Here is a 505,213-nt window from a genome sequence, read left to right as displayed (position 1 = left end):
TATGTAGGAGGAGCAGCAGTGACAGACCCAGGCCTGTACCCACAGCTGCAGTGTGGGGCCCGTGTGTGCGACTGTCCAGGCACCGCCAGCGACCCAGAGCACCCACAAGAACCACCTGAGAACCACCCACCACCGGGTCCTTTCCCTTCAGCCCAGCAGATGGCACCGAGCAGCAGCAGAGCCCACGCAGGACATCTCCACGGTGGCCCTAGAACACACTCTTGGACCTGAGCCCCTCATGAAAACACCATGAACCGCATACCACCCAGCCCAGCTGGACACCCGGAGCCCAGGACACACCGGGCTGTGCCAGTGGCATGACTGGAGAAGCCACCAACCACCACTTAATGCTTTCCAGGCCACACAACCGAGCAGGATCACAGCAAAGAGCTGAGCAAAGGCTGCCCAGCCTGTGTCCCTGCAAGGGCTGATCATCCCCAGGGTGTTCGCTGCACAGGGGATCCCCGAGGCTCTTCCCCCCAGCTGGGGAGTCCGCTGGGGAGTAAACATGGAGGAGCTCAAACCCCGAGAGCTGAACCACTCGTGGTTGTTGCAAACCCCGAAACAACCTCCACATTCAGAGCACAGGAAAAGAAAACCAACACAAACCTGCAGCTCCCCCCAGGCTGCAGAGAGCAGCCGGCACCCTCCGCTGCGGCATTAACACAGGCTGTGGAGCACGCGAAGAGAAGCTGCCAAATTAATGTATGCTGTGAGTTTATTTCTCCATTTCACACAAGGACAGTGGATTACCCGCGCTGGCCTTGAGATAACTTTCCAGTGCCTGCCCACGGTTGGGGCACAAATCCTCTGAGAAACCATCCTTTGGCCACCAAAACCAGGCTTGAACCTCAGGAGGGAGCTGCAGAGAAGTGAGGGTGCAACGCAACCCCCTTTCCCAACAGGGTGCGGGTGATTCAGCGTCCCCTCCTTCAGAGGGAAGATCAGCAGAAGCATCCAACTGCTGTAGGCTTCTATTTTTAGACCTCTATTCAGGCCAAAATATTTAAGTACCCAAATTCACCTTGGAGAATATCACTACATTTAGTGCTAGACTTGCTAATGGAGACGTTAAAAAAAGAAATGAAAACCCATCGCCATCACCCAACACAACCCCAGCCAGCCCACGGTCTCCTGGGCCATATGTGCTGTTACACCAAGGCAGAGCTGGTTCCCTTCAACTTGCTTAAACCAAAAGAAAAACTTCATTCCCCAGGAAAAAAGCCCTTCACGACGAACATGGATCTCACTGCCGGATTTTCACGGGTTCCATGTTCCCACCCTGGGGGGGCACAAGGAAGGTGTACCATGATTTTCCACCTTAGCCCCTGCCTGGCTGGACTGAGCTCAGATCTGATCTGTTTAAACAGCGCTCAAGCCCACGCTGCTGTACCTGCTTTGTGAGGATCTCCCAGCACGTATTTCAGCAATGGAACCGCAAAGCCGGCAGCACTCGTGTCCCGGGGAGATTTCACGTCAGGCAGCAGCAGGCGCGCAGCTGAGAAGACAAGCTCCACCTTTACTTCTGCTGCGCTCCCGCTATTTGAAATGGCATTGATTTCCTTTCACCCGAGAACAGGAACGCAGTTGCTCAACCAGTGGCACAAGTGTTGCGATTAGATCAGGTAACGCATCCAGGTTGATTTAGAAGTGTTGCTGAACAGTCACAATGAGTTTTTAATACCTGCACCCCCAGCATTTCACCCAGGCCTGGCAGGATACGGATGTGCTACGAGTCCCTGCGCTCCACAGCCGCTCTGGTGGCCGGGAAGATGCTCAGGTGCTTTACAAGTGTTTTGCACTTCAATAGTATTTTTTACCAGCATTTCAATACACATCACAGCTAACTCTGCTGGTCACCGGTTTGCTCAGGACTAAAGTTTGCACCACTTCCCTGCCCCATCCCACTGGGAAAAGGACAGATTTTCCCCTAATCTCCTCAAAAATATATTTACCAAATATCTGAGGGTCTCACTACTCAATCCAGGCTCCCCAAAAGGTATCTCCCCGCTCCCCCATCTGTAATTTACTATTTCAGCCTCTGCAGAGCTCTGGGTTGCGTTGCACTGGTAGGATGCCAACCCCCTATCGATCTCCAGACTGCTGCCAATGAACCACCCCAATGGGTAATTGGCAGGATGTCTGAAACACCAAAGGGAACTTCCACTCTCTGAAACCTCGAGTCCTCCACAATTACAGGGTACGATCAATCGACAGTAAAACATGAAGAGACAGGGTTGCTACCACTGCGTACAACACCAGCTCTCCGCTGTTTAGAACCCTAAGCTCCCAACCAAACTCTTTCCTTCACAAAAATCACGTTCACTTGGGTCCCAGCTCACAAGTCTGGGAGGAGACTACTTGGAAGGCAGATAACAGCTAACTTTAAAACGGAAGTTTTAAATGTGAAGGGCTGTATAAATCATGTCTGTTCTCCGAAACGTAGATTGCAGGCAGCCGCAGAGGTCTTGCCAAAGCCAAAACATTTTCTCACAGTTTGACGAAAACGAGCGGAAAAGCAGAACTGCCCCACTCGGCCCAGCACAAACAAGAGGCAACAGCAACGTACGTGTTCAGCTGAAATCCTTTGGCAACACCGGGGCGGATGAGCGCAAGCCTCTAGATAACCCTTTATCCAGATAGGCCTTTTCCACTGCAAAAAGCAGATCCCAGCTCGCTTCAGCCAGAGGAGGAGGAAACCCGGGCCCAAGGGCAGAGGAAGGCTCAGATCTCTCAGGAGAGGCCTTATCAGTTCAGGCTCCCTCCAGCAGCCCCTCGGCTTCAACAGTCCGCAGCGTTCAGCTCCTTCTCATTACAGAGTCATCACACAAGCTCCCCTTCCTAAATCTTCCCTGCAGCGAGCAGCTTTATTTTAATAATGGGCAATTCCTAGAGGCCAGAGACAGCACAGAAGTACCGATCGCACAGAAAAAGAGACTGGCCGGGGGAGCAATAAACACACACAGAAAAACAGGAGCAGACAGCATCCTCTGTAAAAATAAGAGGGACAAAAAGCACCAGGTACCAGGGCGGCGAAGGAGGTTTTTCTCTTTTCTTTACCAGCTCAAACACAGAAGCAAAATAAATCAAGAGAGCTGACTGGAGTTGGCCTCATGTAACCGGGATGGTGGGTTTACAAACACCCCCAGCCAGCTCTGTACCACCCACCCCAAACCAAAACTGATGGTGGTTTTTTCCCCCGTGGCCGCCTTTCCGATGGTCAGGTCTCGAGCACCACTGCAGCTCCAGCATTAAGGGTTTGATTAGTGGTGAGTCTGATTGGTAGCAAAACCCAGGAACTGCAGGAAAGCTGGATGGGCTCTGGAGAGGCAGCTCTGGAAACAGCCTGCTAATGAAGTACCTTCCAATTAAGCCATCCAGAATTAGTAGCTGCAATCACTTCCCAGCCAGAGCCAGGCTCGCTCCACGGGGCAGAGCCACGGCTGCGGGAAGGGCAAGACCCAACTACTGCAAAAACGGGAACAAGGACTCAAAAAGTCAGTTTTGTCACAGTCCCCCAACCCTCCTTCCACGAGCGACGGCTTTGGAAGTCAGACCTTGCCCAGACTTCTGTCTTGACATAACCAGGGAAGCCTCCACCGAGACGGTGCTTCGTCATCCCTCCAGAAGCGCCGTTTAAAAGGATAATGTGGTTTAAAGAAGCAATTCAGCCACCTGCAACACAACAAGTCTGCATTTTTATTGAGTTAGTAAGGTCTCAACGGATTCCGATTTAAGTGATTTATAAGAAACTCTCCTTTCTCACAGCAAGAGCAAGGCCTGCCCCAGGAAAGAGATGAACTCAAAGAAATCACATCACCAACGTACAAGCAGCATCACCCTCCGCAACGGCTGGATTTCTCCTCACACCTCGGACTCGTAGCACAAACCTTAAATCATGGCAATCAACCCATCAGCTTTCTTGAAATCTAACTCAAGCACGGCAGTGACAGTTTTTGGAGTGGGATATAAACGCTACACAGAGTCTTGAAAAAGCAACACGGCTGGAATATAAGCAATACAATTTTAATTCTGACCAGTCACCTACAAACCCCTTGTCTTTCCACTGTTCTGATGGCGTTATTAAATATCACGTTCGTGACATCACTTGGGAAAAATGACACAAAGATACAGACATTATGATACAATAGTACAAATGATAAATTATTTATACAGTAAATAATGTCAATAGTCAGCACAAATTCATAAAAAGCAGCCAGCTCCCAGTATTATGAAAACAGTTTGGTAAATATTTAAATTTTAACACTTGTAAAGGAAGCGAGTCTTGTGAGATTCTGCTGTGAAAAATAAACCATAGATTTCTCCACAATTTGTGCAATATTAATACATACAGTACACATTAGAAACTGTAACAGCAAAAGGGAGGATGGATAACAATAGTTGTCTTAGCTACGGGACTTCAAAAAGACTGTAAACACCACAACCCACCATGGTTTTCCTTCCCTGACCCCTCAATGTAGTTTAGTTTCTATATAGTATAAAACTGAATAAATAACTGAGCTTATTTTGGGTTTAAAATTATGCCAAGATTTTTTTTTTTTAATTTTTTTTTTACAAAATATTTAACACTTTCTCTTTGGTCAATTTGACCAGTAAGGCTATTTCGGGATACTAACATTTTTAAAAATTAAAAGCACTTTGAATATTTGCAAGTGAGAAAAGAAGGGGAAAGAGGGAAACGCGTTTGGAGCGATACGCCAGAGCGGACGCGATGGGATCCGCACGCGTCCTCTGCGTGAAAAGAAGCGGGAGGGCGAGGAGGGGGGAAGAATTATTCTGGAGAGCAGTTAAACTATCACAAAAAGAGATGGACCACTATGGGCACCACTGACGCTCCTCCTGGCCAGGACAGAAACCACTGCTCAGCGTTGCCGCCGCAGCTCCAGCCCAGGAACCCAGCACATTTACCAAACCAGCCACTTCTCCTCTTAAACTCGGGTCCTGCCGCAAGCCCCAGGTTAGGCTGGGAATCTCAGCCTGGTTAGTCCCCAGCCTAACGCTTCCTAGCGCCACGGGCTGGGCTGGTCGCTCTTCAGAGTGCCTTGTCATGGCTTATTGTGCGATATACATCTACATATATATATATTTATAATGTCAAAGTAATACAGCTCTTACAGAAGTGGCTTGGTAAAAGCAACAATTTGCCATTCAGCAGTTTCATTAAGCTCGGGCTCCCTACCAGACCTATGGCATGTTTGTATCGATTCATGGTGACTCTGAACTGTAGATTACTTTATCATTTTAAATATTTACTAAATAAACCCCATCTTGCCTCCAAAAACAGTTTTCTAGTGTTTAACGAGAGGACGCGGTCAGAACTTTTTGGCTGAACAGACAATGCCCCATCTAACTGTTGCAAATGCATTCGGGTGACAGACTAAGGGGAAAAAACATCAAGTGACTTCAACTCCACTGTTGATAAAATTAAACTGGAAAAATAATGAAGGATAAATCTTGCCACAGATCAATTGGAAAGCACTTTCCCTCCCATTCTGCAAGTATCACACCCTTCCTGGTCTACACTTCTCAATAACTTCAACAACAACAAAAAAAAGTATTTTTCCTTACTCTGAAAGGCAACATGAATGGTTTTTTGTTTTGTTTTTAAAGACATACTGGGTGTGGACAGCAATTCTCCTTCCTCCTATATAAAAACAAGAGCAGATGAACATTCCGAATCCTACTTGCAAATTCAACAGCGGTCAAGAGGATCGAACAATCTGCATAGAAACATCCACACGTTTAGCATTCCGCGTACTAACAGAGCTACACTGACCTACACAGCTACAAACCTGTGATTGTACCCTAGATTTGATAGTCTTCCAGCCTCCCCTGCCCACCACAAGATAGAACCCGGTCCCTTCCACCTTTGTCAGCCCCTTTTTCCTGCGGCACACGACTCTGGGCTGGCACGGTGTCATTTCACCACAACACACAACTCTGGCAATTTATTTCAGCTTTTGTTTTGTTTTCCCCTCCTAATTATGGAAAGGCCACCAAGATGCATCAGTTCATTGAGGAGATGCCCCCGAGGCAGGAGCGAGCGCTGGGACGTCCCTTTCCACGGGCTGAGCTCCAGCGCTGCTCCAACGTCCCCGAAAAGACCGAGTTTCCCCCAGAAACGCCGCCCGAAACCTGAGCGCGGTTTAGTGCCGATGAGTCCGGACATGCAAGTTAAACCGTCTAAGTCGAGCTTACAATTAATAGTTGCAAATGGAACCGGTTAATAATCTGGAGCGCACCTTTCATTAAGAAAAATTAGTCAAGAAAATGTATGAGTCGTGTTTGTACATGAGAATTTTTAACATCTCAAGAAGTATTACAAGGAAAAAACAGCCTCTCTTTGTGATCTTCATAAAGGCTGAAGGTCTGTCCATTTTGGCAGTCGGAAAACGGGAACAAATCAAGGGAAAGGCGACTTTAGTGTTTTTTCTTTTTAATGTAGTCTTAAATCACGTTATGCTCAAATTCAATTCATCTAAAAATAATTAGTCACGAGAATTTGTTTTGATTCGCATTATGAATACTTCATTTAAAAGTAAATATTTTAGTGTTAATCTTCCCTTTTAAACTCTCTTTACAGAAACAAAGAGCTAAAACCATAAATAAGAGGGCATTAAAACCATAAAAATGACATTTGCCAATATCTTAATTTTTCAGCCAGACTGGATAAATCTATCAAAACCAGACAGTTAAATAAGAACCACATTATAAAAATTAGCAAAAAAAGGACTATTAGGTAACTCTGCAAACTCAAATATGAAACTGTACTAAACAAAATATGTGCAAAAGTATACAAGAATAACTGCATATCGCAAGGTTAAGCCTGAATTAGTTTTAAAGCTTGCCCCGTTGAAACTGAATCCAAAGTTGTCCCGCTGTATTTTTTCTTTTTCTCCTCTTTCAACTCACATTGTAAGTCAAATAAAAACAAAATACACATGAAAACTTCCAAACGAAGCTGGTACTGGACAAGCACAGAGCAGGACACTCACTCAGCACGAGTGCAGCATGCCACTCACAGAGAGTTCCTCGGGAGTCCTTAGAGAGTAGTGTACAAATTCAACACCGCATACAACAGCACACGTTATACTCGACAACTTGAGAATGTTCTTGGGTGTTTTTTTTTAATCTGTGTTTTTACGTTTTTCTCTTTTTTTGTTTGTTTTTGTTTTTTTGTCCTTTTTGAGACAAGCTTGCTTTCTCGGTCAAACCTCTGATAGGAAAGCAGTGCGATTTTTGCGTTGCAATGTTTAATGCATAAAAACCAGCCGCCTGGGCCCTCCGAATCGTTCTCTTCTAAGAGTAAGGACTATGGGTGAACCAACAGTCTAGAACTGTGTGTAGGTATGTGCAAAACATTCACTAGCACTCTGAATCTCAGGTCTATCGTAGGGGCATAGGAAGTGACAAATGCAGGTATAGAGTAATTTCAGGATCCAGCACATCATCTGACATCTACAAAATAGCCAACTGGAGTTTAAAATGCCAGGTTCTCCCTAGAAAGTGTATTGAAATGATTAACAAAGTAACAAAATGGGCAGAATCTAACTTTGGTGAAAAGTCTGAACATTTCAGGTAATGCTCAACAAGCCAAAGTAAGGTACCATCTGTAGCAAAGACTAGATTTAGATTAACTGGTAAGTAGAGACAACTCTTCAAAGATCATAACTGTAAACTGCAAATCTACTTCCAAGTCTCTTACACACCGTTCAGTCCACACAGGCCACGTTCATCGCGCTGTAAAGACTTCAGCCTGGAAACACTATGAAAAGAAAAGTTCCTTTAATTGGGTCTTTATAGGAGAAAAGGGTTAGTTGTATTTGTAGCCTGGGAGGCTGATGGTGGGATTCCCGTACTGTGGAGAGGTTGGGTCATTGATCCTGCAATGCTCACGTTCAGCCCCTGGCCCATCCTCGTTAGCGTGCCCATCGCTGGTATCGGCGCCATTCCCACAGGCACGGGGGCCATGGAAGACAGAGGTATCGGCTCCATGCTCATCGGCGGCACGGCACTGAAAGAAGGGCTGGTTCCCATCACGGGACTCGCTCTCATCTGGTTCAGAGTGAGCGGCTGAGGCTGATTCACCTGGAAGGGGTTGATTGGAGTTGGTGCTGTAGCGGCACCTGGGTTGGAGAGAAGAAGGGGGAAAGAGATGGCACCTCCATGAACACGATGGCCTTTTCTCTTAAAGAACGCACCTTCTGTCCATCCTCATGTGCTCCCAGCCCCAAAATACTCTGTGGAGAAACCTGCATGGGTGTCATTCAGCAAACTGGGCCTGCGCTGGTGCGCACGTGCAGTCTGTTTCCTTCAACCTACCAACGCCACAAAACACCCCTTTGCTGACCAAGTTTCCGCTCCTGATGGTAGTCACTGGAGATAGAGCCTCTAAATTTGGTTACCTGGAACATGCCTAACCATGACATCCACATCACTAATTTTTTTCTAAATGTTGCTTAAAATTTGCATTACAGAAGAGAACTGCAGGCTCTCCACACTCCTTTACTGCAATCTGGCTTCTGCAGATCTGTGCATTTACTTCAAGATCTCGCCCAGTCAACTCCATTTAGAAGCTGTACATGCTTCTGGCACCGAGTTTTGACAATAATTCATAAAGTAAACAAGTTGTTTCCGAATTACAGCGGTGCTAGAAAAAGCAGTGAATAACTTTCCCAGCGTTTGAGGTCCTTTGGGCTGCTGCCAACACTACAAATTCCTTTTACCATATATGTATAGCGTTATTTGGATGGCCTAGTGACCCCTCATAAACTTTTTGTAGTAACCGGTAATGGCAGATACACAGACTTCCTCTTGCTAAACACTGCCAAGGCTGTTCAGAATTACTGGTTTTTTCCTACCCAAGGAGCTTAATAAACTGTCAGGTTTTTTCCATTGGAAGAGTGAAGAAAATAAATACTGAATAGCATTTTAAAGTATTTCACCATACTAGCCTCACAGAGAAGTTTCACTGCATATGAAGAGCTTTTAAAAAATAGATATATCTTCCATGTGTTTAGTGCCACCACCCAAGTCTACTCTAAGTAAAGACTCACTTCTAACAGGGGCCAATTTACAGGAGAACTGCAACAGCCTATTTTTTTCCAAAATACACTGAGAGTGTGTTTTGATCAGAACCAGTTTATCTAGGTAGCCTAAAGTCAGCCTAACCAGCAACCCACTAGACGACACTGCAGAGTTTGCGACCTGAAGCTCAGGCTGCTGTCAGATGCTGTGCCTGCTGTAGCACAAAAAAGGGCAATTCCCACCCGTGCCCACAAGAAGCTGTCCCCTATTACCCTTCCAAAGGATTCCTGGCAGTGCACATTCACATCTTATCTGTTCTGACAATCAATCGGCTTTACCTCAGCCATTCTCAATAACCCAAAGCGTTCTACCACAGATCATTTCAAGAAAGCAGATGTAAAAGTGGAAGAAAAATTTCTTGAACAAAGCTCAGCCAACAGATCAGCTGCAGACGCAAGAGAAGAAACTCTGTGCGCTCAGAGTCGGCAGTTTGCCTTGAAACCATGATGCCTCCCCCTTCTGCTCTCAGGAGAGGTTCAGGTTGGACAGGAGGAAAAGGTTCTTCACCCAGGGGGTGCTGGACACTGGAACAGGCTCCCCAGGGAGGTGTCACAGCCCCAAGCCTGACAGTGTTCAAGAGACTGGACAATGTCCTCAGACACACAGTGTGAACTGTGGGGTTGTCTTGTGTAGGGACAGGAGCTGGACTTGATCACCTTTGTGGGTCCCTTCCAACTCAGGACATTCTATGACTCTATGTTCTCTGTCATGATCTGTTGGCTGAAGTCATCAAGAAAAATACACCAAAATCAGCTTACGTTACATCAAATAGGACTGAGTTATGCAGAATTTTCCTATAGAAAGGGAAAGCTAAACTAGAAAACTATAGGAACGTGCAGAAACAGACCTGGCGCCAAGAATGGATTCAGTGAAGTAACCGGTTGCGGTGGCTTAGACACCAGTGAATCCAGGTTCACCAAAGCAGCGTTGGGACCCAAAAAAGACTCGGGGGTTTTCCGAGCTGCACTTTGTTTGCCTGATGTCGCGCTTGAGTGTTGGGAATCAAAGAGATCAGGACTTGTGGTACCGCTATGCTGAGATGGCAAAGTGGAACCTGATTCAGCTGAAACAACACAAAGAGAAAAAACTTATCTCATTAATCTACATAGTCAAGCAAAGAAAACCCCGAAGTCTCTGACAACGGAAATGTTTTAAAATCTAATGTTTGTATTAGTCAGATTTAAATGTTTCAGTACATGTTACACCCTTATAGCACGCAAGCAGATAAATGTTCTTTAGAAGAGCATGAAGAAGCTACAGTTAGAGTTGCAGCGCTCTACTGAAGGCACTACCTGATTTTCCCTGATGAATATTCTCACAACTACGCTGCAACCAATGGGACTAAGGGTTTCCAAGGGAAAAAAAATATTCCAAAGCCTTGGCTCCTGCCCTTGCACTGTGCCACTGCTGCACCCTTCCTACGGAGATTCTGCCCAGGTTTTCCCTTTTGTGTTAGAGTAGCCCAGCCCAGCTTTGAATTAGTCACCACTCTTTCAGGCAGAACCATCCTGAAAGTACACAGTATCTAAGCGCTTATAGGTTAAGATCTGGCAGTTCTTATTTTCGTGACTAAAGACCAAATAAAAAATAAAGCATTTGTAGAAGTGTATTTTCTCATCTTCCTACTGTTGTTACACACTAGAATGTACATATTTGAGAAATGCAGTCAACATTGTTCTGTTTGACTCTCTGAGCATGAGCCATACTCCAAACATGCTGGAGTTGTAAATTTAGAACTCAAACAAATTTCTGGGTCAATGCCATGAAAGGTTACAGAGTGAAATTCTATAGCTTGCAATGCAAAAGGCCCATTCCCCATAAGTTCATGCACAGGCTAAAATTTTAACAACAAGCTTTTACTGCTGCAGTACCACCAGGTTTAATCTTTGCCTTTGCGAAAGTCAATTTTATTTATTTTAATCAAATTTAAGAATAGAGACATTTGTTGCTGAGACTATCACCCAGACTGTTCGCATGCTAAGAATTTGATTCATACCTGGCTTTTTGGAAGTTCGAAGTGTGTCAAATTCAGAAAAATCATCTTTAACTGTACCATTCAAATTACTGAAGAGGTCAAAAGATGTACTTCCTGTTCAAAACAACAAGACTGTTGTCATTTGTCTGTCATTTACAGATCTCTGGATGCATCACACACCTGGTCCTACTGAAAGTCATTTCTAGTCCATTCACGTCACCAAGAAGCCGCCCTGTCATGTTCCAGGGCAGCAGTTCAGATCTGCTTGAGTCTCCTACTCTTCCCCAGGACCAGGATAATGTCACAAAACTGTCCTTTCTGACAGTATTAGCCAACTAATTCAGAGCAATGTGCTTTTGAATCACCTTAGCATGCTGGGTTTGCACTGTGTGTCTGCACTAGACAGATGTATAGACAATATATTGCTGCGGAAAAGGAGAACAGCGACAAATTTAGAGCCTAAGCTATAAAGTGTGTTAAGCAGCCCTCAAGTAAAACACAGTTCTGAATACAGGTCCAAAGACAAAAGTATCATTGCTATAAATTAAGTGATGATTTGAGTTATGCTTCCCAAGTTAAAAGGAGCAGAAATGCAACAGCAAAGGTTATCTACGCCAGGTAGAGAGGGTAAGGCCCCGTTAGCTAAAGCACCAGAACTTGCGCATAGTTTGCAACAAATGAGAACGTAACATTTTCAAAATGTGGATACACCTGTACCTCAAAATGGAGAAAGAAAAACCACACCTAAATGAAAAGCACTCACACTGCTGAAAAGCTTTAAAGTTTGCCTTTCTTTTTTTTTGGTATTAATGTTTTTCTAACTTCGTTTTAACCTTCAACACATTTCCAGCGAATGAACATACGGACTTAGCTCCATAAAGAGCATAAAAAGACAAAAACACAAGAGAAGGAGTGAAGACTGTATATAACAACAATATAATAACAATACTTCTTCTCAAGAACAAAGGACCCACCACGGTTAAAGAACCATTCTTGTAATGATCCAGTTGTTGCCCTTTGCCCAGCGAAAAGCTGATTAGACAACTTTTTGCAGTACTCAGACTCCTTTGTTTATTATATATCACGATGAACAACTCGCAGAAAATGCATTTAGGATGTATTTAGCCACGGTGCCAACATGCAAATACCAGGTATTAAGACTCATCGAGGCTGCATTAGTTATAGAGCATGAATAGACAATTACATCAGCACCTGCTGTATCTTGCTACACAAGGGCTGAGGGACAGTTTCACACCCTCCATTGGAAGGAACAAACCTTCATTTGCACCTCTAAACATCTCCACAGAGCAAGGAGCTGCTCAACCTGTCAATCTGCTTTTGCAGAGACATCCACCTGCAGAGCTATTTATCATGATGAAAGGTAAAATTAGAGTATCGTTCATTTCCAGAAATTAAGTCCTTGTCTGCTTAAAGATAAAACCCATTTAAAAACCCAACAGCAGCAGCAGCCCTAAGCGCTCAGCACACATCCACACATCCCAATAAAAGAACATAGAAGGGACAGAGCATGAAGAAGCAACATGAATTCAGAGCTTTAAGTCAGAATAATTACATTTCAGTTCTTTTTGCTGCTAGCTACTACAACTCCCATTTATTTTCCAGACCAGTACTGCAAATTGTTCAGCACGAGATGAGATAATTTCTCACCAGAAGTAGAGAGAGGTTTGTTTGCAGGTGCTGGTCCCCAAGGATCCACAGAAGGTTTTGCTGCAGTAGAAGATGGCTGAGCAGGAGCCCAAGGGTCAACATTTTTGGACAGAGACTGAGCTGTGGATCCTGCTGGTGCTGCCCAAGGGTCAACAGAAGCAGCTGGTTTGGCACCTGCAAAAAGAGCCAGCGAGAATACACGTCAATGCAGTTCTACTTTGGAAAGCTTTCCTTGGAGATTGATGCCTCTTATGAGTCATTATTGCCAATTAATACCAAACATGAATAGGCGAAGCAGCTCAACATGAGGTATTCTGCTAAGTCTCAGCATCAGTGCGATACATACTGAACAACCACAAATAAATTCTGTGCAACACAAATGAATAAAACAAATCTGTTTGAAACTGAATTAAAAAAAAATCTGCAGTTCCAACTAGAAAATAAACTTGTTTTTGTTACAGACATTGTCACCACAACTGACTGACCAGGAAATGCTAAAATTCTCCAAATAAGCCCAGCTATCCCCACACCAGTACTTACATTTCCTTTATCTACGCTCAGTGCTGAGTTATGAGCAATGTCACACCAGAAATGCTAATGACAGCACTTCCCACAAACAAAAGCTTTCAGAAATATCTTTTCTTTCATAAAGAGAGTACACAAAATCAGAGCACTTGGGACGATACCTTCCCGTAGCTTCCATTATCTCTACTGAAATACCAAAGCATATCTAGGATTTGAGAAATGCAGTTTAATGAGTCACTCTTTTTAGCAAATTCACAAATCTTACATCTTCAAGACCACCCTTGGAAGGCAAGTAACCAGCAAGCTGGAACAAGGGGATGTTCTGTGGCATTTAAACCAAGTTGGAAGCCACTGAGAGGAAACGCTACAGCTGCAACTGATGCAAGGAAAATCTTGTCAGAGGATGATATATCGAGCACAAGACCTGAAGAAGGGGGATTTTGTTTGGTTTTTTAACCACAGAAAAATACATTAAACAGCCTTAGGGTCCAAAATTTGGAGCTTTTCCTGATGTCATGCTTGCAGTTTATCACCAAAAATTAAACAATTACACTTAGACTAATGAATGAACTGTAGTTGGCCCAGTAATTTGTGTAGGTGCTTTTAATGCTGCCATGAGGGGAAAAACAAACAAAAAAATGGCACTTCCTTATTAAACTTAAAAGTTTTCACCAGGAATGTGGATGGCAGTGTGCTGAACACTAACACAAATGACTCTGAAGCACTTTATAGCAGGGGTTGTAGAATCACCAGCCTAAAGCAAAACTGACAGAACTACGCTGTTTATATCTTCATGAAAAAGTTCCATTTGCACAGAAACCCCTGACCCCTCAAAACAGATAAAACCCAAATCCAGCAAAAGCAGATCCAGTTCCCATTCCAGACACATCATACGTTTAATGTGCACTGCGAGGAACCACCAGCTTTCTTATGCAAAGGAATGACATCTTGGACAGGCTTTGGCCAACCAGCACACTGCACAGGCAGCAAAACACACACCCAAACACCAAAAAGTGGGTTTAATTGCTATTTAAAATGTGAAGCATTGGATCTTTCACTTCAGAAACAGATTCCACAAACTGACCATCAAAAGCTCATGAAACACGATGAATATTTAAAACTGTAACCTCAAATTTTTTTACTACAAAAAAAATCTCCATTCAAATAATTTAACCCATTTGGTTTTGACAGGATACACATCACATTTCACTAGGAGCAACTAAACACACAGTAATTCAGATCTATGGGCTTCCTAAGTATAGCACCCCGCCTAAGTACAACATTAAATACTGGTAAAGAGTCAAAGCCAACGACACTGGACACAACTTGTAGTCAGAGCAGGAGCATCCGCCTGGTCTGAGACAAGTTGTTTTTGCGGCACAAAGACAGCAGAAGCTTCACTCTTCTCCTCTTCCTTCAGATTCAAAATGCATACACAAAAACGCAGCAGAGTGCAACTTCTGTTTGTTTCTGGTTGGAAATGTGTCAGGGAACATTAGTTATAGAGTATGGAAAACAATCCAAATGGACTAATACACTGTCCTTATCAAGCAGGACATTGTACATTGAGGAACTCTGAAAAGCTCAATAATAACTAGTAAAACCTTTTAACCAAGCATTCCTTCTGGCAGTTTGTTCTTACCAAATGATTGCCAGGGGTCAGAGGCAGTGGCTGCAACTGTGGATCCTCCCCAGGGATCAGTTTGGTTTGCAACAGCAGGAGGTCCCCAAGGCTCCGTTTTCTGTGGGGCCGGTGCCGAGGAGGGCAGGGCATCCATTAGGTCCAAAAGAGTGGTATGCTGAGGACAGGAATCAGCTGAGCTTTAATCAAAGGCATTACCAATCTCAAGTACAAACCCATGAGAGTGAAGAAGCTTTTTTTTTTTTCCTTTTACACACCTGCATTGACAAGTAGTTTGAAATTTAACCCACACGGAAGCAGCTTTAAGCTATACAACAAAGCAATCCCAAAAGCATTAAAGAGCTCAGTATTAAGCTAGTTTGTGTTACTGTATTTCAGCTTTTGGCAGCATAACCAGGAATTTCTTAGTCGAAGGCACTACCTCCTTCTTTTTGGGAATTTTAATTGTGTCTCTGCGACTCTCCTCCAGAGCCATCTGTAATCTCAGATCATCTCCGCGTCTGAGGCGCTCCTCCTGCAAAGGAAATCAACACTGTTGATACAGACCATGAGCCTAGACTGTGCTGAGCCTAGAATGCGCTGAGTCTAGACCACACAGTGGGATTGCCAGCATTATTTCATGTAATTTGTACATAACACAAGCTGAGGTTAAAAATATTTCTTGTGGTTCTTGTCTCAAATAGAAGTCAGGAGCACCCTGAGCCTGTAACACCAGTGTGATCATAACAACAGCCAGTTTGGTGACTGCAATTTACCCTTGTGTTGTTTTGCTCCTAATGGCAAAGGTATAAATGAAACATTCTTGCCAAAAATTCAGTTAAAATGTCAGAAACACTACAGAAGTAAATATCCCATCTTTAAATTATTGTAATATTTTTGGACATTCAGATCACCACTGAAGGATACAGAGATTTAAACTTCGCATTTCCTGGCTTTTGTCAGCTTCCTTCCACATCTGATACAACTGGTATAAAGAATGCTAAGTGAATTAAACCAGCCAACTCCATGCGTATTTTGCAGGTTTTTAAATATCTTTGCTTGCATCATGTCTTTCAGAAGTTGACTAATTCCCTAGCTGGTATTTCCTTTGCAATTTTTAAAGCTATTTCAACTGTTAGATCCTGATTTTTATTTTCTTTAACTTCATTGCTCAATAATGACAAAGCTTACTGGGTGATAGTTTCCCTTTCCAAGCACAGTGATACTAATGTCTAACATAGAACAGCAAGTTAGAATCGTCACAGGAAGCCTCTGAAATGTTATAGACACTCAGCTGGCTGACTTGAATTTTCACTCATAGCTGAGGTTCAACAGCTTTGTTATATATATATATGCATTAAACTTTACCCACAATTACAGCATTTACAGCAAATTCAGAATGAACCTCCTAAGAATTAACAGAGTAATATAACTCTTGTGATAGATTAGGAGCCAAGTTATTTTAAACCAGGTTCTTTATATAGTCTAGTACTTTGTGTCAAGTTACCCTTCTGTTCCAGACTACCTCACCGAACGAGCAGATCATTCAAAATTTCATTGCAATCAGAATTCACTGACATTTCTTATGCTCGCCCTATTAACGAAGGTTTCTCAGGACTAGTCACATTCTCAGTTCTTCCTAACTGAAAACATCTTCAGTAATGTGATGATTAACATCCTCCCACACCGAGTCTCCTTGCAAAGTGACTGTCGTCTCCCACTAGTCTCAACAGCTCAGAGGCTGCAGTTACTTTAAAAAGAGATGAGATAAATAAAATAAAATAGCAACATCTCCCAAAATGGCCTTTCTCTCCCCCCATCCCACCCGGAGCAAAGCCAAGCTGCCATTAAAAACAAAAAAAAACACCACCAAAACCCCAAAACACCCCAAAAAAGGACTGTTGTCTGAACAATCAAAGCATGGAGACTATGGCAAACCTACTCGAGCACTGACCTGCTCCGCCACCTCCCGGCTCATGGCCAGCGCCAACTGCAGCTGCAGCTCCTCTTCTCCGCTCGTCTGGGGCCGGGCCTGCTCGAGCTCCGAGGAAACTCGAGGGGATGTAGCTGTTGGAGACAAACCCCAGCAAATTTAACACCAAACAACAAAAAAAATACTACAGGTTTGATTATTTCTCTGACCAGAGCACCCCAGCGCAGCAACAGGTCCCCCGGGTGCCAAGGCCACTGACCACCAGCAGATCCATGGACTGCCCAAGATAAAACTGGTACCAAGGCCAAGGTTAACGAGTCGGAACAATGAAGCAGAGAGAACCATGCAAGGCAGTTTGATGGCTTTAAAGCAAAAATGTCCCTGGAAAACAATGGCTTTTTGTGTTACTGGGGTCGTAATATCAAGGAGTATCACCAATGAACGCTGGATGCCCTGTATCAACGTATCAGGGCCTCAGGGGCAGGACATTGACTTCAAAAACTGTAGAACTGATCATTCCAGAAAACATTTGTTGGTATTTCTTACATCTTTCAATGTCAGTAAGAATTTGCTGGGAGTTGGCCAATACCAGGGTAAAATTGGATACCACCCACTCTTCTGTAAAATAATACAGTCTTAATGGGGCAGATAAAGAACTATTCTGAACCGCCAGGCAGGCTCCGAGAGCAACAAGCCAGCGATTCATACCCAAAATTCACAAAAATAGTGTCATTCTGTTTAAAAAAAAAAGTCTGGTATATATGTTAGAGGGTGGTTTGGTTTTTGTTGTTGGTTGGTCTTTCTTTGGATGAAGAACAGAATAATAGCAGCTGGTAATCTCCTCCACTCCTCCCCTAAGAACAATCAAGCTCAACAGCTAAAATACACAATTTCTCAATACACAAATATTCTTCTACTGATGTTTTCACTACAGTAGCACACAGAAATTCCCAGCTGAATGGGACAACACTAACAGTTCTGTCACTATACAGTAACTAAACAATTTTTGTCCCCCATCTCTCCCTCCAATAATTCTCTAGCACCTAAATCATTTATACAGACATTTTAGCTTGGCAAGGAAGTTTGTATTGAATGGTTGGGATGATAATTAGTTTGGCAAAAATATACACTGACATTTAATAAAAAGGAACCATATTTTTAAACTATGATGTCAAGCTCAAAGAAATCATGTTGTTTCTTAATAGTTCAGCTAAGAGTGTAAAAATTAGATTGCCAAACTGTAATTTTTAAAAATACTTTTTCAGTCTCTACTTCAATCCTCAAAGTTATTTCCCAGTCTTGTGTTCCCCCAACTTTTAGGCCAGAATGACATAAAATAAAAAGTGCAACCTTCTCTGTAATCCAGCAGCCAGAAGGTGACTCTGGGTAAATGAGAAATGTCCTTTCCTTTCCACCACATGCCCAACGTGCTGTCCCATCCCACTCCATTTCTAATGGAATAAATTAATTTATCACCCAGAACAATTCATTCTACATTGTGCTGATCCTGAAGTTTTCATGCCAACCAGACAAGCTCCTTAACTTCATATAAAGATGTTCCTCATACCTCAATTCTATTATTTTTTCAAACTTGCTCATATAAAGTCTCTAAATTTAGCCCACTTCATGAGTACTTTTTGCTCCAATAGCCACAGACATGCTCTCCAATACATTACAGACGTAAAGTAGGAATAAACAGGGCATCAGATAAGAGGATGTCTGACAGTATGGAAAACACAACCTTAAAGTGTTTGTAAAATATGAATATTCTTAAAATATGAAAATCAAGAGAATTATTAATAAAAAGAAAACAGGATAAAACTCAACATGAGGTTACCACAATGTAGCCCATGACAGAAAACTGAGATCCTTCTCTGATTTTTCAGTCAAAAGGAAAAGTAGTAAAGTTAATCTATCTGGACTCGAAGCACTTGATGATGCTAAATAGGATGTTACTGTTAAACAGAGAGTCATGTAAGAACTGGAACTGGTCAAGAACCGGCTGAAGAAGAGATCGCACCACCCTGCCTGTCACCAAGGAGCCTTACGAACAGCTTCTCAAGAACTGGCTTTAAGGCTTTATGTAATAAAGATATGCAAGAGGTCATGTGAAAATGCAAAGATAATGCTAAGAAAAACTGTCAAACTAGAGGGAGAAACAGGAATATTCAGAAAAAGAGATGACTGAGAAGGGAACAATAGAAATGGGATGATACAGAGCAAGAAAAAACATTTGATGGCCATCTCTTACTAACTGGGGCCATTGACTGGAAGTGACAGAGATGTAAAGAACTTTCTTCAGTACTAAACCACACAACTCCAGCCACCAACGTCGTACAGCTCCTACTGACACCAGCACTACTGCAAAGTGTCAGTTGGAATTCATCTAACATACCAAATGCAATTCTAGGCTGTTACACCCAAGACAGGCTATTTCCAAACAAAATGGATGTGGAAACGCTTTCTTCTGAGCAGAAAGAATATTTTACGTGTTTATCTTCACAAAAAGAGCACTGAGCAGTTTAGGGTTGCTAAATACATCGGACTTGCAAATATTACGGAGTGAGAAAAGCTATAAGATAAAGGGCAAGAACCAATGGTATAAACTGACCATGAATAAATTTGAGATACAAATAGAAGCAGCTTTCCAGCAAGAATTATAGGAGGAAAGTGGCTGCACATACAAATGGGACAGCAAAAGTCACCTGAGAACAGACTGGACCATGATCAGGCAGGTACCTCCTGCTTTTGTTTCTTTAATTGTAATTGTCATTTCCTGCACATTTTTCCATCTCTTATTAACATTACTACATTCCATAACAACTAGGAAGCTGATGGTAAAATGACTTTAAAATTATGTGAAATAGGTTAACCATTGTTTTTTCTCCCATTTCCCACATGAAGAAGTACTTACTGAAAGTAGTCACCAGTTCCAGCTTTTACCAGCACGCAGCATTTTGTGCATTTAAGAAGCAGCAGGGGTTGGATCCCACCCCAAGCATCCCCCTTGCCCTCCCATGGCAGGTCCTCACCCCAGCCCCACAGGTTTTGCTTTGGCCGAGCTCCAAACAGCGACTGGTCCTCAGCAGCCCCAGGGGCTGGACACAGATAATAAGGGGTCCCACAGATACAGCTTATTTCTTCTCACTTTTGGGCTTTCCAGCAATTCATTCTACTTGGTTTTACTAACTCTAAATAGAAATTCAGAGTTCCTTTTGAGAAAAAAAAAAGGGGGGGGGGGAGGGGGGGGGTGGAGGGGGCTGTCAATTTGAAATTCTGCCTTAGGCCTCCCATTAAAAAACATCCTCACATTAAAAAACATTTATAAAAATGTTGCTATTTTACATTTAAACTCCTGCAGCGGTTGTAAAACCATGTACATTACATAGCTGCCAGTGCATTTTTTGAAAAAGGATTACAGGAAATACGACAAACTGGTTTTGGTAGTAATCTGACATGTTTTATCCAGCAACTTCACTCCTGAATTCCTGCAGTGTTTTAACTGCCCTCCTATATTGGCCTCATCCTGTATTAATGGTTGAGTTGAAAGGATCCGGCATAAAGTTTATTGCCTTAGAACAGCTGCCACACAAAGAATCTCTTATCCCACAGCACATGACAGTTAACTCAGATGTTTATGTGAGATGGGACTCAATAGATCCATTTGGACCCGTTCAGCCCTGCTTTGAAAATCTGGAGATCAGCTCCCCTAGGCTGCCCAGAAGCAAGTGCATGGGATCTACTGCTGGGATCGGGGACCAGGCTGGCTCTTCAACCAGACTGGAGCTGCAGGGCAGGGAAATCATTTCCAACCTCAGTTAATCTCTAAAGCAGGATTCCGCTCCACCATCTGTCTCTAGGCCAGGCTATGACGTCTTTCAGTTGTATTTATTAGTAATTTACTATATTTTGGCTCTATTAAAAGGCCTCCGTAGATGGCTACAGGTTTGGTTAGGTTAGCAAGTTAAAGCGTATATACAGCACACAGCTAGAAAGCAGAGTTGTTGCTCACATTAATGATAAAAAACAGTTCCAGCATAAAAATCAGAGCAGGTATTTTCACTCAGAAGCATGTACTTGGATTTTTGGTGTTGCTTTTTTTTTTTTTAATGTCACCCTACACCAAGTGATGGCACAGAGTGCCGTGGAAAATAAGTCCCTGCTTTGTCATTTGCAGGTGGCATTCTTAAGAACAGATTTCAGTTCTTAGTCACATCTGTTCAGAAAGAAAAGCTGCTTCCTTCATCAGTATGCCTACAAAAGGAGACAAAAACAAAGCTGACTTGGAAAAATTAGAACAATATCAAAGTAAGAACTTAGAAACCGAAAGCAATTCACTTGGGAACCAAGCAGAGATCCCATTTGTTAGTCTTTAAATGACAGGCTATTCAAATAAAGGTGGGATACTTTCAAAAAGCCAATCTAACCTCTCTAACTATGAAAGGGCACATGCAAACTGCTTAATCTAAGAAGGAATTGTGTAATCCACCTTTCCGTTGGGAATTAAAGAGATCTTTCATACATAAGAGAATTAATAGCACCTATTAATGTGACAAGGTGGAGCTGATCAGCCTCACTGCATGATTTCTAATTGCACTGAAGCAGACAGAGCACTTCTGAAATTAATTTAATGCTGAACAAATCCTTAAGGCTTGTTTGGTTAAAGAACCTTTTTTTTTTCTCTCAAGTGATCCCCACACTCATCTTAATAGACAATTTATTGCAACTACAGAAGCCTGGTTAAACCCCTGGCACCTCCCACCTTTACGCAGGGCAACAGAAAAACAAAAGTATGAGAGGATTAAATCAAGTTGTCAAGTGACATCTGACTGATAACACAGTAATCTACCAAATTCCTTTTACACCTCAAACTATAGAAATTATCCATGCAGCTCATCCAGGTTCATTGTTGGATGGTACGTCATACATTCCTTAAGATGGAAGGTCAGAGATATATTCCACCCCGCAAAGATGCAGAACAGGTAAGAAAACTTTAAAAACAGGATTATCCTGAATTTCCTATAATGCCAAACCCAAATTAGCAATTCCTCTGAATTGTTTTCCACTCCAAGAAAAAGAGAAGACAAAACTGAAACAGACGAGTGAACACAAATTTGCTGATGCTTCATGAAACTGCTTTAAAATGATGAGTCCACTTAATGTGAATAATCACTGCAATACAAAAACTCATCATTTCAGCTAAAAGAAACTGCTCACAAATCTTTACAGGTAAGGTTAACAGACTTGGCATTTCACAAGATCCATAAAAGCCCTTCTCAGTCTTTCACCAATCTTTTCTCAAATAGGCTGTAGGGGTAACGAATCTGATTTCTCAGGCAAACCACCCACCTCCGGGCAAAGTGCTCTCGGAAATCAGGTCACACTGTGCAATGTTGTGTTGCTCCCAACTCTGCCCCATTTGTGTACGTGAAATCAGGGCATTAAAACACACACCAGTCTCACTCTGCCAACATTTCTAAGTGCAATCAAACCCGAAGCAGCAGATGGGCATGGAAAATGACATGTGTACAACTCAAAATAACACAGATAGGTCCTGGTTTAGGCGAAATAGGATGTGATCTCTTTGAAAAGCGAGGCTTCAGTAAATTTGGTTTTAAAACATGAAGGCAGCACAGGGAGAGGAGCAGCATTGTCCGAGGTTCCTTCAAAGCTGAAACTAACTCAAACACACTATTTTCTGGTGGCAAGGGTGCCAAGGAATTGGCTTTCTCAGTCACTTCCCTCCAGGTAGAGGATTTTTCCACTCATTTTCTGACTCCCGTAGCCACCCCAGCCACAAGAAGCTGCAGCAGCCATCACTTCCCGAGCAGCCACAGCTCAACTGTGACAATCCTGGATGGGTCTCCTGAAGACAACCTGCCCCACAATAGTTGAGAAAGAACAAGGGAATCATATCATAGAATCATAGAATAGTTTGGGTTGGACGGACCTTCCCACCTCACTCAGTGCCACCCCTGGCTTGCGCAGGGAGATCTTCACGAGCTCAGGTTGCTCAGAGCCCCGTCCAGCCTGGCCTGGGATGTCTCCAGGGATGGTTCATCCACCACCTCTCTGGGTAACCTGGGCCAGGCTCTCACCACCCTCACTGTAAAGAATTTCTTCTTCATGTCTAGCCTGTCATCCAAGTTCCTACACTCATGCCCCATCTCCTAAGAGCTTCTGCAGGCCCGAGGTGCTCGAGCACAGTGTTTTGCAGATACTCCGAAGTTTAGAGTCTAACCCGCCTGCCTCACAGCAGCGCCCGTGGGTGACACTTCTGTCGTGCTGATGACTTGGGTGTAACAACAGAGTAATGCTCCTGCGTGAGCCCCTTCTGAAAAAATGTTTTTAAAAGACAGTTACTAGATGAAGGACTTTATCAAGACTAGTAGCTCTAACAAATGCACTCCCAGGCTGTAAACAGCACTGCAGTTCAGACTTAAGAGGTCTATATTAAGAACACCCTACTTTTCCCCATGCAGCCATAAATCCAGAATCCTATTTAAGTGGTCGTTGGCAGCTGTAGATGAAACAAGGCAAGGAACAAGAGGCTCAAGTTTTCAAAACTGGGTGACTAACATCTAGCATAAAGACAATCTTTAGATTAGGAGTGGGGAACTATTGCTCCAAAAGATTTCAAATATTGACCTTGTATTCCTTCCTCTCCCCGGTAGGTTTTGTTTCAGCACCACACAAGAGCATTCCCTTAATGTGAAATAAAACCTGATATCAGATTTCTTGCAACTCCATACAATTTACACATTTTCCAAAATAAATAAAAACTCTGATGTATTTTGTCATGGAATATTTAATAGCTCTTAATCTGAACATCAACGGCCCTGGCTTAGAGCTGGAAGACAGCCCATTGTTGATAAAATGGAGGTTGGTAGAAGCTTTATTTTTGCTTTTAGCTTCATAGTATCTCTCTTGGTTTCCACTTACAGATTACAGGACTAGATAGCAAAAACATACTAATACGTTGACAAATGTTTGCTTCAACTGTCAGTAGTATTCATATGCCATAATGTAGTCCCTAGAATTATCCAAGCTTTACAGCACAGAGACCTTCAGGTCCAACAGAGTCATTGAGGCAAAGCTTTGGGGGAAAGGATTTTATTAAAAACTATCATGCTTCATCATTTCACTTTCCACAGTTTCTAAATGATTGTTAGAGATGAGATGAAAATATCTACAAGGAAACAGGGAAAATGTCTTTATTTGCCCCTGTGTCCTGGATGCAGCAGTGAGGGACAATCGCACATCAGTCAACAGATCCCTTTCCATCTTGAAATCTCCCACACTACACAGACTCTCAATGCTGCTTTTATTTTTTCATAAAGGATAAACTTGGGACACAAAGACCAGCAGCTCTACAAGAAAAACCTTTCTGGCCCAACGTCAAATACAAAACCCCAATTCTTACATCCACTGTCAGATATGAGGCTGCACATTCACTGAAGCAGCAAGAAGAGAACAGCAGTTTGAGCACTGCAGTGTTTACAACCAATGCTGTGCAGCTAATTCAACATTGTGAAGAAACCAAACAAAAAAGGGTCCCTGACTTCTCCAATGTCGCATTTGTAGTAATTGACAGAAGGGGGAAGAGGTCCCCCATGTACAATCCCAACACATTATCCACTGGAAGTTACTTGTTCCCCTAGTGATCTGTGCTGGAGAAACTACTAAGCTCTTTCAGCCAGCTCAGGCTTCTTTTCTTCTGCAAGAAAGTATTAAAAATGAGGATATTTAATAATGAAACACGATCTTCTCAATTTAGTGGAATGCATTCAGCTAAGAATTCTCAAAATCTGCAATCCTCACCCACTGCATCTAGCAAGAAAAAGCAAAATGTGCTAAGAAAACACTGAGAGATCACACAATCAGAGATTCATCTCTCATCACTGAGAGATGAAACACTCCACTTAGCTATGTTGGTAAAAAGGCTGTTACATTGTTCCAAACTTTATTTATATTTGAATGTTAATAAGACATGCTAAATATTGAGCAAAGAGGGTGAACGTACATATTTTTAATAGGCAAATCTCATGCTATAGGTTGTAGATCTACATGCCTCTGATCTCCTCTTCAAAGGCTCAGAGGAACAAAAGACAATTCTACCAGAATACACAGTACAGCAACTGCATCTTAGAACTGTCATAAAGAGAGTGTTTCCCAAGAGCTAAGCATAACTTAAGTCCTTTTATATATTTTACTGAATCCATATTTTCAGAACAAAAGGAGGGTATCATTAGAGAATGAAAGAAAACGCGAAGGATACAACCTCTTTCACTTCAAATAATGAAAAGCATCTTTCTCATTAAATTTAGAACACGCAAGAATAACCTTACATTTATGGGACACTAAATGTCTGGATTTTGATGAAACTCCTTCCTTGTTTCCCAGGATAAAGGACAAATCTCTACACAAAGTTTTACGTTATGGGAAGCACTTAGCACAGGTGTTTGTGAGGTGCTGGTTTGCTCTGTATATTCAGTAAAACCATACAAGAAACATATTAAAACTTCCAAAGATACAGATCATAAAAATTAACAATCATCTGTATTTTTGATGATAGACAAAAATCAAGTCCAGGAGAATCTACAACAGAGGAAGAATCTAAAGAAAAAAAAAAGCCTGAGATTTCTAAAGCTTCTTAGGTACATGCTCATGGGGGAGGAGAAAAAAGGATTAAGAAATCATTACCTCAAAAGCAACCCTGCAAATAGAGCCATACAGCAAAATCAGATGCAGGCAAATGAGAATATCCAGTAAATCAACCCCTCATACCGAAAGAATAACTGAACTTGTTTCTCGACATCTAGTCCCCCCATCAAAATTCTTGAAATGTCCAAGGGACAGCAATTCAGAAATACACCTGCGCTGCCCAACCCTTGCTGTGAGGGACGCTAGTGCTATTTGACATGACAAACAATAGTGACCTGCACTAATTAAAGTTAAGAGCTGGTGAAGAAATCACCCTGTGGAACAAACCAAATGCACACTCAGCATACCTTAGTGACTATTATTTCAGTCCTAAGTTTTAACCAACAATAGTTCAAGCCATCGACTAAATTAAGAATTTTTGTTATAGGCAACAGAAGTCTAAAGAAGAAATGTTACCATACTGATAATAATATACATGTTCTAATTAGACTATTCACACTTGAATCAATGCTTAAGCATGGTTATTACAGAAAACTAACATGTTTGTTATTTCACTGTTAAATAAAAGATAAAATAAAAATCTTCATACCTGGAAACCTCACGTACTTTTTTTGAACCTCTCATCCTAAAAGCATTTCCTTTCAAAAAAAAAACCAAATAGTTTTCCTGCTCATTTCCATAGCTTCAATTGCACAGAGATTTTCTTCATCCTGGCTTGATTTGTCCTGCTGCCTCCTCCTGCCTTCCGCAGAAAACGTCTGTACATGTCAGGGCTAGTGACACCATTCATATATTTATAATTTGAGAAGCACTTTGGAAGACGGGACATGACAAACTTCAGATTCTTAAAACTGGTGCTCAATCGATTCACCACCCTGGCTCAGTTACAGCCCTCCATACACTATAAGCATTCATTTAAAGAAAAGATTTTTCCTCCAGAACTAGACCACAACCACTGACATTCCAGCCAAAGCAGCTTTCATCAGATCATTACTTATATTAAGAAGGATTTAGTGTCAAATCAGGGCTCTTCCTAACATGGCAGGGAGCTCCCCCAAGCAGTGCTATGAAGAATCCATTCTTTCCGCAACATTGTATTTTTTTAAAGAATGAAATGTAGTATGTAGTACTGATACTTGCATGCCAAATGTGATAGTCTAAACAAATACTGACATATTCAAAGGGTTACTACTCTAACAACTAACAAGGAAATTAAATACCAATATTTTTCCTAAAAATAAAATAGCAGCAACCTAAAGAAAATATCTAGCAAAAGGATCCATGAAATACTCTGTATTTCTCCTTTTTTTCTTGAATTATTCTTAACAAAAACAACCCTCAACACAACAAATATTCAAGGACTCCTTTTAAAACTAGAAACAAACAAATCCATTAAGAATCTCCCTACTGAGATTGGGAGCCTATCACACCAGACATTGGAATACAGTCACAAAAGCAGCTCAACAATGTTACCTTTGGGAACTGACAGTAAACAACTGCTTTTTAAATTGGTTTATATCAACACACACATCCTCTCCAAAACAAACATTTAACTAGTCATTTGAAGAGACATTAGTGCCACAGAGGAGACCTACAAAGACTCAGCCATTGCAAAAAGTCCTCGCAGTCAGAATATTCATCCTCTTAGCCGGCACCATTTCTTCTCACATCTAACAGCAAATCAGAATATAACACCTCTGGAAAGAAAAGAAAGAGAAACTTCTTTTCTGTGTGTTTGCTTGTACTTACAGCCATGGTAAGATGCCGGGGATCCTCCAGACTTCCCATATTCTTGCTCCGAGTAGCTGGTGGAGAGGTTTGGCTGGCTGGAGCCTCGGCCAAAGGTGATCTGGTTGCTCCCCACTCCGGTGGCCACCTGAGCCATCCGTTCTTTGGTCTTCAGGGCCTGGGCCCTCTCTGTCTTGAGTCGCTCATCATCCTTCAGAAGAGACACCAGCTGCTTGGATTTCTCCCTCACATTGATGCCCTGGTCTTTACCGTCTCGATCAATATACTGAAAATCTTTCAACGTCTGGATGGCAAAAATATTCTCTTTACACTGCTGTGCCACTCTCTCAGAACCAGTTTTAATCAGGTAATCTAACAGAGTAAGGGCCTTGTATACGTGTCGCCAGTTCTTGCCGTGGTCATTCAGTCGTTTCCAGATCATGCTCATAATTTCAGAAAAGGCCACAACATTGTAAGTCAGATCTGCTATTTCAGTCATTAATGAACTCGAGGGACCCCAGGGGTCATTAGAGGTCGCTTCTCGAACTTTTATTTCGGCCTCTGAATAATTGTTCACAATGTTCTTCATCTGCCGTCTAATAGACGAAGTCGTCATTTTTATTTCCCTTTTTAATGAGACAGATTCCAGAACACAAACAAAAACGGGCTATATCTGTTCTTCTATGAACGTTTCTGAACTGCGAAGGCTCCGTATCAGTGGCTTATTTGTAACACGTTCCACTACAATCATTTCCCCTCTTCAAGAGAACAACACGAGAAAATGAAAATCATGACCTGAGTAAGGAAAGAAAACAAAACACATTAGTTGCGTCTCTAATTATTCCTACACGTCAAGCAATCTATATACACTTTTGACAAGTTTTCTAGAGTTAGCTGACAAATTTTCTCCCTGAATTTCTCCAGGACACCTGATTTTGAAAACAAATTGCTATTCTCACAAGTAGTATTAAACACTGAAGACTGAAAACCTGGACTGCTGAACAAGACAAAAGCAAGAAAATACCCATGCTCATGCAAATGCAAAACTTGAAAAGCAAAACAGAAATAAAGTCCAAGAAACAACTCATGGATTTAGTTTCCAACAAGGTAAAACCTACCTAGAGTTTTTAATTCTAGAAATTACAGTGCTACCTTGCAGAGCTGAGGAGAAGCCCCAGGAGAAATTCCCTGCTTAGCAGCCATTAGCTTCCCTCTGGCAATTGACAACTGCAGTTTGCAGCCATTGCTGTAGGAATCTGCATACCCAGAGAATAAGCAAACCCCTTAAAAATTAACCAAGCTATTTCTGAAACCTCGGGTAAGTTTAAAACACTCTCAGTTTCAGGGAACAGATCTTGAATAGTGCTCTGCATTCAGCTGAGGCCTGGGGAAGAGAAATGAGCACCACAACGACGCACTGCGACTTCAAGGTGACCTTTAATGCTAAGCAGATTAGACAGGAATATATATATATATTGGATTTTTTTTACAAAATGCATTTACTTTGTGCATTTGACAACACTCATCAGATCCACAGTTTCTTTTTCATGTGTCTTTCACACAGCACAGAAGAATTTTTAACTGTATGAAAACAGAATTGGAACACCAAAGTGACTGGCAAGGAAACCCAAGGACAACCTTTGAAGCTGGAAAGCTGTTTCAGTTATTTATTTAAGGTCACTGTTTCATGTAAACAGAGGCCTATTAAGCTTTAGAATACATTACTTGAGTAAACTGGCAGATTTTGCCATTCATCAGTTGCTTGAACACTAAGCACTGATTCTGTGACAGATCTTGCCACATTTATAGAGATTGTGCATTCGAGACATCCTCTAATAATGTTTCTCCAAACACTCCAAAGAACCAACAGTATCACTTACAAAAGACACAGAAAGAAGCACAGATTTCAAGCCTAACATTGTTATCATTCCTCAAATTACTACCCTGCCATTTAGAATGAAAGCAGATTTAAGCATCAGCTTGGAGAACCTGCAGCTCTAAAATGTTATTTCAGAATAACAGCATTTACCTTTCCTAGAAGCCATTCTGGGACAGTTAAAGTACCACAGAACAAGTGCAATGAGTTACTGTTTTTTATTTTGTTCCAGTAAAGTTAATTTTTGGCAGAATAAAAAGCTATTATGACATCATGGAAAACTAAATGAGACCAATGCTAAACTTGAGGGAAACTGCATCATCCTGGTGTTTTCCCCAATAATTAAAACAAGCTGTAGAAGAATGTCCGTCTGGTGTCAGATGCCCAGTAGCAACCGAAACGAAAAAGGGCATCTCCTGAAGCATGTACAGGTTTGTGCGTTATTAACCCAGAATGTGAAAAAGCTGAGCCTGTACAAGCATTCCCAGGTGCCCATTGCTGCTGCTTCGCTCCAGACGCTAACGTTGCCCAAATCTGTTGGCTCCCCTGCCCTTGTGATCACTCTTTAATGAATTACTCTCAAAAAAATGAAGCATCAATAAAAATCCCACAACCCACAGATCTTACTTAACCTAAACTATTTCTTTGTGTCAATAATGGATTAAGGCAAGTTCCCAGAAAAAGCTGAAACAAGTTATCGATGTCTGATAGAAAGATGGTCCCAAGGAGTTCAGAGCAGCCTGCGGGTGACAACTTCAGGTGGTCAAACTGGAGTCAGCAGAGGAAACCAGTGCCCACCTGAGCATGAACACAACTGTCCTGACAATATGGATCCCAGATCAGAAGAATGCAACACCCCCTGTAAGGGCTGAGCCTGTCACCCAACCTGACAAGCAGTAAACACCACAAAAGTTTAAAACCATGAGAACTACAAAACCTCCATAACCAGTTCAATAAAAAGTCCACGAAGCCCAGCATCCTCAGACACAAATCTTCACGTATAGAGTATGAGAAAAGAACATATATATTCCCTTGCCTTATATTATCAGTAGCTTAGGCACCTTAGATGCAACCTGTGCTGGAGGCTCCTCTGCCAGCAATGGGCACACTGTGTCTCTGCCAACCCCTTTTTTGAAGCCACTTTTATTTTCCGTTGCACCCTCAGCAAGAACACAACAATGGCACAGTGACCACACTACACAAACAAGGACTTCAGCTTATTTTAAATTTGGCCATTTATTCTCCAGGCTGTACACTGGGCGCACGCTTTTTAACAAAAGAACGAGTCACCTTTGGCTTCTTTATGTCACTCATGATTCTACAGAAATTGGCCATCTCCTGAAATTCAGCTCCTCTATTTAGTAGCTGCTCCACACCTCTGATCATCCCTCACGTCTTTCCATGCATCTACTGCACTTCCATGTCTTGAGATATTCACAGTTCCAAGCGCTCTGCATTTCAGATTTGACAGTAACAAAAGTTCATATCACAACATAGTCATTTACTGCTTAGGATTTCCCATTCTTTAACAAATACTTTCTAAAAGTCCATCTGCCTCTTGGTATTTGTGCCTCTCCTCAGGCACATTTCTTCTCCCATTGCCAAGGCACTGAGGCTATTTCATCTGCCATTTTATCACTTACCAGATCTTAATCTTCCTCCTTTCAACTAAGTTTAATTTAAAATTTGACTAATTTTGTTCAATTTGGCCTCCTTATTATTTAGAAATGATCTGGAAAAGGGAGCATTTGCAAGAGCGCTGGTTTCTGGCAGGACTGTGAGAACCAACCATTTACTCCTAACCCTGTTTCCTGTCTTTTAACCCACTGTAAATCTATGAGAAACATTCTTGTCTTATGAGAGTCTTGTTTCTTTAAAGGCCAGGGATGAGAGTCCTTACCAAAATATTTTTAAAAGCCAAGTACAGTACAGAAGCAAATGCCTCGCTTACCTGTGCCTCCCCAACTAAAGAAAGGAGAAAAATTTGTTTTAATACTTGCTACAACTTCACAAGCTTTTGAAAAAAAATCATTTTAATGCTGCACATGATATTTAGAAAGGTAAATTCTACAGTACATGGGAACACCTGCTAGTCCTAAGTAACACCAATTGTGGCCAGTAAAATAAATATCTGCAGAATTAATTACAATTACAAGACAAGCAGGCACACAGGCAGTCAACGTGCAATTTCACGTGCTATCTCAAGCTAATTGTGAACCAGCGCCAAGTCCAGTGGCCTCCAACCGCTTCCCCTTTCTTCCTCTTGCATCAAATCTGGCAATCGCACAACACCACAGAAAAATTAACCAACTTAAGGTCTCACAGAAAAATTAGCTTTTTAGCTGATCAAGATGCAGTGACACAGTCACAAGCTTTGCTGCAAGGCAGACTGTGAGAAGAGTAAAAGCAGCCCAAGCCCAGCTCCACTTTTGAAGGAGTTGAATAAATATAAAATAAAGCTGTCAAGCTCCAAAAACCAGCACCAGCAAGTGAAGGGTTTCACTCCTGCCCAACTACAGCACAGGCACGAGGAACCCGCACACCTGGATCAGAGAGACCCAAACTGGACGCCTGGAGCTTTAGCTCCTCAAGACACCCACCAGCAGAGACTGGGTCTGGATGGTGCTTTGGAAAAACCAACCCAGAGCAAACATTTCAAGAAGAGAACACACCACATTAAGTGAAATGAGCATTTTTTCACTATTCCAAAAAATTAACGATTTCGCTGGCATGATTCTTTACCTTCATAGCTTTGATTCATGAAAACAAAGGCATTTAACGAGCATCACATTAATGTCTGGTTTTTTTCCTTTTCTTGATGGAAAGACACGTTTTCTAATCCTATTCTACTTTTAACCCATTAAAGATAATTTACTCTAAACTTCATTTCACTCTATTAAAATCACAAAGGATGACTGGGGTGGAAAGACAATAGATTTTTTTATTCGCCCTCTCCAACACTGGAGATGACCCTCCCCAGGAGCTCTGTGTGCCTTTCACTATCTGCTTTACAAACTCTGCTTCTACACCACACCAAGGATGCATTTTACTATATTATTACAGGCTGTGGAACACCGTAACAGCCTGCCTTACGATTAAAGAGATCAAAAAGCCAAATATCCCTACTGCATAAAAGTGAGAAACCATTTCTAACACATCATTAAATACTTACATAGAAAGTTTAGGTTTTTATTTTTTTCAGAGACCTCAGTGAATTAACTTCTCACAACAAACCACAAGGAAGTACAATGCACTTGCAACTTCAGCACAAATCTGAGTTTGCATTTTTAACAGTACAATTGCAAAGAAAGCAAAAAGTAAGACCAGTTGATTAAAGCTGCTGTTCCTTCCTAACAACAGGAAAAAGGCGATCAGCTTGAAGACATTTCTTTAAAAGGTTAAAGAGAGGGGAAAAGAGAGTTGTTTTCTTGTTCAGTTTAGGCGAGCCCTCCTGATTTTCTTTCCCTTGGTCCTTACAAGCCATTTTCTGTCTGTTTGGTAGCTTGTAAACTACAAATACATAGAAAAGGCAACGTACAATTCTGTAGACTAAAAGGTGAAGCTTACCTGTGCTATCGAGGGTAACATGGAGGGGAATATCCCGTTCCCTTTTTCCTATTCCAATAGTATCATTACACAAATAGAATTCTCGTGGTCCTTTTCTAGATACAATGTGCAGACAGAAGGAATTCTTGACTGAACTTTTCAACAGCTCACTCTCAAGAGATTAAATTCAGTAAATGAAATCTACATGAGGAAACCATCTTTAATTTGCTCAGACTAACACAGAAAGGAGGCCAAGCCACAAAGTCCTTAATAAACTTAGTTCAAAGAAACAGCCACACAAATCCACCTCTAGACAGGCTTTCAGCAGAATCCATTCAGACCTCTGGAATGTAAAACCCAAACCAGGGTTTGTCTGCACTGATAAAATGCTCTTCATATCAAGCCTGAAAGTAAATACATACACAGTCCAGCTAAGTATGGACCAGAAATATATGAAAAGTCTCTAGTAGCAAGTGGACAATAAAAAGTGTGAAATTTAACATTAAACATAAGTTCATCAGAATTTGCATAAAATTTCAATTAACATTGTATGTTAGATTAGGCATTTACTGTAAGTAACATACATAAAAAAGTAAATTTTTGAAAAGTTATTAATTCCACCATTCTGTCATTCAGGCAGTTTCTACAGACAATCTACATAATCTACATAAAAATATCCCCCCATCCGTGGTATCAAGGCATCCAAACAGCACCATCTGGGACATTTGCACCCCACGACAATTTCAAAGGAACAAAAGTGAAATATAAAGTTTTAAGAGCCATCGAGAGCATCTCCTACCCAAGACATGCTGAAGCAGCTGCTGTGAGAAGTTCCAATGCATTGTAACACTGAAGCATGTGCCTTACCCTAAAATGTGAATCCACACAAACAGCTGAGTCTATTCTCCTTGCTATCAGGATGGAATGATAGTGGCTGGCAATCCTTGGGGAGCTGTATTCCAGGCTAAATCGAAGAACCCAGGGCCTGGAAAGTGCTTCTTGCCAGGCTGCAAAGAATCAGGCTAAGAGGAAAGTGCTGCCAGATGCTGACTAAGGAAGAAGATCCCCCAAAGACAGACACTGAGAACACACCTGCACGAAGCAAAAAGCACCCTCTCAACAACCCCAATCCTAACAATAAGTCAGCTGTTATTTATGGCAAAACCCCACAATTCCTATTGCCTACTGCTGTCAATTCACATCCTGGTCTTCTTGTGCTAGCTCGTTATATGTACAAACCCAAACCCACCATGCTTTGAGAAAGCCTCCCTTTCCACAAACAGGAACCAGAAACCTTTGACAAAAAATATGGAGCACAAGCCTTTATTTAAAAGTCAATGCAATAATCCAGAAAAAAAAATGCCAGCAAAGGCATTTTTCTTATACTGGATCCCACACTGCTAGAGAAATCTATTTCATTACCCTCCCCCTTCATAAATAATTCTTGCAGAACAACTGGATGACCAGAGGATATCACTACACTGCCCACCGTATAATATCCTACTGTAATACGTTTATTGTTCCCAAAACCAAACAGGAAAAAGGGCAACTGTACAGAGCAGTCACTTGGAGCAGAGCGCTCAGAGAAGCGAAGCAGCTTGGCACTGTACAGAGAAGCCAACAAGCAGCACACTTATTAGCCCTCTCTCGTTATTGTACGGCAGATAGAACAGCAATTCATGTGTATAAGACAGTAAAACGAAGACACTGAGATTACCATCAATGCCCTTCCTCAACCTTCAAAGTTATTTAGGAAATGAGTTACAAATACAGATTGGCAAATGGTTTGCAGAACAGGGTTAACTTCAGAAGAAAGGTTTCATTTCCATTTTTCACAGCTTAAATGCTTGTCTTCTTCAGTGTTATTTCTGAGAAGAGGAAATGGCTCGAAATTTAAAGTTTTGGAAGCTTTCCACTCCCTTTTACAAATGAGAGAACAAGGTCAGCTTTCACAGACAGCAGGTGGCCAAATTATTTCTTTATTTAAAGAGTTAATACTGAAAGATAATTCTCCTTCAAATTTATGCATATTCATGAATCCCAAGATTAGATTCTACACTGATTTTGCAGTCATGCCTCAAGACTTGCAGAGAAAAACTAACTCCAGCTTATACAGCCACTTAGCCATAAAATAGATTTAGACACACAAATTTGCTTAAGTTTTCTCTCTAACACCTTTGCTTACTATGTGTCTACTTAAATTACCAGGGCAGTATTTGAGCTCAGTGGAGAGCTTATCTCATTACTGACAGAGCCCATAGAGAGAGGGAGTAAGGAGCAGAAATCTTTCATCTGACCACTTGGCTTGGGGACCCACCAAGCCAGAGCTGCCAGTGCTTTGACTTTCGCAGTCACATTTGACTTTGCAGCCCATAACACAGCTGGAATTATTGACAGCATGGGAAGCAGCTGCAAATACGCCCTAAAGTGCTGCAAACCATCCAAATTCAACCCACTATGGAGGCCTAATTTTAGGATTACAAGCTTTGATAACACCTCTTTTAAAATAACATGTTCCTCCTATGGCTGGGTCAAGTGTCATCGATAGAACTACCTGCATTTCACGCAGATCTCAGTTTATTTTTCATTAGTAATACAGCAAGTACCGGCTGTATAATGAATAACAGAATATTGCAGAATTACAAAACACTGTAAGGTCAAGCCATTATGCACTGAACCAGAAATTCTAAATGCAAATTAATCCAACACAGCCCTGAAAATACCTACCCAAACTCTCAAAAGGAATTTGTTCTCTGGGGATTACCTACTTGAATGAAAGCACTTTGTCTTTTATTCTCACAAATAGAGTAGAAAAATAGTCACCTAATGTGTGCCTTAACAAAAAGGTATAACTCTGAAATAAATTCAGTTTACCAGGTATATTTGAGTAGCATTTTCCACTGAATTAAAGACAGTAGGAGACATTTCTCTCCTTCCATATTTTCATTTTGGAAGGGGGAAAGATACCTGATCTTCTTGCCAGAGAATGCATCTTAAAATCTATTACTAATTAGAAAAATTCAGCCTTGTCACCTAGGCTGCTTACTAGGTGACAGGCAACCACCAAAAGGAAGTCATTAGATCTTATCTCCCAACAGCTCAGAGCCTGGATAGATCAGCCTGAACACAGGGGAACTGCAAACAATAAAACCTAAAAGCCTACAAGATTGTAAAACACTCGCTACATTCTCTAAGCCACATCATTTTCTTATACAATGGCAATTTTTAAATTCAAAACTGACAAGAGCCACTATATCCATATATATCTGCGCTCATGTGTGAGACCAGGTGTGTTGGGAAGGTACCTGCTACTTAGAATTACCCAATGATTTCATTAACTACATACATTTTGCACTTTATTATTATGAAGTAGACGTCACCATGAGCAGTTTTCTATCCACCTACACACCCCAGACAGGCAACCACATTAATAAATTCAGTAGGCCAAAGGCAAATGCTCATCATGACAAAGATTAGGTGAAAAAAATAATAGTTTTAACTCTCCATGTTACTTCTGGTAGAAGCTAAGAGACTAATTAATACTTCTACTTTACAACCTGAATTTCTAATGAAAAGGACTGTTCAAGGAGCAAAGCCATATCTCTCCACACATCCAAAGCACTATTTTCTTCCATTTAAATTGTTAAGTGTGCTGTTGCTAACACAAACTACAAGCCTGTAAAGAAACAGGAGACTGATTTATTATCCTACCTACATTCATAGCATAAAACTTGGAGCACCATTCCTTGCACACCACACTTGCACACTCATCTTGAAAAGTCACCACATGGTCTTAATTCAACTATCAATGGTAACGATTAACATAAGGTTACTTTAACCCTCAGAAATGAAGCTACATGTGGTTGTGTGTTCATGACTAATTAAGTTGCTATAAAATTCTAAAGCAGGAAACGTATATCCTAAAATCCTCCCTGCACCCTGCTGGAGGAGCATTTTGGCCCAAAGCCAGGGTTTTACACTAGGCTCAAATGCTCGGCAGTCAGGCTCAGGGAGGAATCAAGGATGAGGCTTCACGTTACACTTCATCCTCAGCTGGCTGCTACCAAAGGACACATCCTGCTCCTACCTGCTCTGCTGTCACCTGTCACCTCCCCATCCCTCACGCCAGATCTCGAGATAGAATCAGTTCAGTGAGCTGACCTGACAAACCGTGGGAGGTGAGGGGGAGATGGATAGCTGGGCTTTCTGACAGATCAGGTCACCAAACCAATTAATCCCAAGGTCGCTCTAATTACTTTAAAGTACATCACAAATAAGGGAAGTAAGATTCATCTCAACAGCCACAGTCATCTACAGTTGCATTTCACAGAGCAAAATGTAAAGCTGCGCCCTGAAAGATCAAATTGGTGGTCAAGTTAAAGATGACAGTTCAGACCTGGGGCTTGTCTTCAGCAGGTAACAGCGCAAGAACTGCAGCGAGTTTTCTGGGAAATATACTACTGCCTAGCTGCTAGTAAAAGTAACAAATGCATTTTGTTTCATGTTGAAGACAGCATAGTAAAAAAGGAAATTGGGTCCTCTAGTCTTTCAAAACTGGCTAACATCTTAAAGCCTTGAACTCTTTCACACTGATTTTAGCCACCTGTCCTGTAACACTTGCTGTTCAGCTTTCCCTCTTATTCCTCCATATCTTTATCTTTTGGAACTATACACACCACATAGTTTCCAAAATCTTTTCTAAACAACGCTACCTCTTTCCCCTCTTCCTAACAGAGCCGTCTAATGTTCCTCACATCACCACCTCGGCAGAACAGCAATTCCACCCCAAAAAGCGCTGTGGGCAGACAGGACACGAAGCCAGAGGAAGAGACGCCTCAACCCTGCCACCAGCAGCCCGGATTTGGACTGGGTTACAGTTCCCATGAAACAGCACCCAAAAACACTGCTGGTTGCTTTGGTCTGCCTCTGTGCTGCCCCAGTTTCGGATTTTGAGCTACGTTCTTAAGCTTATCTTTGATAGAATGAACCATTAAAAGACAAAAAAAAAAAATCGGCACATTTGATATAACAATTTTTCCCTATTATGTACCTAAATTTTTCTAATTCCTTCATTCAGGCACTAATAAGAATCATCCCTATTCATAAATGAAAAGATTTGTTATTATTTTGGTTTAGTATTACTTTGTTGATTTTTGCAGAATTAGGAAAAAAGAAAATCTGGCTTGAAGATGCCAGTGAATCCCACATTCTCCCATGCAGATACACAGAAATTTTCAGTTGTCAGTTGTCATTGTAACAATTCCTCTGGTTTTCTGAATCTATCCTTCAGCAGTAATATTCTACCTACTCTCTTATCTATTCTGGATATTTAGACGGAAAATTATTTGAGTGGGAGTTAGCTTGCGCTTCTCATAGAGGATGACAAAGACTCGTTACTAAAAAGCATCTGTGCCTGTTCCATTATTAAAGGTCATCTTCCTCCTGGCAGCTCCTGCAGAGAACACATTTTACCCTCTTGGCTTTGAGACTCTGCATCCAGCAGCCCCGTACGTGTCCTTGGGACTCCACGCACCTTGTAAGAGTCCAGCTGGAGAAGACAATACCTACCATGTGTAATCAAGCCTCAAGACTGATATTTCTGAAGCAGCTGATTATAGCTTGAGACATATTAAAAAAACAACAGCAAATAAATCCCATGTGTAGTACTACTACTATCTGTACCTCCCATAGCTGCCCAGTATCCCTGTGCTGTGGATTATTCCTTTAACCACTGTTTTAATGCAAGTCACTAAAAATATTCTCTCTCTTTAGATTTATAAACAGAACAAGAAAGTGACTTAAAAACTCACCCGCTCCATTTTTCTGATCTTTTTTTCGAGAGCATTCCATCTAGTCCAAATGGACAGAAGAAATTTCAGCCCATTAACATCCATCAGCTAACAGAAAGCATTATGAATTCATCAATATTGCTAAAATGTGTGGGTACAGTATCATTCTGAATCATTTAGTAACTACATCTGCAGCAAGAATAGCTCAAACACCTCACCTTACACTGTAAGCAACCATCTTCCTGAAGGAGGAAAAATGAATGTATTAAGATCACCCTCAATTTTCTTATCCCTTCTGACAGAGTTGGTGGTGTGTCTACACACCAGTATTTCCATGACAATCAAATCCTGTCTGATGTTGGTCCCCTCTGGACATCAGCTTCCTTACCCAAGCCACTTGCAAAAAGCTTTCACTGCTCATTTTTCTGCAAACCCTGACTTTTCCCTGCTTGTTAACATCCAGGTCAAATGTGTTAAGTCTTAATTTAAGTTTTCAATTTGCAAAGAAAGAAAACAACAAAAGAAACCCCATACATTGTTCCCTCAACACAAGGTTACTGCCATTGTTACAGTGACACACACCTGACTTTGATTTTTTTTGTTATCTGTTTACAAAGCTATGGAGGGACCATCATCTTTCTCCAGCAAGAAGTCTTCCTGACAGTGTTGAGTTCTATACATGAGAAAAGCTAAAAGCTACCAAAATCAGTCAGTCTTAAGAGAAAATACATTACGGACTAAAATGAAAGTGTAACCACCAAAAAAAGCCCACACCTGGGGTTGAGAATACAGGCAGAGCATAGGGGGTAAAAAGAAGAGTGAAGAAACCGTATTATGAAGTATAACAATATTAAGTTATTGTTCTCACAACAGTGAAAGAAAAAGGTATTTACTCTTAAAAAAAAAATTCAGACTTAATAATATAAAGAAAGAAAATTATTACCAAAGTCTAGATTAGAAACTACTTTGCTTGTTTTGCCATGTTTAGGTATGTCTAGTCTGGTCTTCTCTGCTTCACTGCAGTTTATAAAATAATAGTAAGTATATGGCACTTTCGTTTACACTTTCAGTTATAATGGTACCTAATCTAATTAAGTCCAAGAATAAAAATGTTGTTGTTAAGGTAGCCTTTACAAACAGAGTACAATTAACTCAACTCTCAATACCGTAGTTTCCTTAATATGGAAAATGTCTTAGAATACATACACTTACACATGTGTCTACATATCCTTAACTCCCACGGCTTAATTCAATTAATACTATTAAATCTTTAATGCTTAGCTTCAAAGGCTTTTTTAAATTTTTAATAGCTCTCATAGGTTAGCACGAACGTTTTAAGTCTTTCTACTATATTTTAAATAAACTGCTCTTTTCTTTCCGCTTTGATGTTTGCCTTTCTGACAACCCTATACTCTGTGAAGCTCCTGGAACTTTGTTTTCTGTGAAATTATGACATTACAGACTCAAAAAGATATGTTAATCACTGAGCTGTAATCACGGATTTTTTTTTCCCCTCTCACCTGCCCTCTGGGCTGGGAGTTGGCAATGGAATCACTTTAATCAAAACAATGTAGAAAGCCAGGAGGAGAGAGGATGCAATCGGGAGGGATGGGGCTCTTATTTGCATCTGTTCAGCATGCAAGCGGCAGGCGGGGCTTAATTCTCTTTTACTCTGTTTTCCCATGAAAGGAGAAAATGCAAAAGCCACCACATGTTATTAGAATAGTTAAAATAGGCGTTTTGACAAAAGAGAGTTGAGATTCATGGAAGCATTTAAAGATGCATCTGTTGCACAAGCTTGATAGGCACAAAATGTGTTTTTAATGTAGACTTTGCCAGTGCCAACAGCATTACCACTAATAAATTTGGTCACCTAAAGCTCCGATTCATAGATACATGTTGTACACAGACAGGCACACATATATCTATAATTTACCACTTCTGCTATCTGGTAAAAGTGCCACTGTAAGCACATTGTGCTGACAGCAAGGTAACTTCCACCAGTGCGTTTCTCCCCTTCCCTTCCTCTCTGTCCCTCCAGACCCCCCCACCTTTGACAGCTCCATTCCTAAACTTTGAATTTGTGAGACAAAAAGTGTGGTGGCATATTTCAGGCCTTTCTATAAAGCATAAACTAAAAAAGGAAAAAGAAAGGCGCAGACTTTCATCCACCTCTAACGTTCATTTTTCTTCTGAATAAGAAAAAGAAATCCCTTCTTAAAACAAAACTAAAAATCAGCATTTCCATGGACAAGAAAAAGCACTATAGTATTATATACACTACTCAAGATGACTTTAAAAAAATTAAAAACTGGCTCTGTCTCAAGGCATCCAGACACAATTTCGTGGAAGCACGTACATAAACAAAACTCCCTCTGCATTCCAGATTTCAAGCATGTTTCTTGCATTTACACCTGGGAAACTAACAGCACTAAAACCTGATGTGGTATATTCCACACTGACTGTAAGTCAACGACCAGTCCCAGATCACCAGATCCCTCCCACGTTCAAAGTCAAGTACGTGCTTCCATACTTTGCTCCATCTAGACCATAAGCTGCAGAACAGAAAACCCTCATAAAGCATATTAAAAACAGTCTAATGAAGACAATCTACAAAAGTATCCTGCTGTTCTTCACCTCTTCAACATTTCAGCAGCCTGGAACATGGAGAGAACAAGAGAGCTCCGACCACACAGAGCCCTCCCCAGCATCGCATGTCTGCAATTATAGAACATGTTCTGCCTTTTAAAGCCGATGTAAATACTCTCTTGGAGACATCCTATGTTTGTATTGTTGTGAAATTAAATATATGCAGACACCAATAGTTGGCAGATAGACACCAAAATGTCAATTATGCTATTCAGTCTGCTTAAACCAGACAGTTAGGCAAAAGGAGATTATTCACTAGGTAGTCAAATGTAAAAAAAAAAGGCAGACATTTCAGTCTGTCTCAGTGTTTCACAAAGGGGTCAGCGATTTGTAAATTTTAAATGCGACACTTAAGCAGTTTTGCAGACTAAAAAAACCCCTCACATCCTTTGATGATATACCTCAGTGCTTCTCTGCAATAAAACAGTTTAAGAGCGATTTTGCTGTCACACGACCTTTTATAATTCAGCCTCTCTAAAATTTAAGAATTCTGAAAACCAAGTAAATAAAAACAATTATAAACATTACTTTATTTTACTTACTTACTAAATCTTCCCAAGAGAATTAGCAAACACATAAACACAAATATCTTTCAGAGGAGCCACCCAAGTACTAATCTTTTAAAACCTTCAGAAAGCAGTTGCTTTGCTGAAAAAGTATAAAAAACATGGGCTGCATAATTATAGTGCAAAACAGACTTCCTGTTCTTCTGAGTAGCATGTAGAAATTTCTGCTTTAAAAATATACATAAGAAAGTTCTAGAGATTCCCCAAAACTACAATTACAATCTTAAATATTGATTTCTGATCTGCATTTGCTTACTTCTAAGAAAAGTACTTGGTGTCAACCCTATGCTATCTATCTAAAAACATTCCAATGACGCATTATCTTTACTTTCTGAGAAACACTCTCCTAAATTGGTAGACAAAGTTTAACTTAATGAACTCTGCTCAACGACAGCAGCAAAAAAATAGCAACACTTCTCATCAGTAATAAGCATTCCAAGCCCTTAAAAAAAAAAATCACTGCAAGCAGCATAATATTACAAGAAGCAATCATAAAACCATGCAATAAGCCAGGATGGGCTCAGAAGGCAAATATTTCATGAGATAACAGAACAGATGCGAGTCTTATGCTTTCAAACGGTCATTACAGAGAGAGGTTTTTATCAAATGATTAAATACCTGGGCAGGGCCATTTTAAAGCTTCACCAGATCTTCCCTGGATCTGAATATTGCTGGAAATGCACAATTCAGATCTTTCTCTAAACAGACATTCCTATTCACATTCCAGCAGCGTCACAAAATGGTAGGGTGTTTTACTGATTAATTAGCTAACTGAATAATTAAAACTATTAAATTTCTGTTTTTCAAATAATAATTCAAGTGCTTTCCTTTACATATAGCACATGACAGAGTACATTCTGCTTAACCATCCATCAGAGCACAGGCAGACATACTGAAATAGTTCTATTTAGAACTGAAGGATGAGGATTTATTAATGATCTTCAATTTTGGCTGATTTCATAGCGTTAGAGAACAGGCTAGATCACACGTCTGTGCCTTCCTGCTGTTGTCACAAGCCTCACCCCTGTCCAAGCAGAGTGGAAAGTTAGTACAAAGGGAGCTGCTGCACCAATGGGGTCACCAGATTTGGCTGAAGAAATTCTGCTAAAAGGAAAAAAATAAATAAAAATAAGGAGAATGACAAAACTAAAATGCTGCTTGGGGCCTGTTCACCCAGTCAGCAACACAGAATTAGTCACTTGAGAAAAGATTTCCTACCTACCAGGAAAGCTGTTTGAGGGAGTCTCTCAAGCCTGCATGTCAGGGGAGGAAGTTGCCTTTAAAAATACTTTGTTTTGCTTTTCCCTAAGGAATACCAGAACTGTATATATCAGTTATTTTAGTGGGTTTTGACCATGAGGCCCTACAAACAAAGGTCTTATTTGTGAACTGTACAATCCTCACACCAGTGAGCAATTACTCATGCGATTAGTCCCAATGAAGTCAGAAGAACTGTTTGAGAGAGAAATTGCTTGCCAACCTAAGGGCTGCACAATCAGAAAAAATATATAACAAAACCACAGAGGGGGATAAAACGCATCTGACAAAAACTACCATCAAGAAATAGCTGGTGACAGATTGTTATTTAAGTAGAAGGAAGTGATTTAAACAGTCAGGAGCAGTTGTAATAAGATTATTCTCTATTAAGATTCTTAAAATGTCTTTGTTCTAGCAAAGCTATGAAAAGACCATTGCCCTTGTAAAGGTTCAGAAACTACTAAATTGATGTTAAGTCTAGAAATTAACATGATTTCAAAGAGAGCAAAGAAAAAACTGTAAAAGAAAATCCCTGACATCATTAGCACCTTTGGTGCATGTCAACATTTTTACCTGGCATGGGTACAATGCACATTGTGGTATTTCTTGGTGGCAAAACTCAATCAAAGAAAACAGACCCAACAAACAGAAATGCAGAGCGAGTTCTGTTTTTTAAATAATGAAAAGGATCAGTTTGATTTTAGAAGGCATTTCATTATGTGACATATACAGAAATGCAGGAAGGTCTCTATCAAGTTATACTGCAGGGAGATTACAGCAACATCTGGCTGTTGAATTTCCCTAGAGAAACAGATGTGACATTTTAGCCCCGATCCTCTCACTCCATCATCTATCTTTAAGATAACTTCTAGAACAGGCCCAAATATTGGCCATAACTATTGCTACTCTGAAAAACAGGTCTTCCAATTTCCATCTTGAAGGATGGCCATAACACATCTCCAGGTAAGGTGTCTGGCATGTTTTTAAACTAATAAGCAGCTCTGAACTTAAAAAAAGAAAAAAAATTACTTAATTTGTAGAAGTATTGTTCATTGTCCCGCACTACTAGCACTGTAAGCATAAAAGAGCAAATGATTCACAGATGAATATTTTACTGAAAGGGATATAACAGAAATTTCCATTGAAAAAGAACATCCACCAAAATACTGGGTCTAAAGGTGATCAAATCTGTGCCATAGGAAACATGTACATGACCCAACTGGGGAGAGAAACCAGGAATCCTATTCAAATAAGCACTGAACCAGATGTAAACATGTGCAAAGTACAGGGAAATTATGAGGGCAAGAAAATAGGAGGAGACAGAGAGAAGTCTAAAAAAGAAAAGACAAGTTGGACCTTTTCTACAGAAGCAAATTGCATGCAAGTGTATTCCTGCTTGGGTCACCCCCCAAAACTATTCTACTTCTCATGCCTTGCACATTTAGTATATTTTTATCATATAGTTACATGACAGAAGACTCAGATAACATTAATATAATAGCAACAACATTAGACAACATTAATATAATAGCATTTGGAGGAAAGACAGGAGCGGCCAGCAATGTGGCAGAAAACTGCAGAAGTCTCACACAAAAATTTCAACTAATTACTTCAGGCAGCTCAGGGAGCTCTACTCCTAACCACGGAAGAACAACTACGTGAAAATAAATGGTGTGCGCCAGGACAACAAGACATGCAGTGCTGGAGATCTGTTAGAACTTCAACCAGCCACCTCCACCATAAAACTCAGATAAGCGGTGCCTCCGAGGCAGAGCTCATGGGTCAGGTTCTGGGCTGGGACTGGTTTTACCCAGTGGTGCTGCCAGAGCCAGCCGCGCTGCACTGACCGCGGGGACCAGCGCGCGCCTGGGCTCTCTGCTCCATGCTCACGTTTCCCACCTGGAAAGAGCCGGCTTTTGCAAGTCGGAGCGCAAGCCAAGGCACAGGCAGCGTGAACGGACCAGGTCTGACCTTGAACGTGAGCTCAAGGCACTAGTAAGAGGCATTTGTGTTAACAGGCCTGGGTGACATGAAAACAGATATACACACTATTAACAATTAATGCAGTACAGGGCATTGGTTCAGAGATCAATCTTTAAGCTACATTTTTGTAAAAATAATAAAAAAGAGAGCTAAAAATTATCTATGCAAAAAAAAAGCATTTCACTAAGCACAGTGATTCAAAGTAGTATTTCCACGTAAAAATGCACAACAGCAAATTACAAACCAAATTCTGGTAAATATCTCCAGTTGCCAGTGACATTGCAACTAGAATCACACAATGTCCTGAGTTGGAAAGGACTCACAAGGATCGAGTCCAACTCCTGTCCCTGCATAAAAAAACACAGAATACTTTTATACCAATTTTCTAATTAGTATAATCCTTCATATAAACTTCACTATTAGATATTTACATGCATTTAACTTTTTGTGGTAACTCTGAACATATATAATAGTTTGAAGGAACTCAATCTCAGTAATTTAAGCTACTCTCTCCTTAAAAAGTGCCTATGATCTCTAGTTACCTAAAAACCCCCACACCTTAGAACTGTATGATCTAACTATTTTGAATTTTATCATTAGTTTGGAATACAGTCATAAAGTCAACCAAATCCCAAATTTGAAAACCAAAAGCAAAACCAATATCAGCAAAATGATAAATAAGCAATACCAGCTTTTCCGTTGCTTTCTGACTCCTGCACCACTCACCAAGAGGCTCAACTGCGACAACCGCTTGGTTCTAAAGTCATCCTGGAGCTTAGTTTCTGAACTCACTTATTCTGACATACAAGCATTCTAAATTCCAGTCCCCTCCCCCCACCAGAACAGGAAAGCAATCCTGTAACAGCCACCTAAACTGATTAATTCTGGGACTTTTTATGGTCTACTATTCAGCACATAGCAGTATGTAACCAAGCTGCAGAATACCAGTGCTAACAGACCTACAATTAGAGCTAGCAGGTTTTATTCGAGAGGACAGCATACGTGTTGTTCTCCTCCACGGTGTCTCATGCCTTCTTAATGAGCAGCCTGGCTACTGGAATACACAAAAAAAACCCGCTGTTCTTTGAAGCACTTAAGACAGCAGGATACGGGTACGTTTCGATACTTTCCCTGCACAGATCAGAGCAAGGGAAAGTGGAAAAAGCACATTACAGATGTTCATACAAACCAAGCACCTTTCATTTTCTATTAGCAAGATCCCAAGAGACAGTTTAGCGCTCTCCAAATATGGCACTGGAAGACTGGGAAGTTGCTTCCTGAGTACCAGTCATTAAATAAAGATTTTAGAGTAACATGTTCTTCTAGACCAGGCAAAACCAATAGCCATTTCCCCATCCTACATAATGAGACCTAAGAAAAAACAGGATTGTGAAAATCATAGCTACTCTGTATTTCTCCTAAACCAGATTATCATTTAATGATTTCTCTCTCAAAAAGAAAACCACAGAAACAAAACACCAATTTCTCTATCAAGAAAAACTATCAGCATTTTTATGAAGTAACAAATCAGGCCTTTGCAATTCACAGCAGTGATCCAAGATTTGAGGCTTTTTAAAAGCTCCAAGTTTTAAAGCAATCAAACAGCTGACAGATGGAACAAAATTAGCATGATTAACCAGTTATGTAAATAATGATGCGGTCAGTATGAGCTGAATTCATTTATGCTCATTGCATTATACAGCACTGTTTGCACTGGACATAAGATGTTTGTCAACTATTCATTAAAAATGACTGTAGGAATAATGGACGTGAAAAACAACATGAGCGTTACCATCCAGGCTACCTGACAACCAGCTCTCAGGTATCTCTTCTCCTGTTAGGACAAGATCATCAGGTAACTCGCAGATTGGATTTTTCTTGCCCAAATATTATCCAACACTACTTAACTCTTACCTAGAGAACAGGTCCATTATTTTTTTTTTCTAAAGAGATAGGCCCACTCTGTTAGTATGTCATTCTATCTCATTTCTTAAAGGCAGATATTAGTTTTCATTTGTCAGCACGTGTAAAAGTCAAGAACCGTCCTCGCAGAGGGATGATGTCACACAGTTACTTGATGGCATCAAGGAAGTTCCAATCAGCACCTGTAAGTCAAACTTCCTGAAGTAAAACTTGCCATCAATTCAGCCTTATCAGAATTAGTCTCCAAGAATGCATACTCATGGTTAGTTTGTTCTTGATAATTTTCGATAACGCAGTTAAATATTTAATATGTGGAAGATTATCTCTCAAACTCTATCTAGCTAGTTTGCCATTACCTCGAGTTTATAAAATAAAATTTATCAAAAGTTTTGAATCTTCACGATAAAACACTGTATACGAGTTTGTTCAAAATAGTGTATCCGAGAATCAGCCAAAACAAACATATTTGAAGTACTTCCTAAATAGGCTGCATTTTGCTAAAGATAACATTACAATGTATTTATAATCAAAAATCATCCTAAGACCCCATATTTTACATCCTAACAATCTCATTTTCTATGACCTCGTCTCGCACAAAACACAGCAACACATTGGAATTATGCAAGAGTTCCATATTACCATAAAACATGTATTTCAGCAGAGAGAATAATAAAACTTAATCCTGTGGCCTGATTTGCATTTTGAACTCCTAAAGTCAGCCTCTACGGTCCATAACATCCGCAAGACACCTTGACAATCTGAACAAGCATTTTAGGCCTCCTGTTGAAAATGTACACATATAATTCAGGATACTTAGTAGATTAAGGAAAATAAACATATCTGATTGATGTAAATTTTAAATATAACTTAGCTTTTCAGATCAGTAATGATGCCATACTTAAGAAGCAGGAGGGGGAAGCATTATAACGTCCATTGGCCAAATAAAACCAAGACCAATTGTTATCAATATGGCTTTAAAACAGGAAACTTCCATTGTAGGCAACTGTGATAATTCTTGTTTTGATATGTTTCACAGCAACAATACTGCTTAATGTAATACAGCACATTGACTATCCAAGAGTAATCTGTAGCATCAAAGGTACTGCAGGTAAAGATGGGAGGGGGGGAGGGAATTAAATATATATATATATATATATGTATAAAATTAACGATTAAAAACAATTAAAGCACTACTATCCATCTTCCAAACGGACTGTGTTACTGAAAAAAATAAATAAATAACATGAATCCCACACCACCAGAATTAAGGTTCATAAGGCGGCAGAGAGGTGATGGACAGGGCGAAGCAGCGGCCCCCGCAGCCAGGACCCCCCCCGGCACAGGCCGCCATCCCCAGGTGGATCCAGGGACGCGGCCGGTCCCATCGCCCGGCCCGGCACCGCAGGCCAAACTTTCGGCCGGCGGCGAAAGCCCTTCCGGGGGCTGCCAGGCCGGAGCACCCCGAGAGGCGAAGGGCCGGGGCGATCGTGTCCCCCCCTCCAGCCCCGGCAGCACCGACCCGGCGGGGCCCGGAGGCGCGTTCCCCGCTGCCGCGGCCCCGCCGCCGGGCTGCCATGACGGGCAGGAACTGTTGCTGCCCACCCCGCCGAGACAACAAAGGCCACCCCGGGCCCCCGCCGGGGCTGCCCCGCCGGCCGCCCCACACCCCACGGCGCCCCCCGGCCCCGCCCCACCTGCCCCGGCCCCGCGGCCTCGGCCGCCGCCCCAGCCCCGCAACCGGCCGGCGGGCCCGCTCCCTGCCCGCGGGGAGGCCTGGAGCCCCGGGGGGCCCTTCCCGCGCCCACCCCGCACCCCGACGCTGAGGGGAAAGGCGGGGGGAGGCTCTTCCGCCGCCGCCGCCGTCCGTCCATCCCTCCCCTCCCGCCCTAAGCGACCCGCGGCTCCCAGACTGACCTGGCGCTGCGTGCGGAGGGTGCGGGAGGAGCGGGGAAGGGGCCGTGGGAGGCGCGGAAGGGGGTGTCCCGGTGCCCGGCCGCCGCCGCTGCCGCCTCTGGCTGGGTTTGACACCCACACGCACCATCCAACATGGCGGCGGCCGGGGGGAGGCGGCGGAGGAGGCGGAACCGGCGGCCGCGCGCGCCCCCGAGGCGCGGCCCCGGCCCAGGCGCGGCGAGGGGAAGGGGACGAGCGGGGAGGGGGAGCTGTGGCTCCGGCCTGCGCTGCCCGGCCCCGCCGCCGCCCGCCCAGGGGACAGCGAGCTGTCCCCTCCTTCCTCACTCGCCGCCGCCGGCCATGGCGGGCGCTGCCGGGTCTCCTCACAGCCAGGCCCGCCGGCCCCGCGGCGCTTCCGCCTGAGGAGGGGCAGGGGCAGGCAGGCAGCACCCCGGGAAACGGCCCGGCTGTTGTTCAGGCCGTGTTTGGTTGAAGGAAAACGCTTGGGGAGCCCCCTCCTCGCCCAGATCTCCGAGGGGAAACTGACCTGGGACGGGGAAGCCGTCATTTTCTGTTGGGAGAGGGATCCCCCAAGAGCAGGGCCCTGGGCTGGTTACCAGGCGCCAAAGCATCTCCTACCACCTCACACAGTGCGGTTACCACACCTTCCCCCTCCCGACAAGGCCACCAGTACAAAATAATAGCATTTATGGATCAGAGGACACTTGGGGAGAGTGGGAGGGAGGTTTCTGGTCAACACACTCAGTGATGAGGAAGGGGAGCTCACGGGAGACAACAACGTGAACATGGCAGGAGGTGCCGGGTGGGCTGGAGCTCACGTCCTCCCCTCTGGGGACAACTAAACCTGTGTCCGGGATCGCAGACTGGGGGAGGTTCGTGGTCTCATTGCCAGTGCTCTGAATGTATTTGTTCCCATCGTAAAACCATGAGACAATTCAAGGAAACGGGACGTGGCTGTTGGGGAGACGGCCAGGGTTGCTGCGGGTCAGGAGAGAAGCTGGTTTGCAGGGCTGTGATCGTGTTACAGTTGGCTCCGGGCAGTGCTACCAGTCATTTAAAACCCAAATTCTTGAGGAATCTTGCCTTACTAAAGCATAACAAAGTAAACTCAGAGCAAAACCCAGTTTATAAGGTATTGCTTTTCAAGGGAAAGGAAGGTCAAGCCAAGCACTGCAAACTTCCAGCCCAGCCCTTTCTCCCATGGAGTCAGTAGCAAAATTCCTGCTGACCTCCAGAGGAGACAGATCGGGGTTTAAATACAGAAGAACGGGGACTGCAGTGAAACACCAAGTAAGCTGCATTAAAAGCAACTTGTTTAGAAATGCTGCAAGTTCAAATGCTTTGAATACCATCTGGTTGCTGGGAAGCCAAGTGTTCTGCAGCTATCTGTGATGCCGGCTTAGCTGTTAACCTTGAGCTAGGCAGAATAAAATTCTGGGTGAAAAAAATCAAGGATCGGCACACATCTGATGCTATCAGCAGGAGCTGAAAGAATGCTTCCCCTTTTTCTTTAGAAGAAAACAGCAATGATGGAAAGCTAATGTTTCTGGGCACGTTCATTAATCCTAATGATTAGGTGCTGACAGCTCTAAAGAACGAGAAGAAAGCTCTTGGTTAAAATAAAATGGGAAGAACAAGATCATTCTTGCTGCCTGTCTTCCTTCCAGGTCTGGGCAGACAACGCTCCGAAGCAGGAGGCGGCTTCCTCTCCATTCCCAGCTCCATCCCAGGTGTCTCCGTTTACAGCACCAGCGTATGAATCAATGAACCCAGCAAAGAGCTCCTGCAGCTGGCACGCCTGTATCAACAAAACTCTATTTTCCATCAACCAGATCAAGCCACTTAGTGCAAGCAAAACAAGCCGGCCGAGTAAAATTATACTTTTAAAAATATTTTTTTATTACACTCATGTTAATGGCTTAAATCACAGCATTCCTGCTGCACTGGTCAGGTACCTGACTGATAGAGCTTCACCAGGCTACAAAGTGACCATCCCTTCTGATGGTCCCCTGAGGACATCCACAGTGAGAGAGGGCTCCTGGCAGTGGATCTATGGCCCTTGTTTTGAATTAACAACAGGACGTCGCTGTGATTTGTCACATGATTTTAAAGCCAGGAGCTAGTGCAGAAAACTTCCCATCGGGGCGCTGCCCATCTCTCTCTCAAGCAGGCTGTACCACGCCTTGGATGTTGACCCAACTCACTATCAAATCCCAGCCCACAACATTTCAGCTGTGTTGGCAGAGCCAGAGTTCAAGGCCATTATTCAGAAAATGACTTCACCATCAGAAGCCGATGGCAGTGTCACCTCCCTGGTAGCTGCTCCAGCGGCAGAACAGTCCACACAGAGAAAGCAGATGGCAGCAGCAAATCCAGTGAGTGGGAGTCAAGGGGCTGTTGCATGGCAGAGAGCAGGAGGAAGATGAGCAGCGCTGCAGCACGATGTCTGCCACGCGAGAGACTCTCCTAGCAAAGACAAAGCGGGTGCAAACCCCCAGCTCTGCCCTCCCACCTTACCTAGCAAAGAGCCACTGCCAGGAAGCCCCAGGAGGGCCTGTTCCACAGCCATAATGTGAATATCGCCCACACAGCAACTACCGCCACGTGGGGCCGAGCACACCACTAATTAGCTAATGAGTTTGTTCCAAATGTCTGCGAGTGACAACAGGAATGGGGCTTGAAAAGCAATGAACAATGACAAGTACGTTCATCTCTTCTCGCTGACCCCAGGCCCGCATTAACAAATAGGTCACAAACAACAGTGCTTTACAGTGATCTAATCCGCCAGCCATATGTCGGCTGACCGAAAAAATACAGGGAAAAAAAAAAAAGCACTATGCAGAGAACACCAAAAAGCTCCACAAAAATTCTAAGGAAAACTTGATAAATATATCCCTGCAGTTTGAAATTTGATTTCCTCACTCTATTGTTTCTCATTTCCTGAGAGCTGGCTCGATGGATCACATTTTCTGCTGCTGTCTCCAGTGCTTGTAACCAAACAAGACTGAATCTCATTACCCTGATGCATGGCTCTAACCGTATGCAATCCAATCTCCAAATAACAGTCATTTTTGCTCCATTATCGATTTTCCTTCCCACTTCTAAACTATAGGTCTTCAAAGGAATCAATTTGAAAATAGAGACTAGCATCCTCTAACACAGGTGTGTTTAATGTTCAGCACTTAAGTCTGTATTAAGTAGCCAAGTAAGAACGTGCCTCATGTCTCAGGAGGCTGGGCACCCTCCACTCACACAGACTCCGGTGGGAGTTGGCCTTTCTCAGCCTCCCTGCAAAGCCACATGCTTCCACATGGGGTAAACAGGGACTTAAATCCTTTAGTGCCCAGTTTGGGAAATCTGCTAATTAAATGAGAATCTGGGCAAATGCAATCATTATTGTCCTTAGAGCCAAAGAAGCAATTTCTCAACAAGCACAGCCCTTCTTCTGAATTTTCTGAGCTGTCTGCATGTTGCTGACAGCAATACAGAATATATTCAGATTCATACAAAGTGCTGTTCACTCCAGGTTATTCCCTCTTGGATCCATGAATATTTCATTGAAATATGCAAAGTCTGAGTTACACTCATGTCTGCTTTGATTAGACACATGGATCCACGGGGTCTGCAGCCCTACCACACATAAAGGATTTGTCTACAAGCAGAGGAAAAACATAATAAAAGTTTAATTTCCGTCATGTTTAGTTGGGTTTAAGTTATTTCTTCAAACATTTTTAAAACAGTGGTAGTTACAAGGAGCAAAAAATCAGAATGATGATGAATGGGGGAGAGTCCAGCCCAGTAAGTCTGTGCCCAAGTTCAGCTGGAACTGACCCAAGTTTAATCAGAATAGAACATGCTTACAGCCAGCGTAAGGGTTTTAGTTTCATTCGTGATGCAGACAAGCTTGTAGAGCTGTTTCCCATACAAATATTCATTCTGACAAGTTCAAAATTAATACACCTCTAATACAGGCTTTCAAAAACAGACCTTTCCTGAGCACATTAGCAGATTCATGAGGAGAGAGAATGCAAGCCCAGCACATTCTGTTTTTCTCAAAATGAATATGCACTGACAGTGCAGGAGGCAGTGACGTGCTTAGTTCTAATAATTACCAAGCGCTATATGTCTTCAGAAGTTGGAGCCATTCTCTTCTGTGGGCACCTTCCCTCATTCCTTTCTCCTTACTGCTTCGTAGGTGCAGTTTCTCCCCATGCCACATCGAGAAGCCAAGGCTACAGCCTTGCTTACAGTAATTCCCACTAAAGCCTCAGGGTGAAATTCCACAACAGTTTTAATTGATCTAAGTCAGGGTGTTGTGGTTCCTGCCCTTCCTCCACCACCAACACCAGCTTATACCATCTGTGATGAAGACTAATCACCTTTTTGGGGGGGAGGGTTACTTCTTAGCCAGTTTAGCTTCCTGAACCGACTCACTAGAAGGTCAGATGAGCACCCACATCAGCAAAAAGGAGGTGACAAAGCCACTGCAAGGCCCCACTGACTGGTGGGGAGGTATTTTTCTTGTTTAATAAGATACAATCAGCACATTTGACCTAAAGAGCCTGGATTTGCTGTTTGTTCCCAGGCTGGGAACACTCACTCATTGGGACTCTGCACAGTTTTCAACAGCAGATTCAGGCCCAGGATATTTGCCATGAAGTTGGGCTCATTTTGTGTTGCCATCTGGTTCCCCAAAACAAGTGACCGAGTCAGAGCCTGTAAGCCCATACGGGAGGACAAGCGTTCCCCTGCGGTTGGTGCAGTTCGTACTATCCCTCTCAACTTCCTCCTCACCACGATGAGAGGACATCCTGCCAGGAAGGAGCTGATGGACAACATCACCCATCAGAGTTCCTCTTCGTCATTCCTGCAGCCACCCAAAGAATGTCACCCACAGAGTCAGGCCCACCCTTTCACCACCAGCTCATCCTCAGACCGATCGAGGCTTCATAATAACAGCCAAAGCACAGGATGACTTGTGCTGTTGCACAAGAATCTCACGTGGCCAGGGTTTATCCTCACTCCTCCCAACTGTTTCTTACCTTGAGGGAAACCACCCTGTGAGGGTCACGATGAGGAAAGTATCAGGAGAACAAGAGGAGCTCCTGGCTTTGTAGCATCATCTGGAAATTGGGTCTCCTTCCTCCTGGTGGGCTCAGATAGTGGTGTGGGCTGGGACAGTGATTTAGGCTGGACCTATCTGGCTAAAGAAGGAGACAAAAGATTTTGTACACTAATAGAAAGTGGGAGGGGGAAAGTGAAGTGTCCCTACAATCAAGCAGCCAGTGGTCACTGCCGTCAGAGGACACAGTACACTCAAGCACAAAGAGTTTTACATTTAAGCACAAAAATCCAGGGTCCATCAGAAAAGCACCACCTTGCCCACAGGAGGCAAGTGCACTGATTCATCTCACACTTACCTGGGGTGAATCAGGGGTACCAGAACCAAAATCTGCATTTTCGCACCAAGAGTAGTGCCTGGCAGCACAGGCTGGCTGGAAAACCACATCAGCTTATAACCGTGGGAACTCAGCAGTAGAGCTATAGCCATTTCTAGCTCAAATTGCATAGTATCACCCTCAGTCCCAGTAGCAAAGACGGGATCCCTGAAGCAGACAGAGCACTGGAAGCTGCAGGCATTTTGAGCTCTGTCTCTTTTAAACCAAGCGATCGGTAACACAGTGCTGCTGTGTCCCTGGATTACAGCTGGATGCCCATCGCTGATTATCAGAGCTGAAAAGCTGATAGTTTTTCCCCTCGACAGATGAAAACTGAGGGCTGTCTATTTGGTTTGTGTTTACACAGAACCCAGCCAGTCGCTTAATTACTTGGCCCAATTTCTAGGTTTCCGATTCCCACTTCTACAAGTGACTTCCTCAGTTCCCAGGCGCACAAATCCAGTTACAACTTTCATATCTGCATTCACGGTCACAACTCTGAGCTTGTCGCTGCTGCCCCATCACAGAAAAAGCATCTCATCCTCAACAGGGGCTTCCCAGGTATTTTCATAATGCAAAAAAAAAAAAAGCAAAAACCTAAACAACAGCGCAGAGCTGTAAATACATGATCCCCATGTAATCAGCAAGCAGATTTTAAAAAATTCACCAGCTGGGCTGGAGGAGATTCATGACAAGATATCAGGACTCCACAAAGCAAACAAACTGCACAACACTGCAAGCAAGAATTTCTCAGGAACACGTTCAATTCTAACACTATCCAACCAAGCTGCTCCATGGATCAGTCCTGCTGAACAACTGCTCCATGATACACTCAAAACCAGAAGGCATCCTTGGTTGAAGAAAAATGTCCATCTTCAACAACAGCAGCTTTCAGTAGCCACTTGAGCATTTTGGCTAGTCTAGCAGGTTATAATTGGCTGTAATTAATACTTCTATAATACAAGCTTATACATCCTTATGGACTGAATGAGATGGTGAAATACAGGATTGCTCTCTGACCTTGCAAATATTATAGGAAGTCAAAGGAACCTATTCCCTTCTGATCTTCAGAAATCAAACATCTCCGTGATCAGAGATGGCAAAAGGCAAACAGCAGTGCTGCTGGGAACTGGCTGTGCACAGCCTGGTTTCTTCTGAGGCACAAACCACAATGGCCTCAACCTCAATCAAAAATAACTGCAAAGCAAGTTGCTGAGGACAGTAGGTTTCCTCTGTCCCTCAAGAAGCCTCTTTTTATGCTTACATGTCACTCAGAGCGTGTTGGGAGGGTGGAGGGTGCAAACTGTGGTGCAGCCACAATAGGTTTTAGCAATACTGAAAGTGGCCTTCAGTGAGATGCGTCAGCTGAATAACCTGATCAGTAAAGGTGAGAGGCAAATAAGCCTAAACTGTCTGATGTGTTAAAAACCCCACATCTGTAACCAGTGGGCTGGAAGAACAGTTTGTGACACCTGTGCGGCTCAGCTTAACAGTGCTTTACACTCAGCAGGATTTGAACTGCTTGGAACGGACGGGCTGTGCTGCGCAGATGATTTCCTCGGCTGAGGCCACCAGTCCGACCCTCAAAAGAAAACTGACAGACGCTTCCAGACACCCTGTGTGTCTTGCTGTCTGTTCTTTTGCTTGCAATCCTCCATTACAGGCACATTGCAAGGAGTGGGTCTGCATCAGCTTTTACAGCTTGCACTGGGTTATCATCAGAGAGGAACAGGAGAACCAAGTGTTTTCCCTCTGGGCATGGCACAGCCTCCCCTCTCCAAGATCAGAGCCTGAGGGAAGTCAGGAAACTGAAGATGCTGTCATTTATGGCTGCCTCTTTCCAGATACATCTTACAGACACAGCTTTGCTTTAGGGAGCATCCAAGCCCCACGTTCCAACATCCTAGGAGAACATAACATGGAAATATGTGTCTCCTTACCCATTTCCAATACTTGTCCTCCAGCATTCACTATGGACCACTACCAATGTTTGGATTCTGGACTGGACACCTTTGGTTTTAAGCAGGATGGATGCTCTCATTGTCCCACACGCTGGCTCCCAGCTCTGCACTTCAAACCTGCATGGATATCACCTTTGGAAACAGAGGCCAAGTGCAGCATTCATGTGCCATTTCTCAGCTCTACTTTTCCTGAAAGCTTCACCCCCATTTGTCTTTCCCCAGACTCTCCATTAATGGGGGGGATGCTTTACACCTTCAAGCCTAAAGCCGCTCCTAAGCCTCACAAACAGGTAACATGCTTTTTAGGCCTGCAACACTCAGGGTGCTCAGAGCCCATCCTACACAGGTACATTTAAACAAATGCTAAAATGTTTTACTGAACCAGTAAATGCAGCTGCCATGGGAAGCCAAGAACACTGCAGCTGCAAACCTCTGGAGGCTGCATTGCTGGTCCCAGCTGAGGAAGCAACACACAGATATCAGCTTGGGCTGTGGATTTTGAGTTCATCCCCTGGTCTCCACAGGGAGAATACGCAGATGTCCAGACTGTAGCCACTTCCCAAGCTGTTTTAGGGGGTCTCCCAGGAGTGACTCCAGCCCTTTGTGCCCTGTGCACTTAGTCGTAGCCATCCCTGAGAAGCAACCAGCCCCAGTCTCCCATACGCTGCCCTTAGCTCTGCCAAACCCACTTGGAGCTGGAGCTTGCCCAAGATTGAGCCCTTTCACCTCATTTCTCATCTGAGCCCTTGCAAGGAATCAGATGCCCCATGGTGCCTCCAGCCCCCTGCTCCCAGGCAAGCCCAGAGAGGCTGAAATCCCAGTGCCTGCAGCTGGAAGGACCAACAGGGTCCCAAATGCTTCTCCAGCACCAGAAGACACCACCATGTAACATTAATATGACAAGACAACATGTGGACATAACACACCAAAACATCCTGCTGCCAACTAATTGTTAGCTCCATGAGCTGGCAAGGTGCTCAGACGTGCAAAGCCTGCGATGGCCAAGACCATCAGGCAACCACAGCTCTCCAGCAAAACCCAGAAGCCATCAAACCCCAAACCCAGTTCCTCTTTCAGCCTGAGAGAGGAAGAGAGGGAAGGAAAGATGGAAAGAAGAAAAGAAATCTGCATTTCAGAAGCTCGCTGCCTGATGAGCTGAAAGGAACACTTCATATATAGCAAAATACTGTTATATATCTGTTTATGCTTTGCTAGATATTGCAAGTGCATCTGTACATATGCATGTGCCATACATACACCTACATGGGAAAGGTTTTTATTACCTGTGCTAATGTTAGTGCCTTCCATTACTCAGCCCATGAGCACGGTCACACTGTTTCTTTGCCATTAACTTCCCCAGGAGGGGGCCCTAGTCCCCAGTTTCCTGGGGTTCTCATGAACTCTTCCATCAAAAGAAATGCTGTCATTTCCAGCACTGCAGGAATGTTTCTGGAGAAAGCAGTGCCCCAACTTTCCCTTTAAAATGAAAAATTGCCTTGTAGGAGTGCTGCATGTAGTGTTTGCTAAGAGAGGCAGAAATCAAGAGCGTGTAACTTGGAACTATCCCCTGGGCAGTTTTTCCTTAAAACAGGCTTTATCCTGGTCTCACTTACACAGGCGGATATCTGGAGGGGCTTTTGTGAAATTACCATGGATTTCCACAGCTGATGTGTCAGAAATCACAAGCCAACACAGCCCTGGGGAAGAATCCATCAGGTTTTTTGTGGCATCCTGAAGAAGTCTTTGCTCACTCTTTCCTCTTGCCTTGCACAAGCAAAAGCCCCACTCAGGAAAATGACCTGAGAGTGTCCTGTGCCACCAAGGCAACTGCAACAGCTTTATTTAGCTCAGTTTTCTGAAGAAGAGAAGCAGATGCAGTAGCACTGTGTGGGTAGGGATGGGCAAGGCCATGAATGTGGATTCCCCCTCATATTTTTGAGGCCTTTTGCTCATTTCAAATGAAGCTGATGACAGGCTGAGCGGAGTTTTCACATCTACTTAATTTCTCAACATTTCCTGAAGATGAGCAGCTGGGGAGGGGAGAGAGGTTGTACTAATGAGGAACAGCTCAACCCTACATCAGACCTTAGAGAATCCACACAGACCTGCTACCTCAAGGTCCAGCCCTACAGGATCAAAACAGCTGCACCAAACACTGTGGCAGCAGCAATAAATCAGAGTGAAAGCAGAGCCAGGGGCTCTGGAAGCCCAGGGGGACTCCGGAGTCCATCTCCTCCTTCCCCGCAGGAAAGGGCATTGCGGAGCAGCCGGGGAATCCGCAGCTGCACCTGCATCCGTCGCTGGCCGGACACAGAGAGCTTCAGTGCTCCATCTTCCCTCCACTTCCTCCCTCTTGTATTCCCCGTCTCTGCCCTGAATAGGCGGTTTCAGGAGGAGCACAGTGCCCGGATTCTCTCGGGTTTTACAGCACATCCGGCACTCCGTGCATTATCCCAGCGGGCCCCGCTCCAGCAGCCTCCTCCTCACTGCCCGGCGCATCGCCAGCCTGGCCAGGGATGCAGCAACACATCCTCAGCCCAAGGAAGCCACAGGCAAGCGAGACTTATCCCTCCAGCCACCATCCCTTTGCCATGGGCTGTCCCCACAACTGACTTGCACCGTCTGCCCCAGCACTGACCAAAAGCCTGCCACACAGGGCTCCTGTTCCACACACCTGCTCCCCTCCAAAGGGAGCCAAATGCTCCACAGCTGAGTCTCCTCTGCACTGGTTGTCCCACACAGCCCTGCCTGGGATGTCTCCATGGGCATGTGCCCCCTCAGAGCAGCCCAGGGGTGACAAGGCACCTGCCCGAACAAGCCCCCCCCCCCACTCCTACAACAGGAACAAGCGCAGGGTGGGTTTGGTGCCGAAGGAGGAACTGTGGCCGCTCTTGCCACACTTCCAGAGGAAGGCGTGACGTGAGCTATGGTTTAATTGGTTATTAATAACTTCTTTGTTAACAAGCCAGCCCTAAGGAGGAATTGAAATTTGACTACTTCTCTGGTGGAGAGCTCAGCCACCCCTCCGCAAGCAATCATTCACAATTTCTCCCTACATTGTTTTTATTCTCGGAAAGCACAGACCTCCCCAGTGAGTCACAGCCCCCTCACCTACACACTCGTCACAAGGCTTCTTGGTTGTTTTTTTTCCTTTTTAAAATCCCAGAAAAATAACAGATGCTGTTGTTGAGGGGAAGCTTCTCAGAATCTGTTCAACCACCAGGCTGTGTCTGGATATGACCCAATTTACGGTTCCCCTAAAACAAGCCCTCTGGGAGCCGCAGAACTCCCCTGCTCATAGGTGGTTACTCCTGCCAGCCTGTGCTGCCTGCTCAGGGTGAGGAGCCTTTCTCCATGGCAAACACTGACAGCAAATAGCTTCCATACCCAAACCCCACACCTTCCTGCCCAATTTTTTTGGAGCTTCCAGTTAAAGAAACCCTTCCATTTTATGTCCCATGCAAATCAAAGCAGTGATGTGACTCTCTCCACCTCCATGGTATGTTTCCAGCCCTCACTGTCTGGGGATGGCTCCTAAGGACCCACAAGAGACAGCAAAGAAATCTCCACTCCCACACATGCTGCAGCACTAGTCCACCCTGATAATATTGGTGTGGCAACCTCACCCTCCCCATAACCCGCATGGGCAGCCCAACACCAAGGATGAAGATTGGAGGCCAGACACCACAGCAGTTGTTCACAGGACCCTCCATCAAACATTTCCAGAGCAGCACCCAGCAGGTTCAGCAGAAAACTAGACATGAAGAAGAAATTTTTTACAATTAAGGTAGTGAAGTACTGGCCCAGGTTGCCCAGAGAGGTGGTGGATGCCCCATTCCTGGAGACATCCCAGGCTGAGATGGGGCTGGACAGGGCTCTGAGTAACCTGAGCTGGTGAAGATGTCCCTGCTCATGGCAGGGGGGAGGGCACTGGGGGAGCTGGGAAGGTCCCTTCAACCCAAACTATTCTATGATAACGTTGCTCACACAGCTTAAAGCAGAGCCTGGGTTGACTTCCTTAAAAGCACCCAGCAGGTCTCAGAGTTAACCCAAGACCCATTGGTAATGACAGTAAGGTCCCAGGACAGAGCCCAAGAACCAGCACAGCCCAGCCATGGAGCACACAAGATGATAAAGGTAGAGCTGCATAACTCAGTCCTCTCCAGGTCACACACAGGGAAACCGCATCTTACAGACAGAGGAACAGTCCGGCTGCTGCTCTTGGGGTGTCCCAGGCTGCCAAGAAGATCCATCCCAGGGAAGAACAGGATCTCAGGAGCATCTCAAAGACACAACAGAAAACACACCCTCCTCATCATCTAGAGCCCAGCTTCTGCCTTCCATTTACCTTTTATAGGGCTCAAGGAGCTGAATAGCCCTCAGCTGTTGCTGGCCCTGATGATTAACTCATTAACAGTTAACACCTCTGTAAATGATCCTCACCTGAGTCTCCATCACAGCTGTGTCCCTGAACCAAAACAGGCAACGCCTGTCCCTGGAGCCATGCACCAGCGCTGGTCATGTCCATCAGCCCAGAACCGAGATCTGGGAGCCCCACAGGACATCTTCCACATTGCTGCCCCTAAGGCTGCTGCTTGTTGTGTGAGGCTGGTCCCAGCTGCCATCCAAGGCTGGACCCATCTTGAGGAGGCTGTTTGGGATTACCTGCCCCCTCCATGACCCTTTCCTGCAGCTTTGGGGTTGAATTCCACATCTGAGACTTCAAGCTTTTCAGTCCTTTTCCAGATCCGTCATCAGGCCCACATGAGGTCCTATCACCAGCCTCCTGCCTTCAGGTTTCCCCCAGGGAGCTCGAAGCACAGTACTACTTCCCATCCCACCTGCACCATGGGCAAGAGTGACCTGTTCTGATTTATTAGCCCAGAAACCCTAATATCAGCCCCAAACACCTGTGTTGACCCCAAGGAGATGCAGCTCCATGGCTGGAGGCCACCAGTGCCTCAAAGGGCGTCTTGAAGCCCCGTTTGAGCAAGCATGGCAAACTGGTTCTGGATCTGCTGGCTGCCCCTCCTAGAGATGTTTTTCTATGGGTCCTGTGGGATGATGAGAGGTTCAGAGGGGCCTGATCCTCCCAGGATTGACCATGCTCTCTTTGTACTCAGTTACACCAGGGTGTAAACAGTGACACAAGCTCCTCGATCCGGGCTGGACTTTGCAGAGAAGTATGGTTACACACAAGGACAAGTCCAATGCTCAGGAATTACTGACATGGCCTCTGCTCCAGCAGGAAAGTGCTGCCTCTGAACTCCTGTTTACTGCCACTGATATGACATTTTCTACCCCAAGACATTGTTTCCTCTTGGTGTGGGGGCTCAGTGGGGCAGCTGTTTCCTCCAGAGATGGAGGATCCCCATCACATCCTGTGCCCCGGGTGTGGGTCAGTACCGGTCCCCAGGCACACAGGCAGCAATGGGTGATGTGACACCTCTAAACCGTGTGTGCATCAGCAGTGCCAGCTGCTGACCCCTGAGCCTGGCTCTATCCATGTGCAGCATCCCAGGCGTGAGCTTAAAATTGGGCTGAATCCCTGCAACCATCCCCAGGGTGGCCAGCCCTGCTGTTGGGGTCACCTCCCTGTCACCTCACTCTCCATGTCCCAGCACTGGGGACAGCCTGGGGGAGTAGCTATGTCCCAACAAGCAGCCTGGGGCCAATGTTCCCACCCTGCCCAGTGTAGGATGTTTATTCTGGTCTCCAAGGTCTTGCTGGGGAGCAGCTGGTGGCCAGTGGGATGGATGACCCATTCTCCTCCCTCCATCACCTGATCGTCTGTCCCTCTTCCTCCCCATCACCTCATCTTTCTGGCTCTGTCTCCAGCCAAACACACCAGAGTTGTGAGCTCCATCCCAGCAGTGCTGAGCTGGCAGCACCAGGGCTGCCTTCCCAGTGAGGCAACAGGAGTTGCCCCACATCTGGTGCTCAGGCTTGTGTGCGTGGGTGTGAGGACAGCGTGACGGCCATGGCAGCCAGCCAGTGATACACTTCTTGGCTCTGTGGGCAGCTCTCTGCTACCGGAGACAGAGAGAGTGGGAGGGGAACAGGCTGTGGGGTTTTTTTCTGAGGAGAGCTGCCTGTAGTGTCACACCAGCCCTTTTCTGTACGGCTCTCTTGGGATGGTGTTTTACCCTGAATTTCTTTTTGCAAGGGGCAGCACAGCATGTGTTGGGCTCTCTGCGCTGATGTGTGATGGGGCAGAATCTGTCCCTGTCCCTGCTCACTGGCCAGAGCAAAGCCCCTGTGCACAGCGGGGGCTGCAGCAGGAGCCAGCTCCCATCATCCAGCCCTGCCACCATCCAGGCCAGGCGCACAGCCTCACACAGCCAGGCTTGAGACACCCCCTCCTCTCCCGTCCCCCTCCCAAAATGGCACCTTGGGCCACGGCACTGCAAGGAGCTACAGAAGGAACCAGCCAGAGAGGAGCCCAGGATCGCCTCCTTAACAAAGCTCCCCGGGCCAGCAGCGGAAGGGGAAGAGGCTCCCCTCCCTCCTCTTCCTCCTTCCTCCCTCGCTGCTGGGGATTGTGCAGCCAGGTAAACACAGGATGTTGATGAAACAGGCTCGGCAGATTGGGCAACCCGGGAGGTGGCTCCCAGCATCCGAGGGGAAAGGGTGATGCCGGAGCCGGCTGCACCGTCCTCTGCCTGTTCTTGGGGACACAAAACTCTGTGTGGAAAGAGCAGCAGTGTGGGCTGATGGTGTCACTGGCGCAGGGTGGACTCCCTGGTTTGGCTCCCTCCCACCCACTGGGCACCCTTGGCTGAGCCACTGCACCTCCATGGCCCTTGGGACTCCCTCACAAGCCGGGCTGATGTTCACAGCGTGCAGCCCCAAGCACCTTGCTATACCCAACCAAGGTGACCACAGGGCACCTTCAGGGTCCCTTTGAACACCAGCGCCATGCAGGACACAGCAATGGGGGCAACAGACTCTGCCAGGATTGTACCAGATCAGGCACTGGCTCTGCACCCACCGCTCTTGGCTGGCACTGTGGGGACAGGCTCTTCCCTGCTCCGGTACAGCATGAGCTGTACGAAATATGGCTACTTGACAAGGCACAAGAGGGAAGATAAGAGGAAAAAAAATTTAAAAACTAACTTGTTTTGATGCTTCTTGGATGTCTCAGGCTGGTGGTTAGTCAGTCCTTGGCACTCAGGCTGAGCCTTGCAGAGCTCTGCAGCACAGCCCCATGGCTGTCAGCCGGGCACCACAGGGGACCCTTCTGCTTCTGGGGGCTCCCCTGAGTGTGGGATGGGGCAGATTTGGGGTTGCTCATGAGCAGATGGAAGGATTCTCCCAGGGGATGAAGCAGAAGAGACCCAGCCCCTGGGCAGGGACAGCAGGCAGGAGCCAGGCAAGGGAAGGGAGGACAAGGAACAAGATGTGATGCGGGAGGTGGCTGAACAAGGATGCCAAAGGGGCTGCCGGCTTCCTTAGAGCATGAGAGAAGGGACATGTGGCACTGTCCCCAGTGTCCTCAGTGTCCCCCTGGACACTGCTGCCATCTGCTGGCAGGACCCAATCCTGCTCCGGTCCTCAATCTGGCCACTGCGCCAAGTCTTGGGGACCCCTCTGTCACCCACTGTGCTGTGCCCCGCTCCTCTGCACACAGGGCAGCGTGACACCGTGCATGGCTCCAGGGCTCAGCATCATCCAATTTGTGCTGGTAGATACTGGGACAGGATCAGACGCAGGGTTGGAGCAGCAGCTCTGCTGGGGCCAGTTTCTCCAGGGAACACCCAGCTCCATGTCTCTCCAGGGCTGCAGAGGATGCTCATCCCAAGATAGTGCCTTCCTGCCTCTGTCCTGTCCCCTGGGTCTCACTGGACTGTGGAGATCCACTGAGTCCCGTCCTCCTCGTGACAGGCGTGTGCATACCGAGCCTCTTCCCACGGCCTCTCCTGCCATCCCCAGCATTCCCAGAATTTCCACTTCCCCTGGGACCTGCTGGGGATAACTGTCGGGGACCAGGGCCTCGCTGGGTCTGGGGACACCCAGGGCCACCCTGCACATCCCTCTCCGCTTCCCAAGGGTACCAAGTCCCCAAAAAAGGCTTCAGGCGGGTGTTATATGGTGTTTGCTTTTCAGATGCACTTGGGAAGTGAGTTAAGGTTTGGAGGAGGCGAATCACCAAGCCGGTGTCCCCCAGAGGCCCTGCGAGCACCGTGGCAGATGGCAGCCATGTCCTGCTCCTCGCTGGAAAATGCCTGAGTCCATGGGCAAGGATTGAGCCGTAGCTGTCCCTGGCTTAATTCCTTGCAGCAAAGCAAAACCAGCATCCAGAGTGTTTTCTGTGCGTTTCGTGCCCTGGCCCATACACATGATAGGAAGGCTGCACAGCATCGCAGACTTCCCCATTGGGAACAATACCCGGCATGTGAGCCCTGTGGACTCAGTGCTGGATGCCCATGAGAGGTGCAGGAAATCTAAAAGGGATTTTTTTTTCCCCCTAGCCCTACAAAACCAAGTTGGAAAAAATCAGCTCCCAAAGAGCCACAACCCAGAAAGCCAAAAACAACTGTAATGAAACCTCGCTGTTCAGACGTGGGACCTGGCACATGGGTTTGGTCCAATTTCCAAAGAACTGTAGAATTACAGAATAGTTTGGGTTGAAGGGACCTTCAAAGCTCCCCCAGTGCCCCCCCTGCCATGAGCAGGGACATCTTCACCAGCTCAGGTTGCTCAGAGCCCTGTCCAGCCTGGCCTGGGATGTCTCCAGGGATGGTCCATCCACCACCTCTCTGGCCAACCTGGGCCAGGCTCTCACCACCTCAGTGTACAGAATTCCTTCCTCATGTCTGGCCTGAATCTCCCCTCCCCTTTAGTTTAAAACCATCACCCCTTGTCCTGTCAAGCAGGTGTTTGCCTCCACGCTGCCCCTCTGTGCCTCTGCCCATCCCACCCTCCATGATCTTTTTTCTGTGAAAACAACTATTCCCACCAAGCCACCTTTCAAAGGCTTTGCTGGCAGCTCAGCCCTTACAAACCATCAGAGAGTCCCCATCAGCACTCCCGGCCCATGAGCCGTGCTCTTCAGGCTTCGCCCACATCCTCAACCAGCCCATCACCATCCTCTTTCCTCTCAAAACCCCACGGCTGCCCCACACCGCTGCCCATGTCCCACCCCAGCCAGCACTCTGAGGTCCTTTTACAGTTGGAGCCTCTCGCATCTGGGTGGGCTAACGCAGCTCCCCCTCCCACCTCCCAGCACATCTGGGCAGCTGTGCCCGATCGCGTGGTGCTCACCGTTTCGTCCCGGCAGCACTGACATCAGCACGGCTTCCTGCCACCGTCACCACCACGCTGCACTCATCCCGTAGCCCACAGCCCCACACTGCGGGACAGCAAGCCCCAGGCAGTCCCTCACCCCGGCACGGTGGACCCCCTAGGACCCTCACCACCGCCCAGTGACAGCCAGCGCCATGGAGTCGGTGGCTCTGTACAACTTCCAGGCGACGGAGAAAGACGAGCTGCCCTTTCAGAAAGGGGACACCCTGAAGGTACGGGGAGCAGAGGGGTCACAAGCCATGGGGGGGTGGGTGCTGCTGATTTGGGGGACAGAGAGGGCACATGGAATGGGGTGACACTGGCGCCTTCATCACATGTGGCTTTGTTGCCTCTTTGGGGCTTTCTGTGTGGTTTAAGGAGCCATCCCTGAGGTTTTCGGGATGTGGAGCAGCACCCCCAGCAGTGGTGGGTACCACTTGTCTGTGCCACCAACCACACCTCTGAAGAAGTCCCACCTGAGACAAGGCACATGGCCTCCCTGGCCATTGGTGCCACCAGCTGTGCCCTGCAGCAGCCCCTGAGGGCTGGGACATGTTTTCCTTGCCCCTGAGCGGTACCAGGGGGCTGCAGGTGTGCCCACCCAGGTGCTGCCATTGGGACGGGCTCTCAGATGCCAACCTGGCATCCCAAAGAGCTTCAAGGGGGCTCAAAACATCCCTCAACACACCCCCAGGGCACTGTGGCCCTGCAGTTGGGACAAGGGCACCCGCTCCCTGCCACTCTGCCTGGCCACTTGCCCTTCCCTGCAGGGCTGATGCCGAGATGCTGGTAGCTCCTCCTGGACCCCAAGCACCCAGGAGCCCCCTACAGATGCACCCAGCCCCGGGGAGGCCAAGGACACAGCCTGGCTGTAACCCAGGGCCCCAAACCCGCCGTCGTGCCCGTCCCTGCCTCCCCGGCGTGTTTTCCCCGGTGCTGTGCCGCGGGGTTTCAGATCCTGTTTGCACAGCTGTGCCGGGCCCCTGCGGGGGAGGCTGGAAAACAGTGCCACGCGGAAGCGGGTGTCAGCACCCCTTGCTCGCAATGGGGCATGTCCTCCCATGCAGAACCCAACTGTCACCACCCTGGGGGGACACAGGGGGCTGGCTGCCACCCCAGTTCCTCCAGTGACAGATTTTACCCTCTTCTCTGGCCAGGGGTTTGGGGCACCGCTGGGCACCCCCCAGAAACCATGGTGAGCCAGACCAACCATGAGCCAAGCTCTGTACAGGTCCCCCCAAACCATGTCACCCTTGTCAGAGCCCACTTTTCCCCAGGTTTCAGCGGGGAACATGGGGTCTGGGGCAGCGCTGGGGATCCCGCTTGTCCACTCTCCCATGGGACAGTGGCTGGGCTGACACCTCCCTGCTCCTCTCCTGCCTTAGATCCTCAACATGGAAGATGACCAGAACTGGTACAAGGCTGAGCTGTATGGCCGTGAGGGCTTCATCCCCAAAAATTACATCAAGGTCAAGCCACACCCGTAAGTGCCATCCCGTGGGGATGGGGGATTCGCAGCCCCACTCTGGTAGCACCCACTGGCACCAGGACACCCTCTCCCACCACCCAGGCAGCAGCTCCAATGGTGCATCCCAATGCCCAAAGGTCTGTCACAAGCCAGGGTAGTCCCACATGTGGGGAAACTGAGTCACAAAGCCATGGGGTCTGCCTGTTTTGGGCCACTCTGCCATTGCCTACACTGCCAGGGGAGACAGGAGGCAGCAACGTGCCCATGTCCCCCCAACACACAGAAATTCAACCCTCACACCGGGCTGCCCGCTAAATAAATGATAATTAGGGAACAACAAAGCGTTATGGGATTATGACTGCATTAGGCACAATCCTATTACCATGTTATTAAAGCCCAGCATAATCCAGCCCTGCTTTAACCTATGTTTTATGTATCATTATCCCCTGGTAAATCACATTTAAATGCCATCGTAAAACCTGCTGAGGGCTGTGGCTGGGGAGCGGGAATGTGTGGGCTCAGGGCAGCCTGGGGCAGATCCCGTGGCCTCCCCAGTGTCGGTGGACAAACCAGGACGGGCGAAATGCAGCTTCTGCCCTGCAGCACCTGCGAGGATGGCACTGGGAGATGCTCTGTGCTAAAGTCCGTGATTGATCATATAGGGGACAATTTTAACAGGTAGCAGAAGGTGTCTGTGGGCAGGGGCTCCCAAATTCACAGGGACTCTGTTCCTCCACCTCTCTCTGGCAGCTGTCGGCAATGCAAGCAGGAAGGGTTTCATCCTGATTTTCTGCTCTTCAGCCCCTCCCACACATAGCATGTGGCAGGGCTGTTCCCACAGGGGGTACATGGGACGTGGGGACAAGTGTGGGGACAGGCAGCAAAGTGAAGGACGAGGTCTGTGATGTGGGGAGCCGGGTGACAGGATGCGGTCGCAGCTGTCGGTGATGCTGCACGAACCCTGCATGGGGACACGTGAGCACCTGCAGCACCCTGCTGTCCCCCCATCTCCGCCAAAATGCTGTGACAAATTGGGGGTGGAAGGGAAGGGAGAAGCTGCTGTTGAGGAGTCACAGACCTGTGGAGTGCCCAGTAGGGATCTCACTCCCACCTGCACCAGGGCTCTCGGTACCTCCATCCCGTGGGGTGAGGATGTGGCACCGGGGTGTCCCAGGGTGTCGGGGGGTGTCACATGGCTGAGCCCGGTGTCCTGGCAGGTGGTACGCGGGCAGGATCTCCCGGCACCTGGCAGAGGAGCGGCTCCTCCAGCGCCAGCACCTGGGAGCCTTCCTGATCCGCGACAGCGAGAGCAGCCCAGGGGAGTTCTCCATCTCCGTCAAGTAAGTGGCCGTGGGACATGGATGGACAGATGGTGGGGTGAGCAAGGGTCCCCTGCAACCCCCACTTTGGGATGTGAGGCATCAGGCCACCCTTGTGTGTGCTCCCCGACATGGAACCGGGGAAGGGACAAGCTCCCTGCCCCGGCCGCCTCAAAGTGGCTGGGGGCTGTGGAGCTGCGTCCCTGGCACATCCAGGCACAGCCTCACACAAGGCCTTCCTCCGCTTTCTCGCCTTCCTTTTTTTGCTCCTCTTCCTCTCCTTCCTCCCTTCCGCAGCCTCACACTCCACCTCCGTCCCCACCATTTCCTGCCTGCACCCTGCCCGCACCCTGCCTGCACCGCTGGTCTGCATCGCTGCCGGGGTCCCCCACTGGGGTGCCCCTAAATCCAGCCATGTGGGTAACGCTGGGGCTTAGCTGCCAGCGCAGCCTGGGAGACATGGCCTGGAGGAACAAGGTGCCCAGAGCATCCCCAGGGACGAAGGGCTGCAGCATACCAACGCCACAGGGACGATGATTTTGACATCAGCACCCTGGGCAGTACGAAGGCAGAACCTGTCCCCAGGGCTCACACTCCACTGCTGCCCCTTCTCTGCCCAGGGCTGGGGTGGCAGGAGCTGGCCCCAGGCCAGCCAGGCACTTTCTCGTGCTGCTTAATCTCTAAGCATTTAAGGAGGTTCTTGCCCATAATGAAAGGGAGGAGTGTTCTGCCATGCGTTACCAGCGTGGCTGGGTCCCTGCCCTTGCCTGGGGGCCTGGCAGCAGCGGGTCCTCACAGGGTCTTCATGCCAGCCCTGCATTGTGGGGGAACCCCAACCTCCCACCCCCAGGTACACACTGAGGGGATGGTAAGGGACATCTCAGCCTGTCCCGTCCTCCTGTGGCTTAGGGATCCCTGGGGTCACAGGGGATTCGGGAGCCTGAGCCCAGCCTTTGCAGTTTCCTCCCCTATGTGCCGAGCTGAGACCTGCAGCTCTCATCACACTTTTCTCAGAGATGTCCCATAGTTGTTTCCTGGTCAAAGCCACCTGTCCTGCATGTGGCCGGTGCTCTGCCAGCCCTGACCCCACAGGTATTCCACCATCCCAGGCTCTGAGCTCCCTCTGTGTGTGGGATGAGCTGTGTCAGGTCTCAGCTGCTTGCATGCTGGGGACAGTCACCCACTACCTCGCTAGCAGGGCCAGGAGTGACCCCAGTGCCACTGTCACCCCTGGCCATGGCATTACAGCTGCAGGGGGACCTGTGGGCACAGCTGTAGCCCCCACAGCCCCTCCAGATCCCCAGATCAGTGAGCAGCCCCTGGGCTTTGCTTGTGATGCTGGAAGGGGGTTGGTTGCTGCCCCCATCCTGCAGCCGTGGTAACATCCATTCTCCTGCAGCTACGGGCAGGACGTCCAGCACTTCAAGGTGCTCAGGGAGAGGAATGGCAAATATTTCCTCTGGGAGGAAAAGTTCAACTCCCTGAACGAGCTGGTGGATTTCTACAGGACAACCACCATCGCCAAAAAGCAGCAGATTTTCCTTCGGGACGAGGACCAGACCCAGGAGGTAACTGTCAGGGGATGGGGCTGTGCTCGAGGTGATGTTGAACATTTCCCCAGCTCCCATCTCCCATCCTCAAAGAGACACCCCAGGTACCCCCTCACCCTGTGCCCTGGTCCTTGCTATGTGGTGGCACAACCCTGTCACACTGGGGACTCAAGCAGTGCGACCCAGTGCAGAGGGGCTGGTAGATGGGGGCACCTCTCCCACCGCCAACCCCTGCCCTTGACTTTCCTCCAGGTGAGGAGACCCAAATTCGTGCAAGCCCAGTTCGACTTCTCAGCCCACGACGGCTCCCAGCTGCCCTTCTTCCGCGGGGACATCATCGAGGTCCTGGACTGCCCAGACCCCAACTGGTGGCAGGGGAAGATCTACGGGCGCGTCGGCCTCTTCCCCCGCAACTACGTCCACCCCATCCGCAAGTGACGGGAGCACCACAGCCCCCGCTGCCCCCACTCACCGGAGCTGCTTTGCGCCCACACACAGACCACACGTCCCTCCGTCCCCACGGACGGTGACTGTCCCAACACTGGGGCTGCCGACGCACGTGGTCCCGGTGCTGTGTGGGCTGTGCCGTTGGTAGAGTGATCTCCATCCACGGGCTGCCTGGCTCCCGGCACCCCAAAACATCAGCCTTGGCTCTCTGTGCTGCCCGCAACGCAGGAGACCCCAATGGTCCCAGCGCAGGCATCGCCTCTGGCTGTGGGTGCTCTCCGGAGTGGGAGCACAGAGCATTGAGCTGGGGCCATAAAAACTTATCTGAAGGTGTGACCCAGCAGGGTGGCAGCAATGGAGGGGACGAGCACCTGTGCCCCAAACCTTCACTCCTCTCCGGACCCTGGAAGCAAGGCCCCAGGTAACACTGCAGAGGGGTGTGGGGGCTCAAGGCTGGTCTGGGGAGGTTCAGTCCTGCCAGTGCTGTTCATAGCTGCAAATTGTGGCTTTTGTTTTACTATTATATTTTTATTTAGAGCTAGTAAAACGTGTTTGAGTGACACCCTTGAGTGTGGCTGCTCCTTTTTCAGTGCCACCACAGTGGTCCTGTGACCACATTCACTACTTCGCTGTGGTTTTCCTTCCCCTGCAGCCCCATTCGCCCACCCCAGTACCTTCCCCAGACCCCTCCTGGGGACTCACTGACCCTACAAATGCCCACACACACACCTCACAACCCCCTGGGATGCATTCAGAGTCTTTGACACTGAGAATGCCCAGTGGATTTAAACATCCCATGTCCCAGATGTGACAAATAAAAACTATCACCCAAATCTCCATTTCTCCGCCTCTCCCAGCACCTTTCCCACCTAGGCAAAATAGGCATAGCAGAAAATATTGACACACATCAGGATAACAGCATTGATGGTGCAGACGCAGGCCCAGAACGGGGGCTCTGTGGGGTCCCCAAGGGCCACAACTGGGGGTCTCTCAGGCTTTGATGGCTGCTGGCTGCCTGGGGTGGCTGGGCAGGAACCTGGCACAGAAAGATGGCAAGTGTAGGGGACAGGGAGCCGTGGGGACCGGCCACATCCAGGCAGGTCGCACAGCCCTGGGGAAACTGAGGCACAGGGTATCCATGCCGTCCTGGTGCCCATTATAGGCAGGGAGCAGGGGATACTGAAGGTGTGTCCCCTGCCAGACACCCCCGAGGACACACTCACCATTAGGGGGTCCCTGGGATGTGCTGTCCATGGAGGGTTGGGGCGGCTCCCATGAGAGGGTCCACCAGGTGAGATCCTTTAGCTGAAAACCAGGGTGAGATTTGGCGAGAAAACACCTCTGGGACAGACCCCCCCATACGGATCCCCTGGCCGAGGTTGGGGTGCAGCTGAGTGACACCCACACGCATGGCTGAGGGGGTCCGGTGGGTGGGCACAGTCAGGGGGGCCGGGGTGGGGGGTCCCAGGTGCCCCGCTCACCTGGGCCAGGGGTGGTGGGGGGGTCAGCAGGCTGCCTGCCACCACGATGGCACCCGTGATGGTGCAGAGCAGCACAGCGAAGTGCAGGTAGTGGATGTCGGCCAGAACGCGGGGCCGCAGGTCGGGGACGCCACAGCGGGGCGGGGGGTGAGCCAGCTCCAGCCCCATCCTGGCCATTCCCAGCACCAGCCCCACCATCAGCCCCCAGAAAGCTCCCTGCAAAAGAAAGATTCAGAGTCGGAACAGTCATCCTGTGCAGGGGAAACACCCCCCAGGGAGCTGCTCCCTCCAGCCAGCCCTGGGAGAGGGTCAAGGAGCTGCTGCACATTTATAGAATCACAGAATCTTTTTGGTGGGAAAAGACCCTCAGGATCATCAATTCCAACCATTAACCCACCCCTGGCACTGCCCCATGTCCCTGAGAACCTCATCTCCGGATCTGCTCAACCCCTCCAGGGATGGTGACTCCAGCACTGCCCTGGGCAGCCTGTTCCAAGGCCCGACAGCCCTTTGGGGAAGAAATTCTTCCTAATAACCAGTTTAAATTGTTCATTGGGAAAGAAACCCATACCTTGGCCAGTCAAGCCCTGGCCTAAACTTGCACCCCCTCCACAAGGGGATCGCCCCTGCCCGCCCCATCAGCCATGCCACACTTGGTGCACAGGCACAGTGGCACCTGCTTCCTCCTCCTCTTTGCACCAGCAACCCACCAGCTCCCTGGAGAAACGCCAGTCAGGCTCAGTTCCTCTCCCCAAACCCTCCAGCACCACCTCCCAGCCTCCTGAGTCCCACTGTGTCCCTGGAGCAGGGCACCCAAGCTGTCTCCAGGGCCACCCAGGGTTGTACCTGCTCATTAGCTCGGGGCCAGAAGACAGCCAGAATGAAGACAGCGGTGACAGGAGGAGCCAGGTAGCTGGTGACAGCCTGGATGTAGATGTAGAGCTGGCCACCACTAGAGCTCTGCAGGATGGGGATCCAGACCACGCTGAGGACCACCAGCACCACCGTCACCACCCTGCGAGTGGCAGTGACACGGGGTCAGGCTCCCGTCCCCCGCAGCATCACTGTGGCGGTGAGAGGTCCCCAGGTTCAAGGTTGGGTCCCAGCACTGGCGGATGCAGGCAGGTCAGCAGGAGGATGCTCGGCACCAGGTAACATCCCCATGGCCACCGAGGGTGACAATTATGCCAGTGCTGGCTCCATCTCAGGTGGGCAAGTACTCCCCAGGATCCTGCCCAGCCAGGGGAGCTGCTGAGTTGGGGAAACACCAGGCAATGGGAACTTTTGGTATGAAAGCCTCCAGCCACCAAGACTGGGTGCTCTGGCCAGGTTTAGGTGATGCCCTCAGCCTAAAGGACTGAGGACGTGCGCTGAGCTTCCCCGTGCTCAGCTCCCCCCGGCCAGGCTGCAACAGAGGGGTGTGTTTGTCACCCATCCACATCCTCACCCAAAGCCCTGCTGTGCCCTGCAGCATCACCGTCCTCCAAAGCAAGAGGCGTTGACTAAACTCCAGTTTTTCAGGCCCAATCTGAGCAGGCAGGCTGGGCAGGACACATCCCGAAAGCTGCCATATTTATAGCTTAGCTCAGCTTGTTTACAGCTTTGCAGAATTACCTACGTCTCCATCTGCTCATCTCAAAAAGCAGAAGGAAGAAAAAATAAAATAAAAAAGCAATGAAAGCATCTTTAGATGGAGTCCTCCCACCTGCCTGGCAAGCTAGAAAGAGGAAGCAGCCTCAAAACACACACCCTGACCCAAGGGGTGGGAGAAAATCCCATATTTCATATGTCTTTAAGACACAGACGATGCTAAAAGGTCATGGGAAAAATTGAGTGTCTGAGTGTGGTGGGGAGCTGGGGGTGCCAGGTGGCTGTAGAGCCCCAGCACAAGATGCTGTGGGGTTCTGGGGTGATTTGGGGAGGATGGGGTGTTCTCACCGCTGTGCCATCGCCTCAACACGGAGTACACAGCGAACACCAGTGGGGGTTTCCAGCCACCAGCATGGCTGTGGCTGCAGCTCACACCCCTTGGCCCCAGCTCTCCCCAGTCCCACCAGTAAATCCCTTCCCTCCCCATGCGGAGCCAGATGGGGCACACAGAGGGTGGCCAAGACCCACCGGTGGCTGCTCAGAAGCAACCATGAGCCACATGTCCCTGCGCTGGCAGGTAGGAAAACCTCAAACTTGCAGCTTAAAGAGCATTCTTTTTTCATCTCCAGAACATTTATCATTTGCTATGTTCCCGTGGGGCCGTACGGCGGCGGCAGTTCACAGCGCCCTGTGCCCACAAACCGCCCGATGCACGAACGAACCGCCAGGGATCGACGGCAGCAGCGACTCCTGCCCTGGGCAGGCAAAGCCCTTCGCAAACACTCATTAACCACCCTCACGAAAGCTCTGCGGTGTTATTACACCCCTTGTCACTGAAGCCAGTGTCAGGGCGGGGCGAGGCCCCAAGACAAGCACCCCGGTTCCTCTGGTGGAGCTGTGCAAGGCTGCGGTTCCCTGGGATGGATGCCCATCCCCTTCCCACCCTCCGGAGATGGAGGGTGCCAAGAAATAGCTGCTCTCAGAGCCGCCAGACCAGCCAACCCTCCCCACAGCCCCGGCGCAGCCCAGCCAAAGCTCTGACCCAGATTCTCTCCTTGTCATTGTCACTCCCCATGCTCCCCAGCACCGCACCGGGGCATTCCCCAGCGCTGACTCTGCCGCCCCGAGCGTGGCACTGCAGGTGGGTTCCTGGTCCCCCTGGGAGCAACTGGGGCATGTGTGGGCAGCGCTGCCCTTTGCCACCCGGTGCCGGTCCCCTGGGCACTTGGCCTGTGACCTTGGCAGGGAGCAGCCATCGGCTTCCCCCGGGGAACAGGCTGGAGGTGGCGAGGAAGAGCCCTGCCCCTCCAAACGCCCCGAACACCCTGTCTGCCTTTCCAGCACTTTCATACATCAAATAATCCCAGGGCTTGTTTTCCTTTCATAAACAGGGCTGAGCACAGGCACTTTGCAGGCTTCCAGGCACCAAAGGCAGATCACAAAGGGCTGGACCAGCCCCACCGGTCTCCCCGAAACCCACGGTCTCCCCGAAACCCTCCTTTCCCACCTGCCCACCAAGAGCAGCTCTCGCTCGCCGGCCCCCGGCCTCAGCTTCCTCCAGATGTCCATGGTGAAGAGGGTGCTGCTGCTGTTGAATATGGAGGTCAGGGACGACATGAGTGCGGCCATCATCACGGCGATCATCAGCCCCCGCAGCCCTGTGGAGGAGAGAGAACATCAGGGAGCAGCTGAACTGGGGGCAGTGATGGGATGGGGTGTGGTGAGATGGGGAGGGATGGGGAGGGATGGGGTGGGATGGGATGGGATGGGATAACCCAGTTACTTTGCCTGAGGGTAATGCCTTCCCCTCCTCAGGCACACACTGGGATCTCCCCTGGGGCAAAGACGGGGTTTGGGGACACCCAGCTGCACCCTGGGATGCCCTGGGGTCACCCAAATCTCCTGACCTCATTTCCACAATTACCTATGGGTCTGCATGGGCTACTTCATGCACAAATCCAGCCCCCAGATCATCCACAGGGTCCCCCTCAACATCCAAGCCATGACGGGCTGCACAGGCAGCCCCGGTGTGCAGTAAACCCCAGTGGAAATGGAAGTGCCTCCCACCCCACCTACCGCTGGGCATCAGCTCCACCACCAGCTTGGGGTAGGCGATGTTGGAGCAGCCCACAGGGGCCCCACACACGCGGGTGCACTCCTCAGGGTCCACGCAGCCCACAGCATCTAGGGAACAAAAGTAGGTGACGTGGCAGGACCCCACATTAGGTGCAGGCTGACCCAGAGTCCCCTCCCTGCCCCAGCATCCCCTCCTATTAGGCTGGATATCAGCCCTTCGCTACAGCCACATTTACAGCCAGCAACAGCTGCCCTGGGGGGGGTCTCCAGAGCCAGGACAGGCTCCCCCCAGGACCTGGAGACATGACTGGAGGTGCTACCTGTTCCCACGCACAAGGCCAAGTGGGTTCATGCACCATTGCAGCAATTACCCCGCATGGGCAGCACCCGGGACGCGCTGGGCAGCTCACCAGGACTGTCAACGCCCAACAGCTTCCATGTCTCAATGAGCGCTGAACCCTTTTTATAAATTTTAATTGTTATGCTCATAAAATATTGAAATGGATGGAAATTAATGTCAGGCATAAATATGGATGGGCTGCCCAGTTCTGCATCCTCCCACCCAGGAGCACGGGGAGTCACACAGGTGATCCTCACGCACAACCGGGAGCATCGTCCCAGTGCTCCTGTGTGGTCACCCCCACCAAAACGGGGTACAGCCCCTGGCCAACCCCCAGCACCAGTGGCTAGGGAAGGCAACTAGCTGGTGACACCCCAGGGCTTTCAGCAAAGGAGTGAGGGGTGCAATGGGGTGCAGGCAGCAGACTGCAGGCAACGCTCAGCACTAAAACAGCCCAGCACTACGAAAAGCCTAGCCTGGGCTGCCTTTCCCCAGGGTCAGAGTCAGTGCCAGGGCCCCAGTGACTCTGTCCTGCAGCAGCTGTGAGTAAAGCTGTGGTCATCACTCGGTGCCTCAGTTTCCCCCTCTCTAAAACACCGCGTTGTGTGAGGCTCCATGCAAATGGCTGGCAGCCGGCGGGTGGAAGATGCTCCAGAGGGCAAAGCAGCGTCTGGGTGTTACAGCCCAACCGAAACACCTGCCCCAGGGCTCAGCTCTGCCACCGAACCGCTCGGTGGGACCCGGCAGCGCGCAGGAAGCGGGAGCCAAACCCATGGAGAGCAGTTGGAGCCCCCGAGCTGGGAGCAGAGCCCAGTGTCGCTCCCCACTGCCTCATTTTGTCATTAGATCCCTCTGTTAGAGTTAGGAAATTAATTAGCTTGTAATTAATGCTTCCATCCGCAGCCAGGAGGAGCCAGCCCCAGTGCCGTGTCTGCGCCAGGTGCTGCCTGTCCGGCTGGGTCAGCCCGGGGCGACCGAGCGAGGACATCCGCAACGGTGGGGACCGACCCTCTAGGCCACAGGGGTGCTGAGCTCTGTCACCCTTGCTGTCCCAGCAAAGTGGCCACCACCGCTTGCTCAACAGGACTGGGATTTCACCCAAAATACCCAGTTTTGCCTCCAACACCCTCAGCCTCTGCTGCACCCCTCACTGCCCATGTCGTGGTGTGGAGGTGATGCCCCACCACTAGGAAACCCCCGCGGGGTCAGCACAGCTTTTCCGTGTAGTCGTCAGCTCCATCTGGAAAACCTCCTGAGCCCATTTTCAGTGGGAGCCAAACGCTTCCTCCCTCCGTGCCCTGATCCCAACACACGGTTGTCACATCCCCGCATCCCCCTGTCCCCGCTGCCACCTCCTGCACACCACAGACCGGAGCTGGGCACAGTCTGACGCACAATTTCATACTGGGAGGTGGGCAGAGGGGTGATTTTATCAGCCTCTACTGTGCACTTGCGTAAACCCTGTAGCTCCAACGCAAAGGGAGAAAAGCCACTGTTTCCTCTCAGCAGCCCAAATTCCTCCTGAACCCTCCCTGAGCTTGACCCTTCACCGCACCACGAGTCCTGGACAGGGATGGGGCAGCCGGGATGCTGCGTGGCCACCATGTCTGCGCCGAGGAGTACTTTGGTGGCCGAGCACCCGGACAGACAGGTGGCTTTGCCTGCGGAGCCTGACTCAAGCTGGGCTCATTTCCACGGCTGCGAATCCAGCTGAGCTGCTCCAGCGCCAGGGAGCGAGACGCAGCCCCTGGCGCTTCCCTTTCTTTTTTTTTTTGCATAGGTGCAAGAACCTGACCTTGATTCTTGAAATTCATCTCTATCTGAGTTTCCAAGTATAAAGCTCTGTGGTTCTGGCTTGGAAGCATCAACTGATTAATCCAAGGTGGGGATTTTTTTCCCATTCTTAACACAATCTGCCATAGCAAGGTCAAGTACTGTGACAATGTCCCTGCTGCAAATCTTGTGCCAAAGAAGAGGAAGGTTTGGGAAGAGGATGGGATAGAATAAGAACAGACTATTTTCAGTTGGAAGGAACCTACAATGATCTCCAGTCCAACTGCCTGACCACTTCAGGGCTGACCAAAAGTTAAATCATGTTATTAATGACATTGTCCAAATGCCTCTGAAACACCGACGGGCTTGGGGCATCAAGCACCTCCCCAGGAAGCCTCTTCCAGTGTTTGACATACCTCTTGGTAAAGAAACATTTCTTCATGTCCAGTCTAAACCCCCTGGTGCAGCTTTGAGCCATTATGGCAGCTCCAACCTCGTGCTGCCCCCAGGACCCACCTGGGCTCCGAGCTCCCGCAGCAGCATGAGGATCCTTGTGCTTGGCACAGGAGGGGTTAACCATGAGCCAGAGCTGCTTTCCTGGAAAATACCGGTTTACCAGGGGGAGATTTTAGGGAAGAGACCTTTTTTTCTTATGACAAACACTCAAAACCCCACCCCAGCCACCCACTGACCTCCCACAGGGTCCCGGGGGACCCCGGGGTCAGGGCAGAGGTGTGAGGCCAACATCAGCCGAAAGAGTTAACGTGCAGCAGGGCTGGGAATGCGTGGAGGCAGCATGTGATGGCAGGTGGGGCAGGGCGGAGCGATGATTCACTCTTCTGCTTTTCCTCTTTTCACTTCTTGCTCTTACCTGTCCGGCCCGGCACTGTGTGTGCTGGCAGGAGCCCGAAATAACCGACCAGGGCAATGCACGAGAGGCTGATGGAGACGCTCGCTGCCGCAAAACCCACCAGCTGACCCGGTTCTCCAGAAACGATAACCCGAGAGAGCATCTGGGCTGAGAAATCCTGCTTTTCTCTGCTCCTTATTAAGCCTTTTTGTTTGTTCGTTTGTTTTCCACTTTTTCTTTTATCCAGTATTATTGTTGTCTTGAAAGAGTGGAGGATGAGAAGAGCGTGGAGCCGGAGGTAGAGGATCTTCCCGTGTGTGTCTGCCCGGGGCCATCTCTGCCCGGCAGCCCCAGCTGTGGGAAGCTCCAGGTTTTCCTCGCTGGCAGAGCCGGGAGCAAGTGAGAAACCGAATCCTCCTCCCCGGCCAAGAAGAGCTCCAGCGTGGCAGGAGCCGGTGGAGAAAGGAGCAGAACGTTTCCCCAGCTGCGCATTGAGCTGGGGAGGGCAAAGCCAAGCAAATCGTGTATTTAAAGACTGGGGAATAATTGATTCCTTACTTATTGTTGACGTCCGGTGCTTACTGGAGGTACAGAGCTCCCTTCGGAGAGGGCACCGGTGTGCACGGTCACCATGGCTTTCTCCCAGGTGCAGTGCCTGGACGACAGCCATGTCAACTGGAGGTCCAGTGAGTCCAAACCCGAGTTCTTCTACAGTGAGGAGCAACGCCTGGCCCTGGAGGCACTGGCCTCCCGTGGCCCTGATGCCTTCTATGAGGTCCTGAAGAAGGAGAACATCAGGGATTTCCTCTCTGAGCTGGAGCTAAAGAAGATCCTGGACACTCTGGAGACGTACGACCCCGGCTCTGAGTACATCCCACGTCACGGCAGCAGCGCGGGGGACAACGAAGGTGACCACAACAGCCAAGAGGATGAGCAGGACGTGGCCCCCTCCCTGGAGTACTGGCCCCAGCGGTCCGACCGCTCTATCCCCCAGCTGGACCTGGGCTGGCCCGAGACCATTGCCTACCGTGGTGTCACCCGCGCCACCGTCTACATGCAGCCACCCATCGAGGGGCAAGTGCACATCAAGGAGGTGGTGCGGAAGATGATCTGCCAGGCTCAGAAGGTGAGGTCCGCTGCGGGGACAGGGCAGGATTTGGCCCAGGCTGTCCTGCCAAGGACAGATTCTAATGTCCAGCTCAGCCAGGCAATCCCCATCCTGCAGGAAGCTCTATCTGAGCAAAGGCATCAGGGTCAAGCACTTGGGTTTTTCCATGTTTGTTCAGTGTAATCGATACTTGGGGATCAGGTTTTGCTGAGGATGCTCTTAGCCTGGTCCAACGCTCCCTGGAGCAATGTGGCCCTTCTTGTGATCCGCACGGCAGCATCGTTAATCCTGGGGTCCCTACGGGGCTGTGGTGAAAACCACCGTGGAGAAAAATGGGTTGAACTGCTTCCCAGCTGCAAGCCCATGGTCCCAGGCACCTCACAGTTGGTATTTCCAGAGCTCCGTGTGACTGCATGCGGCAACACGCAGGAACCGGAGGAGCCAAATTCAGCCCTGGGGCAAAGCAGCCAAAGCTACCGGTCTGATGCTGACATGTAACGAGGGTCAAGCTTGGCCTGCACTCACTGCAGTGCTCCAAGGTGGCCTCATCCTGGCTTTAAGAGGGAAAGGATGAGCTGATGTGTAGAACAAAGCCGGGGAAATGCCAAAGGGATTTGGGTTGAGGCTTGTCCTCCCTGTGGCATCAGAGCAAGGAGAAAGGAGGTGGGGTGCAGGAGCGATGGAGTCAGGCTGGTGTCATGGGCAGGAGGAGCAGGGAAGGAGGGAGATGTGGCATGTGTTGAAGGCCAGAAGTGATATTTCCCAGTGACCCAGTTCCAGCTGGGAAGCATAGGAGGGGTCAGTATTTGCTAGTTTTGTGGTGCTTGGAAGCCCTTTGAGCTCTGTGTGTCCACTTCCTTGAGAAATCCAGCTCCAAGGGAGGAGCATCCCAACCCCAGGGATGGTCCAGCGGGAAAACAGGGAGACTCTTGCCAGGGTGGCCATGGAGCAGGGGGAGACAGGTGAGGATGTGTTATGTCTGCCTGGCTCCAGGGATGGTCCTGGGGCTGGCAGATCCTAGCAGGAGGGAGAGAAGCCTGGTGGTGTACAGTCTCCAGAGCGTCTCCAGGACCAAGGGCTATGGGTCTGAGCACAAGAAGCTCCAGCTCAGGCAGGAAAACTGATATCCTGACATGTCTGAGGCTCACAGGGATGGCTGATGCCATCTCTGGCCACTGTCACCTTGCAAAAACTGACGTGACCTGTCCTTATCTGCAACGTTTCCCCCACCAAAGGGCTTTGCAGTGAGCAAAGGGAAGGGAAGGCTGAAGCCCCTTGGGATGGAGGATGGGAGAACTCGCCCACTACAAATGTCTCATTGTTGGGTCTTTCCAGCTGCCTCTGACCTGGGCTTGCAGCTCCTGCCTGGCTTTGCCTACTCACCGCTTCCCACCTGCCCCCACACCGACAGCATCTCCTGAGTCATCCCACCACCTCCTGCTCAGCAGAGCGGCGGGTGAGTCAGGCAGCTGCCAGGCCCCGCTGTCGGCACCGTCCCCACCTCTCCCTGAAGCGTCTCCAAGCCGCAGGGACGGGGCCGCGGTTGATGCCGCTGTGCTTGTCACCGGTACCTTGATACCACGTGAGCAGGACTGGGCTCTGCTTCCTGGTCCAGGTGGTCCCTTGCTGGTGGGATGAGATGTGGTGACACCACTGCTTGGCTGTTGTGGCATCCAAGAAAACGTAGACATGGGTGTGTAACTTCAAACTTGTAGTCTGCGGGGCTTCCAGACCCCCCATCTCCTATATGAGGACCGCAGTTTGTCACACAGCTGCGCCCAGGTGACCACCAGTGTGGGTGCTCCTAAGCATGGGGACACTGGGCTAGACCCCCCTCCTCTGCACCCAGAGCTTTCAGCCGAGGCTTAAGGTCTTCATGGCAGCTCAGAGGTGAAAGGGTTCAACTGAGGAAGCCAAGATGGGACAGAGGAACAGTCCAGCTGCCACCCCATCAGATGTCACATAGGCTGGCCATGTGGCACATCCTTTCTGCAGTGCTCCTGCGGAGATCCCAGATGAATTGTCCCATCTCACTGGGCAATACCCGTGCTGTTCATCCTCCCATAAAGAAGCTCAGGAGAGCGTCAGTGCCACATCCCAGAGCCTGACCCTTGCTCCAGCCGTTGTCAAAGCCACTCGGTCAGGAATACTCCCAGGTGCCAAGCACCAAACGTTGCCACGCGGGTTTGCCGTCCTGTGGCTGGAAGAGCAAAGTTCACCCGACAGATGGCCCAGACAAAGAAAGTTCAGAGCCCGCGTGAGCATTGCTGACGCTGGAAAGGCTCCCAGCAGCTCAGAGCTGGGGTGAGGAAGCCAAGAGCTGGGATGTGAAGCCCCTTTGATGGTGCAGATGAACCTACTTGCCTGCAGGATCAAGGCCAAATGCTGCTGAGTTCAGAGCTTTGCTCTGCGGAGAGGCAAACCCAGGCGAGCCGGAACAGGGGATGCAAATAATCTCCTGCTCTTTCTCGGAATAAATGGAAGCCAAGAGAGGCAGGATCCTGTAACCATGTCCCTGCTCTCCTAGCAAATCCTCATCTTCGTGGGCAACAAACAGAGGTGGTCAGGGACATGAGGCTTCACCCTGGAGACCTTCACCAGGTCCAGGCACGGCACAGCTGTCTTCATCTTGATGCAGATCCCCTAGGGCTGTAAAGCTTGTGGGAGGGGTGGGGAGGCACCTCTTCCTCCTCTCTTCTTTAGATTTCTTTGGATTTTGGGTCAATCTGACCAGAAACCAGAGCAGGCTGAAAACACTGACCTTGGCCAAAAGCCAGTGGGGACAGCAGCGATTCTGACCTCTTCTCTGCACTTGAGGTTCCAGGCTGGGATTGTGGTGACATAATTATCCTGAGCAACTTCCAGCAAAGGTTGGGAGGTTCTATTAATTACTGTTTACAAAACCTTCTGCCATTCCTGGATGAAAGGGGTGACAGGGGAGAGCAATTATTAACGTTACTTGTCCCACCTCTCCCTCATCCCAACGCGCTTCCTCTAATTGTGCCTTGGTGCCTCCCTAATTTATTGAATGCCCACGTGGTGCGCCCCAAAAGTCATTATCTGATGACTCAGAGTGAGCTAATAAAGAGCTGTAATTTCCTCTATAAAACATGATCCTGCAGTTTACGTGCTCATCCAAGCTGTTCAGTAGGATCCCAACATTGTTTGCTCGGTGTCTGAGGTGATGTGATGCTTGACACTCCTCACGGGGTTGGGACCCGGCACCAAAACATCTGCTGCATCCAGCAGACCTTGGCAGCTCCTGGGAAAAAAAACATCCCCTGCCTGGTCCTCTCTGCGCCCTCCAGATGAACAGCAAAGGGATGGCAAAGCTCCTGAGATGATGCAGCAGCAAAGGGGTTTTGGGAAGAGACGCAACTCTCCTGCTGCCAGGAACCATCCCAGCACTGAGCACGAGGTTAGAGGTGACAGAGGGATCAAGCTCGCTCCCCTCAGCAGGACAGCAGTGTTTGCTCCAGACACTCCCATTCCCTGGGCTGGGGAGCAAACAGCACACTGGATTTCACTTCTCCGGAGCAGAACAACCTCCATTCTTTGCAGATTAAACCCCACACCTGGGTTTGGCCTGGACCCAACTGGTCGCAGCTCAGGTTCAAGCACAGGCAGCCCAGCAGCAGATTTCATCCCCGTGATCCCCGGACAGTCACAGCACCAGGAGCGCTGCCAGCACTGTTCTTACTCTCCCCAGCCCATTTCGTGCCAGGGCAGCGCGTTGGCAAGATGGTGTGAGATCCTGGTGACAAACGGAGGCCAAGCCTGCCCTGCAGGCAAGACGCGGCAGGGAGGGAAGCAGAAGCATTGAGAAGCGACAAGATGCACCAGCCCAACAGGAGGAATCGGGTTGAAAATGTGGGCATTTGCAGCACGCTGCCTGCTTGCCATCCCCCACCATGAGCGGTGCTGGGGGGGGTGGACATCACCGTGCCCTGCTCGCATCCCTGCAAAGCATCTTCCCATCTTCAGAGCCATGGCAGCGAGCCAAGGCCTTGGGAATGCCAGGACCACAGTGAGGAAGTGCCTTTTTCCTCCCAAAACAGAAGCAATACTATTCTCATCACCATTTTATAAGCCCTCAAACACCGCTGGAGAAAAAACATCGCACAGGCAAAGTGACATGACCATGGCCACAGGTAGCATCGGTGTCGGAGACATGAGGAAAGTGTCTGACATCAAACCCACCTTCTCCAGCTGGGGAGACACCATCCCAGCGCAGGTGTCCCCCACCCAACACTTGCAGCAGACAGCACAGCTTCTCCCCAGTTGTTGCAAATAGAAAAGCCAAGCCCTGAGCTTTAGGAGTAGCTTTGAACCTGTCCCACTTTACATTGCTGGCGAGACAAGCGCAGCCCTAGCTGGACGGCCCATGCAAAGTGATACCCAGTTTTCTGCCTCAATTTCCCCACCAGGACATCGAGGACATGCAAAACACATGAGCGGTTGCACAAGGAAATGAGGATTTGTCCTTTCATGACAAGGGCTGTTGAGAGGCTCTCAGGTGAGGATAAAAGGAAATTTGGCTTAAATCAAGTGGCACAGCCATGAAATCCCCTCTCACTTGGCTCACTGGCATCTCCTGAAATGCTTGTGTGTGGCCAGGGTTAGGGAGGTCAAGGCAGCACCAGAACCAACATGGGCTGGGGCTCCCCAGGCAGCCTCGCTCCTTGCCCCATTGCCTGCAGAAAAGGAAGAGCCGACAGTGTCATCATGCACAATCCTCTTCCTAATTAAAGCTCTCCACCTCCTGTGGCACAAAACTAATTAAAAGGCAGCTTGATGCTTTGAGAACCCTGGTCTGAACGTGCCTGAGTGTACAAGTGCCTGATACCATTCTAATCCCTTCTCTCCCAAGGAAGAAGCATCCCAGGGCCCCCCTGTGTCCTCCTGGAGGGGCAAAGGACCAAGAGCCCCCATCTCCCCCAACACAGGAACAGCCACAAACATGGTGGCACTGACGGGTTTCCAAGCATGGGACAATGATATAGTGACACGCCAGTGCCCTGAGGACAAGCCGCTTTCCTGCGTGGCTGTTGCCACCCCATGCAGGACAAGGGGAGGCAGACAGGGCTGCGCTACCCGATTGCTACCCAGGGATTGCACCGAGATGCTCATCTGCCTGCAGCCCCTCTGATACACACGTCTCTGCACCGCTGCTGCTCACCACTGTGCCGTGGGCGATGCCACCTCTGGGAAGGCAAATCCACAGGCATGGAGTGAACTTTGGTGGCCAGAGAACCATCCCAGCAAAACCCCAGTGCAGCTGGACACGGCACAGACACATCTTTCTATCACACGCGGGACTCGCCCCAGCTTCACCACAGCAGCAAATTCCCTGGGTGCAAAGGCAGCTCCAGCTTGCAGAGAACAGTGACACTGCCTTATGACAAATCCTGCTGTCACTGTACAGGGTGCTGGTACCATCGTCCAGGCTCCCAGGCATGCAGTGAGACCAATAAAGTGATCTGCAGCCCTGATAACAAAACCACCAACCGTCCCCAGTGCTCTGCTTCGGGCCCAGAGTGCAGAGCTGACCTTGAACCCAACCACAGCGCCAGCAGCTGCAGCTTGGACTTGGAACATCAGCCATTCGCAGGCACTGGGAGCTGCAAGCTCCTGCCTGCTTTTGAGCAACCTTGTCAGCTCACACCCTAGCCTGTTTTTTAAAAAGGTATTAAAAGTCATTTCAGCTCCTGAATGCATCCCAAGAGTGTCCAGATACTTTCTACCAAGCTTATAGTCACTTCTAGCTTTTTTTTTTATGCTGTTTCTCTGAACACAAGCATGCATAATAACCCCAGAGACAGCAGACACCCTGTGCAACCTGCCCTCGGACAGACAGACACATCCTTACATCACCGGTTTCTCCTTCTGGTACTCCCCATGATGGGGCTGCAGCAAAGAAACACCAAACTTCTCAGCCAGAAACTGGTCTCTGAAATGTGTGGAGCTGGTTAGAGGCAAGAAAGGTAGATACTCCCTGAGAAATCCCTTTTTCACAAGTATATCGTGTTATAGGCCACCACAGAAGACCAAACCGGTAGTGACAGCAGAGGAACAGGACAGGGGGCTCCTGCTTTCCATCAGCTACACCCCAGGGTTGTCACCTGGCCATGCCACCCATACTCATGTCTCTTCTCTCTCTAGGTCATCGCGGTAGTCATGGACATGTTCACCGACGTAGACATCTTCAAGGACCTCCTGGACGCGGGTTTCAAGAGGAAAGTGGGAGTCTACATCATTTTGGATGAGACCAACGTGAAGCACTTCCTTCAGATGTGTGAGCGAGCCCACATGCATGCCGGACACTTGAAGGTACGGGTGACCCAAAGGGACTGGGTGACCCCTTCCAATGCAGGGACATAATCAGAGCTACCAGCCCTGCTCCCTCCTCTCTTGGGGGCATCACAACCCCAAAACTTTTGGCAGTACCAGATGAGTTAAGTCAATTTTCCATGTAGCCAAAGCTGAAGGTGATGCCCAAACCCAGAAGCAGCAGAACAGAGGTGAAAAGTGAAAGATGGGGACACAAATTTCAACCCAGCAAAGCTGGATGCAGAAACCCCAGCGGGGCTTCAAATACCATCTGGGGTTGGTTTGGGTGCAAATGGGGTTCAGGGAGCTGAAGGGCACTGCAAAGCCCAGGGCAAACCTCCATTCTCAGCCCTTGCTGGTGAATAAGACTGCAAAAGGAATAGTGCGAGAGGCAGGATGCTCTGCCAGGGCTGGGTTGTCATCAGCCCCAAGTACGGGACTGGCAGGAGCAACCACCAGCCGGTTCTCTCGCTTTCAGGCTTTCTCGCAAGTCAGAGGCTGGAATTAAAAAACTAGGTTTTCCCCTTTCCTGGGTCCTCCACCCCAGCATGGGGCCAGGAGCGGAGCAGGGAGCTGCCTGTGGCCCCGGCAGCTGCCAAGGATGCCCTCACTGGGCAGCGCACCGGGGGGACCGATCTGCCCGCACACACTGTGTTCACCCACCGTGCACAAATCCTGTTTGAAAAGAGGGAAGATAAAGCAGCACGGAGGATGCCCAGCAGCACAGCAGCTTGGGCCCCAGCCCAAAGTGTCCAAAAAGTCCTTACACATCTCTGTGCATGTGGGGAGTGCAGCAGAAATCACTTTGCATGGTGCTCATGCAAAGGTGGAGGAGCTTGAAGGGGCAGAGCAGGGAACAGGGGGTTATATCAGCCTCAGGAGTGAGGACCCTTGTTCTGGACAGAGCCCTGTGCTCTCTGCTGGGCACAACCCTCCAATCACCAGTGACAGATGCAAACATGCTGGAGCAGCCCAGCAATTTAAATCTGGGGCTTGCAGACACCCCTCTCCTGGCTGTGCTTCACCCGCTGCCTGCGAGTCACTCAGCCTCGCCTGTTGCTTGGCAGAAAAGTGATGTTTCTGCACCTGACGTCACCCAGCCGTGCACGTCAGCTGCCAAACGGCTGGCGGGGATGCCCATGCCCAGGCAAGCTCACCAAAATTTGCTTACAGTGAGGGCGAACCTCCGGCTGAGCAGGAACACGTAGGAGCCACGACACCCTCAACACTGGGCTGGGACACGGGGAAATTAGGGACCCCCTTCCCAGGGAGCCAAAAGCATCAGCCAGCCAAGCATCACACCTTCCCCAGCTAACAAACCTGCCAGCCCTGCTTAATTGCTGCTCACAACAATTAAAGCAGACTCAGCTGAGCTTTGACCCATGTCCAAACTGGTATCCTGCAGACTGCTGCTGCTCCGAGACCAGAAAAGCCAGAGCTGACGCACACCGGTGTTTTAATGCAACCCGGTGGAAGGACTGGAAAAGCAGGAGAACATCTGCAGAGCTCGGCAACACGTCTAGAAGTTGGGATTTGCCACATATTGCAGCCAATTTGCTGGCATGGGACGCAGGAGGCAGTGAGGAAACTAGGGCAGTGTCTGGGAGCTGCTGCTTCGTTAGCCAGGAGATGCTAACGAAACATCGTTATCTCAGTGCCTTCCACGCTTCACAATTAGCAAGCCGGCTCGGGCAAGACAGTCGCTTTGTTGAGCAACGGCGAGTGTTTGTGGAGTGATTCAGCCCGTCCCAGGCTCGGCAGGCGGCCACGGCGCCGGGCGCTCGCTTGCTGCACGCTCGGCTTGGGAGAGATTAAATAAACAGATCTTACCTAACAGCAGCAACACGCCGGGAGCGAGGAGGCAGGGAAAGGGAACCAGCACCCTGATTTTAGGGAGATGCGGTCCCTGGGGTGTTACCTGAGAAAAACCCACGGCTGCTTTGTGCCGTTGTGTGAAAGTTTGGTTTGGAACAGGAAAGATTGGTGTCCTGGGGGAGCTGTGAGTCAGGGACCCCATGCGGGTGATGGGTAGAGGGCTCAGCCTTGGGTGCAAGTGTTACCCAGCAGCTGCCGGTGTGATCTCCGCTCCCTGGAAAGCCACATGTGTAGGAACAACATGGGACATGGATGGGAATTGTCACCCCAACCTCCTTGCCAGCCGCCCCTAGTGCTGCCCACTGCCGGGCACTGGGGTGCTCAGCACTGGATTCCCCCCAGCCACACCAGGCAAAAAGCTGAATGCTAGAAAATACAAAAAAAAAAGCACCAAAAATCCCACAAAAACAAACAAAAAAAACCCACAACAAAAAGCAACCGCACTTTTCCACTTAGTGTGGAAAACTTCCCTGGAAACCCAGCTGGGAAAGCCTTTGCTTTAACATCACGCTAAAACCAGAACTGAATCCTGTCCCTCCTTACCAGGCTTGCAGGAGTGGGGACCAGGGGTGCCCAAACTCAGCTTGCACCCCAGCTTAGGGCTGTGCTGGGTCATGGGCTACAGGGCGAGGGGAGACCCCAGGGAAGCAGATAAGGAATGCTGGAGGTGGAGAAGACAAATACTTTTCATGCTTTTTAAAAACAAAACAAAACCACAAATAAGAAAACCAGCCATGGAAGGTATGACCTAGTGACAACACGGTGCATTTAGCAGTGGTGTTGCCAACATCCCAGCAAGAATAGGAGGAATGCAGGTGTTTTCATGAGAAAATATTTTCTCCTCACCCCGGGGAGACCATTTGCAGTGAAAGATGCTATCTGCTCCACTGCAAAAATGTGCTGGTGCCCTCCAGAAAACAAAATATAGAGGCATGAGCCAGACTGAAGATAAAAGTCACTTTCTCAAAGCCTGGGCTGCCGCTCCATGCCCCGGCTCCCTGCTCGGGGAAATGTCTCACTCCTGAGCCACCTCCGCAGGGACACACCATGCAATGAACCCTGTTGGCCCACGTCTCCCGGTTTCGTTTCCCAAGGGTGAAAAGATGTTGCAGATGTTGCCTCACTTTTTTTTTGTCTTTTTACTTTTTTTCCCCCACTCACCATTAAAAACATGGGGAGATGCTCAGATTTTGGAGCACAGAGAGAGGGTAGCCAGGTGGAGGGCAAGCCCACTGCCATCAGGTCCACATGCACTGTCCTGGGGTGACCAGCTCCCCCTAAAAACCCTTCTTTGTACATCTCCTGCTGGGTCAGAGGTGGAGAATCACCTCTCCCATGGTGACATTTGCACAGATTGCAGGAGATGGAAAGTTTGGCAGCAGTGTCACATGGGGCTCACCCACGGACATGGGCAGCGCTGAGTTCAAGAGGTAGAAAACTCTGCCCAACACACGGGCAAAGTGGGAAATTCTTGAAGCCAAGTCCTTGGTTCGCTGGGTGGCCCTGAGCAAACTATTTTATCTTCCTATCACTGTGGCCTCCCGTAAGCCGGCCTTGAAGGACATTTCCCAGTGCTCAGAGGGGCCACGGAGCATCCTCAGGTGTTGGTGAAGGTGTGACAATGCTCTGCAGACCAGCCGTTTGCTTCTGCTCACACCTCTGCCTTTGCTTTGCAGAACCTGCGAGTCCGGAGCACAGGGGGGACAGAGTTTTTCACACGTTCAGCCACCAAGTTCAAAGGGGTTTTGGCCCAGAAGTTCATGTTTGTGGATGGGGACCGAGCCATGTGTGGATCCTACAGGTAATCAGCAGCGTCTTCCTTGCCCACCCCACAAAGGTGTTGGTCAAAGACCACCGTGGACCCATGTGGTCCAAGTCCTGGTCTCTGCCCAGCCTGGCCACAAGGCTCCATCTCAGACTTGCTCTTCTCCTCCTAACCTGTGACATCATAGAATCATACAATAGTTTGGGTTGGAAGGGAACTTCAAAGGTCACCTAGTCCACCCCCCTGCAATGAGCAGGGACATCTTTAACTAGATGATTTTACAAGGCCTTAGCCTGAGATTTGGAGTGGGACCAAGGGGCCCCCACCAACCCATGGACAGGTCTAGGACATCTCTCCTCCTTCTCAGAGGTGGTGGGACACCACGTACTTCTGCCATGGATGCAATGACGACAGCACATGGCGCTGAGCACAAGGCACCAAACCATGGCCAGTCCTTGCTCTCATGTTGACCTCAGGTTTTCCAGTTAAACTTTTCCTATCCCAAGTGTTGTCCAATTTGTCCAAATGAAAACTTGCTTTGATAGAAACAGCTGACTCTCAATAAGCTTTTCAGCTCTAAAAGACAAGTTTCATAAACATGGAACTGAAACATTTCCTACTTTCTGGCCACAACAAAAAACATACATTTACGGGTCTCTTTCCTTAATTAACCTAAACTGAGAAAGGAAAAACGACCAACACTAAAGTGAAAAACTAACTGGCCCACAGCAAATACCTTTTATTTTGACTTCAAGTTCCATGTGATCAAGACTTCAACCCTTCATTCTAATTTAGGACAAGAGCTTTTCCTTCGATCTCATTATTATTAATGTTTACAGCGAGATCATGTCCCTACCAGCACCATCGATCCCCTGGGGAAAGCCAGTGCTGGGGAGGGGTGTGTTATTTCCCAGCAAGTGCTCAGAGAATTTCCAACACATTTCTGTTCCAGCTTCACCTGGTCTGCAGCCAGGACAGATCGAAACGTCATCACAGTCCTCTCGGGCCAAGTGGTGGAGGCGTTCGACAAGCAGTTCCAGGAGCTCTACCTCATGTCCAAGGGAGTGAGCCTCAAGTCCATCTCCATGGGTGAAGAGCCTGAACCCGAGCCCGTAACACTGCCCTCTGTCGTGCCGGTGACCCCCGCCAATGCTGTGGTGAAGAAGCTGATCAACCCTAAATATGCCCTGGTGAAGGCCAAGAGTGCTGACCAGATCAGCAAGACTTCATCCGAGAACCAGGATAAAAACCAGAAGACGGAGAACAAAGGCAAAGGCCTGCCCGAGGGCCAGGCAGGTGACAGACATGGTGACACAGCAGACCTCTCCCTCCTCATCCATCCTGGCCTCCTGAACCTGGAGAAAGCCAACATGTTTGACTATCTGCCCACCTGGGTCGAGCCTGACCCCGAGCCCGGGAGCGAAGTCTTGGGCTACATCAACATTATTGACCCCAACATAAAGAACGTGAAGCTCTCACAGATGAACCGCATCAAAGTCTGCGATGTCTCCCAGGCCAGCGCCCAGCACCGGCAGATGCTGAAGAACAGGGAGATGGAGATGAAGAAAAACTCTGATCAAGAGCCACCTCTGGTGTCTCCCTGCCAAAGACAGACCCCGCAGACCCCCATGGAAGCTCCTGCAGCCCCCGCTACCAGCCCCATTGAAGGCACCAGCTGGACAATGAAGCAGACAGGCATGTTTGCCACTTCACCATTGGGCCACCGCTTGAAGCCACCAGAGGAGACACAGGAGGACATCAAGCCCCTGGTTCCAAAGCCAAGGACAATTCCCGTTGGTGTTCTCGTGACCAAAGTCATTACACCCTGTGACAGCAACACTGCCCCAGAGGGTGACACACAACCACCACTGGCCAACCATGCGGGCATGAAGCAGGAACTGGAAGAGAACCCCAAAGGAGCTTCAATGGAGACCTGCCATGTCCAGCCAGACTGGCCAGTGGCAGGGCCACAGGAGGACAAAGGGCCACCCTGTGCCCACAATGGGGTGGGAGAAGAGGAGGAAGAGGAGGAAGAGGAGTACATCACTCTCAGTGACCAGGAGAGCTACTCCAGCAGCTCTGCTGACCACAGCTACCGCCGCTCCAATGCCTCCTCCATCTCAGATGAATATTTTGAGGTGAGGGATCGCTATGGGCCACTCCGGCGAACCAACTCGGACGTCACCCACAACGGGGAGATCATTCCCATCCAGAGGAAGCTCAGTGACCCTCACATCAGCCGGGGCACCTTCCTCAGCCCTCTGGGAAGCCTCCCATCCCTGAAGCACGTCCGCATGGAGGACATGACCAAGAGGAGGAGCAACGCCGTGGAGATTAGGTGTGTGCTGCCACGCACCGTCCTGGATGGCAACAGCTCCTACCCCAGCAGTGCCACACAGGTAGGACTTTTTACTATAAAACTTCTCTATGTTCCTCCACCCTACGAAGCCTGCAAACCTGGAGGTGACCCAGCCAGCCAGCTCAGCCAAGGTGTGGTTTCAGCCCTAAGTTTTTGTGTCGCATCCTAGATGCCAAGATCAGACTCCTCATATAGGAGAATAACAGCCTACACGCGGCAATGGTAGGAGTCACTCAAGAGGTGCTCTTGGTTGGGAAGGTCGTGGCCAAGTCACAGCTCTTGGTGTCTGGGAGTGCAATTGGAACGGCTGGTAAAAGGCAGGTTATTGGGAATTAAAGATTATCTCATGGCCCCATCCCACAGCCCATCAGTGGTGGCATCATGCCCAGCCAGGGACAGACTGCGCACGCAGGCGTGTCCTTTTCAGGCTTGTTTTCTAGCTCCTCACAAAACTGATTGGCATCAAAGTAAAAGCACTCGGACACGTAATTAGGCAGAGCAAGACGGTGGAGAAACAGGGATGGCAACCTCTGTGGGCAAACATTGCAGTCAGCAGCTTCGTGGATGATCCACGAGTGATGCCAGACCTCATCACCCCACTACGAAACACGGGGTGCACACCGGCACCCCCGCCATGGCAGGAGCATCACCCCATCTGGGCAGAGGGATTGCAGGGTCAATCCTCTGTTTTTCCACCCAAACACTGCAGCCTCTTACACCATCACCAAACATTTGGGTTTCTCCGCACTCGCTGTTTTCAGAACATTCAAACCCTCCAGGGCTGAATCAGCAGCTGAAATCACTGAAGCCATTTGAGGTTACCCCAGCTGAGCATCTAATCTCTATTTACAGGGATTTAAATTTACTAGCCCAGAGTCCACTTGCTTCTCTCTTCCTAACTGGTGACACAGAGCTTAGAGCAGGGTTTTAATCGTCACACATGAAATATCCTTTTTGCGTCCTGTAGAGCTGCACAGGGTGAGGAGCACCAAGCCCTTTGATGCTTTGTGACCCAGGTACCTGCGTGCCACCTTGCTGAGAGTAGTAGGTGTTCCTGCAATAACTTGTTGTGGCCCTTTGATGAAAGGCAGGTAATTAATACACCGTCAGGGTTAGGAAAGCCAGTGCTCAGCTGGTGGAAATGTGCAGAGAGTTGTTTCTCCTGTGTGTAAAAAAAAATAAACCAAAGCAATCCTTGATTAACTCTCTAGAAACCTCAGCTCTGACAGGAACCACCATCAACCCCCACCAGACATTTTTATTCTGGGTCCACATTTATCATGTGCTGGCCCAGAGCTGAGCATAGCCCAAAATGCAGGTGGAGGCTCACTCAGGGCAAACGTGTTTTCCATCACATCGAGAACACAACAACCAAGTCACCTCTGGAGCACTGTCCTGCCGAAATACATGAAGCAGTCCTGCTCACACCAGTTGTACGGTTCACAGAGTACAGGAGAGCTGGCTGATGCACAGTGAGCACAAGGAGAGCACTGGGGACATGCAGGTCCTCTCCTGTCCCTCTCCCTCCCGCAGAGCCCCCAGAACCGAGGTTTCCAGACAAATCCCCACCCTGTCAGCTCTGCGTCCACACGGCAGGGCCTTACCTGGGTACAGGACCCTGCTGATCATCCCTGGCATGATGATGATGAATAAGGGCAGCATCTTCAGGTAGCTGGCCAAGATGGAGCCAGCTTTGGCGTGACTCAGGCTCTTAGCAGAGAGCGACCGCTGGACGATGACCTGTGGGAGAGCAGCCACCAACATCTCCTGTTCCACAGCAGCCTTCTCCTTGTTAAACTGCATCCTGAGCATCTCCAAATGCTGGAGCCACCAGGTATCAGGCCCAAAGGCAGCTCTCAAAAGCAGCATAGATGCATACCCAACCCATGGGCTGTGTTTCTCTCCAGACCAGCAACGGGTTGGTGTTGTGCCATAGCACTACAAAAGCCCAGTGCAACCACAGCAGCATGTCCTGCTGCCAGGATCAACCATTCCCCACCACCATCCTCTCCCTTCTTGCCCCTTCTATTCAATTTCCTCCCCAAAGAGTGACCACAATGAAATGGACACCACGTCCAGCCTCCTCCCACCACAGCTCTACCAGCCAAACTGTCCAAACCATCAGACCTCAAAGTTCTGGCCAAGCTGTGTCCATTCACAATACAGCCAGCCCTTGGGCTTTGAGGCAATCACTCTTCAACAGGTATCATCTGTAGGAAATGTTGGCTACAAAAGAGCTCAGGCTCTCCCCAGAGGCTTACAGAGAACTGCTCAGCATCTGGCAGGATCTGGTCACTTTTGAGCAAACCCTGGCTCGTGCCACTGGTGGGCAGGATGGACAGGGTGCTGGTTCCTGGGATGGGATGCTCAGGGAACCTGTGGTTTAACTTTTGCCCAAGAGTCAGAGTATATCAGGAGCCACAGAACCCACCATCCAGCTGAGGCACCATGTGCACCACACCAGGCACGCCATTACCTCCAAGGGAGAGGAGCTAATCACCCTTAGTCCTTCCCACCTGAAGACATCTCAGACCTTTACACTGATTTTAAGCAAAATAATTAAATTAATCTAGCATTACCTAAGCTGAACTGCTTTAATGCAACCCTCTTGGTCAAAGCAGGTGTCTTAAGGACCTGAGAGGCCATTGGGATATTGGGACTAAACCACTGAACCCCGAGATGTTGCCAGCAGCTCGGTGGAGATGCGGCGCAGGCAGCACGGGGGTCGTGGCAGCGGCAGGGCAGGTCGGTGCAGCCTCCCGGCTCGTCCTGCCATCAGCACCTGTGCTCGCCAGATCCCATCTCACCTGGGTACGTCTGCACAGGGTGCAATCACACCTCCCAATTGCGGTGCAGACACACCCAAAGAGGAAGATAAATATCTGGTGACCACAGCTGTGTGTTAAGGCCTTAACCAGTCCAGAATTAAGTTTAATGGTGCTTAGACCCAATCCAAACGTGTCTCTCAACCCAGCTAATCAGAGCCACCCCCGCAGCGGTGTTGCAGCTCACTGTTGTCTGCTGATCCCACCTCCTCTCCCAACCCTCCATCCTTTCATCTAATCTCGGTAGCCATCTAATCCCACAGGTTGGGTCTGGATGACTGAACACTCTTTGGGCCTGAAATTAATGCTTAGATAATTAAAACGGGTGTTCAGGCTGCTGCTGGAGAGAAGGTGTTGAGATGCTGCTGGCGTCCTTGGTCCTGGATCTCCAGGCAGCAATGACTTGGCTCGGGACAAGCTCCGGGCTGCCGGGGCTGCTCGGGAAGCAGCTGCTGAGATGTTCTGATGTGCAGGACAGTGCGTTGCCAAAGCAAGAAATCAGAGGAGCAGCACTGGTTAAGACGAGGCAGTTTTGAGCTGCCACCAGTCTCAGAATAATTTGGGCAAGGCAGTATGCCAGGTGCTGGAAGGATTTGTCCACAAGGATCAAGTCCACAGTGCAGACATGTGAAGGGGTGTCCTTGTAGGGCCACAGCACCCTTACACCAGCAGTAACTCTTCTCTTTGCTCCTTAACAAATAGGGGACGCACATCTACCGCTACCAATCCAGGAACCCCGTGGGCAGAGAACAAGGCAAGGAGGTCTCCTGCTCCCCCACGCATGAGAAACACCTTGGGGCCACCAAATACAGAGGGGATGGAGCTGAACCCAAAAAGACCATTGCAGGCAGCCAGCCTTACTGGCAGAGCAAAGCCTTCAGCCCCAGCAAGCCCACCCAGCCCGGCCACCTCTCCCCAGGCAACCCCAAAGCATCAAGCAAACGCTTAACCTCCCTGCCAGAAAGCCAGAAGACAACGGAGGAGATGAGGACACCCCTCGGCATCCCTCTCTCCAAACTGTCGCAGTCCAAGCACCTCAAGAACAGGGTTGCAGGAAACACAGGTGCTTCTATTGACTCCAAAAAGAAGCCCCCTGAGACCACCGGCCAGAAGGACCACTAGGCACTGACGCAGGTGGACTTGTGTGGTGAGAACGGTGGTAGAGCGTGCCTGGAGCCCAGGCAACGCTGTGTTACATGGGGCAGGGGATTCTTGTTTACATTTACCTGGTCGGTGCACCAGTACCACGTGGCCATGATGGACAACCCAAAAGTCATCCCAGTCCAGGGCAGATCTCCAGAGATCGGGTCTCGGAAAAGGTGCATCGCATCCGCTCTGGGCAGGTGGCAGGTAGCGTTGGGAACGATCTTGGATGGCATGGCTTTTAAATAGGCCTCTTCCAGGTTGGGGTAACCTCCGATCTCATTAAAAGCTGGAAAGTATGGTTGGGGGAGGCTGGTCAGAGTCGAACAAAACCCAGTGGCCTCTGAGATCAGCTGGCAAAATGCTCGCCAAGTTGTTAGCTCAGAAGTGCTGCCTGGAGAGTGAGGGCTTGTTCGTTATTGTGTTTTCTTCTAGTTATTTAAGAGACTCTTCTATTAACATTTTGCACAGCAGGTCCCATTATAGTCCACCCTCCCTTTGGAGGTTGATCCAAGTCCTGGGAAAAAGGCTCTTCAAGGGACCCATCTCTTTCGACTTCGTACTGTAAAAGCAACCTGTTTGTTAAAGCATCCAGTCCCAGAACAGGGGAAACTCTCCTAGGACTATTAAAATGCAAGATTAGGCAGCCTTTGACTTGGTATATTACAGCTTAAGGTGCCTTGGCACAAGTCTCCAGCCAAATCTTTTTTACTCCTCCACAGCACCCCCAAACACAGCTCCATCCCCAAACCTCCAGCACCCAGAGGAGAAAACAAACAAACAAACAAACAAACAAAAAGAAGACACTTCCCTCTATTTTTCTTAGGAAATGGGATCTCAGGTCTGGGTCTCAGCCATGAACAAGCCCTGGCAAGCAAGGCTCCGAGCCCTCACAGCTGCCTTGGCTCCCTCCCGCGCCACAACCACCAGCAGCAGCTGCCGAACCCCCAGGCTCTGCCCTGGCCCCCAATGCCTCCCCACTCCATGGGGAGCAGGGGCTGAACGCTGCTTGTAGCTCCCTGGTACCTCTGGCAGGAGAATTTTGGAGCCAGAGGCATCACTTTTTGGAAGAGGGAGGAATGGAAGGCACCCTCCCTGCTCCCCCCACAGCCACCCACACAGCAAGTGCACCAACACCCCCATACCCACAGCAGCTGCTGGTGCTCAGGAGAAGGGTTTGGAGTCTTGGTGGATCTCACAGAGGGGAGACTCCAGACAAGACCCATGACCATCCCTCAGAGGGTTTTGCCCTCTCTGGTCCGGCTGTCGCATCCTGCATCCCTCCCGCCCGTGGGCTGCAGTCCAGACCCTCAGTTCAGTCTCCCTCGACGTGGCAGCGTGAGGTGGGAACGTGCTCCTGAGCAGCTGCCCTCCCACAGGATCACACCCATGAGCTGCTGTCTTTAGACCAAACAAATCCCTCAGGCATCAGGTGCTGGACACCAGGATCAGCATCACATGCCAGCTTGGGCAAATCGCAATTTCCAAGACATCCATCATGCTCCATTGTCCCCTCCCACCCAAGGACAACCCTTTCCCTGCAGCCCTGCCAGTCCCATCACCAACCCACACTCCTGTCCACATCCCAGGACATCTCCCCAACCTGAGGCTTTTGAGGAGTTTGCAAAGGGGCATCATCCACCATACGCCTCCTTTGCAGACCAGCCCCCCATATTTCACAAGGAGTCAGCATTTGTATAATAAACTCCTCTTGCTCTTGTGCAAGCAGCTCTGGCCTCCCTCCAGCGCTTGGTTTATCCAGGCACCGGCTACTCCCAAGCTTTGCCTGGGCGTTGGGCACCAACAAAGGCTTTCCAGAGGCAGAGGGTGAGCCCTGAAAGCAGAGATTTGCACCCAGGGGTGCGGGCTTGCTCCCTTCCCAAAGGTGTTTGCCGGCAAGTCACGACACCAACGCCTGCTGAGATGGAAGAGCGGGGCAAAAACCTCTGGACAGCAGGAGCTGTAGCCCATGGGATTAAGATTCCCACAGTGAATGCCAAGCAAAGCAAGGGATGGCACAGTCGGTTTTATCCACGATGCCAGAGCGAGAAGAGCCACCACTAGCACTGCCACCAAGATCTCTGTTAAACAAAATGATTTGTCTGCAACCCCTCGGTCTGCTCCCACTTGTCCGACTCAAGACTGCTCTGCCCAGCATCACACCCAGGATCTGCACAACTCTCCTGCTTTCTCTTGGGAGATGCAGCCTTGGAACCAAGCAATGAGCTTTTTTGGCCCTTCCACAGCAGCAGGGGGGTGATGGTCTGGGCAGAGCAGACCCAGAGCGGTCACAGCTCAGCAGATGAGTGTTAACATCACTGCTGCAGTTGTCACAGTCTACAGCTACAAACAAGGTAGAATATGGAGAGTGTCCTTTATTAGATGAGCTTGACAAGAGCTGGAGAACACCAAGCACCCTCAAGCACACCAGCCTTCAGAACAGCCTCCGTGTCCTCAGGTCTCCCAGGACCTGAGGGAAAAATCGGGTGACCAGCAGCTTGTCTTTCGGCTGCCCTGGATCAGTCCCTGCCCTCCCTGCACACACCGTGCCAACACCTGCAGCTTGGCAAAGCCAAAATAAAGAAGCTGGGCTTTGCAGTCACCGAAGGGGATTTTCCAGACTTTGCCTACCTGCCCTCCTACTCGGGCTCTGTGTTTTGCTGCACCCAGCCAAGCTCACCAGCCACAAGCCTCAGAGATCCCCATGGCCAGCTGCAGCTTCAGACAACGACCAGCAGCATCCACACACCTCATCTAACGCAATGGCTGTGGCTTGGACAGACAGCGCGTTCCTCTGCCCAGCACAGCTCCTTGCTTCTGCTGGGGTAATTAGTATTATTGTCGCTTCTCCAGGAAGCATCTGTCCTTTCATTTGGTATTTTGTAAATATATCTTGCTGCGTGCAGGGCTCGCCCAGGAGCATATGCTCTGGTTTTGCACAGGGGCGCAGCCGCGGGACCAGGCTGGCTGCTCAGCACAGCTCCTGGGCAGCGCTGGGTCAAAGCCTTTCCTACCCGCCCGCCTAAGCAGGCTTCTCCAGGAGACGGTGGGAATCACCTCAGGAGTGCCTCTGGAGATCCTCCTCTGTAGTTAAACACCTGCCTTTGAAGCCAGGACCTGACTTTTTGCCTCCTACTCCCAGGGGCCAAGAGCAGAACAAGGCTGATGAAAGCTCCCGGCCTCGCCAGGGTGCTCTAAGCTAAATGTAGAGACACAACAGCGCTGAGGGTTGGAGAAGGGCTGGCCCAGAGCCATGCTCAGCCAGGAGGAAGGCACAGCACCACACTCAGCATCCCCCGGTGCCTCGTACTGGCACCACCTTCTGCCATGCCATTCCCACGTGGTGGGATCCCATCTGAAGACTTGCTGCAAGTTTCCCGGAGCAAAGCTGGAAATTCTGCTTTGCTGCCAAATGCTCAGTCAGTGTCTCGGAGTTTGTGGACTAGAAACAAACACGTGGAGCAGCGATGACTGTGAGAAGGTCACCAGCGCTGGGGACAGCCCCTTATGGAGGACCAGGGGGATGCTTTGTGGCATCTTCCCCTGGAGAAACAGCACATAGGGGAAGCATGGCGGCAGACACAGAAGGACCACAAACTTTCTGTAGCTGTTTGCAACAGGCCAAAGTCCTGCTGGGAATTTTGGCCACTGAACTGCTCAGACTGAGTCTTTTTATTTATTTCCAAGACTGCTCGAGTGGGCAGAGAAGGTCCCCATGCAAAGGGGATCTGTGCTGTCCCAGCTCTTACCTTTCACCGCAAGCACGATGGCTCCGAGGACCATGATGAGCGTCTGTAGCGCATCGGTGTAGATGACGGCCGCCAGCCCCCCTGTGTGAGAACAAGGCACAGTGTTGGGAACGGCAGCGGGTTCAGGCTGGGCTCCATCGGGACATCCCAATAAAGCTGCCCCTGCTTGTGGGGACGTGCCTGTCACCAGCCTTGTCCTGCCAACACCGTGGTGATGGGGGCTGCAGCGGGACCGTGAAGGGGAACAGCCCCTTGGGGGTCCCTGCAGATGCGGTGCGGGGAGCATCCGACAACTGCAGGAGCTGCCACCCCGCCCAGGGCAGGGAAGGGGTCCCAAGGGATGGCAGCAGGGGAGAGATACAGAAGAATTGTTTTACACTGAAGGTGGTGAGAGCCTGTCCCAGGTTCCCAGAGAGGTGGTGGATGAACCATCCCTGGAGACATCCCAGGCCAGGCTGGACGGGGCTCTGAGCAACCTGAGCTGGTGAAGATGTCCCTGCTCATGGCAGGGGGGGCACTGGGGGAGCTGGGAAGGTCCCTTCAACCCAACCTATTCTATGATTCTATGCAGCCCCATGTCCCCACACAGTCAAGGGGACACCACCCAGGTCCAGCCCCAGCTCTTTGGCTGCTCCAGCATCAGACCAGATCCAGGACATTGACCTCATCCCTCACACCATACCAGTCCTCCCCCTTCAAACACCCCTCAGCTCTCCCCCCAACCCTACAGTTTTATTTTTCCCACACCTGATGTTTAGTGGGGTCTCCCTAGGCCATCCAGCCAGCAGCATTTCTCCCTTTCCACCCCAAGATCTCCCTCCAGACCTGTTGCAAACCCAGGACCTGCTTACTTGGCCAGAAAACAATTACTCGGCACACACACAGAAAGCATTAAAAAGTAGTGGAGGTAGAGAAAATGGGTCAAATATTGAACCAGTTTCAACCCCAGTCAGCGACTCACATCCCAGGAATTCAGGGCTGCGCCCTCCCCAGCCTGGGACACAAGGGATGTTCTCAGGAAGGGAATGACACAACGATCACACCCTCTGCCTGAGCTCACACTTTACTTCACAACGAGCCTTGTGGGCAGGAAAAAAAGCCCAAGATGGGATTTGCTTATAACCAAAGTCTTGCAAAATCCACCTTGTTTTGGATATGCTTAAAGTGTTTCCCATTTTGACAGCTGGGATGAGATAAAGAGGGAGAATTTACTGCCTGGTGTCTCCACCAACACTACCAGGGGGAAGGAACGTCCCAGCAAAAATAATAACCCAAAATGCTGTCAGGGATACACAGCCCCACAGCACAAAATCGGGACTGCAAGCCAGGAACACCCAGTTTCCAAATCCAGCTCCAAACTCCTCATCTCCTCTGGATCACAAAAGAACCATATAGACTGAGCCTGGACCAAAATATCTGGTCCCACAACAGGGAAACATGGGCATGGACTATTCCTGAAAACTTTGGGGAGGGAGGGCAGCAAGTTGCATGGCAGGCAGGACAAGTGGGAGGGAAACGGGCTGAGTAAAGTGTTCTCAGATTGCAGCTTCCAGAGTAATAGTCCTGTAATAGGAGAAGCCCTGATTATTGCTGTTACAAATAGGTACACACACAAGAAAGCACTTAAATAGGTGGTGGAGGAGGAGTAATTACAATACAAACGAGAAGCCATAATGACAAAGGAGAGGTCACGCACTGAGTCACTGCCTGAGCTGATGTTCAGATCCTGGCTGGATAGGGCGGGGAGCATGAACCCCGTTAGTACGAATCCCCAAAGACCTTCCAGGAGCAAAAAATAATAATAATACTAAAATAAAAGCAGGAGTATAAGTTGTGTGGTTCCACCAGAGTAGAAAGATTGAGGCCAGCAGATGCTGAGCAACCTACCTGCAATGGTGTAGAGCCCAGTGACCACCAGCATCAGGACGGTTGAGAGGTAAAGGTCCCAGCCCAGGCAGACTTGCACGAAGAGGGCCCCCGAGTACAGGTCCGTCTGTGCACAGGACAAGAGATGAAGGCTGGGACAAGTGACATCTACTTGGTGAGACAGCACCCAAGGGCTGTGCAAGAGCAGCACAGCAGGAAAACAGTCAACGCTACCTCCTTGCTGCCCCAGTACCCCCAGTTCCCCCCACTGATGGCCATGCCCTGCTCTCCAGGTGACATCTCACCATGCTTCCTGCAGAGCCCTGGAGACGGGGCACCTGGTACCAGCCGAGGGGCTGCGCTCCCTCAGAACACCAGCACCCTTGGGTGCTTCCCAGAGGCAGTGCAAGCCACCTCTCCCAGCCCAGCACCCCCATGCCATTCCTGCACCCCAACACCCCCATGGGGCCAGGACTGGGGGGCGGTCATAGCTGATATTTCATATTCTGCTTGGCAGGATTCACCCTCCCAGCACCCCTACTGCTGGCAAGGTGGCTGCCAAGGACCAGCTCAACAGTCTGGGTTATCAAACGGGTCAGGAGGGAGGCAGCAAGCCTGAAAATATTGCTGAGGGCTTGCGGGGCATCTCCCCCCAGGTGCAGGAATTTCTCAAGCTGTTTGGTGGCACCTGCAATGGCTTTAGCACTGGATGGGACAGCTCTGTGCTACATCACTCGAGCCCATTGCTGCTGCTCAGGGTGGTGCTGGTGGGACAGGGCAAGGGGCTGCAGCAGCTTTTCAACCTCTGCAGCCACCCCAGGGTAAGGAGCACACATGGGCAGCCCCAGCGTGGAGAACAAGACCTCCAGGTCTGCCATTCCTGAGCCTTACCCCAACAAGCCAGCTCTTTGCTGAGCATCTCTGGGAAAAGATCTACTCCTGGTTTTGCACAGATGAGGAAACAGAGGCACAAGCAAGTGGCACAATTTGCTTTAGGCCCCAAGGGAGAAGCAGCATCCCTGAGGTCCTGCACCCCAGCATGGACCAGCACAAATGCATCCTCCAACATGTCCCCTGACTTTTGCTGCCCCTCTTGCAAAGCCCCTGGAAGAGGTCTGCGGTTTCTACTTGGACACAGGACAAGCTGACCTCATGTCCAACCCACTGCCTTCTCCAGCCCCAACACCTCTAGTGCATGAGTCACATCCCAAAGGGACATCAGGATCGTGCCTCTGCCCAGAGGAGCGTGCACAGGCCTGTGGCTCAGCTGCCAAACTCCCTCAAGATGACCAACACCCCAAAAGTGAATATCGTTTCCCACCCATGAGAGGGCTGAACCCACATGGGGTGGTCTGATCATGGTCTTGTGGGAACCAGACATCAATTAGAGACTCAGAGGGAGCTGGGGCAGCTCCTCCAACAAAAGCAGTGATGCTGTGGGAGGAAAGGACCCGTGTCACCACCATGTCACCATCAGCTCTCCACCCTCAGCCAAGATCTAGCCATCCCCAGTGCTGGGCTGGGAGATCTTCACAAAACCCCTTGTTTGGAGAAGGAAACGAGGCCAGAAGGGGCAGGAAGAGGCAAGATGAGCCGACTCCACGCCCTCGCCCGCAGCTGTGACGGCTTCCCACAGCCAAGACTTCGGCTCCGATTTGACGTCTTTCTTCACACGCCTCCCAGAAACCCTCCCCTAAACAGCAGGGCTTTCTTGCCCGGTCATGCGGGAGCAGTCACCTGGGATTAGTAACGTGGAGCATCGGTGTTATTTCCCATATCGTGCCTCCTCCCCCAGCTCTGCCCTTCCTCCTCCTCCCAGTGCTGCTCCAGCAAGCCCAGAAGCTGAGGACCATCAGGTAATGGAGAGGGGCCACACAGGATCACGCGATGGGAAAAACAAGGCATGTACCACCTAATGTGGCTCCATCAGCCATGAAACCCAGGAGGTGAGCACACAGCCAGCTTCAGCACAACATGAAAGCCCATTCCCTGAAAGATGAGCCCACGCCATTAGGCATGACGTTGATTAAATCACAAATCAAACTGACCAGATGAGCACTTACACCATGATCTTGAGGATCCTAATTCAGGCACTGTTCCACGACATCTGGGCCAGGTTTTACACCACAGTCATGTCTGGTATTCCCAAGGGAGGCACCACATGTCCTCAGCTGCACTTGGGCTTGGCCATGTCTCTGGGACAGCCCTTACCAGCACCCAGAAGCGATTCAGCTCTGGAATGCCCTGCTAAAAAGGAACCAACTCATGGGCAGCCATGCCAAAACCTCTACCACCAGCTCCTCTGACACCTTTGTACCACAATGCAACCCAACCACAGCCTGACACTACAGAGACCACCAAGCAACCCTACAAGAGGACACCTAAGCCATTCATGCAGTGCAAGCTTCAGCTACAAGGCAGGAAAGCCCCAACCAAAGGTCCTCCGCCATCTCCTCCCAACACAACCCAAAGTGGGAACCCAAAAATATCTTGAGCCTCCCTAGCACAGCACCAACCAAGCATCCTTGGTGTCGTCTGAAGCTTCTACTGTCCCTTGGAGGGATCTATCACTTGTCATCTCAGCACCAGCCAGAAAGTCACATTCCCCCATGACCGCCTGCTTCTCCAGCAACCCTTCCCCAGAGTCCAGCTACAAAGACTCAGCCCCGGACAAGATATTTCATAATCGCTTCTCCTGGCTTTCTCAATGCTTAATCATTTTTTGCAGTCGCCTGTAAATGAGTCTAAGCCTTTGCTATGAGGAAGCAGAGGTATCTCCACCTCCCTTGCTGGTAATTCTGCTAGGGTGGGAAAAAAATAAAAGCACATGTGACTGAGTTGTTAATAAGACATCTCAAATACAAAAACAAGCTAATTAAAGCCAGGCATGACCTATTCACAAAACAAGTCCTTTCAACTGCGAAAGGCGAGGAGAAGCCTTTGAAGTCAAGCCTCATAATCCAGTGAGATCCCTGCCTTCACTGGTGACCTCACTTGGAAACTTGTTCTTACCCAACATGGTTAATGCCTTCCCAATGAAAGCTGGCTTTAGAGACAGCTTGGATTTAACAATAGGTGAAGCCAAAGCATCAGTAGAACGAGTTGTCCAGGGTGCAGAAGAGTCTCCAGGGGCTCTTTGCCAAGGCCAAGAGACCTGTGGGACTCCTCACGTGTTCCTGGCCAGAGGCACAGCAGCTCTCAGCAGGACCTTGGGCTGCATGAACCACGGAAGGTTGGGGTCCACCAAAGGGTAAATTCCAAGAGAGGAGGGACCTGCCCCAAAAGAAAAGCCAAGGCAGCAGCGCTGATGCTGTGTTTCAGCTCTGGAGAACATGAAGATCCATCTGTGAACTCAACATCTGCTGGCAGGGGAGGCAGGAAAAGCCCAGCTGGCCCTGGACTTTGAGGCATCCCCCAGTGAGAACCAAAGGAACCCCCCCAGGAGACAGCACTGCCTAATTGCTCCGGGTTGTGCATTCTCGTCCCACGCTCCCTGCTGCGGTCACCACTGGGAACGGGACACTGGACCAGTTTGGCAACGCCCCGCGTGTCCGCATTCACCCCAGCCCACTGCTGGAAACAGCCATTGTTTGTGAGATTTACCATGAATGGAGCCAGATGCCAAGATAATCCCCTTATTAGGCTGATTCCTCTTCTGTTGCATCCTGTGTGACTCAGAGATCAGAGAAAACTCAGCAGACCAAAGAAACTAAGGCCCTGGCTGAGAAAAGGCGCAGGAAGAGGCGCTTGGGAGCATCCACCAAACACGAGGTTGTGCTGAGAAGGGCCAGGAGAAGCACAGAGGTTCCCGTCGGGGCAGGTACTGCGCACAGGTTGTCTGCAAGTTCATCTGGTGTTAAGCAAGGGGTGACACCACAACCATCTTCCCAAGCTAAAAATAAGCTAGTAGGACCATCCATCCCTTCTGGGCAAACCTTGCAGAAAGACTGGAATCCAAATGGACCAAGCACATCCCCATGGAATGGTAGGGCACCGCTTCATAAGAGAAGAGGGGACATCTGTTATAGTCCGGAGAGAGACTCAAAGACAACCAGCCCTCAAACTACCAGTAATTTCTTTCTTTAAATTCAGAGCAGCAAGAACAAACTACCCCACCAGGAATCTCATCCCAGCTTCCAGCCTTTCCTGTCAAACGGCAGCAGGGATTCACACAGATCCTGCGGACTGACACCACAGACACAGATGCTCCAGCATCTCCCTCGAGCTCCTCCTGGGGCTTCATCAGGAGCAGGGAGAGATGTCTCCTGAGCAGCACACAGGAGGGGAGTAAGCGACAATCATTTACCAGACATTAGGACAACTGGGGAATAATCAAAGTGTCATTGCCCAAACTTGCAAACCGAACTGTGCACAGCCAGGGCTGTTTGCAGCCACTCCATCCTTCGCATCCCGCCGGGGGACACCCAGGGGATCCCCCTGCAGCTCAGCCCAGGGCCTGGGGCTGCAAAACCAGCAGGGATGAGGCAGCAATGCTGCGCAGGGAGCGACGCTGCATCCGGCCAAGCAGGTGTTTGCAGAGCACGGAGCTGGTGAGCACAGAGGCAGACGCCGAGTGTCTTGCCATGGGGGAAATGCTCCAGCATCGGCCCTCCTGCCCTGCAGACAGCCTCTTCTTGCAGACAGGCACATGCAAAAGCACATTTCTTTTAGCCAGTGAAATGCAGAAGCCCCAGCAGTCAGATGGTGGTGCAGGGTTGCTCCCTTGGGGAGGTTTTCTCCTCCAGACCATTTCTGAGCTCTTTGCTCTTGATCTCTGCCTCGTTGTCTCCAATCCCCCAGGGCTGTCTGTGCCAAGCTCTCTCCTGCTTGCCCTGGGCCTGGTGTCACAGGTTCTTTAGCTGTTTTACCTCAAATAAACCCTTCCCAGAGTTACTGACCAGGTGGCAGGCGCTGCACACAGGGAACTGCGAATGAGGCTAAAATGGGGAATAACATCCCTGATGGCATCTGCCCACCAATTCCCACCTCCTGTCCTGCTCTCTCCTGGAGCATCCCTGCAGCAGCTGCTCTTCCCTGGCCTGGCTACACAAAGTTTGAGCCCCAAAATACTTTCCTTGCTAGAAATCAGTGACAGAATCGTCACAGAGTTGAGCGGGAGATACTCACCGAGATTTTGGTGAAGATGGAGAGCAGGAGTGACAAGGCAGAGAGGTACATGCGGATCCTCTCCCCTCCAAACCTTCGCTGGAGATACTCGGGCATCGTGACAATCTGTCAGTGAAAAGAGAGCGACAGCTGCCCTGGCCAGGGCCCCTCTGGGGATGGTCCCAGGGAAGGCAAAGGGACAGCTGAACTCTTTTTAGATTGGATATTAGGAAGAATTTCTTCCCCAAAGGGCTGTCGGGCATTGGAACAGGCTGCCCAGGGCAGTGCTGGAGTCACCATCCCTGGAGGGGTTGAACAGACAGAGATGAGGTTCTCAGGGACATGGGGCAGTGCCAGGGATGGATTAATGGTTGAACTCAATGATCTTGAGGGTCCCTTCCAACCCAAATGATTCTGTGATTCCCAGAGCAGGACTCAGGAGTCTCGAGGACAGCGGTGACAGCCCTGCGGGGAGCAGGGGACCTGGCCAGTGCCGTACTCAGGACAGCTGGACGTACCCCAGATGAGATGTAGACCGGCACGAACACCCAGGCCAGCGCCAGGAGAGCGTAGGTCGCCTGTTGGGAAGGAGAAACATGGCACAACCAGAAAAAACCCCGATCCTGCTGCAGCTCGACACCAACTGCACTGCCAGACACCATCCACCACTCCTGGCCAGCCCAGGTTCACCTTCAAATGTACATTTACAGCACCAAGTGGCTTCAGATGACACATGTTGGGGCATGAGGCCATGGTGGAGATCCCCCCCAGCATCCCACCAGTAGGAGCCCACTCAACTCAGCCCTTCAGCTCCTGACCAGACATTTCCCACTAATTCCTTGAGTACCAAGCAAGCTAAATGCTGTATTTTTGCTGCAGAACCCAAGGACTTTGGATACAATGTGTAGGGAAACAAGGAACAGGTGACCCGTTCAGCCATGTCCCCATCAGGGTCATGCAGGGGCTGGACTGGGAAGCTGAAATGTCCGTTTTTCTGAGTGCATGGACCTGAGTTGACTCCAAACTCAATCTACGTGCACTAGACACGAGCTGGAGAAGCTGAGTTAGCAGAGTTGTGTTAATTACCCCCTGCACGGCTCCTCCCAAGCCTTTCCAAAGCTGCTGTGAGATGGGCCATCTGCTGCAACACGGCTCAAGAAATTAATTTGCTTAATCACACAGCACGCTCCTTACATTCCACTCAAAGCCGGTGACAGCGATTCCCCCGGCAGCGCCAGTCCCGGCCAGCCCGATGAAGAGCCCCGAGCCTTCGCTGCTGGCAAAGAGGGAGGCGCCGATCTGCGGAGGAGAAGAGGAGATGCTGCCGGTGCTCGAAGGGGGATGCTCGGCCACTGGCTCCCCGCGGCTCGGCACAGCTGTCGTGCCAGCTGGACCAGCTTTGGTGCTTCCCCAGCCAGCAGCGCAGCCCCGAGGGGATAACTCAATAAAAAGAGGTGGCAAAAATAACATCTGAAAGGGAGCAGCAGAGCACAGACCGCCCTGCCACTTCTAAAAGTAAAGTGTGGCTGAAGATACACCATGTGTGTGAGGGACAGGTACGTATTTTGCAGGAAAAACCCTTAACAGGCTCCAATCCAGGTTGCCATGAGACCCAGCAACCAGCGCTCTGGTGCATTCGGCTTGTCTGGACATCCTTGGTGGGTTTTGGATGGACTTCCTTGTCTTCAGGAGGATGAGGAGAAGCCACACACGTTGCTGCATTTGCCAGGGTGGCCACACACCCTGCCCAGAGGTGGCCCTGTGCAAGCAGCCAGTGCCAGGCATGGGAAGGACCTATGACCAGCTTGTCAAGATGATACAAAAAGGAGGGAAAAAAGAAACTTGGGGCACTCATGGCCTGTTGGAGCCACCAGGAGCACACGGGGCCAGTGGTGACAAATGTGTGACTCCAAGAACCCTCCTCCAAGTTCAGAGCAGCCTCTGAGAGGACCCGACAAGCCGGGTCAGCTCCAGCACCCTTACTGCAACAAGAAGAGAAACGCAGCTCGAAAAAGACGGATCCTGGCAGGAGGAGGTGCGCAGGGAGGGGGAAAGCAGGGACGCAGAAGAGGGAATGGTGTTGGATGTCCCTGTGCCGCCCAAGGTGTCACAAGAGGGACAGCTGTCTACTTACTGGCCACCATGCCATGTCTCTGCCAGCAAGGAAATAGCCGCTGACGGTGTTCCTGTTCACCCTGCATGAAGACTGGGAGGAGAAAAGATCAGCACGGAGCACCCTTCACCTCCAGACCCAGACAAGACACCGAGAACCCAGGAACTGAGTCTCCCAGACAAGAAGCCAAGAGACAGGAGACTCTGGATAATTAATGGGAGCTCTGCAACTCCAGCTTAATTACACAAAAGGGTGGCAGCACCCTGAGTACCTGGTGCCGTGAATAGCAAAGGAGGCTCGAGAAGGGGAGGATGCGCCCAACCAACCTCCATCCCACAGACAGGTTGGCTACTAAAGCCCAGCTTTGGCTAGGAGATTTCTGCAAGGCAGAGTAAATGACTTTGGAGATCCTTTGTCTGGAACTGCGGGTTCTGTTAGAGGCATTTGTCTCAACACCCTTTAATAGACAAGATTTGCTTGCACCCGAGGCCAGGGGAGAGGTTTGTGCCAGGGTTAATTCCACCTGTTTTTCAGGCTACTGGAGTCTTTCCATGGGGGCTTGGGGGTGGAGGGTTTGTAAAACAGAACAGCCAATAAAGCACAACACACAAAATACATAACAAATGCAAACTAAGTAACAGAGGGTTTCAAAAGGCAGAAAAGTCACCTCTGAAAATAAATCTATTCAAAAATGAAGGCAGAAAGGGAACAAGAGAAAATCCTCTTACCCATATTCCCACCGCAACGTTCAAGGAAAAATAAACCACCACGACAACAAGGTCGGCAACGCTGAACTGCTGCGTGGGGGCGAAGGCTCCAGCAGTGGAATTGTCCTCCATTCTTCCTCTGCCTCCTTCCTCATCCTCAGCCTCACGCGGTCACCGAATCAGTAACTCGTTAGCGGCCGAGGGCATTTATCATTAAACAAGGCGGCAGGAGCTCGCTATGGGCAGCACCACCTGATTTTGGTGTGTCACAAACTAGCATCTCCTTAATCCCCATTTCTCCGGGGTTTTCTGTTTCTTCTGCATTGATCTGGAAGAAGCTGCAGCTCCAGTTCAAGCTGCTCGGGGTTTTAAGGTGTTTCTGGGACGCAGACCCAGGGCACAGGCTCCCAGCAGCCTCTTGCCGCGGTGCCTTAACTCCAGATATTGCTGGATGAGAAACGACCAAGAGTTTTGTCTTCTACAAGCTGTAAAACCCAACTATTTTTCTTGCAGAACCGAAGTCTGGAAAGAATTTGCACGATCCTCTGTCTAGTTAATTACTGTAGAAACTGCTGAGCAAAGCAGAGATTTTTTTTAAGTGTTTATTACATATGAAGGATCCCAGAGAAACACCTCTAAGAATCGCTGGCACTTCTGGTGATCTGATGATTTTTGATTCTGGGAAAAGCACGTGGAGTTTTGGTAGCTCTGCTGTTACATGGTGTAATGGAAGGAGAATGAAAAATGCCCAAGTGAAGCCACACATTCTTCGCTCCCTTTTAACCGCTAGGAAAAGCCAAAGCACCAGCAGCTCAGTCTCACAACCGCAACTTATTCCCGAATTCTTGCGTCCAAATCAATACAACAATTGCACTGCACAAAACTGAGCAAAGTTGGGGATTTTCTACATGCTGAAGCGATGACCAAACACAGGAGTTGGGTGAATGTCCGAGGTGGAGCCTCAGCACCCAGCGAGGACGGAGCCGCAGAAACACTCACAGAAGAGCTGAAGCAATTCCTCCAAAGGTCAACATGAAACAAGTGGCAGGAAAACAACCTTTAAATTTAATGTTTTGGGGCGTTTAGCAATCCTGCAGTTTGCTGCTCTGGATGCTTGGCTGGCTCTTTGACAAGTGGCAGCACATTTTCTAACCATGTATTACAAGGTCTCACTAATATAATAAATACACCACAACTAACATGCCCATCACGGAGACAGGTCAGCGTGTTTCTCTTTGAAACAGCCGCTGACGTGCCCAGGAGCAGGTCCGCACACTTGCGAGAGGAACTGCAGTTCTCCCTCACTGCTCCGCTGGAATTTAACCTGCATTAACACATTTCGAGGACACAGAAGTGTTAATATGTCAGCTCGGTCTGTCTATTAACATCGCTGAACTGTTTAATAACCTACTGCCATGGAAGTATGCAACAGAATAATCTTACGAAATATAAGCTCACAACGCCTAAATCCTCATTAATTCCACCAGTTTTCTCTACAACAGATCAAGAGCTGCAAAGTTCCCAAGACTGAAGCTCAGAGGGTGGCAGCAAACAGGCCGTGCCACCCACACTGACCCAAGGATGGCTGGAAAAACAAACCTGAATGAGCTCTGCTGTGTTTTTTAGCTCATCCATCCATCCAGGCCAGGCCACAAACCTCAAAAAAACACATTTACCTGTGATGAGCTGATTCAGATTTTACCAGCTGGAACCTCTGCCTCCCAGAATATTCCCTGCTGTTCCGTGACATCCAGCCCTCCATTTGGCTCCCTCCACGTTCCCTGAAGTGAAGCAGCGTGCTGGACATGTGTTGGAATCATTAAATTACAACCGATCTGCAAACCTTTGCGACAGCACCTGCAACTGGCCAGGGAAAGGTTCTGGTTTGCTTTTTACAAGACTGCTCAGCAGCAGACAGAGAAATAAGTACCAGTACTAGGGAAAAGCGATCTCTGCTCCTCATTTGCAGGGGTTTCACTATAACAAGCAAAACGCGCATTATTCTCCTCACTGCCAAGAAGCCGGAATTCTGTTCATATTCCAAAGTAACACATTAGCGTAAAATATCAATTCACCTCTTGATTTCTTTCAGTAACATTAATATCTGCAAATCATTTTTAAGGGAATGCTTTAGAAGATGAGTGACTAGGACATGAACATTTTTAGAAAGCTCACACAAAACAAATCTTTATTCTTTGTCGCAGAAAATAAATACAGGTGCATATTTCATATGCTTTTCTATAAAAGCACTCCTACAAAATCACTGAACCGCATACGACACTACGACCTTTTTGGCTTTTAAAATGCAAATATTATACAGTCACTGAATTTTATTATCTTTTAAAGCACTTGTAGCAAGCAGCTTTGGAAAAGGAATGCTTAATTTAGAAGCCAAATTCTTGCCTCAAGTGTTTTGTGGGTTTTTTTCCATCAGGTATATAGTGCAACTAACCCAAAAGCAACTAGAACAGTTTTCTTGTAAAATCTTTATTCCACACCCACTCCCCCCACCCCAAAAACCCTGCAAAGGAAAAAAATAGCTCTTAAAAACTGTTCTACCTTGATACTTAAACCAAGAGGAAACAAAAAAGTGGCTCAACAGAAATATTAAGGTAAGCATGATGCTTCACAGCTCGTTATCTGTTCGCTTCCAGTTTGGCCCGGAGTGTTTATTTAGAATAAAAAGCATTAATCATCCAGTCCTATATTTCTGAAAAGGTACGACATGGACTCCCCGTTATGGATCCTGCGAATGGCTTCTGAAAGGATCATGCTGATATCCACAGTCTTGATCTTCGGGCACTGGAGTTTTTGTATTTCGTGTGGAATTGTGTTTGTAACAACCACCTACAGAAAGAAAAAAAAATGATCAGAAAGACGCAGCTCCGCTATGTTTTGCACGTCCTGCATCTGAACTGCAAACGGGAATGTCTACCCACCAGATCCTATGAAGCCACCGTTGCTGGTAAAAGAACAAGATTTTATGTTACTGTCAGGGTCAAAATCTTCAGAAGAGCCACGCGTTGCTATAGGATTGAACGTATCCATGGATACCAACGGCACCATCCTTCCCCCCTCTCGTTCTGCCACATGGGTTTAAAGGAAGGTACAAAAATATCCCCCACGCTGAGGGGAACTCTGTGAATATCAGCAGTCTGTCGGCTCATTCCTGCCCTAGTTTCCCATTGCTACAGTTTAAGGACACGTAGATGCTCCCATTCCAGCACACAGCTCCACAGTAAGGAAGCCTCAACCCAAAGACCTACCAGCTAAATTCTTAATGCCAACCTATTGTAAGAATTGAGTGAGGAACACATTTCTTGCTTAAAAAAGAAAAACAAAAAAACAAACCCCAAACCACTTATCAGAAATTCAGAATCCATGCTCACTTCATCAATTGCAGATTCCTCTATCAGCCTGGGAGCATCTGAGGACAGCAGGCCATGCGTGGCCATGACGAAGATCTTGTAAGCCCCCCGTTCCTTGAGTGTCTCGGCTGCAGCAAGAAAGCTGTCAACGTCATCTATGATGTCATCCTGTCCAAAGAAACAGAGCTGGTGAAGATTCACCCTGTCCTCAGACGGATCAACACGGCACACCCGACTGACAGCTCTTTCAAGTCTAACAGTTTACAGCCAACGCAAAATGAGATTTTTATTGATGCTGTTCTTCAGACACCCGAACTAGATGGTAAATGTGAAAGAGCAGAAAAGCGAAGTGTCTAAAACACGGCAACACCAAGCGGCAAAGGGTTTGCTCCGTGAGAGGAAGAGGGAAAAGACAAATGCCATTCATTCAAAAACCAAACTGCCAGAAAATGGTCCTTTTCCATGACAAGGCCAGAGATTACACCCTGCTTCAGAGAAACCATGAGACTGCATCATAGCTACTTCACTGTACTCAGAACAGAAACGTGGCGATTTTCCATGCTCTAAGGTATAAGCACCTAAAACTCCTCACCTTCAGGCAAGCACTTAAACAGAAATTTATATGGTCTGTTTGTAAAAACAAGGTTCAAATGCCACTTCTTCCAGCATGGATCACTTCATCATTCACGGTCAGCTTCATTAAGTGCACAGAATGCTGCCTCATGGTATAAAAAGTGCAGTATCAAAAGCCCACCATCAACCGAAGTTTAGTGGCTGATACAGTAAAAAAATCTACTTGATTTCTGCAACTTTAACATATTAAATATAATTTATCTAAAACTATGGCATCTGACTTACCACAATGATAGCTATTCTTCCTCCTACATCTCCAACAACTGTGATGGGTGGTTTTTCCTTGGGAATCAGCACTGATCGATGGCAAATTTTTTTAGAGAGGTAGAAAGAAGAAACAAAGAGAAAGTTTATACAATTTACTTGAAGTGTGGAAATGCCAACTTTGGCTGGGTTATAGAGAGAAGTGAAGCAACAATGATTTCAACCATCACAGCATTACTGGGGAAAAACAGCAGGATTTTAACACAAGATTTTTTTTTTAAGCTTTGTCAGAATATTAACTACATTTATTTACACCCAAATTCTTAATCAATTTAATTAATTCTTAATTTTAATACAGAGAATAGAGTGGCTTACAGGCACATCCACTACCGTACTGAGATCCAAACTAGGTTTAAGCCATGAAGTTTTGCTGGTGCAGCTATAGATCACATCCACATTCAGCAAGGTTATTCTGTCAAGGCCCACGAAATTATCCAGCTACACACAAAACCAGTGTCGGCCCAGCTTATTAGCTCTGTGCCCCAGAAAAATTCCAACAGGAAACGTAAATGGCAGAAAAAGCGTGGCCTCTCTGCCAGGAGCTTTTCTGATGAGCTGTAATGACCCAGCCCCTCCTACGCAGGGACAGACCTTACATCACGGACAAAGAGCATCAAAAAGGAATCTTTCTCCCCTTCTACTACGAAAAAGGTTCTATTCCTTCCCCCTAAAGAACAACTCCCTTTTGACGGTCCATCCCATCTCCCAAAACCATAAAAACCCCACAGGTGAAGGCTTTCACACACAAACTTACTTACTGGGTATCTCCAAACTGGGATGAATAGCAGCTACATTTTTGGCCGTGGGTGGCGAGTGTCGACCATCCACCATGTCAGACTCAGCATCTTGAGCTTCCCCATGAATCACAGCAATTCCCAACCGTAACCGCTCAGCAAATGACTGTGCCCTGTAGGGAAAGGGTTAAAAAACAGAAATACATTCAATTTAAAAGAGTTCATATACTTGCAATCCTAATCTATTTCCATTTTATTTCTTAAGTTTCGGAGTGAAATGATCCTAAAATTTTAGGAAAATACATAGAAGAAACCACTCTCCCATTAGCATCTTGTTTTCACCAGGCTTGTGAGAGTGAGAATAACCTTAAAAGTATCCAAACAGACCTTGAAGCAACAGGACAAATGCTGCAAGTCACGTAATTCTGTTCACTCCCTTCTGTTTTTCCCAACAGTCAGAAACACATTTCCTAGTCTTCAGCATTCCTGAGATACAATGCTTTACCAGGTCTCATCCAACAGTAACCAAGAATAATCTAAATGACCAGATTATCTGTATGTAATAGGAAAAAAAAAAATACTCACATGAAAACATAAAAAAGTGTTTACCTCTTTATTTTTAGCAATATGTGTGCTAAATAAAGACAATATCCCTGACCTTCTGACACATAACCTTGGGTATCTTATAGAAAAGAGCATCCAGGTGTCCATTTTGCCTGACAAACTACTCTTTGAAGTTAAACAGCCTGGATTTTTACATGCTTAACAAAAGTTCCTTCACCTTCACCATGCTGTATTTCTTCAAATGAGAAATTTCTGTAAAATAGTGTAAGGTTAGCTGGGGGAATGGGGAAAGCAGAGAGTCACAAGAACAGGGATTTCACAGACAGTGCTTGTATCCCAGGTGCTGGAAGCAGCACGTGAAAATGAGCAGATTCACCTCACCCCACACACCCGAAAGTTCAGTATTCAGCCTAAGGCAGTGACCTCGTCTCCTTCTGGTCAAAGGGAGAGTGGCGTGTCCAGAGTGAGTCACTTTGTTCTAACACTGGCATCTAAGACCTATGGCCTGAATCACCTCCTTTGCACTTAAGCCTTGTTTCACTATGCAAACAACTCGAAGTCCAGAGAATAATTAGCCCAGTTAATTAAAAATGAAGAATCTTCTGCCCTGTGGTTATCATACAGTTAAGATTTTTTTTCAAGTAGTTAACTACAGATAAATTATGATTCCAAACATTAAGAGCCATGACTTAGAAAGCATAATCCTATCAATGAAAACATAATAATTACTTTAAAATGCAATATTAAACTGAAGAAATTTCAAAGAAACAGTAAAATGATTTATTCATCTTCCAATACGCTCAGAAACTACAGATACCTTCTGAACTCCATCAAGCAAAGGTTCTCTTCCACAAGTACATGTTCACCTGAAAAGTGTTCTCCTTCATTAGGCTGAAGAATTCAATCACCCTTTTCCAAATACAGTGTGCCTGCCCAAATACTGCTCCTAAACACTCACATGTACACGTGAAGCTGAACACCACAGCTCAGGGATCTTCACCTCCACAAATAGGTTACAGGTAAAACTTATCTGTCTGATCAGTTAAAGGTATGTGTAGACTGTTTGCTGGCATGTAGAATTACCTGACAAGCATAAAAATGCTTCAGCAAATGTCTGCCTATTCCTAAGAGGCAATGCTGACACCAAATGAGAGAAAATGTCAAAGACAAGAAAATGTAACATAACTGGCCAAAACAAAGGAAATCGCATAAAAAGTACTGCTGGAAATCAAAGATGACAAAAAAAATCATTCCCCTTGCTACACTTCTACAAATTAAAGCATTTCTGATCTGCTACATAAAATAATAAAACCTTTCTTACGAAGAGCATCATGGTTCCTTGGCATGGAAGTCTAGATAACTTTTCAAACTGTTGGGCACCACAGCAAATAAAGGATCTCTTCAACCATCACCCAAGTCTTACACCACCTGCTGAGAGCAGTGTAATTCCAGAGAGTTTAGGAACAGTCAACCAAAAAGCTTCACAGATTAAGAACAGTCGTTCGGCCAACAAGGGCTTCACAATCAAAATAATCTCAAACATCAAATTCTGTTTCACCACTCTAGATTGTAAACCACCTGTATTTAGGATCCGATCAACCATGTTCTAAGTGATGACCAGATTAAGCAATTACTTTGGATTAATGGCATTATACTTCCAGCCATTTTTCTCCATTTACAGCAGGAAATTTATAATGTAAATGCACACAAACAGAATATGATTAAATGCCTTCTTCATGCTAAGCACTGTATTGCTTTACCTCATCCTTTTGTTTCTATGGGTTTTTTTAACTCTTAGGGTTTAGCAATGATGTAAAAACTACACATCTGACAAAACGGAAGTGGTCGGGATTTGAAGGTTGCATCTTCTAATTATTGGACATATGTCCTTCCCTTGATCCTAAAAACAAAATCACAAGAGAGATTTCCTGCTCTAACACAAGAGAGCAGATCTTACCCACCTCTTTGCAGACGCAGGTGATTTGGCCACAATTACAGCATTCCTGTAGTCTGGTATCTGTAGTAAATAACAGATAGCAATGTCTACTTCATATCTTTAGACAATATTAAACTCAGTAAGAATTAGAGAACTCTATTTTGCCCGAAGAATTTTAAGCATTGAACATTTTACCTAACATAAGAAAGCAACCTCAAGAATGCACGGTACAGGATCAGAGTTCACAGCTCAGTAAAAACAGGTATTCAGAAAATGCAAGTTTTAGCTTAAAACTGTATGTTAACGTCCTGGTTTTGTTAAACCTTGACAGTTTCATAAACACCATGTAATTTTACAGATTACACAAAACTAACTGCTTTAGAAGAACATCAGGGCCACATGGACAAGTGCTAAAAGAAACAGGAAACCCTCAAAATTAAAGCTTCATGTTCAACTTAGTGTCTCGTGCATGCACCTAGAAGTCTTTAATCACTTGCAAACACAGCATTTCATCTATTTCCTAGTCTTAAGGTTGTTTTTCAGAGTATATAAGAAGTAATGCTTCTCCATCACATCACACTGACTCTTTATATGGACCATCAAAACAGATAAAAATTCCACATCCACTGCACTGATCCTGGAGCCACAGTCTGATATTGCTGCAAACTGTCTTCTGTGCAGATCAGCACCAGAGGATGCTGCTGCAAATGCTGACAGCAGCAAAGTGGGGAGGTCAAGACCTCTGGGTTTCATTTCCAGGCCTGATGGGGACATCAGTCACTCCTCACAAGCACCATTTACTCCAAAGTTTGCTGCTCCTGCCCTGCCCCATCCTCATACTGGCTTTTCAGTCTGGACTCCTCCTTTCTGTTTAAGCAGCGTTTTAGTCCCCAACTGTCAAGTTTCTTATCCTCATCTCTGTTTTCCCTGCGAACAGCGACTCCGCATCAGACTTGTCTTTAGTTGCCCATAATTTCTCAAGCACCATTCACATCTCCAGCCCTCTTTTCCAAAAGCAGCCTGTGCTCCCTGTAATATCTTGCTTTATGCCCTTCCCCTGCAAACTCAGCGTTTTCCTTCACTGTGCCACCATGGGACCATCTGTCTGTCAGGGAGAGCAGCTTACAGAGATGGTCTGTGCTTCTACCCGTTGCCATAACCATAGCCACTGCCACTCTCAGCTGCAAAGTCCAATCCTCAGAATCCCAGTGTTAAGGGACAAAGACCGTTCACTAAATACCTGCAAATTAATGTTACAGTTGTAATTTCACAAATCTGGGGGGACAGTACCCTGACATGCAGTCCATCACCTTGCTGTCAGATGTTAAATATCAGTTCCAAAGCACAGAAATACTTGGGGTTTTTTTCAAACACAAGCAAGGTAAGTTCTTCCACAATCTTATCCTCAAATGCACTATACAAACCACACTCACTGAGTATTTCCAAAAGCACTCTACCTGAAATAGGCATGGAAAATAAATAATTAAGTTCTGAACATGGATATATGCCTAACCAACCAAAAACAAGCTTTTCTGAGGACATGTCAAGCAACACCGACAAGCCACAATGCTGCTAACTCCACCTACAACACTGGGAATTCAGCATGCTCTGTCCTTTATAAAAACTGAAGTTATACAACAGGCTATAAAGATTAACATGATGGAAGGTATGGACAAGGCAGGACCTGTCACTTGATATAATACAGGCTTTGATCTTGTTCAGACATCATTGCCTCATTTTTCCCCTGCCAAATTAACAAATTTGTTCTCAGCTCTTTAAAAATGAAGTCAGAAAGCCGGAAACGTAATCCAAAAGCTAGTGAAGACATCAACAATGTCTTGTAACAAAGAGCTACATCACTTTGAGATTAACATGTATGCACAGGAAACAGAGAAGACACTAAGTACTGAACACTTGCTAAGCATACAAAAGAAAATCATCAAATTATTTTTATACCACATTAATTTCACTGACTGGACTGTCTTCATCCCAGAACACCAAGTAACTCTCTTCGCACCTATGCATAAATTCCGGACAATGAACAACTACAAGCCCTTGTCCTCTTGACTTTCAGTCAAATGCATTTTAAGTGACCTCCATTCTTACCAAGCTGGACTCTATTTCACGCTATTCAATATATCCATCAACCCCCATTTGAAACATTTTTAATGCTTGGGGACTCACAGTGCAGGATACACAGCAAGCTGCTGCCACTGTGAGCATGACAAGAATGGTAAATTCTTCCTGAGCAGCACTGGATCAAACTTTTAAGAAAAGGTACTATAAATGACCTGGCTGGTAAAGGTACTTGCTCACGTAGATCCCATGTAATGAGATACACTCAGTCAACTCAAGCCTTAGCCAAGTCATCTCATGGACAATGAGATGAAGAAATGAAAAACTGGAAGTATCTTTTAGGACCTTTCTACACATACTTCAGCAGATCTCTATAAACATTCGTTTATCAGACTGCACAGCAGAACTAGGCTCCAAGCTGCACCAATTCTTTGTAAAGCATTGAGAGCTCATGGATCAAAATGTTCTTCAATACTAAACCAGGAACATCATCTTGTTAGCGACCATAATCCATATGTTCAAGCAACATACCAAGGCACAACTTGTCTTGTGTCTGAATATTTGGTTTTCCACTTTTTTTTGAACTTACAAAGTGATTACAGTGTGCAATACTTCTCTCCTGGTATACGAGATGAATGACTGTGGTAAAGCCAGAACCTGGAGTTTTGTTCTATCATCTCCTTTGACTCTAACATCAAATTAAATTATCATAGATCAAATGGTAACTGATTCCCCAAACAGATTTTAACACTGTGATAACAAAATCATATGGTTTTTTTGTTGTTGTTGCTGGTTTTAAATTGAGGCATTCATCTCTCTATAAAAAGAAATAGCTTGGATTCAAAAGTAAGAGTGAGCTAAACCTTTTCTTTCACCAACAAGAAAGCATTTGCATTATTCCAAATTACCATTAGTCAGAAGCATAATATATCTTTACCTACAATTATCATTTGCACAATTTGTATATATGAATCTACCAGCAGTGCTTCTCAAAGCACTTATAAAAGTAAGATGGAGAAACAGACCCACAGAACCTGAGAAATTAAGCTCCTCAAGTCATGACATGCTGAACAAACAGCAGGTGAACATTTCCACACCAGAAGTCATCCGTTCTTACGTTCAGAGTGTGATCGACAGGCCCTCTCATAGTTTACAACTTGACTTCCGAAGTGTTTCCATAATGCACTATAAATTACACCTACACATGCAGTCCATCCTGCAAATGTCAAGGAAATGGAAACAGGAATGGAAGAGGATATCAAGAGCAAGATAATTCTCATTTTTTTTAAACTACTACTTAGGGAAATACATCTAAGAAGACAGAACAGCATCTCTGCATGGGTAAGAAAATGCCAGCTCTTCACGAAAGCAAATTTTAAACCTGTGGGAAGAAAAGAATAAACTGCTCCAACACCAATCCCTGCCCCAATATGACCCTTCCCACTTTAAAATTCTGCATGACAAGTTTGTATTTTCAGAGGAATTTGTTTCAGAAGCCCTGAGTCATGACAAAAAATGATTTTAAAAAGCAACTGTAATAGCAGGCCTTCCTCACCTCTTCTTGAATGTACTGTAGTAAAAATGGAGATGCCCTCAAGTTATCAACTGGAATATTGAAGAAGCCCTGTATTTCCTTCTGATGTAAATCCATGGTAATAAGATGAGTTAGCCCTTTAATAAAAAAATAGAAAGATATACAGAGAAGCACATCAAGAAAAGAGAGAACAGACATACTCTTTATTTCTCTAGTAAGTTTAACTGAAGTTTGTCCAGAACACAAATACTACACTTAAACTATATAGCATATTCACTCTTTAAGTACACCAGCATTAACATGTTTTGAGATTTCTACTGTCCTTTTAAAAAAGAACCTCGGAACACTCTACATAATTGGCTCAGTAGTGCCACACTGAGGCAGGCAAGATCTTTCTTCATGCAACACATGACAAAATGGAAGCACTAAAAAGATAAACTGCCCTGTGCCACACAACAAGACCCCAGCAGCAAACATCAGAGTTCTGAACTCCTGAAAAAAGGACCCAAATCCTAATAATCAAAACACTTCTGTTAAAATAAGAAACCAGATCTCACTGGGTTCACTGTAACTGCTTGTTTTTCCCAGAGACAGGAGCAAAAAGAAAGCAGCAGAAAACATGTGGAAGGCTGTGAAAATGAATTCTCATTCTCCCACATCATCTCAAATGTAAAGGACAAAGTGTATTAAGCTCAAAGGTAAAAAACAGGCTAGAACTGACAAGACACAACTGTTTGAGAGTGTTAGAAAAGCAAAGAACAATATTAGGAGGGAAGGATACCACAGCCCAAAGAAGCAGAGTCCAGCAGACTCATTCTGCCAGCTCAGCAGGACACAATGTAAAATGACTGTTAAAGGTCTGGGGTTTTTCTATGAACATTTGGAAACATTTCTAATTACATCCCCCTTTCCATATAGGTTTTAAACTCAGGAAGCACTTGGCAGTTATTTTTCAAAGTGTGCACAGACCTCTCTCAACCTGAAAGTTGAGAACAGGAGCCCGCATCGCCCTGATTATTTCCTAACAACCTGCATTCTTACCAGCTTTGCACATCATGGAAGCCAGTAATTTACAGACAATGGAGCCCCTTTTCCTCATCTTGCACTGTTTGCTGTACGGGAAGTAAGGAATCACTCCAATAATGCTTTTGGCACAGGAGGTTTTACAGGCGTACACCATGATCAGGAGTTCCATAATCGTAGTGTTCACATCCCTGGAACGAGAAGCATCTAGTTCTGTATCTCATGATTACAACCCCTGTATTCAACACAATATCTGTATGAGCTCCAGGGCAGCAGAGAGGATGGTGACTGATCTTCTCTAAGAATCCAGCTGTGCACCTCAAGACAGCAAGTGCCCTGAACCCAGCATCTGAATTCTTCACTAAAATTACACTTCAGTATTTTTTTTTGCTTAGCTATTTTGGGCAATTAAGCAGTTTTTGTTACACCATTTTCACGCTTTGGTAATATAGCACGTTGCTGTAACAAAGTAGCCCATAATTTATCTCCAACATCTTTCTATTGTGCACAAAACAATATATACATATATATATTTTATATATATCGATAAGCTTTAAAAAAAAAAGTTTCAGACTTTACAACATATTCCTCTATTGTTCAAGCCAACAGCAGGCTAAATATTTAACAATTACCATCTATTTTCTGTTCTAAATCAAGATTGGGATGGTATCTTTTTAGATGAGAAGTAGTCATCAACTAAGAGACCTACTACTTCTGTTGCCGTTAAGAAAAAAGTCTTAGCATTTGTAAAGGTCTTTTCACATTAAAAAAAGTTGTTTTCTGATTCATGGGACACATTGCCCAGGAAATGCTCCTCCTACATTTAGAACTTTGTAATGGTGCTGGAGACAGGGTAGCTGAAAAGGGAAGAATTTAAACAGAATGACATAAGCAGAAGAACGCACTTAGCAAAAGAATGCAGAGACCCAGGGCAAAGTTTCATTAACATATTCACTGAAAATTAAAATAGAAGTTAGCTTATACTGAAGTTTTCTTCGTGCATGTATTAAAAAATATATATATCTATATAAATATATATAAAAATCCCACCAAGTGAAGCATCTACCTAGTCAATTTAAGCTTATTATGCTGTATCATATACATAAAATGCAAAGAAAACCTAAAACAGAAGCAGTCCTATGGACAGGCCATGTCAAAATGCTATCACACCATCTTTAAACAGTTACTCACTTTGAAACTGTTTGGATGATAAAAACATCCTTTCCTCTCACAGACTCCTGAATCTGCACTCTTGTTTCTGCCAAGAAGAGAAATATGTAATATTTGCAATAGCAAAACTCAGAGTCTAAGACAAGGGCAGCCAATATATGCACATCATAGTAAAGTTTCTAGTTTTGCCTCTTACTTACCTCTGTTTGGCTCCTGATAAACCAGAACCTTCCCCATCTCAACTCCTAAGCGCCTGTAGGAGCAGAAAAAAGAAAACCAGAAAATATGGGAAAATGAACGGCAAAACAAATGCAAAGTCCGTATAATGCAATAGTTAGTGAAAAGGCCATATTTCACAGGAGAAAAGAAAATCCCAAACCAGAAAGCCAGGAGTTATAGTGGAAATCTCTTAATAAGGCACCTACAATTTCCAGAAGCTGCACTGCAGACTAAGCTGAACGCAGTTTTCAAGTCAAGCTCATAAGAACAAGCAACAGAAAATAATAAAAAGAATAATGCTTGATTACTAAATTATGTTAACAATTTCTAATTTTTAATGTGTATTTGTATACATGTTGTATATACGTTGCCATACGTACTTATATACCCATGGCAACATAAACATGCACAGTGCTTAAGAGATCACTTTTAAAACATTCTTCTTTACAGAAAAAATCCCAAGGTAAAGTGACTAGGAAATACTAGTGAGCTCTATTTGACGAATAATAGAAGACTGATGTCTGCTTTTAATTCACGTCAGCGTTGGCACAAACTCCCATCACTACAAAAAGGAGACAATCATGTGCTGGGCACATACACCCAAGTCCTTGCAATGTGTAACTCCAGCTCATTTGTAATCTCCTTTCTGCTCCCGTCTCTAACTTTGGGTACATTGGCATCAGGGAGAAAACCAGCACGCATAATACTCTTGATAACGTTATGGATCCTAATGCTGCTATAGTAGGATGGTAAAAATTTTCTTACGTCATGAAAGTTCTATTGAAGCTACTCATGCATTTGAAGCTAAATAAATGTCCTCATCTAAAATATGCAGTGAGCAGGATGGATGCAGCTTTGCCATCTATGAAAACTCTGCTACAAGAACATTATGAAAACTTCTGCTGTGATTATTTAATGCTCTCCAAACATTCATTTTCTCATGTGTTTTCTACAACATACCACAGCTAATCGCAACCCGCCATTGATCAATTTAAATGCAAGTTATTTTCTTTGTTATTGATCTGCTGAAATATGCTGCGCAATACAGTACACTAGATGCTCTTCCTAACCCTGGCAGCTCTCCTGTGCAACTTTCCTTAAACAGATAAATCAGTCTTCGGTAAAATAAATCATATCATAGCACCACCAAGATAAGCTAAACTGCCCTGCAGGAGATTTTACTTACTCAGCAATCCTCTTCGATAGTTCCATGCATGACGAATTGGAATTAGCTGAAAACAGCACCAGTCCACCCTTGGTTATATTCATGACGGCCCCAATTTCAGTTGATAGCACACAAAACATCAAACCTCAGTTGTTTTTCCACTTCTAAAAGGCTGCAAAAGATTAAAAGTCTGTTGAAATTTTAACTTTAAAAACAAAAAAGAAACAAATTTTACCTGTTTAGAATTTTTTATTTATTTTTTAGTTTCCCATAAGCCTCTATTTTCCAGCATCCTTAATACATTATCACCACTTTAACAGTACCAGGAAAATATCCCCACAGACACTGTGACCCACAAGCCATATCGTTACCCACTGAGCTCAGTGTACCCAAGGAGATGGCACAAGGAATGGGGCTTCACCCTGCCTTGCTTTCCTTTTCTCCTGACCCAAAATTTACAAACCCTCCAGCAGAATGCTGCCCTGGAGGCCTCCAAAGATCCCCACAGACAACCTCCTCACTTCAACAGGTTTGGTTTTTTTCTTTTTTAAAATGTTATCCTCAGGCTATCATCTAGTAGCACGGAATCTCTTTTGCATGCACTTGTCCAGTTCGTTTTCCAGAACTACCAGGCAGAGGTAGAACAGAGCTGAACAGAGCTCCTGGGCCCTGGCTTCCTGCTAATTTGGCTACAAGAGTCTACTTCCATAGCTGCATATCTTTCCATCACTTTGCCATGACTTATAAACTTACAAATAAGGATGAAATGTAAGGAAGAGTTCAACAGAGGCGGTAGTTGTAAATAATGAGCTCTTGCACAATGCATCCACTTGGTGAAGCAGCTGTCATTCTTTGATACTAATATTTCTCCTACAAAACAGGAGAAAAATATCAAGAGGAAATCTATACTATTTTTTTTCCAAATAAAGGCACAAACCACTAATCCTGCCAATGATTTAATGGGATTCCATCTTCACACCTTTTATATTTATTTGTAACATCACATTTTCATTACTTCTTCTAATATAACATTTTGTTCAAATAAAAAAAATAAAAATCACATCCACTAGCAGCCACCAACGGACCAAAGCAGCATTCAACTCAGAAAGTCCCAAGCTATTGCACTTTGCTTCTGCTATGTACACAGACCAATCCCTCATCATCCATTTTGGCATTACATAGGGGACAGAAAATATCAAATACAAGTGGCATAATTCAAAACAAAGTAAATAGAAGTTATGACAAATCAGTAACTTCTTTTCCAGCAAACATCTCCCTGCTAAGAAACATAATTATCTAATAGTCACACATAATTTGTTCTGAAAAACTGATGGCGTATCAACTATTATGTACTCCAAAACAGCATGTAAGAGAAAAACAACAGCTTTCATACTTAGAGAACAGCTGGCTAGCTCTATAAAGAAATTCATTTGGCCCACTTTACAAGAACACGTACTCTTGCTCAGTTTGACCTTGTTGAGAAACTGTACCTGATTAATTCTCAAGTAAGAGTCAAAGTCAAGTCAGGAGCTTGGCAAAGCACCTGTGCTATGCCCAGTTGTTGTGAATAAAAACCCACCTGTCATCAAAACTTCCAAGCTGTGCAGAAAGCATAAATAGTGACAATTTCAGCAACAGAATTTGAACACCTAGATGTTCTGACCCCACTAGAACCTGGTGTGCCCCACTATCCCACCAAAGCAGGACCCCATCCATCATAGCTTTTGCTTTCAGGTGAGAGCATAAAAAAAAATAATCCTAGGAGGCAATATGGTTAGACATCCAGTCTAAAGCTCAGCTATATCCCTCCCAAACTAAGTACCAAACAATTTCAGGAGAATTTAAAATCTGTTTCTTAGGTAGCGTTCCTTTGTTCTGCTGCAACTTACTCTCTGTAACTCCCAGCTGTTAACTAATGGCCATCACCATAAAATATTCATAACAGTGTTAGAGATACAGCTGAAACCTGAAGTGAGCATGTATGAGAAATGCTTTCAGGTCTCAGAACACCACCTGAAAAGATCCAGCTTGTGCAATTAGATGGGAACAACATGAAGACAACTTTCAATGTTACTAAAAATATTTGCATGGTGTTTTGAAGACTGTATTTTCCAGTTATGTTACCTTTCTTTGTTCAATGGATTAGGGAAATGAGAGTTAAGAGATCTGCTCAAAGACAAGTGTTGTTGGCTCCTGATTATTGCTCAGGGTGCATTTCACACCACCATAAGTTACTGACATATTCACAAGAAATGCTGAACATAGTTCTTCATATAACCATAGGTCAAGGACTTTCTTGAGGATGTATTTCAGCAACAAGTGGGCTACAGTGTGTAGGGGGGAAAGTTGCATTCGTGGAGTAATACTGATGTATCATCCAGGTGTTGGAATGAGAGCAAACTCTCAAAACTTTATTAGATGTGTAAAGATATGACTCCATAAGGGTACGAAGAACCATAACCCCCTGACTTGAGGTGGACAGGTCTTGCAAGCCCGCATCAGATTTGGGAGAACACATGCATCATGGTACAGGCTACAGCCCACAAATTCCTACCCTTTCTTCCAGGCTGCACACAATTACACAGACATCACGATAAACATGAGAATTACCAGACTTGGTACATTTACACCCTACACCCACTGGTTTTACACCTCCATAAACTGAGCATGTCCACACTGAAAGCAAGAGATGCAGGAATAACTGTATGGGATCATCATGGTACTAAAGAATTGCTCTCCCCAGGGGCTGGAAGGAAACTGAGCCCTCTCACCCATCACCCCAGGCAGACTTCCCCTGGCCCAGAAGGTCCCTCCACACTAATCACCCCCTGGGCTAAACACAGAGGGTCGACCCTTGCACCCCACACCTCCCTACAGGTCCTCCTGGTGGGTCACACACGCCCTGGGAGGGGGAAGCTCACCCAGGCACCCCGGGACACCTGAGGATCCCGTCCCTCCCCTCAGGGCAGCGCCCCGGCCGCGCCGCAGCCCCAGCCCGGGACACAGCGAGCCGCTCTTCACCTGTGGGGCTGGCGAGGAGCCCCCGGCAGCCCCGGGAACGGGTCACCCAGGAGATGGGCCCCCCCTCGCAGGGCCCCTGAGGGGAGAGCGGCGAAGCCCCCTCCTCAGGCGGCGGAACCATGTGTGGGGATGAAGAGAGAGCGCTGGGGATGTCCTGCCCTCACACAGCCGGCTGAAGTGGGCTGAGCCGGGCGGGATGCCCCTTTCTGAAGGCCTTACCTGCCGGCTCCGGCTTCCCGGGCCCAGGGAGAAGGCAGCCCGGCCGGAGGGGAGGGGGGGAGGCAGAGGCAGCGCCGAAGCTCAGCCCCTCCGGTTGTCCGAGAGCAAGATGGCGGCGCCCGCGAGGGAGGGCGCGGACAGGAGCGCGCGGGAGGGGCGGGCGCCAGGCGACGCCCTCCTCCCCCTTCCTTCCCGCCGCTGCTTCGCGGAGCCGCCGCCGGCGCCATCTTGTCCCCTTGTCCCTGCGATGCTGGGGGCAAGGGGAAGTTAATGACACACTGTAAGGTGAGATGGGTGGGTAACATCTCCCACCAGGGTTGTGAGAGCCCCAATGGAAAGCCCATAAGGCATGAACCAGCAGATGTCTGCATGGCAACAGGGTTTCCGAGCTTCCACACCTGCATCCAAGCCAGAGGAATGGCTGAGTGCTGCTCTGGGCACCATAGCAGTGATCCTCGCCATCCCCACAGGCACCAGGGTACCAGCACTGGGCCCAGCGTTTGTGAAGAAGGAAAGTTTTCTGGAAAGCAAATTAAGAAACAAGTGGTCTCTCAGTTCACTTATACTGTGGAAAGCATACACAATACATCCAGCATTCCCTGCCCAGGACCTCTTTGCAACATACATGGGTTAAAACAGATGAAAGTGAATTTGATATCTGCATAAATATGCCAATTTTAGTCCTATTCTTTATCACAGGACAGCACCCATAACAAAAGTTGTGTCCTTTGACAGTCATCCTGCACAGCTCCAGGAGGATAAAGCTCTTGATTCCCCTTTTGAGTAAATAAACAAGCACCGTGTTTCCCACCAACTGGGGAACTAGAACCTGTGGTTTAAATTCTCCTTTTGCAGTATGCCTAGCAGCATTTTATGGATCAGAATTTTAGCACTTAGCATAAAGATACAGATCAGGTTCTTTCTACCACAGGTTTTCTAACAAAAAGCAATTAAACTTAATTATTCCTGGAGCACATGGTGCATTGGAACACCCCAGAAGTTGCTTCTGTCTGTACCGGCCTTACCGCAAAAGAGGAAGAAAAGCCACCAGACTGCCAGGACTGCTCACCAAACCTGCCTGCAAAAGGACAACATCCAGATTCATATTTTGAAAGCGCAGTTTCTGCTTTTATGAGCTGTATTTTCCATTTTAAATATCCACATGCCAGCATTTCCCCCTGTGTTTCACAACACTTGCTCATTGCTTCTTGCATTCCAACACTTCATCAATTGTCTTTTTTTCTCCTGTTTTGACAGACTCTGAGCTGGGGAAGGAGAAGCAATTTAACCAGGGAAGGAAAACAATTTAACCAGGAGCTGCCAGATGCAGAGCACTCGCACAAAGCAAAGACAGATGTTTGAAATCGGTGAGCAGAGGGGCCATGAGCCTGTTCATACCCTTCCAGAGATGCAGCAGTGATTCCCTGCCTTTCGTAGAGTATATTCTGAATTACACTTCCCTGTAATAAAATAGACCTTTCCTATCACATTGCCACCCCCACCCTTCTCAGTCTGTTATTTTTCTGCTTACATGCTGGTGCTTCTACAGTTGATTTCAGGGTCGTTGACCTTAGCGGGTTCTTCTTTTGGTTTTGGGGTTTTTTAGACAAAGGGGAAGGGAGTTTTGAGCTTTTTGTCAGCCTCTTCACAGAGCAGCAGAGATTTCTCTTAGCATCAGTGTTCATCACAGGATTTCACTATGGGCTGGTATGACAAAGCACTTTAAAGCTAGAAACAACACATGGTGAAGCACTGACCCACAATGGAATTCGCTGCCATCCCCAGAAGCATTTTTCAATACCCTAGGGCACCCAGAATTTGCTGACTATTTGATTCGTGCTGCCCCGAATTCCTGACATTGCTTAAGCAAACCACAGGACCAGGAACTAAAAGATTCTGTCTTCAGATCCTTTTTATAGGGCTACAGCTTTTGTTTTCTTAGAGCAAATAAAACTAATTCCTGCCTCTGTCTTCCTAGTCGCAGGAATGAAAGTTTAAATCTTGGCTCCCAAGGGAGAGGGATTGGTTAATTTTGCACTATGCTATCCAAGTGCGAAGAGTTTAACAAGTAGTTTCTCCAAAATGAGCACCCGGGTTTTATTTAATTTGTGTTCATTTAATTAACAGTCATCTAAGGAATTCTGAAAAACTGCTGAGTGTGAATACACTGGCTCACAGGATTTGTGGTTCCTAATCCAGATGCAACCCTGGCAAGCAAGGATGTGCAGAAATAAAAACCCCACACCTAGCCCAGCCAAGGTGAAGGGCACTGCTCACCAGTGCTTGGCCAGACAGCAGCTGCATCCATCACCTGAGAGAAGACAAATGCTACTATCACCCAGTCTCCTGAGCTCCATCCATCACTGCTCAGCCAGGTTGGATTTTTTTTTTTAAAGGTGGATGTTAAAACTCACCTACCAAATGCCTTGACAGTGAGAATTAGCAGACATGGTACACAAAAAAAAACCCCACAACATTTTGATTTAATCCTAATGGAGCCCTGTGAATAGGTTTGGTCTCTCCCAATGGTTGGTCCTACAAGGCATCCCAAAAGCATCCTCCACCCTGCACGGCCCCTCTGAGCCCACCGGCAGGTTCTGCGGCACACAGGCACCTCCACAGTGAGCACAGCCACAGGGCTACCACCTCCCTGCTCCCTCCCTCCAGCTCTGCTGCCTAGGGAGAAACTGCATCTCATTTCCAGAAGGTGCTGGCTTGGAAGGTACTCAGCTAGGGAGGCAAAACTCAAAGTGGCTAGAAATGTATTTCTGAATCAAGCAAGGAGGAATAATTTTATAACTTCTTAGGAGAGATCTGGAAAATAGCATCCTTCACATCTGGGAACAAAAGTGCCTGAAAAAAGGTTGCAGAGCACACATCTTTTCTATGTGAAGGTCTATGTAAGCAGATAGAACTCTTCCTTATAGTCATATTTTTTAATCAAATACTACTGCCTAGCCGTGGCTTGACCATCTGCAGGGAATAAGCACTGACTCATTTTGCTGCAGTCCTGTTCCTCCTGAGTCATGGAACTTTGACTGAAAGCCTCAGTGAGTCCAGTTTGCTTTCCTGTTTCTAATCATGCTGTCCATCCATTCCAGGTCAATCTGCAATGATTAACAGAGCTGCCGCACCAGCTTCAGCACAGGGTTATCTCCAACCAGCCTTCAGACAAAAAGACAAGAGGCTTGTTGGAATACCCAGTGTTTAACAGGTCACTGCACAAACATCTCAAGCTGGATGAGAGGGCGAGGATTTGAACAAACACTGCACTCAGATGAGAACCAGCAGTAGCGCCTTTTGCTTTGCCCACAGATTCTCTTTGCTGCGTTTGTGTGCAGTTCCAGCCTGCAAAGTCCACGTAACATCCAGTTGACATCCATCACCTTCTCTTTACAGATGTGTTTGCACTTTGATTCACCTTTAGAGAAAAGCAGTTGAGCTGGACAGTAAAGTCATGTCATTTTAGGGAATTTAAACAGCTACACAGTCAGCACCAAACACACCATTCCTCTTCGTCCTAACTACTGGGTCCTGGCATGACTTGGCATTTATTGCACCAAGCTACAGCTCCACAGCCACAGAAGGAACAAGCTCATGTTGTGCCCTGCACAGGCACTTGGCAAACATACAGGAAGGGCTTGAGTTAGTCACTGGTCACTGTAAAACAGGCTTGCAAATTAAAGCAGAATTTAGTACAGGAGAAAAGATCCTGTGCTTTACATACACAGCTGCACAGAGAGAGACTGGGGAGTGTAACAAAAGATTTGGTAGCAACCCTGCCCTGTACAGCTGAGCAGAAACTGGGAGAGGAGCAGGGAAGGACTGAAGTGTGACCAGCAAAGAGCAGCCTGTTCCCAGTCTGGCACCAGGACAGACCCCGGATCAGCACTGGGAGATGAACTGTGCTGGGTGGGACACTCACCCCCTGCTACACCAAGAACAGGCCAGGAGACCTGGGTGAGGATTGGCCATTACCAATACCTCCCCTTCACAGAGAAACCTTTAACCAATATCAGTCCTTTAAGTGCCATGTTGTTTCCTGCCTGATTTCAGCAAGCTCTGGAAGAGGTTCTGCTGTAAGACCTCTGGGCACTACCTTTTACTTGACCGTATCTAACTAGTCCATTCCCCAAGATCCAGAGTAGAACATTTAAAAATGTTACTCACCCGGGAAGCTTCACCAGAGCAAAGGCCTAGGGACTACTGGGTTTCACAAGGGCTTTTATTGTCTCATTAAGTGCTCCTTAATGAGAACTTCATCACCAGCTGCAGTGTCCCTCCCATTCATTTGCACCCGCCATCATGCCGCTGGTACTTTCAAGGCTGTCTTAGCTCCCACACCCCCTCCTCCCTCTTTCTTCTCAACTGTTCTGAGCCCATTGCTACTTCCATGTCCCAAAGAGAAAATACCTTTTCCTCGAGCACCGCTTGCCACAGCCTCCTTGGCTGTTTTTTTCCCTGATGTCGCTGCAGCTTCTCCCAGCTGCAGTCACCTGCCGTACTTTCTCCTCCAAAGCAAGGCAATGGCAGGTCTTGTTGAGATTTCTGACTTACATGCTTACTAAAACAGGGTAGAACTGCCGGGCAGAGCAATAATCCATGGCTGTTGAAGACCTACTGTGTGCTGAAAATCACCCCAAGCTTTAACCACTTGAGATTCTTGATACATCTTTGTCTGAGATCCTGTCTTCATTACAAAAGTAGGTGTGTCACAAAACCCAGTTACACCATGGTTGTCCTTCAGCGTGATTAAAACACCCCAGTTATGTTCTCTTGCACTAAAGGTATAAGAACATCCTGCTAGACCCTAATCTGACCAAAACTGAAACGCTGGTGCAGTGCCACTTTGGCCTTTGATTAAATCAGGACAGGACATGACCAGGCTGTAATTGGATTCTGCCAGTTCTTTTTTCAGCATACAGAGGTCTATCGTCGCTCACCTGAACTGGCCCCATTACATAATTCATCCCATCTACACCAGCTAATGAAGCATCACTATCCCTTGCTCCCATCCTTCGAGGGCAGCTCTGAACCACAGTGCAGTTTCTGCACTCCGAAGACCCAGCCAAAACCTTTAGCCAAAAATAACCTGCTGAGTCTTTCAGAGCTCTTCACCAACATCTTTTGGTGATTCCATATTTACCTTGCCCACCCCCAAGGTACTAATGACCTAATCAGACTCCTCACCGGGGTCAGCTAATTCATTACCAAAAGCTCTACCGAAACTTATTCTCCTATCAAAGCTTATTCTCCTTGCACAGCTCCCTGTGCACAGCCTGAGCCCTGCAGGTCCCAGTGGCTCTGCCCATCCCTGCTCGCTGTTTGTACGAGGAGGCTGCCGGATCGGCCCCTCTGTGGGACCAATGGGGCCTCACGCCCGTGGGGCAGCGGCTTCAGCGTCTTTCTCAATAACTGCAAATACTGGGAGGGTTCAGGCTGTTCCACCCACCCGATCGCATTGGAAAGAGCCTTGAGAGCAAAGCTGCGTCAGAGGGGGACACAGCTGCCAAAAAAGTGGTTTGACCTCTTTGGATTGTTTGCATGCCTTTGGAAAAAAATTCCCCCCTTTTTTTGTTCATTCAAGCTTTTCTAGATAGGCATGTGACAAACATAAGTATCAGAGAGAATGAACAGCTTGCTGCCTAGTTGGGAATGTGGGACTATCACAATTATCACTGTGATAATGAGATAGTCTGAATATGAGAGAACTCGATACAACGGGAGATTTATCTTGGAACCAGTCCCTTGGCACCTGACTCTGTATTGATGTCCACACAGTTTCTTATTGCACAAAGGCTGCGAATCAGCCCCGGAATGACAGACCCATCTCTATCTCAAGTGCGTCTGTTCCTGTGGATAAAACATTTGCTTCCCCCTTTTTGGGAAATGTTCTCAGGAACGTCTGTCTGCAACCTTTCTCAGTCCCTTCCCCATCACGCAGGGAGATTTTCAGCTTTGTAAAGACATGCTATTTTGCTTAGACATAATAATGTGACACACAGAGTGGAAGTGACTTCTGGGAGGGATATTGCAAGAGAGGTAACAGCTTGGTCTGGGTTCTGGATGGTGTTAGCCAGAGAGGGAAAGCGTGCTGGGCTTGGCTGGGATGCTTTGTAGGTTAGTTACCTACTGGTATTCCTGTGGTAATTCCTTAAATCACCCACACACTCTGCTTCATGTAAATCGTGTTGTCCCGTGAGAACCACGTACCTGCCTTGGAAGCCTGAATGACCCATAAAATTGCTTTCTTTCCTACTGCAACCAGGTCAATACTTCAAGTCCTGACCTTCAAGAGTGCCAGGGTGAGGAGAGAGGCGTGACAGGAGTCTGAGGCCTTGGTCCAACACTCTCAGAGCCTCTTGTCACAAGGAATTACGTGGCTCTGCAAACAAATAAGGCAAAGCAGAAAGAGCAAATGCTGGTCTGTACAACCTTGACACTGCAGTTTACCACCAGGAGCAAGTCAACAGCCCTGGAGTTGCAAGCTGCATAGCAAACATTGCAGTTTTATCTGGATGACAGGCAACAATTTGTGGCAAAGGGTAAATCTCTCCGTTCACTCATGCTTGACATATGGATGGTCTCATTACATTCCCTGTTCTCAGCGGGTTTATGCATGAATTTAAGGTTAAGTACATGCATGTCTGTAGAATCACGACTTTTACTTAGTATCGCTTGGCCCAGCAGACCCATAATTAATCCCTAAATGTTCAAGTGACATTTCTCACTCGATAATGTCATCCACGCAGAATAGTGAGGTACATACCAATGCATACGTTCAAACCTGGGAGTCAGAGATTTTCCAGCCCTCAGAGCAATGAGGCTTCAAGGCAGCTTCCTGGCAGGATGGATGGGACATTTTACAGGCAGATTGGGCTGGCCAGGAGAGGGAGGTGTGAGACACTCACCTGCTCCTTCAGCTGCTGTTCGCTTTTACATGACCAACATTTGGTACTATGAAAATTCAAGCAGTTTAGAGGCCGATCAAGCCTAGGAAGAAAACCCCCACCATCTTCATCTGAGCAGTGTGCAAATGAGAAACTTGATCAGACCCAGCTTAGCCACACTGGTTCTTCTTTCTTCTCCAAACTGCTGCTTTTTAAATGTACCAAAAAAATCTGAAACCCACCAATAAGCCAGAACTGTAGGCTGGCAATCAGAGCCACATGGACAGGGCGCCCCAGCAAGTCCTCACACCCAGGTCAAGCCCTGTCTACTTCAGTCATGAAAGCTGCTGCTAATGCCAGTGGTTTCCAAATTCTGAGTATTTAACCTTTTTATCTAGTTGTTTTATTACCGAAGATGGGAATGCTCAGTCAGATTGGATCAACAAGAGTTTTATCCCACAGGCAATACAACAGGCTGGGTACATTTTACATAACTTTAATGGGGTTTAATATTCATTCACTAACAGTAGAAAATGTCAGATTTCTGCTATTTAAGGGCCGGAAACATGTCAAACACACACACAGACAAGCTTTGCTCAGAAACTGCATGTCAAACCTGAGTAAGTGGAGCACAACCACTAAGCTGTCCTGACACATCTGGGGAATGAAAAGATGAGTGCCCTACTAGCTATTGGAGACCCTACAAAAATACACACGGCCATTTCATTTAACCCTCTTTCTTTAAAATATGTATGATGGACCATAGGGGATGGAAAATGCAGAGGGAAACAAGGCAGCCAAAGAAGCGGCACAAGGAGCAAAATGTACTTTGACTTTCCCACCTTGCTGCCGCTCCACATGGTTGTTTAATTCCTATAGTATATTAAGTCATAGTAGGTTTGAGATACCCCCAAAATGTCAAATCACTCTTTGTTAGCATGCACAGCCCTTTGCAGCTCCCAGCCCTGCGATTATAGCTCTGAAATGAGGGGAAATTGGAAAGAAAAAAAACACGAACTGCCTTCTCCACACCAGCGCCCGCTCAGCCCCTCGGGACCTCCGCTTCCGAAGCAGACCTGGACTTTCTCCTGCTGGCCAGGCTGCCCAGGACCGACTCCTCGCTGAAGGCCCCTTCGAAGGTCGACAGGATGGACTGGCGAAACTTCTCCTTAAAATCTGGCCCCACAAATACGTACAGGATGGGGTTGATGCAGCTGTTGAAGAAAGCAAGGCTGGAAACCAAGGGGATCCCAATGTAAAGAGCCATTTTCATCTCGTGACTGGAAGAGTTTTTGGATATTTCCAGCAAGGAGAAGACATGATAGGGGAAATAACAGAGGAAAAATGAGACTGTGACAGCAATAATAATTCTGTATGGCTTTGCCGAGTTGGCTAACTGCCGCCTTTTCAGCTTGACAGCAACGATGCTGTAGCAGATGAGAATCACTGTGAAAGGGATGAGGAACCCACATAAGAATCGCGTGATGATCATTGCTTTGTGCCGCATCCTCCACAGCTTCTGTGTAGCCTCGGACGTGTAGTCACCAGACAGTGCAAAATTATTATAGCAGCTGGTGATGTTCCTGGAACTTACCACGGTGTCCCGAAAAACGAGGTATGGGGAGCTGAGGAGAAGAGCCAAGACCCACGTCCCCAGTGCGATCCTGGCCGCCAGCTCCGGATTCCTGCGGTTGTGAGACCAGACGGGAAAGGCCACGGAAACACAGCGGTCCATGCTGATGACCGTCAGGAGAAAGACGCTGGCAAACATGTTGAGGAACGCCATGGTGCTGTTCAACTTGCACAAGAGCTTCCCAAATGGCCAGTGGAAGTCCATGGCGGTGTAGGCGATGCTGAGGGGCAGGAAAAAGGTGAAGATGAAGTCAGCGATGGCCAAGTTGAGGAACCAGACGGAGTTCACCGTCTTCTTCATCTTGAAGCCTGCGATCCAGATGACAAGGCCGTTCCCTGTCACCCCCAGCAGACAGGCAATGCTGTACACCACCATGGAGAGGACATGCATGCTCTTCTGGAGGCCGGAGTAGTAGTCATGGGTGGTGGCGTTCTCAGACGGCGCAGTGGGGGAAGCAGCAGAGAAGGGTGAAGGGGAAGAAGAGACACTCTCCATCACCAGCAAGCCGGAGTCCTGAAATTGTAACAACACACACCGCTGTCATCTGCTGCCCTGCGGCTCAGGGGAGGTGAAAATCTTTTGCTAGCAATTGTACATAAATGTATATGCAAAGCCAGATTATATACTTAAAATATATCATTAATATAAAGTCCTTCTCTATAGCATCTGCATGTCACAGAGACCACTGCGACCAGAGAAAGCTGGTTTGGCTGCTGGTGTCGGTGTCACAAACCACCTCTATAAACGGCCTCCAGCAGCAACCCGAGATGGGCCAGCAGCAGAACCATGGAAACCCAAATCCCTCTGCTGTGACGAGTCTTCTTCAGATGACCAACGACAAATTAACAGACCAAAAACCATGTAGATTAAGTACAAAGACTGTTCCTTCAACACATACCTTGCAGGGAGGTGCACTGACAGCAGAACAGTACCAGAGGAGGATTCTGCTGTAACTGTCAGCCCGTTACCCACTAAACACCCTCCTGGTCACCCTTGGATTCCCCTCGCCCCCTGCCCACCCCACCACCCGCCTCGACTCACCGCCATGCTCCGTCGCCACTCTGTCCGCAGCGGGTGGTCTCGTCCCTGACTCCCCTCTCCAGTGGGTGACTCACCCTGCTTTCTTCCATTTTCCCCTGGCTTGGGATCACGAGGAATTTAGTTGGATTCCTCATTCCCTAATCTTGTTCCTCAATTTGTGGTGCATTAATTTAACCCCCAAAGCCCCAGCAGTCGCAGGCTCCCTCAGGCTGGTTGGCCAAGCCCATCCCCTAACTCAGACTCGAAGCACAAGGAAAACTTGGCCCCTCTCCTCCCTACACCACTCGTCCCCCCAGGCAGTTTCCTTCCCCCGGAGCAGCAGGGAGCACCGGGACCCCGGCCCAGCTCCGGGGGGATAGGGCGGACTCTGCTCCCCACGGCAGAGGCACCACGCCGGTGCTGCCAGCCCATGCCGTGGCCTCGCACGCCTGCTCGTCTTGAGACATGGCCGCGGGCAGCAGCCCGGCCGCGGAGGGGGTCTCCCGTCCTCCGGATCACGGGGAAGGCGAGGGGCACCCCCGGATCGCGAGGCGCTGGGAACACCCCAGAGTTGGGGGAGAGGCCCCCGCGCCAGGCGGGACCGGGTCTCCAGGGTGAGGGCAGAGGGATGACATCACCGGAGCCCCTGGGTGACGACAGAGCGGTGACGCCAGCGGAGCCCCCAGCCGCCCCGCCCTGGCCAAGGTCACCCACGCCCCGGCACACACGTGCTGGCAGCGCCGCCGGCCCCGCCTCCGCACGGGCCAATAGGACGCGGGGCGGTGGAGAGACGCAGCGCTGATTGGCCCTGATGCTTCCGGAACACTTTCCGCGCTGCCGACCCACTGCGGACGAACGAGACGCTGATTGGTCGAGGAGCGGAGGGGCGTGTCTGAGCGGTCTATGCCAGGCGCGCGGGTTCCCGCGCGGTGGCGGAACGGGACCGGGACCGCGACAGGGCCGAGCCGAGCCGGGCACTGTGCTGCGTGGTGAGAGCCGGGCGGGCAGCGCTGTTGCTCACCAGCGGTGTCCGGGCGCGGGGAGCGCATCAGCGGGAGCTTCTCGGGGTAGTGGGTGGGGATGGAACTGGGTACGGGGAATGCAGACCCAGTTGGGGATGGAATATCAAGGCTGGGGTTCATCCCTGCTCCACGTGAACTGCCCGGGCCGGACCAGTGTCCTAACATGAGGGTGGAAATGGGGGTGCTAGGTGGGGATCGGGGAGCTCTGTACCCTGGAGCGTTCTGCAGGTGTCGCAGGGTGCAAGTACTGCTGTGATCTGCTTGGCAGGGATACGCTGGACCAGGTCGCTCAGCTCAAAGGCAGAGCGGTGCACCCTGCCCTTTCCCTCGCAGTGTTTTCCCCAGCCCAGCTTTTCTGACTGCGGGGACTCCCTCTCCACCAACCCCAGACTCGGGGAAGAAAGGCGGCCGAGCATCCCTGCCCAGCAAGGGCAGAGTGCAGCAGCCCCACACTGAACAAACTTCAGCAGTCTGACACGAGCAAACTAAGTGCAATTGCTCAACGACCTGCTCATGGCCCTTGACTGGCCTTGCAGGGTTAATGGATAAAGAGATGCATTGTTTTCTGCCAGGGCAGAAGCTGGGCTGTCATGCCTGCCCAGGAACTTGTGCTCTGCATTGTAATGTGAGCAGCGGTTCCCTCTCAGGGCCCAGCTCCACAAGCTATGTTTGCTTCAGTTAGAGTCTGGGGCCAGACTCCAACCCGCTGTGGGTTTGCTCTCATGGGTCTACACAAGAAAGTAGCTGAGAGATAACATAATGCACTTTAAAAACTTAGGTCTGTAGGTGTGAGCACTTCACTGCCTTTGAAATTAAACAGTTTTAATAAGACACTCTTGTGTCTATGAGGGTGTCTGCTACCGTTTCCTAGAAGCCCTAAGACTCGCGGGTTTATGGGAGCAAGAGGGAAAGTAATTGCTCGCGTTGCTGATCTGGTTTGGTCCATGCACAGGTTGACCATGTCCCCAGGTGTCTGTCCAGGTGCTGTGGAGCAGTGATGGGAGAGTATCAGAAATTATCAAAGCATTATAATTAATGAACTAGTCTTAAATCAGCAGGGAAGCCTATTTGTTTTCCTTACCCAGCAGCAGGTCCCAGCCCATAGCCGGTCCCTCTGTGTTTCTGGGGAAGATGTGGGGTGGGAGCAGATGGAGTGCAGCACAGGGGTACTCAGCCCCACTGCCATCCCAGCTCATCCCACAACGCCCCCTCTCCACTGGCAGGTGACATCGGACTCAGAGGAGGATGGAAAACTCAACGCAGAGCGATGGGGACCTCCTCAGTGCGGAGCTCTGGGCCTCCCATAACAGGGTGATGATGGAGCCGCTCGAGAGCAATGATCCGGAGGTGAGATCCCCGTCCTGGCCCTTGCCCGGCAGCCACTTCCTTCATCCCCCAGACAGCCACAGGTATTCTGTGCTCCTTGAGCCAGGGATGGGGCAGGGAGACAGTCCAAGGCTGAGCTGGTGGGACCCATCCATCCTCCATGCCCTCTCTACCTGCAGTGAGAGGTGGAGGGGGCGGGCATCCTCCAACATGGCTATAACTTTGCATCTATGGCTCTTATCCTCGGCTGGAAGCTCTAATGTCCACACCAGAGCAGCCAGCCCACCAGGCCACGTGGCAATTGCCCTTGACTCTTGAGCCCAAATGACACCTGAATTATCTGGCAGGTAGAAACCAAAAACATGGCCTGTAACTGGACACAGGAACTGTTTGGGATTGGCTGTACTGAGAAGGGATCTCCCCTCCTTTCTCCAGCACCTTTCTAGATACCTCTCCATGACCCATCCCCTCTGAGGGTGCATCCCATACAGTGGAGTCAGCACGGGTGAAGCTGTTTCTCTCCCCTCCCAAAGGTGCATAACATCATCAAGAAGGAGAAGCAGCGGCAGAGGCTGGGGCTGGAGTTAATTGCATCGGAGAACTTTGCGAGCCGAGCGGTCCTGGAGGCCCTGGGATCCTGCATGAACAACAAATACTCCGAGGGTTACCCAGGACAGAGGTAGGGGCTGGGGCCGAGTCCCACCCAACCCAAACCCTTGCAGGGAGGGAGAGGAACCACCCACGGTGCCAGACATCACCTCTGGGAAGGAAGCGGCATTCTGGTGCTGGCATCTGACCCTCTGGTCCTTGGCCACACATGGGACAATCTCAGCAGGTCACATCTGCTGCAGCTGCTGTCCTGGTGGCTGTCACAGCCACGGCATCATTGGGTCCTTGGTCACGGGGTTTGGTTTAACTGCTGCCCCATCCTTTACTGGCAGGTACTACGGTGGGACGGAGTTCGTAGACGAGCTGGAAAGGCTGTGCCAGAAGCGAGCCCTGCAGGTATATGGGCTCGACCCTCAGAAGTGGGGTGTCAATGTCCAGCCCTACTCAGGTAACAGGATGCTCAGGAGAGCCCAGCTGGCTGCACTGACATGTCCCTGGCACCCGTAACAAGCCCGGTGTGCTCTCGTTGCAGGGTCACCGGCGAACTTTGCTGTGTACACGGCTCTGGTGGAGCCCCATGGCAGGATCATGGGGCTGGACCTGCCCGACGGAGGCCACCTCACCCATGGGTTCATGACAGACAAGAAGAAGATCTCTGCCACCTCTGTCTTCTTCGAGTCCATGCCCTACAAGGTACAGAGAGCTGCTCCAGCCAGAGCCAGGATGCTGTTGTCATAAGTGTTCATGCCTCTTAAAGTTAAAGGTGCCAGTGTCAGGCTCTTGGCACCCTCTCCTGCAGCACAGCACTGTGGCTGACCTTCACCCATACCAAGGTGGCTGAACCTTCCTCTTCCTCCCTTCATTGAATCACCATCCCTAGAGAGGTTTAACAGATGTGGAGATGAGGTTCATAGGGGCATGGTTTAGTGACAGCGTTGGGTGAGCAGCTGGACTCGATGATCTTAAAGATCTCTTCCAACCAAACTGATTCTATGATTCCTCTCCCAGGTCAACCCCAAGACCGGTTACATCGACTATGACCGGCTGGAGGAGAACGCTCGCCTCTTCCACCCCAAGCTGATCATAGCAGGTGAGGATCAAACCCTTACTGACCTCCTTGGGGACACCCCTGAGTGGGGGTGGCTCCCCAAAGCCAGTAGCACCCTGGTAACCCCACAGATGCTGCAGTGCCAGGAGGAGACCTCAAACACATCCACACTGGTGGAAGCTTAAGTGCTGTCCCCACCACAGGGCTGGACGCAGGGTTGTCCCAGGGTCCTTGAGCACCTGCTCCTCTCCCCTCCACATGCCACCTCCCTGCAGGTGTCAGCTGCTACTCACGCAACCTGGACTATGCCCGCATGCGGAAGATCGCCGACGCCAACAATGCGTACCTGCTGGCTGACATGGCCCACATCAGCGGGTTGGTGGCTGCCGGTGTCGTGCCGTCCCCCTTTGACCACTGCGATGTTGTCTCCACCACCACCCACAAGACCTTGCGGGGCTGTAGGGCCGGCATGATCTTCTACCGCAAAGGTACCTGACCTGGCCAGGGAACCAGGAGAAACGATCTCCCCAGGCTGTGGGGGCTGCAAGTTAAAGCTCCTTCCTCCTGCAGCTGGGAAGGAGGGAGGGCAGGTAAGTCTGGGGTCTCCTGGGAGCATCTGAGGAGCTTCCCAGTGCCAACCATGGCCCAGGTTTGAGGAGGAACAGCTGCAATCTCTGTTCTGAGAGGCCAGGGGGTGAAAGCTCACGGGAGAAGGATGTGAGTGACCCCGCTCTCCCGTCCCGCAGGCACCCGCAGCGTGGACCCCAAGACGGGCAAGGAAACACTCTACAACCTGGAGAGCCTCATCAACCAGGCGGTTTTCCCCGGGCTGCAGGGAGGCCCGCACAACCACGCCATCGCAGGTACGCAGCCAGGCTGGCCACGAGCTCCAGGATGGCAAAGGGAGATGGCAAAGGGAGATGGCAAAGGTGTCTTGGCTGCCCTCTGACCCCCAGCAGCAGTTTGGGGGTTGCAGAAGTCCTGAGGGGTTCACAGTCTGCAAATACTGCCCCAAGGAGCAGCCAGGCTGATCCAGCATTGCCTGAGGAGCAACCAGGCTGGTCCCATCTCCTGCCTTGTAGCTCATGGTGATGCCACCAGCCTGGTTCAGGGAACTGTGCATCAGTTTGCTCAGCTTCCAGGATGGTTCTGCTGGTGGTGCCACACGTCCCTGCCAGCTCTCCTGCTGGAGTCCCCAAAACCTCACCCTGCTCCACGTTCCCTCTGCAGGGATTGCCGTGGCGCTGCGCCAGGCCATGACGCCAGAGTTCAAGGCTTACCAGCAGCAGGTGGTGGCCAACTGCAAAGCGCTCTCGGCCGCGCTGATTGAGCTGGGATACGACATCGTCACGGGTGAGGACAGGTCTCAGCGGTGGGATGGGGCTGATCCCCACGTGTGGCCCAGAGTCCGAGCCAGATGATGACAGCAGCGTGTGCGCTGCCGTGACGGACAGGGCTCTGACGTCGCAATTCCTCAACCTCCACAAAACCATTTTGAAGCAGCCCTCTTTCCCAAGGGCAGGCATCCCTTCTGCCCCCGAAACCTGGTGCAATCCCAAGCCCTTTTTTGCAGCTTTTACCCCAGTCCTGCGTCCCCACCAACTCGCCGTCTCTTTACAGGGGGCTCCAACAACCACATGATTCTCCTGGACCTGCGCAGCAGAGGCACGGACGGCGGCCGGGCCGAGCGCGTGCTGGAGATCTGCTCCATTGCCTGCAACAAGAACACGTGCCCTGGTGAGAGGTCCCACCAGCTTCTGCCCTCCGTGGTGGGGATCTCCCGTGGCCCATGCAGCACTTCTGCAGGGCTACCAGCTCCCAGTCCACCCTGCATACTGGGAACCAGGCTGAAGTCCCGTGCGTGGTGGTTTTGGTACTGGGTTTTGTGATGCATGACTTGTCCTGGTGCAGGTGATGTCAGTGCCCTGCGCCCCAGCGGCTTGCGGTTTGGGACACCGGCTCTCACCTCCCGCGGCTTTCGGCAGGACGATTTCCGCATGGTGGCTCAGTACATCCACAGAGGTGAGGCCGCGGCCGGGCTCACGGGCAGGGACCTGCAGGGCTGAGTCTCAGCTCCAGCAGCAGCTCTGGGGCTGGGGCAGCTCCTCTGGGAGAGGAGGCACAAGTTGGGTGGCTGTTGCAGCAGCTGGCAAGGGAAAACACACACCAGTGTGAGAACAAGTGTCATGGGAAGCGGCTGAGGGACCTGGGGGGTTCAGCTGGAGAACAGGAGCTGAGGGGAGACCTTCTGATCTCTGAACTGCCTGAAAGGAGCTTGGAGCCAGGGGGGTCGGGCTCTGCTCCCCAGGAACAAGCGCCAGGAGCAGAGGAAACGGCCTCAAGTTGCGCCAGGGGAGGTTGAGGTTGGATCTGGGGAACAATTTCTTCCCCAAAGGGCTGTTGGGCATTGGAACAGGCTGCCCAGGGCAGTGTTGGAGTCACCATCCCTGGAGGGTTGAACAGACGGAGATGAGGTTCTCAGGGACATGGGGTAGTGCCAGGGGTCGGGTAATGGTTGGACTTGATCTGGAGGGTCTTTTCCAACTGAAATGATTCTGTGATTCTAAGTGAGGAGTAACTGTCCAACATGCACATCTGGATGTGGGGGAGGACATCTGGCCACAGCTGGGACCAGCCAAACCCTCCCCACTGCACAGGCTGAGAGCCCAGATTAGAACTGTACCTTCCGCAGTGTTGTTCCAGTTGTTCTCAGTGCACTGTTTTCCTGGGGCAGCGAGTCTCTTGCACCCCACATGTCTCGGGAGCAGCCCCAGTGCTGCTGTGGGGTGTGTGGGGCTGCCAGAACCACGGGATGCGGCAGCCGTGGGTGCAGGCGCAAGGGGTGAGTGACATCTCCATCCCCACAGGGATCGAGCTGACACTGCGCGTGCAGAAGGACATGAGCCCCAAGGCCACGCTGAAGGAATTCAAGGAGAAACTGGAGGAGGAGAAATACCAAGGGGAGCTGAAAGCACTGAAGGAAGAGGTCGAAGCCTTCGCAGGGACCTTCCCGCTCCCAGGGCTGCCTGTGCTGTGACGGGAGGCACCGGCGCTGCAGCCACGACCATGCCTGGGATTACCACATGCTCGCAGCCCCAAACCAAGAGCAGCACCCCAGTGCCTCCTCCCAGCACATCCCAGCTGGCACTGGCTGCAGCAGCTCCTTCCTCACCTCTCCCCTCCCGTCTGGGGCATAGGAGCCTCTGAGCGCAGCCTCTGTGGGGATAACAGCCTCGTCACCGCTCAGCAGTCGGGACCCAGCACTGGGTGACCTGCCGCCTCACGGCCGCGTTCGACCTTGTGCCTTCACCTGACACCCCAGCCCAAAGCATGGGGGTCCAAGAGACTTCACAGCCATAACAGCTGGTTTTCTGCCTCAACTATTTCCTTTTGTGCCTTCCAGGCTCCCCAGGCTGTGACAAGGCCAAGCCTTGTCCCAAACCCACTCGGAACAGCCCTCCCGGGATCACCGTCCCGTCCATCACCAGTGTCTCTGGTATTTTCTCAGACCTCTGCGCACAAATCTTAGGTAGAACCATTTTTTAATAAGCACGGTAAAATTAAGAATTTAACCACAATGTATGACAAGAATTATACGCTTTAAAAAATACAACCAATTTTTTTTTTTTTTTTTGTATTTCAAAAATATCTGAACCCAAATAAATATTTTTTTTTTTTAAAAGTACATTTCTCAGACTAGTCATTTGGTGTTAACATCTGTTAAACTCTTGTGCAGTAACACTTACAGCACAACACTAAGACATGCTTCTTGGATTTCTCCCGGTCACACTCGCCCTAACTACTGACGCAAGCATTCGGCACGCACAGGCACACACACGGAACTTGACATGCAGTGATAGGATACAGTGCTTTAAAATATATGAGAATCCATCACGGCCTCCTTGCCGCTGCCAGCCCAGCCCCATCCCCACGCCAGCAGTGGGACCGGGTACCCTGTTTCTGCCTTCCAGTTAAAATGCGTCTCTGGGACCTGTTTGCAGTGGGTTTGTGACTCCCCTGGTGTCGGGTACAGTCTGTTGCTCTGACCCGGTGCTGACAGCGCGGAGCAGGCGCTTTCCTCCCGCCTGGGCAGCGCCGTTTTCCCCAGCACACCTTACAGAGGAGCATTTTCAAAGTGCCGCCGCAAGACCCGGTTCCTGCCCAGCCCTCCGAGACACTGAATCCATAGCGTGGGCTGTCATCCCATACCCAGCCGGGGGCTCAGGGACCCCCACGCTCACCAAAAAGTCAGCAGATCTCATCCCTCAGCGCCTCTCCCACCCCTTACCGAGCGGTGAATATTGCTGGAGTAGAGGCAGTACTTCCCTAGGCAAGGCAAGGCAGCTCTGGAGCTGCTTAGGAGTGATTGCTACTGGATGGAAGTAGATCGGAGCATTATTCTCTGAGAAACGGAACCTGTGTAGGGTTAAATATCGCCCACTCCTATGGCTGACCCTCCTTGGGTGGGAGCTGAAAGTGACAGGCAAGGGATGTCTCAAAAGCAGAGGAGTCAGAAAACGGAGCTCTGTCTTCGCGGCCGGGGACACCTTCACTCTGATAAATTCTCGGTCAGACTTACAGCCTCCTCTCACCGACAGCCGGGAGGGAGTGAGGAGGGAGCCGGAGCCGGCATGTGGCCGTGGGGACATGCTGGCAGCACTCGTGGAAGTGGGTGGCACTCGGACGGTACAAGCTGACGAACACACATGCCAAAGTTCGTCATGGGAGCTGTTAGTGCGAAAATCGGAACCTGTTATAAGTCTGCTAATATCGGCAACGAGTGAGGTAATGCAGTGAAGATGATGAAAGAGTCTTAAAGTGCCGATAGAGGGATCTCTGCTGTACAGTAGCAGACAAAGAAATTACTGAGTGAAGAGGAATTCAGATCCTGAACCACTCAGACTCTTCCTGATTTCTGCCGCCGCTACAGGCACCACGAGCAGCACGGACAGGCTGGGCTCTGGCTGCGCCGAGGTGCCACAGCCCAACGTGACTCCCCTCTCCTGGCACCCAAGCTGAGAGTTCTCTGCTGCAACCTGCTTTAGGATGACAAGATCCCCCCCAAGACGCATTTCTCCACAGCTCCTACTCAAGAGCCGAGTTGCAGAAAGCACAGAGCTCCCATTTCAAAGCTGATGATGGTGCCAGCAAAGCCCCGGGGCATCCTCCCAAATCAGAGCCACTTTGTGGCAGAGAGATGAAGCAGGTCAGAGAGGTGATAGTGCAAGTATTGCTCAACGCAGCCTTGAGTAGCAGCTACTACAGGTTGGATAGAGAGAGCAAGAAGTGAGTTATTGATCAATTTCTGAGCGCAGCTGAATGCCACAGGCAGAGACCACTGTGACTAAGAGATCAGCCAACACTCACCGTCAATCCTGCTCCGCCGCTCTGTGCTGTCACCCCGGAGGAAGACGTGAGTCAGCAGGGAAAAAGGTTTGTTGCTCCTTACTCAAACCCAAACAGCCTCGGGTTGTTTTCCAGCTGAAAACAAGCTCTGGTGTGAGCTGCAGGTCAGGCAGGATGCAGGGAGCCACAGTCTGTGCCATGTCACCCGTGTTACTCACTCATTGAGACACCTCTCGTCTCCGCTTCAGTGCGGCAGCCGTTCAGGTACACACGAATCGACACGGGGACACCTCAAGTCACTTCAGAACACAGGAGTTTTTGGTGGACACCGAAGTCTTGCACCAGCAGACCCAGTTCACACGTGATGGGCATGGTTAGGAAAGGAAAAGGCCTTTAAACACGCTTTCAAGTTGTGCAGCTCCGCACACAGGCACACCGCTTGCCTCCAGCCATGCTGTTTCCCAGCTGCCACCTCAAAACACCATCACAAGCAACCCCTGACCTTAGGAATCCCCCTGGAGAGCACCACGAGCTCAATCTGTCCAGGCTGGCCTGTCTGAAAGCCACCAGAAACAACACTACCACTTAAACCAGTCTTAAAACAGATGGTTTGGAGCTCCCATGGAGCCTCCTTGCCTTTGGGTTTTGGAGCAGCGTGGTTCTGGCTGCAAGTTTCAGTGGGGTCTGAGCGACACGACAAACCTGTGTGCCACCCTGTCACAGAAACCTCCCCGGGCATCGATGGAACATTGCGTTCACCTCCAGCACAATAAACAGAAGTCAAAAAAAACAAAACCAAATCAAAGAACACTTCGGCTCGTCTTGTACAATCTTGGCTGTTCTCACTCCATAACAAGAGTGCTAAAAAGAAATAAACAAAGGTTTTCTTTCCTGGCAAGGCTTTCCTTGCTTAGAAGTACCCTGGAGGCTGGTACCACTGCACGCACTGGGCAGAGCAGTGCCCAGCCCAGGACCAGTGGCCAAGGAGCAGAATCTCCTACAAGACTCCAGTGGGACACACCATGCCCGGGTACAAAGCTTTTGGCACAGACAGGAACAACCTGAGAGTGTCACCACAACCTTTATGGCACAGGCAGCAGAATGGAAGCTTTGAAAGGAAAATCCTCGGCATATTCTGCCCCGTCCGGAGCCAGGAGAGGTAGTGGAGACACTACAAAGGCTCGGCCAAGAAGCAGCATGCTGGGGACATAGTCAAATCGGAGCACAGGGTTCCCCCCCTGGCCAGGTTCCAGATGCTGACTCTGCTGTACTGTAAAGCACAAAAGTCAACTCCCCGACAAAAAAACAAACCAAACTATTATGGATAAAATGTGGAATTCAGTACATTCACCCCCGATCTCTCCTGAGCGCTAGTATTGCACCAACCTGCTCTAACAGCTCACTGTCTCACAGCTGAATTGCACTGTTTGTTTCCCCATCGCAAAAGCACCTAAAAACCGAGGGAGTTCCTCTTGTTCCTTAGAAGGCCACCCTCCCCCTCTGGGGATTCCCGATTTCCCTCCCACCCTTCTCGGAGGCCGCCCAACAAATGGGACGTGACAAATTAACAAGGCACAGCACTCAACATTCACAGCAGCGGGTGCCTCGGTGCTCACCGGCGTTAAGGAATCCTTCCACATTCCAGATCTTAACAAAGCTGAGAGAAGCACACGCATCTCCGCTGCTCTCCCACCACCCACCCAGGGACACCCTGTCCTGGGAAGTGCCAGGAATTTCAGAAAAACACAGGACTGGACACACCATCCACAGCTGCTGCGCACAGATGGGTCATTGCAAGCTGCCGCCCAGCCAGGGAGCTCCCGAGCTACGCTCATGTGAGACACAAGTCGATTAAAAACCTTCACGTGGCCTTTACATCCCGCCTCTGGCCTCCACTCCGGCTCCACAGAAGGGACAGACAGCATTTCGGGCTCTGGCAAAAGCGCGCGGTATTTTGAGGGCTGCACACTAATAAATATTGATCCCCAAGACAGCCCAGCTCTCTCTCCACACCGTAATCCCCCTGTGATACGCTTTAAAAGTCAATAGTGCCCCTTCGAACATTTAAAAACGGAGTGCTCGGTGGTTTATGTGATGGAACATCTACATTTGTGGCTACAGGGAACCACACAGCAAGCTGCTCCCTCAGACACTGGTTTCTGCGGAGCAAACACATCAGCTTCTTCGCTCCTTCCCAACGGATGAGCTGCTGCAGACGGCGCGGATGCCAAGCACGGGTGATCTGTCAGACTGTGAGCACGCAGGCAGCCGGCTCCTGGGCCAGCCTAGATTTTGTACAAAAAGCTGGGGACATAGTCAAATCGGAGCACAGGGTTCCCCCCCTGGCCGGGTTCCTGAATGTACCGCAGCTTCAGCAGCTCCGCTAAATACTGCACGATTTTGATATCTTCATTGGCGAGGCCCAGCTGGAGCTTCAGAAAGTTCATTCTGCGCTTCACAACGGATTCCTCCGGTTCCCTTTCACTGATGGGAAGGTGCAAGTGATGGCAGAAGGTGAAGAGAAAGGCTTTAGAACACAGCTGGGTGAGGATACTTTGGACGTGCATATAGTAGGTGCTCCCTCGCTTGATCTGTGTGCGGTGATCTGCCAGCCGGGACACCACGGTGCCTTTGTAGAGCGGGCAGCGCAGAGTCTTACTGTCGGCATCCAGAATGCTGATGTACCGGCTGTAGCGGCTCAGGGCGTGCAGGACGTTCACCCCGGCAGGCGACACCGTCCTGAAACGGCAAAAGGAGAGAGGTCACGGCTGGAGGGGACCAGAAAATTAAGCGGCAAACTGTGTCCGTGCTTGTATCTCAGATGCCTTCCCTCTGGTGAAAGAGCCTCTGTGGGCAAATAAAGTCTAGCACAGATGGAAATGGCCAACTAATCACCCGGTCTGATAGATCCCTAAAAAACCATGATCCCCTGGATCCCCCCCGTGTGCTGATCTGCACTGGGTGGGTGCTGCTCCATCCCCCGCTGTGCTGGGGGCAGTTTCCCTGCTTAGCAACACAGAGACAGGACGTGTCTGGGGAACAGAAGTGAATCTTGCAGCAGCTGGTGGCTTCTGGATGTGACGAGGACTCGTGAACCCAAATGAGCCCATCCCCCAGCCAAGAGCTCAACTGTCCCCCCAGATCATGTGTTTGGGAGGGAGCTGCTCGAAGGTGGTTGAAACCCTGAGAGGAGTGAGTCCTCCTGTCCTTCCTTTAAAAAAGAGAACCAGCCTTAAACCATAATATTCCTCAGATGAGCCTGAGCATTTTTAACTCCAGCGCAAACCCATGGCACGTTCACAACATACAATTATCCAACAAGCCTAAATTAAAGTCATTTAAATGCAAATCACAAGCCTACGCAACCTCCACCTTCTGCTCCTCAATTTTGTGTGGGTAAAGTCACTGGAGATGCAGCTCCCAGCCCCAAATCGGGAGCCCCAACTTGTCGGGTCAGGGCTGTCCCTGTCCCCAGCAGCCTCTGGCTTTGGAGGACACAGCACCTGCACCGGAACAATTAATTTAACCTCTCAGTTCCTTGCCAAAGCCCTTGAACAAACCGTTTGCTGAGAGCAGCCACATTAAACTCGACACTTAATTAATATTCCACAGAGTTACAAGCAGTTCTTATAAAAAAAATTACTTTTGTCTATAAAAATGGTATCTAAACACAGACACTGAGCAATGAGTAAACACTCGGTGCATTTAAAAACCTCCCCGACAGACAGAGAAGTCTGGGAGCAACTGTTGGCAGAGCTGTCATCCCGCCTCACGAGCGCAGAAATGAGGATAAACGCACAGTTTAGGATAATTTTGTCATCCACAACCCCCGGTGATGCAACACTCAGCAGCCCAGAAAGCAGACTTCTGTATTTTGATTTCCACACTGCCCAGAAACTCTTTGAGGAGCTGCTGCAGCCCCGCGCTGGGCTGCCGCTCTGACTCGTGTCTTCCACATTAGTGACAGCAACAGCCATTCCCCGTCAAACCTGCACCACAAGCACCAAACACATCCTGGTAATGCACCAAGAAAAGCCTTTTAATAACAGCAACAAAGTCAGGGCCAAAATCTTGCCAGCTGAGCAATTACTCTTCACTAATATAAACTACATTTCAGTGTTGGGTTCTTGCCTTCGTGATGATCCTCACCCTGAGCAGAAGTTTCCTTCGCATCTGAACTGCGGTTCAGGTGCAAAACCCTTCCTGTATCAAAGCATCTATTTCACAAACAAAATTCTAGCTAGAAACGTCAGAGGAGTTTTAGCAGGAGCCAGGAGCAGCAGAGCACGCAAGGAGACTCCAGGAGTGCTCTGGTATCAGAGCAGCAAGGAAAACAGCAGGACTTGAGTGGTTTTTCTGCACTTGGCCATGCTAAGATGTTAAACCTGAGGGAAACCTGCCTAAATTACTAGTCTGAGCCAGCAGAAAGGCCCCAGCACATGTTTTAAATATTAAATCTCAAGTGAGATTGGATATGAAGACAGATAAATTTACCTCCCTTCAAAACACATCCTATAAGCAAATATTTATGTACGTAATTAGACAGAGACCTCCCCTGCGCACCCATTCCCCTCTGAAATTCTCACTTAGGAGTTTTTATCATCCACCTCGACACCAAAAAAGCCACGATTTACCTCTGGAGTCCAATCAGCTTCCACTTCTGGAAATCCACCACATGCAGAGGGGAAGTCACCCAGTGCTTCACAGGCTTGGCATACACCCCACAGTTGGGCACGAAGATGGAAAGCGCCGTCACCAGCTTCTTGACGATGTTTTCCTCCTCCCCCAGCACCACCAGTGTCCTCCCACTGAGCAGTGAGTAGATGGCGGGGTGGGCGAAGGGGTACTGCCGGATGAAGCGCAGTGCATTCTGCCCGGCCTTTTTTTTGTGCCTTTCACTCCCCTGGCAGGCGGGGTGAGCGGGGGACGGGGTCCTGTCGGAGCAGGTGGAGGCGGCACTGCTCATGTAGCTGGTGGAATCTGAGTACTCGTCCAGGCTGCCCTTGCTGAGCTCCCGGCTGCCCAGCGGGTAGCGCGAATCAAGCTCGCAGGGAAGGAGCCCCCCTGAGATGCCGTCGTGGGAGGGGAAGCCCCCAAAAGTCCCGCGCAGCCCCTGCTCAGCCGGGCGGGACGGCTGTGGGGGGATCCTGACCACCCCCTCCTCATCACAGGGCTTCTGGCCCAGCTCAGCCTCAAGGAAGTTTGGACTCTCCTTCCCGATACAACAAGCAGAATCAACCTGCGCCAAGCCTTCCTGTTGTGAAAGGTCTTCCCGCTCGTCGGCGTCGCCCGGGTTTAATCTTGGGGTGAAGCGAAGGCCTCCATCTTCGTCATCATCCAGGTAAGGTTCCTCATTAATGGCACTTGGGTAGCTCGCTTTGAAATCTTCAGGGATGAGAGATTCGGAGGGGCAGGTGCTGAGCACCTCGATGCTGTCCTCGCTGACCGTGCGCCGGCTGCCCACCCTGGTCCTGCCTGTCTGGGGGCTGGGGCTCACGGGCAGGCTGCCCTGGCTCTCCGATTTTGGCAAGCCTGCGGCGGATTTCTCTGTCCCCAGCACCTCGATGCTCTCGCCACTGCTGATGCTGCCTTTAATATCGGTATCGAGATAGTCCAGGTTCTCCTGGGGCTCAAATGTGACGGATTCGCTCATTTTGGGTTCGTGGGAATCCTCGAGCTCCTGCTCCATCTTGATGGGCACTGACTCCACACTGGACTTATAGGAGCCCAGGCTGATGACAACTTTAGGAGCGGGGGACTCTCCCGAACACTTTCTATCGACGTCATCTTGACTGAGCTCCTGGCAGCCTCTGTACTGTTTTTCAGGGGGCTTTTCATCCAGAAAAGAGCCATCCTCGAAGAGGAAGTTCGTTACGCTTTGTTGTTTCAAGAGCGCTCTACTGATCTGATCCGTCAGGAGGTAGCAGACGTCACCTCTGAACGTCCTCTCAATCTGATGCAACTGGTCGAGGGTTTGGGTGAAGAAATAAATATCACAGAGCTCCTCCAGCGTCTTCAGCTTTTTGTCAAAGCATTTGGCAGACTTGGCTTTGATGAGCTTGGGGGTATAGGACGGCGCATGGGAGTAAAGGTGTGTTGGGCTGTGCTCAACGAGATCCGAGGTAGTCAGGTCCTGGTCGCAGCCCGTGCCTGCTGGATCCAGCGCAGCTTCTGGCTCGTAGGGGTGGAATTCGGACTCTTTCAGCTTCCTGTAGGGATATGACCGGATTTGTTTCAGCAGATCTTGGTGCTCGATGATGGACTTTTCCACACTGGCCAGCTCATTGGCCTTCTCAATGGCTTGGGTGGTGTAATACCCTTTGTCGTTAGCTTTCTTCTGTATTTCGGTTTCGTTGTGCAGGACAGTTCTGGTGTAGTCGAGATCTTTCAGTTTCTTTTCCAGTTCGTTAGCAAAAGCTTTCCTGTTCCCCGTCTTCAGGCATTCAGAGGCTTTGGAGAACTCAGCAGAGAGTTCCTGAAACTGCTGCATGATTTTGTGCTCGTCGGCGGAAATGTATGCCATGCAGAAGGGCCTGACGAAACCCCTGGCCTCCAGGTCATAGAGCGTCAGGTGGTGCACGTAGGCGAAGGCTCCTTCTTTCGAGTCCCCCAGCACCACCTTGGAATCCTCCACAAAGTTCAGCTTTGGGTAAGCAGAGCCGGGCGGGTGCCCCACGAAGGAAGCCTGGTAATCCACAGACATGATCCGGAGGGAAAAGTAGTTGAGGTCGAAAGTGCCCGACACTTTGGCATCGTCGGGGATGGTCAGGAGGGGCTGAGGCCCCACTTGCTCCGAGAACTCGGAGATGAGGATGAAGTCGCGGGTGAACTTGGAGCTGGCGACCTTGGCCCAGGGGTTGGCGCCGTGGCTGGCGAAGGGGAAGAGCGGCACCGAGTACTCCTCGGGCAGCGGGGGCTCGCTGCACAACTCGTCCTCCAGCTCCTCCTCCCTGGTGAACGCCACCACGTCAGGGGCGCTGATCATATTTCCCGCAGGACGGAACCGACGCGGAGCCCCGAGGCCCCCCCGGCCCTCCCGCCCCCGCGGGACGGGCCCCGGCACAGCAGCCCGGCCCGCAGCCCCTCGGCCCACAGCCCCTCGTTCCGCCGCTCACGCCGCCGCCACGGCCGGAGCCGCCGGCCCGCGGCCCCGCTCCGCCGCCTCCTCACGGCCGCCGCGGCCCCGCAGCCATCTTGGGGTCACATGACGCCGCGGCCTCTCACCCCGCCACCCGGAAGCGAAGCCGTTCCCTCCTCCTTTTCGGTTGTCGCTTTTTTTTTAAATCATTACCGTTTCTGGACGTTTTTGAACGCGGGACGGGCCCCGTGGCGGCGCGGAGTGGCAAACCGAGGCGGGACGGCGGGGGAGGCGGCTGAGGGGCGACGCGGGGCATCTTGGGAGCTGTAGTTCCCGCCACAGGGGAGCGCTTTACGGCAGGACGTAACGGTGAAGGAAAGCGAGCCGCGTCCCTCCGCGCTTTGCGACAGAGCGAAGCGCGGGAGTGAGGGAGGTGAGTGAGGAGAGAACGGCGGGGAGACCGGGGGCGACACTGGGGGTATCGGGGAGGGGCTGCCCAGGGGGGAAGAGCCCGGATAGGGTCGGAGCGTGGTGGGGGTCCAGGCTGTGGCGGGCGGGGCCAGCCCGGGCCTGAGGGGAGGCCTTGGCGGGGCAGGAAGCGGGTTGTGATGGGGGAAGAAGGTTCTCCAGCTCCGTGCAGCTCTGAGGGGGCTGTGCCGGGCAGAGGGTGCCCTGCGCCGGGCGAGGGACATTCAGCGATCCAACAAGGAGGTTGGAGACGGGGCGGTCGGGCTCTGCTCCCCAGGAACAAGCGCCAGGAGCAGAGGAAACGGCCTCAAGTTGCACCAGGGGAGGTTGAGGTTGGATCTGGGGAACAATTTCTTCCCCAAAGGGCTGTGGGGCATTGGAACAGGCTGCCCAGGGCAGTGCTGGAGTCACCATCCCTGGAGAGGCTGAACAGATGCAGAGATGAGGTTCTCAGGGACATGGGGCAGTTCCAGGGGTGGGGAAACAGTTGGACTCAATCATGTTGAGTGTCTCTTCCAACCAAACTGATTCAATGATTCTCCATCCTTGGCAGGATCCAGCCCCAGGACAAGGCCACAGCACCATGTCTCTGCCCCATGGGACCTGTCACCCTCTCTAGCGATGAACATCTCAGCAAGACTCTCAGCCACCTGCGGGGTCAGGATGCTGCCCCAGCGCCTCTTCTGCCGGGCCACAGAGGACATGTCATTGCAGAGGATCCGGAAGGTTCTGTGCGTGGCTGAGAAGAACGACGCTGCCCGGGGGATTGCGGATCTGCTCTCCAACAGCAGAATGCGGCGGGTGGGAACACACCACATCTCCTTACCGCTTCCCCATACACGTACAGGTCTGGCGTAGCTGGCTGGAGAGGATCAGCTCAGCAGCTGTGCAGCACAGTCCCAATCTCAGGTGTAGCCCGTGTTGCAGCCCCAGCCTGCTTGGCAGAGCTCGGCACAGGCAGTTCCCGTCAGCATATGCAATATCTCACACTGCTTTTGTCTCTCTGGCTGCTTCTGCCCATGCCAGGGTACACGAGCAGCTTTAGTGGACAAACACCACTTGCCCAAATGTATTTGGGAGTCTCAGATCCCTTGTGCTTGTGACTTAAGTCCTGTTGGAGTTCAGCTCCCTGTGCCCAATCTGCCTTCTCCAGGTACTGGGCTCTGGTCGAAGGTTTCTCGTGTCATTCTTGGCTTTGCAGTGTCTGCAAAAGGCTTCAGGAACTGAAACCAGCTGCTGGCCTGTATCTCCCCCTGAAAAAGCACCATTTCTGCAGCGTCAGCAATTGTCAGGGGTTTACTGAAGTTCACATAGTAAAGCAAAGATGGTCTGTGGTTTGGAGAAGAGTTCAAAGATCTTTCCTTCTGCTGCTTTGTTGTGTGACCATTAACGGTTTGCATAATTACTTGGTATTTCCATGGTAAGGAACCAGAAGGTGCTTTTACACCATAATTATATTTGAATGAAAGGTGTTATTGAGATCCTGAGCGCTGACAATCCCAATCAAGGAAGATATCTCCCTGCTTCTTTTTGTCATCTGGAGCAGGACAGTTGTTCGTCAGGAACATAACTGCCCAGCCCCATTAAACAAATCTGTTCCCCACTCTTTGTAGTCACTATCGGTGGCGTGATAACCCCAATGCTCCCTTCAAGCCTGGTTTAAAATACTTTTACACTGGAAATCATCGTTTCAATGTCTCTGTAAATGACACGGGCAATTTCTATGAGCTGCAGTACCTGATTTGCATGTGCGTCTCTCTGCTCTGCTGTAACAGTGAGGCGGAACGGGTTTGGTTTCTGTTAGGAGCCAGAATCTCATCGACTTTCCTTTTCCTTCTAGCGAGAGGGGTTTTCCAAGTTCAACAAGATCTACGAATACGACTACCAGATGTTTGGCCAGGTAGAATTTCCTTTCATTCTGCTGCTGGATTAGAAAAGTGCAAAATCCTGATTATTAAAAGCCATTTGTCAAAAGTTATGAAACCCATTGCCAGTGACAGGAACATTTTGTCCAAAGATGAGGAAATGTCAGATATTCTTTTCTTGGCTCAACCACTGACCTGTTTTCTAGCTTTAATTCTTTCAACTTTCTGGTTTTATATCAGCCAAACAAATATTGCCATTTAGAATTGGGAGCTTTTTCCAAAAATTGAGGATAAGTCCACAGATTTGGGGAGCGAAGAGCTTGTTGTGATCCATTAGCAGGAGGGAGGCATCACTGATGTGTAAATTGAGAACTATATCAAGGTCTTGGGGCTGTGGGCAGTTTTTAGCCAATGATGGGCACTAATTACCTCGCTGTGTCTCTTGCAGAGCGTGACTATGGTGATGACGTCCGTGTCTGGACACTTACTGGCTCATGATTTTAAGCTGCCATTTCGCAAATGGTTGGTACTGGGGGGGGGTTTGTCACCCTCTGCGTTCAGCCCCAAGCTGGGAGGGACTCTGCCATTGCGTGCTGATGGGTGCCAAATTTTAGGTAGAATAGCAAAAATATTGTCTTCCAAGTGCTGAAAAACCCCAAAGTCATAATAGTGGGTAAAATACATTAACGCAGACCCAAGGAATTAAGCAGATTCCAAAGCCTGATTGTTTTTTCGTGCTCTTTGTTGAAATAGGAGCTGTTGGGGGAAGTGAGGCACTTTCTCCGTCTTCCCGCCCCTTTGTTCTCTGTGCTTGAAATAAGAAAAGTCGCTTGTTTAGGGCAGCCATCCAGATTTGCAGTTACCTCTGGTTGCTTTTCAATTCTATTGTTTTCAAGCGTAACTCAGCATTTCACGCAAACTTAAAGTTGTCTAAGACAAGGCCCATGATAAAGTATATTATTAATTCCAGCACTTGAACATCACTTCCTTACAAGACAGCACCAGTTAGTGTCTCCCAACACATGTTTTTGTTGCGCACTCTGTTTATCCTCTGTTTCCCAGGCATAGCTGCAACCCTCTGGCTCTTTTTGATGCTGAAATTGAGAAGTATTGCCCTGAAAATTACTTGGATATCAAGGTACATTGTTTTTAAGAGTTTTCCTGAAACTCTTGAGTTCAGAGATTAGTTCTACAAATATTGTCTCAGACAGGAGGAGGATTGGACCTGTGTCCTTAACATCTGTGTTCCTAGAGCTTAACAAATTCCTCCTGCTTTTCCTAGGACTAATTTGTGACACTGAAAGGCTCCTTCTCATGTACAATTAACTGCAGTAAAGGAACAGCATCTTTGCTAAAAGTAAAAATATTTTTTCCAACAAAGTGGAACTGGCAATTATGTCTCAAATTTACCAAAAAATGACTTTTTCAGCAAACAGATTGTGGTACAATCCGATCCAAACCATGTTTATTAACAGAGTCAGATGTAAATAAATGACTCAGTTCTTTTGAAATCTGCCTAATCTCATGAGAGACACAATTTCAAAATGTTATTGCAACAATCTATCTCTATGGATACACGTCGCATGTCATGTTCAGTCAGTGAGTCATTCTGAAATTAAATGACAAAGCAAGTGGCCTGGGATGTCTCACGTCTTACTCTGGGTTGTTTTCTTGTCTCAGAGAACCCTGGAACGAGAAGTCCAGCAGTGCCAAGCTCTGGTGATCTGGACTGACTGCGATCGAGAGGGGGAGAACATCGGCTTTGAGATCATTCATGTTTGCAAAGCTGGTGCGTAGAGCATCTTCTGCATCAATCAGAGTTCTGCTAACGTGCTGATGTAACAGGTATCGCTGCTCAGAGGCCATGTAACAGGCATGTTCTCAATCCTGCTGTGTCCAGGTTAAATATTTTGACTGTAGTTCTGATAAACATGTGGCTTTGATAGACCATACATATATTCCGCTATTGGAAAGCTTAGAATAGTTTAACATCATGCTTTTTCAAAGCTGATTATTATTTGCTCCTTTCCATTGGCGTTTGAGTTGCTCTTTGATTTTTTTCCTCTCGTGTCTAACAGTAAAGCCAAACCTTCAGGTTTTCCGAGCCCGTTTTTCAGAGATCACGCTTCACGCTGTCAGAACAGCCTGTCAGAACCTCACCCAACCGGATCAAAAGACAAGCGATGCTGTTGATGTCCGGCAGGAGCTGGACCTCAGGATTGGTACGTGTGCATGGAACAGCTTCGTTATCAGCATGTGGTTTATTGTCTGTAAGTGCTTGAGCTCCCTTAGGCTGCTGCACAAACTGGACGGCGTCCATCAGGCTCTTCCTCACTTCTCGTCTAACCACATTGAATGCACATTGTTAAAGCCCAGCAAGGGGCGGTTTAGAAAAATCATGTGTTACTGTCTCCTCAACACAAGACAGAAATTCCCTCTGTGGTGTCATAAACCAGATTTTTAGACCAGATCCCACTAAATCACATCTCATGTTTTGCTGGAAAACACTCTTGAAGCAGATGTTAGGCTTATAGCTCACGCAGCACTGACAAGCTACTGCAACTAAGTATTGAGCTTAGAGTAAAATTAATACTCAGAATATTAAAAAGAACCATCTGAAATGTGTTTATCCTTCAACGTTGTTGTATTGAGTCCTGATGTTCGTTTTGTTTTCTCAGGTGCTGCCTTCACCAGATTCCAGACACTGCGTCTCCGGAAGATCTTCCCTGATATTTTAGCAGATCAGCTGATAAGCTATGGCAGCTGCCAGTTCCCAACGCTGGGGTTTGTAGTCGAACGCTTTAAAGCTATCCAGGCCTTTGTTCCTGAAGCCTTCTATAAAATAAAAGGTATGTTTTGGGAAAACGAGTCCTGGACTCCGTTTGAAAGGGCCTGATATGTACAGAAAGGAAAAATATCAGGGCAACAAACAAACTGTGCAGCAGAGGGGGTTTCCTCTTTTTTTCCATGACCACTAAGCAGAACTGAAAGGTTTCCCATTACTCTGGCCCCACTGCCTCTGTTGTATTTCTGTTGTATCGCTACTATTTCACTCCGATCTATTATTCTCCACAGTGACACACGATCACGAGGACGGCAGCGTGGTCTTCAACTGGAAGAGAAACCGTCTCTTTAATCACACAGCGTGCCTGGTCCTTTACCAGATATGTATGGAGGTCAGAAAGCTTGTAAATTGTTGTATAATCCAGCATCAGCCAAACATTTCCCCCAGCCACCTCGCTCGAGATGTTTAAAGACCAGTTTGTGTAAACTCTTAAAGAAGGTTTTGCTTTGTTTAGGATCCGGTAGCGACTGTTGTTGAGGTTGGGAGCAAGCCAAAGAGCAAATGGAGGCCCCTGCCCCTGGACACTGTGGTACGTTTGAACTCTGATGAAAGGACTTATCGGAAAGAAGCTTTGAGCAGATACTTTACTCACCATTTCCAATGATGCACAAACACTTTTTTTCTGGCTCCTCCCAATGCAGGAACTTGAGAAGTTGGCTTCCCGCAAACTGAAAATAAACGCGAAAGAAACCATGAGAATAGCAGAAAAACTCTATACTCAAGGGTAAGAAAGGAAGACTTGGCTTGGTAAACTTAATTATTTCAAAAAGAAACAGCCTTTAGTCCAAAATGAGAAGTATCTCGGAGCACCTTAAAGTGTTTTCCTGTCTTTTTTTCTTAAGGTTCATTAGCTACCCCCGAACTGAGACCAACATTTTCCCCAAGGAGCTGAACCTCTCGGCTTTAGTGCAACAGCAGACGCAGGACCCAAACTGGGGAGCGTTTGCACAGAGGATTTTGGATCAGGGTGGGCCAACCCCTCGGCGTGGAACCAAATCAGACCAGGCTCACCCTCCCATTCACCCCACAAAATACGCTGCAAACCTCCAGGTGAGTTTAACAAAGCCAGAGAGAACTGGGTCATTTGTATTGCTGGATAAATAAAGATAGGAGTCTTAATAATATTGTCATTAGCACAGTATCATCACCTGAAATCTCTCTGTAATTTCTTGACCTTTCGTTAACACCAGGGGACACTGACCCTCTTTTTCTGTTTGATATTAGGGCAGCGAGCAGAGACTCTATGAATTCATTGTGCGCCATTTTTTGGCTTGCTGCTCTCAGGATGCCAAGGGACAGGAAACAACTGTAGAGATCGACATTGCTAATGAGCGATTCATTGCTCAAGGACTAATGATCCTGGCCCGAAATTATCTGGAAGTCTATCCTTACGAGAAGTGGAGTGATAAGGTGAATACCCTGAATAATGTAGATGGGAGAGGCTAAAATATTGGGAGCTTAAAATCGCACTTCACCGCCAGCTTCAGACCCCTCTGCAGAGTATTCTGTGACAATTCCTGCCCCACGGGCTGTTTCCCCCAGAGTGATCTCTGCTGAAAACCTGTGCAGCTTTACTGTGCCAGCTTTGGGGAGATTCTTCCCCTTCTGACACTGCAGCAGAGACCACCCAGGGCTGTGGGATTGACTTTACTCACCCAGAGGAGCCGCAGTCGCTGTTCCGTGCGCTCTGGCAGCTCATTCCTGGCTAATCCCATGTGCCCTGAGCCTGGATCTCCTCCAGAACAGGGTGCTGCTCTCTGCACTGCCTTGCTCTTAACGTGACGTTTTGCCTTCAGCAAACAGACCAGGAGGCAGTTTTAAAGAGATTCTCCTTCCCTTCAGGTTATCCCACTGTATCAGAAAGGGTCTCGCTTTCAGCCCACTACGGTGGAGATGGTGGATGGGGAAACCAGCCCTCCATTGCTCCTCACGGAAGCGGATCTGATTGCTCTCATGGAGAAACATGGCATTGGTCAGTATTGGCAGCATGGCCTTTTGCTTTTGGGAGAACTTTGCTCATAAGTTTCTCCTCAACTTGTCTAACACCAGTTCTGTCCCACCCTCAGAGTAGGGAATTCTAGAAATGTCACTTTTGAGAGGAAATCACTTAAATGTAGAGAACAAAGGGGTTGTAGAGACCTGAGATCCTGAGGAGCCTGCAGAGTGCCTCCAGTCCCACAGAGATGTGCGATCTAGGGCGCAGACTGTGCCTGCCAGCACATTGTTGGCCTCAGTGCCTGTGGGACACAAGGGCAGTGCTGCTCCTGACCACCGGTTGTCTCCTTCTCCCTTTAGCACCTCGCATTCTGCAACAGGCACAGGGGAAGTCACTTCTTGGCATCTAACTGGGCTCAAACCCATCTGCTTTCAGGGACTGATGCCACTCACGCTGAGCACATCGAGACGATTAAGACGCGGATGTACGTGGGCCTCACAGCAGATCAACGGTTCCTGCCAGGCCACCTGGGCATGGGGCTGGTTGAAGGTAAGGGCAGGGCCAGTTCTGGAAGGTGGCAGGTTCCTTACTTATTCCTTTGTTTCGCTTACCATGCAGTGTGTTCCTCAGGCTATGATTCCATGGGCTACGAGATGTCCAAGCCTGACCTTCGAGCTGAGCTGGAGGCTGATCTGAAACTCATCTGTGAAGGGAAGAAAGACAAATCAGTAGTGTTGCAGCAGCAGGTCCAAAAGTACAAGCAAGTCTTCATCGAAGCTGTGGCCAGAGCCAACAAGTGAGTCGTGTCTTCACCCTCTTCCACTGGCTTTGCTGCTCTGGGAGGTGCTGGCTCCTCTGGAGTGCGATCCTGTCACACTCTTTCCCTGGAGCTCTGCCTGGTCTGTGTGGGCATTTGCATGGGAAGGGATGATTCGCAGCCTGGCACACTGTCGTGAGTCAGTGCCAACTAACTGCTCATCTTGTTTTAAACTCTTTAAGATTAAATTCAGAGCTGGCTGAAGGAGATGGTGACATGCACTGACCTTTTTCAAGTTGTACCCTCACCTACCCTTTACCTCTCTTTAGTTTGGAGAAGAGGAGACTGAGGGGTGACCTTATTAATGTTTATAAATATATAAAGGGTGAGTGCCATGAGGATGGAGCCAGGCTCTTCTTGGTGGCAAACAATGATAGGACAAGGGGTAATGGGATCAAGCTGGAACACAAGAGGTTCCACTTAAATTTGAGAAAAAACTTCTTCTCAGTAAGGGTGACAGACACTGGAACAGGCTGCCCAGGGGGGTTGTGGAGTCTCCTTCTCTGGAGACATTCAAGACCCACCTGGACATGTTCCAGTGTGACCTCACCTAGGCGTTCCTGCTCCAGCAGGGGGATTGGACTAGATGATCTTTTGAGGTCCCTTCCAATCCCAAACATACTGTGATACTGTGATACCCTGTTCCAGAGACACAGTGCTGGGTCAACATGCTGGTGGAGAAGCTCAGAAGGGCTGCATGTGGGGCAGCAGGCCCTAACTGACCACAGTGCCTGGTTCCTCTTTGCAGAGGAAACATACAAGATGCTCTGCTTGTTGTCTTTTATAGGTTGGACCAGGCCCTTGCTCAGTATTTTGGACAAGCCGCAGAAATTGCAGAGCAAGAGGAGGTCTACCCAGCAATGCCTGTTTCCGTTCGGAAGTGTCCACAGTGCAACAACGACATGGTCCTGAAGACCAGAAAGAACGGCGGGTTGGTGATCTTCCCTCTTGTAGAACGTAGCCTGCGGTGGTGGTTTATGTTTTTCTAGGTGTTGTTCGTTTACCTGCCTTCTGCAGCAAGCATGAAAGCTTGAGCTGCAGCTAGCTAACTCCACCAGCTGTGTAAGCTGTGTGGACTCAGCCAAACCTCTCCCTCAAGTACATATTTGCCCTTAAAATTTGTTGTTTTGATCATTTCTGGTGGCTGAGAAGACAAGAGAACGGATCACCGACTGTCTTGACTTTGCCTCTTCCTCATCGGTGCCTCTGTTCCCCGGCAGGTTCTATCTCAGCTGCATGGGCTACCCAGCGTGTAAAACTGCGGTCTGGTTTCCCGATTTTGTGCTGGACGTGGCCAGGGATGAGAGCGTCTGTGCTGTGTGTAAACCACATCCAGTTCACAGGTAGGTCATACCAATTGTCCCGTGGGGTAATGCAGCCCCTTGGACGTTGCGTGTCAGCTGTCAGGGCCAGACTTCCATGGACTGGGCAACCATTTTCCACTCGGATCTTGGCGAGCTGGAGCAGCACTTTCATGGCTTGGGGATGGAAAAAAGAGGGGTTGGGGAAACTTAAGTATAGCAGAATTTAAAAAATGAAACATGAAAATTCAAGTCCAAATCGAGGTCTGTTGGTGACAAGTGACATGAACTGGGAGACTTTTATTCTTCCTTTCCTTTTAGGCTGAAGTTTAAATTCAAGAGAGGCAGCGTTCCACCCGTGATGCCCCTGGAGTTTGTTGGTTGCATCGGGGGCTGCGACGAGATGCTAAAAGAGCTCTTGGACCTGAAGTATTTACACAGGTCATCCCAACCCATGTCAGCATCCAGCCAGCAAGTGAACCGCTTGCAGGTCAGCAACTCCAGCAGGGCTGGCGGTGACAACCGGCACACAAGGGGGACCACAAACCTGGCAGCAGGACATCTGCTCTCCTTGAGCTCCACGAGAACACCCAGACCTGCTCCTTCAGCCACTCCAGACGACGGGAACAATGCCGTGGTGTGCAACTGTGGGAACGAAGCCCTGCTCCTGACCGTGCGCAAGGAAGGGCCCAACCAAGGCCGGCAGTTTTACAAATGCAGCGCCAGCACCTGCAACTTTTTCCTTTGGGCTGATCAGCACTCAGAGGACAGAAGCGAGGTGGCTCCGCGGGGCTCTGCGCTGCCCCGGCCCTTTGCGGGAAGGGGCCTAGCAGAATTCCAGCGCCCCGGCGGAGGGAGAGACCCCGGGCTCTTTGGAAGCAACAGCTCTGATTCAAGAGGCGGCACGGTCTGCAAGTGCGACCAGCCAGCCATCACACGCACCGTCCAGAAGGACGGGCCCAACAAGGGGCGGCAGTTCCACACCTGCTCCAAACCCCGAGAGCAGCAGTGCGGCTTCTTCCAGTGGGCAGACGAAAACGTGGCGCCAGGTAAGGCTGGGTGTGAGGCGAGACATGAGGGTTGGAGGCTGTTCTTAGAGCTAAACGTGAACCTAAACACACTCCTCACACATGCATAACACTACTGTGGCATGGCAGCTCTTGTAGCAACTCACATATTTAACAGACTTCAGGTTTTTTTCTTCGGAACAGCTGTCAGCAGCATTATAGCACTTCAAATCTTGCTGGTAACAACCAGGTCTGACTTACCTTCCCACGTACTGGTGGATATGTCCTCATAGCACACATCTGCTGAGCTCCGAGCTGAATGCTTTGCTTCTGCGTGCCGTAAGCTCGAGTGTCTGTCCGTCCGTGACTTGTCGGATAAAGCCCAGTGCTCTTTCCAACAGTCTGTTTGGGAATTTGTCCTCCCAAATGACGGTGCTCAGTTTGTAAGAGGTGTTACTGACTCAGTACAGGGTTGAAGCAGCAGCACCGGTTTTGGAGATCTGAACCCCCATTCTGTCATGCCAGGGAAACCACGCTGCTCCTTCTGCTCTAGTTTAGGGATTCAGTGACAGGCCAAGTCTTTCTGAAGCTTTGATCAGAGCTGAGAAACTGAGCGTGGCTGCTCTGGAAAGATGCTGAAAACAAGTACCCATAAAAAAACATAATCACAAAATAAGGTTGCAAAAGGTAGAGCACCGACACAAAGGGACAGGAAGCAAAGTATGAGGTTGAGATATGGTCTTGAGGGAGATCTTCAACACTGGCCTCCTGCTCCTCCTTAGACATTAGGACCTAAAGGGGTAGAATCAAGTTTTCAAAACTCCTTAAACCCCAAGTTTTCCTCTGGCACGTGTTGTTTCTGCCTCAGCTGTAGACCAGGGCTTGCAGCCAGGCAGAGCCATTTCCCCTCTTCTGTTCCAACATTGCTGTATTGCTGCAGGACAAATGGGTAACACTTAATTGTTGAGACAAATCTGAAGCAAGTGCAGTTCCAGGAACAATCTGAGCGGCTGGGATAGTAAAATCATTGATCCTCCATTTTGAACTTCTGTTTCTTTACCTACTTGTGTTTAAGTACCTTTGAAAATACAAGTTGTTTCTCTCTAGGGCCATCTGGAGATGTCTCTTTGAATGACTTTGGCAGCAGTGGATATTCCAGAGGGTTGGGAAGTAAAGCCAAGAGACCAAGTGGTTTCTCCTCAGGAGCCACTGCCAAGAAACCACGGACCTGTAGCGTTTGTCACCAGCCCGGCCACACAAGGAAAACCTGTCCCCAGAATCACTGAGCCTTGGCAGACACATCTCTGGGGAGCCTGAAAGGTCCAGAGTCATGAGCTGCCACAGGAGCAACTGCTGCTGAAAGGACCTGGAGTCGAGAAACGAGCCTGGCGAATGGTTTCTGGAAGGGCAGGTTGCAGGATGCTGCTGCCGAGGGAGACCATCCTCCCACAGGAGTTCCATACCTGGGCAGTGAGGGTTCTACCAGCTCGGAAAGGTGGTTCTGCTGCTGCTGTCAGCCTTTGTTTTCAGCTGCTTTTCTGCTGAGCAGATTGGGATAGTCTAAACATTTCAAGGAAGCATTTAGAAACTGAATCTGCAGAGAAAACAGCGCTGGAGCTTGTCCACCTGCAGCTCCCACCACGTTGGCATTTCTACACAGCTGTTTTGCCCGATGAAGAGCTGGGCCATAGCTGCCAGGACAGACACCGCGGCTGCTTCTTGCCTCTTCTCATTCCCAACCTTCCACAGTGTGGAATTTTATTTTAAGTTCCCTTCCAAGTTGACGTCACCTGAGCAACATTCCCATTTCTTTCTTGTCCCCGTGCCATACCACTTACCTTGGTTGTCCCCAGCCAGGTAGGATGGCCAGGTGCAGAGAAGCAGGATCTGGAATCTCAGCTGCAGGGCTCAGAAAAAGCCTTCGGTTTAGGCAGCTCCTGAATTTGAAGCTGAGTTCTTCCTCAAACCTTGAGACATGCCTCTGTGATGCTGCTAGCTAATGGAAGTTATTTTTGTCAAACTAATAAGTTTCTTATTAAACGATTATTTAATTTTTACATTTGATACAGTGACATCTTAATTCTGCCTTATTATTTCTTCCTACTTAAAATAGTTAAGCTATTACTGTAAAAGCATCCACCCAAATCTTGCTCTTTCCACTCACTCATCGGAACAATACAGAATCTTGGCAGAAACTCCCCACAGTGATTTAGAACTGAGCTGCAGGGGGTATGGAGAGTAGTTTTATCTCATCGGCTGCCGCGTTGCTTCCCCGGGGAAGGGCGGGCAGCTGCCTGAACCCGATGGGAGGTTCCGTTTTCCTGCACTTCATTTATACTGAACTCCCCGGGATGCCAGGCTGCCTCCTCCCGCTGTACAAAGCCAGGAGATCCACGAGATTCTTGTGTCCACTTCTGCCAGAGGACAGCGTTCAGATTTTTGCCCCCAATGCTGCTCCTTTGGGACACAGCGGTTCCCTGAGTCAGCATCGAGGTGACATGCAGAGAATGTTTAACGCTGCAGCAGCCCATCACTATCGGCTCTAAATCTATGGAGTAAGGTCAGAACTCAGATTGCGTTTCCCTGGACCCCTCACTCCCACGATAAAACAGCTGCAGCCTAAAAATACAGACCTGACAGCTAAAATAACAGGATTACACGGCTTTGTAATGCAATCACTGAGCTGGCAAAAGCACGGCAGGAGCCCAGGGACAGGCAACAGCAGCGGGAAGTGTTTGGGCAGCAGCCGGGCAGCATTTGGGTGACACAAATCAGCTGTTTCCAGCTTCCCATGTCCAACCCTGCTCAGCCTTCAGGCAGAGCTGCTCGGTAAATGTGTCCAGAGGACTCATGTACTGCAGCCAGTCACTGCAGGCACAGGGGTTTGGAAAAGGAGGAGGAAGGTCTGGCAGGATGGGGTCTGACCCCCACCAAGCTCTCTGTGCAGTGGGGGGGACACCCTGGGTCGTTTTTGGGCACTTGACCACAGCTGGAGCATCACTTCAGCGCTTCTCACAGGAAAGGAGACACACAGCCAACACGAGAACCAGTATGCACAGAAAAGGTTTATTCTCATCACTGACACCTGGGAAGTGGTTTGGAGGAACAAATTAAGTCATTTCAGACTGGGAGGAAAAGCACTTTTTTTCAACCCCCTCCCATAAACAAGATGATAGCTGTAAATAAAACTAATCCACAACAGCTGCTCACATTGAAGCCCGCAGGACTTCTCCATCTCCACCAGTGTGCAAAAACAACTCTTACCATTAAATACAATAATATATTCCTTCGCCTTGGGACTACAGCCAGAACCAAAGCCTACTAGCAGCCACTCAAAGGAAAAAAAACAAGACAAAATACCCAAACAAAACATACCTTCTGAATAAAAAGCACAAACCACTTCAGTTCATGCGAGCACTCTGCTCAGAGCATCATTCCTGCCTCGTATGACAGGGCTCTGGGGGAACAGGACCCCCAGACAGCAGCAATACTTGTGAAAAGGTCACTGGACAGGCTGGATGGGGACATGTGGGTCATTGCAGAGCAGCCAGTACTACAGAGGGACACTGGCAGTGTCCCGCCTGCCGGGGAGGGGACACGCAGCCCCACCGCAGCCTCCCCTGAGGGACCCACACCAGGAGCTTCCTGGGGGTTGGGCACAATCCTCCTGGTACCGCCTGTTTTGGGACATCTTCCAGCAAAACCGCACGGCGGGACAAGGGCCAGGAAGCCCCGTCACTGCGCTGGACACACATCCCTTCCTCGAGGCAGAGCCGATTCGGGCAGAACGCAAAGGTAGGGCTGAGCTTGCCCCTTTGGCAGCTGAAGAGGTTTCCAAAGAATAACCCGCCAGCCCGTTTGCTATGGCTGTACCTCCAAGTGCCCAGACAACCCCCCAGGTCATTGCTTGGGCAATGTCCTGCAGACAACGAGGCTCCCACCCTGTCCCAAATGCCAGCTGAGGGCATGGCACAGTGACACCGAGCGCCCAAGGGGACACCGCAGCCCATGGGGGCTGCAGGACACAGCAAGGACCTGCTCCTGTCAGCTCCGGCCGGTCTCGGAGCACGAGGAGAGCCCCAGAGCTGGGACAGGCAGGGAACACTGGGAACCAGACACCAAACATGCTCCTCATCGGCTCCCAGCAGACAGGACTCACCTGCAGGTACTCGAGGCGTGGGCTGCGCAGAGCCTCCCGGGGAAAGGCTCCTCACGCCACCATCCGCCTCTGCTCTGTCTGTTTTATTCAGACAGAAAATAGTTTGGTTTGGTTTGTTTTTTTCTCATAAAGTGCAAAAACTTCGCCTCTTACTGACCAGTCAACTAGAAGCATCACAGCCCTCGCAGCGGGGAGCAGCAGATGGGTGAGGAACACCCTACGTTTGGGAGCTCCCGACGCACCCGTCATTTCTCCGTCAGCAGGAGCTCCGGCTCAGATACGGCCCTGTAGAGCATGAAGCCCATCTCATCGATTTCCTCCTCCGACAGCTCACAGAACAGGTTGATTTTGTGGTTGAAATAGGAAGGCAGGACCCCTCTCTCCAGGTAACCCACCAGCTCCTCAAGAACCTGCTGGAACCTGTCAGCAAGGTCGTCTTCTGCCCAGTCCGTGCTGGCAGCACTGAGGTGAAGGATGACATGGGTCAAGGGGCTGCCAGCGAGTTTGTGCAGGGCAGGATGAGTCTTGCAGATGTTGTTCAGGATGCAGAGGCAGCACTGCCGAATGCCCGAGTCACCAGCATCCAGCTCCTTCAGCGCTGAGACCTCCGCCTTGTAAAAGCTCTCAAGCCAGAGGTTTTCTACCAGTCCTTCAGGAGGAGCAGCCAGAAGAATCTTGTCCTCCATTTCCACCACTGGGAAGAGGGTGATGCTCAACTCGACCTGATCATGTTTGACTTCCAGCTTCAGCTCCTGGGAGGCCACCACAGGGTGGATGACGCTCCCCAGCAGGCTGCCAATGGCTGGCCAGTTGATGGAGGCCACCAGCAGCTTGTGGAGTGTCTCGTTGAGCATGTTGGAGGAGAAGTACCGGCCCACGATGAACCTGTCCCAGGGGCTGCACCCACGAGGGAAATACTCCAGATCAGTCCTCTTGATCATCCAGTACTGGGGGTTCCTCACCACCGTGTCCTCTCCTGGGATGAGGCTCCAGAGCGCGGTGTCGAGGACCACGGGCAGCATGAGGTGGACGTGGTCGGCTGTGAGAGCCCTGAGGCCGTCGAGCAGGGGACCGCTGAGGAAGAGGCTGCCGAAGGGCAGCTCCGGGCACTTGTTCCGTAGGAAGTTCTGCAGTTGGGCACAGATGCTCCTGGCCAGCTGCAGGACAAGGGACGCTTGTGCCTCGGGCACAGCCAGATGGTTGCTGTAGTGGGAGAGGAGCTTCTCCTGCAGCGTGAGGCAGCGCGGAGGGCTGGACTCCAGCCGAGGGGTCTCCGGAGGGGCAGGGCAGACGCTGGGCTCTGTGAGAAGGGAATGGGACAGAGGGGAGGGACAAGTCATAGCTCTGACAAGGTCACCCACAACCTGTAGCAGCTTCTCCTGCTACAGCTGAAGGGGAGGCATGGGCTTGGTGACCAGCTCCCGGTCCACCTCTCTGGGCATGAGTGAACCTGGCCTTGCCAAGAGGGGCACCGCCACGTCCTCTGACCTACACAGCACTTCTCAGCCAAGGCAGGGCCCAAACCGACCTCAAAACCCAACAGCGCCCAGTCCTGTCCCCCAGCAAGAGATGGGTAAACCAGGCAAAGCACCAGCAGCTCCGCAGGGGACTTCCTGCCAGGGTCCCTGCAAGTCTCAGCCCCACTGGTTGTCCCTGCTGTGTCCAGGCAGATCCAGCCTGCCCCAATGACAACCCGATCGCTTGAGTCCTGGGAATGATCCCACTCCAGGTCTGGTATCTCAGGACCTGCTCTGCACTAAGCTGGGCTGCTTTCCCACTTGGAAAAACACAGAATCAGGATTGCTTTGTTTGGAAGAGACCCTCAAGATCCTCGAGTCCAACCATTGCCCCCCTGGCACTGCCCCATGTCCCTGAGAACCTCATCTCCGTCTGTTCAACCCCTCCAGGGATGGTGACTCCAGCACCGCCCTGGGCAGCCTGTTCCAATGCCCCACAGCCCTTTGGGGAAGAAATTGTTCCCAATATCCAGTCTAAACCGTCCTTGGCCAACTTGATGCCATTTCTACATCTATCTCAGCAGACAGCCGGACAAGGCAGCCTTTGTCTGCGGCAGCTCCCGAGTGCACCTTCCTCTGAGCTGACCCAGAAAACGAGCACAACAGACGCTGCTCCAGAAAAAACAAAGCCCCGGCAGCCTCCACCACGCCACAGCAGCCGAGACACCCAGGACGTTACTGGAGGTGCTGATACCGCAGGCATTGCCTAAAAAGGGCCGCAGCTCGGAGTCCTCCCAAGAGGGAGGGGACAAACATGTCAGCTTTCCCATCACTGACCTAAAAATAACACGGAGCTCCCAGGCTGCCAGGAGCAGCGGCACAGCCGGCCCAGAGCACATCAAGGTGATCGTCCCGACCGTGGCAGGAACTGGCACCGTGAGCCTCACCTGGCGCCGGCGGCCGAGCCGGAGAGAGCAGCGGCTCGCTGAGATCTTCCCTTCTCTGCTTCGGGGCGGGGTTTGGGGTCGCTTTGATCAAGGCCAACTCCGGCCAGCTCTCCTCCAGGGTCTTCTGCTCAGCTTTGGGATCACCTTCATCACGAGGGCTGGTGGCTCGGTCTATCAGCTGGAGGGAAGGAAAACATTATTATCTCTGAATGTTTCTCTAAGGTCACACCCTGAACTAACCACAGAATGGTTTGGGAAGAAAGGACCTTCCCCAGCTCCCCTGGTGCCACCCCTGCCATGAGCAGGGACATCTTCACCAGCTCAGGTTGCTCAGAGCCCCGTCCAGCCTGGCCTGGGATGTCTCCAGGGATGGTTCATCCACCACCTCTCTGGGAACCTGGACCAGGCTCTCACCACCCTCAGGGTAAAAAATTTCTGCCTCATGTTTAGCCTGAGAGGGGACAATAGCCCTTCTGGTCACACACGGGTTGACACAGCCCCAGACAAGGCTTCTACTCACAAAAATAGACAGTGTAGGGGGCCACAAAGCTGCATGTTTTCTTCCCACAGGTTTTACGTGGGCAACAGTCAGATGTCCAGATGTGAATTAAGCCCAAGGTGCCTTTCTTGATGGGATGCCCTATCCCAAATGTGCAATGTTCATGGAGAAATGGGTGTCGGGCTGCCTGTGCCCTGCAGGGCAGGAACCAGCAGAGCTCTGTACCCACGATGCTGCCACCAGCACCAGCAGCATTTTTGCCAGACCCCATGGACCAGCTGGGGAACAGCCAGCGAGGTTTGCAGCGCATCTTCCTCGACGCAGCCAGAGAGTAAAGCAGTTCTGAGCCCCAACAGCAGCCACAGCAGCCTTACCCGCTTCACGGCCAGGGTGGCGATGGCCAGCACAGCTGCGCCGGTGACACCCAGCACCAGCCTGGCGTTGGCCAACAGGAGGTCGAGGACACTGCCCAGCCCATTGTCCTCCTGCCGCTTGCCCCGCTGCCGTGTGAACTCGGCCATGGTCGCCCTGTGGAGAGGAGCAGTGGGGTGTCACCCAGGGTGGGGGACCTGCCTCCCCGGGGGACACAGAGCCGCAGGATTGGAGGGTTTGGGGAACGGGGGTTCCTACCGGCCCTACCGCTCCCTTCCACCTCCGGGGCAAAGGCTCCCGCCGCGGGACGCTCGGGTGCAGCGGAGGAGCAAGGGTCACCCTGGAGAAGGGTCACCCACTCCTCGCTCGGCCCTGCCGCAACAGCCTCCGGAGGAACCGGTGGCGCAGAGGGAGGGGTCGGTACCGCGGCCCGCGCCTCCGGGAAGGACCGGGTCGGAGCCTCCCGCGCCGCCGAGGAGAGGGCAGCGGGGACAGCGCCCGGGGCCGCCTCCGAGCCCCAACTCGCTCAAGGGCAAGAGCGGAGCGAACCCGCCCGCAGCCCCTGCTCGCCCCTATCCGCATCCGCCCCCGTGCCCGCACTCACCTCCGCGCTGCCGGTGGCCTGCGCGTGCCGGCGCGCCCCGCAGCCCCCGGTGCGACCCCAGCCAATAGGGGCGCGGCGCGGCGCGGCCCCGCCCACCCGCGCTCGGAAGCAGAACCCAGTTCCGCGCCCCTCTCCCGCCGAGCGTCACCGCCGGGGCGGGGCCGGGCGCTGAGGGGGCGGGGCCGGGCGGGGCGTGCGGCTCCGCCGGGTCCCTCCGCCCTTCCGCCGGCAGCGCCATGGCGGCCACCGGGGTCCTGCCCTTCGTCCGCGGCGTAGATCTCAGTGGCAACGACTTCAAGGTGCGGGGAAGGGACGGGGGACACTGCGGGAGGGAGGGAGGGACAGCCCGGCTCCAGGTGATCCTGGGTCCCTACACCGCAGGGCCGGTCCCCGCAGGCTCAGCTCCCCCGTCCCGGTCCCCTGGGGCTGGGCGATGTCGCCCCCCCGTGCTGTTCCTGTCTCCAAAACGGGGGGGCTCATCTAGGGGAGCTTTGGCCCCTGACCCCAAAGCCACTACAGGGCTTGGCGATCCCTGACCCCCCCGTCCCTACAGCTGGGCAACCTCTCCCCCAACCCATGGGGACCCAGAGAGCTCGGTGATGGTGGCCCCCCCAGGGCCAAATCCCATGAAACTGGACGATCCCAACCACCCCCAGCTCCTGATCCCATAGGACTGAGTGGTCCCAGTCCCCCCCAGTTCCCAATCCCATGAAACTGGGTGATCCTACTCCCCACAGCTCCCAATCCCGTAGAACTGGGCGATCCCATCTCCCAATCCCATAGGACCCCATAAGATCCCAGTCCCATCCCATAGACCCCAGTCCCCGCCTGCCCTCACAAGGCTGGTCACACTGGGTCCCCAGGTCCTCACCCTGTTGGGGCAGGTGCTTTTCTCACCCTCCTCCTCCTCCTCACAGGGCGGCTACTTCCCGGAGCACGTGAAGGCGATGACCAGCCTGCGCTGGCTGAAGCTGAACCGCACGGGGCTCTGCTACCTGCCCGAGGAGCTCGCTGCCCTCCAGAAGCTGGTGAGCAGCACGTTTTGGGGGCTCCAGGGCTCCCACAGGGACGGTGGGGTCAGACGGGGCCCCACGCGGCGCTGCCGGGAGCCCGGTGCCTGCCAGGCTCGTGGCTCATCAGCGGATGCTCTGGTGTCTAATAATAGGGCTGAGCTACAACGTGTGGTTGAAATTGGATGCAGGAGCTGTTAGGAGCGGGGTTGAGACAGACTTGTACTGGCTTTCACCTTGTTTTCCTAGAAAACCAGACTAAACCCCATACTTAGATCCGTTGCCCTTTAATAGAACGGAAGAATGAAGGTTTAGCATGGGGAGGATTAAGGTTTTGAGGCCTTTTTTTCCTCCTCCTTTGCTAAAAGAGATAAAGAGCAGCAGCTGGCAGCTGCCTGGCTGTGTTTTTTTAGGCAGCTCAAGCTTTGTGCATGACCAGGCCCTTCTTGGAGTCCACGTCTGAGCTTTGCTTTGGCGGCGTCCTGCACGTTACGGACATCGTTAAATCAGCGTCACACAAACACAACACTTAAAATGCTGCCAAAAAGTCCTCGCCACTGTGCTGGGTGCGCCCTGCTTGGCGGCAGCAAGTGGGGAAGCCCTTTGTGCTGCTCAGAGCTGGGCTCCCTCCCTCCTGCCAGGTTTAAACCCGGCATCTCACCCCCAGTCTGCCGATTCCTCATTTTCCTGAGCAGGTACCAGCTGGTGATACCCAGAGAAAAACAAAGATTTCCTTGCTGGTCCCCACATGTCTGCCTGTGTCCAGATCACCCAGTGAGAAGTGTTTCCAGGAACTGGGGGCTGTTTGCTGGGGGGTTGTACGGGGCTGCAGCAGCCCAGAGCACCCCGAACCCCGCAGCAGGGCTGGGATGTCCCAGCCAGGTCTGCCCCGAGGGTCAAGGGGTGCGGAGGCAGTGTGGGCACACTGGAACCAGTTTGAGACTGGGAGCATCCCAGCATCCTTGTGTGGGTCAGGGCTGAGCTCACCCCGTGCCCCACAAGCTCCTCTGGGATCCAGGAACTCCCCATTGGCGTGGGGGCCCAACCGCAGCCCTGGCTCCTGTCTCTGCTCACTGGGGTTCTCTGGGGTTCCCCACAGGAGCACCTTTCCGTGAGTCACAACAGCCTCACCACGCTCCATGGTGAGCTCTCCGGCCTGCCCTGCCTCCGGGTAAGTGTCCCCCCTTCCTGTGTCCCACCTGCATCAGCACTGGTGGCCCCAGGCACCTCTCAGGTTCCGGGGACACCCCAGGATCATCCCTGGCCACACGAGGGGCTCAGCAGGCAAGTGGCTGCAGTTCTGCCTCTCTGTCCCCTTCCAAGGCCATCGTGGCTCGTGCAAACAGTCTGAAGAACTCGGGGGTCCCCGACGATATCTTCCAGCTGGATGACCTCTCGGTGCTGGTAAGTACAGAGTCTCCTCAGTTAATGCAAGAGCCAGCTCAGGCTCCTGGGTCCTGGTCCTGTGCCTCAGTGGCCCCTTGTGCCCTTTTGGGGAGCACAGTGGGCCTGAGGAGCATCCAGGGTGTAAATCAGGGCTCAGTGCTCCCCAGCTCCCTTCAGCTTTTGGGTGTGGGGCAGAGAGTGATGCCTGTTTGCCCCAGGACCTGAGCTACAACCAGCTCACAGAGTGTCCCCGGGAACTGGAGAATGCCAAGAACATGCTGGTCCTCAACCTCGGCCACAACAGGTGGGTCTGGGCCAGGGCAACCATCTCCCTCTGGTCATGGCCACTTTCGTCCATACCCCTCTCTTCACTTTGCTCCCTGCCCCTCTCCGGGGGGAGCCCAGGGCTGGTGCGGGTTCTGGGCAGCCCTGAAGATCCCCATGTCCCCGCAGCATCGAGACCATCCCCAACCAGCTCTTCATCAACCTGACGGACCTGCTCTACCTTGACCTGAGCGACAACAAGCTGGAGAGCCTCCCGCCGCAGATGAGACGCCTGGTTCACCTCCAGACCCTCATCCTCAACAACAACCCCCTCCTGCACGCACAGCTCCGGTAAGGCCCTCACTTTCCAGGCTGGATCCCACAGTTTCGGGGCTGGGCCAGGTTCCCGATCCAGCCCTGACGCCGTCTCTGCCCTGTGGCTCTCCTGGCATGCAGGCAGCTCCCGGCCATGACGGCCCTGCAGACCCTCCACCTCAGGAACACCCAGCGCACGCAGAGCAACCTGCCCACCAGCCTCGAGGGGCTGGTGAACCTGGCAGGTAGGACTGGGGTGTCCGTTCCCACTGGGCACGGGGCTTTCCGGACGGTGGCATCACCCCGTTGTCTTCCTCCCCCAGACGTGGACCTGTCCTGTAACGACCTCAGCCGCGTCCCTGAGTGCCTTTACACCCTGGGCAGCCTGCGGCGCCTCAACCTCAGCAGCAACCAGATCACGGAGCTGTCGCTCTGCATTGACCAGTGGACCCAGCTGGAGACCCTCAACCTGTCCCGCAACCAGCTCACCTCCTTGCCTGTATGTCCCTGCCCACACGTGGGGTCCCTGCCCGTGTCTCCATGCCCCCAGGTTCTCCCTCATCCCCCATCTCCTTCCACAGTCAGCTATCTGCAAGCTGACCAAGCTGAAGAAGATGTACCTGAACTCCAACAAGCTTGACTTTGATGGGATCCCCTCGGGCATCGGCAAACTCGCCAACCTGGAGGAGTTCATGGCGGCCAACAACAACCTGGAGCTCATTCCTGAGAGCCTGTGCAGGTCGGGGACAGCCCACAGCTGGATCTGCTCTGTCCCCAAGAGGGGACACAGAGGCTGTGTGGTGACACAGGGTCTGTGAGTGTCCCTGAATGATGTGGCCTTGGCCTGGCCCTTCACCATCCTCCGTGTCCCTCAGGTGCTCCAAGCTCAGGAAGCTGGTGCTGAACAAGAACCGCCTGGTGACGCTGCCGGAGGCCATACACTTCCTGACGGACGTGGAGGTGAGAGCCCACCACCCGCGTCACCATGGGCTGGGGCCACCACAGCCCCCACCTGGCCCTGGGTCCCCAGGGGTGGATGGGACAAGGTGAGGACAGGGGATCTGGGGGCCAGTATATGAGTCTGGCACACGGCTCAGCCGAGGCAGGAGGTAATTTGTGGCTCCTTCTGCATCTCCTCACCTCACTGAAGCCCAGGGTGCTGCGGGGGTCTCCCATCCCACCCCACACCCTCAGTGTCGCCATGTTTCAGAGCAGTGAGGTCTCCTGTCCCCTCCTTGGCAGATCCTGGACGTGCGAGAGAACCCCAACCTGGTGATGCCCCCGAAGCCAGTAGATCGCACGTCGGAGTGGTACAACATTGACTTCTCCCTGCAGAACCAGCTCCGCCTGGCCGGAGCCTCCCCGGCCACCGTGGCAGCCGCTGCCGCAGGCAAGTGTGCGGGGACGTGGGGACAGTCCCTGCCTCGGGGCTGGGGTACGAGCCATGCCCCGGCATTGCCCCAGGGCAGGTGTGGGTGTCCCAGCTGCCCCTCACCCCGTCCCCACATCCCCAGGGAGCAGCACCAAGGACCCTCTGGCTCGCAAAATGCGGCTCCGGCGCCGCAAAGACTCAACCCAGGATGACCAGGCCAAGCAGGTGCTGAAGGGAATGTCAGACGTGGCCCAGGAGAAGAACAAGAAGATAGAGGTGGGTGTGGGGGTGGAGAGCAGCTCTGCGGTGCCCCTGGGCCACCCCAGGTGGGACCCCATTGTCCCCAGCTTAGTGACCTGTCCCTGTAGGAGAGTGGGGAGACGAAGGCACCAGACCTGAAGACGCGCCGGTGGGACCAGGGGCTGGAGAAGCCGCAGTTGGACTACTCCGAGTTCTTCAGCGAGGACGTGGGGCAGCTGCCCGGCGTCTCCGTCTGGCAGATCGAGAACTTCGTGCCCACACTGGTGGATGAAGCTTTCCACGGCAAGTTCTATGAGGCCGACTGCTACATCGTGCTCAAGGTGCCCAGCCAGGACCAAGGGTCCCCCATGTCCCCAGCCCAGGGCTGTGGCCATCCCCTCTCACACCCCATCTCTCCCCAGACCTTCCTGGATGAGAACGGGTCCCTCAACTGGGAGATCTACTACTGGATCGGGCAGGAGGCCACGCTGGACAAGAAGGCCTGTTCTGCCATCCACGCCGTCAACCTCCGCAACTACCTGGGGGCCGAGTGCCGCAGCATCCGAGAGGAGATGGGAGATGAAAGCGACGAGTTCCTCCAGGTGACACCAACCCCCGGCCCCCCATGCTCCCCTAGCCCGTCCATTCCCACCCTCACCCCCTCCCTGCCCCCAGGTCTTCGACAATGACATCTCCTACATCGAGGGTGGCACAGCTAGTGGCTTCTTCACTGTCGAAGACACACAATATGTCACCAGGTACCGCTGGGGACAGGTGCTGGGGGGGCACGTGGGGCAGGTGGTCCCCCATGTCCCACTGTGGCTGTCTCTCCTCCAGGCTGTACCGTGTCTATGGGAAGAAGAATGTCAAGTTGGAGCCGGTGGCACTGAAAGGGACATCGCTGGACCCCAGGTGAGCAGTGAGGGGACATAGGGGGACTGTGTGGGGACAGGGTGCTGGCAGGGGCCACCCAGGACATTGTAGAGAGGGGGTTCAGCCCACCCCACTCTCTCCTGACCATCTTCTCACCTCTGTGTCCTCCAGGTTCGTCTTCCTCCTTGACCACGGCCTCAACCTCTTCGTGTGGCGCGGGCGCCAGGCCACGCTGAGCAGCACCACCAAGGCCAGGTAGGGCTGGTCAGGGGGTTTGAGGGGGCTGCGGGGAGCCCCCCTGCCACCTCATCCGCTCCCGCCACAGGCTCTTCGCCGAGAAGATCAACAAGAACGAACGGAAGGGCAAAGCGGAGATCACGCTGCTCGCCCAGGGCCAGGAGCCCCCCGAGTTCTGGGAGGTGCTGGGGGGGCAACCCGAGGAGATCCGGCCCTGTGTGCCCGATGACTTCCAGCCCCACAAGCCCAAGCTCTACAAGGTGGGGACCCACCATCTGTGGGGCCGTCAGTGCTGCCAGGGCCCTGCAGCCCCCTGACCCCCATCCTCTTGCCCTTGCAGGTCGGCCTGGGCCTGGGGTACCTGGAGCTGCCCCAGATCAACTACAGGCTCTCAGTGGAGCACAAGAAGAGGCTGAAGGCAGATCTGATGCCGGACATGCGGCTGGTAGGATCACAAAATAGCTTGGGTTGAAGGGACCTTCCCAGCTCCCCCAGTGCCCCCCCTGCCATGAGCAGGGACATCTTCACCAGCTCAGGTTGCTCAGAGCCCCGTCCAGCCTGGCCTGGGATGTCTCCAGGGATGGTTCATCCACCACCTCTCTGGGAAACCTGGGCCAGGCTCTCACCACCCTCAGAGGCAAAAATTTCTTCCTCATGTCTGAGCTGAATCACCTCCCTCGACCTGCTGGCCGCGCTCTTTCTGATGCAGCCCAAGATACAATTTGCCTTCTGGGCTGCAAGCACCCATTGGTGGCTCATGTCCCATCTTTCATCCACCAGTAGCCCCAGGTCCTCTCCACAGTGCTGCACTCCCACTTTGACCAGTGCAACTGGTTTTGTGTCCCCTCTGCCTCCAGCTCTGCCCTGGGAGGGGCAGGTTTGGCCAGCGTGGGGGATGCTCTGCCCTTCCTGGTTGTTTTTTTGGGAGCAGGCAGGCGGGGCTTTTTCCAGCCAGGGATGCCTGACCTGTGTCCCCACCGTGCTCACAGCTGCAGAGCCTGCTGGACACCCAGAGCGTGTACATCCTGGATTGCTGGTCCGACGTCTTCATCTGGATCGGGAGGAAATCCCCGCGGCTGGTGCGTGCGGCGGCGCTGAAGCTGAGCCAGGAGCTGTGCGGGATGCTGCACCGGCCCAAGCACGCCATGGTCACCCGCAACCTGGAGGGCACCGAGTGCCAGGTACAGCAGCGACGTGCCTGCAAACAGGGAGGGAGACCGGGGGACAGACCCCTTGACAGGGTGCTGTGTGCCAGGGAGCGTGTTGTGACCCGGGGTCCATTACTTGCGTCTCGAGTTAGGTCTTCAAGTCCAAGTTCAAGAACTGGGATGACGTCCTGCGCGTGGATTACACCCGCAACGCCGAGACGGTGCTGCAGGAGGGCGGCCTGGCCGGCAAGGTCCGCAAGGACGCCGAGAAGAAGGACCAGATGAAGGCGGACCTGACGGCGCTGTTCCTGCCCCGCCAGCCCCCCATGCCCCTCAGCGAGGTAGGGCTGGGGACCGTCCCCTGCGACCCCCCGGGTGGTGACAGGGGGGCTGGGTGGCTGTGGGGTGCTGGAACGTGTGGGGCTGCAGGCGGAGCAGCTGATGGAGGAGTGGAACGAGGACCTGGACGGCATGGAGGGCTTTGTGCTGGAGGGGAAGAAATTCGCTCGGCTGCCTGAGGAGGAGTTTGGCCACTTCCACACCCACGACTGCTACGTCTTCCTCTGCAGGTGACACCTGGCTTGTCCCCTCCCCAGGGCTGCTGGGCCCCCTTCTCCCCACCCAGATCCCCATCCCTCACACCACCCTTTGTACCCTCAGGTACTGGGTGCCGGTGGAGTACGAGGAGGAGGAGGAGAAGAAGAAGAAGGGTGAAGGCAAAGGGGAGGAGGATGGTGAGGAAGAGGAGGAGGAGAAGCAGCCTGAGGAAGACTTCCAGTGCATTGTCTACTTCTGGCAGGGCCGGGAGGCCTCCAACATGGGCTGGCTCACCTTCACCTTCAGCCTCCAGAAGAAGTTCGAGAGTCTCTTCCCCGGCAAACTGGAGGTGACGCTGTTGAGGGCACACACAGGGTCCCCCAGCTTTGCCTCCCTGCTCCCCTCTGCCCTCTCTGCCCCCCAGGCCGAGGGCTGGGGAGTGGCAGAAGAGGTGGGGGTGCAACTGGGGCTTAGGGTTGTATTTGGAGGGGTCCCTGCTGACACCCACCCCTTGGCCAGGTTGTGCGTATGACCCAGCAGCAGGAGAACCCCAAGTTCCTCTCGCACTTCAAGAGAAGGTTCGTCATCCACCGCGGCAAGCGGAAGGAGAAGACCAGTCCACCCCAGCCCAGCCTCTACCACCTCCGCACCAACGGGGGGGCCCTCTGCACCAGGTCAGCCCAGCACCCATGGGTGCCAGCCCCCAGGCAGGGGAAGTGCCGGTGGCCACAACTGCCCCAGCTCCTGCTGACCAGACCTCCTGGGCTTTTTTTCTAGGTGCATCCAGATCAACACGGATGCTGGTTTGCTCAACTCTGAGTTTTGCTTCATCCTCAAGGTACCACTCATGGCTGAGCATCTCAGGGATGCTCAGTTACTTGTCCCCCTCCCTGCTGGGGTGGCTCTGACCCCTGTGCTCCCCCCAGGTGCCATTTGAGAGCACAGACAACCAGGGCATCGTCTACACCTGGGTGGGCCGGGCGGCTGACCCTGACGAGGCCAAGCTGGCTGAGGACATAATGAACCAGATGTTTGATGACTCCTACAGCAAACAGGTGAGCGGTGGGAACACACAGTAGGGCTCGGTGCCAGCTTACCTGGGGGACAGCGCCCAGCAGGGCAGGGGACAGCCAGGCTCAGCCCATGCCTGTCCTTGCAGGTGATCAACGAGGGAGAAGAGCCTGAAAACTTCTTCTGGGTTGGTATTGGCAGCCAGAAGCCCTACGATGAAGACGCTGAGTATATGAAGCACTCCCGTCTCTTCAGGTGGGTCCTGGCCCAAAAGAGGCTGCTTGGGTCTGTGTTGGGTCCCCTTCCTCAGCCTGGTTGCCCCTTTTCCGGGGGCTGAGTCTCCCCAGGACATGGCTCCCCACACCAGGCAAAGCCCTTCTCCCAACTCTGTCCGTCCTGAGCATCAACCAGCTGAAGCGGCTCCTCCAGCCCGTCCCTTTGTGAGCAGAGTCCTGACAAACTCATGTCTTTGACGCAGTTCCCCTCTGGCTCTTCCCACAGGTGCTCCAATGAGAAGGGCTATTTCTCCGTGTCTGAGAAATGCTCTGATTTCTGCCAGGATGACTTGGCTGACGATGACATCATGCTGCTGGACAACGGGCGGGAGGTGCGGCCATCCTGGGTGCGAGGACAGCGTGGCAAGGGCCAGATCTGCCGGTGGCTCCATCAGCTGAGCCCGGTGTCACCTCCTTCCCGCAGGTCTACATGTGGGTGGGCACCCAGACCAGCCAGGTGGAGATCAAGCTGAGCCTCAAGGCCTGCCAGGTACGGACCCCCTCCTCCTTGCTGCAGCAGGGGAGCAAGATTTGGGCTTCATCTCCCCTCAGAGCCCAAATCCTGCCCTAAGCACTGCGGTGTGGAGCTCCCAGGCTGGGGGAACAGCAGCCCTGGAGGGGGGTGAGTGTCAGGGACCACCACTGCTACGCTCCCCTCCCAGGTCTACATCCAGCACATGCGCTCCAAGGACCCCACGCGGCCTCGCAAGCTGCGCCTGGTGCGGAAAGGCAACGAGCCCTGGCCCTTCACCCGCTGCTTCCATGCCTGGAGCGCCTTCCGCAAGCCCCCCGCCTAAGTAAGGGCTGGGGGCACCCAGAGCTCCGGTCACAGCCCCCATGGCACCGCCAGACCCCCCAGCACTCTGCGCTGCCGCACACGCCTGTGCGCAACAAAGCACGACTTGGAGCTGCTCCTCCCCAAGCTGGGGCCAGCAGGGAGCACTGAGGCTGTCCCTCTGTCTCCCCTGCTCAGCCCCTTCCCAAGGGAGGGGGGAAGCAGATGGGGGAGCATGGGTCCCCGTTACCCCCTGCTTGGGGACGCTGCTGTCCCCAAACCAGTGCCAAGCTCCCCCTGCAACTGGGGGACAGGAGCATTTCCCAGTTTGGGTGGGAGGATGCTTTGCTGAAGAGCAGTGGGTGTGGAGGGTGAGGGGCTCTCAGCCCTGGGTATTAGAGCAGCTCTGCTCTCTTGGGGGGCACTGGACCCCAGCCCATCAATATCATATCAATAAAGGCAGCGTTCCCCCCAAAGCCGTGCCAGGCTCTGACTGCGCCCGTCTCACTCCCAAGCGGGGTCCCCCCCAGTCTGATCCTGCTCCTCCACAGCTCACGGGGTGGGGGGAATCCTGGCACCCCCACCCCCAGCTCCAAGCCCACTGCTGAGGCTCCCCAAATACCTGCGGCCCAGGCAGATGATATTAAATGCTTTATTTTCAATATTAAAAACCAGTATTTTTAATAACTAAATGCTAAATTCATCTTACCAAAAACAAAAACAAAAAAACCAAGATGAGGTGTGGGGTGGTTCTACCAGGGACACTACAGCCCCGGCCAGCAGCGGCAGAGCCGGGGTAGCACTGCCCCCGCCAGCCACACACGTACCGCAAGAGAGCCCGGGGTGGGGGGGTCCAAAATGGCCCCAGATCCCCAAAAGGAGAGAGGCTGAGCCCCAGAGCCACATAGGGACAGGGACAGTGTCACCGCAGCCCCTGCAAGGACAAGGCTGGGGAGTCTTGGGGGTAGGGGGGGAGATTTGGCACAATGAGACCCCCAGGGTGGGGCAGGAGGGGGCTAGGAGCCGGTGTGTCCCCCACAGCGCATTCCCCCCCACCACAACCCACCGGTGGCAGGAATTAGTGTCACAAAGGAGCCGCAGGCACTGAGCCCAACACGGAGAATAGCCCTTGGAGAAGCCACTAAGAGAAAAAGGCCATTTGTGACCCCCCCCACCGTGTCCCCCCCGGGCTGTTCAAGCCCTCCAGTGCCCACCTGGTAGCCAGGGGGTCCACGCTGGGCTACCCCTGGGAAGGGGACAGGGCTGTAAACTGCAGGGAGCCGGGCATGTAAACACAGATCAGGGGATGGAGGGACCCTGCCTGGGGGCTCCCGGCCCCCCACCTCCCCAAGGGACCAAAAATGGGGGACAAGGTGGGGTTCACAAGCCCCAGCCCTCCCTGTGTAGCCAGGGAAGCAGCAGCACCCCCTGGGAGGGGGCTCTGGAGCCGGGGACAGTGACACTCGACTGCATATAAAAAAGAAAATGATCTTCCCCGGGAAGAGTTTGTGCCCCACGGTCCTGGCTCAGGGGGGCGGGGAGGAGGTGGGGGGACCGTGCCGGAGCCGGGGCTGCGCCAGCGGCTGGTGCAGAGGTTAGAGAAGAGACGAGTCTATGTTACGTGGGGAGGGGGTGCGGGGGGTCCAGTCGAGTCACGCGTCCCGGGAATCCGAGCACCGAGATGGGCTGGGGCAACAGCAGGTGCCAGCAGTGCCTGTGATGGGAACAGCCCCTGAGAATTGGACCTGGGGGTCTCCAGGACATGCAGCCCTGCCCACGCCTCTACAAGCCCCAGGGATGCCGGGGCATCCCAGCTTGAACTGTCCCAGCTCCATGGGGTTTGCAGCCAGAGCCGTGCCATGGAATCATGGAATCACTTCGGCTGGAAGAGACCCTCAAGATCATCGAGTCCAACCATTAACCCACCCCTGTCACTGCCCCATGTCCCTGAGAACCTCATCTCTGTCTGCCCAGCCCCTCCAGGGATGGTGACTCCAGCACTGCCCTGGGCAGCCTGTTCCAATGCCCGACAGCCCTTTGGGGAAGAAATTGTTCCCCAGATCCAACCTCGACCTCCCCTGGTGCAACTTGAGGCCATTTCATCTCATCCTTGTTACTTAGGAGAACAGACCAATCTCGTCCATGCTCCAGCCTCCTTCCCACCCTTGTGCCCACTTGGGACCACTCCAGTCCCCCACACACCTCACTTAATGAGGATCCCCGCTGGCCGGGCCTCCTCTTCACTGACGTTCCTCAGGTTCTTCTCGGCTTCCTCTGAGGACCTGTGGGACAGAGTGGGATGAGGGGTGGCCGGGGACACCCCTATGACCCCTCGGTGCTGGTTACACCATCACCCCCCTGACTTACGGCAGGAAATCCTTCACTTCCTCCACGGTGATGTCCCCGGTGGTGTCCAGCGGGTTCTCCAGGCTGCTGTTGGGGGAGTCGATGGGGCCAGGCGAGAAGGCGGCCGGGTGCTCCTCGGGGGACCCTGGGGAGACAGGGAGGGCTAGGGGGCAGCTGTGGGGACACGGGGGACATGGCAGGGACAGGGCAGTCACTCACTGTCGCTGTCACTGGGGGAGTGCTGGCCCTCAGGGCTGTGCGGGACGTGGGTGCCATTCGCCTGTGGCAGTTTCGGCGTCGCCATCGAGCTGTTGCTGGAAGGGACATAGTGAGAAGTTACCGCCAGAGCCGGTGCCACGGGGTGGGGGCACTGGGGTGCTGGAGGGGCAAAGCCCCCGGGGACACGTCCCACCTGAGGCAGGAGGTGTCCTGGAGCCGGGCGACCTCCAGCCGGCACAGCGGCTCCGTCACGTTCCTGGCGCTCAGCGAGAAGCGCTCAAACTCAGATGGCGAAATTAGGTAGAAACCTGGAATGGGGAGGGACAACAAAAACCTTCTGTGGGGCTGCAGCCAGGGATGATGTTGCATCTCTGGGGAAAGGCTGAGATCTGGGTCTGTTCAGCTGGAGAAGAGAAGGCTGCGAGAGGATCTTATTGATGCTGACAATATTGAAGCTTGACAGTGTTCAAGAAGACACTGGACAACATCCTCAGACACGTGGTGTGAACTGTGGGGTTGTCCTGTGCAGAGACAGGAGTTGGACTCCATGATCCTTGTATGTCCCTTCAAACTGAGGATATTCTATGGTTCTATGAAATATCTCCAGGGTGGGTGTCAGATGGACCAGACTCTGTTCAGTGGTGCCCAGCGACAGGATGAGGGGCAATGGGCACAGACTGAAACACAGGAAGTTCCATCTGAATATGAGAAACTTATTTCCTTTGAGGTGCCAGAGCCTGGAACAGGCTGCCCAGAGAGGTTGTGGAGTCTCCTTCTCTGGAGACATTCAAACCCGCCTGGACACAACCCTGTGTGATCTGCTCTGGTGAACCTGCTTTAGCAGGTGGGTTGGACTGGATGATCTCCAGAGCTCACTTCCAACCCCAACCACCCTGGGACTCTGTGATCTACCAGGACCATCACCCCCAGCCCAGGTCTGGTGGCCTCACCCTGGCCGTGCTTGGTGAAGACGCAGGAGGCGATGCCGCTGATGTCCTCCTTGCGGATGCAGCCATAGTGGACCTGGGGCCGCAGGCCAGGGACGGTGAAAATGTGGATGTCCCCCAGGTTGGTGAGACAGGCCAGGCAGTTCTCCAGCCGATCCTCAGAGCTGGCGCTGGCCAAGCTCACCAGGGCCACCTTCCGCACCCGGCAGCCCTCGTGTGCCGTCAGCTTGAACTTGGTCTTGGCGCTCACTTTGGGCAGTGTGAAGACCTGGGGGGTTGAGAGGAGTCACTTGTTGGGGGAGAACAGGAACTTGCAGGGTTTTTGGGGACACCCGAGCAGCCTCCAGCCATGGGAGCCCTTGGAGCCTCCACGTCAGGGACAGGCACAGGAGTGCCCCAGGACCTGGCCAGTCACCTCCAGCGCCATCCTCGCACCTGAGGCGATGCGGACACCCAGAGAGGACAGGGGACACGTTGTGGGTGGCCCCTGCCAGGCTCACCTTGAACTGCTCCTCGGAGGAGATGAGCATGGAGTGACTCCCCTGCATGTCAGGGGCCTTGGCCAGGTCCCGTGACACCTCATAGGGTTCGGGCAGGGGGTTCCCCCGCCCGTCCAGCACGGCAATGGCCACCACCGGCGCCCGGTGCATCAGCTGGATCTCCTTCCCCAGCACCGCCTCCACCGCCCGCTCCGAAAACTTCTCCTGCGACGGCACCTCCAGGGCGTAGGCGAAGACTGAGCCCGAGTTGGTCCCTGCCCACATTGTGGGGCCATGGTGGGCGGCTGAGGGGACACAAGCAGCGTCAGAGCCCCCTCCCCATAGCACAAGACCAGCCAGACCCAGCTCGGGGGCTTTTCCCAGGAAAGGGGGAGGTCTCACCATCTCGGAGGAAGGTGTCAGCGAAGTAGAGGCACCGCACCACCCCCGAGAGCGAGTCGTCAGCTGAGCGAGGCTCGATCCGCCGCTGCACAGGCGTCATCTCCACCTCGTGGGGTCCCGCCTGCTCGGCCAGCTGCGCGTTGGCTTCGTGCACCTGGGGAGTGGGACATGGGGGTCAGTCCCTGCCCAGCAGGGCCAAGGAGCAGCCGTGGGGGCCCCCCCTCTGTTCACCTTGCTGGAGGGGCTGCTGGCGTTGAGCCGCTTCTTGCCCGAGACGCGGCTCTTGCGGATGCGGCGGAAGGATTGGCGCAGGGACTTCTTGAGGGACTTCACACGGGACAGGGGCCCCTCCATGGCCAGCGAGTCATTTGGGTGCAGCGTACACCTGTGGGCACCAAAGCTGCTCAGCACCTGGACCCGCACCACATCTCTACCCGGCACCGAAATCCCCCCGTACCTTGCCAGCACGGGGTTGCGCCGGTAATAATCGAAGAGTCCAAAGCCGTGGCTGGTGCCAAATGCCACCAGGTTCCACTCGGAGTGGAGGGTGACGGCGGTGACGGCAGCGGGGGGGACGCACTGCACCAGGACGCTGGGCTGGAAGCCGGGGGCGAAGGGCAGGGGCCCGTTCCTGGGCGCCAGCCGGTCGTGGCCCTTCCAGGTGAAGCCCTCGCGGTCCTGCAGCAGGTCCACGGTGGCCATGCTGACCGTGTGCTCTGACTTCTCATCGCTCAGTTCCATCACCAGCACCTGAAGGGGACAAGCAGGGATGGTGGGGGACATGTGCCAACCCAGGACAAGGATAGTCACCCTGCCGCAAGCTGGGGGCCAAACTCCATGGGTGGGAGCCCTTCACATACAGGTGTGCGGGTCATAGAATAGAATCATAGAATCATTTTGGTTGGAAAAGACCCTCCAGATCATTGAGTCCAACCATTACCCCACCCCTGGCATTACCCCATGTCCCTGAGAACCTCATCTCCGTCTGCTCAACCCCTCCAGGGATGGTGACTCCAGCACTGCCCTGGGCAGCCTGTTCCAATGCCCCACAGCCCTTTGGGGAAGAAATTGTTCCCCAGATCCAACCTCAACCTCCCCTGGCGCAACTTGAGGCCGTTTCCTCTGCTCCTGGCGCTTGTTCCTGGGGAGCAGAGCCCGACCCCCCTGGCTCCAAGCTCCTTTCAGGCAGTTCAGAGATCAGAAGGTCTCCCCTCAGCTTCTGTTCTCCAGCTGAACCCCCCAGGTCCCTCAGCCGCTCCATCACACTTGTGCTCCAGCCCCTCACCAGCTCCGTTCCCTTCTCTCAGCTCGCTCCAGCACCTCAAGGGCTTTCTTGTTGTGAGCGGCCCAAAACTGACCCCAGGATTTGAGGTTGGGCCTCACCAGTGCCGTGTTACCCCAATGGGGTGCTCAGCTGTCCCCCCACCCTACCTGCCCTGCTGTGCCAGCCACCACCATCTTGGCTGTGTACTTGCAGAGCGCGATCTTCTGCACACCCAGGCGTGGGTCATCACTGTAGGGATCAAAGCAGCCAACCTGTGGGGGGGATTGGAGGGGTTGGCACCTTCACACAGCTGCAAAGCAGCCTCCCCCTTGTCCCCCCCAGCAGCTGGCAGGCACCGGCTGCAGGGCACGGGCCGCTCTGGGCATCACGCCCAGGAAACGTCTGTCCCCACGTGTCCCCTGGCTCTCCCCCGACACCGGAGCGGACCCGCGAGATGGGACACAAGGAACAAGCGTCCCTTGTGTCCCCATGGGGCGTCACAGAGCAGCTGTGCCCCGCGCCAGGGGACACGTCCCCGGGCGCAGCAGTGATGGCTCCACCGGGTGCATCCTCTGTGCCCAGCTCTGGGCTCGCCCCCCTGGTGTGGCAAAGACAATGGGCTGCTGGGGTCCACTGCAGCGTCCCCCCACCCTGGGGACCTCACCAGTGTCCCCCCACCCTGGGGACCTCACCTTGCGGAAAGGCGGCCACTCCTCCTCGCCCGCCTGGTTGAGGCTGTCGTTGTGCTCGCAGTCCGTCTGGAAGATGCTGGCAGTGCCCAGCTTGTAGAGAGGCTTCAGGGAGACCCCCGAGGCGTCCCAGAACCGCACCGTGCCGTCCTCGTGCCTGGGGGGACACAGGGAGGCCCTGTTAGCGCAGGGCCCTGACATCTGCCCGGCTAACAAGAGCCGCCTGTGTGCGTGCCAGGAGGGGGGACGGGGAGGGGGACAACGCAGCGGGTGACACACTCCTACCCAGCCACCAAGCTGAACAAGAGGGGGGGTCAGCCCACCTGATAGGAGCAGCCAGAGCCCCCCATATCCCACCCCCACCACTCCATCCCATGGGAAGGTACTGAGAATGTCTCCCCTAATCCTCCCACCTGGTGAATTTGGGGTTTCCCAGGACGCCCCCTCCCCACTGCCAGGCCACTCACCCGGTGAGGAGCAGCCCCCTCTGTGTGGGCTCCTGGGCCAAGTTCTTCCCCCCGTCGATGGGCCAAGCCTGGAGGGATGGAGGGAGGGATGGAGTGAGAACATCTGCAGGGAGTGGGAGCAAGCATCACCCCTCCACCAGCCCTTCCTGGGGGGCTCAGGGACCCCCATCACTCACTGCAGAGGACAGCCGGGGGCTCTGCTGCTCGCCGGCGCTGATGATCCTCTCCCAGAGTTTGAGGGGCACATTGGAGACATGGCAGGAGCAGGTGATGGCGGAGGAGTGGAGCGGCGCTAGGTAGGGCGCGGGGATGGCGGGCCAGCCCGGCGTCTGCAGGTCGATGGCCACCAGCTCCTCTTCCACCAGCACCACAAGGGCACGCGGGTTCTCAAAGCCTGGGGACCGGGGGGACATAGAATGGGTTGGGTTGGAAGGGACCTTCCCAGCTCCCCCAGTGCCACCCCTGCCATGAGCAGGGACATCTTCACCAGCTCAGGTTGCTCTGAGCCCCGTCCAGCCTGGCCTGGGGTGTCTCCAGGGATGGGGCATCCACCACTGCACGGCTGCTGCCAGCAGAGACGCCCCCATCACCCCCTCCCCAGCAGGACGTACCTCCCTCAGGCGTCTCAGCGCTCTGCACGGTGAAGAAGTCGATGACGCGAGAGGTGAAGTCCAGCGTGGCCAGGGTCTGGCCCTGCAGCACGGTGACACAGTGCCTGTCACCATAGCTGGCCCGTGGCATCCCCCCGCTGAAGATGATGAAGGGGTTCCTGGGAGGGTGAAGCAGCCTCCATCAGACCCCATACCCCATGGGGCATCTTCTCCCACAGCCCATGTCCCCCTGCCCTGTGCCCATCACCAGCCCAGCATGGCTGCTGGGAGGGTTCATGCTAGAGCAGCGTCCCCCATTCCACAGGGACATACCCCGACTCGCAGGTCCGCCAGAGGATTTTGCTGATGGCTTTGCATGGAAATGGACCTGAAATAAAGATTTACACCCTGCACTTGTAACACTGGTGCTGGGACGGGGTGATCAGCCCCCAACCCTCCCAAGTCCCCTCCTCCCTGTACCGTAGGGAATGGTGGACATGACGGGCTGGTGGGTCCTCTGGCCGGTGTCACCCACTGCCCACACCATGTACCCGCCGTCGCTGTGGGAGCTGACGATGCTCTTCCCGCTCTGCTCCCAGGCCAGGCTCTCCAGCTGCTGTAGGGACACATGGCGGGGGTTAACACTCAGGATGGGGGGGATGCACGAGGCCACAGCCTCCCCTGCTCCTCCAGCAGCCCCAGTACCTGGTTCCCCAGGAACAGGTGCTGGACGGTTCGCGTGCTCTGCTCCCAGAGGGCCACCAGCCCCCGGCTGTAGCCGATGAGGAGCCGACCGCCGTCGCGTGGGTGCTCCTGGATGGACTCCACGGGCCCCAGCGCCTTCCCGCAGCGGTACTCATCGGGGACACTGAGTGGAGGGGGACACAGGAGGCTCAGAGGGGGCTGGGAGCGGTGGGGAGGGGGTGCGGGGCTGGCGGGGCTCACCTCTGCAGGACCTCATCCGGGAACAGGGTTTTGTCCTCCAGCAGCACCAGGTCGGGCAGGGTGACAAAGTAAACCGCACCGCCCTCCGTGCCCAGGCAGGCCACTGCGCCGGCGGCCATCGGCAGGACCACTGTCACCCGCGTGATGCCGGGGGAGCAGCTGGGGGCGAGCAGGGGCTGCGTCAGCCCCGGGCTGGGTCTGGGGGAGCGGCACAGAGACCCCAAACCTCCCCTGCCCCAATGCTGCATCCCCATCCCTGCTGGCCCAGAAGGATGGGAACAGGGACAGCACCCGCGCTAAGAGCAATTAAAGCCATTAATCACCTCCAGCGCTGCCAGCACATATAAAAAGCCCAGGGCTGAGTTTCCCCTCCAACACGGCATCCCAGTTGGGATCGGGGGAGCATCTCAGCAGGGAAGCCACCACTGAGGGGACCTTGGCTGCCATCCCACTGATGGCTGCTCCCACGTGCCATTCCCAGTCTGCAGCAGCATCACTCTCAGCTGCAACCCCATGAGGAGGAGGCAGCTAGGGACCCCCCCCGGCAAATACTTATTGCTATCGGACCCTGGGCGTCCTGGGAGGCCGAAGCTGCGGGTCTCTTCCAGGTGGGAGCAGCCGTCCTTCTGGCAGATCTCCCAGAGGTGCAGCGTGTTGTCATCCAGGAGGGAGAGGAGCCAGCCCTGGGTGGGGGGGACACACAGCAGGGTGGGTGGGGGGTTGGGGGAGCTGCCACCAGGCCCCTCCAAGGCCACCCACCTACCTGGCCAGGGAGGAAGTGCAGCTGGGTGACAGTGGCCATCTCCTTGTGCAAGCCCGTCAGCTCCACACCCGGTGCACCGTATCTGGGGCGGTCGTCAAAGAAGTAACGAGGGTAGAGCTGCCCCCTCCCAATCCCAGAGAATGCCTGGACCCCATGGACCCCCCCACCCAGGTCACAGTTCTGCAAACAAGAGCCAGTTTAGCCCCAGGGAGAGACACGGCTGAGCATCCCCAGCAGCACCCCAGAGATGCAGAGGGCACCCCAACCGGGGCACCGCAGGTCAGGATGGAGCCGGTGAGTGTGCAAGGGCCAGGCTGGCCCACGCCACCCTCCTCTTCCTCAGCCGCAGGGCCGTGGCCGTGCAGAGGTGCCTGCGGCAGCCCCGGCCAGCCCAGCAGGCAGCGGCGGCAGGGTGGGGTTCGGCATGCGCCGGCACAGCCTCACTCACCCGACTGGTCCCGGCTCCTCCACCGGCAATGCAGGAACCGGGGCAGGACCCGGGGGCAGCTCCGGCACCACACAGTGCCCCCCGACCTGCCACTCCCCCCAACCCTGCAAGCCGCTTTCCCCAAGCATGGCATCACCGGTGCATGGTGTGGCTACAGCTCGGCGCATCGTGTACCAGGGGTTTGTGCCTGCTGGCCCCTCAGTCCTTGCCCCCGCTGCTGAGAACTGGCCCAGCGGCTCTGCCCAGATCGACAGGCAAGAGCTGTCTGGCAGCACCAGGCACAGCCGAGCCGGCAGAGCCAGGAGAGAACCAGGGAGGTTTTTGGGGAGGCCAGACATGGGGGTGTTCAGGAGGAGCACACAGGGGGCTCTGGGTGCTGCGGGGATGGGGGATGCCACCCATGCTCAGGGACTTCCCCACCCAATGGTGCTGCTGGCCCAAAGACCGGCAGCCCGCGGGGAACGCTGGTGGCACTGGCTCACCACGATGGCGATCTGAGCCCAGGGACCCCCAGCTGCCCCAGGGGACACCCCAGGCTGTAGCAGCCCCTCGATGCCGGGCTGTCTGCAGCCGGATCCACCCATCCTAGCCGGGGAGCACCCATGGGTGCCCCCACTAACCAGTAGCACCAGTCAGGCCAGCTGTAGCTGCCGCCTCGCCCGGCACCGTGAACCTCCAGAAGCATCTTCTCAGTGGCAACCAGAGCAGGGCTGGGTGGCCACTGGCTGCAGCGCTGGCATCGGGTACAGTGTCACGGGCAGGACTGTGCCACTCCCGAGTTGGGTACCACCCCAAAACCATCCCTGTAGAGGATGCCCACGGCTCCGCAGCCTCCCACAGCATCAGCCCTGCGGTCCCGAGGGGTTCGATGTGGGGGTGGCCACAGCCAGTGCCCGGTGGCGAGGCAGCCGAGCAGAGCGGCCGGCGACGTCGCGGCGGGGGCTGGCACGGGAGCAGCCCCGGCAGAACAAAACCCGCCATCTTTGTGCTCGGGAGGCAGTGAGCCGCCGGCCTGGGGGAGGGGGAGGACGGTGGCCCCCCCCTCCCAACTCTGACCCCAACTCCGATGCGGGCGCAGCTGCCCCCGCGCCCCCCCCCACATTCCTGCGGCGCGGGGCCCCCCGAGCGCGGCCGCATCCAGGCCTGGCCGCCCGCCAGCAGCCCGCTGAAGTCTCCCTGCACGCCATCGGCAACAAAGCCCGGCCAGGCCCCGCGTCCCCCTCGGCCCCCCCCACCCCGGGCCCCCCACCCGGGACCGGGCTCAGCGCCTGCTGCAGCCCCCCCACCCCAGCGCCAAACCGACCAGAGGCCCCGCAGCCCCTTGCAGGGCTCATCCGGCAACCGCCGCCGTGTTGTCCTCCCAAAGGTGGCATGGCCAGGAGCTCCCTGGGGATGAGGCGGGTGACACCGGGAAGCACCCCCTGCCCAGGACAGCCAAGCCCCTCTGCTCCCTCGGTGTTTCGGGCAAGGCGGGGGCTTCCTCTGTCCCCCCCTCTCCAGCCCAGCTGCAGCCCAGCTGGATGGACGAGGCGCTGCCGGATGAGCCAGCACGGCCACGTCTCCCAGTGCGCCTGGGATGGGGGCAGCTGAGGGGGTGTGTGTGTGTGTCTGGGGGGGATCCTTACCTCCTGCCCTCGGGGGTTTGAAAAGGATACAGCTTGACGGCTCCCGCCTTGGTGCCAATGGCCATGACACGCAGGATGGGGTCGTAGGCCAGGGCGCTGGGCTGGCTGGGGAATCCATGCTCCACCGTCTGCCGCAGGGACAGGCAGGTCAGAGCTGGGACCCCCCACCCCTGAGCCCACTCAAATCCCCTCTCGCCCCCACGGTTCCATCCCACACCAGCCTGAGCTTCATCCCTGCAAAGCAGGACCATGAGGATGCTGCTTCGTCTCCCAGTGCCACCTAAGGGGAAAGTCCTTGGGGAGGGGGGACACCAGTCCTCACCCCATTTCCACCTGACCCCTCAAAACAGACCAAACCCAACAGCCACACCAAGGGCCGGGGTAGGTCTGAGCTTGCACAGGACACCCCACCACCCACTGGCACCTGGGAGAAGGAACCCCCCACCCTAAACCGCCCACCCAAGGTGTGGATGCCACCAGAGGGGTGAGCAGGGTCCAGCTCAGCCCCACAGGGACCCCCACCACGATGTCCCCCAGGGGTCCGCAGTGCTGGGCGGCAAAACCAGGCGAGCGGGACCCGCCGGCACCGGGGACGTCCCCACCGGAGCAGCGTGCCGCCCGCGGGCACCTTCCCAAGGAAGTCCCGGCCGGTGACGACGTGCCCGGACTCGCTGGCTGGGGAGAGGCAGCCCAGCTGGCAGCGGGGGGACGCGGGGGGCGCCCACCGCCCCAGCCCACGGGGCTCCCAGGGGAGCAGCCCTGGGGACAGCTCGGTTGAGTGGCGACGGCGGGATCAGACGGTTTGCAGGCCGCCGGAGCCAGACTGGCCGGATCCTGACCCGCTCCCTTTGTCTGGGGTGGCTTTGCACACCCGCTGGCACAGCCACCGTCACCCCAGGGCCACCTTTGGGAGGGTGACAACATCCCCAGCCCACCCAGGGGGTCCCAGCTGGGCTGGGGGGGTGAGTTAGCGGACACCTGTGGTTTCTGGTCCCTGTGGCAGCCCCAAGCAGGGTCACCCCCAAATCCCCCTGGGATGCTAGAGGATGGTGGTGGGAGCAGCATGGGGACAACCTGATGATGCTTTAGGTTGGGGACTGATATGACAACCCCAGCAAAGACCCTCCAATGCTTCCCCAAAATGCAGCTCCCCAAGCCCCGAATGGGGGACCCTGCTGGCAGCCCTCCCTGCTCCCGCCCGGCCGCGGGGCCGCATCCGGCAGGCAGTGCCGGCCCGGCCAACGCACGTTCCCGGCCAAATTACTGCAAATCCCGGCAGATCTGGAACTCGGGAGGAAAAACAACCCTTAATGGGAGGCAGGTGGGCAGCTGGCGGCCCCAACTCTGGAGTGGGGCTGCTCCCCAGCCCCCCCAGGACACCCCGCTGGGTGCAGACCCCCCCAAAGCGCCTGCTTGGGCAGGACCTAGCCATGGGATCCTCTGTCCCAAAAGTGAGGGGCTCCAGTTGGGCTGAGCTCTGCACCTCAGCCAGACCCTTGCCCACAGCAGGGGGTTTGGGGTGACAGGGCTGTGGGTGCCGGCTGTGACCCCCCCACCGCAGCACACCCTGCACCTCCAGCCCAGCACCGCTGCAGGGCAAGCCGGGGGTCCCCACAATGAGTCTGAGTGAGTGCCTGGCAAACAACCAGTGCCGCGCTGCTGCTGAAGGACGGACAGACGGACGGACACGGTCTGGGGCTGCTGTCAGTTTTCTCCAGTCCCCATGGCCATGGCAAGGCGATGGTCCCACCACCGCGGGGCTCCCGGGATAGGGAACACGGACCCCCAGCCAGGCACTCCCAGCACAGCCCGTCCTGCTGGGGAAGGGTCCAGCACTCCAGGGCTGGTGGGATCCCCAGGTCATTTGACAAGCCCCAGGGGGGTCCCCATCCTGAATGAGGGAGCCAAGCAGGAAACCTCCCTGGTGCTGGCAGGGGGACAAAGCTCTGGGCCTCTGATGCCCCCATCCTTGGGGTGCAAGGGGACCCCCAGCCCCAGGGGTCATTACCATGGCTCTTCCTGCTGATGCAGGGGGTCCAGCCCCCCCATATCCCAGTGCTATGGGTGTTTGGGGTAAGGGGCTGAGCCCCCATATGGGGCACACAGCCTGGGATGCTGCAGGGTCAGACGGGATGGGGGGCTATGGGGTACCCCAAAAAATGGGGGCAGCACGGGAACCGGGATGCTTATGGGAGCCCTCACCCCCGTGGTGCCTGGGAAGGGGGCTGCCGCATCCCGCCCCAGGGTGCCCTTGGGGTGCGGGAGGGGGTGCACCCTGCACCCCAGGGGAGGACAGCAGGCCCCCCCGCCTGCTCCCCGGGGCACATCCTGCTCCTGGGGTCCCGGTACCCACCCGCGAGGATGCAGCCACCCCGCGGCACCCCCTCCCCGAGGTCAGACCTGCTCCCCGGGCAGCCGGGGGTCCCGGTGTGTGGCTCCACACTGCGGCCGCACCCCCGGGGCTGCACCCCGGTCCCCGGGGGGCGGTACCCCGCGCACGGCTCCCCTCCCCGGGGCAGCATCCCGCCCGGGGGCTGCCGGAGCCTGCGCCACCGGGGGGACAGCCCGCACCCCGCTGCCAGGCTCGGCCCCACACTCCCGGTGACTCCCTGCGGTCCCCAATCCTCCGGGGTCCGCCGCCGCCGCTCCCCCCGGCCCGGGCGCACCTTGCTGAAGGCGAAGAGGTCGTGGCGGAGGCGGTCGCGGTGCGGGTCGGCGCCCTGCCGCCGGAACCGAAACTTCATCATGGTGGGGCCGGTGGCGGCGCGGTACCGGGCGAGGCGGGCGGGGCCGGCGATCCCAGGGCCGGTACCGGGGCGGGCGGTGCCGGTGCCGGTGCCGCTCCCGGGGCGGGCGGTGCCGGTGCCGTTGGGGGGCGGTACCGGTTGCGGGTCCCGGGTGCGGGTCCCGGTCCCGGTGTGGGTCCCGGTGCGCGCGCCGAGCGCCGAGCGCCGCGCGCCGAGCCCGGGGCAGGCACCGCCGCGGCGGGGCGGGGCGTAGCCCTGACTGACAACCCTCTGCACCAATCACCGCTCGACCCCGCGCACCGCGCGGCGCATCCCCTCCCACCGGCGCTACGCATGCGCCTTCGCAGGGAACGACGGGATTCGTAGTTTTTCTCCCCACCCGAGGCGCCCTCTACGGGCGCTTTATTTATTTATTTTCTCTTTCCTCCTCTTTCTTTCCTTTTTTCTCTGTGTGGTTGGGGGCACACAGAGGGCACCCCGGGCTGCTCACCCTGGTCATAGGGCCCCTACAACCGCGGTGTGTGTGGGACCCAGGGCCTCATCCCGGCCCGCAGCCCCCACCGCCATGGGTGTCCCAGCGACACGGCGGCACCATGGCCACCGGGCCTGGGCGCGGGAGCTGAGCACAGCCCTGAGCGTGCTGAGCGGGGCCAGGATCAGCGCCCTGACACCTGCTGCCATTCCTATTTGGGCCTTGTCCCCAGCTGGGTGATGGCGCTGGCCCAGGGTGGGGGTGAGTCACCTGGGCAGGGCAGGGCAGCCCCTCCCTGCTGACTAACCCCGGGAGATGCCACTTTGGGGTGATGCGGGTTTTGGCGTGGAAAACACCCTCAGGGTAAGGGGGGGCTATCGCAAAATCACTTGGGTTGGAAGAGACCCTCAAGATCATCGAGTCCAACCATTACCCGACCCCTGGCACTGACCCATGTCCCTGAGAACCTCATCTCCGTCTGCTCAACCCCTCCAGGGATGGTGACTCCAGCACTGCCCTGGGCAGCCTGTTCCAATGCCCCACAGCCCTTTGGGGAAGAAATTGTTCCCCAGATCCAACCTCAACCTCCCCTGGTGCAACTTGAGGCCGTTTCCTCTGCTCCTGGCGCTTGTTCCTGGGGAGCAGAGCCCGACCCCCCTGGCTCCAAGCTCCTTTCAGGCAGTTCAGAGATCAGAAGGTCTCCCCTCAGCTCCTGTTCTCCAGCTGAACCCCCCAGGTCCCTCAATGACTTGCTGCCCTGGGGATGGGGCTCCTGGGTGGACAGAAGGAAAGAGTTTGATCTTCAGAAATGGAGAAGACATCACCAGAGCAGGCAGGAGCTCACGGTGGAGGAAGAGGAGGAGGAAGGCCACCATGCAAGGCCAACAGACCCCATCCAGCCACACCATCCTCTCTCAGGCACCACATACCCACCCACCAGCCAGGGAGGACAAGGGGCTCCATCCAAGGTTGAAGTACAGGGTACAGCCCCCGTAGGTTGCTGGGGACAGTTGGGGACCAGGCACTGGCTGCAGCAAGTCCCCGAGGATGGAGAGCAGGAGGAGGAGAAGGACAGAGAGCCCCATCCCCGCTTTCTAGGGCAGCACAGCAGGGACAGACACTACGTTTGGCCGCCCCGTCCCCAGGGAACCAGAGACTCCCTTTATTTAGAAGCAGTTCCCCGCAACCTCGTTTCTGCGGGGGGGGGAACGTGAGGCACAAATCTCAGCCGCCAGCAGCACCACACAGGCAGGCAGAACGATGCTTTCTGCTTTTATTCAATTAATGCAGCAATCTATACAAGAAAAAAAAAATTATAATGAAACCATGAAATTCCAAACCCTGACAGTGAAGAACCAAATTCTTCCTAAGAATCAACCAGGATTAAAAGATTCCCCCCTCATCAGACTGTACATAAAATAATCTCTGCCCCATTTACAGCGTTTCACACAGTACTTCGGGTATCTCAAACTTCAGAACTGTACAACTTTGTTACAAACCACGCTTTTTCCTAGGAAAAGCTTAAGGAAAAAAATATTGCCACTTTCTTTTTTATTTTTTTTTTTTAATTTTTATTCATAACAAAACAAAAAAAATTAGAATCTTTAAAAAAACAAAACTAAAGTCAGCCAGAACTCTTAAGTGTGGGCAGGGGCGCGGGAAGGAGCAGAGATGTGCTTCTCAGCTGAATATTTCTCCTCCCGATGGGGAAAGTGAACACTTTTGGCAGATAAAAGACCATTTGCTGCTGGTGGGGGTCTGGACCCTGTTCCCCCACGCGCTGCTCAGAGCATCGCAGCCACTTCAACCCGCAGGGTTCGGATACGTAGTGGTGAACGCAAGGTGCCAACAGCACCAAAACCCTAGAGACGGAGCTCTGGTCGCGGCAAACGGCGGCTCGTGCCGGTACCGCGGGTGGAAGCCCCTGATCTCTGGGATGAGCCAAACATCCTGGGGCTGGGACTGCAGCTTCTGCTGACATAGCAGATCCCGCTGTAACAGCTCTTGGCTAACAGCTGGATGAGAGCTCAGCGGGTGCGGAGACAGATGTGGCAACACGGGCTCCACTGCCTGCATCCCTGCCTGCACAGGGACCCACCGCAGACCGACAGCCCCTCCCTGAGCCCGCTCACCGCTTCCCACCAGCAAACAGCCCTTTCTTCTCATCATACAGACGTATCGAGCCCACATGACCGATGCAAGAGCATCAGTTTGATGACCAAGTCTCCAAGATTCAAAAAATCCCCAATTCCTCCTGTTCTTTGCAGAGAAGCACGGACAAACACCGCTTTCCTTCCCATTCCTCAGGAAAGACAGTTCTCGTGGTCTGGGTGTGTGGGACCATCGCACTGGACATAGCCTTATTCCCAGTTTATGGCTGAGGTTACACAGACAACACGCCGTGGGTGTGTGGAGGTCAGACTGCACGACCAACACGACAAAGCCGATGACGTGACCAGGGTTTTTGAAACAGTCTTATCAGACAGGTGACATTAAGGGATCCGGACATCTGGATCCACGTGCAATATGTGTCTTCTCATTTCCTATCAAGGTTTCACTCCAATGTTGTTCAGTTCAAAAGAGTTAAAAAAACATGTTATCTACACATATATATCTGTATGTATAGAAAATGTCTGTACAGGTGGGGAAGATAACTGCCCACACACTGAGGACTCCTCACCCAAGAGATCAGACCGGTTACATCCCACTCTCCTTCTCTTCAAGGTGTCAAGCCCCAAACCAGCCCGGTTGAAAACCAAGCGCACACGAGAACAGACAGTGGCTGGTGAGCAGCTCCAGTGAGGAGCAACTCCCGTCCCTCCAGCCACAGCTGCTGGTTCCGACCCACAGCACAGGCGTGGGGCAGGGGGCAGGGAGGGGAGAGCTCCTCACCGCAGCACGCAGGAATCCCCAGCGGGGAGAAGAAGGAAACTCACACGTGTCCAGACTGCACGAAGACCAGGATGAGGTGATGGTTGGTACCGGGCTGGAGGTTTAGACCTCAGGATCCTCATTCAGCCTTTGGCGGAGATTGAGCCAACGTGAATCCCTCTCTAGGGAAAGCTTGGCTGTCTCCAGCTTCGCTTTGACACCAGGGTATAGTACCCATATTGCAGAGCGTAGGTGTAAAATTGAGAGCTGGTGGGGAAAAGGGGGCTGCACAGAGCCAAGACCTCCAGCAGCGACCGCTGCCACCAACACAACACCGATACGGAGGAGAGCGCGGCCAGGATGAGTCCGGAAAGACCATCTGGAGCAGGCAGTGCTGGGCATCCTGCTCGCAGGTCACCAGTTTGTCAGAGATATTTGCACCAGCCCTACAGAGGAGAAGGGATCACTGCTCCCTGTGTGCAGTTTGCTATCAGGGGAACGTCAAGCTTTCCAAAATGGGGTTTGTAGCCAAGAGCTGGCCTGGATTCTCTGCAGAAAGCTGGGAGGGTGAGGAACACCCATTCAAATGCTACGCGTGGTCTGAAAATTGATTTTTAAAGGTTTCAGAAGCAGAAGCGTGAACGTTGTGATCACTAGGCAAACAAGAGAGGTTCCTTTGAAGGCTGGCTGCGAGGTTGTGCCCACACCTCTGCACAGAGCCAACAGGGGCTCTCATCAGGAAAGCAATTGGGTAAAGGGAATCAGAGACAGAGTGACAATAATTTCCTTTGCACTAATTTGACCGCTAGATCCAGCCTGAGCAATAACCCCAACAACAGGTGAGCAACAACCCCAACAACAGGTGAGCAACAACCCCAACAACAGGTGAGCAACAACCCCAACAACAGGTGAGCAACAGGAGCTGCAGAAGTCAGCGGAGAAGGAAAAGGACACTGAGGACCAGATGTCAGCAAGCGTGCTCGATTGCAAAGGAATGGCGCTCCAGGAAACAACTGGGTTCTGGTTTGGGTGTTTTGTTTTTCTTTTACTGTGATCCCCTCAAGACAGCAGCAAACAGGTTTCAAAATATATTACATCTTTTTATTGCCAAGCGTGCAGACCATGAAGTGTGTGGGGGACACGACACTAAGAAAAACTACAATTTGAGGGAGGGCAAAGCAGTAAAAATTTTAAAATAAGACTACTCCTTACAACTGCCAACACTTAGGTTCAAAGAATCTATTTGAGGAAGTTTCTTAAAAGTTCGGTTCTAAATATGGTGTCGGGCCCCAAACTTTGAAAACGCTGAGGCTTCGATCTGGCCTAACGCAAAATGGGTGGGAGGAGAGGAGGAAGGCGGCAGACTTCCTAACACTAAATCCATGGGGCCAAATGCCCAATTCTTAGCATTTTCTGTAGCAACCAGAAAACTCCCTCCCCCAAGAATAAGCCAGGAGGGGAGGGGCAGCTGCTGAATGCGCTGAACTGGGGCCAAACCAGACCCTCGCAGCGTCCTCACTCCCAGAGCCAGCCCGGAGGAGACGCGCCGCAGCCACAGCCTGTTCCTGCTCTGACACAAGTCCCTTGGGATCGGATGCTGTCCTGGGACGCTGTGCCACCTCAACTCTCTTGTTTTCTCCATCTCAAAGGAGTAATGTGCTGAAAAACAGCCCCTGGCAGCGGAGAACAGCTCTTCTCAGGAGGTCCCAAGGAAAGCATCCTCACAAGAACAGCGTCTCTCCTGCTCTTTCCTCTCGCCAGCAGCATATACTCAATGTGATCACTCACTGGGCAGCCCCAGGGCTCCAGTACACAGCTCAGGTTAATACTGGGCCAGCCTCAGTGACACCATTTTCCTTCCTCCTCAACTGAAACACTCCCCTGGTCAGCCCGGCACTGAGAAACCAGAGCTCACGTACATTCTTCTCAGAAAGGGACACAAGGCTGCGAGCCCACGCTGGCTTGGGAAAAGGGACTAGAAAGGAAACTTATGGCATTTAAAACTGGTACTAAAGTGCAACAAAAAACATGTCCTAAACTCTTTGAAATCAATCGCAGTAAGAGGCGTCTGCAAAACTTCAAACTTCCAGTTACTGCAGGGCACCTTTAAAACAAACCCAACAACAACCAGGTAAGAGCAGACCAAGGAGCCCTTTGGTGAAGCAAAGAATACGAGGCCACCACAGAATGTTTCAGCTCCTGGGGTCAAACATCATATTTAGAACATTTGGAAAAGAAGAAAGTTAAAGCAAAAAAAAACCAAAACAAAACAAACAAAAACAAAACAAAAAAACACAATTATTGAATGTTGCGCAATGAAACAGTTGAACTTTTTGGTGTTTTCAAAAGAAATCCCAACAGACAGCCTGGCATAACTTTATCTGCTTCCTAAGGGAGAGATGCTCATTTGACTCATGACTCAGGACACCATGTGCACTGGACATGTTCCATCCTTACATATGTCTCAGCATTCCTCCATTCATAAAAACCAAATCGCTAGATCCTTCCTGTTTACCCTTCAGCCTGAAAGGAAAAACCAAAACTGAAGCTAGATGGAAGATAGCCAGAGGGAAGAGAAAGTTTTCACAGACTGGAGGCAAATCTCATCATCTCCGCGAGCCTGGAAAGTGCAAATCCTCAGTGTCGCCTCATTTTAACTTTCCTGGCTGGGCTGCCGTCCTCCTCTTCCTCGTCACAGTCCTCCGTGTACTCGTAAGACCTTCGCCAATAGTTCTCGGAGCTGAAGTTGCTCCGTCTCCTATGTTTTGGTAAGAGGACTGAGCGCCTGTTCTCCTCTTTATCCATTTCTAGAATCCGTGGCCTACGGGGGGAGAGAGAAAGCAGGAGTGAGAGCACATCCACCACAGGACTTAGACATTCCTTGTGCAGACACCATCTGCAGTTTTGCATTCTTTGAGCGATACGACTGACTGTTTCCACATTGCCTGTCCGGTGCTGGGCACTCGGCAGAGCCTGAACACATAATCAAGGTGCAGCTCCCACGGGGAGGCTGAGAACTTTGCTTTTGATGGAGCAAGTCCTTCCCCTTCCCAGGGCAAGTTTTGGTCTTTGCCTCCACCAGGAACACTTCCAAACAGCCCAGTCACCTCTTTCTACGCCCAGCTTGTGGCCCCAAGAGACATCCCTTGGGCAGAGGGGTCTGTCTCTCACAGAACAGAGCGCTGTGCTCCTTTTTAAGCTGCTGAGGTGCTTGTGCCGGATCAAACAACGACTCCAAATGCCTTTGTCTTCTCGTTAGTTCTCTCAAATGTTACCACAGTGCAATCAGTTATTTCTGCAAAGCTGCCTGAGCTCTCGGCTGCACCTGGGCTGGTGGGCTGTAGACCACTGATTTTATCCTCACTGGCAACTGCTTTCTCTAAGAGATACCACTACCTGATATCCGTGCTGTTTACCGATGTTATACCGGAGTCTTTGAGGCCAAAAGAAGAGAAAACCATGTTTTTGACAGTCATTTGGTGCAGGAGTCTACACAAGCCGCCCCCACCCCGATAAGGTCACATCAGGCTGAACACCAGCTCTCACGGCTCTGCAGATTTGTCCTGCATGATCACCCCTCCAATCACAGAGGAAAGATTTCGTTTGCAGTTGACCTCCTTGATTTATCTTCCCAGTCTGCATCCAGGTGAATGAACACCGCTCACAAACAACCCGTCCCCACCCTCCTCACCCCCGGACAGGTTGAAACACGGGCTGGGACTGAGCCCCAGGACCACGCCAACTTTTATTTTTTAACACCATGTGCAGAGAATGACGTGTCAATCCTGGGGAAGCTCTGGAATTGGAAATATCAGAAAAATTGCACGACAGCTGGCAGACTGGCTATCGGTACATTCACACGCAGCATGGTGGTGTTTAAGGGAAGCCTTGCTGCAGAGCTCAAGCTGTCTGAAACCTCAGCAAGGAGCAATCCTGAAGGTCAGGCTTACACATTCACACAGTCTGGTTACACACAAAAATAAACACATGCAGCTCTGGAATCAAAACAGGTCTGAGACGCTTCCCAAGAAGACCTTCACCTTTCCCAGATAGCAAAACCTCACATTCTCTCCCAAGACTGCTTTCATAATATAGTTGAATGCAGCTGCACAGGTTGCTTGGCAATAGAGGTCAAAAATAATTAGCTGCAGGGAAACTATTGTTCTGAACGACTGCATTATCAAGAGCCAGCCAAATCTATTGCTTCTTCATTATGCCACTCACAGGATAAACAATGTAAGCTGCTTACAGCCAGAGCTTAGCCTCCGCGAGCCTGGGAGGAAGGTATAAAGAACCTCATTCTGATAAACCAGATCTGTACGCCACAGAAAGCACCCAGGAGGTGCAAACTAGGATGTTTCTTAAGTGTGCTGAGCAGTCTCTTGTCAGAGGCCAGGAATCTCAGACACGCACCAACCTAGAGATATGATCCAAAACATCGCTCTTAGGGGAGACCATCCTACCTGTGAGCAGCATCGGGATCTGCTTTGCGATGGGACCGCTTGGGTTTCAGGATCTGGTCCCGGTTGTTTCCTGACAGACGGTCGGAGTTATAACCTGGTGGCAACACAGAGCTACTCAGGGATTTTGTTTCCAATCGAGGTGCATCTAGTCTTGTTCTGCAAATAGTTAAAGAGAAGAGAATTTGCGAGGAGTTTCTACAGAACCGCTAGCGAGCTGCAGCAGACGTTTGTCCTAGATGTGCTGAAGCAGAACCCTCAATCCCAGTCATGCAACTTAGGAAGAGCGTCAGGACCATTACACTCAACAGCAGAAGCAGCTGCAGCTTTCTCGTACTTGAAGCTGCAGCTTTAACCTTTACTGCATTGGTTAGAGGGAAGGTTTAGGGACACGCGTAGTCATGAGGTGTGAATGGTGCTGCGCTCGCTGCAATGTCAGTTACAGGATACAGAGCAGAGGCGTTGCGGCCCCTGTGAAATCCTATAAAAAAAATCAGTGACTCGTTGATAACTCGCGGCTCCAGTTAAGCCACCTGGGAGATGCCCTGTGAAACTTAACATCGCCTACGACAGTAATAACTGCTTCTATCTGGAAACTCCCTGCTGTCTCAATACTTCATGGGGTCAGGCGTTTCTCAGCTTGACTAAGAGGTTCAAAGAACTGAAGTACAAGTCAGGAGAAGGTCCAGCAAACAGAAGCTGCACCACATCCCTTAAAGCACCACCTTGTTTGCGCTGGGATAGAAAAGTGCTCAAGCTGCCCCAGAGAGTGAGCACAGCTCGTCCCAGAGCAGAACCGTTGCTGGTCCAGGAGTGACTGTAGCCACAGACACATGGAGGGAGGCAGCAGGAATGAAAACTGGGCAGCATGGTATCTTATCACAGCGCTATCACCGTCTCCAAGCACAGCACGGTTACCAGTCTCAACTTCCAAGCACTGCTAAAAATCTATTTCAAAACACAGACTGAAATTTAAGAATGGGCAAAACACACTACTGGTGCTGCAGAGAGAATCCAAGCCACATCCCAGAAGGAAAGGTACTCTGATATCGTTGCTGCAGCCTGTCTCCCTCCTTGGGATTTGGGGTGAGTAGAGAAAGGGTCTGGGTGAAAAAAATGGGGAAGAATCACTACTTGCTGTCTAGTGCTGAACTTTAGCTCCCGAGGGAGTTTTCCACAGGAGAATCCCAGCCTAAACTGCTGTTAGGAAGCACATCCAGTTGCCAAGACTCCTCTCCACCATCAGGGAGAGCCCCTCCAGTTCACCATGGCGATGCCAGGCAGCACATGTGAAGCCGGGCCCGGCAGCCCAGCTCTGCCCAGCATGCCAGAAACAAGAAAGGTTTCCACAGGCAGCTGCCAGGCTCCATAACACCGCCGTCCAGAGCTGCTCTGGGCTCCAGGGCTGGACCCAGTCCAGCTCCAACACCAAAGGCATTGCGGATCCTGCCCCGGACATGTTAGGTGGTTTAAATACCTCTCAAATATAACAGCAACTGCAGGCTGGCAATTAAAACCAACAAACCGCCAAATATACTGCAAGGGCAAGGGAACAACAGCCATGCTCTCTCTGAACACAGAGCAACACAGGTAGGAGCTGCAGGAGCAGGTACAAGAGGCTAAACCAAAACAGAGAGCAAATTTCCTACCAAAGCTTAAGTTAAACAGAATAACTCCCCGATGTAACTGCTCACAAATGGCAGCATAAATGCTCTAAAATGACTTTCAAGACCTGCTTCTATAGGTCTCATTTCTATCCTTTACCTCTTTCAGCATCTCATGAAATTGAGAGCATCGTTCCTCCCCCCAGCCTCTTGCTCAAAGCATTTCCAAACCTCGCTGGCTCCCCACAGTCCTGCACTCCGACACGCAGGAAACGCTGTAAATATCATCACTGAAGTGTTTATGACCTACTTGGTAACCACATCGCTCTCCAGCATCCTGCAAACCCCAGCCGCTTCTCCAGCTCGCACAGCTTTGCTCTCCCGTCGCTGCCAGCAAAAACCATCTCTCGAATCAGGCGCTCGGAGCGGAGGCAGGAGCAGATCCAGACTCGAATGTCTGGGGCCCAGCAGGCTCTGGCAGCCCGTTCAGAGACGAATATCCCAGCTCCTACCTGCAGCAAAGTTTATGCTGCTGTATGACCCAACTGATCCAACCCTGCTGGAGAGCTCGAGGCCGATTCTTACCACGAAAATGAGGAAGAGGACTTTTACGAGGCCGCTGGCTGCTCCCAAGCCTCTTGTGCTTGCAGGGCAACCAGCAGAAGTAGCTGTTTTCCCGGTTGCATAATACACTATTTCAGATTGCACAAAGTCGCATGATCCGGGGCTAGGAAATGGCATTTGCTGCAGCGCTGGATGCCGCGGGGATGCAGGCGTAGCCGAAGGTCAGCGCGGCCCTGCTGTGTGTGCACACATGTGGGGCCCGTCGAGGAGATAGCCGCCGTCACAGGGGATAAACAGCAATTAATAAGCTCTATTTGGCAGCAATCAGCACGTACCCCTTTGGCAAACAGGCAATTGCCATCTATTCACCAGAGCTGCTAAGCTCTACGGAGATTACACAAAAATAATTACCAGGGGGGTTTCCACTTTGCTCGAGAGAAAAAAAAATAAACAAAAATCTTGGTGTGGTTTCATTCAGCCTGCAAGTCGAATCAGCCCATCACTGTCTGCGTATGATGGGGCAGAGATACCTCTGCTTTAACACTAAGAAAATCTGGCCCTTAAAATCAGGGGAAGACAAGAGGACACGCTGCTATGGAAGGACAGTGATCCAAACGTAGCCCATACGGCTCTGCGAGGAGCTAATGGGCCTTGTCTGCTCAGGTCAGCCGGGCACGTCTCAGCCAGAAAGGTTGCAAAAAAAAAGCCCGGTTGCACATTGAGGGCAATCCGGCTGAACTGAAATAACTCAACTAAAAAGCAAGAAGTAGACTCAGTTTAAACATGTAAGATATCTGCAGCACTTTGGGCAGCCTTAGCTTATTTAGCTGAGTCTGTCTTTTCTAGGGAGAAGCTCCACAGCCCAGGACAGGCAGCTTCTCCACCCCAAAGTCCAACTAAAGCAGCTGCGGGGTTTGGAGGTGCATTCCACTGCTGCTCCTCAGCACTCACACTGCTTTTCCTTGGCTGCAGAAACCAACAACACAAACACAAGAGCCTTTTAGTTCTTGTCGCAACCCTCTTGCCTTAAACCCCACGTGGCCATAACCAACTATCAGGTGGTTTGGTTCTAATCTTTCTTTCTTTGATCCCCCTCTTTATCACCTGCCACATCTCCTCCTGCCTCCTTGGGTCTGTGCTGATCTTGCCTGGCTGACGCCTCAGGGCTGCTGTTTTTCCTGCCTTCGTTCCATGGGTCTCTCTAACCAGATGTCCAACTCCGCTCCACTGGCTTTGTGCCAGATCTTCACGACGTTGACAGACTTGTCCTGAAGCCAACTCAGCAAGTCTCAATCTAGACCACTCACCCGCGAGATTTACGCCAGCCTGGGCCACAACTGCAGCCCTGCCATCAAACCCACGCTTTTGTCTGGGTTTACAGCACTCAAATCATGTGTGTTTTCACTTGCAAAATGATTTCTTGACAGCAGAATTACTGCTAACACCTTCTCAGGCACAATCAACATGGGTCAAGAAGTGACAGTCACATTTTTTTGGTCTCCTAGTAGAAGGAACTGATGAGAGAGGACATTTCTGGGCACAAAAAAAAAAAAGGTTATACTGAGGAATTCGGGGTGGGGTTGGTTTGGGTTTTTTTCTATTTTATTTTCTGAAGAGCTTAGGAACAGACACTGGCTGATGAAATGCCGTCAGCTGACCAGGACAGTGCATCTTCTAAAGAGGAAGCGTGTGATATAGCTCAAAGAGCTCAGCTTCCCAACACTGACTTGTAGGACAAGCTCTGTAAAGCGATCACTGAATCCACCACATCCATTTCCCTTCGCAGCCAGTGACTCTCTCCCTCTCCCTAGGAAATGAAAGCTGTGCTACCAATAAAACTTTATCTGCTTTATAGGAGATTCTTCATCGTAAGCATCAACTTCAAAGGACTGTCCAGGTAATTCATATATGTGGGTATCGTATGATCAGACACCTGAATACACAGCCCAGAACAAGAGAATTTGAAACCCTAGCTGTTTGGAGTTAGGCAGCCGATCAAAGCCAGGTGTTTGAACACAAAAAGCTCTTGCAAACCCAGACTTTACAATGAAGTGCTGCTGCACAGAGCCAAAAAGTGATTAACTCCACAGTAACGAGTCCCATCTACTCCCACTGGCCATGCAATGGGTACAGCAAGATATAAACGAGCATCAGATTGACATCTAATCAAGATAAGATCAAGCCAGTAAATTAATAAGCAAGACAGTTTTACAGTGTTTCTTTAAAAACACCTCAGGAAACATCACAACACCATATCCAAGTTTATCTTACTGTCCGGAGGGCTTCAACACTTACTTTCGAAGGATGATGACAGCTCTTCTCTCCTTGATGTCCTGTGGTCGGATACAGTGTGTAATTTCATCGGCTGCGTATCCACTGACAAGAGAAAACAAAAAGCCGCTGTGAGAAAGATGACAGGCAGAAGCAGAAAGTGGTTACCAGCCTCAAACAACTCAGTTTGGCCAGTCATTTCCTAACTTCCACCAGAAATTCTTCCTCCAAACACCATCCCCAGTCCCATGGGAGCTGGACTTACAGTACAAGAAACTTCAGGGAAGAATGAGGACAGTCAGGGTTTTTTTTAATTTTCTTTTTTGTAATCAAGTTTTTTAACATACACCAGAGGAAACTGCCACCTGCCACAACACTGTGAAATAAGACATGTAGGAAATGAGTTTATGAAGCGTAAATTCAGCCAATCTATCTAGAAATTAGAGAGCAATAGGGGGAAAAAAGATCAGCATGTTGGTCCAAAGCATCTCCTAACACATATACCTGAGAAAAACCACCTCTCATGGCTGAGATGCACAGCATGCCCAGACGCAAACACGTAGCGGAGATGATGAGAAGATCCGTTATTTGAGGAGGGGGGAGAGCCAAGTGTCTCATCCCCTCACATGGGCACAGACGCTGCTGTGCCAGCACCCTCGCCCTCCCATTACCCCTCACACAGTGCATTCTCAGCCACGGCACAAACATCTCCCCCAGCACAGCTCAACCCAACACACACCAATAACCTTAAAATCCAGAGCTGCAAACCAAGCCACGCTCCTAAAACCTCCCTGCTGCAGGGCTCGCGAGGCGAGACAGCTTCCCTGGGCCGATGGAAATCAGTGCCAGCTCGGGCTGCCGCATGGTGTGAACTGTGGGATTGTCATACGCAAGGACAGGAGTCGGATTTAATGGTCCTTGTGGGTCCCTTCCATTCTACGGCCACGAGCAGCCATTCCCAGCAGAAACGTTTCACCAGACAAGACGACTTCGCCTCCCCCACATTTCTAGCGGACAGGAGCAAAGCCACCGTCAACACGGGCCCCGGCCACCCGTAACACACAGGAGCGATTTTCTCATGGCTGCTTCAGTTTCTCAGCACAATCCTGGGGTTGCGACAGGTCCCTGGAGAGCGGCCGCCGCATCTGCTGGGACAGACGAGCCACTGTACTGGGAGCAAATCTCATCACTCACGTGGGTGCTGAGAAGCAGGTCCGAGAGCTGGGCCTGCCCTCTACCTGCTGTTTGGAGAGTGACTGTTCACAAAAGAGCCTTCTGGAATCAAATATGGGGAAAAGAGAAAGTAAACGCCTTCAGAGCCTCCTGAAATGGCTGGCAAGGAGAAGACGACCTTTGAATGGACATGGGTGAAGGCTGCTCACACCACACAGAGCCAGCACACCTCACGCTAGTTTAACGTGAAGCAGAAATCACTGAGCCTGCTCTCCCGAGGCTTTACCATGAAGCTGCTGCCACAATGAGTGCCAGCCAAGAGCACGGCCAGCGACATCGGCTCATAGGTTATTCAGGACATTCAGAGCCAAGACCTGCACGCGCAGGTGTTCTCTGGGGATGGGACCAAGTTTCCTTTATCTGATTAGATAACCCACCCACTCACTGAGAAACACCTCCCCAGGATGGATTTGCTGCTCTGAGAAGAGAGTTAAGAGTATAAAACCTGATCACTTAAACCAGGGGTTGGTGTCCATCCCCGCCCCGTCCTGTGGGGCACTGCAGAACAAGCCAGCATTACACGAAAGGGCTTACAATGATGCTCTATTATGTTCCAGGAATCTCTGCGTCAAGCTTCAGCGAATTCATTAATGTCACGCACATTAACATTCAACTCTGCACATCCTCAGCGACACCCCGAACATCAGGAAAAGGTCTGTTGTCACACAAGATGTCAGCCTGGCCGCTCATTCCCCCTCCCCAGGCAGGAACCCGCTTTCCAGTGAGCTTTCAGAGCAGCACCAGGCAGAGCTCATGGTCCCAGATACATATAGGCAGCACCAAAGTAACGGCCCCAGCACTCCCATCCGAGGCCCTGATGGGGATCCACCAGTCTGCCCCAGTGCCACATTGCTGCGGCAAAAGCCAGCTTGTACCGTATCCCATATAGCGACGGCGACTCTCTGCATGGCCCGCCTGCAGAGGGGTTCGCACAGGCACCAGGCAGAAAAATGGAAGAACAAGGTTATTTGGTTATGTCACACTTATTCTGTTTCGTGCTGGCAGAAGCTTCTCACCCGCTGCCCGGCCTGGCTCCATCCTGATGACGGGTAAATGGAATGAAACACCCGTAATGATATCAAGGGTCTACCCAGAGATTTCTTGTGCAGAGAACAAACCTACAGCACAAGCTAAGAGGTGACTTGGTAAGGAAAAGCTTAAATTGCTGCTCACAAGAACACCTGAGCGTGACATCTCCAGCCTAGAACACTTTCCAGAACACAGGGAGGTGCAGATACATCCACACACTCCCCTCAATTAACACCCCAACTCCTAACCAACCTGTCAGACCTCACACCCCAACTCCTCCCAGAGTCTCAGGCCAGAAGAGCTGCTGCAGAGCGACAACATAAGCCATTCACATAGAGATGAAAGCAGATATTTTTTTTGTACAAACATCACCAGAAAGCCCTCTGTACAAAGCCCACCAGAAGTTCTGCAGAGTCTCCGACGAGAAATATTTCTAGGGGCTGACAACAGCCAGGCCAGCTTGGAGGCAGAGGGACCTCACACATGGTCCCATCACAGGGTCTGAGCAGCTTGAGGCTTCACTCGTGGTTCAGGAAAGCTGCTGCCACGAACCACGCACATGATGCCGATCACTTCAAGCAGAGCTTGGACAAATCTATTTGCCTCATCACCGCTGGCACATGTGGAACTTACTCCGCACCAATGGCCTGTTCTGAGGGATCAGACTTTTCTGGAAAAGCACCTGATCCAGGCAATTGCAGAGATTCCTCCATCTAGGAAGAAAGCAGGTTCATCCTCCAGAGGCTCTGATTAGCTCTGATTACGCTACCACCAGCCATGCCCTGAGACAGCAGGAGAGACAAACATCACGACATTTCCACTGCTATTACAAACAGCCGGGCGAGGACCTGGAGCACTCAGCAGCTGCAGAAGGGAAGCCCATATGGCATGCAAGCTCTCAGAACCTGGGAAATGTTACCTTTGGTCACTTATTCCTCTGGCCAACTGCAGCTGTGCTACTTGCAACCACAGTTCTCAGACACAACGCTTGGTAATTAAACAGCTGGTGCAGTGCTGAGATTTGCCACCTACAACAGCGGCTGCAGGGCACGGTGTAGGGGTCTGGCTGGCTCTGCATCCCCCCCAGCTCCCTCCTTTTATTCCAGCCAAAGCCTTTGTCACAGCACGTGTTCCCCAGATGAACCAGCAAATTCCTTCATTTCCTCCCCATTGCTTCTATCGATTGATGCTTATCAAATTATTGCTAAAAAAAGAAAACCCACAAATGTGGTCCAGCCAGCAGCCCCCAGGAGGCAGCGGATGGTCCATCGGACTGAAATCCAGCTTAACTCTGACTGCCCAAGAAGAGCAGCACAGGCGGAGGCGGCAGCAGGAGCTGCAGGAGCAGCCGTGTTGTGGGGCTGCGGGAGAAGAAGGGACTGGAGGAGGTCTCTTCTAGGTGTCAAAACCTACAAGGGCGAATCACTGCAGATTTCACAAGGAGAGGAGGAAAAAGTGTCTTGCTGGAAGTGCAAAGGGCTTGCTAGCGGGTCACAGGGTGGTTCAGCCTTTGCACAGCCCAGCCAGGAGAAATCTGTTCCACCTTTTAAACACTAACCTGTCATCTGGAGATCTGAATACTTTCCAGTGAGTTTGAGGAGGGTTCAGTGTTTGCAAACACCACAGCCTGCTTCACAGTAGGCAAATCAAGTCAAGGGAAACAGGGAAAGCCCCTCTGCAGACTCTCTGCTGGGCAGGCAGCTACAAAATCAGGAAGACAATTTGGAACAGGCCACGTGTGATCTGGGGACAGACTGAGAACGATGTGGGGGCAAAGACAGAGATCCAACAGCTTGCTTTCGATCCTCACGATTTCCACCTGGGAACCAAACACACATGGCTACCCTGACTTCCCCAAAGAGGGCGGCACGCCAGGCACAGCCACTGACCCAGCAGTATTTGAATCACAGGCATTACAAGCGTGCCATTTCGATCTGTGCCGTTTCCCTATCTCCAGGGCAACTGCCTTCAGCAACTGTTTACCGAGAGAAGAAAAAGCCAAGTTTGAGGAGTTTACTTAAATAAGGAACAAGGGCTGGATTTTGGAGATCTACCCCTAAGAGCCCACCAATGGTCTGCACCTCTCCCCGCTCCTCCTGAATCGCTGAGGTTAGAGGGGAGACAGGAGATCTGCAGGAACTTGCATCCAGCCAGGATCATATCATCACACAACAATGACTTTGGCAGAATCTCTCTTAAGTGAGTGCTAAGTACCTGCTAACTGCTCTACCAAAATTGAAATAATCCCTGATTTAAAGTCTATCATTTGCTGGAAAGCAGAACATCTAACCGTGGATTAAACTAGTGAACGCCTGCGGTGGGTCACTCAGAAAGCAACGCTTCTATTTGGAGGGAAAACGATATCTTCGTTTGATTTGTACGATTGCTTCAGTCACGTCAATAAGCTGATTATGGCACCCAGGTGACACAGGCCAATGAGCAAACACACATGCCTGGGAGACACCCTGCTCCAATGTCAGGAGCCCTTCCCAGCAGTTTTGGGGGACGAGGGAGAGTCTGGGACAAGAAAACATCATTCTTTGGTCCTGAAGCAGACAAAAGCATCTCTCCCTCCTCCCACCATCCTCCATGTCCTGATTCTCCTTCCCACATAGCGAGTTTTCCTGGTGGCTTTGACTACAAGACTTCAGCTTGACCCTGCATTTACTGCTAATGCTTCAAAGTGGGGAAACACTCTCACTGTCCTTAAAAAAACAGACTTCTTGCTACAAAAGCACAACTATTTACTCCAGGGCCCCCAGAGAAAGGCAGCACAGGAGTTCACATCGCCAGCAGAAATATTGGGGTAGAAAGTTTCCCTCCTCCTGTCTAAGAGGAGGAAACGGGGAACAGGGCAGTTGCCTCCATCCCCGGGACAGAGCTTGCTCTGCGGTAAAAGGACACGCGGCAGGACAGGTCCCCCAGGTCCCATTTCACAAAATCACTGACCTCTGCCCCCACACGCTCTCGAGAGCAAGAAAACTTCCTCAGCGCCGTTCTTGCTTCCCCCCACAGCCTCCTTCATCCCTCGCTAATCCCCAGAAGTTACCTAACGCCGGGGGTACGGTGAGGATTAGTTAATGTTTGTGCAGCTTTTCCGAGATAAAAGCTACGTGAGATATCAGCATTTATTATTGATGCACTAGTCAACGGTGTGAGGCTGTGTGTATGGGGGGGGGCAAAAATTCCTTCCCGAACCCTGAGGTGATCACTTTACAAGCCAAAGCAGGGGATTGTGTTGCGGCCTGGGAGCCCTGAAAACCGGCCTGGACCTTCACCAGTCCAAAATTAAAAAAGATATAAAAGCTCAAATGAGGATACAGTTGGTAGCTCAGAGCACTGCTGGCAGAGCCTGGGCGATCCTGCCCTGGCAGGGAGCACGCTGACCTTTGGGGACACGATATGGTCACCGAGTTGGGCAGCGCTGAGCTTTGAGCTGCCACTCCCAAGACTGGGACACTGATGGGACACTGATATGTACCCTGCCTGCCCCCTCACCTGCCCCGCACGTACCAGGAGGCAGAGGGGATTAGGCAGCAGGCATTTCCCAGTGCCAATCCCAGCTTTACCACCGGCCAGCTGTGTGACCTTGGGCAGGTCATTTCACCTTCACAGCTCTTTACCCATTTGCAAAAACACGCATAAAGTCCTTTCTCGCACCCACGACCCACCACATTTCCCAGTGACAGTCCCACGGGGCTCTGTGATCCGGTGTCCCCATCAGCATCGGGCAGGGAAGGGTTGAGCGTTCCCAGTTTACAGACTGGGAGGCCGTTCACACCTCCTCTCCACGCTTAAGGTCAGGTCAGGGAGGTACCGGCCAAACTAAGAATAGATCCAGGAGCCCTGTCCCAACCAGCTGCTCCGCTCTGACCGCTCTTGGGCAGAGGATCCATTTTGTGCCTCGATATGTTATTTTAACCATTTACAGGAACTACGCCAAAGATCGGCTCCGTAAGTCACCACACTCCCACTAGGACCTGCCTCAAGCTCCGTGGAGAGGGCACCCACACAAAAATCAATCACCCGCCCAAATCCCATCCACCACGGCACTAGGACCCCCCTCCAAATCCTTCCTTCACCCCTTCCGCCACAGCAAGACTCTGCACGCCTACAGCCAGGCGAGATCAAGCCCAAGCTGCCGTCGGGATGTGCACCCATGTGCCTCATGATAGCGTTACACAACCGAGCCCCGGCACGTTAGCGGAGGCCTTGGCAACGCGGGCGAGTTACCTGAGCACCGTGACGCTTCCCCTCTTCACGGGCAGGAAGAGAACGGGCTCCGAGACCCTGATGGGTTTGAACTGGAATTTACACCCGAAGCAGAGAGCCGAGTCGCTGAAGAAGGAGACGGAGACGATGGGCCTCTCAAAAATATGGATGGGGTCCACGTGGGAGACAATGCATCCCCCCGGCTGGTAGTCGTTGATGACGGCACTGTTCACAAACCCCTCGGGAATCACCCGGTGCTCCACCAGCTTCCTGATCACCAGGTCGTGCACCCACTCGGGGATGGTGTCCACCTCCCCCCGTGGGTACAGCCGCTCTTGCCCGGGGCCCCGTCTCTGCAGCTGAGACCCGTAGGTGTAACCCTCCCCAAAAAAATATTTATTCCGTAGCGGTGCCCGATCCACTGTGTGCTCCTTGTAGAGCCCCTTCTCCGCCCGGGACACCACGTCCTCGATGCGAGCTTCGATCTTGGCGCACTCCTCGGCGCTGAAGAGGCGAAGCTGCCGGATGCCGCTTTTGACTTTCCGAGCTTCTTCCTCCTCCTTCTGCTCCTCGTAGTCGCTGGGCTCGGAACCGGAATCCTCCTGGTGCCGCCGTTTGCGATCGTAGGGGGGTTCGGGGGGCTCCCGGGGGAGGCTGCCGCCGCCACCGCCTTTGTGGCCGTCCCGGTAGGGCATCATGGACTTGAGCTTCTCCCGCAGGTCCGTGTAGCCGCTGCCGGCCATGGTGCGTCCGCAGCCCCCGCCTCTATCGATCCCGGCGCTGCAGGCGGCGGCGGGGGACGCGCAGCTGCTATTCATGGCACCCGCCGCCCTGTTGGGAGAACCCCGGGGGAACGGGGACGTGAGGACGGGACTCCCCCCCCTCTCCGCCCCCACCACCCTCCAGTACCGCCATCGGTCGGGCCGTGCCCGCGGGAGCCCGGTTCACACCGCCCCCCCCCACCACCCCCAGCCCCGGGGACACGGGACCCCCCTCCCTCTCTCCCGGGGGGAAGGGCCCGGCCCAGCAGACGCCACACTCACGGCTCGGCCCGGGGCGGACAAAGCTGCCGGTGCCGGTGCTCACGCGGCGGCCGGGCCTGGCACATGCCCAGCGGCGGCCCCGGTGCGGCGCGGTGCCCGGCCCGCTCCAGCCGCCGCGGCGCTGCCCATGGCGGAGGGGGAGGGGAAGCGGGGGCCCGGGCGGCGGTTGGCGGCGACCGGGGGTCTCGCGCAGCCCTTCCCGCGGCGCGAGCGGCGCGCTACGTCACCAAGAGCCAGCCCGACATCCCGGATCGCCGCGGGGCCGCCCACCGGGCCCGCCACGCCCCGCCGCGCACGCGCCCCGCGACCCTCCCCGGCCCCGCCCCTCACACGCACGTACGGGCGACGCGGCGGCCCCGCCCCGGCCCGGCCGCCGCCACCTCCGCCCGCGCCTCGCGCCGTAACGGGCACCGGCGGCGCCGCGACGCCCCGCCCCGCCTCCCGGCTGGGCGCTGATTGGCTGGGGGGCGGGCGCCAGCGGCCCGAGCCGCTGGCTGATTGGGCGGCTGGCGGGCGGCGCGGGGGCCTAACGGGCACTGCGGCCGGTGGATGTTGGGGTAGCCGACGAGGTGCCTGCGGGCGCCGCGGCGGGGGGCGCGGCCGCCCCCTGGCGGGCGGGAGGAGCGGCACAACAGGCCGGGGGTCACCCGCGGGCGCCGCGTTCCCGCACCCCGGCAGCGGGAACCCCCCGGGCTGCTGGCGGGGGGACGGGCACGGGGACCGGGGGAAGGTGATGAACGGGGCTGGAGGAGGCTGATGCACGGGGACACGGGGAAACTGAGGCACGGAGGTGCAGCAACATCCCCCCAGCAACGAGCGCAGCACAAAACCACGGACACCGGGTCGGGCCGGGCTGACGAGCGTGTGTAAACCCCGAGAACGACAGCGAGGCGCCAGCAGCGCGGCAGGGACAGCGGCCACCAGCCGGGCTGGGGACACCCGGGGTCGCTGCGCCCCGTGTCCCCCGCGGCGGGGCCGGGGGGCTCAGAGCAGGGTGATCTCGCTGGGCGGCAGCGTCAGCCTCTTCTCCCGGGCACCCAACAGCATCTCCATGTGCGCGGCCACCACGCGGCACAGCTCCAGGCCCTGCCGAGGGGGACATGCCGTGGGTGGCCGTGCCACCAGCGTGGGACACCCACCAGGGTCCCCCCCGGACACCCCCCGAGCGTCTCCCACCTGCTCCAGCTGCAGCTGGGTGATACCCTGGGCCAGGAGCTCTCCTACTGTGATCTCCACGTAGGGGGAGCTGGAACCGGCCGCCGGCCGCCGCGTCCGCGTTGACTGGATCTCCTTCAGCGAGAACTTGGCCATGGGCTCCTGGGGGGGCGGGCAGGGGAGTGGCTCATGCGCCCCGGCAACCCCACCGAGGGGACCGAGGACCGGCGGGGGAGCGGGGGCTAAGAGCAGGGGTTCCCTGTTCCCCCTACGCCCCCCGCCTACATGGGTTTCCTTGCTGAGGAAGTTGAGGCCGTTCTGGTTGACGGCCAGGATGCAGGGCGAGATGATGGCATTGTTGCTACAGCTCTGGATGTAGAAAAAGGATGAGCCGAACATGGGGTAGGCGCTCAGCAGCCCTGCAGGGCAGAGGACAGGGACTCAGCACCCGCTGCCACCCCCTCCCACCTGGGCTGGCACCTCGGGGGCTCTGCCAAGGGTCCCAGCCAGCCCCATGCGCCCAGGAGCTGGGTTGGCTCCCAGGGCCTTGCACCACTTTAGGCTCTGGACCAGGAGCAGGATCCAGGAGCAGGACCCAGGAGCAGCCAAGGGACCCATTGCAGCCTGCTGGGAAAGCAGGTGGCCTGGGGACAGGTGACCTGTGCTGTCACTGTGGTCCTGCCCCCCACATGCAGCATCCTGCTGGCCCCACAGCACCCCAGGCCCCACACACGGCCAATGTCTGTCTGTCTGTCCCAGACCCCATGGAGGAGCCACCAGCATCTCATCAAAATGGCATCCCCAGCAGCATCATGTCCCCAGCAACATTGCACCCTCATTGGCATTGCATCCTCATTAGCATTGTGCCCTCGTTAAGAGGACACAATTAGTATTGCATCTCCAGCAGCATTGCATCGTCATTAGCATTGCATCCTCATTAGCATTGTACTCTTGTTAGGAGGACACAATCAGCATCCCATCTCCAGCAACAATGCAACCTCATTAGCATTGTGCCCTCGTTAGCATTACATTCCATTGCATCTCTAGCAGCATTGCATCATCATTAGCATTGCATCCTCATTAGCATCATACTCTCGTTAGGAGAACACAATCAGCATCACATCCCCAGCAGCACTGCAACCTCATTAGCATTGTACCCTCGTTAGCATTACATCCCTGTTAGCACCCCCCCATTACCAGCACCTCATGGTCTCCATGCGGTCCCCACTCACCCAGGAACTGCGCCCGTGCCTGGTGGGCACTGAGCGCCTGCACTTGCTGCACGTGTGGGGTCACCATGTGCAGCCAGGACTGAGCCTTCAGCAGGTGGAAGAGCTGTGGGGGGACATAGTCCTGCACCTCCCGCCTGCGGGGACACAGAGGTCAAGTCCAGCATCGACCAGTGGGTACCACACATGTGTACCCCCCCAGACCCCCTGCCCCGGGCTATACATGGTGGGGACGTGGTGACGGTCCTTGGCTCGATGCTGGAGGGCGGCCAGCTTGGCCACGTGCGGGAAGTGCTGCTCTCCCGGCCTGGCGGGCGGCAGGACAGTGAACAGTCCCTTCAGGTAGTCAGGGAGCACCTGGGGAGGGGGACAGAGCACAGGGACACAGCTCGGGGACAGGGGATGAGTGGAGGGGACAGGGAGGTGGCCCCAGGGGTGGCCTGACCTGGTTGTAGTGGACGGTGACGTAGAGCTCGTTGTCGAACTTGAGGGGTTGGCTCCAGACCACACGGCGGCACCAGAAGGTGTAGCTGGTGTCCCGGAGCTCTGTCTCGGCAGCCACGTCCAGGACGTATTCCCGGCGGGTCAGCGGCCGCACGCTCTGTCCTGTGCCACCCCGGGAGCCTGAGTGTGGCCACCACACGTGGCACCCACCAGGGGCACCGCCATCCTGTCACTGCCAGCCCCTCACCTCTGTCAGTCACCACAAAGAGGATGTACTCGTCGAAAGCCTCTGGGTGCTGCAGCCCCATCTCACAGCACAGCTCCTCGATCACGTCCAGAGCCACCTGGGCACAGGGAGAGGCGACTGGGACACTGTCACCTCACCCTGCCATGCTCACGGCCACCAACAGGCCACCCCATGCAGCTCCCCAGGGAAGGAATCTCCCTTTCCCAGAGAACCAAGTCCCCCAGCTTGGGGACAGCTGAGGGGTGCAGCCCCCACAACATCTGCATGCTTGGGGTGCCCACAACTGGGGGGTCACCACAACTGGGGGGTCACCGAGCCACTTGCCCGCTCCAACTCACCGAGCATGTTTTGATCTTGAGATGCCTCTCGATGCCGCCGGGCAGAAGGAAGAGCTGGCGCTTGGCGCTGCGTCCAGCCTGCGTGGGGGGTTTGACACACACTGGGGTGCAGGGGAGCCCTTCACACAGCAAGACCCCAAAGGACACCTCAATTCCCAAGCTACCCCGCAGGGATCTTCCCATGGGGATCATCCTGTATCTTGCCCACCCTACCAGGGTGAGTCGTCGTGCCCCCCACCCCATGTGCACATAGCTGGGGACCCCTGAGAACTCAAGGCACCCCAAAAGTGCCCTGGAGAGCAGCTACACAAAGGACTGGGCTCCCTGCACCAGCACGGGGCCATCAGCTCAGCCCCAGGGCAGTATCTGCGGTGATCCCAAGTCCATGGGGGGACCGTGAACCCTTGGGTGGGATCTCAAGTTGGCATCAGCCCCGACCCACATCCCACGGGCACCCAGTCTCACCACCATGGCCTTGAGCTCCATGCTGCTGGGGAAGAGGCTGCGGCCGCCAAACTGCAGGGTTTTCCACAGGTTTTGCTCACAGGCTTTGGCGATACCTGGTGGGGACAGGGACCAGGGTGAAGGACAGGGCTGAGCCACATCTCCAGAGCCCTGTGACACTCCTGGGTGTCCTTCCCCAGCACTCCGGGGCATGTCCAGCTCCTACCCTGGTACGGCAGCTCCGGGCGGCTGCTGGCATTCTGGAGGAAAGCCAGTAGGAAGGGCCGGAGCACCTCGGAGCACTTGTAGTAGGCGGCGAGGATGTAGAGCAACCTCCAGCCCTTCTGGCAGCTGTCCCTGGGGTTGGAAGAGACAGGCTGAGCCCTCTGGGCAGGGTGAAGGTGTCCCCAGCAGCTGCCACGGCATCCACCACCCTGGGGAGCAGCAAAACCCCCCTGCGAGGATGGGGGTCCCCAGGGTGCAGGGACTCACGGCTTGGAACTGGTGTTATTGGTGACCTGCTTGATGATCTGGCAGTACACCTCATCCCTCAGGACCTCGTGCTCTGCGCACAGCTGGGGAACAGGCAGGGCTGTCACCTGGCTGCCAACAGGACACCCCCAGGACTTGTCACCCCAGTGGGGGATTTACCTTGAGGATGGTGCAGACGGCGTCCAGCTCCGTCTGCCCCCGCAGAGGGTGGTCACCCATGAACTTCATCACAGCTGGGGAGGACAAAGCCATGCAGTGACACAGCTCACTCTGTCCCCTCCCTGGGGACACACTCCCCTGGGTGGGGGCAACATCCGGGGCTCCCAAGCCATAACACAGGGGGCAGAGGGGCTGGAGGAGCTACAGTCCCCCCAGGCCACCCCATCTGCCCATCCTGGTCCTGTCCCACCCTCCTCTGAGGATGGGGCTGGCGGTGGCCATGGGGCAGGAGGATGGGGCGCTTGTGTCCCCCACGTACCTTGGAAAGCCTCGGTGGCCAGTTTGCTGGTGCCACCATCCACAAATTCAATGAGCGACTCCTGGATGGGAGTCTGAGGAGGCAGAGTGTCAGCCCCCAGGGACAGACAGAGGGGTGGGATAGGGGTTGGGGTGGCATTTGGGGAGCTGCTGAGCATGCCAGGATCTCGGAGGGACCCACGGGTGACAGCAGGAACACCTCAATACACTCTGCTTCCCCTCACCTTGGTGAACATCAGCACCTCCAGCACATCAGGCACATCTCTCTTGGCCTTGGTCCCACCAGAGTCCCTGGGAGAGGGACAAAGGAGCAGGTGGGCACGGGTGTCCCCACCATGGGGTGTCCCCATCCCACCACTGGGGCACTCACATGGTCCCGTGCCGTGCTGCACGGAAATACCGCTGGGCAAAGGCCAGCATGGGGCATGTCCCCACGTTGTCCCCAAGCTGCTCACCACCATCTCCCTCCAGACCCTCCATGATGGTGGTGCTGGGGGGACACACCTGTGGAGCGAGTTAGGGGGTGCTGGGCACAGCCACCACCGCACCAGCGATGTCCCCAGGACCAGCACCCACCTCGGTTTTCCGATCCAGCTCCTGGGCCACAGTGGTGGATGCCACAGCCACGGCCACGGCGGCTGAAGCTGCCACCTTGCCCTGCTTGTCCCTGGGCTCCTCTTTCCTCTCCGCTGGCAAATGGACGAAGTCGGGGGCTGCGACGGGCTGGACATACTCAGCAGGAAAGAGTCCTGACCTGCCATGTATGGCCCCGAACTTCCACCCTGTGCCGAGGAGACAGTGGGGATGGCCCTGGGTTGGCAGCCCCGAGGGTGACCCCCCAGAAAAGCCTCTGCTCGCTCCCTCCTGCCCCCTGCACCCCAAGCCCTTTCCAGGGGATCACACTGCAGTTTTAGGTGGAAACAGCTGCAGTTTGGCATTGCTTGAGGACCAGAGGCCACAAAGCCCATTGCTGGCAGGGACATGGGGCAGCATCTGGTACCACTTGGGGTAGAAACCGCAGGGGAGCAGCCCCCTGCATCAGGTTGGTGCCGAAAAGAGCCCAAATGATGCTGCGGGTGGGTGACAGAGGCAGGGTCCTGCCCCGTGCCACAGCCCCAGGAGGGGACATGGCTCAGGGCAGCTGTACACACACCGGGGACGTGCAGGGGGACAGCATGGCACCGCCGAGTCACCCACCAAAATCCTGAGTGCCTGTCTTCAGCTCCTCCAGGTACATCACCTTCTTGCGGACCACGCAGCCGTAGTAGTGGTCTGTGGTGACACAGGGCATCGCAGGGACATGGGGTGTCATGAGGCCAGGGCACAGTCATCTTCGGGGCCACTGAGGCCATCAGTCCTGCTATCCCTGTGCCCCGTGTCAAGGGTGTTTGGCACATGGCAGAGCGGCAAAGCTAGGGGCCATGGGGGGCCATGGGGGCCACTCACCTCTCTCAGGGTGCTCCAGTGGCTGCAAATGGATGATGTCCCCTTTGTGGAAGCTGAGCTTGTCCCCATCCTCCGGGCTGTAGTTCCTCACGGCCACCACGTACTGGGAGTCCTGGGCACAGGGGGGCTGGCACAGCCCAGGCACGCGTGCACACCCACGTGCCCCCACGCACGTCTACATCCCACCCAGCACAGGGGCTTCAAGCACCCACAGCCACAGAACCACCCTGGGGTGCCACCCCATAGCCCTAGGCATGGTCCCATTTGCAGGGTGCCCTCTGCTGCCCACCCCAGCCCCTCAAATGTGGGCGCACAGGTGGATTCTGGCCCCCAGAACACGTCATCAGCCCCCCTGGGGCACCCCCCACCTTCCTGAGCTCTGTGATGAAGTGGTCGACCATGGCTTTGACCTGGGGGGCTTTGGGGGAGAAGAGGATCAGCTTCTCACTGCGCAGGTTGAACTCCAGCATGTTCCTGGACGGGGTGGTGACGAACAGCACGTCGGCGTAGCTGAGGCAGGACAAGAGGAGGCTGAAACATCCGGCACCCACAGCCCCCACCTTGACCCCTTTGGGCTTCTCGCCCCCACCTGTACGCCCGCAGCACCCGCAGCTGCTCCCCGGGGACGTTGGTGCCCTTCACCAGTCGCAGCAGCTTGACACCAGCATGGGACACGGCCAGGATCTGCACGCCCGTCCCCACACTGCCCTGTGGGCAAGGACGATGCCTCAGCTGGGGGCACGGCCCGTGGTGACCCCCGCAACACACACCCCCCATGGTTGGAACCTCACCGTGGCGGGGAAGAGACGGGAGAAATAAACCTCGCAGTCGTCCCGAGCCGCAGCAATGATCTCCCTCTTGACGCTTTCAGTGGCCACGGGGCTGAAAGAGTCCAGCTTGTTTTCCGCTGTGGGGAGAAATACCCCCAGTGAGGGTCCCCCATCCCTGGGGAGGATCTGGACACGGGGTTCAAGGTGAGAGCAGGAAAGGAGGTTGGAGCCGGGGGGGTCGGGCTCTGCTCCCCAGGAACAAGCACCAGGACCAGAGGAAACAGCCTCAAGTTGTGCCAGGGGAGGTTGAGGTTGGATCTGGGGAACAATTTCCTCCCAGAAAGGGCTGTGGGGCATTGGAACAGGCTGCCCAGGGCAGTGCTGGAGTCACCATCCCTGGAGGGGTTGAACAGATGCAGAGATGAGGTTCTCAAGGACATGGGGCAGTTCCAGGGCTGGGTTAACCATTGGACTCGATGATCTTGAGGGTCTTTTCCAACTGAAATGATTCTAAGATTCTACGTTCATCCCCTTCCCCAGCCTGGCAGCACTGTGATGGCAAGACAGGTGTACCCCCAGGGGACACCCTGAGGCAGCAAGCTGGGCTGAGACTTGACACAACTCATGACTTTGTGGAGAACTAAGTCACCAGGGACTCATTGCATCTGAAGGCAAAATTACCCCAACTTTAAGGAGAGCTGGTTGTGACTTGGAGATGATCAGGACATGAGGACCGGCACCAGAGTGGCTGGGTGTGAACCCCCGGGTTTGGACCCCCCAGGTGGGACCCCCAGCCCTGGACCAGCAGGATGTGTTACCGAAGAGGGATTTCAAGCGGAGCCGCTCCTCCTGGCTGATCCGAAGGCAGGTGTTGGAGAGTGTGTCGTTGAAGATCTGGGGAGGGGGGTGAGGAGCGGCGGGGCCATGTCAGAGGAGAGATGTGCACAGCCCACCCCCAGCCGAGGTGAGGGGATACCCCAGCTCCCAGGGGACCCCTGGGTGACTTCGGGGCCAGACGTGCGCCTCACCTGCCGGAAGATGAGGTCAAGCACCAGCGGGTTGTTGATGCTGTCCTTGGGGTAGAAAACCTGCCAAGAGGGAGACCCATGTGGTGTTACTCTGCAGGGCCTCAGGCTTGGCAAAACGCCCCCTTTATCCTCACACCAGCCTGGCCCCAGTGCCCCCCCCAGCCCCTCCACCTCCTTGCGGATGTATATTTTCCAGGGCACATTGTGGTAGGTGTAGAAATCCTCGCTGCAGCTCCGGTGCAGCTGGGTCTGGACCTGCTGCCCCTCGGCTGGGAGCTCCCGTGAGACACAGACTGTGGAGGGACAGAAAACCCTGAATGTCTTTTGGGGGGGACAACCAAGATTCCCTCTCCAACCAGGGAAACTCAGGCACAGGGGCCAGCTGTGGGGCAGTAAGCACAGCAGCACAGCAGTTATCCTATGAGGATGCTGTAGAGCTGAACCCGTGCCATCAGGCTTCACCCGGTGCCAGCGGGGAGAACGAGGTGCCCCACTCCATCGTGACCCCGCCACATCACAGCCCTGCGATACCTGGGGGCCGGGTGGCCGCTGGACGTCCTGTTGGTGCTCGCAGCTGGTACCTGCTGCTGGTGACTGGCCTCACCGTGGCCACCGTCTCCTTGGGCCCCTGTGAGGCAGAGAGGGGGCTGCAGTCGGGGCTGGCAGCTCCTCCAGCTCAGCATGACAGACATGAGGGGGCACAAGGGACATGGGGGTGGCCACATCCCTACCGCAGCTGCCGGCACTCGGGCTGCTGAGAGCTGCTCCTTCAGGATCTGCATGGCTTCCTCATGGGGGTCCAGCTTCTTCCCAAAGAGCTTGCTGCAGAGACAGCACCCCACATTGCTTGTATCCTGGCATCACCTGCACCCCAAGAACCACCTGCATCCCCAGAACCACCTGCACCCCAGCATTGCCTGCACATGGCATCACCTGCAGCCCAGAATCACCTGCAGCCCAGCATCGCTTTCACCCCCAGCATCACCTATACCCAGCATCACCTGCACCCTGGCACCACCTGCATCTCCAGCATCACCTGTACCCCAGCATCACCTGCACCCCAGCATCACCTGCACCGCAGTATCGCCTGCATTCCAGCATCACCTGCATCCTGGCATCACCTGCATCCCAGCATCACCTGCATCCCAGCATCACCTCCACGCCAGCATCATGGCCGGCACAAATCCCCACAGGCAGGAGAAGCCCACAGCTTGGTGGGGGCCAGGGGGTACCTGGGGGGCTGGGAGCCACGTGGGGCCAGCTGGCACTGCCGGATGATGTTGCGGATGTCGTGCGTGGGCCGTGGGAAGTGCTCCGAGTTCAGCCGGGAATTCTGCACCAGCTCCCCTGGCCACCGCCGGCCCACGGGTGCTGTGGGGCCAAGTACACGGCTCACAGGGGGCCGGGCATCATCCTCCCCATTGCTGCCCCATCACAACGGGACCCCTTACCAGCTTTCTGCACGTAGGGTCGTGGCTGGGGGGCGTGGGCTGGCGTCCCCTCTGCTGCTCTGCCCTGCAAGGGACATCATGCCATGAGCACGTGGCATCCCACCAGCCGCCCCATCCCTGGGCAGCAGCTCAGGAGAGCTGCCCCACAGAGCTCAATTCCACCCCCTCAGTCTGTCCCACTGACCGGGGAACCAGGTGGCTGTTTGGCATCTGCCTGGTGCTGCGGGGACGGGGCTGGCTCTGCATCTGCGATGGTAAAGGGGTAGAGCTCAGCCAGTGTGTCCTGCAGCCCTATCCTGGGGCTGTGGGGCACTGGGTGCAGGGGTGTCCCCCACACAAGGGACCAGAGATCAGGTGGGGAAACGGAGGCAGGGAGCTGGGTCAGGATGCAAGAACAATTGGGGCGCTCACCCCTCGGCTGATGTGATTCTGTGGGCTTGGGGTGTCCGGTCTGCTCAGCATCGCCACCATTATCCCCTCCTCCTGCGCCGCCTCCTCCCTTCATTCTCTGCGTGACGGCAACCGGCTTCTCCAGCTCCTGGAGCACATGTGTCAGCAGATGGAAGCCAAGACACCTGCACCCCCAAAATGCGGGGCTGCCTCGGGGACAACCCTCTCACCCCATTGCCATAGGAGAGCACAGGGTCAAAGAGGCTGTCCAGGTACCGATCCAGACCCTTCTGGCCGCGTGGCTCCCCAAAGTCCCCGTCTGCTGGAGGATGAGGAGGGATGAGTGAGTGGCAGCAGGATGTCACCAGCATGGCAGGGTTCACCATCATGTCAGGGTTCACTGGCACAGCCCCCCAGAAGCTCTGGGGGGCCAGGGGGCATGATGTCCTACCATGAGTGAAGTACGTCTCTGTGGATGGCAGTGTGGGGGCTTTCACAGCTGGGGGAGGAGGCACTTCATCCAAATCCAAGCCGTGTCCCAGCACCCTGCAGAGAAGGAGAATGTGCTCATCCTGCACCTCCTGGGTGCCAGGCCCCCAGCCAGGACCCCAACCCACACCTCTGCCAGTATTTCCCCCAGCAGCCCCACGGCAGGGGACACATCCCTGCCCAGCTACCTACGCCCGGCTGTCCCCGCTGCGGCTCTCGGTCCCCTCCCATGCGACAAGGAAGCAGGACTTCTGCTTGGGAAAGCCCCGGAGCAGCTCGAGGTCAGAGACGAGGTCCAGGACGTAGTCGTGACCGGCCAGCTCGGCCCACTGGGCACCCGTCTTCATGGCCACGGACCAGCCACGCCAGCCCTTAGCCAGCCCCCTGCCAAGAGTGGGACACGCTGGGGACAAGCATGGGCTGCCAGCAGCGCCCCAGCTCTGTGGGGACACCCTACCCGTGAGCTGGACATCCCAGCTCTCAGAGTCACCCAAAATGTCCCTGGGGTGATGCTGTGCCTGGGTGGGTGGGTGCCAAGCTGGTGCATACCTGTGCTTCAGGACATCCCCTGCCAGGTCCTCGCCTGTGCTCCAGGAGTGGACGGGGCAGGAGAACTGGTCACCTGGGGAGGGATGGGCGGTGAGCAGGTCACCATCCTGCATGTAACAGTGACAGGGTGGCCAAGGGACTGACCCTCCCCAGCCCCATACCATTGAAGCAGTGCAGGTCCAGCGCCATGCTGGCTTGCTGCCGGTTCGCTGTCCACTCCAGCAGTGACGGGGGGAAGGTGCGGGCGGCCGCGGCACCCAGCTGTGACCGTGCCATGGCATGCATCAGCTTGCGCTGGCACACCGGCTTGTAGCCAGCAAAGGCGTAATCAGAGACAAACCTGTGGGGAAGGGAGATGCTGCAGGAGGAACCCAGGCAGCATCCCTCGGTATGTGTGCCAGGGACCACAGAGGGACTAAGAGCATCTTAAATGAGGTTTCTCAGGACATGGGTTAGTGCCAGTGTTAGGTTAACTGCTGGACTTGATGATCCTAGAGGTCTTTTCCAACCAAAATGATTCTATTAACATGATTCTATAATTCTATCCCTGGAGGGACCTGGGCATAAGCCCTGGGTACATGTGCCAGGCTGGCCCTGGTGACCCTGGAGGGACCCAGCAATAGAATCATAGAATCACTTTGGTAGGAATAGACCCCAAGTTCTTCAAGTCCAACTGTCCCCCACCCCTGGCACTGTCCCATGTCCCTGAGAACCATCACTGTCTGTTCAACCCCTCAGGGATGGTGACTCCACCACTGCCCTGGGCAGCCTGTTCCAATGCCCCACAGCCCTTTGGGGAAGAAATTGTTCCCAGATCCAACCTCAACCTCTCCTGGTGCAACTTGAGGCCATTTCCTCTGCTCCTGGCGCTTGTTCCTGGGGAGCAGAGCTCGACCCCCCTGGCTCCAAGCTCCTTTCAGGCAGTTCAGAGATCAGAAGGTCTCCCCTCAGCTCCTGTTCTCCAGCTGAACCCCCCAGGTCCCTCAGCCGCTCCCCATAAGAATGTCCCCAGACATGTGCCAGGCTTCTCCCAAGGGTCCCAGCCAACCGGATCCCTGTTCCCATCCCCAGCCGTGACTCACTTGAGCAGGTACTTGTCGAAGGCGGTGGAGGGGGGGAAGGCGCTGAGGCAGGCGGCCAGCAGCAGCCAGCCCCGCTCCTCGTTGTTGACGTTGGTGTTCCGCCAGACCTGGTTGGCGGCTTGTGCCAGGAGCTCGTCCCGCAGCCCCGGCGCCGACAGCCCCTTCTGCACGATGTAGTTGCCAAAGAGGGTCTCCTGTGAGCCGCCCAGCCTCGGGTCCCCCATGAAACGCAGGATCTGCCATGGGGACAGCAAGGTCCTTTCCTCCAGCCCCGTGCAGAGAACCGGCAGGGGACCATGGTGGCAGGTCCCGCATTGTCCCACCTACCAGCTGGAAGATGCTGAGCGCCTCGTGGCACAGCTCCTCATCCAGCCGGGTGAGCGGGGCTGCCAGCGGGGCCGTCAGCATCCCAAATGCCGGCTCCTGCAGTGACACCCGCACCCGTGGCTACCCGGGCACTGGGGACAGCCCCAGGCCATGGGGGGGCTGGTCCAACAGCGCTGAGCGTGGGGTTGATGCTGGGTGGGGACTGTGGGGCTGTGAAGGGGCTGGGGGGCAGGATGGGGACAGGGACGGGCTCAGGCTGTGCTGGCAGCACCGGAGATGCCGACACCTCCGTGAGGCTGAGAGCAGGACCCAGCCCCAGCGCTGTCATTTGGGGAAATACGTGGCAAAAACAGGGGGCAAGGAGGAGGAAGGGAACAAAGTAACCGGGGATGGGGCTGGGGTCCCGGCAGCAAAGCGACCTGGTCTCCCGCCCCAGTGTTTCCAGATCCGCCCCGCGTCGGGCGTCCAGGAGGGCTCGGCGGGTCTCTCTCCGATAACCTCAGCGGGGTCCCCCCGGCTTCTGGAGACGACAGGAACCCACGGGGAGGGAAGAAGGCCCTGGCTGGCTCCCCACAGCACCGCGGCCATGCCGGAGCTGGCCCCTGTCGGACCCCGCGGCACCCCCGGGGCCGAAGCCGGGCAGACCCCAGTGGGACGGTGCGGGGAGCCGCCAGGCAGAGCTGCCGCGGGGACCCTGAACCTAAACCGCTCAGCCACGACCAGGGTGCCGAGGACTCCCCAAAAGCCGGCTGCCCGCCGGGACAGGCTCCCCGCTGCCGGGCCACGGCACCCACCTTACCTGGAAGTGGCCCCGCACGTACTTGGCCATGGGGTAGTCGTTGATGTCGAGTGGGAGGGTGAGCTGGGGGTCGGGCTGCAGCGGTGGCGGTGGCACCAGGACCACGCAGCCAGCGTTCACCTCCCGGGAGGCTGCGGCACAGTGGGCAACTATGGCATAGCCGTGGCGATGGGGATGGGGGGCTGGTGTGGGATCCCACTCACCTGCGGCAGCCTCCAGCAACCCCATCAGCTCCGCCGGGATCTCCAGGTGGGTGACGTCCACCACCTCCCTCCTCGTCAGCTCCTGCCGCCACGACACAGGGATGCAGCCACTCACCACAGTGTCACCCACCCCAGCACCCATGGGTGCCCCAGCCAGCAGCACAGAGAGCAAACAGCAAGGACGAGGGCACGGACACACGGGTTGCATGTGCATCACGTGTGTGTGTTCCCCCCAGCACCGCAAACCCCAGTACCTGCTTCATCCTCTCCCTCTCCTCCTCTGCCCGCCGGCGAGCATCCTCTTTCTTCTGCAAGCAGAGCAGCCACCCTGAGTCCCCACTGATATGGGGAGAAACCCACAGGCAGTGGGACATTCCCTGGGGTGCCCCCCCAGCATCACCACACTTTCACCCCAAAGACGCACAGCTCATGCCCCACAGGGCATTGAGGCAGTGGTGTGGATGGGGTCTAGGGGAGCTCGTGGTCTGGGGGTGCTGCTGTTTCCCCTCCAGACCCACCACTGAGTGCTTGGGAGGGTGGGAAGGGGTGTCCAGGACCCCCCATGATGTACCAGCCTCCACCTCACCTTGAGATACCGCCGGCGGTTCACGTAGATGTGCACCAGCGACCTGAACTTGATGAGCGTGCGCCGCATACGCCGGTACCGCTGCCTGCAGGAGGGCACCCGTCACCCTCTGCCACCTGGCAGCACCCACCCGCCTCCCCTCCTGGGGCCCCCACCTGGCCAGGTAGCCCCGCGCCCGGCTCTGCAGGAGGATGATCTTTCGGCGGAGGGAGCGGAATCGTCTCATGATGAAGAAGGTGCGAGCGTAGCGCTGAAGTGTGAGTGCAGCCAGGTGGTGGGCACGGGCTCGCTTGCTCTCCAGCACCTGGTACAGCTGCTCCTTTAGGAAGAGCTGGGAGGGGGTGTGATGCCGTGAGCCCCCCATCTCAACTGCCATCTCCTGGGACCCCTGGAGCTGATCCCCTGCCCAGGACCATACCTTGGTGACGCCGACGTAGTACATGCTGGGGCTGACGGGGCAGAGGTTCCTCAGCATCTCCACGCAGTTGTTCCCATTGGGGATGACGTTGGACCACATGTCGACAAGGCAGCGGTACCTGGGTGAGCCCACAACACCGTCACCATGTGGGACCCCTCCCAGGACACTGGCACAGACCCCCCCCAGGACACTGGCACGGATCCTCCCCACAGTGCTGAGCACCCTGCCCAGGAAAGCAGCTTCTCCCAGTGCTGTGCACTGAAGAGGGGAGCTCCCATTGTGGGGGATCCTCAGGCCAAATTCTGCCCCCTAGAACACCCACAAGCTTTGTGGTGTCCCGTCTTTGGGACCCACAGCCCGGAAGGCACCTGTCAATGAAGACGAGGAAGGGGATGCGGATGGGGAAGCCCTCCTTGCGAATGCGGATGGTCTCCAGGATCCCCGCATACCGCAGCTGGCTGCTCACCACGTCAGCCTCGAACAGCCCCGGCTCCTGGTGGGACACGGGGACAAGCCTTGGTGGCCGCACAGGCACCCCCCTGCCCAACATGCACCCCCCACACTCCAGCACCATGTGCAGGCAGCACCAGCAGCGCTGCGGGCAGGAGAGCCCCAGGTGGTTCTCACCTTCTTGTTGTTGGGTTTGAGGCAGCGCACGAAGAAGGGGTTGCACCTGTGTTGGAGAGACCTTGTTGGCCACTGGGGACAAGGGACAAAGCCAGCCGGGCTACCTCATGGCCTGGCTGCCTGCCCTGACCTCTCTATCTTTTCCACCAGGTCCAGGAGCGACTGCTGGAACCGGGCAGCCACGGTGGGAGCCTTGTACCGCCGCGTCCTGGTGCTGCTCCTCCTGACCAGGCTCCTCTGCCGGGCCATCACCTGGGCATGGCCGAAGAAGAGGTTGGCCACCACCTTGGGGAGAGGGGACAGGTTAGGGAGGAGGAAGGTGGCCAGGATGGCGCAGCTCTCCTGGCTCCTCTTCGTAGCCCAGCCACTGCCTTTTTGCCCAGCCCTGAGTCAGATCCCATATTTGCAGCTGGGTTCCCTAGAGGGGGCTGGAAATGATGGGAATGGAGATGGGGATAGAGATGGAGATGGGGGTGGAGATGGGGAAGCACAAGAACAACCCACATGCCCATTTGTGCCATTGCCGGAGGGGTCAAAGCCCAGAGGAACCCATGGGAAGTGGCACAGGTGGGGCTGGAAGAACCCTCTGCTCCTGGTCCCCTGGGGCTCACTGGCCATGGGGACACACACTTGAAGAGGTGAAGAGCGGTGTGTATGGAAGGGGGATGTCTGCGTCTGACATCCCCTCAGCACCGCAGAGCCAGACCTGGGCAGGGCCCTACCTTGGTCCTACTGCTGATGAACAGGTCCAGCACATCCTGACGGACCTGGTCATAGTTTTTATCCAAAAACTTGTGAACCTGGTAAAAAGCAAAAATTCACAGGGAAGAGCCCAGTGGCAGGGGGAAGGAGATCCATGCTGGGATGGGGGGGTCCCAGCCAGAGCCCCTGGGTTGACCATCACCCCCTGGAGCAGGATCAACCACATAAACCTTCTCTTCAATCCTCCAAACCCCAACTGGGCATCCCACCCCTGCACACCTGGTAGGTCACCTTCCCTGCATAGTGCTTGATGGTGAACTCAGGCAGTGGCATCTTCGGCTTAGTGTACAGAGGGTTGGTCCCGTGGTGGTAGTGACACTTCTGGAGGAACGTGTGGTCAGTGGCCTGGGGACAGACAGAGGTGTGAGACACAGCTTGGACAGCTCAGCAGCCCCAGGGACCACTGGACAACCACCCAGACCCTGCTGTCAGCTTTGCCACTGAGCAGCCATGTGGCCATGGGCATCTGCTGCTCTGTGCCTCAGTTTCCCAATCGGCAGAGAGGGTGCAACCACCCTTCTGTGATAGGACGAGAGAAGTGATAGGATGAGAGGAAATGGCCTCAAGTTGCGCCAGGGGAGGTTGAGGTTGGATCTTGGGAACAATTTCTTCCTCAAAGAGCTGTTGGGCATTGGAACAGGCTGCCCAGGGCAGTGCTGGAGTCACCATCCCTGGAGGGTTGGACAGAGATGGAGATGAGGTTCTCAGGGACATGGGGCAGTGCCAGGGGTGGGCTAATGGTTGAACCCTATGATCCTGGAGGTCTCTTCCAACCAAAATAATTCTGTGATTCTTACTTTTATGGGCCAGCTGAGAAGGGTCTTTCAGTAACTCTCACAAAAGCAATTCCTCTGGGGAAAGCTGCTCCAGTGGCACTTACCTGGGACCTCCCAGGGCTTGTCCAGCCCAGAGGAAGCTGGGGGAACATCCCAGCTTATCCAAGACAGCCCAGGACCACAGTGTCACCCCAGGGACTGTGACCACCTGGTGCTGCCGTCCTCGGGCAGCCCCTCACCTGGGGGAAGCAGCTTTGGTCGTCGAGGATCCGCAGGATGCCGTAGGGCTTCTGGGAGATGAGGTCGATGCAGGGCTGGTTGTCGCTAAAGGGGATCTCCTTCCACTCAATCTGCTCCCGCAGATATTCCTCCTGCAGGGCCGGCACTTTCTCAGCCCCACATCCCCAGCCCCACAGCGATGCTGGGCACAAGGCAGAGCCCAGCACTGCTCCCCGGCCCACCTGCTCCTCCTGGAAGACGATCTTGTTGAAGAAGAACTGCAGGTACTCGTTGGCGTAGTTGATGCACAGTTGCTCAAAGCTGTTGAAGTTGAGGTCCTGCGAGAAAAAGAGGCTGCAACGACTGAGACCCTGCAGCCCCGGGGGGATGGAGCCAGGATGGATCCTGCTCACCTCGAAGCCGTAGATGTCCAGGATGGCGATGGAGAGGGCCTCCTGCCGTGGGTACACCAGCTTGTTGATGCGGTCGGTGAGCCAGGCGAAGAGCAAGGAGTAGAGAGTCTTGGCAATGGCATCCCTGGGAAGGGGCGAGATGAGCAGAGCGCTGAAGCTCCGGTACGGCACGGCATGGCATGGCACAGCATGGTATGGTATGCCATGGCATGTCATGACATAGAATCATTTAACAGTTTGGGTTGAAGGGACCTTCCCAGCTCCCCCAGTGCCACCCCTGCCATGAGCAGGGACATCTTCACCAGCTCAGGTTGCTCAGAGCCCCGTCCAGCCTGGCCTGGGATGTCTCCAGGGATGGTTCATCCACCACCTCTCTGGCCAACCTGGGCCAGGCTCTCACCACCCTTACAGGGAAGAATCTCTTCCTTGTGACCCAACCATCCCTTTCCCCAGCCCAACATCTCATTTCCCACCCTGTCCCCAGGGCCCAGACACCCTCACCACTACAGCCCCCCCTCCATCTACCTGGCATCCACAGCACTTTCGACTGTCAGAGGGGTAAAAATCTTCTCCCGCAGTGTTTCCTGGTTGGGGATGCACAAAACCAACAGTGTGATGGAGTTTTGGCAACACCAGCCACGGTCCCCAGGGATCAGGGACACTCCTCCCTACCTGCGCCCCCCCCTACTCACCGTCACCTTGAAGGTGATGGCTTTCTGCAGCCCCTCGGGGGACACCTGCAGCAGCTCGGCCACGGTCCGGATCTCTGTGGCACTCACCACTGTGGCCACCTCCTGGCAGTCAGTCTGGGGGACACGGTGAGAGAGTGGGATGGGGTGGCCCCCCCTTGCCACACAGAACCATAGAATAGTTTGGGTTGAAGGGACCTTCCCAGCTCCCCCAGTGCCTCCCCTGCCATGAGCAGAGACATCTTCACCAGCTCAGGTTGCTCAGAGCCCCGTCCAGCCTGGCCTGGGATGTCTCCAGGGATGGTTCATCCACCACTGCTCTGGGCAACCTGGGCCAGGCTCTCACCACCCTCATGGGGAAGAATTTCATCCTTATATCTAATCTAAACCTCCCCTCTTTCAGTTCAAAGCCATCACTCCTCATCCTATTGCTACGTGCCCTTCTCAAAAGTCCCACTCCAGCTTTTACAGAGTAAGATACTAGAGAAACACCTTACTCTGGAGAAAGTCTGGTGTTTCTCTAATCCTAAATGGGACCCAAGGAGCATGGCTCAGCTCTGCTTTGGGTACCTCGTATTTTTCGAAGTAGACGTTGCCCAGGTGGAGGACAGAGGAGAGGATGCGGAAGATGCTGTTCTGCTCCTCCACGCTGAAGCTCAGCACCTCCATGGTGTTGAGTAACCGACGGAAATCCTCTGCGTCATCCTTGCCAGGGATCTCACAGTTCCCCCCCTGGCACAGCCCCCCGGGGTGCAGCACTCAGGGTTTGGGGGGACACACTGCCCTGAGCACCCTCCCCATCCAGGACTCAGGGACCTGCCAGCAGTACACTTGGGCAGTACGCCATAAAGTGGGGGGGTCTGGAGGAGGGGGAGACGCTACCTGGTTCAGGTAGTAGTAGGTCTCGGCGCCCTGCAGGCAGTACCGCTGCCGCTGCTGCGCGGGCAGCCCTGCCAGCATCTCGTAGAAGATGTGGTAGTTGCGCTCGCTTTTGGCCTGGGAAGAAGAGGACCAAGCTGGGGTGGGGGCAGCAGGGGGGGCAGGGAGGGGCAGAGGTGGGGACTCCCTCGCCACCCACCTGGAAGACCACGCGGGATTTCTCCAGTAGGTACTGCGAGGTTATGGCACCGCAGATCAAACCGCTGCGGGGGCGAGAGCGGGCACCCGGCTGGCAACCTTGGTGCGAGCAGGGGCTGTGCCCCCCCATGCCCACCACTGCCCTTGGAACACGGGGAGGGTCCCTACAAGTCCCCAGGTGCCCCCTACTAGGGACGGGTGGGCAGGGGGAGGTGCTGGCTCTCAAGCAAGGGCTGGAGCTGCCACACGCCAGGGTGACATGGGGCACCCCACATTGGGATCAGTGAGGACAAGCCATGGTGACAGGAATGGGTACCAGGAACAGTCAGGGTACCAGCCCAGGGGACGGCATCCCAACATTGTCTGTCTCCAGGAGACATCACCTTTCCCTCACCAAGGCTTGTCCCTAAAAGTGTCCCCATGTATGTGTCCACCCAGGGCTGAGGGACAGCCCAGCAGCGGGGCTGGGAGCCAGGTTGGGCACCCCCAGGGCAGGGGGACACACAGGGGTGGGGGTCAGCCACACGCGAGTGTTGCTCAGCATTACTTACTCCTCCAGAAAGATTTCCACAAATTTCCCAAACCTGCTGGAATTGTCATTCCTCACGGTTTTGGCATTGCCGAAGGATTCCAGCAAGGGGGTCGCCTCCAGGATCTGCCGCAGTCACAGAGGGAACTGTGGGGTCAGCCTGGGCACCCCAACATGCCACAGGCTGTCCCCATGGTGCCGTGACCCTCCTTGTCACCCTCCCATCCCTGCCACCTCCTGCCCCATGCAGACACCCATGGGTGCCCAAATTCCAGGTGTGCACCATGGCCAGGTTGCAAAAGGGTGCTGAACAGTGCAAGAACCCTGGCACGTACATGCACCAGGCTCCATCTTCCTGTCCCTACTGTCCCCCTGCAGCTGGGGTGACATAGCAGAGATGCCACCACGATGCTGAACCATCCCAGCCCATGTGTCCCCCCCTCCCTGGTACCTCTATCTGTCGTGATCCGAATGGAAGCGCAGGGACAAGGAGAGAGCGGCAGAGACGTGAGCAGGGGGTGGAGGAGAGCGCAGGGAGGTGGGACAGGGGACAGGGACACAGGGACATCTCCAAGGCAGCGCCCTACCTGCGGGGCAGTGCTGCGTTTCTGGCTGATGGCTGCCAGGTAGCGCAGGATCAGCTTGGTGGCCTCGGTCTTCCCTGAGCCGCTCTCCCCACTGAAACGCAGAGAGGGGACACGGCCGGGGCTGTCACCAGCTGAGCAGGGGACAGGAGGTGCATCCACAGCAAACACACCCAGCACCCCAAACCCAGAGCACCCATGGGGCCAGGCCAGGCTATCAGCAGCATTCTGCAACTGGCTATTAGGGCAGTGCTAATTAGGGACCATCCCAGGGCAGGTATTGTGTGGGGGACAGCTGTGTCCCACCTGATGACGATACACTGGTTGTGTTTGGCATCCATCACTTTGGAGTAGGCGACGTTCGCGATGGCAAAGAGGTGCCTGGGGGAGTTGGAAGCAGAAATGAGGGGGTGCAGTGCCATGTCCCCCCAGCATGGGGACCCCCCGCTGCACCCTGAGTGTCCCCATGCACAGACACAGTGGCCCAGCACCCTGAGACCAAGAGTCCTGGTAGCCCCAGGACCACCCAGCGCAGGGGCTGCCGCAGGACCCAAGAGAGGGTGACAGCATGTGGGGTGTCCCTGTCCCCACAGGGTTTTTGGGGACACCCTGGTACTCACGGGGGGTTCTCGCCCAGTGCTCTGCCCTCGTACTGCAGCACCTGCTCTGTCCCATAGATGTTGAGGAGCCGGTACGGGTTCACCGACACCAGGATGCTGCCGATGTAGGTCTGGAGGACAGAGAAATTTGGGGCTGTGAGTGTCTGGAGAGCAATGACCCCCCAACAAAACTCCAAGCATGTCGGCCTTGGGAAACACTGTACACCCCTAAGCTTACGTAGATGAGCTGGCGCTCAAACCGTGTGCGGATGTTGCTCAGCACTGCGGCCTCCTGGAGGTCCCTGGCATGGAGCAGAGGCTGCGTTAAGGGGTGGCAGGAGGACAAGAGGTGTCTGCTGTCCCCAAGCACGTCCCCAGCACACCAGGGAGACTGGAGCAGACCCCGTGTTGGGATAGGATGGGGAGCAGTGGGGGCTGTGGGATGCACAGAGTGGGGTTGTAGCATTGGCCCCCATGATGCTGGGTCATGGCGAGTGACAAAGGGGACAGGGACACTCACTCCAGCTGTGTCATGTCCTCCAGCCCGTCCTCCTCCTGTGGCTCCTGGTACCGCACGATGGGCAGGCTGCACAGTGACTGCATCTGTACCAAGCACCCCCCATCACCACTGGGCCACACTGGCCCCCTCCGGTGTCCCCAAACCACCATCTGTGACCCCAAACCAGACCCCACAGCCAGCACTGGCAGGGACCTCGAACAAGTGTCCCACAGCCCCCAAACACGTGCCTCAGCACAAGTGTGACATATCAGGGGAGAGCAGCAGTGTGGAAACAGGGACATGGGGCCACCAAGGCATCTTTGGGGACTGTCCCAGGAACAGGACTGGTGTCACTTGCCATGGGCAGGTTAGAATAGGCAGAGGCAGCTGTGCCCACCCCATCACAACACCCCACATTTCACCCAAACTGCCACGGCAGCTGTAAGGATGGGTGACAGAGACCCCCATACACGGTGACATCTCCCGGGGGAGAGATGGAAGGGGCTGAGGTGGGGGCTGAGCTGTGGGGCCAGGAGCTGCTCCCCATAGCCACACTCAGAGGTGACATGAGGAGGGTGACACAAGGCGGGTGGCACGAGAAGGATGTCATGCCGCAGCCCATGCTGGCAGCCGGCCAGGCGGCGGGCAGGAAAGCAGACACCCGCCAGGTCACCGTGTCACCTGTGCCCGTCCCAGCTACAGATCAGGTCTCATCATTTCCATACGCAAGAGTCAAGTGTCCCCAAGGGGGCCGTGCAAGGGGGGGGACACACACAACAGGTGATGACCACCCCCCTTTCCAATCTGCTCCCCACAGCAGGATCCCCACCATCCCCCCATGCCCCCGTAGCCACTTGCCCCCCACCCTGGGTGCTGCAACCCCCCTGGCACCGCTGGCTTTGTGCCCCAGTGAACCAGCAGCCGCATCTACATGCCACCCTGTCCCCCCAGCTGCCACCTCACCCCCCAGCTCTGACACCCACTATGAGCCCCCCATCACCATTACCTTGCTGCGCCAGGGCTGCTTGGAGGCCAGGTACCTGTCTGCCCAGGGGTGCCTGTCCTTCCAGCCACCCCCCGCCGAGCGCTGGCTCAGGTACCGGCCGATGTCGGCTCCCCGCTGGCTCGCCCAGCGCCGGCTGGGCTGCCGGGGGGGTCCCTGCTCGGCCGTCCAGACGTCGGGCATCTCCCGCACCCGCACGACGTGCTGCGCGGACCAGTGCTGCTTGTACATGCGGGACGCCCGTCGGAAGGAGCCCAACCTTTGCACCTGCGGCGTCACCACCGCGTAGCGGCCCCCACCCTCCTCCCCGGCCGCCCCGTCGCCATCGACGGGCTCCGGCGGCACCGGCGCTCGGGTTCCGTGGCGGGGGGTGACCGGGGAGCCGGGGGGGCGGCCGCGGGGGGACGGGAAAGCGACACGACGCTGCGGTGAGGGGCTGCGCTCACGGCGTGAGGAGGAGGAGAGGATGGGGCGGGCGGCGTCAGCCCAGCCCCGGTGCCCCCCCGGTGGGCTCGGTGACCTGCGGGTGCTGCCGTCTCGCCGGGATGGGGGCCGGGGCGAGGAGAGCGAGCGGGAGGAGGGACGGCGGGTGGGCGGTGAGGACGAAGGGGCTTTGGCGGAGTTCATGCTCCCCACGAGCAGTGACGCCAGGGACTGCGCCGGGGAGGGACTGCGGCCCCCCGCTTGGGCTGGGGACGGTCTCGCCGGGGGGGAGCGGGGGGCCATCCCGGCAAGGGGCTGCCCGATGCGCTGGATGAAAGATTTGGGGGTGCTGGGAGCGGGGCTGGGTGGGGGGGGCACCCCGGCGAGACCCCGCGCAGCGCCCTGCCAGGGGGGCAGCTCCTCGTCCCAGGAGGGGCCGGGGGCGCTGAGGCGGCGGCTGCCGGGGCGGGGGGTCGCTGCCAGGAAGGGGCTTCTCTGCAGCGGCTTCACCGCCTTCGTGGGGGGCTCGGGAAGCCGGGGCCAGGCCTGGGGGAGCGGCAGCCCGGGGGGGCTGCCCCGCCGCGACGGCCTTGGGGTCGGGGGTCTCCCTGACCCCGCCGTGGGCACCCCCAAACGCCTCCCCCCCGGTCCTGGAGAGCGGGGAGCGGCCGGCGGTGGAGTGGGGGGCTCAGGGCTGAACCTCCGGAGGCTGGACCTGAGCGGGGGCGGGGAGTGCGGCCCCTCACCCCGCACGCTGCCGGGGGGCTGCCGGCCTGGGGGTGATGGGGAGCGCCCGGGGTTGGCGAAGGGGTTACGGAGTGACAGGCGCCGCACAGCCCCTGACTCTCGGGGAGGGGGCTGCCCCCAGGGCCCCACCGCTGCGGAAGGGTCCCTGGCCAGAGATGCTCGTGGTGGGGGGTCTCGGCCCCCCAAACCAGTGTTCTCCATCCCCGCCAGCCTGCGGCTGGAGCGTCTGTAGGAGGGTTGTGGAGTGCGAGGCTCCCGAAATGCCCCTGCACCCCGAGGGGGGTGGCTGGGGGGCTGCGAGAGGGAGCGCTGGAGGAATTGCCCCAAAGGGCTCCCGCATGCCCGTGCTGCCGAAACCCGGCGCCCCGGGGATGCCACGGGACGAGAGGGTACCAGGGATGGCGGCTCGTACTCATCGTAGTCATCCTCATCACGGGCAGTGGGCAGGTGTGGGGACGGCAGGAGGGGGACGTCCAGGCGGTCCCTGCCAAAAATCTTAACCTGGGGCCTGGGGAAAAGCCTGAATTTCCTATTGAGGGAGAGCTTGGAGGAGAGTGTCTCCCGCATGCCCCGGAGGGAGGAGGCGCTGAGGATGGAGAAGGGGTACTCCCCGTCCTCCTCCTCCTCTTCCTCCCACTCCTCGGGCTCCTCGGCCTCGGCGATCTCCTCCAGGCCCAGGGCATAGGGGTTGCAGGAGGACTGGGCGTGCGGCGCCCACCCCGCCTCGCTGTACTGGATGCGATGCTCGGGGTATTCACCTCCATGGTACCCCCTGGCAAGGGGCTCCCTGAAGTCCTCATAGGGGTCTCCCCCATAGCCAAAGGGCCCCACCCCCTCCTCGCCATACTCTGGGTCGCTGCCATAAGGATCATAGAGGGTGTGGGGGGACCTGTCCCCAAATGGTCCCTCGTCCTCGAGCTCTGTGTAGCCGTAGGGGTGCCCTGAATTGTCACCCTCGTCCCAAAACCCCCCGTAGAAGCCGTACTCCTCTGTCTCGTAGTCAGGGTAATCAGCGTAGGGGGTCGGCACCGTGTCCTCGAAGATGTACCCCGCCGGGTAGGCTGGGGGTTGGATGTAGCCTTCCTCCTCCTCGGCATAACTGTGCTGGGGGCTGTAGGCTCCATCCTCCTCCTCTGCGTAACCGTGCCAGGGGCCGTAGGCTCCAGCTTCCTCTGTGCGGCCATGCTGGGGTCCATAAGCTCCATCCTCCTCCTTGGCATAGCCGCGGCGGGAGCCGTAGGCTCCATCTTCCTCCCTGGCATAGCCACGCCGGCGGCTGTAGGCTCCATCCTCCTCGGCCCACCCATAGCGCGGCACCGGTGGTTCTGCCGGCAGACGCTGGGAGTGCCGCCGGGATGGGCGCCGCACGATGCTGCCGTGCCGGTCCTGCCCGTGCAGCGCAGTGCCAGGGGCCGAGAAGCCGCCGCCGCCACCACCGATCCGCTTCATGTTGGCCCGGTGCCTGAGGATCTCGTCTTCTGCGGGGAATGGCAGCTTCTTGGCGCCGATACGGGAGAGCCAAGCCGTGTCGGCCGCCCGGCCGCCCCCCGCCAGCCTTCCGCGCCGGGACAGCACCTTCCTGGCCAGCCAGCCCGTGGCGGCGGCCGCCTTGCTCAGCACCTGCGCCCGCGGCTTGAATTTCCTTTCCGGGCGGCGGCGGAAGAGCGACGCGCCGTCCTCGGCCGCCTGCCCGCCCCTCCGCAGCAGCAGGAACGACGGCTTTGCCGGTGAGGAGCTGCTGGCCGCCTCCTTTCTCTTCTTGCCCACGCGCTTGAAGCGAACCATGAAGTTGGAGGTGGACTTGAGCACCGCCTTGTTCTTCTTCTTCTTCTTCCTCTTGGTGCTGTGCTTCTGCAGCCCCCAGAAGAAGCGGGACGTGTTCTTGAACTGCCCCTTCTTAGGCCGACGCAGCCCCAACTTCTTGAAGCCCAAGAAGAGTTTGGAGGTGCTGCGGAGGCTCCGCTTCGCTCGGGCCTTTGGTGCTGCCACCGCCTCCTCTTCCTCGGCCAAGGCGGGTTCCGTGGGTGCTTTGGGCTGGCCCTTGGCCTCCGTGCCCTTGGCCCCTTTCTTCTTCTTGGCGTTGTCGGCCGCCAGCCCCATCACCAACTTGGAGGTGCCTTTCAGGTTCTTCTTGGTCGGTGCGACATCGCTCTCGCCCTCCTCCTCCGTCTCCGGCTGAACCTTTTTCCCCCGGCCTGGCTTCTTCGCCACCACCCCCTTGAGCGCCCCCTTCTTCTCCTTCCCTTTCCCCTTCCCCTTCTTGGGCTCTTCCGCAGCCACCTCCTCCTCATCCTTCTCCTCCTCCACCACCTCGGTCTCCTCGCCCTCCTCCGCCTTCAGCAGCTCTGTGTCCGAGGTCTCCTCTGACTCGCTGGGCGCCTCCTTCTTGCCCTTCTTCCCATCCTTCCCTTTCCCTTTGCCCTCCTTCCCTTTGCCCTCCGCATCCTTTTTGGGCTCCCCCTTCTTGCCAGCCATCCCGGCAGTGATGGATGCTCATGCTCCAACCCCAGCAGGACCCTGGGAGACGATGCCCCGCGCCGGCACGAGGCAGCTCCCGGCACAACGTCCAGCTCCCGACCCCGCAGCCTGCCCCGGCGGGAGATTTACCTGCACCTGGTTTCGGTGAGGCACGTGCGTGGCTCCCTTGGCCGCTGGCAGCCCCCCATCTGGCATGGCGCGGGGACGGCAGTCGCGGTGCAGCCTGGCGGGAGCTGCCTCCTGCCTCCCCGTGCGCTCAGCGGCGCGGGGCTGGCGCTGGGCTCCGGCTGTAACCCAACCGCCGGGGCTCGCACCATGAATAATGTAAGGGATGCGCTGCTTCAGCCCTGAGAGTTTTCCGAAGGAGCGGGGAAGGGCCCCCGCGGCGGGTGCGGGGGAGCGCTGGGCCCCGCTGTAGGGAGCATTCCCCCAGCAGGACAGCACAGAGCACCGACACCTCCCCAAAACCAGACCCTGTCACCTCCCCACACCTCAGAGCTCCTTGGGGAATCACTGTCTTCCTCCGGCTAGCACGAGGGAGGATGAAGCGCATGGACCTGTTTGACATGGCAAAGCCAAACCACGGCGCCAAGAAAGACGAGAGAATTTGCAGAGCCCGAGGCACCAGGAGCCCGGCCAGGGCGGCACCGCGGCAGAGGAACCAGCACCAGAGATCAAATTCCGCAGTGCCGCTGGCAAGCAGAGAGGAGCCCCAGGGGTGCCCCCACACCATGCCAGGCATGGTGTGTGTGTGGGAAGGTGCCACACGTGCCCACACGTGCTGGCGAGGGTGTTGGCGTGTGCCACACGTGTGCCCCACGGCGGCGCCGGCGGCGTGTTCACACACACACGTGCCTGGGCGCGGGGTGACCACATCAAATGTTAATGCCGGGGCTGGATTCCTGCGGCTGCAGGTTCATCAAAGTTTAAGCAGCGGCGCTGGGAAACGGCTGCCCTGTGCAGATCGGGACCAGCATGGGCAAGGGCAGCACCCGCTCCCCCGCCTCACAGTGGGTGTTTGGGGAGAGCCAGGGGAGGAGAAGCAGCTGCATCCAGCTGTGCAGCAGCTGGGGGAACCCAAGAACCAGCAGAAGTCGCTGGACTTAACCCACTGACCTCCCCCAGGACCAGGAGAACCCCACAGCTGGCCCTGCTCTGGAGGGCAGCAAGAGCACTGGGACTGCGGGAAGGTGTGAGTCGGAAGGGGACACAAGGGGTCTAAAGGCAGCAAACAGGTAGGGACAACCAGAGATGAGGGGACACCGTACGCCCTGACCCAGAGCTGAGCCCCACGCCGCAGTGTTCGCACAAGGACCAACATCACACACAAAGGTGCCTCCCCGCTCCTTCCCATCGTGGCCTCCATGAGCCCAAGGGATGTGCCACCCTGCGAGGGGACTCACAACCACTCACCTGGGGTAGCCCAGCTCACCCGCATGGCACCAGGCTGGCTCGGTGCCCCCTGAAGCCCCCGGCTCTGCCACGCTGCGCTCTCAGCTCCGTTGTGTCCCCCAGGGACCGTCACTCCCCGGCAGCCGCAGCACCATATTTGCCGCACGGCAGCTGCCGCCACCCAATGCATATTTGATGACCGCTATTATTCTCATCTCCACTCCCAAGCCGGGGGACAAGAGCTTGTCCTCCCTCTGCAGCGCTGGGGAGCGGCTGGAGGGGCAGCCAGCGCTGGCCCCTGTTCCTTCATCCCTGTCCCTTCTTCCCCTGGTGACACAGACCCTCCCTGGGAGGTAGATTTGTGCCACCTCTGTGTCACAAACCCCAGATGTGAAGAGCTGGTGAATGGCCCTGACCTCCAAACCAATGCAAGTTTAGGAGAAGTCCCAGGGACACAGGGGTGGTCATACCCCCTTCTCCAAAATATGGCTGGCACCAACCAGGCACAGGGAATGGATTTGGCACCTGTCACCCCAACAATACCAGGCAGCAGCACATCGCCACCTGCCTTCCCAAAGCATCCGAGAGCCTCAAAGCTTCATCCTCTCCCCTCCAGCCCCAGGTTCCTGCACCACACCAGGGACTGTTTTCCCATGGGGATGGAGCCCACAGCTCTCCCAAACCCTGGGAGCATCCCGCTGTGGGCACCGCATCCCCTGAGCCGCGAAAAATCCTCCGCTTCCCTCTCCTCTGCACAGACACGTCCCTCCTGCTGTAATGCGGTGGGTATTTATTATGCTGATTCCTCAGAAAGCGAAGGCTTAACTGCAAATTACAATCAATAGCCCAAATCCCCAAGGGGCAGGTTCATCATTTAAGCAGGCAGCAAGCAGAGGAATTCTAAACGATTTGCCAGCCATAAATCCCTCCTCTCTGCCGGCTCCCCAGCCAGCACCGCACGGCGCATGGTGCCGGGTTGGGGTGACCCTTGTCAGCGTTTGAAACAATTAAGCTGTCGCTGCGGATCGTGACTCTTATAAACAGCCCTGAGCGGCGCTTTGAGATGTCAGCGTGATGGGGCGAGGGAAGCGAGCCCGCCGCAGTAACTGTCTCTCATTGAATTAAATGAATGTATTTGGAGTCAGAGGCTCTTTTTATTACTTTGCAAACGATTCCTGGCTAAATTAAATTATAAAAAAGAGTGTTCAGCCAATCAAACCTGCTTGATTGCCTGGAACAGGCATTTTAAACGGAGCACGCCTGGGGCCGCCGCTGTTTCCAGGCTGAGATGGAAGGCGGCCGACGGGCTGTGTCGCAGCCCATCCACCCGCTTCACACCTGCAGCAATGGCTCCGCAGCAGAACCAACAGACTCATGGAATACCAGGTTGGGAAGGACCACCAGGATCATGTGGCCCACAAGATAAAGTGGGTTCAGGGCAGGATCCCTCTGGGATCGGGGGATGGTGCTGGTGGAGACAGCAGAAGCTGGAGGAGCAGATAAACAGCAGGGGCTGCAGTGCCCAAGAGCAGATCCCCTGCCAGGCTGCTGAGGGCGGCTTTCTCTGAGCATCGTCCATCGGAGAAAATGCAGCAGGTTCTGCTCTTTACGGGGGCAAACCCACAGCTCCCGCCTGCAACCGCCCTCCATCCTCCTGGAGAGACAAAATTCTCCGAAATCACTCAGCAAGGAGGCTCTGAGCCCATCTCGCTTCATTAACTCCCCCACAGAACTAACGAGGGGTCTGAGCAATTCCAAAAAGCTCAGGAAGCTCTGGTTCGACCCTAACGCTGCGGTAGATTTCCACACCCACCCGCCCTTAGGACCTTGATTTCTCAGGATTCAGAGAGATCTTCAGGCAAACCTGCTCCTGCACCGAACTGCAGCGTTTGCAGCTTTTAACGTTCGTGCGGAACAATTAGGGAAGCTGTCTGGAAGAATGAACACCGCAATTAAACGCACGCGTTGTCAAATACATCTATAAATTTGCTACTCTCACTAAAAAAAGAAGTTAGCTTCTTCTGGCTTAGCTATTTTACTTCATCCCCACTCCAAATTTAATCGCGTTCATTTTGAACAGGATAAAATGCCCCATTTCCTAAATGAAGAGTAAGGCTAATTAGACAGAGGGTTTTTTAACGATAGCACGCTAGACTAGTCAATTAGAAACACACACACACTGAGAGGCAGCCACTAGCTAACCAAGGACATGTTTCACCAGGTAATACTGTGCATTGCAGCCTCATGCAAGTACCAACCATTTCCCAGCCCCACACACGACCTGGCCTGAGGATGGAGCCCGGTCAGCACGCGTGGCTGCTCAGTCGCATGTCGGGGCTTGGCAGGCTCCGGGGTTTGCAGTGAGAAAGTCAGAAACCCAGGGACAAAATGAAAGCAAAAGAACTGTTTGTGTGGGCAGCTCTGCCTGTGCAACCTTCAGAGGAAATGTAAAGGGTAAGTTAACGTGCTGGAACGCCATCTCAACCGATTCACGCAGAGAAGCGCCCGATTTCTCCAGCCAGCTCAGCCAGAATGCAGCTAATTTGGAGCTCGTTCTCCGCTCGCTGCCGCCGCGGTCGGGATTCGCTCTGCTCTCAGCTGCGAACAAAGCCAGGGACAGGGAAGGGAACTTACAGAGTTCAAAGTCACCTTCCTAGCTCGGGTATTGTGTACAATATCCATTTCCCATCACACTTCATCAAGTCCCCTCCACCCTCAGAGGCCTCCTGCAGCCGCTGCACAATCTATTCCCCGCTACAACCTCCTGCGACAGCATCCAGGATTCCTCAGGTGGCCGAAGATAAAAAAGAGTTAGAAAACACAGCGAACCATCTGCCCACTGCAGGCAGACACCTACAGTTCACATGAAATAGCAACTTTTATTTTCTCAAATAAAATAATCCTTCCATTTCTGCTCGATGGGTTTGGGAGGGGTGGGGAGGAGCACGCAGGAGGGAAGGAGCTCTGCTCAGACAAGTTTGCCATCAGACCTGTCCTCACAGTTCAGAATCCACATCAGACCGAAGCCTTTTTCAATGAAAGAAAATAAAAGCTATTGGCAACTCTTGATCCCAGAAGGAAAGAGCTGTTCTCTATCAGGCACTCTGAATCATTTAATGTCAGTATTCAATGAAAAATCCCAGATTTCTGATGAAAAATACCCAGACAAGCAACAATGTTTAACAGGGCTGGGTAAAACCCACAGCGTGGGATGGTACTTGCAGCGGTTACTGGAATTTAGGGGCATGACTGAGAAAGAAGCAGATCCCCAGAAACGCTCTCGGGGACTAATGGGCAGGACAAGAGCAAAAGAGGAAACTCCCAAGGGAGCTCCTCGACAAGCGATACGCCAGAAGTGAATCCTCACTGCAGCCTCTGGCTCCTCCATCGCACCCTCCTGCAGTGTGGCCAGATGAATCATTCATTAAGAAAGTTTCATTTCTCATTTCTCTCAGTGCCAGTCGGACCAGGTTGTCCTACAAACCTACTGCAGAGCTAAGGAGAGGCACAGGGCACCAGGGTTTAACGTTAATTGAGGTGGGACCATTATAAATTCAGCGGGGTTGTCTCAGATGCAGAGACTGAAGTCTCCGACGGTGAAAGCTGCAGAGACGTGTCCAGTAAGTAGGGGAGGGAGAATGTTGTTTCTGTTTCAGATCAAGGCTTAAATCAAGTGAACAGATAAGCAGCAAAGCCTCAGGAATGTTCTCTCAGCCCTGGCTTCCCTGTGCCAAAGCACAAACCCAGAAACTTCCCACTGGTTAAGCCACTGGTGGGTTAACACATGAATCCATGTGCAAATCCTACTGGGGCAGGACATTGCTGGCTGGGAGAACTGTGTCCTAGAACTGGCTTGCTTTTTTTTTTCCTATTAAGAAACATTACCTGAAATGCTGCAAGATGGAAACCCGTCTTTCCCCTCCCCACCTACAAGCACAGCAGCCTCATTTTCTGCCTTTCTCCAAGAGAAGGAGCTTCACAGAAGCTTTCCTGGCTGTAGAACACATCTCCCTTTTTCTCTTTTTATTTTTGTTTTGTTTTGCTTTTACGTGGTCAGTTCCAATTCTAGTGATGAAAGACAAGGCCAGGCACCAGCAAAGACGGTTACTTCTTTACGATCTGAATGACATCTTCATGCTCCATCATATGGGTTAAGCCCACCCTTTGAGGGCTGTATTTTGTGCTTGTCCCCTTCAAAGCAAAAGGAGGAGAAGGTTTAGAAGACCTGTCAGAGACACCCGAGGACAGAGATTTCATTTGTTGTTACACACTTACCCACACCAAGGCATATTTGAACTGGCTGGCTAATGATCTGTGAATCCGATGGCACTGCAAGACAGACAGACAGCACGTCAGGCAGTTCAATGACACGACTTTGCGAACAACTTGCTCAATATCCAGGAACTAGAAGCAACTTGGGTCTGTCAGAAATTACACTGGTGACTTTAGGAGCCAGTTAACAGCACTTGAAAGAACACAGAGCAGACATAGAGCAATCACCAGGCCACACAAAGCCCATTTCACTGCTTCTGGGTGCTTTTTCGCTGGACTGTATTAAGGATTTTTTTTTAAAACTTTCATAGTAGTTAGGAAAGAAACCTGAGGCAGATGGAACGAGTAAAGGTAACAAAACGAGAAGCCCAGCTGAACACTGGCATATCCTGAGCTTTATGAAGCACAAATCCCAACAGGCTCCAGGACGAACCTGCCTTCTACAGACAAGGAAATGTAAAAGATGCAGAGAAATTACCACGTGCTCCACAGAGGCCCCTTTCCGTAGAATGATGGCATCTGTAAAGTCTGGTCTCTCTGTGGAAAAGCAGAAGAGGGTGAAAAAGAAGCATTTGATTTCCATCAAGTGTGTTGTAATGCACTGACACCATCTCCAATCGCCTTGTGCTTACAGTTCCCAAATTCCTCCCCCCGTTACACTTGCCAGCTCCCAGACAGAACAGGTGTCTGGGTACCTGAAAGCATCAAACCAGTTCTGTAGAAAATCCAGTACCCAGAAGTCCGGTTACCCATGTCAACAGCTTCCTCACAATTCACCTGCTCCAACTCCATTCCAAACACTTGACTCAGGAGAACCAAAAGCACCCAAGTCAAAACACACCTGCCCAAGTAAAACCAAACCACTCTGCAGTTTTCTGTAAAATCCCTAAAATTTTGTAGCTTAACAAGCTCATAGAAAGTTATCTAATCTCCTTGTTCACAACTGGGAGAAGCTGCAAGTGAATTCTAAAGCAAAAGGAGGATCAGAGGCGCTCCCGAGCATGGGAATTGCCAAACCTCTCACGGCAGAGACAGAAGATCTCTTCTGGGTAGCGATGGGCTGAACAGTTGACCACAGAATGCACATAATAAGGAAGAAAGCTGCAAACTTGCAAACTTTATCTCCTTATCTCATCATGCAAAGTCTTATGAAAGTTCAGCTCTTCTAGTACAGAGAGGATAGGGGGGCTGTGGTGGGATATATGCACGGCTGGGTCAGAAAGCAACTCCCAAGAGGCAAAAGCTGATTAGGGAGAGCATAATTGCGGCATTTCCAAGAAACAAGAGATCGCTGACAGCCAGGCGCCCAAGCCCCGCTGGCAGCCTGTCTGCCTTTGATGAGCAGCCACCCTTTGTGTCTTTCAAACCTCCTGTTCAGCGAATGCTCACTTACGTCCTCGCTTCTTGGTGTAGATGCAGGTAAGCGCCAGGTATTCCCAGAGCTTCTCCAGCAAGTAATCCAGGTTCAGCTTCATGCCACAGCTGCAAAACACCAGGAACATCTCCATGTTTACTGCTACTGTGATTTAGAGATCCAGAAGAACAAAGTGAAACATCTTATTAAAGTGTGAGGGAACAAGGGGAAAAGTCTTTAATGAGATCAGCAAAGGAAAAACAAAAGGCGAAATAAATATGCCTTTCAGAAGGGCAGCTTTGAAGTAGTGAAGCCCTAGTCAGATATATCAGCACTTCTAAAGAAACAAGCTGGACTGGCTTAGTCTGGCCTGCAGACAGTGTGGAGAAACCAAGCAGCCTCTGCAGGGGAAGGAACCCTGGAAAAAGCTGCACAGAGGCTCCGCTTCTCAGCCCAGCAGCTGCAGGAAGCCCTGGGAGAAGCCCCTTCTTGGGAGAAGCTGGAGGAAGAGGTAGGAAATGAGCCACCACACCATTCATGCCAGGACATCGGGCAGCTCGACAGGCTCCTACCTGATTACAACACTGTGGGGTCTCCGAGCAAGACGATCCACTTCCTCCATAGATATCTGGTCAATCTTGTTATAAACCTAAGTCAAAGGGAAAAACAAGACACCCTTTAGGAAGTTGTCAGCAACACTGTGAGGAAGTTAAGGCATGTAATGTAGGTATAACAAAGTAGTTCCAGTGTCTGAAACGGAAACTCAGATCCTGTCGGCCAGAGGATAAGCCAAGGCTCTTAGTAAGACTAACTGTTAAAATTCAGAAGCCTAAATTTAAGTTTGGGCTTTTAAAAAGTTCTCCATTTGCAACATGTTCTCCAGTATGTTCAATCTCACTGTAGACGCAGTTGCTATCAAACAGAGCTGTTAAGTGACCTCTGGCACAAGGGACCAGCAGTGAAAACCCCTGCGCAGAGGTGGCGGCGGCAGGGGAACCAAAGGGAGCAAACCCCACGTCACCAGGACAGGCAGCCGGAGCTGCTCCACGGCAGCAGCCACCAGAGGGCACAGGGAACACACAGACATGCAAAGCTGGTAAAAAGCTCCCTGTTGAGCTCCACTTTCCACCTCTTAAACCCCAAATCGAAACGAAGGAACCAGGAAGCCTCAGTGTTGCCTTCTGCAGAGAATGGAGATGCTCAGTGTTGCAGAAGGCAGCTGTTCCCAAAATACTCACATAGAGGCACGGCATGTAGACCCTGTTGCCTACAATCACATCAATGAACTCGTCAGGGGAACAATCCTCTCTGAAAAGGACCTCGGCGTTGAAGATTTCTGAGGTGAACGTTGTCAAGGCTCAAATCTCAACACATCTACACATCAGTGTGAGCCAACGGACTCAGCTGGCTTCTGAAAGCCTGTTCTCAACCCAGCAAGCACCAAAGACACGGCAAGGCTGTCGCACAGCAGGTACCACTCAATTCACGAGCTGCTGATGGCTTAAGGGTCTCCCATCTCGGGAAAGGATACTGTATTCATGGAGGATGAGCTGCACCAGCTTCTCAGAGCACTGAGTCAACGTGACGGTTGAGTTGAAGGAGATACCTCCACCCTTCTTCGGCTGCAAGGAGGCAATAGAGCAACTTAAACAACAGCCTGCAAAATCCACAATCTCCTTTCAGTCTGTCCAATGTGGGGCAGCACACAGTGACCTCGGCTTTAAGCAGGCAGTCAGACACAAGCCCAGGAAACCTCACCTTGAAGTAGATATTTGGTTTGCTTTTGTTCAGCCGGATTCCTACAGATTCCAGTTCTTTCTCCAGCAGGGCCCTGCAGGGACACTGCATGTTAGGACCATGAGACTGAGCACAGGCAGGTGACAGACCTTTCCTTTTTGATTATCATATTCATACAGCTTTGCCATAAGCTTTTACTGCAACCTAAACACCACAGCTAACTCAGGGCAGAGTCTGTGGTAGAAATCTGGGTGGACATCCCCATCTGTAGAGCTCTGTAAATGCTGCTCCCAGTCAGCTAGTGTGATTCTAATGGAGCACGGCCTCCACCTCACACTCGACAGCTTAAATACTGGTTCCCCAACAGGACACGCAGGCAGCTGGCACATTTTCTGTGCCCACCACCTCACAGCTGCACATGCCCCAAGGACACACTCACCTCTGTACTTCACCCTTTGTGGCATCCAGCATCATAATGACGACATCTGCTGTCCTGGCCACAGCGATCACCTGCCGGCCTCTGCCCTTCCCTGAGAAGAGAGGACATGGTTGTACATCAGGAAGATGAAACAGCTACGAGCTCTGCGACAGGCAGGGACTCCTGCCCTGCACAGCAGCTTGGAAGCAAAGAAAAAGATCTCTCAGTGCCGTTCTGGGCGCAGTCAGCTGCTGGGAGCGTATCTGGTCCATTCACACTGTCTCATGTCCAGCACAAGCCCTAACAAATACTCTTTGCTGCTGCTCCCGCACCACAGGTAACATGAACTAGTGTGTATAAAGCTTTCTGAGTACAGCTGCACGGGTGGAAATGACACCTCTGTCAGCACAACACACGCGGTACAACTGTAGCAATGCCAGGCAGCAGAGACAGGTCACCCAGAACAGAGATGTGAAACTGGGCCGCTCTGCAGAGCGGTTACCTACACTTTCTGGTCAAAAGGGAGACAGAATTTATTAACCAGGCTGTGCTACTCCAAGAAGAGGCCATTAGGAGATTTGCCAAAGTTTCCTAAGGCAACTTCTGACACGATTTTTCTAAGTTTCATAAGGCATCTTCAGGCATGAGCAGCCAATCGGGACATATGACGAAGCAGAGGGACAAAGTCAACAGCTCTTCCCAGAATAAGGAGTCACTGGAGGACTGGCAGGAACTCAGGAAATTGGTCAAAAGAGGTTACTGTTTAGCTGTAATTCCCCCCTCTGCCTCTCCAGCATCTTTCTTTAGATTTCCTCTGTACCAGAAAACAGATGAGCAAGATAACACTCACACAAGAAGGTGAGAAGTGACTGGCTTGCTTTGGCTCCCACCTCCAGAAAAGCATCTTTCTGCTACATATAGAAACCTTACGTGGGCTCAGGGATGAGAATCGTGCCTCACATAAGATCAAGGACTCTAAAATTTGGAAAGCCAACGTGGGAATTATTGGCCCAGGAAACCTACTAACGTTTGAGACACCCAGGTACACTAATGAGGGCAAGTCCCTAATTTATAAGAAATCAGAGATGAGCCAACCTTGTGCTGCTCCTTCGATGATTCCAGGCAGATCCAGCAGCTGAATGTTGGCTCCTTTGTACTGAAAAGGAAACAGAAGGACGGAAAGTTGAAAGCCTGGCGCAGGGAACTCGAGCTGCCTCGAAAGCCCCAAGCAGGTACTGGATTTGAAAGCCAGCAGAGAGTGCAACAGAATTAACCTGACAGAGCAGGAGAAGTTTGCACAAAGCCAATGGCTCTTTTGTTGAGGGAACCTCCAGAGTGTTTCCTATGAAGCTCCACTTATAGAATCATAAAATCGTTTTGGTTGAAAAGACCCTCAAGATCATCGAGTCCAACCATTACCCCATCCCTGGCACTGCCCCATGTCCCTGAGAACCTCATCTCCGCATCTGCTCAACCCCTCCAGGGATGGTGACTCCAGCACTGCCCTGGGCAGCCTGTTCCAATGCCCCACAGCCCTTTGGGGAAGAAATTGTTCCCCAGATCCAACCTCAACCTCCCCTGGCGCAACTTGAGGCCGTTTCCTCTGGTCCTGGCACTTGTTCCTGGGGAGCAGAGCCCGACCTCCCCTGGCTCCAAGCTCCTTTCAGGCAGTTCAGAGATCAGAAGGTCTCCCCTCAGCTCCTGTTCTCCAGCTGAACCCCCCAGGTCCCTCAGCCGCTCCCATCACACTTGTGCTCCAGCCCCTTCCCCAGCTCCGTTGCCCTTCAACACCACACCCTGCAGCTCACTAGGTCCTGACCTCCTCAAGCACCACACAATTGCAGTTTGACAAAGCAGAGTACAAGCACAGAATTATCGTGAATTGATCGAAAGGGAAAACAGTTTTTTAGTCTAATGAGAAAGCACTGCAACAAGCAAGTGCCACCACCTCTTACCGAGATGGATCAGAACTATTCAGCTGTGCTGCAGGTCTTACAGCTCCAGGAAATAACGGGAGACTTTCATCCATCGGATCTGCAGGGGCGTGAGCTTTCAAGCTCTCATTGCAGTGATGTCCTTGGTAACGGCTTCAGTGAAGGGCAGCTCAAGGCTGCATTTGGATGCCTTACAATATCGGTGTTCGTTTTAACACTATTACAGTTATTTTCATCATTTAACTCTGCTTTCAATTCTAACCCGAATTTCCTCATTACTCTTCCACACTTTTCAGTTTGATGCCCTTTATCACTTGCTTTACTGATGGATGCTCAGGTCACCACTAATAAAACTCCTCAAGGACAGGAGTAGTTGTATTTTTCTTTCCAAATTGATCACAGTGCAGATTGCCTCTTTTAAAGCTTCATTAAAAACAAATCTGTCAAGGTTTCCAGCCATCTGGTCAATGGCGCCAATAGCGGTTATAAAAAATCCAGTGGAGAATTGTCGGATTGCTCTGGTCAGTCGCAAGGCAGCGCATGAAACCCCGATCGGGCAGTAAATCCCGAGGAGTTCTGTGCCCCGGGAAGTGCTAAATCAGCACCACAAGTCACAGAAGACCTGATCCCTCAAGGACTCAAGGCCTCCTAAAGCTTAAAGCAGAAATCAGCAGAGACCTTTGGATTTCACCATTTCCTAATGGTGCCACAAGCGTAACTGGTGTAAACAAACACATTTACACGTCTGGGTTTCTTATCACTACTACAATGAAAGGAGTATCCCACTTACTTCTATGACGCCCGGGATACACGTCAGGGTTGTGAACTCGTAAGACGCAGCTTCGCTGGCAGTTGAGGTCATTAAACTCAAGAACGTGGACTGAAATGCAAGAAATCAGCATCACTAGGGATACACAAAGGGAAACACCAGTAAATGTTCAATGAAACAAGCGACACCAAAGCATCCTCAGCTTTTAGAGGTCATGTTGCGGCCGTTCCAGGCACAGGGACTGAGGCAGCGATGGGAGAGCCAGCACTTTGCTGAACCACGGTAAATCCTGGACTCTCACCCATTTTCTCAGCAGTGCTGTGGCTGGACAAGACCGATTTCAGGCTGTTACCACAGGGCACCGCACGTAGGACAAACAAGTGTCTTCCCTGGCTCTAACTTTCCGCTCTCAGCACATAATCACTCTCTGTTACTGCATGGCAAGAAGGTGAAAGACAAAGAGGAGACGGAGATCTGCTTTACATCCACTGCTGAGCACAGACTGGGAACACCAGATGCCACGCGGTTACCGCAGACACTCACTGACCTTACCCACAGAAGGAAAACCGATCAGCGCCACCCGGGCATCTCCAGATTTCATCACATCAAAGCCTTCTCCTTTAGCGGCTGAGGATTTGGAAGGTTCTAGCAACTGAGCTCTGTATTTTGCAAGCTTTGCCTTCAGCAGGCCGAGGTGGTACTCAGTGGCTGGAATAACACAAACGCAACAACTGGTTGACAGAAAGTTGCTGATAGTTTACTTCTAGAAATAAGAAAGTTCCTAAAAAGAAACACTGTGGATCTCAGTCAAGCTCTTCACCACCACCACTCACGAGCTGCCCCCCAGCTGTTCTGTAACCTTTCGAAATATCAGGTATTGAGAGCAAATCTTGTAGTAACCCGCACAGAGAGTTGGACTTGAGGGAAATAAACAGCCAAAAACATTCCTGAGGAAAAGGAGCAAAACCAGAGGGAGAGCAATGGCAGGAATGAGCAGGTGGAGGGAACCAGAGATCACAGGGGGAACAGCCGGTCCCAGGCAAAGGCACCTCCTCACCCCATCACTCAGTGCTTCAAAAATGCAAGAACTTTCACCCTCCTGCTCTTGTCAAGTATAAAGTCGCGTTTAACTCGGAGCTCACGTGTGTGAAAGTACTTTACTGGCTTATTCTTAGATTGGATATAAGGAAAAAATTCTTCATGGAAAGGGTTGTCAGGCATTGGAACAGGCTGCCCAGGGCAGTGCTGGAGTCACCATCCCTGGAGGGGTTTAACAGGCGTTTAGACGAGGTTCTCAGGGACACGGTTTAGTGCTGGAGTTGGGTTATGGTTGGATTCTTTGATCCTGAGGGTCTCTTCCAACTGAAATGATTCTATGGCTCTAAAGAGCGGAGGGGGGCAGACCCCGCACCCCCATCCGCCTCAGGACTCACCCTGTTCCCCAAAACCCCAGTCACCCCCATCCAGCCCCTCGTACCCCCCGCAACCCCCCCACATCCCGCCTCCCCCCGGCTCAGCCCCTCAGCTTTCCCCCCAGCCCCCGCCGCCCACGCCCCTGCACCCCCCAGCCCCCGCACCTTTGTTTTTCTGCGTGCGGGCGATCTCCTTCTCGATCTCCGAGATCTTCTCCAGGATGCCCATGGCGGGGCCGGGCCCGGCCCGTCCGGCTGCCCAGGCCCCGCACGCCGCTCGCCGGAAGCGCCGCCGGCCCGTCCGTCCCACTCAAGCGTCCGGGCTTGTGCAGCCGCCGCCTCGCTCCGGCCGCCTCCCGCGACTCGCAGCCCGGGTTCCGCCCGCCGCCTCCGCTGGGCACGGTGCGGGGGACGCGGGGTCCCCGGGGAGCGGGGCTGAGGAGAGGGCGAGCGGGAGCTGCTCGCAGGGAACGGGCTGAGGAACCAGGCGGGCTCCACAGCAGAAACCCCTGGGCAGGACCTGCCACCCCCCCTCCCCCCCCGCTACTCTAATTAAGGACAGATCCTGCATTTCATAGAATCACTTTGGTTGGAAAAGACCCTCAAGATCACCGAGCCCAACCGTTCCCCCACCCCTGGCGCTGCCCCATGTCCTTGAGAAACTCACCTCCACGAGCTCTTTCCGGGAAGAAATTGTTCCAAGATCCAACCTCAACCTCCCCTGGCGCAACTTGAGGCCATTTCCTCTGCTCCTGGCGCTTGTTCCTGGGGAGCAGAGCCCGACCCCCCTGGCTCCAAGCTCCTTTCAGGCAGTTCAGAGATCAGAAGGTCTCCCCTCAGCTCCTGTTCTCCAGCTGAACCCCCCAGGTCCCTCAGCCGCTCCCATCACACTTGTGCTCCAGCCCCCCACCAGCTCCATTCCCTTCTCTCAACTCGCTCCAGCACCTCAAGGGCTTTCTTGTTGTGAGGGGCCCAAAACTGACCCCAGGATTTATGGCAATCAGCAGCTTATTGGATTTCTGGAGAAACCCTTGAGTGGGAGGGATGAAGCACAGCTCACCCCCAGAACCGAGAAACGCTTTGGTTGACAAACACAGACAGACACAGACTCCTGAAATACATTTCATCTTTAATTTGGACGTTGATCACTCGGCAAAACATCCCCTCGGCCCCGGCTCCCCCTGCCCCTGTGCAGCCACCATGGTTAAAAAGAGACATCGCAACTTCTTCCAAGACCAAATCCCCCATTTCTTACCTCCGCACCCCAAATCCTGCCTTGTTCTCTCAACACACCATGACATACATAACATGGCTCCTCAGCTCATCAAATGAGTCAAAGAAAAAGAAAACCAAAACGAAGGCTTTAAAGGAAGGAAGATCTCAACACCGACAGTCCCTGCAAACCTCTCAGCTCAGGACCTGCTCTGCACCCACCACACGTGTCCCACGGGGCGGTTTTGGATTTCAGCCGAAATTGGCTTCAGGATGGTGGGAAGGTGACAGGCAGAGAGCAGGACGCTCCTTCCTCACCCTTCTCGCAACATATCACATCTCAGAGAAAAACTTCAGAGGTTTTGGGGGTAGTTCTATGTATTAAACCACCCCAAGACCCTTCCTAACCCAGCGCCCGCCAACGACCACAGTGTTAATTCAACTAAACCACGTCAGAAACTCAAGTGTATAGCCCTGGGGAGGGCAGCGAACTGGCATTGCCACTGAAATCGCACCCAGACGGCTGTGGGGGGCTGTGAACAGCCGACGGCGGGGGTACCCGAGTCCACACAGCACCTGGGAGGAGGCTTCAACCCCACGCTTGGTCACAGCAGAGCAGCACCACCGGCTTTCGCCTCTAAATCCAGGACAAGTCCCAGCACCAGCCATGAGGAAGCCCCACTCCCCATCACCAAAGGGGACGAGTTTCTCCAAGATGAGAAGAATAAAATGGGAATTCAGTTCCCAAATGCTCTGCTCGCAGCTGCTCTACCCCCACACCTCTAGTCGCTCTCCCACTCCTCTACAAATCCACCCATCACGGCCAAGACAATGGCACAGGCTCCTCTGACACGGGGGGGCTCCTGCCAGCTCTGCCCCCTTCTCCCGTGAGCAGGTCTCTCTCCGTTTGTGCTGGAGAAAAGGAAGGATCCGCGGCGAAGGGCACGCGTGAGGCGGGCGCTTTCCGCATCATCTCCTGAGACCAGCCCGGCCGCTTCTCCATCACGCAAGATCCCAACTTGGAATATAGAAAATGGGCTCATCGAGACCTGAATATTCTCATTAAGGCTTCAGCTGCTGCAGTAAACCAGACAGACGTGCTGCCAAAGGGAAGAAATTGAGTTAAAAAGAAGAAAACCTGAACCATCTTGGCGCCAGACACGCGGAGGCTTCGCTTTCCTCTCCCAGGCTCAAACCTGTCCTCAACACCCACCCGGCCATCGCAACACACGCCTGCTTGGAGGGGGTTGCTTTTAGAACAGCCAAAAAACCCACAAACTAAACTCTCCCGAAAGCCCCACAGGTGGGACTGTCACATTAAATATACAACCAAGGCCAACTTTTAAAACATCTTTAAAAAAAAAAAACAAACAACAAACCCACACGCGCATACACACACACACTTTGGCACACAAGCCTTAAGTTATATCACTTGAAACATTTCAAAGTCAGAGGAGAGCTACTGGGGGGGTGTTTGTTGTTTTGTTTTCTTTTCTTTTCCTTTTTTTCGTTGTAAAAAGGTACGAAGCAGAGGTGGTGAAGCATGAAGAGCGAGTACAAATGCTGAGCAGCCGCAGAGCCGCCCCTGCAATGCCGCTCACCACTCGCACTCCCGTTAACTTTCCCAAAGCGATTAGCTGATTACATACACAGATATAAAAACTAATGCGGACATTCCCGGTTTTCAATGTGAAAACGGTAAAATGTAATCGAGTACTTGTGCATTTGCCATAGGGTCCTTGGGAAAAGGAACCATAAAAATACTTTATTAAAAGTTTTTTCTTTTTTTTTTCTTTTTTTTTTTCCTCTTTTTTTTACCCTTAAGTAAAGAGCAAATATACACCTATAAGCAGAGTTCAGATCCACTTTACTTGAGAGCCTGGAAGTCCATACATCAAATTAATTCCCAGTGGCGTATCCAGACATCGGAACAGTTCCCAGCCTCAAAGGGCTGGCGTTCCTGCAAGCTCTGCAGCTCTGGCTAAACCTTGTTAGCCAGTGCCAAGCAAAGACTCATTCAAGCCTCATCCATCTCAGCCAACACCCCCTCAAACAGCCCCTGCAGCCGAGCAGCGCTCCGCCACGCAGAGCCTCACACACGGGAGCGTCAGAGCTGGTAATATGGGCAACAAACCTGAATCCTGGCGATTTCAACCCATTATCAGACTGTAACAAGGAAAATATAAGCGCCGAGCTTATATTTTCTTATTACTCAGAGGATAAACCACTGATTCCCAGCTACTGAGAAACAGCTTCCAGAGGAGAGCTGGGCAGAATTTCAGTGATAGAGAAACTAGCTGTGCAATAAGAAAGTGCATTTAAAGGTAGCTCAAAACCAGATTAAAGATCAAATCGCCACTCGACAGGAGGGAGAATCAAGCTCCAGCAGCCACGCTCCTTGGGCTGGGTGGGTTAACGTTCAGGCTCTCTCTCTCTCTCACGAGTCCGAGGGGCAGGAGAGAAGCGTGCATTCCCATGCTGCGACGGGGACACAGTTCTCCTGGCAGGCCATGCTCCCCTGCCCACTTTGCGTCCGTGCGGTATCAGTTCTGGACAGGTTGTCACCGGAATTCGTAGATAGGAGCGCTGTGCTCAGGAACGTGAGTTAAATTCAATGACTGATACCTGGGAGAGAGGGAAAAGGGAGATGAGAGGGTTATGCTGAGCAGGAGACATCCCAGTGGTTGGCTCTTCTCTTCCCTCTTGGGGGTGTCCAGCACCCAACACCCGCTTACCCACGGTGCCAAAACCCTGGGAGGACTCAGCATCGCTCCTCATTCCCATTCTTTGAGCCACCAGCAGCCAGGCTGCATTCGGGTGGGCTGCCTGTGGTTTTTGGACAGCTTTTGAAGTTCAAAAACTTTCATGTTCAAACAGCGTTTGCTACAAGTGCAAATTACGCTCAGGTCTTTCAAAGCTCAGCTCAAGGGAGTTTGTCTGAAAGCTTCCCAAGTACCTTCCCCCCCACACAGAGTTTCCAGCCACCCTACAGATTCACTTGCCGCACGTGACAAATATCAGAGAGAAAAGATCTCTCTACAGCTACTTGTCACATGGCTTTAACGAGAAACCAACCAATTAACTTTGACTGTTCCCTGTGTCTTACAGCAACACCCCAAGGACCTTGGACTACAAAGCACTGGCCTAACGAGATTTCTGCATGAAGGGAGCAACAGCCAACCTGTTACACACGAGAAAGTACTCAGCTCCTTCTCAAAGGCCCCTCTGACATCCTCTGATGGACAAACTCAAAGCTGGAATCACTGGGCAAAGCACCAACTGAGGGAGCACACAAGGCCAGCCTGCCTTACCGCACCTGTCCTTAGCGGAGGGCAGGAGACTCAGCTTCTGGAGGGATGTTTTTAGTGAACCACAGCCCGTGTCTGCCACCCAACATACCTCAGAGATGCACCTCTTGCCACAACACGTCTCCAGACCTCTTATCTCCCCTGCGCCACATTGCCAGCCCAATTATCCCCAGCTGTGCAAAAAGAGCAGCGCTTTACACCCCGCAAACAGGCTGCACCAGCCTGCTCTGGCCACACACGCCCACCCTTCTGCCCTGTGGTCCAGCCTGAACATCCCTCCCAGCCCAGAGAAGCATGCCCTGGACACTCTCAAGGCTGGGGACAAGCAGAAGAGGAGTCACTGCGTCATTTGAGGAGCCACACGTCAGCCCACAGCAGGAAAAGAGCTTCCTTACCATTCTGAACTCCTATGGTAGTAATAGCCCTCTATAGATGCTGCTGACTTCTGGAAGCAGATGTAATAGAAACCAGCAAAGGAAGCACCACTGATGTCTTTGATAGTGTGATCTGGGACTAGGAACTGTTCCTGCACACAAAACACAGACTATATTTTAAAATGCTGGTCAAACACTACCCTCCCATCCCAATCTGCACCCCTAAACCAAATACTATCCCCCATTAACAGGAAGGCATTCCCAGCTGAGCGCTCCCTGCGCTTGCAGCAGCCCAGACCAGAGACCAGTGTGTTCTTTCACCACCTGCCACTGTAGGAATCTCACAGGGAAACAGACAACTGAGAACAGAACCAGTTTTAAAGAGTGCAGGAGACCAGTTCTAGTTCAGCACCTGCCCCCTGCAAACCAGAAGCCAATTGCAGGAATCAGAGCTGCCTGATGATGAAAAGACAGCCCCAGGTAGACCTTATTGCAGCTTTTCAATGGGCTTATAAGGAAGATAAGAGGGACCTTTAACACGGCCTGTAGCGATAGGACAATGAGTAATGGTTTTAAACTAAGAGAGGGGAGCTTTAGATTAAATATAAGGAAGAAATTATTGGCTGTGAGGGTGGTGAGACACTGGAACAGGCTGTCCAGAGAAGCTGCAGATGCCCCATCCCCTGGAAGGGTTTGAGGTCAGGCTGGACAGGGCTTTAAAGCAACGAGACATTCCTGCCCACGGCATGGGAGGGGGATGTACCAGATGATCTGTAAAGGTCTCTTCCAACCCAGACCTTTCTGTGATTCTATGATTTCCTCCCATCACAGCTGCACAGAGAGGGAAGAATCGATCCAGGTGAAGAGCAGAGGTGCAGACTGGCCAGTCTGCATCACACACAGGCCCCGCACAGGGACGAAATACACCAATTCTCTCATCCTCAGGAGCATCATCAAGCAAGATTTTCCTGTTGTGTTTTCATCCGTGACTGCAGCCCTTAAGGACACAATTAGCTGGCTAGACAGGAGTCACACTGGAATTTGCCAGTGTGGTGGGTTATGAGGTTGGAAGGGTCAGACCTTTCATTAAACCAGCGTAGCTGGAAGAGATTTCAGGCACCACAAGCCTCCGTCAGTCGCCTGTAAGCTGCTCATCAGAGAAGCAGACATAGGGAGTTTACCTTCCATCTCATGAAGACATAGTCCCCATTTTTCAGATCCTCATAATCGAAATCATCAGAGTTAAATGTTTTTGCATACTGGTAAAAAGCTTGGAACTTCCCCTGAAACAAAAAAGAAAGGAAGAAAAAAAAAATCAGGATGCTTATTTCAGGAGTAAAGCTCAGTAGTGCCAGCTGCTATTTAGGAGGGAAGAACTGCTACGGAACAGGGAATCCTCACCAAAGGGGCTGCTAAATGCATACCCCAAGACAAACACAGGGGAACACAGAGGATTGCCAGATACCCAGGACCACATCCAGCCCAGCTGGAGAAGCTCCTACACTTCCAGAAGATGATATTCTGACAGAAACATAATAAACATCAAAGTCTGGTAAACAGCAGCGAAGGTCAAGGCAGGGAGGCAACGAGCTGGCTGCTGTGGCCCTGACCCAGCACGCAGTGACAGACACACCCTGCCCTGAGCACAGGGCTGGGGCTGCTGGGACATGGGTACCAACCGACCTGTCCATGCCAAAGGGCCTCCTCTCCCCTTCTCCACCCAGTTTTGTGATAAGCCTTCAAAAAAAGGAGTGTGTTCTCCTAGGGGTGCATGAGACAGGGATTGTTCCAGCTCCTTTCCAACCCCAGGGCTGGTAAGTGGAAAACAAGATACCTCCACCCTTCTGCTGAGTCAGAGCCAACAGCCTGCTGAAGGAACCTTGAGTTCCAGAGATCCCAACACGGGTTAGGAGGGAGACACTCAAAACTAAGAACTGTCCAGGCCCTTCTGACAGCTCTTGCACGGACACCCTCTGCACCTCATCTCCGAAGCAGGTGCTCAGCCCGGGCTGCATTAGACCCACATCTGTCCCCCCAATTTACTTACCCAGTGTTTACGATCCACATCTTCGTCAGCATCCCATTTGCGCGTTAAGAAAGGGTGCTTTTTACTGATTATTTCCCCTTCAAAGAAAGTGGTGAGGGTTGGGTATTCCTAGGAGAGAAGAGAGACAAAGGGGAGGTCAGAAGATGCATCACCTAGAGACAGGAACTGAAAACACAGAGAGAGAAGCACGTGCCCAGTGAAAAGCAGCATTTTGCAGGAAGAGCTCTGGATAATCTAAGGCCAGTGCTCCTGTCCCTCCAACCAGCACGCTCTGCCGCACACCTCTCCAAATCTGACTTGTACCCACATGCAGCCTCCACCTTCTTATCCTGGCCTCTCTCTGCCTCTCTCTTCACTTCAGGAAACCAGAAGGAGCAGTGTCAGAGCTGGACTGCAGGGAAACTCCCAGCTGGACCATCCCAAGCACCGTTTACAGCCAGTGCCACTGCCCAGTGGACACCCAGCAGCTGCTGCAAAGCCCAAGGGCTGGATGAAGCCACCTCAGCGGGGTGAAGGTGCTTCTCCTTGGCTGTGCAGTGGCACCGAATTAGGAGAACACAAGCAGGGAACAGCAGGCTCAGTTGGGGTGAGTGAGATCCTCAAAGGAAGGAAATGGCCTCAGGTTGCACCAGAGGAGATTTAGGTTGGATATTATTAAACTATTTAGTGGTCAAATTTACTATATGCTCAATCTCTCCACTTCCTATTTCTGGTGGCAGCTTCTCCTATCCCACCAGGGGAAAAAAAAACCCACAACCTTTCCACAGCACCTTTTCTTGTTGTTTTGTATTTAACACTCACCTCTGTAAGGCCTTTAATCTTCAAGTATCCACAGAGATAGGAGTTTTCCATATCCACATGCTAGAAAAGAGTGCAAAGTCCAACCATAAGCATATGCACAAAGGGACTCAGTTGACCCAAAGCAGTTTCTAACCCCTCTGAGGCCAAATTCAGCTTCAACTGCTACAGACTGCCCAGTTTATTGCCCAACACTCACACTACAGCCCTTCCTCACGGCTGGGAACCACTTGGGAAGAACAATTACAGGTGCCCAGCTCACCTGTGACAGTCCCCACATCCCAGGCCTGACGACACCCCCCTCGTTTCCAGCTCCATCACACAGAGGCAGCACCCCCTGCCCAGAGATCTCTCATGGGAAGCAACTCCCCCGATCCACCCAGAAGCAAGCAGACTCAGTTTTCTCCACGTGAGAACAACACTGGTAGAATCGCCCACACCCCCAGCGCCCACATTTTCCAGTTAACTGCTTCCAGTGAACTGACATTCAGGTGAGAAAAAGCATCTATTTACTGGAAATAATTCAGGCTGGAGGAAGAAATTGTGGCCCTGAGCTTCACTACCAGCTTATTTAACAGGCCTGACCCACATCTCTCTAACGTGCTGTCCATACTCTCTGCCCAGCACGGCACATGTCAAAGCCTCCTCAGAAACCAGATAACATCTTGTGCATCTCAAAGAGGCCTCTCCTCAGTCTACCGCTTTTGTGCAACCCTTTTTTTGAGTCACGGGGCTGTATCTCGCTGCACAGAAGCTGACAGGGGGCCGTGCCTATTCCAAGCACCTTTAAAATCAGGGGATTTTCCAAGCTTTCCCCCCAGATCAGTTTTCAAAAGGAGAAGAGAGTTATTTGGGGAAGCGCAAACATCATCTGTGAGAAGATGGATCTTCCCCACTTGTGATCAAAGGAAAGCGCCATTTCTCTGCACTCAGCAGCCACCTCTCCTCAGCTGACACGCGCAAAACAGCAGCATTTTTAGCACAAAGCCCCTGCGAGAAGGCAGCGTGCAGTGAAGCTGATCAGCCATGGGATGTCCCCAGCACAACAAACAGTTCCAGGTATGCTCATGCTGCTGACAAGGGGAGGACTGTACATGAAAACAGATGGCCTGGTTCAAACGCTACCCTATGTGCTTCACCCTGGGGCTCTGACACTGCTCCACAACGCCAGGACATGCATTAGGTTCCATCACTACGCGCTCAATCACGGTCCCCAAGATCCCGTGGGAACAAAGCTGTGACTCGCAGGGTGCTCAGCGTGTATCAGACGTCTAGCTTGCCCACATACTAGTGACTCCACACCTTGCCAGCTCTGCCCAAAGCCATCGTGCCAATGCTTACGACTAAAAATAAAGCATGCAGGGTGACAAGGACTGCAGAGAGGAACGGGAAAGCCACACGAGCCAGCATCCCCATTCCTTGGCACAGCTGGGCACTACAGCTGTCTAGCTGCATTCCTGCCACAGATGAACCACCAAAATTTGCCCCAGGCTCCCTGGTCAGCCTGGGGAGCCTCTGACACCCCAGGGATGGGGAACGTTGGGTCCCAGGTCCAGCCAGGGGACTAGGACCTGGATCCCTGCTGATCTCTAGCCAGGTCTGAAACACAGGCTGTCCCATGGCAAGGACTTCCCAAGACAACATCCACTCTAAGCTGGGCTCTCAGCCTTCTACTCTGTGGCACAGAGGCACATGGAGAGCCTGAAGGGAATGGGGAAAGAATCCTGGGTTATGAACCTTGCTGGGAATGAGGCAAAGATGTGGGGTGAAAGGATTGAGGACAGTGGGGTCTCCTCAGGGTTTGAGGGGAAGGGAGCAAGGAGGCGGCCCTGAGTGGAAAAGATCAGGGTCTTCTCCACTAATCCTGAAAGGAAAGAGAGGACACAGGGGGACAGAGATCCCTCCAGAGCCTGAGGACTCACAGCCACCCCAAGGCTTGATGGCACCAGGGGAATCACAGGGAGGCACCATCAGGTGAGGGGAGCAGAGTGGGATGGACCATGGGCCTTTCCAGCCCCCCCAAGGCCCCGGGTCCCACCTCGGTGGGGCTGAGGGGAACAGGGACGCTGGGACTAATGGAACGGAGAGACCCCTCCTTAGCCACAGACCGCGCTGGGGCCGAGGAACAGAAACTGACGACACAGCAACATCTGCTTCTGAGGGAGCTGGGGGAGGGCAGACACCGGCCCGGGGCGGGCGGCAACCGGGGGCTGGGGGGACCTCGGGAGGAGGACGGCGGCAGCCGGGAGACCAGGAGGAAAGTCGCCCGGGCCTGAGGGGGCCGGGAGGGCCCAGGAGCGGCGGCCGCGGCCTGAGGGGACCGGGGAGGCGGGACCGGCGAGCGCGGCCTGAGGAGCGCGGAGCCGCGCCGGGCCCGGGGGGAGGCGGCACCGGCGGGCCCCTCACCTGCATGACGACCTCCACCTCGTAGGCGTTGCCTTTGCTGCGCTGCTGCCCGCGGAACTTGGCGCCGCTGTAGAGCAGCGAGGTGGCCACGCCGGGCTGCGCCGTGTTGATGGGGGGCGGCGGCACCAGGCTGCTGGCGGCCGCTCCGGAGGGCGCCGAGGAGACCGAACCCGCCGCCCCGCCCGCGCGGCACCGCTCGCTCCGCACCGGCATTTCGGGAGGGTCCCCGGGCGCCAGCGTGGCCGGGGCCGAGCGCGGCCGGGGGCGCCGCCCGCTCCGCTCCCGCACGGCGAGGCCGCCGCCTGGCTCAGGGCCTCCCGGCAGCGCCTCCGCGCGCTCCCATTGGCCCTCGCGGGCGCTGCGGGAGGGGCGGTGCCGGGCGCTGATTGGCCGCGGCGGCGGAGCACGCGCTTCCTCCCGGCAGGCGCGGGCGCGGGCGCTGCTGGGAGTCGTAGTTTTTCCGCCGCCACTGCCGGCGGGACGGGGCGGCCGAAGGGGCAAAACGCGGTCGCGATGGGGATTGGCTGTCGCCGCGGCAACATGGCGGCGCCCGCGGAGCCGCGCTGAGCGGGAAGGGGGCGGCGGGTCCTCCTCGCCGCGATGTGGAGCGGCTGCCGCCGGCTGCTGTGGGGCCGCCCCCCGCCGGCCCGGTTCCCCCGACCGCCTCCTGCCGCTGCTGGGAGCGGCCCGGGGGGGCCGGCCGGGGGTCGGGCCTACGCCCCGCCGGCAGGTGAGGGAGCGCCGCGGCCTCTCCAGCCCCATCGGGGAGGGAAACCGGGACCCTTCCCTGGCCCGGCGGGGTGGTCCCGCTGGGGGCTCCTTCCCCTGCCCCCGGTGGGGCCTATTAAGGTCACCCCGGGCGGGGTAGGGTGGGCTCGGCAACTCGGGGCGGGCGGGGAACGGCCCGATCTCCCCGGCGGGGCCGGGAGCGCTGCCGGCGCAGCCCCGCGGGGTCCCCGAGGCCTTTCAGCATCCCCGGTAAAGCGGCCCCGCTGCGCCCTTGTGCTAGTGTTACTGGGGGTTCAGAGTGGGGGTCGCTGGCAGCCTGGCCAAGCCCTCGCTGCACCCATTTGCTTTTGTGTTTTGGTGGGTTCTAGGGGGATGGGACCCAGCCGGAGTGGTTCATAGAATCACAGAATCATAAATAGTTTGGGTTGGAAGGGACCTTTAGAGGTCATTTGGTCCAGCCCCCAAACAGGCACGTTCTGGGTCACGTGTACCCTCCACAGATTTTGCTGGAAACGTGTGGGTTTGAGGACAGTCCAATGAGCCTCATTCTGTGTAGGGGAGGCTGTGGAGTTGCAGTGATTCATTGTGGGGGGGCAGAGCCCCCTTATGTGACTCAGGTCCCCCCTGGGGTACACACACATTCATCTTTTCAGAGCTGCACCTTAGCAGTGTGGAGTTTTCTGAGGCCCCGAAGCTTGCAGGGCACTGAGCGTGAGCAAATCCTCTTCTGATTCCTAAGCAGGAATGACCTTTTTTTAATAACTTAGAATAACAGCCTGGTTTGCTCGCTTCACCCTTCATGAGGTAGATTTATGGGTCTGGGATTTATGATCTGGTTGCTGTCATCAGGGGAATGGTTTGTGGATTCTCCCTGCCTTGTGTGAGCAAGACAAGCTTTTGCAACACGTGTGTGCAGCAGCTGGTAGGAAAAGAGGCTGCTCTTGAACCAGACCTGCAGTTCCCTCAGGCTCACTGTGCTCCTGAGCAGGGATGTGTGGGCTGGAGGTGGCTATGGGAGCTGTTTCCTCCCCCGGTGACTCAGTGACACGCTGCAGCATGGACAACGTGTCACCAGCACCATCCAGCTGTTTCTGTCGTGTCTACAATAAACCCGTCACAGTGGAGGGAGCAGCGTCCTGCCCTGGCACACTGTGAGCTGGCAGCTGTGGCTCTGCCAGCAGATACATCATCAGAGTAGAATCATAGAATCACTGCCTGGAAAAGACCTTTAAAATCATCAAGTCCAACAGTTATCCCAACCCATGTCCCTGAGAACCTCATCTCTGTGTCTGTTCAACCCCTCCAGGGATGGTGACTCCAGCACTGCCCTGGGCAGCCTGTTCCAATGCCCGACAGCCCTTTTCAGGAAGAAATCGTTCCCAATATCGAATCTAAACCTCCCCTGGCACAATTTGAGGCCATCAGACCACCTTGAGGGCTCTGGCTGCAATGGGACACAGGGGAAGGTACTGAACCTCCTCTAACTCCCCTCTGATCGGCTCTGTTTTTGCCCCCAGAGAGGAAGCGGTTTTACCAGAATGTGAGCATCTCTCAAGGAGAAGGTGAGTACAGATGCTGGGGCAGGATGGAGGGGCTGGTACCCGGGAGGGACATTGTCAGCCCTCACTGCTTCAGGAGGAGCATGGCACGCCTGCACCCCAGGCTATATGAGCCGGGTGTTTGCCACCAGCCTGTTGTGCAAAACTGTGTGGTAGGAAACAGCTTCCAAGACTATTTTGGGGAAAGTATGTTCAAAATGATTGTGGGAAACTCAGCTATCTCTGGTCCTGTGCTCCTGTGAGCTCCAGTTCTGCTCCTGCTATGGGGTTGTCTGTTGTTCCTTAGTGCCTGCTCCTCTTTGATTCCCCAGGATTTCTACTCTGATTTCCCAGGAGGCTTCGAAATAAACCTGGACCATCGGAAACTGAAAACGCCCCAGGCCAAGCTCTTCACTGTGCCCAGCGAGGCCTTGGCCATTGCAGTGGCAACAGAGTGGGATTCCCAGAAAGACACCATCAAGTTCTACACCATGCACCTGGTGAGCCCGACAGCCCGGGGCACCCAGACCTTGGCAGAGGAGAACACGGTGTGCTGGGAGCAGTTGCGTCAAGGAACTCGGGATTAAAGCCAAGGAATCGCAATTCTGTAGACATGAGAACAGTCTCCAAATGCAAAACATGGAGAAAGCAGGTTGTCCTGATGCTCATGGAAACAGACAAGAGGCTGGGACTTTGGCTGGGCACTGGGGAGGAGCTTGTCATTGTGAGGGCAGTTAGATACTGGCTGGGGGACTGTCTGGTAGGGAATCTGTCACTGGGGGACTTGAGAAGGAGCTGGACAGTTACTGGAAGGGTAGGAGGAAATGGGATGAGCTCTGGAGCGGTCGGTGAGCGCTGTGCCTTGGTCCTTCATGGACCTGCTCCTGAGGCTTCTGAAATCAGTGAGAAGATTCCTATGATGTGAGCCACATTTTGGCCCTGCACCCCTTCCAGATGTGCTCTCAGTTTTCTGCCACAAATTATTCTTGGCTTTGTACAATGGAAGCTTCTGCTTCCCCAAGCCTTGGATAACAGCAGTTTAAACTGTGTTTATCCCGCAGACCACCCTGTGCAACACAGCACTGGACAATCCCACGCAGCGGAACAAAACGCAGCTGATCCGCGCAGCTGTGAAGTTCCTGGAGACCGACACTGTCTGGTATGAGATGGGGGCTCCACTGGTGTGGAGGCGAGGTTGTTTTGTCACAGTGTTGTTTTTGGAAAGGTGGTTGGGGGAAGTGGGGAGATGTCTGTGGTAACTCGGTCGTGGCAAGGCTCTGATCTGCCAGGGAGCAATCGTCCAGCATGGTTTTGTTCTGCAATCTCCCAGCTATCGTGTGGAGGAGCCGGCTGCTTTGGCAGAGCTGCAGAAGAATGAGTGGGATCCCATTGTCGCCTGGGCTGAGAAAAGGTATGAAGTCAAAGATGTTTCTGTCTGCTTATGCCCTTCTGAGGCGAGGAGCTCTGGTGCTTGTGACTCTCAGAGCTGCAACGTCCATGAGCCCTGTGCTTTTCTAAGGGGCTGGGCAATTGTTCCAGGTACAACGTGGAAATTGGCTCCTCAACCAGCATCCTGGGGCCAAACATCCCCACCAGCACCAAGGAGACCTTCGTCAGCCATCTGGCATCCTACAACATGTGGGCCCTGCAAGGTGAGAGAGGCTGCGCTAGCAGAGGAGATGGTTCCTCTCTATGGGGCAGAAGAGTGTCTGTAATGTTTTTCCTCTCCTGCTGATATGCTGAGATAATCACAAGGTTTATGTTTTCAAACTCCAGGCCAGTCCCTTAGCTGTATTTGTTAGGGATGTTCAGGATCTGACTGCTGGCCTGCGAGCTGTCCGTTCTGTTCTAGCACAAATAACTTCTTTAATGCCAAACTTTTCAGTGATGTAGTCCCCAACTTTGTTACCAGGAAAAGAAATGGGCTTTGGCACTCCAATTGTCCTCACTCTTTCACCCTTATAGCTCACTTGATCTTACCTGATACTGCTGAATGACACATAAAGAAATTAAACAGCATTTGTTTCCTCAAGTCTTCAAATGCAAGACTTGAATGAGCAGCAGACAGTGAAACTCACAGAAGACACTGAGCAGCGAAGGAAAGGTATTAGGGACAAGATTCCTGGGGCAGGGCTTGCAGAGCCTTCCCGTTTCACCTGTAAATATATTTTTTGATGCATCATTTCTCTTCCTCACAGTTTGTAATATGGGTAGGCATGGTGGAAGTGAAAAGCATGTGCCTCCCCTGGAGAAGGGGAGCTGGTCAACTTCAGACCCGAAATTCAAGGTCTGGCCTAGACTGGCAGCGCAGGACGAGCCTGACTTCAGTTCCTTCCTTAGACCCTGTCTGTGTGCAGGCACCTCTGTTATCAGCTCGAGCTGAACTGTGAGTGCTCAGCAGCTCTGAGCCCTTTTTGCTTCTCCTGGCTGTGCGTGTCTGTGGGATTTGCTCCAGTCTCTTGGCCACTGAGCACTCGCTCTGCTCCCTTGAAGAGGGATGTCTGGCAGCCTGGTGGTGTGACCGGAAAGAGCTCTGCTGCTTTATCAGCTGTGTCCTTTGCCGACACAATCTCCCAGGGCACAGCACACCAAACACATTTGCACGGTGTTTTTCTACACATGGGTATGGATGTGGAAAGCTCTTTTAGAGTCCCCCTCACCCTGGATTTTCAGCTGAGCTCCGGAACATTCAGGCCTGGATGGGTGTCCCCTCCCTTTGCACAGGGCAAGTTTGTGGCAGAATGAAAGGAGGCGGTTTCCAAGGCAAAGCCTTTGTCACTCCGGTGACAGTGACCAGAACAGCGCTTTGTGTCTGCTGTTAACTGCAGATCTGACCCTGAAGTGCCCAGATGCAAATGGGAGGTATTGGAATCCCTGAGGAGGTACTTCACCCCTGCTGTCTTTTCGGAGTGTATGAAGATGCTGCTATAATGCTGAAAAAAACAACCACGAATCTTGTTTGTTTTGGGTTATTTCCTTCCAGGTATAGAATATGTAATCACCCAGCTGAAATCTCTGATTCTGTCCATGGGTCTGATTGACAGGCACATTACAGTCGAGAAAGCTGTGCTTCTGTCTCGTCTGGAGGAAGAATACCAGGTAAATGATGTTACAGAACAGCCCTATAATTCAAATAGCAATAATCTCAGCATGACAAATGCATCTCCCTCCACAAATAACTGGCGAGGGAAGTGCCTGCTGTTGCAGAAGAGGTTCCACTCCACCAGTCTCCCCATTTGAGAGAGTTTGGAGTGTGCTTCTGTAGAGCAACACCACGGGTGGCACGGCCCAGAACGCTCCTGGGGCTGCCAGTTTCTCTTTACAGAACCCAGCTGGCGGCTTTTCTCCCTCTCGAATCTGAAGTGCAGAGTTGTAGCTGGCTTCTCTTGCTCTGGGTTATCCAGCCTGGAGGCCTTGGTAGACACCAAGCTAATACCTTCCTTGCTGGAAACGGGCCTGGTCTGAAGCTTCCCCTGACCCAAAAGTGGCTAAAGTTGATGGGAATCTTTCCCTTTTAAGGGGCTTGCCTCAGACACCAGTGCAGATGAAGCGTGTCCTTCGACTGAATTTGGCTGGACATCTCCCTAACCCTGTAGTCAATGATCACACAGCTCTTGAGGGGTTTGTTTCACAAAAGGGAGGCTGAGAGTTGCTGAGCAGGTCTGCACATAATCCAGTTCTGAACTGACTCACGTTCCTCTTCTCCTTCAGATTCAGCGCTGGGGCAATGTGGAGTGGGCCCACGACTATGATCTGTGCGAGCTGCGTGCTCGCACGGCAGCTGGGACTCTCTTTGTTCACCTCTGTTCAGAGAGCTCGACTGTAAAACACAAGCTGTTGCAGGACTGAGGCTGCTGGGCTGGGCACAGGCGGAAAATGCCTGGCTGTGAATTGCTGGTGTGACCCAGGGGCTGGTAGCCACCCTCCTGCCACTGCTCCTTCCCCGCGATCAGCCTTGTGCTGAGCGACTGTGACTTTTGTGGGCAGCTCCTCGCTCGGGCCGCCTGCCGCAGCGCTGCGCCAGCAGTTTTGAGCCCACAAGGAGGAAAGGTCAAGGTGAGCTTCTTCTGCATCCCCAAGACAGCAGCTCTGGCTGTCACCGGTGTCTGTAACTCATCAGAGGAGCTCCCACGAAAGAAACGCCTTCCCGGGCAGGGCACGGCACAGACATACCCAGCATATGCCACATGTCTTCATAGCTGCCAGCTCCTGACACACACTTGTTATGGAAATCTGAAAACAGACTCCGTTGCATCTGTTCTTCATCCCTCAGCGTGCCTGTATGTAACACCAGGGTCTCTGATTAAAGGCACGCCCCTGCTCGATACCGAAAGCCAATGCTGCTGAGTATTTCTTTGTTTTAATCACCAAACCGTGGCGCAGGTCCTGAGCTGCCAGGCTCTCGGCAGGTGCTGGGATGGCTGCAGGCAGAAAAATAAACGCAGAGCTGAGCAGAGACTAACTGCTAAAGAGATCTGTTCCCTCCACATCTCTGTGCGACCCCCTCCCTGCTAAATGCCCTGTCCTTGCAGCCAAGGAGTAGCAGGGAGGTGACTGTGTAGTCCTGGAGCAAGATGGGGGGAGAACCTGAGCTCCTGCCATCTTCAAAAACGCAGAGCACCACGAGCCAAATCTGTGTATGACAGGCAGCACCTGCCACGGGGCTTTCGGAAAGACCTGTTCTCTCCCCTGAGCACGTATGCAGCCACCCTCTCTTTTAACCTTCCCACCTTTCTCCTTGCTGCCTGCCTGGAGCCGCACCGCCCCGACCAGCATCATTCCTCAGAAGCTGCCCACGACTGAGTGGAGCAGCTGCTGTCACTGAGCAAGGAGGGGAATTAATGACTCCTCGCTTGGCTGTTGCGAGCGGCGGTGTGTGAGCTCCCGTGGAACCATTGATTTCGCTTCCTGCTAGCTGGGGGCTGCTCTGTTCACGCTGCAGAAAGCTGGGGTTTTTTTGCGAGGTGGTGAGAAGACAAGGCTCTCAGGCATGCAGAGCCCCCGCCAGCCTTGTGCTTGCTGAGCTGGAAACCCGCTGTTACCTCGGGGGCAGTTTGATGGAGAACACTCCTTTCTCAGGCTGCTGCCGCATGCCTGTGGCTCACAGGTTCCTATCGAAGCTTTCAGCCGTGATATGCCACGATGATTTGGTTTCATCAGCTCACAGCTGAATCCATAACCCCTTGTGACCAGGTCTGAGCTCTGCGCAGGTTTCACGCCAACATGATGGAAGAGACAGAGCTTCGTATGCTCTTCTGGAGTCAATAAGTAGCTTTTATTTGCAGTTTATGGTGGGATAGAAGAAGAATGCCTTTAGCCTGAAATGTCCACTGCTGCTGAGGCAGAGAGAGGTGGCCGTGCCCGCTGGGTGTGCTGCTAGGGGCTGTCCGTGTGTCCCCAGCTATGGCAGCTGCCCGGCCCACAGCACATCTATTCCATCGGCTCCAGGGTCTCCATGTTATGCAGCTCCTCCTGGAGACTGTCAATGTACTGAAGGATCTCTTTGACATGCTCACGGTTCCTGTCGACCTCATTTTGGAAAGCCTGAACAGATTGAAACCAAGCAGTGAATCCACAGGCTTGTCAGGGTCCCTGCTGTAGCGCAGAGTGCTCCAAAGGTCATGGAGCGTCTTTCCTAGCAGTGGCCCCACCGCTTGGGCCAAACCTGTCTGTGTCCCAGCCCCCTGAGCGTGAGGGTCTCTTACCTTCTCTGTCACAGAGGCCTGCCAGCGGTAGGTGTTGGTGAAGATGTCACTCTCTCGTATATCAATCTTCCGCAGGCGGACACCATGGGACACGTTGGCTGCATTGACAATGGTGTTTTTGTCCACAAGGAGCTGGGAGGTAACATGACCGGATGAGAGGAGGGGACAGGCACGCAGCAAAAGCAGCGGAGCTCAGAACTAGCAGCACCATAACTGCGGTGCTTGGAGGGGGGAAAATCAGCCCTCTGAGTCAGATGGACAAAACCCACATCATCATCTACTCTGCTCTGGTGAGACGCCCCTGCAGTGCTGGTCCAGCTCTGGGTCCTCAGCACAGGACACACATGGACCTGTTGGAGAGGGGCCAGAGGAGCCACAGAAATGATCTGAGACTGAACAGCTCTGCTGGGAGGACAGGCTGAGAGAGTTGGGGTGCTCAGTTGGAGAAGAGAAACTCCAGGGAGACCCTATTGTGGCCTTTCTGTACTTAAAAGGGGCTGAAAAGAAAGACGGGGACAGACTTTTTAGCAGGGTCTGTTGTGATAGGACAAGGGGTGGTGGTTTTAAACTAAAGGAGGGGAGATTCATGTTGGACATGAGGAAGAAATTGTTGCCCCTGAGAGGGGTGAGAGCCTGGCCCAGGTTACCCAGAGAGGTGGTGGATGAACCATCCCTGGAGACATCCCAGGCCAGGCTGGACGGGGCTCTGAGCAACCTGAGCTGGTGAAGATGTCCCTGCTCATGGCAGGGGGGGCACTGGGGGAGCTGGGAAGGTCCCTTCAACCCAAACCATTCTGTGATCAGGATGAATCCAGTGCTTTACTCTTCACAAGGATGTGTCCAGCCCTCGCTATGGTGTAATAGTGTTATCCCTAGTAGGGGTGGGGAAACTGAGGCAGCACCCTTGGCCTCATCTGCTGGAGCAGGCAGCAAACGCCGGCTGCCGGGTGCTCTGCCGCAGGCAGGGCTGCCTCGCAGCACATGGCAGACCCCTGTGGGCAGCTGGTGTTGAAGCAAAGCTGCGTGTGATCCAGCACGCCTGGCCCGGCAGCTGCGGGAAGTGGGAAATGGCACTTGGAAGGGTCTCTTGCACTAGCGGCACTGGCTGTAAATCTTCATTTTTGGCAAGTTGCAGCTTCTAATCAAAGCAGTGACTTCCCCTATGGCTCTAAATAGAGGGTGGCTTTGCTAAACCGTAATGACTCTCCTCCTGCAGCCAAGTGCAGCTGTTGAACAAATTGCTTCTCCCTGGAAATGGATGGCAGCGAGGCAAAATGGGTGCACAGCGACGGTGTGGAACTGCAGCCATCTGCACAGGCCATAAAGCAGGGAGCATTCCCAGGGGGGCGAGGGGTCTGTTTTGTGTCTGTCAGCTCTCAATTACCTGGAATAATAGGGGGGCTGGGATAAGCTGGACGGAGCAAAACCACAGCGAATGCAAAACTCGAGTCATCTAGCCACTAAATGAAGGAGGCAAAAAGGTCAGCAGCGTTGCTGACTGGAGCACTGCAACGATCTTTGTGCTTTCTGAAAGGCTCCAGGGACCTTCGCTATCACAGCAAGACTGAGGGCTCAGTGGAGGGCCCCACTGGAAATGTCATGTCCTGTCCCCAGATCAGCTCATGGGCTGGGGAGCTCTAGGGGGGGATTTTGAAATCACTGAGGCAACCAGAGCCCTGTGCAAGGAGTCAGAGCAGTGTTCTGATTCTCCTGTGGGAGCGAGGAGAATCAGAACAAAACCAGCTGCAAGTGCAGCAAAGATGCTGCCTAAGAGCCTGCTGGGCCTGGCTGTCTGGAAATCAGCCAGAGGAATGGGTTGTGCTGGAGGCAGCAGGGGGACTCGCTCAGCACCTCTCCTGGGCCACTGCCACCAGCTCTGGCAGCACCCAGGGAAACCTGCAGTGCATTTTATCCTCTGTCCTCCTCAGCAGAGATGTCCGGCAGCACTGCGGTCCAGCCAAGTGGCTGGGGCCCTTTAGCAGGAGGTTAATCTCGGGTTTAGCCATGGCTTTAGGTGTACTGAGCCTCCTAGAAACCCTGTCCCTTCTGAGAAGAGCCTGTGGCCTCCTCTTCTTGCTGCCCCCCAGCAGAGATGAATATTTTGGTGTGCTCACCATGCGAACTTCATCTGGTAAATCCTCCTCAAGCTCATTCTTGACTGATTTCTCCAGTGTGGTGATGCAGATCTCCAGCAGCTTTTCATGGTGACGGTTTTCCAGGTCCCGGCACTGGTTCATTGTACGGAAGCTGGCTAAGGAAAAAGCTGAGCACACCACTCACTTTTAGAGATTAAATGGTCTCCTGTAACTAGAGACTGAGTGTCCATGCACCGGTAGCTATTTCATTGACTGCTGTGGCAAGAATGTACATAGAAAACAGTCTAAGCAGCTTCCCAGGGTTGTATCATGGCTATGTGGAGTAGGAAGGAAGATTCCCAAGGGAGAGAAAGCTGCATAAGTCCTACAGAGTTTCAGCACAGGAGAACTTAGATCTTCTTGTGTTCTCTAGAGTATCCACAGAAAGAAGTGGAGTACCTTAAATGACCATTTCGGCAAAGCTGGGAACAGATCTTTTCTGTTGATTTAAAAAAAAAAAAATATCAAATTCTACACTGATGGCTTGTTTCTGGATTTAGAGACAAGATATACATGACTGGGAGGTCAAGGCCAATATACCGTCAAAAGGATATATTCCTTTAATGTTTTCAATGAATGTTGATGCTACAACAGCCATGTTTCCTTTAAAATCATTTGCCAGTTCCTTAACAGAGAGAAAAAGAGGAAATATTACAATGAAAATTTGCATAAACATAAAAGGGAGTCATGGAGTCTAGGAAGAATCTACAATTGATTATAATTTGGACTCATTGCTGTTATTAGCACAGTTAGAAACTGAACTGCTTTGAGCATTTAAAGTGTTTTGAAGGCGCTGCAAGATTTCCTTATTCAAGGACAGAAAATCAGAATCATTTTATTGGAGGGAAGCCAAGTGAGTGATACCTTTACCCAGTGTCTGGAGCAAACCAGCTGATCCATTTTACCCTCACCTGAGTAATTCAGAGTGCTGTATTCTCATACACTGCCACGCTGTGGTCTCCTTGTACATATGGAGAGCCTCTTATCGGAAGCATAACCAATGCCAGGGCTTACTGTAGCTTTTGTTTTAGTCCTCAGAAACTAAAATTGCTGCTGCCTATTACCTCTCTCAAAAATGTGTGATGGAGAATCTGTCAAGTGTTGCACTTAAATTGATAGAACATTTCACATCCAGCCACCCGAACCCTTCAAATCCAGAAGGGTGCGCAGGGGGAAACGCTTCTGCTCGTTCCATCAGTGACTGGATACACAAGAACTAATTCAGGAAACACTAAAAGGCACAATCCTGATGCAGCGAGGAATCCATGATGAGCTGCTGCTTTCTGTCATGCACATTCACAAAAGTAAACTGCTGCATCTGCTTGCACGCAGGCCACAGCTCCTGCCTGCTAGTTTTTAAACACATTACTTCTTTTTCTTAATGAAGATACACATTAGCAGCCCTGCCCTAGTTTTTGAGGAAAAGTCTGGGGAGAAGAAAGGCGGCTATTACGCAAGCAAATGCAGTAAGCTGAGCAGGAATGTGTGTAACCTTATTCATAGCAAAGATCAGCTTCAAAGAATTACACTTCTAGAATCCCAAATGCGTACCCCACGCTATGCTGCAACTCCTGTACGCAGACCTGTCAAATGACTGAATGACCTCAAGTCCCTCTCTCTAAAGTCTGGGAAATTGGCTCAGACAGATGCAGAGGACTCTGAGGAACAGAAACGTGTTGCAGTGGATCAGTGTCCAGGGCCTGACCTCACCCAGGTCAACTCTGAGCAGAGAAGGAGTAAGATGGAGATAAAACATCAGCCTGACTTGGCGCTGTGAGCTGCTAAACAGAAGGGTGCAGCAGCACAAAAGTGACCCCCCCCACATTCTGCGGTGTCACAGGTGCGTGTGTGGCCCTTACCTCCATCTGGTCAGCTATCAGAATTTCCAGGGTCATGAGCGCTTCTGACAGCTGATGGATGTCCGCCTTGTACTCGGCTCGTTTAGACTCAGCAATATCCGAACTACCGGCATTATGAATCTCATCCAGCGTCTAAACACAGAGATACATAAATTACTTATAGTTTGTGTTCAGCACTCCACTGCAACTTAATTAACTTGTTACGTAGGTGAGAAAAAGTTCCCGCTGCTGATTAGCTGCAATGAAAATGTGATGATTCAGGAAGCCTCTGGATTTCCATACTGGGTAGTCAACAGTGCTGAGCGATGCTGCCACACTAACGATCCGGGCAATGCGCTGGAGTCGGTGAAAACGCTTCCTCATCCACCACTCAGCACCTCACTGCAAAAAAGAATTAGATTCTTGACATTGCTGGTCATGAAGACGAGATTAACAGTCACGTTGTGGAAAGAAATGCAGGGCTAAATCCTGATCCCCGTTGTGTCGAGGAGAATCTTGACTGACTTCCATATGGTCAGGATTTAGTATTCTGAATATGGAACACCTATGATTGCCTGCCTTCCTCTTACAGTGAGGATTTATTGCCCTTTGGAATTAAATATTGACGTCAGTTTTGTAGCAGACAAGATTTATGATCGCTGGGATCCAAAAAAGAGTCCTCTTGTGCTGAGCAATGTATTATTTTCGAGTCTGTTCAAAACAAGTTAACAATCAAATGTTAATAGGAGGAAAAAACATAGAACTTTTAAGATGTCTAATCCACTTCTGAGAAGGAATGGAACTGGCTAAAGTAAGGAATTCTGATGAAAACCATTGCCAATACTTGTGTCTGAAAATGGATGAGATTCCTCAAAATTGCAGTGTTAAAAGGGGGGAAGGGGCGAGCACGGTATTTTCTCATGTAAACAAGTTAGGAGGCTCAAAAAGCCCCCCAGCCACCCAAGCTGTGCCTCCGGGAGCAAAACCTTCCAAGTTCAAGGCCTTTAATGCTTCTTTGCTCCTTAACCAACTCCAGAGAGCAGAGTTATTCTACAGGTTACCCAAGTTTGCACAGAAGGATTCCAGGGAGACAAACAGCCCCTCAAAATGGTTTATGGATTTCAGTCTGCTCGGACCTCTGTGCCTGCTGAACAAATGCAGCAATTTTACATGAACGGGGAAACGTTGTTAAAATACAGTGTTCAGTTTTGACACCGACTCCTCCAGTATTTATGTGAAAACTGTCATGCTGACCACCATGTCCACAGGTCATCGGACAAAGACCAAGGGCCAAAATCTGCATTCGGCCATGTTTTCTTGGAGGGTTTTTTTTTGGGGGGGGGTTGGTTGTGGTTTGGTTGGTTGGTTGGTTTTTTTTGGGGGGTGGTTTTTGGTTTTGCTTTGTGTTTTTTTAATTATTTTTTTTTTTTATTGTTATTTTTAATGAAGATATATTGGGAATTCAAGTGCAGGTTAACTGAATATGGGTATCAGTGTTTCTCTGTCACCTTCTGGTGAGGCTGCAAACCCGTGTCCCGACGGGAGCTGACGGAGCCCGATTGCCAGCATGACTCAGCAGGGTCCGAGGACCCGGGTGCAAGGTGACTCAGCAGCCTGTCAGCGTGTGACGAGGCACCTAAATATAATGAAAGTGACCTGGTTTTCAAAGGGAGCCAGCGCTCGTGACTCTGCCGGTGTCAGCTGTCAGGGACCTGCTCTGCTGACAGTGTTCCCAGCCTTTAGCATCCCCCTTATTTATTCTGTGGAACAAAATAATGATTCATCTATTATACATGGGCAGAAAGGGATCCAGCTAGAAGCTACGTCCGTAGCAGCTACAATGGGTGGCTGGAGTTGAGCAGAATGAAAATTAAAATATAGTTTCTGCTTTAAAAAGACTAGAAATACATTACAAAAGCTTTATCTAATATTTTGGTCAAAATTCTTCGAGCTGCTGTTGACAAAATGAACCAAAGCAGAAGATTACTTGAAAAGAAGCTGAATACCCTGCAGTCTCCTTCCTTTTCTTCCCCCTTTTTCAGTGAAGGAAGAGCTATTGGAGACCTCAAAGAGAAGGGGAGTAGCATCGAATCTGCTAAATCTCTATATATTTTTAAAATTGACTCATCAAAATTATTTAAACTAAAAGAAAGTTGAGTATTTCCATTTTCTTAAAGACTAGTAACTTTTCTGGATGGCAAAAAAAGTAAAAAAAACAACCCACAACATTTAGCCACTTTTTTAAAGCATCAAAGGCCCTTTACCTTTGTGAACAATAAGCAAACACTAGGCTACATTAATTTTGTTCCACGCTGAATTTCCAGTACAGATGAAAGCTGTCTGTGTTAGCTGGTTGTGGTTGGCCCAAAGGGTTGAAACTTCAATCCCCAAATTATTTTCCTACATAAAGTACTACAAACCTTTTAACATAATGTCATAGTTAATGACATTACGTTACTTCACACAGTGTTTCTTGGTATAGATTCATACTGTAAAAACCATGTACAGATCCGTGTTTGAGCACTGGGGGATGTTGCCCAGTCTCCATCCTTGGACATGGTCCCAGCCAGCGCTGTTGGTGGCCGGGCTGGAGCAGGACGCTCGGACCAGGCGCCTTCCAGATGTCCCCACCAACCCCAACCACTCTGCGATCCTGCCATTAGGGACCAAGTACCAATTCCTGGTACAACAGTGTAAATACACTCAGTGAAAAGCTGGTGTAGATAAATCAGGTATCAAACCAACAGAAGTATGATGACGTTACCGTTTTGTTCCGATTTTCAAAGTCTAGGATTAATTTTCTGCTCTCTTGCTGGTTGGCTGTTAATGCTTCATTACGGCATTCATAGAATTCGGAGACTTCAGCTTCTCGTTTTTCATACTCTTTCAGGCCAAAGTTAAATAGGTTCTCACAAACCGAGACAAACTCCTCCCTGTATGTGACACTAGTTTAGGTATTTTGCTTGTTCAGTGGAGCAACATGTGACGCTCTTTCTACCTCTGCAAGTTTGAGCATCACGAGTTACAAGCTACTCTTCCATAAAGTTTGTGGTTCTTGGCAGGAGGAAGCTGCCAAGGATTCTGTCTGTGGCAGGACTCAGGTCACTTAGTCACATTTTATGTATAGGATTTTGTTACCTTAAGGGTGTGAAGAATGTATGTGGCCTTGAGGGAAAAAAAAAAAAAGGAAATATATATACCTGCCTGACTCTTTTCTGGCACAGCAGTGGAATGGAGCATACAATCCTATCTGTCTTCACAAGTGTGAACACAATGTCTGCGTAGTTAATAAATACAGCTCTGGAGCCTATAGCCAGAGAGCAGAATAAACTACTGACTTGGTAGTATCACAAAAATAACGTCAATTTTTCTTCTGCTATTATCTGGGCAATGGGATTGTTTCTAGAGTCTATTGTAGTTAAGCTGTGATGCATTTTTCCCCAACAGTGTAATGCAATTTTAAGGAAGGTCAAGTTACTGGCCTTGACAATGCTCGATTAATCTGAATAAGAAAAGAAAAAAGGAAAAAAAAAGGTGTCTGCTTTCTGATCCGCAGTGTAGGAACAACGATCAGAAGAAAGTGCTGGCCTGAAAACTTCACGTTGCCAGCTCTGGCACGTTGGGCGATATGCGACTCATATCATTCTGATTAGTCTGTTCCTATCTCCTACCACTTCAATTTCAACATGATTTTAGCAACTGCACTCTTACAGTCTAACTGACAGAGATTTATCTTATAGCTCATTTTAAACTTTAAGTGGATTCCAGACTTAAAGAAAGTACAAAGCCTTGATTCTTGAAGGGTCAGAAGAGAAGGCTACCGAAATCGTGTTTGATTCAAGTGAAGGAAAAGGAATATGATAATTACAATGGTGAGAATTTAAAACGTTCGAATCTCATGACCTGTTGGTGATAAAACCAAGTGGTTTTACAAATGAGATGTTTCAAGCTGGGCTGGCCAGCTTGCCAGTAATATAAAACATTTGTTTTTAGCCCTCATATTTCATGAGATATCAAGCCTTAAAGCTGTCAGTGGTCTCATGGTCTTGCAGTGGGGTTTTTTTTTTGGTACCATTCCAAAATTGAGCACAGACTGTCTCAGAACTTAGATCAATGCAGCTTTCAGCCCTGGACAAAAGCAATGGGTGAAGAATCCCCACGGATACACCTCCTTCTTAACTCAAGGCATTATGTTTTAGCTGTAGATACTCTAAACCCAGGAAGGATATTCCTGCAGCAGGTCACTCACTCCGGGGAGGGAAGCCAGTTTAGCAGCTTCTGTATCGTCTTCGTACATATTGTCAAACAGGAATGATCCATTCAGGTACTCAACAAAGGCTGTCTTTGAAGAGAATCAGAGCAATATAAGTAAAATAAAGAATGCCAACCTGCTGCCAGCCAGGATGTGTCTCTCCTACAAGCACTTTACCAGCAGAGAAACACGGGTGCAGACACAGTGATACCAACACAATAGATAAGCCAAGCAAGGCATGAAAGCAGCCTGCAACCAGCATGAAAACCAGCCTGGCTTTGCTGCTAGAACTCTCTAGCCTAAGGATAGAAAACACTGTTTAATCTTATACAGAACATTCACACATACAACCACGTACTGCAAGGCTATTAAGCTGTTCAGATAAGGAGTCAGTGGACTTTGGGGATGGATGAAGAGCTGCAGGTGTCATCCCTGTCACAACCTCCTGCTCTTCAGCCAGTCTAATCTAGAGGTCTGGAACACAAAGCCAGACCATAAGGGAAAGCACCATTCTGCCTGGTCATGTCTTTAGTCTGTTTGTGGGACTACAGTGATCTCTGAAAGCCATGAATAGTTTAACCATAAAACTAATGAAAAGCATTAATGTGGTGCGAAGGAGGAAAAAAAGTCATTGTGCCACGAAAATGCCAACAGTTCCCTCAGACCTGTAATTTTCTTCATCTCACATCAGGCTGATAAGATCCTCGGATATGATTTACTATTTGGCTTCGCAGTGTCTATATCTATAGTTTCATTGTTCAGCCAAAAGAATTATGTTCCCCCACATCACGTATATTCCACAGCAGTTCCTGTTTTCATTCAAAGGATGAGATTCAGAGATCACAGAGCTTAATCCCAGCCTTAGTTTTAGCACAGTCGACGCTAACTCTCATTAAATCTTCGGGCAGGTAAAAGACAAATCAATATGCGTTGCGCTTCTTTCTCCTGAGACAATACACAAGCAGCCAAAGAAAACACACCTTGTGGTACTCCAGCTCTTGCTGCTTTGCCTGTTTTTCCTCCAACTCAGCCAGGACCTGGGCCTCCTCACCTTCCAGCAGATCGGTACGATCTTGATACTCTAAAACTGCAGCTTCTCGCTGAGAAATACAGAGAAATAAAATGTTTTTATTAGATTATCCATCATCGCTCAACAAATCTGGGCATAAGCAGTCAGTCTTTCTAGAACATGCACCTGAGTGACATCTGCAGTTCTGCTTCTTTGTGGGCTTTTTATTAAACTACTTATGAAGCTTCTAATCCCATTTTTTGTTGGCATATTACTCTGACTCTGCATTCAATGCATCTGAGCTGATTCAGACCCGGAAAACCTTTCTCTTCCCATTTTCTCATCTTTAGGGTTGTTTTTTCTTTTTCTTTACCAGAAGGCTCTGTTTTGACTTCTAGAATTTGAGCCCTGATTTGATCAGCTAGCGAGTTTAATACATTTGCTAGGGAGGAGAAGACTCTTCTGAGGAGTGGATGACAAGGTAGTAGCAGGGGCAAGAACCTAATTAGCTTGAAACTGAAGCCTGACAAACTAAAGTAGGTGGATTCTATGACGTACTGTCTGTACCAGCAGGGACTGGGCTCTATGACCTGGAAAGCCCTTCCAGTCCTATGGTAGGAGTAATGTATATTCCAACTAAAGCTTCTGCTCTGCGCCAAGCAAATTTAGAATTAATTGTGTATTTGGTTAGCAAAAAAAAAAAAACAACCCAAAAAACCCTTCTTTGTTCCTTTAAGCCCGCAGGCTGACAGTCTGTCAGTCCGCTACCGAAACAAGCTGCTCAGTGAGCAGCAGGACCACCAAGACTCCTTTCCCCCAAATCCATGTCTCAAGACTGATCTCCCCCAGGATTTTCGGATCTCTGAGCCTGGTACTCACACTGCAGCCACTCCGTGGCAACATTAAACCCTCTCCCACACGCAGCTGCTGATTTGCACAAAATCTGTGAAGACATCGTGCCTCTGACACCTCTCTGTCAGATTTGATAGAATTTGGCCTACAGGTTCACAGCTGTTAGGCGGAGGCAGAACAAACACTGTGTGTTTCTGTAAGCCTAATTTCTGCAGGGAACCAGCCCTGAATGTGACAATATTGCTGGCAAACCAACAAAACAAATGATCTGTAAGATGCTGTTGCCTGATTTCACAAGGAGGCAATGCAGAAATCCTTACCGTGCTGTCGCTCACGAGCTTGAAGTCCAAGTACATTAGGTTTGGTAGATAAGCAACAACAAACAGCATATACCGCTCATCGTCGCAGAGAGGGTTCCCCGTGAGATTCAGTGTCCGTAAGTTTTTAAACCTCCTGAGATAGATCACCTGTGCCAAGGGGAAAGAGATGCTGTGCTTCCCAGTGCCAGGGAAACACGCAGCCTTTTGAAATTCATCGCTCTTATTACAATTACGTTGCAACACATATCCTGCTCTGCTGCCAAATGCAGGCAACATTAAATTAGGAGTTTCTTATGCTTTCGGGAAAGGAAATACTTAAATTTGCATTGCAAATACATAAATGATGGGTGTAGAGATAAGGCCTTTAGCTGGCATGGACAAATCACAGGTCTTAGATTGATACACCACCTTCAAAAGAACCCCAAATAAACCCTAGTCTGCACTCTCTCCTTTACTCAGATGTAGTTACTTATTCCTTTTCCAGCTTTCATGGGAACCATCAGGAATTTTGCCATGGCTATATCAGTAACAGAGCCAGGCCTGCGTGAGTCAATAGTCTAAAAGAGAAATAGCTGGAGTAAGCACTTAATGCTGGGATAGCTTACCAAAACCATAACTCAGACTGCAGGGGAAGCGGAATCCTAAGAAGAATTTTCTCCTCTAAGGAGGGGCTCAGACACGGTGAAAAGTCAGGTTTAGAATATTTGGTCCTTTGACAGGGAACATTTGCAAAGACAGGGAGCACTCACATCTTCCAGAGTGGTCAGGTTATTCTTTCCTATAGAGAAAATCTGCAGCTCTTGCAGCGTGTCCATGTGCTCAATTTTAGATATTCTGTTATTGTAGAGACTAAGGTCCTGCAGTTTGACAAGGGTATCCAGGCCCTCAATTACTTCGATATTGTTGAAGGACAAGTCTGGGGAAGAGTTTAGAAATCAAATGTTTTACACGCAGAAATTAAATTATTTCTAGTAGAATGCCCTGATTCAGACCTTGCATTTAGCTTGGTTCTTGATTTAGGGATTTATGTACAGGAATGTTCAGTGTCCCACAGGAAAGGCTCAGCATTAAATCTGGCTCAGGAAGCGATGCAGACATCTCCTCCTTGCAAATGCCCAGGCAACTTTTAAATGAGAGGAGCAGTTGATGTCATTCAATGCCGAGTCCACATACACAACCTGAAAGTGATTTCTACTTTATGTGGAAATCCAAAATACAAGAAAATAAGCAGGGAAAATATCCTAAAAAGGGGGGTTTTTCTGTGACAAATTTGCTACTCCCTGCCTTGTTTTTTGCAAGCTTTTGCCTGCCACGCCAATGCTCACAGCCATGGTCATTCCCATAGGACCAACACCTACCAGTCCCACGCTCACAGTCACCCAATTGTCAGCAGAGTTATGCAACAGCAAATACTCACTTTAGCTATTTCACATGTTGATATTTTCTCTTATCCTGCCGGAACATCTATCCTAACACCTACATTCATCATGACTGAGGGCAATATTTGCCCTCAGGCCAGTACCAACTGATTTAGGAGTCCAAAGATGGTTGGTGAGGTTACCAGCTGCCTCCATCATCCCAGTCTCAGCCAACACACTCGTGCAGCAGCTGCTGAACCACCGCGGCCTTTGGGTAAATGAAACCCATGAGTGAGCTTCAAAACACTCTGCTTGCATTGTGGTGATCAGCTGTTGATTCACAAGTGCATTAGTCATCTGTGCAGCAGAACAGCGCAGACAACTGGGAGGAAGAACCCATTAGACGTTTCAAGATGTGCTTTTGAACCGAAGCCCTGTTTTCAAAGGTGGCTGAGGATATATTTACGCTACCAACCACCAGTGTGGCTGCAGTTCCCAGAGAATGCTCTAAGCCACGGATCTGTAGCAGCAAGCTCACCAATTTGCCCAGAATCAAGACCCACACCACTGTGCAACACTGCTATCACAGCCTGAGTTTTGAGTTGTAAGTACTCACATAAGACCACAAGGGACAATGATGACAAGCCCTGCCCTTAAGTATATAGAGGTAAAGTTTGTGGGTTCTAGCCTCCAAAATGCCTGCGTTAGCTTCAAAAACAGAATACAGGCTTCTAAATCACAAAGGTGTTTCCATAAAAATTTCTGAACATCACCTCCAAGTACAAACCCTGGAAACAACCTTGAAATCTCAGCTTCCTGTTCCTGCCGCACCAAATGTATTAAAACCAGTTTTTAAACATTTGAAGGATTGTTTTGCAGCTCTGATATTCAGGCATTTTGACATTTGTCAGTCAAATGAGGAAACACAGACAGCTGACAGCCTTCCCTGGGAAAGTTCCTATCAGCCGTGTTTGAGGCGGAATGTGACATCCTGGCTTTTTTGCCTCATATGCCTGTATCTTACCCAGCCATACAAGGTGAACTAGACACTCCAGAGCCTCTATCTTCTCAATTATGTTGTTGTCCAGCTGCAGTTTAGTCAGATTCTCAAACTGCCACAGATTATCAATCTGCAAGATATCTAAAGCCACAGGGAAAAAATTAAAGGTAATTGCTTTTCATGGGAGACAGCTTTCAGTTCAGCAGACACACTATCTTGCACAAGGAAAACATGTCCAGTCTTACCTCCAAAATGATTTTCAGCAGATTACAACAGCGTGTGCTGACTGCCCTAGAGAGAGTTCCACTGGCTGGACAAGATTTCAATGAAACAGCCCAGTTAACCTCAGTGTCCTGCACCAGTGCTCAGCGCTCATCAGCGATGCCAACGAGTCGCCAAGGGGACGCTGACTACGGCCCTGCAGTCAAAAGCGGCTTTATGAATCCACTACTAGGAGGCCTTGACCTTCATTTTCCTCTCCAGCTGCAAGAGGGAGGTTTGGGACATGATTCTGCTTTTCTCTGCGTTTGCAGGCTGGCGGTGCCCAGCTGCTCCTGGGATTCTCATCGCAGGAGAGCTAGTTGGGATCTGCTCTTTCCATGAAGGCTGCAGTTTTGAAGTAATCGATATCCCTGCACTTAGATTTCTCCAAAAACAGAATCACAAGGGCAGGCCAGGAGGCACTACAGCAAAACATGGTGACAGGTGACAAGGTGACAGAAAATACACAACATTCTCACTCCTGATTCTCTTTTGCCCCCACAATGGCTTCCCAGAAGATTTTGTTAGCTGCTTTGCTGCTATTGTTGTTTAGCAAGTGCAGTGTAAAGCAAGGAATTGAATGCACAAAATATTCACACAGTTCTATATTTTATATTTGCAAACAAATACATGCAGGATCAGGCAACAGGGAGTTTGTTCTAAGGAACTCAACCAATACACACATTATTTTCTTGAAGCACACAATGACTAATCAAAAGCAGATTTTTGCCCATGAAACTACATACCCCCCAAAATACTCAAATATTGAGCCAAATGTTCTTCTTTTTCATTTTTTGAATGCAAGTTTACAACTGGTCTGACAGCAAGAGGCAAGCTGCGATAATTCTATGGGTGACCGGAGGAAGCCACTGAATTGGGCCGTAATCACCATAATCTACCAAATAGCTCTCACATAATCGCCAGTGATGGCGGAGCCTGCCCAGGGTTTGATTTGTCTGTGGACTGAAGGGCCCAATAGCCCTGTGGCCTGTAGGTGTCACCACAATATAAATCTTAAATAAGAATAGCAGTGACAATAATAGCATAAAGTTAAGCAGCTTTAAAGTCACCGATCAGCAGAAGCACCCAGCTGCCTCTAATGAAACTACTTCATATGGATATGACTAAAAATGCAAGCCCAGGCGTTACTTTTCACACAACAAAACCAAGTTTATCATGATTGTTTAATTGCCACTTAGCCACTTCATGCTTAATTCTATTGCCTCCTAACAAAAGAAGAAGAAGAATAATAAAGTATTTCTACCGATACTCACTTCTAAAACTAAGCTGTAGCTCTGTCACATCTTTAAAATCAGTACCTTCTTTTTTGGCAAGCTGTCCAATGTCCTCTGGGTACTGCTCTTCAATGGCTTTCTGAATCATTTCATCATCAATAACGTTTGGCTCAACGCTGTTGTGTGACTGACTCATTTTTAGACGGTATCAGCCTTAAAAGGACAGAAAAGAAAAATCAATTATATCACTGCCTGGCTACTATTTCCAACATTAATTGAACGGGCATGACAATTCCAAGGAATTAAAAGCACAAATGAGCATTAAGAAGATCTAACACTTCACAGCTGATGTCAAACACAGACTTGACTTTTATCACAATGTCACTGATGGGACTCTAAGCTCAGCCTTATAGCCCAAGCACTGTAAAACAGCCGGGCACAATCACATGAAAACTTCCCACCACGTTTGAGTGTTTTCCATGAATTTGGCCAGATAAATAGATCAGGAAAGCAGGCCCTGTGCAGCACCTACAAACAGCAATGGTCCATCTCATGAAACCCATCTTCATGAAGAGGGCACATTTGAGGCTCTGTGTGCCATTTAATCTGGTTTTAAAAGGTAACTTTCTCATTATGGGCAAGTTGGATTTATAGAGTAAGAGGCATGCATTTAGAGCACGGGAAAATTAACAACAGCGGTTCACTAAATGTTAAACACCAACATCATAATAAAGGTGATTACAAATTTGAGGAAGGAGGAATATTTATAAACAATAACAGTTATTTTCTGAAGAAAGTACTTAACAGAGACTCACAGGAAAGGCTGCCTTGTTTAGTCAATATTTAATGCTGAACACAAACACCTTTGCTTTGAGAAACAGACAATTCTGTCATCCTGGCTTTGTAATTTAAATATCCTTGATGTCACCCTGGAGGCAATGAGACTACTTATCTTTCTAGAACTCTGCACAGTTAATGAATCAGTATGAAGGGCTTAAATCTTCACACTTTTGCTTGCGTAAGATGTCTATAATTATGGAAGAAGTTCTGCTGATTTTTTTTGCATAGGAGGACATGCACGATAAACATCTGGGTTTAGAGAGCTCTTGCGTCATCGTGGCTTTTAATTAACAAACCAAACCTCTTTATGGCTGTGCTCAGTACAGGCCGAGGACTAGAAGGCTCTGGGTTTATTCATCCTTGATCTGCCAGACTTTACATTTTCCATGTGTTCGTCCAGCGGATCTTTAGTCAATGTCGGTCCCACAGACCTCCCTGCACGGCCCGGGACGGGGACCCTGGCCCTGCCTGTCAGGGTGGCTCTGAACCGGGTGGGCTGCCACCTTCTCCAGGCCCAAACTTCAGCCTCCCGACCCCTCAGGCCCCGGGTCCCCAAGGCTCCAGGCCCGCCCCGCGCCCCCAGTTCCCGGCCCGGCCCCCACCTGCGCCTTGGCCCCGGTACCCGGCCCGGTTGCTAAGGAAGCCCAGGTGCGTTGCTAAGGTTGGCCACGTGACACGCTCAGCCGCCAATGGTCAGAGAGTGGGTGAGGAGGCTTGTTGCTAATCAGAGCGCGAGAAATCCGTGTCAGCCAATCAGCGCCGGTACTGCGCCTTCGGGGCGGAAGGAGGCTCGTATGATTGATGTTTCTTTTGTCCAATAGTATTAGAGAAAGGTTTGGCTATTGCCCAATGGACAATGCTAGTAGTTGTGCCCCTGCTGTCAATCAACTGGAGGGCGTGGAAAGGGCGGGACTATCTCGGGGGCGGACCCCTCTCTTGACAGTGATGGACACGCTCTTTAACCTATGACTCCACCGGGCGTCCAGCCGCCGCCCAATCGAATGCAAGGAGGCGGGCCACGCTTGGCAGAACGAGCTGCGGTTGGAGTGCTTGGGTGCCAGTCAGGGCGGGGTGGGGGAGGGGGGGGCCGCCGGGCCGCTGTTTGTTGTCATCCCAAGATGGAGTTTCTGCTGGGGAACCCGTTCAGCACCCCGGTGGGGCAGAGCCTCGGTAAGGCGGCCGGGGGGCTGTGGGGGACTCCACGGGGGGCTGAGAGCCAGAGGGGCTTCCGGAGGGGGTGGGAGGCCGCAGGCCCAGGGAAGCTCAGGGGGTGGTGGAGAGGCTGTGGAGGTTAGCGGGGGGTTGTGGGGATCTCTGGGGGTCAGTGGGGGCTCTGGAGGCCGTGAGGTGTCTCTGGGCTTTGGTGGGAGGCTCTGGAGGAGTGGGAGGGGCTCTGGGGGTGGGAGGGGTTGGTGGGTGCTGTGGGCCTTGGTGGCAGCTGTGGGGTCAGTGGGGCCATGGAGGGCTCTGTGGGCAGCAGGGACTGTGGGGTCAGTGGGGCCATGGAGGGCTCTGTGGGCAGCAGGGACTGTGGGGTCAGTGGGGCAATGGAGGGCTCTGTGGGCAGCAGGGACTGTGGGGTCAGTGGGGCCATGGAGGGCTCTGTGGGCAGCAGGGACTGTGGGGTCAGTGGGGCAATGGAGGGCTCTGTGGGCAGCAGGGACTGTGGGGTCAGTGGGGCCATGGAGGGCTCTGTGGGCAGCAGGGACTGTGGGGTCAGTGGGGCCATGGAGGGCTCTGTGAGCAGCAGGGACTGTGGGGTCAGTGGTGGCTTCGGGCTGTGAGGAAGGAGCGACTCCACGTCAAGATGGTTGATGGATGAAGAGAAGTGGTCGTGTCCCCCAGCTCCTCTTCCCGCATGTGAGCACCTCGTTACAGAGCAGCCCTGTTGTTCAGCTGCCTTTTCCCAAAGTGTTGAAACCTCCCTGGACCTGTGTATATGCAGGGATGGTGATGTGGTTTAGAGTTACAAGCATGTGCTCAGTTTTTAGCCCAGAGCTTGAATTGTGGTTTTGCTAATGCTTCAGTGACATTAGGCAGGTTGTTCTGAGTATGCTTTCACAAGCCCTTCCAGGGTTGCTGTGCCTGCTCCCTCCCTCACTCTCAGCTGTGGCAAGTGTGGTTTTGGTCTGGTTTGCCACGGCCAGGGCCACAGGAGAAAGCCTGGATGCCACTTCTTCAGAGTTTGCTGCCTTGCCTGTGGTTGGGTGGGCTGTCATTGCCTCCCGCTTGCTTCTCTTGAGCCCTGAAGAAATACAGGAGCTGTCATGTTGCAGTGGGATCGACCAACAGTCTGGCTCAGGTTCCTGCAGCGCGAGGACCGTGGCACATGGTCCCAGAGGACAACGCGATGTTCGGTTGAATGCACTTGTGCTACCATCCGTCTCCAGTAAAACCATGCTCGTAGGTTCCTTGATTTGTTTCATAAGCAACAGTTATTCCAATGCCTTATTTAGGGGTTATATATAGTATAATGTATACCTATGTCTAGTTTATAGCTATTTTACCTTAATTTATGGTGTGATGGAAGACTTGTCTTTGGAAATTGAAGTGGAAAAATCTTGCAGAGTCACAGGTCATGGCCTCAAAACCCACAAGTTTTTTTATTGTAGTTGCCTCACCCACATGTGCAGAGACGCCCCCATGTAGAGCTAAAAGGCCCCTAAACAGGGAAGTCTCGCACTGTGCTGTGAAGATGGCTGGACTCTTGCTTTGTCAGACTATATGGAGCATATGTATAGCTTGCTGTTTCTCTTTAGCCATCTGGGGTGTTTATTTCTTCTGCTTAGGGAGAGAAGTGCCGAGAGTCGGAGGATAATAAGAATGGTGAAATTTAAAGATGATTTTAAAGTGCATTTGCTTTGTTGTGCTTGGCCATCTGACCACATCTGCCAGGACAGCTGCTGCTTTGCTGCTTGGACGAACCATCTACAATGAGCGTTGTTAAGGGAAGGCAATAATTTCTCATCTATTTATGTTGTTTCTCTTAGCATCAGTAAGTGGTTTAAAGGGGCTTCCTTAACACTTAAGGATTGCTGGGGTGGGGTAGCAGTAAAATCTGCTTTTCTGGCCTTCTGCCTTTCTGTCTCTGGAGCTCTTACGTCCCTTTGCTCGCTTCAAATGAGCCGTCACTCCCAACGTAGAGGCTTTGAACACAAAGCTCTGAGGGAGCTGCTTTCATCAGCTAAGGTTAGGTGTGTGTGAGGGGCTTATAATGCAGCTTCCTATAATGCAAAATTCAGCTGCACTTTAGGAATGTTTTTTCATCCCCAGGGGACGAGATAGCTGCAGATTTTATTTTGGAAGGAAGTTTTTTCTGCTTCTTCTATCACTGCCAGTTATCCCTTTCTGAGACAACAGTAAAACAAAAGCATGCCTTGTTCTCAGTGCTATTTGCCCAGTGTTTCCACAGGTTTTTTTCAATGAGCTTGTGGAATATAATTTTCCCTTATGTTTCTCTTCATTCTTTAAAAGAAACAGAATAATTTTGTATTTCTGTTTAAACATATTGTGTTGAACACAGTTGTGATGTTTTCAAGCAAGGCCTAACACTCACCATAAGGGAGAAGTGCAGAAAATTATGTAGGTCCGTCGGCACACCAAGAATCGTGTTCTCTGCCAGGCAGTAGCAGTGGTTCACATGAAGATTTAATTAGGGCCAGACAATGTCTGCAGATAAATGCCAGGTCTGAAAGAACAAAGATGTCAGAGACGGTTTGGGGAGAGCTGAGAGAGGTAATACAAGGGATTTTCTCTTTTCTCCTTCTCTTTATCTGGATAATGTATGAAGCTAGACGGGCTTTTTATGTTAACTCTTTTCCTTAATGTGGGAAAGTGATGCTGGGATGAGCCCGGAGGATTTGTAATGGAGATGGATGGAGTCTCCTGAATCTAAAGTGCCGGTTTCAGTGGCAGCCAGTTCCTCAACGCTCAAAGCTACCTGATTTTTGGCAGCTGTCTGAAAGTCTACCATGGCTATTAATTCCAAACCTCAATTTTTTTTAATACTTCAACTGACCCGTGGACACTGAACTGCCCTTGCATCTCTAGCGAGGTCCATCCTGAGCAGACAGGGTGGCTTTTGAAGGGCTGTTGTGTGGAAGGCCTTACTTCGCAAAGGCTCTGTGAGCAAATGGTGTTTTTCAGCATCCTGCAGAACTTGGAAAAAGTTTTCATGGTCCTTTACACCCTCACAATGTCACTTTTGTTGGTGGCCAATGCTTTGAGGAGGGCTCCTTGGGAAGGTCCCTAGGCAGGGACTGTGCATGGAGGCTGATGTGAATCATAGAATCACAGAATCATTTTGATTGAAAAAGACTCTCAAGATCATCAAGACAACCATCACCCCACCCCTGGCACTGCCCCATGTCCCTGAGAACCTCATCTGTCTGTTCAACCCCTCCAGGGATGGTGACTCCAGCACTGCCCTGGGCAGCCTGTTCCAATGCCCAACAGCCCTTTCCGGCAAGAAATTATTCCCAAGATCCAATATGTGCTGCTGATGCTTTTCATCATCACTTGGTGAATCCAGCAGCTGTTGGTGATGCTGGACCTGGAGCCCAGAGGGACCCTGGAACTTTTGGTGACAGCTGGTGACACCGGCCAGCCAAGGGGTAGTTGTGCCACCACCAGCACCAGAGAAGGTCTTTGTGGAAGCTGGGAAGAGTTTAGAAGGTGGAATTTGGTGCTGTGGGTTTTGTAGGCTGCCGAGTACGCCAGACCTGACAAGATCCTTTGTGGCATTGAGTGTTGGCCTAGTTCTTATCACTGAGCTGTTTATTTTTCCCAGTTAAAACTATAAATACAATAGACTAGATCCTTAGAGGAGGACTATTTCGAAGAATACTCCTGACTGGCGAGGGGGAGAAGTACAGGACGATGTGTAGTAAACTGGTGAAGACAGATTGCTTGCTCTGGGAAGGGGGGCTGGCCTGGGGAAAAGCTGCAATTTACAGTAGCAGGAATTTACCTTGAGGTTCAACATCCTGCCATAAATTGCATTTTTATCTTTCTTTGTTCGAGGGAGCCATCTTTAAAGTGTCACCACTCTATTCAAGGTTATTAGAACAAATACCCTTAGCGTAGGTTAGCAAAAACATCTTAGGTGATTAAAGCTGATTGAATTACAAGAATGTGGAGTACTGGTGACTTTTTTTTTTTCCTTATTTGATATAGGCCATATGGCTTGCACATGAGGACGTAGTAAAAGCAGTTACATTTTGTAGTTTTATGGTTTTTTTACTCCGGAGACTTTGCAAAGGCTTCATGAGAGTGTTTATTTGTTTGAATCCAAACCAAGTCTTGGCCCCCCCGGCTCCCTCAGGTGCGAAGGGCCGAGATGGGGCAGTGATGTGTGAAATGGGCTCCTGGCAGGGCCATGGATGGGAGCACTGAGGTCCAGTTTTTGGTAAGGGCTGCATGAGCTGCTGAGGTCAGCTTAACTCAGAGCCAAAGACCTGCAGGGAGAGAGCTCCAGCACCCGAGTTAAACACCGAGAAACCCGAAAGTTGATTTTTAACAATATAGTAGAAATTATGGTGTCGTGCACAACTGGGAGTGAGGGTGTTGATCGGAGGACGCTGTTCTCCATCTGTGGTCCCCGTCAGTGACGGGAGGTTTGAACAAGGCTGCTCGTCTGGGCACTTGCCTTGGAGGCTGTTTCTGAGGAGGCACCGCGCAGCGATTTAGTGCAGGGTATTGTTGTTTAAGGAGGCTACAAAAACAAGGTTTCAGCAAAAGATACAGAGGCACTTTATTGAAGCAACAGCAAGGCAGACAGCTTTTCAATTGATTTTTATCAAAGCACTTGCAGTTTCCATTCAAGGCTGTTAAATTGATAATAAATATGGTGGACAGAGTCTGTTTCCAGAGCTGCAGTTTTGTTCCCCACTCTTTTTTTTAAAATGAGAAAATGCCTCAACTTGGGAGCCGTATAAACACCTTTTTATTTTCCTTTCTATAAGAAGCACTTAAGACCTTTCTTTGGATTTCTCTATCTTGAGATTTTTATGAGTCTTAGAATGAAAATGGTTCCTAAATAAATTAGTTGATGGTTACATGCAGGAATAGGGAGAGGTATTACAGCGAGCAGACCCTGGTAATCCTGCAGGAGGAATTAACCCAGGCTTCCTTGTCCGCATACACAATTTGTTCCCTTCAGAGTCAACTTACTGCTTTGCTGCGCTGTAAATAAATAATTTTTTAAAAGACAAACCTTTTCCCAACATCAGAAGTCAGTGTTTAAAGTGCAATCTTTAATCTTAGAATCTGGTACAAATAAAAGTATGTGTTTGCACATAGAAAGTCCTAAGAAAGACACTTGCATTTATGCATAACCACTGGAGTATTGTGCCCTGTTCTAAGGGAAGCTTTTCTGAGTACATGGTAGCAGGAACTGTTCTTGCTATCAGATGCCCAACAGCATCAAAAAGATGATTTGTGTCTTTTCCCACAGTGAAGAGGGCGCAAAAAGTGCTCTCCTCAGAGTTTAGGTACATTTAGAGTTACTTCAGGAGCTGGTCAGTCATTTAGATTCCAGCTCCCATACTGTGCATCTAGAATTGTGCTAGTCATGCAGAAGAGTGGCTGATAAAATGCTTTTAGTTTTATAAGATTATTTGGATCTGCTTTCACTTCACGACAATGGATTACATTGTAAGGAAAATCTCCATGAAATATGAAAATGGATATCTGTGCTTTTAAAGGAGCAAATAAATACTGAGTCATGAATCTGGCAACTTGCAGAAACTACGTGTGAAGCTGGATAATTAGTATAATACCATTTAATACCAAGTTTCTAAGACTGGATTTATTTTATAGGCACAAAAGCAGATTGTAGTTCATGAAGGTATTATAGCATATATTTTTGGATAGTGCAGTTTTATCTCTTCCAGCACAGTATACTTAAATGTACATTCCATATGCTTCTAATAGGAATCTATATGTAAGGGGTTGCGGTGTGAGGACAGCTCGTTCCCAGTTTGATACTGCTCTGTTCATGTACTTGGCAGCTTTTTAAACTGCAGATTTAAAATATGCTTGACTAAAAATACAGTTAGAAAATCCCCACAGATGCTTCCAACTGATTCCAAATTTCGTCCAAAACAATTTTCACCAAAAAAAAACCCCACCCTATTGTGTGTTTTCGTTAGTTAAATTAAAACCAGTTTTAAATCAGTCTGACTTTCCTTTGATTTTGTAAACTACATTGGATTTTTAATTAAGCACTCTTTGAAGGTGATCAGGGCATTGGGTGGTATCCTCGGTGATCACGGTCAGTGGAGGAACAGCAGCAGTTGGTGTAAAATAGTGATGGTGTTTCCCTGGGGAAGGAGGATGCTGCCTGGTACCCACAGGGCAGGTGCTCTCAGGTCTGTCAACCCCTCTCCTTGTCTGACATCTCATAGTTGACTCTGGGTCAATCATTTCACACTTTGCATTTTGGTTTAAAAATCCGTGCAATGTAGAGGTGATAAAAAGCATAAATATTTGGAGAACACAGGGGAGAAAGAAGCATTGTAAGAGCCCCAAGAAGTCAGTAAGTGACCCCAAAATCCGGCCTGTGTAATGAACTTTTGCCTCCGTGTGATCATCCAGAACTACTTTTCCATTTTCTCATTTGCATCCACCCGGGGAATTCCTAGTTTTCTACACAAAATAAACTTATTGCGGAGTATAAAAATCGCGTCTAGAATAGACAAGCCTTTTGCTTGGTCATTCTGCTGACTGTTCACAGCTGTTTTACTAGTTTCAGTTATCATCAATGGGAGAGGGCTCTCTTAAAACTGATGATTCTTGAGCGCAAAAGATGCCGGTCTAAAGGCTTTACTACAGCCTGGTCTCTCTTCCCTCAAGAGCAAGTCTTCACCTAATTTATGGAGCCAGATCTTCCAAGCTGTAGGTACTTTTCCTATGGCTGAAGAAGGGGAGATGCAAATAAATTCAGCCAGTCTATTATTGACAGCAATGTCTTGACATTTAAATATATTCTTTAGGATTTTTCCGTACCTGCCAGAATTATGAGGTGGGCCCCATAATGTAGTAACTCATTTCAAAATCAAGGATTAGGAAAGAAAATAAGTCCATATATCTATATACCCTGTCTGTGTTCGGGTAATCCCTGGCATGGCCACATACAGACTATTTACCTGTGCTTCTATATCTCTCAGTTCACAGAAACCCTTTGGCAGCTCAGTGTTTGCAACGTAGCCTCAGAAGCATCAGGAGACTCAAAAATGAGAAGATATTCAGTAGAAACCTGTTGAATAGTTTGTTTAGTTCGTCAGCCTGCTGGTTCTTTGAGAGCGAGCCAGTCTGTTCCCCAGCTGGTCCTCAGGAGCCTTCTGCGTTAGATTACTTTGGGAAGAAATTCTTTGTTCAAATCCAGATCAAAGAAAAAGTCCACAAAGCGAAGGCACGGATTGCTGTTATAAACTGTGTTTGAAACCCGGGAATTTTGCAGAGCGTTGGTTTCTTATTCTTAAGGAAAGAAAGACTTTGTTACATCCCAAACGTGGTCAGAAGTGTTGCGGATATTGTTAACTCGGACAAGTTGCATCCTCTGTATTTTCATGGGATACCTCTACTGCAAGAAGTGCTTTTGTATTTAACACAAATTTAAAAAGAAAATCACATTTCTTGCAGCAAATCTTGCTTTTAGAAATCTGGTATTTCCTGACCTTTTTTTTTAACTTTAATTTTGACTCAATTATAGCTTTTTGTATTTATATTCCTTTTGAAAGAAAAAGGGCGTCCTTCCTTGCCTATACGCACAACAAGCTACCTTGAGCAGATTAAACAAATCGCAAGCTTCAGCAGCTTTGCCAGCACATTTTGCAAGGTCTTTATGCTGCACTAGACCTACAGGCCTGCGGTGTTTGATATAACAGCTCGCCATCACTTTGCCTTCTCAGACTAACAAATAGGTCTCTGTGTTTCAATAGAGGTATTTTACTTAACATGTGATGACCAAATGCTTGCTAGAAGAGGGATATTTTCTAAAGTGAGTTTTTGAATGAGGTGATCCAGAGATGAGACACTGTATTGTAGCTCTTCCTTCCAAAACATCTTTCATTGCAGTTAGGTGCAAAGGACATTGGGCTCAATACAAATGTTTTTCCCTCTCTTATATGAAGCTGTTGAGAATCTGAACTCTCCAGTGTTCACCAAAAAGCGCTGCTATCAGTTAATGCTGTTAAGGAATATAACCAGTTAATTGGTTCCTAATTAAAGATTAAGAGAGAAGATATGCAAACTTTGCTGGAATATTTCATCTGGTGGGAATCCTGAAATCAGTCTCTACATTGTGACCAGTTATGACCTGAATGCTGTCTGGCATTTTTCTGAGCAGTTGTTATGGGGTGTAGATATGATAAAATGATGATTGGTAGGGAAAGGAAGGAGTTAAGCAGGCACCAGCATATATTTGGTTTTGGGGTACCCTTATGTTTAAGCTGTTGTAGTAAATAGCTTGTTTTTTCATTATCTTTGAGCTGCCCTTTCTCTACTGATTTTCGGTTCTTCTAATTAGAAGGGTATTTTAGTGAAAAGAGCGATCCTAGACCTTTGTGAAATTTTCTGCCAGTACAAATAATGGTAAATCCGAAATCACTTATTAGACAAGAAGTTGTTATGGCAACTATAAGATGGTCGGCTAATCAGAGAGTGAGATCAGTTTTTATTTACAAGCGTAATGAGCAATTAAGTTTGAGCAGCTGTCAGACTTGGAAAGTGATTAAAGTTCAGCAAACAACCCAAATGGGTCAGTGTTCAGTTCTGGTGGTTTTCTGACACTGCAGCTTGATCATGTGTGGGTTTTATCTACTATAATTAAAACTGCCTTGAAAATCCCCATCTATGCCAGTGACTTGGCATAGCCAGTGAGTAATGAAAAATCCCTTTTCCAGCCAGGTTCTTTAAAGGGTATCAGCCTTGGGTCTTGCTGCAGCTAATGAGATATTTCACATGTAACATCCTTTAAAGCAGACCTGGCTAGAAGAATCATCTCCAGGCTGTTGATGATCACCAGGAAAGGGCTCCAATGGTGGAGCCTGGCTCAGGCTGGCTTTGCACCTCCAAAAGGCACTCTTTCATAAAAAGCATCATTATAGAATCATCAAATCGTTTTGCTTGGAAGAGACCCTCAAGATCATCGAATCCACCCGTTAACCCACCCCTGGCACTGCCCCATGCCCCTGAGAACCTCATCTCCATCTGTTCAACCCCTCCAGGGATGGTGACTCCAGCACTGCCCTGGGCAGCCTGTTCCAATGCCCAACAGCCCTTTGGGGAATAAATTGTTCCCCAGATCCAACCTCAACCTCCCCTGGCGCAACTTGAGGCCGTTTCCTCTGCTCCTGGCGCTTGTTCCTGGGGAGCAGAGCCCGACCCCCCCTGGCTCCAAGCTCCTTTCAGGCAGTTCAGAGATCAGAAGGTCTCCCCTCAGCTCCTGTTCTCCAGCTGAACCCCCCAGGTCCCTCAGCCGCTCCCATCACACTTGTGCTCCAGTCCCCTCACCGGCTCCATTCCATTCTCTGAAGGGCTTTGCTGGTTGCTTTGGAAGCTGCTGCTGGGCTCAGAGGAAGGATGTGCACAGTGCACGTGAACATGAAACACAAAAGAAGCTCAGAAAGTGTTGATTCACCCTGAAACATAAGGGCATACCCAGGAGAGGCTTAACCTCAGATGAAGCATGTGGAACTTGGTCACTGAGCTCCACCAGTGACCAGGACCAGGCTGGTGCTTTCCCAAGCAGGAAGAGCGACACTAACTCATATCAGTGTCAATTGCCAAAGAGGCTTCAGTAGGTTTTATATTTGTTATTCGGTATATCGACTTATGGGTTGTTGGTAAACAAGCTGTAAGCAGCAAAGACCAGAGGGCTGATTCTCTGTAGATTCCAGAAGATCATACGTGTTGACATTGGGGACGTTACCTTGCCATCCCCACCCTGCAGTTTGCAGAACACACTAGATCAGCCCTTTTCATTTCCTCGGGTTTGCTTCCCTGTTGCACATGGTAAATAAGCCAAACTGTTTGTAAGCCATGCTCAAAATCTGTGTCCTAGTTAGAATTTTAACTGTCCAAGGACCAATATTGTTATTTGCCAAAAGTATGCTGCAGCCCCCTGATACATTTACATTGGTTTTAATTTTACTACACTAATAGTATCAAATGTGAATGCAGTGGAACATGAAACATTGGGACAGTTCCTATCCTGAAGGATTTACCAAGAGGTGTGACTAGATAGCACAAGTCTCAAAATAGGCCTTTGCATGCTTGGTCTAAACTTCTGGTATTTACACTTTGTATTTATCAGTCTTTTTTCAGGCTTAGCTACAGCAGTGGCACATGAGAAACAGGGCTGGAGAAACAGAGCGGAATTTTTAGTAGGGTTATTGGAGACCAAGAAATCCGCATTTCGTAGCCTGTACAGAGTGGAATTGCACACACGTATCTTGTTATGATTGTTGCCTGATTTACACTCAGGTTTTGGAAGGGTTTAGCCACTAAGCTTTTGCAGGCATAGCAAACTTGGCGTGTTGGAATGAGCAGCAGCAGAGCCCTTCAGTGCCAGCAACCTTGGCAAACGTGATTCCTGTTCCCCTCTTCCCCGGGTGAAAATGCCGAGCGTGTTCCAGACGTCGATCTTCAAGCCGCAGAGATATTGGAGAATTTGAATGGGATGGGAGCTGGGTGCCCCCTGCACAGACCTGAGGGGAAGGCTGCAAAATTGAAAAGCAAACGTAAGCATTTCACCCTAGAAAATATGACCTATCAGCCCTCCAAAGCTGCAGAATCCTCCCTGTTTGCTCTTCTATGGGTGGGATAATCATTTTCCAGGGACACAGCTCTCACCTCCGCAGCTGGAGATACACAGGAGAGCTAGGTGTAGGAACATGCACATGAAATAGTGGCTGCAAGAGTTGTTTCAGTTCATTTGTAACACATTTTAATGCTCGGGTATGAATGTTTACTTAAAAATCTGCTGTAGGACGCTCAGCTAAAGAGTAAAGCTTGTTCTTATAATTGCTTTCTTTGCAGGAATGAAAGATTTTTGCCTCTTTTTCCCCTCGCTAAATGTAATTAGTGTTTTCAGTTTATTTTAAGCATGTGAGAATGTGGGCAATTGACTTTAGGAGTAACCTGCACAAAAATAATATAAATAATACTAATGTAGAAGCCTGATGGATCATCTTTGCCTCATAGTTTGTTTGCAGCAAACAACATGTTTCAAATGAGTGAGTGGGAGGGGGAGTTTTAAATATACGGGGATGGATTTTTAGTTTACAGCTGACGTGGATTAAAAATTCTTAGAACATTTCATCCATGAAAGGCAATTAGTTTTGTTTTATGAATATGAAAAGCACGTAGCTTGTAAGTACTGAAGTGAAGTCCCAAGTGAGTTATTAGAACTTGCTTTACTCGTGTAGTACAAAATTAGCCATCAAGAGCTGATAGATTTCAAATATAGCTCACTGACACACTGATCATCCATAACTTTTCATAAAGACGTTTTTTTGGTCTCACCTGTAATTATTGGATGCTGTTGAAATCCTGAACAGGGCGACTGGTCACCAATCGGGACACCTTCTTGCTCTTGATGATGCTTGCGATGTTTTATGCAACTGGGCTATCAAACGATAATACTGTTCTGCTTGCAGCTTCGGGAGGTGAAACTGCATCTGGACGCTTAGAATATTCCTCTTTCTCTTACCTCCTGGTAGCATCTTACTGGTCAAATACATTTTTCCACTTTGTAAGATGGTATTTTGTTTTCCACGTGTTTGAGGGAATGTTTTAAAAAGTGATTCGCAACAGGTTATTCAAGGAACTGTCATACAGGGGGACTCTTCAAAATAACAAACCCGCTGTAATAGAGCCCGTAGGCATCCGTGTTAACAAAGAAGCTGAGAAATAAATCACTACTTTCAGCTGCCCGTTCTCTCCGATTTTTAAATTAAGGCTGATTAAATGAATGGACTCTGCTCTTCTTTCTTTTTTTTAGCAATTGTTTTTTGGCATTAGGACAAATTAATGTACGCAGCTACTTAGGAGCTTTTTTGGAATATTGGGTTTGTCTGTAGTGAGTTGTCTTTCTGGCGAGAAAAAGCTTTTCAGCTATAAAGGGTCTTTGGAAAAACACTATTTTTTTCAGCTTCTTTAGCTGGTTTCTTTGTCTGGGTTTTTTTTTTGAGAGTGGGGAAGAGCCAAAGACTCAGCTATTAAGAAATTTTGCATTCCTAGGGTTGATGAACAGGTATCATTCATCCAGCATTTTAATATCTGAGATTCTCGTTTAAGAAACTGGTAGCCCCAATTAAGAAACAGGGTAGTGCCCCCAATCCAAATTCCTTGGAGAAATTAAGACAATATAAAAACTCTTTGGCAAGTAGTAGGCTACAATCCAAGTTCTGCCTATGGAGATGACTAAATGTACGATTTGGTATTCTGCTTTACCCTGGTCGAAGGAGGAGGAGATTTGGGTAACGATCCCAACATAGTGACCTGTTTAAACAAACAGAGTGGTATGGACAAGTCATAGCAGTCACAGTCTAATTCAGAAAAGGCGAATCTGAGGGAGAATGTTCTGTTGCCTGGAAGGTTTTAATTGATGCTTTCATGCCTCTAATGTAGAGAAGAAAGGTGGATGCTCAGAGTGTGATAATATGAGACTACATCAGAGATGTCTGCAACATGTCGAGCCATCGTCTCCACTGGTACAACACTACGGGGGGACATTCTGCACAAGATGTGACATGTCATAAAGGAACATTGATTTCTTGCTCCCCTACAATAAATCACGTGGTAAACATCTCCATTCAAATCCATTAAAATCCATTAATACAGGATATATATTTTAAAACTGCTTTGACATTTCTGATTGAAGGCTTTAGCGTATTGATTTCTGACGTGAGCGGGTCCTTGTTTGTCAACCGTGAAGTTGCACCATACTCTGAATATCGTGGGTTTGCAGCGAGATGGGAACGTGGCCAAGGTCACTGCTGGGAGAGGTGAAGAAACGTGCGATGCAGGCCGAGATTAGGGCGGTTTTAGGGAAAAGCGCCTCTGAATTATGCTTTGATGAGCCGGGAGCTGCTGCGGTGTGACCTGACTCTGGAGGACAGCTATTTACGGTACATGGGTCAACGTGTTAGCTTTAATGAGCGTACCAAACAGAGGAGGAAGGCTGGGTTTTGTGTTTTGTTTTTAAAGCTATGTGGAGTAAAGAAGTCAGAGGGATTTCACTTTTTTAAAGAAGCAGTAGCCTCTTTGTGCCGCCTGTTTTGAAAGAGCGATTTAGACACACGTCATTCGGCAGAACGTGCTGTCAGCAGCAACAATTTCTGCTGATGGGGGAACTTCAGTGAGAAGATTCATAACAAGAGTCTTTATTGTATAGAAACACACCGTTCTGCTTCGGTTCCGGATTCCAAGTGCTTTTAAGGACTATGACTAAACCATCATTTGTCCCGAGATGAATGACATCTGAGTACAGAAAGTAACTGGAATAGGTTGCCCCGTCGGGCCATTTCTCTACAGTAAAATCACATAGTACTGGAAGGTGCATCTGGTTTTACAACCTGCAGATGCCCCAAGACCTACGAGATGTGATAGACTGAATCAGGCTGATACGCTCTTTTGCCTAATCTGCTATTATTATTAGGATTTCTGATTTGTTTTTCTTCTTGTTCAGGTGAAGCTCTGATCTGAGTTTGAAAGAAAAATTTTCTTTGTTATACAGCTGCTAATATTTGTTTAATATGTATTAATCCACTCACCTTGCCCTGTTTGGCTGCACAGCTGTGCTCAGTTAATCAGCTGTGGTTTCCCATTCCTGAGAGGCTGGATCTGTGGGAGACATTGGGCAATGTCTTTTTTGTAGCATCTCTAAATTACAGGAATGTTGTAGCATAACTGTGAATACCATGTGGTGTTTAAAAAGGCACAGTAATTGCATATTACATATTCATGATTGCAGGTAAGTGCGGTTGGGAAGGCAGGTTTGAAGTTTGGCATTTGGGCGGCAGCTTCAAAAAGAAGAAAACCTGAAAGTTAGTTGGAGAAAATGACAGTTCCCAGTTTACCACTGTGCCTTCTAACAGCGTTCAAGCAAAATACTCGTTAGGATTGCACATATGCATGTCCACAGCTTCGCTTGTTATTTTATTTTAACATAGACTCCTCAGTCATTATAAACTATGATTATTCATGTATTCAGCCCCAGAAAATTTGGCAAAACGAGTGAAGGACAGATGACTTCACCCCAAAGATTTTCTATATAAGCATGGCTAAAATCAATTGAAAAATCATGCCGGTCGAAGTGGATGACCGGTGCTGCAGCAGTACAACCCAAATCCCATTTTTCTGTGCTGCCTTGCCGTTCACATTGAGCCCGTTTGTTCTAGCTGACTGGCTTTTTCTTTGGAAGTGTAAAGCTCAGCATTTTCAGAGCAGTATGAAATAAGGAATGTAGAAAAAGGACTTGGAGCAGTGAGGTGGCTAATTGAAAAATGCTATTGGAGCTGTGCTTTCTAACAAAGAAGCTGGCAGGCTTTATGAGTAAGTCACTTCAGAGTTGAGTTTTGATCTTGAATTTTGAATGAGTCACATTTATTTTTTAATAGCAGCATTTTGATAAAGAAGAAAAAACCTCCTGTTGGTTGCCATAATGTCTAAGTGTCCGTGACTGTCTTTCTAACAGCAAATGTAGAGACAGCAAGAACAGACCAGGGGTATCCAAGTGTGTTATTCTGGTGTATCTTTGCCTTCCAAGTGAGATGTCTTGAATGCATCAGTCATGCGAATGCTGAGGATCTTTAGTCTTTGCTTGAGCAGCTGAAATATGTTTCGCTGGCCTCGGTGTGGTCTTTCCCCAGGTCTTATTGACAGTGCTGTGCAGGTCATTGACGGTTTCTTGAATCTAAGAGAGACAGTCGCCATCACAAAACGTAATGATGCTTTACAGCAAAGCAATTCTATAAGCTACAGCTCAGAGGAGAGATGTTACCGCCTCATTCAATAGCCCATCTTCCCCGTGAGCTCTCTTGTACTACCTTGCAAAACAATTCATTTTTTTTTCCTGAAAGACCTTTGTGCACTCTATAAAAGCATTTTGCATTTGACCTCAGCTGGCAGGCCTTGAGAGAGCTCCGCTGAGCCCACGGGAGTGGGACCAGCAGGATGGGAGTAAAACTCTGCTAATGCTGCGGCTTCTGTTCCCCGTCACACGTTACACGGGGTGCAATGTAACACATCTGACTGTTTGATTTGGTGATTTCAATCTCGGAGCACAGCTGGTGGGCAGGTGGGCTGTGAAGAGGCAAGACAAAGATCTAAGATCCACCATCTTCTGAACTGCCAAGCAAAAAGAGAGAGAAAAAAAAAGATGTTTTATGGGGAGGGGACAAATCTGGAATTGGAACTTTCTGGCTTTCAGATCTCTCTAACGTGGTGCATTGGTGTGCATGCTTCTGGCATAAACAGAAGGTGATTTTTTTCATGCATAATTCTTCCCAAACATATGAATCGAAGGTCTCTGAAGCAACATCTGGAGAAGTCCCAAGAGAGAAAACTGTGACTTTTCTGAACACAAAGATCTGTTCATTCACGAGATTCTGGTATTCAGACAGAAAACAGCCCAGTTCTCCCACTTTCATGTGATGTGATTTATATCTAGTGCAACATTCAACATCCACTTTTGCCTTTTCTTCCAAGAACATTACTCAGCATCACAATCATTTATTGGTACTTATAGCTAGACCTTTTTGAGGGATTTTTTTACCCTGCTGTCATCATTTAGCTAGAGTAGATCTTCTCAGTGCTTCCTGCAGCCAGTTTTTTAGTCTTGGCTGCATAAACATGCAAATGGTATATGAGTGAAATATCGCATAGACTTCAACCCTTGCAGCCACCACCCTGATTAAGATCTTCAGACTGTCTCCGTAGGTTCAGTGTAATAGTCAGACATAAGAATTGGAAGGGGGAAGCAGGGAAGAGTGAGGAGTTCTGCTTTGTTTCACCCGTATGTGGACAAAGTCACATTTTAAGAGTGTCCTCAACATCGAACCGTCGCTTTGAAGCAGAAGTAGAATGGCCAGAAAAGGGCTGCGAGAGCAGCTTCTCAAGGACAACCAGATTTAGCTTTTCTTTGTTAGGCCTCTTTGGGTTTAAGATGGGTGGGAAAGGTTCTTCTGTTTTGTTTTGTTTTCCTCTGGATTTTAAAGAGCTTTCCTGCCCTGCCCTGCCCAGCCTGTTTATCACGCTTACACAGGCGTTTGTGACATGATTTCCCGGTGGTGACATCTCTCAGGTCGGAGCAGGTGGCTCGGGAAGGGTGTGCACTGAGGCTGTTTACACTCCAAACCTTACTGTACTCAACAGCGCCTTCAAAATGCCATGAAATGCACAGGATTCCAGTGTGAGCAGGGAAATACTGATATTGCCATTTGGTAGAGCATGGAAACGCGGCCATGAGAGTTAGAACTTGGAGGGAAGGTGCGAATGAAAATACAGCACAGGTTTTTCTCCTTTTCCTCGCAGACTAGAGATAAGCGAACACTTGCAGGTGCATACACGGTGTCCGAGGTCTGCAGCGTGTCGGGCGTGAGGCGCCAGATTATTCCCTTCTACCAGAACATTCACGCTTTAGTTTGGGAAACACGACAGGAACCGGTAGCGTCTTGTTTCTGAGAGAGCTTTTCTGATGGCCTCACTGAGGATGTCACATCCCTGTGTCAGGCAGTGGCTCCTGGGCCCTGCCATGGTGACAAAGTTGGCACTAAAGCAGCAGCCGGAGTTGCTGTGGGGTCAGAAACTGGGCAAGGAGCCCGTGGCACCCAGGCTGGGACGTGCCAGCCCTTTCCTTACGCAATTAAACTCCACCAGAAACTCTTCAATGAGGGCAGGGGCAGGAGGGACTCCGACTCATTGCCTTTTTCCTCGTTTAATTTAACATCAATTATGTCCCTCTGGAATCCTTTGGTCATGTTCCAGAGTCCTCGTGTGAACTAGTGCCATTTAGATGCCTTTTAATGACGTTCAAAGAGATTGAGGAACTGGTGGCTTTTAAAAAGGTTATTTGCATGATTTGCATGCCATTCCTTCCCAGCTCTGTGGCAGGTTCCAAAATCTGTTTAATCTTGTTGGTGATCTATGTTTGCTGTTTGAGGAAGAGCCTCAGAGTGATGCAAAATGTCCAATAAATACTGGACAGGTACTGAATATTTTTAATTTACTGCATTTAGGCTGTGTTGGGCAGAGATTCTCTTACAGATGAGTGCAGGCAGAGCTGTTTCACCAGAAATCCAGAACTGTAACCTGCCACGGTTTGGTTTTGGAAGAGCCCTACAGTCTTTCAATTCATCGCAGCGTAATACTGAATCCTGTTCTTCAAACAAATCCCACACGAACCCGTCTGCCTCTCTGCAGCCAGTTCGCTCCTTTGTACGAGTTGCAAGAGCTCTGCAGCAGCAAATCTGGGTCACACACCCTACAGAGGACAAGCGACTACGGATGACAAGAGCTTCTGTGCTCTCCGCCACTGAAAAAGAGACTAAAATTAGCTTCCGACTCTTACCCGAATTAAAAATTACCCAAGGGGAAAAGGACTAATTCTCAAAAAGACAACTGTTACGTCTTAAACCCACACAGTCTCAACCACGTATTACGCCAACTAAAGAAATGCAAAAATAAAAAGGTGGTAATCAAAGTTTCTGGGAGAAAGGGGATTCCATTTTCCCTGGTGTATCTCAGAAGGGAAATATGAATGAGGTTATTGGGGAACCCAGACAAGTGTTCCTGTGCCACCCTCTGTACAGTGCTGCAGCAGCATCTCGTCACTCTACCATCTCCAAAATATCACGTTTTCTCAAAATAAACATGAACTAAATGGGTCTTACAAGACCAATGACTGGCTTGGCTGCTGGCACAACTTAGTGCGGGATCAGCATTTTCCACAAGCATTTATAAAAAGTGAGGCCAGAACCAGAGTGTACGAATATCGCAAAGTTTCTGCCCGATGCCAAACGCTGTCAAGAACACCTAAATTTGTTAATACAGTTTTAAATCAAGAAAACAAATCAGATGCCTAGATTAAGGAATGCCCTCTGTTTAAGGTGTAATCGGTCATTTTGCAGCACTGTGTTTATAAATCCTTTGCAGCTTTGGAGACCACCTTCTCCAGCACAGCCCAGGTAGTGAGTTTTTTAATATCTGAATATTAAGGATTTTTCTCTGATGTTAAATGTTTTCCTAAGCAAGCAGGACTATATAGAAGGCAGATCACATTCTATACCAATAAAGCCTTACGAACAAAATGCAGCTAAAAAAATGATTGTTACAAGTGGCTTTTACATAGAGATAAATTCCTCTATCCCAGAAAACATTGAACAGCTCTGCCTGCACTCATCGGTCAGAGAATCCCAGCGCAACACAGCCTGAGTGCAGTAAATTTGGGTTTGGATTTGGATTTTGTGTGTGCCGTCTGGTTCGGCTCAGCCTCCCACAACCACTGTCCTTGGAGCTGCTTTAGCCACGATTCTGGCATAGATAAGGCACTGAAATTTGAATTACCTCCACACGTAGTCTTTCTCTAAATAACATCCCATAATTGCAGCCTGTGGGCATCTCTATCCTCAGTCGCAGCGATAGAAATGTTAATGGGAAAAACATCGCTGGTAAACAGCAAAAGAGATGTGTGAAGTCCTTGGAGCCTGGCGCTCTCAAACAAAATCTGCTTTGTTCTGGGGGACAGATTGGGGTCAGCTATAAAGGCAGAAGGAGAGTCAGGGAAGATGGTACCTGTGGTTTTGTTTCTGCTTTAAAATTTTAGAAGTTTTCTTTTTTTTTTTTCTTGGTTTATTTCGCATTTAAAAAATGCTTTTGTTTACCCTGTTTACTTTCCAACACCGTATGCCAGAGATCTGTAGAAAAACCTGGACTAATTTAGTGGAGAAGGTCGTGTTTGGCTTGAAGGTCCCTTTTTTAGGTCTCTCCGGGGACAGATTTAATGTTCATCTCAACAGCAGCGTAACGGAGATGGGGTCTGAGTGCTGCAAGTGAGAAGGGCGAACAATTCCAGGGATGTTTTAGGCACCACTAGGCAGAACTAGACTGATTTAGGAGGAAATGCCACGGAGGAAATAGTTCTTGTCAACGGATTAGTTGAAGTTCTGGTTATGCTGCTCTTGCAGACGTGTATAAATTAAGCTGCCAGTTGGCATCTGCCGCTGTCACAGTGCTATAGGTCACCCTCCCGTAGGATTGAGTCCGATGTCACACATAGTGAGGGAGCGTTTGGGTGCGGGGAGGAAGGCGGATCGTGCGATGGGGATGTGTACGTACCCCAGCACAGACCATGGGGACACAGCGTGGGCTTGGGGAGCAGCACCCAGCCTCTGAAAAACAGATATTGAGGGACCACGTTACACAAATAAAAGAGTCCCAGACAAAAACAGGTGCCTGTGAATGATATCGTGACCTGAATGGTCACGTGCTGAATGTTTTCACATGCTGGTGGTTCTTTTCACACCGGAATTCTGCAAATTCTGTCTCTGACTACTAAAAGAGGGAGGAGGTCTTGTTGATTTTGGGGAGATTTTCCTACCTCATACCTTGCCAACAGTGCAGCATCTGAAAAGTTTAAATGGGAATTAGCTGACATTTTCCTGATCCCCCAGGAATTCAGGAGCCTTTGAAAACCAGCCTGTCTATGTGGGCTGAAGGTGCTGAGCTTGAGGGATAATTGATTCTGTCTGGAAACCTCTGTGCTGGTCCCTAAAATCAAGAGGGAAGGTTTGACGTTGCTTAGAGTCTGTGGGGAAAGGTGGGACTTTTATTTTTCTCTTTGTTTTACTGGATAGTTTCAGCTCAGAGTCACTGAAGATGGGCTGAAGTATAGTAACTACTCAGGAAGACGTGAAAAGATTTATTGTATTGTTTTTTACTTTCCAGAAAAGGCCACAGATGGCTCTCTGCAGAGTGAAGACTGGACACTTAACATGGAGATCTGTGACATTATCAACGAGACAGAAGAAGGGTATGTACTATTTCAGCAAACTTTGGAAGGTTCAGGAACACAATCTTCATCCAGCCGTACTCGGCATGTGAGGAGGTGCAGTGAGACTGGGGAAAGATGCTCACAGTTTGAATGCAGTTTGCATATGGGTTTTCCTGCTCCTTAAACATTTCAGAAAACTACTGTATGATGCAGCACTTTCTGTGGTCGGTTGCTTGGGAAGGCTGGCATGACAAATGTATTATTGGAGAGGGTACTGAGTTTGTACGTCTGGGGTTCTTGTCTTCAGCGCGTGTCTCTTTTCAGTGCTGCAATGCTATGAATTGCAGCCATTTGAATAGAGAGCTTCTCCGATACATCTGCTTCGGCATCAGAAAAGCTGCGCTGCTCCTGGTTTGCAGGAGAACTGGTCGCTGGTCTGATGCTTTGGGCCTTTTCTGAGTGGCTGCCAATCTTTCCTGCTTGATCACCATCCCACCTTTTGGGAGGCTTCAGGCATTGCTCTGGCCTTGACTTGACTATGATATCTTGTCTTTTCGCATAATTCTACATGACCCTGGTGTGGTTGTAGTCAAGTTGTCTGAAGTTAACACACATGCTCATGTCCAGCTGGAAACGGTAACCGATTCCTTTTCCCACAGTATATGGTATGTGAAAAGCTGTTTTTTAAAAATGGTGTGTTTCTCCCTCAGCCCAAAGGATGCCATTCGAGCGCTGAAGAAGAGACTGAATGGAAACAAAAATTACAGAGAGGTCATGCTGGCGCTGACGGTGAGTGGGGGCAGGCTGGAATGCCTCAAAAGGGCAGAACCCTTTTCTTTTGTCATTTTCCCTTTCCTGGCACTCACTTGAATGTACACACTATTTACTTTAACAGCCACTGCTCTGCCCTTTTCTTCCCTCCGATTGCCTCCTTGCTTCCTTGGGCAGAGTTACTGGAAGCTTTGCATAGCATTTTTCTGACTCATTTGATTTCTGCTTTTTTCTGGGCTCTTTTTCATCCCAAGTACTGACTGAGGAAAGTTAAAGTGGCCCAAATGGGTCTGTGTCGCCTTTGAGTCTTTCCCTTGTACTCTCAGCTCCTTGTGTCCTGTTTTTGCACTCTGAGACAACAGCTCTGGGTGTATCTGCAAGAGAGGATGATGAACTTGCCGTATTTTCAGCTTCGTAAGTAGCTGATGCACAATTTCCCATGTGAATGGATCTCTGTAGGAGACTCACATTAATTTATGCTGATCTAATTTCACTCAATAAAGTGTAAATTATATTCTGTGCGTTTAGGCAGCACTGCTAAGGTGGGAGATAATTTGGCAGTGACCTTTCCTGCGATGACTTTAGGGCTTTCCTGGGCAATGCAGCGCTCCCGAGTGCGCAGTCTGAGGAATGAGCAGCGGTAACGAGATGGAGTTACACCGCTGTGGGGAGGCGATCTGTACGATTCTTTCACACAGCTCTTGTTGCATCTCCCCGACAAAGCGTGACTGTACTTTCTGTCTTCTTGCCATTTCCCATCCTGGATTGTCATTTTGACAGATCACTGAAGACCAAACCATGAGATTATCCATTGTGCAGGAAAGAGTGAAATTCATCAGGAATGAGTCCGTGTCATCAGGGCTGATGAAAGTAGCTGAAGTAGGAGAGTAATTACAGACTCCTCAGATACAGAGTCGCAGTGGTTATTAGGCATGGCTGTAAGGAGAAGTGACGTTTTGGATTTATCTCCATGCTAATCATGTTCTTCAGAGAAAAATCAACAGCTGTTCTTCCGTGGCAGTTGAATGGCAAGTGGAAGGTGCCTCTAGCGAGGTTGCAGGGGGAAAATGTGTCAAAGTATAACCCGTCAGAGCATTCACAAGGGAGTGTTTTGAATGAGTGAAGATCATTCACCTGAATTCCCAACTCTGAAACATGGCTTATGGCTCAGAGCAACCGAGTCCAGCTGTGTTCCAGGTACCTGGAAGCTGGTGGAGTGTCACAGCATGATAATATCTCACTGCGACAGTGAGGTACTATCAGATAGTATCTCACTGTGTCTTACCTGCTCTCGATGTGATGCTGTGTACTCAGCTGTTCAGCTGCACAGGTTGGGAAGTTCTGCTTTAAAGAGGAAGAAACTTTATATTTCTTTGCCTTGAAAACAGGCAGAGATAGATCACAAAAGTGCCCAGTATGTTAATGGTGGGTGAGTACATCTAAATGTATGTGTAGAAAATGAAGTTTTTTGTAAAATTAGGGAAGAAAAGGCTGAAGGGTAAAAGTCCAATTTCTCCTCTGTCTTCTCTCTCTCCCATCAAAAGTTTTAAAATAAAAAACAAAATTGGAAACCAACCACATAGGTGCTGTGTGTGTGATTAAGCTTTGCTCCAACAATTAATGGGGTTTTTTTGTGTGTGTAGGTGTTGGAGACCTGCGTGAAGAACTGTGGCCATCGCTTTCATGTCTTAGTGGCGAACCGTGACTTCATAGATGGTGTTCTGGTGAAGATCATCTCACCCAAGAATAATCCCCCCACTATTGTGCAGGATAAAGTACTAGCGCTGATTCAGGTACACAGCTTGTCTCTGCTTCCATATGTCGCTGCCTGAAATAAGGACTGTCTGCTTCAGTGCTACGCATCGCTAAACATGCTGTCATTATTAAAAATGTGGCTAGTTTTTTATATGTAAAAACAAACAATATATCCAGATTGGCAGGGAGGAGCAGGCATGCACATGCATAGATATTTTATCCAGGGAGAAATGTCTGGATTCTAGTTAAAGAAGTACCACTCTACTCCAAAGCAAGAGGACTTAATAAAAGATAAATGGATGGCTTTGCAATTGAACAGTCACATCTAGAAGCTGGAGACCTGCTTCTGTGATGGGCTTGTCATCTGCGGCCAGGGAATTGCTGAGGATCACGCTTTTGCTGGCAGTTGCAGAACACTTACTTTTCCGTGCCTGTTTTCCTGACCGTAAAATGGAGCCGTTTCCCTCCCTTAGAAAGCTTTCTGAATTCCTTTTAAAGATGGTTATAGAAAAGTAAATGAGCATTTAGGAGTTAATATGTTTTTGGTGTTTTTATTCTGGTTATTGTGCAGTACAAGTGCTCTGTCAGATCCTTGCCTGCAGTGGGGACGTTCAGCCACAGGCCCGGCTGCCACTTCTCCTTCTGTGCAGCACAACAATAAACAGCCACGTTAATTCCACAAGCCATTAGCAACACATGAGGAAACACTGGTGCCTGCCCGGAGGAAATTTGACAATTATAGGAAGCTTTATCACTAGGCTCCTATGGCCTATCACATACACCAGAGACTAAAAGACGCTGCGTATTTAAAATGATATAAACCTGCTGCAGTGCTTCTTGTGGGAAGGTACTTACAAATGCGCAGCATAGTTTTTGAAATATACTTCTGATTTTTGTGGCAAAGTATGCAGTTGAATTTCTGCTGGTTTATTTGCTATTTGGATACACGGGTAGGAGACCATCATTAGAGCATGACAATGTAAATGAGCAATTTCCCAACAGGAGATAGGCTGGGTGGGGGAATTAGGTGAGCATTGCATTGGGGTCTGTAGGCTCCCTTTATTTCTTGTCTCTGATCTCAAGGATTTTTTTTTTTTTAAATAGCATAAAAATAATGAAATTATTAAAAGTAATTATCGTGCATCTGGCTGAGCCCTTGGGAGTCTGCCTGCTTTGGTGGGAATGCTGGTGGCGGGGAGATGAGGTTAAATACTGTCCCAGAAAGAGCAATGGTGTGTGTTTCCGTACTGTTTGCTCTGCTAACGTGTTTTCGAGGGTATTGATTACACTGGGTCCTGCATTTAAGTGTATTCCCAGTCATCAACGCAACAAAGGTGGAAGCATTTGTAGCAGAAGCGAAAAGCCACAGTCATTGCCTCAGCATATTAAGCAGAGCTTTATCTGAGCCGACTTAGTGCACTAGAGCTAAAAGCCTCACTCTGTGTGCTAAGTGCCTTTTGGTATAAAAAGCCTGAGAATACTGGAAGTTGCCTGTGGGTGGGTTCTGTTGGTGTCTCTTGGCTGGAGGTGGTGCGGGACTTGGTTCTCCAGATTGCCTGACAGGTTTGGAAAAGTGATTTCAGTCACTCGTCTCAGCTGCCCTATGGACACGCTCACCCAAAATATCCCGTACATCACGACCACTTTGCTTAGCTTAGAATTTGCTCTTTAGAGCTCCCTGCAGTTGGAATTAAGTCCGTTCCAGGGGACTGATCTCAGCTCTGCCCCACTAACATTATATTTATCCCCTTCCACAGGCTTTTTACAATTTGGTATCAGGAATTAATAAGAACAGAAATGAGAGGATTAATAGCACAGGCCTGGCAGGAGGGAAAAAAGCTGTACAAATGGCGTATGTCTTCAGCCATACAGCTCCTGTACTCCTGGGCCTTTCTGTACCAAGGGCAGATAAAGCTGCCATCCCATTTCTTATCTAGAGACTTTACTGTTTTGAGGTGTTGGGCATCTTGTGTTTCACTTTCTCAACCCATTTCTCAGTGTATGTGAATTAGCATGTTTTACTTATTGCTTATCCTTCTTCACCTTGCTAAAAGGCCTTGGAAGTGTTCCTTGTTGCTGTGCCTCTGGTAAGAGCTTCCTTATCACCTCGGAGTTCATCCCACCTTACTGCCCAGCACTGTCATCAGAGATGAAACCAGGGGAGCATAGTAGCAGCACAGCAAATTCATCTGAGGGTCCGTGTGTTCAAAAAAGTGTCTGCCGCTGGAAAAACTGTCTTGTGATGGTCAATTCCATGATTTGCAATGGTATTTAATTAACCAGTTTGGGTACACTGAGGTGCCAAGTGGGATTTATACAGCAACATCCTTAAGTATCTACTTTTGATAGTCTGGCCCAAGGTCTTAAAAGATCTGAATTCCATCTCACCTCTGTCATACACTTGTTTGGAGAACGGGCAAGTCTTCTAAGCTCTGTGTGTAGCTCCTTATCCGTACAACAGAGCTAATATTACTTTTGCCTGGTTGATTTGTAAGCTGTCTAGGACAGGGATTGTCTTACGATGTGTGTAGGCAGCACTTAGGACAATAGCACCCAGTCCTGCTTGTGACCTCGGAGTGACACACTAATGGAGATAATGGAGCCAGAAGAAGAATACAAATGAAAGTGTCTCCTTTTTCCAGGGGAGAGAGTTGCAGAAGAGAGAATATATTAAAAAGGTAGAGTGCAAATGAGTTGAGTTCACTGTCATTAGTGCCTACAACAAAATCTATAGGAAGCCTGTGACAGGGAGGATGCATTAGTACATCCTCCCGGACACACAAGCCTCATTAAAAGTTGGGGGCAGCAACGCAGCATATTTTCACCTCTAAGTTTCTTTGATTTATTATTAAATAGAGCATCCCTTGCCTAACATTTTTCACTCCTACTTGCAAATAGGCTTCAAGTGGGGAACACCATTATGTAGAAGCATCATTCAGCTGACTTCTCGTGTAAATTGGAAATGCAGATAAAATGCAAGAGCAGAGTTACTTGTGTAGTCAGTACCTCAGTCAGAATTAGGGGTGGTGTGGAAGGTCAGTTCCAAGGAATCAGAACGGCTCTTTGCCGTCAGAGCTGTTTTCTCTGGCTCAAATCGGGCTGTTTGGACTTGCTCTGCATCAGAGCAGTTGATGCAGTTAATTTACTCTTAACAAAGCTGATAAGCAAACTCGGAATTGGTAGCTTGCAACTGATAATGGATTGGCTCCTGGGCACATAGGACAGGAAATGCTCTTCCTTAGAACTGAACAGAATAGGAGTGTAAGTTAAATATTAAAATTATTTCTTGTCTTGTTTTGCTATCTTTGATTTCTCTCCTCTCAAATAAAAAGTGGTTAAAAACAGCTTTAAAAGTAAAAATAGTCAAAGAACTAGTCTAAAAGGGATGACTAAATTAATTAAGTTCAGAGCCCACACACACGTCTCGCAGTAATTCTGCATCCACCACACTGATTCTCTGCCTCACATTTGTGGGGATTTGTGTAATGCTTCATTTTTAATTGTGTCATAATATTTCAATTTTTCCTTCCCCTAAATTTTTAATACTTGGCTAATTTCCAGCGAAAGCGAAAGGGGGTAGAGGCTTTCAAGCTGTTATACTCTCAGCAACTTCATGAGTCCAGGAGGCTGGTGAAGAGAAACACTTAGTACTCCTGCTGAAGGAAAAGCTCCAGTGTGAATTGAGGCCTTTTTAGACACTGGAGAATTCATGCGGGAGAAATATTATGAGTGTTCAGGCTGTGGGAAATTCTCCCTTTAAACTCGTTCTTTCTGACACACCGGGGTGTCTGAGTGTTGGATGTGCTCTGTAAGAGCCCAGGCTTCATTAGTTCAGCTGCTCAGGGGACTGCATGTTTCACAATATAAGAACCTCAGAAACTACCTTTTTTTTCATTTAAGTTTGGTCCAAATAAAATGCTGAAGAAAACCTGACAGCTATGTGTTTCCTTTGGCAACAAGCGAGGACGTTTCACAAAGTAAATCACCTGAGATTGTTGTATGACTTCATGAATTTTACTTAGATCAATTTAATCTTTCACACAGACTTTTTCTGGTGGGTCGTTGACTGTATACAAGAAGAGATCAGCGTTCAATCACTGCTGAGCAGCGGAGACTGGAGAGGATTTCATTTGCATTTACAGATTCGGATGATGTCAGGAGTCAAACATCGCTCCTGCGTCCTGGGTTCCTCTCTATTTTATGTTTGAGTAAAATGTGGACGTGACTGTCTTTTGTTAAGACAGGATCTTTTAGACCAGGTCTGATGATTACAGTTTCCCTTTGAAGCTGAAATCCATGAAAGCTTTTGTAGTCGGTATCTGAGGTCAGGGCGGAGCAGGAACTCAGTTTGGAAGGTTTATGGATAATCCCTTGTGTTTTCCAGGCTTGGGCTGATGCCTTTCGAAGTAGCCCTGATTTAACCGGAGTAGTGCATATTTATGAAGAACTCAAGAGGAAAGGCATAGAGTTTCCCATGGCGGATCTTGATGCTTTGTCTCCAATACACACACCACAGAGGGTAAGATGCAGCATTGCAGTCCCAGGGTTGTTTTCCCAAGATGTCTAAATAACTGGGTAATTACTTTTCTTTCCCTTCCTGTTTCTCTGAATTGGGCTCATTTTCTCACTCCTGGAAAGACTTTTTTAATAGTGAAATGGCATGTAGGAGAAGCATAATCCAGGTGCATTTGACAGGCTGATAAGCTAATGGTATCTCCTCCCTTGAGTCAAGCATCAATCTGAGAAGAGAGTTTGGAGGAGGTTTGTCTACTTGTACCAAAAAAAACAACAGACAATGCAACTAATTTGTTCAGAGAGAGTCCAGCAGGATATGTGATTGAGATTTACTTCTTTTGCTCAAAAGTGTGGTTGTTTCTGTTGGCGATAACCCTGAACCAAGGCCTGCTTGTCTTTTAACGGCAAACAGAGCCTGAATGTCTCACTGATCTCACGGTAACACATGATCTTTGCATCTCTGAAAAGTTCGGTCTGGAAAGTTGACAGAACTGCTGCTAAGAAGTAACTTAATGATCACAGGTGTTCTGATTATTCACTCTGAAAACTGAAGTTAATGAATCTTTGAAGTGGTAAATGCAAGTGATCAAGGACTGAAAGATTACAATACTTGTGTCAAGATTAATTAAGTTCAGTATCTGTGTATCACTCTTTTTTTGGTAAGCCTGCAATTTAATTCCTAATTTTAAATAATTTATAATTATTTATCTTTGGCTCTTGTTTTTATTTTGCTTCCCACTTTTCTTGTTAAGCTAAATTAACTTAAATGAATGTGGGTTGGGTCAAAAAATATGGGCCTGTGTTTTTGTTGCAGTTCTCTGTTTATGGGCTGGCCTGCCAGTCTGTTCACAGAACTACACTGACCTTTTCCACAAGGTGCAATTATGTTCTATATTTGAGCGTATTTGGCCTGAGGTTGCTGACAAAGCAAGTGCCGTCATAATTCAGCTTTTGAACTCCTGTCTTTCCGATGTGGCAGAGCGTTCCTGAAGTTGATCCTGCAGCAAATATGCACAATTCACAGCCTCAGCAAAGGATGAGCACCGGTTCTTATTCTTCATCTTCTCCAACGGCGTATTCTGCTCCTCAGGCCCCGGCTCTGAATGTGATTGGTCCCATCACTGCTAATTCAGAACAGGTATTGGGATAATGATCCTTCTGAGTGAGACTCTTTCAGCAGATCAAATTAGAAACCAATTTGCAGAGGAACTTTCATTTTAAGTCTTTTGACTTCGGTTGCGTTGTAGGTCTGGTTGTACTTAGCAATCTTTCCTCCTATTACACTGTAAAATCTGAGCTTTTGATTTGTATGTATGGCCTCCTAATGGCAGCAGTTACTAAACCTCACAGTCTGATATACAGTCCCCTCAGCGGTTGTGCGGTGGGTTAGCAGTTATTCTCATTAGCCCTCCTTCTTTAAAGGCACAGAATGTCTTGCAGATGCAGAATGTCTTTCTAACAGGGAGTTGTCTACATCCGTAAGACCCTTGCAAATGCTCTAATATAGGATCTTCTTTTCTCTCTGCAAAACTACTTCGGAGCCAAAGATCCTGCTCAAAATTTGTACATCTTTCCCCACACTTGAGTGAGGTGTGCAAGCTGTACCAAGGTCTGCTTTTAGCTGCTATTTTCAGGTCTCTTCCATACAAGTGAAGCACATCTGGATTTGTGATGATAGTGAGTGGTTCTACAAGCTGCTTTTATTTTTCTCTTGCTTTTCTACAATTCTCTCCTGGGCAAGCTTTTTATCTTTACATTTTATTTTCCTCTGCTAGAATGTCTGGAGCCTCAGATCTCAAGTCAGACAGAACCAGAGGTGTCACAAAGTCAGTTCTTGAAAATGATCTGCTTAAACCACAAGGTTATGCAAGATTTTGCTGTCCTTTTTCCCCCATTTAGATTGCCCGGCTGCGCAGTGAACTGGATATTGTTCGTGGGAATACAAAAGTGATGTCTGAAATGCTGACAGAAATGGTACCTGGACAAGAGGATTCCTCAGACCTTGAGTTACTCCAGGTAACAGTTCCCTAGCAAATATGATTCTGATTCTTTCTGTGCTGGAGTTTCTCTGGTGGGGGGGTGGTGGTGGTGGTGGTTATTGTTGTAGTTCAGGTCATTGCATTGGTTTGCTTGGTTTACGTGATGGCCATGGGTTGTGCTTGACCCTGGTTAGTCCCATCACTTGCTATTCTTCATTTGTAAAGCTTCCAGTGACATGGATTTCCTAACTTCCCCTGAAATTTGTTCCAGTACTTTCTTCTCTGTGTAGCTGGAAATCTTCTCACTGTTGAGTATAAGTTCTCCTTTACCACAAAGCAGCTCAGAACTGTCACAGGTTCTGTAAGCCCTGAGCATTTCTGCTGCTTTTACATCCTCCATCATCACTCACACAGTGTCAAAACATTCCCAGGCACTATGCAGGAAAAAAACACTCGGTGTTTCCAGCTGGACTAAATATTTCCAAGGGTCTGTGGATCCTCTGCTACTTGAAATCTTAGATATGAACTTCCCGAAGCTGTTGTGTAGCTTCTCCTGAAGGTAGTGTCTTAAGGCAAAGTTTCATGCTCTCTGGAGGGTAATCAGAAGGCAAGTCTTGATTTGGTGCAGCATTTATTATCTCAAGAGGGAAAATGGTGTAAGTTGGACTCACGTCTCAGGCTTCCCTAGGCCAGTGGTAGTGGGGTGGCCTTTTGGCTGAGGAAAGGAACACAGCACCATGTGCAACCCAGATGAGGAATACTGTGATCTCACATTCCAGCTGCTGCTGGTGTCGTGTGCTGTGACATGGTGTTTGCCTTTCCATGGCTTCAGAAATAGGCTTCTGTTTGATCCTCCAGCAGGGAGGATGGGCTCCCACAGCAGTGCGTGTGGAGGAAGGCAGGGAATTGCTCTCTGTGGTACATCAGAGTTTGAAATCCATCCAAAAACTGGTCTCTCCCAGGCAGCGGTATTGTGTGTTTGTCTCCGAGCCATCGTGGCAGCTGATGAGAGGCTTTGCAATAAAGAGCCTTTCAGTTACTGCCCATTTGGGTTGGACTGCTCAAAACAAAAGCAGCTTCCAGGAAACCACGACAAACCAAAACAGCGAAACAACTACCAACATCTTGACAGCGTAACCTTACAGTACAGCTTTAAGGTGGAAGAATTTGATCATAAAATGGAGTGACAGCAACGATTCTTTATTCCAACTGGTTCCCTTCTTTGACTGACGCATCCTAAATCTGAATCACAGGGCTGGGGGAGAACCCGGTTTTGATCACAAAAGATGGTTGGTCTTTTGAAAGCTGTGAGCCGGGTGCTGCGTGCAAGGGCTCCTTGCTTTGAGGTTTATATAGCCCTCCTCCTTAAATAATTCCTGACATTTTCTCCAACACTCAAATGTAAACAGCTTGCTGGAGAGCCAGCTCTGAGCAGAATAGATAGGTACTGTCAGCCCTCTCGGAAAGGCAGCAAACAAACCTCTGAAATGTCACAATCTGCTTCCAAAGTGATGGGATCAAACCTGACATTGGAGAACACATTCCTCAAGCTGTTAAGGCAGCTGGATTGCACTGGGTGAAATTTATCCAGAGCTTAGGATGTCAGAGCAAGCAAGGAAAACAAACACATTTTTGCTTTCATCCCGAAGGTTGTGTACCAACAAGTCGTCCTTGTTTAGTGCTGAATTTTTGCTGTGAAGTGGAGCTGGGGGGGTGGAAGATGACAGAGGGACACACTTTAGTTGAAATGTCAGTGCTTATTGAAGTAAAACCGTGGGCCTAAGCGGTGGCGACGTGCCATATGTCACGTTTCTGCTTGTAGTTCCTCCTCAACATACCAGCTTTGACCTTTGGTCTTGAGGCCTTTTGGGAGTAAAGAATTCTGCTAAGTAACTGGTGCTGGAAGAGATGCTCGGGAAGCACGAGAACTCCTTCCTGGATTAGGCAAACTCAAACCTGGATTTCTTGGCATGAGAGATCTCTAAAATAAATGCCTTTACTCTATATTCTTTACATTTTTCTTCTGAAACTCCTCACTGCCTTTTTGCAGCTCTTGCCTGTGGCCGTACTCAGTTGAAGGGCACATTTCTGTGTATAGTTCAATACTGGGGTGTGGGGGGTGCTCGTCTCTTCATGTTCCTGCTCCCCATTTTGTGTCCACACTCAAGTTCTCAGTAGTTGGGACATTCCGTGTCCCCAACACTTCTCTTCCTAGCAAACACTTGGCTACTTCTTATAGCCCTGATGAACTTTTTTACCCGACTTGTTCCACCATGTGCATCTTTTAGTTCTTAAGGATGATATTGCCAAAAAGAGCAGATGGAATATCCCTTGAAAGCTCTCTTCTGGAAAGCTGTTGTGTTAACCTGTTTTATTCTTAAAGAAGGTGACTAAAATGCAGGTATTTATTTTCTGAAGTGCTCAGAGTTACAGAAGAATCAGGATGTTGAATTGTAAATAGGCTCTCAAGGTTTTATGCCATCGTCTCTTGAAGGGCATGTTTGATTAGATGTGCTTTTGGGTGACATTTAATCATGCAAAGATAGACTTGTCTTAGTGTTTCTCAGCCGGGGGATACGTTTGGCTGCAAACAGAGCTCAACTAAATCTCCTTATTGCTAGCTGCTTACCAGAATGTGTGTGCACAATGCATTCCTCCTAGGAACTGAACCGAACCTGTAGAGCTATGCAGCAGAGAATTGTGGAGCTTATCTCACGAGTGTCCAATGAAGAAGTCACAGAGGAACTGCTGCATGTGAATGATGATTTAAATAACGTCTTCCTCCGATACGAAAGGTGGGGCACCTTTTCCATCAATTATTTACATTCGCTCTGGGTTTCCGCTTAAGTGTAAAATAGGTCAGTTGACGAGTGTTGGCCATTTGGGCCAATGATCCAACATAACAAAATGCAGAGAACCAAACCACAGAAAGCGTTGATAAGATCCTTTTATGGTCTTTTATGGTAACATTCCTGTTTCAGTTGTTGCCTTTAATACTATGATTTATTTTTTATTGTCCTAGCCATAGAATTTTTGTGGGCCGTATCTGTAAAAAGCAGGACAACCTTGTGCAAAACTCTGAACTAGCGGAGACTTGAGTCTTCAAGTCCCTGTTGCGTGGGGCTGTACAGATGCAGGGACTTGGGACTGAAAACAGCACAACCACAGTCTCTAGTTCTGCTTTCCAGCTTGGGCTCTGCCTAAATGCTTGTGCTGCTTCCTGGCTTAGGGAGGCTCCCGTGAGCTCTCTCTGTGTTCTCATCTCTGAGCTTTCCAGTTCCAGTGCTGGTGCAAGGGGAGCTGGCTGAGGTGGGTGGAACCTTCCTGCATATAAAGGTTTTGTTTTTAAGTAACTCATAATCTTGAAAAAAAAAGCCTGTCTTGCACAGAGCTGAGGTTTGGAAGAGTTGATCTGCGGGAATCATCCCCGGGGTGGGACTTGGGTCACAGGACTTTCGACACGTTAGACAAAGGCGCTGTCAGCCACATCTGCTGCAGGAGGTGACACGTGATACGGCAGCCTTGGGAAAGTTTAATCTTCCCCTTAATGACAGGCCTGGGGAGTGAGGCACTAAAGAGTACCCTTTGTTCCTTGCTCTTAGCACGGGGCTTTGTTTCTCAAGCCTTTAAAAATAAATTAGACTCTAGATCTGTGAATCTGTGCTGTCACAGCAAAGGCTGGAAAGAAGACTCAGTGGCCTCGATTTTTGTCTTTGATTTAGTCGTTCAGAGGAGATTGGGGCAAACTTTGAGACAAATGCTGGCTTTTTATGTGGAATGGGATGTGTTTCATGCATGAGCACGATTCTACAAGTGGCAGAGTGTAGCTGTCACGAAGACTTAGTCAGGTCACCCTTAATATTTTTTCTATTTTCCTCCATCTGCGACTTTGCTGGCTGGTGCTAATGCATTCGTAGTCATTATACACTGAAAGGTGAGCTGAGTGATGTTACCAAGCTATTCATGGTAGAATAACTGCACTGGTCTGAGCGTTTCAATAAATTCCAGTTCCTCCTCTGCTATTCCAAAAGCTCCACATCCATCACACTGATTTTTGGGCCGGGTACCGAGCTCTGTCAGAGTCTCAAGCAGCAGCTCTGGCCTTCGCTGTGAAGCTTTGGATGTAAACGGACGTGTGGTTCATAAGCCTTTTGGTGAGAAATATGAGGTGGGAGGTGTCTTGGGTTTCCAGCTAAGGGAGCTGGATTTCCAGTAATAGCAAACACCCACAGTTCCCTAAAATTGAATTTGGGGCCTGAATTTGGTTTTGCTGCCTTTTAAGTCTGCATTTTCCTCTGCTACATTAAGAAAACATTTTAGTTTGCTTGAGATTCCCTGTTGCATTTTGTTCATCAGGGAGAAAAGTCACAGATTTATATGAATATTATGGATTTTTTTTACTGAAAAGAGAGGTTACATTTGAAACTACTTTTAAATGAGGAAAAATTCAAACCTCAGAGAAATCACGCTGCTTTTCCTGCTAAGGAAGATTGGACTGGCTTCAGACAGGCCTTTGGAGGAGGCATTTTTCCTGATTTTTTGAGTTCATTAAAGCTGAGTTTAGGTTTGTGGCCCCAGATGCAAAGCTGGTTGGGGAGGGTGTAGAGAAGAGACCAGATTTTAACCAACCAGACTTCTTCCCCTAAGAAGTATAAAGATTTTTATCATTACTTTCTCTTCTTGGAAAGACCCAACCTGTTTCAACACAGGGGCTGACGATCTTTGAGCTGACCCAGAATGTTTTAAGAAATGAATCTGCCTGGGTAGGGCTGCGCTCGCATGGATGAGGCTCCGAATTTACATGGATTGCAGCAAGAGGGAGCTGTTAAGTGGGAGTAAAACTTGCTGCAGTGCTCGGCTGATTTAGCTGGGAGCATCAATCTTGCTGCCGTTAGTCCTGGCCCTTGGCTAACAGAATAGTCTATCACAAAGCACTTAATGGTAAACAAAACCACAAAGACAAATCCTACGGTGTTTTTCAGATGTGTGTGTGCTGCAAGATCAAATTAGTCAACTTAATATCCACATTTGCCAAAAATGCAGCTTCTGCAACTATCCTCCCTTTGTCCTGGCTTGGAGTTCAAGTTTTCAGGGTTCCCTCTTGAACCAACAAAAACTAAATTCAGTGGCAAGCACGTTGCAGCTTTATTCTAAACTCATGTTTTTCGGTTGGTGGCTTTGATAGTTCATGTTGGTTTTCTGTTGTTTTGGTCTTTTTTCTGAACAGATTTGAACGATACAGATCGGGACGTTCTACACAAAATGCCAGCAATGGAGTAAGTACCTGATTCAATTTTTATATGAGTAGCTACACTGTGTTTAGCCGTATTACTGTCACTAGTATCAGACCTGATATGTGTCCAGCCCTGCGGCTGAGTCTGGATACCAGGAAAAGAGTGTAAAAATGCGGCAAACATCAACTTATATCTCAGGAAGACACTACACTACACTGAAATATCTGTGTTTACAATCCCTGATGGATTTCTTTCCTCTATTAACTTTTTTGATTGCTTTTGGGGCATTCACAGTGTCCTTAAGCGGTGAGTTGCACAATTTTACTACACATTTTTACATATTTATGTGGGTATTTATATATAATAAATATTTTGTTTACATTTGATCAAGTCATTTGATGATTTTTATTTGCTCCACCTAATTCTTCTTCACTGTGTCTTACAATACCACTCTTCAGGCTCATTTTCTCCATGCCACTCATAATTTTAGGAACCTTTCTCATCTCCTTTTTCAGCAGCCCTTTTCCAAGCTGAAGAGTTACAGTTCTAATTATCCTTTCAATGAAAACTATTTTATAGTTGTTTTATAGTGTTCAGTGTCTGAGTTCATGATTAATTCATACATGGCACTATTACATTTTCTATTCTGCGTTGTTCTAACCATTTCCTCTTTACCTGTTTGATGGCCACTTCTACTGCAAACTTCAGCACATTGTAACTTTAGTCACAACAAAGAACTTTTGTTCCTGAAAAACAGTTTATACCTAACGTGGAAGATGGTAGAAAATTCAGTTTGACTTAAATCCGATGTTGGTCCAGTGCTAAAAGAGGTGGAGACCACAGACACATTAGCTGAATCTGAAGAGATGTAGCTGACCTCCAGGAGTTTCCCACTGTGCTGAGCAGTCAAACTGAGGGTTTTTTTGGTGGATGACCCTTTTTATTCTGCACCCATCACCGTAGTGTCCAGGAGACTGGTCCATTTGGCACTATGCAAGAGAGATCATTTTAGGAAGCACCCATTATTTTTTGGTGTTTGATGTTGCACTGCAAGAAGAAATCTCTGACATGTGTAACTTGCTGTGTTTCTTGTGTCACAACAGGTACTGAACGAGGTGACAGAAGATAACTTAATAGATTTGGGTCCTGGCTCTCCAGCTGTCGTGAGCCCGATGGTTGGGAACTCAGCGGCCCCGTCTTCACTTTCGTCACAGCTCGCAGGGCTTGGTGAGTGCCCAACTTAAATAGTGATGGACATGAGGCTGCAATACACGGACTTTTCCAAGCCTAACCAGTCTGTGGGTCTCAAAGAGTATGCAGGGGCTGCAAGGCATCCAGGTGTATGATTGTGGGATCAACTCTGGGCATTTGCTGAGCTCCCTGTGACCAACCTGAACACCCAGTGCCAGCCCTTATCGCCATGGGCTGTTGGGATTTACAAGGAGCCATTTTTCACTTGTGGATCAGGGAGTTTCTGTTCCCTTGGGCTCTCCGTTACCTGACTAATGTTGCCCTGTAATCTTCAGAAGGTTTGGGTATGTGGTGTAGAGGATTAGGAAGGCTTTCCCACTCCCCTGCTCTGTAGCGATCTGTATTTGGGAACCAGCCTGGCACCAAGGGAGGGATTTATTAACTAAAGGGAAAGTGAAGGAAAATGTGTAGGTTCTTGCCCATGATAAAACTTGTACTACTACTTTTATTTCTGCTTAGGTTTATCTCTCCATTAAATCAGTCCAATGAATGTTCTTGATTCCCCTTCTACAAAGAATATTTGAAATCTTTGGACAAAAAGTTTTGTGAAACTGTTAGGTGTTTTACATTAAATGAAACCAAAGATTGGTTGATAGGATCGCTTGATTTGACTGACGGTTCTCCACCTCTTTCAGCACTGCACCAATATCATATCACTTGATTTGAAACTACTGGTTTCATAGTCGATAGCTGAAAGACAGCATTGTGGAAAAGACTGGCATCCATGCCCAAAATTTTGGACTATATTAGTGAATGGTAACTATCTCAGGATGAGATCACCAGCAGGTGCACACCAGTTCCCAAATGCTGGCTTCTCGATGAGGAGTTCTTACGGTGCGGTGCTTCCAGGACGAATAAGACAATCTCTATGTTTGTCTTTTAAGAAATGCATGATTAGCAGCCTCCAGCCTCTTCTGGACAGAACTGCGCTCAGTGCTGCAGCTGTTCACTAGATGATCTCTGTAACAGTCCTTATTGTTAATGACTTTCTCTATAATATGCAGTCATGGTTGTATATGGTTTCCTGTTTCATTGGTTCGTTTTTTCTGCCTCTGGTTGCAGACCTGGGTACAAACAGTGTCAGTGGCACCCTCAGCTCTCTACAGCACTGTAATCCTCGGGATGACTTCGACATGTTTGCACAGACGAGAGGCAGCTCCCTGGCTGAGCAGCGAAAGAAGTAAGTTGGAGTTTGTCTTTAGCGCTGTTTAAGTCACAGCATTGCTGTTTTCTACAGGCATAAATTTGAAACTTCTTGACTTCACTCCAGACTAAAAAAGTAGTTTTGGTGTGTGTTTTTGTGCTTTTAATCCAATCCCTCTCCTGTTGGTCTTTATTAGCATGAGCAAGTGGAGAAGTCCCTGCTGCTGGGCAGAGCAGACTGACTGAGTAATGTTATTGACTGTCTTAGTTAATGAGCTCACTGGAAACTTGGAAATGAACTTGCCTTTACTTCTGCAGATACTTCCTCTCATAAAGGCTCGTCATGCCATCCACCTGGCCAGTGCTTGGGATACAGGAGCACAGGGCTTCCTCACCCGAAGGTTATGGACATACTTGGGTGAATGAATTACTGTCATCAAGGGCTTGGAAACAGAACTATCATCCAGTTTGACTGCTGGGCCAAAGGGACAGCGTGACTCTCGCAGGCTGTCAAGGCAGTGTAGCTTGCCTGGCTGCCATGCTGCCCCTAATTTGTTTGTATGCACACGGTTTGCATCTCTAGACTGCAAACCTGGCACTTTCAAGGGCATTTAACAGGTCAAATTATTTTAATGTAAAATAAATTGATGCACTTATTAAGAAAGCCTTTGATCCCTGTCTAGCATGATTCAGTAAAAGACATACTCAGGAATTCTTCTTTCTTATATTATTTTTTGCCTACTTCTGGTTTCAGATTCTAGCGGATGTAGTGGCTACCAGCAGTCAAGATATCATAAATATCTTGTCTCAAACTAAGAAATGTTGTTAAATAGCTTAGTTTGGACCTTAGCAGATTATCAAAAATTTACCAGCCCTGGAAAACTTAGGCCGGCAAATATATTAGGATCTTTAATTTGCAGTTATCGATATAGCTATCGGTGCTGCCTCAGCTGTAGTGTCGGTGTTGAGATGTGCTCTGCCATAGAGACCGTTGGAGGTTTCAGGCTGAGAGCCCTGGTGTATAGTCAGAAAGGAGATGCATTGCAGAGAGATCTAACGGAGGTCCCTCTGTCTCGCGTGCTAAATGAAGCATGAAACTGATCTTCCCACACTGCCCCTCTATCTCCTGTGAGCTGATGGAACAGGGAGCACGCATCACGCCGTGATTTCACACGGGAGGATTGCTGCATCTTCCTTGGATTGTGCGCTGTACAAACAGAGCAGCAGAAAGGCAGGGACGATGTGACTGGCTGTGGCGTGTGGCTTTGAGCTGCTGGGCGCTGTGTGAGGGCCTGGGAGAAGCGGGGACGCTGGAGGGGAATGTGCTGCTCCTGCTCGGACACGCAGCTCCTCCCGGGGGCTGATTTACCAGCAGGTGTTGGCAGCTGCTGCTCCTCATGGTTCACCACCATGCTCTGAGAAATGATGCTGTTGCCTCTGTCACCTGACTGCTACACGTCCCTTTTGCATAGCAATTTAAGAAGCTTTTTAAAAAATCCAACCTCTGTAAATAGTGCATTTCTCTGTGTGCTTCACTGTAGTTGCTTAGTTACGTTTCATCTGCCTTCAAGTCTCCCTCTGCCTCCCCCCATGTGCGCATCAAGTTCAGGCTTCCAAATGTCATCTTCAAAGCTTTGCAAAACATAATCTGCAATCAGGCCTCTTTTCATAGTCCCCTGCTGGCTCTTGGACACGCTTATAGTGCCTCATAACCTATTTCCCTACCTTCTATAATGCCAGTCTTACTCTTTTTGCTTCAACATGCTTACAGAAACTGATGGACGGTCTTTATGCAGAGCACACTCCTCTTCTTGGAATGCACTTAGTATACTTGTAGTCTTGTTAAGAAAAATAATGTGCTTTCTGATTTCCAGGGGTATAAATCAGAGTAGCGAGTGCGTTCTGCATGGGTGACTGCTGGACTTCCTTCTAGTTCTGTGGTTTGTTCCTTTCTTTCAGTGTGACGTATGAGGATCCACAGGCTGTCAAAGGACTAGCGTCTGCCCTGGATGTTCGGAAACAGAACACAGGAGGGGTAGGTCGTTGCTCTGTGTTTTGTTATCTGAAACCCTGCTTGGAATCCAAGCTGCAGGCAGCTGCTTTGACCGAGACTTCTCATTCTGTATTCCAGCCACGTGCTAGTACTGAGTATTTTGAAATTGGTATCTGGGAGCAAGTACGTGCTCAGTAATGATCTCTAAAGAGCTGCTACTTGGCACGCCAGCCTAAAAGACTTCAAAATCGTAGTGGGTAAATTCTCCTGTGTTGTTGCAGCTTGCCTGGGGGGTCTAGATCTTTGGCTGGAATCACTGCTCAAAAGATTAAGTGGGGGGAATGTCTTGTGAACACTGGTGTGCATGTGTTTAGTTCATTTTTGCTTTCCAAAGTTGTTGCAGTCTGTATCTACCAGGTTTTGCTCTGAGTGCACAGATACTCGAGCAAGTTACAGAGAGAAATTACGTAGACTTTGAATGCTTCGCGTGCCTCACCATAACTGCCCTTGCGTGCAGTCTGTTGTGTCCCAGGGCAGACTCCTGCTCTCTCGTGTGGGCAGAAGAGCCCCAGCGCTGTCACCTCACAGCAGCTGACACTAGAATCGTGTTTGAGAGAGCGAGCTTGGCCAGCTTTGTTCTCACACCTTGGTGAAGGCAGAAGCAAAAACACTTTTCACATCATCCCTCAAACCCTTTCCTACCACGCCACTTTTTAAAACTGTCCTGTTCTTTCGTACTCAGCTGTGTGTGAGTTTTAGGATGACGGAGCAAGATCAGAGCCTTTTCCTGGTCTGATTTCAGTGTGTGTTTACCACTAGGGAGCATGGCAGACCCGGTGCAGCAGGCACATGCCTCCCTCCATGGAGAATTGCCCTCCCGAGCCTTGGCTGATTTCCCCCCTGGTTCCTTCCTAAGTGGAAAGGGGAGCACTCAGGGCAGCTGGTGTGCCTGGCAGCTTGTGCTCTGAGCCAGGGAGAATTTGTGTTTGGAGCCAGCTGGGGTCAGGTTGCAGCTGCGCACCTGCCTGGGCCATAGTTCAGGGGGAGCTGGGCTTCAGCAGTGATTTCTGATGGAGCATCCTCTGCCCCACAAAATCTATCTGCTTGTTCCTGGCCCCCTCCTCCTGCAAGGAGAGTCGTTTATAACCCAGGTCAGCCCACAAAAACCTGTGCCAGCAGTACTGAGGGAAATGGGGGAAGCATGAGAGTCAGGGCAGGAGTGCTTTGAGGGCGGGAGAGCGGAATTCCTGAAGCCAGCATGACAGCCCAAGCCCCCAGTACCGCTGTGTTATTGACAGGAGCTGCAAAAGGATTTGAGATTCTGCTCTTTGTTCCCGGCTAACAAAACGCAAGGGGCTTGCATTTCGCTCCTGGGCGAGGGGGCTGCATTCCCCTGGTAGCCACAGGGTCATGTCCTTATTTATTAACACTTTTGTTCTCAGCCAATTCTGCTTGAGGCACCGGTGCGACGTGTCATTCACACCAGCGTAGGGGCTGCTCTGCCCGAAGTGTTGTCAGTTCAAAGGGCTGTGTTCAGGCTAATCTGATGGTCAAAGTTTTTTTTGAGCAAATGCTTTATGGGTTGTGGAACTTTGGGCTCTGAGATGTTGTAGAGACTTTCAGCCTCTTCTTGAAGGTCCTGAGGACTGTGTCACGTAATCAGAATAGCTTGTTTTGAAATGCAGTCTTTCGGTAACCGGTAAACACGTCTTTTTGTCAAGTGTTGTGAGGCTTGTGGGTGTCTCTTCTTAAAGGAAATAAAAATTAAACTTTCCTAAAGTTACCAGCCCCAGCATGTGTAGGAAAAAACTGGCAGTGCTCAGTAAACGAAAGGCATGCGTTAATTTGGGTAGACAGCTAATTTAAGAACAGCTCTAGGGAGGAGCCAAAAGCTTTGCAACACATTCTTCACACACATCTTGTTCCAGCACAGTTGTCCGGTGGTAAAATTCAGCACATCCGACGTTTCTAATGTAGCCATTCTCAGAACGGTCTGTAGAGAGACGGCTGATCACGTGGCATTAACTGTCCTTTAATATGATTTAGCAGCTGGAAACAAGACGAGCTAAAAATACCCTGTTTTCTTAATATTGCTTTTCCATGTTGGGAATTGCTTTTGTTGCCACAGAGTTGTTGCGTGATCACAACTGGGAGGAGAGGTGTCCAAGAAACAGCTCTCTAGTGTTACACAGATAGTAGATGAAGTTGGAGTGATTTCCTCCTTTTCTTTTTCAACACAAGTGCCTTAAAGAGACATAAAAGACGACAGCCAGTTCTCTGTGGTCATGGGCACAGGAGCGGTATCCCACGGATTTGGGTGTCTGGATCGAGGTATATAAACACACCAGGGACAGTGGGCTGGAACCACCATGCTCTGCCCGTCCCCAACAAACCCCTGCAGAGCCAGAGGGGATTCTGCATCCAGCCCCTGCCTCGGGGGTGAGATGCTGAAGGACAAGAAGCCTGAAGAGGCTTTCTGAGAGTTTTGCGTTGCTGAGCGGTGCAGCTGCAGCCTGCACGGAGGGAACTGGACGCATCAGCGATCCTCTTAACCTCTGCCGTTCTCGGAGAGGGGCAGTTTGAAAGGCTGCCAGAACACTGCAGCAAACCGCGGTGACTCACCCTCCTGCTCCATGCCGTCATTAGAGCTGTCGTATGTCGTACGCTTAGAGTTCGAGGCAGAGGCTGGCTGCCGAGATCCAGGAGGTAAGTCGGGTGTGCTGCAACTCAGCTTTATAAACAAGGGAAACTCCACAGTGTGTAAAACTAGTGTTTCCAGTAAAGCCTGATTGATTTAGGAGGTTGTAAAGCCTACTCTTTTTCTCCTTCTAAGAAGATGACAAACATCAGCCTCACTTTATTTTGGTTTATATATATATATATATTTTAATGTCAGCATGGAGGAAGTGCTAAAATTCTGTGAACTGTCTGCATGAAGTGCAGGGGTCGGGTGAGCTCTGTCCCTCCACAGACAGAGCTGACAGGCAGCAGAGGGGGATGCAGCTGCTGCCAGCAGCTCACAGACAGCTCTGTGTGTGTGTATGTCTATGCGAAGTTTTTAACTTGCTGCTTTTACTTTATCACGGGTTGTTGCTGTGGTTTCTCTCTTTATGGACCTTGCTGTTCTCAACACAGAGGAGAGGTAAAGGTGGGAACTCAGACATGGAGCCCATAGACAAGTGGCTAATTACACAAGGAATGGTGAGGACTTCACCAGTGAAGCAATTCCTACTGCCCACCCCAGTCTCCTTACCTAGAATAACCATCCTCCATTCACCTCTTGTCCTGCCCTACTGAACCACTCAAAATCAGACAGTACAAGGAGTTTATTTCCCACCTACATCATTACCTGGGGCAAAGGGAAAGATTTGCACTGATTTCTGATTTATCCAGCACGAAGGCCTGTAACCAACTGAATCATTTGTAGGACCCCACATCACCTTGAGAAGAGGCCTGGAGATCCCACTGGTTCCTTATACTGTCTTGATTTATTTATGCAGTATCCGCTTTTCAAGGGATAAACACAAGTCTCATGGTTCTTGTTCATAAAGAGGACACTTTCTACGTGTCTTTAAAGCAGCCTCTTCTGGTAGTGCTTAACTTCATGATCTAGAATAAACATACGGAGCTTGTAGGATTGTACCTAATTTAACTGGGTAATGTAAGGATAGTTCTGTATGAAAGGAAGGGAATGGGAGAACTGCTACCCAGATTGACACCTTCCACCCCAGTCAGGGAATTACACTGGCATTAGGATTCGGACTCCAAAAGGTACAATAGTATTTCTAGCTTTAAGGATTTAATTCCTGTGTCCAGCATGCCAGTGCTCTGATAAAATCAAGCTTCTGAAGCTCGCTGAATCTTCGCATATTGTGACCTTGTTTGAAGTTGTCCTTCGTCAACACGTTTGCAGAGAGAAGTTCAAAACCCTGCTTTAAGTGCACAAGTCAGAAGTAGGTGAAAAATAGCCTCAGCTATGCCTTAAAGCCAAGTTCTAAGACCAATTTTGTATTTTTGGACAATATAATCCATCACTTTAAGTGTCTGAGATTAGTAACAATAATGTGACCAAACTACAAAGTCCTCCTGGGAAAGTCCTGGCTGCAGCTGAGCTGGGAAGGGGGCAGTGCCGAATTCCCCATGGGCTGGGCTGCGCGTCAGGAGGCCCATGGAATGGGAATGCCTTGAATACCCCGAACATAGCTGCCCGGTGCTTAAAAAGAGAAACATCCCAGGGAGTTTAAGATTGAGAATATCCAGAGTGTGCAATATCAGAGTGCACCAACTCTGTGAAACACTTTGCATATATTCTTCAAGGTTTAGGGCTAACCCAGGTTATTTTCTGAGAGCTGGTTTGTGAATTTGTCGGATGTCTGCATGGCTGGTGTGTGCACAGTGATTCGGACACGTGCATATATATGGTCACCTCTGCCTGCCTGTGCGAGCACCCAAAAGCAGTTCTGTGCCTGGGTAAACCCAGCTGCAGGTGCCCCCCCTTGAGGAGCCAGAATTGCATTTCAGCACTTGTCAGAGACCCACAGCTGGTAACGTGAGCGTGAAAAAGCTGTAAAATGAGCAGCTCCCGCTTTGCCTCTGATCCTGTTGACTGTGGTTCACAGAGGCTCTTGCTTTTGGGTGGCTCTGTTGCAGCCAGAGATGTGCGATGCCGCTGTTAGATGTTCATCCATAATGAATAATCCAGTGATTGAGTTAGTTCCTCTTCTTTGCCTTTCCGCTGTTTACGAGAGCAGGGAAGCATGAAATCGGCACCCCTGCTGTTCACACCGCTGGCACCAGCGCTTTATTAAAAAAACAAACACAATATTCGTTCATTGGCTTGTGGTTATTCAGTCTGGAAAAAGGATACTGCAGCATTCACGGAGACATACGGATCTGGGGAGGGAAGGGGATCTGGCTGTCCAGCCAGTCGCTGCTCTTACAAGCCTGTCACCTTGTTTGTGTGCTAAATATGAGAGAGAAATACTTAAAATAAAACTAAACTAATCATTAACTCCGTTTCTCTCTTAACTGGCTGTAGTTCTTAACTGTATTTATTAATACAACTTTGTAGCATTTGCAATACCAGCAGAATAACTAGCATCCCAGGTATGAACTTGATGTGCCCATTCTTTGGTAACTGTACTTAGGAATGAGAGGGAAAGAGGGAACAACTGGCACGGCCGTTACCTGTGTCTGTGCGACACTGAGACCACTGACAGGTTATTCTCCACCTGCCAGAGGGGGATTCACATCCCTCATGGCCTGACATTGTTCTTTCCAAACTGTGATATATTTAAGCTTATGGGTGAGTTCTTCCCACTCCATTTCTGTGCATCCCGGTTCACCAACAGACCTTTGCAGAAGGAGACTCACCCAGGGCTCTGTGTGTGCTCTCCCAGTGAATTTGGCAGCATTGTTTCAGCTTAATCTGCAGCTCAGTTCTGCTGACAAGGTGGTGCCAGGACCACAGAGATGCAAACCACACCTTTAGCCATTCCAGCTATGCTGACAGAACTAACACAGACAAAACGATATTTGCAGAAAATGTTCCTGGTTCAGACGAGGCTTAGTGCTATTAGCTGAGCTGTTTGGTACCAAATCTGTTTGCAGCATTACATCTGGATTTTTGCAAGTTAGACCAAGCGTGTGTCACCCAGGGGTCTGTATCAGCAGCTCTTAGGCGCAGACTTTAGCACCAGGCCACCACGTTTTAGTGCAGGTAATTCCCAGTTCCCTTCTCACGAGTTCGGGCAGCTATTGAGATTTGCATGGATATATGAATATATTCATTTGTTAGAACCTGTCACCCCACTCACATGCCACATGGGTATTTGTTTACAAAAGTGAGGAGCAGGTGTTGCTTAAGCCACCACATCAGGACAGGCGATATTTGGGACAGTGGCAGGGGAAGAATGAAGCTGAACCAGAATTCACAGAAAGTGAGATGAACAACTTTGAGCATTGCGTCCAAGCCTCCTGCCTGGAGAGGAGATTCCTCTCTATAGTAATGTGAGTAAAGATTAAACAAACCCTTGGCTGAGATGTTGTTAATTAGGAACAAAGTGGGGTGCCGCTGTGGGTGCCTTCAATAGAGAGATAGGATCTAAGATGTGGAAATGACTTGGTAACAGGAGACAGTTGAAAGACGTCATCTTCTCGGAGACTAAAGCGCTTGAATTGTGGCCAAACTAAGAGATGGATATGGGTGCGAAGATCTCATTTCTTTGGGGTGGTAGGACCCCATGTTCCCTTGTTCTGAAGACCACGTGGCTTTCATTACCCATCCAGCCGTGGCATTTTAACAGAGCACTCTCCAAGGACAGTGTGATACCCCCTGTGCAGGATGTGCCCGTTAGATCTAGCCGGATCCATTTGTTGGGGCACAACAGGCTGTGCTGGGGAACACACCACCCCCTGAGCTCCTGCCTTCCCCATCCATGCGATGCGTAAACACCGTTCCAAGTCATCAAGTAACTAATTCAATCCTTACGTGTCGAGTCAAACATGTTCTAATATTGAGGCCAGGCGGCTATTTTGAGATCACAGCAGCTTTAAATAGATGATAAGCCTGGAGTAGTAAGCTGGAATAGGCTGCTAGTCTGCATCGGAGGCTCTAGTTGTGCTGTCGTGGGGATGACGGACCTTTCTTTACTATTTCTAACTAACTGGGGAGTGAAGAGCAGATAACCAAGTACCAGTGTCAGCTTTGCTAAACATCTAGAAAGGAGTGGAATTAACTAAGCTATGACAAGGCAGTAGTCTAGCAACAATTAGCATGAACCTTGTTAAATATTTTAAGAACATTAATGAGCTCACCTAGAGACCTGAATTGTCATTTCATACCTGCTTCTTTTCCAGTGGGATCATTTTTAATAGAAATAAAATGTGATAATAATAACCTTAAACTGTCTTTTTAAGGGTAGAATATTGGATTTTATGACTTCTGAGGAAATATATTGGCAATACTCTTTGGCTTTTGATTGCTAGTGAGAACACCAACACAATCTAACTCAGGTATGAACCTGAATTCCAGATTCCTGTGGGTTTTGTGAGATTGAGCTCTTGCTTTTTGTTCTCCCAACCCTTCTTTTCCATTTCCTTTTCAGGACTGTTGAGATGATCCCGTTTGTAGGGTTTTCCAAAGACTAAATAAAAAAAGGAATTTGAACAATGAGCCCAACTTTTAATTAAAGCCAGTTACTTAAAGTACCCCAAAATATTTTGTGGCTTAATTTCCGTTTACTTTGAGTATAGACTTTTAACAAAGAAATCGCAGTATTGTTACAAAGCCAACTCTTGCAGCCAACACTGACTATCTGGGGTGCTGCCTCACCAAGACTGAGCTTCACTAGACCATGTATATTTGCATAATCAAAGTATTAACGAGACTGTATCCCATTCTGGAGCCATTTGCGTGTAGTCCGCGGCTGCCACTGCTATTTGTTCCCAGAAACTGTTGTCTTTTTTAATGTGTAAACTAGCTAATTTATTTTTACATTGCTTCTGTCGTGTTTTAGGGGATTAGATTTAACACAACTCCCCTCCACATTCTTCAGTTTAGAGCTTTTGGAAGCGAGAGCCTTGCCAAGTACACAACCGACTGGCAAAAAATGAACTTCTGTGTGTGGTCAGCTTCAAATGGAATAGAAATGGTACAGTGTTATAGTCAAAACATTTTAAAACTTGCAGTTACTCTGGAGAGTTTCCCTCCTCTTTATTCTTAAATTAAACCTGATACGTTTAACCCATTTTTTTATGGGGAAAATGGGGCTCAGAGTTAGAGGAAAGTAAATTGGAAGGTTGAGCAGGGAAGGAGCAATAGGTCCAAAGCCTTGTCTCTCCTGGGAAGACGGGGCAGCTTTTTAAAAGGTCAGTGCTGAACAGCAAAGGGCTGACATGCTCCAGTGTTTATCTTACAGCTCTCTCCGCTTCTTATAGATGACCTGCGAGAAGTGTTCTTGCACTTCTGAGGTTTCTGTTTGTTATATAAAGTAGGTCTGTCTGAAAGTAGAATTCCTTTTTTTCTTTATTTTTATTTTCAATCTTACAAAACACAACAGCGCAGGCTCTTGGCTGCTGAGCTCTCTTGCTCAGTCACCTCTTGTGTTTTCAGGGTAACCAAGATGCGAGTTGCTGTTCCTCCTAATATGGGGACCAAAGTACCACCACATTTTTAGAACAGCTGCTCTCATTTTATTCACAGAAAAGCGAAAAACCTGCTGTTTTCCTCCTCCCCTCCGTACGAATTTCTTTATCCTTAAAGAAACGTAAGCACCTTTCTGAGCTGCAAACTGACCGACAGCTCTGAAGGCAACACCTTCTGAAGTGTAATTTATTTATGCGGTATTGAGCAATACAAGAGAGAGAGACAGCAGTGAACTTCTGCAGGAGGTTTTAGGTTGCTGTAGGCTGGATAAATTCATTGCTTTCTATCTCTGAAGCCAAGATTTTCCAAAGCTGTTAAACTAACAAGCCAGTTCTACAAGATGCAACTTGTCCTTGGGAAGGAACACGTTGGAAGGTGTCTGCAGAGTTGGTAATGGCCATCTGGGCCAGCTCACAGCAGCTTCAGCACACTGTGTTAGATGTGCACGATCCAGCTCTCCATTGCAAATTGAAAAGAGGGAATGATCTTAAATCTGGCCCATTCCAAAGGAAACTGCAGGAACCTATTTTCTGCTTTTACCTTTGACCCTTCTTGGATCCGTCATGTGCACTTTGTCCAGCAATGTGCAGAGTCGGAGCCAAACCATCTTCCTGGTGCCTCTTTTGGTGAGAAATGCTTTGGATTGAGCCCTGGATTTCCAGTCCCTTGACACAACTAACCCACCTTAGCGACCTGACCTCAAGCAAGGGCTTAATTGACCTCCCCAGCACAAAGGGCCACTTGATTAGACGACAAAAATTCCTGAGGAGCTCCACTAAACAGCGCCAGCCTCTGCTGCTGCCTCTGTAATTCAGTGTCTGTATCTTCCTCCACAAGAAATCCATGACAAAGCTACATCTCCCAGGGAATTCATCTGCAAAGCCTCTGTCAGCTCTTCTTCCTGTGAGAGGTTTCAGAAAAAGCCGTGGACAACTCCTGACGCCTCTTTTTCCTCGGAGAGCGAGGTCTCGTGCTGCCAGCCCCACTGCTCAGCTGCCATGCTCTGGCCTGGAACTTACGTGTCCCACATTGCTTTCTAAATGTTTTTCACATTGTCCTTACGAGATCTATTGTGGCATTTTCCTGTTTACTTCTGCAGCCCTGTGTTGTAGTTCAGTCAGGAAATTCTACGCCTCACACGCAGGAATTTCCCTTCGCTGACCCTGTAGTGCTTTGTGAAATAGAATCATAGAATCACAGAATCATTTTGGTGGGGAGAGACCCCCAAGATCATAGAGTCCAACTGTTAACCCACCCCTGGCACTGCCCCATGTCCCTGAGAACTTCATCTCTGTCCAACCCCTCCAGGGATGGTGACTCCAGCACTGCCCTGGGCAGCCTGTTCCAATGCCCCACAGCCCTTTGGGGAAGAAATTGTTCCCCAGATCCAACCTCAACCTCCCCTGGCGCAACTTGAGGCCGTTTCCTCTGCTCCTGGCGCTTGTTCCTGGGGAGCAGAGCCCGACCCCCCTGGCTCCAAGCTCCTTTCAGGCAGTTCAGAGATCAGAAGGTCTCCCCTCAGCTCCTGTTCTCTCCCAGCTTCCCTGCAGCACTCAGTGCGCTGTGTCTATGCTGCCTGTCACAATCACACACAAGTGGTTTTATCTCAGGAGGGGAAGAAACCTCCCCTGCCTTTCTCTGAAACCCTGTGTGAGCAGCAGGCTCTGGCGGCCTCACTGCAGCACCGCGGGGCAGTGCCAGGAGGGTGCACGTCGTGCTCTCCTCCTCCGCCCCATTCTCCTCCTCGCCTTCACCTTTGGGACTCCGCACTTTGCACCGGCACACGTTGGATTCTGCTGCGACAGGGTCGCCTTTGGCAGAGGAATGGGGACAGGGAACTGGGACCGTTTTGCTTTAAACTGATGTGCCGAGGCTGGGTGGTGTGGGAGGAGGATCTGGAATGAAACACGACTGTGTGCCCTGGGCTCAAAATCAAATTGTTATTGTAGGAGTGTTGCCTGAAGACTTTGAGCCCCTTTTTTAGCTAACTCTTCGCTGTGGCTAATACCCATTGAAAAAAACAAAAGGTGGAAATTTAACATTTCAAAACCTAACTGATATCCAGTATTCTACCCTTAAAAGCTTTTCACGATCAAGATTAGAATCATCAGTCTATCTTGATGGTTTTAATATGTGGTCGAGAAGTTACCCATCTTACGCTGGCATTGAGTCACATCATTCCCCATAATCTTTCTCTTGTTTTTTTTTTAGCCTTGTTGTTCATAATTTCCTTTCAAAGTGTTTCTTTATTTGAAATGCCATTTATATTTTGTTGCCTTTTTTTTTTTTTTTCCAGCACATTCTTACGTCTTTGTTTTTGTTTTGTTTTGAATCTTCTTTCTGGCGTTTTCCATCGCTCTGTGGCCATGATTGTGGATGTGTTTTGGTTTTTGCCTGCCTTGCTGTTCTCTCGCTGCACTCCCTAGATCCCTGTTGCACAGTCCTCTGTCATGGATGACATTGAGGAGTGGCTCAGTACCGACTTGGTGAGACTTCTTTATATTTTCATTTTTCACGTGGGCAATAGCATTTATACGGATAACTTTCAATGCATTGCTGAGTTACTGGTACTTCTCATAACGAGAAGCAGTGAAACTTCTAAATCTTATATTTCCCTTTGAGGGGAATATCTAAGCAAGAGGAGATAGGGTTGTGTTCAGCAATTCAATCGAAACATTCTTTTTCTCTGAGTTGTTTTATTTTCACATCTCCACATTAACAGCACAGAATAGCGTCTGTTCCAGGTCCCCATGTAGGAAAGCGTTTAAACGTGTGCTGAAGTTTATCTGTGTTCTCCATTGAACTTAAAGCACACTTTTAAAGCTTTGCCAGGATCCACGTCCGTGTGTACGTCCACGCATGCTGGATCAGGGCTTAGACTCCTTTCAAATTGAGATGTCTTTGTTAAATTGGCAAGCGATCTTGACGTGTTTCACAATGGTAATAATAAAAATTTGTAACAGTCGCTCTTCGATGTTTATAACTTTCAGTTTCTCCTAAATGATTATTGTCTGGTGATTATTAAACAAACAAACAAAGACATAGAACTAAAAGTAGCTTTTCCGTCATTCTGCAGTTTGTTTTGCTGTGCCAGAACACATTTGGTTTAAGCAGTCACAGCCAGTACGCATTTATTCCAGTCTCTTTTTTTAACGTAAGCATCTGACTCAAATTAACCAAGTGAATTTTGGGGATGGGCGGTAGGTTGCTTTTCAGACTCTTCTTTTAAACATCATTTAGTGAGCTGAACCATTTCCTTGTGGTCACCATATCCCTACAGATTGTCTCCTTCCATTATTTCTTATGACTTCAGGGACTGTCCCCAGAAAGCTCCTTGTTCCTGAGGTCCCCCCAGCCCCCTCATTGTTCCCCGGCCGGGAGCTGTGGGGTTCAGGCTCTGCTCCCCAGCTCATCAGCCCTCACTCCAGCACCGGAGGAGCCAGCTGTACTCAAAGGAACAAAATGCTCCTTAAGCAGATGCAGGGTTTCGGTCTTTGAGGTTGGCTGTCTCTGAAATGTCACCGCGTTTCAGGTGCAGGTCGTTTTTTCAGGCCTCAAGACAGACAGTCATTTCCAAATTTAATTACAAACTGGCTTCATTTTGTTAAAGAAACACAGTAAACGTAGCATATCCACTCTGCTTAACCAGTAAACTTTTGTCTTTGCCATTTAAATTAATTTAGCGGGAGAGAAGATCTTAATGCCAAGATACCGAGGCAGCTCTGTCCATCTGTCGTCCCCTAGACAGTCTTGCTCAAAAAGAGCAAAGCAGAGAACCGCTGTGTAGATGTGTAAATGCCCGGACAAGCGTGGGGGTCTCACCGCTGTCACTGCACCGGCTGCCTTGTCCCGGCCCCCCCGGCCATGGGCGGGTGCAGCACAGAGATGCCCTCTGAGAAAGTTTGGACTGGATTTTTGGTTTTCATTCTGGATTCCTCCCATCCTTTTTAGTTTATTGATGGATCGTTTCATTTCTCTGCTTCCCAGCTGAGGAAGTTACAGGTTAGTTTAGCTAATGGTTTGTTATTTCCTTACCCTTTTTGGGGTACATTGGAACAAACAGTATCTCTGCATGTGAAGCAGCAGCTGCTGTGTGTACCCTTGGAAACCTCTGTGCAGTAGAACGCTGGTAGCTGCTGGACGGCATTAATTCTCAGGCATTAAAAACCTTTGTGATGCCAACCAGTATGTTCCCACTCCCGTGACAGAGAAACCAGGCTGTGGACAAATACGTTTATTTTTCAAAGCAGGTTCAACATGAGGTTTTCAAGTAGTAACATCCTAATAGATAGAAAAGGATACCAGATACTCGGCCTTTTAACTTCCTTATTGAGGCACTGTTGGCCGTTTGCATGTTGAAATGCTCAGCCTTTGGATGCCCATCAGCATCTTTCATCCAGCGCACCCCAGTCCTGCCTTTGTATAGCACGGATGCCAGGAAAGCTTCTAGATTTTTATATGCAATCTGAAATGAACTCCCACAGGAAGAACATTGGCCCCCAACTATTTTGCAGCATATGTCCTTTGTCAGCTTAAAAGTGCGTTTTTATTTGAAGACACAATGCAAACCGCAGCCCTGACTTTTTAAAGGACTGTGTGACAAAAGATGGCACCTTGCACAGTGTTTATGTGACTCGCACGGATCAGTTTTTGAGCAGGGCAACTGTCTGAAGTGGAAACGGCAGCCGGACTGCCATTCAGGTCCAACGGGGAGAGTTTAGCTGTGCACCAGCCGTCTTCAGAAGCATCTCTAGTGCTTGTTCTCTTGCTCATATAGTTAATATGTGGAAGCGAGTGCTGGAAACTGTCCGTTTGCGTTAAATGTAGGTAGAGGATAATAGCGAAGGGGGAGCATTGCCTGTGCGTTCACACGCCTTTTTGTTCCAATTGCAGAAAGGAGAGGAGCTGGAAGAAGGAGTGACCAGTGAAGGTAAGCAGAGATGCCGCTGGCCATGAGCCGTTCCCAGGTTAGTGCGCAGACTGAATTCTCTGCGTTGATCCTGCTGAGATGCTGACTTCTCCCAGCAAATGCTTCTGCACTCGGAAAGGCGGGAAGAGAGCATTTTAGAGGAAAAAAAAAATAAAAAGTATTTATGGTGTGAGGAGCCCTCCTGGCTGTAAGCGCTTTTCTGCCATCTTCCTTGGCTCTGCACTGCGTTTGTGCCAGCAGGAACGTGTCCCCGAGCTGCTCAGCCCTTTGGAATGATGTTTCCCGGCTTCTGTCACAGCCGATGGCGTAGCGTGGGTTTGATTCCCTCTGCTGCCTGAGCTGGAGTGTCTCAAAGGACATCTGTGCCCTGTCCTGAGGAAGTCAGGCTGTACAAGTGCCTGCAAACACAGCCTGACAGGATGCCAGGCGCTGGGATTTCAGACCCTGCAAACCTCCGTCCCCGGGCTCCATGTGCAGCCTCAGTTCTTACCTGTCTTCCTTCTTTTTTTTTTGCATTGCAGAGTTTGACAAATTTTTAGAAGAGCGAGCCAAAGCGGCGGAGATGGTCCCCAACCTGCCGTCCCCTCCCGTGGAAGCCCCCACCCCTCCGGCAAATCCTCCCGGCAGGAAAAAGCAGGAGCGCTCGGAGGACGCCCTCTTTGCACTGTGAAGATTCACCCTTAGCTGCCCTCCCACCCCCGTGCTCTGCGGGCGAACGTCGCCGTGCGGCCACTTCATCCTCTCACAGTACTTACCTAACAACGACCCTCTTCCCCCAGATTTCATAGATTGCTTCTCTTTCCCCCCTCCCAAACAATCCACCCCCATGAGCTGACTCTTTCTATTTAAGTCCAACACTATTCCTGCCAGACCACAATTCTCCAGCACTGCTTAGTCCCCTCCTTCCTATCCCAGCTGCGCAAAACCGGCTCTTGATGCCGAAAACCCCTTTAGGATGCATGAGTACGTCACACCGTGTCGAAACAAAGGACCGGAGGGGAGAGAGCGGCCTTGCCCTTCCATTTTTGTTGGGATCATCCTCTTCTGTAGGCAAGTCCTGCCAAGTAGACTGTTCTGTCGATCACCATGGCATTGACTGAGCTGGAACGTTCAGGAGGAGTGCGGCTTTATTTTTAGATAAAATGTTAATGTATTGGCTTTCGTGTCGGATTCGACAGCAAGGAACAACTGTTCCCCTTTCAACATGTGCTTCACAAGTTAAAATCCTTTACTCTCCCACTCACACATCTCCCGGTACCATATGGTGGTCGCTTTTCCCCACTTGGTGCGGCGCTTCGCATTCTAAATCTCACAGGGTATTTTTTTCCTTGTGTTTTATCCGGGCTTGCTCTAATTTGAAAGCAGTCTGTTAGCCATGTCCAGTAGCTCTGGCAGTTGACAGGAATGAAAAATGCTGAGCTAAATGGATGCTGTAACGTTAGTACATGAAGCATTTTGCTCTTTGGGAGAGCATTCTCACATGAGGATTTTTTCTGGTATGTTTGCCATTTAAAATAGCTCTGTTATTTTTTTTCCTTACCTTAGATTCCTTCTTCAGCGACTGTAGAGCTCTGCATTTGTCTCAGCTGTTGTAAGTAACATCCGTGCAGATGGATGGGACTTGCTCATGGACTAGGGGTGAACTGAGGTTTCTGGATTCCCTGCCATGCCTGGTAGGACAGACATGCTGGTTCTTGGGGATGGGTGTGAGAAAAAGAGGCAAACCCAACACAGGTTCGTACGAAAATGCTGAGGGGGACAGTTAGAGTGCAGGAATTAGCCATAACTGCCTGTGCTGGAGGGGAAACTCCTCATTTCCTTCTAGATTTGGGTCTGAGAAAGTGTTGGATGGTTGTGGCTCTGCTATTTGTAATTTTTGGAGTGGCCTTTGATACTTCTGCCCCTTTATTAACTCCCAGCTCCCTCAGGGCTGCAGTCTCCCTCCTGTCTGTGCAAACAAGCGTATTCCCTCGCTTACCAGCGGCAGGACCGAGAGCCGCAGCTCTTGCAGGAGCTGCCAGGAGGGATTGCAGCGTGCGCTGTGCCCGCCGTGCTGGGCTGACAGGCAGATCTGCAGCCGGCAGCTCCAGCCATTGCTGCGTCTCCCAGCCCGTTCCTCGGTAGGAAGCCTGTGGCGCAAGATGGCAGGATCAAAGAGAGAGCTGAACGCTGCGCGGCAGGAGGATCCCCCATCCTTTATCAGATGAACGCTCTGTTCAGCAGCGCTCCGGCTCCTCTTCCTCAGGGCGCTCGTCAGCTCAGGCATCCAACCACTTTGTTCTGACTTGGCATGTCTGGGCTTCCCGGGATGCCGATGTGTGTCGAGCTCTCTCAAAAGTTGTTCTAGACCAAGAAGCCGTGCTATAAACAGCCGATGTGAAAGCGATAGAAGCTTTTATCTGAGCGTAGCTATTTCAGCTCGTAACATACTCTCTAGGGCACACCACGCTTTGGTAGGTTGTGACACATAAAACCTTTCACCAAATGGCCCAGTTGCAGCACTGATGGTCTTTGGGAGCGGTCATATTAATCTTTGGAGGGCAGCCTTGTTTGGTGCAGGATTTCCAGGCCGTCCCAGCTCAGATGTCACTCTGTGCCATCCCTGCTCATCCTCTTCCAAGATCTCTCTGTATCTGGCTGGGCCCAGGGGAGCTGCCCTGCCACCCCCATGCTGACTCAGCACCTCATTGCTGCTCCATAGCTCTCTGCCCCGCGGCCGCTCTGCGCTGTGCAGAGAGCAGCGCGGCTCGCAACTGAACAACGAAAATCTGTGTAAGGATGGAGGTAGCTTGGAGATCAAGCTGCCTCTTCTCCCCACTTGCTGGCCCTCTCCTCACTTGAAGCCCTTTTATGTGGGTCTGCAGAGGGTTTCTCTCCATCTCTGTGGCTGATGGAAGGCGCCGGGACACCTTGCCTTGGTGTCACGCCTGCTCTCACCCACGGCCTTCGCTGTTTAACCCACGCTGAGCCCCATGTGCAGATATCGGCTCCCAGACACCCCACTGCCAGCTCCTGCCTTGCTGCCACCCATCAGATGGGGCCACCAACTCCCAGAAACCTGAGGAAACTTCTGCTGTGATGCTGATTTGATTTCAGGCAGCGTCTGGTGGGTGATTGCTTGAGCAGTCTTGTGAGCACAGAATGAATTGTTGGTATTCCTGTCAATGCGAAAAGCTCCGTGGGTGTTTTAAATGTGTATTTTCTCTTCTAAATCCTTGAAACACATTGACCCTGTAAATGGCCACATCAGGTGATTCTAAGCATGTTAATCCAGCTTCCCTGCCAAGCCAGAGGAGATAATCGCATTGCTCGAGCGTGGGTACATGGTCGAATGAAGCTGAGTGACGAGGATATTGCCAGTGCTGTCACCGAGCCCCCTGGCAGATTTGCTGTGGATTTGCTTGCCCTTCTTCCCCCACCCTGAAGCAGAAAGAGATGGGGGGCGGGGAGCAGGGATGTTAATGCTGCTGCTTTCTGTCACGCTAAAGCTGTCCTGAGACTTCCCAGTTGTTGCTTTAGAGAGAATCTGGTCCCTTTCCAGAAGACCCTGCGGGGCTGTCAGTGACTTCTCCCTCCAGCCAGGATGGAAAAGAGATGAAACAAGGAGGCTGAGGCTGAGGAGAGAGAAGGAGCGTGTGTTGGCACAACTCGAGGGACTCTGTGGTCCCCGCTGACACCGCATGTCACCTCCTGGGAAGCAAGAACACTGCTTGCAGGGGGTGACAGGTGCTGTTGGCACAAGCAGTGGCTTTGCTGGAAGCAGGGCAGGGAGGTGTGCGCTCAGCCTGGGGCGAAGGCTTAAACATCCTTTTGGTGGGACCCTCGATGGGTCTGGTGAAGGTTTGGAGTTAAATTTGGAGCCTGGATCCACCAGACCTGGCTCTGGCGGGCTGAGCACACCGGGGCTGGAAGCACCGAAGGGGACAGAGCGCGTGGTTGAGCCCAAACCTTCTTTAACAAATATAACAGCTGCCCTAGAGCTTCCCTAATGTCCTGTATCAGGATCTCTCATCTTCCCCATCCTCTTGTGGTCTGCAGAAAACCTGAGCGGTGGAAATGGTCTGGGGGAAAGGGAAGGGGTTTTTCACTTCAGGAGACCAACCTCTCGATTTATTCTTCCTTTGCTTTCACTCTAAGTGCTTCCTCTGTGCGAGTGGGCAGAGGACTGGTGTGGCTCCGACACTTGGGAGAAGAGGGACGGAGCTGCACCCTGATCCGCTTTCCACAGGAAATAACATCCCAGTGCTTTCTAGGCATATTAGGAATCGCAGCTTGACACTCAATGACACTAAATTATTATTGGGGTCCTTTGTAAGTTCTAATCATACCCTGTTCTAGGTTAAAATATTTATTTTGTCAATATATTTTCTTTCCAGTGTGTTTTTTAACCTTTTCCATTAACCCTTCTTGTGCTGAGATGTAAGAAATGAATGGTTTCTATTTAAATATATCCTTTGGGGTTTTTTAATTGTTATGTGTAGATTTCAGCTGTGTCTTTCACAGGTGTCATAGATAACAATGTGCTGTACAGACATTTAGGGTGTTTAGTAAGTAGGTAAGGCTCATAGGAGGATTGCTCATAAAAACATAGCATGGTGTCTGTTAAAGGGAACGGTGTAAATGCAGAAACTGGTCCTTACTGGGACCTTCACGTAGCCTCCAACATACCTTTCCCTTCCCAGTTATGACAATGTCTCTGAAATGTGCTGATCAGATCAGCTCGGCCATTTCCAGGGCTGGTTTTACACCTCCAAGCTGAAGAAGGATTTTTGGGGGGACTTCCATTCGTTTGACTTCATTCACTTTTTTTAAATGGGATACATTGGCCGTTTCCACTTTTAAATGGAGGGCTCCGCGGAGCTGGCTGCGGTGGCGAGATGTTTCCCTCCGGTGGTGGAAGAACAGACCCGGGTGGTGGTTTTGGACCCCGGGTGGGGACAATAGGGGCGATGGGTCCCTCCAAAAGCTGCCGCAGGAGCTGGGCGCTCGCCCCCCGGCCAGCGCAGCCTGTTGTGTTCCTCTGCACTCAATGCTCTCCTGCTTTCACGCGCAACAGGACGCTCAGGGCAGGAGGGCAAACACAGCAGCACCTCCAACAGTATTGTCCTCTAGTGAGTTGTTGGGTCTCTTGCGGCTGCTGGGAGTGCTGAGGAGTGGGAAGTGCCTGTGCCACCTCCATCCTCAGCCAGCTCATTGTTTACCTCCAAAACGCTTCACCGCAAGGCTTGCAGAGCCCACCCTGGAAAACAAAACAGCTCAGGACAGTTATTTTTATGGAAATAATGAAGCAGGTAATCAGTGAGTGGATTTACAGCCTTCTTGGCGGTAACCCCAGTGCTGCCGGGGGCGTCCACTCGTCCCTCCCTGCGGGCCCTAGCCTCCCCGCTCCGTGTCCTCGCGTCCTTCCCCGTCCCGGATTGAGACGAGGTTGCGTTTCACCGAGAGCCAATGCGTTCAAGCCGCGCCGAGCTCCGGTGCCGGTTCCCACGGCAAACCGGTGGCAGACGTCCCACCCTGCTCCGTGTTTTTATGAGTGCGAGCTCCTCATTCTGTACATGTTCTTATGAGCTGTCGTTAACCCTACGAATGTAACCTGTGTAATAGCTTCTCTGTATATTACAACTGTAGGCTTTCCAGAGAAAAAGTGGATAATATTTATTTACTGAAGATATTGGATATTTTTTTGTTTGGGAACGGGGTAGGGGGAGAAGGAGGACATAACTGTTTAAAGAGGTCGACTATGTAAAGAGAAACAAAATACACAAAAAGCAAAGAAACCCAACACTAAAATGTTGCTGTATTCACGTAGAAAGTGTTTACGTTAAGGGCAATACAACTGTATTAATCTGCCATTGTTTAACTTGCTCCAGAAATCATCTCTACTTTGGTTCCTGCATGTGAGATACTCCAATAAATACACCACTAGTGTGACCTGGAGGACGGTGTCCGTCTGTCTGTCAGGTGCTGTCTCGCTCTGCGGCTGCCATTGGGTGCCCGTCAGGTATCAGAACACGACACAGGCTTTTGGGAATCCTCGATTTCCCCCAAATGCCAAAGAACCAGGTGTTGTCACCGAGAGAAGGGTTGTCCCCAGTGGAAGATGCTCTTGGTGTCTTCACGTGGGTCTTGCCGTGCGCGGTGCAGTGTTGCCACTGCTGGTAAATTCATTCCACGCTAAAGCTGTGGCACATCTTTGGAGGTTAATGCACGGGTGACAACCTTGGTGCTTGGTGGGACACCTGCCCCCCTTGCAGGGCTTCTTGCCAGGTGGTTCTCAGGGGGTAACTTTGGATCACCTGCCTTGGTGACCTAGAAAGTGAGGGGTAAGGAGCTGTTGTGCGCTGTGGTGCAGGTGACATTCCCAATCCATGCAGTGGGTGACTTTTCCTGACTCATCATCCAGGAATTTGCCCCAACATCCTCACTTACGGTTGTGATGGGCAGAGAAGGAGGACAAGCAGCCATCTAGGAGCCCTGGAGAAGTCGCACGCTATTACTTCGGCCAAAACTGAACACATTTGACAGAACGGTGCTCTCCATCGTGCACGTGGAGATCAAAACTAATGGCCTGTGGTTTCAAAGCTGCTTTGGGGAAGGGGGGTGTGTGTGGAACAGCTTGAAAGATGGGTTTCCCCTCCTTGGAGCTGCAGATTAGCATGCATTAAATCCAGCTCTGCCCCGGCTTGTTTTCCATCACACCGATCATGTGCCTGCCTCTATGTCTGATATATTTGGGTAGATTCATGGCCTGGCTCTGATGAGGAAGGTGTGGAGCTACCACTGCCCTGACAGAGCAGAAATCACACAAAAAGCACCAGAACATGAATTTCCAGCGCTATGCAGGGGGACGACAGCCAGAGCGGGGGCCGACATGTGCATGAGGTAAAGATCCGACCCCAAGTTATCACTGTCTCATCAAAGGACAAAGTGGGTGCAAAGGGAAGAGTCTGCAGGACAAGCACGTGGGGACATTTCACACATGTGCCCCCCCAGCCTCCAGCCGCTGGTGGCACCTGCATCCCCAGACCGAGCGTGGCTTCCTTGGGTTTGGGAACCCCGATGAGCTTCTCCACTCCAAACCTGCCCAGGATCCCACAGAGACCGTTCGAGCTCCCAGAACGGACTTGAGGTTTGCAGAGCCCAGTGCAGGCTGAGCCTCCGCCAGGGTACATGTCACTTGTCACTGCTGTCAGCACTGGGCACCGAGTTTGGATCCCAGCGCGAATGGGAAGTGCCTGCACGTGCGTTTGCCTTTCCCGTTTCACCTCGGGGTGAATAAACCCTGTGCAGGTGCTGTGCGGCACGCCGGGGTCCGGCTGCGTGTTTACACGAGCCGTGGCTCAGGAAAGGATAGCTGACAAAGCAGAATTACAGGTAGTGAAGGAGAGAAGAGGCTTCGAATCTGTTTGCAACATGAATTAATGATTAACGCCGCGCTCTGCCGTAGCAAAACAAACCCCAGAGCACGCGGTGTGCTGAGAGCTGGAGCTGGACATGTCATTGAAACCCTGGGCTGCTTTCAGCGCGGGGTTAATGTCTGGGGTCTCACGTCTGCCTGGGCACAGTGTTTTTGGGGGAGCCCACCCGGCTGTGGAGGGCGGCAGGATGGGAGATGCTCCACGCAAGGTGCCTGGGGTGCTGCATCTGTGCTCTGCACATCCCGGAGCTTGTCGCTGGTGTCAGCGCGGCTCGCGGCGATGCTCCCGCCGCCGGTGAGCCCCATGCAGCCGGCCCAGCGCGCTGCAGCTGTGCGAGCCTGCCCGGTCGGCTCGGCAGCCAGAGCCCAACCATCTCGGGGCCGGTTTGTTTTCTGTCTCATCCCTGCGGTTTCCTCCCAGCCTTGCGCTCAGGAAAACGTCTCAGCGACTCCAGAGCAACCACGTGGCCCCACTGCCATCCCCGCAGGACCGACATGATGTAATCGCGGGCCCTGAGCCGTGATGCAGAATCACTCCACTCCGGGCTGCCACGCTTATTGGCTGCGTGGCCCTGGTCCTACGGGCGGGGTTTTCCCTACCCCGCAACCCAGCTCACCCCGGGGAGCCCCACCCCGCGTGGCATCCATCGGCCTCCAAACCCACCCGCCCCATCCCACGGAGCTACCGGGGTGCTTCATCCGTCACAGCTGCACGGAGGATGCTGCTTGTTTGCTTTGGTCCCCTGGAGCAGGGGAAGGCACCGCGTGTGGGTCCCGGGGTGCACATCCCCTCTGGCTGCGGGGGGAGTCCTGCAAAATCCGGCTTTGCCTGCAGCTTGTGCAAAAATAAGAATGTGTTTATGTGGGTGATTTTGTCCCCTCCATGTCTCCCAGGGAAAGCCGTATCCTGGGTCTCGCGTGGGTTATTAGCTATGTGTGACCCTCATATTCACACCAGGCTGCCATAAGCCTCACAGGGCCACGGCACATCCATGTCCCCAGCCCTGGAAACCTGCCCTCTCCTCCTGCAGCGCGTGGACAGAATTCTGCAGGGGCTTTCCTGAAAGCGAAGGGAAACCTCCCACTGCCATGCAGCCCAGCTTCTCCCCGCTGACCCCAATAAAAATGTGGGGGGAAGCATAAGGCCCCCTGCACACCCCATGAGCGGTGGTGGATCTCTCAAAGGTTTTTCTCTTTAGTACAGTTTGCTGCAGGTGAGAGATGTCCCAGCGGGTGCCAGTGACCTGTGTGCAGGTGATGCTGTCCCAGACGTTGGCATGGAGCTGAGCCAGGAGTCCCTGGGCTCGTCCCCAGCTGGGACACGGGTCAATGTCCCCAGCTTGAGTGGGGTGAGGGTGCAGAGGGGACTGTCAGGGCTGCGCAGCCGTGGCTCTGCCACATGCCATGTGCTCTGCTTCATCCCCAGTGCACTCCATGCCACACCAGGGTGCCCCATGCCAAGCAGGGGGTCCCCGTATTGCACAGGGGTGCCCAGTGTGTCATCACATGGGAGCTGGTGAGGCTGAGGGGGGAGGTTTTTATGGTGCAGCCACATTTAATTATTTCACAGGTAGCCTCAGATTGCACTCAGTGGCGCAGAAGACAAAAGGGCAAACTTTCAGATGGCCAAGTTGCAGCACATTTTCTTCTCCCAAATTGTTCCCAGCAGTAAGACAAACCACACAGTGCTGCAGGGCAAGACCCACACGCTGAGACCCACCCCGTGGACGGCCATGGGGCTGGCCCCAGTGGGACCAGTGGTTTTCCTGGTTCCCACAGTTCATGGCACAGGGGAAGGTGCTCACAGGGCAGAATCAGCCCTTGGGCATCCTCTAACTGGGGTCACGGGAGCTTCTCCCCACATGGGACATGCCATGGTCGGGCAGTGGTGCTGGGATGCGCCCCAGACCCCACAGCTGGAGAGGGAAGGCAGATGTTCACAGCTGCCTCAGCACTGAGAACCGCAGTAGCCTTGAGAGGTGACATGGTGGCCCAAGCTCACCCCAGCACGTGGCCTCCACGAGATGCTGGAGGCTTCTGCAGCCATGGGCAGCACCTTCTCCCCACGCTGCCCATCTGTCTGCTCCCACTTGTGCCCTGATCTGGGGCTAATTGGTATTCAGTGCCAGCCGAGGTATTTAGAGCTCAGCCCAGGTATTTGGTGCCTGTCCCCAGGGCCTGGTGCCTGTCCCAAGGGCTTGGTGAGCGTTCCCAGGGCTCAGTGACTGTCCCCAGGGCTCCGTGACTTTCCCAGGGACAGCTGCCTGCTCAGGGGCTGCAGCCTCCCTCGCTCCCTGCTCCGCTCCTGCTGCACCAAGTCCCTGCCCGCTGCAGCCAGGGGTCCCCGCCCGGAGTCCTCGGGGGTCCCGGCGCGGTACAACGGGCCGGCGGGTCCCCGCGCCGGCGGTTGCGGGGCGGGGAGGCGGTGGCGGGGCGGGACGCGGCGGCGGATCCGCCTCCATCCCTCCCTCCTTCCCTCCCCTGCCCGGTAGCAGGTCTGGGCACGGTTCGCGGGAGCAAGTTGGCGGCTCGTCCCCTTCCTCCCTCTCCCCGGGCCAGCGCGGCCATGGCGGGTGCGGGCGGGCGGCCCCGCCGCTCCTAGAGCCGCCGCAGCCCGGGAGCCGCCGCCGCCGCCGGGATGAGCGCTCTCGCCTTCGACGACGCGGCCCTGGAAGGGCTGACGCCGTCCCTCGGCCTCTCCGGGGCCAGCGACATCGACACGGCCCTGCTCAGCGACATCGACGGTGCGTCCCGACCCGGGGCGCGGGCTGAGGGTGCAGCCGGGGCTCGGTGCACGGCCGGGGGATGGGCTCGGTGCGATACCGGCGCTCGGTGCATGGCCGGAGCTGGGGAGAGCAGGCTCGGTTCATGTTCAGGGAACCGCGGGCTGGGACATGGCCCGGGGGCGCGGGCTCGGTGCATAACCGGGGTTCGGTGCACAACCGGAGCTCGGTGCATGGTCGGCGGGAGCGGATTCGGTGCATAACCGGGATTCGATGCATACCCGGGATTCGGTGCACAACCGGGGCTCGGGGCGCAGCCGGACACGGTGCATGGCCGGGCTGGAGGGAGCGGGCTCGGTGCACGGCCGGCGCACCCGGACACAGCCAGAGAGACCGGGCTCGGTGCCGGGCCCGGTGTGGGGGGGACACCGACCTGCTGAAGCGCGGGGTCGGCACAGGGCGGGCGGTTCGGGCCGGCTCCGGTACCGGAGCCTGGTCATGGCGGGTCTCGGGGAGGAGCAGAGTTCCGGAGGGGCGGTGTGGGGAGCAGGACACCGGGACCCCCGAGCTGGAGGTGCCGGGACAGCCCCGACGGGGCCCCCGCCGACCGCAGCATCGTGTCGCCTTTCGCCCCGCCCCCTTAGTGACGTCACCGCCGGGGTTACTCCCGGTCGTTCCCTCCAGGACGCCTGGGTTCCCCGAGCCACCCGACCGGGATGGGGGATGGGAAAAGGCTCTAACACCGGCCCCAGGGCTGAGCGGAGCATCCCTGGGGCTGGGACCCAACAGCACCCACAAGTTGGAAGTCCGTGGGGTGGGGATGCTGCCAAGGGGACCGCATTCCCCAAGGGTACCCACTCCCCAGTGCCAAGGGGACCTGCTCCCCACCACCATGGCACCAAAGTCTCACGAAGCCAAGCGCAACATTACCATGGCTTTAACCAAAAACTGGGTTTCGCAGCCTTGTGCCCGCCTCGTTGCATGCTCCACCGGCTCTGCCAGTCCGCGCCATGCGGCGCGGACTGGCAGAGCCGGTGGAGCATGCGGCGAGGCAGGCTGGTGGTGCCTGGAGCCATATGTCCTCCAGCAACTGGGATGGAGGTGGCATCTCAGGGCCGAAGGCTCATCCCAACTGCACTCGGGATGGATCAGGGCAGATCCAGATGCCACCCGACTGTCCCCGGTGTGGTTCTGGCATGGGAAGGATGTCAGCGGCAGGCGGGAGCGGTGCTCTGGAGCTGTGCCCGTGTCCCTTTGGGTCCCCTGGGACCCGCGCCAGGGCTGAGTGGTGCCCAGTGTGGACCGGCCATGTGGGGTGAGGGTGTTTTGCCACGGTCCTTTGCATCATAGCCATCCAGGCCACCTCATGCCCCCTGGTTCTCCATGGATTTACCACCTCCAGGTGACCACAGGTTGTCCCCTTGTCCCTGTGCCCACCCTGGTGTGGCTGTGGGATACGGGTGCCTTATGCCCACCCTGCCAGCACCCACAGCCATGTGGCTCTGCCCCACAGGCTTCCACAGCCCGAAGCAGCAGGGTGGGGGCAGCTATGGCACCCCCAGGTGCCCCTGTCATGCCAAAGGTGTGGGTGGCAGCGGGTGTGAGGGACAGAAATATCTCGTAGGCACTGGGAGAGCTGTGCCCACCCCCAGGGCTGGATAGAAGGATAAGGGGTCCAGGATGGAGCCCCCTCCTCCTTACACCCCCAAACTTTGCTCTCTTGCCCCTGGACCACGAGGGAGTTTTGGGGGTCTCTTGAGCAGGGGGTGGATGAGGCTGGGAGCCCCCCTGCAAGAAGCCACACCTGCATAGAGAGCAGTGCCAAGGGTTTGATGTCTTGGGGGCTGCACAAAGCCCCCGGTGCTCGTGGGGTGTCCCCAGGTGCTGGGCGTTATCGACTGAGGAGCATCATGTTGGGCTGAATGGACATGGGGCTGGATATGGGGGGTCAGGGGGAACTGGGTGAAGGGGTTAACGCCGACTGACCCCGAATAACCGCCGGCGGGTGCCGACAGGGTGCCCGGCAGTAACCCCGGGCTGGGCTCACCTTGGCACGACCGCGGGGCTGTCTGGGGGCGGCGGACGGCGATTGGCGGAGTCGCATCACCCCATCGCTGGCATCGCTCCAGGCCTGGCGCGGGCAGCGCCGGGGAGGGCGGCGCGGAGGAGGCGAGAACATGGCTTTAAAATACCCTGCTGCCTCGCTACGGGGCTGAGCAGGGGACACAGCCCGCCCCTGGGAACCCCCGCCCGCCGACGTGGGGTGCACCTTTGAAGGCTCCCTCTCCTCACCATCCTCCTCCTCCCCACCCTTGAAGTCGCTGCCATGGCCCCGTTTGGGGTGCTGCACCCCAGGGGGTGTCCGGGGGCTGTGCAGCTTAGGGGGGAATCCCGGGGGGGTGCACTTGGGGGTACCACACCAGGGACATCCCAGGGCACCTCTGTGGGGGCACCTCAATGCACCGCAGTGTGTGGGAGCTGGTGTGTTGGTGGGGACATCGAGCAGGATAGAGTCCCCCAGCCCAACACTGTTTAACCCCGCGCTTGCCCCGCTGGCCTCCAGGTGGGCGCTGTGACCAGCACTCCTGGCACATCCCGGCTGTGCCAGCTCCTCTGTCCCAGCCCCAGCACCCCCTCCCCCTAATACAGGGGCTGTTTTGGGGCTTGGAGCGTTTCTAGTTTATGATAAATGAATGAGCTGGCACAAGCCCTTCTCTGCCCCCCTGGACCTCAGAAACTGGCTGAGATCTGCCCCCAGATCAGGCTGGAAACCTCTGAATGCCGGTGGCCAGACTCTGGCACCCCCATGGCAAGCACCGTGCCTCAGTTTCCCCACTGGCAGGGCTCTGAAGAACAAGACAGAGCAGATTCCTGGGCTTTCAGGGAATTTTTCCCCTGGGTTATGGGGATCCTTCCCCAAAGTGCTGAGCTATGGGGTGGGCAGCATGGGGTCAGCTTTGGGGGCGCTGTGGGAGGTATAGGGCCAGGGCAGCTACTGACAGCATGGTGGGGGGGGCCTGTTTTGCAGACATGCTCCAGCTGATCAACACACCAGACAATGACTTCTCAGGGCTCTTTGACTTGCCGTTCGGTGCCCTCGACAGCGCTGTGCCCCCCGGGCCCCCCCCGGCTCCGAGCACCCTCAGCACCTTCCTGGGACCCAGCAAACCGCCCCCCGCCGCCCCCACCGGCAGCGTCTACTCGGGCGCCCCTGGGATGCCGCCCTTCGCCCCGCAGCCCGCGGTGCTGCCGACGCCGGCCCCGGGTGTGAAGGAGGAGGCGGCCGTGCCCAGCAGCCAGCCCCAGCCCGGGGTCCTGCTGGCCCCCAGCTTCGTCCCCGCGTCCCCCAGCCGGTTCAGCTCCCAGCCCTTGGTGGGCTACCAGAACCAGCACGGCTTCTCTGGTGAGGATTTGGGGGTACGGGGAGGGTTGTTGTGGGGGGTTCTCTCTGGAGGGAGGGATGCATCCCTGTGGGATGGGGTTGCGTGGGGTGGGCTGGTGCCGGAGGAGTCTGGTGACATTGTCCTCTGCTCCATGTCCAGCCGTGCAGCCCGGAGGTGCGGGGCAGCCCCTGCCCAGCCCCCTGCCCGCCCCCCCGCAGCCAAGCCAGCCAGTGGCACTGCCGGCCCCCGTGCAGAGCGTGGCACCCCAGCAGCTCCTGGCCCCTGCCACCTCCACCCCCCAGCCTGTCTCGCCCCAGATCCAGCCAGTGCCGGTAAGCCCAGGGCCAGGGGTGGGGTTCCCAGTGTCCCCCCATTCCCACTGACACCCTCGGCCCTCCAGGTCCTGCTGCAGCCCCATTTCATCAAGGCTGACTCCCTGCTGCTGGCGGCCGTCAAGACGGACGCTGGCAGTGCCAAGACTTCCAGCACCACCTCCCTGGCCACCAGCGTCAGCGGCTCGGCCACCACGCTGCAGGTGCCGGTACGTCCCACAGCCGGGGAGCTCCGGGGTGGGGGGATGCTCCAGGGCCAGGGACCAGAGCAGTGACTGTCCCCCTGGACTGGGCACTGCTGATGCCAAACCTCAAGTCCTGGGGCAGTTTTGGGCCCCTCACAACAAGAAAGCCCTTGAGGTGCTGAGTGAGTTGAGAGAAGGGAACGGAGCTGGTGAGGGGCTGGAGCACAAGTGTGATGGAGCGGCTGAGGGACCTGGGGGGTTCGGCTGGAGAACAGGAGCTGAGGGGAGACCTTCTGATCTCTGAACTGCCTGAAAGGAGCTTGGAGCCAGGGGGGTCGGGCTCTGCTCCCCAGGAACAAGCGCCAGGAGCAGAGGAAACGGCCTCAAGTTGTGCCAGGGGAGGCTGAGGTTGGATGTGGGGAACAATTTCTTCCCCAAAGGGCTGTGGGGCATTGGAACAGGCTGCCCAGGGCAGTGCTGGAGTCACCATCCCTGGAGGGTTGGACAGACGGAGATGAGGTTCTCAGGGACATGGGGCAGTGACAGGGGTGGGGTAATGGTTTGACTTGATGATCTCAAGGGTCTTCTCCAACCAAAATGATTCTGTGAATCTGTGCCCCCCACTGATGCCACCTCGCATCCCCACAGGCGCTGGTGAGTGGAGGGACCATCCTGGCCACAGTGCCAGTGGTGGTGGATACCGAGAAGCTGCCCATCAACCGGCTGGCGCCCAGCGGGAAGTCCGTGCTGGTGCAGAGCAGGGGCGAGAAGCGGACAGCGCACAATGCCATCGAGAAACGCTACCGCTCCTCCATCAATGACAAGATCGTGGAGCTCAAAGACCTGGTGGTGGGCACCGAGGCCAAGGTGGGAGCCCAGGGGTGCTAGGGCAAGGGCGTGCAAGACTGTGGGGCTTTACCCAGTTTTGGGCTGAGCCGTTCCTCTCCATTGGCAGCTCAACAAGTCTGCAGTCCTGAGGAAGGCGATCGAGTACATCCGCTTCCTGCAGCAGAGCAACCAGAAGCTGAAGCAAGAGAACCTTGCCCTGAAGATGGCTGTGCAGAAGAACCGTGAGTGGAAGGGAAAGTCTCGTGGTGGGGCTCAGCCATGGGCTGCTCTACTCCCCACAGCATCCCTAACCCTGCTGTACTCCCTGCAGAGTCCCTGAAGGACCTGGTGGCCTCCTGCAGCGGGGGGACCAAGGCGGAGACCCCCATGGAGGTGGCAAAGGCAGAGGTGATGGAGATGCTGACGCCACCGCCGTCGGACGTGGGCTCGCCGTCCCACAGCAGCCCGCTCTCGCTCAGCGGGGGCAGCAGCAACAGCAGCAGCGACTCGGAGCCCGACAGTCCCCTCTGCGACCATGGCAAGGTGTGGGGGGCTGTGGGGTGGTCCTGAGTGGGGCAGGGGATCTACTGCTTTATGCCAGGGTGCCAAGAACAAAATGCACCAAATGGGGAAAGGAGCCGAGAGCCATGGTCTTGCTCCCTGAGGCTGCTCCTCACCCAATTTGGGGCTGGAGGGAGGGGTGCGGGGGCATTGTGGGATGCAGTGGGGTGCTGCACCCCTGCCCTATGTCTGTGCGCTGTGCTCTGCGCCCTATATCTGTACTCTGCTTTCCATGCCCATGCTGTATACCCCATGCCCCATATCCCATGCCCTGTATCTTGTGCCTGTGCCCTATATTCCATGCCTTACAACCCTGTACTCCATGCCTGATATCCCATGCCTGTGCCCTCTGTTCCGTGCCTGTATCCCATCCCCACATCCTATAACCCATGCCCTAGATCCCATGCCCATGCCCCATCACCACACCCCATGTCTGTGCCCCATGCCCATGCCCTGGGGCTCACAGCATCTCTGCCCACGCAGGTGAAGCAGGAGCACCCACCACCCTCACCCAGCAGCCAGGGCATGCTGGACCGCTCCCGCATGGCCCTCTGTGCCTTCGTCTTCCTCTGCCTCTCCTTCAACCCCCTGGCCTCCCTCCTCCGGGGCTCCGGTGCCTCAGCTGCTGTGGGGAGCCCGGGCACCATTGGCACCAGCAGGAGCATCATGGCTGAATCTGGCACCGTGGGTAAGCTCTGGCACGGGGTGGGGGCTCTTGGGTGCAGGACGTTGGGATGGAGGCTATCAGGATTCTGGTTGTTGGAATGGGCACAGGGTGGAGGCCACTGGGATGGAGGCTGTCAAGGTGGGCATGGGGCAAAGGCCATTGGGATGGAGGCTCTTGGGGTGGGCGTTGGGCTAGAGGCTGTTGAGGTGAAGACCATCGGGGTGCAGGATGTTGGGGTGGGTGTGTGGTGGGGTTACTTGGGTTGAGGCTGTTGCGGTGGAACCCATCACGGGGGGGCCGTTGGGGTGGGCGTGGGGTGAAGGCCATCAGGAGGGGGACTTGGGGTAGGTCTGAGGCAGGAGATGATCAGGGTGGAGGATGCTGGGGTGGATAAAGGGCAGAGGCCATTGGGTGGAGGCTGTTGGGATGGACCCCATTGGAGTGGACACCATTGGGTCAAGGTTCTTGGGCTGGGCACGGAGTGAAGGCCACCGGGAGTGAGACCTCAGGGTGGGCACAGAGTGGTGGCAGCAGGGTGGCACTGACCCCCTCCCCGCGCAGAGGAGCCGTGGGGGTGGTCGCAGTGGCTGTGGCCCACGCTGGCCTTCTGGGCGCTGAACGTGGCGCTGGTGCTGGGGGCGGTGGTGCGGCTCTTCGTCTTCGGGGAGCCCGTCACACGGCCCCACTCCGAGGCCTCCGTCCTCTTCTGGCGCCACCGCCGGCAGGCAGACCTGGACCTGGACCGGGTAAGCGACACCTGCACCATGTCACCTGCACCATGTCACCTGCCCCACCCACCCTGGCCACGCCCCACTTGATCCCACCTGTCCCAGCACCTGCTTTAGGGTTAGCCCCGCCCATTTCACAGTACCCCCTTTCCATCAGCCCCGCCCACCTGACCCCACCCTGCATCTTCCACCTGCCGTAGCCCCGCCCACCTGCACTAAGCTCAGCCTATCTGCCCCCACCCTGACACCCCAGGAGCACAAGGTGCCCCACCCACCTGCCCCGCCCCATCCACCTGGGCTAGCGCCACCCACCCCTCTAACCTCCCCCCACCCATCACACCTGGCCCCACCTCTGCGTAACCCCACCCGTTTCCCCAAAAAGCTCCAGCCCCCTCCCATTGGTCCCGCCCCCCGCGCTCACCGGCTGTCCCCGGGCGCAGGGCGACTTTGCGCAGGGGGCTCAGCACCTGCGGACGGCACTGGCGGCGCTGGGGCGGCCGTTACCCGCGTCCCACGGGGACCTGACCTGCAGCCTGCTCTGGACGCTGCTGCGCCACCTGCTCCAGCGCCTCTGGGTGGGCCGCTGGCTGGCCGCCCGCGCCGGGGGGCTGCGCCGCGACCCCCCGCCCGCCGACCACGTCCGGCAGAGCGCCCGCGATGCCGCCATGGCATACCACCGCCTGCACCAGCTGCACCTCACCGGTACGGCGCCGCGCCATGGGGGGGTTGGGCGCGGGACCCCCTGCCCTGTGCCCCCCTCACCCCCCGTCCCCGCAGGGAAGCAGGCGGGGGGACACCTGTTGGCCATCAACCTGGCACTGAGCGCCGTCAACCTGGCCGAGTGTGCCGGCGACGCCGTCTCCGTGGCTGCCCTGGCCGAGATCTACGTGGCGGCCGCCCTGCGGATCAAGGCCAGCCTGCACCGCTGCTTCCACTTCCTGGCCGTAAGTGCGGGGCAGCCCCCATCACCATGGGGTGGGGGGTCCGGTGGGTCCCCCCCTGACCTCTCACTCTCCCCCCAGCGCCCCTTCCTCTGCAGCGCCCGGCGCGTGGCGCTGTCCCGCGGCGGGGCCGTGCCCCCCGCCATGCAGTGGCTCTGCCATCCCTTGGGCCACCGCTTCTTCGTGGATGGGGACTGGGCTGTCAAGGGCGTCCCGAGGGAGACCATCTACAGTTCCGCCGGCAACCCAGGTGACACCCCCCACCCTGGTACCCCCAGCCCTCAGTTTTGGGGTGGGAGCATGCCTGCTCACCATCCCTCTGTGCTGCAGTGGACCCAATGGCGCAGGTGACCCAGCTCTTTCGTGAGCACCTCCTGGAGAAGGCTCTGTGCTGCGTGGCCATGCCCGAGCCCGGCCGTCCCGCTGCCCAGGGAGAGGGGTGAGTGCTGGATGGGTACCCTGCTCCGTCTGCCTGGTGTGGGGCTGGCCCCACTCACAGCCCTTCTCCCCGCAGGCGCTTCTCCGACGCACTTGAGTATCTCCAGCTGCTCAACGGCTGCTCCGATGTCAGCGGTGAGCCCGGTCCCGCGCCCTCCATCAGCTCCGGCTTGGCAGGTGTCACAGGTGAGGCTGGTGTGTCCCACCCTGTCCCCGCCCAGGGACACTTCGTGTGTGGGGACATGGGGCTGATGAACATCCACTCCTGTTTCCCTCCTGCCCTGCAGGCACCGACCCCGTGTCCAAATGGTGGGCATCCATCATTGGCACCGTTATTCACTGGCTACGTGGAGACGAGGAGGGGGCCGAGCGCCTCTACCCGCTGGTGGAGACCATGCCCCGGGTGCTGCAGAGCTCTGAGTGAGTGCTGGGGACATCAGGGACAGGCGGGGGTGACAGCTTATCGCACACGTGCCATCCTTTTTGGGTTGGCACAGCCCTTGTTGACACACTCTGAGCCCCGTGTCTGCTGAAGGGGGACACAACTGTTCCCAGCAAGGGGTCTGCAGTGACCGTGTCCCCTGCCTTGCAGGAAGCCCCTGCCCCGCGCTGCCCTGCACGCCTTCCGTGCCGTCCGGGCCATGCTGAGCAAGCAGGATGGGAGCCAGGCCAGCCTGAGCCACTGCGAGAAGGCCAGCAGCTGCCTGCGGGAGAGCCTGGAGCTCGGCAGCCCGCCCAAGGGCACCATCGACAAGGTGAGCTGCCACGGGGCGGGACAAGGTGGCCACCCAGACCTCGCGGGAGGTGCCCCCGGCCCTCGCGGGGGTGCATTGTAGTTGCATTGCATGTGTCAGACTGGGAGTGCAATGCCCCTGCCATGCAGCCCGGCGGGGGCCCCGTGCAGCAACGCCTGCCCGCAGGGACCTCCTTGGCTATCTCACCATCCGTCTGTCCGTCTGTGCCCCCACTCACCCGCTCCCCTTGTCCCACCCAGGTGGTCCAGCTCCTGCTGTGTGACCTGCTCCTGGTCACCCGCACCAACCTGTGGCAGCAGCAGATGGGCGCCAGCCAGCAGCGCAGCTGCCTCTACCAGGCGTCCGCCCTCGAGCTCCGCGGCTTCCAGCAGGACCTCAGCAGCCTGCGGCGCCTGGCCCAGACCCTGCGCCCCGCCATGCGCCGGGTGAGCCCCTCACCTCTCGTCCTGGCGGGTCCCTTCATCCCCTGCCCCCGGCTGTGCTCATTGTCCCCACCTCTCCAGGTGTTCCTGCATGAAGCCACCGCCAGGCTCATGGCCCGGGCCAGCCCCACAAGGACTCACCAGCTGCTGGACCGCAGCCTGCGCAGGAGAGGGGTGCAGGGCAGCAAAACAGGTGGGACATGGGGTAGGAGATCCCCCCGTGGCCACCCCACACCCTGAAGACACCCCACTCCCCACCCGCATCACCCCAGGTCATGGAATGCAGAGGGTTTGGTGGTGGCACCTGCTCTGGGGCGAGTGAATGGCCATGTCACCCTGCCAGAGCACCCAAGGGAGGATGGGTGGCTTCTAGTGGCACCCTTGGGGCTGACACCCACTCTCCACTCTGGTGAGACACCCCTGCAGTGCTGGTCCAGCTGTGGGCCCTCAGCACAGGACACACATGGACCTGTTGGAGAGGGGCCAGAGGAGCCACAGAAATGATCTGAGACTGAACAGCTCTGCTGGGAGGACAGGCTGAGAGAGTTGGGGTGTTCAGCCTGGAGAAGAGAAGCTCCGGGGAGACCTTATTGTGGCCTTTCTGTACTTAAAAGGAGCCAAAAAGAAAGATGGGGACAGACTTTTTAGCAGGGTCTGTTGTGATAGGACAAGGGGTGATGGTTTTAAACTAGAGGAGGGAGATTCAGGCTGGACATGAGGAAGAAATTCTTTACCCTGAGGGTGGTGAGAGCCTGGCCCAGGTTCCCAGAGAGGTGGTGGATGAACCATCCCTGGAGACATCCCAGGCCAGGCTGGACGGGGCTCTGAGCAACCTGAGCTGGTGAAGATGTCCCTGCTCATGGCAGGGGGGGCACTGGGGGAGCTGGGAAGGTCCCTTCAGCACAAACCATTCTATGATTCTGTTCTCCCCGCCTTGCAGCTGGTGCACCCGAGAGCCACCCCACGCCGCGGGAGCACGCCGAGGCCCTGCTCCTGGCCTGCTGCCACCTCCCCCCTGGCTTCCTCTCGGGGCCGGGCCAGCGCGTGGGCATGTTGGCCGAGGCCGCCCGCACCCTGGAGAAGCTGGGGGACAAGCGGACGCTGCACGACTGCCAGCAGATGATCATCAAGTTGGGCAGCGGCACCACCGTCACATCGGGTTAGCTGGGGAGGGAGGGGGCACGCTGACAGATCCCCCCGCCAGCCCCTCCCTGGTTCTGGGATGTGGGGAATGGGGGTGGCGGAGAGGAGCGTGCCTCAGTTTCCCCCAGGAGGGGAGCCCCTTCTGCGGGATGGTGTTTGGGGAGCAGTTTTTAAGGTAAGGGGGTGGGCGGCTGGGGCTGGGTAGGGGGATGCCCAGTGACACCGGTGGCAGGTGTGGGGACTCCCGGGGTGGGACAGGGGACAGCCATGTGTGTGGCACCCCGGGTGGGCTCAGCCACCCCCTGGCTCAGGCCCTGTCCCCAGCCTGCTTTGGTGATGGGACGTGGGGACCTCTAGTGACACTGTCGCAGTATTGCATGGCGCTGGGATGCTTGGCCCGCCTGGCCCCAGTGCCATCCAGTGCCCCCAGTTCCCTGGCACAGGGTAGAATCCTGTCCTCACCCCCCTCTCCTGGTGTCCCTGTCCAGTCCCCCGTGGGTCCCACTGCCACAGGGTGGGTTGGGGTGCCTTGGCATTGCCCCCATTGCAGGGGGAGGAGGTTTGTCCCCATGGTGGTGGCCAAGGGCCCTCGCTCCCACTGTGCCCCCCCTGCCCTGTCCTTCCCCCCCCCCAGCACTGACCAGTATCCCCAGTTAGGCGCTGCCACCCACGGCCAGCCCTGAGCACTTTTGGAGAAGGGATGGCAGATGACACAGGGCTTCCGGGGGGCTGGTGGGTGTCCCTGTCCCTTTGCTGCACCCCCTCTTCTTTGTACATAGCCCCTCACCCTACGCTATCCCCCCCACCTTGCCTTTTTAAACAGTATTTTCATAGTTGGAGAGTTTTGTACAGACAATTAAAGCTGATTATTTATACTGGTGTGTGCTGGACTGGGGGGGTGGGGACAGACACAGAACTTGGGGGGCACCACACAGAACCTGGTTGAGGCAAGGGGAACCCCCCCCAGGCTGTGGGTCCTGCCTTCACCCTGCATGAGACGGCTGCACAGGATGGGGGACACAAGCGTGACAGGGACGCTGGGTGCCAAGGGACTCCAATGCACCCTCCTTACCCAGGATGAGCTGGGGGTGCTGTCCCCCAGCCAGACCCTTGGTGCTGGTGGCACCTGGGGACAACGGGCCAGCCAGGGGCTGGTCTAGCCCGGGGGGACCCCTGGGAGCCCCCCGGGAGACAGAGAGGCCACGAGCAGGGTGCCACGTACTTCCAAAACAATCGTTGTATCTTTATTGACGCTCTGAATGCAATGACCTGTTTTTTACTCTTAAGGAAAATAAACATCTTTTAGAAACAGCTTGTTACACACAATCTTCAGTGTGAAGCAATATACTAATAAGAACACTAGTCTTAACATTTACAGTCTTCATATATATTATATATATGTATATGTATACATATATATACACTATATAATGAGGCAATATATAATACACACGGTTTACCATTTTACAGTCATATGTACAAGATGTCACTAAAAATAGCCAGATTTCAGGCAACACTGCCAGGGACACCAGGATTTTTTTTTATTCTTTAAATTAATTATTTTTATTATTCTTTCTCTTTTTTGTTTGTTTTTTTTTAAATGTGTTTTTCACTCCTGTGTCCGAGCCAAGCTGCTGAAAGAACAGACCAGGGTGAGGGCTGGGTGGGACAGAGGGGACACCGGGGACATGGGGCGCTGGCTCTGCAGGGTCGGGGTGGGGGAGATGGATGGGGCCAGCGCTGCGCCCCCCCTTTGCAGGATGCTTTGCAGGTGGGGGGCAGCTGGTGGCTCTGTTTTTAGGATGGGATTTGGGCTTGAATCGCCATGGGTTGGGTATTATTTGCCACCTGCACCCAGGTGCGGGTGGTGCAAGGCTTGTGGGGGCGGGGTGCAGAGACTGGGGAGTCATGCAGGGCACCCTGGGGGTGACACGGGTGGGGGGTGATCCCAGAGCTGGGCAGCCCCCAGGGTGTCTGGGAAGGGATGTGAAAACCACGGGAGCTGAGTGAACTCAGCACCCAGGGCACAAGGAGCAAGCCAGGGCCACGCAGAGGGAGGAAGCAAATGCCTCCTCTTCCTCCAAGAACCCTGCTGCTGCCTGGAAGCCATTTCTGGGTTGTTTGCACCCTCTTGCATCAGGATAAAATCCTGGGGTTCAGCACCCAGAGCCTAGGGTTTGTACCCAGGGCCACAGGCTTTGCACCCAGAGCCTGGGGGTTTGCACAAGCGCAGGGAACAAAGCCCAGCACCAGCAAGAGGAGGTGCTGGCGAGGCTGAGCAGAGGCAGGACAGTGGGTTTTTGGGGTCCTTGGCAGCAGGACCAGGTGTCCCCAGCCCAGCAGTGCCAGTGCCCCGTGGAGCGGGAGGGTGGTGGGTGCAATGGGCCGGGGGCTGGAGGGCGCGAGTGGGGCTGGAGCAGCCCGGTGGGTGCCCACCAGCCCAGCCACGTGCCTGTCACCCTAGTGGGGACCCAGCTGCTGGGGACAGGGCCTGGGACCCCGGGCCAGGCAGGGTGGGGGCAGACAGGAGATGGAAGAACAACATGGGAAAAGGAGAGTGGTGTTTCAAACAGCAGGCCGTTGTTTGTCTTCTTTTTTTTTTTTCTTTTTTTTTTTGTCCTTTTTTTTTTCTTTTTTTCTTTTTTTTTCCTTTTCTCCGCCGCACGTATATACAGACAGACACCGTGAGGTTTGCTAAAGGCAACATCTCAGATCAGATCAGTGTGAGATATGGAGAGCCGGGACCCGCGGGGGGTCCGGCGGCCCCACAGTAAGACAACATCGCCGGGACCCCTTCTACATGGCCCCCCCAACCCGAATCCCCCCCCCACCTCCCCCCTGTGCAGCCATCCCAGGATGGGATCCCGTTCCACCTCCCGGTTAGGCCAGGCCGGGTTTTGCCGGGGCCCGGCGAGGGGGCAAAACCCGGCGCTGGATCGGCCCGCCCAGAACGGGCTCGGGGCGGGAGGGGGCCGGGGCGGCAGCGCTGCGCCCACCTGCAGCGGGCGGCTCCCGGTACGGCTCGGTACGGCTCGGTACGGCTCAGTACGGCTCGGTACGGCCCCGCTCCGCTCCCCAGGGCGCTGCCTCCTCCGCCGGTCCCTCGCTGGCAGCAGGGCGGGTGCCCGCCGGGAGCTACAGCGGCTGCCTCTGCGGGGAGAAGAGAGACATCAGCCCGGTGGTCCCGCTGCGGGGCGTCCCCGTCAGCAGCCACCCTCCCCACTCGCGAATAACTGGGTGCTCACCCGAGATGCGGCGCTTTTAGCACGGGTTCAATTATCACCCCCACACCCCATCAGTGCTTAGGGAAGGGGGATAATCCCCAGTACCCCGGCTGGGTGTTCCAGACCTGGCACCCACTGGCCTGTCCCTGCAGCAGGGGGTCCTGGGGGTCCTGGTGTCATCCAGGGACACGATACCCCATGGGGCTGAGTGTCTGGGGTAGGTGTGCCATGGAGTGGGGTGTCCCTGGGGGGTAGATTGTTCAAAGGCAGAGCTCCCTACCCCAGGGACTGCAAAGCATTGGAGGTGTGTGCAGGGGGGTTCTGTGCTTACCTTATGTTTGGGACATTTCAGAGAGAAGCTCTCTTCGGTTAATGAGCAACCTGCGAGGAGAGGAGAAAGCCGTGTCAGGGAGTCCCCACACTGCAGGACAGCTGTCCCTGAGCAGCGGGGACACAGTGTCCTCCGTGGCCTCCCACCACCATCCAGACCAGCTGCAGCCTTTGCGTGAAGGGTTCAGCTGAGGACGGCCAGCCAGCCAGCGCTGCCGGTGCAGGGATCATCATTGCCCCAGCTGGCAGGGAGCCATGAACCCCTCCTGGGCTCCGGTGGGCTCCAGCGATGTGGAGCAGCCAGCCAGGTAGGAGGGTACCAGGGGACCCCCGTACCCCTGTCCCTGTGGCCGGGCTCACCTGTGTCGACGGCACACGCGTAGTGGTAGGTGTGGGGACACCCCTTCTGGCAGCAGCCCACGGTGGCTCCCGCTTGCTGGCAGCTCGAGCACTTCTTTAAACACATGCAGGAATTCGGAGCAGGGAACGAGAGATGCAGAGAGACAGAGAGATCCCATCAGAGCCCAGCGAGGGAGCACAGCGCCCCGACAGCCCCAGCCATGAGGGCAACACGCCGGCATCCCTGCACCTCTCCAGCCCCAGGCAGCATCTTTTCCTCCCGTGCCCACACACCACAAGTGTCACTGTGCCCCTTGCTCGCCTGTCTGCAGCCACACACGAGCTTCTGCCCACCATACCGCTCCCCTGGATGGCACCGAGCCCACAGCCATCCTCCATGGAGCAGGTGTGAAGGTGAAGGGACAGGGCCAGGGCCGTGCCATGGCTTGGTGGCAGTGGTGGATGAGGACCATGGTGTCCCCCATCTCCTGCGCCGTCCCCAGTGGGTGCTGCAGGGACAGGAGCGCCCAGCCCCATGGCATGGGCAGGGAGCCACGCCGCGAGCATGCACACCAGGGAATACGGCCAGCCCCAAACCTGGTACTGGGGGGGCTTGCTGGAGACCCTCTGCTGGGTGGCTGTCGCCTCCCGCTCCCCAGCACAAAAGCCTCATGTTCCAGCAGTGTCCTCCCTATTTTGCTCCCTCTGTGTACCTGTGTTCCCTTCATTCTGGGAGAGGAGAATCACGGAATAGTTTGGGTTGGAAAAGACCTTCAAAGGTCATCTAGTCCAACCCCCGCCATGAGCAGACACATGCTCCCTCCAGCTCTCCTTGCCCCGCTGCCCATCACTATGGCATCAGGCCATGTCATGCCTTTTTTTGTCTTCCATCCTGCCTTCACCAGGCTGTGTCTGTCCCACTTTGAGCTGCCCCCTGTGACACATGGCTGGGCTGGGGGATGCAACCCACCAGGCTCAGCATCCTCATGGTCCCAGGGGGGGCCCTGCTGTCCTCCCAAAGCATAGCACCAGAAACACGCTTCTATGCCTAAAGGAGGGGGGTTTAGGTGCTTTCTGCCCCGCTCTCTCAGGGCAGCTCCTCATGCTCAGATGCTCGGGTCAACCCTATTAATTTTCATCCCAGCCAGAGGCGCAGCCGCAGGAACCACTCCGGCTGAAGGAGGCCAGGGGGAGATGTCACCCTGGGGTGCTGTGCCATGCCAGCTGGGCAGCTGAGCTCTTACCAGGTCAGCAGCCGCCTTGACGGCCTCCTGCAGCCCGTAGAGCTTCCCCGCCACCAGGAAAACCCCAGCGGTCCATACGGCACAGGCCTCGTGCAGCCAGTGCTCCTGCGTGTCACCCGCCGGCTCCTGCGGCGGGGACTCGGCCTTGTGACATTCGTGCCGCCGGGGCTTTTCGGCCGCCTCCTCGCCCTCTGTCCTCTCGTCACAGCAGTAGCAGCTCTGCAGCCTACGGAACATGCCCCGCGGGCTGGAGCGCAGCGAGCTCTGCTTGGCCACCTCCGCGGCACCCTCCGGCCGCGCCGCCTTGCTGCCGGCACCACAGCCACCCTCTGTCCCTCGGGGCGCCCGGTCAGCCGTGGCGGCGGGCGGGATGGCGTCCTCGCCCGGCCCCTCCACCCGTGCCTTCTCCTTCAGCCGCGACTTCTTCTTGGGCAGGCAGTCCTCGGGGTAGTAGGGCCCGCAGAGGTCCCCCAGGTCCTTGTAGTTGGCGGGGTTGCGGCACAAGCAGCAGACCAGGCAGGCAGCGCTCAGCGCCTTCGACACCACTGGCCCCATGTGCATGGTGGAGGAGGCGGGCAGAGCTGCCCGTGGTCGCGGTGCCGGCCCAGCCGGTCCCCGTTGCAGCCGGGCTTCCTCGCCGGGAGTGTTGATGACGGTGCAGGCGGTGGTGAACTCGCCACGCCGTTCCACGTGGACGTAGGGGGCGAACGGCGGGGCCCGGCTGTCCGCCCGCAGCCGCTTGCAGGAGATGTATTTCAGCCGGATCTCAGGCTCGGCGGGGTGCAGCAGCGGCACTTGCTGGGCTTGCCGCCGCCGCTTGCCGCGGCTCTTGCACCGCGCCGGCACCGCCTTGGCCTTGCCGTGGGCCAGCCGCTTCCGCTGCCGCTTGGAGTAGCCGTTGTAGTTGGAGTGGTTGGCCCGCGGCTTCGGCCCCCGCGCCGCCCCAGCAGCGGGACGCACCTCAGGGGGCCCCTCACCGCCCCCAGCCTCCTTCTCCTCACTCTTTGGTTTCTTCCCCTCCCGCAGCGCCTCCTCCCCGCCGCCCGGGCCGGCTGCACGCTCCCGGGGCAGCACTGGCGGCGCGGGGCCCAGCGGAGCCTTGGCCATGCCCAGCGCTGCTGCTTTGCCCTTGCGGTTCCTCTTCTTGGGCAGCAGCCCCAGGCTCTTGGCTGCCACAGAGCTGGGCTGTGCCCCCGGGGCCGGGGCATCGGCCTCACCCTGGCAGCCCTCGGCTGAGAGCTTCTTCCCGCTGCCCAGCTTGCCCTTTGGTGCTCGGCCGGCGGGGTTTCGGCAGAGCTGCTCAGCCGGCGGTGCGGCGGGTACCTTCTGTGCTGCCGCCGGCTTGGGCAGCCGTGTGTCACCCGCTGCCGGGGCCACCCCACCGTGCTTCACCGCCCGCTCCCTCTCTGTCCCTACTGGGCTCAGGGAGGTGCCGTAGGTGGCCACCGCGGCCGCCACCGTGGCTGCCGGTTTGCAGGTGAACTTCTTCAGGTTGGGCGAGGTGATCTTCTGGACGATGGCCTCCAGCTTGAGGCCACGGCCCTTGCGGGGGGGCAGCACTTTGGTCTTGGTGGCCTCCTGGAAGGCTGCCCGGGAGGTGATCTTGATGCAGACGTCGGGGGCCTCCTTCGGTGGGGGGGGCTTTGGGACAGCTTCACCGGAGCTCTTGGGGGCCAGCTTGGCTTTCACCTTCTTGGCCACAGGCATCTTCTTGAAGAGGCTGGAGGGGCCCTCTGGCTTCTCCTCCTTCACGCCACCACTGTTGCTCCGCAGGACCAGGTTCCTCTTCTTGGCGGGGATGGGGGAGATGAAGGTGGACTTTCTCTTCAGCGAGTGCAGGGGCCGCTCGGACATCTTGCCCCCCATGCCTGGCCCTGCTTTGGGCAGCTTCATCCGAGCACCCACCTTGCCCTCCTTGTGGGGGCTGCCTGGGGCCGCCAGCTTGAAGGCAGGTGGGAGGTGGTTGTTGATGAGCTTCTTGGGTGCCTTGCAGTTCTTCAGACGGACATCAGCCGCCCTCTTGCCCCGCCGCCTCTTGGTGTAGAAAACCTCCTGCGTCTTTGTCCGGGAACGCAGGATCATCGACCGCTGGTCCCTCTCCCCTCCCTCCACCACGTCCCCCTCTGGCGGTGTCGGCCCTACTGCCTCCTCCGCTGTCACCAAGCCAGGCACCAGGATGGCGGCGGCATCGCTGGTGTTTTGGACCACCTTGGGGGTCGGCCGGCCGCTGCGCTTCCTGGCTTTGAAGGCCACCCGCTGCTTCACGCCACAGCCAGGCTTCTTCCCCAGCTTCTCCTGGTGCGCAGGGGCCTTCAGCCCCTCCAGCGGTGCCGGGGCGCGGGGCTCGGCCAGGGCGGTGAAGGAGCGGGTGCACATGCGCGCTGGCAGACCCTCGGCTGGAAACCGGGGCGTTTGACTGTGGGCGTTCTTGCTTGGCACCTCTGCCGGGCCGTCTGGCCCCAGGCAGGCGCCGGCCATGCCACCGGCTGCCAGAAAGTCACTGAAGGGGCTGGGCACGGCGCTGCCGGGGCTGTCCCCCTCCAGCAGCCGGCAGTGAACCCTCTTGTTGCGCAGGCTCTTGCCCCGCGAGACCGGCTCAGTCTTCCCCGGCGTGTTTTCGGGCACGAGCTGCTGCTTCACCGCCACTGATGGGGCAGATTCGGCATCGGCCACCTCTGGAGGGGATGTCTCCCCTCCACCGCTCTCCTCCTCGGGCTGGATGTGGGGCAGGGAGGACTTAAACCAGCTCTTCACCTTGGTCTCTGTGCCCACGGCAGGGCCCAGCAGGATGACGGACTGGCCGGAGAGGCGTGCGGCAGGAGCCGAGCTCTCCTTTTCCACTGTGCTGACAGTCTCCTCGGCGGACACGGGCACCTCGCTGGAGGACAGCACGGCAGGCATCTCCGGGGGCTTGGGCGGCGAGGTGTCGTACGTCACCGACTTCTGCTCCGAGCCGGCCAGCTCGCACAGCGAGGAATACTCCTCCACCTCCAGGTCCGACTCCTTCAGCTCGGGCGAGGAGATGATGGGGATCTCGCTGAAGTCCCCTGTCGAGCAGCAGTGCCGGGTGTCCTGCAGCCACCTCTCACTGTCCGCCTTCGTGGCCTCATCGTAAGTCAGTGTTTCCTCCTCTTCCTCCTCCATTGCCTGCTGGCCAAAGTCCCGGTCCGGCTCGCTCTTGGCCGGCTGCTCACCATCACACAGATCCAAGCCACAGGCATTTTTTTTCTCCTTGCAGGAGCCCACCAATTTACTGGGGAACAAGCCCTTGGGCAGGTCGGAGGTTTGCAGACCCGAGCCCAACTCCTTCCACCGCAGGCACGCCTCGCCCAGGCTCTCCTCTGGCCACTCGAAGTGCTCCATGGCATTCTCTGAGCCCTCCGAGTTGGCGGTGGTGTTCGAGTAGCAGCTGTAGCTGGCAGCTCCCGCGCTCGATGTTGCCGCCGGGATGCTGGGCTTGGAGTTGAAGGCCAGCGGGGACGCGTCCTTCAGCGCATCCTTAGTCTCAGCATCCACAAACTCCACCTGGGGACCCTCATACACCTCCTCACCAAAGTCCTTCCCAGCGCTGGCCCCTGAAGCCTTGTCCAGCTTGAGGGGCTCGGTGAGGGTGCTGGAGTCACCCTGGCTAGGCCAGGTGCCCTTCACCATGGAGTCCAGGCAGGGCCGGTGGTTCTCCAGCTGGAAGGGGGACTTGGTGGCCTCCTTGCTCAGCATGGGTGAGTTGGCCCAGGTTTTGTCCGCCTTCTCATTGATGGCATCCTGCAGGACAATGATCTCGGAAGCCAGCTCCTCCTGGGATAGGGCGCTGAGGAGCAGCCGGGGACAGTCCCGCTCATTGGTCACATACTTGGTGAAGGTCTCCAGTGGCAGGCTGGCGTGGATGCTCTGGAAGGAGTCGTCTGATTTGGTGGACATGTCATCCGGGGAGGTGACGGAGCAGGTGGACACAGACTCGGGCTTTGCCTTAGAGTTGCTGTTGACACGGGCAGGGCTGCGGTTCTGGTTGCAGTACAGGAAACTCCTCTCCAGCTGGTCCTCTGACCCACTGAGATAGTCGGCATCCTGTGTCTCGGTGTGGACGGACTGAGGGGTGCTCAGTGGGTCAGACAAGGGGGTCCCCACCTGCTCTGCCGAGTAGGTGCTGCTCTCAGGGCTGCAGTGCTGCCCCTTGAGCTGCTCTGGGGTCCTCGCCGGGGTCTTGATGCCCTTTTTCTGGGGCACAGCTGATTTGGAGAGCAGCAGCTGCTGGACAGTGTTGGAGATGTTCTCCACCTGGGAGGTGAGTGCCGTCAGGCTCTGCAGGCTCAGGTCCGACAGCAAGTTTTCGGGCAGCTTCTCCTTTTGCAAATTTTTGCAGTTCCCAGATTGAGCGTCAGGGCTCGTCCCGTCAGTGGGAGAAGGGTTCAGCAGTGGCATGAAATGGCTGTGGTCGGTGATACCAGCTGGGAAGGCGCCGGTGCTCAGTGGCTGCTGGCTGTACTGGAAGTTTTCCAGGTTGGGCATCAGCGGGGAGGGAGTGGAGCTGTAGGACGGGGACCTGCCGACGGAGCGAGCCGGCGAGTGGCTGGCGCTGGGGCTGAAGGTCTGGTAGTACTGCTCCGGTGTCCGCACGGGCGGCGCATCACCCTGGCAGTAGGTCTGACCTGGCTGGTTGTAATGTTGGTACTTGGCCAGGTTTTGGTAGTGGAGAGTCTCTGGGGCGTGATGCCGCCCTTGCAAAGTTTGCGGTGGCTGTGGAGGCTGAGGCGGCTGCGGGGGCTGCGGTGGCGGCGGCTGTGGGGGCTGCGGCGGTGGCTGCGGGGGCTGCTCGTAGCCGATGCGGTTGGGCTGGTAGCCGTGCAGGTTGGGCACACGGGGGCCGGGGGCCAGGCTGGCAGCATTACCCAGGGGCCGCTCCAGTGGCGGCTGCCCCGAGGGTGCCGTGCAGCTCTTGTAGGAGTGTGCAGACTGGCTGCCCCCCGGCACCGAGGAGTAGGTGGAGGAGGCAGGGAAGGACTGGGAGCGCTGTCCAAAGTGGGGGCTCTGCGAGAAGGGCATAGGCGAGGAGACATCGTTGGGCAGCTTCTGCCGTTGCAGTTTGGGGTAGGGGAGTGCGGGCGGCTGCTGCTGCTGCTGAAAGTGAGTCCGGAACGGCAGTGGGGCAGCCGATGGCTCGTGGTACGGCCGCCCGCCCGCCAGAGCCGCCGTCTTCTTCATCAGATTGTCCTCATACTTGGCCACGCCGCCGGGCAGCGCCTGCGGCTGGCTGCCCCATGCCTGCAGGCTCTCATCCCCCGAATAACGGGCCGGGTAAGGGCTGTTCTCCTGCACGGCGTAACTGGAAAAGGCCGGCCTGCCTTGCAGCTGCTGTCCGGCTAATTGCTTGTTTCCCCGGTGGTATTTCTCCACGGTGCTGTTCTCGTAGCCCGCGTACGGCAGTTGCTGCTGACTGTAGTACTCCTTCGCCACCAGCCTCTGCCGCTCGCAGTTCGGCCCTGCCTGACTTTGATGCCTGTAATTCTCCAGGCGTGATGTATCTTGTGAAGTCGGCTGGTAGCTCTGCTGGTTGCCATGGAAACCACACCTTTCTCGAAAGGACTGCATGGCGCGGGCTCGTTATCTGCGAAGAGAGAGAGAGGCGAGAATTCAAATGAAGCACCGCCACCGCGGAGGGCCGGGGAGCGCGTGTGCCGCGGGGGACATCGCCTTGCCTGCCGCGGCATCACCCTGCTGGCACCACGTGGCCTTGCTGCCACCCTGCGGCACAGCACCTGGCAATGCATCGCCCTGCATCGCCCAGCAGTGCCTCACTGTGCATCACATTGCCCGGCAGTGCCTTGCTTTGCATCACATCGCCCTGTATCACCTCACACTGCCCTGTGTCACATTGTGTTGCCTTTCACCTCCCTGCATCGTGTTACCTTGCATTCACCTCCCTGCATCATCTTATATTGCATTGCATCACTCTGCATCACATCACCCTGCATTGCCTTGAATCGCATCGCCTTGTATTTCAGCTCCATTCACCATGTTATCTTGCATTGCATTGCCCTGCATCACATTGCCCTGCGTTACATCCTATTGCATTGCCTTGCATTGCATCGCCTTGCATTTCAGCTCCTTGCATCACATTATCTCACTTTCCATCACCCTGCATTGCATCGCCCTTGCATTTCATCTCCCTGCATCTTGTTCCCTTGTATCATGTTACCTTGCATTGCACTGTCCTGCATCGCATCTCATCACATTGCCTTGCATTGCATCGCCCTGCATCACCTCACCATGCATTTCACTTCCCTGCATCATGTCACCTTGCATCGCATCGCCTTGTATTTCATCACCTTGCGTTGCATCTCTTTGCACTGCATCACCGTGCATTTCATCTCCCTGCATTGTGTTACCTTGCATTGCATTGCATCGCCTTGCATTGTCCTGCATCCCATTGCCTTGCATTTAATCATCTCGCATTGCACTGCGTTGCATTGTTTTGTATTGCCCTGCATCGCATCACATCACACTGCCTGGCATTGCATTGCCTTGCATCCCATCACATTGCCTTGCATTGCATCTCCCTGCATCACATCACCTTGCATTGCACCACCCTGTATTGCCCCAGATTTCAGCAGCTGGCTTTGCATCACCTCACATCCCTCTGCATCGCATCACCTCGCTCCACATCACATCGTTTGGCGTTGCATCGTCCCACCTTTCACCACCCTGTATCACCCTGTCAGACCTCCTTGCATTGACCCCGCAGCATCGCCCTGCTCCGCAGCACAGTGCCCATGAGCAGCGGGGGTGGCCGGGTCCTGCTGCCTCCCCCCTGGCTGCGCCGTGCTCAGCCAGCTCCCAACCGCGCTGCCGGGACCTTCCCCATCTCTGCTGCCCGTCCCCGCTTTGCTGGGTGAACAAACCCCCTCCCTGCAGCCCTGCAGGGCACAGTGACCCCAACCCCCTGCACCACGCGTGACCCCTCGCCTCTGTAAATCGCTCACCCCCCTCCTCGCACACCCTCCCTGGGGACGCCAGCATCCTGCGAGCCCCTGCGAACACCTCGCTTATCGCCATTCTTTTTAATTATTGAGGCTAATTACTGGAAGCAGCAGCGTGGAGGGCCAGAACCGCAGGCTCTGCCGCAAAAAAAGTCATTTCAACTTGCTGGTTCTGCCCGGCTCTGCCTGCTGCTGCCTCCTGCAGCCCCCCGGCGCTCCCCCTGCCCGGTGCGATGCCATCTGGAAGCTGTCTGCTCCCGCCAGCCCAGCGCCTCGGCACCCTCGTCATTAAACCTCATTTCCAGCCCCGCTCCCGTTAGGTGCGGGGAAGCACCTGGGTCACCAGTTTGATCTCAGAGGCAGCTGAGCAGCTTGTGGGGCTAATGAAGGGCTTGAGGACAGTGGGGACACATCCTGCCCATCCCCAGCACCAGCAGGTCAGAGGCGCTGGGGTGAACATGAGACTGTTCCAGCAGCAACTTGAGATTTGGGAGTTCAGGTTAGGGCAGCCCCAAGGGTCTGCAGCTCCTCAGGGATGTCCCCAGTGCTGCTCCCTTGGTGACGTGCCACAGTGGTGACCCTTGTGCTGTCCCCTCTGCCTGTGACGACGGGAGGAGATGGGGTGCTGGTGGTGTGGACACCAGTAATGTCTCCTTTTTGCACCTTTTTGGGGACTATGTACAAAGACAAGGCTTTATTTAGTTATATTTCCACAACCAGCAGCATCTCAGGGATGCACCGATTGCACAGTGCCCCCTGTGCCACTGGAACCGAGCTTGGTGCTGCCCACGCCAGCATGTCCTCCTGTCCCCCCTGTCCCCTCCATCCTCTTTTTGGATGCTTTCCATGTCTCTTCCCCATATCAGAGCTGCACCTCGCAGGCTGGACGGGCAACTGGAAGCGGTTGAAGCCCAGATCCCAGGGAAGGGACGGGTCAATCAGAAATCCGGTGAGGACAGTGTGAATGTCCCTGCCGCGGCGTGGGCGCGGTGCTGGCCTGTCCTGTGCCGGGGCTGCCAGAACAAAGGCAGCAAAATCAAAACGAGGCCTCTGGGGCAGCCCCAGGTGGTGCTGAGAAAATTAAAGGGAGAAAAGGGCCCCTCGTGCTCCACGTGGAAGTAGGTCTGAAAAATGAAATCGGCTTGAGAAGACCTTGGGTTGGTGCTTTAATAGGAGCTTTTTGCCCTCTGTTCTCTTTAAATATTAATTATTGTTATTAATTAATTATTGTTACTTTTCCAAACAGCTGGGACAATGCAAGGCTGAGCAAAAGCAGCCGGTGCAATGGGGCAGGTCGTTCAGTTGTGCAGAGGAAGCGCATGTGCGGGGTGTGCACGTGTGCAGGGTGTGCAGAGCTGGCACGCATACAGGATTTGCACACTTGCAGGGTGTGCAGTGCTGTGCATGCAAGCAGGGTGTGCATGTATGTGCGTGTGTGTGTGTAGGAGGAAGCCCCCCAGCGGGATCAGGCCATGGGGACACGGAGACACGTTCCGGTGCCTGGCAAGGGCTGGGACTCATCCTACAGCCATGGGCGTCCTCTTACAGCAGTCACAGTATGAGGAGCTGGATGAGACCCACCGAGCTGCATCTGCCCATTGCTTCCCTACCCAAGATGAGCTGAGATCCCATGCCCGGAGCCACATCCCCATCTCCATGCAGGTACCAAGTACTCTGCTGGGGGTGATGCTGCCGTTGGGGGCTGGGAGGGGACACACTTGTCACCAGCAGCACCCGGACGTGCAGGCAGAGCCAGAGGCCAGCTCTGCCCCTGGTTCTGCCGCAGCTTTGCCGGAGAAAGGCCGTAACAGATGTTGCCGCCTGATGTAGGCTGTTTCCGAGCAAACGCTTTAATGGCATCAAATCAAGCTGTCGACAGCAGCAAGGTTACAGCCCTGCCTGGGAGGGGGAGGCGGCCACAGACGTGTCCCCAGGGCCCCACACGGTCACCCCCCCGCCACGTCCCTGCCAGACGTGCTCTCCTGGCCCTGAAGAAGTTTCCAGCCCAGCTCCTGCAATGGGAATCGACACCGGGCCTTCGGTGCATGGCAGCAGCCGGACACCTGCCCTTGGTGTCCGGGAAAGCCACCGAGGCTGCAGCCAGCGGTCACAGCACGGGAAGGGGTCCCCAGGGTGTCCATGGGAGGAGGTGGGGACTTGGGGCCACCACGGTGCCCAGAGCCAGGGCGGCCCTGTCCCTGCAAGGCAAGGAGCTGTGCTTGTGTCTGACTACAGCCACCCGGGAGCATCCTGTCCCCGCGGTCCCCGGGGATGCATGAGCAACCCAGCCGGCCCCACGGCTCCCAGCACAGCTCCACTGTCACCCTTTGGGGATACACAGGACCTTCTGCACTCCTTAGTGCCACTGCATGACCTGGGGCCATGCTGTGGTGCATGAAGCCATGCTGCAGTGCACGGAGCTGATGCGCTGCATGGAGCTGATGCGGTGCACAGGGCCAACGCAGTACATGGGGCTGATGCGGTGCCCAGGGCCGATGCCGGGAGCTGAGCCATTGCACCGTGCGGCACAGCCAGCCCAGCGCAGCCCCGGCGCTGCCGATGCCGCCTGCACGGCAGCTTGCAGCCTGCCCGCTGCTCGGGAGGATTTGTGCTGCGTGGCTGAGTTTGGTGTCATTTTCCTCCCCCCCATCCCTCCTTCCTTCCTCTTTCCTCCCCCTTCCCCTTGGCTGGCAGGGACACAGCAGGGCCAGATCCGGACCGTTCTGCAGGCGCCCCAGGACTTTCGGTGGCAGGGCAGCCTTGGTAAGCAATTGAAACCTCCAACACCTCAGCCCTGGGGGCTGCCGGTGTCCCCCAGCCCCCCAAATCCCAGTCTCGCTTCCCAGCTGCTGCTCGTCCCACGGGGGCTGATCCGGTCCCCCCAGCCCTGCTGCTCCTCCGGCTGCTCCTGCGCCATCAACAAGGACTCAGCCACTAAAAATAGCAGCCAGCGCTGGCAGGGGGATGCTTCGCCAGCGGAGCACCGCGGAACCCCGCTCCCCACCCCAAAACCCCTGCGCCAAACCCCCTCCCAGCACACACTCCCCACCCAGGGGTGCAGCGAGGTGCCTTTGGGGTAGGGGGGTGAAGGGATGGACTCCCCTCACCCCTCCTTGGTGGCTCTCGCTGGGGAATAAGCACCTATCAAGGAGCATCAGCCTCGGATTTGTTTAATTGTGAGCTGGTGGAGTTTAAAGAAACCTTTTCTGGCCGGCTGCCACACCGCAAACTGCTCCAGAGAATTGGATTATTACAGGAGGAGAGAAAAGGGGAGGCAGAGAGGGGTGCTGGGGGGGTCGCGGTGTGGGGCAGAGCCCAGGAAAGAGCGTCCTGCCCCAGGAGCTGGGAATGAGAGGAACTGGGGGGGTTGGACAGACAGACAGACCTCCCGGACAGTGCAAAGGGATCCACGGGGCTCGGTGAGACCCTCTGGGTGGTTGTGGAGCTGCCACCGTCCGTCTGTCCCTGCATCCCCTGATGTCCCTGCAGTGTCTGATGCTGGATGATGGCACCCAGCTCGGTGGGGCCCAACACTCCCCCGGGGTGCAGCTCCTATCAATGCACCCAATAATGCCCCCTCCTTCCAATGAACCCCCTTAATACACCCCCCATCCAATGAAGCCCACTAATGCACCCGGTCAATGCGCTGTCCCCTAATAAACCTCTTTAATAGACCCTCCAATGCCCCCTGTTAATCTGCTGACCCCTCAAAACCACCCTTAATGCAATCTCTGCCCAACACACCCCAACGATGCTCCCTCCTCCAATGAACCCCTTTAATAAATCCCCACTCCAGTGCACCCCTTTAATGCGCTCTCTCATTAGTTAACTCTTGAACCCCTTTGATACACCACCTCTTCAATGAACCTCTCTTTAACACCCTTCCTCCAGTGAACCCCATTAATGTACCCCCTCTCCAATGCCCCCGATAATGCAGTCCCCCCAATAAACCTCTTTAATACAATCTCTGTCCAATACACACTGATAATGCTCTCTTCCCCGGTGAACCCCTTTAATACACCCTCTCTCCAGTGAACCCCTTTATTGCACCCTCTCTGCAATGAACACCATTAATACATCATTCCCCCAATAAACCCCTTTAATACATTGTTCCTCCAATGAACCCCTTTAATACACCCCTCCCCAATGTACCCCCATTAACACACCCTCTCCCCAATCCCCCCCCATCACCACCACCATCTCCCACAACACGAACACTCCATCCCAGTGCAGCAACTGGGAGGCGAACGATACCCACAGGGCAGACCCCAGCCCCCCCAAAGCCCCGCATCCCTGCGGTCCCCCCTCCTTTTTCGGCGCTCAGTCGACCGGAGCAGCTGTTCCCTGCACACTTCACTTGCCCGCAGATGATGATAAATGGAGCTGGGGCTGCGCCGCCCATCGCACGGGGGTGGGCGGATGTGGGGAGCGAGGAGGAGGAGGAGGAAGGATAGGGGTCCCCATCTCCTGCAGCCCCCCCAGATCATGCTGCTCCTCCCATCCAGCTGCTGGGGAATTCCCTTTGGGGGGCTTGGCAGGGGGGTGGAACCTGCCCAGGGAATTCCCATTGCAATGAGGTGCAACCCCCATTGAGGGCTCAACACCAGATTTTGGGGGCACAGTCACTCATCCCTGTGACCCCTCCAGCTCTGCTCCTCCCCAGCGAGGAATTTTATTCAGGAAAGAAAATAAAAACCCCACAATCGCCTGCAAACCGCACTCATGACTCAACGTTTCTGCTGGCCCCGGCTTCTCCGGCGCTTGCCAGGGGAAGCCCGTGGCCTCCCCAACCTCATCCCCTCGCATGGAAATCCGGCTCGTCCGCCAGCTCCTGCCTCTGTCCCCTTGGCTTTTCCTCTTTCATTTTGGATTGATGGCTGGGAGGGTCCCGACATCAGGGCGGGGAGGTGGGCAGAGGGTTGGGCTGGAGGATGGGGGGTGGTATGAGAGTCAGGGAAAGTTGGGGTGTTTCTTCTTGCTGCTGGAAAATGCCAAGGGGGGGTTTGAAAAGGGAGGGAGGGAAAAACAAAAGGAAAAAAAACCCCAAAGGGTTAAAAAAGGGGAGAAGGAGAAAAAAAGAGAAAGAAAAAAGAAACAGAGAAAAGGAAAGAAAAAGGAAAGAAAAAAGAAAAGAAAAAGAAGGAAAAGAGAAAAAAGGCGAGAGCGAGAAAAAAGAAATCAAGAGAAAAAAGAAAAATAAAAAACAAAGGGAAAAAACAAATAAGAAAAAATAAAAAGACAAAAAGAAAGAGAAAGAAAAGTAAAAAAGAAGGAAAAGGAAAGAAAAATATTAAAAAAGAAGGGAAAGAAGGGAAACACAGCGGAGGTGCCGGGGGGACCCTCCGCACCCCAACCTTCCTGCAACCCGCGGCAGCTGCCGGCGCGGGCACATGGCGGCAGAGACGGGCAAGAGGAGCCCGTGCCGGGACACCAATGGGCACAACGGCAGCTGTGGGGTGGCCATAGGGTGGCCATGGGGTGGCCACTCACCACCACAGTGACCTTCAGCCAACCCTCCAGCCTCAACACCGCTGAGCAGTTCGGTGCCAGCGCGGTGCCGACACGAGGTGACAGCCCGGCCAGGTCTGGGCACACTCCTGTTTTAATTCTTTACTCATTTTCTGCCTGATAGGTTGGGATCCTTCTTCCTTCCTCCCTTCCTTCCTTCCTCACCTCCCACTCTTGGCCTGACTCACTTCAATTCCAATAATAATTAACCATCCCAATCATTACTCTGACTGCTAATATTAACCCTCCCTCCCTCTCCCATGCCCTGTTTTGCCCCCCCTGCCTCAGTTTCCCCTTGAAGCAGGGTGGAAACTGCATCCCTGCGAAGAAAGCGGGGAGAAGCGGAGCCACTGGCGCGGTGCCGGTGCCGAACCCGTGCTCTGCGGTGTTCGGCTGATCACTCGCAATATTTCCTGTGCTTTTCATATATGCAAATCGCTGGCAAGACCCTCCACGCAGAGCAGCCTCCCAAGCACTTGCTCATGGGCTGTCGGACAAGCTGTTTTGCTGAAATTATATAAACAAGACACTGGTTTGTTAGTGGGATGGAATGGGTGCTGGACCCCCGAGGTGCTGCTGGATCCCCCTTGCTGGGTGAGGTAAGTGGGGTGCCCCATGGCATCCTCCTTGGTGATGCTGAGGCCCCGCAGGGTTTATGATGCTTGCAACAAAAATAGAAGGAAATAAAAGCTCTTGCAAGGATGGGAGAGCAAACGGATCCTCGTCCCAGTCCTGGATCCACTCCGCACGTGGCTGTCTCGGGATCCGGTTACTCACGGATGCTGCGAGCAGATGAGGTTGAACACGCAAGGGTGCGTTCCCTGGGGAATGTGATGGGGATGGCTCATGGTCCCCACGCTGTGCTGACCCATGAGCTCTCCGGCCCAGCAAATCTGCACCAAACCCGGCGGCAGGATCCGGCACCCACCCAGCACCACAGCTCAGAGCCATCCTGCACCCCGCACGGGTCTGGACGGAGCCGCGGTTCAGCCGTGTGTCCAGTTTTGTGTGCGGTGTTGGGGCTCCCAACAAATACCAGTTTGGGAGCTTGGGATGGAGCAGGCTCGTGCCTCAGCCCCATGCTGGGGTCCCAGACCCCCTCCCCGGTGGGTGTCTCCATCCCCAGCAGCCCCAAAGACCCCAGGAGATGGCAGGTGGCCGTCACCACCAGGACATTTCCAGCTCTCGCAGCCGTGCCACCAGCTCCATCCCCTCCAGGTTCGGTGGGTCAGATTCTGCCCCGGCCACAGCCAATTTTGCCCCAAAAACTTCCAGCAAATTCACGCTACACTGGCCAAAACCAGTTGTTGTATGATGGCAGCTGATGGGCAAAGGACAGACCCTGGCACCCGGCTGCACCTGTCCCCCTCCCATGCGCCTGCTCCCTCCCTGGGAGGTGTTGGGGCTTTGCCACTGATGTCCCATGTTCCCACCATGTCCACGCCATGTCCCCTCTGTGCTGGCAGGCACACGGGGACACTTAAGCCTATGTTTTATATGAGTGTCACTAAACACTACCAGTGTTCCCAGTCCCATTGAGACGCCCTCACCGGGACCAACAGGCACCAGCCCATCTCCCCTTCATCTTCCCACTGCCCGGTTTTGTGGCATCTCCTGCCTTTGCTTTCAGGGCAGCTGCTCTGCCGTACCAAATCGCACCACCCAAGCCGGAGACCCAGCGCCCAGCGGCTCCCCACCGCCGGCACGGCAAATCCCCCTTGGTCATGGCATCCTGTGGATGCTGCGCTTCGGCATCCTGCAGACAGGTCTGTCCGCCGGAGATGAATTCGGCCGCACCGCTGCCAGGCTCTGCCCTCTAAGTCATCTCCCGCCAGCAGCAGACAGCTCGGTAATGAAGCGTAATGCTCCGGCACTCCCCTGAGTGACAGTGGCCAGCACCGGCTGCGTTCCGGCGCTCGGCACGGCCTCCCTGCCTGCCGGGGCACAAAAAGAAGGGAAAGAATGAGCAGCCCCTTGCCATGAGCACGGAGCAGCACATCGACCAACCGGTACCCCCGGCTGGACCCCGGCTTGGGGATCCTGAGCAGCAATCCCCTGGGAAAAAGGAAAAAGAAGAAAAAAAAAGTATAAAAAGAGGTTGAGATAAATAAATCAAGGCTAAAAAAATAGAATAAAAATGGGGTTGAAAAAAAACCACATTGAGGTTTGATATCGTGTGATAAATTGTTTTGGTATTATGCGTTCACCTTCTCTAAATCCCAAAGACAAATACTGGGGCAGGTGAACTGGCAAAGGAGATTTCCACAGGCCTTCTCCTGGTTCCCGGTTATTGACTCTGACCATCACCACAGGCGCCGTCCCAACCTTCTCACCCCCCAAAATCCGCTCCTTTGTTCCTGCTGAAAAAACAGGCAGGGGGGCAAAGAGGAGGGGAGAAGAATTTGGGGCAGGGAACTTCCAAAAGGGATGATTAAGGAGTTAATCTGCCTGAAATAGATAAGGAGCTTAGAGCTGCTGGTATTTGACTGTCCAAGTTTGGATTCGGCGTGTCTTAAACACTGGCTGGAATGTACTTAGATATGACCAAAGCACACGTCCCCCTGAGGAATTACCAGGTTGCCAATTAGATTTGCTTCCCAGATTCACTCAAACCTTCACAAGCTTCTTCAGAGCAGGAAAATTGCTGCCGGTCCCCGGGGAGGCGGCAGAGCAGCCGCTACGGCACGGCAGAGATGCCGGCAGAGATGCCGGCAGCGCGCGGGCAGGCACCGGCATTTGTGGGCAGGAGGCACAGCCGCGGCGATGGAGGGGACACCCGTGCCAGGGGGTGAGGGCACCGGGCATGGCCTGGCGGGTGCTGCCGGGGGGGTTTGGGTGGTTTTGGGTGTGTAGGGATGCTGCGTGAGCCTTGTTGCAGTCACAGCTTGGCACTGCAGATGCTGGTGTGGTGGCTGGGCTCTCACCGGAACAGGTTCAGCATAGAATCATAGGATCAGTTTGGTTGGAAAAGACCCTGAAGCTCATAGAGTCCACCCGTTACCCCACCCCTGTCACTGCCCCATGTCCCTGAGAAGCTCATCTCCGTCTGTCCAACCCCTTCAGGGATGGTGACTCCAGCACTGCCCTGGGCAGCCTGTTCCAATGCCCCACAGCCCTTTGGGGAAGAAATTGTTCCCAGATCCAACCTCAACCTCCCCTGGCGCAACTTGAGGCCGTTTCCTCTGCTCCTGGCGCTTGTTCCCGGGGAGCAGAGCCCGACCCCCCTGGCTCCAAGCTCCCTTCAGGCAGTTGTAGAGAGTAGCTCCCTCGCTCCAACCAGGCTCCTGGTGTTTCCACGTAGCCAAAATCAACCCAAACTACCTTAACCCAAACTACCCCAACCTGGTTCCATCTGAGCCGGCAGCAGCCAGAGCCATCGCGGCCTCTGGACACAACACAGAGCGGAGCCGCGATGCCGTGCGGGGAAGGCAAACAAGCACCAGTGGCGAACACCCGCTCCCGGTCCCCATGGGCATCACCAGCCCGATGCTTGGAGCAGCGAGACCCCTTGCCTGTGCTGGGGTGGGGGTCACCACCCCCGGGCACAACCACAACCACCAGCGGGGCCAAGCGGCAGTAGAAAAGTAAACACCATCCTTTGCAAAGCATCTCTCTGGCCATTCATTTTAACTACCCCGCTCACATCCTCATTATTTATGACGCTCCATAATGTGATGGTAAAAGTAATGAAGTTTGGAGGTTACAAGAGCACCATGGAGCGAGGACCATCACGGGGGTTCCCCATCACCACATCCCGCACCCCAACGCACAGCGCTGAGCTCCTTTCCCATCCCGGCTTCACAGCTGGGCTGTGCTCACTAAATCCAAGCTGGGTTTCTCTGCTGGCATCCCAGCCCCATAGAAAGGTGTCGGGAAGGGCAGCGCGTCTCACCGGGCCGGTCCCGGCATCGCCAGAGCAGCAGTGGGTGATGGAAAGTTGCTGGAACATCAGCTTCAGATGCCAAGTCCTGGTAACAGTTGCTATGTGAAACATTCAGAGGTGGAATTTACTGTCACAGTTAATAATAGATGAAGGTTTTAGAATTTTTGATGCTTTACATTTTAAGCCGTTTGATTTATAATGTTTCAGAAAAGGAGGGGAGAGATGGAGAGGGGAAAAAAGGCAGGAGCCGAATGGCAACGCGTGGTAAACACACCAAGTGGGGAGATGGGTGGGGGGCTTCATCCGTCCCCCTGCCTGTGCCAGGGATGCGGGTGAGACCCCTCAACCACAGCTATCAGGACATCCATCTCTCTGCCAAGTACAGGAACCACGGAAGAACATCCCTAAGGAAGAACAGGGCATAATTGGGACCAAGCCCCTCAATCACCAGCTCGCACTTCTTTTTATTCCTTAAATCACTGCATCTCTTCTCATTCTGCCCGCACGCCCCCGCCGGTGTTTTCATTCCGGCGGGTTGCTGGGTTATTTACTTGCTGGCGCTCCTCTCCATTCTTGCAGGTGTATTTCAAGTAGGCTCCTTAAATAGCAGCGAGCCGCGCGCCCGCGGCGGTGTGCGCTGGGTCGTGCTGATTAGCAACACGCTGCCAAAAAAACCAAGGGTCTCATTTCTCCACTGAGCTGTCGCCGCGTTGGCACAATGAGGCACCGATGCCCCGGCACATGGGGATGCTGTGGCCGGGTCCAGGGGGCTGGTGCTGCCGTGTCCGCTCCCGGCCTGAGCTCTCCCTCCTGGAAAGCAGCGGTACCGGGGCCGTCTGAGGGACCTCAGTGTCTCCTCGTGTCCCTTGGTGTCCATCAGTGTCCCTTGATGGGTTTCAAAGCTGCCCGATACTTGGGATGGCTGCAGCTCCAGGACCTTGCTCCAGCTTCTCCTAAACCCTGGAGCATCTCAACATCCCGAATGTGTGTGTGGAGCATCCCAACATCCCAAACATGTGTGATCAGGAGGATTTAATCCCAGCTCAGCGGGGCTCTGGGTCAGGCACAAGGTGGAGGAGCAGAGGGGGACCCCACAACTCTGCTACCAGCACCGGGCTCGCAGTGATGTCCTGATAAAATGATAGGGGGGTGGATAAGAGGGGTTTTCCCCTCCGCTCCCCCAAACCAAGAGAGATGTCATGGTGCAGACAGCAGGAGCTGCGTCGTGATGCCAGGGAAGATGAGGGGGCTGGAGTCAAGGTGCTGGAGCATCCCCCCTCCAAAAACGGGAGACATTCCATCCCTAACCAGCTCCGTGGCTCCTGCCAAGGCCCTGGGTGCATTAAAGGACCCCGGGAGGTGGCTGTGGTGTGTCCCCCACCACCAGCACCCTCCAGCCCCTCTGGAGACCCCCGCTACCCCCCAGAACTGGGAATTCCCAGGGGTCTCGGGCTGAGCTGCCCTGTGATGTCTCAATCAGGGTTTGTGCGTCGCCCCATTTCCATATGCAGCGCCTGGCCAGAGCTGAGTATAATTTCTTTATAAAGCGGCTGTAGCTCGCCTTAATGAGGAGGGTTATTCCACAAAGACCCGTTACTAATGGGCTTGGGGGCAGGCAGCCCCCGCGCGCAGACGCCTCCTGCCAAAACCAGCACCACGATGCGCCCAGCTCCCCCCTAGCCACAGGGTCCCTGCCAGATTTGCACCCACGGCTGAGCCCGTGCTGGTGACCTCCAGCTTGGTGGGCTCCCAGCAAGATCCCAATGTCCCCATGTCTCTGTCAGCTGCCTCTCTGCGATAACAACCACTTGCAGGTCCGAAAATGCAACCGCATGGCACGTCTTGGTGTGGAAACCATCCAACCCTTCCCAAAGAGCAGGTCTGGGAAGGGAGATTGAGGTCAGTGTGGCACCACTGTCCCCTGCTCGAGAAACCAAACCGCTGGGTGTCCCCATCTGTGTGGGTACCCGCTCTGCACCACAGTCCCTACCAAAGACATCGCTCCCGCCGGGCACAGGCGCAGCCGCCGGCGATCAGCCCCTCATTACCAGCACCGCCTTATTAAAAAACATTAAATATCTTTAAAACACAGGACTCCCTCCAGAGCAAGTCCCTCCCCACAGAGCCCTGACAAATTCATCGCACCGGCTCAGCCCTGCCGCTCCTCCCCGCTGCCCCCCAGGGACCCCCCGTTAGCGGCGGGTGCCTCGTTAACCAGCGTCGTGCCGGCGATTGGCTGAAACTCGTTTGCGGCGTCAAGCGGCATTGCCCCAGACACCTTCTCATACGACCGGAGGCGCAGTACATCCCAGGGCACTGTCACAATATATTAAGACGCGGCGCTAAAAATAAGCAATGGCAAAAAATAAGCACGGAAATCGCAGTCCCTGCCTGTCCCTGCCAGAGCCCCCATGGCCACGCGCAGGCTGGGGAAACAGGCAGGAAAGAGGATTTTGCTGGGTTTTGTTAAAACGACGTGTTTTTCCCTTTCCCTCCGCCTCCATCTCTTGCCTCCCCGAGGAGCGAGCCCTGCGGTGACACACAGGTCTTGGTGACAAATCATCCCGGAGGGGGTGGTTTCTCTACATACCGGTGGTTGGGGCTTGGAGAGGACCCCTTGCCCGCCCCACATAGCCCAGCATGGGCTCTGCTGCCAGGCCAAGAGCTGCGGGCACAGCACCACGTGCTGTCGAAGGATGGTGGGGTTCCAGCCAGCCCCATGTTAGATGCCACATCCACGCTGGTGCCCCATGGCTGTTCCCATCTCAGCAGCTCCCCAGTCAGGTACACAGCTACAAACACCCCGTTTTCCCCACTCGCTGCTCCCTGGGTACGTGCGCACCGGTGCGGCACAGCCCGTGGGATGAGAGCCGGGAGCATCATCCCTCCCAGGGATGCATTTGGCACCGGAGCACCTGGAGAGGGAGCAGATGCAGGCAAGAGGCTGCCTGCAACCACCCCTCTGCCTGCACCCACCCCTCTGCCCTCACCCACCCTCTGTGCTGGGTCCTGCAGGGGTGTCAGGGGGACCAGAGGGGACACAGCCTCCACTGTCCCTGGGAGGCGAAACGGCAGCTGCAGGCTGGGGCACAGCTCGGTGCCGCGGCTGCGGCTGAACGAATGCATGCACATACCTCTGCCCCGGCACGGGTGTTTGCTCTTCTCTTCCGCGGCTGTGATTGATTAAAGGATCAGGGACATCTGAGAATGGAGGCAGCAGCGGCAGCAGCAGAAGCAGCTCCCTTTGGACTTGGAGAGCTTCCTTGCCTGCTGCTTGCTGCTGCCGTTGCCTGTCAGGCAGCTTTTAATCAAGGTTTGCTTATATCTGCAAAGGCCTTTCCCAGAGGGATGAAGGGAGGAAAAGAGGGGGGGAGAGTATATTAACATGCCAGCCACCCTCCCTCTCCCTCTCCTTTGTTTATGGAGAGGGTCAGTGCCTGGAAACGGCTGGTGGGGACAGGGAAAGGCGCTTTGGGGGTGCTGGGGGTGCCGGCGGCGCGGTGTGGCTCTCGGCAGGTCTGGGTACCGCAGCATGGCCACGGGTAGGAAAGGCATCGCCACCCAGCTGAGATGCTGTCAGTAATGGCAACAGCACATGCAGGGAGCGGGACCTGGTGGCCAGGACTTGGTGGTCTCCTCCATATATCCCTGGATGCCTGGTGTGTCCCCACACGTGCTGCAGTGGGAACAGGGATGCAGAGACCAACCTGGACACCCCCAAATTGGGGTTTCGGTCTAGACAGAGCAGCACTATCCATAAGCCAAGCCTGGCCAGGCGGGGAGAACCCTGGCCACTCCATCCCCAGCCCTGCAGACATTCGGGGTCTCCCCTCCTACGGCAGCACTGGGGCTGCAGAGGGACCAACACTGGCCCCAAACCTGCCCCACAGCACCCCAGGGATGGGTTTGCCCCATGGCGTCGGGATTTTGGCACAGCACCCACCACACCCGCACAAGCGGCGCGGGAGGATGAGTGACCCCCAGCCCCGCGTCCCCCCATTGACACATCTGCCTCTGCTGCCATTCGCACGCATCACTTAGGCCCTGCGTGTTATCTTATTGCTCAGCTAATGACCTGCTAAAAGTATTATGTGAAAAACCGCACTCTTAGCCAGCCATTAAACTGGTTAGGACCAGCGGGTCATGCTTTATTGCTTTAATAACTGAGTTTATGAAAGGTCGTCTCATAACTGATAACATGCATAATTTTTGTAACTTAATTAATGCTGCTAATATACTGGAGTCTCCATCAACTGCTGTTGCAACTGATGTGCAGTTTGCATCCAGAGCGGGGCCAGGCAGCGGATCCCGGGCCGGGCTCTGCCCCGGTGTCCTTGCCAGGCGGCCCCCGCGCTGGGAGCAGGGCACAAATCTGTGCCAAAACCCTGCCGGGACGCTCTTCCGCAGCGGAGCATCGCGTTCCCAAATGCTCCAGCTGGGAAGGGCCATGCTGCAAGCGGGCAGAGGGGGATCAGGGCCAGACGCTGGTTCTAAATCAGTAAAAGTAGGGATTTCTGTGCTTCCTCCATGCCCAGCCCGTGCAGCAGCCAAGGGCAGAAGCGGGATGTGCAATCAGGGCAAGTTTTCCCCCAAGAGGGACCAAAAAACCCCTGTGGGATGGGAGTCACTCCAGCAATCCCATATATCCCCACCTGGAATTAAAACCGAGCAAAAGCGCTTTGCTCTCAGCAGGGATTTGGGGCTTTTCCCCAACAGGATTTCCCCTGGGAGCCCCGGGACTCATCCTGCTCCCCGGCGATGCTGCGGGAACAGGGCAGGCTCCTGGTGCTGCACATCAATCACGGCCCCACAGAAATAAATACCACCGAGCCGGCTGCCTTTCTTCCCAGCGCTGTATTTTTTAAGGACAACCTCCTTGACAAGAACACATTTTTCTCATTAAAGGGAGAAAAGAAAATAATAAAGAAGCAAACAACTCCCCACCGGCCCCAGCGCACACCTGGGGGGCTGAGTGTCTGGCAACCGGAGGCATTTTTCCAGGCAGCAAAATTGAGCCCTTCCCTTGCAAAACAAACAGAAAAAAAACCCACCCAAATGTAAATAGGAGCCCAGGTGCATGCGGTGTGCAAGTCCCTGATATGCTGCCACCAGCAAATCTGGTGAGCTGCGAATCCCCGGCACCGCGCATCCAGCGCTGCAAATCCGAGCTGCTCCAGCCGCCTGCTTAGTTTTGCAAATTCTTTCCTGCTGGCTGAGAAAAGCCAATATGTCTGCTGCTCCCGCTCCAGCGCAATAATTGTTCAGCGCTGGTTATCATCCTGCCAGAAAGGCACGAGCTACCGCTGGGGCACTCTGCTTGCTGTAAATGCAGCTAGATGATTTCCTAGCAAATGCAAGTTTTCCAAGGAAGTGGGTGGAATCTGCTTGTCTCTGATTAGACAGCTTGGGTTTTTGTTTTCCTGGTGCTTTAGAGACAGAAGCAAAAAAAAAAAACAGAGAAAAGAGGCATAAAATATGTGGCTTTCCATCCCCTCTGCCCTGAAACACAGGCTCGTGCGCATCCCGGCGATGGTCCCCCTGGGACGCGCAGCTTTGCCCACACTCTGAGCAATGATCCTGTGGAATGAGGCTATGATCTTTCATCAATCATCGCTTCTCCCTCCCGCGCCCGCTCCCCGCGCTGTGCCCGCGCCGTCTAAGGCCCCGCGGCTCCGCTTCTCCTCCTCACCTACAAAAATCCGAGGGTGCGGGGTTGAAACCCACCGCCCCTCGGTGCCCATGAGGTCAGGACCCCGCTCAGGGCTGGGGGGCACGGGGCAGCCCTCCTGCCCCCCTCCCCGCTCGGCACCACCGAGGGATGCTCGGGAGGGGATGAGGGATGCTGGGGAGCCCTTGTGCATGGAGAGGTTTGGAGGGTGAATCCCGAATCCCTGGGGAAGGGTCCAAGCTAAGCGGGATGAGGCGAGGGAGGTGGGATCAGGACAAGCCCTGAGGCTGCAGAGAGGCAAGGGGAGGAAAAATAACTTGAAATTAAGATTTCCTGATGTTCGGGGGCTTGGAGACCTTGACAACCCCTGCGTCCATCTGGCTCTTCCTCTCTCGCAGCGGCTCACTCCCGCATCCCCGTCTATCCGTGAATACCAATTATGGTTTAGGAGAATGTATATCTGAGATGTGCAAACACAAAAGGCAGGAAATAAAAGTCATCTCTTACTGAAGAGGAGAGGTAACCATGACTACCTGGGACCTCATTTAAAACTGTGCCGGCCGCAGGCTAAAAGGCAACGCTTCCTATTGTTACACACGTTTACCGAAAGCTTTGAAAACCCGTTTTCCCCCCCAAAACCAGCTGGGAAGTAAGAATGAAAACGAGAATTGGAGGAGGGGGGGAGGATGTAGAAGATATTTATTGGTGTTTGCAGGCTGGTTTTGTGTCCCCCCTGTGCAAAAACAGCCGGCGAGCTGAAACTTCAAATGAGCAACTCGGAGGGAGCCGGAGCGCCGGCGGCTGCGGCATCGTGGCTCCGGCGCCACGTGGCAGCTGGCTGGGATCCTGCGCGGCAATGGCAGAGCCGCGGCTCGAGCGCTCGGAGAGAGACGCGACCCGGGAGGAACATGGGGAGTGAGCGAGGCTGCCAAGGGCTCCCGATGCCGTAAACCTGCCGGGATGTGCCGGGGGCTTGGGGGAGCTGGCGGCTCTCGGTGCCGGTCACAGCCACGTCGGTGGGTGGTGGGATCTCGGGGGTGCCCCGGGCAGCCTGGGCTCTCCCGTCTCCCGCGTGCTGCAGATGTGGGTTTCAGGCTGCACCCCGCAGGAGGGATGCCCAGGAGGTTTGGGGTGACCGGGAAGCACCATCTGCCCAGACAACTCTTGTCACCAGCCAGGTATGCAGTGCTGGCACAGACCCGGGGGACACTGGTTCGCTCTCCTGGGCCACCCGGTTGCTCTGACACGTGTATAACCGCGATCTGCCCCATCCACCCCAAAGACTGGGAAAGCCATCCTCTGACTACCAAAAACTGGAAAAGCCATCCTCCAGCCATCAGCCTAACCGGGACCTTGCACCATGGTCAAGCTCGCAGTTACAAGGCTGATGACATGGCAATTAAATTACCCATTTTTTGTCTCAAGAGCCATCCCATCTGCCATGCCAGCAGTGCACCCCTCGCCAAGGCAAAGCCAGGAACAAGAGAGCCTGTGCCAGCGCTCGCCCTTCCCTGCCACCCCAAGAGTGGCTGCCAGGTCCCTGGGGTTTTGGGGACAGTTTTCCTCACAGGAGATGGGACCGAGATGTCCCCTCTGCATCAAACACAGCCAGCCACTGCTGGGGAGGGATGTCCCGGCAGGAGTTGGTGGCCCCGGTGAGGAGCCAGCGCGCGGTGCAGAGCGGAGCAGCCGCTCCGGCGCATCCAGGCCCTTGGGAAGTGCCAGCAGTTCCCACCTGGGTGATAAAGGGTTCCTGCTCCAGCCTTTCCCCGTCTGATGAGGAAAATTCACCTCCCTACACACACAGACCTGCTACACCCAAAGGAAGGATCAGTGCCAGATGGCGACATGCTGATTCCCCACCGGGATAAAGCCAATTCCCCATTGGAATTAAACCCTGCGATGGGTGATGCGAATGGGTGGGATGGCGGGAGGACGGGCAGCTCTCCTCCCCATCAGCGAGCAGCTGAGAATGGGGAACCCCCATCTGCCCCATGGTGTAAAACCAGGCAGGACGGTGCGGGGGGCACCACAGCGGGGCCTGATTTGGGTCCTGCTGCCACATGGGGTGCAGCACCCACCGCTCCCCCTGTGCCGGGTCCCCCGCGCCCTTCCCAGTCCCCATCCTAGGGGGGATCACAAAACACCTTCCCGGCCTGGCCGGCGCTAAGGAAGGGCCCTGCAGGTCTGGGTGTGCTGGAGGCGCCCCGGCACAGCTCACCGGCACCCACGGCCAGCGGGAACCACCTCGGTGTGCCTTGAAACCAGACGATGCTTTTTGCATGGCACCAAGAAGCACCCCTGTGGTCGCAGCTGAACACGGCGCTCGCCTTCGCCCCCAGCATCCCCAGCATCTCCGGCCAGCAAAGCTCTGCCGTGCCCGCTGCCGGCATGGCCGTGCCCCCCAGCACACCAGACCCACACCTAGGACCACACAACGGGGCTGCAGGCAGGAGCCCAAGCCAGGAATTATGGTCTGTACAAAAGACAATGACAGTGAATCTTGTTACTGGCTTTTCAGCAAACGTAATTCCTTTTTATTAGAAAATTAAAGGGTATGAAAAGCTTTCCAAGGCTGAAGAGCTGAAATGTGCTTTCATAAAATATGCGGCGTCTGATAAAACGGATTTGCTTGTCTGCCTGCCCTGGCCTCCTCCCCACTGGTTATTATTCCTACCAGCAAGGTGATGCCTATTGCCAAAACACCAGTCCTGGCATGGCCGTCTCTTGTCCATGGAGACCTTTGGGGACCAGCACTGCTCCCCACTACCCCGGCCATCCAGCCATGAGGCACCACGCAGGCTGCAGGGTCAGTTTTGGGGTTTTTTTTAGCTAAATAAAACTCCAAGGGGCAGTTTTTCCTCTCCAGGCTTGCAGGTTAAGGCTGAAAATGATCCAAACCACCACCCCAAACCCAGCCATGAGGATGCAGCAGTTGCAGGCAGGAGAGGTGATGCCATGCAATGGCAGACAGAAAGCGATGGGTTCCCCCAGGCATTGCACAAACAGCAACTATTAAAAACCACCTGGAGACCCCATTCCAAAGAGAGAGACGTGTCAAGCCCCGTGCGCCAACACTGATCCGCGTACAGAGGAGCCATCAGCCAGCAGGCAGCTAAGTTAATCTGAAAAATCTCATTTTCTTTAACTTTTCCCTCCCTTTCGTTCTTTCCGATAGTTCAAGTCAACCTTCCAGGTTTGCAGGGTTAAAGGTTTCTTGCCCTCTCCTGCTTGGACTTGACGAGGCAACAGTCACAGGCAGTGCCGCCTTTTCCACCTTCCGTGGGCAGAACGCCCCTCGCCAGCGTCCACGGACACGGACCACAACACCACGGCCTGGATCGACCCTCCACGTTCTGTATTTCCATTGCCAGGGTCAGTTTTGCCTCTGCAAGTCCCTGGGGATGAACAGCAGTGGGACGCATCCACCCCCATGATCAGCATGGCCAGGGGATGGGGAATGGGGACATTGCTGTCACCACCGCGCTGGCAGGTGCAGGGCAGGCACCCTCTGATAGTTTGTCACCCTTGGCATGGGGAGGTGAAACAATGTCCCCTGGGTGCCACCAGGGAGATGACGCCTCGTCTGGGTGAGGTCCCAGCAGCCCTGGCCACTGTCCCCAAATCATTCCAGCTCTGATGATGTGACACAGGGACAGGCAGTGAGGGGACGGCAGCACCGCTGGCATGAACCTGCTGCGGTGTGTGGGACAAGCCACTGGACATGGGGCAGGTGGGGACGGGGACAGGCAGCACCCAGCCACCTCCCCATCACCGTGCTGGGCACCAGCATCGCCGCTGCGGGGAGAAGTGACCCTGGCAGTGACACCGCTTGTGCCACGGGACCACGCGACCCCACATGCCCTCTCCATCCCCTCGCAACCAGCTGCGACACAACCCAGCTATGGCAGCTTCTCGTTTCCAACCCCACCCGCCCCGGTGGCTGCGGCCTCCCGGTGCCGCCGGCAGCGCCGCGCGTGTTGCGGCCCGGCCGGCTATTACCAGAGGAAGAGCCGTAACGCTACAGCAAACCTCCCCGCTCAGCCCTGCTACAAATCAGGGTCAGGCGGCAGCGCTGTTAGACAGAGCCTGCCGCTACGTGCTCCTGCTCCTAATGTCCTCCCCACCACGCTTCGCGGGGACGCAGTGGAGAGCGGCGCGGCCAGACGGCAACTTGGCCCCGCTGCCCACCCAGGGCATCCCGACCCGACCCCCCCATCGCCGTGCTGGCTCAGAACCGTGTGTCCCCAGCCCGCCAGCAGCAATGGGGGTTAACGCCGGGGAGGCATAGCCAGGGATGTGTTTTTTTTATTTTCCCCCAGGGCTGCTCTGGCTTTACCTTTAACATCTGCAAATGTGGTTAAAAGTTTGCTGTGCCTATTTTTAGAGCCTCTCACCACATGCGATTTCTCCATCGTGAGACAGGAAACGCAGATGAGGTTTGCTCGCCACGGCGCTGCTTTCTCCTCCCCGGACGGCCCCCGAGCTCCTCTGATCTGCGCCGCACTGCCACGACACCGGCCCCATGGTCCCCAACTCCCGGCGAGGGAACCGCATCCTGCAGCAGCAGCTGCGAGCCAGGAGAGCTGTGTTCATGCCACCAGCTTGCCCTGTGCCTCAGTTTCTCCAAAGCGACAGCATTTGGCTTCGCTGCCGAGCCCAGAGGAGCACTAAGGGTTTGGCAGCTGCTGCATCTCCTCAACCACGGGATGCACCGATCATTGGCACCGGGCACAGGTGCCAGCAAAGAGACCCGCGTGGGGATGCCCACCACCCACCCTCATGCCCACACATGCTGCTCTGTGTGTCTCCACCATTCTGCTTAACATGAAATGCTTTGAATCCGAAGTGGATCTCGGCTGCCCGGATGCCACCGGCCCTTCTGCCGCCTGTCACAGCCCCGTGCCTGAATCCATGGCACGGGGTTGACAGCCCGCGAGCGCGGCTGCGGCTGGGCGGCGCGGGTACCTGCTGTTTGAATGTCAACACCTCATTTATACATCTTGATTGGCTCTCATCAGCCATGCTGCGTTACACCTGATTGCTCCGAGCCCGCGCGGGGTGCCAGACTGCAGCGCGTAATTTCATTTAATTGGCCCTCCATCCGAAGCAAAACAGAAATAGAGGAATAAAGAAACAATAAAGCATCATCATCCCCCTAAAAAAATTAAAATCTCTGCGTATTCGGGGCTGGTTTTATTTTGCAAGCACGAGCAGACTGTGCCGCGGGCAGTGGGAATCCCTTCCCGGCGGTACCGGACCCCACGCGAGTCGTGAGATGCTCTGCCACCCTAAGGGTTCGGCGCGCTCGTGCTCCCCTCGTCCCACACTGAGCCCCGTGCTCGTGTCACGCTCGCCTGTGCTCCCTCTCCCGCCTGCTCTCGCAAACCACTGAGGCTGAAATTTCAATTAAGAAAGAGAAATAATTACCCGCCGCTCCACATTTCCTCTAAAATGGTAGCCAACGCCAGCAAGCCGAGTCACCGCCTCCCGCCACGTCCTGGCGCGCGCCGGCGGGCTGGCGTTGGGCTGACATTTTCAGGATAACGTCAGCCCAGCGGCTGCTTGCCCGTGGTCACCACCACAGCCGTGCCGAGAGGTCGACACCACGCAGATGCTTGGCAGTGATGTTCGCTTCCTTGGTGAGAGTGGGGCTGCTGAGAGCCCCCACTGCACCGGCTCGACCTTGTGCCGGGTCTGACCCCTGTGCCTGATGCTGCCCATACCCGGCCATGCCCCCAGCACGGGTCCCGGTCCTGGCACCGCGGAGGGCAGCAGCCTCGGCTGCACTGGTGACACTGCCAGCACATGGGGCAGCATCAGGGAAGGGCAAGTGGACCCACCTTTGGGACACATCCCCAGCTTGGGGACACCAGCGATGTGGTTGAATCAGACGTCCCAACCCAGCACTTGCTGGGGCACCCCAGGCTGCCCAGAGCCCCTGGCAACAGCTCTGTTTGTATTCACCCCAACAATGTTCCAGAAATCACAGTTCTGGGATAGTTTTATGTTAGCACAGCCAGAGGGAGAAGAGGAACAAACGCCACTGGGGCTGGAAAGGGCACAAACCCCCTTCGGAGGATGCTGCATCATCCCAAAACTGCTCCTGCAGCTTCCCCTCGCCCGTCAGCCTGTGCTGGCTCCAGCTCACGTCCCGGTGGGTGGTATGTCCCTGTCACAGATCCCTGTGGTCTGTCCCCATCAGCACAGCCAGAGGTGTGAGATGGAAACACCAGGAGAAGGCAGAGATGGATGCTGACCTGGGCACAGGAGGCTCTACTGTCATAAGGATGAGGATGAAGATGAGGATGAGGATGAGGAAAGGAGAAGCACGATGCACAGGGCTGACCTTGGGTTTCCTGCACCTCGCAGGTCTGTGGTTCCCACCCGTACACAACATCCCAGGCTTGAGCCTCTCCTGCTCCAGCCAAGACCTCCACCAGGCACCAAACCAGCCAGAAATGCCAATGGGCTCACGCCGAACTCGCCTCGGGGAGATGCCACGTTTGGGCAGCGGAGGCCTCAGATGGAGCTCCAGGAGCGAGACCATAGTGACAGCAAGACTTGATGGGGAAATGGGCGCTCCCCAAACCCTGACAGATATAAACAAACTGCTGCCCAGTGACTCCACGACCATCAGCTTGTGCCACCATGTGCTACGGGAGCTGTGCCTTGAGTGAATGGTAATTGTGCTCCCACAGCCCTGGCTGCCCAGGGAGCTCTGTGGGTGCTGCCGGGATCCACGCTGCTGCAGGACGAGCCAGTGCGGGTGATGCAGTGTGTCCCCCAAACCTGACCCTTTGCAATCAACGGGGACAGCAGCTTATTTTCTCTGCACGTTTTCCCGTTCCTCTTCCCATAGCTGGGGGGCACAGTGAAGGCTGCAAGTCCCGTGACTCCGTCAGCAGGAGATGCAGGAGCCCTGGGCAGCGATCAAAACAACGGGGAATGCAGCAACCTCAGGTTGCAGATTAGCTTCGTTTTATAGCCAGGGAGGCAGAAATCTCCCGTGGTTCAACATCTCGCCTGAGACCACACAGGGAGCCTGGGGAAAGCCAAGGAGAGGTCGCAGGTCTCTGTGGGGCCAGAGCATCCTCTCCCTGGGGAGGGAGGGAACCTGCAGTCATTGAGACCCCGTGGCTCCGCCAACCCATTGCTGCACCCCAAAAAACTCCTAAGCAGAGCCATGCATCGCACCTCTTCCCCCTGTGACCCCAAACACCCCCCTGTAATACCGGCGGGGGCTGCAGGAACCACTTTGCCGAAGAAAGGCTCTTTAACCAAGTTTAAATGCACTTCCCTTGACTCGGTTCCCAGTTCAGCGTAGAGGAGACCCAGCTTGGCCGGCAGCCATGGTGCTCAGCTCCGCACGTCCCCACCGACAGACACATTCCTCAGCACTGCAGCTAAGTGCAGCACAGCCTTTGAGGCCTTCACCCCTCCTTCAATGATAATTTATGCCCTCTGACCCAACTCCCCCTTTTAAATCAGGCTGATCAATACAGAAATCAGACAATCCTTTTAAGAAACTATCTCATCTGATCCTTCCAGCTAATGATCCCTGCTCTTCTTACAGCTGGTTGCAGATATGTAGCTCAGGCTGCCGGGGGAAGCAGGAGGAAGAAAAGCCACCGGGCCAAATTTCTCCTTCCCCAGCCCAAGCAGGAGCAAACACCACTGACTATTTGCATGGGAGTGAAGCGGGAGATGCCAATCCCTGTCTTTTGGAAAATGGCAACACACACCGGCACTCGCTGCTGACCATGATGCTACAGGGAAGAGCTGGCTCCTAAAATCTGCTCTCTCAACAGTCTCGCTGCCGAACGTGCCCTCCTCCCAGCCCGGGAAACCTCCAAGGATATTCCCCTCCATCCTTGCTCTTCCTGCAGGCTCCAGCCTCCCAGCATGGCTTTGCATCACCTCCTCTGCAAAGAAAACCCAGCAACACAAAGCAACAGCCCCGAATTCGGTTCCTGGCTGATCCGCGGTCACCCACACCCCGTGCCACGCACAACCTGGCTCCCGGCTCCTCTGCGTGCTGAGGGGACACGGTGAGCATCGGGCATCTCCACTGCCTGACCGGCAAACCCTCGCCCCTTGTGGGGACTCTCGCTTCGTCACAGCAGCAAAAGCTCAGGGGTGCAGCCACGTTCTGCTGATGGAGGAGCTAAACCAGACCCCTGGGACAGGGAGCGATGTTGGGGGCGGCAAATCCGCGCTTGGGGAGGAGAATGGCACAGCAAATGTCCACGATGGAGCCTCCAGAAGGGCTTTATTGACAGTGGTTGCATTTCTGTTTAACTGGCAAAGGAACAGGGCTAACCAGCGAAGAGGGAAGCATCAGAGAACCTCTTAAGTCTGCAAATCAAATCAGCTCCTGGAACAAACGCACTCGGTAGCCAAATGTCCCCTTCTCCTTTGTGCGCGCTGGGCTTTTGACATTTATTATGCTGTTCGAGAACCACCCAGAAGAAGGATGTTTTTCTTGTATCTAAGGGTCACTTCTCACCCTGGCACACTCAGACAGGGATTCCTCTCCTGCCCAGGGCAGTGTCTGGCCCCCAGCATCCCCTTTTCACATGCACCTCACCCTGCAAACCACACGGGTGGCAGGATGGGACCGTTCCCCAGGGATGCTCAGCACCCTCTCCACACCCACAGGGAGCTGGGGACCAAGCTCCAAGTCTGGGCCACCTCCAAGGTCCCCCTGCACGTGTCCCCCCTCCCACCCAGCCCCTTGCTCTGAAGACAGAGAGCAGATGCAGAAGCCCACGGGGCTGCGGCAGCGCAGCGCGGTGCAGGTCCTGCCACAGCAGTCACAGTGAATTACAAGGTATTAGAGCCCCGCGCCGCCGCGCGCGCAGCAGCAGTCACGGTGAAGGACATGCTATGATAGGACTAGAGTCTCCTCCGGAGAATCCAGCCCGGTGAGAGGCGGCGGTGAGAAGAGGCCAGCCCCGTTCTATAGATCATACAGCGACAGGCAGGGTGAAGGACACGCCGTTCCAGGACGAGGTGGCGCGGGGGGTTTACCGAGCCGAAGGACGCGGTGTTTGGGGGGTACGGTCGTGCCTCGCTGGGTCAGCGAGTGCCCACGCCTTTGTGAGCCAGCAGCCGTGAACATTTTTAATTATTCTTTCCTACTTTATCGAGCATCTCATTCTCATTTACGTGCTGGCCGTCTCCACCTGAGAACGTGGCCGGTGCTGCTCCTTTCCATCACTGCTCCTGTATCCCCTCCCCACACGACCCAGATGGGGCCCAGCGGAGCCAGAGGTGCGTCCCTGGCACAGGGGACCCACCCGGTGACCGACCTGCCCTGCAGCTCCTCTGCACACGCAAAGTGACACCGAAGAGCTGGGCAGAGCCTCCCTGATGCTACATCCCTCCTCACCGGAGCACAAGCACCAAGCACCAATTTTAGCAGCTGCCATCAATGCAGCAGGAGTGGTGTCCCCTGGTGAGGCATCGAGCGGTGACTAAAAGCGGAGATGACAATAAAGCAGAGGAAGCAAGGTCTGACTGCAAAGCAGCAAACCAATCCCCCGAACCCAGCTGGGAGGCACTAACAATGCTTCCCCAATTCAGAATGGAGCCCAAGCCCTGCACGGGCAGGAGTTGGTGATGTGAATCCGGGCTTGCTTGGGCTCAGGCTGAGCTTGGTCCCAGCACAGGCTTGGTTTGGGTGGAAATCCTGTAAACAGGAGGGGAGAAAGGCTTCCCCACATCAGGACGCTGGGATGAGTTCAAGCCTCTTAGCAGAGCAGGCAGGGAGATCCCTGCACAGCTCCTACCTATGAATCTACCCCCTTAAATTGTTCCCGGCGGTAAATGTGGTAGGGATCACACACAACTTGACAGATCAAGGTGTATTTCTGGTGCTTTGGCACAAGGGATACAACCAGTTGGGATTTTTGCTCAGCTCTACCACTTGGGCATAGCGCAGCCACAACAAACCTATTTGAATATCTCTTGTTTCAACCAAGGCAAAGATCCAGCCTATTCTCCACGGAACAAGTGCCAAACCCTGGGCCAAATTAATCTCTGATGGATCTCTATCAACTTCATGGAGTTAAACCACAATTTGGCCCATGCACAACATGTAAATCTGTTCATTTTTCTTCCAAATTGTCCGAATACCGTGGCATTTGTTAGTGCGGGAGTGGGAAGCATCCTCCGGGAGAGATCTCTTTGGATACGGCGCCAGCCCTTCCTTGTTTTATTTCCTTTGCTGCCTGAGATAAAAGGCGAGCGAGACGGTCCATAGGATGTGTCTGAGCTGTTTGGGGGTAGAAATAGGAATTTCCTCCTGCCATTCCCAGTCTTTTGATAGGCAGGTGGGATGCGAGCAGGAATAACTCAATCAAGACAGAGCAATTTTTAATTAATTTGTGGATCCCTTTGCCGGCTGATCGCCTTGGAGACAAAAGGGAAGTCTCTCCTTTAACACTCGTGTGTGCCTGGTACTCTGAGTCTCCTCTTTTCACTGGTGCATCTTTGGTCTTGAAAGCCGCACAAAAGGAAGAATTCCTTGATCTTTTGCCTCGGCTTTTGCTAAGACGGAGACACATGAGGGAGAGCCGGGTTGAGCTTTTTGGAGGGGTTTCTTTTCTATATTTTTAGAGCCCCAAATGCACACAGAGTGGGATGGGGAAGGACATAAAGAAAAAAAGAAGTAGAAAGAAAGAAAAGAAAAGCAATTTCCAATGTAAGAAAGCAGAGTGTTTTCCATCGACACCTTCTGCCCAGCCCGCTCCATCCCCAAGGGGAAGGAGTTGAAAGGTTCAAGCTACATCAAGTGGTGAGTAATGCAGCGGGAGGCTCCTGCTCCATCGCCCCCTGCCCCGTGCCCGATGCTGCGGGGGGCACAGCCTGGCTCTCGCCCTCCCCGTTACCCCCCCGCCCCAGATGCGGGAACTTCCTCGGCGGTGACTGACACTGCAATTATCGATTGCCGGCTGCAACGGCTCGCTCTCGCCTCCCCCCAGCTCTCTTCTCACTTGTTTTCCTCTGTGCAGCAGAGTGCCAGCCTTCAGAGACGGCTGCTGGAAAAGGCCCAGATTGACAGGGTGTCAAGATATCCGCTGCCCCCGGCTTTTAACGTTCCCTTGCAGGGGGGAGCGGGAAGAGCCCCTGCACCGGCGAGGGGAGCTCAGCTGGATCCAAAAGAAAGGGAGGAATGAAAAGCCTTCCTCTCTTCTCCGTCGAGGAGATGCTCTTGAACCACAAGCAGCTTTTTTTCAGTCTCAGCCCGGTTGCGTGCGTCTCGGAAATCTCAAGATGCTGGGAAGGAGGAGAGGCGGCGTGCCAGCCAGCCGGCCCCCCGCCAGCGGCTCCGTCCTGCCCAAAATATCAAGGCACCCAAGAAAATCAGCACCCTCTGCACCAGGTCTCTGTGGGGTGGCACACATATGTGACCCATCGGATTTGGCTGTGGCCATTTCAGGGGTGAGGAGGACAAGAGGCATCCTGGCCAGATGAGGTTACCCTGCAAAGGCTGCAGAAGGACCAGGGCTTCCCAAATCACACAGAGTCCCAGGATGGTTGGGGTCGGAAGGGACCTCAGGAGATCACCCAGTCCAACCCACCTGCTAACGCAGAGTCACCAGAGCAGATCACACAGGGTCATGTCCAGACGGGTTTTCAATGTGTCCAGAGAAGGAGACTCTACAACCTCTCTGGGCAGCCTGTTCCTGGCTCTGGCATCTCAAAGGAAAGAAGTTTCTCCTCATATTCAGCCGGAACCTCCTGTGTTTCCGTCTGTGCTCGTTGCCCCTCAACCTGTTGTTGGGCACCACTGAACAGAGTCTGGTCCATCCTCTGACACCCACCCTGGAAATATTTATCAGCATCAATAATATCCCCATAAGCATAAATAAATCATAGAATCATTTTGGTTGAAAGAGACCCTCAGGATCATCGAGTTCAACCATAACCTAACCTAACGGAAGCACTACCCCATGTCCCTGAGAACCTCATCTCCACGTCTGTTCAACCCCTCCAGGGCTGGTCGCTCCATCACTGCCCTGGGCAGCCTGTTCCAATGCCTGATCCCCATCCTCTGCTGCTTGGCACCAACAGCTTGAAAGGCCTGGACCAGAGGGATTTCCTAGCAAAAACCAGCAAAGCAGGAGCTCCACGTGCCCCCCTGGGTCCTCCACCAAAGGCTGTGATGCCACCGCAGGAGGTCAACCTGCCTGATGGCCCTGGGAGCCAGGGCCACCCCCTCCAAGTGCCATCTCTGCCCAAAACAGGGACATTGACCCACACACGGAGGCGTCTGCAAAGCCCGGCAGCACCTCGAGACCGTGGCAAAACATTACGCGCCGGAGTCCGCAGCCAGAAATTAAAGCCGGTTCCATGACCATCAGCGTCAACACCTGGTGATGGGAGGAGAGGGATCGATGACGGAGAGTCTGTCGCTCCTGACCCATTGCTGTCACGGTCAATACACAGTTCTTGGGGAGATCAGATGCCCATGTTATCTGCTTTGCCTCCACACTAAACCAATGGGTGGTGGAGCCTCGTCCTGCCCGTGCATCCTCTTCCCCAGCCAGAGCCACCAAATGCCACCAGAAGCATCCCCAGGGGACGTGGCTCTTGCTTTCATCCACATAGAGCTCAAGCATAGCTGCAGAAGGTGTCCAGGGACCGGCCCCCCATAAGCTTTATGGCTGAGCCAAACTAGCCCACTGACCTGTGTAACATTGCCATGGGACCATGTGGGGACACGGGGCGTGGGGAGACGGGGCTCGTGGACGGCCACCACCTCCCTGTGGTCACATAGGCAGAGGCCACCCGAGGGGGCCTGGGAGGGGAAGTGGAGGTGAAGAGACCTCCCTAGGGGGAGCCCCCTTTGCCAGTCCCCCTGCCCGTCCCCATGCCAAATTGCTGGGCAACGGAAAAGGCAGGAGAGAGGAACCTCAGAGCCCTCCTGCCCTGCACAGGTCCTGCTGGCTTGGTGGCCATGTCCTGCTCTGTGCCCCTGGTGTCAGAGGCTCCGCGTGGCTTTGGCTTGATGCCTGTCCCCTCCAGGGGACACTCCAGCTGCAGAGAGCCACCCCAGACTCCCACGGGCCACGAGAGATGTGGCAGTGGGGCTGTATAGTGCCCTCTGCATTGAGAGGGCTCACAGCACCCCATGGCACCCCACAGTGCCCCACGGCACCCTGCAGCCGCTATTGCAGCAAACACAAGCCCTGCTTTGCACCCCACATGCCACACCAGGCAGGATCTGTCCCGGAGCCTGGGGGTCCCACGAGGACAAAAGCCACCTGCAGCCAGAGTGCAGCATGTCACCCCACCGGCTCCCAGGGGGGAGTTTAGCCCCACAAATCCTCCCTGAGCACAGCATGGCCAGCAGCAGCCCCCCAGCATCCCCGGGGGACCCCGGCACAACCCCCCTGGAGATACTGTGGGATCTTACCTGCTGACAGCCCATGAAACTGGCTTGGGGAGGGGGACACAGCATCACACCCTGACCCTTGCACAGCCAGACTTGCACCAACCCCCCCGCCCCCCCAAAAAAAACTCCAAGAAAACAGAGCACGGCATGAATAACAAAAGCAGCGATCCGTAAAGACTCTCCCAAGAGGCTGCAAGTTCTTCAATTAGAGCTCTCATTATAGGAACGAGAAACTCCACGCTGTCTTCTATACGGATAACACTTTTTTTCCCCCTCTCTTTTAAAGAAAAAAGGGAGGGAGGGAGAGGAAGGCTGCATCTCTAATGCAACAGACAGGTCTGCTGAGATTCACTTTGGCTCTTATTTTGACTTTCATCTAAAAGAGCTGCCCTGGGAATCCATTAAGTCCAATTTAAATCGGCTCTCCGCCCTCACAGCTTCTCCCCGCCTTCGCACCCCCCCCCCCCGGCTCCCTTCTCAACCCCCCCCTTGGAAGCAAACAAACACAAAAGCCAGGCCAGGCAGCGAACGGCAGCACCGGCGGTTCGGAGCCGTTCTGGGGGGTTACAGCCCTCCCGGGGGCCGTTGCTCCATCTTTCTTTCCGCCCAAATAAACACAATCCGGCCACGTTTGGATATCGCCTCAATATCACCCACCTCGGCAGCACTTTTAAGGGGGGGGATGATGGTGTTTCGGGACCCACTTCTGCTCCCTGCACATCTCCCCCCCTCCCCATACACCGGCATATTTTCCTCCGATTTTATTATTTTCAAGTACAATTAGCTCCATTAACACCGCACTCGGCAAAGTTGGATGGGATATAATCACATACTTCACTCCAGGTTTTCTCCTCGTTTTTTTACGTCCCCCCAGCGAGTTTCCCCACCCCCAAATCATTCCTTTGCCTTTGGGAATCACCCCCCCGCCACAACCCCGCAGCCGGGCGAGGGACGGACCCCTCGCTTTTCATCTCACCACACTCATTCAAGCTCCGCTTCTGTCGTATAAGCAGTTTTCCAGCTCTCCCCACCACCCCCCCGCTTTAACACACCCGCTCTGCATTGCATCCTATTCATATGTTTTCAATCATCGCCGTTTCGTTATTTAAAACAAAAGCACATGCCCCCCCCCCCCCCCCAGCAGCAGGCTCTGAGCCCCCTCACCGGGCTCCTCTGTTATTCCCTGGCTTGTTTTGTTTATTAACGTCAACGGAGGATTTGGGGGGCAAAATTTGCCGTGGGAGAAAGGGAGCGGGGAGGCGAAAGTCCCACCGAGGGGGTTTTCCAAAGGCGCAGCCAGATGTGCGAACCCCCCGCGGCTCCTCGGGTTATCTGCTACATCCATTTTTGCCCTTTTCTTTTCTTTTTCCCCCCTGCCCCGCCAGCCACCGAATGAAAGAAAGAAAATCCATCAAGTCAGCGTTCTCACGTGCAGACAACGGCAAGGATCGCCCGGCGCCCGGCCGCGGCACCGCCGCAAGTTTTGTGAGTATTAAACCATGCACATCGATAACTCTTCAATTAAATAAGCCTCCCCTGGAAGGTTTCCCTCCGCGGGGGCTTTCGCAGCCCCGCGCCCGTTATTATTTTAACTTTGGAAAAGTAGCAGTCAGGACAAGCAAAATGAATCCATCCCTTACGCGCACGCGAATATTCCGAGTCTCGGCTCTATCTTTGTTCAGACACCCATCAATCGGCAAGTCAAGAGGGTTTTTTTTGGACCGGTTGCAAATTTCTTTATTACTTCCAGAAAAGCAAAACACCCCTCCCTGCCCCCCGCCCCGGCATCCCCACCGCCTCCTCCACCGCCGCCGCGAGCAGGACACACGGACACACACACACGTACGTACAACCCCCCCAAAGTCCGCGGTGCCGGTGCCATGCATCCGTTCAATCGCGGCCGCACACGAGTTGCACCAAGAGGAAAATAAATCCGGAAAAAGCTCCATCTGCACGCCCCCCCAACCCCCCCCACCCCCAGTTCTGCTGCGGATTCAAGAAAAAAAAGACAGAAAAAGGCAAAAAAAAAAAAGGCACAAAGATGTAGCTTGCAACAATACCTGCGATGCTCCTCGCTCTCTCCTCTCTCCTGCTGGCTCGCTCTCCTCCTCTTCCAGAGCACAGTAGCCAGATTAGATCCTTAGAAAAAAAAATGTGAGAAATAGCACAATTCTCTCTTTTTTTTTTTGCCTTTTTTTTTTTCCTTCCCTTCTCAGCAGCCCTTCTGAGCTCCTTCACTAACCATTATTCATAGACCACTAGGGGATATAAGGTAATTAGAAACGGCCCTATAGCATCCAGGCTGAAAATGTAATGCCAGCGGTAGGAGTGGTGGAGGCTCTGGCTGCGGGTGGCTCGGGCAGAAAGTGCTGCTGGAGCTGGGGACGAGGTGAGAAGTGGGGTGGAGGCAACGGCGAGCGGGTGCTGGAGCCGTCCCTGCAGGAGCCAGGGCGGCCGGGGGACACGGCGGCACCGCTGTGGTTTGGGGACGCTTGGGGTTTGTTGTTTTTGATTTTAAATTTATTTTTATTTTGGAACGGGCTCGCCGTGCCCGTGTGAGCTGTGCTGGGGCTGCGTGTGTGTGTGTGTGCGTGTGTGTGTTTGTGCCAGGAATAGCAATCAGCAGAGGCAGCACACAGAGCGCAAAAATGCCATCATGCAGGGTCAACAGAAAGCTGCAGACATTTTTTTTTTTTCCTATTTTTTTTTTTGTAGGCTTAATCCTCTGGAGCGGCAGAGAGGGAAAAGGAGGAGGCTGCTGCCTTCTTTATAGTTTTGATTTTATTTTTTCCCTTGTAGGATCAGATTAACCCCCCCTCCCCTCCGCGCACACACACACACACACAGACGCCAGCCCCGGCGATCCCAACCCTCCGCCGGGGAGATGCCGGAGTGGGACGCGGGGTCTCGCCGCCGCGATGAGCTGGGTGGGATGATGTAGGTGGGCTGGCGTGGGGATGGAAAGTGAGAGGGAGGCAGCGCGGGCTTGGACGGGAGGGGGGGAAAGGCAAATGAACAAATCACACCTGCAGCTTTCTGCACACCGAAACCAGCTGCAGCCCAAGCGGGGACCAGCAGGAAAGATCCAGGCGCGCAGGCTCGCAGCGCCGCGCATCTGCGGGGATTTAGGTGCACGGTAGCTCACCGCTGGCAGCGATTGCTTTTGGGGGGCGTGGGGAAAGGGAGAGGGTAACAAAGAGCAACCTGTCCTCACGCACCACTTTTTCCAAGGGGTAAATAAAACCCGGCGCAGAGGCGAGGAAGGGGAGCTGGTCCCCTCGGGAAGGCAATGACTTTGGTGGCCTCGGCACGCCGGGGTCGACGCCGTGTGGCTCCGTGCCCAAAGGGTGCGAACGCCCAGCCCTGCCTCCCCCCGCGCCTCCGCTCCCGGCCTCTCTTTAATGGAACTAAAGCTGTTCACCTTGATAACGCAGCACGGCAGCAAGTTTCCGAGCCGTGCGCGGGGGGCTGGAGAGCTATTTGATCCACTTCCAAGGTGCTGCCTTTCAATTCAATCCCTTGCTCTTGAAGGATGGATAACCAGGCCCTCTCTTTTCCCTGTTAATTACTCGAGATAGCAGGAATCAGACTGCAAAATGGACCAAACCTCACAAGGGGACCCAGCATTGGTCAAAGCAGACCGCTTGCTCTCGTCTCCTCCATCCCCTTTCTCCTCATCCATCCCCATCCCAGCCCCAGTCTGGGTTTTTACAGCTCCTGGCCACCTCCGATTTCACACGTGCCTCTCTGCAGGACGGTAAAACAAGCCAGGGCCTCACAGCTCTCCGGGGATTCGGTATTTATCCCCCATAACCCACCGATCCCCCCTGCCCTTCACAGGGGAAAAAGCTCCTCCACCATTTGGCCCCACAGGCTGAGACTGCTGCCCCAGGAAAGCCAAGGTGGGACATAACCCGCAGTCATCACCCCCAGCTTCTCCTCTGGGACTGACAGAAGACTAAAGGATTTGTTATTTTTACACTACAACCCCATAAATTTAGTGATCTGGTCCATCCAGGTCATTTCACGGCTCTGCTGTGTTTGAAATCCCCACCTGTGATTTCAGGAGAACCCCAGTCCTGCTCTCCTTAAACCCTGACCTCACCATGGCGAGCAGAAAGGTTGAAACCACGAGCCCCTGAGAGCCCCGTATGCAAATCAAATCATCACCAAACACTTCTGGTTTTTTAAATGCTGTGATATTTCCAGCAGCTTCATAGTTCTGTGATTTATGGGTTCACAAAGGCTGATTTCATGATTTCTCAGCACTTCTGAGGTGCCGGCACCCACATCACCTCCATTTGCATGACACCGCCGTATTTGACTCAGCCCAGCAGCCCCTATCACGGCAATTAACTTTACTCGTTAAAGCCTCCAAGCTCGTCAAGGATGCTGCTGCGCGGTTGTGTGGACGGGAAAGTTTCCATCCTCTTGCTGAAATCCACCTCCAGAGCATCCTCATGCGCGGTCCCCAGCCCCCCGCCATGGGTTTGGATACGGCTCCGTCCCCCTCACATTCACCATCACCCCTGCGGGGCAGATCTCACCCCGAGCCACCGCAAACCCAGGACAACCCGCATGGAAAAGCCTCTTCCCATCTTCCCTGCTGCAAGGACAGGGCTCACCCCGCCGACCAAAGTCAGAGGTTTCCTTGGAAGCAACACCCCCGCAGCTCCTGCTCCAGGGGGGCTAAAAAATAATGGCTCATTGCAATATTATTTCTAGAGCTGCTAAAACACAGCCACCCCGGCTCCCTCTGTGTTTCACCACTGCGACCTACAAAGATAAGGTTTCCTGCTCTGTGCTGAGAAAAATGAGCTTTTCCCCACCTACCTCCCCTTCCACGCAACCCTGGTCCCCAGGAGCCCCCGATCCCTCCATGGGATGCTCTAACCCGGCTCTTCCTTGTCCCCCTTCCTCTCATCCCTCTTGCTGGCTGAGTTTCCCCCAGCCCATCTCCCGACGATTGCTCTTGTCCCCTGGCCGAGGTGACACCTTGCTCCCGGTGCCCCATGCCCATGGCTCCTTGCAGGCAGGGAGCAGGCAGGGAGCAGGCAGCCCTGCCCCAAACTCTCATCAAGCTCCGTGCACCAGCTCCGAGCGGATCTGATGGATTTTCATTTCCTAACTTTGCCCTTTGGGCTATTTCTAACGAGCTTCCCCGTGCTTAGAAAGAAATAAAAAATAAAACCCCTTCATCTTGCAGCGCGGTGCTGGAGTGCCAGCGCTCAGGACAATCCTGCCTGCAAGGAGGCTGCAAATTAATTATATCGCGGTCACTTTAGGTAGTGGGGGCTTCATAGTGACCTACTCAGACAAGCTCCAACCTGGGACCCAGGGAACAGCCAGAAACCCCCTCCAGAGCAAACAGGCCTTTTTTGGCCCTGGAAAATGCATTTTCCTGGTGTGATGTTCGGCTGGCACAGCGCAGCCCTAGTGAGGAGCCGCCGATGTCCTCCCGTGACCCCGGACCCTCGCCATTCCCCGTGTCCCCAGCCTCTGCCACCAGCACCGGCTGCATCCTGGACTCATCCCTCCCGTCAAGAGAGAAGAATCAGTCCCGGGCGCCTTCGTTTCCTCTAATCAGATGTTTTAATGAGCTTCTCAACGCCCAGCGCATCACGCTCCACGCCATCGCCCCTGCGAGGCCGGCCCTGCTGCCGTGCCGTGCCGAGACCCCCGTCGTCTCAAAGGCTTCCCGTGGTGGGAGAGCGGCGATTATTCCTCTCAAAAGGTCTCTTATAATGGAAACCATCTCTCCATCCCTCCTTGGTCTCCTCCTGCCGTGACCCAGGCTCCGTCGAGAGGAGCTCTGCTCCGAGGCAGCGCCGTGTTTCCATGGAAAGAGTGAATAGCAGAGTCTTCCCAGCGGTTTATTAGAATTCTTTTTACTTCGATGGAGAGTTTTAGAGCAAAGTAAAAAGGCTTTAATGTGGGGCTAATGGAGCTCCTGGGAAGTCCAGGAAGGAAATCTCCCCTGGAGAAGAGGAGGCGTGAGGAGAGGGAGGGCAACTTTCAAGACAAATTCCTGGACAGGTTGAAGTTTTGTTCGCAGAAGCCATCTCAGGCAGCAAGAAATGGAAATGACTGTTTGTTTTATTTTTAACAGATGTTACAAAAGACCTGCCAGTAATTCAGCGAACGATGCAAAACCTAGATCCCACTCGCTTTTCCCGGCATGTCTTCCGTCCCCTCCCTCTCCCGCTCTGTAAGAATGCTTATTTGCATTTAGCATATCGTATTTAAAAATATATATATTAAGCAATAAAATAACAATCGTAAGCCACTTCATTTCTTTCCTCCCTAAGGCTTTGGTTTCAGTTTACATCCTTGGTTGTGGGAGCTATTAATTGTTTTTAATAAATTTTTCTGTCTCCTCGCATTTCCCAAGCCCATTTACTCACCCACTTTGGGGGTTTCCCTATTTTTGGTCCCCTGTCCCGCTCTCTCCCTGACATTCCCCCAAGGGACACGACAGCTCTTGACTCTGCAAAGTGTGACATGCAGCCTGCAGCCTCCTCTTTTGGGGGAAAAATATGGGGATTTGGCTGTGGTTAAGAGCTGCGGAGATGGAAAGGGGACAAGGTATGACAGGGGGGTCCTAAAACCATCCAGGCAGTGGCTGAACCAGGAGTAAGAGTCTGGCCCCTTTGCACCTCCGAAAAACGAGGTGCAGATGCCCATGCACACACTTGAACTGGATTTAGAACCAACCATGATGCCAGAGCGGTATTTGGGGTGAGATACAGCACTTGTGAGTGTCACACATGAACACCAGACCTGGGAGGCTGGTGACAACCCTGGGCAGAGGAGCTCTGAGTCCCACAGATGCCAAACCTCCTAAAACTGAGCAAGTTCAGCAGCTCCTGGTTTAATGCTTGACGGCAAAACACAAGCCACAATACCCCCCATTTTTCACTACGGAAAACCACTTTTCTCCTCCCGAGACCCAGCTTTCCAAAGAGCAAGGTCCCACATAAACCTGGACCAGCCAAATCCACGGGTGCAGGTCACAGCTCCCGCACGTATCCCACGCAGGAATATCTGGGAGAGACCACAGCTTGCTTTTTATTTTCTGCACAAGGGATGGTGCTCTTCCAGCTCTTCCAGCGAGATGAAGGCCAGGAAATCCAGGGTGATTTTCTGCCTCGTTTCTCATTAGCAGCCCTGCATGCACAGCCTGTCATCCCGGGACACCTTATGCCGGATTCACGCTGTGTCGATGCCTCGTTTGCAGGTTCCCGAGTGCGGGAAAAAGGAGACGGGCTCCAGAGAGCAACCACAGGGCAGCGCTGATGCAAATGGAGTGTCCCTGCACCTCTCATAAATCCTAAACCCTCTCCGATTTCCAGGCAGAAAATGGCATCCATGTGCATTTCCAGGTGACGGAGGAAAACTGGCTGTTTTCACCGAGCTTTCTCCTCCTCCTGTTACAATTCTGCACCTGGTTAGCAACTGTCGGGAAGAGGTTAATCACAGTCCTTAAATCAGGAACCTTGTTGCGGTATGCTTGGGATGCACATCTGTGCTCTCCACGTCTCATCCCCCGCGGCACCCGGGGGAAGGCGATATGCCAAAAAAAACAACCCCCCAGATAAACCCAGTCCCCCCCGAAATGAATGAGAAGCATCCCAGGATGCGGGATAACGCTAATTCCTCGAGCCGGTCCTGCAGCACACGTGAAACGCTCGCTGTGCCCCCAGGCCGGCCATCAAGGCATCTCATGGTGTTGGCACAGCTGTTATGTTGCAGAAAAGGCTTTTTAGGGGTTAGATTTTTGCTCATTGCGATGGAGGGGAGGTGGTGTCACCTCAAAACAAATGGGGAGCGATCCGTGGGGACCACGATCTGCCCCAAACCTGGAGCTCAGCCCCACACTGGGTCAGGCCTCGGCAGAGGAAAAGCTGCAGCTCTGGCAACTGCCAACTGCACAGTTTTGCTGCTGGTTTTCAAGCGTTGCAAAGCCTGGCCTTGCTATTCCAGGGGATCACCCGGCTTTCCTAGTTTTGGGAAAAATAAATGCTTAGGAGCACTGGCGCGCTTTGGAGAAGGGCCCGGCTGGTGCTGGCACCGCAGAGCCAGTGGCGTTAACCGGCAGAGACAGAGCCTGTTACGCTCGTGCACGCAGCCGCACGTGCGCAGCCCGGAAAATGGGAAGGAATTGATCCCGGAGGCAAATCTCTTTTGTTCTAACCCCGTTGCTGTAACTGGATCTCCCCAGGTCCTTGGCTGGGGAGCCGCAGCGGATCGCATTGCTTTCATGCCTTTACCCGGTGCCAGCTTGTCACATCCCCCTGTCGCCGGCGGCGGGGAGAGGACGAGCGAGAAGGGGAGGCACGGCTCGCAGGGCTTGTTTACCTCGCCACCGCACACGAGGGGTGTACGGCGGTAATGAGCAAAAACCCGAGGGGGAGCAGATTGCAGATCTGCGGTACGAGACCACCCCTAACTCACAGGCTGCCCCTTTTTAATGAGGTTCCCCCCATCGTCCCCCCTGCGCCCCGACAGCCTCCTGCCTCTCCCTGCTGTCTGTTTTGAGTGCACAAATGCTGATTCACAGGGAGGGAGGCGTTGGGGAGGCAGAGAGAGGAGCGACCCGGCGGCTGCTGCCTGCACAGGCAGGGCTGCCTCTGTGCAAGACAACCCGAGAGCGTCCGACCTCCCCGGGAGCTTTTACACTGGTGACTGGAGACAACGAAGTCGCTGCAGATTAAATCTGCTCTGTGCTTATTCCAGCAGCTCTTACGGAGTGAATCTCTCGTCTCTCAGCTAGGTGAATTCATCCTCTTCGCTCCCTGGGAGAGCTCGTCTACTGATTTTTCTCCCCTTTCTGCCAAGGGGAAAGCCGGGTGAAAGCATGAGTGTGATGGGAGCGGCTGAGGGACCTGGGGGGTTCAGCTGGAGAACAGGAGCTGAGGGGAGACCTTCTGATCTCTGAACTGCCTGAAAGGAGCTTGGAGCCAGGGGGGTCGGGCTCTGCTCCCCAGGAACAAGCGCCAGGAGCAGAGGAAACGGCCTCAAGTTGCGCCAGGGGAGGTTGAGGTTGGATCTGGGGAACAATTTCTTCCCCAAAGGGCTGTGGGGCATTGGAACAGGCTGCCCAGGGCAGTGCTGGAGTCACCATCCCTGGAGGGGTTGGACAGATGGAGATGAGGTTCTCAGGGACATGGGGCAGTGCCAGGGGTGGGTTAATGGTTGGACTCGATGATCTTGAGGGTCTCTTCCAAGCCAAATGGATCTATGATTCTATGATTTCACGCCAAGCACCCAGCACCACACAGCGAGACGCCGGGATCGCTGGGATGGAGGGTGCGGGAGGTTGGTGGATGACACACGCGTCCCTGCGGAAGCGCTTTGCTTTCCAAGCTGTGAGGCAGAGCAGAGCCCTGACCTGCCGCTGTGTTAGAGCCCTCGCTTGTGGGTGCTTTGCTGCATCATCAGCAACCTGGGCCCCATCTCCTGGACGTCCCTCGCCACCGCCACGATGCTGTGTCTGCAGCCCCGAGGCTCAAAATCCAAAACCACCTTTTACTTTATTGCTCTCGCTTTTCTTGCAGCGCTGTATCTAAGCCATGCAGGTCCCCTGATCCCCTCTGCATGGGTGAGCTGGCCGCTCATCTGGCTCAGTGAAAAGCCACGGTGCATCTGAATAGATTTCTACCATGCAAATGTAAAGGCCCCAGTGGGTTTGAATAGAAGCCCTTGAGGTATTATCTCAGCAGTGCCTCGAGGCAACCACCTGAATCCTTCCACCACTGCTGCACAAACCCAAAATGTCTCCAGTGGCTGGGGATTACGGACAGACCTCGCAGGAGAGCGCCCAGGCCACCGCAGCCCACGCCGTCTGCTATCAGATGCCCCCACGTGCGCCCAACCCTCGAAAAACAAGGCACAGTGATGCTAAAACGACGAAAGCCCAGATGCCAAGGCAGGAAACCAAGCTGAAGTTTTCACATTAATCATATCGAGCTCTATTCTTTTTCATCTATTTCAAGGCAAGTCAAAAAGAGGTTCACACTCTCCCCTGGCAAACCACAGAGGATGACGTGAGCCTGTCTCTTGCATTGCAAGTAGAGTGTGTCAAGCAATTAGCAAGTAATCAGGAATTCAGATAGGGTGGGTAGGATACGATCCCTCAAATCTCTGACAGGAGCAAAACCCATCCCAGAGTTTCCCATCAGGCGGGGAAGGCAGCAGAGGGAGCAGGGGCTGTTGGTGAGCGGAGCCGACATGGTGCCAGCGGAACCTGCTGCCATAAACCATCTCACGATCAGCGTGCGCTGTAGCTAAGAGGCCCCAGGTGTCCGAGCAGAGATTTTTCCCTCACTCATTCCCAACCAGAGCAATTCAGAGTCCCGCAGATCTGCTGGGTCACCCAAGTCCCTCTTTGCACGTCGCATCCCTGGGCGTTGCATTAACTCTTGCTGCTGTCACCAGTTCTACCCTGCTGCTTTCTGCTCAGCATCCTCCCAGCAGCCCAAATCCCGCTCTCCTGGAAATCAGCGGCAAAAGTGATGCGAGAGCAGGAGCAAACCTTCAGTTCTCTCTTCGGGAAGCCATTTGCACTTCGGCCCCCCAGTTCTGCTAAACCCACATCACACAAAGCCCTGGCACAGCACACAAGAGGTACGGTACCGTCTCACGGCGCTGGGCTCTGTAGGCATGGTGTGCATCAAAGACACCTTGGCGGGGGGATATGCTGGCTTGTAGCCTCCCCAGCCACCAAACGACACCCAACAGCCCCCCAGAAAGAGAGGGCGGATTATCCCGGGGTCCGAGCGGCCAACCTGGGCGCTGGCCTCCCTCCGGGCGCGGGGCCCGGGGCGCAGAAGGAGCTGTCGCGACGGGTGGGTTGCAAAGGGGACGCCTAATCTGCCACCCGCCCTTTCTCCTCGCCATTGCCAAGGTAGCAGCAGACAATGCTATCTGCGGGGTTGTGAGCCGGCCCTCCTCCCGCCGTCTCTTTAGCCAGAAAACTCTCCATCTGTCTCCAGATGGGGTGTTTCTACCACTCCAGTCAAACCGATTCAGAGTGGAACAATGATGCTTTGTTAACAAAACAATTTTTGTGTGTCAGGCCCTCCTTCTTGCGGGTTTTCCCCCCCACCAAGTCCCCAGTGGGTCAGCTTTGTGTGGCGTCCTACATTTTGTTGTTTCTTTCACATTTTTAAAGGCTACGTATTTTAGTACAAAAGGTGCCTGCGGAGCAGCTTTTATCTGCAAGGCAAGATTTGACACATAGGCAGATCACAATTGCGACAGGAGGTTCGTGATGTGGTGGTTAAGGGTGGTGTCAGGACCTCCAGAGTGATAAAGCGTTATTTCCAGTGATTTTTTGCCTCCAGGATAAAAATTAGCGCTGGTCCTACAACTCCTTATAAAGCTTCTGTGAGCTGGAATCCCCCAAGGGCTCATGGAGGGAGTGGGGAGAGAAAGTTTGAGCCGGCGTTGGTGCATGGCGGGCACCAGCCATGTCTACCCGTCCTCCTCGCACCCTCCTGCGCGGGACAGGGAATCTCTGGGCTTGACGGGATGGGTACACAGAGCAAATTTAAGTCCCTGTGAGTAAAGCACAACCCCCTCCCCAGCACAGACCCCATGGCGGTGAAACCTCAGCCCTCCCGTGGCCACAGCCCCCAAGCAAAGATCCTGGGGTGCACTTGGCTTCTCCCCAGCTACAAGGGCTTGGATTATCCCCTTTACTCAGCAGCAGGGAGGAGATCCCTGTTTCTCTTCCAAAGACATCTTCACCATACAGGCCTCCAACAAAATAAGTTCTTTTCCTTTTTTTTTTACCCCGAAGTAACGAGCACACAAACCACCTTCTGCTCCGCACATAACCAGCAACTTACAGCAAATAACCAACCCGCTGGCTCCAAAGCAAACAGCTTTGTGTTCCTAAGCAGGCTGGCGATTTCTACACAAGTGGGACCTTTTCTTCCGGCCCCCGCCGCGTTCGCAGGGAAGTTCCCTCCTCCTTCCTATCCGCAGGTAACTGCATCTTCATGGTAACATCAATATTTTTATGAGTCACTCTCCTTCTTCTCCCCTCCTGCTCTGGCCAACACCCTTTTGCTTTAGAGATCAAAGCCGTAGCGGACCAGCTGTGTCGCGTCCTTTCCTCTCCAGCCCTTTCCATCTCCATTTGCAGCCGTTGCAGCACAAGCCCCTGCTGTTCTGACAGTGCTTTGTGCCGCCCGTTCCGCGCCACAGCTCCGTGCTCGCCCTCCATCCCGCTCCTGCCACCCCTGCTCCTGCTCCCGCCGCGCTGGGAACACGGGGAACCCTCCGGAGCTCTGGGTACCACCCCCTCGGGCACACACAGGAGCTGCCCTGCCTGGCGTGTGCTGCTCTGCAGGAAGAAATGTGCTCGGAGAAGGGAGAAATGGGATAATCCACTGAAATCCCATCCTGATTCCCTGTGTTTGGAAGCTCCTCCACGAGGCTGCATCTCTCCTCCAAAACAGCAGCTCCCTCCGGGCTCACTCCATCACGGGTGCAACTTCAGCTGGGGAAGTCCAGGTCCTTCTGAGAAAGCAGCTGAGGGAACAGAAACCTCCCTCCACGTTCAAATGCTGCTCAACATCTCGCACGCTGCAGCCGGGATTTGCAATGCAACGGGGGATAATTCTGCCAGGGATGTGCTTTCCGCTGCGCCCAGGAAAACCTGTCTGGTTTTGGCCTCCAAGGGAGCATCACCCATGTGTGCTCAATGGATGCTACTCCCATCTTCGGGGAGCACACCCTGACCATTGCGGTCTCTCCTTTTGCCTGCACCGTGTGCACCTCGTGGGTGATGTGATTGTACGTCGAGCAGCGTTACCATCCCCGCTTCCCAACACCTCGCTGTAACTCTTCGCCAAAATCTATCCTGGAGTTGTCTCTTCTACAAGGGCTCTGAAGAAAGCATCGCACGGAATTAAGTCTCAGGGCTTTTTATATGTAAAATGCTGAATTTAGCTGCTAATGGCAATTCCCAGCAGAAAAGGACGGTTAGTAGTGGCGGGTGTATTTATGAATACTTTTTAAGCAAATGCTGTGAGGCGGGAAATCTATCGGTCCTCGTGGAAAGCTCCCTGGTTTGCCGCTGCGGGCATCTAAATGCAAAGTTTAAACGTGGCTTTTGCGTTTTGTGCTCTGCTACACACATCCCCCTTGAATCTCTTCTCTCGGAAATGGTTTCTCGGCTGCTCTCCCGCGGTCACGCGTGTGTCACCGTGACCTGCCCGGCTCAGGGCGGGAGGAAACATCTCTGTCCTTCACCAGACACTCCACTGCCTCGTCGGTAAATAAAAGTCAGGGGATCTACTTGACTGGGCTCCTTAGCTGCTCTCTCCAAAGCGGTAAAGGGCTGACATCAAAAATACTCGTGTCCTGGATTTCTGGGAGGTTTTCACTGAGAGCACATTGTTTTTCCCCAGCAAAGCCAAGAAAGAATTTACAGTCGGTCAGGGCAGTGAGATTGCTCAGCTTTCTCTTTCCTGGGACAGAAACCCAGTTTGAAACAGATTGCTAGCTGCTAAATGCAAGTTCCTTAGCAGCTTCTAGGGGGAAAATATTCCCTCTCCACATCTCCTTTTATGTCCACAACACATTATTCCGGTGGAGGGCTCTCTTGCTAAGAAAAGCTGCGATAACTCCCAGCCCCGTCTCCAAAGTGGTTCGGGTACGGGAGCCAGCTCCCCACTGCGCATCCCTTGGTCCCACTGCCCAGCTGAGATGCCCTTAATTCCTCCATCTGTCCCCTCCAGGCTCTGGCTGGCTCGGCTCTCAGACAGTGAATACAGCAAGCTGCAAGGCTGCTTCTCCTAAATGCATATTTCTCCTGCAGCTTTAGGAGAAATGATGCCTGCTAAGTCCCCCAGCGTGCTCCTGGATGCTTCTGGGGCTTTCCGTGCTAAGCCGCCTTTGTCCCGCACACCGCATGCAGACAGACAGGAGGTTCACAGCAAAATCCACCTCTCCTCTCTGCCTTTAACTGAACGAAAACAAAAAACAGATGGAAAAATCAAAGGCTGGCAGCGTGAAGCATGTGGGCTGCACTTGCATCAGCCCTCCTGGAGCTGCTGAGTGTGTTCCCTCCTGCCTGGGGGTCCCAGCGCAAAGTCAGCCTTCCCCAAAAACTTGTCCTGCTGCTCCCCACTGCCAACCACCGAGCAGCATGGAGGTGAAAGGGACAGAGGGAAAGAAGCGAAAGCACAACACAAGAGCAGATTTAGCGTTTCACACTTTAGGACGGTCCAGGAGGAACAATTTCATCCTCCAAGAAGGATTTGCGTGATGGTTGCACGCCACATAGCACCGGCACAGCCATGTCCTGGACACTGAGCTGCTTTTAACTGAGCTCCATCCATCCCACATGCTCGTTGAAGCAGAGCCTGGCAGAAGAAATAGCTTGTGACCATGGAATTAAGACTGCACCCTAATGAATGCACGCCACGCTGCCGGACATAAGCCGCTCAGGTGTCGTTAATACTGGGATTTCTTATGCGCTCAGTGCCTGACTTTGTAACCTTTAATAATGTATTTTTTAGTGTTGTTTCTATGTGCGCATGAGCTTATCTTCTTTTACTGTGGCCTCGTCTTTTAACCATCTTTCCAGGATAAACAACACCTGGACTCTCCCACGTCCCTCCTTGGGAGCCCACCAGTGTCCCTAAACTTGCCCGAACGCTCCTCAGTTTTGCAGTCGCTCACCCAGCGGGGTGAGCCATGCAGAGCAGTGACGGGGCTGCTGCAGAACACTGATGCTCGGAGGTGGCTCCTGCCCACCGATGCGAGCCCGATACCCCCCACGCCACCTCAACGCTCACCGCGGGCACGGCGGCAGGAAGGGAACCTGCGGCGAGGGCAGGGGCCGGCGGCGTGTTTGTGGAGTAACGCTCCAACTGCTCTAACTGCTTGTTTATGCTGGGCCTGGGGAAAATCACCCCTGGGGATGGAGAAGCATCCAGAAGCCTCCAAGAGCAGGAGAAGCTCTGCATCCTCCTGCCTCTTATTTTGCTTTCAAAAACATCCCCCACCACATGGGAAGGGAAAGGGAAAGGGAAAGGGAAAGGGAAAGGGAAAGGGAAGGGAAGGGAAGGGAAGGGAAGGGAAGGGAAGGGAAGGGAAGGGAAGGGAAGGGAAGGGAAGGGAAGGGAAGGGAAGAAGGAAAGGAAAGGAAAGGAAAGGAAAGGAAAGGAAAGGAAAGGAAAGGAAAGGAAAGGAAAGGAAAGGAAAGGAAAGGAAAGGAAAGGAAAGGAAAGGAAAGGAAAGGAAAGGAAAGGAAAGGAAAGGAAAGGAAAGGAAAGGAAAGGAAAGGAAAGGAAAGGAAAGGAAAGGAAAGGAAAGGGTCATCCAACGGGAATGTGGCTCTTTGGTGGGAGCTCAGGCTCCCCCTCGGTACCCAAGATGCACCAAGAAGTGTTGGCGGGCCAGGGGCTGCCGCCAGGAGTTGCCACGACATGCTGGGAGAGGGAGAAGAGACAGGAACCACCTTAAGGGAGGGGAGCTGCTAGCAAAACAGTTAAAAATGACTAAATACTTTCCCAATATCGCTCCTCCACGTAAGCACTGCTGTAATTGCCCTTGGGAGGTTGCACAACGGCGAGAGGGAGGGGCAGGTGCTGGCAGGGAGGGAGACGTCCCCAGCCGCCACACCAAAACGCGTGCAAAGCTCCATCCCGAGCACCGCTGCCATCCAGGAGAGACACTCGGCGTTACGGCACAGACGTCTCTGCCACCTCGGGGCCTCACTGCTGGATTTAGAACCCGCGGGGCCATTCCTCAGATGAGCTGGAGGACTCCCGGGAGCACTCGCTCCTCGCACCTCTGAGACACAGCGGGTTGCCCCAGGGAGCAAGAGCAAAAGGCGAGGAGGAACAGAGCCCACGTTGCACTGTGTGGGGAAAAAAAGCAAGGCAAAAAAGAAAGCGAGAGATGTAGGGATTTCATTCAAGCACTCTGGGAAGTCTCACGCAGAGCAGCAGGTCTTTAAGACAGTTGCAAGCACAACATGCAAGCGTAGAGCGGTTACATTTCTGGATGCTTTTATTAGTGACATTCAGACAGGGGCATCCACTCGACCCCTGCGCGAAGGAAAAGGGCTGACTCATTCTTCCAGCGATGCTCGAGAGCGGGACACGACGCTCCGTAGCAGCAGCACGGGGTCCTCTCCCGCTTCGTAAGCCAGATCACCAGATCTGGGCTCAGACTCCGCGCACGTATGCAGGCACCAGATAATCCGCGGATGCGCTGCATCCCCGGATGGAGCATTTGCAAGCCTTTGCTTCCAAAAGCAGCTCGCTGGTGCTCGAGTCGAAAGGGAAGCCTCTGAGAGATTGCAGTCTCAAGGTTTAAAACATCTGTGGGCCACCAGCCATTAAATAGGATGCTATGCTGGTTTGCTGCTATCGGGTCTTACGCCAGGTTCATCACCGTGCTGGCTGGGTACCGTCCAGCAATGCATTAAGTGATGTGACTATTTCTGTTCTCATCACATGTTTGTCCTCATCCTCTCCAGGGTGTGTGGGGCGGGGGAGAAAAACACACGTTCATTATGGAGTGTCTGATTTTGGTAAGGCTTTTCCTTTCTCTGCGTAACATGTGCTGTTGGGCTGTTGGCAGAGGACAAGGGGGATTTTATTTTCCTAATATCCATATACTTAGGTATTTCTGTTAGAGGAGGCAAAGTCAAAGAAATGCTAATCAAATATCCAGGAGTGCACAGTGCTGACATCTGCACCTCGCTACTATATGGCCTTTCATTAGCATTACCTAAATGTACGACCATACAAAGAGCAGATTTCCTTAGCAACAGGGCTGCCTTCATATTTCCTCCCCACTACCCCCTGCCCTTAGAAGAAAAATGACTTCAGCTCTTTTGCAGAGCTGCGCTTGCAGCCGCTCCGCGATGCAGCAGCACTGTACAGCCCTGCCAGTCTTACTATATGCTGCATCTGGGACGCTTTTTCCTCTCTACGCCGGCACCCGCGAGCCATAAAGCAACCTCTTGACTTAGCTCTTCTGTACAGCCACAATAAAACTCCTCTTTTATTTTCCTAACGGAGCATATGCAAAACAGCCCTGTAACAGCAGAGGGGGGGGATCCTCTCCTCCAGATGACTTACAGCTCCCCTCGCCGAGGGACCGTGTCCAGCACGCGTGGCAGTGCCAGCATCGCCAGCTGCCACCTCCTCTGCTCCCTGCCACCTGGTTGTGGGGTGCTGGCTGCCCCCCTCACCGCACAACACTTTAAAGCACCTCATTTTTGAGCAAGGAGCTGCCAACCCCCCCCCCCTTTCTCCCCGGATCTGGGCCAGAAAGACTGAACGCTCCATCCTCTGCCCTCTCCCCCGGTGCCACAGCCTGGCGCACTGGGCTATTTTAAGAGCTCGTCTGGGAGACTGGCACAGGCACCGCGCTGCCGGGAACTCCCTGCTTCTCTTTCAAAATAAAAAAGCCGGAGGCTGGGAACCTACTGGGACTCACCCCTGTGATTCCCAAGGTCTGACCCTCCTCTCGCTGGGACTGGCGCAGCGTTGCTGAGTCAAACGGAATTAGTCCCAATTAGCGGCGGTGAAACAGGAGGAGAATCGTGCCCTCTCTGGCATTTCAACCCCTCCGGACCCAGGCTGTGACCGCGGAGCCTCCCCCTCCGGCTGTGCCCCTGCTTTTCATCTCCCAAACCCACTCCTTCTGTGTCGCCATGCCCTGGCTTTTCCACACGGATACTCTCCCCCTTTCCCATTACGATAGGGTCTTTGATTGCACAATCGCATAACTGTAATGAGACAAATATTTATTTTGCAGATATGGGTTAATCAGACCGAAGGTATAGAAATATTTCATGCGCTAATCAGAGTACCTTCAGCAATCAGTATAGTAAATAACTCAGGTAAATTAACATAGGAGAGTTCCCTTATCAGGTTTTAGTGTAAGATATATGTGCATTAAGGACTAATTTGCCCTCCCCCCACAGATTTGGGCTGGAGCCCAAGATGAGGTTCAGACCAAGGTTCCCTCCCATCAGCTTTCACAGGAGCTGTGCGGGCTTTGCTCCCGGCAGGATGAGACGCCGGGATGAATATTCAGCAGCGCGATCGCCTCGCCTTTGTTTTCTGTGCTCTGCACCTTTAAATTTCCAAGGGCTCCGCTGTTTGCAGCTCAGACAGCCTTTTTGCATTCAGTTCGTTGCAGGCTGACACAGAAGACACCATGGAGCAGGTTGTGTCTCCTGCTCTGAGCCCTTCACGCCACTCTGGCAGCGTTTGGGGGCCATTATTAAGAGCCGCCAGTAATTAGTGAATTCCTCCTGCCTCAGCGCGGTGCGGAGTACCCATACGTGGTACCCCGCGGTGCCAAGAGCAGGGATGCAGCAGTGGCTGCAGGGATGCTGGGCTCCCGTGTGGGTCCGGAGGGGACAAGAGCGGGACAAGCCAAGCGAGAGCCCAAGAAGGGCTGTTTGCTGCAATGTGCCTTCCTGGGGTGCTCACACAAGCTCCTGCAATTTGACAGTCCCAGGAGACACCTTATGTGTGAATGTGAGAGCTGCCCAGATCCCTCGGCCTCAGTGTCCCTTGCTCCAGTGTCCCCACACCAGAAGTGGCTGTGCTCCTATATCAAAGCAGCTCCTACAACTGCATTTTCCTGGTTTCGCTCAGAAAAAGCTCCCGCAGAGGAAAGACGGAGGAACCTGGAGATTCTGCCTTTGCCTCTGTTGTGTTTTGGGATCCCTGAGAACAAAAAAGCAGCGGAGGAATGGCAGGCATTATAGTAACGATGGTGACAAATTTAATTAGAGCAGGAAGCTCTGGAGCGGATTTCAAATGGCAACACGGCATTTTGTGTGAAAGCATCGCTCTGCTCGTCCCCCCTTCGCTCCCCGCCTCCACCACGCAGCTCCATCCCAACCCACCCCACCCCGCAGGATGCATCCCTCTAATTTTCCCACATGTCGTCCCCTTCATCTGCCCCCCCCGCCCCGACTCCCCTCAAAGACCGACACATTCCCGCGGTCTGGAAAATGCAACCGTAGAGCAATTCAATAATACAGCGGCCAGATGTGCAACAGTATATCCAACATGTCATTCAAAGGGCTCCTTCAGTGGAGCCGAGACATGCTATCCCGCAATCTTAACTAATACATCCTGGGGCCCTGGAGGAGTTGATGGATGTATACAATTCCCTTTCCTACAGCTGTGGTCCCTTTTCGAGGGGGGCATCCAGGCTCAACAATAGCCCCGCTGTTGCTTTCAAGAACAAGAACCTCTTCAGATAACCCGGGGTTTAATCCTGACCCCGCTGACGGCCGCTCGGACTCTGCTGAGGCCAGTGGGGTTTTGCAGCCAAGGGCTGGGGCAGGATCTGGCCCCGCGGACACGATTTCTGACGTTTCACCTTGTGCTACAGCCTCTGAGAAACCTTGGTAACTGGTTGGAATAGAACCACCTTGGGGAAAAGGCAAGCGGAGAGGAGCAGGTAATAAGATTTCTAACTGGTGCTGGTAGAAAGAAGGAAGTAATATAACAGTTTAATTAATCTATGCCTATTAGCGTTATTAAAGAAAACAGGGAGCTATTGGAGATTTACCTCGGAGAATATCATCAAACGGGGACCTTCTGCGGGGAATTTTATGTCTCTGTGCCCAATTTATAACCAGCACGGAGGTGTGGTGTTAGTGACAGCCAGTGCTGAAATGTCAGAGTGCTTAGAAGTCATTAGCTGGGGACACAGGGAGAGAGAAGGAGAGGATGGAGGAGGGGACAAGGGAGAAATGGGGAAGGAAGGAAAAGGAATTAATTTAATTAAAAATATCTTTAGAGCCTGTCTCTTGATTTGTGTGGTTTTGGGGCTTGGCAGAGCTGCTGAGAACGGTGTGGAAGGAAAATCAAGGTTGCTGGGGCTTTTTGAAGCTGATAAAAAAAAATAAGCACACTTTTCATGTTCAGGAAGATAAATCCCCATTTTCTCAGTCTCAAGACAATCCAGTTATTTACTGACAGTTTTACTGTGAAATAAAAAGGGCTTTAAGCTTCTTTCTACTTGATGTCTCCATAGCCTGAATATTATTAGATCCCAGCCTGGTGCAGCTGGAGTTTTGGTTAATAAATTTAACGTCATTAGACAGAAAAGCCTTCTACTGAATGTTGCAATTTTTTTTTTTGCCGTTGCAGTCAGACTGTATGTAGGTGGTAAGAATCAAAAGAAAGGAAGTACGCTTGGCAAATAGGGGAGTGCTAAAAAAAGGGTTTGCTGGTGCTCGGCGCGAGGGTGTTTTGCCCGCAGACGGGGCTGGGCTGAGCCCCACGGGCGGACGCCCCACGGCACCGCGGTGGTGCCAATTTCACAGCATTTCTCTGCAAAACGCTCCTGCCTTTACAGACATGGAGGATCTTGAGGTGCTCGGCCCATCTGAGAGGGCGGCACTGTGGACAGCAAGGTTTCGTGTGGTGGCATCACGCTGCGGCAATGCCACGATGCTCAGGGGCTGCCTTGGCATGGCCACCATAAGTGGCTTTTCTGAGAGGAAAAGTCTACTCAAAATCTGCTTTGAGGACATCGCAAGGCCAAGGGTTGGCGCAGCAAAGTGTGTCTCAGTGGGAAAAGGAGAGGGAACGGCCATGGTGGGGTGGGTGAGGAGAAGGCAGATGGCGGCAGGGCCTCCATCCTGCCCCTTGGGAAGCAAGGCAGCTGCAGCCCCTCGGAGCGGGACCCACTGTCATGGAGGGAGAGCTCCCACCTCAGACCAAGCAGGGCCCCATTCTCCCCTCAGGGAGATGTCATCTTGGGTTTTCCTCCACCATCCCGTCTCCTCAGCTGCTGCTCTCCTGCTGCCACCTCTGCCACGGCCGCACACCTTCTCCTGCCAGGAAATGCGTTGGCTGGGAGGAAGGTGCTGAAGAAGATGTCGAGGAAGACACGGCAGCACACTTATCCCCCCAACACACACTCAGCTCGGCTTCTTTCCCAGCTCCTGCCTTGACACAAGACATGGGTGGTCGGGCATTGGAACAGGCTGCCCAGGGCAGTGGTGGAGTCACCGTCCCTGGAGGGGTTGAACAGACGGAGATGAGGTTCTCAGGGACAAGGGGTAGCGCTAGATTTAGGTTATAGTTGGACTCAATGGTCTCTTCCAACCAAAATGACTCTATGATTCTAAGCAGACAGCTGCCATGGCCAGGCCCTCCTTTCCCATCAACAAGTCTGAAGCATGGCGGGGTTGAGGGAATGCTAATTTTGGGGAGCCGGTCCCTGTGCATTGGCTAAAACGTGTCCCACACGGTGGGTTTCTGACCCCAAAACCCCATGTGTGTCGCAGACACCAGGAGAGGGCTTTGGTGGCAGGAGTGGGGACCACGAGTCACCTCCCAGCCGGTGGCCCCATGGCCATGGGTCTCACCCCATGCAGAAAGAGCCTTCACGTCTGAGATAAGCCCATTTACAAAATAAACAGGAGAGAAGCAGGAGAGGGGTCTGGGGGAGATAGCGAGGGGCCGGGCAGGGCCGGTTGCGGAGCCGGGGGCTGCCGGGACGGGAAGGAAGCGGCTGTTGTGGGAGTAACGTCAGGAAGAGCCTTTGCTGGGGCCCGGGCGGGCAGGGAGAGGGGAAGAGCAGAGAGTTCACGGACGGGGAGGAAGAGCTTGAGGAAGAGGAGGCCGAGGGGAAGGGTCCGGTGTGGGGATGAGGAGCGGGGTGAGCCCCTGCGAAGCGGCGGGTTGGGAGATGCCTGCCCTGGGAGCACAACTGAACCCCAAAATGCTGCTTGATTCATTTGACTCCCCCGCCCACACCAATTTCTAAAAAAAGCTTGCTTTTATAAATGAAGAAAAAAAAAAATCCCCCCTTCCGGTGAATAAAAAGCAAAACAAATACGTGGAAGAAGCAAGGACGGGTAATTATCAGCAGATGGCAGGTACCTCCATACCTGCGCACCCCCATTTACCAGCCTTCGCGCCTGGAGGGGCTCCCAGACCCGCCGCTCCGCCAGCAGCGCGGGCAGAGGCACCGATCCCGTGCAGACAGCAGCACCGTGAGCTGCTGTGGGGAAATCCAGTTTAGAGCCAAGGCGATGCATGCAGAGTCATTAATCTAGGTCTAGTGCCAATAGGGATGGCTTTGCATTAGAGCCTGGGCCCCTTTGTAGTTCAGACAATCGGTCGTATTCAAACAGCGCGAGATAACACTGCAGAAAGCTGAGACCATCGAAGCTCATTCCTCCTGTCAGGGGCGGGGGGAGAGGATTTACAGGCAAAATAGCATTGCATTAATGGGACTGCTCAGTATTCTGCACAGACGCTCGCGGATAATGTCTTTGCAAACTAACTGCAATAAATTAATTAAATTAATCTACTATGCCGCGCTTGTCCCCACCCAACATCAAATTCAAGGATGATCAGGGCTTGCCTTATCCTCCATAGCCTACGAAAGAATCTGATCTCACTTGCTCTAGAGTTTCTGAGGCACTGAATTGCAAAGTACCACCTGCCTCACTAAACTAATCACCAGCCTGGTGGTTTAGATCACATCAGTTTTACATGTAATTAAGACTGTCCAGGAGGGCATGCAGCTGCTTACATGGTCGTTCCCTCTTATACAGCAACGTGCCTCCTGCTCAGATAGGTGCAATTAAACAAGCCTGTTCACAGTCATTAAGCATTAATGCACCTCATTAGCATAAGAACTGGAAGAAGCTTTGATGCAGGGAACCCCGCAGGAGAAGGATAGAGAGAGATGTACACACAGACAGGAAGGCGAAGGGCTGGGCCACCACCTTCTCCTGGCCCCACCAACCATTGCAGCTCCATTTCTCCAAAGCAATGAGCCATACCGTGCCCTTCTCCCCAGAAATGGGACTGGGTTATCTTTCTTTCCCCCTCCCCCTTTTCTAAATTATTCTGGTGGAGAGAAAAAAAAGAAAACACCACGCAACCAAACTGTTGGGATATTAACCTAGCGAATCCATTAATAAGCTGAACTCTCTGTTGGCTTTGACACAGTGCACTAAAGCTTTAAAGAGACAGGGCCCCAGACACTGGAGATAGGGGCAGAGACAACAGAGCTAACAAAGAGCCACTGTTGCCACGGCCGTGGCCATCTCGGGTAGGTCCAGCTGTCTTTGGTGTTCTGTTTTCCAGACACAAAGAGCAGACTGAACCGTTTTGGTCTGAATGGCTTTCATTTGATGGTAGAGAAAATGAGAGGGAAGAAAGAATCTAAGTAAAGTGTCCAGGAGATGAAAAAAAAAGGAAAAAGAAAGAAAGAGCATGGTGTGCTGCAGGTCTTCAGTGAGAAAGGCTGCAGCTCCCCGGAGCACAAAATGGGGTGCAAAGGGAAGGCGATGTCACGATTTCGGAGCAGCGCATGGCATTGCGAGCAAGGGACTGCGGGATGTCCGCCCCGGGGAGCTGGGACGGATGCTGCCTGCCTCCTGTGAGCTCGCCCAACGCTTTGCACAGATCTCTTGGCATTGCCAGATCCCAGACAACAACCGGCTTGTCTAACTCCGTTTTAATCTCAAGGGAAAAACCTGTGTTTGCCCAGCTCCTGGCACCACCAGGCTCAGAGCTCGCAAGGAGATTCCAGACTGGACCACGGCGTGTTCACGTGCGGAGCTCTCAGCCAGCTTTACCGTCACCATGGCAAGAAATGGGCTCGTACCAGGAACGTGAATCAGCTGGAAAAAGTGAATCTCCCAGTGAAATGGCCTCAAGGAACCACCACGCTCACATGGTACCAACAGGGCTGTTCCAAACCCACGCTCCAGCCCAAACCGTACCCCAGGGCTCCATCTTGGGATGGGACGGGGATGTTTCCACCCTGAACAACCCTCCTGCTGCAGCTGCAGCCTCGACATGCCCAAGTCATGCCCTCGCATCTCTACCAGAGGCCAAACCTGCATCCCATAAGACTGAAAAACAGGTCTGAAAGGTCCAGTCCAGATTCCTCTGTTATAAAACACAGCTCTGAAAGATACAAATGGAAGCTGAGGCCTGTTAAACTTACGGATCCATGCACTGGAGAGGCACAAAGGCTCATCCCTATCGTACGCGCTCTGGCCCTCCATCTAGTCCAGTTTTAAGTGATAAAAGCGTTCATGACTGCAGCTCTCATCTGGGAAGAAGAACAAACAACCCAAGCAGATCTTACCACTGGGAAATGGTTTCTAAGGGTCTCCAGAGATATCGTCTTTCCTACGCTCATTCCATTAGTGCTGTGCATGCTCCATTGTCCCAGTCTCTCCCTCCTTTGTGGTTACATCCTACAAACACAAACAGATTTCGAATCCCCTGTAGCTATTTGGACCACGTTGATAATAATTTTCCCTCCTTGAGCACCTTTTATCTAGAGATCTGGAAGCATCTCCCTGGCATTAATGGTTATTAGCTTCTGCACCATCACGCGACGCAGGGTCAGCACTGACACATTTTACAGCTGAGGGGAACGTGGGCACGGCACAGTTAAGAGATTCGGTCCTTCCAAGCGGAGCATCCTCTCGTGCCCTATGGAACAGCACAGGGATGGAGATGTTCAGGCTCTTGATGAATCGGACCCTGAACAATTTGCCAACAGTGTCAGAGAGAGGAAGAGATCCCAGGTTTGCGCCTGAGTCACCAAACTCTGTTTTTCATTCTGCACCTAGAGAAGCCAATGGAAAGTCTCCCATGGATGGCAATAGGAAGTCCATGCTTTTTGAGTCAGTTCTAACAGCTTTTTTTGGGGGGTTGTTTTGGGTGAAGAGGCTTTTACCGCACAGTCATTTTGATAAACCCAGGAGCCGGGCTTTTACCCAGCAACAGGCTGGGAGAATGACTGATGGAGACCATGACCCCGGTGAACCACAGCCTTGCTCCCCTAGTCCCTTCCCATTTGCCTTTTGTGATTACAATTAGTAGTGGGGGCTGGCAGGTGGGGGAAAAATAAAATAAAATAAAAGCTCCCCCCCGCCCTGCCCCGCTCCCACCCCCTCATTGTCTGCGTGAGGCTGGCGGAGCCTCCGCACACTGCAGTCCTCTGCCCATTGTACTGCTGAGAACATGCGAACAGACGCTCTCGGGCGATGGGTTTTATTGAACGCAACTTCAATGGCAAATGGAGAAAGGGGGGGGGGGGGGGAGAGAGGAGGGGAGGAAAAAAAAAAGCAAGCCTTGAAAATCCATGCCAAAAAAAAGAGGTGGGGAGGGTGTTTTTTAATGCAATCAATGGCTCCTTCCTATAACTCTGCCTGTTGTGAGGAAATTTCTTTCCAGTAGCAGCCAGCAGCAGTCCCAAGGCTGTGACATTGCTGTAACGCTTGGAGCTCAGCTCTCTATCTCTGGCAGCAGCCCCGTCTTTTTGTCATTATTGGCTGTGATTGCAGGGGGTGCACGCCAGCTCGCCGAGCGCTGAGATATTGCTGCCTTCCCCTCCCTCCGGACAACCTGCCCTCCGAGAGGCGTTTGGGAGGAGATGGGGGTGAAAGAGGGAGCTGGATCCTCTCTGCCTCCCCTGAGCGAGCTCCTATGCGAGCCCACATGGATAGGTAGAGGTCCCCAAGGCCCTTTCGGAAAGCTCATTAGGAAAGTAGTGACATGCATTAGCTATTAAAAAAAAGAGGGGGAGAAGCTATCATAGAACTTTAAAAAAAAAGCAGCGGCAGCCGCCCGACAGTTTTATTGCTGTCAGATCCTTTTTTTTTTTTCCAGTGGGCACGTTGCAAAGCAGGAGAGGTTTGGGAAAATATCTGACGCATGCACGCTCTTCCCATGCTCTGGGCTGTCAATAAGCCAGCCGGGGTATTTCTCACCCCCCCAGGAGGGCCCTGCCAGCTCTGCCTATTGCCACTGCAGCCACTCGCCCGCAGCATCTCCCGCAGAGGAATTTTTGGGACAGGCACGTCTGGCTGCAGGAAGAACCCGCCGGGATGCCACGGGGAGGGGGGGATGAAGGAAACCTGGGCGTCAGCTGCTGCCGTCGCCGACTCCAAGCTGCAGCCTGGGGAGGACAGGTCTTGGCATGAGATGTTCCCTCCTGATCTAAGCAGAGACCGCTGAGATGGTGAGAGAGCCCTGCGTGCCGGGACCTGCTGGCCCTGCGAGCTCCGGCAAGGCGCTCCATGGAAGGACGGGCACGGGTCACGTCCTGCGACCGCATCGGCCGCGCACTCGGGCTCCCAGCCCCATCCCAGCTTCCCCAGCACAGCCCTGGGAGACTGGGGAAGCGGTGTATACACGTGCTAGTGCACCGCACACCCACAGGAGTGCAAGGAATGGGCTCCCAGGGAGGGCAACACATCTGGCAGCAGCTGGCAGCCACGGAGCCTCGCAGGGGGACTGGGGAGCCGGCGTGGGGCAGGGTGGGACGTGGTGGGGACTGGGTGAAGCGTGGGTGCTCTGGATGGTGGTCCGGGCTGCTGAGCTGTGGTGGGCAGGGGGGTGGCGATGGGAAGGATGGGGAGGCAAGATCAAGGTGGGTTTAGTTCCGCCGCCCATCCCACGAACCAAAAAGGCCACCGCCGCTCTTCCACCTGCGTGAAGAGCAGAGCCCAGGTAATAACAGGAGAACAACAGATGTTGCACCTGCGTGACGGCTCCCGAACTGTGCCAGACGAGCAGGAATTCGCATCTGAGCCGCAACGCAAAGCTCTTCCTACAGCAGCGGTGGGAAGCGGGGATCAAAACGCTGCTTCCACAACCCAGCACCAGGTCCTCCCTCCACACACGTTTTCCACAGACCATCCTCATCACTACAGGACGCTCATGCCCGGCACAAGCGGGTCCCCCCCGAGACCTCTGCGTCCCTCAAAAAGGGGTGCAGCTATTTAAAAAGCAACCAGGCAGGTATTGGAGGCAGTCGCCAGCCCGACCTCCCCTCCCGACCGCAGTCAGGAGGCAGAAATCTCACCGGAGGAAAACAGCAGCAGCAGAAACCGTCCCCCTCGGTCGAGTTTTAAATGGCTCTTGGATCCCTTCAAACAAATCTAAATGCACCGATCCTATTGTGTGCATAAATCTTTGCACCGGGGCCTGCACGCCTCCACACTATTGATAAAGAGAAACGAGTCTTAAATATTTAATGAGCGAATAAACCCGTTAAGAGGATATGATTAACTGCACGCCACAGCTCTGCATTTAAGGTGTCCCTGCTGTACCTTTAGAGGGGTTTTATTTTTAAGGGAAATCGGCAGCAGCAGCTGGTGGGAGCGAGCAGCGCGAACGGGAACGCCGGCACAACGCTCCACTTCGGAGGCATAAATATGCCACAAGAAGCCGTGCTATTAAAGTGGGGGGGGGAATGGGTGGGACTGTATTGACTCAGCCTGATGGGGGCGGGGGGGGGCAGAAAATAGAGCCAAGGAGGTTTTACAAGGGGCGGCAGGAGCCAGGCTGTCAGAGCAAACATCTGAACTCCGCACCTTTCCGAGACGGCGGGGGGGGGAACAGGAGACCTTGGAGCTATTTCCAGCTGAAGGGGGGAGCCGCGGTGCGACCTTGGGCAAGTCGCTCATGGTCACCCTGTGCCTGGAGTCGAGCTCTGGGTGAGACACCCTGAGTGTCACCTCCCACAGATCACAGTGGCATGGGGAGCCAGGCTGGGTCCTTCACTCCACCACCGCCGAACCGGAGCACGGCCGCGGTATCAACTCAACACCGGCCCAGAGAACGTTTCTCAGGCACATAAAGAGCCATCGATGGAAGATTTTATGAAACCAAGCGCTATAAATGTCCCCTTGCTATGTGGCTTTTTATGTTTCTAAATTATTTTGATCATTATTTTTACCGGAGCGAGGCGAATAATACAAAACAAACCACCGTGAATCATCGCTCCAGTTTTTAGATATGTTAAATTTAGCTGTTTTGGTGGCACCTTTTTGTTTATATTCTCCAAGTGTTTCTTGCCAACAAGTTACCGGCAGGGATTTCTGGCCAGGAATGGGAAAAAGAAAAAAGACAGACTGTTAATTTTAAGCGGCAACTGAAGATATTGGAAGAAAGTGAATTTCAAATTCTTAATCGCAACAGTTCCCTCCCCAAACCTCAATTCTAAAAATTAAACCTGCCCAATCGGGAAGCCGAAATCCATCATGTGATGTAAGATCCCAATTAAAACGACCCTCATTCTTGAGACCGAGTATTCACAAAAGAGCAAAGACCGCGAATTATTTGCTGAAATTATCTGGAGAACAATTTTGAATAATGAATACAATGGGGGAAATCGCAGTCACTTTGAATACTTAATGCAACTACAAAAAAAAAAAAATCACGAACAATTTGTGAATAGAAAAGAGGTGAAACGCGCGGAACAGATCATTTATCACAGTCCTGCCACCATCAGCGATTATTACGTACGAATGATGCCCCTGTACGGCTGTAAACGCTGCAGAAATTACCTATAGCGACTGATGGACAGATGGAAGTCATGCTTGGAAATACACCTAATCGAAGAGGCTGTGCTACCACGGACAAGTGAGGGACCCAGATGCCCGTGACCTGGTATAAATCAGGGTGAAATAACCGGGGAAACGGGACGTACAAGGCGACCCTGGGCAGGAGGAAAGGATGCTCTGGGTGATGCAGCCAAGCGGGAGCAGCTGGAGGAAGAGGCGCGGAGCCCTGACACACACTGGCCAAATCCCTAGGGACGTCAGCGCAGAGGAACATGGAGGACGAGCTCCAGGACGGTGTGACCGTGGCTGGTGGAAGGAGTGGGAGATGATCCTGCACAGGCAGGGAAAGGAGAAGCTCCAGGTAGGGCTGGATAACACACGGGTGGATGAATCTTCATGGAGCGCTGGCTCTGCAATGGGAAATACTGTCCCGCTGGGCAGACTGTGAGCATCCAGACATCTGCAGGGGCTGAAGCTGCAAGCTGGGGCTTCAGCAGATCCCACCATGTCTCAGCCACCTCTCCTCAAGCCATGGGCTGAGCCAAACTCTGGCTTCACCCCAAGAGCTGCTCCCATGGCCACCTCTGATGCTCAGAGCGTACAGGACCAGAGAAGCAGCATCTGCTAAGACCTGAACTGTCTTTCTTGCCCAGGGGCCAAACTCCATGTCTTTGCTAGATTTACTTTATCATGGCATTAGCTGTGATGAACTGGCACTGAGCATGGAGGCCAAACCCTCAGCAGGGTTGTGTTTCTGCAGACAGGGTTGAGCAGGGAAGGAGGAGCTGAAGGGAGAAGGCAAGAAGAGTTTGGGGGACAGGAATAAGTAAAGGCGAGGGTGGTGGAGGACCTTGGGGGGCCACAGAAGGACCTGAAGGAGCTGGGAGAAGGCACCAGCATGGAAAAGCCGGGCAGATGACTGCAGAGGATGCGGCACGATCCTGATACTGCTGAGATGGAAGGGAACAAGTGACCCTGAGCAGCACTGACTGTGGGGTCCAGCCACGCCACTTAAATAAGTTTTGTCCCTCCCTGGTGCACAGACTGCCTGCAGACCACCCGTCCCAGCTAAGACCTCATCATCCCAGGCTGGATCACCACCCGCTGGGAACTGTGGTCCCTGAAAGGTACTTCAGCTGGGGGCAAAACCTGCTCTTGCAGCCGCTGCCCGCACTGCACCACAGAGCATCCGACTGCCCCCGTGCCGGGCAAAGTCTGGAACCCCGCTGGGGCGAGCACACGCTGCGCCTCTTCCTGCCCCAACACCGTCTGCACGGCAGCGCAGCAACGCTCCGGTAGAGATGCAGCTTTCCTACATCCCAGCCCGGTCAGCTGACGTTTACCGGGGTAACAAAAGGTTATAGCCGGATCACAAGACAGGCTGACAATGCATCTTCCCCTTCTGGGGAGGAAAGTCAAACGCTGAAGTTGTAAAAGGAGTCCAGTCATCTTTCGTATCTTCTTCTGCCTGCAGTTTGACACGTGGGGAGGTGCCTCCTCTCGTCTTCCTTTGAAATGGAAGAGGAAAGGAAAATGCAGAAAATTGCATTTTAGGCGCAAGAATTAAAAAGAAAAAAGTCAAGTTCTTCTCATGTTTCAGGTCAAATATTCCCCAAAGCTTCTGCTGTGGTAGTCTAAGAAAGCAGAGGCTGAATCTCTTGAATTCACTTGAATTTCAACAAGCCAGGCTGCGTATGCACAGGAAAAGCTGTCTGTTATACGCCTGGACTGAAGCATCAAGAGAACCACTCAGGAACCGAAAGTCATTATTTGTTATTAACTCACCTGGAATCTGTGATGTCTTACATGTTATTTTGCTACTTCGCTGCAGAGCAAAACAGCTCCTTGAAAAAAAACAAAGCGAAAAGCAAATTGTCCAGCAGCGTGGGATCATCTTTCCAGTGCACTCTAGCAGGTCACCAGCAACCCCGATCAAAAGCAATTAAGACCGTCACGGTGGTTTCAAGGTTTTGTTCTTGTTCTCCTCTATTTATTGCAGATTCCCTGTGTGGTGGCACTAACCGGTCCCTGCAGAGATGGCCCTGCTCCAGCCTCCTGCTTTTCCAGGGTCAGGGAGGCGCTGGGTGTTGCGTTTGGCTGGTTTTGGAGCGAGGGTATTGGCTTCAGGTGTTCACGTAGAGCAGAATCCCCTCAGAAAGCCATTCTGGGCAGGAAACTGCTGCTCCTGGTCTGGGAATCGCATGGGGAAAACCAGTTTATCTTTCTTTTAATAAAGCTTTTAAGTGAGGAGTTTGCTCTGGAGAGACAGCGAACTGCCGGGATCCCACTGGCTCTGCTCCTGCCTGTCCCACAGATTCTCCCCAGCACCAACTTGGCTAGTACGGTGGTTGCCGTAATGATTTTTATAGGGATAAAGATTTGTTGGGATAACGACTTGAGGTGCACAGGGCATTTCTGTGCCCCAGCTCTCTGAGACCATTCATGTGTTATCCTCCTGACTTTGCAGACAGGGAAACCAAGGCACAGAGGTGACTCTGGAGATGGCCAAGGCCCCAGCAGTAACTGAAGATGTGAGACTTGGATGCTCCAACAATGCCTACGTGCTGCAATATCAGTGTATCACCCACAGCCCAGCTGAACTTCCCCAAGGTCCCCAGAAGAGGATCTCCCGTGTCCCCTCTGTCCCCAGCTCAGCCACCCTGAGCCACTGGCCTTGGTCCCTCTTGAGCACCAGTTTCTGCCCCATTGATGCTCCGGGTACCACCTTTCCCACCACCGTCCCCTGGAGGGCATCACGGCGGGGCTGGTGCATCTTCATCACAGCTGGTGACAGCAGTGCAGACAATGACATTTGCTGCAGGAACCTGACATTGAACCCAGCCAGTCAGAACGGCGGGTGTTGTGCTGGCAAGGGCAGCGGCTCCGCTCCGACACCATCAGCTTAGCGAGGGGACAGGAGAGGGAGGGGAAAGGAAAAAAAAGCCGAAGCAGCAGCCAGACAGCTGCCTCTTCCTCCTCCTCCTTTTGTGCAGAAATGTGTTTTTGTTTGTCAGTCAAACAGATTGTTTTCTCCTTCTTTGCAGGCCAATTGTTTCTGCTCCTGCAAGATAAGGGATTGAAAAGGGCTATATTTTTATGGCAGTGAATCTAGGCCCTCCGAATTGGAGGGGAGACATCAAGTGGGAGGAGATTCCTGTTCAACCCAACGCTCCTCTCCCCAGTTCCACTCTCCAATCCTATTTCCACCCCCGTTTTCCTTTTTTCTCCTTCCTTCTCCTGCCTGGAGCTGCCTCTCAGCCCTCTCGCTCCTTAATCTCTGTCTCTCTGGTGGACTCTCTGGTGGAGGTTTACGCAGCTTTGTCCTCTTTGCACCATCTGCTGAAAAGAATCCGTCTTTCCCCTCGCTGCTCTGTCCGGCGGCTCCTCCTGCCGTCCTCCCCCCCTAAAAGAGGAGAGCGAAGCTGGTGCCACCGCATGTGTACGTCCAGACGAACAAAACCCAGGAGGGGATCTTCCTTTTCTCTGAAGGTTTTTCCCAGAAAGCGGCTTGGAGAACCAGACATGGGGCAGGAGCAGGAAGCAGAGACGAGGGAGGAAAATGATTAAGAAGAGCAAGCCCAGGCCAGGATAAGACACCAGGTTCCCCTCACAGCTTCTTCCTTTGCCTTGTTGGACTCCCCTAAATCCACAATCCAGATGGGATGCCATGACTCACAGTGATGGAAACACTGGAGCGATGATCACTGGATGTTCATCAGCATCATATTCACACCATCGGAGCAGGTCCCCATGCCAAGGGACCTGGAGAAGGTCCTTGCTCCGGGGACCATCAGCCTCGCAAGCGGTGGGGATGCCCATATCCCAAGCACATGTCCTTTCCTCCTGGGTGCTGATCACATCGCACTTTGTTGTTTGGTTCTGAGGACCGGAGAGAGGTTTTGCCTCCCCTCCTCGGGGGATGAGAGCCGGGAAGGGGACAGCGTGGTTCATATCCAACTCATAAGCCTCTCAGAGCTCAGGCTTGAGGACTGAGATTCACTCAATTAATTTTGCTTTGGCAAAAAGTCCATTTTTATTGCTATTTCATGCCTTCAGTATAGATTTTCCCTGCTCGTCTCAAAGGGATAATAAAACCCGACTAGTTCTTTTTATAAAAGTCTCACACTCCCTCTCTCACCGGGCTCTGTGTTCCCCAGCTAGAGATGTAAATTTAAAGGGGAAATGCTGTCATTTAAAACAAAACAAAACCAAAAAAAGCAACTCAGAAAGCCCATCTTTGAGCGTATTCCAGCTCTCAAAAACTAGGCCATGCAACCAATGCAAAACCCAAGCAGCCGCCTTTCCGCAGCGAAGCAGCCGCCCCGCAGCGATGCCCACCCTCCCACCGGGGCCAGGACCCCAGTCCCAGGCAGCCACTTTCCATCTTGCATGGCCCGTGGTGGCTCTCAGCTCTCTGGGACGTGCAGGTTTTTGTCGGCTGGGTGCTGGAGAATGCAGGTGGCAATTGCTGCTTGGAACTGGTTCTTTGCGCTCCGCCGTGACATTGGTTCTCCAGCACCTGTACCTGCCTCCCTCTTCCTCCCCTTCCTCCTCCTCCGCACAGGGCTCAGGGTGACAGCCTCGCCACTATCAGCCATGAGCAGCTGTACGAGCCCTCCTGGGAAATTCCAAATCCACACAATGCTGAGCAGGTGGGTTTTGAGCATGTTTCTGGGCAGGCAGTGGGACAGGACGATGCTGGGACGCATCCCGCCCGCTCTTCAGAAGGGCTGGAGCTGCAGAGCATCCCTCGGAGAGGTGACGAAGGGAAAAGGAAACAAACAGCCTTTCCTCTGCCTCGTGCCCTGCTGCAGGGGATAGGATGCGAGCAGAAGCCACGTTGCATTGCTGGAAGTGTGTCATTAGTGAGCGGCAGCAATCGCCTGGGGAGAGGGTGGGTTCCCCAGCACCTGAGTTTTTTAAGAGCAGGTTATACCCATGTATTCACCAGGCATGGCCTGATGACGGACCCAAGACTGTTTTGTCCTGCTTTGTATGATTCGGTGACGTGCACAAATCCGCCATCACTGGAACCCTCCCTTGGCAAAACCAGGAGTGAATCCAAAGGAGAACGCAGCCGCGCGAGGCAAGAGGAGACGCGCACGTGCCTGCGCGGTGCCAGCCGGCGAGCTGCCCTGTGCCGCAGCACGGGACCGGACCGGCTGGGAGCAGCCCGAGCGGTGAGAGCAAAGCTCTTCACCTCCAAATGTTTCTCCTTCTCCCCATCCATTTCCCTTTGCACCTCCGCGAATCTGCCCGCGCACCACAGCTGCCGGGAACTCAAAGCCCTGCCTGCATCTGGCAGGGCCGGCAGCGCCCGCGGCGAGAGGAAACCCGCAGCTCGCTCTGTTCCTGCAGGTGTGCCTCCAACCGACTAAAGTTTTTAGGGCAACTCGTGCCAGGATGGGCAGGAGAGGAAAGACAAGGGTGAGGAAACCCCCAGCGATACTGCGCTCCCTGGTTAACTGATGGCCCGTCACCCCCGGGCTCGGCTCGCCGTGGCCCTGGTGAGGCTGTGACGCGGCTCTATCAGTTAAACCAAAGTTGTGCCGTTTCCTCTGACGGCAGAACAAACCGTCCTTCCCCGCCGCAAGCCGCCAAGCCTGAGGGGTGCTAAAGAAAATAATTCTGCAGCTCCCCCATTTTGGGGGATATCAGTCGGCGTCTCTAGATTTTCCTGCAGAGCTCTCACAAGACTCGACCCTCCAGGCTGGAAAATCCTTAGCGAGCTGCGACAACCTCTGCAGCTCAGGCAGAGGCGAGAGATGATTAAGACTGGCTGAAATCTCACAGGACTCTGACGTGTGAGAGGCCCCATGCAAGACAGAGAAACACACCGGGCTGCTCCTCGCAACCCGTGACTCCCCCCACCTTAACATGGGGCTGAAGGGAGATCAGGGACTGAGCGAGGCCAGGAACCAGGTCACCGCCACTGGTTTCCAGGCAGCAAAGGTTTGGAAGAGCAGAGGATCATTTAGCTGAGCGACAGTGAAGGTTCAGAGCAGAGCCTTCAAATTACACGCTACAGAGCACTTTTCCTGCCTAAAAGGTCTCTGAAATGACTGTGGCGGCTCTGAAACGAAGCACTCTGTATGCAATTGTTCCCTGGGGCTTGCAGAGGAGACAGAGCCGGGAGAGGAGAGGTGGGTCTGCGGTCCTTGGCACAGGCAGCTCCTCATCAGAGGAGGATGCACGCTTCTTCTGGGCATCCTGGCACAGTCGTGCCGCTTCCCTAAATCTCCCCGGCAGTTTCTACTGGTCGCAGTATTTCTTTTTTAATTATTATATTTGTATTGCTTACTTCCTGCCCTTAACTTCACACAGCTCCCGGCCCTGGGCTGCAGAGCTGCTGCTCAGGGTGCGGGTGCTCCCAGCCCAAACTCCGAGCCCTGTGTGTAGACCCATGCTGAACCCCCCACCATCATCACCCTCACCATGCCTGAGGCACACCGCGATCCCACGGGGAATGGGGAGGGAAGGGCGCTCTGGGGAAACGGGTCCTTTTATCCATCTCACTTGGCTTCTTCCCATCCTTTTCCCATCCATCCCCCAGCAGCTCGAAGTCCATTTTCATCAGGCAGTGACAGACACCAGACCTAAGCACCTGACCGCGCAGTGCAGGGGCATCATGCACAGCCAACCTCTGCCTCATCCCCCATGAACCCCGCGCCCTCTCCCATCGACGTACAGGTGACAGCACCCACATCCCCAGAGCCACCACGGTGCTGCTCGCCCAACTAGGGGATGCAACCTGCCACCCCATGGAAAATGGCTGTGGGGTGGCAGGGCTCTGCAAAGTCTCAGTGTCCAGTAGGAAACCATTTCTGCACCCTCAGAGAGGCTCTGGTGATGCCCATGAGCTGGGACAGTCAGAGTTGAGCTGGCAGAGTGCTCAGAAGGTGCTGGTGCCACCAGAGACGCCTTCCCTCTGCTTGCAGAGCACCCCAGGAGCGCTCTCCCACACAAAACCCCCACTGTTGGTTTTGTTCCTCCGAAACATCACTTTGGGAGGTCACCCGAGGGCAGCCAGCCCGGGCATCACTCGCAGCCAAAGGGAGAACAGGCAGGAACCAGTGGCCATAAGAGCTTTTGCCAAGCCAAATTTGCTCGCATCTAAGGGACAGCATCACGTTCCATCAAAGGCGGCGGGGAACAAACGCGCACCCCAGCAGCTCCCTGCTCTGACGTCAACGAAAACCTCCGGCGGGTCTGCGACGTCAGCTGCGACACTTTGTCACCCACCCGAAAGTCCTGGGGATGCCGACCCCCAGGTCGGGGACCAGGCCGGTCAGCATCTTGGCTGGGATCCCCGGCTGTGCATGCACCAGCGCGCTCAGGCTGCTGCTCCAGCTGCACATTTCCAGGGGATGGTGGGAAGGGGACACACACACACTGGAATTTAGCTGGAATTTAGCAGCTTAAAAGCAGCTGCAGCAGAAGGGCTCGGGGTGGGGGGGGGGGGGATGTAGGGGGAGCTGAGGGGGGGGGGCCGCGGCTCCCAACCCGCCTTTCTCCAGGGTGGGTTTCAGATGCACTGAGTTCCCGCACTGAGTTCCCCCTCCGCGTCCCCACGCAGCCGGCCGGGAGCACCGCGGCCACCCGTGGGGCCGGGGGGGCCGGGGAGCCCCTCGGTGCCCCCCCTCCCCCCGTGACGTCACCGTGCTAGGGCCAGGCTCGCGCTTGGGGGGGTCGAGGTGGACGGGGGGGGGGTCGAGAGTGTGGGGGGGTCGGGCTGCAGTTGCAAATGCGAGTGCGGTGCGATGGGAGAGAAAAGAAGGAGGGAAGGGAAGGGAAGGGAAGGGAAGGGAAGGGAAGGGAAGGGAAGGGAAGGGAAGATGCCGGCAGCGCGGGGGGACGCGGTGCCGCCGCCGCTCCAGCGGCAGCAGGAACGCAGCGGGCTCGGCGGGAGCTGCGGCTGCAGCCGGCGGCGCGACGCGAAGCAAGTGGGGTGGGAACGCGAGGCGGCGGCAGGGACCCCCCCCCGCACACCGGGAGGGCACCGGGGCTGCGGCCCCCGCCCCGCTCGGGCAGCTCGTCTCTCCCCCCGCCAGACAACGCCTGTCACCCCCACCGTCCCCGGGCCACCGGCCTCCCGGGGCCCGCCGCGGCCAGCGCGGCAGAGCCGAGGCCCTCCCGGACCGCCCCCCGGAGCCGTAACCGGAACCCTCTTACCTGGCCGGGCCGTGGCCCCGCTGCGTCTCAGCGGCGGCGCTGGGCGGGGGCGGCCCCGGCGGCCATCCCCGGGCGGCCCCGCCGCTCTCCGCCGCGCCGTGCGAGCCGCTCGGCGGTGTCAGCGGGCGGGAGCTCCGCGCGGCGCCGGGAGGGAGGGGAGGAAAGTCGGGGGCATGACCGAGCGCCGTCGGAAGTGCACGCGCGCCCGCCGCCCTGCCCGCGACGGCAGCGACACCTGCCGGCCGCGCCGGGGGCCCGCCGGGAACCGGGCGGCGCGCGCCTCCGCTGAGCGGGCACCGCGCGCCGGGAACGGGCATCGCGGCGACGGTAGCGGGGGATGGTGCGATGGACGCTGCGCACCGGGGACCCCACGGCACACGGGCCACCGGGACGGGCGCTGGGCGCTGGGCGCCGGCAGGAGGCGGGGGATGGCGGCTACTGGGCAGCACATGCTGGGCACCGCGCACGGTGGGCACGGGTGCCAGGTGCAGGGCACACCCGGCGGGTGCTGGTGCTGGGCAGGGTGAGGTCCCGGGCACCGGAGACCACACACCAGATCCTGGGTCAGGGCTCAGATCTGGATTGGGGTCTGGGTCTGTCTCTGGGTTTAGATCCACATTTGGATGTGTGTTGGACCACACATGGGACTGCACTTGTGTCTGGGTCTGGATTTGGATCAAGGTTTGGAACCACATCTGGATTTGCATTTGGAGCTGGATTCAGATCCTCATCTGGATCTGCATTTGCATCTCAATCTGGAACACACGTCCTTCGCAAAGGATGGAGGTGACGTGTCCAACCCCCCCGCTTCCCGAGCATCCCACAGCAGCCCCATGGGGTGCACAGAGCGTGGGGTGCTCACCCCCCCAGGGGTGCTGCCCCCTTCCCCTGCCCCAGGCAGCCTGGGGGGCAAAGCTGGGGTCTGCAGCAGCCGTGGCAGCAGTCCCGGCCTCCGAGCGAGGGGAGGGACAAAATGGCAGCGGTCCCGCTGGCCTTGGCTGTTGCTCAGCGGTGCGTCTGGGGCTGAACGTGCTCCAAGGAGGAGCTGAGGTCAGGGAGGGGGACGAGTGCAGGAAACATATTAAGTGAGGAAAATTGGCTGCAGCCAGCGCTGCTGCCTAATGCTTGCTCGGGATTTTCCTCTCCATCAGGTATCTGGTACAAGTCCTTTCTGATCAGCGGTTGCAGCCGGTTTAACCTCTTGCATCTCAAAGGTGCCACCAGCACCCACTCTGCACCAAGAGGGGTGGCACCCAGGACCCCTCCTCGCTTGTGTCCCCGGTGCTGACACCCAACTTTGGCCACGGCGACATGTGCAGGTATTTTTAACGGGAAGATTCTGGGCTCTCACAGCACAGCTGCTAATTTATAATCCTGTTTGCCTATTAAAATAAAAGCCTCTCTCATTCCCGAACGTGAGAGCCAAAGCGAAACTATGAGGAAGTGCCCTGTTTGCAGAACACGCTGTGAAACGCACAAAGGAAACGGAGCAAAACCAGCATTTTGCACGTTTTTTTGCCTCATTTTAGCTGGGACTTGGAACCGCAGAAGGGAAATCTTTTCCAGCAGGATGTGCACAGCGGGGGTGTGTTGAGCTGCTGGTGTCCCTTTGGAGCAGGGCCACCTGCCTGCCGAGGGACAGCAGCCTCTGCGGGTCCCTGCTTTGTCCCCAAGGGGTGTCAGGTCCCTTGGGGCTTCCAGGGCTGGAGCAGCGTGTCCCCCGTGGGGCCGGCCAGGCGGGGATGGTGTCTGATGGCAGGAAATACCTGCAGCCTCCCCAGCCAAAGCAAACAAGAGGGAGAGTGTTCGGAGAGTGGCCGCGGCCACGTGTGACAGGAGGAGCCTCCAAGGGACACACAGGCCATTGTTCCTTGAGCGTGCGGGGCGGAAATTCGGATGGACCCGTTGTGTGCTGCCCTGCTGGGGCTGATCCTGGCACCCAGGAGCTGCTGAAGCGGATCAGGCTGGGAATTTATTGAACCCTCTGTCTGGTGGTTGAGCTGCTTGTGGTGACGGTGGGACAATCCACTCGAGGGGCCTCTCCAGCTCGTCATGGCTGGAGCGTGGCACGTGCCCAAGGACTTTTAGCCTTTCCAGAGCTCTCACTGATATTTGTCATGGCCCTGCTGCCTGTCTGTCTGTCCTCACCCCCGCCAGCGCCCTGCAGCAGCCTCGCAGTCACCTGGAAAGACATTTTCATGTGGTCTGGGTTTGATCCGTGCTTTGCCATTCCTTTAAGCACTCCCTGGTGTTTTCCTTTCGCCTTTTACCACCAACGCTCCCCCATTTCTGCAAAAAGGAAGAAAAAAGACTTGCAGAATGTGCCCAGCCTTGCAAATCCCTAATTACCCTCCGCACGTCCTAGCAAATGGGCTGCCCTTTGAGCAGTGCTGCTGGCAGCAGGGGAGGGTTGCAGGCTCTCCCCGGAGCAGCCGATAATGCTGATTTTCCCCACTGCCCTTGCAGGGGGAGCACAGGGGGTTTGTATTGCTGCTCGCACCCCAGCTCTGCTCTCCATCCCCCAGCACCTGTCCCTGCACTGGCTTCCGAATCTGAAGAGGTTTTTTAGTAAGGAGGCTGCAAAAAGGAGGAGAGAGGAGAACATGCCGCTCTCCTTCCTCCCCTCCACGCTTTGCCCTTTCTCAGGAACCAGCCAGATTGTTTCCATTAGGAGAAGCTGAGGATCCAAGTGTTTGTCGATGGCCAGGAGAAGATTTGCTGATCGTAACTGTCCTTCCCTAGAATAATTTTGAGTGAGGTGCTTGGCATGTAACCATCCTTTTATGGTAAAATTAGGGATAAGCGCTTGGTGGATTTGCATTTGAAGTTGATTGATACATGGCATTAATGCACGCATAGATAATTTTGCATTTTGAGATTGCTGAGCAAGGAATAATTTTTATTTTGGGTCAAAGATAAGGGCATTCTGTTGAGATGAAATATGCAGGGGTTTTGATCTGTGTCACAGACGGTGCGTTTCTCTTTGCTGGGGAAGGTGACGGCAGGCCCACATTAGCCATTCCTGCCCTTGCTTTTAAGTGCTTTGGGTCTGTGCCTGATGCAGGGAATAATCCCCCGCTGTCAGTTAACACCAGGACGTGGTTCCAACCTTCTGAGCTTTGGGTTTTCCCATTTTAAAAAAAAAAAAAAAAAAGAAATCTATTTTATTTTACTTATTTTTGTGCAGGCTGCGCCAGCCCTCATGGCACAGCCCAGGTTGCGCTGGGAGGTACACAGGGCTGGTGGCCCCATTGTGTTGCTCGAGCTCTCCAGGTTGCTGCGTGCTGAATACAATTGGGCTTTTGGGGTATGTCCACCTCAGCTCATTCCCTTTGCAGTAAGGACATGAGCTCAGCTCCCCTGGGGACTTGGTCATGGAGGAGAGGGGGTCTCCTTTGGGTCCCCAAGCCATGAGGGTCACGGAGCTGGGAGCTACTTTGCTAAATGCATCAGCACAGGGCACCTCTGGGTGTGAGAAGTCACACAATCATTTTGATTGGAAGAGACCCTCAAGATCATCGAGTCCAAACATTAACCCACCACTAGCACTGCCCCATGTCCCTGAGAACCTCATCTCTGCATCTGTCCAACCCTCCAGGGATGGTGACTCCAGCACTGCCCTGGGCAGCCTGTTCCAATGCCCCACAGCCCTTTGGGGAAGAAATTGTTCCCCAGATCCAACCTCAACCTCCCCTGGCGCAACTTGAGGCCGTTTCCTCTGCTCCTGGCGCTTGTTCCTGGGGAGCAGAGCCCGACCCCCCTGGCTCCAAGCTCCTTTCAGGCAGTTCAGAGATCAGAAGGTCTCCCCTCAGCTCCTGTTCTCCAGCTGAACCCCCCAGGTCCCTCAGCCGCTCCCATCACACTTGTACTCCAGCTCCTGACCAGCTCCGTTCCCTTCTCTCAATTCATTCCAGTGCCTCAAGGGCTTTTTTGTTGTGAGGGGCCCAAAACTGACCCTAGGATTCAAGGTCGGTCCATCCATCCATGCATCCATCCATCCATCTCCTAGAGGAGGGAGCTCCAGTAAAGTGGAGCACAGGGGCTTGTTTTGGCAGGGACAGGCAGCAGGAGGTGATGCCATTCATAGAATAAAGGGCAGTCTAACCAGAGGGAACCACACAGACATTAATTAGGCAGGCAGTTAGATCCTCAGGTGCCAGTAACTCAGCAAAAGCACCAGGCTATTTGCATGCAGGAGATGACAAGCGATCGTGTCCCACAGATATGAGATAACACCCCTGCATCCCTCCTTGTCCCTTTGGTCTGGTCCCAGGGCCACCTCAGCCAGCAGAGCATGGGCTAGTGGTAGTGGAGCTGTGTGCCAAACCCCCTCCTCCTCCACCAAAGCAAGAGGGAAAAAAGGCAGGAGGAGGAAAGAGCAGAGCTGAGGAGCAAAATAAGCTGCGCTACAAAATGCCCCGAGCAGTCACTTGTGCTTGAGGCCATCTCTGCTGTGCGGCCGAGTGGCTTTTTCCAGGCCTGGCAGGAGAAGCCTGGAGGGGTGGGAAGGGGGCAGGGATAAGGGAAGGAGGGAGATGGCCTCAGTCAAGCAAACGTGCATTTGAGCCTCAATAGGTTTCAGAGGCTGCGACATGTTTTGGGGATGAAACCTGCCCTGGGGCCCCTCCCAGTGAGCGGCAGCGCTGCCAGTGAGCTGCAGGCATCGCGTTTGTCTGGCTGCCCGTTTCCTTGTTACACTGAAAATGGTATTAAAAAAAAGGAAAACCTACAACAACAAAAAATATAGCACCAGCCCCCCTCCACCCTCTGTCTCCACCACCCAACAACAACCAAGAAAGGCAAGATCTTTCATAAGCCCGGAAGATGTCACCATAGAAACAGAAATCAGACCCACTCCAAGGATCCTGCCGCCTGGGAAGGCGATAAAATGTTTTCTATCGATTGCTGTCGGGAAAGTCACTGCTGATAAGCCATCCGAGGAGAAATGGAGCGGGGATGCAGGGATGCGGGAGCTCTTCAAATGAGCCTTTCGCTGGTCCCTCGGCTGCCCCTGTGCGGTGGTCGGGGCCGAGGGACCCCGGGGCTGCTCTGTCCTGTGCTGGTGGCAGCGTGCGTGTGCAAGAAGAGGAGGTTTGAGTGTTTAGTGCCTTCGCTGTGGCGATGTGTGCATGCCCTGGCTGTCAGAAGCATGAAGTGCGAAGTGGAAAGCCCTGCTGTTTGCTTTCCCCTGTGCTTTCGCAGCAGAGCAGCTGGTTTTGGTGAAAACGCGCCACGTCGGGGCAGCTGGTATAGGCGGCTGAACTTTCTCATGGCTCCTGGCATGGCATCGCTGGGGTTTGGCATCCCCAGGGTTTGGCATCCCCTTGCCTCCCCGTGATACTGGCACTGGTAAACCCCATGGTGCCCATCAGTCTTGTGCCCTCGCAGGACTCGTGTCCATGTCCCCATTTGCCCGCAGGTGGCTGCGGTGCGGCTGGGAGCATCCCCATGGCTGCGGCACCGTCCGGGAGGTGCAGGATCTTCCTGGTGGCTCTTCCCCAGGGTGCCGCACAGCGCCAGGGCCCAGCTTGCACGCCCTTTGAAGAGATGGAAAATCCTATTATCTGCTCATTCTTCTCCCAGTGTGAAGCTTCAGAGCATTCAGCAGCAGCCAAGTGTGGTCTGGCTGCCTGCAGCTCCACGGTGCCTCCGCTGCCACACACATGAGAAGGTCTCCAGGTCACCATGGATGGACACCACCTTCAGAACCCCTGATCTGTGCCACAGCTGCAGGATACAGGTCTCTCCGCAATCCCGTTTGCAGCATCCAGCAGTGGGGTGCAAAGGATGGGTGTTCAGGGAAGGAGGATGGGGGGCTGTAGGCTGATCCCCCCAGCTCCATGGGGAGCTGAGGCTGCCACTGCAGCCTGCAAAACCTCACGTCATTAAAGCCGGGAGGGTGATAACCCATCTTGCATGCTCCATCCCTGCGGCATCTTTGCTGCCAGTAATTGGCAGCAATAAAAGAGGCAGTTAATCCAGGCCAGCGTGGGACGCAGGCATGTTGATGTCTGCGGTGAAAGGCACCCTAGCAAGGAGGAGCTGGGGAAAAATACGCTCCTGGGCACAATTTGCAGCCCTGGAGAGCTGGTTGGAAGCCACAGGGAGCATTTGCTAGGGATTTTGTTAATGATGCAGGCACAGCCTTCCCAGCTTGGCCTGTGCTAAAGCTCTGGCTCGCGGAAGCTGAGGCTGTTTGGCTTGAACTTAAACCAGCTGCTTTCCACTGGCTGGTGGATTTTTGCCTTGTTACTGGGTGGCTCCATGCGGGAGATGAACAAAGGAGCAGTTAGTGGTGATATCACCTTGTGAGGGTCCTTCTGGAGGGTGAAAAAGGGTTAAACTGGCTCTTGTTACTCAGTTATTTTAGGATGGTAGCACTGAAGGGAGCGCAAGAGGATTTCTCTGCGCATGGGAAGATGGAATTTAATCAATACTGACAAGAGCCATTCACCAAAACAGGCTCATTTGTTAATGAAAGCCAGACCCGGTGAGTCCCCAGGGAAGGATGGCTTTGGGAAAGAGGGGAAGGAGACGCAGGGAAAGCCAGGACTCCCTCTCCCATGCCACTGGTTATTGTGAAGCCAGCTTGCATTTGAGGTTGATTTTCCCAGCACGGAAAGTTTTTGGCTTGTTCACCTCGGAGGTGCACGATGCCCAGGACCGGCCCTGGTGGCAGCGAAATGATGGCCACATCCCCACCCCGGGACCTGGGTCCATGTCACCCCCAAGGCACCGACATCCCAGTGTGCAGAGGCTGGGACGTGTGTGATGACGATGGCGTGGCGGGGGGACAGCGGGGAGGACAGGGGTACAGGGCTTTGCCCTCCAGCTGAGACCACAGCCGAGGGACCCATGCAGTGGAGTTTCCTTCCACCACCAGAGGTGTTTCCATCCAAGCCATGTGATCCATTGGGTTTTCTAGCACCTATTTAACTCAAACACCCAATGAGGTGGTGGGGGAAGAATGTTTTTGTTAGAGACGTGTGTTTTCTCCTCTATCCTTGCAATTAAAAGCAGAAAATAAGGCCAGACACCTCTGAGACTGGCCCCTTCTGACAACATAGCACATGGAGAAGAAACCTAATTTCTGTGGTTGGCAGGTGGTACTTCCCCGTTGCTGCCAGCTCTGTGCCCTGGAGCCGAGCTGAGCTCGCTCTTACACAGTGCTGGGGGCTGCCCAGAGCCCCCCAGGCAGAACCAGGGGCTCGGGCATCACCTGGGGGCAGTTGGGGCTGCTGGCCCGGGACCTGCCCTGGGGATTGCCCTGGGCACGCAGGGGACCGGCACCAGGCTGAGCCACAGCCAGTTGGCACGCCTGACCTTGCTGGTACCTGCAGCTGCCTCCCAGCCTGAAAAATCACTAGTCTGGGCTTGCTGGGCTGTAAGCTTGACTCTGAGATTCAAGGTTTGACAAAAAGTCCAGCTGTTCGCCCTCTATGTGTCCCCAGCTTCCTGGAAAACCACAGAAGACAGCAAGCCCGTGTATCCTGCTCCAGTGCAGCGCCAGTGCAGTGCAATGACCCGTTCCTGCTGTGCGGAGGGGTTGGCTTCATTCGCTGGGCACTTCTTTTTCCTTCTAAAAAGCAGCATCGTGTCCCTCAGCCTTCTGGTGTGGCCGCAGGGCTGCTCCCAGATTGGAAAGAAGGAAGATTTTGATCCCCCGCCAAGCCTGCACAATCCCATCCAAGTTCACACTGGCAGATAATGAGCTTTAATGAGCAGGCCACACTAATTGGTAAGTGATCCCAGAACCGTCTGTGGCACAGGCGAGGGAAGAGCAGCGGCAGCTCTGGGCGAGGAGGGGGCCGGGCTTGGCAGCCCCTGGTGCTCTGGAGGGCAGGGGCTGCCTGAGCCAGGGCTGCCTGCAGCAAAGGCAGACTTGAGGAAGAAATCTTTTTACTATAAGAGTGGTAAAACACTGGCCCAGGTTGCCCAGAAAGGTGGTGGATGCCCCATCCCTGGAGACATCCCAGGGCAGGCTGGACGGGGCTCTGAGCAACCTGAGCTGGTGAAGATGTCCCTGGTCATGGCAGGGGTGGCACTGGGGGAGCTGGGAAGGTCCCTTCAACACAAACTGTTCTGTGGTTCTGAGGACATGGGGATGTTGGCAGCAAGGGCTCTGCCTGCCCTGCACGGGCGCTGCCTGCTGGGCTGTCGGCGGGGATTGCAGGCAAGAGCACGAGCAGGGTTTGCTCTTGCAAACCCATGCCCAGCCTGCTTTGCAAGCCTCACCAGGGTGACATATGTGGGCAAGAAGAGTCATAGCAATAGCTGTGCCTCCTGCTCCGAGCTCTTCAGTGGGCTAGAAACGGGGCACAGGGAGATGGAGGGTTTTGCACCATGGGTGATGAGCGGACACAGGCCAGTTGCCACCTGCGGCCCTTGAACCAAGGGCAGGGCTGGGTGACCTGAGTGGGCAAACGTACGGTGCTGCCAAGGCAGCCCTAATCAGAGATCATTGTAAATTCCCCTCTCAAATGGAGTGGAAAAATGCTATTAAGCTAATATAACATCATGGGGAAGGCGGTTCTGCTGCTGAGGTCTCCAGGGAATCGGGCTGTAATGAGGGGAAGGAGCAGGAGATGACAGCAGCCGATGTGCTCAGGGTGGTGAGAGCACAGACCCACTCAGGACCACCCAGACCTGCTTTGATGTGCCCTGCCTCAGTTTCCCCATGTGGCCAAGGGGCAGTGAGCTCTGCTCCAGCAGCCAGGAGACCCCGGGAGCTGGTTGAAGAGTTTATTTGCCATTGACCTGCTGTACAGTGTGGGGAAACCGAGGCACCGGAGAGCTTGTCAGAATCACCCAGAAGATCAAGTACAGCAGCAAGATCCAGCATCCCCTGGGTGCCTCCGTGCCACATTCCTGAGGAAAACAGTATATTAAACACCTTGTTTAAATAGAAATGTGTCCAGGAGGGCAGCTGGAGTTGGGGTCACTCAAACTGTGGGCTTTGGGGTGCCTGTGCCAGTTGGGGAGCAGGAACCGGGGAGCAGCACGAGGAGGGGGGGGATGGTGTCACTGCTGGAGTCACTTTGAGTGATGTTAAACACGCTGATGGCTGATGCGGGCAGTGCCCAGGGGGGTGAGGGTGCTTGTCAGCTGCCTGGGGGTGCAGGGCTGGTGGGGGAATCATAGAATCACAGAATAGTTTGGGTGAAGGGACCTTCCCATCTCCCCCAGTGCCCCCCCTGCCATGAGCAGGGACATCTTCACCAGCTCAGGTTGCTCAGAGCCCCGTCCAGCCTGGCCTGGGATGTCTCCAGGGATGGTTCATCCACCACCTCTCTGGGCAACCTGGGACAGTGTTTTACCACTCTCATCACAAAAAATATTTCTTCCTCGTGTCTGTCCTGAATCTCCCCTCTTTTAGTTTAAAACCATCACCCCTTGTTCTGCCGCTACAGATGGGACCACTCGCACTCAGGGCAGGTCGAGCTCTGCTCGAGGGAGAGCTCAGGCACCCCGGGCTGTGAGTGAGGAGCTTGTGGACCCCCCAAGGAGCAGAGGGGTGGCTTGTCCCCAGCCGCAGGCCCTGCACCAGGTCCCCGCAGCAGCCGTGCTGCCTTCCTGACACTAAGTGGCAGCGTCTGCCCGGCTTTGGGGCAGCAGCATCCCCGGGGGGGTTTGGCTGCAGCATCCTCGGGGTTGCAGGACTCCCAGCCTGGGTGCAGACCGCACTGGGGTGTCCTGCCAGGGAATGTCCTCACCCACACAGCCACGGATGTCAGGGTTAGCTGGGGTCACTGCTGCCTGCAAGGAGGGAGGTGAGAAGCTGGGTTGGCAGCTGTTGGTACCATCTGCTGAATTAGAATCACAATGCACTAAACAAATAGTGTCTTGGGGGAAAAACGTGCTGCTGGAGGCAGGGAGGTATTTCTGCTGCAGGTATTGCTATGAACTGGTAAGGCAGCATGGGGATTTGTGGTGCTATAAAGAAGCGAAGGGATATAAATGAGCACTGGGAGTCGTATCCTGCCCATGTGTGTGTCTGTGCCTACAGAAACACGCTGAGTCTTGTGCTGCATGAAGTGCTGACATTTTTGGGAAACACTGCTCTGGGTTTTCTGCAGCACAGAATAGAGGGGAAAAGAAAAGAAATCAAATTAGTATTATGAGAGTTTTGGTGGAAGCCGCTGGTTCAGCCCAGCATGATATCAAACAGATAGTGTGGCACCAGGGCAGCCCCTGGTTGCTCCCAGGCATTGCCCTTGGCACGACACCAAATTATATCCTTGGGAATCACACCCAGCTTGCCAAGATATTGCTGTGCAGAGCAGAAGCTCCAGCTCCCACACCGAGCTGCTGCTGGTCCTGCAGCCTGTCCTGTAGCACTGGGGCACGAAATGCTGCGTGGGAGGTCAGGATCTCCCCAGCCCTGTTCTACTCCAGTATGTATTTTACAATCCTGCCTGGACTTTATAGAATAGCTATAGCAGGCTACATGATATCTGCACTTCAACTCCATAGAGAGGCAAATGTAACCTGCAAGGCTGCAGACAGTTTTTCCACTGGGCTGGGGACAGGTACAGCTGACGGTCACCTGAGGACGCGGTGGCTTTTGTCAGCACTCAGGTCCCAGCCAGTCCCGCTCCCCAGAGCCGTCACTTTGCAGCTGCGAATGCCGATAAAGCGCAGCCTGAGTCTCCGGCCGCCAGCTCCGGCACGTGTAAGCCCCTGGGTGATGATGCTTTGTCACAGCTAAGCGCTCACGCCGCGTTTGACACAGCCCAGTCGGCTGGCACGCATTCCACTCCACATTTATCCCTTCCAATTTCGGAGCAACCAGCCGCTCAGAACCATTCGCCCTATTGCAAACAGCCTGGGGCTGAGCTCGGTGTCTTCTCTCCCCGTCCTGCACCACCCATGCTCAGGAAGGCTGTGTCTCCTGCAAATTAAAGGAGATACATGCTAAACCCCTTCAAAATCCTGGAGAAACTCAGCCTGGGAGGTCTCCAGGGAGATCACTGCTATCCAGTGAGAGGGTGCATGGGAATGGTTCAAAGCTGCACCAGGGGGTTTAGCCTGGACATGAAGAAGCATTTCTCTACCGAGAGGTTGGTCAAACACTGGAAGAGGCTTCCTGGGCAGGTGGTTGATCACCCAAGCCTGTCAGTGTTTAAGAAGCATTTGGATAACGTCATTTGTAACCTGCTTTAATTTTTGGTCAGTCCCGAAGTAGTCAGGCAGTTGGACTAGAGATCATTGTAGGTACCTTCCAACTGAAAATATTCCTCTATTCTATTCTGCTCTAATTTTGAAACTCACTCCCACAGCCACTCTGAAACCCTTTGGCTTTACACATCTCCCTCATCCTCCATGCCAAGGTTCAGGCTCTTGAGTTATTTCCATCATCACCAAACAATTTGTGGCCACCTGCCACTGCTCACAGGGATGGGGACACTCAGATAAACCATCCAGCGTCTCCCCCCACCCTCCCCGGTGTAAATCAGCACAACGCCACTGATCTCAGCGGGGCTGATTTACGCCGGCAGAAGGATGCTCCAAAGTACAGCCGTGATTTCGCAGTCCCATTAGGACCCTGCCACTTCTGCAGGAGAGACACAGCAGGTCGGTTTGTCTTCTCCTCCTGGAGAGAAAGACACAGTGATGAGCAGTGATGGCACCGGCAGGATCAGTGCTCTGAGGGCACGGCTTCATCCCAGGAAAGTAAAACCTCTGTGATTTACAGCAGGCAGGAGACATCAGTCCCATCTGCTACCCCAGGCACCTATTCTCATTTTAGAGCATGAAAGCTAACTGCGAGAAACAGCAGAGCTGCAGGAAAAGAGCCTTTCATGGGCATGGATCTTGGGGAGGGAAAAGCTGCAAGGCAATGGGAGCTGAGTTTACCTCCATGGGAGCTCTGGATAAGATAAACGTTGTTTTGCAAATGGAAGAGTGAGACAGACAAGCTAAAAAAGTCACCCAGAATAAAGAAAATCTCTTATCAGTGCTCTCTCATCCTCCTTTCCTGACCCTTCCTCTGGTCCCCATATGCACAAAGGGCGTTTCACCCAACACGATGCACTGCAGCTGGTGCTCACGCACGCAAGCAGAGCACAGCCGAACAAATCACCCCTCGACCAGGCTAACAAATGACTAAACAACTGCAAAGGCACTTTGCAGTGTCGTTTCTTTCGACAGATTTAGCAGCAGACTGGCTTTTACAGTGCAGCTCTCCCTTCAGTCACTTTATCCAGCCTCCATAATGTACCACCCCCTCAAGAAAAAAGGAGGAAAGCCATTAAAAAACCAGGCCATTTCAGAGAAAACAGCACCCACAGACAAAATGGCTCCTCGAGGACTGCTGCAGCCCTCCCTGCTCAGATTTAAAGGCCAAACAATTAATGGAGCAAACCGGGAAAGCACTTATGGAGAGGAGGTGCTCAGGTAGGGGGTTTGCTGCAATTTTGGGGTGCTGAGGCTTGGAGCAGGAGCTCAGCGTGGGGGTTTGCAGGTCCTACAGGTGGGATGAAGATGAGGAAGACCTCTCTGGAGGATGCAGATGGGGGAGATGAGCATCGGCTGCAGCTCCTGGGCTGGATGCTCTGGTTGAATGAGCTCCTGGAAAATGTCTGTGCTTGGGCTGACACAGATAACACCAGAATGGTGTGAAACGTCCTGCAGGCAAAACCTGTCTCTCGTCTGGCTCAGCCGACCTTCTGCCCCTCGTCTCAGCCGTGCCCTCAACATTTCAGGCTAATCCACACATTTCGAGGGGAAGGTTCCTGCTGCATCACCCCAGCAAACAGTGGGGTCCCAGCAAGCACAGCCTCTCCCGTCTCACCTGGGCACCCCAAAGGCTGGCTGACTTTCTCATGGCACCACCACTGCGAGGGGCGGCACATCTTGCACATCTTCCCTTGCTTCTCGGCAGAAACATCACCAGGATGCCCTGTCCTCATCCCCAGAGGTAGGGGACCCACAGGGCCGCCCCCATTCACCTCACGGCTGAACAGGAGCAGCCGATGGAGGAAAAGGAGGTTTTAACCCCAGACTGACTGCAGGGAAAAAGGCTTTCCTGTGGAAGTGTTAATTGAGATTAATTGAGCCATGGGGAAATGATTTGCACTTGCCAAATCAATCACCCGCTGCCCATCACCCTGGGTGCATTTTGCTCACAAGCCACTGTTTGACCAGGGCATGTGGACGGTATTGAGCTTCCCTGGGGCCACACCCCAAAACACAGCCCCCTTTCCCTTCCTGATGGTTTTAGCCCTTTTCACCTGTCCCAAAGAGACCACTGAGACCTTTGCCAAGCAGATGTGTCTCCTCTCAGGCAGACAGGTTTGCTTTCTCCGCTCTCCTGGCACCCTCTTCTTGGGGCAATTTAGCAGCCCCTTGGTTCCTTTTTTACACTTCTTGTCACAAATTTTCTCAGGTTGGGTTTTTTTTAGTGCTCAAACATGTTATGTGCTGATGTGTGGGATTTTGGGGGTTTTCTGTCCTCCCTTTCCCCTCACCTCTGCTGATGGCAGGATCAGGCCAAGCTACCAGCTCCACTCCCCCGTGTCCCCAAGCTCAGTGTTGCCACCAGCTACATTTGGGGGGTGAGAAGGGAGCTGTGGGAGGACACAGGGCAGCCCAGGGGCATCCCCAACCCCAGGGCAGGGTTTGACCTCCATGAGCCAAATCCTTCCCCTTTCTCCACCTCCCTCATCCTTCCCTTCCTCCTCCAGGAAAATAACACTTGTGCGGCTCGTCCCCCGCAGAGCTGGGGCGATGCTGTGCCGCAGCCTTGGACAGCCGAGGACACGCCGTCCCTCTGGGAAAACTCCCTGAAAATTCAAGGCCAGGTTGGCACGGTGTCCAGCATGCTCAGAGGAGGCTGGATTTACTCCTGACCGTAAGAATTGTGTAATGCCACAGCCTCCCTGTGTGCCCTTGGTCACATCCCTCGTTCTCGAGCGATGGTGATGCTGTTGGAGACTGTGGGTGTAAATATAAACGTGATGGAGGGACGGGGCAGGAGGCTGCCAGCCGCACGCTGTGCTCCTGGTGAGGCTGGGAACCGCAGACGTGTAATGCCACTTCTCCCTCGCGGTCTCTGCGATTAGCTTAATAGCACGGGGAAACAACAGGATGAAAGATTCGCTCTCCTCCAAGCACTAAAAGCCAAGTTTCAAGGTTAATTGTCTGGCCTGTAGGAATAGCTTTAGCACGCTGCAAGGGGCTTAATTAGTGTCATTTTAGCCAAGCAGAGGAAGCACGCCCCGAACCCATACTGCATGCCCCCAAGCCTATTTTTCCCTCCACTCGCTGGATGGGGAGGTGATGGATTGCAGGTGGCTTCCCTCCACGGGGCTGGATTTGGGGCCGATCGTGAAACCTCGAGACGCTCCTTGGCAGCTGCTGTGGCCTCGTGCCCCATCCCTGCACCCCATGTCCTGCACCCCTGGGTTCTGAGCCTGCTTGTGTTGTCCTATCACACTGTAAGCTGATGGAGCAGGGGGAAAGCATCTGGATGCAGCTGCGTGGGGAATATCCAACATGATAGGCAGCGCTTAAGGAAAGCCGGAGCAGTTTGCTGCGGGTGCAGCACAGCTCGGAGCCCTGTGCAGCGCCGCGGAGGTGAGGCCCGCCCGCCATGCACTGATGTGCTGCAAAGCGGCTGCATCCTGCATCCTGCCCCCTTCCCCACATCCATCCATGTCCCCCCAGCCAGGGGAGCACCCATCCCCACCAAACACTGAGCACACACTGCCAGGCTTGCCTTTAGTAAGAAGCACAAGGAGACGGAGGTGATGTCTCTTCCTAATTAGTGTTGTGCTGCATTCCCCTACCAGCTGCAGGACACGACTGCTCTGCACACAGCTGAGACTCGTTTGCAGCTCAACACCAATCCCGGCAGCCAGTGCAGGGGCAGACGCCGTCCAGCACCGAGGGGGGAGAGGTGGCTGCTTTGCGCCCTGCCTTGCAATCCAGGGCTGGTGCCAGCAGCGGGGTCTCTGCTGGCACAGGGACAGCCCATCTGCAGAGGTGACCCAGGGCTTTCCTAGCCCAGGGCAGCTGCTTCTCATCTCAGCATCCTCAGCAGTGCGGGGGGAGCAGGGCCCTGGGTGCCTCCACGGAGGGTCCCCATGTCCTGGTGTGATTTCCCATCACCCGACATCCATCCTTGCGGAGTCCGCGGGGACAGCCGTGACCTCCTGCGCAATCCAGGCCATGAGGCTCCCGGGACGCCGGCCTGTCTGGGCTGGAGCAGACAGACCTTGGAGAGGAGCAGCCTGTTGGGATTTAAAGTTTGCCCCGCACTGAAGAATTCACAGCAGTCCCCGCTAAACCCATTTTCTGGCAAAGCCTCCTTATTCCTGCTCCATCCATCCTCCTAGCCAGGCTGTCCCCATGTCCCACCATGGGGCTGCGGCTGTGAGGGTGCCAGGTCCCCCCTACACTTCTAGCACCGCTCCAGTCTCTCCTCCTTCCCCCTCTGCCCTTTGCATCCCATTTCTCCTCCAGCAGCCAATGACCAAATGGGGCCCCAGGGGCTCCCCACCAGCAACAACAAACTGAGGCAGAAAATATCTGTCCCGACAGCCAGGACCAGCCTCTACACCCCTGCCAGGACCAGCAACTTGCAGCCCAGCCAGTTGCCCTTTTTATGGGGATCTGCAAAAAGAAAAACCCAAAAAAAACCAAAACCCAAACAATTCTTGGCAAGTGGGTGATGCTGTAAGCAGGCACTCTGGCAAAGGCGACGTCTGGGTTTTGGTGCTTCCAGGCAGTTTCTGGCTTCTGCAGGTGTGGGAGGAAAGAGGGAGCAGGGACAGCATCTTGTCTTTAGCAATAAGGGGATTTAAAGCTTTAAACCTTCAACAAGGTAAACAACTGTCTCCGGCTTAGGTGGGGGAACTCCAGACCTGTTGTTTCAGGCTCTGTTTTCTACAATGCAAAGATCAGTTTGTGCTCGGTGTTCTTCATCTTGCTGAAAAGGTAAAGGAGAAAAATGGAAAAGTTGACTCCAGCAGCTTATTTTGCTGGAAAAAAACCCCTGAATTGACATCCAGAAATGCCCCCCAGCTCCCAGTCTGCCTATGGGGGGATCATGGCAGCAAAACCTGGTTGCTTGATTCAGGGGGGGTTCCAAGGACCAAAGCAGGAGCCCCCCAGCCCCATGGCTGCCATTCAAGGCTTCAGGCTTCTGGTGGTAAGGAGCAATGTATTTTTAATTCATTTAAGACAATTAAGCTCATCTGTGTCTGACCACTCACATTGCCTCTGCTTTCATTAATTTCTGAGCCACTTGCCTGGTTTCCTTTGGCTCTGGTGGGGGTTTAGCATCACAGGGAGACCAATCTCCTGCAAATTCAACAAATGCTGGTGGCTGGGGAGCAGTGGGAGACCCCGTTAGATCCATCTATGTGGTGGGGGGCACTTTTGGGTGCCCACCCCATCACTCTTACAGGGACCTTCCACCTTATGACCTTCTTCCCGGGGTCCCCAACCTTCTTCCCATCTTCCTTTTGAGATGCTTCTGTGATGCAGCTCATAAAAAGCTGCAAAAAAAAGGAGAGGGGGAAAGAGAGAAGATAAAAATAACAGCATAGGGAGTGGGTTTGAAGTAAATAACAGCAAAACATCAAAGAGGAGGGGGAATGATGCTCTGAGGATGTATTTATAGCCAGCTCTGTTTTCTCGGGATAAACCTGCGTGGCCTCATGGAAGCCTTTTCCCTGTTTGTGTCCATGACCTGCAAGCCAGCCCTTCTGCAGGAGTTGCCTGGGAGGTTTGAGCCTGGAGCAGAGCACATCCCTGCAACTTTTAGAGACTATTTGGGAAAGAGCTGACACCCTGAATAGGCTCTGAGCCCGGATCTCCATGGCATTGAGCGCTAGGGCTGCGTACCAGCTGCAGGGACCATCATGAAGCAGGCCCCTCAACCCGGCTTTGGCCCCCACCAACTCCTCAAGGAGGGTTTTTGTGTCTCTGCAGCCCTCCTGGGTGTCACACCTGAAAGCCAGGCTCATTGCCTGGAGGAGCAATGGCCATGGAGGTGACGCTGGGCGCTGTGACTCAGCTCCCTCCATCATCCCCGCTGTGGCGAGCATTAGGAGAGCGTCTGGATGGCTCTGCACCCTGATTACACGTGTGTGGAGTGAGAGCACATACTCCTGGGCTGATGATGTGCAGGGAAGGTTGTTGGAGGCTGGTTGAGCCCTCTACAGCTTGCACCATATGGGCAAAGGTCCCGGGGGTGCGTGGGGTGGTTTGTAGATGCAGAGAGGACTGGGAGGTGCAGGCAGCACTATGAAAAGCTGCCCGGCCTCTTTGGGTGGACCCAGGGGCTGTTTCCACCTTCTGGCATGGCCAGGAAATGTGGTAGCAGTGACCTTTTCATCTGCCTCCTGCGTCGGGAAGCCTCAGCTCCTCTTAAAGCATCTGTCCCCATGAAAGGTGCTTTGGAGGGATTTAAATGGTTTGGGGGATTTAGAGCTTTGAGGGAGAGCAAACCAGCAATAAACCCTCCAGCCAGCTGTGCAGAATCAGGACCTCCTGGAGACAAGAAGGCTGGGGGGATTTGCACCCTCCTGGAGCCCCGAAATGTCCTCCCTCCTTGCAGTCACCTCCCGGGCCGGCTGAGCAGCTGCTGGGCTGCGGCAGCAAAGGCTCCTGCATGCCCTGGCTGCTGCTCGCTAATCAGACACGGGCTTTGCAATTAAGAACATGGAGTACCCTGGGGACAGAGCTGGCTATTTGAGCCCAGCTCAGACAAGTTTGGGGAGGGAGAGACCTGATTTCCCACTTAGCAGACAGGTCACGATCGGTGGATTCATTGATCCCAGAAAGCAAAGCTGCTTCATTAGAGACATGCTGGTGATGAACGCGGCCTCAGGGAGCGGGGAAGCTGTTGTGAATCCTTCCCTAAATGTTGTGTCCATCGAGCTCAGAGTGAGGAAGCTCCTTCAACAGTGCAGCTTCTTCAGAGGGACCCTGCCCCTTTCTGCAGTGCCCGTCACACACACGGCTCTGTGGGCACCAGAACTCCCTGGAAAGACACTGAAGCTGGAGGATGCTCCTTATGGAAGTGCTGCCATGTCTATCCCCTTTCTCTGTGGCTGTCTGCACTGACATGTGAAATAGGCATATGATCGTAGAATCATTTTGATTGGAAGAGACCCTCAAGATCATCGAGTCCAACCATTAACCCACCCCTGGCACTGCCCCATGTCCCTGAGAACCTCATCTCTGCCTGTCCAACCCTCCAGGGATGGTGACGCCACCACTGCCCTGGGCAGCCTGTTCCAATGCCCCACAGCCCTTTGGGGAAGAAATTGTTCCCCAAATCCAACCTCAACCTCCCCTGGCGCAACTTGAGGCCGTTTCCTCTGCTCCTGGCGCTTGTTCCTGGGGAGCAGAGCCCGACCCCCCTGGCTCCAAGCTCCTTTCAGGCAGTTCAGAGATCAGAAGGTCTCCCCTCAGCTCCTGTTCTCCAGCTGAACCCCCCAGGTCCCTCAGCCGCTCCATCACACTTGTGCTCCAGCCCCTCACCAGCTCCGTTCCCTTCTCTCAACTCACTCCAGCACCTCAAGGGCTTTCTTTGTTGTGAGGGGCCCAAAACTGACCCCAGGACGTGAGGTTTGGCCTCAGCAGTGCCCAGGACAGGGAACGGCCACCACCCTGGTCCTGCTGGCCACATCCATGCTGGTACAAGCCGGGATGCTGTTGGCCTCTTGGCCACCTGGGCATAATGCTCTGGGTTAAAGCAGCACAAGCTGTGGCTCTTGTCAGGGCAGAGCACTGAGGCGAGACCCACTGTGATGCTCCCTAGCTCGAAGCTGACAATGTGAGGTGTACCTGGGGTCTGCTGGGGTTCCCAGCGCATGGGGTGTTCGTGAGGGGTGTTCAAGCAGATGCATGGACATGGCAAGGCCTTGGGGAGCTGGTTCGGGTGCAGGCAGCACAGGCAGGGCAGAGGCAGCCCCAGGCGATCAGGACACGCTGATGCTTGGCAATACCCTTGTGCAAGGTTCTGCCTGCTCTGCTCCCAAACCAGAACCTTGTGAACACAAAATGTTTTGACTGTAAAGGCAAAAGGGGCTGTTGTTGTTCCCCTTTGCCTGCAAGAAGGACAGATCCTGCTCTGTCCTTTGCTGTGTTTCTGATTTGCCCTGCCCAGATCAGCTCTCTCCGGAGGGAGGTTTCCTTGCTGGTTCCTGCCAAGAGTTACTGGCAATAACTTCTTGGTGCCCTTCAATACAGCTGCTCAAGACAGCAGATGGGGATGCGGGTTGTAGCTGTGCCAGACCGGTTGCTCTGTAATCCTGGTGCAAGATAAGTTGTGCTTATGCAAGTACCTCCATCTACACCCAAAGTTCCCATTCCTTCCTGTAAATACCCACTGAGATACTGGTGGTGTTACTGGGAGCACAGTGGGAACATCTTCACCAGGGGTGAGCATCGCCCACGAGCTGGAGCAGCGCCCTGTATGTTCCCTTCCCTGCATCACGACTTGCACGTAAGCTAACATGATAACAACGCCCACAGGCAAAAAAAGCAAGGGAAGGACTTTGAGCCTTCAACGTGGATATTTGGGAGGTTTTCCGGGTTCTCTGCGTGTGGGGAGCCACACAGGGGACATGGCTTTTAAGGAGGTTTCTGCTCCAGGGAACTACACTACGCTGCTGGTTCAGGGCAGGGATGTCATCCTGCTCCTGTGGGTGTTAGGACTTCTTGTTGCTAATTCATTCTTTCAATAAAGCATCTCCCGTGGGCAAACCCGCCTGGCAGGACACCCCGACGCCAACACAGCCATCCTCAGCTTTCAATGGTGACAAGTCTCCCACACCGTGACATGTCCCCTGCACAGCGGCTGTTGTTCGACAACTTCTCTAGGAGCAGATCTCGAGCTCCCAAGCATTTGGCTCCAGTTTCTGGCTCACCCTGATACACAAAGGAGCTGGAGGCAAAGCATCTTCTTCTTCCCAGCCTGGCTTTCAGCTTAGGAACATCTCAGGCTTTTGGAGTATTCCAGTACACAGAGATGATTTTGGTTGCTCTTTGCATCCCTGGGCATTTAAGAGACTTCAAGGAGCAGTCAGGGCATGGAAAGAAGCAAAGGAGCAGCTGCCGCTCTGGATTTACAGGGATCAGCAGCCGAGCGAGTCCCCAGCATTAACCAGCGTGTAACTGGGAGCAGAGTCTGATTCACACACCATATGCTCCCAATCCACCACGTTCAATCAAGCCTAATAAAATTGATAGGGGAGCATTGAAAATCTCGTGATTAATTCTTTATGATCTGTAATAGGGGAGCTGTGTGCCAATTACTCGAGTAAATCATTCATCAGAATATAAATAGAGCTAACCTCCAGCACAAACACTAGAGGATTTCCACTAGGATTGCAGGTCTGGATTGCAGCATCGCACCGCTGGTGACAGCATGTCATCTGATGGAGGACAGAAGAGCATCTGCCATTTTGCTACTTCTGCTCAAGGTTTCAGCTCTGTGCTCCAGCATTCTTTGCTTCTCTCTAGGCTTGCATCGCCGTTCTTTACTCTGTGTTTTGATGCTCTGTCCTCGATCTCCATGACCCGTCAATCCAAGCCTTTGTAGGTTTGCAAGGGTTAAACTCACGGGGGTCAGCTTTATTTCAGGGCAGGTTTGAACATAAAGGAACACAAGGGATTGAGAAAAAGCCCCCAGCCTCACACTGCACCCATGGGACCTCTGTAAGCAAGGGACATAGCTGGGTTGGAGGAGGCGGTTTGCAAGCTCAGATACGAGAAACCATGGTGACCCCCCGGGCTGGGGACAACCACAACCTCTGGTTTGCCTGGCTGGAGCCATGGGCGAGAGATGGGTTATAGGAGCTGCAGGCAAGCAGGGGAGCTCATGAGCTTGTCCCGCTTTCCAGAGGATGGCAGCAAGGGTCATCTGCAGAGAGTGGAAGCTGTGGGTGCTTTATATCCATCCCCTTTTATTCTTTTTTCTCAACAAGAAAACCAGTCCTTTGGCCTGGAAGCTTTCTCTTGGGTTTGTAAGGAGACATGTCCCTCTGTGCTGAAGTTGACCTGGCTGCAGTTTCCCAACTAGTACCCCATTTCTAAGGGAAAAGCAGTCAAGAGCACTCCTTGCCCTGGATTTCCATGTGTTGTGAGTCCCCTGGATCTCCTTGTGCTCCCAGGAATTTGAAATACTCCTGAGCAAATGGCAGCTTGCTGAGCTGCAGCATCCTCGCAGTCAGCGAGCATCCTTCACCGGACCGACACACACAAATGCATCACAGAGCTGCATGCGATATGTCAAACACGTGGAAACCCTTTGGTGCTGCTGCAGCAGATGCCAGGGGACACAACCATGGCTGCACGATCCCCATGTGCCATTAACACCCTGCTAATTCCCTCACCGGGGGGATGTTTCCTCCTCTCTGAACACAGCATCATCGCCAAACAGCAAACCAGCTCCCAGGCCTCTCTCCAACAGGGCAGCTCATCGTCACCGTTACAAATGACTTTGCTGAAGTGCCTTCTGCCCACGCAGGCATTTGCAACTCCATATTCATTGATGACCTCTCAGGGCCCTGGTGAGATTTCAAAGGGCTCCGATGGGGCTGTTCAAGCTAAGAAGGGACTTGGGAAAGCTGAGGGCAATGCCCTCTTCCTGAGATGGGTGCTTGGAAACGGAGTGCTGGATAAAAGGCACGTCACGGGGAGAAGGGGAGGGATGGGGACACAAAGAAAAATCCAGGCCTGCAGAAAGCCCTCTTTGTCTCCTTCACAGCTGCTGGGATGTTTCCGAGGTGGGATGGAGGCTGGTGGGAGGGGGCCCACTGCTGCAAACACCCCCCACCCCTCTTACATGGAAAATGTTCCCTGGACAGGGGGTTTGACAGCAGGAATGGTGTGGGGGCTCCGGTGGGATTCCCTGCCCCAAACACAGCCGAACTGTGGCAGGGGACTGGGTCCTGCAGCAGATGCCTTCACTCAGTGCCCCCCAATGTGGGGGTAACAGGGCAGATGTGTCTGTGACAGCCCAGCTTTGACAGTCTCAAGCGAGGAGCCAGTGAGACAGCACACCCCTCTGCACCGTCCACCCTCCCTCCATCCCTCAGCAGACCCTTTCCTCCTCCCAGCCTGTCACAATGTCCTTGTCCCTTCCCAGCGGCAGCACTGGCAGCACCGGGACGTCCCCTCCTTGTAGCAGGGGGGACGGTTTGCTAATTCCCTCGCCAGGGGGATGTTTCCTCCTCTCTGAACACAGCATCATCGTGTTCCTCACCGTGTCTCCTTCGCCCTCCCCGCTGCCCCAAGCACCCAGCTGGTGGGACTTGCAAAATAAACATCCTCCCATCTGCTCCCGCGCCCCAGCCTGGGAGATGACAGAGGCAATAATTACACACTCGGTGCAGCGAAATTATCCAGCACAGGAGAGAAGAGGCCGGAAGCAGCTGGAGAGCATCCGTGGGGAACGATGCTCCCACCCACAGCGCCTTCGTGCGTGCCTCACCCCAAACCGCTGCAATTTGTACTGGCAATGTGCTCGTCGGGCACAGCCGGGATGCGGTCCAGCCCGGTATAAGCACCCCGAGAGCAGGAGCCGACCCTGTACATGGGGAGGTGGGGATGCACTGGAGCAGCGAGTGGTTTGGAGCAGCAGAACTAAGGAAAACCCCCTTCCCATGGGGCCAAGATGGGAATTTGGGGTCCTCTGGCTCTCCTGATGCCATTTTACCACGCAGGGCTTCACGTGAGCTGCCACTCATGCACGTTTTTGGTGTCTGCCAGGTCATGAGTGCTCAGACCTCCCCCACTCCCACAAGACCTCTGGGAGGGATGTTTGCAGTTCATTCATGAGGCTTCCTTCATACCAGACTCCTTCTTGAAGATAATTTATTTCCCTTCAAGTGAGGATCTGAAAAAGCGAATGGTCCACGCAGAGACCCACAGAGGTCGGTGGGGATGATACTACCTGATTTCCTATGCACAGATGGGTCCGGGACTGCAGCGTAAGGTACAACAACCAGAAACATCCCAGAGAGGAGTGAAGAAGAGAAATTGTATAAGCAGTAATAATAAGAGCAATTTTAAAAAACATTACACATGCTGAATTGCCCTTAAAGTAGAATCATAGAACCATAGAGTAATTTTGGTTGGAAAAGACCCTCAAGACCATTGAGTCCACCCATTACCCCACCCCTGGCACTGCCCCATGTCCCTGAGAACCTCATCTCCGTCTGTTCAGCCCTCCAGGGATGGTGACTCCAGCACTGCCCTGGGCAGCCTGTTCCAATGCCCCACAGCCCTTTGGGGAAGAAATTGTTCCCAGATCCAACCTCAACCTCCCCTGGCGCAACTTGAGGCCGTTTCCTCTGCTCCTGGTGCTTGTTCCTGGGGAGCAGAGCCCGACCCCCCTGGCTCCAAGCTCCTTTCAGGCAGTTCAGAGATCAGAAGGTCTCCCCTCAGTACATCCACACTTGGTGGCTTTGCATTGTGCTCTGGAATAAGTGATACTGGGCAGGAAACACTTCATTTCCACGGCCTTTCCATCACCAGAAAAACAGCGGAGCTGTGTCCCTCCCCACCAAAAACGGGCAGGGGCCGGGCAGGGGTCGGCGGGGCCGGGTCTCTGCCCGCTCTGTAGCGCTGGCACCTCGGGTTCTCGCCCCCACTCGCCCGCAGCGCCCCGGGCAGCCCCCGCCGAGTGCCCGGTGGGGCGAAGCCCCGGCCGCGGGGCCCATCCGCGCGCTCCGGGAGGGGGGGCGGACGGGGGCCCGCCGCGCCGCGGCCCGGTTGCTTCACCGGGCAGGGTCGAAGTCCAGGCGCCGGCAGCACGGGCCGCCCTCCCCACCGCCGCGGCCGGACACACGCTCACAGCCCGCGACGGAGGCGGCCGGGCCTGCGGCGAGGTCAGTGCTTCCCCGGTGCCGCGGCCCCGCTCCCCCCGCGCCGTGCCGGGGCCCAACCGGCGGCGGAGGCGGGACTACGCTTCCCGGCAGCGCCACCGCGGGGCCCCGCGCTCGGCCGGCCCCGGGCCGGGGAGGCGGCGGCGGGCAGACCCCGGCCCCGCGCCATGGCGGGGCGGCTCGGGCCGGGTGCGGGGCGGCGGGCGGCGGCGGCGGGTGGGGGCCGCCCGTTCCCGCGGGAGTGCTGCGAAGGGCTGGGCGGCCTGGAGTACGGCCAGGTACCGGGGGAGGCGGGGGGCGGGCGGGGAGCGCCGGGCTCGCTGTGGCCCCGGGAACGGGCCCGGCCTGGGGCGCTGCCGCTCGGCTGTGGGGGCGGCTTGGGCCGCTCACCCCCCCCCGGCCTGTCCCGGTGCTGCCGGGGGAGCTGGTGGCAATAACCCCTGCGGGTGCTGCAGGCCCTGGGGATGCTCGTGTCCCGGCCGCAGCCGCCACTGGCCCTGGCCTGTTGCCACCCAGGCCACCACAGCACGTTCTTCCCACGTGGCGAGGGCTGCGCCGGCTGAATGGGCGTCCCATGGGTGCTGCCGCCGGCTCGCCCGGGCGCTGCTGCGGCTTAGGACGGGAGGTTCGGGTTTGACAGAAAGGTGGTGGATGAACCATCCCTGGAGACACCCCAGGCCAGGCTGGACGGGGCTCTGAGCAACCTGAGCTGGTGAAGATGTCCCTGGTCATGGCAGGGGTGGCACTGGGGGAGCTTTGAAGGTCCCTTGAACCCAAACTATTCTGTGATTCTATGCCCAAGCAGCTCTCACCCTCCCTAAATTTGGGCCTGCAGGCAAGCAGGCAGCGTTCGCCACTGTTATGTATCACCTTGGGGGCAAAGTTGAATGTTCTGTGCCTGTTACGTGGCCGCCTTGCAGAGACAGCTCATCCTAATGGGCTCCCCTTTTATCCCTAAAAGCACATCCTGGGCACAGGCCAATCTGCCTCCCGCTGGCAGCGACGAATTTGGTTGTTTGAGGAGGAGAAAAGAAGGTGAGTGCAATGTTAATGATGTTGCCAGCCAGGAGTTAGTAGGTCAAGAAGCTTTTGTTCAGCCCGTGCTGGCAGTACGTGCTCAGCCCGTGCTCAGCGTCGTACGAAACAAGAGGAAAGAAGCTGTCCTGGTCCCCACGGGTTTGCAATTGAAACAGGACCAGACAGTTCAGTCCTGTTTTTGGCAGCTGTCTCAGTGCCCAGGTTATGGCTTGACAGCGCTTGATGTGAAGGGACGAGGTCTGATGGCAAAGGGAGGGGAGGAGAGGCCGGGGAGGGTGGAACTGGGGGAGATGGATCAGGATCAGGCCCTGGGGCTGTGCCCACTGTTCTTCACCAGCACCACGTCCTGAGGGCTCGGATGGAGGAGCTGGGGTGGTTTGGAGGCAGCCGCGGAGCAGATCCCCCCGTTTCCCCGGGGCAGTGCGACCTTTGCTGGTTGCACTTTGCACCGCGGGCGGTCGTGGCTGTGCAGGAGGCACTCGGAGAAGCTGGACGTGCCCCGGCACAGCGCGGGAGCCATTCCTGGGGCTTTTGCTCTTGGTTACAAGACACGGCAGGTTTTGCAGCCCATATCCGTGAATCCCACCTGCTCCCTCAAAGAACCTGTGAGGAACCAGCGGGAATTTCTCTCCCGGACGCGCGAGTTGGAGCTGATGCCTTTTCAAGCCTTTCCTGTCCCCTGGCATCCAAAGGACTTGCAAACACAGCTGTGTTTGGGAAGCTAAAACCTTCCACGTCTCGATGTTCTCTTGATTTTTTTATTCAAGAGAGGGAAGGGCTTGGGCTGGGCTATTTTGTCTTTTGTTTTCATAGTTTTTGGAAAAAAAGGAAAAGGCACTGGCTGTTTTTCATCCAAATACCACTGCAGGGAGAGGGTGCAGAGAGGGAGAAGCAGCATGGCTTATTGCACGTAAAAATGCTGACGATGTCAGGGAGCCATCCCGGGAGAAATACCTCTTTCTTAAAAGGAGAAAGGGAAAAAAAACAGCTAGCTTTAAGGGTTTGTTGTTGTCATTAAGACAGGGAAGTCTTTTGCAGCTTCTTACCATGCAAATGCATCCCCCTTCACTGTAGAGGGGGTTTGCATCATTCTTACTTTCTGGAAGGCAAGTTTGAGGCTGACACAGTTTATTACTTGGAGTTTCCATGCAGAGCAGCATCTCTGGGACAATCCTCCGTCCTGGGGACAGTGAGGTCTGTGAAACGGTGCTCCCTTTCCTGCGGTTTGGAAACACGCTTGGGTTGGCAGCTGCCCCGTAGGGCTGGTGCTTGTCTCCACAGCAGCGGTGTCCTTGCAGTGCCCGTGTCCTTCTGGGCGCTGCTGCAAACACAGGGGCTCCCTGGGAGCCCGGTGCCCCAAAGTGTGGAGCCCCCACCCCTCTTCTTGGCTCTGCACCCTGCCGTAGCGCTTTGCAAAACCTAACAACACGTTGCATAGGGTCATTAAAAGATTTGTGTGCTCTTGCAGGCAGCTGATGCATTTGATTTGGGGTGAAGTGCCCCTGTATTCGGGTGCAACAACCGGAGCCCCCGCAGGAACCTGCACCCGCAGTAACCGGCTCTCCCCCTGCAGGTGGATGTGACAGCCATGGCTCGGCTCTTCAGCTACGTAGATGTGACCGACTCTGGCTTCATCGTGGCTGTCCTCACCATCGCCTTCAACCCGCTCTTCTGGAACGTGGTAAGAGCTGCCTGCGTATCGGCTGCCCCATTATTTTTAGCCTTCCTTTGGCAGCTATGTGGGGATCTCCTTTGGGCCTCAGTGGAGGAAAAGCCTCTTTTGGGGACATCTGCTGGGTTGGGTGGGGAGAGCAGTACTCAGTTATTAGGAGTTAGAAGTGGGTGAGCAGGGAGCTGCGCTGCAGAGAGAGCTCCTGGGCCAGGGGTGGCTGTGATGGGTGTCACCGAGGAGGTGAAGGCAGGAGCCAGTGTGGGATGTAGAAGGAATTAAGAGCTGAGCTTCGGCGAGAGGGCAGAGTAATCAAACCCGACCTTCAGCTACCTCCAGCCGCACCTCCCACCCCAGCAGCCCAGCGCTGGTGACACTAGGACTGAGCAGAAATGGCACTAACCCCCGGGGGGGGCTGCACTGGATACACTGCCTGCTGCTTCCCCTTGAAATGTGTTGGCAGCTGGTTGTGTGTTGATGGCAGGAAGCAAAAACAGTCAGCCAGAAGTTAACCTGCAGAAATTCCCCCTCCATCACGCCACAAAGTCTGGCAGAGAGCTGCAGAGCTGGCAGCAAGAGCAGGGATACCTGTGCATGGGTGATGCTTGCTGTCTCTGCGGGTGCCGTCGCACCTTGGGAGCCCAGACTGGAAGAGTGTCTGCTGCCCTTTGCTGCAAGAGCAGCGAGAAGCATTGCCAGCCCCATTTTGAGTATTGCAGAGCCAAAGTGCCAAGTGGGGAGCCCAGCACGAGGTGGATCCCACCCCATAGCACCCCCGGCAGCACTGCTGAGGTGTGGGGTGAAACCTCCTCCCCACCAGAGCTCATGGGAACGGGATATCATCTCAGCCAAGCTTCGCAAAACCACCCGCCAAAGCTCCCTGTGGGGATTCTCACCCTGGGGAAGCCTCCTTAAAAAGATCTTATTTTTCCAGAGGGGGAGGACTCGGCTCTCTCTGAGCACGGGGGCTCTTGAGATTGTCTCACGCTGGGCTTTGGAAAAGCGAGGCTCTCCTGGCTGTGAGTCACTTTGGAAACCTCTGTCGGAGCTCTTTGTTGCAGCCTCCCTAATTTTTCATGCAACTCATTATTAAAAAGTCTCACGGTGTCTGAAATGCGAGCTAGAATATGCCACGTTATTTCGACTGCGGAGTCACCATTTAGCATAAAGAATCAATGAACAAGAAGATTGCGGATGTGGTCTCTGGGGGTAGAGACCAGCTCTGGCGAGAAACTGCATAAAAGGGAAAGAAAAAAAAAGCACTTTATTAGCATCTGCTGCTACGCCTGCGACTTGCGGGACGCCTGCAGCTTGGGAAATAGCCTTGCTTTTTGGATGGAGAGTTTGGCTGCTGTTAAAGGACAGGGAAAGCTGATGTAACAGCGGGAAGTTCATTGCGCTGCTGTTGTCCCGTTCCAGCGTCTGCCGAGCGGTGCCGTTGGCGGCAGGTGGCACTGCGAGCAAGACGTGCAGGGCCTGCGTCCGCGAGCAGGAGGCGTCTCCGCACCGTTTGCAGTCCCAGTGCCTCCATCTGTGCGCTTGCTCTGACCAAGTCCCTGAGCATCTCCCCGACATTTCCAGGCTCTGCCAGTCCTGGTGTTTGGCTCGTACCAGGCTCTTGCAGGGGGCTGTGGGACCCTGCTATCGGGTGCATTTAAGTGTCCCCAGCCATCCCTGGATTTTCCCTGACCTGCTTCCTTTACTTTTTCCCCATCCTTTTTTCTATCTGATCACTGTCCCCTGCCTGCAGCTCTTCTTTCTTTCTCTACATCCCTGCACAGGCTCCCTTTGTCTTTCGCTGTTTGAGTTCTTTCCCAGTAGCCGAGATCACTTCTGCATCTGAATTACTTTGGGCTTGCAAGAGCTTTAGTGCAAAGACTGGATTTCTGCGCAGTGCCAAGCGCTCCCTGCTCTCTGCGCTTAATAAATAGTGTTGGGCCCTGGTCAAAACTCCTCCTGTGCATGAAATTCCCGATTTGGGTAGAAATTGGGTGGGGATGCATTGATTTAGTTCAGCATCTGAATTCCTCGTTCCTGCTGAACTCTGGCCAGGTCTGCCTCCTTGCAAAGTTTGGCGCCGGGTTGTCGTCGCTGTGCAGCATCTCTGAATAAATATGTGGTGGGGAAACCCCGGCTCCGTGTGGCGCTTGGCCAGTAGAGAGACACATCTCAAGGCCTCGAGCATTGCGAGGCATTTGCCCTCCTAAACACCAGGCATGTTTCTTTGGGACAAAACCTGCAGGATTTGGGGACGAAGCACAAACTCGGGTGGCAGAGGGGGAGCACAGCTCCTGAGGAGACCCTGATGCTTGTTGCGTTGATTTATGTGCTTCAGTTGAGAGAGCAATTTAGAGGAGCAGAGCCTAAATGGGGCGATTTGCAGGACTCCAGCCGGGCTGTGCTGATGCTCCCTCCTGTTCTCCGCAGGGGAGAAAAGCTCCTTCAAAAAGCCTCAGGACTCCCAGTTCCCACCCTCCTCCCTGCAGGGATGTGCTGGGGGGGGTACAGTGAATGTCACCCCGAGGTCACCTGTTTTGTTTCCCCCCCCAAATCCAAGGCTCTCACCCCCTCTTCTGCTTCCCCCCTCCATGCCAATTAAAATTCCGCCCATCCCAGAGTGTCCCTCAGGTTACATTACCCACGGCACAGCTTGGATGTGTTCCTGCACTATTCTCTGTTTTATTTCTGCTGTCTCTGCTTTCCTACCCGCCGTGGCTGTTAGAAAAGGAGCTGCTGGAACCGTGGTCCCGCATGATGCAGGGTGCAGGTGAGGCGCCAAAAGGCACCAACGGAGCTGTTTTGGGGATGATGTTGCTTAAAACTCCCCAAGGATGTTCAATGCAGCCGGGAGACCTGACCTGTCATGGGGCTGTTGAGGGGCACCCAGCGAGGAGTAGGCACGTCGCTGGAGCCCTGCCGTAAAACATTAATGAGGTTAGAGCAGTAGAAACTTCAATAAATCCCATCTGTGTTTGGAAAGCTGCGGAACGATCAGAGAAACTTCCCGTCCCTTGGTAACTAAGGAAGGTATTAAATTACAACTCCTCGGGGACAAACATTTTGCAAGCCAAGAGAGGCAGATAAACCTGCACGCGGGCGGCTTTAAAGAGCTTGCCGAGCCTTGGCATACAGGGAGTTTCTAGAAAGCTGGAAGGTTTCTGACACTCTCGATAGCGAACAGGCAAGTGGCACAGCCGTGAGCCAGGTATTCTGACGTCCATCACCACGCAAGTGAGTTTCAAGGGGGGAGTGCATCCATCAGCAATCCTTTTCTTGGTTTGAGCCTCTTAAAAATTTACGGCTGGCGTCACGGCCCAATTTAGAAATGGCACATCTTCAGCTGCTGCTGGAGAGCTCGCTCCTCCCGTCACCGCCGGTGACCGCCCCGAGACACCCGCGTATCCCGCAGGAATCCACGGGGCGAAACCTCAAACGTCACAGTTGGGAACGGGCTTAGCGTAATTTAACGTGATTTTAAAGAAAATAGACCCCATCAGACAAACATTTTATTCTTCAAGGCTGCAGCTTTCTCTGCTCGGGGTAACAAGATCTCTGTTCTAGACTTCTGTCAAGTGTTCAAACTGCGTGAGGTTTTGATTAAAGAAGAGGTTGCAGAGGGACCTGGGCTGACAACGCCTGGCTCCTGATGGATGTGTATCTCTTGGTTCATTTATTTTTAATTTCCCATCCTTTTCTCCTTCTTTGGAGACTAGAGGAATCTGCCAAGTGGATAAGAGGTGCTTTGCAGGCACTGGCAGCCCGATTTCCCCTCCCTCTGACCACTTCTTGCTAAATTCGGAGGAAGGTGCCTGGCTCAGAACCTCCCCACGCTGCTGGGAAGCTGTTTGGATTTAGACCTTAGTGGGCCAAACTCTCAGAAACCTCCTGGGGCCAGGAGAAAAATGCCTGATGCCGGGGGATTTCAGCAGTTCTGGCCGTCTGTTTTATAGACGGGAAGGACTGAGCAGTGTGTTGATGGCAGTGGGTTAGCTCCTGGCTGGGGAAAGAAAATTGCAGGGTATGAAATGCTGTGCGAGGGCTGGGGCTGGAACGGATTCAGAGCCTCACGGGGAGCACACCTCGATTAGCTGAACTTTACAGGGTTGGGAGGTGAATGAGTCCAAGCAGGTGATTTAATGGTCTTTTCTGGCCTTCGAATTCTGCAAAATTGCAAGAGTTTCGTGAACTCCCCCGCAAACCTCCGCCCGCCTGCAGCCGCGGTTGAGAGCAGAACAGCCCTCGACCGTCTTCTGGAAAGTGCTTTTAGATCCCGTCGTAGAAGCCACGGCACAGCGACGATGATTATCTGCTTATAACAGATGCTAGATCAATAGCAGGGCTTCAAGCTATGCTGCAAGCCAATTGACTGCAGAAAGCGTTTCTTTATTGGGGTAAAGCTGGGCTTCCAACAAGGCTTGGATTCGCTCTTACATCTCCGGTCTTAAAATGTCACCACCAGCTCTGATGCCTTTCATCCTTTGTGCAGGGAGAGAACGCACATTATTCATAATTGGACTCTCTACCAGGCAGAAATAGCCGTTTTCATTTCCTACAATGGCTGAGAAAGAGCGAGGATTTGCTTTTTTTTCTTTTCTCCCCGCTCCCCCAAGCAGCATTTAGTGGCAATTTTATTCCGAATGACTTGGTAACGCTCTCCACCCGGGCGGCAAGGGCTCTGCAGCGATGCCGTAACGCGCGCGGCGAGCAGACGGTATCGATTCTCCAGCCGTCTCGTAACGGAGCGAGTCCTGGCCGGGTGTGTAACACTGTGCCTGTTTACCTCCTAAATTTAGCTTTTCCAGCGTGTCGGCACCGCTGTGAGCCACATAACAGGCACCAGAACTGGGTCACATCCTCCGGCCTGCAGTGGCACAATTAGGAGCGCTCTCACCTTGAGAGAGAGACACATCCTGCATCACAGCATCGCTCCCCTGCAGCCTCCCAGCCAGGGGTGCTGGAGTTTTCATCGAAACACTCATTAAGAAGCTGTGCAATATCTTTTTTACAGTCTCCTTGCAGGCTGAGCTGCCTGTTGAGCCCAGCCTGGCCAGGAGCTGAGCTGAGATGCTTCATCTGTGTCGAGCCAGGCAGGGTCTCAACCTCTAGGTACCAACTGAGCGCTTTCCGTGCCCATCCCTAGCGTGAATTTGGGATCCAGCCACTGGGCAATCTGCCTGCTCAGTGTTTCTGTAAACTGAGGTCAGAATCCGTCTCTCACCTCACAGTTCCCTACGGATTGTGGCCAAGCTGACCCCAAAAGCAACCTTCCTTTTTTAGCTTCTGCAGAATGCTTCTCTAGAAACCCAGGGTGTTTGTTGTATATACTGGGCTTTTCTTGTTTAGTGTTTTAAAAATAAACTGCGGGCTGCTGGCAGCCCTGCTGGAGTAAGTCAACACACGCACAAAAGATGAAAAAACATATTTAAGGCGTATTTTGCGTATGTTTCCGTACGCAAAAGAGGATTATCTATAAACCCTAGAAGTTGGGAGAGGCCCTTTACTCTCGGTCCCACTCCATCCCTGTCCTGCCCTGCTGCCGCTAAACACTTTCTCCCACTGATGAGGTGCTGCTCAAAGCAGCATCTATGAAATGGCAATTCTGTGACCTCCTGCATCCTGTGAGACAGGGTAAAAATGGCAGCTGGAGGCAAAAAATAGAGTAGTTGGATGTACCGAGACCAGGAGGCGTGGAAGATGGTGGGTCCTCTTGAGTGGCCCTGGGTTTTGACAGTTGCTGGAGCCCTGAGCAGGGAAGCCCATCGTGTTCCCCGGGACCTCGTGTGTCCGGGGTGGGACGGGGCTCCCGGGCTCTGTGCTTGTTGCCATCACAGACCCGAGCCGGGTGTTTTCCATCTGTCGTTCCACGGAGCATTTAGCAGAAGCCTGCCCAGTTCCCAGAAGGATGTCATCTCCCAAAATAGGCGGCTTTGACGAAGAAATGCAGAGACACACAGTCTGCTGAGTATGCTTGGGAGGTCACGGTGCAGTTGCGTCTCCTGCGTGCCTGGAGGTGCGTGGTGGGGAGCGCTGGGGTTGGGGTTTCATGGTGGGGGTGCTGGATCTAGTTTGCAGCAAGCTGGTCGCACACGTGGTCGGCACCCCAAAGAAAATACAGTCATAGAATCATCAAATAGTTTGTGTTGGAGAGACCTTCCCAGCTCCACCAGTGCCCCCCCTGCCATGAGCAGGGACATCTTCACCAGCTCAGGTTGCTCAGAGCCCCATCCAGCCTGGCCTGGGATGTCTCCAGGGATGGGGCATCCACCACCTCTCTGGGCAACCTGGGACAGTGTTTTACCACTCTATTTGTAAACAATAATTCCTCATTTTCTCTGTTTTCTCCCCCTTGATGATCTCTGAGGGGACACATCTCCAGCTGCGCACGCGGCAGTATGGAATAGGTAGTTAAGCAGACCAGTAAATTGGTAAGGCAAGCCCTCCTTCTTATTCCCCATATATTGTGTCCCCAAGGACATGACACAGTAGCTGTCAATGGCACTTGGCAGGAGCATCTCCCATCTCTTGAGTGTGACACCAGATAGTTCAGCAGCCCCATCACAGCAGCATATGCTGGGCAACGGTTCCTGCCAAATATCAGGAGCCTCATGTCATTAAAGCAAACAAGTATCTGCACTCTCCCGGCACTGCCCGTGTCAGCTCTCTTATATCCAACCCTCTTCCTAAGGCATCCTTATGAAGTTTTGAAGCCCCTGTACCCCAGTCTGGGGAGAAATAGTTGATTTTTGGAAGCTAGTGGGGAGAAATAGTTGATTTTGGAAGCTGGTGCTGATGTGTTACATCAGGACTGCGGAGTGGGGTGAAACAGCCCTTCCCTGCGAGCTGCTGCCTGATTTTCTGAACCTCTGTGCTTACTCACATGCAGAGGGGCAACTGTCTTACAAAATTATGAATGTGCCTGCCAGAAAAGCTGGAAGCCCCAGGCTTGTGCACCTGCGTGGGGCTTCATCAAACTCCTCCGATCTCCCAGCAATTGTTGGGGTCAGGGAGAGAAAGGCTGGTGGGAGCTCTCGATTTTCCCAGGTGTCCTTGCAATCATGAACCTCCTTGGTGCATTACCTAGTTATCTGGATTTGGCAATATCTTGCTTGGCTTTTTTTTCCATGCAAACCCTCTTTTGTTCCCTGTCTTTACTCCTCCAGCCCAGGGATGATGCAGCCATGGGCTTGTTCTGCAGGTTGGGACGTGCGAACTGCTGCTTTGTCTGGCTGAAGGGTTTTCACTCGCTGTCTGTGTAGGCACATTCATTTTTTGTGTGATCCTTTTTTTTTTTTGCGCTTTTTGGGAAGAAAAAGCAGGCTGCGAGGAGCTCGCACCCCTGAAGTGGGTGAAACGGAGATGGGTTTTAGCAATTTTCTCTGCCTTTGGCTGTTGCGGGGAAGCCTGACCGTCAGGGCTCACAGAACGCCTTCCTCGCCTCCTTTGTGCGGTGGGAGGTTTGCTCATTATCCGGTTTGTGCTTCACTTATAAAAGAAGCTGTAATTGTAGCAGCTCCTCGCCATAAAAGCACAAAGACGTTTTCAGGGAAGGAAAATGTACATGCAGCTTTTCTGATCCTTTACAGTACTCCTTCTGCTGACTTTTCTCACCTCCTGCCCTTTTTCCAGCACCAGCTCTGTGCTGGCCTGGTGCTCAGCGTGACCATCTTGGGCTCGAGCCTCTTCTTTGCTTTAGAAGTGCCTCTTTTAGAATGAAAAAGTTGGGCAACCTCTTTGTCAGTCTTCTTGGGTGAAGAGGGACTCCAAATCCCCCCATATAGTCAGATGTTCCTATTCCTGCCTCTTCCCCCAGAGCTGCGTTTTCTGCCACGAGTCCGACAGCACATGCTCAATCTACAAAATTCCCAGGGAGGATTTTGAACTGGAAAAAAACACCCCATCCATCCATCTGTGACTACAGTGTATACCTTGGGGTACGCATGGCAGTTCCTATTAAAAACTAAATGACCTCAGATGAGATACAGTATTTTTAACTACTAAGCATTCCTATTAAATACCCTTTCCTGTTTTATTTTTGCCAGGACGTTGTTTTAATGACTGCAGAGTTACTCATTTGGTTCCCAAGGCTGGAGAGCAGCAGTGAGTTAGTTTCATTTCAAGACTTTGTCGTGCAATCGTTTTCCATAGATTGATGTACTTGGAAGCCAAAGCGAGTGCGTTGCCCAGCAGAGGAATGTTACTTGGTGCCGATGTGTGGTCATCCTTAGCTGGAAGGACTTGCCCAGCCTCCTCCATCCTCCTCTGTGCAGGGCTTCGGTACAAATGGATGGAGCAAAAGGCTGTAAGAAGGTTTGAGCACTCATGCAGAGCTCATTTGTTCATCTCAGCTTTGGCCTTTGAGGCTGCAAAAGTGACAAGAAGCTCCCCTGGGGTGCACATCCCTGGGTCTGGGGATGGTTGGTTGTTCGCTTGGCTTTTGGGTTGTATTTCTTGCATTGAACAAATCCCATGGGGCACGTGGTCACACCCATCAACACCCACAGGACCCCCAGCAATAACACCAGCGAGCCCAGAGGGTGTGATGGGTCCATTTAACCCTTCAGACTGTTCTTACTCGTTGTGCCGCGCGCTTTGAACATCTCATCCCCGAGGAGAGGGGAACACGGCGCCCGGCTGCCCGCGTTACATAAAGATCAGATTGTCCCTCTCTATTGTTGGGATGACAGCAGCATCGCAAACATGCGTGTCCTCGGCGCCGTGGGAAATGTTCCCAGGGGAAGCTTAACACGCGGCGTGGAACACGATACGTTGAGCAGCGAGGGGACGGGAGGCCCTTCAGCCGAAATCAGTGCTCTGCCGAGCGTGGCCGGTGCAACCAGTACCTCTGTTCCAACGAACTCTCACTCCTCTGCGAAAGGGTATTAGATTTCTCTTGCATTTTGTGCTCCACGAGGTGTATTTATTCTTTCTTCTCCCTTCTCCGTCCCCCCTCCCATCACAGCCCCTGGGAGAGCGATGAGTACATGCTGTCCAGAGGACGGGTGTGTCGGGAGTCCTTATTAGCAGACTTAGTCCAGAGAATTAAACCCTAATTTCACAAAAGGGCAGCAAAAGAGCGGCTGTGGCTCTGGGAGAAACCGAGCCGGCTTTGTGCGTTGTTTGCAAATCGCACAAGAAGTCCCAGTCTGAGGCTGCTGGGCTTGGTCATTAGGGTATTATGACCAAAAGAATAACTGTTGCGTGTCTTTACTATTTAAAACAAAAATTACATAGTGCACAAAGAAACCAGCTATGTCTCCTCTACCATGTTGTCACTTGTGCTTCCGCTTGTTTTGTTTTCAGTTTTAGGCAGGGCTGTAAAATGTTCCTAATCATCTCCCACTTCACCTTTTGACGAGCCTGCTGCAAAATGTGCCTTTGCGGCACCTGTCATTTTTTTCTCCCTGAATTAATTCTTGTGTGTAATTGCGACTTGCCGCAGGACGCTGTCTTGCTCTATTAAAAAGGGAGATGCTAATGAAGAACATTGGGTACCATATTACGGGAGAGCAAGGCTCGACTCGCTGGGACGCGTACTTGCCGTACTGTTATTGCCAGCCCGGGCAGAAATGGTGTTTCTGTCTCTCGTCAGTCACTGGCTAATGATTGTAATTTTTACTTGCTGAGAAACTCTGGATATAATGGACTTCATTAACGGATACATGAGAAGCTACCAGACCTGCATTAGGGGGAGAGAGGAAGAAAACAACCCCTGCGTGGAGGCAATTTTATTATTTATTTGTCGCAATAAGAGTGATCCAGAATTAGTGTCGGATTCGGCTGTGTGGCTAATGAGCTGGGCTGAGCTGGAATCCTAGCAAACCTATTAACGAGTGCAAACTGCAACGATGATGCCCGGCTCTGAAAACCCTCACATCGAATGCCAGATCCCAGGCAGTGCTGGGCTGGCTTGGCTGCTTGCTCTGTGGTTGTGTATCGATGTGTTTGCGTCTCGAGAGGCTTCTGATCATCCCCGGCCTTTCCCCATCCCCTTCTCTCCTGCCAGTTCCTTCTTACTCTTGTATGTTGGGTGAGCCAGAGCTTCTGATTTAATCTTTAAGACAACAGAGCCAAAGTGTTTCCACTCCCATGGGCCGCGTCTGCTTGAAGAATTGCCTGACTCGAAATACTGCAGCATCCAGCCACAGGTTTCGGTTGCAGGCAGCGGCACGTCTGCGGGTCCAGCTGCTTGGGGACATGGTGACAGAGCTGGGTGCTCACACTGGTACCCGAACGTGTATTTGCAACTAAATACAGCTCGTATGGAAGAGCGAAAAGGCACTTGAATTATCTGGCATTGCTGATACAGCTTTGTATGGTCTCTGTAATGAATCAGAGGCTGCACAAAATGTCAGAGTCATTAGGTGACCTCAATCTCCTTTTACCTGGAGCCAGTGAAGACTTGTTGCAGCTCAGTAAGAGGATATTTCTTACCTAGGATGCACTTGCTGAAAACTGTCCATTTTTATTCCAGCCAGAATAACTGTTTTTTAATCAAGCTGACCTTATTTGCAGTGCCGATAGCGATTCGAACCAGAGGTTTGCAGTAATGGGTGGAAAGCTTTGGGGAGCAGGGTAGATTGTTTGTGACAAAGGTAGGAAGCTTTATCCCCACATTTAAAACCAAACCCAAGGTTTTGAAGCCCGCAGCAAATTCAGAGGGACTTGACCTCGGCACCGTGGACCCACTGGGATCCAGGGCCTGATTTGGAAACAACACAATGGAGCAGAGGCGTGAAAATAGGAGGGTAGTCTTAAAAAAAAGTGAAAGAGGTGTTTGTCTTGTAACGTGGCATTTGTACTGAGCGCTTGCTGACAGTGCGGTGCAGCAAAGAGTTTGTCTTTCTAAATCAATGCCAGTTCAAACACCGTCAGTGCTATTGTTGGATCGCTTTGTTTGAAAATGGGGCTTTTGGGTAGACGGCCTGTTTCGGTGAAGCGTCCGTGTGTATAACACTTCAGACACTTTCCCCGGCTTTGCTTTTTTTAGTCTCGCATGAGTGTGAGCAACAGGAAAGCAAAAGCAAGCAAACAGAGGATGTGAGATGGGCAGAATAGTCTCAGCCCTCGAGAGGCCGACACACACCTTTGCTTCTGCTTGGTTTGGGAAGGTGTCATGGGCTGCCCCAGCAAAATCAGACCTGTTTCGCTCAGAGAAAACGCTCCAAGCTTCAAAAAAACCAAAAGTATGATATTACGTAGTTTGTGGTTTTCTGGATGGGAACTGTGTGCAATGGGAAGCTGAGTGCAGGCCAAGTCATTTGGGCATGGAAGATGAGGAACAAATCCTGCAAAACACCGGGCAAAATGCCTCCTCGTCCTGCGCACGAGATGCTCATCCAGCAGCGCTTGACTTCTCCCTGCGCTCCAGCAGAGCCCCAAGTACTGGTGCAGGGGCAGCCTCTGCCTTCCCCTGGTTTCAGGAGATTGTTTTATGAGGTCGTGTTATGGGTTAGAGGAGCTGGGTGGGTCCCGGCTGCTCCCGGTGTCCCTCCCCGTGCTTGGCCATCCCCACCACGTCCCAGACTGGGACTGGAAAGGTCCTTCCCCATCCCGTGCTGCGCTCTGGAGAAATCATTATTTTCACAAATACTTTTTCCATGGGTTTTGTTGGCCGGGAGGGTCCGTTAGGGCTGCGCAGGCTGGAGCGTGTTGCCCTTCGCCTGCTCAGTGTTGGGGAGCTGCTCATAAGGGCTTCGTGTACCCACTCAAAATTAATAAACACAGCTCCTTCTGGGTTACTCGAAATCACCTGCCTTCAGCTTCCAGCTCTATAGACATATATCATGAGCTCCTTGCCTTGAGGAGAAACTGTTCAGAGTTTGTGTTGGAAATTGCTAGCAAATACAGCCCGTATTCCATGTCATTTTTGTTTTTATTGAAGAGGAGAGATGTGGCTCATGGAACATGGACAGACCCGGCCTGCCTTGGCGTATGTTAAGCAGGGGCTTGTTTTCATTGCAGCCAGCTAATGAGATGGTACTTTGACGAATCACATAAACACTATTAGAGAAATGAGATTTATTATCTAGGTGTTTATCATGAGTGGATTCAAGGTAAAGACTCATGTGGAGGTAATCTCAAGGGATGGCTTTGAGGTAAAGCGTACCTGGTCCTTACGAAACCCTTATCTGTTTGCCTGCCGGCTTGTTTTGTTTCTCCAACTCAAGGCTGTTAGCTGGGGTGACCTGTGCCATTTCAGTCCAATTACTTTCACTGGGGATGGGTACTGGAGAGTTATTTTTTAGGCTAAACTCATGGTGGAGGCAAACTGGGTTTCTGCAACAGGCATCTTTCCACTTCTTCACAAGTGGAGTCACTTCTCTCTGTATTGGAGTGCTCAGGCTGGACCCTGTTGACCCCTTGACGGCGGCGTTTGTCGGGAAGGGAGTCACCACAAGAGGCTCTCAGGTTTGCATTGCATCCTCTTGATTCTCTCGTTTGGGCGATGGGCATTGCGGGCAGCAAGGCTTTGTCATGCCGGCTCATCGCAGCGCTGCGTCTCCACAACCAGCCGCTTGGTTTTGGAGAGCAGCCCGCCCTGCTTTCCGCTTGTAGATCTCTTCTTCAGTCCCTTGGATGTTCTCATTTTTTTGCATCCCTTGGTGCTTTCCAAGCCTCGAGTTCCACTGCAAGAGCCTGCAAACGTGTGGTTTCTCCCTCCGTGAAACTCTCTGTTGCCTGGGTGAACATCCCCATCATTCCAGCTGGCTGTTCCACACCGCGGTGTCGTTGCGTAGCCAGTCCACACACCGAAACCCCGCTGCTGTTTCTTTTGGCTGGAATAAACAACACCCTCCTCCCATCCAGAGCCCGTGAAAAGCAATGGAAAAGTCTTCCTTGAGTCAAATTGACGCCTTCCTTTCCAAACTACAAGGCTTTGGCAGACACGGATGAGCTGAGCCGCCCCCCTTGGCTGCAGCTTGCTGACAGCTGTTATTGCCATCGTACTGGTGGGGAAGTGGGAAAGGGGGAGAAACTAACTGGTGTAGGCTGCTAGGGAGACATTTAGAGGCTGAGCTGGCCGTCCCCATCTCTTGGAACATGTGGCAGGTCTCCAGTTATCAGGTCGGGGTCGCTGCCCTGCTCCGGACTCACACACATAGCCACAGGTTGTCACTCGTTGTCCCCAGCCTGTTGTTCAGCCACAATCCCTCTCTGGGTGCATCTTTTCTTGGTGCATTAACATAAAAAGGACCTTTACAAGCTGTGTGGGCAAAGTCTCTGGCCTGCATTGCCCTGCAGCTCACATGACACCGTTCAGACGGTGCCTGTCTCTTCTAATATTGCTCCAGTGTTTAATTGCATGAACTGGAAGCTTCTGCGCCAGTACTTAATGGGGGAACTTCTCAGGGCTTTAATCATTTGCTAAAAAGCTTTCGGGCTCCATTACCGTCTCATGGCTCTCTGTAATTGAGTGCCGGCGAGTTGAGAAGCCTTCAGAGAAATAACATGTTCTCTAGATCAGGTGGTCCAGGGCCGCCGTGGCTTTTCCCATAGAATCACAGAATAGTTTGGGTTGGAAGGGACCTCAAACCTCATCCAGTCCAACCCCCTGCTATGAGCAGGGACATCTTCACGCAGGTCAGGTTGCTCAGAGCCCGTGCCTGCTTTAGCTGTGCCAGGAGGGACAGGGGTCCCCGAGCAGTGCTGCGGTGGGACGGGGTGGCTGCAGTGGCAGGTCTGGTGGGATGAGGACCTGGGAAAGACCGGGCTCGGATGAATGGAGGGCTAAGCGATGCTCCCGCCCTGCCAGAGGGACAGCAAGAAGATCTCTCTGGCAACCAGAGATGGGACCTGAGGGAACTGCAGGAAGATGTGCCAGGGGAGGTTTAGGATGGACATTATGAAAAGGTTCTTCACCCAGAGAGTGCTGGACACTGGAACAGGCTCCACAGGGAGGTGTCGCGGCCCCAAGCCTGACAGTGTTCAAGATGACACTGGACAACATCCTCAGACACACGGTGTGAACTGTGGGGTTGTCCTGTGCAGGGACAGGAGCTGGACTTGGTCACCTTTGTGGGTCCCTTCCAACTCCCGACATTCTATGATTCTAAGTGATGGCATGTGGGGTTAATGCCCCTGGATGATCAGCCAGCCCCAGTGGTGGCAGCTGAGAACTGGTGGCTCGTAGCGTATGAGAGATGGAGGATGCAGAAGGGACTGGTCTCCTGGAGGCCAGAAGAGGGAAGGCATCCCATCACAGCAGGTAGACATGTACCGACCAACCATGGGCATCACAGCGGGTTTGAGGGGGTCACCGCTGCCTGTCTGCCCAGCCCCAGCCATGGGCTAAACCTTGCAGGTTTAAGGCACCTTCCAGGGTCACACATTCACCTGGGGCTGGGCCGGTGCTCACCAGCATCACGGGGACAGCAGCTCTGACACGGGGACGGCAGCTCTGGCATGGTGACAGCAATTCTGGCATGGGGACTGTGGTTCTGCCGACTGGCGCTTCCTATCGCCGCGGCTGCTGCACGGGGAACGTGACTGCGGGGAGGTGACGGCTAATTGCTGCAGCGAGTCAAGGACTGTTTAAGCAGCTAATTAATTCCTCCTAATCAGCCCTTGATCTGTTGAAAACTGCATGGCATTATCTCCTCTGCTGCAACACCTTGATAATTCCTGTCTGAATGGCCTTCACGGAGAACATATTTAAATAAACTCAATAGAGATTTCAGACAGATAGCAACTATAATTACCAGCTTGTACAAATTAAACCGTGGTTTGTTCTGTTCTTTTTCTCCTGCCTTTGCTGCCCAGAGCTCCTGCTAATCATGTTCTCGCTGCCAGTGGCACGCCAGTCCCCGGGGCGTTTTCTGCACATGCCTTCGGAACGCCGGTGCTGGTACGGGTGCTCAGCGGGATGGTGTTTGGGATGAGGCTGCACACGGCAGCCTCCGCTGGTGCCAGGAGCTCAGTGCCGTGCCGGCGAGCTGCCGGAGCTGCCCCGCACACGCCTCAGGGCTGCCATGCACGAGCCTCCCCAGGACCAGCCCTGCTCAGTTTCCCTTTTCTGTCTGGATCTGGACCTGCTGTATCGATGGGTTGAGGCCAATTGTATGAGGTTCAACATGACCAAATGCCGGGTCCTGCACTTGGGTCACAACAACCCCATGAACGCTATAGGCTGGGGAAGAGCGGCTGGAAAGCTGCTGGTGGAAAAGGACCTGGGGGTGTTGGTGGCAGCAGCTGAACGTGAGCCAGTGTGTGCCCAGGTGGCCAGAAAGGCCAACAGCATCCCGGCTAGTACCAGCACTGGTGTGGCCTGCAGGACCAGTGGCCATCCCCCTGTCCTGCACACGGGTAGGGCCAAACCTCACATCCTGGAGTCAGTTTTGGGCCCCTCACAACAAGAAAGCCCTTGAGGTGCTGGAGCAAACTGAGAAAAGGGAACGGAGCTGGTGAGGGGCTGGAGCACAAGTGTGATGGAGCGGCTGAGGGACCTGGGGGGTTCAGCTGGAGAACAGGAGCTGAGGGGAGACCTTCTGATCTCTGAACTGCCTGAAAGGAGCTTGGAGCCAGGGGGGTCGGGCTCTGCTCCCCAGGAACAAGCGCCAGGAGCAGAGGAAACGGCCTCAAGTTGCGCCAGGGAGGTTGAGGTTGGATCTGGGGAACAATTTCTTCCCCAAAGGGCTGTGGGGCATTGGAACAGGCTGCCCAGGGCAGTGCTGGAGTCACCATCCCTGGAGGGTTGGACAGATGGAGATGAGGTTCTCAGGGACATGGGGCAGTGCCAGGGGTGGGGTAACGGTTGGACTTGATGATCTTGAGGGTCTTTTCCAACCAAAATGATTCTGTGCTTCTGTTTCTACTGAGGTTTGCAGTCACCCAGAAAAGCAGAGGTTTTTCTTACCTAGAAGCAGCACAAGCACTCAGACATTTGCCTTGAGCAGCCACAGGAGCCCAGCTTGGCCTCAGGTTCAGCCAGTGCTGCCCTTCCAGTGATAAACTGTCCAGACTAAGGGCTGTGGAGTGCAGGGGCTCAAGCGTGGTTCGTTAGAAGGGATAAGGTCAGGCCATGCTCATTTCCTCCACGGTCACTCAGGGCAGCCAGAAGGGCTGGTTCCCCTGGCATTCGGCAAAGGTCAGCCAGCCCCGGTGGGTGTATTTACATTGGAGCCCGTGCCGCCTTGGCTCCGCTGCCCTGCTCACTCCCGGGAGCATCACAGTCAGAGTTTGGGTGCTTGAGTGTATCTTTTTCCTCCCTGTCTTTTATATAAACATAGCAGCTGCAAGCAAGGCTCTTTTCCAGCGTCCAAGCAGTGACAGAGAGTGGAGAAAGTCGTTACGGTTTAACGAGGGGTTCCAGGGAATCAGAAAGGAAAAATGGATTTTTCATACAGAGGAACAGGTCAGTGCCTCAGGTCCCTGCAGGTGAAATAAGGGGAACATGAGGTTTTCTGCCCGTTCATCAGGTTGTGAGCTGGCCAGGACACGTCTCCTGCAATGGGAGATGCACACGTGGAGCCACTTAAGTCCAGATTTGGGGTTTCTCCTGCCCCAGCGCCGCAGAAGAACGCACCCCCAGGGCTGGCCTGGGAGAGCACAGACTGGAGGAGACACACTAAAAATTTGCTCAGATTGCTGTAGTCTTAAGCCTTTGTGGTTTTAATCTGGACTGAACTGTCCGTGCATCCCGGGCTCACCCTGCGCATGCACATCCTCTCAGGACCAGGGTGGAGATGTGCCCTGAGGAGCTCATCATCCTTTCTCGGGGCTTTTAGTGAAATTTCTGAGGTTTAGGTCTCCTGGTGTGTCGCTTCTTAGACCTCACATGGTGGAGCAAAATCCTTCATGCTGGCAAAGACTGCGAGACAGGTATGGGGAACGCAGCGTATCATATTCCCTGTCATCTTTTCTCCAGCGCGAACTTGGGCATGAACATTTTAATGCCAACAGCTTGGCCAGGGAAAGAGCATCCCCAGAAGCATCTCCCCGAGCGGGCAATGGATTTGGGATTTCCCAGGATGCTCCCTGGAGAAGCCACTGCTCCCCTCGGCCCTCCCGTGCCTCAGTTTCCCTTTCATTGAAGGCAGCTGCTAATCCATCTCATGCTGCAAGGTTAAATTCACTTGTGCTCGCACCATCTTTTTCAGGTACTATGGTGATGGGGCGATGCAAGGACGTAGACTGATTAGCATCGAGATGCAAAACGTCCCTCAGACTTGAGTGTTGGGGTGTCTGGTTTCGCTCCCCATCTCTGGAGAGAGCCAGATATAGAAATGGAGTCATGCAAAACGGCACAAAGTCTCTATTTCAGAGCTGGGCTGGAGCAGATTAAAATGTAGCGTGTTCAAAAGCCAGCTTCCCTGGATGGCAGGCAAAAAGAATCCATTTCCTTGAAACAAATACTAAATATTAATGAGAGGCGATGGCCTGCCATGCAGACAGAGCTATAAAGAGCATTTCCCGTTGATCAGCTGCGGAGGCAGGTTGGTGAGACGAAATTGCTTTTTGAATGGATATTTGTGGCCCCTCTCGAGGTGGCTCGGGAAGCTTTGCCTGCCCCCAAAAAAGCAGAGAAAACTCAGAGCGTTTCCATTTTTCTTCAGGGCAGCCACTGGAGATGCATGCCGGTGCTTTCATTGTTGTTTATGCGCTTGCCCGAGCGGCTGGGGAGACGGTTTGTTTCTATTAAGTAGAAATCAACCCCAAATTCACGTTGAGGAGGCGGCGATTTTCCTGGAACATCAGCCGGCTGTGCCTGCCCCCGGTGAGCGCCAAAACGGACTGCCAAAGGCAGAACATGGGACCCAAGAGCCCTCCCTGGCTTCGCAGCCACATCCGCTCCTTGATTTAGTTCAATAACAAGCACTGCGGGGAAACATTAAAAAAAAATAACTTACAGCCCTCACCAATTATCCTAAAGTGAAAGCAGAGGGCTGGGAGCTTTGGAAAAGGAGCCTTGATATTTTTTCTATTGCTTTGACCTTTGGGTAAGTCAGGAGATTTTGTATTAACTCTATTTCCAAACTCGGAGGTTAGAAGAGAAATGAAAATGCTCCTTTCTCTCCCTATCAGGGACGCACAGCTGGGGCGTGGGGCTTCTTCCCCCCACGATGTGTTCACCTGTGGGCAGCACAATGCTGGGCTGTACTGGGGGAGCAAACAGCAAACTGGGAAGAGCCGGAGCCGTGCCCTGATGGCCACCAGTCTCAGCCCTGCCGTGTCCTGCGCTCGGCCGTGGAGGATGCTGGAAGCACTTTGCATCTGTCACGCAGGAGATAATAACACGTCGGCTCATGATTTTATAAAACCATTAAGCCAGCTGCGTAGCCATGGGTTGAGCGAGAGCTAATTTTAGCCAGAAATGACTAAAATTAGAACCGAGCCAGAACTAATTAGTCGTTCAAGGAATAGAACCAGAACCGGAACAAATTAATTGTTGCTGAAATGTCACCGTGGGGCCTGGCGGCTGCCGTCGCTTCCAGCCCCACGCGGGATCCCGCTCCGCTCTGCTCGTGACGGCTCCTCGGAACGGAGCCCGCGGGCCCATCGGGGGGCTGGGGCAGATAAATAAAAGTTGGCGTCTCGATCCCAGCGGCGACGTGGAGCAGCGTGAGCTGGGCTGTGCTGGGAGCGATCCCAATGCAGCCGATGCAGCTGCCGCCCCGAAGGGCTCAGGAACGCGTCCCCCTCGCTCCATGGCTGCCCAGATGTGCTTTTCTAAAGGCAAAGGGAATTAGGAGGGGAATTATGAGGCCACCTCGGTGGCTCTTAGCAGCATACGGGTTCTCTCATCCCAGCAGCTTCAGCTCCGCCACCGGCTGCGATGCTTTGTGGAGCTCTCAGAGCTGCCATCCATGCAGATGCCGCCAGAATAATTTCCAGGGAATTGGGAAGCTGGTGCAGGTAAATGGCACGTGGCGGCATTTTTCCCCTCTGTGACTCAGTCACCTGTATGGTCACTTCTTTTTGCTTTCCAAAGGTGGTAACTCACCCTCTATTTCTTTTTCCACTCTCTCAGCACTCGAACAGCAGCTCCCATTTTAGCAGCAGCATGACGCACGGTGTTTTAAATTCAATTTAGTATACAAACTATTTATACCAGCCAGAAAAAAGGCAGTGAAGCAGTTCTTTCTGTCATGAGTGGATTTGTAATTTCAGAGCAATCATTGCATAACTAATTGAATCAGCTCTCAGCATGTGAAATCAGCGCCCTGCTTATTGGAGGTCGTCATCGTTCTCCCCTCCCGAAGCCAGCGGTCCCCTCTACCAGCAGCACTTTGTGCTTCTGCATCAACCTGGCAAGAAAGTGGGACCCGCAAAGCTGCTTTTCTCTGCTCAGATAGAGCCAATCATTTACTAAATACGCTGATAGCAAACGAATAGCTGGGCTGCAGGTGCCCCCCTAAAAAGCTGCCCAGGCTCCATGCGAGGGAGTGAAGTGCGTTTGAAGCTAATGAAGTGGCAGCCGTGTCTGAGACACAAATTGATGCTGAGATGTTCTGTTGACTCCCACCTCCCACTTTATTGCCTGGTTGTGCTCTGCTTGGCTTGAATTGAGGGGCTGGTCCAAACGCCAGGCCTGAGAGTGAAGCCTAAAAGAGGCAATGAAAACAGCGACAGCTTTCTGAGGGGTATGGGAGAGGCAGGAAACAGAGCAGCTGTAAGGATTTTCATCAGCTTGGGAGCGAGGGTCCTGGATTTGGTGACTTGGGTAGATCCAGCCCAAATTTTGAGAGCAGGTCATGCATGCAGCAGCTTCCTGGGGTGAGAGGGCATCTCCTCAGCTGTGAGGCATTTTGGGCAGGGGCCCATCAGCATCTACTGCTCTGCAGAGTCATAGAACAGTTTGTGTTGAAGGGACCTTCCCAGCTCCCCCAGTGCCACCCCTGCCATGAGCAGGGACATCTTCACCAGCTCAGGTTGCTCAGAGCCCCGTCCAGCCTGGCCTGGGATGTCTCCAGGGATGGTTCATCCACCACCTCTCTGGGAAACCTGAGCTGGTGTTTTACCACCCTCATTGTAAAGAATTTCTTCCTCACAGAGCTTAAACTCGCAGGCAGAGGAAGGTGTGCTGTGCAGGATGCTGATGCCTCCCCAGAGATTCTGATGCCTCCCCAGAGATGCTGCCTGCGTGTGTGAGTCCTGGGCTGGGCTGACGTGCTCTGGGGGTGGCATTGAGACAACCGCGCAGGGATGGGTGAGGATGTAGATGAGCCCTTAATGGCTGTAATTGCTGAGCGCTAACAAAGGCCATCTGCTTCAGCCTGCAAAAGTGGAAGCAGGTCTCTGGGCAGAGCTGGCCAATCTTGTTCTGTGCGAGGAGCTTGCAGACTTTTCTGGATGTGCGCAAGAAGGGTTTGTTCCTGCCAGGTATGATCCCTAAGGCTGGCTGTAGGAGATGGCACAGCTCAGACAATGAGAGCTGAGTGGCCCTGTGGTCCACCCCCTACTCAGGGACCTGTTTTCTTTCCAGGAGAGCAATACTAGGCTTCATGGCAGGGGCTTGTTGGCTTTGGTGACCTGGGGACAGCCTTAGCAATGCTCTCAACCTCGTTGGAGAGATTCTTAGAATCATTTTGGGTATAAAAGACCTTTAAGGTCATTGAGTCCAGCCGTTAACATAACACTATCACTAATCCATGTCCCTAAGAACATCATCTCTGCATCTGTTCAACCCCTCTAGGGATGGTGATTCCACCACTGCCCTGGCCAGCCTATTGTCCAAGCCACAGATTCTGTAAAACTGATGTGTAGGGATTTTTTCTTCCCGTGAGCCAGTGCCTCAGTGCTGCTGGCTGGCCTGGCAAACAAGCCAAGCAAGCAAGAGGCAGCTTTCATCCCCAGGCTTGGTTTAATCCACATCCCATCACTGGCCTCCGCCTGCAGATGCTGTGTGTCCTGGGCTCATGCTCCTGGGGCAGCACATACCCGAGCACACCCAAATACCTGTTTTTTATTCTGTTTTCAGGTAGCCAGATGGGAGCACAAAACGCGAGCGCTCAGCCGGGTCTTTGGCTCTCCACACGCTGCCTGTTACTGCCTGGGTGCCGTTATCCTGATGCTCAACTGCGTGCGGAGCCACTGGTAAGGAGCCGACCGACCCTTCTGCTACATATCGGTGCAAAGAAATGTCCTTACGGGGTGGGGGGATACGGGATATTTGCTCCGGAGTGCTGGATCCAACCCCAGCATATTGCTTTTACATGGCTGGATACCTTCAGCCAGCAGCAGATTTATTCCAGGATTTGTAATAAAGACAAGAGACGTCGCGGCGTGGCCAAAACCATCGGTGTCAACAGCCGCTGAGTGCCGCAGGTTTCTCTGCTCGCTGGGGACAGTTTCCCCGGCCTGTGAGCAGCCGGGGTGACAGGAGGGCAGTTTGCACAGGGTGGATCATACGTAACAGCAGAATTTTTTAATTTTCTCGTAAGAAATCATAAACAAAATTAAACCTGTTTTTAAGAAGCCGCAGTTTCCTGTGCAGAAGAGCAGGATTATCTGTGCACTTTGCAAACAGTCTCTTTAAACTCTTATCTGCGATCTCTTCAAATCCCACCTGTGCCAGCTAATAGTGTGGTATGACTGATGCGCCGAACACCAGGGGAATATGTCCTTTGACGTTCTGAGTGCAGCAGAGAGGTTTACTGCGGAAAGTTTCCTCAATGCTAGCAATTTATCTGCGATCTGGTAGGCTTTATCTTCAATGTTGTTAGGAGAGACAGACTCTCTTACTAAATTCCCAGATGCAATTATGCCAGGGTCAGAGCTAATGGGTTGTTTAGTACTTTGGGTAATTTGCCAGGCGCGGAGATCTCAGGTTGGAATTTGCAACATGTATTTAAGAGCTTTGCCTTCCTGGAAGTGACACCAAGACCTGCCCTTGCCCTTCTGTGTTTGTCCCAGCAGTTTATTGCAGAAACTGGATGAACCTTTGCGATGAATGGGGCCGTAATTGAATGCAGGCGAGGCAGAGGGCATGTGTGTGTTCTGCTGATGTCTTACCAGCGCAGCAGGCTTGGATTTCACTGGGGAATGTCTCAGCAATCTCTTTCACAAATGACATAGTCTCTTGTTGTCTGGGAAGCAATGCAAAGCCTTGTGCCTGCCTTTAATTAAAAATAACGTTTGATGGAGGGACAGTCTCCGTTCCCAGCGGTCCTACTGGCTCCTGGGTCAGCGAGGCTCGCTGGGTCATTGATGGGGAACTGCTTGGAGAGCCAGAGGGACCTCATTTGTCTCAGCCCTACATTGCGGTTGTGCTCTGTGTCAGGAGTTTCAAGTGCTCTGGGGCTTGTTGCGATGGCTCTGCCTGCACAGCCCGTGAGTTGGGCCTTAAAGGAGACAGCAAGGTCAGCCCCGGGGGCTGGAAGAGCCCCATTTGGACCTTGGTTTTGGAGGAGAAGCTCTAGAAGATGGGGCAGCTCAGCCCAGCAGAGTGCGGATGAGACGCCAGCTCACCCCCATGGGCCAAAGGCCGCTTCAGGTGATTGCAATATGAAGTTTATTTTGTCCAGGTGTTTCAACAAGGTTGGCTTATTCCCTTGCCTTTTCTTGTCACTGAGGTTGGCCCGAGTGACAGCTGGCAGGCTTTGGAGGCTGTTCAAGCAGGGCCAGCCCTTAGTGATGGGAGTGACGGGACGGTTTCGGGGTGGTCCGCAGAACAGCAGCTGCCAGAATTGCCCTGTAATGCACCATTCCCAGCTCAGCGAGTCCTCCATAACTGAAGCCCAGAGAAATTGTGATGTTTGGGCAGGACTTATCCTGTCCCTTGCCCTTGTATGAAGATATCAGCCAGGTCCAGCGCAGGGTTTGCCCGGAGAGGGATTCACAGCTCACACAACATGGGTACTGTCACCTCAGTGGCCAGCGATGCCGGGAGGGATGTGTCTCACCTGCTCTTGCTATTTCGCTTCTCCCTTTACGTTATTTTCTGAGTCACTGGTATTCTGAACGCAGATTTTCACTCCTCAGCCCTGCAGAGCCGATGCAGCCGGCAAAGCACAATCTGTGCCTGGCGCTGGGGTGCGCGGTGGCCGGGGTTGGGCTGTGCTGGCTGCTGACACTGAGCAAAAAGGCAGCCCGGGGGGTCCCTCCACCCCCAGCGCTGTAATCCAGCCTTTAAAGCTCCTCTCTTTGTGCTTCGGGGACTTTTAACGTAGGTGTGGGCTGCCAGGGAGCAATTGAGGAGCCCACGGGATGTCTCTTTTTTTTGTTTTTAAAAACCTGCTTCCTTTTTTTTGCAACTGAATCTTTGAAAGGCTCCAAGCTGGGGGTGGAGGAGGGGAGGGCAGAGCCGACAAAACCTTTGCAAGCAGGTTGGCATCGTGGCTGAAAGCCCCGGAGCTGGGCTGTGCGGCTCTTCACCGCCCGCCCTGTGCCCGGCACCGTGATCTCTGGCAGGCTTTGCTCCAAAGGGATCCCTTGGGTGTAAGAAGAGGAGTGTCTTGTGCTCAGTTAAGCAACTAGGTGCTTCCCAGCTCCGAACTTCATTATCAAGCCTCAGCTTGCTTCTGAGAAGCAAACCAGAATGACCTGTGACCGGGGGGCCCCTGCTTAGTCAACTGCACAAGACAAGCGTCCTTAATCGCTTTGGCGCACTGATTATTTTCATTACAGCCCTGTTCTTTCTGCAAGAAGCAGGGAACTTCCATCACCGAGGCTGTTATCTGTGAAAACAATTCCTGAACTTTTGAACTATCCGTACTGCGTCCGCTACCCCTGCAGTTTATGACTGTTATCTGTGTGACACAGGACGTGACAACCTTCGCTGTCCTCGACTTACAGCCAGTGTCGCTCTCATGCTTTACCATGATGTTGATGTTTTTCCCTGCATCAGCTCTACAATTAGCCACTGGGCATCGCCTCCTGCATGGACGGGCTTCTTGCTTGGAGATGATGCTTCCAAGAAAATTAATCCACCCCAGGACAGGATTTTGCACAGGGAAGAGTTTGCTTGTCATTGCCTGGTAGTACCTTTATGCTCAATGCTGTTTGATTTTGTGAGCTTGTACCATGAACGAGCATGGTGTAAATGGAATCGATTCGAGAGCCACGTGGCCTTTTGTGCAGAAGTGACCAAGTTCGATGATAGGAGCCAAGTGCGGTCTGAAGGAACCGAGGTCTCCTCTGAGCCAACAGCACCTCCCGTCCCCTCCGGCACGGCTGCCGGGCATCCGCGTCCCCACCGCAGCTTCCACAGCCCCCAGCTGACCTAAATAACACACACACCGGCACTGGCAGGAAAGCAAAGTCATTATTGGGGAAAGAAGCTGTGAAGATGATGACTGGGCTAACAATAGCTGATGGTATTGGCAAGGCAATTTGAGTGTTGTTGGGGTTGTTTTGTTTTGCTGGGGTTTTTTTTAAACAATGAGATCTTTTGTTGCCGTGTGCTTGCAGCAGCCTGTGTTGCTGGGCACCACTGCATGATTTTACCCCCATTGCCTCCTTGGGCGAGAGGAACAAAACCTCAGGCGTGGGGGACAGACGGACGTCCCGCGTGGCGAGCGCGGCCCCTTGCAGCGGCGGCTGCTGCCTCCCAGATGCCGGCTGCCGGCCCCGCTGCGGCTGCCTCGCTGCCCGCTGGCCCCTGGCCCAGTTCTCCCCAATTGCGTTTGCCAGCCCCAGTTTCCAGACCGATTTTTGGGATCAGGCGGAGGAAGTGCTGCTGGGCTGCTCCCGCGGTGACCCAGTTTGCTGGACACAGTCTTTGCCCTCCTTTGAGGGAAAGGGATTGCAAAATATGCTCAGTGTGGGCAACCAAGAGAGACCCAGAGACCTGAAAACACTCAGCTTCTCTCTCAGTACGGTATTTCCAGGTTTGCTTCATGCTCCATGCGGCCTTTGGGGATGTATTTTGGGCTGTAGGTTTGGTGGGTTTTCTGGTGTTGCAGTTGCCATTCCCTGGTTGACTTGTGGCATGGAGGGTGTTGGTTTCTTCTCCCAAGGAACAAGCGCCAGGAGCAGAGGAAATGGCCTCAAGTTGCACCAGGGGAGGTTGAGGTTGGATCTGGGGAACAATTTCTTCCCCAAAGGGCTGTTGGGCATTGGAACAGGCTGCCCAGGGCAGTGCTGGAGTCACCATCCCTGGAGGGATTGAACAGATGGAGATGAGGTTCTCAGGGACATGGGGCAGTGCCAGGGGTGGGTTAATGGTTGGACTCAGTGATCTTGAGGACGTTTTCCAACCAAAATGATTCTGTGATTTTATGAATCAGCTCCTGTTTGGCCGATTTGGCCAGAGCAGTGCTGGTGGATTTGGGCTTTTCCCTACTGGGCTGGAAAATGGGTGCCTCTGGTGTCCTGCTTCACGCCGGCAAGCATGGGGAGATGTTAGGGAAGCTTCATTTCCCCGTTTTCCACTTGCCAAAGCTGAGGGTGCATTCCAGGTGTCTCTCCCCTATGGCAAACGTCCTCGTGACAGCAGGCGGGTATGTGATTAAAGTAGGTCGCAGCCCACCCGGCCCTCCCCTGCGCTGGCCAGAGGGATGCTGCTCACCATGGCAATCGCTCCGCTCAGTACATAAAGCATTTCCAGGTACCGGTACAAAGCGCGGCTTTAACTCATGCCCTCTTGGGTGCCAAGCTGGGCCCCTGCCTTGTCGTGCAGCCAGAAATAAATGCTGTAACAAACGTGACTCAGAGGCACATGGCGAAAGGGACTGGTTTAATGACAAACCGGCTGCATTACTTGCCCCCCCCAGCAAGGGAGGTGGCCAACGCCTTGTCCTCCTCCTGCCAGGGAGGTGGTGAAGCTCCCCCGGCACTGAGGAACAGCCGCAGATGCTAGAATAATTGACAGCTCCGTGCTACTTGTCATGGCCCAGCATCATAAATGTTTAAAAGGTTTATTTACCAATTCTGAAAACTCCTGTGTGCATCATGTTTAATGCAAATAGAGAGTGTGTTTAGGAAGATATAAAGCATTACTAGAGGGAAAGGCAGTCCATTATCTCCGTGCAAACACCTCGCTCTCTAGCTGTAAGCCAAACAGCAGGGGACCGAGCAAGACATGCTGATGAGGATGATGAATGCAGGCGTATCCGACCGTGAAAAGGAAGGATGGGATCATCTGGAGCAGGGGAGGCGGCTTTGCCAAAGCAAACGGCATCACGTGCTGGTTGCAAAACCTCCAAGGCTGATTCGCAGCTGGCCAGTTCATGCTCTCGAAGCCACCTTTGCTCTTCTCCTGCTCCAAGTCAGGTCACTAGCATGGGACAGTGGAGCCTCAAGGATGTAAGCTGGTGTGAATCCAGAGTGAGCAGCAGCATCCGAGCGCCCAGCTCTGGCTGTGCCTCTTTCTGCTCTGCCATCTCTTTGCTGCGATCCAGACGAGGAGCAGCTTGGTGCTGCTCTCCCAGACCTGCCTCCCCAGCGATCAGCAGCGTTTTTTGATCTCTGTGAAATCCCACCCCAGTGCTGGTGCCCTGTGGAAGGGTCCTGGCCGGATGCAGAGTCAAACCCCCATTGCTGTGAAAAAGGCGTTTGCATCTTCCTCTGTGGGAGCAGATTGCTCCAGAGCATCCCCAGGGATGTCCCGTTCTGCACGGAGAGCGCGGCCAGGCCAGGGTCGCTCAGGCGGATGAGCACATCCCCGCAGAGGGATTTTCTTTCCTCCCAAACCCAGGCAGTGCTGCCAGCAGGAATGCGCATTTGGGCTTCCTTATAGGGGAGACTTGTGTCATTTATAAATAAACACCAGGGAAAAGATGCAAAGGGTTGTGCAGCTGCTTCACCTGGCAGCCAGGGCTGTGTGTTCACATCAGGAATGATTTTAAGCTAAACCAATGTGAGCCTGGTGTGCTGGGTGCTGGAGGGGGACCAGCCCTGGGGACATGTGTCCTTACATCACCCAGGGCCAGGCTGTCCTTTCTCTGTCTGTGTTCAGCTCCCTGGAAAAGGGAATTTCCCTGTAATTTCCAGCGTGGAAATTCTGAGTTAAGTGATCAAGTGTAAATCACCAAGACGCTGTGTTCTTGCTCACTCCCAAGCACATCACATTTTTTCTGTGTTTTGTTTCCTTGCTCCAGTCCAAAGTGAAGATTAAATGTCTTTCTCCAGGGTCCTAAAAACTCCCTGACAGTAGAAAATTTAGTAGGAAGGAGCTCCAAGGAAAACAAAAAATATCCTGGACTTTGCTTGGTGCGTGTAACTTGTCATCTGGTCTTTGAGCCTTCAAAAGGTGCGTTTCCAGCTGCTTGTCCATCAGCCAGGCAGGCAGGATTGTCCATCTCAGCTTCCATTTGGGCAACAGAATAAATCCAGGGATTTGCAGGGCTTGGGGAAAGTGGATATTGAGGAAAAAATAACTGTTCCAAGCCCTGTAGGTAACGTCATGGAAGCATTTTCCAGCCCAGGAGCCCAGGCAGGAGCAGCGGTGGCCGGAGGCGCGGTAGAGCTGCTATTCCACTTGAATTTCAGCCTCCGTGGTGCTCATTAAAAAAAGACTCAATGTTTCCTACCTCATGTGTCAGCAACATGTGGAGAAACGCAGTGTGCAGCTCTGTGGGTCTGTTATCTCCTCTTGCTATTATTAATGGGCGTTTTTTTTAATGACGGCGTTGTCTCCTTTGTAGGCAGATGCTTGTGCCAGAGCTCTGCGAGATGCTGAGCCTGCCAAGCCCTGCTCCGGGCGAAGGGCAGGGGGCTGAGGGGAGGGTCACAATTGTTCCACTCACAAATGAGTATTTGGAAGGTCAGACCTGAAATGCCTGAACAAGCCTGGAGCTGAGAAGCTGCGCCCGCGCTTGAAAATGTGTGTTTCTCTAGTATTTTCCTTTCACCGTTCCCGTCCTCCCCCTGACTGTTTGGCTGCAGCCGTGACTCACTCCTGGGCACGTGGCTAACGCGTGAAGGCTGCAAAATATTGTGATGGGGAGGAACGGGGGTGGGAGCACGAGAGAACCCAGCCGATTGTTCCCAACCCTGTGCCGAGGCAGCGCAGCCTCCGGCGTTTGCATGGGCGTCTTCGCCAGAGCTTGCGGTCATGATGAAACATGAGGTTTGGAGCGCAAGGCAAAGCTTTTCGAGGGTGATAAAATACTGACGCGGGTTGCCCAGAGAGGTGGTGGATGAACCATCCCTGGAGACATCCCAGGCCAGGCTGGACGGGGCTCTGAGCAACCTGAGCTGGTGAAGATGTCCCTGTCATGGCAGGGGTGGCACTGGGGGAGCTGGGAAGGTCCCTTCAACCCAAGCTATTCTATGGTTCTTTTAATATTGCAGTTCAGTGGGCTTGATATTTTCAGGATTGAGCAAGGGCTCCAAATAGAAATAGCTGCCCCAGGTCAAACCCTGGCTGCTCACAAGGCTTTGGCTCCTTGTTTCTCCCTTGAGTAACATCCAGGTGGAAGAAGAGACCTGATGAAGGGTCCTCCTCAGCAGCATCCCCTCCCAAAGCTCCGCATCTCACAGGTGGGTGATATTAGTAATTAGACATCACAATTAATGGCCCTTCTTGTCTCTCTGACAGCTTCACAGAAGCCATGAAGAGCCAACCGAAGCTGGAAGGCTTGGATTGCCACTGGGCCTATTACTCAGGCTTGGCCATCTTGGCTGTAGGGACCTTGTTTGTCATTTCCAGCTTCTTAGCACTGGGATTCACCGGGACATTCCTAGGTAAGCACTAAAAATTCAACAGATTAACCAGAAAGTGCATTTAATCCTTGCAGGGGTCTTTTGCTAGGACAGAATCAGTAAGAATTTCCTCGTCCTTGTCTTCGGAGCTGTTAGATTTGGTCTTGTCTTTATGACACCAAAGCGTGATGAATCTAACCGTGTCATTACGGAGGAGATCGTACAGTGAGTCCCATCACCTTCAGTGTCAAGCCTGAAATTTTAGAAAGCAGCTGATAGTCTGACAGTCCAAATGCCTCCCAGAAAAGGGACCCCCAAGCACAGACCCCGCGGGCACGTTGGCACCGGCACAGTGAGTGTGAGGGGTCCAGCAGCCTTGTTCTGAGCCCCCACCCGCTCCACGCATGTGTGGAGACAGGATCTTGTTTGTTCTTTGCTCCGCAATAAACCTGACGTTCGTTGACAGATTCTTTAATCTGCCGTTTTATGGCAGAAGGCATTTTGCGCTGCGTCTGCTTTCACATTTAGAGAGTAACTCTATTAGCATTGTTGACTTTAAAAACATGCCAGTATGTGTGGAATTCATAAAAATAAAATAGAGACAGGAACAATAAATATCTAAGGAAAGGGGCAGCTCCCGCTGGCTGAAATAATCACAGCCTTGGCTTTGACACCGCATTTAGGCTGTGCTTTTGCAAGTGCTTTACAAACCAAATTCAATTAGCTCCTGCAGAGTCGTCAGGAAGAAGAGAGGGAGGTAATAAGCCTTCCTGGTTTCAAGTGGAGTTGCAAAGAAATGTGTTGAGTTGGCCAAGATCCTGCTGCCAGAAATAGAGCTCAGCACTCCTGAACGTGCGCCCTCACCCTGCGTCTGTGCAGCCCCGCTCCTGTCCCTGTGTCACACTCCTGTCCGCCAGCATCCTCCAAAATCACCCCCAGGAGCGATGCTGTGCCTGTGGAGACGTGTCCAGGAAGGCCAGGCACAGGAGTTACCCACCAAACAGAGCTGCTTGAATGCTCCTGAAGTTCAGCCAGGGCTGGGGCTGTTGATGTAAAGCCTGATTCATCCAACCAGGAGGATCCACTGGACCTGAACCGCTTGGGAAAAGCAAACGAGTGAGTCAGGTTCAGCAGAAGCGGCAGGGGTGGCCCTGTCCCCCTCCACTTTGCATGGCCAATGGCTCCTACATTCCCTGGGGCTGGAAGGAGGCAGACGTCAGTGATGCATATCGGACACTTCTGCTCCATCCTCTCTGCTGGTGGAGGTTCTCCTGGCCACCAGCACGCCGGGTTGAGCCCGCGTGGCTCCCAGCCATGCGTGATGCTGCCGGAGCGAGGCCAGCTCTCCTTGTTAGCCAGGGCACGGCAGGCAGAGGGCAGAGCTGCAACAGGGTGCGCAGATGCCACAACCACATGCCCTCTGTCCCAGCTGGAGCCCTGCAGAGCCGTGGGCTGAGGGTGGTTCTCAGCTCCACGCAAGCCCCCATGAGTCCAAGTCAGCAAACTCTTAATGCTGTTCATCATGGTTTCTTACCCAGCCGTGGGGAAGACGAGGAGTTTGCAGGTCTCTGAGGATCTCGCATGGGATGTTCTCTTGCTCAGTTCTCACCAGGGAGACCTTATTGTAGTCTTTCAGTACTTAAAAGGGACCTATAAGAAGATGGGAACAGACTTTTCAGCAGGGCCTGTTGTGATAGAACAAGGGGTGATGGTTTTAAACTAAAGGAGGGAGATTCAGGCCAGACATGAGGAAGAAATTTTTGCCTCTGAGGGTGGTGAGAGCCTGGCCCAGGTTGGCCAGAGAGGTGGTGGATGAACCGTCCCTGGAGACATCCCAGGCCAGGCTGGACGGGGCTCTGAGCAACCTGAGCTGGTGAAGATGTCCCTGCTCATGGCAGGGGGGGCACTGGGGGCCTGGGAAGGTCCCTTCAACGCAAACTATTTGGTGATTTTGTGGTACTTCCAACATCCTCCTGCCCACAGGGTTTTGGTGATGCAAGAGGATCTGGGTCTCCCAGCAGCGACAGCACTTCAGGCTGCGGGTAGCAAGGGGCTGCACTGCTTTGAGAAGAAGGGGGTTATATCATCATCCACCTTCTTCTCATAGTCAATATCTGAGCTCGAGATAAGTTTTGACAGAGTCTCTGACACCCAAGCACTTCAAAAGCTTATTGGAACAGCGTTTGGCCCTTCCCTTTTGGGTTTTCCTACAGCAATGAGGGCTGAAGCAGGCAAGGCACAGACACTGCTCTGGGGCTGTGCGTTCAGTTTCTCTTTAACAGCACATTCAAGCTTTGGAGCGGCTGCAGGGCAGTTTATCTCTGAAATGTGGGCTAAGCGGTGCAGTGGGAGCCGTTTGAGTCACCCTGCTGTGACAAACCTTTCTGTGCCACCCAGCAGCACCCACGGGGTGGGATGCAGCCACCCCCCCTGAAGAACAGTCCTCCCGGTGCCCCATCCTCGTGCCCTCGCAGGGATTTCAGCACTGTCCACCTTTCCATTTGCCCTCTTTCCCAACAAATGTAGTAACGAGGGTTTGGCTTCCCGCAGGCCGAGGGCACCAAGAGGCAGCTCTGCCTGTCTGAGCCCATCTGTCTCAACCCCAGCGCAGTTCCTCCCAGCGCTGGTCAAGATTTCAAGTAAATCTGACTTGACCGGAGTCTGTCACTGGGCTGTGGTGACACTGGTGGCTCCTTGGTGGTGCCTCAGCTCAGTTCGGGTTCCAGGGAGCGTGGGGGTCCCTGCAGAATGCATCAAGTGGCTTTTTGCTGCCGTGATCTGAAGTGTCGACCCTGCACGGTGAGGTGGTCACACTGACCTCCAGCAAAAAATAACAACCCAGAGGAGATGCCAAAATCCCTCAGCCTGACAAGGAGCTGATTCCTGTTCTGAGGGCAGAGTGGAGGCTCAGGAGATGCTCAGGCTGATGCTGTGCAAACCGATGCACAGTCCTGAAGAGGAAAATGTTGCAGATCTCTGGTGGTCACGTTCACTTAACTGTGTGGGTTTAGACGCAGGGTTTACATCGGAAAAGCTCATGTGTTTTGCTTGCAAGGTCCCACAGGTGCTCAGAAGCCCCTGCCAGCCTCACGAACCCAGGGCTTTGTGCAAAGAACCTTCTCGGTGCTGGCGCCAGTCGGGGAGTGAGGTGTTCAGCCCAAAGGCGAGGGCGGGCAGGGTATAATGAAGCATTTTGACACATAAAAAAGCACAGCTATGGGCTGTGGCAGGGGGTGATGTGTTCTTTCTGCCAGAACAATCTCAGAAATGCATTGCCAAGTAACTGTGAGAACATATAGTATGAATACCAGGCAATTATCTCACTTAGTGGCCTGTAGTTAAAGCCCAAAAGCATTGTCTAATTGGGCAGGCGCTGTTTATCCTTAGAAATAAATGTTTTTGCACCATGTGAGGTCAAAGAAATTACACTACGATCCAGGTAATAATAATAACCTTGAATAGTTTGCACTCCTGTTATGCCTTTTATATGGATTTCCAAGCACTTTCTCACCATACATTAATCCTCACCACCCTCTGCGCTATAAGAAAGACTGATTTTATGATCGGTGCACAATAGCACCGGGAGGGACGGAGGAGATTTGGCCAAGGTCAGCGCACGGGCTGGCAGCAGAGCTGGGAACGTGACCCAGGGCTGCGGCAGCTCCTGGAGCTGCTCCTCGCTGACTGATGCTGCGTGTTACACAGTGAACACGGAGCAAAATCCTCGCTGGGCTTGGTGGTCTCGCTTGTAAAGACCAGCAGAAATCAGAGCTTGGCATTCCAGCCCTTTTTTCCCAAAAAATGCTGCTTGCAAGCCGCACAACATCTCCTCTCTTGTCATTTCCAGGCTCCTTTCAAGGGGGTGGAAGGATTATCCCGAGGCAGATAGGGAACTGGTTGGATGCTGACAGCTCTGAAAGCTTTCCTCAGTACAGATGACAATCACCTATTATCATCATCACCATCATTCCGATAATTGAGTGTTTTGTAGGCAGAGGTGCTATTTTCTGAAATTCTGAGAAATTCGCTGAACTATGAGATGAGGGTGACACTGAATGAGGGCATTTGGTGGTGGTGGTCGTTATTATAACATCTCAAACCACCGTTACACTGCGCCAGGCTTGTTTCCCCATTAAATGGTTTTGATCCTCTGCATTTGCTTCCCCATCAAGCAGCATCAGATGGGCAGTTTTCAAATGAGAAAGCCAGAATCAGCCAGTTGGGACCTGGAGAGCTGCCTCCTGATGAGAGACGTGGCTGCCGCAGCATTATTGCGATGTATAAATAAACCTTTCTCGTCGACAAAGAGCCATTCCCGGAAAGGCCGATAGATACAGAGTAAACAGCCAATCTATTTGTTGCTGTTTTCTCAGCCTGGAGATCGGCAGCAAAATCCCTCGTTCACCTTCACTCTGCATCCCTGGCGGGGATGCTCCACGGCACGGGGAGGGTATCGGCGTCTCCAAGCCCCCCGGGACTCCCACCTTCGTGGAGCCTGATGAGAAACCCTCTTGTTTGCTCCACAGGTGATTACTTCGGCATTCTGATGGAGGCCAAAGTGACCAGCTTCCCCTTCAGCATCCTGGATAACCCCATGTACTGGGGCAGCACAGCCGTCTACCTGGGCTGGGCCCTCATGTGAGTACGTGCCCCTACAAACCCCCCATCGCAGGGCAAGCGTGGAGTCTGGGCTCGGCGCTTGGTGATAGCAATCGTTGAGAAAAAATGACAGGGAAAGTGGAACATGCCCCGTTTTCTCGCTTCCTGGCTTATTTTTGTGCGCGCAAAATCTTCCGCTGTCTTAAAAGACTTGTGGCATTAATTGTAGAAAAATAAATAGCGGCCAAATGCTGGGAAGAGCATCAGCAAATGCTCTGCGGCTGAGTGAGGTCCTTGGCAGGCTCTGCACGTGGAAAAATCAACAGCCGGGGCCGAATTCATGCGAGGTGTCGCTCGGCAGGGCAGGCCGCTGGTACCGGGGATCAGTGTGACCCTGTAATTACCTCTGGAAAAAGCAAAACAAGCCAACACACCCTTTCCCCCACTGCACTGTGATAACACTTCTGAAACCCTCCTCATTCGATACAACACAGCTTAATAGCCTGCTTGGGAGGTAATGAATAGGCTGTAATTTAGCAGCAAATGAGCAATATACTCTATTCGGTGTAACAAGTTTGATGTGGTTTTCATTTAATACCACATTTTATTTATTTGCCCAGGAGAAAAAAAAGCCCTGGCTGTTACATCGGGAGCCCGCAGAGCGTTGCGGGCTGTTATCACTGGGTTATTTTGCAGTTTCTCCCAAGTGTGACCACCTCCCTTCTCCTTGCGGGGAGTAAAATAAAGTGCTTTGCCACTTTCTGGTCACCTTTTCAGCCGCGTGGGCAGCATTTTCTGACCCCTGGTAATAAGTAAAGCTGATGGTTTCTCTCCTGACTCCGCTGAGCTTTGCTGATGTTCGCTCTTAGCTTGAAATCGCCCCTGGCAGAGTGGGGCAGAGCTGGGGCAGGATGAGTTCACCCCATATCACACCGTGGCCAGAGAGCAACGGGCACCATCACCCCCTCAACAGCAGAAAATGAGGAATTTGACCAGGAGATTTTTATATTTTTCTCAATGTGAGCATTGAACTATTTCCTAAACGCTTTGCGGAACCTGCTGAACCCTCCTGAGCTATTTCTGTTGCAGAAATCTCTTCTTCACCCCAGCAAGAGATGAGCCTCACGCCGGGGTGCATGTTGCTCCATCGGCCGCCACAATCCTTGGGCAAAAGCAGCTTGAAGGGGCTCAAGACAGCAGTCTGATTGCCTCCTTTTCCTCATTAAAAGGCTGCCACCATAAAGGGCAGTGAAGCGTGACGAATAATCGCTGTTAACAAATTGCTGGAGCTGTGCAAAGTGGCACCAGGACGCCGCCCGCCTGCCCTGGGGAAGCTCTGCACAACCCTTCACATGGTGGTTTTGACTCTTTCTCTTCCCTGGGATCTCAGCTGGGCTTGCCGAGGTTTTGGGGGGGTCCCAGGTCTCTCCTGAGGTCCCAGGGCTTTCAGAAGACGTCTGGTTTCTGCCCTCGGAGGCCAAAGCTGATGTCTCAGTTCCACGGCAGTGGGAGGGATGCTGGAGGAATATGTCTGCATTTGGACAGACCTAAAACGTAGAGCATATTTTTCCTCCCTCGGTGATGTATCATGCTCCGTATCATGGCATTGGAGCCCAAAGGACTGATTCATTTTAATTTGCGAGGGTACATACCGCAGAACGTCAGCGAGCCTGGCAGCACACCAGCAGCCTTGCCTTCTGATCCATCCAACCTCCAAAGCATCGCACAGGGGGAGAGCTGCTGGTTTCTCCCTCGGGTACCGCGGGTATCCCCTGCCCAACTAACAGCAGCCAAATAAACGTGTTGCTGGAGAAGACACCTGCACCGCTCGCCATGAAAACAGGAGCTCCAGGAGGAAAGGGCCAAGTGGGTGTCCCACGTCCAACCCCCGGGACCGGTGGGGAAGGATGAGAGCCCACACCATCGCTCTTGCAGACAACCCACAGCCACGGGGAGCCGCAGCAAAGGATGGACAGGCTTCCTACCCAGAAAAAGTCCTACCAAGATCACAAAACCTTCCTGGCTGACTCTGTTGACCCCGCTACGGCACAAGCCGTTGCCCAATAAGTAGGTTGAGCTCATAAGAGAGAAGCAACTCACCCCAAAGCTTCTCATTTCTCCTGAAAGACAAATGGAGCATTAGCTGTTTGGGGACAGCTTTGTGTATCTTTGGTAGGAAAGTGTTTCAACTCATGGCAACAGGCTGTGTAAATCAGAGCTGGAGCCGCAGCCAAATGATGCAATTAGAGGTCTTGCTGTCAACAAACAATCATGCAAATTTGTTCTCTCTGATAGGAATCAAGGAGGAGACATGACTAAGCATGTAATAGCAGGGGGCTGGGAAAGGAGGAAGTTGCCTGATGCTTCCTAATGAGGGAAGAACTTATTGCACAATGGAAACAGTGCAGAGGTGAAGATTTGAGTGCGTCTCTCCAGGAACCGATGTGGCCAGGCAGTACCTGACGGCGGGTCCAGGACCAGGTTTAGGTAGTTGAGTCTCTCATCTGAAGGCAACTTCTCCTGCCAGGACCAGTCCCATTGCACAAGCCTTACAGGATGTTTATCCTCACCAAGGACTGGCTAAGTACTTTTTTTTTTGCTGACAGCCAGATCTTTTCCCCCTCAGAGCTGAGCTGCCACCAGCAATTAAAGGCAATCAGCAGCATCCTTATTAAGGGCAACACTTGCAGCCATTGTAGGATGCAGAAGGGGTGTTTTTGGGGGGCAGGTGCCTGCGGTGAGCCAGACACAGCTGTGCCGGGCAGCGCTCGAGCATCTCTGCCGTAAGGACAGTGCGGTGAGGCGGGTGGCATCGGTCCCCATGCTGTGCCCGGTGACCCCTCACTGAAGGACACAGTCCAGCTGAGCCTTGGGACGTGACAGGGCATGTTCCTAAAACATCTTGAAATGGGTTTAAATGTGAACCAAGCCCCCAGCACCCTTCACAGGACAGGCATGGATCTTTCCATTCCTTTCCATCCCCAGCCCTGTGATGGCTCAGCCGCCGTTTTGATGTATATGGTCCATACGTTGCTCTGTCTTCTGGATGTCTCCTGCGCCCTGGGTGGCCCGTCTTTCCATGCACATCAGGCATTTCCTTCCCCTATAGCGCTGGCTGGGAGCCGCAGCCCTGCGTAAGCAGCTGCTCAGCGATTAAACAGCTCTATAATCTCAGGACTTAGCAGCAAAGCAGAAGCTCTCTTAGCAGAGACGTGCGGGGATCAGACTTAAAAGAAATCACCGAAGTAGGCTGGGGAAGAGTCTTTGCCAAGTAACATCTGCTTAAGACAGTTAATGTTAAGGACAAAAAGAAAAACCCCACCACCCTTTTGTTCACTTCTGTTTAATGAGCAAGAGAGAGCTCTCCTGGAGCCCAGCGCCTTATTTCACTTTCTAAACCAGGTCTTGCATAAGCCCCTGTACTTACCTTTTCCTTCTCTTTCAAAACAGGCACGCAAGCCCAGCTGGCCTTTTGCTGACAGCTGTAGTGGCAATTTCCTACACAGTCGCAATGCTGTATGAAGGGTGAGTAGCTCTGCAAAACTGGAGAGTTTCTAATTATTTTTACCAGCTTTTAACTCCTGAGGTTTCGGGGAACTGCAGAAGTAGAGGTGTTTTTTCCAATTAATTCAGCAGGGAAGGAGGAAAACGGAGGATTGTTTTGCGATTGTTTTGATAATGGGCAGATTCCTCTCTGAAACTATTTGCTGAGTTCTAGGAACATTTATGCATTTGTTTATTTTTATCAAAATGAGATCATTTTTTTCTTTTGGGTGCCCGATTCTGTTTGTACATGAACAATAAGGAAGGCACGGAAAGGACTTATTGTGTCATCTGAAGAGACTCTGCAAGCAAAACTTGCATTTTGTAGTTCCTTGGATGGGTTTCTCTGATACTTTACAGCACAATAGCCCAGCAGCCCAGAATTATTCCCAGAAGCCGTGGTTGTACTTGAGCAGCGGAAGGTCCTTTGTCTTTGCAAGGGAGGAGGAGATGCAAAGAGAGCCAGGGTGGGTCTGTGTGCGCTGAGCATCATCCCACTCAGCACCAGGATGGTCCCGGCTGGGAGCAGCTTGGCCCAGAGAAACCAAGCCCAGGGTTAACGGGCAGAGTTTTTGGGACCAAAGGAGAGCACACAGTAATCTTGATTTTAATTCTTCCCCCTCTTCTTTTGCCCCTCTCTTGCGTCTCTCCCCACATTCCCATCGTCTCAATCACAGGCCTTTCACAGAGGAAATCTATCGGCAGAAACAGAAGGGAGTGAAGAACAAGTAGTAACAGGTATGTTTGCCGATGGGCGTTTCAGCGAGAGGGGATGCTTTGCTAGGCTCCCCCACCCACAAGCGCATTAGATGGGGATGGGGGCACCGCACACAGACCCCCCTGGCTCCTCCAGAGCCTCTCCTGCACTTCTCAAAGGATTTGAGCTCCAAAACTCCGCAAAAATCCAGGTGGGGAGGCTTTGCACAGCAGCGGTTGTGTCCGCCTCTTGGCACCCGACCAGCAGCCCCCAAATCATTTTGATTACATGTTTGAGAGTCAGTGCAAGGGAAAATTGCTGGGGAGCTTCGAGGCTCCAGGCTCAGTCTAAATCAGGCAGAAAAAAGCAGCTGTTGGCCATGGCAGGTGCTCCAGCAAGCGGCAGAGATGGTGCGGGAGGGCGCGAGGGCTCGACCACCCCAGCGGGAAATGGAGCATCGCTGCTCCGGGCTGCTCCGTGCCTGAGCCAGGAACATTCTGCACATGGGCTTGTACCAGTTCACCCCAGAAACACAGCCTGGGCTTGATTTTTGGGGCCAAAACTTTCTGCAAAAGCAGAATTTCCTGCCCAGGCTTCTTTCCTGGGGTTAAATGTCCCCCTGGAAGCCCCCGGTGTGTCTGTCCACTGGCGGTTGGAGAGGCTGGACAAGCACACGGTGCTGCTGGGGTTTTGGCAGCCCAGCAGATACTGGAGCACCAGTGGGGCCCATAACAGCCTCTTCTCCATCTTTTACCAAGCAGCGTCTCGGATACCTCGGCACAGCGTGCCTCTCCGGTCCCCATGCTGACCAATTTGCCCATTTTCCGACTGAGATATATCCTACTAATTAGCCCAGCAACCCCTAATGAGCCAACTGAGCACCCTGCAGTACTGGAAGCGATCAGAGGAACAAGCCTGAGCATGGTGGCACCTCCTCGCCACAGCCCACCGGAGCTGGAGGTCCCTGTCCCCAGGTCCCTGTCCCCATTGTCGGGTCCCTGCGGCTGCTGCCACCATCGCCTTGATGCTCTCCTGGGAGCTGCACAGCGCAGGACCTACCGACCTCATCTCCTGCGCTGATTATGGGAGATCCACGGGGGAAAAGGCAACTCATCTCCGGCCCTGGACTGGAGGGAAAGCAGAATAATGATGGAGACACCGGTGCCTTTGGTGAGTGAGGTCTGAGCGTGGGGAAGCGCCGCTCTGGCTGGTCCTGGGGATCATCCGAAGATGCTGCTGAGGAACCACGGGAAGCAAACAGAGAGTGCTCGGGAACCCCTGGGGCGTTCAGACGCAACCGCAGAAAGAAAAGGGGAAACTGCTGCAAACTTGGCAAAAAAACCTGCTGCAAACCCCGCAACACAACAAGTCTTTTCTGGAAGAGGGAACCTCCCCTTCCAGACCTGTGGTTTCCCATTTGCAACTCCACACTATTGGCAAAGGCTGCAAAAGAGGTGGCTGAAAAGCACATAAATGTGAACATACGACCTAAGCCACCACCCAAGGGGGACGGAGGGATGGCAGCCGACCCGTGGGGAAACCCCAGCGTGGAGAAGACCAAAGGAAAGAGTCAACCCCCATGCACACCCTGTAGATATCCCACCCCTGGCCATGTTGGTGTCCTGGCCCCTTCCACACCCCCCAGCCTCTCCTTGTCCCCAGGGACCACCTGAGGGTCCTGCCCTCCTGCCCCACCACCCAGTGCCTTCCAGCTGTTTGTCACTGCCACGCAGGGCCGGTGGGTGTTTGGGACAGGGCTGTTTCTGTCCCTCCGTCCCTGCCACCAGCCTCGGCCAGTCCCAAAGAGCCCAGGGCTGGATCCTGCCCTGGACGGGAAGATCCCAGGGGTGACGCTCCAGACTCACGCTCACTGTTTACACATTCCCAGAACAGTTTGAGAAATAAGCTGTAAACGACCAAAAAAATAGCAGCATAAAGGCCCCGGCAGCGGCGCTGGAGAAGGGAACCACGCTGCTGCTGGTTCCCAGTGCCACGTCTCAGCATCGCATTGTCCCCTCCGTCCCCCTGTTTTTCTCAGTGTCACCTCCACAAAACAGTCCTATATTTCCTTTTGCATGTTGTTAATTCACCCTTCGGGCATTGCTCAGCAGGAATTAAAAGCGTTGGTTTCTTTTCAGTCCTGTCTCTGTCTCCTTCCACCAGGCTCACGGACGCCGTGGTCGTGTTTCACCGCTTCAGAACCTTTACCTGCGGATTTATTTTTAATTGCCATCTCAACTACCTTCCTCTTAAAGATTTGGACATAGTATTTTATTTTTAGATAAGTTTCCACATCCCCTTCACAGTTAATGTTTATAGACAGAGGCTAAAACAGCCCAGTACCCATAGCAACCAGCAAGGAGCGGATACATTGCATTATTCAGACCTTTTATGTCAGAGTTGCCAGTCCTGGCTCAAAGTCTCTGATGTAAATAAATTCCAATTTGTTGATAGGTGAAATCAGTATTTACCGAAGAGACACATGCTTGTTCGGGAAGGATAACTCTTAATGAGAATGCAGCGAGGGCTGTATTTGTGCTAATTCCCAGTCTGGCGACCATATAAGACCTTTTTTTGCTGCTGCCACGAGGCTGGGGACACCACAGTTGTACCATTCCCACCCAGCCAGCATCAGCCCCTCAAAATGAGTGTCTGTCACCATAGATCCCAGTGACAGCTGCTTCCCCTCCTGTGCCCACAGCATCCCAATTGGTACTGGCTTCTCAGACTCCTTCCCCATTTATCTGTCACCCCAAACCCGACCCTTCCCAGCTCCATCTCGCCTTTGAATCGCACAGGGGTTTTTCTGGGGCCATGCAGGATATATCCCCGTTTTTAGCAGCTCTTCTCGCAGCAGCCGGAGTGGATTAATGTGTCGCTGCGTTTGCAGAACTGGTTCTGGCTGCCGTGGAGCTGGAGTTTGACATTTCAGAGGCATCTGCTCTGTTCGCGGCAGCAAAGCCGGGGAGCTGGAAGGTGATGTTCCTGCCCACCTTTCTCTCTTTGGTGGGGCTTGTCCCTGGCCAGGGCCATTCCCAGCAGTGCCGTGCTGCTCACTGGAGCTGCAGGGAGGAAAGCACAGAGAAACCATTATTTGTATTGTTTTATAGTATTTTACCAAGGAAGGATTAGTGGACTTTCCCTCATCATAAGGAAAAAGTACCTATTTCTCTAAAAATGCCTAATATTTCTAAGAATTTGAGGTTACAGAGGGTGGGGATGAAACCTTCAGGCTGAGCATGAAGCATTGGTGGTGTGAGAGCTATTTCAGCCCCTGGCTGCGGCTGGGCCGTGTCCTGCACCAATGCAGGGATGGACCCCACAGTCCCAGGCTCAGGACATGAGATTCCTTCTGCTTCCAAAGGGGAAACCTGAACCATCAGAGCCCCACGACCAGCCGATTGCAGCCCCAGTGCTGGACATGAGGGTGGTGAGAGCCTGGCCCAGGTTCCCAGAGAGGTGGTGGATGAACCATCCCTGGAGACATCCCAGGCCAGGCTGGACGGGGCTCTGAGCAACCTGAGCTGGTGAAGATGTCCCTGCTCATGGCAGGGGTGGCACTGGGGGAGCTGGGAAGGTCCCTTCAACCCAAACTGTTCTATGATTCTACCAAGTGTAAGAGTCGGTCACCGAATGGACCATGACACCAAGTGAGGTCCCTGCATCCCTCTAGCTCTCAGGGATGTGCTGAGCACCAAGCGAGGTCCCTGGAAATGTGGTCACAGGTCTGTTTTCAGAACTTCATGGCTCCAAAAGCTGGTGTGGGGCTTGCTGGGCCCATCTGAGCTTGGCAGGGGATTTGTTTGTAGTCTTGGGAAATGCCGCACACGAGGCCCTGTGCAGATAACGCCTCCCTTGATGTTCAGGACATTTCTCCAGAGCAAATACCGGGAAAGGAGAAACTAGTTAAAGCTCAACTCCTGCCTGGCAGGGACAGCCGGGTCACTGAGTCCATCGCACGGTGCCGTGTTGGGTCACCCTGTCCCACCGCGCAGCCCCCGCAGCGCCTCTGCCCATCCTCACGTTCCAGCCGGGTTTTCTCTGCATGGCCGCTTGTATAGCTCCCCTGTGAAACCTCACGTGACATTTTCTTTGGGGGTGGGGAGATCACCT

General features: G+C 52.6%; 22 protein-coding genes across 32 annotated transcripts; 9 read left to right on the top strand and 13 right to left on the bottom strand.

Moving 5' to 3' along the window:
* Positions 1-6,019: 6,019 nt before the first annotated feature.
* On the bottom strand, positions 6,020-48,864 carry EPN2 (epsin 2). Its single transcript, XM_080354274.1, has 9 exons — positions 48,726-48,864; positions 27,244-28,017; positions 16,852-16,964; positions 15,340-15,432; positions 14,919-15,075; positions 12,752-12,925; positions 11,105-11,197; positions 9,956-10,171; positions 6,020-8,147 (listed from the first exon to the last, which is right to left on the bottom strand). Exons 2-9 carry the CDS (start codon positions 27,836-27,838, stop codon positions 7,819-7,821), a joined length of 1,770 nt encoding a protein of 589 aa, XP_080210400.1. The 5' UTR covers positions 27,839-28,017; positions 48,726-48,864; the 3' UTR covers positions 6,020-7,818.
* Positions 48,865-65,564: 16,700 nt separating this feature from the next.
* GRAP (GRB2 related adaptor protein) lies at positions 65,565-70,184 on the top strand (the record flags this gene model as incomplete). Of its 2 annotated transcripts, none has more annotated exons than XM_080354012.1 (5): positions 65,565-65,642; positions 66,795-66,892; positions 68,095-68,217; positions 69,596-69,764; positions 69,999-70,184. In XM_080354012.1, the coding sequence occupies 5 exons, from the start codon at positions 65,565-65,567 to the stop codon at positions 70,182-70,184; spliced, it is 654 nt and encodes a 217-aa protein (XP_080210138.1). The 2 variants fall into 2 exon arrangements, with proteins under 2 accessions (XP_080210138.1, XP_080210137.1); XM_080354011.1 differs by having other exon boundaries at positions 69,596-69,850; positions 69,938-70,184.
* Positions 70,185-71,062: 878 nt separating this feature from the next.
* On the bottom strand, positions 71,063-109,381 carry SLC5A10 (solute carrier family 5 member 10; the record flags this gene model as incomplete). Its single annotated transcript, XM_080353919.1, has 15 exons — positions 71,063-71,229; positions 71,417-71,498; positions 71,675-71,890; positions 72,521-72,689; positions 74,772-74,922; positions 75,341-75,448; positions 93,345-93,480; positions 95,792-95,997; positions 99,458-99,538; positions 101,345-101,450; positions 106,451-106,555; positions 106,948-107,007; positions 107,624-107,728; positions 108,564-108,635; positions 109,271-109,381. The coding sequence occupies 15 exons, from the start codon at positions 109,379-109,381 to the stop codon at positions 71,063-71,065; spliced, it is 1,875 nt and encodes a 624-aa protein (XP_080210045.1).
* On the top strand, positions 78,935-95,687 carry FAM83G (family with sequence similarity 83 member G; the record flags this gene model as incomplete). The annotated part of the gene is made up of 5 exons (XM_080353918.1): positions 78,935-79,429; positions 85,574-85,741; positions 89,293-89,417; positions 90,334-91,780; positions 95,268-95,687. The coding sequence occupies 5 exons, from the start codon at positions 78,935-78,937 to the stop codon at positions 95,685-95,687; spliced, it is 2,655 nt and encodes an 884-aa protein (XP_080210044.1).
* Positions 109,382-111,829: 2,448 nt separating the features above from the next.
* On the bottom strand, positions 111,830-127,258 carry PRPSAP2 (phosphoribosyl pyrophosphate synthetase associated protein 2). The gene is made up of 11 exons (XM_080353887.1): positions 127,176-127,258; positions 123,957-124,107; positions 122,752-122,804; positions 122,573-122,639; positions 121,400-121,572; positions 120,380-120,495; positions 116,774-116,829; positions 114,273-114,421; positions 113,476-113,546; positions 112,639-112,785; positions 111,830-112,096 (listed from the first exon to the last, which is right to left on the bottom strand). The coding sequence occupies exons 2-11, from the start codon at positions 124,073-124,075 to the stop codon at positions 111,938-111,940; spliced, it is 1,110 nt and encodes a 369-aa protein (XP_080210013.1). The 5' UTR covers positions 124,076-124,107; positions 127,176-127,258; the 3' UTR covers positions 111,830-111,937.
* A 7,705-nt stretch (positions 127,259-134,963) lies between these two features.
* LOC308046134 (chemerin-like receptor 1) lies at positions 134,964-136,196 on the bottom strand. Its single transcript, XM_080353829.1, has one exon. It carries the CDS (start codon positions 136,191-136,193, stop codon positions 135,108-135,110), a length of 1,086 nt encoding a protein of 361 aa, XP_080209955.1. The 5' UTR covers positions 136,194-136,196; the 3' UTR covers positions 134,964-135,107.
* Positions 136,197-138,985: 2,789 nt separating this feature from the next.
* On the top strand, positions 138,986-143,760 carry SHMT1 (serine hydroxymethyltransferase 1; the record flags this gene model as incomplete). The annotated part of the gene is made up of 11 exons (XM_080354236.1): positions 138,986-139,087; positions 139,600-139,745; positions 140,008-140,123; positions 140,208-140,368; positions 140,684-140,765; positions 140,999-141,211; positions 141,470-141,586; positions 141,954-142,076; positions 142,344-142,460; positions 142,635-142,745; positions 143,591-143,760. The coding sequence occupies 11 exons, from the start codon at positions 138,986-138,988 to the stop codon at positions 143,758-143,760; spliced, it is 1,458 nt and encodes a 485-aa protein (XP_080210362.1).
* A 469-nt stretch (positions 143,761-144,229) lies between these two features.
* SMCR8 (SMCR8-C9orf72 complex subunit) lies at positions 144,230-153,434 on the bottom strand. The gene is made up of 2 exons (XM_080354108.1): positions 150,704-153,434; positions 144,230-148,808 (listed from the first exon to the last, which is right to left on the bottom strand). The coding sequence occupies exons 1-2, from the start codon at positions 153,052-153,054 to the stop codon at positions 148,355-148,357; spliced, it is 2,805 nt and encodes a 934-aa protein (XP_080210234.1). The 5' UTR covers positions 153,055-153,434; the 3' UTR covers positions 144,230-148,354.
* A 111-nt stretch (positions 153,435-153,545) lies between these two features.
* Positions 153,546-165,265, top strand: TOP3A (DNA topoisomerase III alpha). Its single transcript, XM_080354297.1, has 20 exons — positions 153,546-153,580; positions 154,169-154,416; positions 155,456-155,515; positions 155,929-156,002; positions 156,543-156,618; positions 157,161-157,269; positions 157,559-157,702; positions 158,159-158,329; positions 158,556-158,656; positions 158,780-158,854; positions 158,967-159,049; positions 159,168-159,375; positions 159,550-159,735; positions 160,168-160,297; positions 160,697-160,810; positions 160,892-161,057; positions 161,866-162,009; positions 162,299-162,421; positions 162,701-163,428; positions 164,494-165,265. Exons 2-20 carry the CDS (start codon positions 154,237-154,239, stop codon positions 164,670-164,672), a joined length of 3,051 nt encoding a protein of 1,016 aa, XP_080210423.1. The 5' UTR covers positions 153,546-153,580; positions 154,169-154,236; the 3' UTR covers positions 164,673-165,265.
* Positions 165,266-167,621: 2,356 nt separating this feature from the next.
* Positions 167,622-171,506, bottom strand: MIEF2 (mitochondrial elongation factor 2). The gene is made up of 4 exons (XM_080354273.1): positions 171,425-171,506; positions 170,823-170,976; positions 169,950-170,127; positions 167,622-168,845 (listed from the first exon to the last, which is right to left on the bottom strand). Exons 2-4 carry the CDS (start codon positions 170,967-170,969, stop codon positions 167,791-167,793), a joined length of 1,380 nt encoding a protein of 459 aa, XP_080210399.1. The 5' UTR covers positions 170,970-170,976; positions 171,425-171,506; the 3' UTR covers positions 167,622-167,790.
* A 99-nt stretch (positions 171,507-171,605) lies between these two features.
* On the top strand, positions 171,606-181,912 carry FLII (FLII actin remodeling protein). Of its 3 annotated transcripts, none has more exons than XM_080353717.1 (30): positions 171,606-171,723; positions 172,342-172,452; positions 173,534-173,605; positions 173,758-173,838; positions 174,039-174,124; positions 174,274-174,435; positions 174,541-174,644; positions 174,723-174,898; positions 174,981-175,138; positions 175,275-175,359; positions 175,642-175,789; positions 175,914-176,047; positions 176,143-176,352; positions 176,434-176,613; positions 176,687-176,769; positions 176,849-176,923; positions 177,056-177,139; positions 177,210-177,381; positions 177,462-177,566; positions 178,111-178,302; positions 178,422-178,610; positions 178,699-178,838; positions 178,930-179,155; positions 179,326-179,480; positions 179,584-179,644; positions 179,733-179,861; positions 179,966-180,072; positions 180,319-180,424; positions 180,517-180,582; positions 180,755-181,912. In XM_080353717.1, the coding sequence occupies exons 1-30, from the start codon at positions 171,661-171,663 to the stop codon at positions 180,887-180,889; spliced, it is 3,795 nt and encodes a 1,264-aa protein (XP_080209843.1). In that variant the 5' UTR covers positions 171,606-171,660; the 3' UTR covers positions 180,890-181,912. The 3 variants fall into 3 exon arrangements, with proteins under 3 accessions (XP_080209843.1, XP_080209841.1, XP_080209842.1); XM_080353715.1 differs by having other exon boundaries at positions 175,642-175,793; positions 175,918-176,047; positions 176,140-176,352; XM_080353716.1 differs by having other exon boundaries at positions 176,140-176,352; positions 180,755-181,428.
* A 104-nt stretch (positions 181,913-182,016) lies between these two features.
* LLGL1 (LLGL scribble cell polarity complex component 1) lies at positions 182,017-194,928 on the bottom strand. Of its 3 annotated transcripts, none has more exons than XM_080353718.1 (23): positions 194,718-194,928; positions 192,082-192,179; positions 189,979-190,060; positions 189,783-189,898; positions 189,216-189,374; positions 188,976-189,138; positions 188,751-188,886; positions 188,604-188,658; positions 188,292-188,449; positions 187,857-188,074; positions 187,681-187,748; positions 187,217-187,370; positions 186,692-186,796; positions 185,718-186,010; positions 185,492-185,645; positions 185,261-185,414; positions 184,880-185,163; positions 184,383-184,647; positions 183,626-183,740; positions 183,433-183,527; positions 183,235-183,358; positions 183,070-183,149; positions 182,017-182,581 (listed from the first exon to the last, which is right to left on the bottom strand). In XM_080353718.1, the coding sequence occupies exons 1-22, from the start codon at positions 194,796-194,798 to the stop codon at positions 183,071-183,073; spliced, it is 3,156 nt and encodes a 1,051-aa protein (XP_080209844.1). In that variant the 5' UTR covers positions 194,799-194,928; the 3' UTR covers positions 182,017-182,581; position 183,070. The 3 variants fall into 3 exon arrangements, with proteins under 3 accessions (XP_080209844.1, XP_080209845.1, XP_080209846.1); XM_080353719.1 differs by having other exon boundaries at positions 183,433-183,521; XM_080353720.1 differs by lacking the exon at positions 186,692-186,796.
* Positions 194,929-196,526: 1,598 nt separating this feature from the next.
* On the bottom strand, positions 196,527-214,983 carry ALKBH5 (alkB homolog 5, RNA demethylase). 2 transcript variants are annotated; one of them, XM_080353687.1, is made up of 5 exons: positions 214,898-214,983; positions 213,536-214,345; positions 207,065-207,145; positions 202,605-202,760; positions 196,527-200,962 (listed from the first exon to the last, which is right to left on the bottom strand). In XM_080353687.1, exons 2-5 carry the CDS (start codon positions 214,330-214,332, stop codon positions 200,779-200,781), a joined length of 1,218 nt encoding a protein of 405 aa, XP_080209813.1. In that variant the 5' UTR covers positions 214,333-214,345; positions 214,898-214,983; the 3' UTR covers positions 196,527-200,778. The 2 variants fall into 2 exon arrangements, with proteins under 2 accessions (XP_080209813.1, XP_080209812.1); XM_080353686.1 differs by lacking the exon at positions 214,898-214,983 and adding an exon at positions 214,558-214,838.
* Positions 214,984-215,541: 558 nt separating this feature from the next.
* On the bottom strand, positions 215,542-239,995 carry MYO15A (myosin XVA; the record flags this gene model as incomplete). The annotated part of the gene is made up of 62 exons (XM_080353950.1): positions 236,702-239,995; positions 235,717-235,799; positions 235,435-235,498; positions 235,218-235,327; positions 234,904-234,978; positions 234,601-234,691; positions 234,036-234,139; positions 233,486-233,549; positions 233,290-233,403; positions 232,978-233,139; positions 232,411-232,524; positions 232,244-232,302; positions 231,719-231,842; positions 231,548-231,643; positions 231,326-231,457; positions 230,530-230,655; positions 230,271-230,348; positions 229,679-229,833; positions 229,549-229,594; positions 229,290-229,414; positions 228,922-229,039; positions 228,659-228,834; positions 228,504-228,588; positions 228,172-228,225; positions 227,918-227,999; positions 227,715-227,845; positions 226,916-227,011; positions 226,589-226,824; positions 225,668-225,846; positions 225,507-225,579; positions 225,150-225,341; positions 224,920-225,014; positions 224,699-224,787; positions 224,490-224,616; positions 224,263-224,324; positions 224,079-224,142; positions 223,860-223,998; positions 223,359-223,449; positions 223,159-223,255; positions 222,799-222,920; positions 222,628-222,687; positions 222,418-222,493; positions 221,621-221,736; positions 221,419-221,537; positions 221,198-221,339; positions 220,830-220,941; positions 220,581-220,655; positions 219,960-220,165; positions 219,754-219,887; positions 219,608-219,674; positions 219,385-219,457; positions 219,066-219,139; positions 218,907-218,989; positions 218,641-218,771; positions 218,436-218,530; positions 217,971-218,048; positions 217,633-217,729; positions 217,387-217,547; positions 217,165-217,298; positions 216,945-217,078; positions 215,998-216,131; positions 215,542-215,874 (listed from the first exon to the last, which is right to left on the bottom strand). Exons 1-62 carry the CDS (start codon positions 239,966-239,968, stop codon positions 215,542-215,544), a joined length of 10,131 nt encoding a protein of 3,376 aa, XP_080210076.1. The 5' UTR covers positions 239,969-239,995.
* Positions 239,996-244,655: 4,660 nt separating this feature from the next.
* On the bottom strand, positions 244,656-253,902 carry DRG2 (developmentally regulated GTP binding protein 2). Its single transcript, XM_080353828.1, has 13 exons — positions 253,800-253,902; positions 252,770-252,930; positions 252,244-252,333; positions 250,615-250,675; positions 249,541-249,631; positions 249,123-249,195; positions 248,896-248,986; positions 248,603-248,700; positions 247,937-248,013; positions 247,404-247,492; positions 246,489-246,547; positions 246,014-246,067; positions 244,656-245,929 (listed from the first exon to the last, which is right to left on the bottom strand). Exons 1-13 carry the CDS (start codon positions 253,861-253,863, stop codon positions 245,843-245,845), a joined length of 1,095 nt encoding a protein of 364 aa, XP_080209954.1. The 5' UTR covers positions 253,864-253,902; the 3' UTR covers positions 244,656-245,842.
* Positions 253,903-254,830: 928 nt separating this feature from the next.
* GID4 (GID complex subunit 4 homolog) lies at positions 254,831-264,122 on the bottom strand (the record flags this gene model as incomplete). Its single annotated transcript, XM_080353699.1, is given in 7 exon segments — positions 254,831-257,471; positions 258,550-258,680; positions 259,710-259,811; positions 260,576-260,683; positions 261,377-261,436; positions 263,780-264,091; positions 264,093-264,122. Coding segments are annotated over 7 exon segments (807 nt in total). The 3' UTR covers positions 254,831-257,407.
* Positions 264,123-264,269: 147 nt separating this feature from the next.
* On the top strand, positions 264,270-270,368 carry ATPAF2 (ATP synthase mitochondrial F1 complex assembly factor 2). Of its 4 annotated transcripts, none has more exons than XR_013922851.1 (8): positions 264,270-264,509; positions 266,026-266,070; positions 266,401-266,546; positions 267,108-267,205; positions 267,336-267,457; positions 267,566-267,698; positions 269,030-269,145; positions 269,758-269,885. XR_013922851.1 is itself a non-coding variant. In XM_080353659.1 (8 exons), exons 1-8 carry the CDS (start codon positions 264,380-264,382, stop codon positions 269,893-269,895), a joined length of 867 nt encoding a protein of 288 aa, XP_080209785.1. In that variant the 5' UTR covers positions 264,270-264,379; the 3' UTR covers positions 269,896-270,368. The 4 variants fall into 4 exon arrangements, 2 of the variants coding, with proteins under 2 accessions (XP_080209785.1, XP_080209786.1); XR_013922852.1 differs by lacking the exon at positions 269,758-269,885 and adding an exon at positions 268,771-268,928 and having other exon boundaries at positions 267,377-267,457; positions 267,586-267,698; positions 269,030-269,122; XM_080353659.1 differs by having other exon boundaries at positions 267,377-267,457; positions 267,586-267,698; positions 269,758-270,368.
* A 1,108-nt stretch (positions 270,369-271,476) lies between these two features.
* DRC3 (dynein regulatory complex subunit 3) lies at positions 271,477-287,555 on the bottom strand (the record flags this gene model as incomplete). Its single annotated transcript, XM_080354296.1, has 11 exons — positions 287,454-287,555; positions 286,051-286,224; positions 284,540-284,656; positions 282,907-283,073; positions 282,158-282,304; positions 280,957-281,076; positions 279,954-280,066; positions 278,489-278,669; positions 275,746-275,877; positions 271,752-271,883; positions 271,477-271,590 (listed from the first exon to the last, which is right to left on the bottom strand). Exons 2-11 carry the CDS (start codon positions 286,205-286,207, stop codon positions 271,477-271,479), a joined length of 1,380 nt encoding a protein of 459 aa, XP_080210422.1. The 5' UTR covers positions 286,208-286,224; positions 287,454-287,555.
* A 414-nt stretch (positions 287,556-287,969) lies between these two features.
* On the top strand, positions 287,970-345,454 carry TOM1L2 (target of myb1 like 2 membrane trafficking protein; the record flags this gene model as incomplete). Of its 2 annotated transcripts, XM_080353713.1 has the most annotated exons (15): positions 287,970-288,021; positions 307,804-307,888; positions 308,560-308,638; positions 310,264-310,413; positions 314,760-314,894; positions 315,870-316,028; positions 316,790-316,906; positions 319,531-319,664; positions 322,097-322,145; positions 323,207-323,330; positions 324,417-324,534; positions 326,457-326,532; positions 337,063-337,122; positions 339,530-339,566; positions 340,088-345,454. In XM_080353713.1, the coding sequence occupies 15 exons, from the start codon at positions 287,970-287,972 to the stop codon at positions 340,234-340,236; spliced, it is 1,524 nt and encodes a 507-aa protein (XP_080209839.1). In that variant the 3' UTR covers positions 340,237-345,454. The 2 variants fall into 2 exon arrangements, with proteins under 2 accessions (XP_080209839.1, XP_080209840.1); XM_080353714.1 differs by lacking the exon at positions 337,063-337,122.
* Positions 345,455-349,621: 4,167 nt separating this feature from the next.
* SREBF1 (sterol regulatory element binding transcription factor 1) lies at positions 349,622-360,110 on the top strand (the record flags this gene model as incomplete). Its single annotated transcript, XM_080354008.1, has 19 exons — positions 349,622-349,727; positions 352,735-353,109; positions 353,249-353,421; positions 353,490-353,630; positions 354,255-354,473; positions 354,562-354,676; positions 354,766-354,977; positions 355,479-355,683; positions 356,224-356,408; positions 356,831-357,092; positions 357,168-357,334; positions 357,413-357,581; positions 357,662-357,770; positions 357,846-357,955; positions 358,057-358,189; positions 358,362-358,524; positions 358,764-358,949; positions 359,028-359,139; positions 359,887-360,110. The coding sequence occupies 19 exons, from the start codon at positions 349,622-349,624 to the stop codon at positions 360,108-360,110; spliced, it is 3,366 nt and encodes a 1,121-aa protein (XP_080210134.1).
* A 3,114-nt stretch (positions 360,111-363,224) lies between these two features.
* On the bottom strand, positions 363,225-370,812 carry RAI1 (retinoic acid induced 1; the record flags this gene model as incomplete). Its single annotated transcript, XM_080353949.1, has 4 exons — positions 363,225-363,239; positions 363,645-363,694; positions 364,004-364,097; positions 365,227-370,812. The coding sequence occupies 4 exons, from the start codon at positions 370,810-370,812 to the stop codon at positions 363,225-363,227; spliced, it is 5,745 nt and encodes a 1,914-aa protein (XP_080210075.1).
* A 90,385-nt stretch (positions 370,813-461,197) lies between these two features.
* PEMT (phosphatidylethanolamine N-methyltransferase) lies at positions 461,198-501,135 on the top strand (the record flags this gene model as incomplete). The annotated part of the gene is made up of 7 exons (XM_080353917.1): positions 461,198-461,308; positions 463,642-463,749; positions 484,655-484,770; positions 492,158-492,303; positions 496,788-496,899; positions 500,311-500,385; positions 501,081-501,135. 7 exons carry the CDS (start codon positions 461,198-461,200, stop codon positions 501,133-501,135), a joined length of 723 nt encoding a protein of 240 aa, XP_080210043.1.
* Between the last annotated feature and the right edge of the window lie 4,078 nt (positions 501,136-505,213).

This window comes from Nesoenas mayeri (assembly GCF_963082525.1).
Source record: "Nesoenas mayeri genome assembly, chromosome: 15".
Lineage (NCBI taxonomy): Eukaryota > Metazoa > Chordata > Aves > Columbiformes > Columbidae > Nesoenas > Nesoenas mayeri.
This window is presented reverse-complemented; position numbering and strand designations above follow the sequence as displayed.

Excerpts from the sequence above, each read along its gene's own strand:
- EPN2 (XM_080354274.1), bottom strand. The coding sequence starts at position 27,838 with ATGACGACTTCGTCTATTAGACGGCAGATGAAGAACATTGTGAACAAT. Across the intron at positions 12,926-14,918 it reads TGACCCCTGGCAATCATTTG|GTGCCAAACCAGCTGCTTCT; the intron begins GTAAGAACAAAC and ends CTCTTTTTGCAG. Across the intron at positions 8,148-9,955 it reads GAATCCATTCTTGGCGCCAG|GTGCCGCTACAGCACCAACT; the intron begins GTCTGTTTCTGC and ends TCTCCAACCCAG.
- PRPSAP2 (XM_080353887.1), bottom strand. The coding sequence starts at position 124,075 with ATGTTTTGTGTGCTATCAACTGAAATTGGGGCCGTCATGAATATAACC. Across the intron at positions 113,547-114,272 it reads TCCCAGTTTGGAGATACCCA|TGCTGATTCCCAAGGAAAAA; the intron begins GTAAGTAAGTTT and ends GCCATCGATCAG. Across the intron at positions 112,786-113,475 it reads GAAGAATAGCTATCATTGTG|GATGACATCATAGATGACGT; the intron begins GTAAGTCAGATG and ends TTCTTTGGACAG.
- LOC308046134 (XM_080353829.1), bottom strand. The coding sequence starts at position 136,193 with ATGGAGAGTGTCTCTTCTTCCCCTTCACCCTTCTCTGCTGCTTCCCCC.
- SMCR8 (XM_080354108.1), bottom strand. The coding sequence starts at position 153,054 with ATGATCAGCGCCCCTGACGTGGTGGCGTTCACCAGGGAGGAGGAGCTG. Across the intron at positions 148,809-150,703 it reads AAGCTGATTGGACTCCAGAG|GACGGTGTCGCCTGCCGGGG; the intron begins GTAAATCGTGGC and ends TTGCCGTTTCAG.
- TOP3A (XM_080354297.1), top strand. The coding sequence starts at position 154,237 with ATGAACATCTCAGCAAGACTCTCAGCCACCTGCGGGGTCAGGATGCTG. Across the intron at positions 158,330-158,555 it reads AGCCTTCTATAAAATAAAAG|TGACACACGATCACGAGGAC; the intron begins GTATGTTTTGGG and ends TATTCTCCACAG. Across the intron at positions 162,010-162,298 it reads AAGACCAGAAAGAACGGCGG|GTTCTATCTCAGCTGCATGG; the intron begins GTTGGTGATCTT and ends GTTCCCCGGCAG.
- MIEF2 (XM_080354273.1), bottom strand. The coding sequence starts at position 170,969 with ATGGCCGAGTTCACACGGCAGCGGGGCAAGCGGCAGGAGGACAATGGG. Across the intron at positions 170,128-170,822 it reads CCACCCTGGCCGTGAAGCGG|CTGATAGACCGAGCCACCAG; the intron begins GTAAGGCTGCTG and ends CCTTCCCTCCAG. Across the intron at positions 168,846-169,949 it reads GGCTCGGCCGCCGGCGCCAG|AGCCCAGCGTCTGCCCTGCC; the intron begins GTGAGGCTCACG and ends CCCTTCTCACAG.
- FLII (XM_080353715.1), top strand. The coding sequence starts at position 171,661 with ATGGCGGCCACCGGGGTCCTGCCCTTCGTCCGCGGCGTAGATCTCAGT. Across the intron at positions 176,614-176,686 it reads AAAGCGACGAGTTCCTCCAG|GTCTTCGACAATGACATCTC; the intron begins GTGACACCAACC and ends CCCTGCCCCCAG. Across the intron at positions 179,481-179,583 it reads GGGGGGGCCCTCTGCACCAG|GTGCATCCAGATCAACACGG; the intron begins GTCAGCCCAGCA and ends CTTTTTTTCTAG.
- LLGL1 (XM_080353718.1), bottom strand. The coding sequence starts at position 194,798 with ATGATGAAGTTTCGGTTCCGGCGGCAGGGCGCCGACCCGCACCGCGAC. Across the intron at positions 188,659-188,750 it reads CATGTCCACCATTCCCTACG|GTCCATTTCCATGCAAAGCC; the intron begins GTACAGGGAGGA and ends TCTTTATTTCAG. Across the intron at positions 187,371-187,680 it reads AGGGGGCTGCTCCTCACCGG|GCACGAGGACGGCACGGTGC; the intron begins GTGAGTGGCCTG and ends GTGTCCCCCCAG.
- ALKBH5 (XM_080353686.1), bottom strand. The coding sequence starts at position 214,622 with ATGTGCCAGGCCCGGCCGCCGCGTGAGCACCGGCACCGGCAGCTTTGT. Across the intron at positions 214,346-214,557 it reads TGTCCGCCCCGGGCCGAGCC|GGCGGCGGGTGCCATGAATA; the intron begins GTGAGTGTGGCG and ends TTCTCCCAACAG. Across the intron at positions 202,761-207,064 it reads GCTGTCATCATCCTTCGAAA|AACAAGACTAGATGCACCTC; the intron begins GTAAGTGTTGAA and ends AACTATTTGCAG.
- DRG2 (XM_080353828.1), bottom strand. The coding sequence starts at position 253,863 with ATGGGCATCCTGGAGAAGATCTCGGAGATCGAGAAGGAGATCGCCCGC. Across the intron at positions 252,931-253,799 it reads CCGCACGCAGAAAAACAAAG|CCACTGAGTACCACCTCGGC; the intron begins GTGCGGGGGCTG and ends GTGTTATTCCAG. Across the intron at positions 249,196-249,540 it reads ACAAAGGGTGAAGTACAGAG|GGCCCTGCTGGAGAAAGAAC; the intron begins GTGAGTGTGTCC and ends GTGTCCCTGCAG.
- ATPAF2 (XM_080353659.1), top strand. The coding sequence starts at position 264,380 with ATGTGGAGCGGCTGCCGCCGGCTGCTGTGGGGCCGCCCCCCGCCGGCC. Across the intron at positions 264,510-266,025 it reads GGCCTACGCCCCGCCGGCAG|AGAGGAAGCGGTTTTACCAG; the intron begins GTGAGGGAGCGC and ends TTTTGCCCCCAG. Across the intron at positions 266,547-267,107 it reads AGTTCTACACCATGCACCTG|ACCACCCTGTGCAACACAGC; the intron begins GTGAGCCCGACA and ends TTTATCCCGCAG.